The 576,716-nt window shown below is 37.8% G+C and overlaps 14 protein-coding genes, 2 long non-coding RNA genes and 1 pseudogene across 28 annotated transcripts; 14 read left to right on the top strand and 3 right to left on the bottom strand.

Annotated features, from left to right (window-relative positions):
• Window positions 1–80,606: 80,606 nt before the first annotated feature.
• slc25a48 (solute carrier family 25 member 48) lies at window positions 80,607–87,970 on the top strand. Its single transcript, XM_051860684.1, has 7 exons — window positions 80,607–80,803; window positions 81,579–81,622; window positions 81,842–81,913; window positions 82,984–83,236; window positions 85,309–85,584; window positions 86,555–86,688; window positions 87,418–87,970. The coding sequence occupies exons 1-7, from the start codon at window positions 80,758–80,760 to the stop codon at window positions 87,520–87,522; spliced, it is 930 nt and encodes a 309-aa protein (XP_051716644.1). The 5' UTR covers window positions 80,607–80,757; the 3' UTR covers window positions 87,523–87,970.
• Window positions 87,971–95,545: 7,575 nt separating this feature from the next.
• Window positions 95,546–127,184, top strand: cplx2b (complexin 2b). 4 transcript variants are annotated; one of them, XM_051860519.1, is made up of 4 exons: window positions 95,546–95,710; window positions 111,215–111,370; window positions 118,918–119,093; window positions 120,227–127,184. In XM_051860519.1, the coding sequence occupies exons 2-4, from the start codon at window positions 111,340–111,342 to the stop codon at window positions 120,422–120,424; spliced, it is 405 nt and encodes a 134-aa protein (XP_051716479.1). In that variant the 5' UTR covers window positions 95,546–95,710; window positions 111,215–111,339; the 3' UTR covers window positions 120,425–127,184. The 4 variants fall into 4 exon arrangements, with proteins under 4 accessions (XP_051716479.1, XP_051716483.1, XP_051716481.1 ...); XM_051860523.1 differs by lacking the exon at window positions 95,546–95,710 and adding an exon at window positions 95,727–95,857; XM_051860521.1 differs by lacking the exon at window positions 95,546–95,710 and adding an exon at window positions 110,391–110,544.
• Window positions 127,185–137,808: 10,624 nt separating this feature from the next.
• thoc3 (THO complex 3) lies at window positions 137,809–141,718 on the bottom strand. Its single transcript, XM_051860606.1, has 6 exons — window positions 141,500–141,718; window positions 141,069–141,225; window positions 140,787–140,991; window positions 140,522–140,683; window positions 138,617–138,717; window positions 137,809–138,527 (listed from the first exon to the last, which is right to left on the bottom strand). The coding sequence occupies exons 1-6, from the start codon at window positions 141,677–141,679 to the stop codon at window positions 138,364–138,366; spliced, it is 969 nt and encodes a 322-aa protein (XP_051716566.1). The 5' UTR covers window positions 141,680–141,718; the 3' UTR covers window positions 137,809–138,363.
• A 1,740-nt stretch (window positions 141,719–143,458) lies between these two features.
• shtn3 (shootin 3) lies at window positions 143,459–171,308 on the bottom strand. Of its 2 annotated transcripts, XM_051860680.1 has the most exons (18): window positions 171,220–171,308; window positions 171,032–171,090; window positions 169,712–169,772; window positions 161,737–161,831; window positions 159,806–159,968; window positions 159,600–159,697; window positions 159,277–159,358; window positions 157,035–157,129; window positions 156,682–156,828; window positions 152,956–153,109; window positions 152,700–152,859; window positions 152,534–152,604; window positions 152,335–152,438; window positions 151,217–151,231; window positions 150,329–150,421; window positions 149,949–150,069; window positions 148,919–149,195; window positions 143,459–147,940 (listed from the first exon to the last, which is right to left on the bottom strand). In XM_051860680.1, exons 1-18 carry the CDS (start codon window positions 171,248–171,250, stop codon window positions 147,799–147,801), a joined length of 1,968 nt encoding a protein of 655 aa, XP_051716640.1. In that variant the 5' UTR covers window positions 171,251–171,308; the 3' UTR covers window positions 143,459–147,798. The 2 variants fall into 2 exon arrangements, with proteins under 2 accessions (XP_051716640.1, XP_051716641.1); XM_051860681.1 differs by lacking the exon at window positions 151,217–151,231 and having other exon boundaries at window positions 171,220–171,280.
• Window positions 171,309–181,383: 10,075 nt separating this feature from the next.
• Window positions 181,384–190,927, top strand: slc26a2 (solute carrier family 26 member 2). 5 transcript variants are annotated; one of them, XM_051860428.1, is made up of 6 exons: window positions 181,384–181,699; window positions 184,500–184,579; window positions 184,708–184,807; window positions 186,457–187,062; window positions 187,147–187,886; window positions 188,788–190,927. In XM_051860428.1, the coding sequence occupies exons 4-6, from the start codon at window positions 186,475–186,477 to the stop codon at window positions 189,560–189,562; spliced, it is 2,103 nt and encodes a 700-aa protein (XP_051716388.1). In that variant the 5' UTR covers window positions 181,384–181,699; window positions 184,500–184,579; window positions 184,708–184,807; window positions 186,457–186,474; the 3' UTR covers window positions 189,563–190,927. The 5 variants fall into 5 exon arrangements, with proteins under 5 accessions (XP_051716388.1, XP_051716386.1, XP_051716387.1 ...); XM_051860426.1 differs by having other exon boundaries at window positions 184,465–184,579; XM_051860427.1 differs by having other exon boundaries at window positions 184,396–184,579.
• A 15,930-nt stretch (window positions 190,928–206,857) lies between these two features.
• LOC127494851 (uncharacterized) lies at window positions 206,858–207,788 on the top strand. The gene is made up of 2 exons (XR_007924994.1): window positions 206,858–206,989; window positions 207,339–207,788. It is a non-coding gene; the product is annotated as an uncharacterized LOC127494851 (long non-coding RNA).
• Window positions 207,789–250,072: 42,284 nt separating this feature from the next.
• htr4 (5-hydroxytryptamine receptor 4) lies at window positions 250,073–375,221 on the top strand. 2 transcript variants are annotated; one of them, XM_051860091.1, is made up of 8 exons: window positions 250,073–250,449; window positions 276,867–276,948; window positions 289,690–289,803; window positions 299,115–299,315; window positions 312,806–312,959; window positions 319,418–319,974; window positions 344,518–344,602; window positions 370,416–375,221. In XM_051860091.1, exons 1-7 carry the CDS (start codon window positions 250,374–250,376, stop codon window positions 344,579–344,581), a joined length of 1,248 nt encoding a protein of 415 aa, XP_051716051.1. In that variant the 5' UTR covers window positions 250,073–250,373; the 3' UTR covers window positions 344,582–344,602; window positions 370,416–375,221. The 2 variants fall into 2 exon arrangements, with proteins under 2 accessions (XP_051716051.1, XP_051716050.1); XM_051860090.1 differs by lacking the exon at window positions 344,518–344,602 and having other exon boundaries at window positions 250,074–250,449.
• A 6,812-nt stretch (window positions 375,222–382,033) lies between these two features.
• si:rp71-1d10.8 (uncharacterized) lies at window positions 382,034–385,307 on the top strand. Of its 2 annotated transcripts, none has more exons than XM_051860088.1 (2): window positions 382,034–382,089; window positions 383,386–385,307. In XM_051860088.1, the coding sequence occupies exon 2, from the start codon at window positions 383,390–383,392 to the stop codon at window positions 385,016–385,018; it is 1,629 nt and encodes a 542-aa protein (XP_051716048.1). In that variant the 5' UTR covers window positions 382,034–382,089; window positions 383,386–383,389; the 3' UTR covers window positions 385,019–385,307. The 2 variants fall into 2 exon arrangements, with proteins under 2 accessions (XP_051716048.1, XP_051716049.1); XM_051860089.1 differs by lacking the exon at window positions 382,034–382,089 and adding an exon at window positions 382,127–383,243.
• A 1,817-nt stretch (window positions 385,308–387,124) lies between these two features.
• On the top strand, window positions 387,125–406,128 carry LOC127494310 (matrin-3-like). Its single transcript, XM_051860085.1, has 21 exons — window positions 387,125–387,259; window positions 393,081–393,899; window positions 394,367–394,428; window positions 396,115–396,153; window positions 396,283–396,386; window positions 396,484–396,542; window positions 396,726–396,848; window positions 396,958–397,083; window positions 397,165–397,329; window positions 397,976–398,100; window positions 398,799–399,402; window positions 399,787–399,910; window positions 400,669–400,688; window positions 400,795–400,917; window positions 401,150–401,278; window positions 401,372–401,494; window positions 401,582–401,712; window positions 401,816–402,113; window positions 405,116–405,269; window positions 405,490–405,605; window positions 405,783–406,128. The coding sequence occupies exons 2-21, from the start codon at window positions 393,216–393,218 to the stop codon at window positions 405,834–405,836; spliced, it is 3,363 nt and encodes a 1,120-aa protein (XP_051716045.1). The 5' UTR covers window positions 387,125–387,259; window positions 393,081–393,215; the 3' UTR covers window positions 405,837–406,128.
• Window positions 406,129–408,297: 2,169 nt separating this feature from the next.
• LOC127494311 (matrin-3-like) lies at window positions 408,298–418,947 on the top strand. Its single transcript, XM_051860086.1, is given in 18 exon segments — window positions 408,298–408,425; window positions 411,623–412,521; window positions 412,935–412,996; window positions 413,663–413,701; window positions 413,807–413,910; window positions 414,445–414,503; window positions 414,800–414,961; window positions 415,059–415,183; window positions 415,270–415,828; window positions 416,202–416,319; window positions 416,513–416,532; window positions 416,647–416,769; window positions 416,969–417,313; window positions 417,387–417,517; window positions 417,630–417,927; window positions 418,110–418,263; window positions 418,484–418,599; window positions 418,779–418,947. Coding segments are annotated over 17 exon segments (3,237 nt in total). The 5' UTR covers window positions 408,298–408,425; window positions 411,623–411,753; the 3' UTR covers window positions 418,833–418,947.
• A 1,100-nt stretch (window positions 418,948–420,047) lies between these two features.
• On the top strand, window positions 420,048–430,699 carry LOC127494312 (matrin-3-like; annotated as a pseudogene).
• LOC127494309 (matrin-3-like) lies at window positions 420,050–443,369 on the top strand. Its single transcript, XM_051860084.1, is given in 22 exon segments — window positions 420,050–420,180; window positions 434,567–435,465; window positions 435,879–435,940; window positions 436,740–436,778; window positions 436,894–436,997; window positions 437,522–437,580; window positions 437,753–437,869; window positions 437,988–438,113; window positions 438,190–438,351; window positions 438,438–438,562; window positions 438,649–439,207; window positions 439,883–440,003; window positions 440,141–440,160; window positions 440,266–440,388; window positions 440,610–440,738; window positions 440,832–440,954; window positions 441,028–441,158; window positions 441,272–441,569; window positions 442,211–442,364; window positions 442,624–442,665; window positions 442,668–442,738; window positions 442,913–443,369. Coding segments are annotated over 21 exon segments (3,387 nt in total). The 5' UTR covers window positions 420,050–420,180; window positions 434,567–434,697; the 3' UTR covers window positions 442,967–443,369.
• Window positions 443,370–448,184: 4,815 nt separating this feature from the next.
• Window positions 448,185–460,598, top strand: matr3l1.1 (matrin 3-like 1.1). Of its 2 annotated transcripts, XM_051860083.1 has the most exons (22): window positions 448,185–448,328; window positions 449,015–450,442; window positions 451,190–451,251; window positions 451,669–451,707; window positions 451,798–451,847; window positions 451,933–452,045; window positions 452,132–452,242; window positions 452,358–452,483; window positions 453,185–453,301; window positions 453,408–453,532; window positions 453,685–454,609; window positions 454,891–454,969; window positions 455,129–455,163; window positions 455,286–455,417; window positions 456,513–456,652; window positions 456,772–456,964; window positions 457,083–457,214; window positions 457,302–457,432; window positions 458,176–458,233; window positions 458,868–459,006; window positions 460,046–460,167; window positions 460,269–460,598. In XM_051860083.1, the coding sequence occupies exons 2-22, from the start codon at window positions 449,231–449,233 to the stop codon at window positions 460,296–460,298; spliced, it is 4,071 nt and encodes a 1,356-aa protein (XP_051716043.1). In that variant the 5' UTR covers window positions 448,185–448,328; window positions 449,015–449,230; the 3' UTR covers window positions 460,299–460,598. The 2 variants fall into 2 exon arrangements, with proteins under 2 accessions (XP_051716043.1, XP_051716042.1); XM_051860082.1 differs by having other exon boundaries at window positions 448,238–450,442.
• A 49-nt stretch (window positions 460,599–460,647) lies between these two features.
• tmem216 (transmembrane protein 216) lies at window positions 460,648–466,027 on the top strand. The gene is made up of 6 exons (XM_051860081.1): window positions 460,648–460,700; window positions 461,508–461,521; window positions 461,611–461,704; window positions 463,617–463,709; window positions 465,332–465,533; window positions 465,751–466,027. The coding sequence occupies exons 1-6, from the start codon at window positions 460,664–460,666 to the stop codon at window positions 465,764–465,766; spliced, it is 456 nt and encodes a 151-aa protein (XP_051716041.1). The 5' UTR covers window positions 460,648–460,663; the 3' UTR covers window positions 465,767–466,027.
• Window positions 466,028–466,786: 759 nt separating this feature from the next.
• pde6a (phosphodiesterase 6A, cGMP-specific, rod, alpha) lies at window positions 466,787–488,244 on the top strand. Its single transcript, XM_051859691.1, has 22 exons — window positions 466,787–468,051; window positions 471,189–471,341; window positions 471,627–471,716; window positions 471,810–471,950; window positions 472,783–472,857; window positions 473,004–473,068; window positions 473,952–474,018; window positions 474,246–474,293; window positions 474,411–474,560; window positions 475,694–475,837; window positions 476,105–476,170; window positions 476,249–476,395; window positions 478,792–478,899; window positions 479,461–479,570; window positions 481,433–481,520; window positions 481,695–481,795; window positions 482,174–482,281; window positions 482,458–482,521; window positions 483,112–483,186; window positions 483,533–483,616; window positions 484,912–485,080; window positions 486,534–488,244. The coding sequence occupies exons 1-22, from the start codon at window positions 467,575–467,577 to the stop codon at window positions 486,581–486,583; spliced, it is 2,580 nt and encodes an 859-aa protein (XP_051715651.1). The 5' UTR covers window positions 466,787–467,574; the 3' UTR covers window positions 486,584–488,244.
• Window positions 487,896–538,342, bottom strand: ppargc1b (peroxisome proliferator-activated receptor gamma, coactivator 1 beta). Its single transcript, XM_051859690.1, has 12 exons — window positions 538,033–538,342; window positions 507,776–507,961; window positions 505,399–505,593; window positions 502,204–502,326; window positions 497,824–498,754; window positions 497,006–497,051; window positions 496,540–496,604; window positions 495,094–495,631; window positions 493,825–493,900; window positions 493,569–493,687; window positions 493,337–493,467; window positions 487,896–492,107 (listed from the first exon to the last, which is right to left on the bottom strand). The coding sequence occupies exons 1-12, from the start codon at window positions 538,111–538,113 to the stop codon at window positions 492,016–492,018; spliced, it is 2,583 nt and encodes an 860-aa protein (XP_051715650.1). The 5' UTR covers window positions 538,114–538,342; the 3' UTR covers window positions 487,896–492,015.
• A 4,467-nt stretch (window positions 538,343–542,809) lies between these two features.
• Window positions 542,810–554,216, top strand: LOC127494887 (uncharacterized). 2 transcript variants are annotated; one of them, XR_007925005.1, is made up of 3 exons: window positions 542,810–543,176; window positions 552,941–553,122; window positions 553,208–554,216. It is a non-coding gene; the product is annotated as an uncharacterized LOC127494887 (long non-coding RNA). The 2 variants fall into 2 exon arrangements; XR_007925004.1 differs by lacking the exon at window positions 542,810–543,176 and adding an exon at window positions 550,704–552,164.
• The last annotated feature ends 22,500 nt before the right edge of the window (window positions 554,217–576,716 follow it).

Genomic DNA, 576,716 nt, shown 5'->3' with positions numbered 1-576,716 from the left:
TTATCGCCTCTAGCATTGCTCCACTTTTTCTCGCCGGAGCTGAACACAGTGAAAAATTCACCCCTCCGTTGCTGTCGTGCAAGATTCAGGCCCTCTGCAGGACCCCAAAGCGATCCCATTGGCTGAAAGAACTCGTTTTGGGTATTCTATCGGTGCCTGATTGGAAAGCTGCCAACATCGCTTGATGATTAATGTAGTCTTAACCATGAAGATCATCAATTAAGGTGTTTTACATCATAGACAATATGAAACATATGATTTTGATCCTGAAGCAACAAATGGTCAAATATTTATTTTTCTTATATTTTCAGTTAGCATCGCTAACTATACATTCCGTTATTCATTCCCTAAAATTAGCATGCTAATCATTTAGCCTGCTAAGCTAAAATGCATATTTCTTCCTATAATCATATCAAAAGCACTGAATTGTGTGCTTTATGGTAAAATGGATATGGTAATGCCGATTGCTTTTTTCTTAAAAAATTCAGTAAAATTTAATAATACATGTTTACTCTTTGACAACTGAACAACATTATCATGCTTTTAGGTAACTGTCAAAGATAATGTATAACATCGACTGACAAGGAACAAGGGAAACACAAGGGCTATGGAAACACAAGCTTAACAAGGTAATGAAGATACACCTGGGGAAGACAATCAAGGGGAAAAACTACAAACTGACTACAAAAAAGCACATGGAACAGAAAACAGGAAGTATAACAAAAGTCCATAGACAAACACAGACAACATACGACAATAATATAGTCAACATAAACTATGTGGCGTAAAATAAATATACTAATCCTGCTACAATAAAAACAACAACAAGAAACAGCATAAACTAGCTCTGACTGCTCTTTATTAGTTTTTTCCACAACAGCTACATGCCTTGATTTGTCATTACAGTTGTGCATATTTACATTTATACAACAGGTTCTCAAATCTGATTGGCTGAGAGCCGTACGATATTCCCCTAGTATCAGCACTGGAACCGTTTCACTGTTTGTATCACTCCGCTTGTGGCGCCTGTCATGGTGGTCGAATAAATCCACCATATTTTTACAAATACTACTGTTGTTGTGTCACGAAATATAGTTTTAAGCGTTTTTTTTAGGTGAGAATGTAGTTATTTAGAGCTTAAATATGTGACTCATAGAAACATAGTGCCTATTTTTTACAATTTGTATAGACGCTTTTGCAGATGTGAGCCCCAGGCCGTCAGCGGCCATTTAGCACTCATGTACCCGCAGAGAACAGCTTCATCTCAGCTTAATACAGTATATGAATAATCATTTGAAGCGTATTGTATGATTTAGACAGAGTGAAAATAGTCTGTATTTGACCAAAATTCCAGAATGGCCAGCAAGCTTACTATCTAGATAGCGCGTGATTGTTTATATGGTTGTCAATGAATGGGATGCTAAATATAATTTTGGAAACCTGGTGTCCTCCTTTAAGCTGTGTTCTTTATTTATTGTTCAGTACTGTTTAATTATGACAATATTTACATAAGGAGCAGGAAAATGTGACAATATTAGGCATTACAAACAGCTACCCTTTGGGGTCCAAGCGACTTCACATTCTACAGGAAGACGGAGGCTGCATCCAAAATCGCATACTCTCTTGAGTAGGTAGTTATTTTGAATAGGTAATTACTTCATGACTGCTAAAAAGTATTTGTATGAATGTGTGTAGTATGATTGTAATCTGGACGTACTATATGCGTCATGTTGTCATTATCATTTTGGGTGACATCACTGCCATTCACAAATCCTCTCCCGTGGCCTCATGGGATAGTAAAGTGTCCATCGTATGCACACTTCAAAATCTCGCCGGAAGAAGTAGGTCATCTGGGTACTTTTTGCCTACTCTTTTATACTGTGAATTCAGACATACTTCTTTTGTGACATACTGTTTTTCGCCTACTATATAGTAGGGAAGTATACAATTTCGAATGTAGCCTGAATCTTAAGGCCCTGTCCCAAATGGAACCCTAAGCCCTTGCGAGCATCCTGCAAGTCTGCACTTTTGTGATGTAATGCTGCTTTGACAGTCGGGCAGAAGTCTGCTGCAGAGCTCGCGGGCTTGGCAACATCGAGGGTGCATATCGGCCACAAAGCACCCTTCTGAAACCTAAAATGACAACTGGGACACCCTACGGTCTTGTAGACTTGAGGACACACGCATGAGGCGGCCATTGTAAGTCCACAAAGCCACAAGTGCACATGAAGTGTGCCATTTGGAACAGGGCCTTGCACTACACCGGCATTTGCTCCCTATAGTACCTTTACATGTCGATTTCACAATTCATCCAATGATAAAACAAATGAGAGTGGAGAGGGGCTGTCCATACAGCTGCTGCTGTGCATGTGCCAGGGAGGAGCCCCAGTTAATTACTCCACTAATAAACAGGCCACAGATTGTCTTATATGTCACCTGCCATGAGAGCAGACTGGGTAATTTGTGCCATCTCTTACAGTCATGCATCTGTCAGTTGACCACCCATGTGACCAGTTGCAGTCTTGCACAACAAAAACTGCCCCATGGAGAATGAGGACTGTCCTACGGTAAAAAAAGAGTCAATGCAGCGTCATCACAGCAGTGGGAAAGAGGTCTTTACGCAGCGGAGACGACTCCAGTAAATTACTAGCTTTGCACCTCGTGGCAAAGCCACTGGAAGCCCTCGGCACACTGTACATTCAAAGGACGACATTCTGCATGATTCAGCTGTTTGCACAATGTTGCCTGTAGATATGTTTTGCCATTGTGCGCTTTGGATGCTTCAACAGCCACAGACAGGAGGAAAGAGAAAGGGAAATGGACTGGAAGGCTAGAAGGCTAGATGTCGCTTTTTATCATTTTAAAAACTGACTGTGTGAACTACAGTATCACCAATGAGTGTTCGGATGCAGCTGACATGATAACTATGCAAAGATGAAAACTCTAAATGAATCCTCTTGATTTCAAAAAAATCAATCCCCTACATATGTCTAAAGCTGGAGTTTAGTGAGCCGTCTCGCTGTCTACCTACATAGACAGCTGCCTTCTATGGCAGCATCTGGACTGAAATGGAACCCCATACAGTAAATGACTGATTTGACGCTCTACATAGGCAAGACGATGTGTCAAACAAACAGCGCTCTGCACATGAAGCACTCTGGAGACCTGACTCAGGCTACCAAAGAGGAATGGCGCAATGCTTCAATAAGCATAAATATACATAGTACACACAAATGTGGGTAAAATAGCATATTTTTAATTAGTTTCAGTACCGAATGAAATATTAAATTGATCATATTGATTAAATATAACATTTATTTATAAATTAACATTCCTCTTACCTCATGATCCATCTTGGATTTACACTAAAGCTCAAAATTTGGGGTCAGTAAGTAAATGTTTGGTTACGGTTTATTTTAAGGTGACATAGTTACATTGTACTTACTTAAATAAGTACTGACTGAATGATATTATTGAAATCCATTGTAACTTTATTAATGTATTTACTGTCACATTTTTATCAATTTAATGCATCTTCGTTGAATAAAAGTATCAATTTCTTCCCAAAGAAATTTTACTGACTCCAATGGATACATCAAATGCTTCCTAATAGTTTGACCAAAAGAAGATATTTTAAGAAAGGGCTAAGTTGTCTAATTTTTGATGTAGCCTTTGTTGCTAACTAACTTGTTGAACTCAGTATCTTTCCCTTGATACATGCGAAACTGCTAGAAAGGGATATGACACAGTAAAATGGATGATTTATAGCTTTATAGATGAAGTAATAAACAATTTTGGTAACAGTTTAGTTTAGGGTCAATACTCACTATTAACTAGTTGCTTATATGCATATTACTAGGATATTGGCTGTTTATTAGTATATAATAGTATTATAAAGCACATATTAATGCCTTATTCTGCATGAACATATTCTACATCCCTTAATCCTACACAATACCTAAACTATTAATAAGCAGTTATTAGGAGTCTATTGATGCAAAAGTTGTAATTAATAGTTAGTTAATAGTGAGAATTGGACCCTGAACTAAAGTGTGACCAAATTTTTTTTTTACAGAATGGTACTTTAACACAAATACTAGCTTAAACTTTTTTGGTTTTAATGAACACCATGCTTCAGAAATTGTACTTAACCTGGAATATTCCTTTAAAATTCATGCTGGTTTTCTTACCAAACTTTCTGAAAAAAAAAAAGCTGGCTCTTTTCAACAGGGTACTGAGACTATCCATCAAAACAGCTGTGACCACTGTGAAGTTCCACATTATACAAGTTTGCCACTGTGTACATGTCATGTGTGAAATACAGAGGGTTTGCTGTTATTTTTAATCTTTGTATACAGCACCATGGGGTGGCTGAACCAGCCGCAGATCCCATTGGCTGAGAAATCATCTTCTGCTCGCAATGATAAAAATCATGATTGTGAAAAGAACTTGTGCCAAACTCGCTCCCCTGCTATTTTATCTCTCCGATTCCCATTTTTCTCTCTTCCCTTTTCCGTATGGGGCCAACTCTCACTCTCACTCTCGCTCTTTCCTAACCGTTATTTTGTCTAAAATAATGAATTTAGATAACTTTCACAACAGAAAGAGGGCATGAAGAATTCATTTGAATGATAAAATAAAATCAGTTCTCTGTATGCTAACAATAGCAATACAGGTGCTGGTCATATAATTAGAATATCGTGAAAAAGTTCATTTTTTTATTGTAAATTATTTTAAAAAATGAAACTTTCATATATTCTAGATTCCCTACATGTAAAGTAAAACATTTCAAAAGTTTTTTTTTTTAAATTTGTTGATTAGAGCGTACAGCTAATGAAAGTCCAAAATCCAGTATCTCAAAATATTAGAATATTTACATTTGAGTTTCATTAAATGACAATCCCTACAGTATAAATTCCAGGTATCTTTTGTTCTTTGAACCCACACTAATGGGGAAGACTGCTGACTTGGCAATGGTCCAGGAGACAATCATTGACACCCTCCACAAAGAGAGTAAGTCACAGAAGGTCATTACTGAATGGGGTGGCTGTTTACAGAGTGATGTATCAAAGCATATTAAATGCAAAGTTGACTGGAAGGAAGAAATTGGGTAGGCAAAGGTGCACAAGCAACAGGGATGACCGCAAGCTTGAGAATACTGTCAAGTAAAGCCGATTCAAACACTTGGGAGAGCTTCACATTGAGTAGAATGAAGCCGGAGTCAGCGCATCAAGAGTCACCACACTCAGACATCTTTAGGAAAAGGACTACCAAGCCACTTCTGAACCAGAGACAACGTCAGAAGCATCTTACCTGGGCTAAGGAGAAAAAGAACTGGACAGTGAACAGTGGTCGAAAGTCCTCTTTTCAGATAAAAGTAAATTTTGCATTTCATGTTGAAATCATGGTCCCAGAGTCTGAAGGAAGACTGGAGAGGCACAGAATCCAAGCTGCTTGAAGTCTAGTGTGAAGTTTCTGAAGTCAATAATGATTTGGGGGGGGCGTGACGTCTGCTGGTGTTGGTCCATTGTGTTTTATCAAGTGCAAAGTCAATGCAGCCATCTTCCAGGAGATTTTGGAGCACTTTATGCTTCTATCTGCTGACAAGCTTTATGGAGATGCTGATTTCCTTTTCCAGCAGGACTTTAGCACCTGCCCACAGTGCAAAAACCACTTCCAAGTGGTTTGCTGACCATGATATTACTGTGCTTTATTGGCCAGCCAATATGCCTGACCTGAATCTATGGGATATTTTCAAGAGAAAGATGAGAAACAGTCGATCCAACAATATACAGATGATCTGAAGGCTCAATAGTGCCTCAGCAGTGCCACAGGCTGATCACTTCCATTCCACACTTCACTGATGCAGTAATTTGTGCTAGGAGCAAGTCATTTGCTGTAATATGTCCTGCCGATCAAGTATTGAGTGCACAAAAGAACATACTTTAAAGAACTTTAACTTTTCTGTTTTGCAAATCCATTTTTTGATTGATCTTAGGAAATATTCTAATATTTTGAAATACTGGATTTTGGACTTTCATGAGCTGTACGCTCTAATCATCAAAATTTAAAAAAAAACTTTTGAAATGTTTTACTTTACATGTAGGGAATCTAGAATATATGAAAGTTTCATTTTTAAAAATAATTTATAATAAAAAAATTAACTTTTTGATGATATTCTAATTATATGACCAGCACCTGTATATTGTGTCCTGTGTAAGTGTTGGCTAGAGGGCGCTAATGAGGACAGGAAGTAGTGTGGAAAGAGTAAGAGTGAGTGAACAAGAATGTAGGATGATGAGATTAGTCGTGTTAAGTGAGTTCAAAGAAGTTACCTCAAAATTAGCACAATTAAAGTGTCCCTAATATGCTTTTTTGGATAAAACATTTCATGTAGTGTGTAGCTGTTTGTGAATGTAAAAGGTCTGCAAAGTTTCATTGATCAAATTGCATGATGAATGGTCTCCCAAAACAAAGAACTGATTCTGAACAGCCTGAAACGAGTTGTCAGTATTTCCAGTCTGTAACAATTTGTAACAATTGCATAATTCCAGTCTATGGTTTTCATTAGCTGACTGCGAACAACGTCTACTTTGACCCGCTCTCAAACACTGTAGCTGTAGCTGAGACCTGAAAGAGTTTTGTTCATGTTGTCAACATGTCAAAAAGACAATGTTTTCTGCGCTGTGAAAGCAAATCTTCTTTGCATGGATGAGGAGTCGGGCTCGAATTGAAAAACTGACGCCATCGTTACTGTTCAATCACTGTGTATACAAGTACTGAAGAAGCCTCTGGAGCTGAAATTCAGATATGGTAATGGTCATTTAATTTCCAACACGTGCTGTAAGCAGTAGACCAATCACAACAGACTGAGCCATTTGACCAATCAGAGCAAAGAAAGCTCTCAGAAAGGAGGGGTTTAGAGAGACAAGCTTCAGATACTGTGAGAAAAGAGGTGATGCAAAAATAATGTGTTTTTTGTCCTTAGATGCAAACCTATTGTAGGAGACCTCCAAAACAAAATAGGAACTTTTAAAATAGTATAATAGAGGCACTTTAAGATGTGAGGCTTACTGACTTACTACAACCCACAGTTTCAACAATTCACACTCTGTAAAACCGAACAATGAACTTAATTAAATGAGTTCGTTTCACTCAAATAATAATAAGTTCAAAGTACTTAATAGAAAAAAGTAGCTTGAACTCAAGTAAGCTGAACTTAAATTAATGAGTTGCAGAAGATTTCTAATTCCCAGCATGCTTTGCATCAGATTGTATAAGGAAAATAAAAGTAACTTAATTACTTTGAGTTTGATGAACTTAAACCATTTAAGGCAATCGGTTTCCTCAAAACGTAGCTATATAGTTGTTAAGACTTAATTAGATTTGTTACCTGAATTCAAACTGAATGAGTGGAATAAACTTAAAATCTTTAAGTTGGATTTAATAATTGACTAAATTAATTAATTTAATGTATATGAGTTTACAGTACTCATACTTATTGGTTTTAAAACTCAAATGGTTTAGGCAATCGGTTTCCTCAAATGGTTTGAGTTATTATAACTTATTGGGTTTTATAGTGCAGTATATTACAAACACAACAGCTATGCAATACTGAAGTCACGTCTTGTGAAATTCAGGATTATTATGTGTTTTATTTGCATTAAACATTAAGTCTCCATGGCTGCCCAGTCTGTTGTTTCTCAACATTTAATTCTACTCGTAGGCGAGTCACATTTTGCCCTTGAAAAAAAAAGCTCATCATCATTAGTCTAGAGCTGCATTTGCTCAACACACGTTTGCTCATTTGGTTCACTCAGAGCTAATGGTGCCACTTGTGAAAATGGTTGGGATGCTTTGTGTATGCTAAATGATGTCTAAGTCTTATGCGGTTGCAGTTAAGTCAGCTAAAGAGTTGTTTTGCATTTTGTTTGAAAAGTATTAAATAAATAAAAATACTGGAACCATAGCAACCAGCTACCTTAGACCTTTTCCCACCTGCTCTATAATTTGCTGTAAATGATCATCTGAAGCCAAACTCTTGTATACAAATACTGAAAAATCTGACCCGCTCTACCACAAATATTCTCAAATGGTGGTCTATGACATTATCTTTTAATAGCACTTGAACTTTAATGGCATCCCATACTTTATCCGTAGGGTTTAATATGTAGTTTTATCCCACCCTTTGCAGCTATAACAGCTTCAACTCTTCTGGGAAGGCTTTCCACAAGGTTTAGGAGTGTGTTTATGGGAATTTTTGACCATTCTTCTAGAAGCGCATTTGTGAGGTCAGGCACTGATGTTGGGCGAGAAGGCCTGGCTCACAGTCTCCGCTCTAATTCATCCCAAAGGTGTTCTATCGGGTTGAGATCAGGACTCTGTGCAGGCCAATCAAGTTCCTCCACACCAAACTCTCTCTTATCCATGTCTTTATGGACCTTGCTTTGTGCACTGGTGCGCAGTCATGTTGGAACAGGAAGGGGCCATCCCCAAAATGTTCCCACAAAGTTGGGAGCATGAAATTGTCCAACATGTCTTGGTATGCTGAAGCATTAAGAGTTCCTTTCACTGGAACTAAGCGGCCAAACCCAACCCCTGAAAAACAACCCCACACCATAATCCCCCCTCCACCAAACTTTACACTTGGCACAATGCAGTCAGGCAAGTACCGTTCTCCTGGCAACCGCCAAACCCAGACTCATCCAACGGATTGCCAGACAGAGAAGAGTGATTCGTCACTCCAGAGAACATGTCTCCACTGCTCTAGAGTCCAGTGGCGGCGTGCTTTACACCACTGCATCCGACGCTTTGCTTTGCACTTGGTGATGTAAGGCTTGGATGCAGCTGCTCGGCCATGGAAACCCATTCCATGAAGCTCTCTACGCACTGTTCTTGAGCTAATCTGAAGGCCACACGAGATTTGGAGGTCTGTAGCTATTGACTCTGCAGAAAGTTGGTGACTTCTGCGCACTGTGCGCCTCAGCATGCTCTGACCCCGCTCTGTGATTTTACGTGGCCTACCACTTCGTGGCTGAGTTGCTGTTGTTCCCAATTGCTTCCACTTTGTTATGATACCACTAACAGTTGACCGTGGAATATTTAGTAGTGAGGAAATTTCACGAATGGACTTATTGCACAGGTGGCAACCTATCACAGGTACCACGCTTGAATTCACTGAGCTCCTGAGAGCGACCCATTCTTTCACAAATGTTTGTAGAAGCAGTCTGCATGCCTAGGTGCTTGATTTTATACACCTGTGGCCATGGAAGTGATTGGAACACCTGAATTCAATGATTTGGAGGGGTGTCCCAATACTTTTGGCAATATAGTGTATTTTTTTTTTACAGAAATCGCTTTTTAAGGACTACAACAAATGGCTGGTAGGGACTACAATGAGCTTCTTCCCGAGTTAGTGACATCACTAACCCTAAAATTTACATAAACCCTGCCCTCGAGAACACGCAAAAAAGGGGGTGAGGCCATGTTGGGCTGCTTTAGAGAAGAGGAAGAGTTGTTGTAGTAGAGTTGTTGATGACATGCCGTCATTTTACGCCGGACTGCTTCACAAATGAGAGTCAATTCAATGCTGGATTTGCACAAAAGATTAACATGACGGCACATGCTAGTGGATGAGTTGAATCAACTCCACAGCAACTACATAAATTTATCCACTAACCATTCAGAAAAGTCCAGTTTCATTCTAAAAGTTGTAACTTCTTCCTGAGTCTCTCCATCAGTGTCGACTCCGGTTTGAACAATGTAAGGCTGAACACCGTTACTGACAATCCTCATTTTGCCTGCTTGAGATTCTCCAGCTTTGTTGCTGTTGAGCAACCAAAGCGCGAGCTGTTAAATCTCTGCCCTCTTCTGGAAACTGAGAATTGAACCCTAAAATAAAGTGGTACCTTGATTTCTTAGCATATTAAAAGCAGGAGATGAGATACAAAAAAAATACAATGTCAATTAGACAAAGGTCAGATAAAAACTGGTTTTACATCTGACATTTCTGTCCCCCTCACTTCTGAAATGATGGCTGTGCCCCTGGAGTGAACGCAAAGTTTCTCGGGGGAACGCAAAACATTTGCGAGAGAATGATTATTATTTTTCCTCCCATCTCATATTATTTCCACCACCATGTCCCCTTGGACTCCGTAAGGTAGAAGTGGATTGGGATGAAACTTTCTGTGATTCTCCAAATTAAACAAAACAGAAGTGACCGGAGAATGTCCCTATCTAATTTAAAAGACTACTGAAAACTAATAAACTGCACTTATGTTTTCTGCTGTTTATATTGTAGAGCTTCAAGTCATTTTTTAAATCAAATTGTGCCTTAACATTTTTTAAACACTACTGTTTATCAAAATAAACAAGAGCTGGGGTTTTTAATAAAACCATCAAACTCCAGTCTAAAGTATTATTTATAGATTTTAACATCATCTGTAACAGACAGATGCATTCTGTGCATGCAGAAACATGGTGCATCTGTAAACATTTAAACCAATGCCCTTGGGTCAGAGCATGTAAATCACTTTCTTACCATACTGGACAGAACATAACACTAATGAATAATACAAGGCTGCTAAATCTAATTGTGCAGGAACATTTGTAAAGCATCTGGTTCATAGAATAACAATTAGTTATTTGCTCGGCTTACTGTCATCCAGCAAAGGTCGATTATTAAAGTAATTATGTTTTTACCAATCAAATATTTGTGGTACAGACAGTCCAGTGGATAAGACTCCGCTTTGATCAAGGAACAATTTCAGCCCTGTGTTCAATTCCCTAACTCAATTCCCCATTCAATCAAGAAAAGAAACAAGTCTTTTAAAGTGCTCTGCACTGAAACTTTCTCTTCTTCCTGGATATTAAACTTGAATCACAAAAATGGCTAACTTTTATTGGGTAAAGTGAGTCAGTTTTATGAGGATGTGCAAATAGATGTGACCTCCAAGCATTTCTTTCCTGAGGAAGCTAAATATAATAGGAGCATTGCAAGAAGACAAAATAAAACATTCCCACTAAAGCTGTCTAGATTTATTCGAGAATTTAAACATTTACACAGACTTTCATACACACGCCAAGCTCACTTTTACATCACATACTTTACATACACAAGCACACTAAACCGTCACACACACAATGTATATTAGCAGGTCCAGATTATCCATCCTTTGGAGAATATGTAGGTCTTCATTTGAACAAATTTTACAGAGTGAGCATGAGTTATACAATACTTTTTCTCAACATATTTGGCTGTTGGCATAAATAAAACGTCATATATTATACTGTATGTCTGCACATCGTGTAAATTACATGTTTTGATTTTCTAAGCCATGTCTGCACTTCATTTGAAGCCTCTACATTTCATTTATTTATGGGTTTATTTATTTTGCATAATCTGCAAGCATATGATACTATACACCCATATATGTAAATACAGTTCCTAAATAATTTATCATATTACAGTTATGATTCCCTATCGAGATACATAAAGGGAATACCATTTTTTTTATTTTTTAATACTTTGGGAAAGTGAAACCTCATAATGATGCATTACAATGGCTCAGAAACTAATTTAGCTGGGCAAATGCAATACAATCTCACTGAAAAATGACTAGAAATGCTGTTTTGTTGTTTCATTATATTATTTCAAATCAGACATTATTATTATGATTATACACCACACAACAAACAGCAGAGGAACGCAGTCTCTAGATTAAAATTAACTGTTAGATGATATACAAAGTCAAATAATATGAAGAACTTGATGACTTTGGTTAATGAATAGTTTTGTTTCTAAAAAAAAAGCAAGTATTTATTGATTTATTTTTAGCTTTACCTTTCAATTGTTGGTTTATTTCACATAGACATTTTTATTTCTCCCTTTTCAATATTTTATGTTCACTTTATTGGCAATGAAGGCCTGAAGCCACACATATATATGCCTCCGCTCACTTTGCAACACAACATTGTTTGTAACCCACCCTGCTTTCATTGTAAAATGGTTTCTATATTGCTTTGAGGATATTTGTAGTTCAGAGGCACAAACTGCTGATGAAGTGGCTGAAGATAAAACCTGCAGACAGCGCGGCTCATTGATTATGACACCGTCACGTGATCTCTCCTTCATGAATGAGAGACACTGTTCACTCACCAGAAGCGTGACTGATTAACACATGGAAATTTATGCTGGAGGCTGACGTTACATCTTTATTTTCACATATTAGAGAAGATGCTGCAGTGCACATCAACGGCGGTGGAGATCTAAGCGATGCTTAAGCACTCGGCTGCCTCCTCAGTATTTTCTAATTAAAGGCAGTGCAGGCTTTAGCAGAATGGAGCAATAAATCACCCGTTCTCAGGTGCATTGCCCATGAGGTGGCATTTTACTGTCAGTTAAAATGACTGTGCCTCCCCTCAATATTTCTGTGCAGAAATACCTCACCTCAAAGAGAGGGAGAGAGAAAGAGAGAGAACAAAGCTCACTTCAAATACGCAAATAAAGCTCTAACTGTATTTCAAACAGACTTTTATCAGTATCATGGCACAGACCTCCTCCTGACCCTTTCAAGTACAAAACTGTGCCCAACCAGCACCAAAGTTTAAATCTGGTGATTTTGGGAGCAACATTTTTAATATTATCTTACATGATGGAAGCCAGGATCTAATCCACTGCATATGAAAGGATACAGAGGGATATCCATGAAGAACTGATTCCGCTAAATAGGCTATATTTAGCAACAGCTTTCTGTGTATTTTTTATTTATTTTTTATTTTAGTGAGATATAGGGCCCTATTTTAATGATCTAAGCACATGGTCTAAAGCGCATGCATGGCGCAGGCGCACTTAGGGGCCATTCACACAGAACGCGTCCGTGCGTCTAAAAATGAGAGCGCTCAGGAATGGTTTATAAAAAAGCGCAGCGTAAAACACGAGGGTCTCGAGACGCGCTTTTGAGACGTGATGCAATAACGACAATAACAGAAATAACATAAATAGGCAGAATTGATAGATACGAGTTTTGACATGGAAAAAAAGAAAATAAGATAATAATGAGCGCCTCCTCCGCCATGTTGCCGTCAAATAAAACAGTTTCATGCCAACTTGCTACTGTAAACAGAAGCTCGCAACGCTTGCCCCGCCTCCGAGTTCTTCTGATTGGTCCACTGTTTTGGAACTGACATTGATGAGCGGCGCTGCGTGTAAAAGTTGAAATTCTTTTAACTTGACATGGCGTCTTAAAAATGCGGCGCTCATGTGCAAGGCACCGCAAAAGACGCGAGACGTGAGCGTAACAGTCATGCACGTCCGTCAAGTGCGTGTTTACATAGAAAAACTGTAGCGCATTGGAATAGAAAAACGCCTTCTGTGTGAACGGCCCATTAGGGTGCTTCCGAATCCTCTTTTGTTAGTTTAACGATTAAAAAAAATGGTCGGCACGCCAGGCGCATGGTCCAAAAGGGTTGTACCTTGTCTCTTAATGAGTCATGGGTGTGTTTTGGGCGTAACGTGCAATAAACCAATCAGAGTAGTATTTGACTGGTCAAATACTACTGGTGGTAGTATTTTAACATGGCAGCCATGTGAGGATGATCCTCCATGTAAAATAAAACCATCTTTTATTCTAGAGTCTCATAATTTTACATGATTACATGATTTTAAACACATTAATTCAAGTCCCTGTCTGTACTGCATGAGAACAGAAGCATACGCCATTTGATTCTCTTACATGTTTAAAAGAGAAGTGTGCTGAGCAGCAACAAACAGGATTGAAAAATAAAGATTGAATGCACATTGATTGAGCCAGTGTTTCTGTAGGCCACTTAAAGGCAGTGTTTACAGACTATTTCCTACAAATTGCATGCGTATAGTTTTCTCAACACATTAGGCTGGAATGGAAGGTGTTCTAATACTGAAAAATTACACACATCACCTTTATGCAAGCTTAAAAAGAATAAAAATGCAATCAGGTGTTCTACACAGCAGAATGCACCTGAGAATGAGGCGAAGACAGATCCCTGCAAAATTTAGATTGCAAAGTGTTTTTTATCGTCACATAAATTAACTTTAATGGAAAGTTAATGAGATGCACAAGCAAAGTGCATTAATAAAATCAATCTCTTTATTATATAACAAAGGTCCCAGGTGAGGTGAAGGCATAAAACTGTTGCATCAGCCACACATGCGATCATGGATATTGATTTAGTTGAACGTCTTAAGACCATTAATGAACCACAACAAAACATTTGGGTCTTGACTGAATAAGATGAAGTGTTTGCAACATTATTTGGAGTCATGTTTTCTTATATCAATTCCTTGTTGGCATTTTGTTGCCTGACAATAACTATTGAAATAGTTACTTAAGATATTCTGGTCTTCATACAAATAAAAAACTAATGTGGCATATTCCTGCATGTGCAGATTTAAATTCAACATAAAACAACATTGTTGCTTTATTAATATGACATATTATGAGTGAAACAGGAAATTGAATGAGAAAAAATGGGGTGGGAATTAGACATGTTTTTAAAGGGTTAGTTCACCCAAAAATGAAAATTCTGTCATTAATTACTCATCCTCATGTCGTTCCATACCCGTAAGACCTTCGTTCATCTTTGGAACACAAATTAAGATCTTTTTGATAAAATCCGATGGCTCAGTGAGGCCTCCATTGCCAGCGAGATAATTAACACTTTCAATGGCCAGAAAGCTATAGACGTATTTATAACAGTTCATGTGACTACAGTGGTTCAACCTTAATGTTATGAAACGACGAGAATACTTTTTGTGCGTCAAAAAAACAAAATAACGACTTTATTCAACAATATCTAGTGATGGGCGATTTCAAAACACTGCTTCATGAAGCTTTGAAGCTTTACAAATCTTTTGTTTCGAATCAGTGGTTCGGAGCGTGTATCAAACTGCCAAAGTCACGCCCCCCAGTGGTGAACCATTGAAATTTCGAAACACTTATGACATAACGAAGCCTCGTTTACTGAAATCACATGACTTTGGCAGTTTGATATGCGCTCCAAACCACTGATTCGAAACAAAAGATTTGTAAAGCTTCGAAGCTTCATGAAGCAGTGTCTAAACATGCATAGAACAAGATAAGTTTACTTGAGAAGAAAATATAATTTCATAAATGTCTTGTTTTCAGAAATTATTAAATTAATTAAGCTTATTTTCTTACCTCATTAGCTTTTTTGTTTGTTTTTCTAAAATGGAAGCATACATGTCACTAAAGTGTAATGTTACATTTTGTTAGATTTATTCTTGAATATTCAATGTTGAAGAGATTTTATTTGGGAATTTATTAGATTATGAAAAACATCTTTCTTTTCGGAATAACATAAATTCATGAATTGTTTATAATAAGACCAGTAACATGCAGGAAGAAGGTGTAAAATGAATTTTAATTTCATGTTGACTTTAAGGTCATGAATACTTTAAGAAATTGAAATGCCAGTTTATTAATAGTTTGGCGGATGACTGTCCTTTAATACAATAGTATCTCAGCAGCATTGAAAAACGACACTTTCTTAAAAATCTAATTTGCTGGCACAGTAACAGTACGTACAATGTAATTTTATTGATAAGCGAGGACAGGGACAGGAGACTCTTCTTTATCTGTATTGTGCCTGGGAATGTTCTTATCTGCTCTGGGCTCTACACAGATGGCTATAAGGTGGCTGCATGAATACTAATAACTTACTACTTTTCATAATGCATAATGAGTAGTCTTGAGTGAAGTGTGTAAAGCTGACGTGAATTCGGTTGTTTTGTTCTCAAAGAAGTGCACTTTTTTGCAAGTGGCTTGTATGTTCCATTAGCAGAATGTCAGCTGATCTTCTAATTCTCTTTACTTCTCTCACTGCATCCTCACAGACTTGACATTTCTCAAGATCGATATTGTGCCACTCAGAGTGGGTCATATATTACATGCAGAGCCACTACTCAACTGCAACTAAATGACATGTAGAGAGTCTTTCTTTCTTTCTTTTTTAAATTATATATATACAAAAATACTGACTGATTATATATATATATATATAAAACTTGTTTTTTTCTTTTCTCTCTTTTTTCCCCCAAAATGCGTAAACTCCACTAAATTTCAAATGTTAAATTGTGTTCATTTTATGCTTTCAAAAAAAACAACAACTTTTTGTTAGTGGCATAATTCAAAATTTATCATTATAAATAGCTATCATTAATAAAAGTATCCTAAATAAAAAGTTTTGTTATAGGCATTATTTTCCTTATTTTTTTATTTTTCCATCAATATTTTCCATTTGACCTCGAAAAAGCCTGAAACTGTGAACACCCTTTGAGTAAGCAGTAACTATGACAGACACTAATTTACAGAATTGCACTTGAGGCTAATTGTATGGATGATTCAATCCTTCCAAAGTATTGCCGTTTACTCAGGAACTAACTCCTCATTAGATCAGGAGAGGGAGGCAATGGCTTAAAAAAGCCTCGACACTCAATAGACAAATGACAGAGAGAAATAAAATTAGATTAATTTAAAGCTGAGATGTGTCCCTCCCCACACTCCCTCTGAACACAAACACATACAGGCACACAGACACACATCTTAATGCAATGTAAATCCTCTCCATTAGGCCAGAGCACTCCCATAACCCATTATGGGACCATAAGCAAACCTAGATCAAAGCACGAATTTCACTCTCTGCATAATATCAGTGCACAAAAATGCTGATTACGATCAGAATCTGAACCATACGTCATTATAACTGAAGTTTAACTTAGGTTTATAAAAAGATATGGATGTTCTCAGGACATTGATATTCAGAATTAGTAAATATTTGCATGCATCTCTGACTATTTTAGACTAACTCAATATACTCAGCACAAAGACAATCCCAGAGGGAGATTATTGTTAAATATAACGCTCTTTCATAGCACTTTATGACTTAGAGGGGACCTATTATGCCCCTTTTCACAAGATGTAAAATAAATCACTGGCGTCCCCAGAATGTGTCTTTGAAGTTTCAGCTCAAAATACCCCACAGATCATTTATTATAGCTTGTCATATTTGCGTTTGGGTGTGAACAAAAACATGCCGTTTTGTGTGTGTCCCTTTAAATGCAAATGAGCTGCTGCTCCCGGCCCCCTTTCCAGAAGAGGGTGGAGCTTTAACAGCTCGCGCTTTGGTTGCTCAACAACAACAAAGCTGGAGAATCTCACGCAGCCAAAATGAGGATTGTCAGTAACGGTGTTCAGCCTTACATTGTTCAAACCAGAGTCGACACTGATGGAGAGACTCAGGAAGAAGTTACAACTTTTAGAATGAAACTGGACGTTTCTGAATGGTTAGTGAATAAATTTATGTAGTTTATGTAGTTACAGAGCCATACACACCAGGCTAACGTTTATGACTGCTATCAAATGCTGTGAATGGTCTAATATTTTTTCCAAAATATCACTCGGACAGAAACGCTCCTTTTTTAGCAGTCGTGTTTGCCAGGGTCAACTTAATTGCAGACTATCCAAGCTAACAAGACTCTAAATAGCGTTCTGTGCTCGTCTGTGCAGCCAACGACAGAACAGTTAGCATGCTTTGCTCGAACTTTTGCCATGGCCTTAGAACTGGTACACCGTTTTTTGCTTGTGAAAACAAAATGGCGGCGCCGTAGGTGGAAATGTGCAAATTAAGGGGCGGTAATATTATAATAAGATCCCCTTCCTACGTCACTAGGGGAGCGAAATCTGAGCGGCTCAATTTTTTACATGGTTGCAGAGAAAGGCTTGCCAAAACTAAGTTATTGGGTTGTCCTTTTTCATGTTTTCTGGGTTGGTAGATGCACCACGGACCCGATTATAGCACTTAAACAAGGAAAAAGTCAGAAATTCATGATATGTCCCCTTTTAATGGAGGTCTCAGCAGTGTTTAACAGTATTAATTCTGTCTCAGGTTTCTCCTTAGGACAAGCAAAAGAAACATTTACTTAAATAAGGACAATGACCATGGCTGTTCTTGTATCTTAAGTTTTACTCAAAAGTATTATCTATGAAAGGCAACAGCAAAGTCTTCAAGGTGACAGAATAAAACACAAAACAGTCAGAGATTCATTTCATATGATGTAAAGCACAGATCCTTTTGACTTATTTAACATTGTGGGACCAGTGGTCACTTGTGCTCAGTTCCTGAGCCAAAACAGATGTATAGTAATTGAGCAGATATTGTTGAAAAGTCCAGTAATTAAATGTGAAGTGTGTAACCAGCTGGGACATTTGCTGACCTCTGTCGCCTTGACTTTGGCTATAGATAATGTGCTTTGAATTTAGGATTTGCACCTGCTCGAGTATGTAATGGAACAGATAGAAATCCTTTTGTTGAACCCACAGTCAAGTTATAAACAAAAAAAGAACATTATGTAAATTAAAGACCTTGTGAGTGCATAACACGTAATACATCTCAAATGCAAAATGTTTTTTGTGGTTGTTGTTTTTTTTTTTTTATCCATGACATTTTAGATTTGTACAGAGGAAACACATACTGTGAAGTTAAATTCAGGTGGAAAACACTCAGCAATGAGTAGTGGGATGCATTTGAGACAACCTATCAGCTTTTCCCTTGGCTGTCTAATCTTTCACTATGAAGTGAATATCCTGGAAGGCAAGGAACCAGCATTTCCCCCCTGGGTTTCTGTCATAATCTTACACTATCCATGGTCCATGGTCATACTAGCACAAAATTACATCTCCAAGACTGCCAAAAAAGGCTAGAGTCTCTTTTTTAATAGCAATGGCTTGCTGTAGGGTAAAACCTATAGGGAAGAACTCGATTACAAATAGAAGTCCTTGCTGTGAATCTCCACAGTGCATTCAACACTCTTTTTGATTAGATTACTGTGGTAATCTTGATGGGTGGAAGCCAGAAATTACTTCAGAGAATCTAAACATGGAGCGGTGTGAAGTATATGCTCAACTACTGAGCAGTGTGGGATGTTTCTTCTCTCCTGAGTCTCTAATAACCCTAAAACACGTGTCAAACTCCGCTCCTGGAGGGCCACTGTCCTGCTCCAAAGTTTCTAGTAATCATGAAGACCTTGATTACCTGGTTAAGGTGTATTTAATTAGCTGAGCTCTGCAGGACAGTGGCCCTCTTTGACACCTCAGCCCTAAAGAAAGAGACCTCGGGATGTCTCCTGAACAAAATCTTGAGGAATGGCAGATCCCATCAGATTGAGATGCCATTATACCTTTTGTCCTCAATTGTAAACAACTCACTTTAGTTACTCACATTACATCAAGGAACATTTGAATTCAACATTAGTGTTGAATTAGCGTTACTCTATGTTTGGCCACAATGGGACAGTGTTTTTGTCCTGCGGAAACTGAGCTTTTTAAAGACGCTGTATGACTGGTATGTGCCTGCTATATCCTACCCTTAAACTTAACCCTACACATAATTTATTCCTAGAATCAGAGTGAAATGATAGGTGAATAACACTGATGTAGAAGCACCTAACCCTGGTTTTAAGCCTAAACTTGGCATAAACTGTAAACGTGTCCCTCAAATCTGATTGGTTCATTGTAATGTTGTTCCAGGATCTACTAAGGACCCTGTTTACACCTGGTATTAAGATGCGTTTTAGTCGATCTGGTCACAAGTAGACGAGGGATACCTGTTTACACCTGGTGTTTTAATCTCTCTTTTGTCTACTTTCAACCACTTCTGTCCTGATTTCTTCTTCGGGGAGGGTCTATGGGTGAATAAATGTATGGGTTTTTTCAGATCTTTTGATCGAATGAACAAAATAATATTGCGCATTTTACATTTGAATGCAACCAGAGACGAAGGGAAAAAACATACGGAGAGTATCAGCTTTCATTTCATTTCTGACAGCCGCAAGACCAGCCGAACACTGTGAGTGTGTGTTAGAAATCAATAATGGTGAGAGAACATTGTGCTTGGTACATTTTCTGTCTTCAAACCAAACTTGGGTCTTCAGCCGACAAAGTTTAAATCCCATCTGGCTGGCTTTTGTGGCTGTTTGAACACATTCGACCACATGAGCATTTACACTACAAAAGCACTCCGGTCAAATGTGTTTTCAACTACCTCTGGAAGGTACGTTAGGTATGTTTTGAAGCATGGCAGCTGATTTAAGCTGGTCCTTAGTTGGTCCTTAGCTGGTCATGAGCTGGTTTAAGCTGGTCCAAAGCTGGTCCTAAGCAACTAGCTCCAGCTCAGGACCAGCTTAAACCAGCTCATGACCAACTAAGGACCAGCATAAACCAGCTCAAACCAGCTGCCATGCTTCAATACATACCTATCCAGCATATGCTGGTTTTTTCAACAGGGGTGGACATGCTCAAAACGTTTACACCCTGTTTGCACCTGTAGCGTTGTCCACTTGTGATCCGATCGACCAAATTGCATCTTAATACCAGGTGTAAGCAGGGCCCAAGATGTTGATTCAGGAACATGTTGCAATTGGTGAAATTAGGTTCTACATTCACTTTCACAGTGTTGCTTAAGATAAATGTTACTTTGTACAGTCTTCATATTACATTCCTGCAAAGATGACAGAACATTTACTTGCAACTGGTATCCTGCATCTACACATGAGAACTTTTGCGTTTTAGATTGAGTGTGACCTGGACCCACCAGTAAGTGAGATATTATTACATTTTACACATGATGATTTTAGCGTTTTCCAAGTACTAGTGTGTGGACCAAGAATGTTTTGAAAGGAAAACACTGTTGCATCTGGATTAATGTAGATGTAGCCTTAGTTTTCTTTTTAAGTTTAGTTTAAGTAATTTTATGTGCCTTTTTTCATTTTTATTAGTTTTTGCTTGGCTATGTCTACTACTTGAATTTGTTCTAGATCATTTGACATGATGTTTTGGTGCCTTGAAAGCCATTCTGAAACTTCTCTCAGAGGTATCTTCATTCAAAAAAACTGTCTAGGTCATTGAATAACTACACAACGAGGCTGTCTTTGGTTTCGGACACAGCCGCTGACAGGTGCACCGCTCACAGTCAGTTTGAATTTATTTTTCATGTGATGGTATAACACAGAGACCTGTTATGCAGTTGATACACAGACACTCAGTGACCATTGTTTTCCACACACACACAATAAAACCAATATGTCACTTTTATATATAAATGGCACAATCCAGGAACAACCCTATAGAGTTTATGACTCCTTTATGAAACGTATTACAAGGCCACTTCCGCCATTGGCATGCAACTATGTGTCAGAGTTAATGTATGACATTGTGAGTCTTTTGGCATTGACTCACTAGGGAACGTCCTGCAGCCCACCCTAGAGTCCAACTCATCGCCATCAGCCTGTTTATTTGCCATAACCAGGGGGGCAGAACAATGTCTTATTATTTACAGTCATATCTAATCCACACTCCCTGCCACTGTCAATTTTGCCTGATTTTGCCCATGGGTGGTGGATTTTGCTAAATGTTTTTGATTGAATCAGTTTTGACACCACATTTTGAATCCCTTTAAGCAGGCTTAATTTTTATCTATAATGGATGTGTGCATGCATGCATAATGTATGCCTGTTGAAAGGACAGCGTATGTCCCCTGCTCATTTCAATATATCTCACAGTTTGCTCTACATTATTTGTGCCGCATCTGATGCTAGCTATAATGTCATGAATTTTACATCAATGCCATGTATATGTGATTGTTTCACTACTGTAGATCAAACAACGTGCTTGTTTGCCTGTTACTCAATCAGTAAATTTGCAGTGCAATTTGTGAACATTTGAGAAGGTCTGCGGACAATTCAGTTCATCAGATGTGGTTAAGTCAGATACTATTCACAGTTTTTGTTCAGTTTGAAACATCAGGTTGTTGCTTCCTTATTTGCTTCTTTATTTAACTTAGTTGACATTAGGTTTGCATTATAAGTCGCATTGTTTCTTAAGTAAGCAATAAGGTACGAGAGGCTGTGCTGTATTGTGAATAAGTCACGGCTGAAGGACGTTGTTAGGCATGACGCGAAGCGGAGTGCCTGCAACCCCTTCAGCCGTGACTTATTCACAATACAGCACTAGCCTCAAGTACCTTATTGCTTTTAAAAAACGGTTACCACACAATACAAATATTAAAGCCAAAAATCTGTATCAATGCAACTTTCATTAAGTAAACTTTCACTAAAGCCTTCCTTCCGCTGGAAAAAATAGTCCCTGACCATGAACAGCAACAGAAGTTACATTATTAGATGGCGGCAAAGACTGTCTTTATGAGTGTGTCAGTCAGTAAGCAAAGACTTTTACATTGAAAAGACTGAATTGTTGTGAACACGGAACAAGACGCAACTGACAAATGCTTTGACTAGCGCTGTCAGTCAAAGGAAAACCCCTAACTGTTAAAAGGACAAGATAAACATTTTTTTTATTATGAACATAGGACTGAAGGAAAATGCTAAATCTGAATGCAGGTAATGAACTCGCTCACTCAGTCTCTTTCTCACAATACTCTTCTACATAATACAGTTTTATCGTGAATAAAACACAGCTATTGACCAATTAGAATCAAGGACAGGAACTAACCGTTTTAACAGTACACAAACATGATGGTTCGGTACATACCTCAGTATTGCTTCTTTTCTCTTTTTTTTTTTAATTTTTTATTAAACAGTGGTTTATTAAACAAATTGTGTCTCTCTCTTTAAATAAATTCAATTATAATTAACATTTTCTCAAGGATAAAAAAAATCTATCTCAGCTAATGCTGTAAACTAGGGAGCCCTTTCTTGCACATAACTATAATATTAAAGGTTACAATTAACCTTAATTCCAAACTATTAAATTCAGTTGCTATTTATTTTTAGATATAATAATGTAATATAAATTATACATTATTATAATAATGTATACAAAAATATTTAAAAAAAAAACATATAAATTGCACATTTTGCAGGTTTTGCATTTTTCTACTCAAATTCATTTGTTGAAATATAATCAGTTACACAGTTACTGTCATAACTTGTTTTCATGACAAATTTATTTAAACAAATATTAAATAATTAAGACATTACTAACAGGTAAAGTAAATATAATAAATATATAAGCTAATACAGTGCATATATTGGACTGCAGCTGGAGTCAGTGCTTCAAGAACCACTACGCACAGATGTATGCAAGACATGGGTTTCAGCTGTCGTGTCAAGCCACTCTTGAACAACAGACAGCGTCAGAAGCGTCTCGCCTGGGCTAAAGACAAAAAGGACTGGACTGCTGCTGAGTGGTCCAAAGTTATGTTCTCTGATGAAAGTAAATTTTGCATTTCCTTTGGAAATCAAGGTCCCAGAGTCTGGAGGAAGAGAGGAGAGGCACACAATCCACATTGCTTGAGGTCCAGTGTAAAGTTTCCACGGTCAGTGATGGTTTGGGGTGCCATGTCATCTGCTGGTGTTGGTCCACTGTGTTTTCTGAGGTCCAAGGTCAACGTAGCCGTATACCAGGAAGTTTTAGAGCACTTCATGCTTCCTGCTGCTGACCAACTTTATGGAGATGCAGATTTCATTTTCCAACAGGACTTGGCACCTGCACACAGTGCCAAAGCTACCAGTACCTGGTTTAAGGACCATGGTATCCCTGTTCTTAATTGGCCAGCAAACTCACCTGACCTTAACCCCATAGAAAATCTATGGGGTATTGTGAAGAGGAAGATGCAATATGCCAGACCCAACAATGCAGAAGAGCTGAAGGCCACTATCAGAGCAACCTGGGCTCTAATAACACCTGAGCAGTGCCACAGACTGATCGACTCCATGCCACGCCGCATTGCTGCAGTAATTCAGGCAAAAGGAGCCCCAACTAAGTAATGAGTGCTGTACATGCTCATACTTTTCATGTTCATACTTCTCAGTTGGCCAAGATTTCTAAAAATACTTTCTTTGTATTGGTCATTAGTAATATTCTAATTTTCTGAGATACTGAATCTGGGATTTTCCTTAGTTGTCAGTTATAATCATCAAAATTAAAAGAAACAAACATTTGAAATATATCAGTCTGTGTGTAATGAATGAATATAATATACAAGTTTCACTTTTTGAATGGAATTAGTGAAATAAATCAACTTTTTGATGATATTCTAATTATATGACCAGCACCTGTATAAGCTAATACAGTGCATATATTTAGTGAAATGCTCCCTCTAGAGTTCATTTCTGTAGTGAACTAACATGCTGTGGACACTAAATGACTTGCCTGAGGTAAATGTAATGCTACCTGAAATATTATTCTCAAGCTGTTTTATTGATGTCTTTTTGCGGTTGAAACACTGGTTGAGAGATTACACGTAAACATATCTATGCATAGATCACCTGTTTTTTTTCTTCTGCACTTTTTCCTATTGTGGCGGTTAGCAGGCACCGTTGCATTACCATGCGTGCCCCCTACTTGATTTGGGTGTGGATCGCATGTGACTGACTGACGGACGAATACATGTAAAGTTACACCCCTAGTGAATATCCTTTGAAAAGTGAATTTGTGTTAATAACAGTTTTTATTGGGTTTCAGGCAGTCAAATGCAATTATGTCATGAAAGATCATTAAAATTTAATTTAGAAGGCATTGGGAAAATTCTTATTATTTTATGACTTTCTTCTGTCTATTAACTTATCACAGAAATATCAGAGACAGTTCCATTTTTACCCCAAAGCATCACAAGAGAGCTCTAATCATGCTGCGACTGACTCTTGACATAAATGTATTATGAAGACCCTCAAATTGAGCTGGATTTGGCACAAACAGGCTTTGGGCAACTGTCACTTAAAACATTTGCAAAGCATCATTTCTGTATTTTGTGCATGTCTTTAAAATGCCCCTATTAAACTGTTTTAAAGGTTCCTAATTTTGTTTTGGATGTGTGCTACAATATGTTTACATGGACCCAAGTTCAAGGTCTGATAATATACATTGCAGCATCACCTCTTTTCTCACAGTGCTATGTACTGTAAGATAAAAAAAAATGCTTATTGCAGTTTCTTGTCTTTCAGGCTGGTTATGGTTTTTGCACTGAAATACTTGAATCCACCCCACAACGTTATACAGATTAATAAATGCTCATAAAAACACACAACGATGTACACAGCACATTTTGCATCAAACACCAGTTCCACAGTCCTGCCCTCTATTTATTTGTGCTGAGAGAGTCAGTCATTCTACTGCCCATAATGACCCTAGGCCTCATAAACCACAGACTTAGGTCTGGAAGCTTGACCAAAACTGCTCATGATGTCTAGTTAATTCCTCACTAATTTATGAAGTGTCTCATTGGTCACAGACAGACCATATATTCCCTCACAAACCCATTCTCAGCCTGACCAGCTGTCTGAACTGGCCAACGCATGTCACTCAATATTACTCTTAATTGAAAACTTTGTCATGATTTTAAGATCTGCACAAGCTCTGTAGCTGAGAGAAGTATGAAGTACAGAATCAAATCTTAAAGGAATATATCAGCCAAAAATGATCATCCTGCCATCATTTACTTACCCTCATGACTTTCCAAACTTGCACATCTTTCTTCTTTCTTCCCTTTAAAATAAAAAAAGGGGAGAAATCAAAACAAATGAGTGCAGCACACACTTAGTTAACCTACTTCGTTAAAAATTCAAAATGTTTTTATATTTATAACATATGATACAGTTAAGCAACATCACACGACTTCCTGAATACCATCACAATTGAAAATGAGACACTGATTTCATACAACAGTTTGATAAACAAGTAGTTAAAATTAACTCACTTACATTTTAGACGCAATATTGGCTGTTTTTGCTCTGTTTCAGCAGCGAAAATAGTTCCAAACAAAGATCACAGCATAACCATAGCGTATCTCACAGCAACACTCAGCCGAGTTTTTGATTCAACGAATCGGTTGAGTCAATGATTCAATGGCCCATTTATAAACAACTGCCTCATTCTTGAATGAATCAGCCATTTGAACGAATCGTTTGAATGAATGACTCAATGACTCACCAATTAAGACGGTCACTTGCCGCCACCTAATGGCGGTTTAGTTTCATGTTTAAAAGTATAATTTTCCCCCCAAAATTTCTTATTTTTATTTTCAAAGAATAAAAAAGTAAAACAATCTCTTAACATTATTTAATGCAGTTGTAATTTTTCAGTGTAAATGATTTAATTTGAATTTAATTGAATTCTAATTGAATTTACTGATCAAATTTAAGAATTACCCTCGGGGTAAATATCACAAATATGCAGATTTAAATGTATCAAGCACATGACAAGGCTTAATGATGAACCCTGAATACATGCTATGATAGTATGTAAATAATACTAAAACAGCACTCGGAGAGAAGTGCTAAGCAGAGCCAGGATGAAGATTTTCAGTGATTATTGATTTAAATTTGTCAGACAAAGCTCTTGTGTGTATTTTTGTCATTTTTGACAGCCCCAGTCCTCATTTACTTACATTATATCGAGTTAGGAACAACATGAGAGTGAGTAAACAATGACAGATTTTTGGATGATCTATCCCTTTAACATCCACAGTCTGTGTAAAAACTGAACCTCACACTACATGGCCGGCTGGGTGTTTGTAGAACCAAGTCATGTATCGTACTGGGAGGAGAACCAAGAACTGATAACCCATTAGCCTAATTTCCCACTATGAACACTGCCTGTCACTTTGGTCCTCTGTTAAATCGTCACCTATTAAGAGACACTATGTGTGGCACACTACAATCTCTTCCACCTGCTTCAGCCTGGCAGTCTTTATATAAATTGACAGCCATCCAAAAAGAACAGAATCAGGGCTTTAGCAAAGCAGGCTACATCTTATTAGCTTAGCACTTTGTTTGTTAGCTGAACTAAGCACAGTTAGCACACACTAAGTCCAGCCTCGGTCGTGAGTTGAAAATGCTGAACACATGGATAATAGCACTGGCCTACAGGTTTTCTGGGTGAAGCAATGAATAGGATAACATTACTGAATAACGCAAGCTAAATGAGCCTAGAGGTGATTTGTTGAATGTTCACCTCCAAGGGTCTATGGCAATATAGATCTCAGTTTTATATTAAGGGGTTTGATTTGCATTTTAATGGTCTGTGTCAGGGCTGCAGTTGGCCTCCAGCTCTTCTGTTATGGCCTAAGAATCTAATGAAAAATGCAAAATGGTACACATCATAAAGCACGGCACACACCACAACCGGACTGAACGCCATTGGATCGTACATCATTATTTGCATTGAATATTTACAATAGCAGAGAAAAGGGATTAATTTTATTCAGAGTTTTAAGCTGAACAAAGACAAGATTTCTGTGTGTTTTGTGAGGTGAATACTGTGAAAATAGTATTCAGTACAGTGTCTCAGTGCCATTGTTAAGATAATTATTCAGTCATTGCTAATCTGGGAAAACCATGTGAGACTTGACTGAAGCTATAGTCTGACACCTGAGGCTTGAGGAAAATCGAATCTTTTCCTCTCTGTATTAGATAACACTTCTCCCTGTGAGCTAATATCCAAACGTATGTGGCATACAATATAATACATGCATTATGTACACAGTATTTATGAGGCTGTGCACAGGCACACAGGACACCCCCGCAGCCAATAAGCAAGGGCCCCCTCACGGCCCTATGAGCCAATTACATTATGGTAGCCTATCTACAGTAGAATGATTTTACTCTGCATAGAAATGCCATATGTTTTAATGCTGCACAGAGGTGCATTTAAGATGAAATTATAGAAAGATGAAGAGAAAATATTTTAGTACATAATTAGAAAAATACAGATAAAAATATTTAAGAGAGAGTCCAAAATAACAACTTGTGGGTGGAGCTATGCCACATGTTTTTTGGGGGTCCTGAGGACATACTGAGTCAATGACATATTAGGAAAAGTAGAAATTTGTTTAAAGCAGGTGGCACATTTTTAAGTTTTTGGGTAGTCACAACATATTACATTTTACAACCTCAAATCTTATATTTAAGATATTTATCATAACTTATATCAAAGACTTTATATATAGAAAGACGGTGCATTCGTATTATTATGAATGGGAGAATGTGCAACGCGCATAACGCGAATAAGTCCCGCCTTCTAAATAAGAGCCAATCACCGATTGGTAAACTCCATTCACAAATCCTCTCCCATGGCCTCATGAGATAGTAAAGTGTCCATCGTATGCGCACTTCAGAATCTCACTAGAAGCAGTACGTCATCCGGGTACATTTCGCCTACTGTTTTTCGAATACTATGAATTCGGACATACTACTCTGTTCACATACTGTTTTTTACATACTATATAGTAGAGAAGTATTTGATTTCGGACACAGTGTTACTGACTATCATTAGTGCTCTATGACATTATTTCATGTTTTTTTTCCTACATTGTTTTGCATGTTGGTGACTTTGTGGTCAAATATTGTATTTATGTATTTATCATTACGGTTCATAAACCTCTATTTACATGACTGTTATTAGACTGAGCCCGCACTCAAAGTGAATGATGGGATTAACGAAAAAGGTCATATTGTTTACAAATCATTTTTCATAGGCACTGTTAAAGAGTGTAATTACAGTCACAAAGCACTGAAGAACTCGTGACTGTGGATCCACCATCATCTCCCACTGAGTTTAAGGGCTGCCGTTAATTCTGCATGGCGGAGGCCATTGCGTTGTCCTCAGCTTGGAGGTTGCTTTTTATTATCCTGGCGGGGTGGAGCGGCAGTGCGGCACAGAGGTGTTCAGCATTCAGCTCAGAGTTTCAGCCCGCAGAGGCTTCTGGAGAAATGTGAACGCCACTGTCACACTTGGCTGCGGTCCCGATATTCCTTCCTTTCTCTATCTATCTCGCCATCTCTGGGCGGATTGCAGAGGAATTCTGAAAAGTGTCCTCCATTTTCTGTTCATGTGCTGTGGAGTCAGATAGTATGTGTAGGGAAGTATCTAATATTTGTCTTCAGGATAACCTTCAAATGAATATAAAAAAATGGCAAAAGAGTACTAATATCAATTTTTTTTTTTTCTGTTTAGTTAATTTGCCCCAGTGTCTTTTTTTAAGTCAAATGTATAAATGTTTGTGTAGACAGTTGCGTAGTAAGTGTAGGGACATTCTTACTCTTGTTCTTAAAGTCCCCCTGTTATTAGCTGTTTGATTATTAGCTGTTTGATAACGTAGTCAAGCAAAAGGCTAATCATATTAATTATTGTCCGACGTTGTAAAAAGCATTGTGCAGTGTTTACCTCAGTAAGTTGACCGAGTGGATCTCTGAGCTTGTGCGAGTGAGTGGAGGCGGGGCTAATTAGCATATTCAGAGATCCGCGTATACTAAATGAAAGGTGTACTGTTACATTCAAGCTATTTTAAGGCACAAAGGAAATTTTTTAAAAAATATATCATATTGGTGATCAAAGATGAGTTTTAAGGGATAAAATTAAGGAATAAAATTATTGACTACAGGGTGACTTGTTTTTACTACAGAGGGGATTTTTGTTGTTGTTGTTGTTCTTAATGAATAGTCAAACATTAATTTCACCATTCTAGCTTTGAATGTAAGTATTTGCAAGTGGCCAACGCACGGATCAAGCTTATATTTCATTGTCAGAATTAGAAGGCAGCTCTAGTAGGAAAGAGCTCAGAATATACTTGCTTCCCTCTGGTTTTTGATGGATTGCAGCTCTTTGTGTTCGGAAATTACATTGTTTTGTTGAAAGTATGCTGCCTAAAATAGAACCAAACAGTGGGATGAAAGCATTCTGAGACTCTAAATGACATTTTGATAACATAACATGATATCATTTGGGAATCTTTTAAGAAACAAGTGTTGAATAAATTAGGTCTGACTGTGATTTGGCCCTGTCTGCACTGATCTTAATCACCAGGCTGGAGATCACCAGTCTTAGTCTGTTAAGGCTAATTCACATCGCAACCGACCAAAGCCGATAATCAGCAGATTGCAGTACATCATTTCTCAGATGTTTTACGACCCGTCAAATGCTGATTGAACATGTTTAGTCGGTAAAAACAAGCACAAACTGATCCGATAAAAGCAGATAAACATGTCTTTTGGCATGTTTTTTTACTCGTTAAAAATGTTGGTAGCACTTTATTTTACAGTCCTGTTCCCCGTGTACATACTATGTATTTATTACAGAAATTATAATAACTAGGTAATAAGTAGGTACTGAACACCTAAACCTGATCTTAACTCCTGTAGTTACCTTATATTACTCACTATTACTTAGTATTTTAATAGATAAGTACACTGTAAGTACATGTAGGCTAAGTAAAATACAGTGAAATCAAAATGTTTTATATATATGAAGAAATAAATACTTTTAATACATTTTCAAAGTCACACTCACCTGAGGTAAAGAATCCAGTCATGTTAGTAGACTAATAAAAGCCGCCATTTTGCGCGTTGAGTTTCTCCCATTCATAACTAATAGGAGTGAACCGTCTTTCTATAGTCTTTGATACTTCTCATTTTATCTCATAAACTCATATTATTTTATGTTGCTGAAAATTAGAAATTAAACTAAAATAAAATTTTAAGTTGAAGTACTAAAACTACTAAATTTAATTACTAAAACTGAAATAAAAATAAATTAAAAATTAAAAAAGAATACAACTGACAGGCACGTATTATATACAAACCATATTAAAATGGAAAATACCGAAAATATAAAAATAAAAGCTAATTCAAAACATTAATAAAGACTAATAGCATACTAAAATAACATTAAAGTGGGATATCATTTTTTGCAAGTAACATATCGCAAATATTTCATTATGTTAGTGGAGGTGATTGATTGTTGTCCCTTGAAAGTGTTAAATGACTTATATTTCCCTGTCTGCTGCCTTTCACAGGGTTGTGATGCTAAATACCAAATTAGTACATCAATTTTTGTGCATCATTTTGAATATTTCAAATTAGTGTCATAGCAAATGCTGTAGCAGTTAATGAGTGTGATGTGCTATGCTTTCAGCCATGCAGATGTCCTGACTGTACACTCATTCATGAGGAAGGGGAGATGGAATACCCCAACTTGACCTTCAGTACCCTTGTACACGAATCCTGTCTGTGGCACAGCCACCCCGGGGTTTCATCTCAACAGCAGACGTGTGGTTTTCTGAAGGCATCCAATGGCTTTGCTCGCTCCACGTGGTGCTTTTAAATCCATGAATCCTGACCTGCCTCTGCCCATTCGGAGAGAGCGATGTGATACAGGTGCATTTGCAGTCTGTATCAGCGCTTCAGCTCCTGCGTGGAGAGCAGATTGCAGTCTCTTTGATACGATAGTATTGCCGCAGGCAGCATATGGCTGAAAAACAGCCCTAAACCAGCCACCGGAACATAAGCTGTGTGCTGTGTTATATCTGTGCATGCCTGTAATGTTTTGACATCGTGATCACCAGTGATTTGAGTCGTGCAGCTTGATGTACAGCGTGTTGAACACAGTGAATCGTGTAGCTGTGAAAGAGGGCATGAGAGCCAATGAAGCATATAGACAGAGTTTTTGCCAAAACAGTCTATTTCAAGGTTTTTTTTCTTTGTTTATTTTTCTAGATGGATTGAATATACACACATATATAATATGTAGTTGTAATAAAGTCCACCAGTAGTGGAGTTGTTTTTCAGAGAAGTCACTTATGCTCAGAAAGTAATATAATTAAATATTATTACAATACTTTAATATATTTTAAAATGAATTTTCAGCATCATTACTCTAGACTTCAGTGTCACATGATCCTTCAGAAATTATTCTAATAGGCTGATTTGATGCTCAAGAAATAATTCTTATTATTATCAATGTTGAAAACAGTTGTGCTGCTTAATATTTTTCGTGGAAACAATTTTTAATGAATAGAAAGTTCAAAAGAACATCTTTTTAAAAAAATAAATAGAAAACTTTTGTTACATATATGAATGTCTTTACTGTCATGTATCTTTGCTGAATAAAAGTATCAATTTCATAACATAACTATTAGCTTAAAGGGGACCTATTATGGAAAATTTACATTTATAAGGTGTTTGAACACAGCCTATAATGGTAAAAATCCACCCACTCCTTTTTTTATAATCCTCATAAATCATAAACATTCTCTCCAAATGAGCTGTTCCAGAGAGCCCCGCCCACAACTACTGACTACAACATGGTATAATAAATGATCTGTGGGGTATTTTGAGCTGAAACTTCACAGACACATTCTGGGGACACCAGAGACTTATATTACATCTTGTGAAAAGGGGCATAATAAGTCCCCTTTAAACTAATATGAATGCAGAAACTAGCAGTGAAATATATTGTAAAGATAAAAATGGAGAGAAAATCATTTTCATACTTCCTCTCAATGAATAGATGATGAGTTAGTAATTACCATTCTGTCAAAAAGTTATAAAACCACATATGCACCGCTAGACCTAAGAAAAACTAAAACAACATATAAAACTAAATTAAGATAAAAACTAGTGAACTTTTCAATACTGTAATGACCCTAATATGATTTAACAGTTAAACAGCTCACATACAGTAGAGATAGTCTCGCTGTCCGAGAGACTAATGAGACCCCTGCTCTGTCTCACTGTATTCACTGATAACACTTCGCTCAAGTGTGAATCTCTCGCACTGTTTCACGGTGAATGCACACTACCTTTGGTGCATATGGAACGTGTCCAAGAAGCAGCAGAGTGGAAATTGAAAGAGAAAAAGGTAAATGCCAATTACAGAGGCCTAGAATTTAAAGAGTTATGAAAGAGGTTCATAATATTTCATATCAGAATGGACAACATTTCTTTACACCAGTCTTTAGACTTGTTCAATGTGTATTGAAAGAACATGTAATAATCTTATAATATTTTATTTCAGGCCTACATCTCCACCTTTAGATATAATCACTCTGTTCCAAAGCCTACACTCTTAAAGGTTCCAAAAGGTTTATTTTTTTCTGCAGCGATGCCAAAGTATCATTATTTTGGGTTCCCTAAAGAACCTTTAGCCACTTTTCCACCATCGGGCCGTACGTTTCCAGTTATGTTTCCACTTGAGCCTGGTAAGGCACGGCATGATTACATTTTTATTTCCACTATAAAGAACATTTTGTGGAATGGGAAGGTTCCTTAAATATTAAAGTTTCTCCATGGAACCACAGATGCCTATAAAGAATCTTAATTTTTAAGAGTGTAGTGTGCTGCTTACTTAGACAGCACAAGATCTTACAAGTTGCTTACAAAATGCTTACAGGGTAAAAAGCATAGTTATAATTGATGGTCAAATTCTAAGGCAGCTAAATGTAGTCTGCAGAAGACAAACCCAGAATGCATTGCAACAAGCTCAGTCAAAAAAAAAAAAAAAAATCACACAGATTCAACATTTTCAGTCAGCAAAAACAAACACAGACAACTGGAAACAGATTCAGACAGGAGTAACATACTGATTCAACAAAGCCAGTTAAACGTGTCTGTTGCTGTCGGTCAGTTTCTGTCGATGCAGTGTGAATTATTTAGTGTATCACACTATTAGCTTAGCAACGTGCTAACAACAAACTCTTATATCTGTCCTGCTGGTTTGTAGAAGATATTAAGGTGCTTTCATGTTATGTCGGAATTATCATAATTACGAGATTCCATCTTGTAAAAAAATTCACGTCCTCATAGAACTCATAATTATAACATAGAACAATTTTCGCAGAGCTCTGACTTGTACCACCTGACTGCTTTTACGTCACAAGGAAATACTCAAAATGGCAGCGGCCTCAGCAGTAAAGTAATTGCGTCATAATATAAAGTATAAACTGTATCTGTTTAACACTTAAACGCACCTCAGGTCTTTAGTGACCCGGGAGTGACCCTCCTCCTCATTCATTTTTTAAAGTTAGACATCAACCTTCTTAGTATTCCTCAATCAATTCATTATAAACAATATAACAAAAAACTATAAAAGAATGCCTGTTTTCCATTCATTTTTTTGTAAAGATTGTATAGGGTCACTATGGACCCGAGGTGTGTAACAGTGCAAGTATATTTTTTCTGCACAACAATAATTGAATCTTTGATGACTGAATAAGTGCAATTCACCTTTATTCCTCAAGGTGGCCATATCTGATACACAATGAAGTGACATTTCACTCATAGTTACTGCAGGCAGAAAACAAAAGAATAGGAAGTATCATCAGCAAAACTTGAAATGGCTCAGTGATTTACTGAACGCAATCAAATATTAGTGTCACTGTCACTTGATGGTGGATCTGGTGAAGAAGCTGTCAGCGATCAAAATATTGATTTTGAACATGTTGAAAATGATAGTTTTGAGAACATGTTTGAGATGGCGAATATGATGAGCCAGATGCTGAATGTAATGGGAAATGAGCTCTGATGAGGACACTGATAATGGTATAAAACATCTGCTCAAACTGAACCGTTCCCAAGCTTCAAAAGGTAACAAAATATGCTTTATTTTATACTTCTAAATTTTTATTCTAATATCAGGAGAGTTTTATATTATTGCAACACGTAGAGATCCATCCAGGTTAGATATATATTGTAATGGCAAAATGCATTTAAGGGTTAACAATTCCTTTAACTATTGTTTATGTCTTAATAATGTAAGATTAATCTCATAATAAACAGAAGTCACACAATACAGTTGAATAATCATCTAATGTATCGCTAAATAAACTATACATTAACAATGCATTTGTATAATGACAGTTACTTGTTGTATGTTGGTTTTGTCTATTGATTACTCAAAGCACACAGCCGTTAATAGTGTTGCAATAGAAGTGCATAATTCCAAGTGTGAGGATGTAAACAGCTCCAAGAACATCCAGGGTGTCATCTAATAATTATGGCAATTAGCTACAACACTACTATTCAACTGCTGTATCAGCTGGTCGATCATGTGACCTCCAGTGTCTGCATTACTTCTTATTTGCATAAAGCTGACCTCTGTTGTACTCTAACAAACGCTGCTGGTCATGTTGCCAGAAAGCGTTAATTAAATGTCATTGAAATTGAATGACTTTTGCTCACTTTTTTATGTGAACACCCAGCTGCTTGTGTAGGCAGCAGACAGCAAGGCAGCTTACTAGGTTTTGGTACAGAGCCAGTATGAGTCTCTTCTATCAGTTCAAGTATCCACAAGATAAACAACACAATGCAACCATTTATAAAGGTAGTCATTTACAGGTGGAAAATATGCAATAAGATGCTGTCTGATAAGACATATATGCCAATGTAGTGCTCCCTTCTTCATTTTTCATGTCTGCAGCGCCGCAAGGTGAAATTATTTATATCTGTTTTGTTTTTCTCCCACCATCTCACTCCCACATAACGTATATGCTTTCATAGTGGGAGCTGTTTGAAAAGGATAAGTCGAGGTCCCAGTACAACTCCATCCATTCTTTAAAGCAGAGTATTTTTCATTCATGTGACAGGCCAAAGCACAGCTCAGTCTCTCTCCCTCCCCTGCTGTTTGCCCTGGTGAACTCTCACCACATCACTGATCACTACGCCGGGCATGATATCTTCTCATGACGCTGTCAATCTGACCGTTTCACTGCTTCCAAAAACTGTAGTTTCACTACAGCTTCTTTTGAATTATGAATGTAGAGCAACACAGGAAAAATGGACTGGAAAGTATATTTGAGAAGGACTAAAATAGATCTATTATATTTCATATGCACTTACACTATACTTTTCTGATATTCACACTGGAGTACGCTGCGTTTACAGTAGGATTTTAGAAACTAATTGGGAAGATCTGCTTTAAAACAGATTTGGGTTAAAATAAACATTAAATCATTCATCTTTACAGCCAAAGTAAGTCTCCATGCACTCTCCATTCATGAAAAACATAAGGTGTGAGAGGAGAAGACCACGAACCATCTGTGAGTTTCTGGCTTTGAGCCACTAATGATCAGAACAAAGTTCTCCAACCAATAAACGCTTGATCTGAACATGAATGTTGAAATGATAATGAATGTGAAATAATGCTGCAGCCAGAATTTGCATGCAGTTATCCAAAGCGACTTTCAAGCTATACATTTTATCATGAAAACATGTCATTTTTAAGCAAACTCAACTTTCTGCCCAGCAGAAGAAAGCTATCCTTTAACTATTCTCAGTGACACTTGCTCACACTCTAAACAAATCCGTAAAAACAGGGCAGAATGTAATTTTCCGTATTTATTTTTTACAGGTGTTTTACCTGTATTTTGAACTTCATTGTGTTGTGTTTTAGGGTTAATGGAAATGTCCGTAAAATTACTGGATAATGTCCTGGTAATTTTCTGCCACACTGTAAAAAATGACAGTGATTTTAACGGTAAAAAGACTGTAAAAATGCTACGGTGAAAAACAGTTCATTGGTTTACAGAAAGATTTCGTACTATATACGGTGAATAAATCTAATGGTACATTTAATGTAATTTTACGGTAAAATACTTTTAAATTTACAGTTTTTAGAAGTGAAAAATAACACAACGCATAATTTACAGTGAAAAACCGTAAATTGACATTCCCACAATTCCCTGCGTGATACTTCACATTGGATGTATTTTCGTTGAAATAACTGTTTCTTCTTAGATTTTCTAATCAGTTATGTACATTAGGGTTTTATGTTACATCTAATGTTGTTAAATTAATGTTTATTGCATTTTTAAAATTTCATGTGTGTTACCATGATGGTGTTTAGTGTTTGTGTGAATGACACTATGTGCAGTGCGCTTTGTTTACCGTAAATTTAATGGGATTTTTTTTTACAGTGTGTAAAATAAAAAGTTATGAACTGTAATTATTACAATATAAGCCTTTAAATTTATACGATTTTGAACTGTAAAATAGACAGTAAACTAAGTGCTGTCCCGTAAACCTGAAACGTTGCTACCATATTTTTATGGTAAAGTTCTGGCAACCACAGCTACCATTTTGTTTTACTGTAAATTTTACAGGGATTTTTTTTTACAGTGGAGTACATTATGTTTTTTTACAGAATTTTTTTTTTACAGTGCAGCTGGTGCACGACCCCATAAAAAGGTTCAGATATTAGATTAAAAAATATAACTTAAAATATACTGTGCTAATATAGATTTTAAAATGTTAATGAATATATTTTTAATAATTTTTACTTTTTTAAGCATATTATTTAGACCTTTATTATCGAAAATATATTAAAAAAAATATATGTTTTTGCATTTCCCCAAAATAATAATAATTATAATAATTCCTTACATTCATATAGTGCTTGTCTGCGTACTCAAAGCGCTTTACATGTTGAAGGGAAAATCTCCTCAACCACCACCAATGAATTGTAATTTATTTTGATGTATATTTAGTAATATATTTTGCCATTTAAAGGAAAATTAAAAAAAAAAAAAATTGTCAAGCCACACTGTTTATGACTTATTTAGGCCATATTTGAAATATATTTTGGCCAGAAAAAAAAATGGCCATATGGGACTCCTAGAGGCAATTTAAAATCTGGCTTCCTTTTTTTCTCATGGACACTGAAAACTGAAACTGAAAACAAGTTCTGAAAACAAGTGCTTTTTAGCCAATCACTTGAGCCATAAATGTAAAAATGAAACATCTACTATAATTTAATGAGATATTTGTCATTAATATGTTGTTTGCGAATTTTATTTTGTCAGAATCCACACATATTTTGAATGACTATAAATAGAGACAAATTAATTTTGCAGTTACAGCATCTACCAGTAAAGATACTATGATAGCCAGTCACCTCAAATACTTCTGAGTCCAAGTGTAAGAAAATGAAAACAAAATAGCATGTTCCCGTTTATCCAGACAGACTCGTTTTTTTCACACACTCCCAATTACAGATAAATATCGACCACCGTCCACCAGTCTACACACACAGAAACACAGGCACGCTCTGAACACAATTTCTTTGATAGCATTCATTGGACGTCCTCTAGAGACACTTTCCTCCATTGGCCATGCCTAAATTAAAATCTAGTCCCTCTATCCCCATACATCAGATAGCTGCCCATTCTCATTCATTTCAAGAGCAACTGATAAGTCAAGGGCAAACATGTTTATGCAGAGGGAGAATTAATTTAAAAGTGAGTTGACTGTAGTTACAGCTCAGTGAATTTAATGAGTGTTTATACCATCTAACGGAATGGAGAGTGTGAATTGAATACTGAGCATTTTAGTAAATAAACAAAACACATCTGTGTCTAACCCTGGACAATAAGACTGAGTTCAGCTCCAGCGCTGAATGCTCTATAGCTTCAGATTCTCTATATACTGGATTTTTTGTGCGTCTTATCTATAATCGGCTCCATTTCTATTATCATTAATATGCCATTAGCTTATATTAGGCAAATGCATTATCTGTGGGGTACAGTTAAATGAACTATGAGTTTTACCTCCAGGACTTGCTCGTTTTGACTGAAAATGCTTCAATAACCCTTCATTTGCCTTATCAGTTTCACTTTTTTTTTTTTTTTACACAAATATAGAAGATTAGAGGGGGAGGCTTTTTAATTTCACACACTGCTTTTGATTGGAACTAGAATGAATCCCAGTATCTGGGTTTAACATGTTTCATAAATATTACCATGCGTTTGAGACTATTTAGCTGAATACCAATAACACCCTATTCAGTGATACACAACAAGAGAGGAGCACAGACTGCATTTTAACTAGCTGTCTGTAGCACTGGGCTGTCTTCTCTTTCATTTTGAGGTCAGATTTTGTGACTTGTGAGTAAGGTGCCATTTTTATGCACTGTCTTCCTCTCTCTTCTCTCTCTCCCACTCAATATCTTCTTGGCTCTATAATTTACACAGTAATATCAGTGTGCAGTCATTAATCATAATTGTAAGTCCTCCCACACATAAAGAGATGAATGTCATTATACAGAATACTAATAAAATTTAATGACGTTAGAATTGAAATAGCACCAGAAACTTTTCATACTGCTATAAATGTATGCTGGGTTTTTTTATTTTTTATTTGATGTGGTGTATAGTCAAATATTTTTGTAAGATGACCTCTAAACTTTGTTTGTATACAAAAACTTTGTTTGGAACAATAACGAAATGGTCAATGAAAGACACAAAAAGCTGGATGAGAGAGAACCTATAATAGAAAAAGACAAATAACATGGATTATAGATAGCTATAACTGATATACATATCCGTAAATAGAAATGTTTGAAATCTCGAACCTCTGGGGAATCACCCGTTTTAAACAAACGCCGAACGGAGGAGAGTCTGCTGGAAAAAAAGAGAACGCGACAGAGATCGTAATAAAACAAGAATCAACATTGGCTTGGCTTTTCAGAGATGGCGAGAACTGAGGGATTTGAAATGTTGTCTAAACTGGCCTAGCAGTGAATGTTTATGAGCAGTTGGATGACCATATTCATTCGCACAGTCACAAAAGAGCCGAAGCACAACCAAAACAATGTTCTTCCGCAAAATGCATGCAATCTTGTTTTTAACCACTAGAGGGCCAAAAGTTACATAATGACCCCAAACTATTGAACAGTATTGTATATATTTCCTTGCTATCATATACTGTTTTTCATTGAAGAAGCTATAAGTAATTTAAGTAAAATAATAAAATTATTTCAACTCAAACCAGTATTTCATATCCATGTAATCTATTCATTTATTTGGTTAGTAGTCGTGTACTGTAATAAGCAGGATAAAGTAGAACCAGTCGGTCATTATTGCAAAATAACCCCATCACATCCTAGTGTTCCCTGTTGTGTATCAGAGTCAGCCCTTCTCAAAGTGTCTAATGATTTGTTTTTGACTGTCGATTCAGGAAAGTGTGCAATTTCAGTTTTAATTGATTTGACTGCTGCATTTGACAGTACATGATATACTTCTGGAGCGTTTAAGACTGTGGGCAGGGATTCGAGGAAATGCTCTTAATTGGTTTAATTCATATCTTTCTGGGAGAACTATTTCTGTGGAACTAGGAAATGTTTCTTCTGCCATATTGAAGTGTGGGGTTCCCCAAGGATCGATATTAGGTCCAGTCTTATTTTCTATTTACATGCTTCCATACTGATACTCAGCTTTATCTCCTTATAAAAATGGGGGATAATTCGGCCTTACATTCTCTCTTTGATTGTTTCAATGATATTAAAGAGTGGATGGCAGCTAATTTTCTCCACCTGAATGAATCTAAGACTGAAGTGATAGTGTTTGGCCCTCCGAGTTCTTCCAAACATATAATTAATAAATTAGGCCTTTTTAAATCCAAGGTACATAATCAAGCAAGGAGTCTTGGAGTTCTTTTTGATGCTGAGTTAAAATTTGATAAGCATATCAATTCTGTGGTTAGAGGTGGTTTTCTCCCATTAAGGAATATAGCGAAATTGAAACCTTTTTTGTCTTTTAATGATTTGGAAGTTATGCATGCTTTTATTACGTCCAGATTGGACTATTGTATTTCATTGTATTATAGAGTTTCTCATGCATCACTTTCACGTCTACAGTTGGTTCAAAATGCTGCTGCTAGGTTTTTGATTGATTGATAAGCTTCATATGTCATGTAATTTGTGCTTCCATAGTTTGCTTCTTATTATGAATAAGACTCATGATCTGTTATGCTGCTCTTGTGCTATTCTGTTTTCATTTTTGTCCTGTTTCACTCTAAAATACTGTTGGAAATGTTCCACAATATTAATTGCCCACTAGAAGACATTGCTAAGTAAATCACAGGAAGTCCTTATCTGATATTCACATTAAGTGCAAGTGTAAGTAACATTCATTGGCGTTTTTCCTTGCCTTTCAGTGACCTACAAAGACATCAGATGATGTTAGGCTCTGCTTGAATCATTTGTCTCACACACTGAGGCTGGAGAGAGCGAAAACTCGCCGGATTAATGCATTGCAACCATATGCAATGATAGAGTTTTGACACGTACATGAATGGATTTGACAGCTCTTATTTCCTGCTTGTGGTGACAGCATATGGATTGCACGAAAGCCGGCTCCGCTTGGGTAAAATCTCATCCGGTCTTTTATTAACGGCATCTTAAGGATAACTCATTGGTTATTTGGAGGTTGAGAGCAGGCTTGTTGATATTTGAATAATCTAAAGTGAAGCAGAGTTCAGTCACATGGGGTAGTGGGCATAATCAGGACATTAGTGAGCTGTAAGTTAGGATCTCCAGTGCTTAGAGTCATCAATCACTAGGCCGTGAAGTGGTGACAGTGATATATGCTTCTATTATTCTGTTCCTCTTTCTTGGCCTTTAAGTCAGTAAAGTTGGGCTCAGCTCACAACTCACAACTAGGTGTTTCCTATTAACAGATCTACAGCTGTACTGTGTTATCTATTCATGATTTCTGCCACAGATTAAAGCAGTCTGGAGCATTCACAACATCTACAACAGTCTGCCAACAAATCGCACTTTTACTTGTTCAAAAAGCAACAACACATTTTTGTTGAGTCAGTGTGATAAGCCAACAATAATGAACAATAATGATTTATATTCAAAACTGCAAGGGTTCGATTTGACAAGAAATTACAAACGTCTAACAACATCTATGAATGAATGAATAATAATAGCTGTGAATTGGGCATTACTACAATGCCTTCAGCAATTGCAACTTTTGCATGATGGTGCATCCACACCACTAGGTGTCAGTGTAGTCCCAGACAACTACCATATCAGTCATCATGAGTGCAGCTCTAAAGCTGAAGTGTGTAATTTTTTTTTTTTTTTTGTATGTAAAAATGCTTTCTTTTATCCCAGCTTAATATGCAGATACAACTACATTTACCTGTAAGACAGTTTTAGGTTGATTTTCCATACTGTGATATCAAGCCCCGCCCACGACTGGTGACAATCTGCCCTATTAGCAAAGATCCCACCCTGAGTGAACTGCACATAGTCCGTCATGTTTATTTCCTCACTATAGCACCTATTGATATAATGTCTACGCCACATAAACGTTACAAATGCTCTGTTTTTGGATGTACCAATGAACATAAGAGTCTCCATAAACTCCCAGTGTCATGAGAAATCGAGTCCCCCCCAAGAAGCGGGTCTCCTTTAGGACCCAGGTGGTAATGCCTGATCAAAAGTTGTTATAGTGATGTCTTGACTAATTATAACCTATTTCACTATTGTATGATGTTTATTACATTAAGTGCACAAACAACATGCTTGAAATATAAAATGAATGCCTATGTATCGCATAATAAAACAAACTGGAAACAGATATTGGAAGCAAAAAACATAAGCTAGCAGACTAATCGGGTAGATGTATGCTATGCTAGTACATATGCTAAATAAAAAACAGTACGAACGAAAAGTGCTTGATTTCACAACCTACACTGTAAAAAGTAATACACTATATCTACTCCATAAAATTTTGGCAACAGATTACAAGCAATATTATTAATTCAATTCAACAAATAGAACTGAGTTAGAATTAATCAATTTAATTCCTTAAATGTCAACCATTTAAAACAAGTAAAATTTAAGTAAAATTTAAACAAAAAATATCTGAATAACAGACAGTGACAAAGATGAATTAAGAACTCTTTATTTTTTATTGCCAACATTGAAGACACCTGATGATAACAAGCAGAATCACTGAAGGAAAGAGAAACACATGAATTAACAGAGGTTTAGATGTTGATGTTGATTTTATTGAAAATGTTTGGTCACCCTTATGGTGATCAGTGTTTCGTTTAGTTGGCCAGTTTGACTCTTTGCTTTTTATGTCAGTTTGTGGTTTTTGTAATGGTGTTTGCTAATTTTACACATTTTAAATGGTTGACTTTTAAGGAATTAATTTGATAAATTCTAACTCAAATCTTATATGTTGTATTTAATTAATAATATTACTTGTAATCTGTTGCTACAATTTTATTGAGTAGACATAGCATATTACTTTTTACAGTGTATAGCTTCATTTATATATGAACCATGTAATTTAAAAGACAAAGTGGTCATTATAACGCATTTTAAATGATATAAATCATAACGTGATTTTGCAGGAATTATAATCAGGCGCTAAAAATACTACCCATTAAAAGTCCGTTGAACCAATGAGATCACTCGGGGTCCTAAAGGAGACCCGATTCCTGGGAGGACTCGATTTCTGGATTTTGAAAGATGGGTCGATACCAACTGTTCATGCTCAAACTTCATATCCAGAACAAGTATCGCACTATATATCCATGTATACACCCAAATGATTCGATATTGAATTGAAATCGAATTGCAAGCTCATCAATCAAATCGTGAAATTTGTGTCAATACTGCTCCCTCACCTCCAATTCTCACTTCTGGCATAGGGAGATCAACCTGTTTCATGGGAGTGGGCGGAGCTAAAAAGATTGTTTGATGTGATTTGCTTGCCGCAGTTCTGATTGGTGGAATTTTCTGTGCAGCATCATGGGTAATGTAGTTTTTCCACCATGAATTCTGCTGTTAAACACTATTATTTTTTTTAAATAAATTGAAATAATGTGAACAGATGGCTTCAACAAAAGCATATATACCATTAATTAACAAGTTTTTACTTCCAGAGCCCAACTGTTGCACTCTATGGCAGATGGGAGGAAAGTTCAGGACTTGTTTGAACACAGTCATTATTTTCACAGCTCCATTTGATGCGAGTGGCACAGAAATGATACACTTCAGCTTTAATCGGGTCAAATGCATGCAAGCATACAGTAGCATCATTAAATCATTGTTCTTAAGCTCTCTGCATCTCTTTCTAGTGGGATGGAGGTAATAAGATCCATAACAGCAGCAGCGGGGGAAGTGAGAGCTGCCATGAATCGCAGCGCTGACAGGATGTAAAGTGATGTCTTTGTGAATGTGGGGCCAAGACTTCCCTGAAAGTGAGGCAAATCAAATCTGGGAAATAGCTTCCAGGAGCTGTTTAAAGGTGACAGTAGTGGCACTTTCCTCTTCTCACCAGCACCCTGGAGCACTAGCTTTTCTTCTTCTTCTTTTTTTATTTCCCCAGCTGGTGCTCTAGGACTCACACAATGATTAATTTCTTTTCTCAAAAGCACAATCTTCCGACTTCTACTCGAAGAAGATTCCTCTGCTCGCCAATTCTGAAGTCCAACTATTCCAAACACTCTTTCCTGACTTCATGTGACATGTAATATTTAGATTTTCATGCAAATTAGCTATGCAAATATATGCACTCAGAAGCTTTCTTGATATTTCAGCACCGTTGTTGTGACATGTAAAGATGAGCGATTAGTGACAGGATTGCTTATTTGTCATTATGTAATATTGTGGTGGGGCCATCAGTCATCTTTCTACAATCTGTTACCTTGAGGGAGAAATGGCATGTGGCAGGCCAAATGAAAAGCAATGACCTTCTTAAGTCATTACTGTACTCGCATAAAGCTTTGATCAAAGGACATGACAAATTACAGTCGCTTTTTTCCCATTAACATCTCCTATGCTCAGTGAAATAACTCATTTTATATATCATTTGGCTTTGGAATCATTGCAAAGGTTTATTAAAATGTATTATTCATGATTTATTTTACACACTCAAACAGATAAGCATATTAATGAAATTAAAAACATAATTATAAACTTAATATAAAACTTATAATTGTGATGTGATGAAGAGATAATCGGTGTTGTTCACTTCACCAGTCAGTGCTCATAATGTTATGCCTGATTGGTGTATAACTACCTATTGTTCATTGTTAGTTCATGTTAACTATTGTAGTTAACTAATGTTAACAAATGAAACCAACCTAATTGTAAAGTTTTACCATTTTTTCCCTCACTGAATATCCTTTTGACTCAGAAGAACATCAAATCATGTGCTTTTAGTATGAAGTGTTGTTCAAAAGTTATGCTTTTGTATGTTAAGGTCATTTGTCATTCACTTCATGTTTCTGGGGGAGATGCAGTAAAACCCACCGAGAGAGCGATGCTGCACAATAAGACCTTAGATAGTAATAAAAACTAATATTGATCTGAGGTGCATCCTTTATAAAGACAGATCTTAAAACCTTTACGAGACCCACGAGATATGTGACCTTCAAATTATTGAAAATGTTATCCTTGTTTTGTTGCCATTACTTGAAAACAAATTGCAGCACTACACTCTAATAAACTTGGATGTTTTTGGATGTCAAGAGATAATGGCACGACACTTCAAGAACCGAATATTTTCCCTAATTCTCTGTTATGAAAATGTTTCCTCAAGTGTTTGGAGAGCTGCGTCGCATAATGAAAAAAAGCATAGTCGAGCTTCTCCGATTCAATTTACTGTCACCACTAACAGGTTCACTCTCACAGTTGTGCCGTTTGAAATTTCCATTCAGCTGTGGGTGAAAATGAGGCGCACGGAACATTAAGCCACACCTCACTCAGCCGAATCCTCCGTTCCCAGAACATGCTGAGGAGTCGCGCAACTGCCTAATCGTCTCCTCCCAAACTGTGGCCTTGCCGGATGGCTTCGGATGCAGCTGCTAGAGTCATTACATCCTGTCCTTATCACAAGTACAGCACTTTACATTTGATTGCACTTTACATGAAAATGCATTACATCCATCTTTCTAACACACTGGATACTTTTCTGTTTGAGGCCATTTACAGGTTCGAAGTTGAGTGTTATGACTTGGTGTAATATGACAAAGTTGCTGCACCAGCATTTTTTAAAACTGTGGAGGGGGAAATCTGCCACCAATGCTGTCTTAGTGAGGTTTGTTTAAAGGGGAAAATGTGTGCAAGGAGACATAGGCATTGCTCACAAGCAATTACGTTGCTTTCTGCGGGTGTCCTCCACTAGCTACCTCAATATCTTTTCTTTCCCCAGATGGTGCTCAGGGCATATGAGCAGATTACGGTGTGAGGAGAGGATTTTTGTCGGGCAGCACAGATAAGCTATTAAATAGGCCATGCTCTCAAATCAAGCTTCTCAGACTGTGGCCAGTTATATTATATTAGATGAGCTTAATCAAAGCAGATCATTAAACGGCGTAGAAAACAACATCTCGCTCCCCTGACCAGTCCTGCATCCGTAACTAATGCTATTTTTCCCCGGCTGCAATAATAGTCTGTAGTGCACGGTTTATCAACGCTATGTAATTTCAGGCCTAAAAGTACACTCATAGTTTTGACTTATATTAGCGCTTAATTTGCACTGCGATTGCTATCTGCACTATGTTTGCTAATATTGCTGCAGTCTCACAGTTTTAGTGCCAAACTTTCTGAGATAATTGCCACTTGCACTTGTTAAGAAGTTTGCTAAGAATGAATCATAAAAAAAGGGAAAAGTGCTATGAAATAATTTTGTCTGTGCGGTCATATGCAGCTCTAAATTGTTAAATAGTCTGGAGGAAATACTAATAAGGTTGCCCCACTATAAAGTGGTGCAGGGATTTAATTTTTGTAGGCCAAAACCTGGTAAAAAGTTAGCACTTCTGGTTCCATCGTCCTGAAGTCAGTGGGATTTTTGAATGGGTTTTTGGTTAAATGCTCTAAATAAAGGGCCTTATTTTAACAATCTAAGCGCATGGTCTAAAGCGCACGGCGCAGGTGCACTTAGGGTGTGTCCGAATCCACTTTTGCTAGTTTAACGACGGGAAAAATAGTCGGCGTGCCAGGCACATGGTCTAAAAGGGTTGTCCCTATTCTCTTAATGAGTTATGGGTGTGTTTTGGGCGTAACGTCCAATAAACCAATCAGAGTGTCATCTCCCATTCCCTTTAAAAGCCAGTTTTAGCCGGATTTACATGGCGGAATTTGCAAGCGGAAAAACTGAACACTTCTCTAGTAATATAGGCACATATTACTAACACGCTCTTTAAATAACAAAAATAAAAAATAAAAAATAAAAAATGGCGGCATTGACTTTAGAGTAGGTTTTTTTGGTCAATGGCACAGTCGTTTTCAGTTCCCTCAAAATAGAAACACGCCAACAATGCATCTGAATACACCTCGTTTTAAGACCAGCACACCCATGGGCGAACAGATGGGCGCAAATGCATTTGCTATTTAAACAACGTGGCGCAGGACGTGAAAATTATAACAGCGTTGGGCTGAAACTAGCAAAAAACACTTGCGTTGCGCCTGGCGCCGCATTGCGCCGGGTGTATGATAGGGCCCAAAGTGTGTGGTGAACACAAGCTCAAGATATTTTCATGTTTTATTCTAAAATACATCAGTTATATAACCCTCTTGTGATTTTTTTTTTTTTTAAGCTTTTTCTTGTCTTGTAAAAGGTGGCTGCTAACAAGTGGCTAAATGGGACCACAGAGGTTGTCGGGGACATTAAACGTCATCAGCCGAAAAAGTAAAGTCCGCTTTCACAGCCTCGTTGTATTTATAATCGCACTCTTGCAAACTATTATAACTCGAACTTTCAGGGAAAATGTTTTTAAACAAAGACTGAAAGAGTTGTCGGAAGCTTAGTGATTATGACGTTTAAGTCACGCGACCATGGTGTAGTTCATTATAGCCTTTAGCTTTTGACTTCTGCTGACTGTATTTACTCTTCAAAATTCAAAATAATGTGAAGATTATCAAGATAAACAAGCATAAGCTTTTGTTGTTCACAGACCTTATTCTCTGCAATAATCCAAAAGCCAATGGAAAAATCCAATTGGGTTTTTAGTTGAGGAAACCAGGGTGATGCCAGGTTTGCCTACAAAAATATATCATAACTGCAGCACTCTATTGCAACATCGCCTTCTAAAGTCTTCTAAATAATGAGCAGATTTAATTTAGGCTCAAACATGCTTGCTTGATGTGCTAAATGCATTGAGAAGGAATACTTAAATTGTCATTGTCATTTGTCAGTGCATTTTCTATGCAAATGAAGCTTGTTTTAGAATGCATCATTTTCACAATATGTGCAATTAGAGATTTATTTAATTAAATTTGATTGTAATTTTATTTAAAAGAGATGCTTATGTACATTTTTCTAATGCTTAAGGCAGCAGTAATTCATCAAATCGTGATCATGGAGAAGACTGGGTATATATCCAGATGTGCGGTGTAGGGGCAGTCGTGGCCTAATGGTTAGAGGGTTTCCCAAAGGTTGCAGGTTCGATTCTCAATACTGGCAGGAAATAAAGTGCCTTTGAGCGAGGCACTTAACCCCTAATGGCTCGCCGGGTGGTACAGCTGTGCGTGTAAACCTCATTCCTCTGAACTCAAGAGGCGCTCTAGTGAGTGACGCTAGAGATTGCAGTCTTTAGCCTCCTTGTTAGAGAGCCAGACTCCCATGCCAGTGGACCCGGGTTCGAGTCCCGGTTACATTGGTGCCTTGACCCGGATGGGAGTGAGGTTTAGGAAGGGGAGTGTAATGAACGTAAGCCGGTACGACGCTAGAGATTGTGGTCTTTAGCCTCCTTGTTAGAGCACTTAACTCCCATGCAGTTTGAGTCCCACTTAGAGCGGGTGGTTTGAACAAGAGGGGTCACATTCGCTACTCACTGCTCCTAATGTGTGCTCACTAACTTTTAGGGGTTAAATGCAGAGGACAAATTCTGAGTATGGGTTGCCTTAACATCATGTCCCTTTCACTTTTCACTTTCATTTTAGTTAGGTGCACTTTCTGCATTTCAAAGAGTCTGAGTTTGCCGAGTCTGCTAGCCTGCAGGATGGTGAATTGCATTTGGGTGTGTTTGCACAATTCTTTTTGAACTAAAACAACATGTTGCATGCAAATAAATCACGCTTTTGGCGGGCAGAATTTTTTGGTGGTTTACCCCCGCAGACAATAAATCGCCCCACAACCCTTTGCAGCTCTTACATCAGAATTAGCTGATAAGAAAAATCTGCCATACTCAAGAAAGGAACATATTCATAAATCAATCAAAAACATTACATAATTCACAGGTTTTACTATTGCATGAGTCATTGAACAGTAAAGTAATCAATTATTTATAAGTCGAGCTCACTTCCCCTAAATCCTTTTTAAATCCTAAAACCACTAAAACTAGTTTATCAATATTAAATTGAAGTCTATGCAGTATACATACATATAGGAGTCTATAGTCTCTATGTACTGTGAGTAAATCAAATAATCTCATTTAAGACATGACTGGCACGTTCGAGATGAAATCAGCGAAGTCATAAAGTATCCTTGCACTCAATTTTTTGTGAGAACCTTCTCAGTGACCTCTGAACATGAACCTATCAAACGGTTATTTATGAACAGCCCTGCCTTCACTGGGGAAACAGCAGAGCCAAAACGACTGTGGATATTTTACTGTTAGGGTGATCATCTTTAACTGGCATTTGGAATTATTGTCCTTGTCATTTAGCATCCCTTTGGAATTTCCTTTAATCCTTTTAATGTCATTGTGTATCTATCTAAGAGTCTGGCACACGGTGCTTTGAACATCTACATCCGGATGGGGTGGGCAATCTTGTCATCTACAGCTCTTCATTGATTGGGCAATTTTTTTTTTTTTTTTTCACTGTACAGTCAGATAGCCTTGAGTCTTGCACACTGAAGAATGAGCATTTGGTCACAGGAAGGGCATGTATTATTATGAAATTTTATACAGATAATTTTATAGTGAATTGCATATTCCTATATATATGGGATTAGTACATTAATGCAACAGACTTACTGCATAATGGTCATTGTGTTAAATATGTTGCTTGTTTTATTTCTCATCTCGTGTGATCAGAGACAGACTGTTCAGTGGACTGATGCTGATCTATGTGGGTGAAGTAATTTATCTGTGATGGGGCTCCCAGGACTGAGTCTGCAGTTTATGCTATAATATGCCTCCTCAGGGCTTCATCTATGGGCAGAAATGAGGAATATGCTTAACGGTGGTCCGCTGGGAACTTTTAGAAGGAGGAACTATTTTGATTAAATTGCAACGTAATGAAGTTTTGTATACAATTTCATTTTTATTAGCTCTTTTTTTTTTTTCCTATCGCAAAGGAAAACAATGCTTGCTGTGAAAAGGTCAATTAGAAGCTAGTTTAGAAAGATTAAAAAGTAAATCTGCATTTGCAACCCAGTTTACTTCTATAATGTGATGTATTTCAAAGTTAAAAGGGATGAGATAAGCTAAAACAAAAGCTCATTATTTACAATAAGACTAGGAACATGAAGTTAGAATGTACTGTAAATGTGGTCGATTTTCACTTTAATAAAACGGAACTGAAGTTAAATGGTTAACTCACCTAAAAAATGGAAATTATCATCATTTACTTATCCTCATGTCGTTCCAAATCCATAAGACTTTCGTTCATCATATTTTTAATGAAATCTGAGAGATTTCTGTCCCTCCATTGAAAGTCTATTCACCCAAAACTCTGACGCTTCAAAACGTTCATAGAGAGATCTTAAAATAAATCTGTAATTTTGAGCATTTAATCCAAGTATTTAAATGATGAACAGATTTAATTTAGACTTTAATTCACATATAAACATTGATCAGCGAACATAAACAGAAGCTCATCTGTCCTTGCTTGACACGCGAGAACAACCCTCACTGGTTCTTTTGCTGAAGCTCAAACGTGCTGCGTAACACGAGAATGACCCTCATTGGTTCTTGAGGAAGCTCAAACGTGCTGCGTAACATGAGAATGACCCTCATTGGTTCTTGTAGAAGTTTAAACGTGCTGCGTAACACCAGAATGAACCTCACTGGTTCTTGCGAAAGCTCAAAAGTGCTGCGTAACGCGAAAATTAACCTCATTGGTTCTTGAGGAAGCTCAAACGTGCTGCGTAACATGAGAATGAACCTCATTGGTTCTTCCTGAAGATCAAACGTGCTGCGTAACATGAGAATGACCCTTATTGGTTCTTGTAGAAGTTTAAACGTGCTGCGTAACACCAGAATGAACCTCATTGGTTCTTGAGGAAGCTCAAATGTGCTGCGTAACATGAGAATGAACCTCACTGGTTCTTGCGAAAGCTCAAACGTGCTGCGTAACACGAAAATTAACCTCACTGATTCTTGAGGAAGCTCAAATGTGCTGCGTAACACACAAGAATGAACCTCATTGGTTCTTCCTGAAGATCAAACGTGCTTCATAACATGAGAATGACCCTTATTGGTTCTTGAGGAAGCTCAAACGTGCTGCGTAACACACGAGAATGAACCTCATGGGTTTTCGTGTGTCAAGCAAGATAAACGGATTTGAAACAACATGAGAGTGAATAAATGACGACAGAATTTTGATTTTAGGGTTAACTATCCCTTAAAAATGTTTTGTAACAGCTTGTTTTGAAGGATATTGCTGTCTAAGAAAAGATGAACTACAAGGATTGCGCATGTAAACGTCTACTTGACATTATCATCTCTTGTAATAATGTCTCTTCTGTTATTAAATTCCATGTCAGATTGTTCCTGTGTTTGCTTCGTGTGTCTTGTTTAGGCCACTGCAATCACTATGAGTATTTGGTTGTGTTATTGCAATTTGCCCTTAGGAGCAGTCAACCCAGTGAGTGCTATCAAAATGACAACATGACTTTACTTCTTCTAAATTTTTTTTTTTTTTTTTGCCACATCCATTACTATAGCTAACTGCTGGCATATGCTTCCAATTGTTGTCTATATCCCTTGACTTTTCTCATTTAAAATGTAATATGCATACTTTGCAGGTAGAACTCCTAATAAAGCTGAGACAACGATACAATTACAATATCTGTCTGTATTACATTTATTTAGCTGAATAGCATGTGTGCTATTAATTAAATTAAGGGAAAGGGGGCGGATTTGATAGATTTACAAGGTGGAGTGTAATTGTTTTCATTAGAGGGGATGCATCCTCCTTCATCGCCTTCAAGCCCATGCAATATAGCAAAAAGTGCCAAATTTACAGAAGGAAAAAAGAAATACGATGCCTGTACGCTACCCTGCTTGACTAACAAGATGAGAGACGTGATTTTGGATCTCATTTTGCAAAAACTGACAAAGCTTTGAATATCAATTTCAATTTATTTATGCATATTAATCATGTTTACCTGACACTTTCTCATTTCCTTAGTGTACACAGCAATTTATCTGCAAAATAGCTCAACGGTAGACCTGACTGTTTGCCTGTGGCGCAAGTCAAATAAGCAAAAAACGAAAAGAAAAAAAAGTTATACCTAATCCTGATCTAGATAGAATCTGATAGAAATGTGTTGTTGCTCTCTTCAGGAAACACCAAGACGATTATCTCTCTGCATGAAGGAATCACCCCTTGCTGGTGTGAGAGATGATGTTCCTCTCAGGATGAATAATGCAACAACACTCACTTTATGAATTCATAGTACAGCACGTATGAGATTAATATCTTAATTGGATTCATTATTCATTCTAATAATGGCAAGTTGTTGATTTTGTTGTTGCTCAGGGGGGTCGATTCATCCTTCTCAACCTTTTGCCACTGCGATTCGATAAGAACATTTAGAGAAACCCTGCTTACTTTTTGTATTTCAGTAAATATCAGCCACCTCCTCATACATTGGACAATATGTATGACCAGCTGGAGATTTTAACTTAAAATCCTATGCATAATTGACACAAATGTTTCACCTTACCTATTGGTTAATTACCCTTGACTGTTCGCTGCAGTGTAATTAAGAGTGTCTTGTTTTCAGTCACAGCCTCAGAATCTTAATGTGGAATGCTACTGCGTAGAACATTTGACTTTCAACGGTAGGGCAAGTTGTTCCATGGAACACCTGGTGCAAATAAGGGCCCTGATCTTCTCACCCAAATGATTTATAAAGCATTTTGAGGTTAAAGTAGACAGTGTAGTGCTGGGGAATGTGCTTGTAATGGCAACATGCACACATAGTATTACAATTAAGCATGTAATGCATTTGAGATTGCATCCATAACTCACACAAAACCCATGTTTGAAACCAACATACAGAAAAACACACATTTTTGTAACTTGATTTTAACAGTTATTGAGATACAGAACTGATGACACCCCCATGTAAAAACACTGTCTAAAATATAGATCATACTAGAATATTAGATATTTATGTAGTGCTCACTAATAAAAAATACATTTATTTATTTATGTGATTTGTGAGCTAAGTGGTTGAGCATGATTTTCATCTGTCTGGCTGTCAGTGGTGGGAATTTTCAGTAAATATGTCTGCAGGTTACATAGTTACGCCAGTAGGTGGCAAATTTATGTGATAGGAGTGAGTCATTTGAATCATTCACTCAGCGAATTTGTTTAAAAAATTAAACAAATGAGTGAGTCATTGAATCTTTCACTCAACTGATTTGGTGAAAAGAGCTGATTCATTCAGGAAAGGACCGTCTTTAAGGGCCCTATTTTAACGATCTAAGCGCATGGTCTAAAGCACACGGCACAAGTGCACTTAAGGCGTGTCTGAATCCACTTTTGCTAGTTTAAGGATGGGAAAAATTGTCAGTGCGCCAGGCGCATGGTCTAAAAGGGTTGTCCCTATTCTCTTAATGAGTTCTGGGTGTGTTTTGGGCATAACGTGCAATAAACCAATCAGAGTCTCATCTCATTCCCTTTAAAAGCCAGCTGCGCTCGCGCCATAGCGTATTCGCTATTTACATGATGGAATTTCTAAACAGAAAAACCGAACGCTTCGGCTCATGCGCGAGGTTAAAGCACGCGAGCAGACCATCTACGGGAAAAGCCGGATTCCACCAAAGCATTTTCATCTTTATGCACACAATAATATATTTTTTACATTGTAATCCTTTTATTTTTAATATTTGGCATGTTTGTGTCCTGCTGCGCTTCCCTGTGTGTATAATAAGCAGTGTTGTGCACCCGCATATAGGCGCATATTACTAACGTGTTCTTTAAATAACAAAACAAATATTGTGAGAGTCAATACAGTCTATTTCAGTTGCCTTAAAATAGTAATGCACCATCAATGCGCCTGAACACACCTCGTTTTCAGACCAATACGCCCATGGGCGCACAAATGTGCGCAAATGCATTTGCTATTTAAACAATGTGGCGCAGGATGTGAAAATGATAACTGCATCGGGCTGAAACTAGCAAAAAACACTTGAGTCGTGCCTGCCGGCGAAAGGGCCCTATGAGTTAGTTATTGAATATTTCACTCAACTGATTCATTCAAAAATGCTATGTATAGCTCTGAGATTCAGCTGTGGCTTTGTTTTGCAAATTTTGTAATTGGCAAAGCAAATTCGTTAATATTGTGTCTAAATGGTAAGTTACTCAATATTAACTTCTTGTTAATTGAAGGTAAAAACTAACTCACAATCATGTTGTGTGGTATAACTTAAAGTTTCCATGAAATGAAATGCATGTTATTGATCTCACAGTGAATTCTGTATTATTTTGCATAGAGAAGACAAGATCTTTTGCTATTTCCATTATATCGCAACATGGGATGCTGTTCATGTGATATTGCTTAAATATGGGATGGCAAAAAACTCAGTATTTTTGAGAAATATTCTATTATTCAGATTAAAAATATAATATAATTTTAACTGATAACCTAAGCGTTTAGGTCTAATCACTATCTTTACTTTAATATTAATTGCTAAAGGGCTGCACAGTCTAAACCGATTACTATCTCACAAGCTTGAGAAAACTCATCCGTGTATATAATACTGTTAGATAAACCCAAGCCTTCGATGGGTAACTCACCACTGTTTTCTCAGAGTCTAAACTCTTGACGGATAGAGTGGGCTCAAAATGTTGGTCTCAGACTTATGAGAAGTCGTCCAAATCTATTACCCTCTCCAGATTTCAACAGACGCATAGCTCTGAGCTTCCCCATACAGGCCTCTAATGCCTCCCTTACGTGGGCAATAACAGCTGAGATAAGATGGTGATTTTTCTGGAGTTACCCCGTCGCTGTAAACAGAAGGAGAGGCAACTGTTTTCAAAAGAGGCAGGAAGAAACAAGCACTGCTCTTAACATGGCGTGCTGTGCTCTACAGACAGAGCTGTCTAAACTGAGCTCAACACATGATTAATGGTACAGGAATGACTCATTCAGTGGAACTGCTGGATTCATACATTTTGGAAAAAGTGGAATGAAGCCAGATGCCAAACTTTATGGCATTTTCTAGAAAACTACTTTCAAAAGTTTTTGTGTCAAAAGAAAAATGGAACTGAAATACGCCAAAAACTAGAACAGTACAATTTTTTCTTTCAGTAAAAAAGTTATGACTATATATATATATATATATATATATATATATATATTTTATGCAGGTGACTTCCTCTTATGACATGATGTGTTTACTGGTGGGACAGCGGGACAACCTACATCACAGCAATAGCAAACCACAACCATGAATCAATTCCTGATGGACAAAATCAAGTCCCGTCCTACATTCTTTCTTGTTTAGAAGCCGTTTCACTCTCACAATATGGAAGAAAAGACGATCACAACTTCCATTTCATGTCAACCATAAGTAACTGTAGGAAGTTATTAAAATTATACAAACTTAAAAAAGGTTTATGCAAACTCTTCCCTTTATTTATATGACTATTAGTCTGAATCTTGATCTCATGTTTACTGAGAAATACATACAGTACATGTAAAGGAAGACAAGTGATTGTTGTGTTAAACTATTGGCATCATATGAAAACTCATAAAAAAAACACTTATGAAATACCTTAATTCGCTACACAAAAGACTTAGCACATAAGTATAATATAGTATAATTTTATTTAATGCCATGTCAGCATCTGAGGCTATTTTAATGGCAAAAACTCAATAACAAAAATACAAATATCACAAAAAAAAAAAAAAAAAACAAGCAAACAAACAAAAACAGCAAGTAATATATTATACAAAATTTTCTAAATTAACATATGATAAAAATTCTAAAACCTTTTCAGGCAAAATATTACTAAATAAGTCCTTCAGTGAACTTAGCACAGAAACCATGACAAGGGTAAAACTCAGCAGACTGATCATTTGAATAGAGGAAAGTCATCCTGACATCACAAGACAAGTTACTAAATGTGACAACAAAATCAACAAACTAGCAAATTGTCAAACAATGTAACCATGTTAATTACTTTTGCAAGTAATACAGTCATTTTTAAACAATAGTTGGGTTAAATAAAACTGCCCAGCATGTTGGGCAAACATTTAACCCAACCGCTGGATTAAAACAATCCAATCACTGGGTTTGTCCATTTTCAACCCAACTTGGGTTGTTTTTAACCCAGCATTTTTTAAAGTGCATTGTAAATTATTGAGCTATTGTTTTTTTGAAACCCAAATTATTGATACTGTTTGTACTTTACGTCGTTGCATAATTATAACTGATTAACTAATGCTATAATAATGATAATAATCAAATATGCATTTGTTTAATCAATCAACATGACTGATTAATCAAGCACAGTTTCTTCTGCAATCAATACACTTTATGGCTGTCGCTTGATAAACACGCAACCTCATCGTTAAAATGGCCATAATATTTGAAATATTTATTTACCAGGCCTCAAAGAACAATATATTAAGGGCATTAAGTGCAACAAATTCAAATGATATGTTCATTTAAACATTTTTAAAGCAGTAAAGCATCAAGTAACAACAACATGCAAGTCCCATCACCTCTTCCCGTAGCTTTAGCTCAAAAGTCTGATTTGAGTGCTGATGTGAGCGGTCTTTTCAACGTATCACTGTTGTCTCAATATCTACAAATCAATCTGTGTTCAGACAGCCTCTGCAGTGCAGGCACAAAACTTGCACTACAAAAGCACTTCCTTGCAGTCTGCAGCCTCTGACGCAAGAGCAGGTCTTCACTGGTCAACAACAGAAGTAAAGGACTTGCATGTGTCACTGCTTATTAGCAAACTCGTTTATTTCAGCTTTATGGCAATCATAAGCTTGCACTCTCTGTCTCTTGCTAATCGTCATATGACAGCATCTTTAGTACTGGCAGTAAATCCTTTTATTTGGTATTTTACAGCACATTGACCTGCTCTGACATTTGCAGCGCTTTGTGTTCTCTCACAAGCACAAACTAAAGACTGAGAAGTATAGACCCTTCACTGTTTGTACACAATGATGACGTAGCAACGTATGCGCACGCATTTTGGCAACAAAACTATGGCGAGAATCAGCAGCGTGTCAAGCTACGCGAGCGGATTAAGCAACACAGACAGAGAAAGTTATTTTAAAAGTTGACTTTATCAAATGGTATCCGGCTACCAGATCCGTGTACTATAGTGGAGTGGATAGAAGACGTTAGCAGACGGCCAAATATACAGTGGCCAAAATATATATACGTATTTAGTTGAGAAACCGAGCGTGTACACCCGAGAGAAATTACAAGCATATAAATCACTGGATGCTTATGAATACGTTAGAACCACTGGGGAACAACACCACTTCCGTGGCCAAAATGCGCGCGCGACTATTTGATCACGTGGGCTGTAAAAGGGTCTATACATATCCAAGCTTCACTGTCACATGATCATTCAAAAATCATTCTAATATGCTGATTTGCTGCTCAAGAAACATTTCTGATTATTATCAATGTTGAAAACAGTTGCTGCTTTTATGGAAATGGTGACACATTTTATTTTTTCTTCAGGATTCTGTGTTGAAGAATTTTTTTTAAATATAATTTTTTAATATTAAAATGTCTTTACTGCAACTTTTGATCAATTTAAAGTGTCCTTGCTGAATAAAGGTATTAATTTCTTAAAAAAAAAAACAAAAAAAACAAATCTTACTAGCTGCAAATTTTGGAACGGTAGTGTATATATTAAAGTCCCCCTGAAATCAAAATGTAAGTTTTTTAGCTTTTAGTATGAATATGTTAGCTTTAAGGTTATGAATAAACTGGTGTGTTTGCAAAACAATGACAAAATTCGCATTTAGGAGATATAAGCATTCAAAACTTAAATCCTGAAATGGATCAGGGATTTTCATGACATCACCGTGGACTTCAGCTTCTCATCAAATCTTCTGTCCAATCAAATGCTCTCTAGAATCTGAAGTCCCGCCCCCTCCTACACAACAAACAGACGCTGAAACTGCGGCTGAAATCGGCCATTTGTTCACACATTTACTAGTTTCTATATGGTGAATTTCAAATAGTGCACTATATAGAGGAACAATTCAGACAGTGTAAATATGTTTTCCATTGACGCCAATGAAGTCCATTTTCGCGTCAATGTCACGTGAACCACCACACCGTGAGCACAGTCTGCTCTGGCCCAGAGACACGAGAGCACAGAGCGGATCATATCCGCCGGCCGTGAGTTGGCTCAGACCACAAAGACCCATTTGAATTCTGCACTGCACTCCAAAAAAATGCTGGGTTAAAAACAACCCAAGTTGGCTTAAATATGGACAAACCCAGCAGGTTGGGTTAAAGGGCACCTATTATGCCCTCTTTCACAAGATGTAATATAAGTCTCTGGTCCGGTCAAGTGTCTGTGAAGTTTCAGCTAAAAATATTGGGGTGAGCAAAAACATGCCGTCTATTATATTACTAAATGGCTAGCTTAAAATAAACCCAAAATTGGTTGAAAAAAAAATGGCTGGGTGAAAACAACCTAATCCCTGGGTTTGTCCATATTTAACCCAGCATTTTTTTAGAGTGTTTATTTTAAAGTGATTTAGAAGAGATTAGGAGGAGAAATTAGAAGGAAACTGAGGTTTCACCGAGTTTAACGGCTCTGGCCGAGCTGTGGTATAAACGAAACGCTATTTTAAAAAGGGGTGGAGCTGTTCGATATGTCCCGCCCTGTCTTCCGGTTTCAGTTGAAATTTTTTATCACACAGGTTTGGAATGGCACAAGGAATGGAAGAATTTTCATTCTTGGGTAAACTATTCTCTTTAAACAACAGAAAAATATTGACCCGGGCTCTAAATCACAGCTTGATAAATGTTGACTATTTGGATCACTACCATATGGAGAGTTATTAAGAGGCAGATGGCATACTTACATATAATCACCCACCAAACATCATTCTTACCTTCTGGAAAATAAGATGTAACAGAGACAGAGGAGGTTAAAGGTTTATCCTGATATACCTCTCTAAGGATCTTGTTTCTCTAAGGCAATGATTTTGATCTGTGAGATTTTATTGTATCCATCTTGCTTCCAAGTGTGGACTAAAGCGGGTCAGCAGTTCAATAAAAGTATCGTGTGAGAAATTTTTTTACCATTTATGTTGCCAGAAACACCAGCATTGACCAATATAAAGCCTCTTGTGTTCAATCAACTGTCTCTAAATGACACGTTATTAGATTTTAGTAACCAAAACCACAACTAGAGAGACTCTTTTTCTTATTATTGATTTTCTGGAGACCATGAGACAGATTTATAAAAACCTTTACAGTTTTACAAGGGAAATAACAATCACATCAAACAGTATTTCTTGTTTGTTCTCATTCAGTTACACAATTATTTTTCCTATGAATGCTTAATTAAATCAAACTCTTTATTGATTGCAATGAAGATCAAAGTACTTTAGTACTTCTCATGTTCACAGAATCCTATATGTAGATAAAATTAAAGTACTTTAAAGTAATTACATCTTTTTTTGAGCATCTTTGTAATGCTATAACGTCCTGAAATCTCTGTGTTTTCCAAGCATCTCGGATGTATTTGAAGTAGCAGTGTTTTGTGTAGGTTAAGCCAAGTCTGTGTGTGTGTTCTGGTTAATAAGAATCTAAATAGAGCGAAGCTCTAGTGTCCTACTCACTCTTAGTAATCAATATAAGTCCTTTCTAACGCACTGCCTTGCAATTTATTGCAGATGCTGGACTGAATGTTGATAGGTCAGACTGAATGCTGCCCTTGGAAAAAAGCTTAGTCCAGCATTTCATGCCAAGGGGTAGTAAACTATATTTTTCTCATTAAGTATGCCATATAGCATCAAAATTAAGAGCCCATTGATTCAGATGACCCTTCCCCATCCAACATTTTATCTTTATGACCCGGAGTGAGATTTTGATGGTGAAAAGGAAATAGTTTTCTGCCCATTGAATGGCAATATATGAGAGTCATTATATGAAACTTTGCCTTCCCCGATTTGAGAAGAAGTCAATTTTATGCAAGATTTTAATTATTCCATCAGACAAATAATGTATTTTAAGTGTTAATTAATAGTATAGTGCTATCTTAAGATAAGTTAATCATTTTATGCATTGAAATATAATCGAGTCTTCAGGAAGGTAACAGGGTTGATGGAAACATTTGTATGCTAAAACTACACTGTAAAAAAGAATTGTTGGTTTAACTTAAAAAAGTAAGTTACCTGGTTGCCTTAAAATTTTGAGTTTATTGAAATTAAAAATTTGAGTTAATACAATGAAGGCGATTGGTTTAATCAAAAGAAACTCAAAATATTATGTTATCTGAACCACATTCATTATTGAAGTTGATTTGACAAAAGAAAAAATGTTGTGATAACAAATTATGAAAATATTTTTACAGTGTATATGTCATGGACAAATGGTGATATGAAGCGCTGAGTTTTCTAGAAATGTCCACTTTTTAACTTATCAGTTTACTCTGCAAAAATCATGGTAACAGGGTTGACATTATAAGATTGCCTCTTACTGACAAACATAAGATAAAATATGATTCAATTTTTTTTTTTAGATCGACTGACTTGTTCTCAAAGATTTGACTTAAAAGGATGTAATTCTTTTTATTGTATATTTTACTTTATTTTATTTAGATGATCTGTCTATAAGAGGGCATTCTAGGGCTGTTTTTACTTAAGTTTGCTGGTTGTGCCAGCATGTTTATTTTGATATAGTTTATATTTTTTTTGAAGAATGTGGCTTTTCAAAAAGCCAATACAAAAACACTGCACTGTTATCGAAAATCAAGATTAATCTGAATGTTAGTGCCATACTTGGAAAGATATAATCATCAGCTTCTGATCATGTCGCACCAGGCAATCTGAAGGAAAAAAAAAGATAAATGATTCAGATAACAACCAGAATCATGAAGTATTGTTTTGTTGCTACATAAGCCTGGAGCTGTCAATAAGGATCAAGACACAAAACCCTACAGCTAAAAAACAGTTTGAAGAAAGAGCATCAATATGTTTGGGGAAAGTGCCTTCAGTATTACCTCAAGTGAATACAGAGAACAACACCATCGTAAATGAGTTATATTTCATTTATTTTCCCCCTGAGATCATCTTAAAATGTTTTTATGACAAAATGTGTATTTATTTATTTATTTTCCTTTTTTGCTTTATTGCCCTTTTAAGAGAAGTTTATTTTGCATGTAAAATGAGCAACAGTGGAAATGAGTCACTTAAGGCCCAATATAGCCTACTTCAAATGAAATCGAAGAACGAACTGAAAATGGAAATGGAGAAATTCATTTTTGAAACGGTGTGGTGAGAAATCGATTCCCCCTAGGTCTCCTTTAGGACCCCGAGTGATCCGATTGATTTAACAGACTTTTAATGGGTAGTATTTTTAGCGCCTGATAATAATTCCTGCAAAATCACGTTATGATTTATATAATTAAAATGCGTTATAATGATCATTAATGTCTTTTAAATGACATGGTTCATATACTAGTATATAACTGAAGCTATAGGTTGTGAAATTTCTTACTGTTTTTTAGTTAGCTCATGTACTAGCATAGCATACATCTACCCAATTAGCCTGCTAGCTTAGCTTACATTAGGTATGCTTTTTGCTTCCAATATCTGTTTCCAGTTTGTTTTATTATGCGATACATAGGCATTCATTTTATATTTCATGCATGTTGTTTGTGCACTTAATGTAATAAACATCATACAATAGTGAAATAGGTTATAATTAGTCAAGACATCACGACAACTTTTGATCAGGCATTACCGCCTGGGTGCTAAAGGAGACCAGATTCCTTAAGTTCATTAGTGAGATTACTGCTGTGTAAAGGTGAAATACACTTCAGGCTCTTCTCGCCAAACTTACATGTAATTTTGAACCTACATCTATGCTTTTCATGTGTCACAAATAGCAGGGCTGAACATTTACGAATTGTGATTCATGCTTGTGAAGTGAACACAAACAGGCTGCTATTCTCTGGAAGTTTTAATGGCTATCATGCTAAACGCCATCCTGTCAATACACACTTTATGGCAGAGAGGGTGACTGGCTTCAGAAATAGGGGGAGAAAAATTAGATGCTGATGTTTGGTACAGTTTGTTTCGTTCCTGTCACTTCTTTTTCTTCCTTCCCTCCATTTCTCCAGCTCCATTCCCCCCCATTTCATGCCACTTTTGGCAGCTCCAGCGAACAATCCGCTAGTACCGTAATGAAGCTGCTCCCTCATTTTCCAACCCCATTCTGTCACACCCCAGCAGGGTGAAATATGCATCAAACCCCACAATAAAGAGTGTGTGCAGCCAGCATGGCCATGCTATTGGCAGAACTATAATGGAGACAGAGATTTATGGTCAAGACCAGGTGTGTGTTTGAGGAATTGTACCTGATATAATAGGGTTTTTTTGCTCAAGCAAAGACAGAGGAGTTCTGAAGGTGAGGGGTGTAATGGCATTGACCTGCCAAGACGAGACTCTCACTACATCATCAGGAATCATAAACGTTATAGTAATTTTTTTTGACAAAAACAAACGCAGTCTTGCTTCAACTATGGAAGAGCAGAGAGACTATTTCTTTCAATTGTTTTAGATCAGCGCTGACAGTGCTGGCATTCCAACGCTGGTTTATTCAACCTTTCTGAGGGAACTCAACCTTCATGCTTCTTTACACTCCGCTGAGAGGGTCCCATCGCTGGACCCTCACTAACTAGTCTTGTAAATTTATAGACCTTTGGCGCCAAAAGTCAATCCCCAGGGGCCGTAAAGGTAAAAAGGACCCCCTATAAGGTAATAGGAGGTCCACAGAAAAAAAAAAAAAAAACGGGGGAAAAAAGATTTTACAAAACTTATTTTTTAGGACTATAAAGGCTAATGTGTGTACTTAAAGGGGACCTATAATTTTATAACTATAAGTCTCTGGTGTCTCCAGAATGTGTCTGTGAAGTTTCAGTTCAAAATACCCCACAGATCATTTATTATAGATTGTCAAATCTGCCCCTATTTGGGTGTGAGCAAAAACACACTGTTTTGTGTGTGTCCCTTTAAATGCAAATGAGCTGCTGCTCCCGGTCCACTTTCCAGAAGAGGGCGGAGCTTTAACAGCTTGCGCTTTGGTTGCTCAACAACAACAAAGCTGGAGAATCTCACGCAGCCAAAATGAGGATTGTCAGTAACAGTGTTCAGCCTTACATTGTTCAAACCGGAGTCGACACTGATGGAGAGACTCAGGAAGAAGTTACAACTTTTAGAATGAAACTGGACGTTTCTGAATGGTTAGTGGATAAATTTATGTAGTTGCTGTGGAGTTGATTCAACTCACTGACTAGCATGTGCCGTCATGTTAATCCTTTGTGCAAATCCAGTGTTCAATTGACCCTCGTTGTGAAGCAACAAACAACTCTTCCTCTACTCTAAAGCAGCCCAACCCCCATTTGTTGTGTTCTCAGGGGCAGAGTTTATATAAATTTTAGGGTTAGTGATGTCACTAACCCAGGAAGAAGCTTGTTGTAGTCCCTACCATCCGTTTGTTGTAGTGCTTAAACAGAGAATTCTGTAAAAGTAAATATCTCCCTTTGCATTGAACTTTGATCGTCGTAACTTTGCAGATGTTGTTTATGCTCAAACAGCAACATTACACACTAACTAAAGTTAAAAAAAAGTGAAATCATAATCAACCACCCCTTTAAGATATGCAATATGTTTAATGTAATGATTTTTTGGCATTCATATTCAGTCATTTTTTTCCATTCTGCTTTCTGAAGACTGAATAATTAATTAATCATTAAATAAGCATATAACCAATGAGAAGAGAGAGAGAATGCATACTGCACAATCACACTGTAAAAAAAAAGATTTTGTTGTTCAAGTTCAACTCCAAATTCATTATAGGAAACAAAAAAACGAGACAAATAAACTTACAAAATTTAAATGGATGTTATTGTCCTGATCCTTTTAGAGGGTGCATCAACAGCACTAAGGGGGAAAAAATGTATATAGATTTGTGTTAATATCAGATAAATTTTGTTTTGGACGAAAAGCTATTGGGTCAATAGAAGTCATGGCAAAAATAAATGAATCACTGAAAATGTCATCTAAAGAAAGTGTCTTGTCTAAAAGGAAGAAACAGAACATAAAGATAGCTCTTTCAAAATGTACTGTAAACCTTTGCCAAATATTATCTACTGTCGGAAGTATCTGACTTTTCTGGAACTGAATTATATCCTTTGTTACGCAAGTTCAAACGTTTGATAAATTAAAGAATAAAGGGGCTAACATATGGCTTTTAGAGATCTGATTACAGAAGTGTTTCACTTTCCTCTGAAGCGGCCTTGCACTGCATCGAGAACAACAAGCAACAAATCCCATAAAGACAGCACCCAAGATGCTCTTATCATGTATTTGCCATCTGTTCCCAATAAAACGTGTGGATGTCTGCTTGCAACATAAACATCTTTCACTCAGCAAATCTGTACACACCACCTGCCTTTTCTATACCTCCTAAATACAAAAAGGAGAGTGTGACTGGGGATCAAAAGATTAAGCTGCCTGAAAAGAGATTTTTTTTGGGTTTTAAGCCAACTACTCAAGAGATGAATTATTTTCTAATAGACCTTAATATGTCACACTGAATCAAATGGCTTGAAAATTTAAAGCATGTGTGAACATCTGTATATTGAAATTAGAATCTAGGGTGGCAACTATTTTTAGATATTTGGGGAATACAAATTCACATTTAAATGTTATCTTTAAAGGTAACTTTTGGCCGTCTAGCGGTTAAAAAACAAAACTACATGCATTTTGCGGTAGAACATTATTTTGGTTGTGCTTCAGCTCTGCATGAATGTGCATATAAATATGGTCATCCTACAGCTCATGAAGCATTCACTACTAGGCTAAAGAGATCTAACCAGTTTAGATGGAAAGGATCTTAAACTGACAACCTGAAGATGTTACTGAAGACTATATAATAGACACGGTAGGCCTACTTCCTTGAAAATAAATTCCAGCACAGTGCTACAACCATAATGAAATGACCTTTCACAATAGATAATGCTTTACAATGAACTCTGTTAGAGATCTACATATTATGGCAATTTATCTGTTCAATAAAATTCCTTACTCACCTGTTGTTGAAAAAAAACACCATCTTCGCGTCACTTTTACAACATTTCAAATACCTAATTTCTCACCATCTCTGAAAGGTCAAGCTTTGTTTATCTTGTTTATCGTTCATCTTGTTTATCTTGATTATCGTTTAGCTTGATTATCATTTTATTACAAGCTCTGTCACATTCCCTTTTGCAAGCAGAAGCTCCATATCAACATTTCTTGCTCGGTGTGATAACTAACCTGTGCCACTCAAAGTAGTTGAAGCAACTTTTCTCCATTTACGGATATGAGGAGACACGCACGCACGGACAAGTGACGTAAGTATGAAAATTCAATGGCAAAATAGAATAAAAATGACATAAAATCGCTTTGAAAACAGCTGAGGAAAAGCAAAAACGGAGGTAACATTACATGAACTTAATGTCTAATGTTAAAGTTTGTTTTTACGTTCATATTCCGTTCCAGACGTTATTTCTTAGAAAGAGTGGGAAAAATCCAAAATCCGATCTGTCTGGAACGCAGCATAATGCGTTAAGTTCATGTAATGTTACCTTCGTTTTTGCATTTCATCAGCTGTTTTCAAAGCGATTTTATGTAATTTTTATTCTATTTTGCCATAATTGACCCTTTGTCGGGAGTTTGATTGACAAGCGATCTAACCAATCATAACGCCGAATCCGCCATTTTGTCCGACAAAGCAGTCAGGAGTTAGAAGATTAACCTCGGTGGACTTGAACTTGAAAAATGGTGTGTACTGATGTCTTTCCGCGTTTGAAACAACATTCCTTCTCATGTTCATTCATGTTTATTTGATGCTATAAATTAACTAGTAGGAAGAGATGATCGGTTCACGAGCCGCTTGAGCTGAGGCGCTACAGCAATCTCTCACGAAACATTAAGGAGCCACAAAACGGTTTTTATTGTTCGAATTTCTTAAAAATTTGCACAGTTTGAAAGTTGGGACTTTGTTTAATATCATAAGTAACCTGCTCTTTCTTGTCTGTCGACGTGTTGTCAGCGTCCTCTTTGCTCCGCGATGTAGTCGGACAAAGCAACAGTAACTAAGGGGGGCGGGTCTCTGCGAAGGGTCATTTGACACAAAAACACGATATGCTCTCATTGTGTCATGGCGACATCATGTGGTCAACATGTCATATGAGTGACTGGAACTCATTGAGGTCTGTAGCGGGACATTTAATTTGGGATATTCCCACGTCCAGCCTCGTCTGGAACGCAGCATAATAACGTGCTTACCATAGTGAATCAGGGTAAGACAAAAACACGTTTTGTAAGAAGGATTGATGGTGTATTGACTCGTTAATTAAATTTGGTTAATTTTGAACAAAAAAAAGTGTATAGCAAATATAAATAATAATAATATTAACAATAATAATAAACAATAATTTACCTTTAAATATTTTGTTTTTAAAAACGGTGCTTGGAGACAGTAATGTAAAGTTATATTAATATTATCATGAATAGGCCTATCTGTAGTCCTTAACTTTGGCAGATACTAAGGGGACATGGAAAAAAAAAGATGAGATGGGAAGAAAAAATATATTTCAATGCTTTTGTGTTCACTCACAAAAGTATTGTGTTCCCCCTAGAAACTCGTACCATTACATTCCACTGCGAAGCTTTGCATTCGTTTGCAAAAGCACTGAAATATAGTTTTTCCTCCCACCTCATATTATTTCTCTCACAAAAGTTTTGCGAGCGAATGCAAATTTTCTTGGGGGAAATGCAAAACTTCTGTGAGAACTCAAAAGCATTGAAATATCATTATTATTTTTTTTAAACATCACCATGTCCCTTTAGGCAGTCCATAGGCAGATGAACCATACCACAAAACTATAAAAGTTATTGTATATAACTACAAAACCCTTTCCAGATCAGAAAAATCTGATGTGGAAATTGGTAGTGTCAAATAAACATGAATCACATCAAACAAACAATGCTTTCAAGGGAAATCTGGAAATGGGGCACAAAAGAGGCAAGAATTTTCCCTCTGAAATGAACTGTTCCTACATTAAGACTGACTAACTTAATTAAACCATGCCAATAAAACAATCCCAAGCACTAAAAGGTACTGCAGACCCTAAATGACTCCAATATGCCATAATGAGGATGTGCTGCGGCCCACCACAGGCAAGAAGGCTCTTAATGTAGGAGTTTTGTACTATTTAGAGAGAAAGCCATGGTGAAGACCCTGTCAACTACTGAGGCCAAGAGGGGAGAATGCAGGAACTATGGCTGAAAGCCAATATGAGCATTCAGTCCTACTTAAGGCAATGACAGAACACAATAAAGCCTCAAGGCCAGAGAGGAGAGCATGAGATGGAACAACAAGCCCTTTCATGGTTGATTTAGCAAACAATAGCCTTGGCACAGGATGGGGAACTCTAAAAGGATGAGCTGATTATGAACAATCTTTTGTTCTCTTTTGTTTCATCACTTAATCTCAGACTATCCAAATGCATAAAATGGTATCAGAAATTTGAACCAAAATGAGAAAGGAGCCTACAAAGAACTAGATTTAAGCACAGAGCTCCCCAGGGAAATCCAGCTGCCTCAAAATGCAGAAGAATGTTCTGTAAAGCACAGCGTAATACAACTTTCCCTTCAAACTATATAGAGTTTCCACAGACAGGAATGAAGGTCATGATGCATGAGGCTTCCAACATCCCCATGAGAATGTGTCATGTTCCAAACTGGTGCACATGCAATCCTTTCCACAAGAGGGAACGCACATGTGTCATTGCACCAAAGAAACTGACAATTCAGGCAAATGCATTCTGTGGCTCGTTATATCCAGACCGAGAAAATTGTTTTACACACCTGCCACTCAAGACTGGCTACCACTAATTACATCATTTTTAAAGGGGTCAATCATCCCTTTTTTCCCCTAAAGTCCATTTATAATGTCAGTAAAGTTGCCAAAACCATCAGGAATTTTGTTTGAAAGTTTAGCATTATGTGATTAATCAAACAAAACCAAAGAAAACATTATGCCTTCAATGCCAATAACAAGCTTTGCATTTTATATTGAAACTGAACAAGTTTAGTGCCATCTCATTTTCCACCAAATCTTTTTTTGTGAATTGGAATATGTGCATTAGATTGTGGGTGTTTCAAGTATGTGAAGGATACGCTTGATGTATCCTTCAAAATACACTGAATGAAGGGTGTCTTCAAGGTTCTTTCACATTAAGATGACCTTCAACAGTGCTTGATGACATGGCAGCCGAGATATGAAGCTTTATAGGACACAGCCTTCCAATTTAGAAGCACCTGAAGTGTGAAATGTTGGGCACTTCCTTTACAGTGAATCTTTATGCAACGTTACGCCAGCAGGTGGTGACAAGTGACTGTCTTTATGGGTGAGGCATTAAATCATTCATTCAACCAATTTGTTAAAAAAACACTGATTCAATCAGAAACAAAACAAGTTGCTGTCTTTATGAGTGAGTCACTAAATCATTTACTCAACAAGTTCAAAAACACTGATTTATTCAAGAAAAGCATGCTGCTTCCTGCTTTGTTTATTAATATTTTCGTTGCAAAAATGGACAGAGTAACTGGCAAAAATGTATAAAAATGTACGTTAATATTAGTTTTTTACTGTTGTGTTAAAGTCATATCACATTTGCAGTCAACATGCTGGCCTGAATATTTTGTGTGACATTGCTTATTATAGAACATAAGTCAACAAAAACAAGCTCATCAATCATATTTGTATTACACTTCATTATTTATGTTTACTCCTGAGGTAACTCATTTTTGGTAAATTTTTGTGTTTTTCAAAATAAATAAATAAATAAAAAGAAAGAAAGAAAGAAAAAAGACCTGAATTGTGACTCTGCATTTACAACTGTTGAAGTAGCCTTTAAATTAGTGTGGGCAAATGAGGACATAAAGTAGGTTAAATTGCTTTATGTCCGCATATAATAATTCTGTCTTGACAACTCTCTGAGTGTTTGACATGGTAATGGATATGACAATGTTGATATATTTGGTATTCAGAGTAGACATTCACTGCTGCTGTTATTCTGCTGTTGCTGCTCTTATTACTGCTGCTGCTGCTGTTATTTCTGCTGCTCCTGTTACTGTTGCTGCTACTGCTGTTATTACTGTCGCTGCTGTTATTACCACTGCTGCTGCTATTATTACTGCTGCTGTTGTTACTGTTGCTGCTGCTGTTATTACCGCTGCTGTTATTGCTGCTGTTATTATTGCTGCTGCTGTTATTATTGCTGCTACTGTTATTGTTGCTGCTGCTGCTATTACTGCTGCTGCTGCTGTTATTGTTGCTGCTGCTGCTGTTATTACTGCTGCTGCTGTTATTGTTGCTGCTGCTGCTATTACTGCTGCTGCTGTTATTGTTGCTGCTGCTGATGTTATTACTGCTGCTGCTGTTATTGTTGCTGCTACTGTTATTGTTGCTGCTGCTGCTATTACTGCTGCTGCTGTTATTGTTGCTGCTGCTGTTATTGCTGCTGCTGCTGCTGTTATTATTGCTGCTACTGTTATTGTTGCTGCTGCTGCTATTACTGCTGCTGCTGTTATTGTTGCTGCTGCTGCTGCTGTTATTACTGCTGCTGCTGTTATTGTTGCTGCTGCTGTTATTGCTGCTGCTGCTGTTATTGTTGCTGCTGCTGTTAATGCTGCTGCTGTTGCTTTTATTGTTGCTGCTGCTGCTATTGTTGCTACTGCTGCTGTTATTGCTGCTGCTACTGTTATTGTTGCTGCTGCTGCTATTATTGCTGCTGCTGCTATTGTTGCTGCTGCTGCTGTTATTGTTGCTGCTGCTGTTATTGCTGCTGCTGTTATTATTGCAGCTGCTGCTGTTATTGTTGCTGCTGCTGTTATTGTTGCTGCTGCTGCTATTACTGCTGCTGCTGTTATTGTTGCTGCTACTGTTATTGTTGCTGCTGCTGCTATTACTGCTGCTGCTGTTATTGTTGCTGCTGCTGTTATTGCTGCTGCTGCTGCTATTACTGCTGCTGCTGTTATTGTTGCTGCTGCTGATGTTATTACTGCTGCTGCTGCTGTTATTGTTGCTGCTGCTGCTATTACTGCTGCTGCTGTTATTGTTGCTGCTACTGTTATTGTTGCTGCTGCTGCTATTACTGCTGCTGCTGTTATTGTTGCTGCTGCTGTTATTGCTGCTGCTGTTATTATTGCTGCTACTGTTATTGTTGCTGCTGCTGCTATTACTGCTGCTGCTGTTATTGTTGCTGCTGCTGCTGTTATTACTGCTGCTGCTGTTATTGTTGCTGCTGCTGTTATTGCTGCTGCTGCTGCTGTTAATGCTGCTGCTGTTGCTTTTATTGTTGCTGCTGCTGCTATTGTTGCTACTGCTGCTGTTATTGCTGCTGCTACTGTTATTGTTGCTGCTGCTGCTATTATTGCTGCTGCTGCTATTGTTGCTGCTGCTGTTATTGCTGCTGCTGTTATTGTTGCTGCTGCTGTTATTGCTGCTGCTGTTATTATTGCAGCTGCTGCTGTTATTACTGCTGCTGCTGTTATTGCTGCTGCTGCTGTTATTGTTGTTGCTGCTGTTATTACTACTGCTGCTGTTATTGTTGCTGCTGCTGCTGCTGCTGTTATTACTGCTGCTGCTGTTATTGTTGCTGCTGTTATTACTGCTGCTGCTGTTATTGTTGCTGCTGCTGTTATTACTGCTGATGTTTCTGTCATTGCTGCTGCTGCTGTTATCACTGCTGCTGTTATTGTTTCTGCTGCTGCTGTTATCACTTCTGGTGCTGTTATTGTTGCTGCTGCTGTTATTACTTCTGCTGTTTCTGTCATTGTTGCTGCTGCTGCTGTTATTACTACTGCAGTTATTGCTGCTGTTGCTGTTATTGCTGCTACTGCTTCAGAGCAAGTACAGGACTTGCTACTGCCAACACATACACGACACGCTGCTGTGAGCAAATAAGACATGCTGCTGCTGTACAATATACCAACATGAATTACCTGTAGCAGATCTATACAGGTGAAGCTGGGGAAGGTGGAGGGTTTCTAAAAGCGTGCTGCACTGCTAAGGCAAATGCTAACAAAGTATTTGAAGTTTGAGCATGCAAGCTCATTGGCTACTGTTACAGCTGATACAGTAAGTAATTGCAACATTGTGGCAAAAAAAAATCAAGGAATTCCACTTGACCAGTTTTCACAATGTAACTAGTTATGAAAAGTAACTAACAAACAAAAGTTTGGTAATCAGATTACGTTGCGGGTATGTATTCTAGTTATCTGAGCACAGATTTATGCCAAAATGGATTTATAAAACTCCCTTTTTATGTTCTCGATATACAGTGAGTACAACTGGAGGCTTTTTTTCTTTTCTCTTTTTAATCTTTGCTGCTAGTGTGGATCATCAGATGAGATTGAAGACCGCGGTACCCTGTAGACGTATTAAAATGATTGAAAAGCTTGACAGTTCCCAGCTGCACATGACCAATGGCAGCTAATGTCTAGACTGAGCAGCGTCCAGGCCTGGCAGTGCAGAGAGGAAAATCCAGAGATGACTAAGCACAACAGCCTGCCAGCTTTAAACTGCTGCTGGAGGACTATACATCCAGCTCTCCCATTCTGGACCTCTGTCGCCTCAGATTTGCTCAAACGGTGTATGTAAATAACATGCATAATTTTCACTGATCCGCAACCTCATTCTTCTCAAAGTGGCTCAGATTCTTCTTTGCTGGTTCGGATTTCATTGTTTATACAGAGGTCAGACACATGGAGAGACAGCCAGTACAACAACACCCCCTTAAGGAGCATCTTTTTTGTTTATTTCTGTACAGGTGGTGGAGGGAAGAGGCAGGACTGAAGGCAGGTCTCCAGAGTGCGCCGTCAACACTAGGTGTCAGGAATCTTTGCATGAGACAAGAGCCGCAAGATGGCTCTATTCACAACGCTCCCCTCTGCAGCTCTCGAGAACCTTTCCTGGCTTGTTAGACATTTTTTTTTTTACTGAGGAAGAGTTCAGCTCCTCCTTGGGTGTCATTGTAGATCTTGCAGAAATCTTTGTAAATCTGTGGCCAGTCAGCGTTGCGTTGCCATACCACGCCACTCTCAGCCAGTTCCGTTAGGACTGTCACTCCACATTAAGTCGCTTCTCCTTTAATCTGCTGCTGTAGGGTAAAATGCAGTCATGCTTTTACATAAGAAATGTGTTCTTCTAGAACTTTGACTGCTTCATCCACCCTTGTGTGATTCACACAGTCTGTTCATGTGACTCAAGGACAGCGCTAACCTTTCCCTTCAAGGACTGTGTCCTTCCACGGTCTCTAAATTTACCAGAGCGGTCGATCTTGTTTTGTTTTAGCACGCAATCATGTTGCTCCAAGAGTTGGGCTCTTGATTTATGAATTATACATTGGTTTAATATTTGTGTTTTGCTACTACTACTGTCCCAGGATGTCACGAACAGTAGACGCCTGCATATTTTCCTGTCTGCTGTTTTACGTTGCCCTTCACTGTGATTCTTGTTGAATCCAAATGAGCTTTATACTCCCTAGCCAATACAGTGGTCATTTCCGTGTGTAATTAGACTAGATTCCTGGATTGCAAATTACGTTAAACACCAAGGGTAAATATTTACAGCTTACAACTAGTGGAAACCAAATCTGTTTAAGCTATAAGGCTGTAAGCACACAATGTCATTGTCCTTGTAAGCCATAATTAACGTTTTTACTTTCAGCTGTTAATTTGAAGGATCTTGAGTTTAGTTTACCTGCACACAACTGTATTTAAAGAAAGATATACTTTAGTGAATGACTAATTAGTTTTATTGATGTGTTGTGGTTTACAGATAGATATATCACTCTATTTACATATATCTACAGTTCAAAAGTTTGGGGTCAATAAGGTTTTTACTAAAAGAAATTAATACTTTTATTCAGCAAAGACACATTAAAGGGCTAGTTCACCCAAAATTGAAAATTCTGTCATTATTTACTGACTCCAAAGTTGTTCAAACCTGTACTGTTGAACGCAGAAGAAGATATTTTGAAGAATGTGGGTATCCAAACAGTTGAATTTTAATTTTAAGGTGAACTGTCCCTTTAAATTGATCAAAAATGAGAGTAAAAAGTTTTTCATTGTTATAAAAGATTTCTATTTCAAATAAATGCTGTTCTTTTGGACTTTCTATTCATCAAAGAATAATGAAATCATTGTTGATAATAATAAGAAATGTTTCTTGAGCAGCAAATCAGCATATTAGAATGATTTCTGAAGGATCATGTGACACTGAAGACTGGAGTAACGATGCTGAAAATTCAGCTTTGATCACAGGAATAAATTACATTTTAAAATATATTCAAATAGAAAACAGTTAGTTTAAATTGTAATAATACTTACTGTTTTTACTTAATTTTTGCTAGAAAAAAAAAAAACAGCCTTGGTGAGCATAAGAGACCTTCAAAAAAACATTCAAAAATCTAAGCAGCCCCAAACTTTTGAACTGTATTGTATAATTACATAGAAAACTTAAATACATACATTTTTAGTGCTTTAAAAAAAAATAATATGAACTTTTTTATTCCAGTTGTGTGCCGGCATAATCAGCTTCAGAAGAAATAACCATAAACGCTAAAAAAATTCAAACAGTTTCAATTGTTAATGTAGGCCTACATACATTTATATATAAAAAGGAGAATGAAAGAGAGAGAGAAAGGCAAGTGAATGGAGGAAAAAGGGACATAATTATTACAAAGCCAATGAGTATTCAGTTCCATCCATCTGCATGGGCAGAGGAGAGCTGCGCTGGAAAGATTTATAGGAAATTTCACCTTTCCACATTTCCTCTGAACTGGAGCGATCGGTCCGGAGCCTTGTGCTCCGTGATTAGAATCTATAGTAAGAGAGAAAAGGTCAGTGGTAATTAAAGTACAAAACCATGGAGAAACCACAAATTCCGTATAAGGTTGGCAAAAGAATACATTATACTATTCTGCCCCCTTGTGTTCACTAGAAGAAAAACATGCTCGAACTGTCAAATAACTGCAGTTTGAACACCAAATTACAAACTTATCTCCAAAAAATAGTGTGCTGGGGTTTTTTCCCCTTCAGTGCAAACCCAAAAGTGGTTATCATTCAAAAGTACAAATACAAAAAATGTCTATTAGAAGTTAACTATTAATATTGCCCTGAGCTGCTTAGTCCTAACACTACGCCAAATTATATTATTAATATTGTATTAACATATACAGGCTGAACAAGGGGTTTTTCAGGTTTGCACGGCAAAAAAACAACAACAGCATAACATGTGAAACAAACACTAAGCGTAATGATGTATTAGCATTAGCCATTTTACAGAGATGAATCTGAATTTGCTGTGTGCGAGTTTGACAGCAAAATACAGTTTGATTGGAAACATACTTTGATGGCAACAACAAAAGATATGGGAAACGGTTTTTGATAGGCTATTTATTTTGTTATCCTAACTAAACACAGTTATGGTTTAGCATTGTTTTACTATCCATGACTTTCTAATGCACCAAATTAATAATTAAAGTGGCAATTAATGAGCACAGCAAGTCAGGACCCCTGTTTAAAGGATGGTTCTTCTTACAGTCTAGTGTTCCCATCGCTGCACTCTGAAGTGGGAGCCATACAGGCCAGGGAGTGAGCACCCCCTGCTGGTCTCACTAAAGCATCTTCCAATGAAATTTAAAAAAAAAAAAAAGGTCTCCCATGTCAATGATTTTATCAATCCGTGATTGGCTCTTTTACTTAGAAGGCGGGACATATTCCGCCATATTGCGCATTGCAGTTTCTCCCATTCATAACTAAAAGGAGCGAACCATCTTTCTATATCTATAGTCTTTTGGTTTAATATCACCTGGATATATATCCTATTTCAGCCACGGATTAAAACTCTCAAGCTCAAGTCACAACTTTTCACAAATCTTTTGTCAAATCAGCTAAGATTCAAAAATGTTGTTCAGATAACAAAATATTTTGAGTTTCTGTTGAACAAACTAATCTCTTTCTTTGCATCAACTCAAATTTTTAGTTTAAATGAACTCAAAATTTAAAGCCAACCAGATTAGGCTAAGTTGAACCAACAAATCATTTTTTACAGCGTGATTGTCTATCACAACATCTGTGCATGATGTTAATCTAATGCCACATCCACACAACACTACGTTTTACTGTAAAAATTTAATTCTCAAATGAAAATAACATTTTCTAAAGTATGCCTTCACGTTCAGTTTTCACAACTGTAGTGTGATGAGGGCTGTGAATGCGCAGCGAAAACTTTACAGTGGATGGGAAACCGTCTTGTAGGCCTATTCAGATATCATAACAATCTATTAATAAATGCACACACCTTGTCCTCTGCTTCTGATGCTGCAGAGTGAAGAACACGTGAAACACGCTGACTAAAAGACAGGGAAGAGCCGCTGAAGCCCCCTTAAACACAGCCTAGCCCCTGAAAGAAAGAACTTGAGCTCCCCTGCAGAGTTGAGGTGGCTGTAGAGGGTGGTGTGGTGTAGTACGCTATCACACAACAAAACATGGCATTAGCTCTATCAACACAACCAATGGTTTGTTTGGCTGTCTGAGATGCATTCATATTTCACGTCATGTATCTGGAAAAATATATTTATGGAAAGATGTCATTCATGATCTTAGGCTGTAGGCTATCTGCAATGCTTTGGTGTATTGAGATGAAACTTAAGTATTGTAATCATCCCCTGACAATGCCATATCAATTTCATTTCCACAACAACAAGGTCAAATAACATTTTTACCGATAGCTCACTCAGCCCAGATAATTGCTGCTTGCAGCTACTGTATATTCATGGTAATTCGTACTCATTTAGGCATAAACCAGTTAGTTACATTCAAGTAAATGACATATTTCTCTGACAAGAAGACATTATAGCACAATAAAGTGTGTTGTGCAAACATATAAGGCATAAATTTATCAACATACAAATATATAGAACAAATAAGAGAGTAAAAATTATATGCACTTTAGTATCGTTTGCACTTCTCTTTGTGGTTAGATGTTTATAGTCATGGCTGTCCAAAAGGTTCTGCTTGCAATAACACTGTTGGGATGTAGAGGTGTACAGCAGTTGAGCAAAGCATAACAAAAAGTGTCACTGTTCTGTGTTTGTAAAAAACTGCTCATCTTGTGTCACTTGAGAAGACTAAACCTAAAAGTTTGTGACATTAATGGCTTTTATCTCACTGCGCACTGAGAGCCAATGAGAATTCACAAGTTTAACACACCCAAGGTTTTACAGTGACGTCTAAAGTTATCTAAATTACTCAGCATATTTCATTTTATTTGCATTCCGTGAATTGAACATTTACGTAACATTGGGGTCAAAGGAACTATTTAACTGTTCGAATTGGAAGTGGGGGGGAGTTCTAAAAAGGAATGATTGTAGAACTCTATAAAACGAACACTGTGTGTAATTGTTTGGACTATTATTTTATTTTATTATAGTAGTAGCGCTATTAGTAAGAATATAATATAATATTTGTTATATTTAATTATATTCTTCCATTTGGAAGTTTTCCATTCCGGATAGGGTTTGCACTGTCAAATTCAAAAGTAACAAAACAAAGGTTACTGGTGTGTGGTGGCGATTCACTGTGATCTGTGTCAACACAGACCTCAAAACAAGTTGAAAACATGTTTAGTTAGGTCACTGACCTAACATATCTATATGTCTCTGTGATAGAACAAAATAAATACTGTCAGTAATGAACATTTAATTTTGTGCAACAACAAAAAAAAAAGTACAATATTGTTATCATGTTCTTTCTCTAATTCTGAGATTAGCTGTGTCAGTGGGTCAAGAGGGTGCACACGAGTTGGTTAAAAAGACTTCATCTTTCATTTGCACTGAAACCAGAGACCTCGGCCTGACCAACTTCTAATTCTAGCAGACTCAAAGAAACCTGACCAACAAGAATGCTCAGCCTTCTGAAATGATATATAACCAGAAGTATCATTTTTGCTTTGGTCGTGTCTTATATTGTCTCTGGGAAGAGTAGATCCAGAACTACAACCGGGAAACCGGGTTTTTTAAGCATAAATTCAAAAGAATTGCATGTTCCAGCCTATTTTAGTTGTTTGTTCCTCATCCCTCACCTCAGACCAACAACGTTTTACAGCTTTTTCTAGCCAAAATAGAAAAAAAAACCATCTCTTTCAGGCTTTCCCAGACATGCACTGCTCATTCTGTGTCAGAAACAAAGACTTTGTTTTGTCCACGCAGTGTTGGCTTTTAATTTATTCTGCTGACGTTTGACAGAGCCAAGCCTCTTCTTAACACCCAAACAAATCCTCATTAGTAGTCAAGTCTACAGCAGATGCACAGGAGATCTCTTGTAGTGCATGAAAATGAGTACAAGTACATTTGAGCTGCCTATAGTCAGTTATTTGCACAGACAGATGGAGCATTCTGTACCTCGCATGCAATCCGGTATGCTGTGATAAGACGGCTGTGTTGTGTGGTTAAATATTGATCACTTATCACAACAATAGCTGTGCTCAGAGACACTAATCAGAGACCTGGATTGCCCTTGTTCAAATCCTTAAAAAACCTTTTATTCTGCAAACTTGCATTTCAAAGCAGTCAGGACAGGAATTGCTGCAATGCATGAGTGGATTGCTTCACGGCCTCACCCATCTCAGGTCAGGTGATAAAGGATAAATGGCCCATATGATATGACTTTATTACTATGAGTAAGTTAATGATAAGTCACAATGGGCCAAACAGTCAAACAAAACATTAAACCAGATTTTCTGCCATTTTGACTGCACCATTAGTGTGCAACATGAATGAGGCTTTTTACTTATTTATTTATATTTTTATTTATTTTGCTTGTGTTCGCTCTCTGTAAAACCAATTTCTTCTTTAAATTCCCCAGTATCATCTTATGGTTAAGTCAGCTGAGCCTTGCCCAAGTTATTATTTTTCCACCCAACCCCAAGGCAACCTTTTTATTATGTTTGTTGTGTAGTACACTTATTAAAGATTAAGATGTAAAAAAGCTGACATTGTTACCTTAAAGCTCGTTTTCTAACCAATTTAACCCCAATTAAAATAGTTTTGTTGATATAAATGTATGTATTTAGGTTTATTCAGCAATATTAAATATTTTTGAGTTGAATTAAACCAGTTCATTTAGATATTACCATATTTAGGTTGCCATTTTATTAGTATATAAAGTTTCCCAGCTAACAAAAATATGAATGTATGAAACATTATTTTTAAATGTTCTCTAAACATTAAATGTTTTAAAGATGTTTTTCTTTGTTAAGGGAACATTCCATTTTGCAGACATAATGTTACTTTTGAATGTTCTCTGAACAAGTACAGAATGTTCTGAAACAAGTACAATGTAAAAAATTATTTTCTGACATTTTTTTCTTTTGTCAAATCAACTTCAATAATGAATGTGGTTCAGATAACAATATTTTGAGTTTCTGTTGATTAAACCAATCGCCTTCATTGTATTGACTCGAATTTTTAATTTCAATGAACTCAAACTTTTAAGGCAACCAGGTAACTTATTTTTTAAAGGGTTAGTTCACCCAAAAATGAAAATTCAGTCATTAATTATTTACCCTCATGTCGTTCCACACCCGTAAGACCTTCGTTCATCTTCAGAATACAAATTAAGATATTTTTGATAAAATCTGATGGCTCAGTGAGGCCTGCATTGACAGCAAGATAATAAACACTTTCAGATGCCCAGAAAGCTACTAAAGATACATTTAAACCAGTTCATGTGACTACAGTGATTCAACCTTAATGTTATGAAGTGACAAGAATACTTTTTGTGCGCAAAACAAAACAATATTCAACAATATCTAGTGATGGGCGATTTCAAAACACTGCTTCATGAAGCTTTACGAATCTTTTGTTTCGAATCAGTGGTTCGGAGCGTGTATCAAACTGCCCCCCAGTCACGCGCCCCAGTGGTGAACCATTGAAATTTCGAAACGTTTCGAAACGCTTATGACGTAACGAAGCTTCGTTTACTGAAATCACGTGACCTTGGCAGTTTGATACACGCTCTGAACCACTGATTCAAAACAAAAGATTCGTAAAGCTTCGAAGCTTCATGAAGCAGTGTTTTGAAATCGCCCATCACTAGATATTGTTGAATAAAATTGTTATTTTGTTTTTTGGCACACAAAATGTATTCTCATCACTTCATACATTTGAATTACGAATGGACGAATGACGAATGGAAAAAGATAGATGTTGCAAAATGTCGCCAACTTGTTCATTCCATGCCTAGAAGACTTGGTGCTGTCATTAAAAATCATGGAGGCCATACAAAGTACTAGTAGTTTTTGTTGTGGGGTATTTTTGCATCACCCTAATTTGAGTAAAACTGAAAAATGTGTAATCTAAGTTATATTATTAACCTTACGTTCATGTTATAAGTTAAACAGATGTTATATTAAACTTAGTCTTGTCAACATCTTGGAAATTGTTTTTGTGTTCATTGACATATTGTTTAAAATGTTACTTTTACTCATTTACACTGAGCACTGTAGATAATGTTTATAACTTTGAACGATCGTTTATTAATGTTGCTGGAAGAACATGTGTTCATAATTTTGAGAGGACCTTGCCTAAACATAAAAGCAGTTTCCCATTCCCTGTTAGAAGGCTTATATGTCATAGGGTTCGTTCTCTGTCTAATACTCAGTTTGTGCCAAAACTTTTTGGAGAGCATGAATCAACAATATATTTCACAATGATGTGAAAGTGATTTCAGTTTACACAAGAGAGGATTTCAGACTGCTTCAGGTTGCACATTTCCATCTATAGGTGCAGATGATATATTAGCTATAGGCTTACATTAGTCCAGTCACAATAATTTCTGTTATTTATTGACTACTTGTTTCTGTGGGCTTAAGAGTTTAAATCAGAATCAGAAATGCGAAAGCAAACAAAAAAGTGCAATGAACTCACTGCAGGTTGTACCTTTGGCAACATTTTGATTTAAAGCAGCAATTACATTTTCAGTTTTAGTGGGTTTATTTTTTTATAGTGTTCAATGGCACTTCTTATAATAAAAAAGTTTGCAAAACAGTACAGAACTCTACTTTCCATTATGCCAATGACACTGCCAGTAACTTTCCACATGGACTGAAGCATGTTATTTACAGACGTTTATTTACATCTCAACCTATAAGGTTTCATGTCAAGGACTTGGCTAATGAGACCGTAACTAATCATTTAGATATAAATGAAACATTATTTTTAAGAGAATGTTTGTGGTTTGTGAAAAACATATTGGTTTTATGGTTTAATCAGATGTGAGTCATGGACACCACCACATTCCAGGCATTCCTCGATATATAGGAACTCAGCAGCCACGTGATAAAGATTAACACACTTTACCCAATTATATTACACAATATAATGAGAAATATGCCTGCAGCAAATTGTTTTAATCAGCTCATTATGGATGTTGGTGGACAGATCTATTTTCGTGTGTCTGTAACGCCCCCATATACTCCCCCCTCACCGATTTAAATGTGTGGATGAGGCTGAAGTTACCTTTGCTTTTATCGATCTGACGAACTGTTAAATGAAGCTTACGGATGTTTAGCGTCAACATTTAAACCGTATCAATGCCGACGCTTATGTGGAAATCTCCAGTGTAGATCCAGTCTGTTGTACAATGACAGTCTTTCATTTGGATGATTTTGTAGCAGGATGGATTGGAGGTGAGTTTTATAAAAAGTTTCGTATGTTTAACATTACAAACAAACCCCAGCCGTACATTTTCGCAGATTAATTGTGCGATTTAGCCTGTATTTATGCAGTTTTCTTGTTTTGTAGGCTAGTTAATGTATTATCCTCGCGTCTGCAAAATAGATTGGCAAGTTTCAATTAAACTACCACTTTAAACTGTTTTAATCGATATTATCTGCATTTCGAGAAAGTTTTTTTCTTGAAAATACCGCAAAAATGGGAAAATTGTCAATTTAAAGAGTCGAAAAACAAGTTTAACTGAAAAATGGCTAGAAGCCACGTGAGGGGCGTCTTTGCGTCTTTGTTTATGTTTATCAGTTAGCCTATGTGATGTAGGCTACATAAAATAATTCCAAGTCTATTTTTCACTGAATTTATGTCACATGTATATCAAAACCATTTCAGCAGCCTTAAGTGTTACAAAATCTTTGCCTCCAAACAAAGTATTTAACTATTTTTTCGCTGTCTTGTAAACAACATTGGTCTACATTTTCAGCCTTAAACGGGTTTTTGGTGTAAAGACAGGTTTTGGTTCTCCATTGAAAGAAAAAGTGTGTTGTAAAGCCCTAATGTGCATGCCCATCCACCATGAAATGTTCAAAACAATAACTTATTCATGAAAAACGGGCACTGTGTTCTGCAAGAAGAGCCTCCTACAAAGCTATGCAGTGCATCTATCATTATAATTTACTTTGTATACTTCAGTTGCAGCACTTTGAATGCATAGCCTACTTATTTTTGTTACAGGAGCATCCAGTGTGATTGTAGGACATCCACTTGACACAGTCAAGGTACCAAGTTTTGTCATGCGTTTTGTGCAAATGTAAGATTAGAAATGTATTTATTATACATTTATAAATTATGTATTTATATTCCCTTTCTAAAGGTTTTACACTCCAAGTGTTACTTCATAAGGCATTATTGTTCTTTTTTACCCATGGTGATGGCATAACATTTTGGTTAGTGTCAACCCAGGGAATAATGAAAAATTAATTTGTGCTTTTTTACAGACTCGTTTACAAGCTGGCAAAGGATACAAGAATACTCTCCACTGTGTTGTAACAATCTACAAAAAGGAAAATGTAAGACTTTATATCTTTATAAAGTTACTGAGAAGCATTTTTTTTTATTTTTTTTTTTATAAAAAACATTTCATAATTACTCCAAAAGGCCAGAGAACCTTGTATTTGTTGAGTCATTCCTGTTTTGCTGTACCTTCAGAGCTATACTTTTCCTCAGGCTTTTAAACTTTATTAAGTATCTTATTTACAGAATGAAAAGATGCATTACAGCATGGATTCAGATGAAAATAAAGATTTAAAGTTAGCCATTGTTCAGAGATTGAAGAGTTAACTTGGAGTTATGGTAATTTAGGTTTATTTAATTTAGAATATGTGTGTATTTTAGATCATTTAGATTAGTCATATATAGTTTTTTCATCCTTTGAAATGTTGTTAATGATGATGTCACTTCTTAGAGTATTATTGAAGACACAATAAATTAATTATTACAACAATAAAATAAACAATAATCCCAAAGAAAATAGTGGTTAAATCCTTATAACTGTAAGTAATAAGTAAAGTCATGAATTACAGTTAACATGCGTTACGTGATCAGATTACTTTTTTGATTTAGCGAGTAGTGTAATGCATTACAAGTAACATGCATTATGTAATCAGATTACTTTGATGTAGCGAGTAAAGTATTGAATTACAAGTAATGTGCATTACGTGATCAGATTACTTTTTTGATGTTACGAGTAAAGTAATGCATTACAAGTAACATGCATTACGTAACTGAAAAAAAATACATCCGAAGTATTTCCTAATAAATTGCCAGTTGTTCATGTAAAATATTGCAGAATCTTGGGATATGACAAAAATGGCAACACTCACTCCAACACAAGTAGTAAAATGATTAAAAAACACGCTATTTTTCTTAATTGTAAATAAATATGTATAATATATTAAGACTGACCAAGGCCACCATTCAAATTCACAAGGCACAGGACAAAATTTGTCTTCATAGTTGTCCCTGGGAGGGACTGCATATCAAAAATCACCCCATTTATGGTATGAATAGGCATTTCCTTTTCTTGGAAGGAAAAGTAGACATTCTATGACAAAGACATCTCTCTTTTGTGTTGTCTTAGGTTACAGGCTTTTTCAAAGGACTGTCCTTTCCACTGGCTAGCATCACCCTCTATAACTCTCTGGTGTTCGGCTTCTTCAGCAACACACAACGCCTCATTAGTAGATATCGTTATGGTGATGGTAGACACCCTTGCAGCATGCTTGACTTGACTGTAGCGAGCATGTTGACCGGTCTGGTTTCGGTGGGGGTGGGCGCCCCTGTTGACCTTGTCAAAATTAGACTGCAGATGCAAACCCAACCTGTTCTTGCAGGTAAGCTAGATTCTTGACATTTTAGCACCCTGGAGTCATGCATGGAGTAGGACTGAACATATTCATGTTAACCCTTTCATGCATGAATTATGATAACCATCGTCAGGATTTTTTTCCTATGTGTTTTTATTGCTCTTAGGGCATTTTTCATATGTCCACTTGAGTATACAGTACGCGTTTATGATTTTAACTGAAGAGATGCTGTATTAAACATAATACAGTAATAGATTAAACATAATACAGTAATAGCACAGTAATACTTTGTGTATTTAACAAACCAAGGAATAAAATCATGTGAAAACTATAACATTATATACAAAAAATATATAATACAGCTTCAATTATTTAAATGTAACTGGGTTTGTTCCCGTTCAACTACCAGACAGAGAAGAACTTCATACAAGTTGCTACTACTAGCAATCAGGTGTTTTCAAATCTCATCTGAAATGAGCAGTGTTGGGGGTAACGCATTACAAGTAACGTGCATTACGTGATCAGATTACTTTTTTAAGTAATGAGTGAAATAACGAATTACAAGTAACGTGCATTATGTGATCAGATTACTTTTTTGAGTAATAAGTAATGAATTACAAGTAACGTCCATTACGTGATCAGATTATGTTTTTGATGTAATAAGTAAAGTATTGAATTACAAGTAACGTGCATTATGTGATCAGATTACTTTTTTGAGTAATAAGTAATGAATTACAAGTAACGTCCATTACGTGATCAGATTATGTTTTTGATGTAATAAGTAAAGTATTGAATTACAAGTAACGTGCATTATGTGATCAGATTACTTTTTTAAGTAATAAGTAATGAATTACAAGTAACGTCCATTACGTGATCAGATTACGTTTTTGATGTAATGAGTAAAGTAATGAATTACAAGTAACGTGCATTATGTGATCAGATTACTTTTTTAAGTAATGAGTGAAATAACGAATTACAAGTAACGTGCATTATGTGATCAGATTACTTTTTTGAGTAATAAGTAATGAATTACAAGTAACGTCCATTACGTGATCAGATTACGTTTTTGATGTAATGAGTAAAGTATTGAATTACAAGTAACGTGCATTACATGATCAGATTACTTTGATGTAGCGAGTAATGTAATGCATTACAATTAACATGCATTACTTAATCAGATTACTTTTTGATGTAATGAGTAAAGTATTGAATTACAAGTAATGTGCTTTACGTGATCAGATTACTTTTTTGATGTTACGAGTAAAGTATTGAAGTACAAGTAAAATTTAACAAAGTTTTTTTGATGTAATGAGTAAAGTATTGAATTACAAGTAATGTGCTTTACGTGATCAGAGTACTTTTTTGATGTAGTGAGTACTGTAATGCATTATGTAACGTGCATTACATGATCAGATTACTTTTTTTGATGTTACGAGTAAAGTAACGCATTACAAGTAACATGCATTTCGTAATCAGATTACTTTTACTTTTACTTAAAACTGCAAACTACGATCTAATAACACAAATACACTTATTTACAGACAAAAAAGTATTTTCAAGAACAACAGCCACAGTAATAGTATGTGATGCATAATGTCCAATTTAATGGACAGATGATTAGTCAGAATTTTATCCCAATCTAAAATCAATACTTGGAAATTTAACTCCTTAGATGTTACTTTTTTCTTTTCTTTTTTTCTTTTTTTTTACCTCAAAGAGTCTCTTAGGATGGGTGGATATTCCAGAGAAACTTGGCTTTTCTGACTAGCCGTCGGCCATCTTGGGAAGAAACAAAAATTCCACATACAAAGGCTTGCCATTTGGTGGCAGTGTATAGGATGATCAACTAGTATTCACTGTAGTGGTTGATGTGCAACTATGCCATCAAAACCCATGCATAAGCAAGAAAATGGCTTTTTAATTAGCTGTCCACTGTAGTGACCTCTATGCGTGAAAGGGTTAAAGAAAAAAATTCCTATGTAATGATTACTGAAAGCTAATCATTTACAAGGAAATTAACAATTGTGGAAAAAAAAAATGTCTATAAAAAGACAAAAATACACACAGTATTGCTCATGTACTGTTTTGTGTGTTTTCAGAGAACTTTAACCTTGCTGGGAATGGGAGTGTCCCTCTTCGGTCAATGGGGATTCAGTCCCAGTTTATGTACAGAGGGCCACTGCACTGCATTAGTACTGTCCTGCAGAACGAGGGCATTCAAGGACTCTACCGTGGAGCGGGAGCCATGATATTGCGAGATGTACCTGGTTACACCCTGTACTTCATACCCTACACATTATTCTGTAACTGGCTGAATCCTGATGGCAATGGCACACCTCATCCCTGTTGCATATGGCTAGCAGGAGGTTTAGCAGGTAATTGAGACATGATATCTGTTCCAAAACCTAGTAGATGCTGTCTACTGCCTACACAGGCACCTGGCTTCTAACTAAAGTGGAACCTAATAAGTGACTGATTTAAAACACTCTCAAACACTGTAGATTTAAATAGAATTTGATATTAGCATGTTGTTAAGCTAACAACAATAGTCAATTTAAAATACTATGAACTATTGTTTTATGAATTATATTATTTCATGAATTATATCTATAATCAACATTTTCTTGTTTGGTCTGCCATCTTAGATGGGTGTTTTGAACTTGTTGCAATGCATTATAGGATTGCCTTCTCTGCAAAAGATACATGTAATGCTGCCTTGAAATGCGTGATTTCCCCCCCTAGGTTAGGTGTGTAGGGTAGGGTTAGGTATGCAATGTGTATGCAGTCAGCACTGTGATTGACACAACCAGTGAAGTCTTCAGAATCGGCTGCGGGGTGGAGTTTGGTTGTTTAAGGGGGAAAAAATAATGCCATTAAAATGTGGTCCAATAGCATCTTAGAAAGCATTATAATAAGGTAAAACTTTAAAATGCTCTCACAGTTAGTTCACTAGGTTTAAGAGAGCTATTCTTTTCTTGCCTGAATGTGACGCTTACCTACAGCGTTCCTTATTGGCATCAGTGGTTTCATGAAGAGCCTTTAAAATCCATGGAAACTTTCCATTGGAAATAAGGTTCTTCATCATGGAAAAAGTTTCTGTAAAAAAAAAAAAAAAAAAAAAAATGGATGACACCAAACTATTTCTCAGCAGTCAGATTAATAAGTGTACTGTTGGCTGAGGAGAGTCCGAGGGTGGATTGTTTTGAGATTTCTCATTGTATTTCCCATAAATTGTCCTCCTAAGTTTCTGGGAAGGGCCTGGTTTAACCTAAATATGACACTAGTGGGAGTCAAGCATTTTAAGGATACTCCACATGAGATTTCACTTATGCTGTTGTTCCACAGGATCCATCTCATGGGTCACCGCCACACCTGCTGACGTGGTGAAAAGCAGGTTGCAAGCAGATGCAATGCAGCAGAGGAAATACAAGGGCATTGTGCATTGCATCATGCAAAGTTACAAGACAGAGGGAATACATGTAAGTCGCTGAATGATGTTATACAATTCTATACAGCAAGGTTCAAAACAAAGTTTCAATGCAGCAGCTGCAGGACTAGTTACAATAGCTGCTAAACGGGTACAAAAGTAGAAGTAGGAACAAGTACACCTGTCAAACAATTTTGGTCAGGTAACCTACAAAATGTGCTTCATGTGGTCATCTAAATAAGAATGTATTATTTAAGTCAGCAAACTTTAAAGTGCCCCTATTATGCTTTTTCAAATATTACCTTTCATGCCGTGTACAATATAGCTGTTTGTGAATGTGAAAGCTCTTCAAAGATCAAAGTGCACGATAAATGAAAAGAGTAATTAAATAAAAAAGTTATTGTGATAAGAGTTATTGTCTCTTAAAAGAAAGAATCTTTGAACAAACCGTTTTCAGACTTGGATGCATGTAAAACTATTGTAGGACACCTCCAAAACAAAATTTGGAACCTTTAAAATAACATAATACACTTTTTAATATGAGTGAATCAACTTGACTATATTCAAATATGTACTATATTACACCAATAATTTATATACTGTATATTACACCAGCTGAAGTGATTTTAAGGGTCAGATCAGAGACATTAATAGAGAGCTTATAAAGGCCTGGTGTAAGTTAATTACTGTTAATGTTTAAACATGCTGATTCAGAGTTTTGTGAAATATGAATATAATACTAATGCTTTTTTTTTTTTTTTTCATTTTATTGTCAATGCAGGTTTTCTTTCGTGGGGCGACTGTGAATGCTATCAGGGGATTTCCAATGTGTGCAACCATGTTTCTTGGTTATGAGCTTTCTCTTCAGTTTTTCCGCAGTTTCTAACAGACTTAAGCTGAAACAAACTAATCCACATTATATGCTCCCGGAAATTATTTTAGAGCATTCGTGATTTTAATTGCATGTAGACTTACATGTGGCATTTGTTGATACAATGAAGAGTATCAGTGAAACTTTTAGGTGTTTCTTATATTAAGAAAATAGTGAAAAATAGGAACGTATTTTGAACATATTTGGTTTGCTCAGATATTTTAATATATGACTATGCATTATCTGCATGTGAATGATTTACTAATTTGTATTTTGCTCAAAAATACCTGTCCTGTATATGTACTTTAAAGTGGTCACTATCATGCATTATCTTCTAACAAATCATTAGCCTGGGCTTAAATGTTTTTATCTGCTTTTTTTCATGTGCCTTTAAGATTATCCGCTAATGCAATATGATCCAAATGGAAATAAATCAAATTATATAGTGAACCAGTAATAGAAAGTGTCTACTTGCTTGTTTGTATGAATCACTTGCAAACCAATACTGATGTATCTTACTTGACGTGTTTAAATAGGAATTTGATCTCAACGGTGGTACACTCTAAAAAATGCTGGGTTAAAAACAACCCAAGTTGGGTTGAAAATGGACAAACCCAGTGATTGGGTTGTTTTAACCCAGTGGTTGGGTTAAATGTTTGCCAAACTGCTGGGTAGTTTTATTTAACTCAACTATTGAATAAAAATGACTGTATTGCTTGCTTAAAATGAACCCAAAATATATTGGAAATTAACATTTATTAATAAGTTGAATTAATAAGAATTAAACAATAAACATTTATTAAATTGCTTATTAATAAATGATCACCTTTTGATTATTATTGTTGCCTCTAGTAATTATGTGTCTGATTTTTAATTTCCAACCTATTTAGGGTTCATTTTAAGCCAGACATATAGTCATTTTTAAACAATAGTTGTGTTAAATAAAACCACCCAGCACATTGGGCAAACATTTAACCAAACCGCTGGATTAAAACAACCAAATCCCAATCAACTTGGGATGTTTTTAACCCAGAATTTTTTAGAGTGTAGCCTATATCACAAAATGCTTGTTTGAAAACTTTGTCACCTATTGTTGAGTTCATGTCCTTGAAAACAATTTTAATACATCATATCCTTTTTTACTCAACCTCCACTATCCTCTTATCTAATTGTTATGCACTCTAAAATCTTGGGTTATATTTTTCTACCCAAGTCCTGGGTTGAGCCTTGGGTCATTTTTTGGGTTATTTTTCCAGTGTTTGGTTAGCTTTTGTGTTACCCAGCTCCTGGGTCAGAAATAATAACCCAGTGTTTGGTTAGTTTTTGTTTTACCCAGATCCTGGGTCAGACATAACAACCCAGGGGTTATTTATCACGGGTTTTCTGTGACCTCTTCAGGAGAGAGCAGTGCAGCTCCGTCAAATTGGTGCATGTCTTCGGTAAAATACAGGTTTGTGTACGTTTTATTTTATCTAAAAATTTGTTATTGTTCTGTATATCGTTTCATTTTATGCAAAGCAACATACAGGGGCGCGATGTGAGTCACCTAAACGAGTGTCCCGTCGGTCTTTTCGCATGATGGAAACGCCTAAATAAAATGTTATGATTTTATTAAAAAAAGATACAGAATATAAATACTTAGGATGTTAAAATATGTTCTCAGAATTGTACACTGATTATTTATGGACAGGTTATGGAGTCAGTCATTAGCATTTTTCGGCTACGAGTGAAACGCAGGCGGCGGCCTGAAGTTAGCAGTTCCCCCGCCAAACGCGAGCCATCTCCGGCACGAGATCCAGCGCCGTTACGGTAGAAACAGGGCAACATAAACTGGTCGATTACTCTTGAATTACTTATAAATGTTTCATTTTTACTTATACTATTTGTTAAATGAGCTTAAATGTTGGCAATATGTATTAAAAACAATATAAAATATGCTATACTATAAAATATAATCGAAAATAAAGGAATTATCATGCAAACCAGTGGTTGAGTATTTAAAAAAAAAAGTTTAGAGGATTTAGATTAATCCGTAAACATTAATTCATGTCTGAAGTAAAAAAAAAAACTAAGCTAGTATTATAGTAATCAACCCATTATGCTGGGTTAAATAAACAACCCAATTTGCTGGGTAAAACTGACCCAACACGTGTTCTATCCTGTATTTACCCAGCCCTAAATAATATAAATAAATAAAAATATATAAATTGTCCTTATAATAATTTGTATTGTTGCTTCTGATTCACTAGGTGGCGCTGTTTCATTATTTCAGAAAAGTCAGTAGTTGCATGAAAAAACATGTTTCCACCAGATGGTGACACTGAAGCAATAAACCTTTTCTGATAAGCATTGCTGAGGGGTCATCAGTATGTCTGAATAATTACAAGCCTTATTCAAAAACTAAATGATTTCCACTGAAAATAAGCTGCAATGTGTATGGCACTGCAGGGAAAATATTCTCATTTACATAGCTACAGGTAATAGCAGTCAATTGATTATTTATAAAACATTTTGACCTAAATAATGTTTCAGTCACATTTAAACAGCTTGTTTTAAACATGACCTAACCTTTTTTTTTTTTTTTTTTTTTTAGCACAGCCTCAGATTTCTCGTATAGCAGTCTCCTTTTGTGTACAGCCAGTGGAGTGATAGATGAGGTTTAAGTGAAAACAGCTGAGGACACAGGCAGCGTCCAAAGCGCCAGCCTGCATTGTGTCAACCTCACTGCAGCTGAATGGCCTCTGCCAAACTCCACCTCCACTGAAAACCAATGCTGCCTTTCCCTAGAAGCCACAAGCAAAACAGCATAAGTCCAAGTCAATTAAGGCATAAAGATGCTGCCAAAAACCCTTTTAGTAGTGCTCCAGTAATTATATGCTATAGACTGCATTAATAATCCTCAAATGACATTCTGATTGTATATTATGTCTGTTTTAAATCCATCCATGTTCATCAAATGCATCATTGTTTGGCTTTAGTTGTGTACATACTAAAGTTTAATGTACCAAAAAAGTAATTCTTAAGTGTTACTATTCTGAGAATTAAAAAAAAAAAAGCAAAAACAGATGGAATAATGATAACAGCAGCAATTAAAAATAGCTCTAGACAGACAGCAACTTATGTTTTGAAATATTTCTATCTTCAGATTAAGTGATGACTCAGATGTGGGGGCTCCATATGCAGCAGAGATTTGATCTATTATTGTTTATCTTATTAACTTATTTGCCTGCATGAATATTGACAACTTCACATGTCACTGAATTCCGGACTGCGTGAAACAGCCTAATGATGATGGATGACCTGCTCATCACAATCAGCTGCATAATACCTATTCTTTTTCCAGGCTTCAGTACAAAGAGGTGATGTGTGTGTGCTTGAGACATCAGACCATCATGTCATAAAAAATAGCATTTTCTATTGTGACTGATATATATATAGTGAGCACACAAAGTCCAGCTCCAAAGCAATACGTTGCATGTTACTAACAGGTTCCCTGGTGAGATATGCTGCTTGTGGTTGTTTGGGCTGTTCATGCACTTCATGAATAATGTGTTATTGCCCATTTGTTGTTGAGTGAAAAGAGATGTGCATGCCAGATAAGCCTGTAGCAACATATAACTGCTATCCTCATTTGCATTTTGCTTTATTATTATTATTATTGTAGTTATAGGAATAATAATAATAGCTTATTATAATATAATTATTATTATTGCAACACTCCAACAACCAGCCAGTGTTGTTGAGGGCCGAATGCACAGCAGACATTAAAGGGTTAATTCTCCCAAAACTGAAGATTATCCTCTAATTTACTCATCCTCAAGCCATCCTAGGTGTATATGACTTTCTTCTTTCAGACAAACACAATCAGAGTTATATATATATATATATATAAAAATCCTAGGTTTGTAATGGCATTGAATAGTGCCAGAGTTTTTGAAGCTCCAAAAAGTGCATCCATCCATCCATCCATCATAAAAGTAATCCATGCTCCAGGGGGTTAATAAATGCGTTCTGAAGCAAAGCGATGGGTTTTTGTAAGAAGAATATCCATATTTAAAACTTTATTAACTATGTAATCACTATTAGAAGTCTAAAACAAGAAGTTTCAAAGAAAAATGTCGGAAGAGGTCACCCTTCCGTTGAAACTCGACTCTCTCGTGAACACACGTACGGCCGTTGCCGGAAGCCAGTGATTATAGTTAATAAATTTTTAAATATAGATATTTTTCTTACAAAAACCCATCGCTTTGCTTCAGAATGCATTTATTAACCCCCTGGAGCCGTATGGATTACTTTTATGATGGATGGATGCACTTTTTGGAGCTTCAAGAACTCGTGCATAAACCTTATTCAGAGCTGCGCCATAACAAGTATGAAAGTGAGGCTGTGAGGGATAGACATACATTAAGTGGGTTGTACTGTTATTTAATGTGGTTTGGATTGTTCTGCTGATGAAACACTGCAAAATAAACTTGCCAAGACATTTGAGTAGAAAAAAGAGTCCAGACAACATGAGCTGTGGAAAATTATAAATGATCTAGGAGCTTTATACAGCTTTTTACAGTGGATGCCATTGAAAACACTGTAAGTTTCTCCCTCACAGCCTTAATCTGTCCAAAATAAGACATGGAATTTTTCTCTTAATCCATTTTCTCTGCAGATATTTAAAGACATCATAAGAGCCTGCCTAATTAAATTGGCAGTGAAATTTTACACAGTCTCAAACAACACTTGGGAGTACCTTACAAAACTCATTATTAGTGTTATCCTTGATAATTGTGTTAAATGGGTAATAATTTGTTTTAGCAGTCATTATCTTTTTATCAGCGCAGTATGAGCCTCCCACATTTTGGAACTGAGTCTGGAAAACGTGAACATGTAAAAAATTACAAATGCAGTTCCATTAATATCTATCTATCTATCTATCTATCTATCTATCTATCTAATCACTTATTATACTTCCATACACTCAATACTGACTTTACATTTGCATGTTTAAAGTAATTACTGATCAATTTCCTGTTCAGTACATTAATTCCATTTTTTTCTTCTGTCTCTCGCATGTACTGTGACACATTTGACCTTGTAAGGAATTCAGCCTTCAGTATGGATTTTATCTCTGAAGGGTCCCCAATGGCTCACTCATTGACATATTGGGATTATGATTTCATTGTGGCTCCCATTACAGCTACCTAAACTTCATTGTTCTCTTGTTCCAGACGTGATGTCATAAAACCAAATGGAGCAGATCTCTGAAATCAGACCCCATATGGCTGGTACAAGTTCTGCATTGTTTGAACTGATTGCGTTGCTCTGTGTAGCCTGAGCACCTGTCAGTAATATTTGTTCAGGTCTATGTACAGGAGGTAATGAGGGATCAGTAATCACTGTACACAGCACTTTTACAACAAGATCCTGCTGACCTTCAGAAAGGAAAAACACCAAAGTCTAAAATAGCTGAATGCACATAATGCCACGTTGCTGACAGATAGTGTCACTGAACATTATGAATGTGTATTGTTTATATTCAACACCATTTCAGCACCTTTATTTGTGAGGCTGTGCGTGTCTGCACAGTGAGGGAGCATGTGTTATCTATAGGACTATATCAGAGGTTTTGAAAAATCTTTGTAAAATATCACAAAGAATGAAAATTACAGTTTGTTTCATTCAGGTAATTATTGTAAAACAGTAAAAAAAAAAAAAAAAAAGGTTGCTTAAACTGCTAAGACTAGTCTTACAAGTTAGTCATCAAATTTTTGTCTTTAAAGTCCCTGTGAACCAGAAGATGCAACCGGCTTTAAGTCAATATTGTGACGTATTTCCAAGTGAAACAAAATATTGAATAGAGGGCGGGGTTTACTTTAGCGCACCACCTCTCCATCCCTCGCTCATAGCAGACTGACGGTTGGAGGGAAGTGGTTAAGGATATTCAACCTAAGCCGTCAAACTGACGTCATCAGAGAAAGAACGTCATTCCAGAGCGGAATTTTCAGATTTTGATTAAAGATTAAAGTAATCTGATTATAATACGTTACATTTAATGCATTACTTTATTCGTTACATCAAAGTAATCTGATTGTGTATAATACATGTTACATTTAATGCGTTACTTTACTTGTTACATCAAAAAGTAATCTGATTACATAATGCATGTTACTTGTAATGCGTTACTTCTAACATCAAAAATGTACTGCATGTTACTTGTAATTCGTTGCTTTTTACATCAAAAAAGTAATCTGATTACATAATACATGTTACTTGTAATGCGTTACTTGTAACATCAAAAATGTACTGCATGTTACTTCTAATTCGTTGCTTGTTACATCAAAAAAGTAATCTGATTACATAATACATGTTACATTTAATGTGTTACTTTATTCATTACATCAAAAAGTAATCTGATTACATAATACATGTTACATTAAATGCGTTACTTTATTCATTACATCAAAAAGTAATCTGATTACATAATACATGTTACATTTAATGCGTTACTTTATTCATTACATCAAAAAGTAATCTGATTACATAATACATGTTACATTAAATGCGTTACTTTATTCATTACATCAAAAAGTAATCTGATTACATAATGCATGTTACTTGTAATGCGTTACTTGTAACATCAAAAATGTACTGCATGTTACTTCTAATTCGTTGCTTGTTACATCAAAAAAGTAATCTGATTACATAATACATGTTACATTTAATGCGTTACTTTATTCATTACATCAAAAAGTAATCTGATTACATAATGCATGTTACTTGTAATGCGTTACTTGTAACATCAAAAATGTACTGCATGTTACTTCTAATTCGTTGCTTGTTACATCAAAAAAGTAATCTGATTACATAATACATGTTACATTTAATGCGTTACTTTATTCATTACATCAAAAAGTAATCTGATTACATAATGCATTATACTTGTAATGCGTTACTTGTAACATCAAAAATGTACTGCATGTTACTTCTAATTCGTTGCTTGTTACATCAAAAAAGTAATCTGATTACATAATACATGTTACATTTAATGCGTTACTTTATTCATTACATCAAAAAGTAATCTTATTACATAATTCATGTTACTTGTAATGCGTTACTTGTAACATCAAAAACGTACTGCATGTTACTTGTAATTCGTTGCTTGTTACATCAAAAAAGTAAACTGATTACATAAGACATGTTACTTGTAATGCATTACTCCCAACACTGCTCATTTCAGATGAGATTGAAAACACCTGATCGCTAGTTTTTCCACTGTCTGAAAACGTCAATAAATCAATGTAGATTTCTATTTGAGGTTTTCTTAGAAAGGAGAGCTACAGTATGTGTCTATTTTGAACATAATCAGAATTATCAGCTAATATGGGTAAATGGAAGTACTCTGGTAGACTGGACGGAGCACGAGCGTTTTCACATGATTTTATATCATTTTATTAATTGGTTTGTTAAATACAACACAGTATTACTGTGTTATTACTACATTATGTTTAATACAGCATCGCTTCAGTTAAAAACATATATGCATACTGTCCACTCAAGTGGACATCTTAAAATCTCTTTGAGAAATGTGTAAAAAAAAAAAAAAAAGTACAGATCTTGTTTTTCATGTCCTAAGAGCAATGAAAACACATTGGGAAAAAATCCTGACTGAGGTTGCCATAATTCATGCATGAAAGGGTTAACCTGTCTCGAACAACACAAACTGTCATTTGGCGCAGTTAGCTTCAAAATGACATTTTAAACAAAACACTAAAGTTTAATTTGTTATCTACATCTATAATTAAACGATAATGGCAGTAGTGCTCTGTGCGAAAGCGGCGTACTGTTGCTATGACTACCTCTTCAGGCGAACGCGACGCGTCTTTTCGGCGATGCGCTCTGACTAACTTCTAAATCTAACTTTGGTGTTTATTGAAAGGTTTGAAAACCCGGTTGAAACGTATGTACGCTTGTTTTAAAGAACTATATGTGCACCGCACCTTTTGTTTGTACTTTTTCTTTTTAAACCTCCTCATAATGCTGTAGGATCAGTTGTTGATGGCAGAGGGTGGAAGAGGGGCGGGTGGCGGCAGAGGGAGAATCTGACAAGAGAGAGAGGGAGGGGGCGATTCGATACGGAGCAGCACACATCAGACGCTGAATTCAAAGCAGTCAGGACCACAGAGCCGCCACCTCGCTCTCTCACATCGCGGAGGTTTGTAAATGTTCGCTCATCGCATGCTCTCTTTTCTCCATCCATTTGATCAGACTCGGCGCGCTGTTGCCGTTGAATGCTGCATGTTGCTGGTGCTGAACGCTGCCATGGTGCAAACTCGGCGATGGAGAGGGTTGGGCACGCAGGGTAAGGCGTGATCTGCCAGTTTCAGCTCCATGTTTGTAAGAAAAGGGCAAGTGAAATGTGAGTTGTCAGTTGTTTTGAGATGCCTTGTGTGTTTTCAGGTAAGCGGTAGAGACAGAAGCGCGCGCGACGCGCATGATGAGAGATAGAGAGAGATGATGACAATATGCGCAGGTGCAGCAGTTGATGAATCTGTCAGCTGATGGACTGCATGATTGCATTGTATATCGGTGGAAGGCAAGGCCGAAAACAATTGAATAAGATGATTCTACTGTTGATCTTCTCTCGTATAGTGAGATTGAGCTTCAGAGATCTGAGAAACCAGTATCTGAGACTACAACTGCCTTGAGCTCCAGTACAGTATGTAGCATAGCCTGGTATTTATAGGACAGCTCCTTCCCTATATATGCTCTTACTGTCCATTGTATTGGTTCATTATGTAATTCTTCAAACATGAATATTTAAAGGGTTAGTTCTCCCAAAAAATGAAATTTCTGTCATTAATTACTCACCCTCATGTCGTTACAAACCATCTTCGGAACACAAATTATGATATTTTTGATGAAATCCGAGAGTTTTTTTTTAAAATCTCCCATAGAAAGAAACAAAATTACCACATTCAAGGTCCAGAAATGTAGTAAAAAACATTGTTAAAATAGTCAGCGTGACTACAATGGTTCAAACTTAATGTTATGAAGCGACGAGAATACTTTTTGTGAGCAAAAACAAAACAAAAATACTGACTTTATTCAATACTGAGCCGTTGTTTGGATGTAAACACGGAAGTGCTGGACATAAATAGTGTAGGAGAATGACGGGAGAGACAAATTTATTGAATAATGTCGTTATTTTTGTTTTGTTTTTACGCACAAAAAGTATTCTCGTCGCTTCATAACATTAAGGTTGAACCAGTGTAGTCACGTTGACTATTTTAACAATGTTTTTAATACTTTTTTAATACCTTGAATGTGTTAATTTCGTTGCTTTCTATTGAGGATTATTGTGGATTTCATCAAAAATATCTTAATTTGTGTTCTGAAGAAGGAACGAAGGTCTTACAGGTTTGGAACGACATGAGAGTGAGTACTTAATGACAGAAATTTCATTTTTGGGTGAATTAACCCTTTAAAACATCTAAACTGTCCTTCTCTAAATGAAACAGAATGAAAATGTAGGTAAGAGTTTATAATCTGATTATGGTTTATAAGTAACATGAGCTTTTCAGAGCCAAAATAAACAGACTGCATATTTATTACTGTTCTGACAAACACATGTGAGACCCCTATGTCACAAATGTAAAAATTATAATAGCAATTGTGAATTTAACCTCTTATATTCATCTTCAAATTCTGGTTCTTTGAACCATGAGACTGATATTGACATAAATTAGGCATGCATCTTTTTCATTAATATGAATTTAAACAGTGTTGTTTATAGTAGTGGGGTTCATTTGTACAATAAAAATCTGATTAAAATTGCTGTGAGTTTATCTTATCATGTGCACATTAAATAATTTATTTATGTTCATATCTGGGGTTGCTGAGACCCCAAACATAAGTACTGCAATAAAGTTTATAATCAGTTCTCATAAGATAAAATGAAAAACCTGATACTTCAGTGTTACAGTAATTATGTTTTGAGCTATTCAAATGGCTTTTGCATGCAGCGCCACTTCCTACACGCGTGAGACTCAAGCTTTCAAAAGAATTCCCCCTGATTGGACGCCGCAAATGCACATTACTATTTCTTACTTTTGGCCCCCGGGAAGAACGGGAATTAAGCCTAACCCTTGACCATTATTCATGTGCTGTGAGAGTGAAAAGAAGAGATAAAAGGAGCAAAAGAGAGAATGCATGAAATGGATGTATAGTAGCGGAACAGATAAGATCATGTTATTTCTGCTTCAGAAAAACGTGTAGAAACTTGATTTAGATTGGCTGTGCTGCTTGATGTTTAATACTGGACGTTCATACTGTCATGCAAGTGTAAAAGTACAGTGGTGTATGCACCATTTTCCTTGATGTGTGATTATTCTGGATAATATTTAACTGATCTTTATGCATAAGATTTTTGCTTTAGATTTGGCTGAATTAAAAGCCAAGAATTTTCACTTAAAGTGTTTCATTTTTGTGCCACTAGCGTCATTGAATGGAGTCAGAGAACTGGTCTGCCTTCCATTAGCCAGTTTTGAAAGTATTTTAACACTAATAAGGGAGGAATTCATACAAGCATAAAGTTGATTCATGACTCTTTAAGTCAGTCATATGGACACCTCTGTCTTCCAGCATGAGTGGAGGGAGCGTCTCAGAGAGGTGTTGTTTGTGACAGGTGTGGAGTGGCGGTTTTGAAGCCTCCGCTGTGTGTTTGGTGCTGAGAGTCGTCAGGAGAGGTCTAGCTGCAGGGGAGAAATCAAGTGCTGAATTATTTATAGCTGTGTCCAACCGCCATCAAATTGCATTGTGAGGCTTTATGATCATATTCCTTATTGCAGGCTATGGTTCTGTTGTCACCATTGAAATGCTCTAAATTTCTCAGAATTCTGATAAAACAGCTGCTGAGCAACAACCAATAGGTGTGGAGTGACAGGTTACCAGAAGCTTTTGTCTCTTTTGTGATTATTGATACAATGGTTTATGAAATTTGAAAGATTATTTTTACTTCGGATAATCCCTTAATTAGCGCAACTGTTTTTTGCATGCGATAAACACAATGGATAAAACCAACAAAAATGCTGACGGAAATCTAATGCTTCCTAAAAGAATAAACCTTGGACTGCATCTGGTCTGATTGGACGATTTTGTGAACTAGATGTATGTGTCACCGTGTCAAGCTGTGGAAAGATGTTGGAGAGGTTGATTATAATTGAAAAGACCTTTAATCTGGCTAAATGGTCTGAAGATAATGCTCTTTGGATGAAATGCTTGCAGCAAGTATTTCAACTGAAAGCTTATCTCTCTCCCCCAGATTTCTATACTCCCTCTGCATGGTTAGCCACTTGGCAGACACATACAAACACCGAACACACTTCAGACTCAAGGAAGAGGCCTGAGTTAGCTGAAATGGACAAGCTATGGGTCAACAGCAGTGTTGTACTTTTAAAAATAATGCATTACAATATTGCGTTGTCATTACTCCCTAAAAAAGTAACTAATTGTGTTACTTATTATGGAAAGTAATGTTACATACTTCTTTCATCTGGGCTGGGTTTGCTTGTTTTTTTGTTTTTTTTTATTAAAATAATTTTTTTGGCAAATGCAGAAGCCCTTTCACACCAAAAATGAAGCCTCAGGCTGACGAAAATGAAAATTCACGTCTGTACAGTAGAGGGCGCAGCTCAAAACAAACCTTCAGCTGTGCTGCCATTCTGGGGTGCGTTTACCAAAAGCATCGTTAACCAATTATGGTTGCAAATTCAATGATTTGGCTTTTCCCGAAACCATAGTTCCGGTGAACATTCACAAATAGCATCGCAAACATAGATGAAACTACAGCTCAGCAAGATGCATCTTGTTAAATGACGTGGATTAAAATAGATAATGCTCTTGGGCACAATATACAGTATGTTCTCTATCTTTCATTCTTTTTGAATATACATTTTAACTAGGGGTGGGACGGTTCAGATTTCTCACGGTTCGGTTTGTATCACGGTATCAAGATGGGCATGTTGACATAATTTTTGTGAATTTGTCCGTTTAGGTGCAAGACTTGAAACAGAATTTGCGGGAGAGTATTTGCGCGCTGTGACGCGGCTCTCCATGTATGCACTTCGGATGAGTACATGCAAATCTCCTCACAGCACACGCGAGTTCTCTTTCGCGTCTTACGGTTGAATGTTTAAATTGGCAAGGTTTAAATGAGTTTCGTTTAAACACAGATATCAATGTGAGCTGTTCAGGTCTCACCTGCGCTCGCGCGCTATCAACACCCGGGTGATGACGGGGTAAATGACTGGTCATAGAGCTTTCAGCACGTCATTGAACATGTGTTTACATGTTTACATTTTATATCTATCCACTGAAACATACATTAGCCGAATCCGTCTGTTTTGCACGTTGTTTTCAACAACCAAACCAACCAAACGGTTCGATTTTTTACAGCGAACCATCCCATCCCTAATTTTAACCTATATATTTTAGTGTGTCAACAATCAGCTCCATTTTTGAAGTGTGCACATAGGCATAAATGCGCAAGGGAACTGTGGAGTATGACGTTTGAGGGAATGCCATGTTTGTTATAGCAGCATTCTCGGAGATCTCGAATAGATTGATAAGCTGAAGTTATTACTCCTCCAACTGCGAGTGATGTCAATAATGACAGTTCTATATTGTTGAACCAATATGGTGAGGTGCGACCATGTTACTACGGTTTCGGGAAACAGTCGTGACTAGTTGGTTAGTTGGTCATTTTTGCATATTAGTATGGATGAATTGGATCATCGAAAGTCAGCAGCAAAGACATTGCTTAATAAAGTGAGATTAAATACATAAAGTATATTTGTGTTATTAAAGGGTTAGTTCACCCAAAAATGAAAATAATGTCATTAATTACTCACCCTCATGTCATTCCACACCCGTAAGACCTTTGTTCATCTTCAAAACACAAATTAAGATATTTTTGATTAAATCCGATGGCTCAGTGAGGCCTACATTGACAGCAATGGTACTTCCTCTCTCAAGATCCATAAAGGTACTAAAAACATATTTAAATCAGTTCATGTGAGTTCAGTGGTTCTATCTTAATATTATAAAGCGATGAGAATATTTTTTGTGCGCCAAAATAACGACTTTTTAACAATATCTAGTGATGGCCGATTTCATAACACTGCTTCTTGAAGCTTCAGAGCTTTACGAATCAAATCAGTGGATCGGAGCACCAAAGTCACATGATTTCAGCAGTTTGGCGGTTTGATACATTCATAGATTCATAACGCTCTGAAGCAGTGTTTTGAAATCGGCCATCACTAGATATTGTTAAAAAGTCATTTTTGGGTTTTTTTGGCACACAAAAATATTCTCGTTGCTTTATAATATTAATATTGAACCACTGTACTCACATGTCAAATGTCAAATGTCATTGCTGTCTATGCAGGCCTCGCTGAGCCATCGGATTTAATCAAAAATATCTTAATTTGTGTTCCGAAGATGAACGAAGGTCTTACGGGTGTGGAACGACATGAGGGTGAGTAATTAATGACATTATTTTAATTTTTGGGTGAATTAACCCTTTAAAGGATTAGTTGACTTTAAAATGAAAATTACCACAAGATTTATGCATCAGGATATTTATTAATATAACTCAGATTGTGTTCATCAGAAAGAAGAGAGTCATATACACCTAGGATGGCTTGAGGGTGAGTAAATCTTGGGGTAATTTTCATTTGAAAGTGAACTAATCCTTTAAACATTTAATTATTGCAGGTTTGCGTAATATTCTGAGTTTGTATTTCACTGTTTTATTCATTTTGAGGAATACTGAATCTGTTTTAGTGCAAGTCTGATGAGTAAATGCATGCTCACAATTAGCCTAGAACTACAATAAGATCATGTTCACAGCGCACACAACACCTCTGCACTTACTCCCGATTTCTCTCAGCATGAGGACAGGAGAGGCGTCAGTCAATAAATGGGAAAACAAAGTAACTTGCATTACTTATTTGAAAAAAAAAAAAACTCTGACAATTTTGTTGTAAATTTAAAAGTAATGCATTAATTTACTATTTAATTAAATAAAAAAATAATCTGGTTATACGTAACTCATAATACTTGTAATGCGTTAACCCCAGCACTGGTCAACAGATATGCATTTTTAGTGCAAAACCAACATTTATGTGTGAACTTAAGTACTGAGGGATTGTGACTATAGAATAATATAATAATGAAATGGGTTTAAGAAGTGCTGAAGACTTTTAAAAACTTTATAAATCAAAAAACATTTCTTGGCCCCCAATGAAGCTTATTCTGCTCATGAACATCCCACTTAGAAAGGAAAAATCATCTGCCTGACATGTAAAAGCAATGCATAAATTCTAATCTCTTTGCACAGGTGGTCGTATACAAATTTATTCTGGCATTTTCACAAGATTGCACATGAAAATATTGTGTGCGTTCAGCGCAACTGTTCCTTTTTCACAGCCAGGCCCATCTGTTTGTAATGCACTGTTGGAATACAGCACAATGGAAAGTGTGAATCAGATGTTAAGCAGTGCTGTCAGCAACAATACAGTAATGTGTATATGACATGTTAACTTTAATGTGACAAGAGCTAATTGGCCCCCATTGGAGAGTGGGGTTCCCATGACCTCTTGTGAGTCCAACCCAGCACGCGATGATAAGCTTTGACAATTACATAGCAGGAGGTCAGTGGAAGTAGCTGCAGACCCCCTTCCTCAAATCAAGTGTCCTCAACTGCTCTCACGCAGCAGGGGGTGTAATATTCGTATGCTGGCTTAAGTGGGTCAATGCTGACTTTTGATACATTGCCGTAAAATATCAGATTTTTCTTCCGTATTAGTGATTCCCAACGAGGGGTATAGGCTGTACTTTGGTTGTACGTTGAAAATGTTTTGATTTGCTTCGTTAAACCTATAAAACTTTAAAATATATACAAAACATATACTTTATACTATACATACTGTAAAAATATCATTGAACATTTGTGTGGATGATACTTAAAGGATTAGTTCACTTCAGAATTAATATTTCCTGATAATTTACTCACCCCCATGTCATCCAAGATGTTTATGTCTTTCTTTCTTCAGTCGAAAAGAAATGAAGGTTTTTGAGGAAAACATTCCAGGATTTTTCTCCATATAGTGGACTTCAACAGGGACCAACGGGTTGAAGGTCCAAATCGCAGTTTCAGTGCAGCTTCAAAGAGCTCTACACGATCCCAGACGAGGAATAAGGGTCTTATCTAGAGAAACGATCGGTCATTTTCTAAAAAAAAATAAAAATTTATATACTTTTTAAGTACAAATGCTCATTTTGCACTAGCTATGCGATGCGCCACGCATTACGTAATCACGTTGGAAAGGTCACACGACTCATTTGAAATTTGAATACAGACCCTGTTTTCTGAGAAAAATATCCTGCTGCCCTGATAGAACATGATAGACCTCTGAGGATGCCTTTTCATCCGGCTCTGTGGCATACATTTATTCTGCAGTGTTTTTCGTAATATAGCACTGCACCTGTAGAACAGGTGGATACATTGATCTGCACTAGGTCTGTGTTTTGTTGTGCTAATAAATGCCGATTCCCGGCAAAATGATTCCAGGCATGATGTATTAATATACATGCTGAGAATGAACAGATTGCTTTCCTGCTCCTGTGTGTTGGGATGGACCTGTATAGTATTGTAGCCAGGCCCCATGCCTTATATTTAATCTAATCGTGAGTGGTGTTTTTCTGTCAGAGTCGCTTTGTAAACTAGGCAGAGCTGCTCAGAGTTTAACCTAATTACCCTTCATGTCCTGCCTTCCTGTATCCCTCCCACAGCCTCCCACATCTTCCCTTTTGCGGGAAGTGTATCAGTTCCTTATTTACTAGTAGGTTGAAACCGTTTGGTTTGCTGTTACAGTTGCGTAATCAGTGCTTTTAACTTTTATGTTATGACAATTCAATAAAATTGTGGCATATGGTTTAAAGATTTTGTGCTGGCAGACTTCCAGGCTCCAGATTGTGTGCATGGTTTCATACTTCTACGTGATAATTTGGCACATTCATTGCAAATGTGCTTTTTTTATTCAAGTAATAATTGAACCACAAAGTGTCTTGGTAAACTCAGCAGAAATGTCACAGAATAAATGTAACTGGTGTAAGTGATCGACTCGCCATAGGCATCATGGACATACAACTCAACCGAAAAATATTGTTCATTTCATGCTTGTTTCTGGATGCAAATGTCAGAAACTATTAAGTAAATAACTTCATTTCAGCATGAGAATTAAACAAATAATTAATATATTTTCTGTATTATTTGCATTTTATTGCTTTACTCAAGATGAACATTTTTGTTTTCATTTTGAAGTTCATTTTATAGTTTGAAACAGTAATTAATGTTCATTTGTAATGGTGTAAACCTCAAAACATTTCTTTGTAAATGTCAGGCGTGTTTATTACCCTCAAGTACATGGTGTTCTTGCAGCTTTGGGTTTTTATTAAAACCAGGAAAACATCCTCATTCTAGAGGACACAAAATAAATGGGACAGATCTACTCACCCATTATTCTCTCTGTAATGTGACCTACTAGAACATCTCTCCTAAATTACTGGGAAAAGTTGATTCTACAATGTAATTGCAAAATTGCCAATCTAAACTGATTGTCTGATTAGAATACAAGCAGTATTTTTTTTTTTTTTTTGTCATTTTATGAATGCATAAATAATAAAATAGCTCAATCAAAAGGTCTTGCTACCTTTATGTGCAATTGGAAATTTCCTATTTCCCAGTTCTTTAGTTGTGATTATGAGCTTGTTGTATTCAAATGCTTTGTTGTTGGAAAAACAGGAATCATGGAGGACACTGGGTTTATTCGTGCCTATTTATTGGAAAAAAAAATCCTTATTAAAGCCAAAATAATATATAAGGCAAGAATTTAAAAGGGGAACTATTATGCCCCTTTCACAAGATGTAATATAAGTCTCTGGTGTCCCCAGAATGTGTCTGTGAAGTTTCAGCTCAAAATACCCCACAGATCATTTATTATAGCTTGTCATATTTGCCCCATTTGGGTGTGAGCAAAAACCCACCGTTTTTGTATGTCCCTTTAAATGCAAATGAGCTGCTGCTCCCGGCCCCCTTTCCAGAAGAGGGTGGAGCTTTAACAGCTTGCGCTTCGTTTGCTCAACAACAACAAAGCTGGAGAATCTCACGCAGCCAAAATGAGGATTGTCAGTAACGGTGTTCAGCCTTACATTGTTCAAACCGGAGTCGACACTGATGGAGAGACTCAGGAAGAAGTTACAACTTTTAGAATGAAACTGGACATTTCTGAACGGTTAGTAGATAAATGTATGTAGTTGCTGTGGAGTTGATTCAACTCATCGACTAGCATGTGCCGTCATGTTAATCTTTTGTACAAAACCCATATGGACACCCTCTATACATAGTGTACCTGTTTGTCAAACAGAGCCATACACAGCAGACTAACGTTTATGATTGCTATCAAATGCTGTGAATATTCTAATATTTTTTCAAAAATATCGCTCAGACAGAAACTCTCCTTTTTTTGCAATCGAGCTTGTCAGGGTCAACTTGCTGGCTATCCAAGCTAACGAGACTCTAAATAGTGTTCAGTGCTCGTCTGTGCAGCCAACGACAGAACAGTTAGCATGCTTTGCTTGAACTTTTGCCATGGTGTTAGAACTGGTACAACGTTGTCGCTTGCGAAAACAAAATGGCGGCGCCGTGGGTGGAAACGGCAGATTACTGGCGGTAATATTATAATAAGATCCCCTTCCTACGTCACTAGAGGAGCGAAATCTGAGCGGCTCGTTTTTTTCACATGCTTGCAGAGAAAGGCTTACCAAAACAAAGTTATTGGGTTGTCCTTTTTTCATGTTTTCTGGGTTGGTAGACGCACCGCGGAACCGATTATAGCACTTAAACACGGAAAAGATCAGATTTTCATGATATGTCCCCTTGAAGTAAATTCTATATTGGTACTCAATTCAAGCTTGTAGAAATTGAAACGTAAATATCAACGTTATAAAATTAAGTAAAACCTACTCAACTTTTCTGATACTGGTGTTCCCATCATGCACTGGGGCATGAATAATTAATAAGGTTGATTTTTCGCTGTTTTCCAGTAGTTTTATCATTGCTTTTGTTGTTAGGTTTAGTAACTTGCAGCTTTGTGACATCTGGAGTTCATTTTCTACTCAAAATGACATTCATATATTCAAAAACGGTCATTGTGTTTTGTGTATCAAAAAGGTTGACCTACTACTTCTGGCAAGATTCTGAAGTGTCTGATAACCGCTTTACTATCCCATGAGTCCACAGGAGAGGATTTGGAAATGGCAGTGAAGCGAATGACAACATGGCAAATGTAGTGTGTAGTTTTTAACCGTAAACCAAATGTACTAGACAGACGATACTTTTTGCTTTAAAGTCACCATGAAATCAAAATGGACTAATACTAATTTTTATGGAATATTGCAGTATTTATTATAAATGATTTATCTGTGCACATCATTTTTTTTTTAATTAATGTGGCCTCATAATCTTTAATCAAAATAACTTGCCCCTCCCATCTTTTCTCTGATGATGTGTTTACTGGAGCGAGGGCGGGACAACCTGTCAATCACATGAGATCAACCAATACCAAACCACAACAATCCAATCAATTCCCAATGGACAAAATCAAGTCCTGCCCTACATTTTTTCTTGTTTGAGAAGCGTTTAACTCAGATATACGTCACAATAAGGAAGAAAAGACTATCACAACTTACGTTTCATGGCGACTTTAATGAAATAAAAAAAACAACACAAAAAACAGAGTGACACAATTCTGTGTGGTGTATTTATTTGGCGGAGTCCATCAAAGAACAAGAAAAGACGATGAGCGCGCTGATATTTCCTCAAGGTTTTGGTGCTATTTTCTCATCATTTTGCTTTCAAGGCATCTTTGTGGATAAGACACTGTCTGTCAGAAAGGTTTTAGAGTTTTAATGTGTTTTAAAGTTGTGTATCTGCACTCAGTCCTGCCTTTAAGCTGAAAGCTCTAGGGTTGTCAGGAAAGTCAGGAATCTTTCCTTGTCCATATCTATTGATTTGAGCTGCCCCCAGGCGTCTTTTACCTGAGTCATTAAGCTGTGGCTGAAGGTAGCTTCCAATAGGCTTAATGGATGCAATCAGGAACCATGTGTATCACTTTAAAAGGATCTGTAAGAAGAGAAGAGAGGATGTGGACAGAATCATGGAGAACTAATCTTCACTGAAGTCATTATTCCACTGCCACAGAGATGCATGGACAATCTACCAGATACATTCACAGTTTTTTACTTTATTTAACAAGTTGTTCATTTGCCCAAGCAAATCAATTGGTTTGTGAAAGTATGTTCAGACAAAAACATCTCTCACATACAGATCTGCTGTGATCCGGCTGAAGTGTTTTCTCACAAGGCACGTGAGAGTCTCTTATAATTGCTTTTTGGACTTAGAGGCTTATTATTGCTGGTTTTTGTGGAAAAGTACAATTTAATAGGACCCAAAACCCATAAAAAGCCTCTATTATTCTTAACAAAGCTGAGGCAATGTCTTCTTCAGAGAGGTTTCCTGTACATGTGCACAAACCATGTTTCTATTCATGCATTATTGTGTTGCATAATTGTGTAAAGTCTTTAATAGGAAGAGTAATAATTTCATGCCTGGTTGGGCAAAGTCTCAGCCAGCTCCATCCATGCTTTAAGCAGCTATGTTGTTTCCCTGAGAACTTTGATTTTAAAAATCCAATACAGTATTTAGTGCAATAAGCATCTCAAATTAACTGTCATATTATCGCAACATTATTTTGTGCCAAATATAAGTGATTTTCTGTTTAGGAAATCAAACGCCCTGCGGTGAGCTTGTAGTTTTCCACTGAAGTAGAGCTTATGTAAGGATCCACTAATAGCTTCAGAAAGTACATGATCTTCTTTATCTTTAGTATTAAACTATACAACTATCCTTTTAGAAGATCTAAAGGAGTTTCATAATAAAAACCACTTTTGAGTTTCAGTTTCTCCAAACTGTAACCTTGAGGCTTTCATTCTAATCCCATTATATCATTCCAGAAGCTCAAAGATGGATGAGATGCACAATCAGAATCAGAACATCATTTCTCCTTGACATCTTCCCACCATTATAGTGCATTGTGAGATTTCAGATGACATATATACTTTTGCTGTCTTGTTATTTTACGAATCTCCACATTCGGATATCAGATTATTATATAATTTACATTCACCAGGACGGATGCTTGAGCTGGATAGAATATGGTTTTTATAAGAGTTGACAGAAAAAGATTTGTAATTAGATGCAAAGCAGTGTAAGATAATGCAAATCATTCCAAGCAAATGGTTATTTCACCACTTTTTTTCTCAGTCTCTCAATTCACTGCTTCATGAAGCTTTACGAATCTTTTGTTTCAAGTCACTGGTTCGGAGCGTGTATCAAACTGCCAAAGTCACGCCCCCCAGTGGTGAACCATTGAAATTTCGAAACAGTTATGATGTAACGAAGCCTTGTTTACTGAAATCACGTGACATTGGCAGTTTGATACATGCTCTGAACCACTGATGCGAAACAAAAGATTTGTAAAGCTTCGAAGCTTCATGAAGCAGTGTTTTGAAATCGCTCATCATTAGATATTGTTGAATTAAGTCATTATTTTGGGGGTTTTTTTGGCACACAAAAAGTATTCTCGCCGAGAACCACTGTACTCACATGAACTGTTTTAAATACGTCTTTAGTACCTTTCTGGGCATTGAAATTGTTAATTATCTTGCTGTCAATGGAGGACTCATTGAGCCATCGGATTTCATCAAAAATACCTTAATTTGTGTTCAGAAGATGAACGAAGGTCTTACGGGTGTGGAACAACATGAGGGTGAGTAATTAATGACAGAATTTTCATTTTTGGGTGAACCCTTTAAATACCCGTTAGGCACTTTTTATCCACTTTTCGAATATTTTCTTCATTTTCATTTAAAATATTGCCTTTCTGATCTGATATGCGATATGAAAAGGGAGAAGAATGAGTTCAGAAAAGGCGGATTCGAACTTGGGATAATCGCGTCAAAACTTACCACCACCGGCTTTATTCTCCACACCACTGCTGCTGTTATTTGACGGGTTTCTTTTGTCATTTTGTCTAGTCCAACCAGAAATTATTGGGCGGGGCTAGTACCGGTTTGAACCCCCTTTTACCTTCAGAACTGCTTTAATTCTTTGTGGCATAGATTCAACAAGGCGCTGTAAAAGTTCCTCAGAGATTTTGGTCCATATTGACATGATATCATCACACAGTTGCTGCAGATTTGTCGGCTGCACATCCATGATGCGAATCTCCCGTTCCAGCGCATCCCAAATGTGCTTTATTGGATTGAGATCTGGTGATTGTGGAGGCCATTTGAGTTTAGTGAACTCACAGTCATGTTCAAGAAACCAGTTTAAGGTGATCTGAGCTTTGTGACATGGTATGTTATGGAAGTAGCCATCATAAGATGGTACACTGTGATCATAAAGGGATGGACATGGTCAGCAACAATACTCAGGAAGGCTGTGGCATTTAAACAATGTTCAATCGGTACTAAGGGGCGCAAAGTGTGCCAAGACAATATCCCCAATATCATTACACCACCTGCAGCAGCCTGAACCGTTGATACAAGGCAGGATGGATCCATGCTTTCATGTTGTTTTTGCCAAATTATGAACTTAAAGGATTAGTTCACTTTCAAATGAAAATTACCTCAAGCTTTATTCACCCTCAAGCCATCCTAGAGATATATGACTTTATTCTTTCTGATGAACACAATCTGAGGCATCCAAGCTTTATAATGGCAGTGAGCGGGACCAACGAGTATGAGCTGTAGAAAGTGCTTCCATCCATCATAAACGTACTCCACACGGCTCCGGGGGGTTAATAAAGGCCTTCTGAAGTGAAGCGATGCGTTTGTGTAAGAAAAATATCCATATTTAACAAGTTATGAAGTAAAATATCTAGCTTCCTGCCAGACTGCCTTCCGTATTCAACTTATGAAGAAAGTGTAAACTCGTGTCTTGTCGGTTAAGCTTTTTCCATAAGTTGAATAGGGAAGGTGTAGGACGTAGCGTAAGCTTTTGAACTGCAGGTCTGGCGGAAGTTAGATATTTTACTTCATAACTTGTTCATAACGCATCGTTTCGCTTCATTAACCCCTATTGGATATTTTCTCTTCTCTGAGACCATTCTATGTAATCCCTAGAGATGGTTGTTTGTGAAAATCCCAGTAGATCAGCAGTTTCTAAAATACTCAGTCTGGCACCAACCATGACATGTTCATAGACACAATCACATTTCTACTCCATTATGATGCTTCAGCAGATCGTCTTGATCATGTCTACATGCCCAAATGCATTGAGTTGCTGCCATGTGATTGGCTGATTAGATATTTGCGTTAACAAGCAGTTGAACAGGTGTACCTAATAAAGTGGCCAGTAAGTGTGTGTGTGTGTGTGTGTGTGTATATATATATATATATATATATATATATATATATAAGCATAATAGCATAATAGCATGTAACTATTGCTTTTAACTAGTTTTTTGTTTGTTTGTTTGTTTAAACAGAAGTGTAGGAATATAAACATATTTCTACCAGGATAATACATGAAAATAAGATGTAATAAAAGTATTGTTCAAAAAAAAATATTGTATGCTTTAATCAAACCGAAACATGCAGTAATTGGGGTAATCCGTCCTTTAAATTGAACAAAATAAACGTACTTTTACTGAAGGGAGATGGAAAGATGAGGGGGCGGAGTGTGGGGGAGTATGAATGAGGCTATTGGAGCGACAGACAGAGAGAGAAACAGAGAGAGAGAGAGAGGTGGTTTATCAGGACCCAGTGAGCTTTTCCATGTTCCAGCTATTCCAGCAAGTAGGTTTTTTTATCGCTCAGTTAGGAATACTTCAAGAAGAACAAATAGCAAAGGTCAGTAAACTGGTAAGTGGAGCAGATTTATTTAAGCAAATACATTACTGGTTCCAAACAGTTAAACATATATAATACCAGTTTATTTAATGTTGTTTTTATTAATCTAACTGCTGTTCTTTAGTATCGAGTCTTGTCTCTTTAGACTTGTTTGACTATCATGTAGGGTTCTGATTTGTTTTCGTTGTGCAGCTCATATTTGATTTGAAAAGCTGAAAGATTTTTTTTGCATATGTTATGGTCAAATGGCCAAACCACGACAAACCATCTCTTGTCTGCTGAAGGAAAGCAAGCTTTTATAAAGGTTCAAACAACTCCTTGAGATGAAATCTGCAATGACTCTAATAGCGTTAATGTCACGGTGTAGCTGGAAATGTTCAGTGTGTTCCTGTAAGCATTAATTACTTTGATTTTTGTGAGTTTTCAGAACTGACTGTGAATTTATTTTGAGCACCTGCTGTGTGGGATTTGTCTAGAAGCTCAGAATAACATAAACTCGCATTTGTTTGCAGATATTATGACTTTTTATGGTAGCATTGTAAAATATCAGCTCAAATACTAACAGATGTGATGGACGAGGTTGTATTGACAATATAGTGATCAGTATTATCTAACTGTACTCTCAGTATTTCTGATTTACGTTGCATGCTGATCAGGTTTTCTTCACTTTTTTTCCCAATAGGTGTGAAGGATTCATCAGGAAACAGAAGACTGACACACTGTGGTGGACCGGCAGAATCAGGATCACGGCAAGACTAAATGCAACATCTTCTTTAGCTATAAGAGGACCAGATATCTGAGTGCATCATGGATTTTGTGATGAAACAAGCACTGGGCGGTAAGTGTCATGTTATCAAACTGCCATATAACTGGCATATTAGTCTCAATCCAAAAGTCAGTTTGGTCAAGACCAAGAATCAGATTGTATTGTTTGCATTCATATGGTTCATTATTTAACTTTTATCTGACACATGGCAGAAATTGATGACGATGAGAAATTTTTCTTCAGTGTAATATTCAAATAATCAATTAAATTAAAAACAACAACATTTACTGATAATTAAATAATTGAAACATTAACATTATATTAAAAGTATTTATTAAAGCAACAAACCTCAAGAAGCCTTGGTTTATTACAATGAATTTATAACAGCTAAGGGGCGTTGTTAGGCGCGGAGCAGAGTTTCACGGGGCTTATTGCTTTTATAAAACGGTTACCACACAATACAAATATTAAAGCCAAAAAATATGTATCAATGCAACTTTCATGAAGTAAAATCACTAAAAGCCTTCCTTCCGCTGGAAAATAAATAGTCCCTGACAGTGAACAGTAAGAGAAGTTACATTTATTACGCCATTAGATGGCGGCATGGAGTCACTCAGTAGCAAAGACTTTTATATTGAAACTTGTTATGAACACGGAACAAGATGAAAATGCTTTGATTAGCGTCAGCAGGACTCGGGAAAACCCATTAATTGTTAAAAGGACAAGCGGACATTCAAACGGATTTTTTTATTATGAATATAGGACTGACCTTAAGGAAAATGCTAAATCTGAATGCAGGTAATACGCTCGGTCACTCAATATCTATCTCACGATACTCTTCTACATAATGCAGTAAGCTTCAATGAACAAAATCAGTAGAGAACAAACATATGTTTACGTTGCTAAGAGTGGTTGCTAAGACAGACGCAGCAACATACACACTCAGTGGCGCAGCGATACTTATGTAATGCGGTCAGCTGTACGTTTTCTGGAATCTTACAACGGCTTCGAACGCGGCTCAACCAATCAGAATCAAGGGCCGGAACTCTCCGTTTTAGAATAGTAAAATAATTCCAGTTAATTTAGACGTTGCCACATTAAAAAAAAAACTGTTGCCTTCCAAAACGCCTGTTGTAAGCACAGGATATGCCTGTTATTATACATAACATAGAGGGTATGCACGTGACGTCACCGTCGACCGTTATGACTGCGGTTACGCCCACTGAGTGGCAAAAGACTGAGTGGCAGCATTGGTTTTCAGCGTGAATGCCGCGAAAAACACATCCAAAACGGGAAAGAGCTTTGCGACTGACTGTACAAATAGCTTTGACACAAAGTCTGAGGTGTATTTTACAGACTGCTGAAAGCTACAGAAAAAAAGAAGCAAACAGGTCGCTGCAATTCATAGAAACAGCTGGACTCCAGGCGAAGAAACATGTTTTGCAGTTATCATTTTGTGTCAAAATGTTGGATTTTGGGGTAAAATCATACCCTATATATTGTATTGTTATATATTGTGTTGACAACTCATCAATTAAATATTTACCATCTTATATTCTGCATAATTGGGTGTTTTTAAATAAACACTGACAAAAAACTATACAAGTTTTAGGGCTGGACGATATATATAACATTGATATAAGTGATCACTCCGATTTAGACCTACCTATATTGTAGTTATATAAAGTGTTCACAGGCCGATTTGCTTTATGTATTTCCTCGGCGTCGAAATCAGGCACATACAAATGCCAGGAAACACGATTCCTGATTGATTTGGTTTCTTTGACATGTCGTAAGGAACACTTTCGAGCCCAACCTTTAGTGTAATCGTTTGTTTTACTCGCGTTTTTGCAGTTTCCCCTATTAAATCCAGTCATCCAGCAGGTTCTTTTGCCACTCAGTCCAGCTGAGGGAGCGCGTTCCGGCGGGAAAGTGACGTCTATGCATACCCTCTATAGGTCTATGTTTGGTTTTGAGGACTATTATCAGTTTTTATATTTATATAATTATTAATATTTTTAAATATTTATATATTTTTTTTAGCACGTGACCTGGAACTGATGACGGTTTTTAAGAGATACATTTTTATTCACTGTAAAATGTGATCTGGTGCAATTAAAATAATTCATTACATAAAAACCAACAGTATTTATTGATAAGTATTAGATTCGATTATTTAGTATTAAAATTAATTTAGTTAATAAAGTTAACACATTAAAAAAAAACTTCTAGCTAGTAATTGAATGCAAGACAATACATCAGCAACATGTTTTTGTTATTCATACATTTTGAACAATAATAAAACAAAGTGGTTATTGATCTTGTTATAGTTTACTTTATTTGACATTTATTTGTTGTGTGTATATAGATTCGCACCGTCCCATTAATATAACTTTGTCTAAAGGTCACCGAGCCCTTAAATCAATTTCTTGATTTGGTTTTATCAGCTGAGTGACTATGGGCAATAAAACGAAATGTATTTCTCCCCTTTCAATTCCCTTGAGTGGGCCAGATGTAGCAGATTGCCTGTGTGACCACACAATGACCTTCTGCGTGAGGTGTCTTTAAGAAACACAGACTGTCTTTTCACTGTACGTCGTATTTTACACTTTGGTGTTCCACATGGATGTCAGATTGTGACTAACATAAAATGAAATATGAAAGAAATAGCACTTTTAATACATCAGAAAGCTTTGAAATGTAAATGTGCCCTGAATTTGATCCTGAAGTCTGAAATCTTTACCAAATGTGGTGATTTTTACGGTGTTTGCAGCATAGACCTTATAAAATGACATAGCTTAAATTCTGCTCCATAGCTCTGAGGTAATGGAGCATGATTTACTCATGAAAATCATCCATTATTAAACAGACTTTCCCTAGCTAGATTTCTTCAACCCTTGCAAATTATTCAGAAGCATATAGAATTCCTTCAAGATCCCACAGAGAAGTCACCGCACGCTGCCCTCCGCGTTCAGCAGACTGTAAAAAACAACGTTTATGTTTGTTGTCTGTTGGTGTGAGAGACTTTTATTAAAGAAAGATGGAAAACAGAAACAGGCATAAAATGTAATAAAAATGTGCTTCAGGACATCTCTGCTTATTAACCGATAAGGCTGTTGCGTTCATGTGATATTATAAGAGGGCATAATCACACAAAATATCTCCAGATACACTCACCAACCTCTTATTAATCATTCGCAGATACTCTTCTCCTACTGTAAGATATTTCTTTTTGAGACTGTATTAAAGGCTAGCAGTGCTTATAAAATACAAGTGACCTATTTTACTACTACTACTTTACTGTTATAAAAAAAAAGTAATTAATATGCTAATTTCCTAAGCTCTGATAATTCACATATCATTAAGAATTAGGCTTTTTCCAGAGATACTGGAATACAGTTCCGGCCGCTGCGCCATCATTATCCAGAGCCCAGATTTGCTCTTCCATCCATAACCATCACTGCTGTTCCTGCCAAGTGCTTTGATGTAAAGCCATGAAGAATCTGATGGAGGGAAGCAGTTCTTTTGTTATGTTAACCACCCTCTGTGTGGCTTTAAACATGACAACAGAACTACATTCACTGGCCTACATCTTTCTTTAAGCTCTCAGGAGCGGCAATTGCTTTGTGTTTGTAGAACAATTCATGTGATGTGAAAATCTGAAGAATGTTTAAATCTTTATGCTGTAGCATGTCACTTTTTAAATACTTTGTCATATTGCAGTTTAATATGTATAGACAAGTATTATTAAGACATCTGTGGATTTATTTCCCCATAAAGTGTAGCACTGTGGCTGTTTATCATCATCAAAACATTACTCTGTTTGTTTTAGCATCCCGACTAGCCCAACAACAGCAACATTGGCTCAACCAATTGTGTGAGTTTAGGGCAGGGCTATCAGTTTGATCGACCAATGGCGGAAGGGAGGAGTGTTCATGAATCTTTAAAAAAAATTGTTACATTTTGTTTGGTAGCACAGAAATTATACACTAAGGGGCTGTTTTTCCATTCCACTGCACTACTTTTCCATTGTTTTTCATGTATTCTTATATCTCACCATGCATTCTTTCACTGCTTAAAGAGGACCTATAATGCCCCTTTTAAGATGTAATATAAGTCTCTGGTGTCCCCAGAATGTGTCTGTGAAGTTTCAGCTCAAAATACCCCACAGATCATTTATTATAGCTTGTCAAATTTGCCCCTATTTGGGCGTGAGCAAAAACATGCCTTTTTGTGTGTGTTCCTTTAAATGCAAATGAGCTGTTGCTCCCAGCCCCCTTTCCAGAAGAGGGCAGAGCTTTAACAGCTCATGCTTTGTTTGCTCAACAACAACAAAGCTGGAGAATCTCAGGCAGCCAAAATGAGGATTGTCAGTAACGGTGTTCAGCCTTACATTGTTCAAACCGGAGTCGACACTGATGGAGAGACTCAGGAAGAAGTTACAACTTTTAGAATGAAACTGGACGTTTCTGAACGGTTAGTGGATAAATGTATGTAGTTGCTGTGGCGTTGATTCAACTCATCGACTAGCATGTGCCGTCATGTTAATCTTTTGTGCAAATCCAGCGTTGAATTGACCCTCGTTTGTGAAGCAGTCCGGTGTAAAATGACGGCATGGCAACAACACTCTACTACAACAACTCTTCCTCTTCTCTAAAGCAGCCCAACATGGCCTCACACCCTTTGTTGTGTGTTCTCGGCGGCAGGGTTTATGTAAATTTTTAGGGTTAGTGATGTCACTAACCCGAGAAGAAGCTTGTTGTAGTCCGTACCAGCCGTTTGTTGTAGTCCTTAAACAGAGAATTCTTTAAAAGAAAATATCAGGGTTAGAAAGTGAATGAAATCATACGGTCCTTGTGGACCATGGGCAACCTGCAGCATGACGCATACGAGCACTTTTATGTCAGCTCAGGGTGTCCTAGACATACACACACAGACAGTTAAAGGCCACTTAAAGAGTGCACTGTCACTCCTTTCCCCTTCAGTGTCCTGAGTGTCATATAGAAGCAATTAAACACATGTGAAGGTAATGCGTAGACCTTGATGCTGGATTTCAAATGCATACTCATGCATAATAAATGACTGCCATTAATAATAAATGAGTGTACAGTTGCTTGTAGAGACACATTACGCACAGCCATTATGCAAATGATTAATGACTTAAAGCAATAGTACAGCATTTGCAACCAAATCTTTCAGCATGTTTCTGAGACCGTCTGTATCAATTTTCAAACACAGCTGTGCTTTGCATTTTAAAACATATAGTTGAAGTGAACATCGAGGTATATGCAAATATGGGCATTGCTTTAAAGCATTTATTACTGCATTACCCATAATGACCTGCGGCTGTTGTTTGCTGAAACCAAAACATGATGTCGAATACACAGCGTGATAGGTAGAGTCGCACCATTTAAACAGATGGCAGTGAGAGGAGTGGCATATGCATCATTCTGGTGTCTCTGTTTGCCTTCATCATTTTGGCTCCGGTATATCATCATGTTAGGAATTGTGCAGTGGAAAACGTGATCAGTCTCTCTGGAATTTGTGAAAAATATATATATATATAATTGCACTACCAAAGTTAGGGGTTGGTCAAATTTTTGAAGTGTTTTTGAAGTCTCTTATGCTCACCAACTCTGCATTTAACTGATAAAAGCAGTATTGTTAACTAAACAGTAAATGCTTTCTGTTTTAATATATTTTAAAATGTAATGTATTCCTGTGATCAAAGCTGAATTTTCAGCTTCATTACTCCAGTCTTCAGTGTCACATGATTCTTCAGAAATCATTCTAATATGCTGATTTGCTGCTCAAGAAACATTTCTTATTATTATCAATGTTGAAAACAGTTAAGCTGCTTAATATTTTTGTGGAAACTGTGATACTTTTTTTTTTTTAGCATTCTTTGATGAATAGAAAGTTCAAAATAACAGAATTTATTTGAAATAGAAATCCTTTGTAACAAATGTCTTTAGTGTAATTTTTTTTTAATATATTTATTGCATCCTTGCTGAATAAAAGTATTAATTTCTTAAATATCTTACTGACCCCTTGCTTTTGAATGGTAGTGTAAATAAATAACAGCTCTCTGGAAAGTCTCTATATATCAGTTTCAGCCATTGAAAACCACTTATAGGTGACTTCTTGTCAGGGTTATTTCTATGTCTGTTTAGTTTTAGAGAATCCCTGATTCTCCTGTCCCTGCTGGTCCCGTCCAGCTTGAAGTCTCCTGTGTCTCCAGATTTCCTGCCCAGCCTCCCTCTCCTGCCTCCTCTTCTTATAACAGCCAGTTCTTCAGCCCCTCCTCAGCTCCCTTCAGTCCGGCGGCTCTCCTACTGACACCTCTCCACTGTGTGGATTTATCTATGGTCTTGCGGTCTCCAAATCTGCCCAGTAAAGAAGATCCCCCGGCTCTGCCTCTAGCCGCTGATCCTGTCACTTCACCTTGGCCTGTTAACCTATTGGCCCCACCTTGGCTCCTCCCTCCCTCGGCTCCACCAGAGACCATCGTCCTTGCAGCTCCACTGGACTCCAACGGGCTCCCTTGTCCCTCCGGCTCCACCTTCATCAGATGTCGCCCTGCCCGCGCTACGGGCTTCCGAGCCATCTGCTGTGCTTCGTCTGGTTCCGCCTTACCTTCGGCTCTGCCTCGGTCCCGCCAGCTCCACCTCAGTCCTCAGTAGGGGTGGGATTTACAGAGTACCTCACAAAAGGATACACGATACATGGCTCACGATACTAATAATATCATGATACAGCAATTCTGCGATAATATATTTCTAGACAATCCTATACATCACAATATCTGTCTAACTATGAAAACAAAATGCCTGTGAAAAGGTTAAGTGCAGTTTTTCAGACTTTGGACTTAAACATGGCTGGGGTGTCTATTATTTTACTCACACTGCTGTCCACCATCCAGTTAAAAACCTCTTTTTCTTGGGCTACTTAACTTGTGTTCACGATAATATATTTTGATATTTTGGTTATTTTTGGTTCTGTTTTCCTTGTTCCCATTTGCCTGTGTTCCCTATCATTGGACATTGACCTAGACTGAATCCGAAATCGCCTCCTATACCCTCAAATAGGGCATTATTTGAGGGGACAGCCATTTATAGTGGTGTCCAAAACCATAGTGGACGTTATAGAGTGCACTCATTGTATCCCACATTGCACCGCAACAATGAGTGTGCAACCGATGTACACTCAAAGGCTGTCCGAATTCGCTCACTCATTTTTATTCACTCCTTCAAGTGTATTAGTGGACTAACGTAGAGAATAGTGATTGAGGGTTTAGGAGGCGATTTCGGATTTAGCCCTAGCTTCGTAGTGTGTGTCAGTTTGTTCCCTTAGTTACTGATTATCCCCACCTGTGTCTAATTGAGTTCTCTTATTACCACCTGTGTATTTGTACTCCTGGTTCTCTTCAGTTCTCTGTCAGTTCTCGTTTAAGGTATAGTGATTGTGTTAATCTCATGTGATCTCCTACATGTTTGTTTTGTTTAAAAATATAGCGTCTCTGTTGGATTCTCCTTCACCGTGTGCTTATTACAGCCAGCTCGTAACACTTCTATGATGGTAATAGGATTTCTTTCGCTTTTTTTTTTTCTTTGGCACAGGGGCAACCAAAGACATGGGGAAGATGCTAGGTGGAGAGGAGGAGAAGGACCCTGATTCCCAGAAGAAGGAGGAAGAAAGGCAGGAGGCACTGAGACAACAAGAGGAGGAACGGAAAGCCAAACATGCTCGTATGGAGGCAGAGAGAGAAAAAGTCAGACAGGCCATTCGAGATAAGGTACATGTTTCACATTCCCATCCACTTTAGCTTCTTGTGACAACTGTATAGACTAGAGGAATTGGTAAGCATGAGATCATTTGCTAATTGCTAATCAATTTTGAATTAAAGCAGGATGAAGCCGTTAAACCACGATGACGGGACTTAATGATTAATGTGTGTGTGGGGATAATGCCTCAAATAAGAATCTCCATTACCCTTTAATGAAATGTCACATTTGCAGGAGGTCTTAATGTCAGCTAATTACAGCTAATTTAACAGCTCCTTCTTAAGGGAGGAAAACAGAGTTAGTGTTAGCCGAGAGTATCAGGTCATTACAGGATCATGAATGTAGCAATAAGAACCAGCATGAGAACATCTGGACATGACCTGATCATAATCGAGCCTAAGAGCCTTAGAAATGTATCAGAACTGGGTGACTTTAAGGCCAATATGATAAATATTGTTGGCTCTTGACGAATTGCTTGATTCTCTTTTGTAAGTCGATTCAGATAAAAGCGTCTGCATAAATATAAATCTAAATAAGACAATTAAATCCTACAAGATACATGTTTTGATGTTATATATATATATATATATATATATATATATATATATATATATGTATAGTGTAGTATAGTTTGGTACACTACTGTTCAAAAGTTTGTTTTTAAAGAAATTCATACTTTTATTCAGAAATGATGCATTAAATTGATCAAAAGTCACAAAAAAAATCTATTTCAAATAAATGCTGTTCTTTTGAACTTTCTATACGTTATATAATCCTAAAAAAAATGTATCACAGTGTCCACAGAAATATTAAGCAGCAAATGTTTAATACACAATCTTTTGAATGGTAGAGTACATTGTATAGTATAGCAGAATATAGCATATAGTTTATTATATTATACAGTATATAGTATAGTATATAGCATATAATTGGCAAAAAAACGATTTTCCTAGTCACGTCAATAATTTTGCATATAGTTGGATCTATGCAATTCATGGTATTTTACTTAATCTCCCATAAATAAGATATAGGCTATACAGTAGACCTACAGTACTATGAGAAATGGCGTCATTTCAGCATTTCTGAATATACCTTTTTTCTTATTGTCTAATTATCTTGATATATTTTATATATGTTTATATAGTATGGACTAAAGAAGAAAGAAGAGAAGGAAGCCGAGGAGAAAGCGGCTATGGAACAAGCGTGCGAGGGCTCCTTGACTCGCCCCAAAAAGGCAATCCCAGCAGGCTGCGGGGCAGATGATGACGAGGATGAGGAGAGCATTCTAGACACCGTTCTCAAATTCCTGCCGGGACCTCTGCAAGACATGTTTAAAAAGTAACAGACACAAAGCTGTTTCTGGAAGAAAATGGGTGAGGGGGGATTTTTGCCAAACAGGTGAAAGGCTTTTCACTGCCTTGACGGAATTTTATTTGTTCCTTTCTACGGATAGAAACACTAATCATAACCCGACAATGTTTGGTCTTTTCACTGCCATTCAGGTTCAAACTGTTTACACTTTCTAAAGATATCTCTATTTGTTTACTGATCACCAGGGTTTCTGATACTTAGAAAGTTATCTGCCTTAGGTACTCAATGATCAGCCCCACATTAACGGCACATTCCAGGATCTTGATACTGAGCTCTGGCACTGGGAATATGATGGTTACTTGGATTTATTGATCTATATATTTCAAACACAGTGGGGTCAAAGCATTTTAAAACAGTAGCTTGATATATTCCTTTCACAGAAAACAACAAAAATGTCAGTGAAGTGCAGCTGTAATGCTTTTAGTAGTGTGCATGAGGTCGAAATCTTACTATAAGATTTGCCATCATTGATATGTTGGCATTTGTAAAAAAGGGAGACGCTGATAAACCGTCTTAGTTTTGCCACGTTAGACCACCTGAATGCAGCCTGGCAGTTCTCATTTGTCTGTGATGTATTGATATTTATTTTATTTTTGTTGTACACTCTTAAACAATAATGGTTCTTTATTGGAATCGATGGTTCTTTGAAGAACCTTTAACATCCATGGAACCTTTTCAATGCACAAAAGGTTCTTTATACTGGAAAAAGGTTCTTTAGATTATAAAATGTTCTGCACACTAAGGAAAAAAAAAAAAATGGAACCCCCCATTTGGAACCTTTATTTTTAAGAGTGTAGTGTGAAATAGAACTTGATTTGACCACAAGTAATATTCACATTTGCCTTGCCAGCAAAAGATCAGGAAAAGCTCAGTATATACTAGAACTGTGACAAAAACACAGTTTATATTTTTACAAACTGGACGTTTACAATTAAGAGTTATTCAGGAGAATTCAAGATCTGAAAAACATACAGAACTTGAAATACAAGATTCTACAGACTTTTTAGTATGTATTCAGAAGTCAGTCACTGTTTCACAGTATATTTTTCAATGCCAAAACACATACGACAATCAAAAATTAAATGGTCTCATACACGAAAATTAAAAATAATCAATTGGCATCAAAATTTTATTAAAAACAAAATATTTTGGATGTTCTGGAACATGAAAATACCTGCCTCAGCTGAAAGTTACGTAAAGGTCTGACATGATTTTTAATGAGCTTTTAGTAAAAAAGTAGGTAACTGTTAATGTACTGTTGCAGATAATGGAGTCATGGTGTAATTGAAAAGAATTTATTGATGAATATATATACTAAATTAATACTGGGAATACATGAGCTTCAATCACAACAGTAAAAAATACCAAAGAAATTATACAACTTAGTAAAGATGTGATTGGTACACTCTAAAAATGCTGTTTTAGACTGTAAAAAAATATGGACGTAGTGTCCGTAACGTCACCCGTAGGTTTCTGAAGAGCATTTTTGAAACCTAAAGCTGGCTGTTGACATCTTGGAAGCGCGTCACCGTGCGTCACTCCCGAATAACAGAAAATGGGCAAAGAGGCGGGACGTGGGTGGAGCTGAGGTGACGTGACGGCAGCAGACACCTATTGGTGACATCAGCGGCAATCCACCTGTCACTCAAGTGGCCACGCCCTTAATTATGCAGAACTTTAAGGCTTAATATAATTTAAACGTATGAGTTATAAAAAGAAATTCACCCCCCTCAGAGTTGTCATGAAGGGCAAATTTAGCTATATAGACCAAAACCACAATTTGTATCAGGCTGTAAACGTTTTTTTCTGCTGTAAAGTTGGGCATTTTAACATGGGGGTCAATGAGATTCTGCTCTCTTTTGGAGCCTGTCCCTAGCGGCCAGTCGATGAATTGCAGTTTAGGTCACTTCCGTATTGGCTTCAAGAGAAACGGGGGGAGGTTGGCACTTGGTTTCAACCCAAAATTAGGTCAAATATGGACAAACCCAACCGTTGGGTTAAAATTTTAATTTAAAAATTTAACTCACACTCAATATAATGCTATTTTAACACAAATAAAATCATTTATTTACTCTCAACTCAAATGGATTAAGTAAAGTGGTTGAAAAGAATCGTGTTGGATTAACTTCATTTAAATTAAACAAGCATCAAATGTTATTTTTGGCCTACTTAAGAGAAACATGTTCTTTCAAAATGAAAATATTGAGTTGAGCCAAAATGCAACTGTTTTCAAGTCAGTTTAACACAATGCAATTGTGTTTGAATGAGAAAAATACAATACATACAATGGTGTTAAATGAAAATGATTTATTAAATAAACTGAACAGTATCGTAAAATAATTTTTTTGAGTGCAGCGGTTGGGTTTGTCCATTTTTTTTTTTACCCAAATTTGGGTTGTAACAACCCAGCATTTTTTAGAGTGTACAATGCTGACAGTTCAAGAAATGGCATGTTAAATGATCTATTACAACAATATGATATTTTGTGAAACCGTTAATATTCTGATCAACAACAATCATTTCTGCTGTGAAACTATACCAACATGATCATTTATAAAAATGCTAGCTCATATTCTGCCCAAAATATTCATTTTACTGCTGGCAAATTCGGATGTGGGGTTACAAATATGATGAAGTTTTTATTTCAATCATCAATGTCTTCATGTTTTTAAGCATTGAGTAAACACTGCCATTTGATAAACATGTTGGACGCATTTTTTTGCAGGGGGGGTTAAATGTTTACATAACTGTTTATGAATACTGGGGTAAAGAGGCAAACTCATTTTGTAAAGTAATGCTCAAATGGCTATTGTATTGCATGGTGGGAAATATAAACCTATAGATAAGTTTTTATTTTGTTGATTACACAAAGTTAGTACTTGTATGTTTACCAATCAGTCAGATTGAAAATGTGTCCCTTTTTAAACTCTGTTAGCAAACGATTTAACAACAGGAATGTATTCGTACCCATTAGGCTGTTCTGTGATAAAACTGCTTTTAAGATTGTAAAGTTTGTTTAAAAAAAAATCTTAGTAAGAACAGAATGACATACTTTAGAATAACACATGCTACTCTCAAGTAGACTTTAATTTTAGCAGTACGGAGGTACGTTTTTTTTTTTTTTTTAATTAAATTATAAAGAAAGAATGAGATTGACTTTTTAATTTTTGTAGTGCTGAAAGGTTTTTCACTAGTCAAAGCCATATTGTTAGACTGCAATAATTAATGAAAAAATAATCATCTTGTAGTCATGCATCTGTTACCTGTAAAAAAAAAATGTTATCTATTTAACTCTTCATAGTACATGTCAGAAAGTGTATATACTGAGGTATATGACATTTCCGTGTTTCTGCGTTCTCAATGTAAGTGTGTATTTATGTGCGTCTGTACCTGTATGTGCTGTAAAATGTTACTTCATGTTATACCTGTTGATGTCTCTAAAGTACAGTCTAAAGCAGGCTGTGTCCACTGTCATGAAGATGGTGGAATCGGGATATGGGAGTCCTAATGTTCCTGTATGCATGCAGATAAACTTTGCATTAAATACCAAATCAGAACGTCAGGTTGTACCTGTTTATGTATCTCTGTCCCTGCAACAGAAGCTGCACCCTTTATCCAGGGCTTAGTTCCCATCTGTCTGATGGGATATGGTGAATTATCATCAGGCCTATCATTCAGGTTGTTTGGTACTGACAGAACTGAGAGGTCATTTCAAAACCCTTGCTACTGGGTCTAAACTAGGGTCATTTCTAGTCATTTATCATTTGCAACTTGATCTCAGACTAAAAATGTGATGATATAGTTGTATTTCCAATATACCTCTTGGCATAAACATTCATGCCACAATGCAGTGGTTCATCTCTTCAAGTCACCCCAAAATGTATTTGAACACTTTTGGTTGTACTTGAACATGTATGAATGTCATCGGAAGTGGCATCTGAAAACAATTGATTCTAGACCTAATTTTGTTTGATATACATTTAATATTTTGGGTAACACTTCATTTTGCAGTGTCCTTGTTACACATTACATGTAGTTACTGTAGTAATAACTACAAATTATGCATATTACATGCAAGTAACCCTAAACCAAAACTTGGTAGCACTTTATTTTATGTGTTGTGTTTACACATGTACATACTGTGTACTTATTATAGTAATTACAGTAACTACACTCTAAAAAATGATGGGTTAAAAACAACCCAAGTTGGATGGAAAATGGACAGACCCAGCAATTTGGTTGTTTTAAACCCAACATTTTTTTGAGTGTAGGTACTAACCTTGAACTTAACCCTAAACCTAACCATAACACATGTAGTTACCTTGTATTGTCCACTATACTTTCTTAGGTAAGTACACTAGTCCACGTACTGTAAAATAAAGTGCAACCTCAAACCTTAATCCTAACCCTATAGTGAGTACATGTAGTTAATATTACTAAGTACTTGTAATTACACTGTAATTACACATGTAATTACACTGTAACAAGGACATGAAAATAAAGTGTAGGCATATTTTGTTATAAAACGCAAAGAAATTTGTACACTGTGGCTCACGTGTTCAAATACTTTTTGAGGAGTTGTTTGATTCCCCACAGAATCAAAACACTTTAGGTTTCAATTCCCACTTTATTGATACATTCATCTTTTCATATATGTATCACAGTCATATTTGGAATTTTAATTTATGTAATTTTTATTACATGAATATTACATAATAAACTGGGTAAAAGGGCTTACTGTGTTGGTGATTCTGTAATCTTTAAGAAGCTATCGGATGTCCAGCAGTAGAAAAAAAAAAAATATATATATATATATAGATTTGAAATTATTTTAATGATGAAATCTGAAGCATATCTTTGGTTGATCATATCAGCTTAATCACTTTATATTATACCCGAACTCTTTCCATTCTCTTAGATATTGAGATATTATCAGTGCTACTATTGTCAAAACTCAAACTGCTTTTAAAAATATTTATTAATTAGTTTAATCATTTATTCCTGGGTTGCACAGCCACGTTGTTAAAGGGATAGTTCACCCAAAAATGAAAATTTTCCCATGATTTACTCACCCTCAAGCCATCCTAGGTGTATATGACTTTCTTCTTTCAGACGAACAAAATCGGCGATATATTAAAAAAAATTTTGCTCCTCGAAGCTTTATAATGGTTGTGAATGGGGGGCCTGTTTTGAAGCAAAAATAAAATGCATCCATCCATAAAAGTAATCCATACGGCTCCAGGGTGTTAATAAAGGCCTTCTGAAGTGAAGCGATGCATTTTTGTAAGAAAAATATCCATGTTTAAAACTTTACTAACTTTAATAACTAGCTTCCGACAGACGGCCGTATCCCTTGATTTGCTGCGGAAGAGTAACCTCTGACCCCACACAATGACGAGCGCAGAGGCGCAGAGGAGAGAGCAAAACAAAACACCGGTCACGAATTAGAAGTCAGATAAATGTCGGAGAATTTTGATATAAGAGAAGAGGAGCTTGAGTTTGTTGCACAGTCATATTTGTTTGAACCGTGAGAGGCGTCTAAGCTTGTGATACTCCAACATACTGCGTCATACATCACGTCAGGCAGTTACTCATTTGGCGCAAACCGACTTGTGCAGTATGCGTATACGGTCGTCCGCTGTAAGCTAGTTATTTGAATTTATAAAGTTTTAAATATGGATATTTTTACAAAAACGCATCGCTTTGGATGGATACATTTTATTTTTGCTTCAAAATGTGGCCCCCATTCACAACCATTATAAATCTTTGAGGAGCCAGAATATTTTAAATATATCTCCGATTGTGTTGGTCTGAAAGAAGATAGATGATTATGATAAATACACAACCATCCAATCCAGAAATATATCATTGAGATTTCAGTGAACTAACAAGCTATAATCACAGCCTGTGAAATCACATGTGGCATTTTCAAATTTAACCAATATATATAAGTGTAATGATGCTTTAATTTGTATCTGGAGGCAAACAGTATCTATGTTAAGGGCTATGTTTCATTTTTCCACCATACCTTTCACTTGGGTTGGACTGAACACTTGCACGCTTTAATTTACTTCAGGAATGAAGTGAAATATTTGAGATACTTGTTTTCATTTTTTTGCCTGCAAATGCATGATACTCTTAAATATTGTCACTTTTTACTGCCCATTCCATGTACGTGCATAAGAAAAGAATTCAGATTGATCTCTGCAAATATTCAATCAAATACATTCATTTACTGTGACTTTGACCACCTGCCAACACTGTCAGCTGGAGAACTGTCAATCTGCAGGCCATCACTGGTCTTTTTGTTTCAGCATAACAAAATATTAATCATTTTGTACATATTAAGTATATTTAGAAACATTTAATCAGTACATAAACATGACATATGCCATTTATATAGGTTTTGAATTGCATGCTTTCACATTGTGCCATAATTTTGTGGCTGTTTGGGGTGAAATAATGAATGCACTTATTCAGCTGAGCTAGTTTCTGTTGTCAGGGACTTGAATGAATTTGTAACAGTTAACTTTAGCTTAAAGTAGTTTACATCTAATTACTGGTATATGATGTAGTAAAACAGATTTCTACCCTCTTGCTGTGTGTTTGAGGCTTCTTTAAAAGCAATTGCAAACCATATAGAAATGTAATGTTAGTCAACTGTTTACTGCATCTCTGATAATTTGTCATGAACTCTGGATCAGAATAAACAAATACTCTGTCAAAATTAACCTTCATCTAGCTTCATCTGGTCAGAAAAGTATGTTTAATTATAATGCATTTCTTAAAACTGCGATAGAGAGGAACAAAAGTGTGCCGCACCCAGTTTCATCAAAAAAGCCCTAGATTTTATTTTATGAGCACACTTGTGCTGTAATTAGACTAGTTTGTGAAAAGATTAGTTTGGCTACAGATCATGCTGAGGCACAATCTTGGTTGTGTTATTTATAGCTAACAAAATTATACTTCCGATCTTAACAGGCTTTCATGTTTCAAACTCATATAGTCGATAAGTGTGTTACGCTATCAGCAACAAGCAATACCATTTCTTTTCATTCTTTTCATGCATAGTAATTTTGCTTTACTGTGTTTGAAAAAGACTTAAGACTTAAAGGTGCAATGTGTAACTTTTAGGAGGATCTATTGACAGAAATGCAATATAATATACATAACTATGTTTTCAGTGGTGTATAAAGACCTTACATAATGAACCATTATGTTTTTATTTACTTAGAATGAGCCATTTCTATCTACATACACCATGGATCCACTTATATGGAAGTCGCCATTTTGCGCCGACATGTTTCTACAGTAGCCCTAAATGGACAAACTGCTCTACAGAGCGTGTTTGATTGACTAGCTACTCTCTGCTGTCTCAGACGACGACATCTTTGTCCTGTGTCGGCCACCGTAGCTTCTCTATATTGCAATTCGCAACCTCACCGCTAGATGCCGCTAGAATTTACACACTGCACCTTCAAGAGCTTGTTTCAACCGCCTCTCCATTATTGTACACTAATTCCTTTTCACCATAAATGCCTGTCATATGTGACTATGATCATTTTGAAAGGCTATCAGAAAAAAATAGAAAGTTTGTCAAGAAGCATTCAATCATCGGAGGTTTTGATCCATGGTACGAGTATCTTATCGCATGTTGTGTAATAAATATCTGTCAAACCAAATCACTGTAAATATGTTACATTAATAAACCTAAATGAAGTACCATTTTTGGAAATGGCAAATAAAAACACTTTATGAAAATGTTTTTGTGAATTTAAATGAAGAGCTAACTCTGTCTAGCACTAAAAAAAGGGAGTGTTAGCAGATGCACGTCTCATGTCTTTGCCTTAAAACTCTCATTCTGACAGTAAAGCTCCCACTGATTTCCTGAAATGTATTAGGCAAGGTTATGACTGAATTTCATGAGCAAATGCTGACGTGGAACTTGCTCACCGAAACCCACTCACGTTTATATATATATCATGCTCCTATGAGACTGTAAGAATCTGATGACAGGTTATGTGTTTGTTACTTCATATGCTTGTCCCACTTCTCAAACTTTGTTTTAGCAATTTTCTGAGTTTTTTTCTCTTACACTCTAACGTTTTCAAAACAATCTTATACATTTGATAAGTAAGTTATATATAAGGGTCCCAGAACCCATTATCTCCCACTGTTGTCCTGATTTAGCTTCAAAAGATCTTCCCGCTGTAGAGGAGAGTGGGATAAGTTGAGCCATTTTTTTTTTTTTACTTATGCAGTCCTCAAGATAAGGGAAAATGAGGCAGAAGTACAATGAAAAGTAATTTCCGGATGTTTCCTATCAATTTAAATGATCCGAATGCATCTATGACAAAGGGTTTGAAAAATATGGCTTCTTATAAAAAAAGTTTTCCTGTGGCTCAATTTATCCCAGGTTAGGGGTAAGTTGAGCCGAGTCAGTGGGTAAGTTGCTAATTTTAATTAGATAATTTACCTCTTTTAAAAACTAATTTAATAATCAGTTTTCCTTTTACAAAAAGTCACATTTCTTCTCTTAAAATTAACTTAAACAACATAAAACCAACCAAATGTTTAAACGTTTAAGCGCGTATCAAAGTCACGTGAACCATTGAAATTTTGAAACACTTATGACGTAACAAAGGCTCGTTTACTGAAATCACGTGACTTTAGCAGTTTGATACACGCTCTGAACTACTGATTCGAAGCAAAAGATTCGTAAAAGTTCGAAGCTTCATGAAGCAGTGTTTTGAAATCTCCCATCACTAGATATTCTTGAATAAAAAGTATTCATGTCGCTTCATAATATTAAGGTTGAACCACTGTAATCACATGAACTGCTAAATATGTTTTTGGTAGCTTTCTGGGCATTTGAAAGTGTTCATTATCTTGCTGTCAATGGAGGCCTCACTGAGCCATTGGATTTTATCAAAAATATCTTAATTTGTGTTCTGAATATGAATGAAGGTCTTACAGGTGGGGAACGACATGAGGGTGAGTAATTAATGACACAATTTTCACTTTTGGGTGAACTAACCCTTTAACTTCACCTCACCTAAGAAATATCCCCATTAGATACCAATCTTTCCTATTCCTTATCCCAAAGTTCAGTCACATTCATGTCTTGTTCTGTTCTAGTTTTGTTCTCTTTTCATTATCATCATTTGCCCTAGTTCTCATTTATTATTAGTTGTCATGGTTGATTAGTTACACACCTGTTCCCGTTTCATTGATTATCATCCTTTGTGTATATAAGCCTTATATGTTCCTTCTCTTCATTGTCTTGAGTGAACGTTTGTTTCGTTGTGATATTCCAGGAGTTTTTATTAAAGTTTATGTCATTAACGATCATTCTGAGTTACAAATCTTTTATTTGGATTATCTACACGCTTTACCGTGACAGAACACGAGACCGAGAGAAGATTTAAACAGCAGATAAAAGTTGGATATACCTGCTGTTCGCCTACTCTTGCTTGAGGATATTGGATTGATTTTGGTTGATAATGAATTTAAAAAGTAATTAGTAATAAGTAATGCAATACTATATAGTGAGAGTAGTTAGTACAGTAATCTAATTACACTGTTGAAGATTTTTTTGGAGTAACCCAACACTGGTCAGGCTTGCTAAGTTAAAGTTTGCACAAAGAAACAAGAAACATCCTGATAGTAAGAAATGTAGTTCAATCTGGATATTTGAACACAAATAGTGCAGGAAAGTGTCCAAGCATAAAATATTGCTCCTGCATGTGAATTGCAAATTTTATTCATTGGAAAGCTGTTAAAAAAACAATGTTCAGAGAGCATGAATTGTTGAACAGCAAAGGTTATTGTGGGGTGCTAATAAATTGCATGTCAAAAATGTTTTGTTTCACATCAAGTCCCATAAATTACTGAAGCAAAGACTGAAAGACAAATTGGAAGAGTAACGAAAGCCAATAATATGGCTGGTGGAGAAACTAATCCATTAAGACCTGAGGGACTGAGAGAGTCTCATAAGGGACCTGGAAGCTCTATCTACTGAAATGGAAATTAGGGGAGATAGGAAAATGTGTCATGTCATTTTAGCAGAGAAAAGCAGAAAGCATTTCACTTCTGCCTCTTCATTTGTGTGTTTGTGTGTGTTGCTGTGGTTTAACCAATGGAGTTTTAATGGCATATGTAGGACAAAGTGAACACAATTCCACTGTTACATGAAGCATATAAAAATAGTAGAAAAAATGTACATTTTAGCAAATGCATACTTTCTATAGATCATAAACATGATAAAACAATCAACAATATCAATAAACACTCACACTATCCTCCTCATATCAGCAGTTCTGACAAAACACTGTAAATTTAAGTTATTTTAAGACAGATTCATTCTCCCTCGGTCAGAGATTTCATTTATTTTATTACTGGCTGTTCATATAAAAAGATTACTTCTAATCTGAGTTCATTTAATTGCAAACACTCCCATCATCTGATTTTATAACCACCCTAAAATTATGACTCATTCTTATACAATACATTATGCAAATGTTAAACAATTTTAGAACTAGTACAACATCAAAAATTTAAACATCTAACAAAATTAAGCAGAATACTAGATGTTCTGCATGTAAAATGCAGCATCATCCATGAACCAAACATCTTTAATTATGATAAAAGATGTTGTGTATGTATAAAATGGATCAGACACGCTAATCTAAAACTAACCGTCATTGAGATCGTATGAACGAACAAAACTAACCATCAGTAAGTTCCTGTGAAGGAACAAAACCAACCGTCATTGAGATCCTGTGAAAGAACCAAACTAACCGTCATTGAGATCTTGTGAAGGAACAAAACTAACCATCCTTAATATCCTGTGAAAGAACAAAACTAACCATCATCGAGATCCCGTGAACAAACCAAACTGACCGTCATCGAGATCCCATGAAAGAACAAAACTTTGTTCCTTCGTGAAGGAACAAAACTAACCGTCATCGAAATCCTGTGAAGGAACAAAAACTAACCGTCATCGAGATCCCGTGAAGGAAAAAAACTAACCGTCATTAAGATCCTGTGAAGGAACAAATCTAACTGCCATTAAAATTCTGTGGAGAAACGAACAAAACTAACCGCCATTGAGATCCTGTAAAAGAACCAAACTAACCATCATCGAGATCCCGTGAAGGAACCAAACTAACCGTCATCAAGATCCTGTGAAAGAACCAAACTAACCGTCATCGAGATCCTGTGAAAGAACCAAACTAACCGTCATCGAGATCCCGTAAAAGAACCAAAGTAACCGTCATCGAGATCCCGTAAAAGAACCAAAGTAACCGTCATCAAGATCCCGTGAAAGAACCAAACTAACCGTCATCGAGGTCGCGTGAAGGAACAAAACTAACCGTCATCGAGGTCTTGTGAAGGAACAAAACTAACTGTCATCGAGATCCCGTGAAGGAACGAACAAAACTAACCATCATTAAGTTCCTGTGAAGGAACGAAAATAACCGTCATCGAGATCCTGCGAAGGAACGAAACTAACCGTCATTGAGATCCTGTGAAAGAACCAAACTAACCGTCATTGAGATCTTGTGAAGGAACAAAACTAACCATCCTTAATATCCTGTGAAAGAACAAAACTAACCATCATCGAGATCCCGTGAACAAACCAAACTGACCGTCATCGAGATCCCATGAAAGAACAAAACTTTGTTCCTTCGTGAAGGAACAAAACTAACCGTCATCGAAATCCTGTGAAGGAACAAAAACTAACCGTCATCGAGATCCCGTGAAGGAAAAAAACTAACCGTCATTAAGATCCTGTGAAGGAACAAATCTAACTGCCATTAAAATTCTGTGGAGAAACGAACAAAACTAACCGCCATTGAGATCCTGTAAAAGAACCAAACTAACCATCATCGAGATCCCGTGAAGGAACCAAACTAACCGTCATCGAGATCCTGTGAAAGAACCAAACTAACCGTCATCGAGATCCTGTGAAAGAACCAAACTAACCGTCATCGAGATCCCGTAAAAGAACCAAAGTAACCGTCATCGAGATCCCGTAAAAGAACCAAAGTAACCGTCATCAAGATCCCGTGAAAGAACCAAACTAACCGTCATCGAGGTCGCGTGAAGGAACAAAACTAACCGTCATCGAGGTCTTGTGAAGGAACAAAACTAACTGTCATCGAGATCCTATGAACGAACAAAACTAACCATCATTAAGTTCCTGTGAAGGAACGAAAATAACCGTCATCGAGATCCTGCGAAGGAACGAAACTAACCGTCATTGAGATCCTGTGAAGGAACGAACAAAATTAACCGCCATTGAGATCCCGGGAAAGAACCAAACTAACCGTCGTCCCGTGAAGGAACAAAACTAACCGTCATCGAGGTCTCGTGAAGGAACAAAACTAACCGTCATCGAGATCCCGTGAAAGAACCAAACTAAACGCCATCAAGATCCTGTGAAAGAACCAAACTAACCGTCATCGAGGTCGCGTGAAGGAACAAAACTAACTGTCATCGAGATCCTATGAATGAACAAAACTAACCATCATTAAGTTCCTGTGAAGGAACGAAAATAACCGTCATCGAGATCCTGCGAAGGAACGAAACTAACCGTCATCGAGATCCCGTGAAGGAACGAACAAAATTAACCGCCATTGAGATCCCGGGAAAGAACCAAACTAACCGTCGTCCCGTGAAGGAACAAAACTAACCGTCATCGAGGTCTCGTGAAAGAACCAAACTAAACGTCATCGAGATCCCGTGAAGGAACGAACAAAATTAACCGCCATTGAGATCCCGGGAAAGAACCAAACTAACCGTCGTCCCGTGAAGGAACAAAACTAACCGTCATCGAGGTCTCGTGAAGGAACCAAACTAACCGTCATCGAGGTCTCGTGAAGGAACAAAACTAACCGTCATCGAGGTCTCGTGAAGGAACAAAACTAACCGTCATCGAGATCCCGTGAAAGAACCAAACTAAACGTCATCGAGATCCCGTGAAGGAACGAACAAAATTAACCGCCATTGAGATCCCGGGAAAGAACCAAACTAACCGTCGTCCCGTGAAGGAACAAAACTAACCGTCATCGAGGTCTCGTGAAGGAACCAAACTAACCGTCATCGAGGTCTCGTGAAAGAACCAAACTAACCGTCATCGAGATCCCGTGAAAGAACCAAACTAACCGTTGTCCCGTGAAGGAACAAAACTAACTGTCATTGAGATCCTGTGAAAGAACCAAACTAACCGTCATCGAGATCCCGTGAAAGAACCAAACTAACCGTCATCGAGATCCCGTGAAGGAACGAACAAAATTAACCGCCATTGAGATCCCGGGAAAGAACCAAACTAACCGTCGTCCCGTGAAGGAACAAAACTAACCGTCATCGAGGTCTCGTGAAGGAACCAAACTAACCGTCATCGAGGTCTCGTGAAAGAACCAAACTAACCGTCATCGAGATCCCGTGAAAGAACCAAACTAACCGTTGTCCCGTGAAGGAACAAAACTAACTGTCATTGAGATCCTGTGAAAGAACCAAACTAACGGTCACTGAGATCTTGTGAAAGAACCAAACTAACCGTCATCGAGATCCCATGAAAGAAAAGCTGCGCAAGCCTCAAAAGTTTAAGGTCCTTGCACCCTGACTGAGTCCGAAACTGTCGTATTCGTTTTTTCATATTCGTCATTTGGTGGCTCTCAACTGCAACTGCAATGAACCAGCTTTGGGGGGGCCCAGCTTGCAAAAGGTTGAGAACCCCTGCCGTGGAGGAACCAAACTAACCGTCATCGAGGTCCCGTGAAGGAACAAACAAAACTAACCCCCGTTGAGATCCTGTAAAAGAACCAAACTAACCGTCATCGAGATCCCGTGAAAGCGTTCTGTATAGGAGAATTCACTTTTATGCTCTTGTTATCTATTGGGTAATCTTTATCATGTTCAATAAAAATAAATAAACAAACATCATAATGGTAGCCTATTCAAATAAATTAACAATAAAGCAAGGCACTTGGAGAGAAAAATAAAAAAAGTAGCCAATGCAAATTAAAAAGAGGGTTCTTGTCATTCATCTTCCAGTAAATTAAAGTCTCTTATAATTCCAAGAAATTTGCAGGCTTATTTACTCTAAGAAAGAAATAAGAAATAATTACAAAATTAATTACAGAGAAATAAAGTTTTGTCTTCATACACTTACATTTAAAGATTTTTCCCAGAATCAAGGCTACATTAATAAAAAAAAGAAGCTTTTTTTGTTATCCAACAACATTCAATATAGTATCAAATGTAAGCAGTGATTGGACCTGTGTTTCCAATCAATAGTACATTTTCCTAGAGGGTGCATACCATTAAATATTCTGTAAGCATTTTACTTTAGAAGCCACTGGAGATCTAGCTAATGGAGTCACGATTTTTGTGCAGTTGTGCATCAAATTCGATGACCGAAACTAAGTGTTATATAACATAGTTTATAAAAATAAATATATAAAAATGGGTAACACTTTAGATGAGGGAACACATATTCACTATTAGCTTATTAGCATGCATATTACTAGCTGTTCATTAGTACTTATAAAGCACATATTAATGCCTTATTCTGCATGACCATATTCTAGGTCACGTAACCCATACCTAAATATAACCACTACAACAACTATCTTACTATCAATAAGCGGTAATTAGGACTATATTGAGGTAAAACTCCTATCTTATAGTAAATATGTGTTTCCTAATCTAAAGTGTTACCAAAATGATGAACAACTGCAAGATAAACAGTAATAAATGCATTTAAATCCTCAACCATAAACAAGAGGATGAATATAATGGTGATGAGGCCAAAGCCTGGAAACTGGACATCACGAGGGAAATGGCCTCTGCCTCTAAATGAAATGAAATGTAATTAAGCATCAATCGAAGGACGCCTGTAGCAGCGTGTCATAGGAAGTGGCAAAGTGAGACATCCTGGAGCCTGCTGAGGTGAATCACCGGAGAAGGGTGAGGACAGCTGCCACCAGCCAGACTGGAGGCTCCTTCAGTGGGCACGGAGGACGGGAGTGCTGTGAAAGTCTGTCACAGCGGAGAAAGATTAATGACGGGGCTGTACCTAATCTCACCGGCAAACTATTCCCTGCTGACTGGACACGACTCCAAGTCTACAGACTACTGCTGACCCTCCACCACACTGCCAACTCAGAGAAATCACCACATCAGCATTTATTAAGATTTGAAGAACAAAGATCAGAATAGCTGCTGCCAATTTCACCAAGTGGAATATGTTCCTGGATCAACATCCTTGTTGTTCCTGGAACAACTTTCCAACCAACCAATCAATCAGATTCGAGGGACTTTACAACAAGGGCTTCTACACCATTCTTATTCACCTTTCATTTCCCTCTGATTTTAGGGATAATGGGTAGGGTTAGGTTTAAGGGTTAGGACTATGTTTCTGGACAGGAATGTTGTTCCAGGATCAACAAAAAAATTCAGGAGCATGTATTACTTGGCAAAATCATTAGCAAAATCTTTCATACATGGAGGTCACTACAGTGGACAGCTAATTAAAAAGCATTTTCTTGCTTATGGGTTTTGATGGCATAGTTGCACATCAACCACTACAGTGGACACTAGTGCATCATCCTATACACTGCCACCAAGTGGCAAGCCTTCGTATGTGGAATTTTTGTTTCCTCCCAAGATGGCTGACGGTCAGTCAGAAATGTCAAGTTTCTCCAGAATATCCATCCATTCTTCTATCCTAGGAGACTCTTACAGGTAAAAATTGTAACATCTAAGGTGTCATATCATTGTTAAATTTCCAAGTATTGATTTTAGATTGGGAGAAAATTCTGAATTATTCTTTGTTCTTATTCAGAACAAAGGCGTAGCTTGATGACGGAATCATGGGAGGTGTTGTCTTCACATCTACAGCCGGTGGAAAAGAATCCAATGGGACTCATATTCAGAAATCATATTCATGGATGAGATAATGTATTAAAGATTTATTAACATTACTGTAGTATGAAGCAGGGTGTGGCTGAAAACTGTTGGAGCGGAATGAGGCCGCTGGAGCTACTGCTAATGAGAGACGAGCGCGACACACACGGCTCGAGAGCAGTGGAGCTTTCATTATGCCTCAGACGAGGTCATGTCATGAGTATGTGGGGTAAAGCAGCGCTGTTTTATCATTTTAGATCCATTTTTGTGTTGAAAGTTGTTATAATGCTACTGTGTGTGTTCGCTCGACGACTGCCATGAGACACTTGTTGCACACTGTAGTAAGATTGATATTAGGCATGGTAAAACATGGTACTTATTGCTTAAAACTAGTTTTCTTGATTTACAGTAAGACTTACTGCGTTGAGCTATATAACATGATTAGTTTTCTGTCGATGAATGTATCCAAACAGTTGCTCACCTGTCTAATAAAACACAAATATATATATATTAAAGCATCTTTAGTGTTTCCATGGTTTCTACAAAATAAAACCGTAAACCGAGGATAACGCGGGTATGATGTTATTGATAGGCGACGTACGGACACGGTCCGTGTCGTGGTTGCTTATTTCTCTGGATTTAAATAGTCTTGGAAACATTTGGGATAGAAATAAGTACAAAAGTCAAAAAAATATAAAACACTGTTCTAGTGGTTCTTGGATATTTTAATCCAAAAATCTTACATATTGTGCCTTTAAATTGGACATCATGCATCTCTAGCTATATTTAATTTACAATTCATAGTATTACTGTGATTGTTGTTCTTGAAAATACTTCATTTGCAGTAACTTTTTTGGCTGTAAATAAATGTATTTGTGTTATTAGATTGTAATTTGCAGTTAAGGCAAAAACGTAATCTGATCACGTAGTGCACGTTACTTGTAATGCGTTACCCCCAACACTGCTCATTTCAGATGAGATTTGAAAACATCTGATTGCTTGTAGTAGGAACTTATATGAAGTTCTTCTCTGTCTGGTAGTTGAACGGGAACAAAATTAATTGCGTTTGTGATAATTGAAGCTGTATTATATATTTGTTTGTACATATTTTATAGTTTTCACATTATTTTATTCCTTGGTTTGTTAAATACACAGTATTACTGTGCTATTACTGTATTATGTTTGTTTTACAGCATCTCTTTAGTTAAAAAACAAACGCATACTGTCTGCTCAGGTGGCCATCTGAAAAATAAATAAGTTCAAATCTTGTTTTTTATGCCCTAAGAGCAATAAAAACACAAGGAAAAAAATCTTGACTGGTTATAATTCATGCATGAAAGGGTTAATATTTTCTAGCAAAGGGTTTTGCGTTTACCATAACATCATAAACACACAAAATATGTCATATGGCTTTTAGGTCAATTACACTTTATGAAACAATTTTCATTAAAAAATATGTTTATTTCTGTAAAAAAAAAAAAAAGAAAGGTAAACATAAAAATGCCTGTATTAGACAGTAATACCTTGCCTCTTTGAGCTTATGATGCCCTCTGCTGGTCACTTACAAAACTAGAGATACGAGACATGCTTTGAACAAAAGAATGTCAAGATTCCTAAAGGGAAAATCCACACATTTTTTCCCCCAAAATTTCAATCATGGAAACAGCAACATGCTCTGAGAGTCAAATGATTTTCAAGTCCTCTACTCAGACTAGACTTCTATCCATGCCTTTCCGTCAATTTTTGGAAAAAGAGGAACATTCTTATGTTCTAAAAATGAGCTGCAGGCTGTAGTTATTTATACTTGTGATTTAGACCTTGATCATTCAGGAACACATCAAGTAATATGAGAGCAGAACATCACAGTATCTTTGAACTATTTACAGCATTTACTTAAAAATAAGTTGAAATCTAATACAAAGTAAGTCAATCGAATGAACTATTCATTAAACCTCAAATGAGGCCGGAATAAGCTTGGGGAAAAAACACTGGTCCTCAAGAGTCATTGGGAAGTCCAAAGAGCTTGACGGTCCCTGCCTCTCGGTTGCTGTCGTATTTGCCCTCTTTGTCGTCGCAGGCATACGCCAGCAGCGGTCTCTTCGGATGCCACGCTACAGTGAAGGTTGGAGACTCGCACTGAATCTCCCACAGTTTCTCACCTACAGCAATAACACACAGCAACAAACATGAATCAGCTGGTAAAACACAAATCAAACTTTTATGATCATTTCAAAATGCTTCTGCTCACCTGTCTCTACTTCAGCAATGTCAATGAAATGATCCTCCGAGGCGGACGCCAGCATTTTACCATCATGACTGAAACTAAGCGTCCGCACAGGCCAGTCTAGTCTATGGGATTCAAGATATTATAAAAACATCACTTTATATAATATAAGATTAAAACAAATTATAATGTGTTTGCCTGCCGACAATTAACAATCAATATAGTATCCTGATATTTTGTGTGGGGATATTGTAGCGATACACAATACATAATTTTACTGTAAGCTGAGCTCTGTGCTCATAATGCAGAAAATAATTCAATTGTTCTTTGAAAAACTGCTTATAACAAGCACCGTAAAAACAAATATATTGAATTGCGTGCAAACGATATTATTATTTGACAACTGTAATTTCTATTAAAAATATGTCTAAAACACAAGGAGGGAAAATATTGAACATGGACATGAATATGAAGATGTGAAATGAACAGACTGAGAACTTTCTTATTAGATAAAAACTTGTGGACAAGGTATTCTTTTGGGGACATCTGTAAGTTAAAGGGGTCATGACATGAGAAATCAAATTTTCCTTGAGCTTTTGACATATAAGAGGTCATCATACTATAAGAATATCCTGTAAGTTTTAGAGCTGAAAACTTCCTTGTTAGTCCAATAAAAGCTTTAATTGACACTAGACCCAGAAAACAACAGGATTTACAAAGTGGGGATCTATGACGTCAAAGGGCAGCAAGCACCTCCTCTGCAGAAGATGATCAACGCCTACTTCATCCCTGCCTGTATAGCCCCGCCCAACGAATCGTGCATAAGTAAAATATGTGGTGCTAAACCAGATCGAGCTACCAAGCAATAAACATGCCGTTGAGGATTACAAAATATTGTGCAGTGCCTGGACTTGACAGTAATGTGACAACATGTCAGTAACTGTGTTCATTCTAATGCCTGATCTGATATGTAATGATTCATGTACAGTCAGATGTTCTTTGTCTATGTGTCAGTAAATCAAACCAGTGACTAAACGTCAACTTGCGTTGTTTCTCTTAGTAGGATGAAAACAATCTGTTATTTAACGGTGATGAAATTATATAAAGAAAGCTCAAAGAAAGCCCCCTTTGTAATCATTGGAGCAGCGTGTGCTGAAGCTGTCAATCAAACAGCGAGTTTATCAGTGACTGACGCGCAAAACTCCCGTTTTATTCAACGAATCTTTTAGTTATATCACGTTTGCACTGTTAGTGAAGATGAAAGCATTCGTTAGTGTGCAGAAATTGAGTTGCAATGACGAGATCACTGCTTTCATACGCTCAACATTGTCTGTGATCGGCTATATTTTATATATTTATACATATATATATTTTTTTGTGTGTATATTTGTGTATGTTTGTGTAAAATATATGTGTGTGTGTGTATATATATATATATATATATATATATATATAAAAAAATATATATATATCTCTTACACAAACATTATATATATATATATTATATATATATATATTATATATATATATATATATATATATATATATATATATATATATATATATATATATATATATATATATATATATATATACACACACACACACACACAAAATGACAAATATTTTATATATACATAAAATATTTTTTATATATTACATAATATATTTTATTTCAGATTTATTTCTTAATGAACTTTTTTTATATATATAGTTATAGTTAACAATAACCAGACTGCATCAACTGACCTAGAGAAGAAATAATGAGATACTAAGTCAAAAGTACGTGAGAAAGAAGTCCAACTTGCGAGGGAAAAAAGGGAAAGTTATCAGAAAGTCAAAACTATGATAAACTAAAAATTATGATAAAAAAAAAAAAAAAAAAAAAAAAAAAAAAAAAAAAAAATATCAAAATTATGATCAGCTGACCTGGAGAAGCAGCGAACACACACCAGCTCCTCCACATCCCACAGGCTGACCAGGGCATCTGCACTTCCTGTGGCAAAATACTTGCCAGTGGGATCGAATTTAATGCAGATGCAGTTGGACGGATGAGCATTAATGGACTGTATGAGCTTGAGATCAGGGTAACTGGAACAGAGAGAGAAACATGACATTTGATTTCCCATTATAAAATCACCCAAATGTTCTGCTCCGCCCACCAGCAGCCCATTACAACGACAGATAAACATACCTTAATATATTGATACAGCCGTTGCCGTTTGTCAGGAAGAACATGTCATTGTCATTATTCCAGGAGATCTCATTGACCTCAAACTTGAACTGCTCCTCAGCACGTGGACGGTGCGTCTTGGCATCAATGAACGTTACAACATCGTCCTTGTTGCCTACAGCAATGGTCTGACCATCAGGACTCCAACATATGTTGATATTCTCCCCTAAAAGATGTCAGACAATATCCCACAGATAAATAAACAAAATCTCATGGAAACAAAAAAGAGGTTTAGAGCTTCACCTTTCGTGCTGACTGTGGCCATGCATTTGGTGGTCCGGACGTCCCAGATGCGGATGGTCTTGTCTCCGGATGCAGTGACGAAGAGATCAGGGTTGGTGGGATGCCAGCACAGCTGATCCACACTGTCTCCATGTCCTCGGTAATTGTTTTCCTTCACCTTATACAAGCAATATAGGTTCAAGGGTGAGCAAGCTCATGTCTAATAAAACAAACACAGCTAGCCTAATGCTACCTGAATCACAGTAGTTACAGTTATCACGTGCTATTACTTAAATACAGGCTAATCAAAATAACAGAAATCTTGGAGATCGGTTATCATGGATTTTGTTTGTAATATAAAGAACTCTAACTGCTGAAATGTCGTTTAAATATTAATAATAGACTTGTATAATTCAGTGTATACTGCAGATGATGGAGATGATAAACCTCACCAGTCGGTCTTTTTCCAGGACAAACACGCTGGCGGTTTTGTCAAATGATCCAGACGCCAGACGTTTTCCATCACAGCTCCAGGCCACCGAATGAACTTTAGCACTGTGAGCCGGGAACTCTCTGCTTTTATTGTTATTCCTGAAAACCTCCTGCATCTCCTGATAGTATGAGGACGCCATGTTAGCTCGTCGTTCGCCGTGTATTTAAGCTGCATCTTTAGTTACTTACTGCCACCCAGTGTACGGGAGTGACATGACATGAAACTGAATAATGTAAAAAGCTGGTTTTTGAAAAGCTGATATTATGGAAGCCCATTTCCCTCCACATAACATGCTTTGATAAATCATAATTATGACAAATGATCCCAGCTCTGAATCAACATACACAACTGCCAAATTTTCTATTTATTTTTTTAATCATTATGATCACAACTTGTAATAATTGCTTTAATGAGATCATTGTTTCTGCCTAAAATGAATACATGATGTTAGCTAACTGCATGATTTGTATTTCTAACATATAAACATTATTTTGACAGTCAACTCTGATAATTGTTCTAAATTGTAATGTAGAAAAATGCATTTTCTGTAAAGCTGATTTGAAACGATATGTATTGTGAAAAAAAAAAAGTGAACTGAACATAAAAGTCGACATTATGAGATACTACATAATAAATATGGCATAAAAATTCAAAATGATGACATAAAAAGTAATAGTTATGACATACTAAGTCATTATTATGAGAAAAAAGTTGAAATTATGAGATAAAAAGTTATAATTATGACATAAAACGTCTATTATGAGAAAGAAAGAAAGGTTTTATTTCCTAATGACTTTTTAATCTCATAATTCGACTGTCATGATTTCAACTTTTTATCTCATAATTATGACTTACAGCATGTTCAAAACACCAAACTGCAAAAAAACATGACCAACATAAGTCATAATTTTGTATTAATACAATACAAAAACTAAAACTATACAATTCTAAACTAAAAACGTAAAACTTTTTAACCGTTCATTAACATGACAATGGCGTTTTGTGGGCCTGAAAACGCTAACTTTTGAAAATAGGTTTCAAAGTGCAAGTTTTTGAAAACAATACCATTATCATCTCCGTGTAAACTACAAAAACACAAATTTATGAAAACGGTGACATCATGCGCATGCGTATTTAATGTTCATAGTGTTTCTTTACAAATTGACATCGCCATCTACTGGCCTGGCAGCAGAATACAACATATTTAGTCGTTTTTGATTAAAAAAGGTGTAGTCTGTACACGAAAAATGGAAAGATTTTTGGTACACTGTCTTCATGTTAACATACCCTTAATGATAACTAAACTTTTGCAATGTAAACACTGATGCATTTGTATGATACATTTATTTATTTTTAGAAATTCTTAATTTTAAATTTTAAAAAACTGAATAAGGGAAACACAATTATTTTCCAGTACTTCTTTTTTACATATTTTTTCCTTATCCAGACCTGGAAATTACTTGAATCAAATTGCATACTTTTTCCAAACTGCGTAGGAACCCTGGGATTATGCTGTACTCTCTACACCAACCCGGAAAAGTTCATATAGTGTGTTGTCTCCTTTTCTTCTCCGTCAACTCCTGCCAATCCCCTTCACACTAATTGTCCAGGTTCTGTTTCTCACTGGCAGATCCAGTTGCATTACCTGCTAATGCCCTCATGTATATTTCAATGCGCTCTTTGTAATGTTTTGCACTTTCTTTTGTTACAATGTTAAACTGAACGCAAAATCCCTTTTAGTATACAAACCACTTAGAGAATCTAGAGACCAACTACCTAGCGAAACACACTACTTAAATGTTATTTTATCCAAAGGTACAACTTTTGTGTCATTGAATATTCAAGTTCAAGTTGATAAGATGTGGTGCTGACATGCATTTGTTTGAAAAATAGAAAAAACGAGGTATAAAGAGCAGTCTGTATTTCTTCTTAAGTTTATTCAGTTGAGTTTAAAAGGTATGTTGAAGAGGGATACTTAGATCAGTTCAAATAAAAACAGATACACTCAGTTTAAGCTTCAAAACACACTCATTTCAAGATCACAAGTCAGATCAATCACCTCTCAGAGCTCTTATACAAAATCAAGCCTACACTCCAATAAGGCTGAAAAGGAGAAAGTGGTGCAAACAGTAAGGCCAAAACACATTCCAGAGGTGGTGAGAAATTAAGGAGCAATTGAAAGAAGTCTCCTACGTTAAAAAAGAGTGTAAATGAGTCACGTCAACGTGGGTTATTAGAAACTCTACTGATGACAGTGTGAAAACAAGAATATATAATAATAAACAATTCAGATTTTCTGACAAGTGATACACAATTGCAACCACAAGTAATTCAGTATTTGCAATTATTGGCCATATATTATTGCAGCTGTCAGATAGCCTGATATCAAGACGTCAGACCACCCAGCTAACAAAAATATATTCTAAGAACGTTTTGCTAACGTTCCCATTAAGTTATGAAAACGTTATTTCAAAAAGTGTTCAAAACGTCCAGTTTTTAAATGTTTTAAAAAAAACTTCTTGGTTATGCAAATATTACAGAAAACATTAAGGGAATGTTACATTTTATCGTTCTGCAGACATTGTGGAAACGTTACTTTTGAGGCCCCGTTTACACTAGTGCGAGTTTTGCTACGGTTACGCCTGTCGTTTACACTTTTCGAACCTCGAAAATGGAGACTTTCGAAAATGCTGCAGACCCCGTTTTAGTTTGAAAACACCAGGGTTGCATTTCGACAGACCAATACTGAGACTTTTGAAAACAATGGCATGGCTGCCCACATTCGCTCTGCGTCTCCTTCACGACCGTGTAAACAATAACATGGAGACTGAACTGCATTATTTGCTGGGTTTGTTGTCATTTTTAGCAGCCATTGTGCAGTTAAACTGCAGTTTTTTAATACTGCTGCTACCTACATGCGCAAGAGGCAACTGTTTACACTTGTACGCGCAGTGTGCATGAACAGTCATGTGACATGCGTTTTTGGTCGTGTAGACGGAGATCGTTTCTGAAATGCTGTGGAAATGTCAGTGTAGACGAGGATCGTTTTCATTTTAAAACGCAGTTTTAAACGAAAACGCGCTAGTGTAAACGGGGCCTAAGTGTTCTCTGAACATTCTGAAATGTAAGGAGTAATGTTTCAAAAATATCCAACTAAAACATTTCAGAGAAATAATAACATTTTGAGAACGTTATGAAACACCAGATAACTGACGAACGTTCTATCAACATTACTGGGAGAACGTTTATTCATAACTTACAAGAGAATCTACCCAGAACATTAGCCAAAGTTCTGAGAACATTCCCTGTTAGCTGGGCAATAAGAACAGGACAACTGAGATGGCCAGAACTACTGTCTCATTAATATCAATAATCACGTCGTACCATTTACACAATCCGCTTAGAGTCAAGAGGAGTCACAAGGCAAATATTCGCAGTTATTAGAGGCAGCCTGATCCTGCACAATATTACAATTTTCAGATGATATTGCATTGGATCTAATCAAGACGCAATTGTCAATCAAAGCCAAACTTTTGTACAGTGCATTCATGCAGTGCAAAGTTTTGGAAACGGCGGAAGACATGCGTGTGTAGCCCTCCATGACTTGATGGTATTCATTTTCCTAATATCTAGGATGCATGAGATCTCAAATCCCCAAGAGGTGAGTGTGTCCTAAGAGGTAGACAGAACAGACCACTACAGTTCCTCTTTAAGGTAAGAATCGATTACATGGCTTATAATTGCATCTCTTGATTAATTTGGATAGTCTAGTCCACACTTAGGACCTTTTTAGAACAGCAAAGGTGCCATGATGTGCAGTGCAGTGATACTGTCAGGATTGTTCTGCTGCTTTGCATTGAATATGAAGTAAATTCTGTGCTACTAGCCATTGTTCAAACAAATAATCTCGCCCCAAACATACGCCATTGATTAAGCCAGTGTTACCAGTTGGGCCAGAGGCTTCAAGGTTTGACTGGTTAGCAGGCAAAATGCACCTTTCTTGAAGAGATTGTTCAAGGTATAGTTCTGTGAAACAACAAAAGAAGAATGTTTCAACTGCTCTTGTCCATACAATGAAAGTCAATGGGGTCCAAACCAACACTAGACCACATTGACGTTCATTGTATGGAGAGAAAAAAAAAACACTGAGGCTGCGTCTGAAATGGTATACTCTCTTGAGTAGGTACTTATTTGAATAAGTAATTATTCACTAAAAAAGTATGTTCTATATAGTATGAATGTAATCTGGACGTACTACACTAGTAAAGTGTCCATCATGCACACTTCAGAATCTCGCTGGAAGTAGTAGGTCATCCGGGTACTTTTTGCCTACTCTTTTACAAGTACTCGGACTTCGGGGATACTTCTTTTGTCACATACTGTTTTTCGCCTGTGAACCCTAACACTCAAAATACTTAATTGGTTTGAGTAGGACTAACTTAAATTAACTGTTATGAGTATTTAGTACTGTCTTTTTCTTTTGAGTTCACAGCACTGACATATTTCAAGTAAACTGAACTGTTTAATTGTTTTGAGTTGTATGAACTCATTTCTTTTCATTTAGACTAACTTAAGTTTAACTGAAACTGGGCTTTGCCCATGGTACTCGAAAGGGAGAGTAAATGCTAAAATTAAGTGTTATATAATGTTTTTTGTGCAAGATTAATTAATAAAGTGAGATTTAGTACTGATTAATGTTCTGTTATGCTTCAGTAAGTGCTATACCATACTATTGTTAACATGTTAGCAAACTAGCAAGTTGGCATTTTCTGAATTGGCTTGTTATAGCTAGCAAAATATTTACATTTGGATAACCTGATATTTTAAGTTAAATGTATAAATTAGTGTATTCAAATATTTCAAGTTAAGAACAATAAAAATGTATGAGTACAGAATTAAAATCTTACTTAAACTTTGAGTTTCTCAGCTTAAATTCTCATTCAACTTTTTTGAGTTCTGACAACTTATTAGGGTTTACAGTGAAGTGAATAACTCATTTGATTTGCAAGAACTCAAAATAAAAAAGTTAATTAACTAAATCTTTTATGTTAATTGCTATCAAAATGTATGAGTTAGCTAACTCAGTACTTCAAGTTAGGAGCAATTAACATGCATGAGTACTACAAACTCAAAACTTATTAGTTTTGTTTACTTATTGGGAACATCATAACTCAAAAAATTTGATGTAACTGATTACCTCAAATTTTCTGAGTTAGCCCAATTTATTCGTGTTTATGTAACCCCTCCTGTTCGAACCACCCGCTCTAAGAGGGACTCGAACCCAGGTCCGCCGGCATGGGAGGCGGGCGCTCTAACAAGGAGGCTAAAGACTGCAGTCTCTAGAGCACCTCTTGAGATCAGGGGAGTAAAGTTTACATGCACAGCTCTTACCGACCTACGTCCGTCACACTCACCCCCTTAAATCTCACTCCCATCCAAGTCATGGCACCAATGTAACCCCTCCTGTTCGAAACTGCCTACTCTAAGCGGGACTCGAACCTGGGTCCGTCCGCATAGGAGTCGGGCGAGGGGAGTAAGGTTTACACGCACAGCTCTTACCGGCCTACGTCCGTCACATTTACAGTGTATATAGTAGGGAAGTATGTGATTTCAGATGCAGCCTGAGACATTTCTCAAAATATCTTTTTGTGTTTCGCAGAGGAAAGAAAGCCATACAGTTTTGGAACAACATTAGGGATGAATGAGGACACTGGCTGCAACGATGGCAGATCATAAATCACGTATATCCATGGGGTCCTGCACTGTCTCTGATGAACTGAGATGAATAGGAATGCTAACTGATCCTTCAGGTATTACAGACTTCCTTGTTCAGGTCTCTCAAACAGACTTAAATTCTTGTGCTAGTGGCACAGAAATTACCCACTTCATCATTAAAGTTTCCTTGCTTGCATGGAAATGTGACTCAGATGTTGAATCCATGAATTTAAGATGAATCTAATAGCAACTATTGTGCAGAATGAATCTGAAGTGTATGACAGATGTTCCTAACATCTAAACACCCTGTGTTTATTGGTAAAGGCAAATACAGTACATTTTCAGTGAAAGGAACAAAAAATGTGTCTGGTAAGATGTTTTTTCTTTTTTTTAATCTGTAATTGTAATCAAGCTGCAAATGATGAAATGACCTTTCTACAGTAATTTAAAATATGAACAGCTGATTTTAAATTTGGAATAAACTAATTTAGAAAGCATGGTTTTGTGCAAATAATGCAGCTGTCCTTGCAGCGCCACTTGCCGTTAACATTCGGCATCTGTGCTACCGTTTGCTGCATTGGGGCTTTGTGCAGAGGAGCTGATGGTTTGCAGGTCATCACTTGCATCCGTATGGCCAATCCCGTTGGGCCCCGTCCACTTCTCTGGATCTCCATCCTTCACTTCACTGATTAAAAAAGTATATGCAAAAATGACAACAAAATTGAACACAGATTATAATATTAGTAGCACTTTATTTTACAGTCCTGTTCCCCATGTACATACAATGTACTTATTACAGTAATTATAATAACTGGGTTATACTAACCCTGAAACTACCCCTAAACTTAACCTTAACCCATGTAGTTACCTTATATTACCCAGTATTTTCTTAGGTAAGTACACTACAAGTACACGTACTGTAAAATAAAGTACGTAATATATTTATATACAGATGCCATATTAAAGTGCCCCTATTAAAGGATTAGTTCACTTCTGAATGAAAATTTCCTAATAATTTACTCACCCTCATGTCATCCAAGATGTTTATGTCTTTCTTTCTTCAGTCGAAAAGAAATTAAGGTTTTTGAGGAAAACATTCCAGGATTTTTCTCCATATAGTGGACTTCACTGGGGTTCAACGGGTTGAAGGTCCAAATTTCAGTTTCAGTGCAGCTTCAAAGAGCTCTACATGATCCCAGACGAGGAATAAGGGTCTTATCTAGCGAAACAATCTGCCATTTTCTAAAAAAAATTAAAAATGTATATACTTTTTAACCACAAATGCTCGTCTTGCACTGCTCTGCGATGCGCCACGCATTAGGTAATCACGTTGGAAAGGTCACACTTTCTCTAGATAAGACCCTTATTCCTCGTCTGAGATCGTGTAGAGCTCTTTGAAGCTGCACTGAAACTGCAATTTGGACCTTCAACCTGTTGAACCCCAGTGAAGTCCACTATATGGTGAAAAATCATTGAATGTTTTCCTCAAAAACCTTAATTTCTTTTCGACTGAAGAAAGACCTTGAATGCATGTATTGTAGGAGCCCTCCAAATAAAACTATGAATATTTAAAATAGGATAATAGGGGCACTTTAACATTTAGCTAAATTTATTTATTATTAAATTTATTGTGGTTCACTGCTGAACAAACGAGTGATCGTACCCTGAACAGCACCCGTTGGTGACCGTTTCAGTGGGCTCTTTCTCAGAGAGAGATCTGCAGACACTGTCTGTCTGAGCGCCTCCTTTGAACTCCATGCCAGAATCTGAGCTCTGTTGAGCCATGGCTGGCTCTCGGCCCGAGTCTGAGCTGGTTCTTGATCCGCGCTCACTGCCTGACAGAGAGCTGCTGCCCGGCCCTTCTGTGTCTTTGCCAGAATCAGAACTGTGTCGCCCATTCAGGCTGTTTGATGAGGAGACTTTACTCAGCTGCCCATCATCTACAGAGCAACAGATGAAGGATCGTCATTATTCGCTCAAGTTATGCAGCATGCTCAGTATTTTCAATAATCCTAAATCCAAACGTAATTCTTTAGGTCAACAATAAATATAAAAAGTTTACAGTGCCAACAAGAGGACTCACTTATACTTGAAACATATTTTTTCATCACCACAACTTAAAGACATCAAATGTGACATTTAGTCAATGCCTATTAGCTTTTTTCTACATGCTAGTGTAGTGAACTACTAGAAGCTGACATTACCCAGTTGACAGAGAACGTTCTGGCAAGGTTCTCTCAAAGTTATGAGAATTTTTTTTTTCTTCATAACGTTAATAGAATGTTTGTTCAAAGTTATTTGGTCTTTAAAAATTTTCTCAAAACATTAGCACAAAAACATTATTTATACATCTGCCACATTTGCCAGCTGGAGTGCCCATGATATCCACCAGAGGGCACTCCTCCCTAGTTTATTGCTACCATTTCAGGAACTACATTTCCCATAAACCTTTGTAATGTGCTGATTACTTCCACCTGTTTGTCATTAGCTTGTTTATGTTTGCCTATTTATACTCTGTGCAGCTACTTTAACACTGTTGCTGCAGGTTGTTTTCCGTGGGTGGAAGTGACCCCAAATAACATTATATTTAGTCTATGGAAGGCGAATTTTACCAGGGGGGAATGCCGCCAAAAAGTGTATTTTACCCCCCAGAATGCGATTTGGCTAGTTTTCGCAAGTGTTTATCCTCTTGCCTTCTGTGTCAGGATCACAGGCCTGTTTGCGTCTCCTCCTCAGAATTACTTCCAGTTCACTGTCCTTTTTAGCATGAACTACTTCCTGAAACCCACGACTGGGACTCTTCTTCACTGTCTCCTATAGGTTCAGAAAGAGAACAGAATTTGATGAACAATATTCATCAATGCTGAGTTTGAGTAACGAATACTTTAGTATATTACGCATTTATTTGTACAACCACTACTGAACAACATCATCATCATCATAGATCTATTTTTTGTAAACAAACAGATAATGGGATGGATTTCTGTCATCTGTGGATCAGCAGATGACCATAACAAGGGGGTATTAAAATCAGGCGACTGAATGGCAAGCAGAGGTTAATCAGAAAGCCTACCAGAATGCCTTTCAGCTCTTCCATTGCACTTTCCTGGTGCTTTTCCTCAACTGCTGCTGCTGCTGCTGCTGCCGCTGCTGCTGGGATCGGCTGCTGTGGATCAGGAACAAAGAAAAGTTACATTATATGATCAAATCACAAAATATTTCACAAATAACATTACATGATATAATATCACTGTTATAATATCACTCAAAACTATTAAAAATCATTTTTGGTAATTGAAGATAAGATAAAATAAAATATAAATATTAGATGAAAAACTTAAACTTGAAAAAGTTGTAAAAATATTAGATATTCAAAGAAAACTAATAAAAATGACAGAAAAACATATAATTCTTAATGAACTTATTTAAACTAAAAGTATAAACAAAAATTTTTTATTAAATGCTATAAAAGTATATAAATAATACTAAAATAACACTGGTGATATAGCATGTGTTGTTTTTAAGTTTATTCATACGTTTTCGAAGAGTAATGTCCAAAAGTCACAAACAAAAGACAATCTGCCTGTGCAGCATAATGAGAAGCAGGCGATCTCTAAAGTCAGGACTACAGCTATTGATCTGAAGTTATACAGCTCCTCTGAGCCTCAGGATGATCTGGATGGCTTTGCCCATCAATAACTTAAACAAGATGGATCCCCTCTCAGCCTATACGCAAAATGCTTTAATGACCCGACCCTTCCTCAGGGAGGACGATCAAATGCTATGAACCATTTCTGCAGGATCTTTGTATTGACAAAAGGGCGCTGAGTTGTAAAACACAGGATTTCCTTTGATTGTAATGGAGCAGTCTGAACTGTTTAGCACTGGAGCATGTGGAACAATGATTTGGTGAGATGCTTGTTGTTAAACAATGTAAAGAAATTGTGTGATTTGAACATACCTTTGTGCCAAATCTCTGCAGATGATGGTACCGGGTAGAGAAACACAACAATCAATATATTGATAACCAGTATAAGACACTGTGTAGCATATATATGTGCACCATTTACAACTGAATGAATAAATTCAGATTTAGTTTCTGATTTTGAATTTGAGTTGCAAATAAGATGTACGGTTGTTATTTGAATTTATTATGATTTATTTATAATGAAATTCAAATTATTTAAAAAAGTATTGCTGTAATTGTACTTTTAAACAATGTATTCATTTTTTTTTTCAGGATGAAAAACAAGAACAATAATAAATTGATAAAATATTTGATCAAAATTGACATTAATAATGTTACAAAATATTTCTATTTCAAATAAATGCTTTCTATTTATCAATCCTGAAAAAAAAAATGTATCATGGTTTCCACAAATAGATTAAGCATCACAACTATTTTCATTATTAATAATAATAAGAAATGTTTCTTGAGCATCAAATCATCATATTAGAATGATTTCTGAAGGATCATGTGACACTGAAGACTGGAGTAATGATGCTGAAAATTCAGCTTTGATCACAGGAATACATTATATTATAATATATTAAAAGATAATTATATATTATTATATATTAAACGGTTATTTTAAATTGTAACACTATTTCAGAATATTACTGTTTTACTGTATTTTTGATCAAATAAAAACATTTAAAAAATCTTACCAACCCCAAACCTTAAAACAGTAGTGTAAACATTTGAAATACCATTTATATGTTTTTGTATTTAGTCTATATATATTTCATCATGTTTAATAAATCAACCATGACAGAAAAACACTTAATTTCACAGAATGCTCAGATTTAACTTAACATCTTTAAAATAGAGCAAAATAGAATATGAAGCAGGTCTACCAAATAGAATCTTTAAACATAAATTTATTTGTTTTTGCCAGTTTTGTTGGTTTGGGTAAATGAAATTGCTCTGCTATGTGACTGTGTTGAATTTCTTTAAACTGCAACAGAATATATTCCTCTGCCTGTCATTACAATTCAACATCCTGCAGGGCTCATAAAGCGATCCAATTAAATTTTGAATTCCGCCCAACCTTAGTACCTCTGGGTTTAAAACCTCACCTTAGTGTCCTGACTCTTCACAGGCCTGAGAACCACTCCGTGTTTAATTCTCTCCATCATTTCATTGACGGCTTTCACTTTGACATCATCCACAGCTTCAGTTGCTGCATTGAGAGGGACTGTGTTTGTCAGGGTACCAATGATAGGGCGAAGGAATAAAAATACACCGTTCTGACTATAGGGAAAATGGGACAATCACCTGGGGCTTGCTCTAGTTTTGGGGTTCCTTTCCCTCCCTTGGAAGATTTCCTCATAATTGCAATGAGAGAGCTGCCGTAAACAAGGAAATGTAATTAGATGTTCACAGTTGTTCTTAATGATGGTATATGGCAGTTTGGCTTCAGTGCAGTAAAGTGGGGCGTTACCTGAGGGGGTTGCAGCGGGAGGGAGGAGGTGGGGGAGGTGGAGGAGGAGGGGGTGGGGGAGGTGGAGGTGGTTGAGGAGGAGGGGCCGGGGGAGGAGCAGTCCCAGGGGAGGGGCCTGATGCTGAATCACAGCTCCTCCTTGCCTCCTGCAGCTCTTTAACTGTGACAAACGACAAAAGGATGTTGGGATGTTATGCTTCTGTGTGTATGATCTTATAGTATTTGGTCTTCAATATAAAATAATCCTTAATTTTACCTTTCTTTTCCAAAATAGTGTTTTTCTTCTCTTCCTCCTGCAGCCGTCCCTCCGTCTCTTTCTTTTCTTCATCTAATATCTCTAGCTGCCTTTGCAGTTGAACTAGCTGCTTACGCAAAGCACATTCTTCCAGTTCAGCCTCTAGAGCCTTTACCTGCAAACAGGAAAAAAATGGGATATATGGCACGTTCAAGTTATATTGAGTTGAACATTCAGAAATAACGTTTTCATAAATTAATGGAAGCATCAGCAAAACATTTTTAGGTAACACTTTATTTTAAGGTGACGTAGTTACACGTTACTACATGTACTTACTATAGTAATAACAGTAAATTATGCATAATTACAAGTAACTAACCCTAAACCAAACCCTAACCATAACCATAACTCTACAGTGAGTACATGTAGTTAATTAATATTACTCAGTACTTATTTGAGTAAGTACAATGTAATTATGTCACCTTAACATAAAGTGTAACCCATTTTTATAACATATTTTTTATATTGGGTTGCTCCGACCCAAGTTATTTTAATGCAGCGGATGTCATAATTACAACTTCCCAACTTATATACGAACTTCCCAACTCGTAAACATGAAATTCCCAGGAGGACTTGAATTCTCCAATATTCAAAATTGAGCTAAATGCCAATAGACGGTTTTATTTAAATGATTTTTTCATGGGTCAAAGGCATTTAGATGTCTGCATCAATAGGAATTTACAAAAGTGATTTTATATACATGGAAAGCACATTAAAACATCTACATTTAAGGTTTCAAATAAGTTTTGGGAGAATAAAATGTCAAAATGTGGGTGAAGTAATGTTATTCAGTGTAACACTTATATTTATTTAAAAATTGAAACAACATACTTATTCTGACCTGTACATATTAAAATATATAAAAGAATAAGTTAGCATACTGAATTTTATTGCATTTTAAATGAGTAAAAAATTCTTGCTGATAAATGGGCAAAATCTAGGATATTGGCAAAGTTTAAAAATGTAAAATTACAAGTAATTAGCATTTGGGGTAAAAGTAATTAGTCTTTAATATGGCCTAAATAGATTTTTTGTTGTAAATATTCCTGATGAGATTGTTACACTGAATGACATTTTAGTGGGTGTCTTCTGTAAATCATGGTAAAAATGTATGATATTTAGAAGAAAAAAACAAACAAATTAAATAGGACCCATTGTGATGTATTGAAAAACAACAACAACAACAAATTCGTCTTTGAAATTTTGTCTTTCGTTTAGATTGAATTGGTACAGTAAACCCAAATAGAACCCAAACCGGTGCAAAATTGAAAGTGTCCTTGACTTTGGTACAGAATTAGTTCATATTTACAGGCTGACTTGTAAACAAGGTTTTGCTAACATAGCCTATTGATTACGTGACGTTTGCAGTTAGGATCCATGCTCTTTGGATTTGGAATTGTGGGTCAGACTGTATATTGACTGATGACACAACAGTGCTACTGATTCACAAACTCTAAATCCCATTTGCTAGTATTAGTGATGCTGTAACTGCACTTTTGTCACTGCCTGAATGAATACCTGCCAGAATATTACCCACACTACATCTGATTCCTAGCTCATCCAGTTGGTAACTTTTATGTGTAAAAAAGTGTCTGATGATCTAGGAATTCTTTATTCGCTGCCACTTCTTATATGACAAAAAGCTGCTGAATGAATCCCCAAATTATGACATCTGTCAAGCCTCCGGATGTCTCTTCTGGTGCTCTGAGATTTTTATTGGTTTAATATGGTTGTGGTTGTGTTGACAGCCTACCACTCACATACGTTTGTCATTTAGTGTGGTTTGAAAACTATGTTGTACTGCTGAGGATGGGAATGTACTGTAGAACAGAAGAGCCACAGGAGAGCCAGATGAAAACAACGTATTATCAACAAGGCATTGTGGGGGAACTGAAGAATGAATGAATGCGGTCTATGATCTGGCATACTCTAGTCTACTGCATCTCAACATTATAATGTACCGTTTGAAAAATTTTCAAGATGAAAAGACTGAGATTTTCTAAAGATTACATTTACTGAGGGTTATTCATTTATTAGAACACTTTTTAAAGGGGTCATGAATTGAGAAATCAACTTTTTCTTGAGCTTTTGATATATAAGAGCTCATCGTACTATAAGAATATCCTGTAAGTTTCAGAACTGAAAACTTCCTTGTTAGTCCAATAAAAGCTTTTATTGACACCAGACCCAGCGAACGACTCGTCCTGGAATGTGTCTATCTATAGGTGAATTAACGCCTACTTCATCATTGCAACGTTGCCCCGCCCACTGGCGTGTTAGTGAGATGAGGAGGAGAGAAGAGCGATACAGGACTAAAATAGCATTACCTTTCAAAGGATACTAATGCTAGGAATATGGTTATTTATTTTCAACAATGTGAACGTCTCAGTTGAGCTTTATTTATTTGTATTCGGTACATTTCACTGTGGATTCTTTGGTAAATCAATCACATTTCGGCGCAGGCTTTGCAAACAGACTTTTACAATATGGACTCGACAGTAATGCAACAACATGTCAGTAACTGTGTTCATTCTAATGCCTGATCTGATATTAATGATTCATGTACAGTCAGATGTTCTTTGTCTATGTGTCAGTAAATCAACTTCACATTGTTTCTCTTAGTTGGATGAAAATAATCTGTTATTTAAACGGTGATTAAATTATTTATAGAAAGTGACCAAAGTACGCTCCCTTTGCAATCACTGGAGCTGTCAATCAAACAGTGTGAGTTTATCAGTGACTGAGTTCTGGACTCGCACCAAAACTCCCATTTATTTCAACTAATCTCTTAGTTACATCGAGTTTGCACTGTTAGTTATGATGAAAGCATTCGTTAGTGTGCAGAAATTGAGTTGCAATGACGAGATCACTGCTTTCATGCGCTCAACAATCAGTCTGTGATCGGCTACAATGTTCATCACTGCAACTTTTCATGCCACGATCTAAATATAATGCCATAGATCTAAATGTAATGCAACACTTTTCATGATTAGTTAACCTTGTGAGCTGTAATAGTAAAAATGTGCTAAAAGTTTTCGAGAGAGTAATACTTAGCTATTTCATATGCAAAGATGTTAGCCAATCACAGCAGTGGGCGTTTACACTGAAGTTGCACAGCAGACACGCCCCTTAAAACAGAGCGTTCAAATAAGAGGGCTAAAATCAGGGTAGGAAAAAGCCTTTTATTTCTAACTTATTACAATTTTTGATTTAAAAAGCATACTAACATTATAAGTGCACCCCAGGAAACATTATAAAACAATAAAACAATGCAGTTCATGACCCCTTTAATGATTAACTTTAAGTAAGTTAGATAAATGCACAGCACTATTTCATCCCATTTAGTGCCAGCTTAAACTGGATTGTGTGTGGCTAGTGATTAGGACACAGTCAAAACCGTTTACGAAGTTCTAAATTAGAGGATTAATATTTATGAAAGGATTTATGTCTATGAAAAGCCCTAGCAGACTGGTTTAAATAACTGAAAAGGGCTTTTAGATTTAATTCCATTGTCTAATCCTGTCATTCAATCCATGATTAACCATAAGGCTTATTGTATTCATGGCAATATGGGTACAATTTCACTTTTTTTTCTGAAATGAGCTAATTAAACTGAAGACATATACACCAGTTTTGTATATCTAAAAATCAGATTCAAATGTGTTTAAAAGACTTAAGGTTTCCTACCTTGTCTTGGTGCTGTATTCTCTCTTCTTCTAATGTTTTAGTCACATTGGCCACATCTTCTAAAGCTTTAAGCAGTTGAATGCTGGGATCTGCCTGTTGCAGCAGAATCATGCTCTGTCTGTTTGCTTCTTTTTGCTTCACCATCATCTACAGGAGAAAATGAACACGAGGAAATGACAATTTCAGATAGAGGCAACCATGGATAATTCAAACTCTACAGTCAATGAATACATTTATCTTGTCTTTTGGTTGGATTTTGAGGTCACCAGGTCACAGTTTGTCACAACAGGGAATGAAGTTGGCCTGTCACCCATGTACTGATGAAGTGAATTCAGATGTGTTTTGTCACATACCTCATGTGCATAGGTCTCTGCTTTCTGCCTGAGGCTCTGCTCCAAATCCAGCTGCTCCTTCATGTTTTCATACTCATGAGTGGCCATCATGGACACTAAAGAGATAAACAATGATAGGCTTGGCAAAAAATCCCTGTTTTGGCTATAAAGCAAATAAATATCATAGTAGACACAGTATTACAGGCATAGATTATTTGATGGACAGTACGGATTGGAATCGCAAGGAAATTACTGGTTCCAAATTTACATGAATGATTCTTTTAGTTACTGGTTGACTGATTCAAACTATATGCTTAACAAATACAGTAAATAAAAGGTATTGCTTTATGATATAATACACTACTGTTCAAAAGTTTGGAGTCAGTAAGATTGATCAAATAATGATCAAAAGGTACAGTAAAGACAAAGATTTGTACTTCAAATATATGCTGTTCTTTCTGAACTTTCTATTCATCAAAGAATCCTGAAAAAATTTATCCCAGTTTCTACAAAAATATTAAGCAATAATATTAATATTTTCAACATTGATAATAATAAGAAATGTTTCTTGAGCACCAATTTAAACTGGAGCTGCTGTTCAGCTTTGTCATCACAGGAATAAATTACATTTTATAATACATTAAAAGAGTTATTTTACATAATAATAACCCTGGACCACAAGTCATAAGGGTCCGTTTTTTTAAATTGAGATTTATAGATCATCTGAAAGCTGAATAAGCTTCCCATTGATGTATGATTTGTTAGGATAGGACAAAATACAACTATTTGAAAATCTGGAATCTGAGGGTGCAAAAAAATCAAAATATTGAGAAAATCGCCTTTAAAGTTGTTCAAAAGAAGTCCTTAGCAATGCATATCCACTCCGAAAAATAAATGTTTATATATATTTACGGTAGAAAATTTACAAAATATCTTAATGGAACATGATCTTTACTTAACATCCTAATGATTTTTGCCATAAAATAAAAATGTATAATTTTGACCCATACAATGTATTGTTGGCTATTGCTACAAATATACCCGTGCAACTTATGACTGGTTTTGTGGTCCAGGGTCATATATGTTTTTACTGTATTTTGTACTGTATATTAGAGCTGCACGATTCATGTCTACAGAAGCGATCAAAATAGAGTAAATTCTTTTAAAAGTAACTTTGCGGTTCGAATTACGATTTTATCAACTACATCGTTATGCCAGTAGGTGGCGACAAGTGACTTAAAAATGTATGTCACTGAATCACTGATTCAAGAGATTCGTTCAAAACACTGATTCATCCAGTAATGAAACAAGTATTTATAAGTGAGTCATTGAATCATTCATTCAAACCAATTTTTTTTTAAATAATTCATTCAAATTAATTAAACATTTTAAATGGACTGCAGCAATTAACATTTTTTCAGAACCTCTAGTAAATGACATGTTATTTTGTTTAGTTGTCCCAGTCTTTTCAGAATCGTGAACTCTGTTTGATTCGTGATTCTCAATTTATCCAGAATCGTGCAGCTCTACTGTATATAAATGGCCTCTTTGGTGAGCATTATAGACTTCTTTAAAAACATACCGACCCCAAGCTTTTGATCGGTAGAAACTTTTTTTGTGGTTTTTAAGCATTTTAGGCATTTTCATTAAAAAGAACCAGATCATAATAGTAATTTACTTGTGAAAACATATTTTGGTAGTTTTGTCTCTTTACTGTCATGGCATATAAGAGAAGGAACTGGTACAAAATAAGAACCGATTCTCCGTTCCCAGCCCTAATGAACAGTGACACATTAATATATCATTCAACCGATATTCAAATCACATGTGTGCATATATCAGCAATTTTACAATGTGGCTCCTTCAATCAGATTTCATAGGCAAAACTTAGTTTAAAAATAAACAAACATTTTAAACCCGCTGCATAAGTCAGTGTCGTATATATAACCTGAGCACTGCTGTTTCCAATATTCCAGTCAGATTAACAACACAAATGAGCAAAGAGGGAGCTGGGAGGACGTCAAAACAAAGTGCATCACCCCCAGCTGGAACACAGGGCCTTCCTGTGGTGAATCTTTTACAGATAATTTGATCAAGGACTTTGACGTGCGGCCGGTAGTGAGTGGGCTGGTGGGGAACATTAATCTTCTTGGAAGGCACATGCACAGATGCACTGCAGGCCATTTGAGATGATGTCATGCTCATGCATTTGAATACAAGTGAGGAAATGAAGAAGCTCTGTATTCATAACGTCCATACTCACGTCTGTTGAACCTCTTAATGGTCTTGCTTTGCTGCTCAATGGTTTTATAAAATTCCTTCATCTCAGCCTGCTCCTTTTCAGTCTGTAAATTAGCATAAGGCTCATATTTGAGAAACTATCAGCAAAGAAACTCAATTAGACATTGTTACTCTGATATCCTTTTAGGATCAGCAATACCGCAGGTCGCTAAGGCTTCATTTCAAGATCATTTATTATTAATGAACAGGTTAAAATACTGGAAGACACTTTGCAGACCGAGCCCCCATCCACTGCCGTCAAGCCTAACTGAGCTCGGTCTTTAAAAGAGCTGCTTTACTACTCACAAGTGCTGTCAGCTCCTCTATCCGCCTCTGCTGCTCTTGAAGCTGACAAGCCAACTGCTTCTTCTCCTCCAGCAAAGAACTCACAGTTTCTTGGAGATCTGTGGAAAAATGAGAATTTGGAATGGACATACTATTGACAGATTCCTTTGCGAAGGATTATTTATTATTTGTACAACTGCACCCCATTTTGATACACTGGTATTTACCTTTGACCTGCTGCTTATACTGAGAAAAGGAGTCAGAGCTGGGATCTTGATGTTCAGTCTCTTCTTCTAGGGAAATGCAGTCAGAAATACTGGGCAGCAGCTCATCCAGACATGGCCGTGATGACAGGCTCAAATACTTCAGCTTCCTGTTCTCACAGTTCAACTAAAGTGATCAAAACAAAATTATTTAAGACCAGGGCTTGACATTAACACCTGCCAACCAACCTGGCCAAATGCAGGTGGATTTCAGCAGTGGCGTGTAACGCAGTCACTCCTACTAGCCACTTTGGCGGGATGAATTTTATATTTAACATATACATTTTTCAATCTTTTAAAAAGGCGTCTGAAATAATAAACTAAGTGCAATGTAGTGTTGTCATAAATATCAATTTTTTCGATACATATCGATATGGAAATATCTGAAACGCTTACGATACTTATGTTCCTCAGAATAGATACACGATACCAGCGAGTTGACACACAAACCCGCCTCCCCTCACTCATTCGTTTCATTTGTTCCTGATGAATATCGTTAGTGTTACAGGGCTTGAATTTCAGCGTGGGATTGTGCGTATTGCACATAATTTTACTCATTCTCGCAGATTTTGTTTTGTTTTCACACCCAAAGTGCACACATAAAGCCACCTTTCAGTACTAAATTGAGTTCTTTGATTCTGCTTATTGCGCTCAAACAGTCAAATACACACAAAATAATGTCAAAATGCCGGTCTTGGTGAGTATTTATGTAAACACAGTCAGTAATATTTTAAGTGAATGTAAACAATTGAGAAAGAAAACGCATGTGTAACAGTATAATGGATCCGTGCGTCAGGTCTTAAAGTGACAGCAGCCTAATATACCTGCTGCCAAATTATCAGATATTATTAAAAATATCTATATGTCAGTTTTTCCCATGGTATCAGTGTCAAAATTGTGGCCAGTGAAAATGCTGAGTGGCTAGTAACTTTGGAAAACCAGTAGCTACAGTGAAAATGTTAATGTCAAGCCCTGTTTAAGACAATAAATTATGATAAAAGTTTGAACATTTTGTTTTAGCTCTCCTTGGCACATTCTACAAAAGTGGTCTAAATGATTAATTCATGAATCAGACTGGTACGATTCTCAAGTTCAAAGCCACGACCAATACATTCTTCAAAATTTCTCCTTTTATGTTCAACAATTAGAATCATTTTGCTTTCTAGAAAAAATATTTGAAGAGCTGAAAGATGTCAATAAACAGAAATAAATAGATAAAATCATTAAGGCCACGACATACTTCAAGCGAAATAGAAAAAACGAACTGGTGTGATGTCATTTTGAACAAAATCAGGCCAAAACAGAGTTCGTTTCGGGAGTTTGAAACAGCTTGCCAAAGTGAACTTTCCAGAAAAGTTAGCTCCGGCTGGTAAACAACTTCAAATTTCCATTGGTCCGTGGCGATACATAAAAGGTGCAGTGGAAATCTTCTCCAGTTCATTTCTTCTGTTCAGTCCATCAGAGTCAGACGTGAGTAAAAACATGAACACACTAGAGAGCTGAAGTTGTATTTCTAATTGAAAGAGACACTGTTTTTTTCATGTTTAATACTGTAAAGCTGCTTGCTTTAAGGCAGTCTATTGTATAAAGTGCTAAATAAATGTGACGTGACTTGAATGGGGTGCCGAACTGAAGAGCTTATTTAAACATATTCTGAACTACTGTTTTCTCACCACTGTCATTGTTGTTGTGTGTTTATTTTGCTATTGAGAGGAAAGCACGCCTATAAACATATTCATTTAAACGCAGCTAACAGTATACCACTGAAAATGTATTTTGAACTTCTTTCCTCTTTTTACCCCTAAGGGAACAACGTAAAAGAACTTCACCATGAATATCTCTGGGCTTTTAAAGTTTTCTGATGAAACAGAAGAATAGTATTGTTGGATAAACACCTTGGTGGCCAGAGCCTCTGCATTTTCCCGGCAAGATTTCTCAATCTCAAGCTGGGTCTGTAGTACGTTCACCTCCTCGATCACCATTTGAGAAACTGTGCAAAGAAAGGAAATGCATTTATGAGTAAATGAATCCACAGCAGATCATATTTCCAATCAAATCCATCATGCAGCAACTGTGTTTCTGCACTCAACAGAAATAACTCAGAGACAGAGACACACATTTTAGATATAAGCATCAGCTAGGAAGATATAAGCCTGTTCTCATGGTTTATAGTATAGTCATGTTTTCAACTATTATTTATTTATTTATTTATTTACACGATCTTCTACACAGTTCATGAGGGGTCAGTCAAATCCAGATGCACAGAAATGATTCACAAATACTACTTTTTAGTATATAACTTATATTTTAAATGAGGAAACAGGTTCGTCAGACCAGAGATAAGGGAATATCTGAAAAATAATTTGACTATAGACAAAGCTTGATTCATTAACAGCATATAAAACAAGTATTATAAAAATAGCAACTGTATAAAGTAAGTTTTCATTTAGATGTGGTTTTATTATCAGTGAAACATTACCAGAGTCTAATGAGATAGACAGTTATCAGTTACACACTCACAATGGGGACCATTTCCCAACACTTTGGGTACCACCGACGGACTGCTGCTACAAAGCACTGGGACGGTAACTCTATACACTACACTGGCCTCTCAAATAGAGGATTAAATGTCATAGCAAATGTCAGAGAAGCTCACATCAAAGTCTAAACAAGTCTTTTGTATTTAGTGGCATTGCACTATTTCTAAAATACATATAAATGGCACCTAAAAAAACCTAACTTTCAGCAGTTCTTTAAAACGGTAAATGAATTATCTTTTTAAATCAAATATAACATAAAATATGTGTTCAGTCAAAGAAAATGGTAAATACATCATTTGTGCCGGTGTGCTTCACAGGAAATGATCAAGAGAGGGAGTTTATTATACATTATTCCATGAAAGGCTGTTGAATTATGCAGGAATGATTCGTTTCTCCACATGCAGTCACAGCAAAGTGCATCACCGGCCTGCCCTGGAGCCCTTTCTCGGAATAAATACTCCTCCTCATTTTCTTTTTATGTGGTAACATACTGTACATTGAGAGAATGGAAAGCTGAACGTTATCAATGCATGGCCTCACTTTGACCCATTATTCAGGGAGTAATCCAACTGATTCTGATATCACCTCATATCAGTACATTATGGAAAAAAAGGAAACATACAAATTTGATGAGAAAAACATGGCTTAGACTGTTAAAACAACTCTTAGGGTAGCATTATGTCCTCTGATGTAATCAGATCTGATTGTTTTTATTTAATAATATTTACTATTAAAATGTTTGGTTTTATACTATATAAATTCACAATATCTTATTGGATAATCCAAATTCAGCAGGATTAAGACACTTGTTTCTTTATTCCTGTTAAATATGCAGCAGTGCGGCAGTGAGCAGCTCTGCAGAGCCAGTGAGAGAATAACCTGACAGGGACGTGTGAAGTTCACAGCTTTCAAAAACTCATCAGAGCTCTTGCTTAAACCTCAAAATAGATTTCAGTATAGCAAAAGTCCATAAGAGAAATGCATATCAAAAATCACACAAATTCATTCCATCAGTTTCTAAGCTTCCTGATCCATCACAGCCATTGACCCAACACATAATGCTGCTGGCTATTGTCTATAAGCATACTGTACATCATGTAATGTTGTGTGAACACAGCAGAAACTGCTTGAAATTTCATGTCAACTAACCCAAATACTGTATAAATCACCAGATCTGCCATTTGTATGTTACAATACAAGCAAAATAACCTCAATCTGGTCAGTGTTGGGAAAGTTACTTTTAAAAGTAATGCATTACAATATTGTGTTACTCCCGAAAAATGCATTATTTTTTTTGAAGAGTAATGTGTTACGTTACTTTTGCGTTATTTTTTCCCACCTGGGCTTGCTTGTTTGTTTGTTTTCTAACAAAAAAAGTTCTATTTTTGGCAAATGTAAAGGCCCTTTCATACCAAAAGTGAAATGAATACGCCTTAGGCTGAAGAAAATAGAATTCACACCTGTACAGTAAGAGGGCGCAGCTCAAACAAACCTTTCAGCTGTGCTGCCATTCTAGATCACAGAATAGAACGAAGGAAAAGAAAGTTTAACACTCTTACTTTAGCAATAAAGAAAAAAAAAAAGAAACACAAATGTGATGTTTAACTAAAGTCATTTTTGCTTATTAGTGTGGTTGAATTGGTTCATCGAAGGTCAGCAGCAAAGACATTTTTTGTGTTTTTTGCTAGTTTCAACCTGATGCAGTTATCATTTTCACGTCCTGCGCCACATTGTTTAAATAGCAAATGCATTTGCGCCCATCTGTGCGCCCATGGGCGTGCTGGTCTGAAAACGAGGTGTGTTCAGGTGCATTGTTGGCGTGTTGCTATTTTGAGGCAACTGAAAACGACAGCAGTATTTTTGTTTTTATTATTATTTAAAGGGTGCATTAGTAATATGCGCCTATAGGCGGGTGAACAACACGCTTGTTACACACACAGACAGGAGCACACAAACATGCCAAATATTAAAAATAAAAGGATTACAATGTAAAAGATTATTATTGTGCGCATAAAGATAAAAATGCTTTGGTGGAATCCGGCTTTTCCCACAGATGGTCTTTAACCTTGTGTATGAGCAGATTCGTTGCCTCACTAGAGAAGCGTTCAGTTTTTCCCCTTGTAAATAGCGAATCTGCCATGGCGTGAGCGCAACTGGCATTTAAAGGGAATGGAAGATGAGACTCTGATTGTTTTTTTGCATGTTACGCCTAAAACACACCCAGTACTCATTAACAGAATAGGGACAACCCTTTTAGACCATGCGCCTGGCGCGCCAACCATTTTTCCCATCCTTAAACTAGCAAAAGTGGATTCGGACACACCCTAAGTGCACTTGCACGGTGCACTTTAGATCAAGTGCTTAGATTGTTAAAATTGGGCCCCATGTCTAGAACTACAATAACCATTATGTTCACACAGCAGCACACACAACGCCTCTGCACTTATGCTGCTTTCACGTGCTATCGGAAATTTGATAATTCCCACTTTTGAAGTCGTGATTACGAGCTCTGTTTCGAAATGGGAGAGTGTTCATGTCAATTTTTAACTAGCACGTGAAGGTAGCATAACGCCTAATTTCTCTCAAAATGAGGATAGGAGAGCTGTCAGTTAATAAATAGGAAAACAAAGTAACACGTTACTTACTTGAAAAAGTAACTCAGATATTTTGTTGTAAATTTAAAAGTAATGTGTTACTTTACCAGTTACTTGAAAAAAGTAATCTGATTACGTCACTTGTAATGCATTACACCCAACACTGCATCTGGGTCATTCACTAATTCTGCATCTGAGGGTGTGCAAGTTTCCATGAAAATAAAGCAGGAAAATAAAAGGGGTGTGGCTCCCTCTTGCCCTTGCAGATCAGTCCAAACTCATCTGCTCAACTCATTTGGCTTCTAATGATTGTCCGAAAGAGCGCTGCTTCTGTGCGCAGATTCTAGGTCAGCAGATCCACCACATGCTTAATGCTGCATGAGCAAAATATGGCTCTGCGGAGTCAGTCGAACAGAGACGAAAGCTTAAAGTAATGCAGTAGCATCCTTTGCAGACAGGAAACAGCTGCTTCAAACAAACATTTGTCTGCCACTTTAAGAAAATGTTAGGCTGGCATTAGTCTAAAGAGCTTCCATTCCAATTTTGATCACAGCGATTAAGCTCTTTTAATAAATCGTAACAGTTCAGGGTTAATCACCCAGCAATTTTGATTTCAACTCCAGGACTAATTGCGCCTGTGCTTGCAACCTATAATCTACTCCAAACGCTGGGCGGATGTGTAGACTGCATTAAAATGCAGCATTCATTTTTATATAAATATAGGCCTACAAAATTCACACAAACTGTAAGATCTGTAAAGCGTAAAGGTAAATAAGCTGAGTAATGGGGCTGATAGCTTAACACACGGGCCTTAATTTGCATAAGTGCAGAGGGTATTCTTAATGAAGCTCGCTCAGGCGTCCCAAAGAGGAGGTGGGAGACAGCTGCTTTGCCAGACACAGATCCAGTACCTCCCAGATACTCAACAGCAGTTCCCCTGCAGCAGCCAATCATTAAACAGAACACAGACCAATCACATGCACCCTGCACAAGACTATTGTCCTGTATGTCAGCAAGTAGGGCAAACTACTGTGACATTTGCTGTGTCATGTTTGTGCCATTTAGTGAGGTTATAAAACACATGCACTGCCATTTTATTAAAAAAATCGAAAAATGAACGAGAGCGGTGCAAAAATCTACCGTAACTCACAAGGTAATTGTATCATGCGTTTTTGTGTACATTACATTCATATTGAATATCTTTCCACTAAATCGTATTCAAGGTGACGTGCATTTTAGAAATGATATGAGAGTGCATAAGGGGTTTGGCATGAACTACAATGGAAGGTTGAAAGGCGGGTGCCTATTCATTTTCTACTGATAAATAATTCATAATTGGTGATTTTTAATAATTTAGTGTTATAACAAAACAGTGATGAGAGCTGAATTCAGCTGGTCTACATTGCTTCCCTAGGGATTGTCTGATGATTATAGGACAACAATAACAAAAGAGCAGAAAGCATATCCTAAAAGCTGAAGCCAAACTAAAATAAAACTGGATTCATCACAATATTCTGTTATGCACAATAACTAATATTCACAATATTCAAATGATTGACCAAATAGGCTTCCAGGTCAAATTATAAAATGATATGCACAATTTATCACTGAATAAAGTTCATATATAAACATTCCCCAGGGAAATATCCCATGCATAAAATTACTTAAAATTATTTTTAATTGTAGTAATTGTACAAAAGTCTGTTCATACTGTATTACCAATAAAACTTCAGCAAAATGAATTTGTCATGCTACCCCAAAGAATTACAAAATATGCTTTCTTCACACTCTAAAAAATGCTGGGTTAAAAACAACCCAAGTTGGGTTGAAAATGGACAAAACCAGCGGTTGGGTTAAATGTTTGCCCAACGTGCTGGGCAGTTTTATTTAACCCAACTATTGTTTAAAAATGACTATATGTCTGGCTTAAAATGAACCCAAAACAGGTTGGAAATTAAAAATCAGACACATAATTACTAGAGGCATCAATAATAATCAAAAGGTGAACATTTATTAATAAGCAATTTAATAAATGTTTATTGTTTAATTAGTATTCATTAAACATATTAATAAATGTTCATTTCCAACATACTTTGGGTTAATTTTAAGCAAGCAATAAAGCAATACAGTAATTTTTAAACAATAGCTGAGTTGCCCAACCTGCTACCCAGCAGGTTGGACAAACATTTAACCCATCCACTGGGTTAAAACAACCCATTCGCTGGGTTCGTCCATTATCAACCCAACTTGGGTTGTTTTTAACCCAGCATTTTTTAGAGCGTACTATTTTCTACATGCATAATAAGGCACTTTGAGTTCAATCTGCATTAAGAAAACATTCCTCAGTGCTGCACATATTCACCATATAAATTTAAGTACAAAAGTTCAACATTGGCCTTTTTATGCAAAAGCAAGTAAAACCCTATCAAGCGAAACCCTAATTTTAATCTTGCAGAGAAGAATTAACATTTTCTCACCTGAGAACAATTTCCGGATTCTGTTCTTGGCAGCCGTCAGAGTGTTGTCAGAGTGCTAACAAATTAGTAACTGAGGCTGGGTTTCCTTACATGTCACTAAATGGAATGGAAGCAGGTAAGGTCACCTTAACACTAATGCATCTCTACGGTTGGCTCCCAGTAGCCATGGAGACTAGAGTACCTGCTAACACCTACGAATAATAGACCATTCAGAAGAGCCCCCGGGTGATGTCATGGTGATATGGGTGAGGGTAAAGGGATAGGAAATGAGATAAGACAACACCAAGCGTCAGCTTAGCGGGATGCGCCAAGTGAGATCATCTTCACCTCTTCCTCTTTGCAAAAAGGTGATGTATGGAGGTCAATGAGGTCAGGACTGTTAGACACCAACTTACTTGCAAACTTTATAGTAAACTTCTTAAGCTTTTACTTTTTACAATTCGGTGTGTACAGTGTATACTAAGTAGAGCTGCACGATTCTGGTTAAATTGAGCATCACGATTTGTTTGTTTTAAGCAGAGATCACGATTCTCCCATAATTCTGAACAGACATCTAAACAAAATAACATGTAATTTACTAGAGGTTCTGACAAAATGTTAATTACTGCAGTCTATTTAAAATGTTAAATTAATCTGAAAGAATTATTTTAAAAAACTAATTGAATGAATGATTCAATGACTTACTCATAAATACTTCACTTGTTTCTTTACTGGATAAATCAGCATTTTGAACGAATCTCTTGGATGAATGATTCAATGACATACACTTTAAGTTACTCGTCGCCACCTATTGGTGTAACGATGTAATCGATACAATCATTGTTTGAAGCGACAAGTTACTTTCAAAAGGTGATATGCTCCATATTGATCGCTACTGTGGACATCAGTGTTTATATCTGAACTATAAACTTTTATCCTAGTACTTCTGTGATAATATGAATATTTGTAACAAAACTGTGTGGTTGAAAAGACTTTGTGAAGCTGTTTCATACTGTACATGATAACTGCTCTCTCTGGATCAGCGACAGCGCAATCTCAGATTTAAATGTTCCAGTGTTATTTTGTCAGAGGTTTAATAGACACAGACGAATTGTCGTCATTTAGGAATGAAATCGTGTGGGTGTTTGAATCTAGATCGTGTTCTTTTAATGATTAATCGTGCAGCTCTAATACCAAGGAGAATTTAAAGGCGACCTATTATGCCTCTTTTCACAAGATGTAATATATGTCTCTGGTGATCCCAAAATGTGTCTGTGAAGCTTCAGCTCAAAATACTCCACAGATCATTTATTATAGCTTGTCAAATTTGCCCTTATTTGGGTGTGAGCAAAAACATGCCATTTTTGTGTTTGTCCCTTTAAATGCAAATGAGCTGCTGCTCCCAGGCCGCTTTCCAGAAGAGGGCGGAGCTTTAACAGCTCGCGCTTCGGTTGCTCAACAACAACAAAGCTGGAGAATCTCACGCAGCCAAAATGAGGATTGTCAGTAACGGTGTTCAGCCTTACATTGTTCAAACCGGAGTCGACACTGATGGAGAGACTCAGGAAGAAGTTACAACTTTTAGATGTTTCTGAATGGTTAGTGGATAAATTAATGTAGTTGCTGTGGAGTTGATTCAACTCATCCACTAGCATGTGCCGTCATGTTAATCTTTTGTGCAAATCCAGAAATTCTTTTTTTTTATCTGGAATATTGCAGTATTTATTATAAATGATTTACAGTGCACATCATTATTTTTTTTAATTAATGTGCTCTCTTGCAGCGACATCTTTTCTCCTCTCTGATGACGTGTTTACTGGTGTTTACAAACCACAACCATCCAATCAAATCCCCATTACATTTTTTCTTGTTCAAGAAGCTGTTTCACATCACAATATGGAAGAAAAGCCTATCGCAACTTCCGTTTCATGTGACCTCAAGACTTTTGGACCGTCTTTGTAGTAAAAGAGCCAGCAAGGGTTACGTGGGGTTAAATTAATAATTGTATTAATTTAAAATAAATGATTTGTGGTCCAGACTGAGCCGGGATCTGGACCACAGGAAGCCAATTGGTGACCTCCGGTCTACACAGAAGATCAGAAAATGAATCTGATGCTTTACCACTATGACATCCAAGTGATTTAAACAGAATCTGCTCTACACTGCACATTGCAATATTGTTCTTCCCATTTTGAATGACAAACATGCCATACAAATACACGAAAAATAGCAGAAGATGACTTCACATTCTTTCACATCAGTCAGGTTTTTTGATCTTACCTCGTTTAATGTGCTTGAGTTGCCTTTCAGCCTCATCTCTCTCTGCAGTGAGTCTCTGGCACTGAAAAAAAAGAACAAATGTTGACATATTGACAATATTTATATAGAAGTTATAACAAATTAAACAATTTGATAGCACAGCAGTATCTAAAACAAAAAAAATGTTTGGGGTCAGTAAGATAAATATATAATAATATTATAAATTCAAATAATTAATACTTTTATTTAGCAAGGATGCATTGAATTGATCAAAAATGACATTAAATACATTTATAATGTACATTATTTTAAATAAATACTGTTCTTTTGTACTTTCTATTCATCCTTAAAAATATATCACGGTTTCTACAAAAATATAAAGCAGCACAACTGTTTTCAACATTGATTATACAAAGAAATGATTTCTTCCAGCATTTTAGAATGATTTCTGGAAGATTTTTAAGAATTCCTACCAACCCCTAACTTTTGAACTGTAGTGTATATTCACACAAATGTACTGAAAATCACATAGCATTGCATTTAACACAATAATGTTTCATAAAATTATTATAAAATCAGTGTAGTGGTTCTCTGACAGGTTGCTCTGCCATTTGAGTTACTGTAGATGCGAGGGTATGTATATACTGTGTGTCCCTGCTAATTTATATGGATATCAATCTGTCATTAAGGATATCTTGTGCCACAAAGCTAATACACCTGTCTTAGATCCTACAATGTAAATATTAAATGATACTTTTGGGATTTGTCAGATATAGCAACAGTGATGCAATGCTCTTTATAACTAAACCACATAATTCTCCTTCACATTGCAAACACAATAGTGTTGCTTTGCCACACAAATTGTGATTCTCTGATACCTAAAACCTTAATGTCACTATAAACCATCAATTGGTTCGTAAATTTAAATAAATGCAGTTTATTTTTGAACGTTTAATTCAAGAATTGGACATATTAATATGAATGAAACCACATCAGAAATGCAAAAATGGATGAAACAACAATAGGAGGAATTAAGAGGTGTTATCTGCAACCACAAATGATGCCTGTCAAAGTAAACTAATGGATATTTTTCATTTAAGGTCATCATCTGTATGATCTGCACTCTTATATGAAATACAAAAGATGCGCAGACACTGTCACATGAAAAGGGTGTCAACCCTCGAATGGATTAAAAAGCCGGTTAACTCACACACCCATTTTCCTTTTTCTCACTACTCTGAGAATAATGTATGTTCATGAACAGATAGTATTATAGCTAATAATTCGATGTTAAGGCATTAAAGATTTAGTCTGTTCTTTTATGCATGCATCTTCTCTCACCTCCGCGCTCTCCTCCCGAGCCTCTCCCTCTTCATCTCTACCGGCCTCCATCTCACTCACTGCATAAATCAACACAGTTACTCATACAACAATACACTAAACAGTTATCTCATATGCTGCTTTCCTCAGTAAAATCGTTGCCATTTAAAAGAAGTCGACTCGAATGTTATATTTAAAATGTTCAGTACCACAGCCGGTAGACAGCGGCGGCGCATCCATCTCCCCTCCTCACAGCAATGTACCAGTACCACCCGGGTGTCTACTACGGCGAAGGCTTGACTCATGAATATTAAGTTTGCTTAAGTCACGTTCGCCCAATCGACCTATTTGATTTGTTGAAAGGCGGCCGAATATTCCTACTGAATATTAATTTGGGTCACGTGACAAGACGCTTGCTGCAAATCTCCTCGAGAGGGAGCCAAACTCCGCTTAAAAAAGCGACAGAGGCTGTTTGAATGGAAGTCAACGAAGTATGCTGATCATCACAAATAATAAGTATGCTAAATGAACGACTTTTGAGTGGAAACATATTGTAATATTATAAATTGAGTGCCTTATCTGCTTGATGCTGACATGACATGTTCATTTTAGAGAAAGCTATGCGATTTCACCTTCATTTATCAATTTAAAAAAGAAAAATGAATAAAAAATTAAAGTAATTGAAAATCGCGCCAAAACAGCTCAGCGCCAATCGCTCACTCCCATAAAGCACTGCGAATAACGTCAGCGAGTCAGGTAACTTAATTTATTTTGCAATAAGATTAAAATATGTTGTATTTGTCCTTAAATTAATATAAAGAATATTAGTTTTATTTTCTTATTGTGACATGACGTTAAACAATCGCAATGGCATCAAATTACAATACAAATCAATACCACAAACGTCCTTATTTGTATTAAACATAAAAAAAAAGAAAAAAAAAAGAGAAGAAATTTTTAATAAGATGATTTTTATTAACAAGATTTCTTTCTATGGATTGGTATAATACAAAAAAAAAAAAAAAAGATTCAAAGGTAAAACATCAAGAAGCATTATGGTTAAACAATTTATTAGCCTATTGCTAATCCCTCTTCCTTTAAATGTAAATATTTTATCTGGATCTCTTGAAAACCATCTCAATAGTGCCCCCTTCTGTGACTTCTGAAGGGTTCTCCTCCCAAATCATAATTGAACTCATTATTGGGAAAATTTGCAGCATTTAACAATAAACCTTGTTACTTTTTCCTATAATGTGCTATGTGCCTGACACCCTTCTCCTCCTCATATCCCATAAGTCAATAACACCAGCTTTTTTGCATCTACGAATCTCCCAGATACTTTTACTGTCTCCATCTTGTCTGTTTCTTATTCACAACGCAAGTGTCCTCTATTATTATCCTCTATCCCTTTTTATTTTAAAATTTTGTAATAAGTAGGCTAAAATAAAAATTGAATTTCCAAACACTCTGTACATCAAAAAAGATTATTTTAATGGAAGCATAATATGTAAATACTTTAATATGGTTAATAATACATTAATATTAATATGGTATACACATATTAGACCAGACTTAAAATACAATACCCAATTTCATATAATATTTAACATTTGCTCAGTCTCTGTCCGCTAAGGTGTCCTTGGCCTATAGATTGAAGGCAGATGTAAACACATATTTTTTAGTGCACTGGCCAGACAATAACGTTTGTGTACTTTTTAGTATGTTTCTGACATTAGTCAACTTTCCCTTCCATTTTTGGTCCTCATTTCAACAGCTTTCACAACTTCTGCTTATGATACACTATAGCGTACTCTTGTTGCACTTACAGTTAACACTTAACTTCTGCACCCTCTCCACGTTTACCAGAGTCATGCTCACTTTCACAGCATGCACTTCTCATCTTTTGCTTACACAGTGCTGTAGTGTGCACATATTTCTAATATAACAAAAGAGTCTTCACGAATTCACAAATTCTTATTCTCTAGCAAAAACTCTTAAAGGTGCCATATGTAATATTTTCTGTCCGCTAGAGGCCTATTCAAAACAAAGGCGTAGCTTGATGACGCCAAGTTTGAGCGCGGAATCTTGGGACATGTGGTCTTCATATCACAGCCGGTGGAAATAATCAGGATAGGACTCGGGAAGAAATCATGTTCATGGATGAGATTATTAACGTTACTGTATGTAGCAGAGCAGGACCGAGTGTTGTGGGAGCTGAACGAGGCTGCTGGAGCGATTGCGCAACACACGCCGCTAGCAGCGGAACTTTTATTATTATGCCGCAGTCGCCGGTGCCGCTTCTGCTTTTCCGGTCATGAGTATGAGGTAACGCAGCTCTGTTTATCATATTAGATACATTTGAGAGTGTTGAAAATTATGTTATAACGTTACTCTGTGCGTTCGCTTGGTGGCTGCTGTGAGACACTTGTTTGAGACACACTGCAGTAAGATAGATCGATTTAAGAATATCAGTGCTGGATGGCTTGTTGATAAATGGCATGCAATTAATTTTAAAACGAATTGTATGATGGAGAAAATGCTGTATTACTGTTACTAAAAATAAAGCTGCATCTGATTATGCTATGTTAGCTACTTGACAAAATAGAGGCATGGTAAAGCATGGTACTTGCAAAAAATCAAGAAAATTAGATTTAAACAATAAGACTAAACGTGTTGAGCTATATAACAACAATTAGTTTTCTGTCTATAAATGTAACCAAACAGTTGTTCCCTTGTCTATTAAAACATGTAATATATTAAAGTGTCTTTGGTGTTTCCATCGTTTCTACAAAATAAAACCGGAAGCCGAGGGTAACGCGGGTATGACGCAATTGACAGGCGACTCCTCACACGTCCCGGAGCCTTGGTTAAAATTGCAATTTTCTCACAATCTACAAATAGTTGGAAACATTTGGGACTCGACTGAACAAAATATATAACACTGACCTAGTGGTTTTTGGATATTTTACTGCAAAATTCTTACATATTGCACCTTTAACCATCTTCAGTCTGTAAAAAAAATCCTAATTTTTATATTTTATTTTTTTACAGTTGTTTACTTTTATTTACTCTGTAAAATTACAAACAATATCTGTAAAGTTAACAGCAGCCTTGTGATATTTATGGCATCAGTGTTATGACAATCAGATATTTTGAATTGTTTTAAAAGTGCTACAGAAAATGTTTTGAGCTTTGTCTTTCAGATGCACAGAGAAATCAAGAAACGGAGTATGAATCTCAACAAAAATCTTTTTGTGACTTTAGTTGCTTGTTTTGTGATGTACAGATTTGATGTTTATCTGAATATTTTTTTGATTGTCACCGTTGTAGGCTGATTCTTGATGTCTGTGTGTGTCTACATATTACTGCCAAAATACTTACTGCATAATGAGATAAGTGAGGCTACTACATATCATCACCATAGCCAACTTCATCTGATCAGTTTTTTTGCCATAACAAATGTATATTTGTTAATATTATATATTTTTATAAACACAAAGTTAAAGCAGCCACAGAAAATGTAAAAAAAGAATCAAGAATCAAAAGCACAATTAAGGTGAACACTGATCACCATAATGATGACTTCAATAAAACATCAATAAAACATCAAATCAATAAAACATCAAAATCTAAACCACCGTTAATTCTCATTATGAACTTTTGTATGAAATAAATCAAGTCAAACTGAAGTGAAGATGCTCAGATCTTGTGTCTTTGTGTTTAATGTTCTGTTAGAGAATTTGCTTTAGTCCAGGATGTGCCAGAAAACATTAACGATATGCTGCTCTTGCTTTATTTAAAAGCCATTAACTGTGTAGTCGCTGATGCAGTCTATAGTTGCATTAGCATATGTGTGTGCTATTGCTAGCTAACGATTAACTGCAAGAGATTTGCATTTTACAGTGAAAGTGTTTGATCATAATAATTCAGGAAATACCTTTACAGTGTACAGAAGCTATTCCTTCTACATTCACCTGCAAATGCCTTGTTTCTCCTTCACCCACATTTCTTTTTAATTCCTCTATTGATGATTCCAATAGTACTTCAATGATCCCTCCACATAGCTCACCCAAGACTTTTGCCCTTGTTACAACTCACTACAAGCTTTTTACACGCCATTATCAATCTCATAATCATGGAAGCCCATTTCCACCACATAAGAAAAAAAGCATAGTTTGGTAAATCATAATTATGACATAAAACTATGTCATATAAAAAAGTCATAATTAGAACAAAAATTGAAATGATGACATAAAATGTCAAAATAATGAGTCATAATCATTGTGGGGGTAATGCATTATAAGTAACGCAAGTTATGTAATCAGATTACTTTTTTCAAGTAATGGATTACTTTTAAATGTTTTCAATATCTGAGTTACTTTTTCTAATAAGTAACACCAGTTACTTTATTTTCCCACGTCTCCTGTCCTCATGTTGAGAGAAATCGGGAGAAAGGTGCACTTTATTTTCCTCCGTCCCATTCTTCTGTGTTCCAGAAAGGTTTGTTTGAGCTGCGCCCTTTACTGTACAGACATGAATTGGCATTTTCTTCAGCCTGAGGCTTTTACTTTTGGTATAAAAGGGACTTTACATTTGCCAAAAATAGAACTTTTTTGTTATTAAAAAACACAAACAAAACCAGCCCATGTGAAAATGTAACGCGAAAGTAACGTATAACACGTTACTTTCCATAAAAAGTAACTAAGTAATGCATTACTTAGTTACTTTTTAAGGAGTAAAGCAATATTGTAATGTATTACTTTTAAAAATAACTCTCCCCAACATTGGTCATAATGAGATAATATCAGAAAATAATCAACAATTATGAGGAAAAGGTCATAGTTAAAAATTGTCAAAATTATGACTTTTTATCTAATCTAATCTAGTATAATAATATATAATTGTTTCTTCATCACAAGAGGCATCAAATTTCAATTGCAAATGTCTAAACAGGTTTCCTGAACACTCCTGCTGCTCATTTGCATTGTATAGTGGCTCCATTATGGGCTCAGTTCAGAACTTCCTTTCACAGCTTTAAATTACCACAGGAGAGTTTGTTTAGAACAAGCTTTTGTTTTAAAGACTAATTAAAAAGGAGATTCCATACTGTGTGATAATTGAGAATAACAAACACAAACAAAGAAACAAACTTTCTAAGAGTTAAGTGAGGGCTTTACTTTCATGAAGATTAGGAATTGAAGAGGGCATTTCAGTAGTGAACAGAGGCATTTAACTGATTTTAGAGACTGTTCTGTGACATGGGCTATTTTTGCATGAGTCTTCACATGTTATTACCTATATGACGTGCTTTCTGTTTATCTTGAATGTCGTAATAATGTCCACTGAAGGGCTGTCGTATGTACTATGTGTTCCTGAAGCTTTGGCATGTTTGTCATTGGTGTGTTTTTGGTCAACAGCACCTCTTTGGTAACGTCACTGCATGTATTGACAGTTCCTGTTGGCTGTAGAGACGGGTGTTAGTAAAACCAAGGTCGTGGGTTCAGTGCCGATGTCTGTATTGTAGTTTCAACACTGTAAATCTATATCGAGGTTTTAAATGAAGCTTTATCCTTCAGCGGATACGATGACTCAGTTGTACACGTTGCAGTTTTGCAGTCATGTTTTCAATAGTGCCATTCATAGAGGAATACACTGTGACACCAGTGGATAAAGTTCCAGTGCAGTCTCTTTTGTCCAGTTATATTTTCAATCAGTCCATTGAAAAGACGGTTTCTAGTAGATTAAATTAGAGTAGTACATTTGAAACCATGCAAAAATGTTTAAAATGTTTCCAGCTTTTTTTGTAGATACTGTGAAGTAGATATTGTTTCATTCTTATAGCCAAGTAACTGTGTAAACATCGTATAGGTCATGAGAGGAGATTTTTCCTCCTCATCCACCTGCCACTGAATCACTCTACTGTCATGACATTGCCTGCTTCCTTCATATGTATTAGCTGATTGTACACTGTTTTTATGAAAATTTGGTATTATCTGTTAAAATGACTAACACTCAAATAATAGTGAGCAACAACACCAGTAAACAGCTTTTCTGATTGCTTGATGAGATTTGGATTTCAAGAAATCTGCATGAGATCATGGTTTAAAAACAAGGTCAAAAAATAAGATACCACTCAAATCATCATTAGAATGATTTCTGAAGGGTCATGTGACACTGAAGACTGGAGTAATGATGCTGAAAATTCAGCTTTGATCAAAGGAATAAATTTTATTTTAAAGTATATTAAAATAGAAAACCCTTATTTTAAATTGTAATAATATTTCACAATATTACTGTTTTTTCTGTATTTTTGATCAAATAAATGCAGCCTTATGGTAATGTTTCCATATATATATATATATATATATATATACACACACACAGTATCTCACAGAAGTAAGTACACCCCTCACATTTTTGTAAATATTTTATTATATCTTTTCATGTGGCAACACTGAAGAAATGACACTTTGCTACAATGTAAAGTAGTGTGTGTACAGCTTGTATAACAGTGTAAATTTGCTGTCCCCTCAAAATAACTCAACACACAGCCATTAATGTCGAAACCGCTGGCCACAAAAGTGAGTACACCCCTAAGTGAAAATGTCCAAATTGGGCCCAATTAACCCAATTTTCTCTCCCCGGTGTCATGTGACTCGTTAGTGTTACAAGGTCTCAGGTGTGAATGGGGAGCAGGTGTGTTCAATTTGGTGTTATCGCTCTCACTCTCTCATACTGGTCACTGGAAGTTCAACATGGCACCTCATGGCAAAGAACTCTCTGAGGATCTGAAAAAAGAATTGTTGCTCTACATAAAGATGGCGTAGGCTATAAGAAGATTGCCAAGACCCTGAAACTGAGCTGCAGCACGGTGGCCAAGACCATACAGCGGTTTAACAGGACAGGTTCCACTCAGAACTGGCCTCGCCATGGTCGACCAAAGAAGTTGAGTGCACGTGCTCAGCGTCATATCCAGAGGTTGTGTTTGGGAAATAGACGTATGAGTGCTGCCAGCATTGCTGCAGAGGTTGAAGGGGTGGGGGGTCAGCCTGTCAGTGCTCAGACCATACGCCGCACACTGCATCAAATTGGTCTGCATGGCTGTCGTCCCAGAAGGAAGCCTCTTCTAAAGATGATGCACAAGAAAGCCCGCAAACAGTTTGCTGAAGACAAGCAGACTAAGGACATGGATTACTGGAACCATGTCCTGTGGTCTGACGAGACCAAGATAAACTTATTTGGTTCAGATGGTGTCAAGCGTGTGTGGCGGCAACCAGGTGAGGAGTACAAAGACAAGTGTGTCTTGCCTACAGTCAAGGATGGTGGTGGGAGCATCATGGTCTGGGGCTGCATGAGTGCTGCTGGCACTGGGGAGCTACAGTTCATTGAGGGAACCATGAATGAGCAGAGCATGATCCCCTCCCTTCGGAGACTGGACGCATGGCAGTATTCCAACATGATAACGACCCCAAACACACCTCCAAGACGACCACTGCCTTGCTAAAGAATCTGAGGGAACCCTATTGAGCATCTGTGGGGCATCCTCAAACTGAAGGTGGAGGAGCGCAAGGTCTCTAACATCCACCAGCTCCATGATGTCGTCATGGAGGAGTGGAAGAGGACTCCAGTGGCAACCTGTGAAGCTCTGGTGAACTCCATGCCCAAGAGGGTTAAGGCAGTGCTGGAAAATAATGGTGTCCACACAAAATATTGACACTTTGGGCCCAATTTGGACATTTTCACTTAGGGGTGTACTCACTTTTGTGGCCAGCGGTTTAGACATTAATGGCTGTGCCTTGAGTTATTTTGAGGGGACAGCAAATTTACCCTGTTATACAAGCTGTACACTCACTACTTTACATTGTAGCAAAGTGTCATTTCTTCAGTGTTGTCACATGAAAAGATATAATAAAATATTTACAAAAATGTGAGGGGTGTACTCATTTCTGTGAGATACTATATATATATATATATATATATATATATATATATATATATATATATAGTACATAAATATGTATGTGTGTGTGTGTGTGTATGAAAAACATGTATAGTCCTATATAAATTTTCAGAATCATCAGAATCATATATCTTTTGCTGTTATAGTTTCTATTCCATACATGAAAGCAGTACTTATGTAAATTGATTTGAGAATGATATGCTGATTAAAACATTGCACAAATTAAAGTCACAGGAATGTTGAGGAGTGGAAAGATTCATCAAATCCCTCTTCGTGTTCTAGGAGCATTCATACACACACACACACACACACACACACACACTGTGCTCTTTGTTTCTTCGAGGGGAGTGTGGCTGAATTTCCTCGAGCATATGTAGAATTTGCAGGCTGTATGGATTAAACCCTGTGGCCTCACAGCAGTAGTGTACTCTTATGCTCTTACTCGACCCACAGTTTCATTTACCATATAGGACGTAAATATATTTTTAATGCTCAATAAATCCGTCTAGGAAATGTTCAAAACTTTAGTCCAGACAAATTTCAACAATGAATTCATTACAAAAAAATCTTACTATAAATACAAAATAAATCATAGGGACGTTTTGATAGCCAGTGTACTGTAGCCTCATTCCAGTGCATTGATTGATTTTTGATGAATCAAATCAGTTCTGCAGCCACAAGCTTTGATTAACTGCACTGAATGTTTACTAATGTTGTGTAATCTGAATGTTGCATTAACATCAATGGCCTGGCACAGTGTTTATGTACTGCTAAGTAGTTTGCAGTAAAACCAAAGTACATTTGCTTTAAATAGGCCTAATCGTTAATCTTTTATGGTCCTCATATGTTGCTACCGGGTGAATTTTGACGTAACATGAACCCAGTCACAGCGAAATAAAATTAGAGTTCCATTGTTGCCTCACTGATAAGAACAAACATGCAGCAGATCCCAATAAACTTTGAGACTGTGACAGATGCTTTTATATGTTTGTTTCTACTGTCATAATGAGTGATAATATTTGCCATCTGTTTTCTCTGATAAAAAAAGTGGCTATATTTTTGGTAAAAATGTTTTCTTGGTATAATTATAGTTATTCTATAATAAAGTCTGCTGGTACTGATATTGATGGATTGATTTCAGGAGACATTTAAGGTATGATTGATTTTTTCAGTCTCAACAAAGCCTCACTTTTTGATTGGTCATTTGACCAATAGTAACTTTTATAAAAACATTAATCCTAAATGCTGATCAGATATATAGTTAAACATGTAAAAATGAATTAATTTGAAATATCATGAAATTTAAAGGGTTAGTTCACCCAAAAATGAAAATTCTGTCATTTATTACTCATGCTTATGCCGTTCCAGACCCGTAAGACCTTCATTAATCTTCGGAACGCAAATTGAGATATTTTTGTTTAAATCCGATGGCTCTGTGAGGCCTACATAGGGAGCAATGACATTTCCTCTCTCAAGATCCATAAAGGTACTAAGAACATACTTAAATCAGTTCATGTGAGTACAGTGGTTCAATATTAATATTATAAAGCGACGAGAATATTTTTGGTGCGCCAAAAAAAAAAAAAAAAAAGGAATTATTTAGTGATGGCCGATTTCAAAACACTGCTTCAGGAAGCTTCGGAGCGTTATGAATCAGCGTGTCGAATCCGCAGTTCGAAGCGCCAAAGTCACGTGATTTCAGCCGTTTGGCGGTTTGACACGCGATCCGAATCATGATTCATAACGCTGATTCATAACGCATGAAGCAGTGTTTTGAAATCGGCCATCATTATATAAGTCGTTATTTTGTTTTTTTCTGGCGCACCAAAAGTATTCTCGTCACTTTATAATATTAATATTAAACCACTGTACTCACATGAACTGATTTAAATATGTTTTTAGTACCTTTATGGATCTTGAGAGAGGAAATGTCATTGCTCCCTATAGGCCTCATGGAGCCATCGGATTTAAACAAAAATATCTTAATTTGTGTTCCGAAGATCAACGAAGGTCTTACGGGTGTGAAACGGCACGAGGGTGAGTAATTAATGACAGAATTTTCATTTTTGGGTGAACTAACCCTTTAAGTTCTATACCCCTTATTGCCCTAATTAATTTCTACTGACAGACAATAAGATAAATCAAAGAAGTTGAAATTAGATCATATGAATTTCTAATTTAGACTTGGATGACAGTAAATTAAATATGTATGAACATACTATTGCGACGGTTTAACTTATGACTATTAAATAGGCAGCGCTGACGTTGCTTGAAAGCCTTCCTGTAGCGTCAATTTGTCTTATTAATATTCATGAGCCAAGCCTTCAGCGCAGTAAAATTCGGCCAATCAGGTCGACATACTGAGCGCACAAAATTAATATTCATAAGCCAAGCCTTCGCCGTAGTATTTTCACAAGCCGGACGCAGGATCTGTTTCGAAACTTTGTGGGGTTGTGCTGTCAACTTTAGAAACTACTAAGAAAGCAGTGTTTTCAGGTTTTGGATCTAGCCAGGAATTAGCAGTCACGTGACCAGTGGTAACGGCTTTTCGCTGTCCACGTGATATTACAAACTTAGCATGGCTTCATATGTCACGGAATAGATCCTGAACTGAAAGTAGCTATAGATCTGTAGCTTACATCCAGTCAGGCGAAACTCTTGAGTGATTTAAATTCCCCCCCGGATGACAATGACTAAATAAAACGATTTCTTTGCGCAGACGAGCTGAGGTGAGTTTTCGACACAATCCGTGCAGTTTTTCCTTCAGCGGATACTGTATTTGAGTCAGTTGTACACGTTGCATTTTTGTTTTCAATAGTGCCATTCATGAAGTCAGAGCACAGAGCATGAAACAAACCACTGTTAAATCACGTCGTTTCTTTCATATAGGCTAGTTATTTTTCATATATGAATGTATTTCATATACTTCTAATACATTTTAGACGATTATACGAGAAGTTTAAGTTTGCGGATGTTGGGATTGATGTCATGCTGTATTAATCTTATGTGTGCATGATTGTTATTTATGAATGTTTGGTATCATTTGTTGAAATTGCTAGCATTCATATGAGCGAGAGAAATGGCTCAAGTAAACAGTATTAAGTTTATAAAGTTTGCATGTCACCTTGTTAACTATTGGTTTTTGAATGCTGCGATTTTTTTTTTTTTTTTTTGGATTTGTCACGCCACACCACATTACTGTTTAACTTAAAAATAAATAAATAAATAAATAAATAAATAAATAAAATAAAAATGCGCTTTCTGCAACGTGGCTTTTCTGATTAGCGTAAACAAAACTTCGCTTTGATCAGCCGTCATCGGAATTTCAAGGAGTCTTTGAAGATGAGATCATCGGTGCATGTAAACCACTAATTAACACCAATTGTTTTATAGGCTAAATGTGATTTAAAAAATAAATAAATTCATAATTTAAAGGTGATGTCAACCACTTTCACGTACTGTCCAGAGAGCCAATTTGACATGTATAATGGGCTGATTTATGACCTTTTCTTTTTCTTTTCTTTTCTTTTCTTTTCTTTTCGAAAGACCATGACCTGTGCTGTGTGTGTGGCCCCAGACTGAACGTTATCATGTACAGTGACGCAAGTTTCCGCCCCATCTGCCAATCTGACCACAAAGTGCCAACCAAAAGGGCACTTTAATAGACTTTAAAAATGTGGCACTGTTGTGCAGCACAAATACTATTTGCATGTAATTGTTAATAATCAATAGGTGTTGAATGATTTCAAAGCTATAAAATCACACAGTGTGTTTTCATGATGCCTTTCCCTAATTTCATTAGGGAAATGTTTTGTCTTGTTCACACCAGGACAAATATTTGGTGTGAAAATTTGGTGTGATAAAACTTTTTAATTTCAAGGATCAGCTGTTGGTTTAGCATACGCACTCAGTCAAGCGCACAGCATTTCAGGAACAAAAGTCTCCTGTTTCTTTTCAGACTGTGAAACAATGGCACGGGCCAGTGTTGACACCTTGTTATGGAAGCTTGTTTCTGCCACGAAATAAAAAAAGTTAATTTTGACTTTTTATCTCACGATGTTGACTTTTTTTTTTTTCTCTCAGTCTATATCTAAACTTGGAATTGCAAGAAATAAAGTCATAATTGTGAGATATAGTAAACTCGCAAATGTAAGAAAAAGTCAGAATTGTGATATTAAAAAGTTACAATAACCGGCAAAGACTATAGAATAACACAAGATGCATCACTCGTATTATTATGAATGGGAGAAAGTGCAATGCGCAATATGGCGGAATAAGTCCCGCCTTCTAAATAAGAGCCAATCGCGATTGGTAAAGCCATGGCGTTACTGCAGCGGCCGTTAGAAGCTCTGGTTCCTCTAGAAACAGTCAGACGCGCGCTTCCTATAGAGATGCTCACTTAGGACTGCGCATGCGCATTAGCTTGATCCAGCCTGAAAAATACAGGGTTTTTTGTCGTGATTTGAGTGTTTAGAAACAAAATTTATAAGACAGTTGTTGTCAGATTTCATTGGTGATTTTTAAATATGAAATTTATTCGAAAGCTTGGCAAACATCTTTGGAGAATTTGATGTTTCCCCATTCAAAGAGATAGGAGCTGCACTTGCATGCCCAAGAGATGTTTCAAAGATGGCCGCCGAGTGAAATGACTTTTTAAAGGGACTTTGTTAACAATTTACTTTTTTATTTCGTGGTGGAAACAAGCTTCCATACATGGTGGATAAACTAATTATTGAAAAAAAAAATGTTTGTGCAAGCTGCAGTTAGAAACCAATTCTGCATGTGTTTAGTGCGCATATACTGTGCTGATGATAAAATTTGTGTCATTCACACTGTACACATACCCTCGAGTACACGTAAAAAGTTTGGGCTTTAATGCATCTGTTTAGATCGACATGATAATTTGCATGCCGTCAATGCAACTTTTTATATATATATATATATATATATATATATATATATATATATATATATTTCTTTTTTAATACAGTGTTCTAATATCTTTTCTGTTGCGCTGCAAAGAAATCTGGCCAACCAACTGGATTTGAGCTTTTGAAAACATGGAACTACTGTTGACTTCCTTTCTTCTCTGTGACAAGCAACGAAACGTAAAGTTACGTGGTGCTTTGTGTCACAGCGTAACCAGGGTATTTCTGCTTTTATAAAAACACCACCTACTGTCAGAGAGTGAATCTGCATTTTCATTCAACCCATTTTGCTGTTTTTTGAGCATTGGTCAGAACAGACAAATGGAATTGAATTTTTGTGCCAAACATTTGCGTTGGTGTGAACAAGCTTTTAAAACAGAAGACAAAATTACCGTTGAATAAAGCAATCATATACCAAACACAATACTTCTCAAAATATTGCGTTGATACTTAAGATACTTTTATTTCTTTGTGCATTGATTTCTAAATTCACTCAGTGTGATCTGAGTGAAGTGTTTTGCTTTCTCAAGTGGACAAGCTGGATTTTTCTTGTGCATTTGGTATAGTTTCGTGATCCAGTAATGTATCTCGACATGTATAGAGTGCTGCAGGGATGATTGCTAACAAGTGGCAAAAAGGGACAACAGAGTTTGAGACATTAAACATCATCACGGTGAATAGGTAAACTCATATACTCACAATTGCACTTTTATAGCTTCATTGTGTTTATAATCACTATAATCACACTCTTGCAAACTGTTCTAACCTAAATGTTACTCAATGTTTTTTTTGTTTTGTTTTTTTTTAAGACTGAGAGGGAAAAGTGGGAACCTTAATGATGATGAACTTGCTGACAAGACACAAGTTTCCATTGAATGTAATCTCACTGAGCTTGTCAAGTGCCTCAAGGTGATGATACACAGGGCAACTTTTTGAGCAATGTTGCCGAGGGATGTTGCTTGGGCACTTTCCCATTGAAAATGGGCAACAAATTTCAAACTAAAGATTCCAGATAGAAATTTGTTGCAGCTGGGGAAGGTTGATTATAGTGCTGGAGGGAGGCATCATTTTCCAAGCAGGCTGGTGGTTATACTCACTGTTTAGGACATCATCAGGACTTCTTATCTGCTCCGCTGGTCTAAGAACATCTTCAGCATCTCCACGGCAATTACTGCTTCAGACTTGGAGGAAGTACTTAATGATCAGGCTGATTTGTATTAATTAGAATCACTGTGGCACATCCAGTCTGTCTGAAGATCTTATGTCTTTATGCACTTTGCTTGGGGATATGTGATTTCTACAAAGACAAATAATTGTAAATAACACTACATAACAAGATATAAGAATAGACAATAGTAATAAATTGAGCAATAGTAAAAACTGAAAAAATGTTGATTATATATTGCTCATTGTTAGTTCATGTTAAAGGGTTAGTTCACCGAAAAAATTTTCACCGTTTTACACCCGTAAGACCTTCGTTGATCTTCTGATTTAAACAAAAATATCTCAATTTGCGTTCCGAAGATTAACAAAGGTCTTAAGGGTCTGGAACGGCATGAGCGTGAGTAATAAATGACAGAATTTTCATTTTTAGGTGAACTAACCCTTTAACTAATGTTCATAAATTAAACCTTATTGTAAAGTGTTACCAAGATACTTTAATAAAATACATCTTCTTTACAGTTTTGGGAATGTGTGTGTCTTCAGTTAATTTTTTTTTATGACAAGTATTATAATAAGTGTGATAGAGAGCATGCAAAAAGATAAATTACTTCAATTTACACTATCTGCAATATCTGAAAACAGTCCAGCTAAATAGTTAATATACTCAGTTTATGTACTATGTATGCCATTTATGTACTGCTAAGTAGTTCACAAGTCACCCAAAGTACATTTATTACTGCTCTATATAATCATTAATCCTTTATGGTCCTCATATGTTACTACCGAGTGAATTTTGACGTAAAGTGAACCAAATCGCAGCCAAATATAATTAGTTCCAATGTTGCCTCTGATAAGAACAAACATGCAGCAGATCCCAATAGACTTTGAATCCTTTAGTTGGCAAAGTAGCAAGACTGTGACAGATGCTTCTTGCATTTTTGTTCCTACAGTCATAATGAGTGCTAATATTTGCCATCTGTTTTCTCTGATGACGAAGTGTTTTTTTAATGGATTAAGAGAGTCAAGGTCTTAGTGGATGTGTGTAATAATGATTGTATAGTAAAGTACTGATACTGGTACTGACATTAACTTCTTCTAATATATTTCTTTGGCAGTGAGTAGTTTATTGGCATTGATACTCCCAATTAAAAAAAAAAAAAAAAGTATCAGAAAAGTTCATACGACTATCTTATGCCAGCATGGTGCATTAGTTAAATTAACTAGTTTTAAGATATTTTAATGGCTTAAATCACCATCCACAAGTCAATAGTAATCATACTTAAGATTTCCAAAAACCAAGCTACACCCTTTTCTCTATATTTATATATGTAATCCAAACTGCTTTCTTTTTAAATCAAATTAATCATTGTGCTTTTTTTTTTGTCCTGTTTCAGTAAGAGTTTCTGGACATTATGCCAGTTGAAGAGGTCTGTGATGGTGTATCAGCAGAGGATGATGCTAAGACAGGGTCAGATGTTCCTTTCCTTTTAGAGGAGCGTGTAAAAGACAAGGTGCCATGGAAGGAGGTGTTGAGAAGGAAGGTGGGAAAAAAGTGTTCCTGCAGTTCTGCTCGAGTCAAAGCCCTGCTCGTAGACTCCATCCCAATCATCAAATGGCTGCCGCGATATCAATTCAAAGACTGGATCATTGGGGATGCCATGTCTGGCCTTATCATCGGCATCCTGTTGGTTCCCCAGTCCATCGCCTATTCTTTACTGGCAGAACAAGACCCTATTTATGGGCTCTATACTTCCTTCTTTGCCAGCATTATCTATGCCCTGCTGGGAACCTCCAGGCACATATCTGTTGGGATGTTTGGGGTTTTATGTCTTCTGGTGGGACAGGTTGTGGATAGGGAGCTTACTCTGGCAGGATACTCATCGGACACCAATCAGACCATCATGGGAATTGTGGACAACAGCACTGGTCCAATCTGTGACCGAAGCTGCTATGCAATCATGGTGGGAGCAACCTTAACTTTCACAGCAGGGGTCTACCAGGTTGGTCCATCTATCAAGATTAGTCTTCTATTAAGTTTTTGAAATCTCTAAATGTATTAATGTCTTGCTCTGCTTGGGTTGCAGGTGTTAATGGGTCTCTTACAGGTTGGCTTTGTCTCTGTCTTCCTCTCCGACTCTCTGTTGAGCGGTTTCGCGACTGGCGCCTCTCTCACCATCCTCACGTCCCAGATAAAGTACTTTCTGGGGCTTCACCTTCCTCGTGTCCAAGGCTGGGGTTCGCTCATAAAAACCTGGGTCTCTCTGCTGAAGAATCTAGGTCATACCAACGTATGTGACCTCGTAACAAGCGTGATCTGCTTGCTTGTACTTGTACCCACAAAAGAGCTCAATGACCGCTTCAAGGCTAAGCTCAAGGCCCCTATTCCCTTTGAGCTCTTTGTGGTCATTGCTGCTACTCTAGCCTCCCATTTTGGAAAGTTCAAGGAAACTTATGGCTCGGATGTAGCCGGCAACATTCCCACGGGCTTTATGCCGCCACAGCTTCCGAACTGGTCTCTCATACCCAATATTGCCATCGATGCATTCTCGATTGCCATTGTTGGTTTCGCCATTACTGTGTCTCTGTCCGAGATGTTTGCCAAGAAGCATGGTTATATGGTGGACCCTAACCAGGAGATGTATGCCATTGGGTTCTGTAATATCATTCCTTCCTTCTTCCGTTGTTTCACGACCAGCGCCGCCTTGACCAAAACTCTTGTGAAGGAGTCCACTGGTTGCCAGACTCAGGTCTCGGGGTTGGTGACCGCTCTAGTGCTGCTGCTCGTCCTGCTTGTTATTGCACCTCTCTTCTACTCATTGCAGAAGTACGTATAAATTGTGTCAGTTTCACTTGCATAAACTTGGTAATAAATTGTCAATGTAGGAAGAGTTAAGATCTATTAATTTATTAAAAAAATTACATTAAAATGCAATTTATTCATACATGCCCCTTTTCCACCAAGGCAGTTTGAGTGCTGGTTCATAGCAAGAGCCTAGTTTCAAATCACTTCTTTGTCTTTCGACACCCAAAGCACCAGCTCTGAACCAGGAAAAGTGGTTCGTAAGTAGCACCAAAACATTGCTGGTCTAGAAGTAAGAACCACTTGCGCTGGGGGCGGGGTTACTGTGACCGATGTCGGTTCACAAAGCCATTGTTGATGGAAGGTTTGTTCGAGATGCATCGGACCGATCGGCGTGTGATATCAGAGTGCCGCGGGAGTGTTTGGAGAGCATACGACTCCTTGTGCTTTTGGATCGCTCTCGCAGTGCTTTGATGTCATGCGCCGATTGGTCTGCAAGAAGCCGATGCATTCTCAAACAAGCCTGGTGTGTATGTTTGGCGCTGCTGCACTAGCGTTGCTGGGAACGATGAGATGTATAGAGTGACATAAGACCTGGCTCTGTGGTGGCTCTCTAGCCTGTGGAAAAGTGGTTCTTAGAAGGCTCGTCGATTGAACCAGCCAACAAACAATCCCATATTACAAAGATAATTTCATAAAATTCATTAAAATTAAAATTCATTAAAAAGTCATATTACAGTACATATTACAGAGATAAACAATCATTTAGATGTCTGCACAGTATCTCAGTTTGGCGTCTTGAACGGAGGAAAAAAATGAAATAGGAAATTATATCAATTATATTCACACCCAGTCCCATTTTTATGTTGAAATTATGTGTATTTCCACTATACTTCTCCTAATTGCATCCTCTTTAACTCTGCAGATGTGTTCTGGCCGTCATCATAGTCGTCAACCTCCGTGGGGCGCTGCGAAAGTTTGGGGACATTCCCCAAATGTGGCGTGTCAACCGTGTGGACACTATCATCTGGCTGGTTACCATGTCTGCATCAGCACTAGTGAACACTGAGCTAGGTCTGCTGGTTGGAGTTCTGGTCTCTGCGTTCTTTGTGCTAGGCCGAACCCAGTCTGCCCAAGTCCTTCAGCTGGGCCAAGCAGGGGACCGCGAGCTCTTTGAGGACATTGGGTCTTACAAGGGCCTTCAGACCCAACCAGGAGTGGCTGTTTTCCGATACGAGGCTCCCATCTACTACGCCAACCAAACTCTGTTTAAGAAGTCACTGTACCGCAGTGTGGGACTGGATCCACTTAAAGAGAAGGCCAGGCGTAGGAAACTAGAGAAGCAAAAGAATCAGAAACAAGGTGTTAAAGACCAGAAGCAAGAGATGGATGTGTCCACCAATGTGTATCTGCTAGAGCACACCAGTTTACACACATTGGTCATAGATTGCAGTCCAGTGCTGTTTCTGGACACTGCTGGAGTCAATGCTTTGAAAGAGGTATGCAAGGACTACAAGGAGCTGGGAGTCAATGTACTTTTGGCACAATGCAACACCTCCGTCACTGATTCCTTGCGAAGGGGAGGCTACTATGACCCAAAGAAAGGGACCAAAGAAATAAAGTTTCACACTGTTGGTGATGCCATCGCTTATGCCCAAAGTTTGAAGTCACAGAATGGTGATTGTGACACCGTTGTGTAATAATTTGTAATGCATTGATTTGTAAACAAAGTTGTCTTTGCATTTAATATTTGTATGTTTTGGCATTATATAGAGATTTAAATTTAAAGGCACCCACACACTACAAGATAATTGGGCCCAATTCTCCCTTTCTGACAATCCTAGGTAAAGTCCCGAGTATCTTGATGGTTCTCTACAGATTATCTTATCAGATTTTCTGTGGTGTGAGGTGTGTTAAGTGTGATTGGGTCTGCTCGGAAGAATGTCGAGGCCACACCGATCTCAAATCGTAAATATACAACATGTTGAATATTTAAGATCAGAAATCCTGTTGTGGACACTCTGTAGATTGTCACGTGGAACGAAAGGATACCCAATCACAAAGTGAGCTGATGAAAGATGGAAGCATAACACTACTTCATCCAAACCTTTTTTTTTTTTTTTTTTTTTTTCTGTGAATTTGTCTGCAAAAAGCAGTCCAAACACTATTATCGCCATTTCTTCTTGCCAGTCGTCTACCATTTTTGTTTACTGTAAAGTCATTTTGCAAAGAGATTTTGCGAGATTTCTCATGTTCACAGTCGGGACTGGTTGTGTGTGAATGAAATCTGTTGGTGTGTGGCCTGCTGTCTTGGTCACGTCGCGGCACTCCACACACTATAGTAACAAAACCGCTAAATCTATGATTTATTTATCGTCATGTTTGTGGTCTCTCATATTTTGAAAATCTGATAAGATTTTAAGTCTTTTAGTGTGGGCCAGCCTTTCAGAATTATATAGTGCACCCAAAAATGAAAATTCTGTCATTGTTTACAACCCACATGTTGTGACGTTATATCATCTGTTGAACATAAAAGAACAGTATTTTTGTCCATACAGTGAAAGTCAATGGGGTCCAAAACAGTATGCATAATTTTTCAAACATTTTTTTAAAATATTTGTTTGTGAACTATCTCTTTAAGGTTCTGAAATGGATAGACAATCATCTGTTCACATCTGTTTCAACAAAACTGGTATTGAAAGAAAAAGATGTGCTGTATTGTTAAGGGCCTTTAAATAGAAGTTCAAACACTGTTAACTGTAGGTCATTGTGTATCTCATGACATTTATCTTAAAAATTATGTATGACATTTACACATTTTATAACACATTTTGCTTAATTTAAATAGCTAAAGTTCAGTATATAATGGCTCTATTTTTCTACATAGAAATGGTTTATGCTAGACAAGCTCTAGCTTGTATATCTACTCCTTATCTCCTTCCACTCTAGATTTGTTGCTCATTCAGTGAGAATTATGTGTTATACAATCTCATTTGTGACATTTACCCAGCTTTATGGGTACTTGTGCAGTTTTAAATGACCATAAAGCTTGTATATATACTGAGCGATTGTTGTCTGAGTGAATGCAAGTTGAACTCTTTCACCCAGTCACCAGATGTTTACCTCAACTGCAGAAGCACCAGAGTGCCGACGTGCCTTGTCACTGTGACTGTGCAGTCACAGAGTAACTTTTGCCTCCTTGCTTTCTTTAAAGGCTTTGCTGAAGGGGCCAAATACTGGTTTTATCTATGACTCAGCTTTCATTCTGTGTAGAGAGTAAAGAGGGCTCAGGTAAAGCATTTTAATGGCATCATGTCTGACCTGTTGAGCAGGTCTGAAGGAGCTGGAGACACAGCCGAATGATCCAACTGTTACTGCGTACTAAGCTCAGGGAATTGACACAATCTGTCTTTCTTTTGGCTGAATCTGAACAGAATACAGATGATCCTTCTAAAATGCTGGAGCTTTTGCAATGTATCATTGATAGAATTCTAGCACAAATAGAAATACTATTGAATTGTGTATTTAAACCTTTTAGTGCAAACTGGGAACTATTTATGTAGTTATAGGCTTGCGCAGTGTCTATGGTGATACTTTATTTATTGAAACATTTCTAATGGTGTTTAATGCATTTAGATTGTTTTAGTTTCTGTGCATCTTAATTACTTGGTATTATAATTACTGCATCAGCTCACAGGCTTTACTTAATTGTTACAGATGTATTTTATGTTCTTAAAATATCTACAATCCACGTATTCCCATATCTATGCAACAATAGCTATGACTACATATTGTATGTTTGTGATCATGGATATTGCTGGGAAGCCTATATCCTTATTTTTATTTTTTTTTCTACAAATATAATCATTCTTATAATTAATACAAAATAAAGTGAATGTTTACAGAAAACTGTTGTCATTGTTTTGATTAGAAATCACCGAAAATTGGCTTTACTTTTATATTGCATTATATTGCTTTCTCTGCCAATCTGCTGAATTGATATTTTTTTTAAAGTGAAATTTAATGTGTGAGAGGGAAAAATCGTTTATTGCATACTTAAAGGTGCTTTAACTCAAAGCTACCACCAGTGTGCAGCATTGTTCTGCCACAGATCATGTTATGCATGTAGTCTTTAAAGGGATAGTTCACCTAAAATGATAATTCTGTCATCATTTATTCACCCTCACGCTGTTCCAAACCAGAACAAAGAAAACATTTTGAGAAATGTCTAAAACATAAACATATATATATATACACATACAGGTATGGATTGGGATGAGGGTGAGTAAATTATGTCAAAATTTTTATTTTTGGGTGAACTATTGCCTTAACTTTGAAAATACTGACATATCAGTGCTGAGAAACCTCCAACTCCCAGATTTATGGTATAACACAGATGAAAATGTACTAAAAGTCCAGTGTTTTATGCAGCTGCTGACAGGTAATTTTTTTATATGGGTGCTCTGAAAGTTGGCGTGAGAACTATGCATGGCAGCACATCTGCAGTTTATGATGCCTTTAGATTCTATGGCCAGTTTGTCTCCTGTCAAAAATATTTTATTTTTGTCACATCTCCAAAGCAGCCAGAGAGAAAGGATGTCTCAAAGGACATGGAGCATCTCAATGACATTAGCAGGTGTTAGGATGGCAGAGGAGACAGCAGCTGTCTGTTCTTTCATCGGGATTTTGACAAGGACGAGGCCTATGAATACACAACCTGTGTTAAAATTCAAAAAGGCACTACAGATAAGCGTTTTTTTATTATTGTAATTTAATTTGTAACATCATTATTTAGCAATTACGTAAATATTTTTGGCAACACTTAGCCTACTTTAAAGCATGCATATATTTATAGGTGGGACATGTCCTCACCACGTTTTGCCTGGGGTGATATTGTACCCACCACTTTTTGAAACATTTCGCAGTGATGTGTCGAATACAAATTAAATATCTCTAGTTGACTAGCAGAGTATTAATTTCGTCGTTAACATAAGAGGCGTTATGATGCTGGAATGTGTTGTTTTTGAAATCAGTGCTCGTTCCCGCTGTTGTCAATGGCGGTGGCTCGTGCACAGACAAGTGCTTAATCTATCGCTAACCGTTGCGGAGACTAATGTTGTTCGTTCCATTGAAATCACAAAACAAACTGCACACAAATGTGTCCCTGCTCTTGACATATAGTGAACATCTTTGATTTTCCCACCTCGTTCTTGGAAATAACGTCTGGAAGCCATTCAATGTCGGACATTCGACCTGTGAAATCGTGGTACATCGATCAACCTCTGCGAGACGCGCCATTTTACGCCACTTCCAAGATGTCGGCAAGTCTTGCTTCCAACGAGCATAAACGTAAAAACAAACCATAATATTATTAGAATTAAGTTTATGTAATAATACCTTCGTTTTTGCTTTTCGTCAGCGATTTTATGTTGTTTTTATTCTGTTTTTGCCATAAGTTACACAAAAACACGATATTCTCTCGTTGTGTTGTGGCGACATTATGTGGTCAACGTGTGAACGTGACGTCTGATTGCCTGGACCTCACCAAGGTCTAAAGTGAGACATGTAATTTGGGATATTCCCACCTCCAACCTCGTTTGGAATGCAGTATATCAACATGATGGCTACATCCGAAAACTGGAAAATGCTGCCTTCGGAGGACGCATGCCAAGGTAGGAAGGCATCAAGGCAAGTCCTAATTCAAATTAGCTTCGCTTTTCCTGTCTCCTGAGATACCTTCATCTGATCGATTTTTGAAGGCAGCATAGATGTATCCTTCGCTGCCTTTGATATCCCACAATCCCATGCTTTCCATTCTGTGACAGTTGAGCTAGTAAAGATGGCGTCTGAAAGTTGCGGTTGGTGGTCAGTTTGTGTATGTTTTGACCTTTTTTTCTCACTTTTGATGTAATTTCTAGCGAGAAATTACTATTGTAGTACTTTTATATTTGATTAGTTATCACCAAAGCTCACGCTATTTAGCTGTAGATCATTAAACCGTTACGCTGCCTCAGAAGTCTGTGCGAAATCAGTTTTGTGAGGTGCCTTTGTGTGCAAACGCTGCCTGCAAAGTCATTGCCTGACAGGGCAGTAAGGCAACAAGTCAGCTGCCTAAGTTTTCGGATGCAGCCGATGTTTCATTAGCAAAGTTCGGAAGGCGCACGTGTAAATGATCTATCCAATCAATGTCATCAGCAATTAACACGTCCAATCTTATCAGCATGAGAGTAGGTCTATATAGGCCTATAGGCTATACTCAGTCAACTCACCTGTGTTCCTCGACAGTTTTCATCATCTCTCCACCACCCCGACTCCTCACTCTTGGCTGGTTCCACAGCCAGGAATACGGGGGATTACTCTGGGTGCGGGCCAAATACCGCACTCGGAGCCCTCTCCTCGGACAGCACGCCAAATACGCATTTACTCTGACTTATTTGTAAGTGTGAACTTTTGTATAATAGTAAGGATGAAACTATCACAACATATTGTGTTTTTCAAACAGTTCAATGTTCCTAAAAATAAATAATTTTAACCACATATATTTAAGGAATATCACACAAGTCAAAGTGCTAATAGTTAGGCTAATATGGAGTAATATACATTTTGGACTCAATATCACCAGTTCTGTGCATTTTTTTCTGCCAATGTAAATATTTCCAAACCAAATCAAAGCAGAACTAACCGTATCCCCTGTGTATTGTGGTATAATTCATGAATGAATCATCGCTTTTCGCCGAACAGGTTGAATGAATGACTCAATGATTTTAACCTTGTAGGCTATTTTTAATATTATGAATCAACTATAATGTATTATACTGCAGCATTACGCCTAAATGCCTACATGCTTCATAAAAAGTGTCAACAATAATTTGTATGACAACAGCTGTAGTACACAAAATCACAGAGTTATAGAATTTGTTTGTCCACAATCATAACCAGGGACATTGTAAACATTCAGGGCTTAGCCCAGATCTAGATGGTATGGGGACATTTTCCCCACAGTTATGGCAGCTATATGAACTCTTCATTATTCTGAAACCATAACACAACACATTTGAGGATGTCATTTTTTCACTCCTGACACCTAAAGATGCAAAAATGGTCTGATGTAACAATTTAAAGTTACATAAAACATCTTTACTAACATAAAAACATTTTTTTTTTTACTATGCTGGAATAAAGTTAATCAAATAAACAGTGTTTCCCACAGGATTTTGAGAGATTATGGGGTCTGGAGGTGAATTTTAAAGTTAAATTTATCAATTTGGTGCACTTTAAGAGTTCAAAATTAAGAGCTCCATGCAGTACACTCTAAAAAAATGTTGTTTCAACCCATGATCGGGTCAAAAATGGACAAATCCAACCCTTGTGTTTAAAAATGTAATTATGAATGTTTAGCTGACAAATGTGCTATAGTTGAATAACACCGAAACGCTGAATGAGACAAGCTGGAGAGAAGAAAGAGAGCTAAAACGCAGCTGGTATCGGTGTACTGATACTGCGGAAAAGCGGTATTAAACCGTTAAGAAACCTACAAGATTTGGGGCTTTTGATAAAACATTTGGAGCTGGAGCCCCAGAAGCAACCCCCTCACTCCGCCCCTGATCATGATTAATATGACAATGAAAAATGAGTCCTTATTGCTGTAATAAACAGTGTGTTCCTAAAGAACTGTCTCTGTATTGATTGGACTCTCATTTGCTGTGAATCTCGTCGCTTTAATGAAGTGTAATTGTGCCATTAATTATCGGTCATCAGTTCAGCAGCTTAAATCTCCCACCTCAGGGCATAAGTAAAAGCATCTGCCATCTCCATTTGAGCTCATTTCACGTTTATTCATATGAAAGCTCTTCCCTGTGCCTCATTTCCTCCAATCAATAAGAAACGGTCTTGAAATACTACATAAGCTAAGGGTAAAGAGAAAAGATTAACTTTGTTCCAGTAGTTCTCAACTCAGTATTCAACAGTTCTTGGAATAAACGTAAAGACGTGGGATTCTGTATGCATTGCTGTAAATACATTTGCATAGACATAAAGCTCTGAAAGTTTATTGGCATCTCTATTCATTTCCTGCTGAATGCTGAATCTACATAATTGGAAGAACACCGACGTCTGCTTTAGACTCTTTGCTTTGTGGCTTTACAGCAAGACCATCATTTTTTTTTTTTTTGTAGAGTTTCTGTTCAAATTACAAGCACATCATTTTCTTTTTTGTATTTTATGCAAAAATTGTCTATTGGGCTCCTTGTAACAAATACTGCTCGGTATATTGCAGTCCTGCAGACTGCTGGCCTGCTGGGTCACCTTTTGAACTCTGTCACTTAAAAAATGTATGAATATGCTTGTGTTGCAATTTAAGGAAGTGTTTCTATAAAAGGATATGTCAGACTTTCATAACTATACTCTGCTCAAACTCAGCAACTTAAAATATACAATGGCACGGAAATGAAAAGGATGCCAAACTAGACGGAAATGGAAATAAAAAGCTAAAGTTAGCTGTGCTCTGTGAGAATTAGTTGAGGGTGTCAGATTGAATTTCATTCATTTCAAACTGACACCCTACACTATCAGAAAATCCCCATATTGAGGAGTGTGAAGCTTCTTGCATAGATTTGAGTTATTGCTGCCTAAGATGCATCAGCTAAGTACTGAGGAAAGGGGCTAAATATTAAAGGATTATTAAAGGATTTCAGAATTAAAAATTCCTGATAATTTACTCACCCCCATGTCATCCAAGATGTTTATGTCTTTCTTTCTTCAGTCGAAAAGAAATTAAGGTTTTTGAGGAAAACATTACGGGATTTTTCTCCATATTGTGGACTTCAACAGTTTCCAACGGGTTGAAGGTCCAAATGTCAGTTTCAGTGCAGCTTCAAAGAGCTCTACACCATCCCAGACAAGGAATAAGGGTCTTATCTAGCTAAACAATCGGCCATTTAAAAAAAACAAAACATGGTCAGGTCAAAGTGTCTGAATAATTTTTGGTTCCAAATTTTTTTATCAATTTTACTGGTAGTCCACTGTATGAAGATTTTTTGGGTAAAATATGTCACAGTTTACTTTATTTTGCTATCCTCACTTACATAAATGAACTATAGTGTCCTGCACTTTTTCTTTTTAATAAATTTGCAAAGTTATCAAAAATCTGGGATTTGCTTTGTCATTATGGGTTATAGAGTGTAGATTGATGTGAATGTACTTACTGTAGTAATAACAGTAAATTATGCATGCATAAATTACATACAATTAACACTAAACCAAGTCCTAATCCTATAGTAAGTTAATGTAGTTAATTATTATTACTCAGTAATTAAGTGTATAATTACACTGTAACAAGGACTCCAAATGTTTTTGTAAAGCATGCTAGCATAAGGCTGCAACATAATAAAATGTGAAAACAAATGAAAGGGTATGAAAACTTTCTGAATCCACTAACACTGTTTGAAAAACAATTAAAATAAATAAACGTAACAATTGGGGGCTCGTCCGGGATATGAACCCGGGACCTCACACACCCCAAGCGAGAATCATACCCCTAGACCAAAAATAAATAATTAAAAATAAATAAAATATAAGTTTTTGAGTTAGATAAACCAAACAAATCACAAAACATCACAGAATTAATCAAATTTATTGGTAATGCTTATACTTACTGATGTCTGTAGTGTTGATTTCCTGACAAAATCATGCGGTTTATCAATTTCCAATAAGGTTACATTAGTTAATAACATGAACTAAAAATGAGTTAACATAGAAAACAGCATTTTATTAATCTTTGTGAATTTTACTTAATAGAAATGTTCATATTTACGTTAGTTCACAGCAAAGTAACTATAACAGATACAACTTAATAATGTTTTAGTAAATGTTGAGATTTTAAATGCTGTAGAAGTATTGTTTATTGTTAGTTCATGTTAACTAATAAAACCTTATTATTAAAGTGTTTGCCACTTCCTGGAAGATGACGACATTGAGGACATTTATTGTTAGTTAAAGATATATAACAAAAATGGGTTTGAAACATTTCAATTACAGATATAAATTCAGAAATATATGGTATATATAAATATATAATCATACATAATATGATATCTTTAAATATTGTGTGTAATATTTTATCAAATATATTAAGATTTTAGGAACATGTACTTCTGCATACAGGACTGAATGTGCTACAGTGTCACAGAGCAGAGACCCACTGCGACCTCTGTTCGATTGGCACAGAGGTCAATAATCCCTCTAGAGCAATTTAAGATGAAGCCATTGACTGTTCAGGCAGTCTGGGTGAGCTCATGATGGCAGATGCCAGGTGACCGCCCCTCTGCCAATTATTCTGTTTATCTCCTCATTGAGGGCCAGCGGATGAACTAGTTTTGTTTGGCCAGTTCAAGGCCAGCTCTCCCATCTTCCCAATGGGATTTCCCGCCGTCTGTCTGTGTTAGGACCTCACAGTTCAATATGGGCAAATCCGAGTTCCCGTTCTGTCCCCTTGTCTCTCTCTCCGAAGAAGGCCGTGGCCAGCAGCAGTAGGAGGACTCGCACCGAGAGTCTCATGTGACCGCTGAGTTCTCCAGCTGGCATGCTCTTGGCACTGGCTTGAGTGCAACAGCTGCTGAGAGTGAGAGCGCTGAGAGAAATTATATAAAGTAAGCTGCTGAAAATTAGAGTCAGTCAGTCTTTCTCCATCTGATGAAGGCCTTGGATGGCTGAACGTCAAGTTTTTTAATTAATAAAGTTAGAGCGCTGTAAGAGTGAGTGTTGCACCTTTGTTCAGTTCATAATTGTAATCTTTGCACGAACAATTAGAATCTTCCAGTTTCTGATCTTGTTTACATGAGGCACTTATAATGGGTAAATATTTTATCCACAGTGGGAAAAAAATGCAGAAACAATGGGAAGACTGAAGCAGTATTTTATGTCCTGCTCATTGTCTTTTAGTTTGTACTTATTTTGATTTATTTTGTTTCTTTTTTCTTTTTCTTTTTTTTTTAGTTTAGTTTTACCCTCTGGTTTCACAGACAAGGTTTGAGCTGTTTTAACTGAATGTAACTTGCACTGACAGATCTTAAAATATGTCAGTGCCATTGATTTGTCTCAAGATGCAGATCAGTAATGTTTTTAAGGCACATTTATAAAAGCTGAACTAAGGCCTAATCCTGGTTTAATATAAGCCCTGTCTGTGAAAGCAGGCCTGACTGTTTTTGTTTTGTTTTTAGTTTAGTTTTACTGTTTTAAACTTTTTTAAAGTTTAGTTTTACTGTTTTTGTTCTTTTTTAGTTTAATTTTACTGTTTTTGTTTTGTTTTTAGTTTAGTTTTACTGTTTTTGTTCTTTTTTAGTTTAAAGAAAGTACAAAAACACTAAAACTAAACTAAAAAGAAAAAAACAGTAGAACTAAACTACAAAACAGAACAAAAACAGTAAAACTAAACTAAAAAAGAACAAAAACAGTAAAACAGAACAAAAACAGTCAAACTAAACTAAAAAAGAACAAAAACAGTAAAATTAACTAAAAAAGAACAAAAACAGTAAAATTAACTAAAAAAGAACAAAAACATTAAAACTAAACTTTAGTTTTAGTGTTTTTGTACTTTCTTTAAAGTTTAGTTTTAATGTTTTTGTTCTGTTCTACTGTTTTTTTTCTTTTTTAGTTTAGTTTTACTGTTTTTGTTCTGTTCTACTGTTTTTTTCTCTTTTTTTAGTTTAGTTTTAGTGTTTTTGTTCTGTTTTTGATTAGTTTTACTGTTTTTGTTTTATTTTTAGTTTAGTTCTACTTTTTTTTCGTTTTAGTTTACTTTTATTGTTTTTGTTCTGTTTTTGATTAGTTTTACTGTTTTTGTTCTGTTTTTAGTTTAGTTTTACAGTTTTTGTTCGTTTTTTTACTGTTTTTGTTCTGTTTTACTGTTTTTTTCTTTTATAATTTAGTTTTTCTGTTTTTGTTCTGTTTTTAGTTTAGTTTTGCGGTTTTTTTTTTTTTTTTTACTGTTTTTGTTCTGTTTTAGCTTTGTTTTACTGTTTTTGTATTTTGTTTTACTATTTTTGTTTTGTTTTACTATTTTTTATGATTGTGATGTTGGGATTTTCCTTGTCTTGTAAATTTGCAATTAACTTAAAAAAAAAAAAAAAAAAGAAGAAGAAGTTTAGGGAAGTCAATCTTAAACAAAGAAGCAGCACGTCTCAGATGTGGTTTAAATTATCTAGAAAAATACATCGTGACTCCTTTCTACAGTTCAGTCAGTTGCAGGGCAAGAGTCAAGCTCATATCAGGATGAGAGATTGATTTTATTAGAGTGGTCGTGATCCAGCAGCTTTCCATGTCAACATTTCTTCCTGGAAAAGTCGTCCACGCATATCTGCACAGGCTAAGTTTTAGGCAAGAATATGGTCATTGGCTGAAGAAGTCTTGATGTTTTAGCTATTATCAGCTGGGTGAAGATGTTGTTGAGCTCTGGGATTTAGAGCAGCTGTTAAACAGATTATCGTCATCAAGTTTATTGCCATTTACTGGTATCTGTAGTCCATGTTCCAGTAATGAAAATTTGGTTGACCACTCTGGGATAACACATCCTAACATGTTTTGTCCTGAAATTCTCGAAGGCATCTGGTCTTGTCTTTTACATAAAGATTGTTCGGTAAAAAATAGAAAAACAGTTGACTTACATTCTTAATGAAATCAAACGTCCATGTCTGTTAGCTTCTGTCAACTATGATCTTTACACAAATGCTGTTCTTTATACATGTTATTGGCAGATATTGATAATATACAGGCAATAATAATGGATGATGGATTTTGAATACAACAAATTCAAAAAAAAAAAAAAAAAAAAGAGGGAGAAAAAAACTTAAAAAAAAAAAATGGAATGGGCTTTATCTACAGCATCAAAAAACATACTTTTCACAGTGCACAGATTTGTTAAGTGGCTCTCAGTCTTATCAAAGAGAAAGTGACAAACTGTGGCACTTTAGTGGCTGAATTACTGATCCTTTGGTCAAAGTTACAGTCACTCACTGTTTATGTTGTTGTATGACTCACTGTCACGGTCCATTAGACTGCTTGATGTAAAACATCATTATTCAGTCTTATGAAGTCTCTCCCTGGCTCATAAAAGTCACATCCTGTGAAATGAATCCATAACCTTAACAGGTGGTCTGAGCTGCCAGATTGGAGGCTCTCTTTAGTCTTTACACACGTCAATGCAGCCAGAAGCCTCTGGCTTTGATCCCCTTACAACGACAAACATGCTTTCTGCCTCTGAGAATGAATATGACATGGAAAAAATGGGATGACAAATCTCACAATCCATCCCCTCAATAAGGCCGATTTGATCCGGACAGCCGAAACCAGATCTGTCACAGCACTTTTGGTGTAACACATTGATTTGAAGTGAGGGCATGCGACGCCTGCACTTCGCACAAACATATTAATTATGAGGAAATCACAGTATTAATGGCTCTCGCAGATGGGGATAAGTCGATGTAGTCTGAATCAAAAACTTAATTATCATAGATTTTCTTTATGTGAAACTCAAAGTATTTTCTTTTGAGATGAATATAAAAAAAAATTATATATAAAAAAGTGTTTAAAGGGTTAGTTCACCCAAAAATAAAAATTCTGACATTAATTACTCACCCTTATGTTGTTCCACATCTGTAAGACCTTCATTCATCTTCAGAACACAAATTAAGATCTTTTTAATGAAATCTGAGAGCTTTCTGTGCTTCCATTGACAGCCAATTTACCACTTTATTTATAAAATATTAATCTCCAGTGCGCATTCACGAGAGCACCACGATGCATGCAGTCTTTGTTTCGCGAACGCACAAGGTTAATATTTTGTAAATAAAGTGGTAAATTATGTTTTTTTTTTTTTTGCAAACAAAGCACTCCAGTCACTTCATAAAACTGAGGTTAAACCACTGGAGTCAAATGGATTATTTTAATGATGTATTTACTGCCTTTCCTGGGCTTGAAAGTGGTAGTCGAGTAGCTGTCTATGGAGGGACAGAAAGCGCTCGGATTTCATTAAAAATATCTTAATTTGTGTTCTGAAGATGAACGAAGGTCTTTATGGGTTTGAAATTACATGAGGGTGAGTAATTAATGACAGAATTTTCATTTTTGGTTGAACTAACCCTTTAAGATGAACAATTTCACATGTTATTCTCATCCTTTTTTTTTTTTTTTTTTTTTTTGTAAGAAATAATCTAGATATGGTGTAAAATATTAAGTGTCCTAGGTGTTTTAAGGTCTCACTTATAATGATTTCAAAAAGTTAACTTTAGGTCTTCAGTAAGGTCATACTGAGGGCCTTTCCAAAACTTTTATATCAGGTAAATTGGTGTCAGACTCTGTTCTGCTTTGCAATAATGAGAAAATTATTCTGGTAGCAATGACTAAGCACACTACAGCCTACAAAATGGTGGTCCTGCGGGTTAATTGTGTGGGTTAATCGCACCATTTTGACTACACAAATTGTGTTTGTTTCATCAATGGGGACATTTCATTTGCGATGTTCATTTAACATTTAAATACTTTGTTAATTGGGCAGTTAAATTGCTGAAATTATAAAATGGATAGCCCTGGTTTCTGGCTTTGGTCCTGATCGGTAAATACAGTGTTCCAGTCATGTTAAAATCCACTACACTGAGACAGTTACCATTTACCATTTGCAGCAGAATCCATAGCAAAATGTTACTATTATATATATATATATATATATATATATATATGCACAATACAGAATGGCCACTTTTAACTTATTGCTTAATTAAATGTTTCCGAACCACAGAGAATCCAGCAGTTTCAAAGAATTAAATCTCAGAAGTAATAAGAGTAAGAGTGTTTTTTTCCCCAATACATTGTAATCGTCTTGATTACTATTGTAGACAAGTATTCCAAGTAGCCCTATGTTGTCACTTGACTGCAGGTTTACTTGTCCACAATGAGGCCCTATTGCACAGTAATTCCCTACCTGACGTTTTAATGAGCCTGTGATGGAATGAATCAGTCATCAAGGAAGTTATAAATGCAACCTTTGCTCCTGCCCCAGCAGGATATTAAAGGCATATTGTACTTCTAGTACAATCGACAACATATAGTTGAGAAAGAATTTGAACTTTATACTCAGGAAACAAACTATAGGAAAGTTATGGAAGCTTGTTTCTGTCACTAAATAAAAAAATAAAAAAGGTAATTGCGACTTTTTATCTCACAATTCTGACATTATAACTTGCAATTGTTTATATCACGCAATTCAGACTTTATATCGCACAATTCTGATTTTGTAAATCGCAATTCTGACTTTATATCACTCAATTCTGACTTTATATCACTCAATTCTAACTTTATATCATGCAATTCTGACTTTAAAACTCGTAATTCTAACTTTATAGTTTACAATTCTGACTTTATATCACACAATTCTGATTTTATAACTCGCAATTCTGACTTTATATCACTCAATTCTAACTTTATATCACTCAATTCTGACTTTATATCACTCAATTCTAACTTTATATCACTCAATTCTGACTTTATATCACTCAATTCTGACTTTAAAACTCGCAATTCTGACTTTATATCACACAATTCTAACTTTATATCACTCAATTCTGACTTTATATTACACAATTCTGACTTTATATCACTCAATTATGACTTTATATCACTCAATTATGACTTTATATCACTCAATTCTAACTTTATAGTTTGCAATTCTAACTTTATATCACTCAATTCTAACTTTATATCACTCAATTCTGACTTTATAGCTCGCAATTCTGACTTTATATCACACAATTCTGACTTTAAAACTCGCAATTCTGACTTTATATCTCGCAATTCTGACTTTATATCTCGCAATTCTGACTTTTTAGCTCGCAATTCTGACTTTATATCACACAATTCTGACTTTAAAACTCGCAATTCTGACTTTATATCACACAATTCTGACTTTAAAACTCGCAATTCTGACTTTATATCTCGCAATTCTGACTTTATATCTCGCAATTCTGACTTTTTAGCTCGCAATTCTGACTTTATATCACACAATTCTGACTTTAAAACTCGCAATTCTGACTTTATATCACACAATTCTGACTTTAAAACTCGCAATTCTGACTTTATATCACTCAATTCTGACTTTATATCACTCAATTCTGACTTTATATCACTCAATTATGACTTTATATCACTCAATTATGACTTTATATCACTCAATTCTGACTTTAAAACTCGCAATTCTGACTTTATATCACACAATTCTGACTTTATATTACACAATTCTGACTTTATATCACTCAATTATGACTTTATATCACTCAATTCTAACTTTATAGTTTGCAATTCTAACTTTATATCACTCAATTCTGACTTTATAGCTCGCAATTCTGACTTTATATCACACAATTCTGACTTTAAAACTCGCAATTCTGACTTTATATCTCGCAATTCTGACTTTTTAGCTCGCAATTCTGACTTTATATCTCGCAATTCTGACTTTATAGCTCGCAATTCTGACTTTATATCACACAATTCTGACTTTAAAACTCGCAATTCTGACTTTATATCTCGCAATTCTGACTTTTTAGCTCGCAATTCTGACTTTATATCTCGCAATTCTGACTTTTTAGCTCGCAATTCTGACTTTATATCACACAATTCTGACTTTGTAACTCACAATTCTGACTATATCACTCAATTCTGACTTTATATCACACAATTCTGACTTTGTAACTCACAATTCTGACTTTTTAGCTCGCAATTCTGACTTTATATCACACAATTCTGACTTTGTAACTCACAATTCTGACTTTATATCACACAATTCTGACTTTGTCACTAAATTCTGACTATATCATGCAATTCTGACTTTATATAACGCAATTCTGACTTTATATCACTAAATTCTGACTTTATATCACACAATTCTGACTTTATATCACTAAATTCTGACTTTATATCATGCAATTCTGACTTTATATAACGCAATTCTGACTTTATATCACTAAATTCTGACTTTATATCATGCAATTCTGACTTTATATCACTCAATTCTGACTTTATATCACACAATTCTGACTTTGTAACTCACAATTCTGACTTTATATCACACAATTCTGACTTTGTAACTCACAATTCTGACTTTATATCACACAATTCTGACTTTGTCACTAAATTCTGACTATATCATGCAATTCTGACTTTATATAACGCAATTCTGACTTTATATCACTAAATTCTGACTTTATATCATGCAATTCTGACTTTATATCACTCAATTCTGACTTTATATCTCGCAATTCTGACTTTATATCACTAAATTCTGACTTTATATCATGCAATTCTGACTTTATATAACGCAATTCTGACTTTATATCACTAAATTCTGACTTTATATCATGCAATTCTGACTTTATATCACTCAATTCTGACTTTATATCTCGCAATTCTGACTTTTTAGCTCGCAATTCTGACTTTATATCTCGCAATTCTGACTTTATATCACACAATTCTGACTTTGTAACTCACAATTCTGACTATATCTCGCAATTCTGACTTTATATCACACAATTCTGACTTTGTAACTCACAATTCTGACTTTATATCACACAATTCTGACTTTATGTCACTAAATTCTGACTTTATATCATGCAATTCTGACTTTATATAACGCAATTCTGACTTTATATCACTCAATTCTGACTTTATATCTTGCAATTCTGACTTTATATCACGCAATTCTGACTTTATATCATGCAATTCTGACTTTATATAGCGCAGTTCTGACTTTATATCACTCAATTCTGACTTTATATCACACAATTCTGACTTTATAACTCGCAATTCTGACTTTATCACTCGCAATTCTGAATTCATATCACACAATTCTGACTTTATAACTCGCAATTCTGAGTTCATATCACACAATTCTGACTAAAACTCGAAATTCTGACTTTATATCACACAATTCTGACTTTATATCACACAATTCTGACTTTATAACTCGAAATTCTGACTTTATATCACACAATTCTGACTTTATTTCACTCAATTCTAACTTTATATCACACAATTCTGACTTTTTTCTCAGAATTGAAAGAGATAAAAAGTCACAATTACCTTTTACATTTTTTATTTCATGGCGGAAACAAGCTTCCATAGAAAGCAGTAGCTATAGAGTAAAAAAAAAAAAAAAGTATTGCCTTGTAATGGTTTGTGTTGCTTCCTGTCTCTAACTCCACTTTCCACAAAAGTTCACTCTGATTTATAGACGCTGGCCAAAGTTTACTCCATCCACTTCAGGAACAAATAGGAACAAACAGATAACAAAGTATAACATTTTGTTATACTCACTAAATGCGGGGGAAATTCCTGCTGTGATGCAATTTCCTCCTTGTGAAATGACATGTCACCTCTTGAGTTATTTACTGGAGCTATTGCCAGTATACCACACGCTTTAACCTCTAGCACTTTGTGCGAATTGGCTGTTGAAGACTATTAAACGTCTAGTTAAAGCTCAAATGGAAAGTGCACAGTGCTCATTAGCAGTTGCTCCAAGCAGTCTCATTACTGGCCCTCTTCTGAGTCTGGTTTCAACAAGGTGAAGTGTCTCTCTATTAATCCTGGACCTGGTCTTTAGGGTTTAGAACATCAGGACCCTGGTGTTCTCCATCTGATGCAACACACTGTGCTGTCCAAAGAACACCCCTCCCAAAATGGTCCAAAATGATCTCCAAAATGATGATATTTGACAGTGTTGCAATCACAGATGCATTTCTCAGATGATCATGTGCCATGGGTGCAATCAAACTCATGGCATGACGGAATTTCATTTTTGCATGATCCTTCCATTTGCGCACACGGTACAAGAGCACGTTAGCACATTGATATGTAAACCGCCTCTAAGGGAAACAGACAACCAAGGCTCATTGGAAATGCGTGCCTGTGGCTACACTACCGCAAAATCATATGACGTTGCTTCTTTCAAGTTTCGCAACAAAGTGAAATGTCAAGTGAGTGGTGCTAAAGGCATGTTCAGTTTTATCTAAAACATGAACATGAATCTGACAATACTTTATTACATAGGTTGTTGTATATATCTCGACAGTTCGTAAATCAAATGTCTGGTAAGTGGCGCTAAAAGTTTAATGCTCTATCATCTTTGCAAATAATGTAGCACCTACTCTAAATCTAACTGATTGTGTTAACAAAAGCAAACGTGAGATAAAAACACATTTGCTGAAGCAATCATGCCATATTAGCTGCTCCTACAGGTCACTGGGCTCTTTTATTGTGACTTGTGTGTTACATGGGGTGCTTCTCATTTCTTATTTGTGCATCCTCATTTCCTTTCCTCGCTTCATTTCCTCGCGTCTTAGGGAAGGATACACCTGTGTGCAATTAGATTGTGTGTATTGCGCATAATTTTGAGAATTGAGATGTCTTTCAATATGGCTGAACTCGATCGTTTTCCAGGTCACGGGCTGGAGGACGGAGGAGCGACAAAATGAGGAAAGATCAGTTTGAGTATTGAGAAGCACTCATGTTCTTCTGTGGATTTACTGGAGGATTGCAAACCAACTGAAAAGGTGCATACTGCCACCTACTGTGATGGAGTGTGATGAAGATGGAATACATAGAAGATTGTCTATATTCTGTTTTTCAAACCACTGTTTCCCATGAACTTCATTATTGTTGAACCAGTTTCTGGTCTGATATTTAAAATACTGCATTAAGTGAATTCTGTAATACCAAAGGCTTCCAATTCTCTTACAAAAATTAATTTTTTTCTGTTCATATTTAATGCATCTAATCAAAACATGTTGTATGGTTTCCATTTCCGGGCATATACCGCATAAACCTGAGTTGTGTTTGCCCATGATATGAAGTGTTGCATTAAATTTAGTGTGACCCACACTAAATTTACTCTTGTATATATTCCTTCATATTTACGTTAGAACTAATTTGACTTAGTTTTATGTTACTTTGTATTCTATGGAAATATCTTCCTTTCTGACACGAGACCCAGTATCTCTACCTTTTATCACATGCTTTTCGAATCAGAGACTTTCCTTCCGCTTAAACTGTTATGCTAATATTATCCAAACTAAGTGCTTCCTTGGCCATTTTGTCTGCCTTTTCATTTCCTTGTATCCCAACATGGGCTGGTACAGAAGTGTTACATGTTCCCTGTTTGTTTGTAATTTTTTGATGTTGTGTTTCTAGTTTCCTGTTCCTGTGTCTAGTTTATTGTCCCTTTGTAGTCATTTTGTTTCATTGGTTCCCCTTGATTGTACCCCAGGTGTGTCTTGTTACCTAGTTATGTTGTTAGCTTGACATTAACACTCACCAGCCACTTTGGTGGGTTGAATTTTATATATAATATATAAATTGTAGTTTTTTAAAAAGGCATCTGAAATAATAAACTCAGTGCAATGTAGTGTTGTCAAAAATATAGATTTTTTGATACATATTGATACTGAAATATCTGAAACTTTTCCAATACTCATTTTCCACTGAATAGATACACGATACCAGCTGCTCTTTCTCTCTCTCTCATCTCTCTGACAGCGAATTGAAACACAAACCCGCCTCCCCTCACTCACTCGTTTCATTTGCTCTGGATGAATATTGTTGGTGTTACGGGCTTGAAGTTCGGTGTGGGATTGTGCGTATTGAGCATAATTTTACTCATACCTGCAGATTTTGTTCTCACACCCAAAGTGCAGCACATAAAGCCACCTCTCAGTACTAAATTTAGTTATTTTCCGCTGCTTATTGCACTAAAACAGTCAAATACACATAAAATAATGTCAAAATGCCGGTCTTGGTGAGAATTCATGTAAACACAGTCAGTTATGTTTGAAGTGAACGTAAACAGTTGAGAAAGGAAACGCATGTGTAACAGTATAATGGATCCGTGCTTCAAGTCTTAAAGTGACAGCAGCCTAATATACTAAAAATACCTATATGGCAGTTTTCCCCATGGTATCAATGTCAAAATTGTGGCCAGTGAAAATGCTGAGTGGCCAGTAACTTTGGAAAACCACTAGCCGCAGTGGCTGGTGAGCAAAAAAGTTCATGTAAAGCCCTGTCTGTATACTGTATATACAGTAGCCCTGTGTTTCCCATGTTGTTTGTCAGGTCTTGTCTTGTATGACACATGTAGAGACACATTTCCAAGAAGCCTAACTGCAACAAGACATTGCATGCCGGACCAAAAAAGACTATTCATTATGATGAAGCAGTGATATATTTGCATTATTTATACAAATGTGGACCATGTGGGTTTGAAATAAGAGGATAACAATAATTTAAATGAACTCATTCTGTTCCTTAGGCTCCCAGGGGCTTTGAGCCTGCTGTTAAGCCACACAATCTATTGTTTATTTGTTCCTTTTTCTCTGAATTGTGAGCCATCACTTTAATGTGTCATATTGTCCTTGGCTCCGCAAGACAAGGGTAAACACGGCAAAATTGCCTCTGCGTCATGCCACTTTTTGGGCAGTGACGGTTTGGTGGGTCTCCATGACAACTAAGTCTAAATTCTAAGGAAAAACATCCTGGGCAGGTATTCGGCAGGCATTCTTGTCCACAACGGCCTTTAATGGATAGGGTGAGTGGTGGGAAAACAACAGGGTGTCAAACTTCCCTCCCTGAAGAATTCGCTGCTCAATCACATATCCCTGCTGTTCACTGCCAAAGGTATTATCCTGACGTGAATAGGGCATCTACAGGTTTCTTCTCAGGCAATTTGCACTGGTATTTGGTGAGGTGAAGTCATTTGTAGATGATTCATCACCGTGCTCAAGAAAGTGTTCATATCTAGGTCCTCCAGAAGCGCATTGCCGTCGCACGATCACAGCCTCTCTGTGGCGTGTCTCAGATGATAGAGACGTCTGGTCTGGCCTTCTCTAATACGACTGCATGAAAACCCCAGAAGCTGCAGCTCAGTAAAGGCTCACCAACAGGATGTGCAATACAGGCTTATTCATCCTCGCCCCTTAAATATATTGCTTTTGTCCCTTACCTTGTTAAAAATAAAATTTAGATGCTATGCTGTGTCATGGTGTTTTACGTGCACCCAACCCAGGATTCTGTTTGAGTCATTTTTTGATCCCAATAGTATTACAATATAATAAGACTGATGTAACAGGTGAATGGCTGCAATAAAGCGCACGACGAAGGAGTAAACAACAAAAACAGTCTTAATAATAACAATAATCCAACAAGAGCACGCAGGAGATTTCAGGAGTAATAATACAACAACCACATAAAGACGAGACCGAACAAGGAACTGAATGAACTGAAGGCTTAAATACACGGACTGAGTAATCAACGGAAAATAGAACAGGTGCGTAAATGGGAAACTATGGAAACTAATAAGCACAGGGAACTCATCAGGCAAACCAGAACAGGGAAAACAGAACCAAAACACAATGAAACAAAACAGACAAAGAACTACACGTCACAACTGAATATTTATTAGTATTTTTTTCTCATCAAATTGCTCTTATTTCTATGTTTTAGTATTATTACTTTAAAGGGTTAGTTTGCCCAAAAATTAATTACTCACCCTCATGTCGTTCCAGACCCATAAGACCTTCGTTCATCTTCATAAATCCGAGAGGTTTTGTATCTCCCATAGAAAGCAACGTAATTACAGTCATTCAAGATCCAGAAAAGTAGTAAAAACATCATTAAAACAGTCGACATGACTGCAGTCATTCAACCTTAATGTTATGAAGCGACGACAATACTTTTTGTGCGCAAAAACAAGACAAAAATAATGACATCAGAATGCCGGCTAATTATTGTCCGACTCCTGCGTCAGCATCACACACATGCGTCATGCTGCTCACGTGTAAAACCACTGCAGTCACGTTGACTATTTTAACAAAGTTTTTACTACTTTTCTTGACCTTGAATGACGGTAATTACGTTGCTTTCTATAGGAGATAAAAAAAAACATCACGGATTTCATCACAAATATCTTAATTTGTGTTCTAAAGATGAACGAAGGTCTTACGGGCGTGGAACGACATGAGGGTGAGTAATTAATGACAGAAATGTCATTTATCAGAAATGTCATAAAATATTTTTGGATGAACTAACCCTTTACGTATTTTAGTATTATATACACATCTGCTCTCAAAAATATTAAAAAATAAAACTTGCTGACCCCAGACGTATGAACGGTAGTGTGTTTTATTTTTATTTATACATTAAACAAAATATTTTACTCAACTTTTTTCCACGTTTTACTTCCATATGCTGGTTAGGTATATTTTGAAGCATGGCAGCTGGTTTGGGCTGGATTAAGCTGGTCCTTAGTTGGTTCATGCTGGTCAAGTGCTGGTCCTATAAGCAACTAGCTCCTGCTCAGGACCAGCATAAACCAGCTCAAACCAGCTGCCATGCTTCAAAACATACCTAACCAGCATATGCTGGTTTTTTCAACAGGGTCATTAGCTAAAGCTATGATTCTCATTCCTATTCAACCTGTACTGTGCACAAGTGCCATTTGTTACAGGCAGCTGTGCAGCCTCCAGATGTCCCTTCACAGGCTGTGCTAAATTACAGTTTTCTACCTTAAAATCATCCATCAAGCACTGCCAAGTACATCAAGTACCAACTGTATAAGTGTATAAAATTCATTAAAGTCAATTCAAGAACAAAACACACAATGAACATCAAGGGCCCTATCATACACCCGGCGCAATGTGGCGCGAGGCGCGACACAAGTGTTTTTTGCTAGTTTCAGCCCGACACAGTTATCATTTTCACGTCCAGCGCCACGTTGTTTAAATAGCAAATGCATTTGCGCCCATTTGTGCACCCATGGGCATGCTGGTCTGAAAACGAGGTGTGTTCAGGTGCATTGTTGGCGTGTTGCTATTTTGAGGCAACTGAAAAGGACTGCGCCATTGACCAACTGAAACCTGGTCTAAAGTCAATGGCGCAATATTTGTTTTGCTATTTAAAGGGTGTGTTAGTAATATGCGCCTACATGTGGGTGCACATACACACACACATATATTTCAAATAAAAGGATTACAATGTAAAAGATTATTATAGTGTACATAAAGATAAAAATGCTTTGGTGGAATCCGGCTTTTCCCGTAGATGGTCTGCTCGCACACTTTAACCTCGGGCATGAGCAGATCCGTTTCTTCACTAGGAAGCGTTCAGTTTTTCTGCTTGCAAATTCTGCCATGTAAATAGTGAATCCGCCATGGTACGAGCGCAACCATTGTTTTTTTGCCCATTACGCCCAAAACACACCCATGACTCATTAAGAGAATAGGGACAACCCTTTTGGACCATGCGCCTGTCCTTAAACTAGCAAAAGTGGATTCAGACACGCCCTAAAGTGAACTTGTGCCATGCGCTTTAGACCATGCACTTAGATTGTTAAAATAGGGCCCCAAATCCGTTGTGTGCTTGTAAATTTTTTTTGATATTCCCTCGACTCAGTAAAACAAAGTACAGTCAAAAAGGCAACTTGCTGCTGCAGAATTAGCAATTCAATATAGTATCTCTTTCATTTTAAATGTGCAATAAATTTTGGTGACAGTTAGCATATGGGAGAAGCCACTTTTATGACCAGGGCCCACAGGCAAAGTCTTCTGTCGTCAAACAGAGTCAGACAACTCTGGCTCCAGGACGGAGCGACAGACCTCCATTTTACCAAAGATTGGGTCTGTTTAGATGCTCAATAGATCCAAATAAATCCTTAAGCTGATCCATTTGCTCTAACTAGTAACTGCTCACCATATTATGAACCTATATTTAATCTCTGATTTTCAAAATGTGTCACATGTGATTTGGAGCAGCTACAATCAATCTGTGAGGCTTAGTGCATGAAACGAAAGCCTTGATAGATTAACAATAAAGCCCTTTTTACCCACAAATCTCGGCATGTGCTTCTACAAATTGTGCACACACGAGCGTGTTGTCAATCTGCCAACAATAGTGATTTCACAGCTTGGAACGGCATAAATCCTGTATTTAAACACTGATGTCTTATTGTCATTACATTCAGCTGAACAGACCAATAACTTTTTCCACAATCAAAGCGTTACGTGACAAATGGTTTTCAGGCTTTTACTGCAGATCCAGCTTGAGGGATGCACAGGAAGTGCTCTACATGTCATTCCATCAATACAGTAATGGTACCCTACAACTCAATTAGAGGCGAGCGACAGATAAGTCATTATCACCATTGTGGGAAACCATTGTATCATCAGTGTGTGGAAACTCAAAGCTCAGAACCATATTCTGTATTTTACAGAATGCTGGGTGTAATATGTTTTTTTATTGTTATGCATTATGGTGTTTATCTATCCAGGGTTGTCGTCAGAGGGGCACACTGAGGTCTAAGCTTCTCATTGGGCCCGGGGGAGAAGGGGACCACCCATAAAAATGTTATTCCAGGCCCTGTGACGCTTCGCAGCAGCTCTAAATCTACCACCCCCTCATTGTTCCCACTCAGTAGGCATCAGTGGCTCTGATCAATAAACACTGTCCTATGCCAGTATGCAACACTTAGTCCTTTGTGTGGGTCAGCTGACTCGTGGACACTGCATCCTATAATTATGTTAAATTGAGTGCAACTGTTCATTGACATGACGTGCAAGAGTGTGCTTCTGAGCTACTGCATGACTGAACCTGACATTGGACATCAGATATGGTCTCTGAAAATCTTAAGTGATCTATAAATGATGTAACTATTTGCCAAGGGCCTGGACATGCTGAAACTGTCAAAAATTGCATTTGTAAAATTACATTAAAGGGAGGGGGTATAATGCTATTTCATGTATTCTGACTTATTTACACTGTTAAAGAGTTGGATTCTCATGCTAAACATGGCCAAAGTTTCAAAACACGAGTTAGACGTATGATGGAGTATTTCTGTGCCAAATATTCTCTTCCAAATCCTTACAGGATTCGGGGTCTTTTTTTCAAGTATGGGCCTGAGTGACGAAAACGGGGGCAGAATTCCTTGCACGGACACTTCTCCCGGAAGGGCACGCGCACACGCCGACCAGAGCGAGAGAGCAAGAGCGCGCCCATCAACGCGCATTCGGGTTTACAGAAGTCGTCGGCAGCACTGCACAGGTCACAGGACTTCACGAAATCAACAACGTCACCAAAGAAGTGTGTTTTTGGTTGTGAGGGAAAGATAACCTTGCTTCCCAAAGAACCCAGCGTTAAGTAGAGCTGAGAGTTTTGTGCTCATGCATTACATTGATGCGCTCTCGACATTTGTTATTAAAATAACCATAGAAACTGATAGTTGCAATCACTTTTTAATTGGTTAAAATGAATGTAGAACAAGGCCCAGTTGTACGCTGGATTTACAGATTGTTTGAAACCGAAAGATGGAGCGGTCACAGCCCCCCCCCCCCTTAAGTTTCTTTTGTACACTTGCATAGACACTGAAACATACATTTACACCATTTTGTTGCTTATGAATACTGAATAAATAGAGTTTATTGTATCTAATTAAGGAGATTAATTAAATATAAAAATGTCATTCACATTTATTTACTTAATTATGTAATTATTATTATTTTTATTTTTTGACATAGAACAAAAGTCAAAAGTTTAGGGTGAGTCAGATTTTTTATATATATGGAGCATACACAATAAGACATCCTCTAAAACATTATTTCCTAATTAAGCTTAGCAGCAACTTTCCATCGAAGTGCAAATCAATTTATCTTAATTAACTGATTTCTGTACCATAATTTATGGCAGATATTAGTAACAGGTCAAGTTATTGATCTGCTGGGTGTCACATTTTGGACAGACATCAATAGTACGTTGCCCTGGAGTCAGAGAGAGCCACAAATAGAATGACACCACATTGATCTGGAGACTGCAGGCCCTTGAGTGGAATACATCCAGCTGAGATACTGTGAAGACTGTAGTTTTTGCAGTTTACTAAACCATCTGATTCATTTCAAGGTGCTGCATGGATAGATTCCTGTGAGAGCAGTTAAAAAGGACTGTCAGATTGTTACTGTAGGACAGTGCTTGACTTCTATCACAGATGTGTACAGTTTACATGAAGAAGGGTGAAGGCACAATGACTTTTCCTGCTCTGTCATAGCCAAGTGTTTTCAATTACTGTGCTCCTCGGCTCAAGCAAACGCTGTCCTTAAAAAGACACAGAAAGACAACAGGCTAACTAATGTTAATATCTTATTGAGCCAGAACTATGCCTGGGTGGAGAATACATTGTTTTGTTAGGCCTTGCATCGTTATGGAATGTTTGAGCAGCTCTTCGATCAACTTTTAAGGAATATCAAACTATCAGATTTTTTTTGTAGGAGACAATCTGAAAATCTTCACAGTATTTGCTTTCTGTTTGCATTGCTTAGCGGCATAATGTTTCTGGGAAAAAATAAAAATTCTTCCCATCAAAAAGCTGAGCCCAGTTGGGACTTATACGTCACTTGAAAACTTTTGAATATGGACATTTGCTAATAATTAGCTTGAGAAACTTAAAGGTCTTTCTTTGGTTTACCAGCAATTATCCACTGAACTAAAAAAAACAGACATGGGAAACAACAAGCCTCCAACGTGAAAACACTCTCTGGGGAAACTAAAACAATATTTTGACACAATATTCTACTAAACTCTTTTCTTGTTTATTTTTCCAACAAAAATGGTGTAGATGGACCCAAATGTCACTCAGTCCACACAGAGCATTATGCAGCAAAATACAAACTGGCGAAAAAGGTGACGGTGGACAAGTTGTGAGAATTCTAATACAAATAATATTCATTAAAGGATTAGTTCACTTTCAAATGAAAATTAGCCCAAGATTTATTCACCCTCAAGCCATCCTAGGTGTATATGACTTTCTTCTTTCTGATGAACACAATCGGTAATATATTAATAAATTTCCTGACGCATCCAAGCTTTATAATAGCAGTTAACAAGGTTCACGAGTATGAGCTGAAGAAAGTGCTTCCGTCCACATCCATCCATCATAAACATGTATTCCACACGGCTCCGGGGGGTTAATAAAGGCCTTCTGAAGCGAGGCGATGCGTTTGTGTAAAAAAAAAAAATCCATATATTATAAAGTAAAATATCTAGCTTCCACCAGACCGCCTTCCGTATTCAACTTACGAAGAAAGTGTAAACTGGCATCGTGTCAGTTAAGCTTTTTCCGTAAGTTGAATAAGGAAGGCGTAGGACATAGCGTAAGCTTTTTGAACTGCGAGAGTTTTACACTTTCTTCATAATTTGAATATAGAAGGTGGTCTGGCGGAAGCTAGATATTTTACTTCATAAATTGTTAAATATGGATATTTTTCTTACACAAATGCATCGCTTCACTTCAGAAGGCCTTTATTAATGGATGGATGTGGATGGAGGCACTTTGCTCATACTCATTGGTATCGCTCACTGCCATTATAAAGCTCAGATGCGTCAGGATGTTTATTAATATATTACTGATTGTGTTCATCAGAAAGAAGAAAGTCATATACACCTAGGATGGCTTGAGGGTGAGTAAAGCTTGGGCTAATTTTCATTTGAAAGTGAACTAATCATTTAATGAGTATTATTAAAATTAATATATGTTGTTTAAGTAGCAACGTTGTTTTGAAACAACACCGGCATCTATGGTAACATACTAAACTGTAAAATCACTGTAAAAGCAATGATGTAAAAACAACTTTACAGTTCATATAATACAAGTTTTGACAAGACCAAAATTTTCATAAAATTATAAACATCACATTTCAGCCTTTAAAGCATTTCAAAACCAGTCAAAATCCTTTTGCAGCATCTCTTCTCTACTCCTTTCTTTACACCTGGTATAAAGATGCGTTTTGGTCGATCGGATCACTAGTGGACGACACTAAATGCAGGTGTAAATGGGGTGTAAAACGTTTTGAGCTTGTCCACTTTCAACCACTTCCAGAGGTAGTCAAAAACACATTCGACCGGATTGCTTTCATGGTGTAAACGCTCACGTGGTTGAATGTGTTCGAACACCCACAAAAGATGGCTACTCTCCATCTACTGACCTAACGCGTAAACATTATGGGAAGGGCTCTAGCCAGACGGGATTTCAACTTTGTTGACTAAAGACCCAAGTTTGGGATGAAGACGAAATACATACTCAATGTTCTCTCACCATTCCTGGTTTCTAACACACACTCACAGCATTCGGCATGGTCTTGCTGCTATCAGAGCAGAAATGAAAGCTGATGCTCTCCGTATGTTTTTACACCATCTCCAGGTGCGTTCACATGTAAATTGTGGAAGCTTATTTTGTGCATTAGATTGAAAGATCTGAAAAAACCCATACATTTACCCGCCCATAGACCTTCCCCTCAAAGAAATCAGGACAGAAGTGGCTGAAAGTAGACAAAGAGACAGATCAAAACACCAGGTGTAAACAGGTACGTGTCTCCCTCGTCTACTTGTGATCCGATAGACTAAAACGCATCTTAATACCAGGTGTAAACAGGGCCTCTAATGATGTGTTTACTGGCGTGAGGGCGGAACAAATCCTGCCCTACATTTTTCTTCATCAAGAAGCTGTTTCCATTGGATATTCGCAACTATCATTTCATGCCGACTTTAAGCAGAAATACAGTGGTTACACCTGTACACAAAGTAGCTTTGCACTGATAAACACCATTGTATCAGACATTATTTGAAGGTAGGATGAAAAGAAAATGCAAACTTTTCTGAAGACAGTTCATTCAGAGATACATTCATATAAAGCTGCCCATCCCCATCCCCCACCAACAAAAGCTAAATTTCTCGGATTTGTACGTCCTATTTCAATGTCAGAATGGTGAATTTCGTGGAAGAGCGAAGGGTTTGTAGATATGATTATGTAGTGGTCTAGTGACTGATTGTGCCTTCACAATGTCAAGTCTGAGCTTAAGGACCTCCAGTTGCGAGGGAAGTCTTTGTAATCGTTCAAGTGCGTCCAGTACTTCATGAAGATAAAGGCCACAACCTTTCCTCTCGCCTGTGAAGAACCAACACCTTCTTAAGATACCTCCCGTAGTCACAGCCAATACTACGTCTGGACCTTGCAGCAGGCCAAAGTGTTTTGCTTTTCTTCCTTTCAGTGCACGCTTCCCTATCCTGAACAATGTCATTTTCCCCCACAGCAGTTTCTATTTAAGGCTAGCCGTCAAAGTGGCCTCATTCATGGGCTGAGCGTTACCGCCGAAGCATGTCAATATCTCAGAATTAACACAAATCACTTCAGAAATCACTTAGGAATCAGATCATGCCTTATTTCTGAAGCATTCATAGCAACCAGTGTTATTTTTACACCATGCATGCAGATTAGTGAGAAAAATGGGCTGTAAAGGAATAGTTCAAGCATTCAAAAACGCACAGCTGTGGCAATCAGATCACCCCTACTGTGAGGCAGCTGGGGTGCTGCTTTCAGAACAGATACCTAGAGAAGTGTGTCTTAATCAAGACTCCTACAGAAGATCACCCTTCATTTATTAGCACTGTATGGCCAGATTTTATCTCACAAAGTTTATAGTCTGATGGGGATATTTAGCCACTGGAGAAAAGACTGGAGGGCATCAGCTGCTAGATAAAAGAGTAGTCATTAATGGATAATCTCAACGAACACAAAGCAGTATGAAAATGTCCCGTAATTTGCATGCAAAAGCTCCCTTACATCTTTTCTGTGAGGTCACCAAAGGATCACTGTTTTATGCTCAATGGAGTGAAACTGGAGTGGATAACAGAATTATTAACATCGGCCCATGAACGCACAAAACATTTCCTGTTAAGGAGCAGGATTTATTTTCATAAATCTCCATAATTTTAGATCCTCTATTGACCTCTTATGAAATGTTTGCTACTCAGTGATAAATGACAATCAAATTAATCAGTGATAAAAGATATCTGGATCTATTAAACATATTAAATTTGTTTGGTTTTATGCTGCATATAGAAGAACCCAAATTATATATTATTTTGATGCTGGTGTCCACTACAGTGAAAAGATATTTAAAACCATATGCAACCACTCAGGATGTGATTTTACATCCACATTTGACTCATGCCCATAAGACTATATGGCTGTCCTCTTTATATGACTGTCCATTTAATTTATGGCAACATAAATTCAACATTGGCTGACGAAAGTCGTGAAGCACTAAGTACCTCTATGCACCTCTATCTTTTATACTACAAGGTCCAGATGTAAGGGACGTATTTATTCAGGTAATATTTGACAGGGAGTTTTTTACATTAAAAACACAATGTGCGTAGCCTACACGTGTCTGTTGTGAATGTGTGTGCAGGGTGTGTTGTGTATGTAAAGATTAACCAAAAGCCTCAGATACTGATAAGACCTGTATTAATTTCTACAGACGGAGAGATTTGGCCATTTCTAATTATTGGGGGGACAATAATTCCCCCTCAATGTCTATGTTAATGCCAATGTCAATTGACACTGACATTGACAATGTCTATGGTGGTTACGGCCCTGCTTTAAAGGGGACATATCATGAAAATCTGTGCTATAATGTGCTATAATCGGGTCCCCGGTGCATCTACCAACCCAGAAAACAAGAAAAAGGACAACTCAGTAACTTTGTTTTGGTAAGCCTTTCTCTGCAAGCATGTGAAAAAATTAGCCGCTCAGATTTCGCTCCCCTAGTGACGTAGGAAGGGGATCTTATTATAATATTACCGCCCCTTAATCTGTACGTTTCCACCCATGACACCGCCATTTTGTTTTCACAAGCGACAAAGGTGTACCAGTTTTCACTTCTTTAGAGAAGAGGAAGAGTTGTTGTAGTAGAGTGTTGTTCACATGCCATTATTTTACGCCGGACTGCTTCACAAACGAAGGTCAATTCAACACTGGATTTGCACAAAAGATTAACATGATGGCACATGCTAGTCGATGAGTTGAATCAACTCCACAGCAACTACATACATTTATCCACTAACCGTTCAGAAACGTCCAGTTTCATTCTAAAAGTTGTAACTTCTTCCTGAGTCTCTCCATCAGTGTCGACTCCGGTTTGAACAATGTAAGGCTGAACACTGTTACTGACAATCCTCATTTTGGCTGCGTGAGATTCTCCAGCTTTGTTGTTGTTGAGCAACCGAAGCGCGAGCTGTTAAAGCTCCGCCCTCTTCTGGAAAGTGGGCCGGGAGCAGCAGCTCATTTGCATTTAAAGGGACACACACAAAAATGTTTTTGCTCACACCCAAAAAGGGGCAAATTTGACAAGCTACAGTATAATAAATGATCTGTGGGGTATTTTGAGCTGAACACTTATATTACACAAAGACTTATATTACATCTTTTGAAAAGGGGCATAATAGGTCCCCTTTAAGATATTAACTATATTTTAATAATTCAAGCAGGGAATGGATATACTCATGTGAAAATGGTCTACAGGGGCAACAGAGACTGGTTTCTATCTCTTTGTTTCTCACTTCTTACTCTCTTTTATTTTTCCATTTCTCCCCATCGTAACACATGGGGTCTCTAGGGATACTTCAGTCTCAGCTGACCCTGAGTCCAGTCCCTGAAGGATTTAAAAGATGTTCTTACAGTGTTACAGTCTTACAGGTCATCTAAGAATCTGCAGAGCACACTGGGACGCATATCCTCCTCTTCCTCCACAAGGACAGCCGTCAGTGCAACTCAACTCTTCTGACGGTAGGCTGTGATTGATAGGGACGGCAAGGGGCAAGGGATCCAAGGAGAGTGCCAAAGGCTGATGCTAACCGACACTGATGGTGCTGACAGAGAAGAGGCTTTACAAATCAGTGCTCACTGATGGAAATCAACCTCAGATTAGCCACACACAAGAGATAAAGCATACTGACAATGTCAAGTCCATCCCAGCAATAATGCCATAGACCGCACATTAATGTAAGTACTGTAATGCTCAATGCAGTGAAAAGGCGATCAATATTCACTCCAAATCTGAAATGATCAATCCTAACCATTATGCAACACCAGTAAACGTTCCACTGAAAGAAATTCAGTTACAAACAGGATGGGAAATTAACTTGCCTGCCCACAGCTACTGTGACTGATGAATGTTGAATTTTACCAGCTATGCAGAATTGAACAAATGAACAAAGCAAAATCCTGACAGCTGTTATATCTGTGTGTGTGTGTGTGTGTGTGTGTGTGTGTGTGTGTGTGTGTTTAAATATCAGATTCTTCTTTAAACCTTAAACTCTTTAATCAGAGAACAAAACAAGCTAAGAGAAAAAGAAGCCAGGTTTCTTTGTGTACAAACATTGTAAGTGGACTCTTTTTGATTGTGGGTATCTCTTCAAACTAAAAATAAATAAATAAATGACAATTAAATTAGATCAATTAAAATCCAAAGCAAACACTCAAAAAAAATAGCTGTAAAAAAAAAACAAAAAAAAAACAAAAACAAAACAAATTTACAAAGTAAAATACTGTTTTCTGTTGAAACAGTAATGTACCGTAAAAACAATGCATTCTGGGTAATATTGTCATTTTTGAGAAAGTAACCTAAAGGCTACTTTCTCGAAAATGACAAATATTACCCAGAATGCATTGTTTTTCAGTATATTACTTATGTATATTACAATGCATTCTGGGTAATATTATTTGCCTATAGGCTATTTTCTCAAAAACGACAAATAATATTACCCAGAATGCATTGTAATATACAGAAGTAAAATACTGTAAAAACAATGCATTCTGGGTAATATTATTTGCCTATAGGCTACTTTCTCAAAAACGACAAATACTATTACCCAGAATGCATTGTTTTTACGGTATATTACTGTTTCAATGAAAAACAGCATTTTACTGTGTAAATTTGTTTTGTTTTTTTCATCTATTTTTAGAGTGAATGTAGTTGCTTTGCCATTTGTCTAACTGTATTATTTAAATCTAATTTAATTAAAATTAATACAAGCTCATACGTCGCATTAAATATGAATTCATAATATGTACACTTTTTTAAAAGTTTTTGAAAGAAATCTCTTATGCTTACAATGGCAGCACTTATTTGATCAAAGCAAGAACAGTAATACTGTGAAATATTATTTCAATTTCAAATATAGTAATATTTAAATATCTTTCTATAGTAATATATTTTAAAATATAATTTATTCCTGTGATCAAAGCTGAATTTTCAGCATCATTACTCCAGTCTTCAGTGTCACATGATCCTTCAGAAATCATTCTAATATGCTGATTTGCAAAATTCTATTTCAGAATTTGCAGTTCTGAAAACAGTTGTGCTGCTTAATATTTTGTGCAAACCTTGATAATCTTTTCTAGAAAGTTCGAATGAACAGCATTTATTTAAAATATAAACATTATTAATGTCTTTACTGTCACTTTTAATCACTGTAATGGATCCTTGCATAATAAAAGTATCAACCTCTTCAAAAAAAAAAAAAAAAACCTTACTGAGCCACTGAAAAAACTTCAAAGAGCAATAAAAACCCAGAATTAAATCGTCGTGGAATCTGTTCTTATGCCCTATGAATACTGTGAGTGAATTGGCTCAGATGAGCAGAGAGCAGAGCAAAGCGTCGTGGGTAACTGCTTTAATCCCCAAACTGAATGCTGTGAGAGCAGCTCATACAGTCCGGCTGGCTCCTGGCACAATGGGGGGTGATGTCGGTTTTGGGGCTTTATGAGAATTATAAATAATCTTTCTAGAACAGAGAACAGTATGATTTTTAATCAGCTTACCGGTGGCAATCAAAATATCTTCTTAAATGCAAATTTAAGAATAAACAAACTGTGATAATGTGGAAAAAGCAAGAATTATAATTACAAAATTAAGGATAATCACATTATTTGCATCACAGCTTGACCAACACCCAATTATCCAATAATCGTTTTTGTGCAAATAACAGCTTTTAAAAAGAGAGGCACAAGACCTCACATTGTCTCTGTTCACCAGGTCCAAGTCTGTCTGACATCGTTTCCCGTCAGCATAATCATATTCCCTTGTGATGTCTGCAGACAACCTTTTCCCTCTGAGCAGAGTGCTTCTATTTTGATGGCGATCTCTTAGATCTTGACTCAGCCTCCCTTAACTCCACTGACATATGCCATTGGTCTGAAATAAGAGAAAAAACACCTCGGTTTCTTCAGTAGCAGGTGTAATGTGAAAGGCCTCAGTGTGATTCAAGGTTCAACTAGATGTGCATACAAATAGTTCGGTTTGTGACAAATAAATAACAGGGCTCTTAAAGTGAGGTTGTGTATAGTAGGCCTGGCCTTACTGGAAGATCATTACGTTATGCATTCGTTTGTTTGCTTCCTGATTACACCAGATCTGAGCCATTAACTCCTGCATTTGAAATGGGCCGTCAATTGGACCTTCAGTCACAGGGTAAGACCCCGAGTTTGAGCTGTGCAGGAAACCTAATGCTTGGAGACAAAGAATATTAGTGAATAAAACTGAATACTGTCGAAGTCTTCTGGGGCCTGGTGGTTAGGGAATGTGCTTCAACATCAAGAGATACTGTGGAAGCCTATGTGAGTGAGGTTTAAATCCTAATCCTGTGTTCATGAGGCTAAAAGACAGCAAAAAGAAAAATGTTTAAAACAATAAAAACGTATATTAAAATATATCCTACGAAAACAGGTTTTAAAGGGATAGTTCACCCAAAATTCTGCCATCATTTACTCACCCTCAAGTGGTTCCAAATCTGTATGAGTTTCTTTCTTCTGTTGAACACAAAAGAAGATATTTTGAAGAATGTTGGTAATCAAACAGTTGACGGCACCCATTGACTTCCATAGTATTTTTTTTCTCTATATGGACATCAATGGATGCCATCAGCTGTCTGGTTGAAGAAAGAAACTCATGCAGGTTTGGAAGAACATTAAGGGGTGAGTAAATTATGATAAAATGTTCATTTTTGAAATGTTCAAAAATGAAATTTCTGTCATTAATTACTCACCTTCGTTCATCTTCAGAACACAAATTAAGATATTTTTGATTAAATCCAAGTTTTTTATCCTCCATTGAAAGCAACGAAATTACTACATTCAAGGTCTAGAAAAGTAGTAAAGACATCGTTAAAATAGTCAACGTGACTACAGTGGTTCAACCTTAATGTTATGAAGCAACAAGAATACGTTTTGTGCGCAAAAACAAAACAAAAATAATTACTTTATAATTACTAGTCGCCGTTCGGACGTAGAACCTGGAAGCGCTGGACATAAACAGCGTATGGGAATGACACAGAAGAGAAGATATTGTTGAATAAAGTCGTTATTTTTGTTTTGTTTTTGCACACAAAAAGTATTCTCATCGCTTCATAACATTAAGGTTGAACCACTGCAGTCACATTGACTATTTTAACCATGTTTTTACTACTTTTCTGGACCTTGAATGTGGAAATTTCATTGCTTTCAATGGAGGATAAAAAAAAACCTCTCGGATTTCATCAAAAATATCTTATGATATAATTTGTGTTCTGAAGATGAATGAAGGTCTTGCAGGTGTGGAATGACATGAGGGTGAGTAATTAATGACAGAAATTTCACTTTTTGGTGAACTAACCCTTTAATGATGTTTTAAAGAAAAAAAAATATAAATCTATAAATCTTTTAAAAAAAAAATGATGTTCATTGTCAGTTCCTCAGTTCATCGTGTGTGTTTATGTGAAAATGTTAGTTTTTATGAACTTAGCAAGTTAATGCAAATCATTTACATTATGAATTAGACAGCAACATGATTAATTATGCAGACGCTCACATGCAAAATCATGCTACAATGCACTCACACAATTGCGAAAACACCAGCACACACATACTATAATAAGTGGGTCACATGGGGATGTCAGGCGTTCAACTAATTTCTAAACGAGTTTTTATAAGTGGGTTTATGATGCTGTATAATTAGGTCTACTAAGGATATATAGAGGGATGCAGAGATAGTTAATACAGAAGAGCACAGGACAGAATGGCCCTCAGGGCAAACCAGCAGCTTTTATTTGGCTGTTAAAGCCCTGTTTCTTACATCACTGGTAGCTGTGTGTTCACAGAGAGAATTTAAAATTGAACTAGGCATTGCAGTAAGGAAAAATTTCATATTGCATTAAAATGTTTCATAATGTTTCATATTGCAATATATATGAAATACTGCAATATGAAACATAATGCAATAAGAAACATGATCCATATTATATAAACATGATCCATATGTATGTACATGTATTAGAATGATGATCTATAAGACTAATGATGCTGAAAATCCAGCATTGCCATCTCAGGAATAAATACCATTTTAATACAATATACACTGATCAGGCATAACATTATGACCACCTTCCTAATATTGTGTTGGTCCCCCTTTTGCTGCCAAAACAGCCCTGACCCGTTGAGGCATGGACTCCACTAGACAAGTCCTGTAAGTTGTGAGGTGGGGCCTCCATGGATCTGACTTGTTTGTTCAGCACAATTTAGAGGCCAAGTCAACACCTCAAACTCGTTGTTGTGCTCCTCAAATCATTCCTGAACCATTTTTGCTTTGTGGCAGGATGCATTATCCTGCTGAAAGAGGCCACAGCCACCAGGGAATACCGTTTCCATGAAAGGGTGTACATGGTCTGCAACAATGCTTAGGTAGGTGGTACGTGTCAAAGTAGCATCCACATGGATGGCAGGTCCCATGGTTTCCCAGCAGAACATTGCCCAAAGCATCACACTGCCTCCACCGGCTTGCCTTCTTCCCATAGTGCATCCTGGTGCCATGTGTTCCCCAGGTAAGCGACACACATGCACCCAGCCAGCCACGTGATGTAAAAGCATTAATTTCTTGAGCAATTTGAGCTACAGTAGCTCGTCTGTTGGATCGGACCACACAGGCCAGCCTTCACTCCCCACGTGCATCAGTGAGTCTTGTCCGCCCATGACCCTGTCGCCGGTTCACCACTGTTCCTTCCTTGGACCACTTTTGATAGATACTGACCACTGCAGGCCGGGAACACCCCACAAGAGCTGCAGTTTTGGAGATGCTCTGACCCAGTCGTCTAGCCATCACAATTTGGCTCTTGACAAACTCGCTCAAATCCTTACGCTTGCCCATTTTTCCTGCTTCTAACACATCAACTTTGAGGACAAAATGCTGCCTAATATATCCCACCCACTAACAGGTGCCGTGATGAAGAGATAATCAGTGTTATTCACTTCACCAATCACAATGTTATGCCTGATCGGTGTATAAATACAGTCATTTTAATTTGTCATAATATTACCGTTTTTATATTTTATTGTGACCCCAAACATTTGAATGGTAGTGCGTATATGAACAGCTGAGAAAAACGTATCAGTCTGGAAAGGAAACAAAGTAGTTAGATGAAAGTTTTTGGACTGAACACTGAACTTCATGAGCCATTACTCGAAAATGGAGGTGAATATTTGCAGAAGTGGCCAATCTGCCAAAATGTCTTCAAGGCCACAGTGCCACCTGATCCAAGAAGTTTCAAAAGGTCTAAGAAAAAGTTTCAGAGAACTGCAGGCATTTGCAACTTCAGCTGAGGTCAGTATTCATGACTCACTCATAAGAAAGAGACGGAAAAAAAATGGCATCAAGAAAGAGCAGCATGGCAGAAAGCATTGCCCAAAAAGAGGATCATCAAAGCTCATCTCTATTTGCTCAAAAGCATCCTGGATGATCCCCAAGAATTTTGAGAATATATAGTACTATATTCTATGGACAGATGAGTCAAAATAGAACTTTCTGGAGGAGGCGAGTCCACTCCACTGTGGGACTGCAAAGAGATGTTTTTCTGCACTGGAATCCTGGATACATGAAGACAATTATTAATGAGAATATCTGGCCATCAGTGTGTGAGCTGAGGCTAGCGTAATTGGGAGCAAGACAATGAGCCAAAACCCAGAAGGATTTCCACATCTGAAACAAAGGATGCGAACTGGTCAAAGTTCTGACTTGAATCCTATAGAGACGATGTGGCAGGACCTGAAAAAGATCAATTCATTCTTAAGGATCTACCAGTCTGTCAGAGTTCTGCAAAGAGAGTTACCCAAGATTCCTCAACAGAGATGAACAGGGCTCATATCAAATCATAGATGATGTTTATTTGTACGGTTGTTATGATATCCAACCATAGCAGGTTTACTGGGGGCACTTACTTTTTCCACAAGGAGTCTATATTAACTGTTTTCAATGAAAGAACAAATTAAACACAAAAAAATTGCAAAATATTTAATTTTAAATATTTCAAACTCTCAAATTTAGTGCCTAAAACAGGCAATCATAGAATATTATAAGGCAAATATTAAGAGAATGAAAGAACATCAACGGGTAAATATGCTTTCACAACACAGTTTGTTAGATTTTCAGAGTTTTTCAATGCGCCAATGTAAATTTGAAATTTCTTTTTATGTCAATACTTATAACACAATTGTGTGCTGTCTACTGCCCAGTCTATTAAATGGTTTGCATAGTGAGAAGACCCTTTAGCGTGGCCTCTTTAACAGCGGAGGGAGTGGGATACTACAAATTTAATTATACTGACAATTTAATGTCTGCAAACATTGTCAAAAAGAGGAACAACATTTGAGTGCCTATATTATTGCATCCAAACACATTATTCATAACATTTTAGCACCTGTGCAACTTTTGTGGCAAGTTTCTGGCAGCTCTGTCCCGGGTTATCTTAGCAAATAATTAAACTACCCTTCTAATTGCCTTTGCTATGCTGTTGACAAAGAGGTGCAGGAGTCTGTACCCAAGAAAATGATTAATGTGGTGAACCGTCCACTGACACCCAATGTGCAGCCAATTCAAATTTAGAAACAACGTCATTCATTCTCTTCCAGTTCAAATCCACCAGATAGTCCATGACTGGCACACAAGAACCCATTTATGACACAACAGCCTAATGACAAAGTGTTTGTTTTTACTTCGCTATAGGAATTTGTAGTATCCCACTCCCTCCACTGTTAAAGAGGCCACGGCGAAGGGTCCTCTCACTACAATCCATTTAATGAGACAAACATAGCAGATAAAGGGAGAGAAGGTAAATTAAACCGAAATGTCTGTCAGATGAAGACCTTTAAAGGGTAATTGTGTGGTTTATCAAATATACAGTGTTTGTTTGATAGAGCAAGGCTCATTGAGGCGTATGTGTTCAGCAGCTGTGGATATTAAACACAACATTTAGAAGCCACTGCAACATGTTTGTTTAGAGCCTGGCATATTAATTGCCTCCTTCAATCCCTTTCCTACTGATGCTATTTCTGGCTGACTAAAGGTCTGAGACATGAGTGGGCTGCCCTTTTGCCAAGTCCCCCCTACCAGTAGCGACTGCCATATTGTTCATTGAGCAATCCAATAATGTTCTTCTCCCTGTCGCACTGCAGGATGTCATGTAAATTCATAAGTGGCCCATTCATAACAACCAAGCATCACAGATTGCCTTTGTATTGTCTATTGTCATTCACAGGGATAAAGAATGAGCAGTTATTTCGGATTTTGAATTAGTCGAGCAGAACTGTGGGAGCGCAGGCCGAACTATCTGCATGATCAAGCCTCCTGCCAAACCAGCCTTCATCTGGAGTAATGAAATTCTGGTATAAGTAGGGCCCGTCAGATTGGACAAAGAAAGAGGCTTTGATGTGAGACCCTTGACATTTAGGCTTGTCTACTTACGCAGATACTCCCACATAGACTGTGTGATGAACTGAGAACGGTTTATCTGCAATCCCTATCCAGAAATGTCAAAGGCACCTTATCATATCTCCTGTGGCTTAGAGAAGTGTCTGAATTTACTTTAAGGCTGTTTTTTGTTCAATTACTTGGTGTGAACCAGAGTATGATTATACCCCCTTCTCCTGCCGCTTCTTTCATGTAGTAGCTCCTTTTAGGACTAAACTGCCTACGATTGGGCCATCAATGTGAGTAGCTCCCACTGTTTAGTAGTGTAACCAGGTAATGACTCAAGATCAATATGCACCATTGCTTTATTTATGTCATGTTGGATTTACCACCAAAACTTTAAACTTTGTCTGGCAAGATTATGATTTATCACAATACTTTATAAACAGAACTTGTGATGCCTAATTCAAAAATGAATAACACTTTTGAGTGAGTTATTTTATATGGAATGATCAAACGGGTTAGCTAAATTTTCTTAAATCAATTGGTGTTTCAGTCTGAATCCTAGACAGTTAATTCAGGAGTGGATCATTTGGCGTGGTTTCAAACTTACTGAAATAACACTATACTTCATAAAGAACAAAAATAGTGCTACAATCTACAGTCCAAGTACCTATAATCCATTTACTAGGAATGTTACATCACCTACCTAGGTCAGCAATTTTCCAAGCTATTTTACTGTTGCAGGAGCTCCAGGACCTGTTAAACTTGTCTTGCGTGTTTGTCATTCATCCACTTATCAGTTCCAATTCAGTCAGTTCTTTCCAATGGATTCAGGGTTGACAGGTTTTCACAACAAAACCCGCCCAATTGCTACTCTAAACTAGCCCAATCACATTTCAGAGGGGTCCCCCACTAAAAATCACGTTTGCATTTTGGCAGGCTTCCCCTGGTAAAATTCACATTCCAGGGGTTAAATATTATGTTATTTGAGGTCGCTTCAACCCGCGGACATGAATATCAGCCCGCAGCAACAGTGTTAAAGTAACCCAATTCTGCGGGAAAACCACAGGCTTGGCTACACTGCATGGATTGGTGAAACGGGTTAAAAGTTTGAATCAATTCGCGATTTAGTCTGAATCATTCAGACAGAGGCCCCCACCATCACGCCACACACACCAGTGTTGGAAATTGATGGGGGTTTGGGGCAAAAATGCCACCAAAATTCATAAAAATGCACCCAAAATGCAAGATATGGTGCAAAAAATGTCTCTGTGTGAGTTCTTGTTTTTAAAATGTATGAAGGATTAAAGGGATAGTTCACCCAAAAATGAAAATTTGATGTTTATCTGCTTACCCCCAGGGCATCCAAGATGTAGGTGACTTTGTTTCTTCAGTAGAGCACAAATGATGATTTTTAACTCCAGAGCGCGTTCAGACCTCACCAACCGGATGCGCAAGGCAGTTGGACATAGTGGTGTATTAGAGGTAAAAAATTATATAAATACTGTTTGGTTTCTCGCACAAACCAACCGTTTCGTGTCTTAGGACATCAATGTGTTGTCACGAGCCGCAGGGTTTAATTTGGATTTGTCTGTGCGTGTTTTTTTGACTCTTATAGATGGAGTTCCCATTGACAAGCATTATACGACTGACAGACTGCAACGGTTGGAGTTAAAAATCATCATTTGTGTTCTACTGAAGAAACAAAGTCATCTACATCTTGGATGCCCTGGGGGTAAGCAGATAAACATCAAATTTTCATTTTTGGGTGAACTATCCCTTTAAGCAATACCACACAAGCAAGAGTGCTGTTTTCCCGAATATCAGCACGTTTGCAAGTGTCATATTGATATTATACAGTTCAGTAATCAAGAAGTTAATAATATTAGGTGACTTACATTTTAGACTCAGAATATTGTCTGTTTTTGATCTGTTTTGTCAAAGAAAATTATTCCAAACAAATCCACAGTAGAGCCATTGCACATATCCGAGCAACACAGTAATGTTTCATTACTGGATAAAGCCACATTTTTGAATAAATCATTCTAATGAATGACTCAACGACTCACTCATAAGTCACTTGGGCTGCATCTGAAATTGCATACTTCCCTACTATATAGTAGGTGAAAAACAGTACATGAGAAAAGAAGTATGTCTGAATTCACAGTGTAAAAGAGTATGCAGAAAGTACCTGGATGAACTACTACTTCCGGAAAGATTCTAAAGTGTGCATACGATGTGCACTTTACTATCCCATTAGGCCATGGGAGAGGATTTGTGAATGACAGTGAAGCGATGCAACTGTCACATGATAATGACAACATGGCGAATGTAGCACGTCTGGATACTATATAGAACATACTTTTTTAACAGTCACAAAGTAATTACTTATTCAAAGCAAGTACCTACTCAAGAGAGTATGCGATTTTGTACGCAGCCTCACTTTGTCCCTGAATGAATCAGCCGTTTCGAACGAATCGTTCGACTGAATGATTCAACAACTCACTCGTTAAGACAAGTGATTTGCCGCCACCTACTGGCGGTTTGGTTTCATAGCTAAAAGCATAATTTCATTATGGTTACAGAAATGAAATATATGTGGTAGATAGAATGCATTTATAAATAGACTATTAAGAGTGAAAAATGAGATTGCATTGTTGAATATAACTTTTCAAACTAGACTTTTCAAAATAGAGTGCTGTAGGGGTACCTAATTTGTCCTTTTCACTAAAACTCATAATGAGCTCATGAGTTTGCCGTTTTACCGACCACCAAGCTTCCATCATGAATATTAATGTTCCTTGCCTTACCATCTTACATTGGAAATTTGCTATTAAAGGCGGTTGTGTTCATAACAACTGCGAACCAAACCCCAGACAACATTTTTGCCTATTATTAGAAAACCATTTTCACATCAACCAAACTCTCTGCCCTATAAGCTCTAGTGTAAAAGCATCCTAAAACAAGCGAGAAAGGCCCAGAATAGTGTCTGACTCATATTCTTCGCTTCAGGACATGCAGGAAGCAGGCAGGTATCTGCATTTGTGAAGCCCTAAAAACAGCAAGTTCCTCATCAAAACACAATTTCCACTCTGCTCTTTTCACTTTGACTAAGCTAAAGGAACGAGACATTAGTAGTTGACTGGCCTGTACGTAACCCTGCATCAGTGACATTTGGCTGAATGGACTATGAATAGTTATGTCTCAAGGGCTCGGGATACATTAGAAACACTTTTTTCTCAGCCCGGCAGCGGCGGACGCGTGTAGCTTTTGTAAAGACATGACCCTTGTTCAGGCGGTTGTAGATTTACCCCTACTCATAAAACAAGCACCGCACACACACACAAACACACACTGCTTTTCCGCGGTGTGCCTCCCAGCAAGGTTGTTTTCCTTCTGCATCTTGTTCGCATTAGAGTCACATAATATTGATATCAGATAGATTGGATGGTTAAACAAAGCTCTGAAGGTAATGAAATCATGCACATTGTGTTAAAAAGTAATGAGTACATGTTATTGAATCACTAAAGCTGTGACAAAGGGCTGGAGAGAAATAAACTGATTTGATGGCAAGCACAAGCTATGGTGAATATTTGCCGCAGGACAGATGAAGATCAGTGTGTGAGAGATGTGTGAAAAATGAGTCTTTGCACTCCCTGCAGAGTTCATGATTATACTAGGTTTCATAATGCAACTTTCCTTCATTTTACAGACCGTAGATGAATGATATCTACAGGTGGTGGCATTTCATTTCTCTCTATCCACCTACATTGCAACCTACCCACACACACTATTGAGTCTTTGTCTGTGGGAATAATCTGCGCCGTAATCATGTTACTAGTTCTCAGCAATAGACTGTTTAATCACATGTTACAATGAGCATGAGATACTTTGAAGACTTCTGGTCCACGTCAAGTTCCAGAAATCATTTCCTGCAATTCTTTCGAAAATGATTGCATCTGCGTATCAAAATATTTGTCTAGCTGGAAAGTGAGGAGAAAGTCGGACTTAGAAGTGCAATCGAAGAAACCCTATCCCCTCGAGATGGTAAAGGAGCGAGTGCTTCAGACTGGACGCCTCAAGGAGAGACATATGTGCTCAGCAGGGAGTCAAAAGGAGCCTTTGTGCATTTTACGCTGATGGAAAGTTTGATTGGTCCATTACTATTGTGCATTTACATTCCTGATCAGGGTTAAGTAGTGACTGTTCTTTACATTATGGTCACATTAAGGGTAAGTGTGGGTGGACAGGATGTCTCGAATGAATAGCAGGGACAGGACACCCATGGGTCTTGAACTTGTTCTTTATGCAGAGAGAGTGTAAAGTGTAAGTGCAGATGGGGAGTATATATATATATTTCATTCAAAAGTTTTGCGTCAGTCAGATTTTTGTAAGAAATTAATACGTTTTTTCAGCAAGGATGCATTAAGTTGGTAAAAATGACAGTAAAACATTTATAATGTTACAAAATGTTTCTGTTTCAAATAAATACTGTTTGTTCATCAAAAAAAATCCTAAAAAATGTATCATGATTGCCACAAAATATTAAGCAGCATACAAATGCTAGGTTAAAAACAATTCAAGTTGGGTTGAAAATGGACAAACCCAGTGATTGGGTTGTTTTAACCCAGCGGTTGGGTTAAATGTTTGACCAACCTGCTGGGCAGTTTTTATTTAACCCAACTATTGTTTAAAAATTACTATATGGCTGGCTTAAAATAGGTTGGAAATTAAAAAAAATCAGACACATAATTACTAGAGGTAACGATAATAATCAAAAGGTGAACATTTATTAATAAGCAATTTAATAAATGTTTATTGTTTAATTATTATTCATTAAACTTATTAATAAATGTTCATTTTCAACATACTTTGGGTTCATTTTAAGCAAGTAATACAGTCATTTTTAAACAATAGTTGAGTTAAATAAAACTACCCAGCTGCAATCGTTGGGTTTGTCCATTTTCATCCCAACTTGGGTTGTTTTTAACGCAGCATTTTTAACATTGATAATAAGAATTCTTACTTGAGCAGCAAATCATAATTACAATGATTTCTGATGGATCATGTGACATTGAAGACTGGAGTAATAATGCTGAAAATACAGCTTTGCCATCCCAGAAATAAATTAGATTTTAAAATATATATTCAAATAGAAAACAGTTATTTTAAATTGTAATTGTCACACTTTCAGGTGTGTTTGTGTAGCAAACAAACAGATGAAGAGCAGTGTTGCCAACTGCTTTCAATTGAAAGTAGCTAAAACTGGTAGCTAAATGTCACTAGATGACATCATAATGACAAATTCATTTATCTATATAAATTTGAATATAGGTCAGTGGGCAAAATAAGAATCTAGATAAGGTTTGTCTAAGAAGTTGCTAGATTTGTCCCTAAACTTTTGAAAAAAAGTCTCAAAAGGGGAGGGAAAGTCACTAAATCTAGTGACAAAATCGCTAAATTGGCAACACTGATGAAAAGTCAGACATAAAAATCCAATAGGAAGTTTGGAATCCAAACAGACAAAGTAATCCAACAAAGGCAGAGAAACACACCATAACATAAATGTGACCAGACAAAGACTAAGGGGCTGTTTACACGACACTGTTTTCAACTAAAAACGGAAAACTTTTTATGCGTTTTGGCCATTCATTTACACGACAACAGCGTCTTGGTGGCCTGAAAACACAAACTTTTGAAAACGGGTTTCAAAGTGCAAGTTTTTGAAAACGGTCTCTGTTTTCAACAACAAAAACGTCAATCTGTGAAAATGATGACGTCATGCACATGCGCATTACATGTTCAGTCTATAGTGTTTCATTGCCAACTAATGGCCTGCCAGCAGAATACAGCGTTTTAGTCATTTTCACAGATTCGTATGAATGGGGATTGTTTTGACAATGGTGTCGTCTGTACGCGGAAAACTCAAAGGAAAAACTTCTCCGTTTTAACCATATCGTTGTCGTGTAAACGTACACTAAGTGAAAAGCAGGAACTTAAATACACAAAGGTGATGAGCTAAATGACAAACAGCTGGGATGATAGATAGGGTCCATGGTAACAGATTAGTGATCAAACAAAGAAACACAGGAAATGAAGGATTACAAACTAAAAGTCCATGAACATAACTGCGGCAGTAATAATAATATTTCACAATATTACTACTGAATTTTTATCAAATAAATGCAGCCTTGAGGTCTTACTGACCTATATACTGGTGTTGTAGTCAAGACCACCTAAACCGAGACCAAGACAAGACCAAGGCAAGTCGAAACCGAGTCAAGACCAAGACCAGACTAGCACTCTTCAAATTCATCTGAAGATCCACATTTACTGCCTGAGAAATGTCTTATTTTTAATCAATAATCACAATTAGAATAATCAGATACTATATAGAGCCAATCAATTTAAATCACTAACAACAAAATTCATCTTTACACTGCAGAGGTGGAACAGAAGTTGCATCTGAATTGGTACAATTACAAATGCATAAATAATGTTGAGATTAATGTTTTAAAAATAAAATGTTGTTTATTGAACAATCAATATTACATTTGCAATTGTGCTCATATTTGTGAAAACAGCCCTCTTTCTTTTAATATTGCTTAATTGCTAATAATATCATATGTTATAATATAAATATCAAGATCTTATACAAGTACTTTTTTTGCAATCATATCTTGAAATTTGTGGGCATTTGTATTAATTTTGTTGACATTTTTGACACTATCCCTTGTTGATTTCTGACCCAGCACAACAGTAACAAAATAAATGAAATTAGAAATAAGTTATTGACTGCATTTGAAGCAGTAAGTTGTACATCCAATCAAATTAATGATGTTAACAAAGAAATCAGACAATGCAACGGAAATTGCAGTTGTGGTCTTGACCGGTCTTGAAATAAAATCCAAAGTCCTTTTAGTCTGAGATCAAGACAAGGACGAGACCAAGACAAGACCAAGACCTTCAAAAAATGGTCTTAAGTAGTCTTGAGTAGGCTACTACAACACTACTATATACTGTACTGTATAATATAAGACATAATTTTGAAAATTTTACCTGCCATGTAAAAAATTACTGACATTCAAAAATAGTTTTCAGCAAATCGCTTTTTCTCCACAAGTGCCTGTTCATCATAGGCAGGTCGATATGATTTTTAATTTATGGTCACATGGCAAAAATTATGCATTTTTTGATGGATTAAGGGGGTTATGCATCTTACCACTGACACATCTCACCTCACTCTCCTTTACTGTATTGAGCGTCTGAGGGGACCAAATTGCATTTTTCAGACCTTAGAGTTCGGCTCAATTATTGTACAGTTTTTCTGACCAGTCCTGGTTTGATTAATTTCCTTTTATCTGCACTTAGTCAAAAACAACAATCCAGCCATTGCATTATATAATCTGCTTGTATTTTCCACACAGTTATAGTTGGTTGACATGCAGGCAGCCTAGTGTCTGGACTGGCCTCTCCATCTCCCCTGCAGTTTGAAGCCACACGGCCTGATTAGTCTTGTCAGCCTGTTTACTCAGAGACAGACAAGATCTACTTCCAACTGCCAAGTAGTAGCAACAGTGCTAACAACCTCTGAAATGCCTTAAGACGCTCACACAAAACTTTTCATTCACAGGCACTTAGCTTATTGCTCGTATTGCACAATTTAGAGACTCATTGGTTTTAATGTTCTGTTGTCAGCATTAGCACACAGTACTACTCGAGAGAGTCTTGTGTAATTGCACTGCAGAAAATGTTCTCTTTTTTTACCAGCAGAAACATCTAAACATCCTTAACAAGAAGAATTTCTTGAAAAGCGAACTTACATAAGATATTAAGATTTGCTTTCACAGGCTACATCTTGGAAGTGTGTTTTTCTTTATGCTTAGATATTATTAGTGGAAAAAATGTCACTTAAGAAAAGATTTCTTTCGCAGAGTTGTGTGTTTTCCGAGTATGTTAACCAGTCCTGTTTGGGTTGCCGTAAGTATGAAGTTAGACCAGAGTCTCACCAGCTCACATTCTCCACCCTGACCCGTGTCACCAGAGGGTTTGGTTCCAAGGAAACATTCACGCAGAATACAAATTAGTAACTAGAGTCGGTAGCGGCAGCCGGTTCACTGAGATAACAAGTCTGGCAGTATGTTTAGCTACTTTAAAGTCATCCCAATGTTTGCTCAATTTTAAAAGATGCAGGTGAGGACGTGGAAGCCTCATGTTCCCAATCTAGCAAAGAGCAGACATTAAATGTTGATTTGTAAAAAAAAATGAGAAAATAAGTGTTTGGAGTTCAGTTGATAATTCAGTCGAGCGTCAGAGGACTTCAACTGTGAAGAGTCTTGATGTTGTTTCAGGTGTATTTGGAGCAGGTGTTCTTTAGTTTTATATGAGGCAAGATCATTTAAATGGCATACGTTTAGTTTTCTCTCTTTTGATATATATGCAAATGTATTTGAAAACCTGCCAAGCTCCCGTGTATTTGATCAGTCATTGTTACTGAAGAGTCTGGTGGCTCATTTGGTTTAATGAATTTGACAAAGGCATATAATAAAGACGCAAACGCTACGTGACCTGAACTGGTGCCAGTGTAATTAGCTTGAGATCACAACCGATAACTCTTGTTGTCTTTTAAATGATAGATGCGTGTACAGAGCATAAGGAGCTCTTTAAACAAATGATCCAAACGTTTACTTGTCACTAAGCTCCGCGAGGGGCCTCGTGAATAAAACTTTGCATAGATTTCATCCTAAAAGTGTGCGTACGCACAAAAGTTTTCAGATTTATAAAACTGTACATACGCCAGAAAATGCGCAAGGTTGGCTTTATAATTCACAATTATCTAAATATTATGCACAGGGTGCTTTCAGTTTGCCTCAGTCTCCTCCCCGAAATGGAGCTTAAAGGGTTAGTTCACCAAAAAATGAAAATTATCCCATGATTTATTCACCCTCAAGCCATCCTAGGTGTATATGACTATGTATATATCTTCTTTCAGACGAACTTAATCAGAGATATATTTAAAAATATCCTTAGTCCTCCAAGGTTTATAATGGTTGTGAATGGGGGGCCGCGTTTTGAAGTCAAAAATAATGCATCCATCCATAAAAAAAATTAACCCATATGACTCTAGTGGGTTAATAAAGGCCTTCTGAAGCGAAGCGATGCGATTTGTAAGAAAAATATCCATATTTAAAACTTTATAAATTCAAATAACTAGCTTCCGGCGGACGACCGTACGCAGAATGCGTCGATTTGCGGCGGAAGAGCAACCTTTGACCTGATGCATCACGTAATGACGAACACGGATTATAAGTCTAAAACGACAATTTTTAAAAAGAAATGTCGGAGGATTTTGATATAAGAGAAGAGGAGCTTAAATTTGTTGCACAGCCCTATTTGTTTGAACCGTGAGAGGCGTCTAAGCTTACAATACTACTACATACTGCGTCATACATCGCGTCAGAGGATTACTCATTTGGCGCAAGTCGACTTGAGCATTTTGCGTACGGTCGTCTGCCGGAAGCAAGTTATTTGAATTTATAAAGTTTTAAACTGAAGCTTCGCTTCAAAAGGCCTTTATTAACCCCCTTGAGTTGTATGGATTACTTTTTTTTATGGATGGAGGCATTATTTTTGGCTTCAAAACACGGCCCCCCATTCATAACCATTATAAACTTTGGAGGACTAAGGATATTTTTAAATATATCTCCGATTGTGTTCGTCTGAAAGAAGATAGTCATATACACCTATGGCTTGAGGGTGAGTAAATCATGAGATAATTTTCATTTTTGGGTGAACTATCCCTTTTTTTTAATATTTATGATCTCACTGCATATTTAAATGACCAGTAATTTTCAATAGACCTTTTGGGTATAATAAAATTCAACATATTTTTTTTTTTTGTTGATAATTTTTGACCTAAAATAGAGAGTCCCGAGAATTGTGGCACAATGGTTTTATCGAGGTTGAGGCAAAAACCTAGGACTAGTTTGCCAAAGGTGGTTTTTGAAATAATCTCCAATATTTAATGAACGATTCGATTGACAGCAGCAGTCCTAGAGGCAAAGTTGCTCAGAATGAGGAGTTCTACAATGTGGTATGAATGGTAGAAAAATTGCATGATCCTTTACGCACATGAAAAACGCGAAGACACCCCGGTAGCCGATTTCCTTTCAGATTTCTCACAGGCCTCTAGGGCCATGAGTCAAACAGGCCCAGTGAGTTTCATTCTGATCAGCCTCCGTTAACCTTGTCTGATAACTGCTCAATCTTCATTGGCCAATGGCGGACATGTTTTTCGAGATACATGAATGTCCTCAAAGGCAGTCTTGGCACCTTGGACAAAGAAACTGCATGCCAATTTTCAAGCCAATCAGACTTAGGGTTGCATAGTTATAGCCATTTTTAAGTTTTTTCCATGTTATAGCACCACCAAGTGGTCAGTCGCCACGTCCTTTTTCACGCGACCAAAATGAGTTCTTACATAGGTGTGCTGAGTTTGGTGAAAATATCTCATTCTGTTCACGAGTTATAGCCATTTTTATACATTTTTATAGGGACCGTAAATCGAAATTTCAACTGTTTTTGATAATTATTGACAATCAGACTCCAGAGAATCTTGCTACATTGGTTTGGTTAAAAAAAAAGGGGCAAAAACCTAGTACTAGTTCGCAAAAATACAGTAGGTTTTCCAAAAAATCCAAAATACCTAATAATTTCACCTACGCCTAACGGTTTAGTAGTTATGAGCGATTTTTTTTAGCCATAAGATCATTTTCAGTCCTGAGAGCTGAATTATGACATACGCTCTTTCATAGCCTTTCTATTATTCTAGTTCCCATACATAACATGCCAGTCCATTGTCATGCTCTTTTACACAACGTTGTTCTTGAGTTGGCTCAATAACACACACATTTCCACTACTTCTGGAAACATATTCATTCACAGACATGCTTCAAGCACTTGCAATTCAATCAGTATGATATCTGTTGTGAATGGAGGGTATGAATGAGATGCTCTAATGTTAAATTGTGTTTTTTCTAAGTGTTCAGATTATGTATTCACATTAGCTAACGGTTACATAAACCTATCAGTGTGAAAGTTTCCGTTTGGTCTTAACAGCCTCTTTGTGGACCCAATCCAGCCTTTTGTTGTGTAGACACAGCTCTTGCATGTGAATTTGTCACATCTCTTTGTATGTCTTTTGGCACAACTGTGCACTTGTTATATCAGCACAGTTGTTTGTCCACGCTTGATAAATGACACCCAATTAACTCAGCAGAACAAAACACATTGTCTACCATATAATTTCATAGATAAATATTCATTCAGCATTTACAACCATATTCCCTATCAAGGTTGCGTTTTGTCATCCCTTACAGCTTCTATGTTGTCCGCAAATGTTATCTGTTTTCTGTGGAAGTGAAAACCCAATTTAAAATCAGCAAGCTTTATGAGTGTCTGTGCTGACCCTGACCTCAACTCATCTCAAAAAGGAAGTGTACGGCCCATAGTTTCTACCAAAGAGAACAAAAACACACACATTAAATCCTTTAGCCAACATAAACTGAATTGGGTGAATTTCTAAGATGTTTGATTTATGACAGTTCTGGGTTCTCAGTTGGTGGGTCAAGGGCTTATAATAAAATGCAACTATATAATCATCCATAGTTAGGACATCCAAAGAAATTAAGACTTTTATTTTTAAAGAAGAGCTATAGCTTTGATGTGCCACGCATTACGCAATCAGGTTAAAAATACAGAGCAAGTGTTTACAAAGCGAACATGCAAAGAATAAGTCAAATGGCCTTTACAAAAAAAGGTAAAACAACATCTTACGATTTTGAAGTTGGAAATGAAAATGAGTTTTTCGCCCTACCGCGATACTTCCGCCTACGTCACGCATGACCTTTCCAACATGATTACGTAATGCGTGGCGCATCGCATAGCAGTGCAAGACGAGCATTTGTGGTTAAAAAGTATATAATTTGTATTTTTTTAAAGAAAATGACCGATCATTTCGCTAGATAAGACCCTTATTCCTCGTCTGGGATCGTGTAGAGCCCTTTGAAGCTGCACTGAAACTGCAATTTGGACCTTCAACTCGTTGGTCCCTCCACTATATGGAGAAATGTTTTCCTCAAAAACTTTCGTTGCAGTCTTTTAAAAAGTGCATGTGGGGTGAGTATAATTTCTTGAACAATTATGTAAACTCAGTATGCAGCTAACAAGCCTCATAAAGAGAAGGTATTTTTACAGATCTTAGTCATTCTTGCACAGTTAGATCATAGAGTTAATTATCCTCATGCATTGCTGCCCACCAACAGAATGTGCCAATGAAATGAGTGGGAAAGCGTTGGAGTCTAGGCAACTGCATTTCTATAGGCATAAACTTGTACATTGTGTTCCAGATGCTTTGACTCTAGTGTGCTAAACGGACGTGAGTGACTGCATGCACATTTTATTCTTGTGATTGTTATTTTTCTCATTGAATCTATTGACCTGTCTGCTGCAAGTATGCGAATATATAAAAAGAAACAACCTTCTGTTAAAATAAAACCTTGAAATGATCACAAATAATACTGAAGCATTTCAGCTTCATCACAGACAGTCTGTGAGAGTCTGCATTTGTCATAGACTTCATAATACACAACACGAGCTCTGCAGCTGCAGTGAATGAGTAATCAAGTATGTCACTTTTCTCTGCTGGTATTTCTGTCAATTGTTGTGAATGAATGCGGCTTATTATCTTTTAACAGAATATGTTTTTTTTTGTCTTTCTCCCTAATCAACATCAAGTGGCATCAAGAGGAAGTTAAAAATGAGATTGAACTAGTTTCTGTTAGTGACTGATGACATTTTCTTGCAAATTTTCACAGAATGTTATGTTGAACTATTAAATGACACCCGATAAAAAAGAAAACCACAAAAGAGATATCTATAATATCTCATTTGTTTCTGTAGACAGCTATTGAAATTAAATAAATAATTATATTACAATAAAATAAGCTACAATAATACAGAATTTGTCATTATTACTTTTTTATTCATAAATCATGTGCCAATTAACAATTACTTTATGCTATTGACTGTAGTTTTATGTATATAATGTATATATATATGGGTCAATGATGTGATGGGTAATTTTTATTGTCCAAAGGCCTTAATACTAATTATAAAACAAATATATGACATCCAAAGTATGTAAGATAGTATAACTAGCTCTCTTTTATTGAATCCAAAAGGTTTTAATTATATTTAGCTACATATAAAGCTATTTTAAAATTTTTGAAGTGTCAAAAGGTCATTCGGTTTAACCACCCAAAGGCCAATACAGCCATTTCATTTTTGATTAAAACATCTTAAAATGTAATAAATGTATATTTTTTTTTATTCTGGCATGATTTTATAACACCATATATAAACATGTGTAGAAGTCGTTGCTTTGTTATGAGAAAGAATGTCCGGAAAAATTAATTTCATTGATGTCATTTGGAGTTACCAATATAAAGCGGCCATTTTGGATCAAGTCATGTGGTCAGTATCATGTGGCAGGATGTGACATCATTCAGACAGTAACTAACTCTCTCTTAACTATTTGAAAAATTAATGTTTTCACTTGCTCATACGCATGTCCCGACACATCAGGTCATTCGGTACAACCGCTATAAAACATGGAAAATGTTGTGATATTTTAAAAACTTGTACTAAATATTAAATGTTTGATTGTCCTTTTGCTAGCTAGCTAGATATCAGCCTGTTAGCATTGTTTGAAAATATCGTCATTCGGTACAACTAAAAGTGTCATTCAGTAAAACCAAAATTTTGGTTAAACCGAATGACTTTTTTGGTGACAAATATTGTCCATCTTGTAAAAAATGACAAAAAGTGTCAATTGATTATAAAAACCACATAATCTCATTGTTAACATGTAATAAAATACATGATACAACCTCAATTCCCAGTTTACAAATATCATTATGTATTCTCTCTGTTACTATGGCACTGCAAGAAAGGACACTCGACCTATTTCACTTGTGCCCTTCCCGCTTCATTTACATAAATGATTTTGTATTTGAAACTTTAATTAGACCTTTACTCCTGGCCGCCAATACCTTACTTGACAACAGCAAACAGCAAAATAATATAACTCATTACAGTGGTCTGCCAGACTCCCCTCTGTACTTGAGTGAATGACAAGTACAGTATTCTTAGTTCATCAAATTTCCCCTATCAATTTACTAAAAGGTCTATTTGGCATCCAGACATGTATCAGACACACACCGCGTGTGCAATGACATCAATTTGGATCAGACGGACACACAAACAAAGGCAAAACAGCAATGTGTAGGTGGATGCTGAGAAGCTGAGGCCATTTGTTATAAAGGACGAGTTTTTTTTTCTGTCATTTGTTTGATGTTGATCAGCTTGCTTCAAAAGACCAGAGATCTGGACGCAGCTGTGAAAAAAAAAAAAGTTGATCAAAGCCAACCAGGCTGTAAGAAGCAGCAAACATTCATACAAACATTCAGCATCAGAGTCCATCGGGTAGGCTTGTGTACAGTAGTTTATTTTTCCCAATTTCTCATTTTTAGATGCACTGTGGGAATTCAGAGCTCATGCATATCATTTACCTCTCCAAAGAAACTTTGCCTTAATCTTACAACCGTTGATTAATGTAGTGAGCATGTCCTCGTATAAACTTGCACAAAATACCCCAAAAACCCTGTAAAATAATGCTCTCCAATACAAATTCCAAAGTGAAGTCGATGCTTCATAAAAATGCAACAGCTGTCATCTAGATAAGATAAAAGCCAGTTTCCACTAGTCTAAATGCATTTGTCTGGGTGAGACATTAAATATCTTTAAGAAAGAACCACATAATAGTCTGGACAAATACACAAACACATCATCCAGTTTAGTCTTCACTTTGTGCTCGGTGTGCATCGTAAGCAAAGAGCTCATAAAGTACAGTGAGATGGAAAATTTTAGCTGTCTAAAAAAAATTTAAACGAATAAGCTTTAAGTCCATTCTTGTTTGTCCCTTCTAGACGTGGTACGAGGAGATCCTAAAGCCAATAATATTGCTCAGCATAACTTCTGAATCAGACTTGATTCCTCTGGGTACAGCAAACCCTCATGGTTCAGGGGGAATATTTGCTGCCTTAAGCACTGGCAGACTCTTTCTCTGAAATCCTAGCCAGGTGCGGGTAATAGCATGGAGGGGCAGAAGGGCTGGAGAGGTGTTTTTCAGCCTCATCTCTTCCCTTACTCTCCCCGACCTTTTTTCTTTCTCTCTAGGGAGCCACTAACTTCTCTCATCTCAAGCAAATCACAAGCCCTTGATTGCGTCTATCAAAGAAATTGCGCTGCATCAGACCGATGTGCTCTGACACTGGCCACTGCGAGGAAGGGCATGACCGAGCAGGCTGCCATCAATATCAACATCTTTAACTTGGAGTCAGTGAAACATGTGGGTCAAGTGCTAAGTAGTGTCTGGAAGCAGCTAAAGATGGAGCCCTTTCTAATATGTCAGTCATTATTCATTATCCATTAAGAATGTTGTTTGGAGACCACATTAACTAGAAGCTTATGTAAGGACAGAGTCATTGACCCAGACTTTATCTTAAAACATCACTTAACAATAATTCATGAACATTTGGTGTTCCCTTAAAATCGGAGTTAAACTTTAACACAATGCTACACAACCCAAGTTGTGATTAGGTTGTTTTAACCCAGCGGTTGAGTTAAATGTTTGCCCAACGTGCTGGGTAGTTTTATTCAACCCAACTATTGTTTAAAAAATTACTAAATGGCTGGTTTAAAATGAACCCTAAATAGGTTGGAAATTAAAAATCAGACACATAATTATAGAGACAACAATAATAATCAAAAGGTGAACATTTATTAATAAGCAATTTAATAAATGTTTATTTATTAAACATATTAATAAATGTTGATTTCCAACATACATTTTAAGCAAGCAATACAGTAATTTTTAAACAATAGTTGAGTTAAATAAATCTACCCAGCAGGTTGGGCAAACATTTAACCCGTTTGCTGGGTTAAAACCCAATCTCTGAGTTTTTCCATTTTCAACCCAACTTGGAGTTTTTTTTTCTAAAATTTGCTGGGTTATTTTTTAAACCAGACTCCTCAGTTCTGCCTGTTGGGGCATTGTGTTGGGTTATTTTCAAAGTGTTGGGTTAAATTTCACTGACAGTAGAAATGATGCACCCTCTCATAAACTACCACGCTTGCTGGGTTATAGTAACCAACTGCTAGTTTGCTAAACTGGAATAAACTGGATTGCTAACTGTCATTTTGTCTCTCGATCCTGTCCTGAGAGAAACTTCCTGAGGTGATCTTCCTTTAAGGTTAACTGTATATACTTGTGTATGAAATAATTACAACAAAAACGTATGTAGCTTCAACGTTTTACCCAATAACATTTACTGTTGTTTGCTCCGCTAACATAATTTCACGTCTGCTAAGTTCGCTTTATCGCTTGTGTTGCAGACCGAGCGAGAGAAACGACGCGGCCATAATGAAGTAGCCTATCATCTCCCGTTAAACAAGAGACACGACAACGGCTGCGACACGTTTCGACACAACCAGGGTTAAAATCAGCTACAACTGCCGTACTTACAGCGTGAACATCTCCGTTGAATATTATGGGAGCGACGCTTGTATCACGCGTTGAACGGAAGGTGAGATAAAGCTGTTATTTAACACAGCAAACGCGAATATCGTCATCTGTGGGATAGACAGTTCAAACCGTAGGCTACTGATACCGAGTTTGCTCCTTTTGCTCCTGTCATTTTCTAAATGTTTTATGATGTTGTTAATTATTTGATTCAGACTGTTTAATGTCCATTAATTTCCTTAATTACCAATATAATTAAATCATTTATTAGCCTAAGTTAAATATATAAATAACATTTGCTGCAAGGTGTCACAGACACGCCAGGCTCCACAGTCACCCAATCACATCGCACTCCCTCTCCTGAATACTAACAAGCCTCACCTGACGCCAATCCACTCTCATCACTTCAGCCACATAAAAGACACACCAGTTCACACAGTCACTGTCCGGTCTCGTTGACACTTACCTGTGTTCACTTACCTCCTGGACTCCCTAGCTCTCGAACTACCTGTCTCCAGCGTTCTCCGTGATTCCCTGTGTCTCCTCGTCTCCAGTGTTTCTCCAGTGTGTCTTCGTTCCCACGTCTCCTGGTATCCACGCTCCCTGAAAGAATCATCCAGTCAAGTATCAGTGCCAGCTCTTCAACATTCAGTTCTGTTCATCTGCATTCACTTACCTGCATCCTGTTCACGCTCTGCATTCCTTTCAATAAACCTGTTAATCCGTATCTGTGTCTCCGTCCCCTTCTGTACGTAACACAAGGAAATGGAAACAATAACCATTAATGAGGTAAAACTAGCCCAGCGTTTAGTCAATATGAGCACAAGTTGGGTTAAAATGTGTAACCTAACTTGCTGTGCATATGTTCTGTCCAATAATTACCCAGCGCTGAGTTGCCAAATGGGTTGTTTTTAACTCAAACATTTTTAGAGTGATAGGAGTCAATGGTCCCCAAATAGCTTATCAACATTCTTCAAAATATCTTCTTTTGTGTTCTGCAGAGGAGAGAAAGTCATGAACATGAACTGATGGTCATGTAAATGATGACAGAATTTGTTTTGAGTTAACTATCCCTTTAACACCTTTTTTAATTAGATGCCAAAGAAAATAAGGCTGTAATAGACATAGTCCAAAATGGCGCAGTGTCCCATTTGTCATTTTATGATGCCCTTTTGTGGCTGTTGTGCCCTCTTTTTATGATAATAACTGTTATAGCACCCTAAGCAGCAAAGCTGAGAATGGAGTATGTACTTGCATTGTGGTATGAATTATGCCCTGGCATATTAATGACACATGAAATTAAGCTTGCAGTGATATTAAAATTCCGGTGATAACAATAAGCAGATAATTATTTTCATGTAAGACTGATAACTGGTAAATGGCCGATATTACTTTTTTTCCCCCTAAATAAATTAATTGCATTTATCATGCACAGTTAAATATCTAACATCAGTTGATACAGACAAATTAAAAAAAGTAACTAATATAACAAAAAATTGTGCTTCCTTAAAGCTTGTGTAGCTAGAAATATCTGCATCCACATACAGTTCTTGCATAGATGTTTCTGGCCTTAACCTGGCATTCATTTCAAAGCTTACAAAACCCATTAAGACTCATCTTGAAATTTATCATCTTGAAAGTCATTGCAAAAAGTCATTTTTGGGAATATTTGGAAACCCTTTATTTCAAACTTGGGTTTTAGTTTATTAATTTAATTTATTGTAATAAAAAATCTATTTTTAAAACTTACTCTGGTCTATAGCAGTTCATATTTGCTTTGTATAATGGCATAAAGATGGTTTAAGAGCAAACTTTAAATATATACTTCACGTCAGCACAAACAGGTGCACACACAATCATGAAAGATGTATGACTAACATTTGAATGTACTGGCTGTTCATTCACCCTTTACACATACCTAGAGGGAAGCAGTCGACCTATTTTCCATAATGAAGAGAAATACCAGCATTTGCACATTTCTGTAGTAACGCAAGTAGCATTGTGCCAGGATGCAGAACAGAAAAGTGACTGTTTTGAAGAGGAATCTTTTTCAATTTTTCTATCACTCTGTAGGAGGAGTGGGAGTGAGATTTCACAAGAACAATGAAAAGGTGCCTAAGTAATTTGGCTCTATGCATGAAAGATCAGAAAGATCCGAATGCAATTGAATTATATACTTTGTGTGAGAGAATGCGTTACGGTATAGAGCAGGTCTAAGGTGAAGGCTTATTCATAGTTCCATTCAATACATATCGTGAACTGAACACTACTGTAAGGAGAGCATGCTCAGACTCGGCACACAAGCCTGATTTAGTAAATGCCTTCCATTTATATATGGCAAGATGGAGTACTAGAGGCATAATAATGGTTCTGTCTGGCTGATGACTGGACTCGACAGCAATAACAGTCGTGCAGAGAAATCACTGGAATAAGAGAAAAGGAAGTGTGTGAGACTTAGGGCATGGAAAAATACTGTCTTAATGAAGTCTTTTCAAACATATCATTAATTCCTCCAGGAAATAATATAGGGAGACCTCCAGTTCTCATGCCCTCTTGACTGTTTACCGCATAAACAAGGTCTTGTTGACAAGACTGTGAGGGAATATATATATATATATATATATATATATATATATATATATATATATATACACCGATCAGGCATAACATTATGACCACCTTCCTAATATTGTGTTGGTCCTCTTTTTGCTGCCAAAACAGCCCTGATCCGTCGAGGCATGGACTCCACTAGACCCCTGAAGGTGTGCTGTGGTATCTGACACCAAGATGTTAGCAGCAGATCCTTTAAGTCCTGTAAGTTGTGAGGTGGAGCCTCCATGGATAGGAATTGTTTGTTCAGCACATCCCACAGATGCTTGATTGGATTAAGATCTGAGGAATTTGAAGGCCAAGTCAACACCTCAAACTCACTGTTGTGCTCCTCAAACCATTCCTGAACCATTTTTGCTTTGTGGCAGGGCGCATTATCCTGCTGAAAGAGGCCACAGCCACCAGGGAATACTGTTTCCATGAAAGGGTGTACATGGTCTGCAACAATGCTTAGGTAGGTGGTACGTGTCAAAGTAACATCCACATGGAAGGCAGGACCCAAGGTTTCCCAGCAGAACATTGCCCGAAGCATCACACTGCCTCTGCCCGGCTTGCCTTCTTCCCATAGTGCATCCTGATGCCATGTGTTCCCCAGGTAAGCGACGCACACGCACCCGGCCATCCACGTGATGTAAAAGAAAACATGATTCATCAGCCCAGGCCACCTTCTTCCATTGCTTCGTGGTCCAGTTCTGATGCTCACGTGCCCACTGTTGACGCTTTCGGCAGTGGACAGGGGTCAGCATGGCTATGCTATGTAGCCCCATATGTATTCTGACACCTTTCTATCAGAACCAGCATTAACTTCTTGAGCACTGTGATCCACAGTAGCTCGTCTGTTGGATCGGACCACACGGGCCAGCCTTCGCTCCCCACGTGCATCAATGAGCCTTGACCCTGTCGCCGGTTCACCATTGTTCCTTCCTTGGACCGCTTTTGATAGATACTGACCACTGCAGACCGGGAACACCCCACAAGAGCTGCAGTTTTGGAGATGCTCTGACCCAGTCGTCTAGCCATCACAATTTGACCCTTGTCAAACTCGCTCAAATCCTTACGCTTGACCATTTTTCCTGCTTCTAACACATCAACTTTGAGGACAAAATGTTCACTTGCTGCCTAATATATCCACCCACTAACAGGTGCCGTGATGAAGAGATGATCAGTGTTATTCACTTCACCTGTCACTGCTCATGTTATGTCTAATCGGTGTATATATATATATAAAGCCCATTCCTGCTTTAAAAACATCTTGGATAAATACGAATATCCTTCCTGGTTCAGGTTTGTTTATGCTGGTCAAATCACAACATATGCTGGTCTTTTCATCAGGGTTGGTTATTACAGCTATGTTTTCTCTGCAAGTTTTTTAATAGTTTAGTTTTGTCACATAATGTGGCTATGTAAACACAGTTGTTGGACCTGGCCTTTCACACTTTATGAGCAAAGATAGCCTATGTCTATATATTTTTGAAACTATATATAGATTAGAGAAGCTGACAGAGGTTGTGAGACAGGTGGATTAAAAAGGTTAGAGAGGATCAAGGGAGTTGAGAGCAAATCCATGTTTACCTACAACAATAGGGAAAAAAAGACTGACATTACATGCGAATTATTGATGTCTCATTGCAGTTTCTGTTCAACTGTGTGCTGTTTCAGTTCCTTTATTGTCTTTATCTTCCTCAATACCACTTCTAAGTGAAATATTTAATGCCCGCTTGTTCTGAAAGTGTGCATTGTTATAACATTACGACTATATTATAAGTAGTTTATAATGTATTTAAAATGTTATATTTATTCTATATTTTATCTTCATTTGAATTTTATTCAAGGAAAGACTAATCAAATGCAAGGTTTCATTATATGAAAGAATTTTTCACATTTAATTTGCTACTTTTTACATTAAAAAAGGCATTTGAATTAGTACCCCCAACAATTGTGAAAATGAATCTATCTATGTAACCTACATTTATTGGTAATGGTAAATATCACGTTCATGTTATAAATAAATATATTTATATTTAGTAAGAACGTATATAAAGCTATCATAGCTGATGCTTACCTATAATGAGCTAATGAATAGCAGACCCTCATGAGCAACTCAGTTTCACAAAAACCCCTAAATGATCATTATTAATCATTTATTTTTCATTGACCTCACAAATAAGTTTGTATAGAATATGTATCTAGTTGTACAGTGGGGAAAGTTTATTATGCGTTCTCGTTGTAAGCAAGATTATTAAAAGACCCCGTTTTTTAAACGTTCGATATCACGTGTACGCCTAGTTGAAACATAAACGCGCGCGCTTCCTACAATGTTGTTGTACATATGACAACGACACTGGACACGAGTTTCTTGAAAAGGGCAATAGACACAGTGGAGGTGGAAGTGGTGTGAAAGAGGAGGGACTTGAGACTTCAGTTTGCGTTTCCCTGTGGAAACTGCAGGGCGCTCGCGCTCGGTTCTGTCGGACTGACCGTTGAGCCACGGAACTGCCCGCGCGCTTCTCACGCGCGTATCTAGTTTGCGCTGACATAACCGTCACACGTTAAACTCCCACAACTTGTGCCCACCACCGACAGTGGACCATTCGTGAACCCGGTAAAGTCTTTTTTTCTTGTAAGAGACTCTCTTCCATGCGAGGATGTAAATTTCCTGAGGAGGATTTTGATTCGTGCCATGGTTTTGACCCGCGTGCTCCTCACAGAAATGGTGAGTGATTCATTCATCATTAAAGCGCTTTATAATTTCCCTGAATCCCTGAAAACTATTCACTTATTTCTGTGCTAAAGATGAATACACCGAAATGTTTGGGCTGCTGTGAATCGTACACTGCTTAAAAGTGTCCTTATATGGGAGTTATATTACTAAATTATGCGCTCATTTATCTTACAGTCTTTTATATACAGTAATCACACTAAACTGAGAGACAAATACATTCTCACATTTGTCAGTTTCAGTTCTTATGATGATATGAAGCATGTTTTTATGAACTTCTCTGGTATTTCGTTCAATAATATTCTAATGAGAAACAACTTCTAGGCTACATTCAGTTCTTAATCAAAATACACATGCGAAACACATTTTTGTGTTCATTTTGTACACGAAATTTCAACAAGTGGCTTGGAAATAACACTGTTAGTGCTTCCCATGTCTGTGAATATCATTTATTATTCATAAATACAAATGTCATATTCATATTTGACATATCGTTATGTAATCTACTCAGATGGTCTCTAAGGACAGAGTGGATCTGTGTACCTTGCCCAAAGGTGCAAGAAGCAACTTGACTGACCCAAGGTGGTGTGACTTTCAGGTGCTTGAAGTGTGGATTAATTAAAGCATCCATTAAATATTGATGCGTTATCGTATTTAAAAATTAAGAGGCTGTGATGAAGCATCATGTTATCATTTTGTTGAAATTGTTGTTAGCTGAATACAGCTTAAGCTTTTGCATAGCAAGATCTATTTTTTTAAGTAGTTTCACTGCTCTGTTCAGAGTTTTACTGTGGATTTTAGTGGCTTACAACATAATCAACATAATCAGCTGTGTTGGCTAGATGCTGACAGTTCGGTAAATTTAATGGCAAGGTAATTTCATGATTGTCACATTTGGAAAGCGCTCTTTCTCCATCACCAAGCTTTCTCCAGTGGCGCGGAAAGAGAGAGAAGAGAGTAGAAAAGAGAGCGAGAGTAATGAACACTTCATAGAGTTGTCTGTGTTTTTGATATATGAATGATTGTAAACGTGTGGCGATGGAAAGTTTTTAACCCTTTTGAATAACTGTAATCTGTTATGAATGTAACTTAAATTGTGAGCCAAGTCACAGAGCGTGTTTTTGTTCATAATCTATTTGCGAGTGCCAGTAATAGTATGTGAACTTGTGGAATAATCAGCTCTCTAAAGAGGGTAATTTCAGTTTGAGGTTCCAATCAATGAGATGACAATCAGGTGCGAGTTTCAGCGCCGTTCCCTATAAAACAAACACAGACTTTGGCTGGTGCTGTCGGAGAATATGCTCCCAACTACGTGTTTATGAACTTGGTCGTGCCCTGACTTTCAGAAAAAGATCTGTTGATATTAATAAGTCTGACTTAATCATTCTTAAGTCTAAAGACTTTGACCTTTGACTTTGATAGTGTTCAAATAAGGAAATCCAACAGCATTGTTTGTTTCTATTAGTGTACAGCTAACGTATAATAATAAATGCATAATGCCGTACTTCAGGAGCTTTCAAAGAACTGAAGTTTTCTCAGAATTCAAAGGTTTTTATTTTATTAATTTTCTTGCAATTGCTAAGCAAACCAAATGTGTAAGACCCTGATAAAGGCAAATACCTAAAGAGACAGGCATGTATGTGAACATACCAGAGAAGAAATTACTGTTCAAAAAATCTTCTGCACTCATCTCAAGTTTGTATGCCAAAGCCCAACTTGATAAAACCAGCAGCTTTTTTAGTTCACCACAGTCAGATGAGGCAAAACTTTTTGGGGTGTTTTTGAAACCTTATATCATCTGTCATGGATTGGGAGCTCTTTGCAGCATTTTGCAGGTGACTTGTTCATTTAAAGCTTTCATTTTATGTTAAATGAACGGGTCAATGATGTGACAGGTCATTTTTTTGTCCAAAGGCCTTAATAATAATAATAAAAAACAAAGATATGACATCCAAAGTATGTAAGGTAGTACAACTAGATCTCTTTTATTGAATCCAAAATTATTTTGCTACATATAAAGGTATTTTAAAGATTTTGAAGTGTCATTCAGTTTAACCATTCAAAGGTCAATACAGCCATTTCATTTGTGATTAAAATATCTTAAAATGAAATAAATGTATATATTTTTTATTCTGGCATGATTTTATAACATCATATATCAACATGCAACATGTTATTAAAATTAAGTGTAGAAGTCGTTGCTTTGTTATGAGAAAGAATGTCCGGAAAAATTATTTCATTGACGTCATTTGGAGTAACCAATATAAAGGGACCATTTTGGATCAAGTCATGCGGTCAGTATCATGTTACAGGATGTGACATCATTCAGACAGTAACTAACTCTCACTTAACTATTTGAAAAATTCATGTTTTCACTTGCTCATACGCATGTCCCGAAACATCAGGTCATTTGGTACAACCGCTATAAAACCTAAAAGCCTGTTGTGATATTTTAAAAACTTGTACTAAATATAAAATGTTTGATTGTCCTTTTGTTAGCTAGCTAGATAACAGCCTGTTAGCATTGTTTGAAAATATCGTCATTCGGTATAACCAAAAGTGTCATTCGGTAAAACCGAAATTTTGGTTACACCAAATGACTTTTTTGGTGGCAAATTTTGTCCATCTTGTAAAAAATAACAAAAGCAGTGTTAATTGATTATAAAAACCACATAATCTCGTTGTTAACACTTAATAAAATATCTCCATTATGTTTTTTTACACTTTTAAAAACCTTATTCGTCAATGACCCGAATACAAATACAGATAATTCAGAAAAGCTCTGGTGGGATGCTTCGGGTGTAGTGTGTCCTAAAAAAGAGTGCAGAAACGAGTCCTCTGTGCTGACATATGGACCGTTAGCAATGAGAGGAGTTCATCACTTATCCAAAGGGGTCCTAGGTCAATTTGTGTTTATGCAATAGTGAATGCGGCGGTCAATATTGGAGTGCCAAGCATGGAACGAATGTGTTTTGATAGATGGCTTAGAATAGGTCTGTAGCCAGAAGATCAATAAGCTCTCTTTTACATTGCATTAGAGCCCTGTGCAGAGCCTTAAAACAAAGGTGAAGCTCGGCTGCATGATGCAAACATGCGGCTCTCTTACGTTTCCTGTAGCTTCCTAATCAATTTTCTCTTTTGTCTAAGCACTTTCTGGGCCAAAGGTGTAAATCCATTGAATAAAGTTTTGCGTTTTCATTGGGAGCCATGTTGAACATGCTTCGATTTTGGCATAAGTAATCTTTAAGGATTAATGAGTTTGGGTAACCGAAGTGATTGGGGTGATTTCATTCTCAGTCCCTGGTGTTGAACAGCTTGTAGAGGAAAGATTATTAATTGGTCTCAGAAAAAACTTGAAGATCCAGCTCACTGCTGTCAATCACAATGTGTTACAGCACCGTTAATGGTCTTCTCAGTGTTTAGATTACTGCAGTATTAGAAAGACTTTTAGGAAGTTTTAATGAGTTGCCATCACGACTCTCTCTATGTTAACAAGGGGTTGAGTTTCGTCTCATTTCTTTGTCTGTTTATCAAAATTATTTTTTAACCCTTTAGAACCTGAAGTTAATATTTCACATATTATGTTTTTTTTTTTATTTTTTATTATAAAATCCTCACACAATGTGCTATCTTCAAGTGCAAGGTGTCATTTTTTTCCAGAAAACAAATGGCTTTCAATAAATTACAGTTACTGACCAGTATGGTGAGTTTGTAAATAGAAAATTTTCTGTTTTTTTTTTCCGAAAGAATCTAACACTTCAAACCTGAAAATTCAACTATATTGCATATATACCAGTCTTTTTGTGGCACTGGGTTGCACAGTTTTCATTCAGGAGACATTTTTTTCATACACGCACACATATAGAGTGAATTCAGGGTGATTGGGTCACTTTTTGCCATTGAGATGACTTCGAAAAAGTGTCCCAATCACCCTGAATTCACCCTACATATGCACGCATACATTTACATGCACAGACATATTATACAGATTCAAACACCAAATGCGAAAGAGTCTTGCTTAGCCTCCTCCCAAGTCTTTAAAAAGTCATCCCAATCGCCTGTGTACTCCTTCGCCATGTTTTTGTTTGTTTCTTCTATTATTAATGAGATCCAAAACTCCCTAAACTGCCGTGCTCCATATCTCTCCGTTCAAATCCTCCTCTCCCCGAAAGCGGCTGCCATTTGCTGACAGAATGCACAAAATTACCGTAATAGCCCATTTATTGCCGAAAAGCCAATGTTGTCTACTGTCTGCAGCAATTTAGGTTATTATGATAGCGGAAACGGTTTAAGAGTAACGGTAACATGAATACAGCTTGGTTGGATGCATCGGCGTCGACACACCCGGTTTAAAAGGGTTAATAAACAGATTTCTATTAATAATACATTTAATGTATTACTTTTACTAATTATTGTAATTATTTAAAATGTACACAAAATTTTGCAACCCATAGTTGTTCTTGGAATCACAGAGAACAGCGTGAGAATTAGGTTTATAACATGTAATTAAATGTGTCACATGTTACTAAGGAACATTTCATGCTGTAAACCTATGAAGGTGTTTTAATATGCTGTAAAATATGAGAAGAATCACCCTATTTACAGTTAATGCATTTTACATATTTAATAAACATATACCCTTGTAAAAAAAAAACTAGTAAAATGTATTTGATATACATTTATTTTGTGCTGCTAAGTGTACTACAAATACATTTACAGATTTATCTGCTAAATATAAATACCCTGCAATTGTATTTTGGTATACTAAACTGGTATACTTAAAGTCTGCTAAATTCACTCTAAAAAATGCTGGGTTAAAAACAACCCTTGTTGGGTTGAAAATGGACAAACCCTGCGATTGGTTTGTTATAACCCAGCGGTTGGGTTAAATGTTTGCCCAACCTGCTGGGTAGTTTTATTTAACACAACTATTGTGTAAAAATTAATGTATTACTTGCTTAAAGTAAATGCTTGTCCATTTTCAACCCAACTTGGTTTGTTTTTAACCCAGCATTTTTTCTAGTATTGGAACAACTAATTTTGTACTATAATTTCATATCAGTAATTCTTAAGTGATATGTCAATAAATATGTTAATGGATTTGAGAAATAAATGTATTTTGGTATAGGTTTTTTTTACTAGGGTATGCATACATATTCATGCGTACATATTTGAGTGTCCTTAACCTTAACAGCCTTCTTGTCCTGTAGGTTATTGATGTTCCTGAACAAGATTCCTATCACAGTTTCTCAGTAATTTACAGTACAGCTTTGAAAAAAATCCCGGGGCTCGGGCACCTAGTGTGAGATATCAGAGGACTGATGGCTATGGTATTAGAGTGGGACACACGGGAGGCATGAACCCACAGAAACACCTGGAGTTGTCTTCATTAGCCTTATGATGTCCACCAGCATTACAGTGCATATCAGAGAAGATCACAGCAGACCATCTCCTGCAGTGCTGGAGCCACGAAAGCACTGTTATTACCAACGCTGCACTTTGAGAGGGACTAAAAGGCTTTAGTTAGTTATTTTTTGAGAAAGTAAATTTTTTACAGTGGCTCTGAGACATCAGCACTGGAGTACATACTAAACAGAGCTGCTTTATGGACACAATTATGCTATTATTTTAACTATTTCAAATTGTTCTTGTTCTTCACCAAATGTGTGTACTAAGGCGTCATATGTTTTGAATTTTGGCTTCGTTTGCTCAAACATCCACTCCGTGAACTGAAACGATAGGACATATTTGGTAGCATCTGGGCCATTTTCCAAGATACTACTTGAGTTTGTTTTGAATGTGTGCTTAATGGAAATCAATAGTAACAAAGATGCAAAACTAGACAATTAGGCATCTGACATTGATTTTCAGTGTGCATATTAGTTCAGGAAATGCACTTTAGGTTTGTTTATAAAACACAATAGGAGTTTTTTTCCAGAGTTGCACAATGATTTTTATTTTAACCAAAAATAAGCATTAACTAGAGTCTTGCTTTGTTCGTGCAGCGAACTGCCTGACAACACCGATATGAGGCTACTTGGGAGATTTGAAAAAAACAAGCCTGCTGCTGTCAGCTCTCGCCTGCCGGTGGACAGAAAACAAACCCAGGAACGGAGCACTTACGCTTCCGCATGCTCTCCTGGCTTGCGTAAATGTGGCCGAGCATGACGCTGATTTATCTGTCAGCCGTCTCTGGACTCAATAGAAGAAATATACAGTTTGTTCGGGAATGTTAAAACGTTCCGTATGCTTTAGATCAGATCAATTTGTCTTGCCGTAACCAATGCAAATGTAAATCTTACTTTAATTTGCATGGTGGGGAGGCAGAGTTGCAGAAGTATCAGAGATGACTTATAGAGGCAGAAGTCAATGAGTGTTTGACATGATTAGGGTATTGACACAGTAAGGATAATATTTGTTCTGCATAATACCAGTAGACCTTAATAATTACGCTTGTTGTTTTTATTACAAGTAGTTTTACTGCTGCCAAGGCTCCATAAAGCTGCCTTTTTCTCCAAAGAAAGCAAACTTGATATTCTACTAAGGTTTTCGCCTTTTCTGTTTCCATGCAAGAACCGGTTTATGTTCACGTATGCTAATTAATCGATTAAACATGAATTGCTCTTTCTTGAAGGTGACCTTTCTGTGCAAACAGTCTAATTTATTTTCCATGCATTGTGCATTGCAATTTTAATGCATGCAGAGCAGTGTGCTGACATTATCTCAGCTGATTCCAAGAAAAGTCATTATTTCAGGGCGATATGTAAATCCCTGCCATGGGGTATTGTACTAAGAGTTAGTGAGCAGCTTGCCACCTGACTGATAAATCCGGCACCTCCAGCTGCTTGTACCTGATCCATGTGTGTTGTTTTAAAGTGCCGTCGCACATCGTTTTGCTTCTGCAAACTCCTCTTAGCTCAGATGAAGCACACTGGCTTTAACTCTAACAAAAACAGCGCTTCGCAATCCATCCAAGTCCTCTCGCTGCGTCTGCTCTCCACACGAGTTTGCACAGAGTCTGAATTCCAGGTCTGCTGCAATCCAAAAGCTCCGCATCTGACACTTAGACTAGGAGTGCATGAATCCCAGACACCAAACTGTGAAGTATTTACCTCTGAAGAAAGGCTAGAGAGAAATCATCATAGTTTACCCTGGCAGAAGTGCATCAGCTTTATAACCCCTATATGAGATGCCACCACGTCCTCCATACCCGCTGACTCCAGAAAATAAACACTTAGAGCTAAAGCCCACTTCACAACGTGAAAATGGATTCCCCCAAGCTTCCCCCCCCCTGGGCTTCATCCATTAAATCCATTTGGAAGCGGCACAAAAGGGGTATGCAGAGTGGCTTTTTGCTTTGTTCACTTAAACAAACATGAATTCCCCAGAATTTTTACAATGTCGTTTTACAATAAAGACGGAAGAAAATACTCCCAAACGACCCAAAAGAAGCTTTTACTGTTCCACACATCCCTATACATCATTGTAATTCTAAGGAAATATAGAGAAAAATAATTCCTTGTGAACTCGGCATGATATTTCAAACATTACATTATGTTGTAAATGAAATAAATGAAACCAGTGTTTACCGCTTCATACATCACTTTCTTCCTTGCGTTATTGTCCATGACCTAAATTGCATCATTTGGCCTTCTACTTTATAAATCCAATTAAAAAAGAGAGAAATTCTTGTGGGTTTACTTTGGTAATTCTAAAGAAGGTAAAGGTTTTCTAGTCTAACATGTAGAACTAAAGCTTTAAAATAGATCGCCTAGTGCCATCTGCACTGCTGCTTTGATCGCTATACCCTTAATTGAAAAGAAAACATTTTTTTTTATATATATGTAACACAATTATTTCTGAACCAAAAGGACAATCAACTGTGTTGATAGCTTGACACATTCCTTCTTACATTCATGCATTTGTCCAACCTAGTATTTTTATGGCTGCGATTCTGGTGTACGTTGTTGTGACAATTCATTTTCAGAATATTCTTGTAAAGATGCAAATTCTCTGTCAAAAAGCATTGAGGTTCGCTGGTAGACTCGAGCAGACAATAGAGCATTACAGTGATTTGCCACTTCTTCAGCTGTCTTTGTCCTGGAAGTATTTTTCTCATTCATTTTCTCTATTTCAGTAAATTCTTCAGTAAAGAGTTTCAAATCAAACCAACCATCTCTGAGATGAATCACAACATCACTAATTTTGTGTTGAAGCAAGCGGTGAGAGTGTAAGGAGACTTACGTCATTTGCAATGCTTCATGGGATTGAGCAGTCAATGATGAGATCTTTTGTCGTCTTTTTCATTGGTGTAGTAACAGTGACTTCTTTGGTCATACTCAATTAAAGATTCATTCATTTAAAGGGTTAGTTCACCCAAAAATGAAATTTCTGTCATTAATTACTCACCCTCATGTCGTTTCACACCCGTAAGACCTTCGTTCATCTTCAGAACACAAATTAAGATATTTTTGATGAAATCTGAGAGGTTTTTTATCCTCAATAGAAAGCAACAAAATGACCACATTCAAGGTCAAGAAAAGTAGTAAAAACAACAGTAGTTAAAATAGTCAACATGACTACAGTGGTTCGACCTTAAAGTTATGAAGCGACGAGAATACTTTTTGTGCGCAAAACAAAACAAAAATAACGACTTTATTCAACAAATTCGTCTCTCCCCTGTCATTCTCATATGCTATTTTCGTTGCAGCACTTCCAGGTTCTACTACTTTTCTGGACCTTGAATGTGGTCATTTTGTTGCTTTCTATTGAGGATAAAAAACCTTTTTCATTAAAAATATCTTAATTTGTGTTCCAAAGATGAACGAAGGTCTTATGGGTTTGGAACGACATGAGGGTGAGTACTTAATGACAGAAATGTAATTTTTGGGTGAACTAACCCTTTAACCTCGGAAGTTATTCTCTGTACACATCTGCAGTAATACTAATTTCATTGGGACTGATTTGAAATTGTGTCTCTGAATATCACTGACAACTCTAGGATTAGTCTACCATCTCAGTTCAGACAGGCTGGCTAGAGCAATATCTGTACTGACGTCAGTGGTTCTTCACGTTCACTGATGTATGAAAATGGCAGGAGCTCACCTTGAATGCCTGCAAATTGAGATCTCTGCTCTTCCATCTACCCAGTAGATTGGAGAGCTGAGAAACATGGTTGCTATTATTAAACCCTCCATGAACTGAAATGAAATGACAGAAAATGACAAAAGACCTTCATATAATTACAGTTATTGGTGAAGAAGAATAAAGGATTGCTTAAACTTTATAAGGACACATACAGATTGTCAACTCTCAAATCTATGCTATTTTGTAGGATCTGTGTGAATCTTAAATTGTGTTGGGACACAGAGTTGCAGACTGTCATGTATTAGGCAGGACATTGCGTTTTGTTTCTTCAACTGTGGACATTTGCATGTTTTAGTTGTTGATTTTTACTAAAACTAACAGATTTTTTTTCTTCTTCTCTTTAAAACTTTACCATTCCCCTATTTATTTTAGCAGCTTTTCAGATACTTTACAGTAAAATATTCCATTATAAAAAATGCAACTTTAAAAAATGTTGATAATTTAAACAAAAATGAAATAAGCACTAATCATTATTGGATATTTTCAAATTATTTTTTACCATCAGTTTTTCCTGAGTTTTAAATTGCACTTGTTTACCAGAGGGGCAACAGTGTCAGTAAAGATCATGCTTGAGATGAAAATATTGAAAAATCAAGTTACATTTCAAGTATATTTTCATCCAATCAAGCATAATTTTGTCAAATTATGCAAAAAGTGATTTTTTTTTTTTTGTTGCATAAGAAGCTTGCTATTAATATTACCTCAAAAATACATTTTTAAAATGTTCAGCCAGTTTTTAAATTGTCCTCCACATTTCATTTATGCAACAATATATCTGAAATCACCAGTATTCCATTTCCTGTTACATATTTGGGTGGTAAAAAGTTAGCAATCCTAGACAGAGCGGTATGCAAATGATGACTGCAAACATTCTGAAATTAATTTCAGCAAATTCCATGAATTACATTACATCAATCTTGCTTTTACACTTTAGTGCAAGTAATAAAAGGGCTCAAATAACAGATCTCTCTCTCTCTCATGGACAGCCTCAGTTGGTTAACAGAATAGTAATATGAGTGTGTTCTCCTACATGGAGGAATGTGACACTCATTCATTCTCACATTTTGCAAGGTTATAATTTAGCCAGAGGACATCGGAAGAGCATTGCTTTTTTTGGTACATTTTATCCGCTTTATTAATTTAAGATGCAAGACAATCAGCATGCTCATTTCAAATCAGCATTTCATTTTCTCTGCCTGCCTAAGGCAGTCATTGCAGCTTTGGAACAATCCCAGTCTGGGATTTAAACTTAGTTTATTACTAAAGCTTTTACTTTGGGGTCTGTTTGAGGAATATAATCTGTGAAAGCATTTACTTTAGTTCAGCGTATACATAAAGTGGATGCAGATCAAAATAAGCTTGCCTTGAGTTCATGCAAAGTAAGTTTATCACAGCAAGGACACACTTGTGTTCACCAGCGGAACCATAAAGCAACTCCAAGATGCAAAGTAACATGTTTTCTACTTCTGAAATGCTTTTCACTGGGCTTTTGAGGACAGAATGACAGTCCATTTTGAGTTAAAACCCACTGAGAAGACATGCTTTCAGAATTACTCTCCGCTGTGATGAATAATTCGTCAACTAGAGTCTCGTATTGAGTTTTTCATCGCTCTGGATTTTGTCATGTTCATACAGTCCCTGCAGTCAGTGGCTGTTTCAGAGCCCATTCAGCTTCAATCTAAGCAGCATTGTTGGGCATTTTAACATGCCAGTTATATAAAAAAAATTCTGTCTAGGTACGGTTTGAGAGATTCAAATTTGTTCAGTGACCGAAGTGGTAGCCCACTAGGCTTGAATGCTTCAAATGTGCCTATATAATGCACAAAAAAGGCTGTCAAGTTTGAACAATTCAAACATGCCTTTGATGCCCTTGAATGTCATCTGTCATATTGAAACACAGCCAGAGATGATTTTTGATAAACTTGTGGTCTACAGTAGATTGTGTGGTCGGTGACTGTGGTTTGCGCAAAGGAAACGCTACACAGTACGGGAGTCCTTGGACTCTGCTCTCAGCCTCTGATACATCAAGGAATCCAGACGGGCAGTAATTGGTCGTAAAATACCAGGGGGTGTTAAGATCGTAAAACCATCCACTATTGAATTAGATATGGTGACTATATTGTTCTCAGAGAAATGACTTGATTTTGGCACAAGGCAGGGCTATTTACAGGCCTCTGTGTTACTGGCTAATTTACCTAGACTACATTCTGCATGTCTTTTAAAGGAGGGATTTGTGCCCTATCAGGACTTTACTAGAAGGGGAAGTTGAAGTTGTTTTTAATCACAGGTTGGAAAAATTACCTTGTTCACTGAAAAGTTCAGCATAGTGTCTGCAATGCCAGAGAGATCTGATTCCTATAGCTGCTACTAGGCTGTTTATTGTTGGTGAATAGCATTGCATTTATTTTCTATAAACATAATGTGCTTGCATTACCTTGTTAGAAGGTTTTTTTGAGATATTTTTTTTATTATATGTGACCCATGCTGGCAAAATGAGTCGCAATGAGCAAATTTTCAAAAATGAGTTATTGTTATTCTTACATTCTCTATTAAAAAACCTTAAAAATGATGTATGATTTGTTGGAATCCGACAAAAAAATGACTGAGCTACACCTGTTTGAAGTCGTAGTCAGCAAAGTAAATTTTGAGAATAATCGAGGTAAAATTTTCTGAAGGTTACAAAAACAAAATCACCATATCTTAAAATCCCTGGTAATACCACCAAATTTGACACAAACCAAGTCAAAACCCATATCTATAGGAAAAATATATATTCAGTTTTTTTTTTCCATGATTCCACAATTGTTTGATTAACATTAATGAAACAGACCGCCTATATATTGAGACCTTCTGTATCAAACGGATCTAATATAATGTTACACATCAGATGTTTTTCCCCAACAGTTAACCAAACGTTCTCTTGTGTGAATACTCGCCAAGACAGATTTTTTGAAATACTGTAATTCTGTGTATGTGTATACACAGATCTGTCAGTCAGCACGAGTAAGATCTTTTTGTTTACATCAGCATGAGTTTGAAAATCACATTTCATTGGTTCAGACTCATGCCATCGAGAATTCACTTTGAATATTCTCAATGTTGTAATGCTGCGCTTTAAAACGATACCAAACTTGTGCTGAGGGAAGCACCAGTTGTCCAGAAGCGAGCAGAGAAAAAAAAAAAGCATTTTTCATGGTCAAAGGAAAGGTACTCCTCTCAGAAAACATACAAACAAAGATACTTTTAGATGTTTAATTGCTATTTGGAGCATTTGGATCGCTAGACGAGGGCTTAATGAACTCATTTTTGTGAAAACCTCAATTTCGACCAAAATTGACATTTTTTGCTGGTTTTGCCTGTATCTCGAAATTAGCCTGTGCGCATTCTGACTCATTTTGCCAGCACGGGTCACATATATATAATAAATCTCATTTTATTCATTACAATCTATTTATTTTAACATATATTAATGTTTAGTTTTTCTGGAATTTGCATTTTTATTTCCCATCAACACGGATATCTCTCAGTTTAATACAGTTTTGGCCTGGAAATTTAGAGGAATTAACACACTTGAAGTTATTTACATACATTTCTAAAATCCAGATCAAGTGTTTTTATTCATCTAGGTCAAATTTTCTGTTACTGAGTCATCTTATGCTTCCCATCATAGCTTATGGAAGCCCTCCCAGAATACTGAATGCTGCATAATATATATAATGATAAAATAAAAATGTTCATATTGAGATCTCTGACTTTGGTATGTTGATCTGAACACAGATTGTGACATTTTTGAGATCTCTCCTGAAACTCGATTAGGAGATTATTGGGGTCTATTTCTCATGAGAAAAAAATCTCTCTCCATTTTGCTCTGAATTTGATCTCACTAGTGTCTAAAAGAAATAATATTTAAGATATTTAAGTAGTATCATTGCTGATTTTTTTTTTCCTACCGTTCAAAAAACTAGTGGTCACTGCACAGTAATTGCTGCATGGAGTGGTTTAATATGTCTCTTCTAAAGAGCAACAGCTTGCTGAGTGTTTTTTGAGTGCAGTTTAAGTTGTACCTGCTATTGTGGGAAATTCATCTCCCATCATTTATTTCCCGTTACAGCACTCACCACTATCGACTGACATCAGTAAGATATTACATAACAATTCCTGAGCAGACACGTGTCCATATGTTTTAACAAAACATTTCATTCTTATTCAGCGCACACTATAAAAAATAAACAAGCTATTTAATTGACTTGTCTTGGCAACGTTTGTAAATTTTTCTTTAAAAGAACAATGGTGAACAAAGTGCGCAGTGATTTTGTGGCTTATTACTGACATTCTGGCATTAAATTGTAAGCAATTAGTAATTTACAAAGCAAAAGAGACACATGACTCAGTTGCAACTCTGTTAGTTTCAGGGTGAAAATGAAAATATTCAACTCTGTCACCTTAAACTAAGCAATATAGAGCAGACCAACGACAAATGAATGGCCCTAAAAAATATGATCCAGAGAATCGGCAGATGCAAGGGTTTAAAAGAGTAGATGCCCCAGATCATCATTAAACCCAAAATTTGCATTTAAATGAAATGTGAAATTCCTCTGAGCGTTACACAGCCTCAGGCATAAAGATGAGACTCATTTGGAAAGGAGAACCTTTCTCTGCACTCGTTTTTTCTCTTTATTACTCGCATACTGGGAGAACCTCAGGTGCTGGAGACTCTCCTCACATCTGGGAGACAGTCTCTCCAGCATTTATTCAATCTCCCCAGTAGAGAGGGCTGACTCAGCCAGGCCTGTTTTATTCAGATGGAGGAAAGTTTGAAAGGCCATCTCAGTTCCCTTTCATGGGAACTGTCGACGCTACGTCATATGACGTTATGACGTAGCGTCTCGTTCCCTATTCAGGGAACCAGGGTTACACAAGTAACCCGAGACGTTCCCTTTCATGGGAACTGTCGACGCTACGTCATATGACGTCATAACGTCATATGACGTAGCGTCTCGTTCCCTATTCAGGGAACCAGGGTTACACAAGTAACCCGAGACGTTTTCAGTGGGTGGCTGAGTCGGCGCTTGAAATTCAAAGGAATCTTTAATTTGAGTCAGGAGATTGAGTTTACCTGGAGAGGAGTCGTGCATCTGTGATCTATTCTACATGAAAGAATGTTCCGTCACGCTAATTAGTGTCTTATAATAATGGAAAAACAGGTGTAAAACATTTACATTATGTGGTGATAATGATCAATATTATATACTGCACACACACTGTTTAAAAGTTTGGGATCAATAAGATTTTTTAATATTTTTTAAAGATGCTCACCAAGGCTGCAGTCATTTGATAAAATTGTGAAATATTATTACAATTTAAAATATCTGTTTTCCATCTGAATATATTTTTAAAATGTAATTTATTCCTGTGATCAAAGCTGAATTTTCAGCATCATTACTCCAGTCTTCAGTGTCACATGATCCTTCAGAAATCATTCTAATATGATGATTTGGTGCATCAATGTTGAAAACAGTTCCCTTTCAGTCGGTCACGTTCGACGTACGTCAGTAGTGACCGACGAATTGGGATATCGCTAGAGAGCCCTATCAGCTTCGAGTGAACTACAACAGGCCAATGGAGTTGGCGTGCGATATTTGCATAATGCGCACCGCCCCCGCCAGGTGGTATAAATAGGGGAGCAGATGCAATCGCACTCTGTCTTTCGCTTCGGAGCCATCTAGTGTGTTTCCAGCTTTCAGACTTCAGTGAATTCTTCAAGCCAAAAAAAAAGGAAAATTTCTTTTTCTTGTGTTGGTGCAACGGCACTCCAGCGAGGTCGCGAGCTTCCGAGGAGCCTGAGCTTAAAGCTCTCAACTGCTGTTTTTACAGCATTCAATTTCCATTTCCCAGCATTGTGGTCTGTTGCGATTTGGGCCGGTTCCTCCGTTGTGTTCGGGGAGTGGTGTACCCGAACACATCGTGACACTCCCTGTGTGCTTCAGCACAAGAGAGCTGAATTTTTCCCCTCCTAAAAGAGCTTCACAGACGAACCCTGCGTCTTTTTCAAGATGTCATTTCGTCTGTGCGTTACTGGATGCGGTCGTTCATTGGTCCCCGCTGACGGCCACAATCGCTGCATCACGTGCCTGGGCGTTCAGCACGCTGAAGCAGCTTTTGTGGATAGTTCATGTTCTCACTGTGGGAACATGACTATTGCAGTGTTGAGATCGAGACTCTCGTTCCTTGGTTCTCAGGGAGCGGGGGTCCCCTCCCCTATGCCCCGTGCCGCCGTTTTCTCTGGCTTCGGCCGGGGTGACGGTGCGCCGGCGTGTAGGCAGGGTGATCTGAGGATCACGGTCAGGGCTTCCCCGCCGAGCTCCGCTCCGCGGGCCCCTGTCCCCTCTACCTCACTGCAACCGGTGGTGTTACCGATTGAGCGTGCTGGTCCCTCTACGGAGCGACCAGCCGTTTCTTTCGGAGCACCGGCGGATGACTGCATGTCGATCGCGGCATCGGAAGGTGAGCCAGAGTCCTCGGGAGATGAAGACTCGGCTGCGTTACCTCCCTCCGGGACCGTAGCGTTGTCCGAGCCTGATCCTGAGTTGACGGCTATGCTTTCCCGGGCTGCCGAGAAGGTCGGGCTCGTCTGGAACCCTCCACCGTGTCCCGAACCTTCTCGGCTCGATGATTGGTACCTCGGGGCGGCCCGCGCTGGTCCCCAGCGCCCCGCCCCGATGCCTTTCTTCCCGGAGGTGCATGATGAGGTGACCAGGTCCTGGCGGACGCCCTATAGCGTTCGTGCGAGACCTGGTCCCTCGTCCGCCTTCACCAACCTGGATGGCGGGGAGGCTAGGGGATATACGCGGATTCCCCCAGTCGAGAGGTCTGTTGCGATGCAACTGTGTCCAACGGCCTCTGGCTGGCGCGGTGAGCCGCGTCTCCCATCCCGGGCCTGTAAATTCTCGTCAGGCTTGACAGAGAAAGCTTACAGAGCCTGCGGACAGGCTGCCTCTGCCTTGCATGCCATGGCCCTTTTGCAAGTTCATCAGGCAAAAGCGTTGATGGAAATGCCCCAGGGAGGTCTTGACCAGCAGCTGCTTGGGGAGCTGCGTGCCGCCACGGACCTCGCCCTCCGGGCGACTAAGGTGACGGCACGTTCTGTTGGTCAGGCGATGGCCACGCTTGTGGTCCAGCAACGCCACCTTTGGCTGACCCTTGCTGATATGAGGGATACCGACAAATATCGGTTCCTGGACTCCCCCATATCACAGGTCGGCCTTTTCGGCGACGCGGTAGAGAGCTTCGCCCAGCAGTTCTCTGCCGCCCAGAAGCAGGCTGAGGCTATCAAACACGTCCTGCCCCGGCGGTCCGCTGCTGCCTCCACCCCGCCGCCGGCAGCACAGCTTCAGCCCGCTCGTCGCCGAGGGCGCCCGCCTGCGTCGTCCTCCGCCCCTGCTAAGTTGGCAAAGCAGCAGCCTACACCAGCCAAACAGCAGGGTGCCGGTCGCGGACGCGGCGCCCAGCCCGCTCAGGCCAAGCCAGGTGGCAAGAGGTCGAGGAAGACGCGACCCTGAGACGGGCGACCTGGAGGGGAAGGTTCCTGCTCTTCGGGAGAGGACTCCATCGTCTCTCCCACCCCCGGAGGAGGGCCGGGGGGAATTTGTGAAATTGTCTGTCCCGCCGCTGGCTCTCCGGAGTCCAGCGGTACCCACTTCATCACAAAAAGAGCAGTTTCCCAATCCTCCAGGTCACAAGAGACTGTGGCTGTCAGCGCGCGAGGCTCCGCCTTGCCACTCGCAGCCCACTCTCACTTCGCCAGCAGGTCCCAGTGTGATGGTCGAGGCCGCCCCCCAGCCGTCTCCCATTCACACTGTCACCTCGCAGAGTCTGACCCCACTTCGGGCCGCTGCGCCGTCCGAGTCGGGTTCCAGCACTCTGCTTCGCTGCCCCACCCCCGGTGCGTCTGTGGTGCCTTTGGTCCCGCTGGCTCGGTGTCTGGAAGCCTGGATAGCGCTCCCCAGCCCGTCCCGCTGGCTCATTCGCACTATCAGACTCGGCTATGCGATTCAGTTCGCCCGGCGTCCCCCGGTCTTCAGGGGTGTCCACTACACTCAGGTGTCCCTGGACAATGCACCTGTTCTCCGGGCGGAGATTGCTGTCCTCCTGGCGAAGGATGCAATCGAGCCGGTCCCTCCAGCCGATATGAAGTCAGGGTTCTACAGCCCCTACTTCATTGTACCAAAGAAGGGCGGTGGGCTACGGCCAATCCTGGATCTGCGTGTCCTGAACCGGTCCCTTCACAGGCTGCCGTTCAAGATGCTTACGCAGAAGCGCATTTTCGAATGCGTCCGTCCCCAGGATTGGTTTGCAGCGATCGACCTGAAGGACGCGTACTTTCATGTCTCGATTCTGCCTCGTCACAGACCCTTCCTACGGTTTGCGTTCGAGGGTCGGGCATATCAGTACAAAGTCCTACCCTTCGGGCTGGCCCTGTCGCCCCGCGTCTTCACGAAGGTTGCGGAGGCGGCCATTGTTCCGCTCAAGGAACAGGGCGTTCGCATCCTCAACTACCTCGACGACTGGCTCATCCTGGCCAGCTCGCGGGAGCAGTTGTGCGAACACAGGGACATGGTGTTAGCTCACCTCAGTCGGTTGGGTCTTCGGGTCAACTGGGACAAGAGCAAACTCTCCCCCGGGCAGAGGATCTCTTATCTCGGTATGGAACTGGATTCGGTCGCCCGGACTGCGCGCCTCACCGAGGAGCGCGTCCAGTCAGTGTTGACCTGCCTGAGTACGCTCAAGCGCAGGACAGCGGCCCCACTGAAACTCTTTCAGAGGCTCCTGGGGCATATGGCATCCGCAGCCGCAGTCACGCCGCTCGGATTGCTTCATATGAGGCCGCTTCAACACTGGCTCCGCGGCCGGATCCCGAGATGGGCGTGGCAGCGCGGTACGTTCCGTGTTCCCGTGACACCGAACTGCCGTCGCACCCTCACCAAGTGGTCGGACCCTTCGTTCCTGCGGGCTGGAGTTCCCCTCGAACAAGTGTCCAGGCATGCTGTGGTCCACACAGATGCCTCTGCCACAGGGTGGGGGGCCACGTACAACGGGCATGCAGCGTCAGGTCTGTGGACGGGGCCCCAACTGCATTGGCATATCAATTGCCTCGAGTTGCTAGCAGTACGTCTTGCACTGGGCCGCTTCCAGGAGCTGTTGACAGACAAGCACGTACTGGTCCGCTCGGACAGCACTGCGGCCGTTGCGTACATCAACCATCAGGGTGGTCTACGCTCCCGCCGTATGTCGCAACTCGCCCGCCATCTCTTGCTATGGAGTCAGAAGCATCTGAGGTCGCTTCGTGCCATTCACGTCCCAGGCGTGCTCAACCGTGCAGCCGACGAGCTCTCACGGCAGCCTCCGCTTCCGGGCGAATGGCGGCTCCATCCCCAGGTGGTCCAGCTGATCTGGCAGCGCTTCGGCGAGGCACAGATAGATCTGTTCGCCTCCCCGGAGACTGCCCACTGCCAGTTGTTCTATTCCCTGACCGGCGGCACGCTCGGCACGGATGCCCTGGCAATCAGCTGGCCCCAGGGCCTACGCAAATATGCGTTTCCCCCAGTGAGCCTTCTCGCACAGCTCCTGTGCAAAGTCAGGGAGGACGAGGAGCAGGTCTTGTTAGTGGCTCCATATTGGCCCACTCGGACCTGGTTCTCGGACCTCACGCTCCTCGCGACAGCACCTCCCTGGCCCATTCCTCTGAGGAAGGACCTCCTGACTCAGAGACGGGGCACCCTCTGGCACCCGCGTCCCGACCTGTGGAAACTCCATGTGTGGTCCCTGGACGGGACGCGGAGGTTCTGAGTGATCTCCCGCAAGCGGTCGCAGACACCATCACTTCCGCTAGAGCTCCTTCTACGAGGAACCTCTATGCGCTGAAGTGGAACCTATTCGTCGAATGGTGTTCCTCTCAACCAGAGCGAGAGGACCCCCGATCATGTTCGGTCAGAACCGTGCTTTCCTTTCTGCAAGAGGGCCTGGAGCGAAGGCTGTCTCCCTCCACCCTCAAGGTGTATGTTGCCGCTATCGCCGCACATCACTATGCAGTTGATGGTAAATCGCTAGGGAAGCACGATCTGATCGTCAGGTTCTTGAGGGGGGCGAGGAGACTGAATCCTCCCCAGCCCCCCTCTGTACCCTCTTGGGATCTGACCCTGGTTCTTACATCTCTCCGGGGTCGTCCCTTCGAGCCTTTGCAATCAGTCGAGTTAAAAGTACTGTCCCTAAAGACCGTCCTCCTGGTTGCATTGGCCTCGCTCAAGAGGGTAGGGGACCTGCACGCATTTTCGGTTGACGAATCGTGCCTGGAATTCGGGCCCGGTGACTCTCACGTTATCCTGAGACCCCGGCCTGGATATGTGCCCAAGGTTCCTACCACTCCCTTTCGAGATCAGGTAGTGAACCTGCAAGCGCTGCCTTCGGAGGAGGCAGACCCAGCCCTAGCTTTGCTCTGTCCCGTCCGCGCGCTGCGCCTGTACGTGGACAGAACGCGAAGCTTCAGGACCTCAGATCAGCTCTTTGTCTGTTACGGAGGCCAGCAGAAGGGAAAGGCTGTCTCCAAGCAGAGGATGGCCCACTGGATAGTGGACGCCATCGCCCTGGCGTACGAGTCCCAGGGCGTGCCTTGCCCGTTCAGGTTGAGAGCCCACTCCACCAGAGGAGTGGCCTCTTCCTGGGCGCTGGCGCACGGCGCCTCGCTGACAGATATCTGTAGAGCTGCGGGCTGGGCGACACCTAACACGTTCGCTAGATTCTATAGCCTTCGTGTAGAACCGGTATCTTCCCGTGTACTCGCTTCCACCAGCCGGTAGACGCGAAGAGCCCGTTCTAGTGTCGGCTTGCAATGCCACTCCCGCCCCCTGGGCCGGATACGTGCATCCTTTTTACTCCAGTCGAGTTCCCCGCTTGGCGAACCCTGTCGAGTTCCTCCGCCTCCCCCTTCGGCTCGGACATTGCGGAGTGTCTGATGCCAGGCCAAACCTCCGTCACCGACGTTGACGTTTGGCTGGGTTCCACATGTCGTGACCCCTCCACGTGAGCGGTCCCATGTGTGTATTTGTCCACGGTCAACTCCCTACGGCGAGCCCGTGTCTTTCCCTAGCAGAGCCAGCTCTGCTGTCACCTGTCAGATGAGTCTCCCCCTACCCAGGTGGAGCCATCCCAGGGACTCCATATGCGTACTGCCCACGGCCAGTCCATATGTGTACTCTCCACGTAAATTCCTCCCCTACGGGTGGGTAGTGGTCTCCGCAGCGTCCCCTACGGGTTCGCTTCCCCAGTGTAGTCTAGTTTACTTAGTGGGTATATCGGAACAGCAGTAGACTCTCTCGGCGTAAGCTCGCCCCCTTCCCCATCCCACTGGTGCGCCGGGTGGCTAGAGCTTGCGCTGGGCACTGGAAGGGGTTCATACTGTGGCGCTTTATTTGGGATCCCAATTCGTCGGTCACTACTGACGTACGTCGAACGTGACCGACTGAAAGGGAACGTCTCGGTTACGTATGTAACCCTCGTTCCCTGAAGGAGGGAACGGAGACGTACGTCCCGTCGCCACAGTTGCTGTACCCTCGCTGTAGTGCGGACTAGATTGTCTCCTCAGCGAAAAACAGAGTGCGATTGCATCTGCTCCCCTATTTATACCACCTGGCGGGGGCGGTGCGCATTATGCAAATATCGCACGCCAACTCCATTGGCCTGTTGTAGTTCACTCGAAGCTGATAGGGCTCTCTAGCGATATCCCAATTCGTCGGTCACTACTGACGTACGTCTCCGTTCCCTCCTTCAGGGAACGAGGGTTACATACGTAACCGAGACGTTTTTGTGGAAACTGTGATACATTTTTTTTTTTCCAGTAGTCTTTGACATACTGAATGTATATATAGTCTTTGTGCATTGCTTTTAAAGATAAGCATTGGTGCACATTATTCCAAATAAGAATCCATAATCTATTAGCACAAAAGATTATGCCTCTGTAATAACCTTCCTTTTAGACTGGCATCATACAACCTTCATTCATTTCCCTATTACAACACCCACTTTTCATGACCCTGTCAATTCCTGATGTATAAAATTAAGTGCTACATTTATTTTCTTGTTGAATATCCTGTTTCACTTGAGGAAAAAAATGAGTAAAAAGGTTCTGTTTCATATTGACTGAATATCATCCAGCCATCTCCTGTGTAGAATAAAATATGATATATTCTACATGTTATTCTGGCCAAGAACCATCAACATAGACCTGAATGGACCATCTAAACAGTTCATTTTTGTAACATTTAGGGGAGGTTAAATCTAACATTGGACAATTGTAAAAAATGAAAGTTGAATATGCAGGTGCTCTCAACTATATCTTGTTTACTTGGTATTACAGCAAGTGCCTCTAAAAAGGGAATGTTCACCCAAAAATGAAGATCCTGTCATTGTTTTTTCTCTCTCATATCTTTACAAACCTATATAAGACTATTAACATTTGCATTTATTCATACTTGTCACATACGAGACACTCAAGAACCAATGATGTTTGGCGTCAAGCCTGCTGTGACTCATGACAAGCCCAGTTTGCGCATGCACAAATGAGATATGAGAGCAGAAAGGATTCATTTTCTCTCACAAAGCTATCTTTTGGAATAGATAGAACAAGGGATGACAGAATTTTAATTTTCATTCCCTTAAAAAGATCCAACCAGTGCTCAGCCAATCAGATTAGAACTAGCATTTTTCACCATCTTACAATATCTAAATGTGCCGTGGTCTGTGAGCATGTCTGAAACTGCACTACTTCCATCAGTGTAACTTGAGATGGATAAAGGCAGACAGAAGAAAAGTTTTACCACCACAATGATCCTCTGTATCAGCACAGATAAGACATTGATCACTGCAAAAAGATGAAATATTATTCTTTGTCCAATATCACTTAACAGCAGCAATGACACATCCACATCTTACATCCTGTACATGAATCATCTGCTTGTTCTTTGTGAAAGTTCTAGTGCAAATTGAAGGTTAAAATGAGGAATATTATAATTAAAATGTACTGTGTGATGTGTAAGTTTTTCTGATTTGAAGATTTGCTTCTAGAGGAGCGTAAAGTGTAAATACTGAGGAGCCTTTTTTCTTTTCCATTTTTAGATTAGAAAGCCTCTTGTGGGCCAAACACTTTCTGTAGCTTTCAGATTTCATAAGCATCCAGTTAATTTAATTCACTCTGATTTTAAAGGACCACTGAAGTGCTTTGAAACACACAGCATTATTCAATGTGTTGAGACAATTTCCACTGAAACAGGAAGACAGGGTGGGACATACCAAACAGCTCCTCCCCTTTTTTAAATAGCCAATAGCGTTTTGTTTATATCATAGCTCGGCTAAAATATATTTAAAATATAGCATTCCGTGCAGAATTCAAATGGGCCTTATACATTTTCTGGTATGTGCCAACTCGCACATATGAGCCGCTCTGTGCTGTCGTGTCTCTGGACCGGAGACTGTGTGCGTTCGTGTGACACTAATGTGAAACCAGACTTCATTCGCCTGTCTTAATCATTCCCTGTCCCCTGTATAGTGCACTATGTGCCATTCACTATGTAGAAAATAGTAAATGTGTGAACAACTGACTGGTTTTAGCCGCAGTTTCAGCGTCTATTTATAGTGAAGGGGGCGGGTCGGTTTAGATTTTAGAGAGCATTTGATTAGTCAGAAAATCTGATGAGAAGCTGAAGAGCAGCATGATGTCACCTGTTTTCCGCGTTTACATGCAAACCAGTAAACTGACAACGCAAGTAAACCACGTTTACATGACTTTATTAATGAATCGGGTTATTTCCCTGTAGTGACGTCAAAAAATAATTATTTGCACATCTGAGTATTCCATATGTTATGTCAGTTGTGATGTTAAATAAAGCTTACGGCTCATATATTATTCTCTCATGCAGTTACAGATGCAGCATTTTGACTGAACCACTTCTACTTCTGCCGCAGGAGAGATGAGAACACATTTTCTGGGTCTTGAAAGAGTCTGCGTTTGTGTTATTTCCTTCTTCCTTTCCTGCAAAAAGTTCGCTCTGTCTGGATGCTTTTAAATCTGCACTAAGGATGCGTTTCTGTCACGTCTCACACATGCGCACTTCAGTAAGCCGACAGAAAGCAGGTTAATGCGTTTACATGCCGCGCAAAATCGGGGTAAGAGGCAAAAAACTACCTGTTCCGACCGGTTTATGCTTAAGCCGTTTATGACCTTACTCCGATAAAAGAAACGGGTTACTGCGTTTACATAACCACGTTTGATGCCGGCTTATTAAGCATAATCGGCTTAAGAACGTGCATGTAAACGCACTCATTGTTTTGGAGCACACTAGCTTACAGATAACAGTAAGGCCAAAAAACTTCAATTTTGATTTCATGGGGACTTTAAATGGCTTTTGAAGTCACTTGCTAGCAAATAAAAATCAAAAGATGCTCTGAGTTAGAACAAACCGTGTCTGTGTTTTATGACTTTGGCATTAGTTTGGCATGTGTTGTGTGAAAACTAATGGCATTTGGCAAGCTGTTTCAGGTGCTGTTAGCTTTAGTCATTTCTTCTTGTCTGTATATGTTTATTAGATTATGTCAGAACTCATATCCTGTTTATGTGTGTAGCGGTCGATGTGTAGTCATTTAAACTGGACAGTGATGATTGCACTTCTTCTCTTAAATGGGTGTCATTCTGTCTGCCTGCTGCAGGGATTTGTATCAGTAGAGCCCCTCGTGTGGCTGTTTGTACGTTCAGGAGAATGTAAAACACAGACTGGGCACTAACCGGGAGGATTGTGTCTTGTCTGGAGGTCTAACATCCATGTTGGTGGGCTCATGCTGGAATTCTCCTCTTGGGCAGAGCTAATGAGAATCCCACCAGTCCAGCACTTTCACTGTAAACCTTTACCAGACCCTCTCTCTCTCTCTGTGTGTGCTTAATGTGGGCATGCTTCCCAACTGCAGAGCTGCTGTTATTGTGCCAGCATGGATTTATATGTCTGTGCATGTGCAGAACCCAGACGCTTATTGCTGTTACAAATCTCTTTGCTTCAGATGTGAAAGAAAACATGAGACAATTCATTTGACACAGAGCGCTCTCCAGCAGAATGAATCAAACCTCTCATAAGTGCCCTTGGAACTTGAGTGAAGTCTTAAGAGCTTCTGACACACATTCTTAACCTCATAATTGTTCATGTTAAATTAGGGAAAAAAGAAAACTAGCTTTATTTATTGTATATTTCTATTATTATTTATACCACCCGTTTTTTTTTTTTTTTTTTTCTCGGTTTGAAACAAGATTATTTTGCTTACCCCGATGGCAGATTATTTTGCTTGTTTTAAGCAAAAACTCACTTAATTTTGACTTATTTTTTCTGAAAACAAGGCAATAATTTTTACTTGTCTAGAAAATGCTTCTTGATTTAAGAATTTTTAGATATTTGAACTAGAAACAAGACAAAAACTCTAAGTAAGAAAAGGATTTTTTGCAGTGTATTCAGCAAGTTTCTCCTCCATTGATGCTTTTTTGTCAATGTTAATGGGGACTGATGATATTGATTAAAAAAAGAATTGCTTTTTGTGATTTATCGACTAAAGGTTCACTGAAAATTTCACCTTCAGATCTTGCTCTCGATTTTTTATTTTTTTTTATGTAATTTATGTACATAGCATTCTATGAAATCTGTTTGATTTTTTCAAATTCTGTTTTTTTTTTTTTCTTTAGTAATCGAAAAGCATGTCTAATTAATTGAAACCATAAAATTTATACAATTTAACAACAATTTTATTAAAAGGTTAAGGTGAGACACTACAGGCTAAAATGCTGTTTTTTCAATTTTGAATTTTTGGCTTTTAATAAAGTGTTTTTTCAGACTAGTGGACAGACAAGAAAACATCCAAAATACAATTTTAAGCATTTTTTTTTTTTTTTTTGGCACTTTATCTATTTGTGTCTATAGATTTCAATTACAACACATATTTTTAAAGGCTGTTTTCTCAAAATGAGTTTCTTCTCCTACACTGAGCCATGTATCTCCACTTTACCAGAAAAATGTATGCAAATTATGCAAAATGTATGCCTCATTTGCATATTTAAACATAACATTTTAGAAAACTTGTAATACAAAAAATGTTTGCAATTCTTATTGTAATCAATCCACTGGGGAAGTATGGTGATAACTATTAGTTAACTTTTTTCCTCATATTCACCTGCAGTGTCTCGCCTTAACAAAAAATACATTTTAGGGTCCTATGAAATTTGTTTTATTTTTTCCCAAGTTCTGTGTTTTAATTGTTTAATTACATTTTAAAGTGCCTGTTTTATGCTTTTTCGAATATACCTTTTATGCAGTGTGTAATATAGCTGTTTATGAATATAAAAGGGTTACAAATGTTTAAAGATTAAAAAGTGCACAACAAATAAAGTTATTGTCTTATTCGAAAGAATCGATTTTAAATATGGCCATTAAAGTGTTATGTAAGACATACATTTATTGTTTGTCACACTGGGGGTGAAATCAGAACAGACCAAAAGTTACTGTTAACTCGCTAAATCTGTGTCCTCCACGCCCCTGCAATCAGCAGTGTTTGTTATATGAGTATGTTAAACCAATAAAAACTGAGGGTCTATGAGCAGCGCTCCTACGCATATACAATACATATAATACCAGTTCTTCAGTTCTGATTTCCAGGCCTGGAAAAGTCATGTAAATTTCAATAGTGGTTATAATTTTTCTTTTTGCTCTTGTGTTTTTAAATGCATACTTTGTAAAATAATTTTTTACATCCTTATCTACTACAGCTGGGTAAATCATGGATAAGTTTGGTCAAAAGGTTTAGAGTTTATATTGAGATCTTTTGTTTTTCTTTACCAGCACGTTCCTTGTTTTCACATAAACTGGCTGCTGAGCTCATATGTTGTTTTACCCTCCTCTGTGACACATGACATTCAACAACAGTTGTAAATTTTTCCTGCCACATTACAGCCGGTCTCTGTTCCCGGGGTTAATAGATAACACACATCATCCACTGATATACTGTATTTTCCTTCCTTTTAAATTTAGGCTGACCCACTTTCATTGTGCAGCTATGTACAAAGAAAGCACAACAGCAAATCATCACAACAGCCTACATAAAATAAACTGATGGGTTATGAGTTCAACTAGATGCTGTGTCCTGACCGCTCCATCAAGTAACCTTTGTTTCTCCTCGTTTCGCAGGGCCGCTCCGCATCTACGGGTACATGAATCTGAGTTCCACCGGCCAGATGCCTGAGATGGAAGAAGTAGATACCATTGAGAGGTTAGAGCACCACCACCATTATCTGTTTTTTCCTTTAACTGTTTTAGCTGACCTTGAGTACCAAGATGGCTTATAAATAGACTTGGTTCATGCATAAATCAATGAAAGTGTTTTAACCCCGCCTGAGGCCTTTGCATGAATTCACTCGCTTGGCTCAACATTGACATACTACCATATGTTCACCTCAGTGACCTCTTTTTTTGAAATGTCATTGCTGTAAATGCACTGGTTCCTTCAGAAATTACAGGAATGAAATGTCTATGGGATTTCTGGGGAAGCTACTTCAGTATCGGGGGACTTCAAGGTCTCCAGAGGTTGTGGGTCTGTTTGCTCAGCAGGACAGAGGAAATATGGTCTTTCTATGTTGGTATTAGCTTTCTCCCTTCCGGGTATCTACTTACAAACCTTAAGTATCCTGTAACATCACAGGAGTCTCAAGCCACTAAACAACACAGTAATGACACTTATAAATAGCACTGAGTGTGTGTTCTTCATAGCTCAGCATCCAGTGTTATTCGTGTTGCTGTCAGGTCTGCTGCTGTCAATGAGATGTTACGGTGCTGTTATGTTGCTGTTTATGTTCAGAGTGCTGACTACAGGTGTTCTGATAAGCAATATTTTGTAATCGGCTGATTTTGATCGACTTTTGACCAACAAATGTATAAAAGAGATGCACTGATAATAAATTTCTCAACAGATACAAAAAGCCGATATATATATATGTGCCAAGTGCTAATTCTAAAACGTCACATTAGAACTGGGAACGTTGAGTCACTTCATTGAAGCTTACTGTATTATGTAGAGTATTATGGTGTTATGAGAGAGAGATTGACTAAACGAGTGTATTACCTGCATATGATGTAGCATTCATTCTTCAGGTCGATGTCCATAATTTGAATGTCTGCCGAGGAAAACGATGTCTTTGTCCTTTTAAATTTTAAGGGGATTTCCCACAGAGCTAAAACAACTTCCTTGTTCTGACTCACTCATGAAGACAGTATTTGCCACCATCTAATTTTCCCCTTAACCCAAATCGTTTTGATCTGAAACAAGTAATAGATTAAAAAGACCAAAGACTGCCCGTTTGATATACCCCAAATGAATTATATATCATGTTTAACCACTATCTAGATAAGAGCCAGCAGCAAATTCCCAAATGACTGGCCAAGATGAAGCTGTTCTCTGCGGGTATGTGAGCGCTGAACAGCCGCCGACAGCCTGGAGCTCACATCTGCGAAAGCGTCTAAACAAATAGTAAAATAGGTACTATGTTTATATGAGTCACATATTTGAGGTCTAAATAACTACATTCCCCCCTTAAAAAACTGCATTTCGTGACACAACAACAGTAGTCTTTTTAAAAAATATGGTGGATTTGCTCGACCGCCATGACAGTCGCCACAAGCGGAGTGAAACTAACGGTGAAACGGTTCCAGTGCTGATACTAGGGGAATATCGCACGGCTCTCAGCCAATCAGATTTGAGAACCAGAAAGTACTGTTGTATATATATTTATAGTATTTTGTTAGTTTTTTTCCCATAGTGTCAACTCCACTATTTCGTAGTGTCAACTCAAATTCCACTACTGAATGTGAAATATGAAAAAAAAAAGGGAAGATTCATTCAGGTATAATGTCATTCTTATAATACAAATGAAAGTATGGTAAAGCTAGACAGCTCCGGCAGCGATCCAAGCCTCGGTGAGTCTCGAGTTCTAGCATGTCTAACAAAGGTGTCAAATCCCCCATTGAGGAAAACACAACACTGCAGTCTGAGTGTGTGATTATTACTGCACTCGCAGTGTCACACTTCATCGTGGAGGATGCGTTGTCTCTCCAAACATTTTCATTCATACCAGCAAACATCGCTGATACCACCCTGTGCTCTATATCACAACAAACCACATGGCAATATCCCCCTCCTTTCAGTTTCTTATCTGCAGAATGTCTTTCGCTCTGGGAAAGGCGGAACTCCTTATCCCTTTGTCACTGTGTATGGCATTCTGGATCACCACTCTTCTTGAAGAATCTCTCCAGAGTGTCTTGAAAGTGACTGCGGTTTATGCTGAATAAGACAGCAGCTGGTATTCCGGGTCTGTGGCATGCTTAGATGAGGAATTCTTTGATGTAGTGTTTTGAGACTATCATTGTGGGGTAATGTTAATCAGAGCAGGCATAAATTTAGAAAGAATGATGGTACCACTGCAGAATTAAATTTAAAGATCATAATTTTATCATTAAAGCCTGTCCTCTGCGTTATCATGAGAGGAAGTTTCCAGCATGCAGGAAGATTCAGCTGAATCTATGTTAATAAATGTTTTAGCATAGTTGGGGCACTTTTTATTTCCTATGGGGTTGATTATGAGTAAAACAAACATATTTCTTCTTTTTTTTTTTCATTTTTCTTTATATGGATTTTCTAAAAGACCACACAGCCCAAAGTGCCCATAGAAGAGACACCTTAATGCGAACATTAAAGGGTTAGTTCACCCCAAAATGAAATTCCTGTTATTAATTACTTGCCCTGATGTCGTTCCACACCTGTAAGACCTTCATTCATCTTCAGAACACAAATTAAGATGTTATGAAGCGACGAGAATACTTTTTGTGCACAAAAACAAAACAAAAATAATGACTTTATTCAACAATATCTTCCATTCTGATGTAGAACCTGGAAGCGCTGAACGTAAACAGCGTAGCAGAAAGATGGGAGAGAAGATATTGTTGAATAAAGTCGTTATTTTTGTTTTGTTTCTGCACACAGAAAGTATTCTTGTCACTTCATAACATTAAGGTTGAACCACTGTAGTCACGTTGACTATTTTAGCAATGTTTTTACTACTTTTCTGGACCTTGAATTACGTGGCATTCTATGGGAGATAAAAAAAAATCTCTTGGATTTTATCAAAAATATCTTAATTTATGTTCAGAAGATGAATGGAGGTCTTACGGGTGTGAAACGACATGAGGGTGAGTATTTAATGACAGAAATTTCATTTTTGGGTGAACTAATCCTTTAAAAAGAGAAAAAAGGACAGAAAGATGCTCTTCTTTCCTTTCTCTACTTGTACATGTTCAGACATGCTATTTTAGAGATGTCACTGCTTTTTGATCTCTACAACTCACCCTGCAAATTACCCCGCTGTTGTGAACTTTACTACTGAGCAGGGCAACGGGTCTTTGATATAGATGACCTGACTCCCTCTTAATGAAATGCAGTCGAGAGAAGTCATGCATGATTAATGCCCTCTGTGTGAAATAGCAGGTAAAACCTCATTGCATACAATACAATTTCATTTTGTTACATAAGAATAGCCCTGCTTTATATACGATCTCTGCAACTAAAGGTGCGCGGTCTCTTTTGTGTTATGTACATTTCTGTGTTAGCCAAGGCAGAAAGGCCAGAAACCGGGCACCTCGGTGTGAGCTGGCACATTTCCAGCAGCTCAGAGCAGTCAGAGCGAGGCCTCAAGGGACAGGGAAACCCAGCGCTGCTAAAAACGGGAGCCCTGCTTTCTTGGATTATCTACTGGATCTACCACAATAAATCTACCCGGGCACGTAGTCCACCTCACACTGGAGATTTCCAGCTATAATAATGATAACATGGTCAGAAACAAACAGCGAACAGCGAGCCTTTGATGCTTTTTTTGGAAGAATGATTTAATTTAGTTGGTCAAAAGATAAGTTCTTCGAGCACTTTATAGTTTTAAGCAACATGTTGATTAATGGAGGCCTCTCTATTAAAATGGTAGTTTTGTGTGTCGTTCAGCCCTGCAAAAATCACTCCCACAGTGCAAGGGTGTTTTGGGTGCTTTCCAGGGCTTTGCTAAGTGTTTTCTAAAGTGTTTGTGGTTCAGGTCTATCCTTTAATGTACTGTAAATCTATAGGAGCTTGTTCAAATTACTATTGTGAACCTCATTTAATCTCAAATCATTCCCAGCCTCATGCATTTTTCTCCTTTGGACCAACCAATGAAACAAACTACATGCCTTTTCTAAAAAAGTTTTTATGAAGTAAGTGAAAGTATGTGGTTTATTCTTGGTCACAGTCATATCTGGTGGGAAACTTTTGAGTCAAAAATGGTCCTGTAAGACAAAATTGCCCAGTAGAACAAAGTCATTTCTTCTCTCTCTATATATTTTTTGCTCTCTTTTTTTACTAGCATTTATTTTTACACTTAACAATACTTTAAAATCGTTTTTACAATTTAATGAGGCATAATCAGTTACTTATTCAAAAATGGCGCTCTCTTTTTTCCCACGGGTCACAATTGTGACCACTTACATGGAAAACTGTCCTGTGAGCAAGATTTATTAAGCGCCAAAGATATTATTAATAAATTAATAATAGACTGTTTAAACATTATACTTTTACAGTGGACGTTGTATATGTTTTATGACAGGTTTGGTATACTTCTTTTTTTTCCAGCATATCTACTGTGGTGAAACAGAAAACACAGATTTATTAACATGACTTACATTCAGCTTATCTCTAAATGGATGTTATGTGTAACACAGACAACACTCAGTGCCATTTTACTCAGCATGACAAGAAAAATGGCCTAACATGTAACTTGCAGCACATAAATCTATAGGCTACCGCACACATACGCCCATTTACTTTCTCAAATGAGTCTAACACATGTCAAAATGGCAAGAAAATCTGAGCTTTGACATGTTTTCAAACATCTCATTAAGGGTAAAGTTTTCTGACATCCCCTCAAATACATTCAGCGCTGACGACATGACATCTGAAAATGCCTGTAAATTACCCAGAAATATGAAGCTTTCAACCCCTAAATGATCCGCATTTGAGTCCATGCCAGTCATCCTTTGGAGATCCACACGCGTCACATTCATCCCAAAAGACTCTTTTGTCCTCAAGGATGGAAGAGTCACATGTGCCCTTAGAAAAGGCATGCTTGACACGTAGCCCAACCCAGGTGCAAGTTATTAACAGATTTCCCATTTAATTACTGTCAATCCGCAGAACAGGATGAAAAAAAAAAAGTTGATTTATAATAGTCAGGAAACGCATTTCCCAGTGCACGCCTATTGGATTAGATCGAAGCAGTTCAATTCCATTGAGATGTCGTATTCATTCAGGGATGCAAAGTGTTCATCTGCAAATGGAATTGGGGAAATGATATCACATCTTGGAAGTATGGAAAGTAAGCCTTGTATTTGCACTTCTAAAAGTGTGCTTTTTGTCTCTTGTGAATTTTCTCATTCACCTGAAATACTCCACCTGAGGAATTCAGTGAGTGAAACCAGGCGGATGTATATCATGTGATCAACAGCCTTGAAGGGACTGATTTTATACCCTTTAAAACACTTCTATTGCACATGTATTATATCGAATCTATACTGATTTACTGTACAGCAAGAGTATTTCAATCTGCCCTCCCTCCCAGTGCTGAAGGTCGTGTACATTGTGTGTGTGTGGCCTTTTATATGATTCTGTTTGCTGTAGCCGAATGAGGTCTGATACTCTCTGACCTATGGAGAATATCTAATGCACAGTCACCTATTGAAGCTGCACAAGTCATGGACGATTCGTTCAGCGTGGTCACTGCTGATTTCTCTCATTATTCTGCAGGGTGTCTGCTCACTTACTGGTCTTGGGGAGCAAAGGCACATTTTTCAAAAAAAAAAAATAATAATAATAATAAAAAAAAGAATAAGCAAAGTCCAGGGCTGATTTATTGGGGCAGCATGTCAGAATAAATTGCAAGATGTTTTCCAAAGTTTGCATTGGGCAAAGTGTGCATGGTGAAAGAACATTTCCCTGGCTTTCTGAGTTGGGAACATGACAATGAAAGAATCATGGTGGAAGAATGTGAATTGGTATGGGCCATAATTTTGTTTACTTTGTCAATGTTAAAGGGATAGTTCACCCAAAAATTAAAAAATTAATTAAAATTATCCCATGATTTAATCACACTCAATCCATCCTAGGTGTATATGACTATCTTCTTTCAGATGAGAACAATCTGCGATATATTTAAAAATATCCTGGCTCTTCCATGAAGATGCACTTTTTAGGGCTTCAAAATCTCGCCCCCCATTCACTACCATTATAAAGCTTGGAAGAGCCAGGGTATTGTTAAATATATCTTCGATCGTGTTTGTCTGAAAGAAGATAGTCATATACACCTAGGATGGCTTGAGGGTGAGTAAATCATGGGATAATTTTAATTTTCTCCATAGTGAAATTATTTTTTAATGATAACTTGTAAATCTTAAAAGGATGTACTGTGAGCTATGATGTTGTTAATCAATGGTATATAGTCAACACCTTATAGTTTAGGGCTGCACAATATTGGAAAAAACTGACATTGTAATATTTTGTTTCTGCAATAGATATTGCGATATGAAATAAATTCACCAGATTACTTAAATAGCTCTATTTTGAAAGAATTAATAAATCTAGAATGATTGGGGTGATTTAAAAGAAATAAGCAGTGCTTTATATTTTTCAGGCAAGTATTCAGGTACAGAAAATGAATAATCAAATGTAAAATAACATTGCATAGGCTTCACTGTATAAATTAAACATAATCTGCGTTAAAGCTGCAAAAGTGATTATCTCTGTATTTTGTTGTTTGATAACATTCATGATGACACAGAAAGCAGCAAGAATATTAGCCTGCTGTCACTTAAGACTGTGCGGATACAATATAATGATACACATCCGTTTTCGTTTGCTTTACCTAAGCCATAAGCAACTCTGTTTACAAGGATACTCACAGAGACTGACATTTTGATATAATTGTAGTTCTTTCCATCATTAAAGCCATTAAGTACACAGTCTGGCATCTTTTGCCTTTTTGTCGATTTTCAAAAACTTTTTTGCTTCAAATCAAATTTTGTAATGTTTTGATTCACCTTGTAGCTGGTTGGTTTGGTTTATTGTTTCTAACTCGTAAACAGACTTTTTAAAAAATCCCTATGGGAAAAATATTTGGGAAAAATACTTCTGAAACCAAGACCGTTGAAAAAGTTGCCGGACACTATTGTACTCTATACTGTACATTCAAACAAAGCAGTTTATAAGATTTTAGAGCCATGTGATGTTGTAAGGTCGTTAATTATCCACACTATAACTTGCGAAAGTTTTGTGGTTTGTTTAGCTAATAACAAAACTCACAGATTCTGATCATATTAAGGTTTATTAGGAGAATTCGCTTCACCGCTGCACATTTAGAATTGCAAATGCCTGCTTCTGTGAGGGTCAATTGTTCATTGATCTTGGTAAATTCACACCGTGCACTCTGTGCCTTTAATCAGCATATTTGTCCTTCATGAGTGTTGCTGTGAAATCAGAACATGTTGATGCCCATTTGCACAGAGAATTAATGAAAATGAAGGGCCTAAGTTCAAGTTTAGATTGTCAGCGGTTCCACTCTTAGACGGTTTCCCAGCAATTGAGGACAAATTTCCTTCCAATCTTCATATCACTAGCAACTGAATAACAACAGGTAGGGCTGAATACGTGACATGCCAGACAACATGAATGTTCAAACTGTCCACGCTGCAGTGCTGGGCTTTCAGAGAACTGTGTTTTTTCACTAGCAGTCTTTGTTCCTTTTTTAGTGGATTTTTTTTTTTTTAACACAGGGCTGCATAACTTCACTTTTCTAGCATTAAATGTCTCTGTATATAATAAGTAAAACAGAGATTGCAGCAAAAAAAAGTGTACTTCCCCCTTTTTGTCTGGCTCAATATTTTAGAAAGTTATACATTGTTAAAATAGTAGTGTTTATGAATGTTACAATTATATAATAAATACTTTATTATATAATAAGTAGATTGACAAGGACTTCAATTTAACTTGATCTGTTGCCATTGTTCTCAGGCAAAAGCATGTTTTCAGTTCAGTCACGGAGTCTGGGATTTTTGACTCTCACACTGAAAAGAAAACATGTAGGGCTCAAGTACCATTTGGCCTAATTACATGACATCGTATTACAGATAGACTGCCCAAGTCAAAGTCCCTCCACTGAGTCACAGCAAATCAAGATATATTATGCACTATATCTTGTGTTATTTATCTTGTGTAATTATTTATATGCTATTATAGTATTTATTACTATTTTGAAGTAGCTTTTATTTATTTTTATATTTTTGGTTTTTATTTTCACTTTAGTATACATTGTAGTAACTGTATGTGCTTTTGTTTTTATATGTATATCTATTTATTTTAGTTTTAGAAATTTTAGCACTTTAAAGGGTTAGTTCACCCAAAAATGAAAATTCTGTCATTAATTACTCACCCTCATGTCGTTCCACACCCATAAGACCTTTGTTCATCTTCAGAACACAAATTAAGATATTTTTGATAAAATCCGATGGCTCAGTGAGGCAAAAAGCAACGAGAAAACTTTTGGTGCGCCAAAAACATAACAAAATAGCGACTTTATTCAACAATATCTAGTGATGGGTGATTTCAAAACACTGCTTCATGAAGCTTCGAAGCTTTACCAATCTTTTGTTTCAAATCAGTGGTTCAGGGCGCCAAAATCACGTGATTTTAGTAAACGAGGCTTCGTTACATCATAAGTGTTTTGAAATGTCAATTGTTTCCATGACTTAGCAGTTTGATATGCGCTCCGAACCACTGATTCGAAACAAAAGATTCGTAAAGCTTCATGAAGCAGTGTTTTGATATTGGCCATCACTAGATATTGTTGAAAGTCGTTATTTTGTTTTTTTGGCGCAAAAAAGTATTCTCGTCACTTTATAATATTAAGGTTGAACCACTGTACTCACATGAACTGATTTAAATATGTTTCTAGTACCTTTCTGGGCGTTTGAAAGTGTTAATTATCTTGCTGTCAATGGAGGACTCACTGAGCCATCAGATTTCATCAAAAATATCTTAGTTTATTTTCTGAACATGAACGAAGGTCTTACGGGTGTGGAACAACAGGAGGGTGAGAAATAAATGACATAATTTTCATTTTTGGGTGAACTAACCCTTTATACTTATTTCAGTTAGTTGCCAAGCCAACATTTATAATTTTCATTTAAGTTTAGTTTTTTCATCTAATATTTAGATTTGATTTTTATTCCAGCTTTATATATATTACTGAGAATTTTTTTTAATAGTTTTAGATTTAGATTAAGTTAACAAAAACACTGATTTCTACTTCATTTAATGGATAGTTTTTATATCAAGGCCCTTTTCAAACTCCTGTAATATGCCCCTGTGACACAAAAGCTCCTAATTAGTTTAATTGAGAAATTTAAACTAAAAAAAATGTGGTGTTCTGCAGCGGTAGCAAACCAAAGGGACAGTGTTTGCCGAATGACCTATAGGGTCGACTCGCTGAGTGCTTTGATTGAGCCGCTATGTTCTGATTGCACCCTCAGTTCAATTACATACTAGGGGTCAAAGGTTTCACCAGTCATTACACACACACACACACAATATGCACACAGTTGAGTGAGCGGCCATCTGCAGGCATTGATTTTGGTCTCTTTTTGGCTGATTTCCTTAATCAATGCAGATTAAACATTCTATGGCATTTGGAAAACAGACTTTACCGCAGGATAATAGCACACATTGTCAACAAGTTGACATTTAATAAATATCTGCATATACGATAGTCCCCCAGATGTTTGGACACTTAAGACTTTTGTCCAGTTTTTTGCCCAGATTTTCAGCCCGGGTGCACACTGTAAAAAAAAAAAAAAGATTGTGATTTTAATGGTAAAAGACTATAAAAATGTGACAGTGAAAACCTGTTAATTGGTTAACAGTAAGTTTTTTGGATTTAGGCAAACACAGATTTTTCTTTTTGACTTAATAGATTTACTGAGCACAATTAAAGTCCCCCTGTAGACAATAATTTCATCCCTTAAAACTCATCTTTGATCACCAAAATGACATATTTAAATGTTTTTTTTCCTGTGAAAATTTCTTTGTGCCTTAAAATAGCTTGAATTTAACTCTACACCCTTGCCTCACTTACTGAGGTAAAGCTGCACAATGGTATCGCTCTTTACAACATCGGACACATAACGGTAATTAATATGATTAGCCTTTTGCTTGACTATGTTATCAAACAGCTAATAATGTGTTGCTAATGTCACACAAACCATGTTCGCCATGTCAGAGTCAGTCAGCTGCCTTCTAATATCCTTACAAATGCTTTGAACATCTTCGAACGTCAGTGGAGAAAGGCATATAGTTCATCATAACATCGTAATATACATCATACAAACGCCAAATTGCTAATTCTACACGATTTTTCAAATCAGCAGAAAAATATACCGGGATAACCTGGCTTCTCTCGAGACTCCACTGCTAGTTTGCTGTTAATGATATGCTAAAGCCCGCCGACACGTTGACATGATTGGTTACAAGGTAGATTGTGACGTCACAAACACCAGCGATTTCAAACCACGGGTCTTTTTTTCCACTGCAGTTTTAAACAGAAAATACTCAGCAATGGTGTTGACATATGAATTTGCACGTGGTTTGTCTTAAAGCATATTAAAAACACCACATAGACCTATAAACAACATTAAAAACTACAGGGGGTCTTTAAATATGTTTGGTGAATTTTTTTATTTATTTTTTTTGCTGAGAACCTTAAGCTATGTTTACCACAATGCATCTTTTCGTTTGGGGATAATTGTTTGTAAGTAAATTTTTGAGCCAATATTTAATTGTTAATTTTGACAATTTAAAAAAAAATGTTTTTACTGTGCAAGACGCTACATGAGACTCAAGCACAATGGTCAGACATGTCCATTTAGCGCATGTTCACATAAAAAAACAATGAAAAAGCAGTGTAGTGGAACGCAAAAATACATTATGTGAATGTCCTTACTTGTGTATGCAACAATAGAAGTGTGATTCATTTTAGTAAATTGGTTCAGTTGGATTAATAGAGACTCTTTTTGTTTTTTGTATTGCATATAAATAAAGAAAGTTGTTCAAGGCAGACTTAAAGTCTTTGCACACTGAGTCCGAAATTCGCGTCCGAAATTTTTGCACATTAAAAAATAAATACCACCTCACGTTGTGTCAATCACGTTTGCACACTGCCTCTGAAACTTTCGTCCGTCATAAAAAAATTCGGATCGTGCAATTTTCTGCGTTTTTCGCATCCGTGGCACGCATTTTGAGAGACGTTTTGACAATTCAGAGCCATCGTACAAACGAACGCCAAAATCCCGAATGCCATCGGACAAGTTGATCCACGTCGTCTACAGCACAAAGCAGTAGCACTGTATGACAAACAAAGTGCAACGGATTCATTAATACGCATTGGACTCAGTGTGCAAGGTCTCTGTGCATGACAAATTTTTAGGATCACGAATATGAAAAAACGCATACCAAAATTTCAGACTCAGTGTGCAAAGGCCTTTAGTGGCCGCACAGATTGACAGCTTGATTGCAGAATGGATTTTAGGCTTATGTTCAATAGCATGGAAATAAAATGAAATTAAAAATGAAATAAGTGTTTTATTCTAGAGGATCCTGCCAGTCATATTTTAAGGACATATAAACAACTGCTTACCTCATTCCAGAGATCATTTTTCTTCTGGGCTTTTCATGCTGTCATGTCTTGTCTAATTTATTCTAATTTGTTTCTTTAAACAACAAATTACCTTTTTACATAACATGACAGTCACTGCAATATGATCACATAACTGTTCAGATGTCTTTAGAAGTGTAGAGATTTATAGCTTATGAACAAAAGCAGTGTCAAACGTTCTGCGGTTGAGCTAACTCTCTATCGGTTATCTCAAATTCCCTGCCACTCATTTGTCTGTAATATGCGGTAGGGGGTTACCTCTTCCTAGAGCCTGCTGTCACAATAACAGGCTGTAGCCTACAATTACATAGTCAGTGTCAATCTTGAGGGAAAACATTGCTTTGAATAAGAACTAGTTTTAAGTTTATAGGTTATACAAGAGGCATTGGGGTGATTTTTCTGTCTCTAATATACACAAGAAAATGATTTTCACAATGCGATTTACCCTCTAAATCTTTATATCATTATTGCCAGTTGGCTATAGAAAATCTGTTCAGAGTCAGAACTAATGTGAAAAGATTAAAACTTTTATATGTCCACTAAATTGTGATAAAAGAAAACTATGATACAGTATGACTAATATGATGAATTGTGAGATTAATATTTTAATACACTACCATTCAGATGTAAAAAAAAAAAAAAAAGGTTTTGAATAAGTCTCTCACCAAGACTGCATTTATTTGATTAAAAATACAGAAAAAACAGTAATAGTGTGAAATTATATAAATAAATAAATGTTTCAAGCATTATTGTTAATAATTATAGCACCATTGATTAGAAACAAACAATACTGCTACATGTTGGTGAGATTCACGTCATCAGTATCATAAAGAAATGATCTTTTTCACAAGGAGGAATTGTCTTTTTCGTCACACTGTGTGGGCAATGTGCTTTCTATTCCTGGGCAGTGCTCTTATGCTGCTGTTTCCATGGGAATTGAGGTGGCAAAACCTTTCTTAAATGTCAACATTTAATAATTAGCAAATCAAACTTACTTTATATGCATCAAATATATTTAAAAGAAAGCATTTCTTCACTGAAAATTATGCACCAGAAGTGTCTTCTGGAGCTGAAATGTCTGTGCTATTGTTAGTCCTGTTGAATCGAATGACAGTAATCAGTATTTTCTTCATTCTATACGATCAATTGATTTTCAATAAGTTTGTGTCTTCTCTCTGTTACCACAGCAACGGCTTGGCGAAGACGGTTGCTCTCATCAGCTTCCTGTCACTGGTCATGCTCATGAGCGTCCTGGGCAACCTGCTGGTTATGGTGGCCGTCTGCAAGGACCGGCAGCTCAGGTCAGAAACCTCCCATCTCCGCCCACTGCTCTCCACTTATCTGTCATCTCAGGGGAAAACATCCCTTTTTAGCATTTCATTTGTGCAGCTCAAGTCAACTGTCATGACTCGTGTTTGAGGTAATTCTTACTGGATGGTCATTTTTTTGGTTTTGCAGAGTTTAAACATTATCTGAATGGCAGGAATTGCATTTTATGTAGTTTCTTCTCAGTCTGCTATTTTTAAAATAACAGCATTCGTATGTTTCTATTAAAGGATATAGCAGACTTTCAGAAATGTTTAGATCAAATTCAGACAGTTAATCTTTATTCATTATAACTTAGAATATTAATTGGATGAAAAATAAAGAGCTAAAATTACTCATTGCTCAGTGAGGGATTGAGTTCACTTACATGAGTGAATAGATTTTTTTTTTTTTTGTAATTTTTTAATTGGGCTAAACCAGCGAATATCACAGAATTCATTAAAATTATAATTTAAATAATAATTAATAGTGTTTGTGGTGTTGTTTTCCAACGAAAAGTGATGTCACTTCCTGGACGAGGATGTCCTTTGTTAGTAGGATTTTATAAAAGACTTACAGAATGGCGGGAGGGAGTATAATGAATTCTACTTAGTGAGTAGTTATTCTACTTATTTAATTAATTTCTTAGTGAATCGAAGTAGAATATTCTTTCAAAACTAATGTGAATAAAAATATAACAATAATATTTATGTATAGGAAGACTTCAGATGCAAAAGCCGCTAAACGCCACCTTCTTCAAAAATGAGATGTGTCAGCACATAGTATACGTTCATCAAATACTTTTAGCACAAATCTGCTAAATCCCAGCCTCAGCCTATTCGGAAATACTGGTTCGTTGGCAGAAACCACTAAACTAAACTAAACACCACTAAACACCACTTTTGTCAGCAGAACCAATCAGAAGATGCAAATCAGATCATATGATTTCAAGATGAATGACGGTGTGCGTGTAAAGAAAGTCGTTACAGTGGCAATAATGACAGGATTTTGCGAGTAGCATGTAAACACAACAGTGTTTCGTGTGCTGCTGTAACTCTGACAGAAACTGACATAACTTACATTAAAGAATAGCTGTAATATGACGACGAAAAAAAAAAGCTAATTTAAAAGAAAAATTGTCAGACGGACTTAGAGGTTTTTGGTTTGAAGTTTGGGGTCTGTAATTTTTTATATTTTGAAAGTCTCTTATTAGGGCTGGGTAAACAATATCGATTTCTCGATTTTAATCGATTCTCATTTTCTCAAATCCCAAGAATCGATTAGTCTAGTCTGTTTTCAGTTAATGAATGAACAGAACATGTAGCGTGCCTCACATCCAATAAATCGCAATAATCTTTGTGCTTTGTTACTTTTGATATGAAGCAAAGTCTCAGATTTCAAATGACGTCCATCTTATTATGAGATTCAAAAAATAAATACCATTTTGGCGCTGTTTAATGTGACGTGACAGATCGCTTTAGCGCCTCAGTTAAAGAGAAGCAGCAGCACGGAGCGCATGTGAACATCCTCTCCTCCGCTTTAATACCAGTTACAGTGCGAAATAAACACGACTAAACATCTGAAGGTATGTTAAAATACACAGTACAACTTACCGATATCCGTATCATGTCTCGTGTAATACCTCAATCAGTGTTTCAACCGCGGAAAGACGTCAATAAAACAGCTTGTAAACAATGTCACGTAATGTCACATTTACCTCAGAAAAACAGATTCAGTGACCATAAACTCATTAGTCAGCTAGAAAAATGAACTCTAGAAAGCAGCATTTTGATAAATATAGCTATGCACTGTTACATATTCATTATAATGTTCTTCAATATTTAATGCATGTTTGACATGTATGACAGCCACGATTTAAATGTTTATATTTAAAAAAAAAAAAAAAACGAATTGGAGTAGAAATATAATTATATAATTCTAAACTTTATTTATTATAAAAAGTTTAATTTAAGCGTTTGTATATAAATAAGTTAATTTTAACCTTCAATATTATAGTAAAGTAGTACCAGCTGACTCCCATGTGTAGTTTACAGCATTTGTTGAGAGATTTTTTTCCTCTAGAAAATTTGCCATGTACTGTAACTGATATACTACACCCAAAATAATCGCTATCGAAATCGTAATCGAATCGCAAGCATGTGAATAGAAATCGAATCGAATTGTGAAAATTGTGTCATACCCAGCCCTATCTCTTATACCCACCAAGTCTGCATTTATATGATCACAAATACAGTAAAACAGTAATTAAAACAACATTGTAGGTTCCCTATCTGTCAGTATCTGTCAATTTGACGTGGTGTTGCTCACTTCCATCAAGAGGGTTGGGGACCTGCAGGCATTCTCTGTCAGCAAAACGTGCCTTGAGTTCAGTCCGGCATACTCTCACATGATCCTGAGACCCCAACCGGGCTACATGTCCAAAGCTCTCACTACCCCTTTTAGGGACCAAGTGGTGAGCTTGCAAGTGCTGCCTCAGGATGAGCCTTGTCGTTGCTGTGTCCTGTATGTGCCTTTACTTGGACCGCACACAGAGCTTCAGAAGCTCTCAGCAGCTCTTTGCCTGTTTTGGGCAGAGCAGAAGGGGAAGGCCCATTGGATTGTGGATGCAATTGCCTTGGTATACCAGGCCAAAGGCATGCCGTGCCCCTTAGGAGTGCATGCACACTCCATAAGAAGTGTTGCATCTTCCTGGGCTCTAGCCAATGGCACCTCTCTAACAGACATCTGTAGAGCAGCAGGCTGGGCAACACCCAATACCTTTGTGAGATTTTATAATCTCAGGGTTGAGCCAATTTCATCCGGACAACGGGCCGGGTGTACCGCTTGCACTCAGCACCTTTCCCCTCCCTGAGGTGATAAAGTGTGCTTTTTTTTTGTCCATGTGAGTTCCCTGGACATAAATTTTTCCTCAGCACGCTGAAGCAATCCACCACCAGGCCCAGTACTCATGATGCATGCCCTTTCAGGTCAGCCTGTATACTTGGGCTAGTTGCTTCATATATAGTGATTCTCTGATGGTAATCCCATATAATGTATTGTCCATGATACGGTTTCCCTAACGGTAAACCCGGGTTTCCTCTAGGCAGAGCTCCTCTGCCCTCAGTCACTGTGTATGTAGTAGTTCCTCCCTTTTCACGTAGGACCTACCGCAGGGACCACTTTACACGTGTAGTACTTCCCGGTTGGTAAGTAACATCCCTTAAGGCAGGATGTGGTCTCCATAGAGTTCTTTCTCCTATCTAGGAGGACACTGTCTCGGCTCCTCAGCACAAACATGAATGAGTGATGCACGCCATCTCCCTTTTATACCCATATGTCCAGGGGAGTGGCATGCAAATTCCATTTGCCAATTCTCATTGGCCTTTTCTCAAAGTATCAGAGGTGATTGGTGCTTTCAAGTACGACCCCTAGTGTCAGTCATCATCACCATGTCTTGTTCAGTCAACGCAGGTTACAACAGTAACTGAGTCGTTTCTTTTGTCTCTCAAGCCTGTAGGCACCAGTATGTTTTGCCATGAAATCTCTGAAGTCATGTCAATTATCTACATTCATCAAGGTTACCAAGAAACTTTGTCATGTCAAAGAGGGAGTCATGCACTGAATGTTGTGTCATGAGGATAGTGATAAATGTCCTTAAAATAGGCCATCCGAACACTCCTCTGGCATGTAATCATGTCTTTCAGACACAATACACAGGTTAATAGTTAACTGTTAAGAAAGAGTGTATAAGCTCATCATTGTTTTACGGTGTCTTTGGCAACAGTGGGTGTTTTTTTTTTTATTAGTTTAGTAGTTCACCAGCTCACAAACACTTCTAAATAGCCTCTTTGGGTTTCATTTCAGTGGGTAATTAGCAGCTTGTTAATTACTCCTTTGGAGTCCTGCTGGGTTCTTGGAAAACTATGCAGCAATTGTTTTTACATCAATGAAAGCCACTGGCTGAATGGAGTTCTGAGTCCTTTATTAACAGAAATAGTCCAAGTCTGACAGGAAATAACAGTGGTTGTTTGCTTAAGCTCCAGATCTCCACCCACACTGTATCATATCTCACTGTATCTCCATCATTTCTGACTGTCTAGAAAGTGTCAACACCATCACAGATGTGAAATTCTAAATAAGCTGCTGATATGGTCAGAGATGGATCTTCTGAGGCAGCCAATTTCCTTCTGAAACTGTAAAACGATTCTTAGGTTCTTAAAGGGATAGTTCACCCAAAATTGCCTGTTCAAAAAGTTATTTCATGTTGTTCCAAACCTGTATGACTTTCTTTCATGAAACATAAAAGAAGATATTTTGAAGCATGTTGGTAACTAACATTTGTGTGGGGAAAAACCACTGAGCCATTTCTTATATATACTTTTGTCTTCCACTCTTCGATGCTGACAAAATAACCAAATATTTACTCGATTATTGTAGGTTTTTTGTTGTTGTTATTGTTGTTTACTTTTACGAACTGAAGTATTAATGGAAATAATGCATGTCAAAGCAGATTTTCTAATACAGTACATTTTATAAGTAGTTTAACTAGCAGCACAGATACAGGTTACTCAGAGTGCTGGAATTCCCAGCATGGACTAGAGCATGAATAAATAACATGGTCGCATTGTTTGACCATTTACCCGTTTAATTTACACAGTTGTTGTTGGTTTTCTTGTCATGTTTAATAACTTCTTGTCCAGTGATGTCAAGTTGAGTTTGTTATGATTAAAAATTATCAGTTTGTTGTACTTATTGTACCAATTGTTAAGGTCTGTGTGTGGTGAAACTAGGTATTTCATGTTTGCTTGTTTCTTTTTTTGTGGTAAGTGGTGTGATGATTATTGTCATTAGTTTAAGACACTAAGCACTTTGCACTAGATGTACATTTCTTAAAGATAACATTAGATGAAGCATATTATATAAATGATTTAAAACTTCTACATAACTCTGCATTTAACCCATCCAAGTTAGTGCACACTCATTAGGAGTAGTGAACACACACACAACCTGGAGCAGTGGGCAGCCATTTTGCTGTGGCGCCCGGGAAGCGATTGGGGGTTAGGTGCCTTGCTCAAGGGCACCTCAGTCATTTCCTGCCAGTATTGAGAATCGAACTCTTGAAATTTTAAAGGGGTCATATCATGACACCAGAAAACAAATTTGTCTTTGTACCTTTAAAAAATTTCATAGCTTGAAACGTCCTCCTCATTATAAACAAAGCGTTTTTTTATTCAAGCTCCAAAAATCGTTTTGATATTGCGGGATCTGTGACATCATGAGGGCAAATACATATGAAAATAGCAAATAATTATACATCATTGCACCATAGGCCCCGCCCACTGGCATTCAGTCACTTAATGGCTGACATTTGAGTGTCACATCACTTCGCGTCAAAAGTAAATAGAACTCATTATAATCACTGACGCTGTCTACACTGGTTACAGTATACAGATACATGTTCAGTTTCTGACATACTTCACGCACTTGATAGAACGTTTGTGTTAGTTTAAACTAGGGATGCACCGATGTATCGGCCGCCGATATTTATCAGCTGATTTTTGCTCAATTTACAACCATCGGCATATCGGCTGTAGCAGGAAAAAGGCCGATATAACAAACCGATGGTTTATTAATTAACTGCTTGAAGGCACTGAGCTTTATAATGACTGTTGCGTAATCCTAGCGCTGCTCTCTGTGCTTTAGTGCTAATCAAATAACTAAAGATCACACATTATTCTTGACTAAATAACTTTTTGTAACTTTCATAAGTGTAACAGACCCCATCCGAAAGCTAAACAATACAGAGCACAATAAGTGCGCATTAAACTCTCTCTTCTGCATTCTCTGCATTATCATCAACATACAGCGAATTACTCAAAACACTTATTACAACTAAAAACTAACAAATACATACAGATCTTATGCCTTTTCGGGGGATGCTTAAACGGACAAACTTTAAATCTGCAAAATAACTCTGAAGAACTGCGTGCTCTCCTCAGACCGTAGACGAGAACACCCGTCAAAATAAGAGTCCCGCTTTAGTAAAGGAGATCTCATACATATTTAAACTTACAAAAATATTAAAATGTATACAAAAACAAATTAGAAGATTAATCACAATAAAGTCTGTTACAATAAAGAAGGATTAATATGTATATAATTTATACAGTGAAGAATATGCAGTGCTATTTTACATTTGTTTACTTTATTTCTGTACCTGAAAACACTGTTTATTTTATATGTATCTTTGTTCTGTTGTCTTTATCTAGGCCTGCTGAATGTTAAATGGATCCAATCGATGTTCATTAAAAATTATTTGATGATGCAGCAATAAACCTGCTAGTATATTTTAATGCAGGTGGTATAGAACTTTGCTGATTTAAAACATGATCAAAATACTATCTATTTTGATGACAAAATTTCAAATAAGAGAGTAAGTGGCAAATTTGCAATAATTTGGCAATAATTGTTTGTTAATATCGGTATCGGTATCGGCCCCAAAAAATCATATCGGTGCATCCCTAGTAAATAGAACTCATTATAATCACTGACGCTGTCTACACTGGTTATGTTCAGTTTCTGACATACTTCGCACACTTGATAGAACGTTTGTGTTAGTTTAAACCAGTTTAAACAGCTTCTTTGCATGTCTGTACATTTACAGATCTGTGTGTTTGTTCTGAGCATTTGGCTGCAGATTGTTTTGTAAATGACACAGTGTAATGGAGAGTTCACAAAGAAACTTTTGTTGAAAGATGAAGCAACAAACTGTATTGGATCTGACAGCAGCTGCATCGCAAGTAAATGATTTCATAATGCTTTGTCTGTAAATGACAGTTTTATATGGATAATGGTTTCAAAACACCTACTCATGTGCAATTAAGTGGATGTTGATATTGTTTCCTATGCAATGACGTTATCCAGTCTTAACAGTGGCTATTTACTAACAAGCCTTCAAGGATCGTTTCAGACAGAGGGTCAGAACAAAGGTTGATATAATCATTTATATATATATATATATATATATAGTTTAAGGAGCTACTAGTTAGCTACTGTAAATGATGTCTCAAACCTGGAGGCAGTGCTAGGATTCTTATCTCCTCAAACGTCATGCCACACATCACTTCATACATTCCTTCCTCTTTTTCATGTACTATGCTTCCTTCTGATTTATAAATTGCTTATCCTGCCCCATACCACCCAGATTCTTTCACTCAAAGGTCATGTTTCCACTCCACCACCTGTGTAATGCTTATATGATAAGAGAAGTCATGAGGAAAATAATCTACATTGCTACCACTTGAGTCACGTGCCAAATGTTATGTCATGGCAATAATGACAAATGTGTATAAAATAGGCTGCCCTCTATAGGGTTAAATAGAACATCTGGTGCCATTTATGCTTTAATGATGCATCCAAAAGGGATTTGTAAATACTGACACACTATCTGATGGTGTAATTACTGGATGCCTGTTGCTTTTCATTCTTCAGAATTGCTGTCAAATGTTCATGAAAGCCAATCAGTGCCCCTCTCTGCATTCTTTCAAAGATGTATATTGTTGACAGGCAGCTGGTATGCAGATTTTATGCCATGTTATGGTTACATGACAGAATGATTTGGGCCTATTAATGCTTCTCAGTGAGCTATATATAGATCTGTGTGTTCAGAAGCTCAAGCAAGAGTTTTATTACTCATTAATAGGGTGCCCAGAGCTCTGGACATTATCAAGGGGAGCGAACATTATGACAACCTATCAGCAACGTACCACACACATAGCACAGACACACGCAGACACGTTCGGTAGATATCTTGTTACTGTTTTCTCCAACTTACTGACTTAATAGTGAATATTTATTTCTAATCATTAGGGAACACATCTTGTCTAGCTGCTGTGTTTACATTCATTATTGAATTTAAGGGGATAGTTCACCCAAAAAGTAACTGAAGAAAAAAATTGGTGTAGTAGGATTTGAAACAATTTTTAACTCAGAAATTGCTAGTACATCTTGCAAATAATTACAAATAAAAGACAAGTAACACATTGAATTAATTGAAAATTGCAGTAGAAAGACTTAAGTATTTTCTTGTGAAACGCTCCAATAATCTTTGAAACTTTGAAAAATCATTTTTACAGTGTACTTTGTGTCCATGCTCATTTCCTAATTGTTTCCGCCTAAAAATCTTTAAAAGAGAAAATGAAGAGTTCCAAAATGCGATAAACGCCATTTTTTAAAAAAAATTGAGTTTCCGCCAAAATCAGTATTGTATCTGGTCGGTATTGAAAAGTCAGTTATTAATTGTGCGCAAAATGCGATATCCGTCGTGTTATTCTGTCATGTTTTCTCCCTTTCTTTCCAAAACGCGACAAACGCCAGTCTCCCTTCTCTGCAGAATGCGAAATATCCGCTCAACCAATCACATCGCACCATTCCACGCACTGTAAACAGTAATGGCGGCGCTCTGAATACACCCGGCATCCTAGTTTTCTTTATCTGCTTTGTACTTTGTGATCAACAAAAACAGAAAAATGAATAATTTTGAAGGCATTGATGAATCTGTGGTGGGGAAGAAATGCAATTCATCGAAATGTAATCATTTACGTGAGGAGATTAAGAAGATGAGGCACTCGAGTCGGGAGGAGGAAAAATGCATCAACAGCATCAAACTTCTGTCACGGTCCCCAAAACTGAATCATGAGCAGTTTTTAAAAGCCGTTTTTAATACTAATGTACTCTGCAAATGTGTTTATTGTAACCGTGCGGTTGCGCCAGATACTCTTTAATCGGTAATGACAAATGGAGACATAATTAATTTATAACATTAACAAGATGACTCGTTGAATTCATTTTGGGAGCGACGACTGAATGTATTTTTAGTCAAATGCCTGTATATAAGATTAGTACTGACAAAGTTCAGAGGCTGTCATATATGTGAATCAACTTACTTTGTTGTGTATTTTCAATATGAAAAATAACTTTTATATTGATGGATTAATTGCATTTTGATAAAAAGTGTCATGGATTCATTGCATTTTGGGGAAAAAATATATATTATTTTTATAATAAACCTTTGAATTTTTTAATGTTTTTATAACCAAAAGATGCTATGTGAAAGTTTGAAACAGAAAATAATGGTTTTCATCGTGCCGCTTTCTTGGTAAAGAAAACACATTTTTACTCAAATTAATCCAAATGGATTTATAGTGTTTTGGAACCAAACTCTTCATATAAACGTTTAAATTTTTATTCAGCCAACTTTAAAAAAAAAAGAGAAGAAAGTAATGTATCCTCTTTGTTTCTGCTACAGGAAAATCAAAACCAACTACTTCATCGTCTCGCTGGCATTTGCTGACCTGCTGGTGTCAGTGCTGGTGATGCCGTTTGGTGCCATAGAACTGATCCATCAGAACTGGATCTATGGAGAGACCTTCTGCCTGGTCCGCACCTCTCTGGACGTGCTGCTGACCACCGCCTCCATCCTACACCTCTGCTGCATATCCCTTGACAGGTAAAAATAAATTAATTTCAGGATTCTTATGTTCATGTCACGTCTTGGTTATGTATAAACCAAGTGCTATTAATTGAAATTCCATAAACGTGTATTCTTGACACATGACTGCAGTTGCTGTTGTCATGGCAGCCATAAATTGTTTCACCACAGAGGACAAGCACTTGAGAGTTTAGTTCCGTGGACTCTGTAGTGATGCTGTTTCCATGGCGATCTATGTGTGGCCACACAAAGTCCCTTGCCAAGTAAATCGTCCACCAACACTGCAGTGATCATGTGATTATGAACCTAATAAACTCTTAAAGTCGAGCAACAGGCAAAAAGATGTAAGACTGAGAAACATATTGTTGCTGGACAACTTAGAATATCTAAATAGTCATGTTAGAGAGGGCTTTTCTCACCAGGGGAGTGCAAAGATGTGCTAAGGAGTTCAAGGAACATTTGAGAGAGAAAAAAATATATAATTTTACTATTTTTAAAAAAAATATTTTTGTATAAACCATATTGCATTTTTTCATCAGGATCCTTTGATGAATAGAGAGTTCAAGAGAACAGCATTTATTTAAATTGAAATCTTTTGTTATACTTTAATTCTAAATATCACTATTTAATGCAACCTTGCTGAATAAATGTATCAATTTAATAAATGATGAAAAAAAATCACACTGACCCCAAACAGTTTGGGTGTGTGTATGTATGTGTGTATGATAAATTAATATATTAATTAGTTTTGACTTTAGTACAACATTTGTATATTATAATTATTTTAATTATTTTAATTTAAATAATATGAAAAATAGAATATTTAAGAAATCTAAAAAATATTAAAAACATTTTTAAAGGGGACCTATTATGCCCCCCCCCCCCCCCCTTTTTTTTTTTAGCTCAAAATACCCCACAGATCATTTTTTATAGCATGTTAAAATTGCCAATTTTGGGAGGTGAGCAAAAACGCGCCATTTTTTGTGTGTGTGTGTCCCTTTAAATGCAAATGAGCTGGTGCTCCCAGCCCCCTTTCAAGAAGAGGGCGGAGCTTCAAGAGCTCATACTCCGGCGTAGAGGCAAAAACAAAACAGGACAATCTCACGCACTGAAAATGTCAGAAACTGTCAGTAGCGGTGTTCAGCCTTATATGTTTGAACCGGAGTCGGACAGAGAGACTCAAGTATAAGTGACAACATGTAGAATGCAACAGGACGTTTCTGAATGGCAAAATGATTGGTCCATTCGTACGAGACTTTACTGATTTTCTTTGGGACATTTCCTTGAAATTTAACGACAATGTCCTCAGTGACTCAGATGGCGGGAGTCTATGGAGACTCTTATGTTCATTGGTACATTCCAAAACACAACACTTGAAATGCCTGTTTGGTGCAGACATTGTACAACTCCAGCTGCTACAGCGAAGATACAGAAATGGCAGACTCTGTGTTTCTCACTCAGGGCTAATAGGGAAGATCGTCACCGGCTGTGGGCGGGGCTTCTCCCTACGATGACTTATGTCTGAATCAGAATCAGCTCATTTGAAGAGACTGCTTTTGATTTTTGGGAATGTAAAAAAAAAAATGAGTGCGTGGACTTTTACCATTATAGGCTGTTGTTTACACACACTGCAGACACACATCAGTGTTCAAACACCATGTAAAAGTGAATTTTGTATAATAGGTCCCCTTTAAAATATCAATTCTAATTTTTTCCCCTCACACAGTATAAATGAAAATATACACCTTTATATTTTAGGAAACGAATGATCCCCACAGAGGATCATCATATTTAATAGTGCTTGACATCAGAAAGTTTGAAAACCTCATATGTAGCAGATGCTTTTATGCAAAGTAACTCACAGTAGACCTATTATAGAAAAAAAATCCCCTTGGAGCAACCCGGGGTTAAGTGCCTTGCTCAAGGGCACAGTGGTGATGAATAAATATGAATAAACAGTTCCTTTGTTTGTTTTGGCATACGTTTAAGATTTATGATCATAAAAGATTGTTGCTCTTTGTGAAACGTTAAGGTTGTTTGTTGAAGTAGCTGTAATTTTGTTCAGCTTACATCCTCTTGGCTTGTTCTTGGTGCTTTTAAAGAATTATTGTAACAACCACAAGAGCAAAAAAAATAAAGAAAGAAAGAAAAATACAGGAACCCCACCGGAACCGTTTTATCAAACCTGCCAGTACACCATCATGTTTGCCCCAGTCTGATCTTATCGTTGTTCTGCGTATAACTTTAATGGACAATTTGTCTAAACTCTGTGAATGGGCTTTCAACTATAATACATTTTATGCTTTGACATTCTATTTAGTTTCTGGCCTTGTTCCCGTCGGCAGCAAATGCTCCATCATGAATAACAAAAGGAGAAAATAAGAGGTACTCGAGCACGGTTTAGTGTCTGAAACGTCTTGTGTGACACGGGTACATTGTAAAGCTACTCCACTTAGCACTCCAATAAAGCACTAAGCCTTAGTTTCCACTCCCCTCTGGTGTGAACCACCCTTTCAGCTCCAGCCCTTTACCCCAGAGTGATGCATTAGACCACAGGACTGATATTCAGGATGAGCTTTGAGTGCTCAGCTGCTTCACTAGTTTACGTCATTCGGCCCCTGCAGTCACAACAGACCGCCTTCCAATGCCTCGCTTGTTAAAGGGGCATTGGTAAGACTGATAATATTTGGTTTGTTACAAAATGTACCTCGTTCTCTGTTTGACTTGTGTACCTCTCTCTCTTTCTTTATTTTGGTCCACGGTTCCACTCACTTGAGAGTCAAATAATGTAACTATATATGTTGCTACAGTACATTCCCTGCCTACAAACAAACATACAGCATTGCAGTCTATTCATACTATAGTCTTCTAGTTTTGAGAACATAAGTAGCCTAAATAATTGATTCATCTTTATGCCATTATGAGTTGCTTTTGATGCAAAAGAAAGTATTTAAAGTCCCCCTGTAGTCAATTATTTTATCCCTTAAAACTCATCTTTGATCACCAAAATGACATATTTAAAAAAAAATTCAAGTGAAAAAAAATTCTTCATGCCTTAAAATAGCTTGAATTTAACTCTACACCCTTGCCTCATTTAATATACACAGATCAATGAATATGCAAATTAGCCCCGCCTCCACTCGCTCACGCCAGCTCGGAGTCTACTCTTGCTGTAGTGACGAACAGTTTGTTGTTTGTGTTGTGGATATTTAAGAAAAAAGCTTGCTTCGCTTCGTATATTCAGTTTAACAGCTGTGCAACTGAACTGCTTGTATTTTCTGACACTTAAATTGTGTTTTAAATTATGAATTGGTAAAATGCCTTTGCAAAACGGTCTGAATCCACTTAAAAAAAAAACATTCAGATGAAATCCTGCAGGCGCCCGTGCCTTCTCCGTACATGAAATAAATGCACATCCTTGAATGAGCGCGGATTTCCAGCGTATTTACTTGAACTTATCAGGTAGGCTAATATCTATGGATTGATTCATTCCAGAGGTGGCCAAAATCAGAATTTATAATGGACTGAATAACGTTAGCTCTCTCAGAACTTGGCGTGCGATTCCACTCTGACTGACATATGCACATGAATCACGGTCACATGCACACGCTCAGAGCATTATTGTTTTAGCTATGTTTTATAGTATTAAAATATTTCGAAGGACAAAAACATGAACTTTATTGGCTTTACTTCAAGTCAGCTGTCACTTTACTTTGGCGCGAGCCCCTATGCGCTCGCACACTTGGCACAGCCCTTGCGACGGTTCTGTCATTAATTAATATGAATCAATATAATTAGTCTTTTGCTTGACTACGTTATCAAACAGCTAATAATGTGTTGCTAATGTTACACACACCGTTCCCGTTCTTCATCTCAGACAGAGTCAGACAGCTGCCTTCTAACAATCAGTATCCTTACAAACGCTTTGAACAACTCAGAACGTCAGTGGAGAAAGGCATATAGTTCATCATAACATCGTAATACACTCGCTATATTGATAAATCTACACAATTTTTCATATCAACAGAAAATATACCGGGATAAGCTGGCTTCTCTCGAGACTTTTCTGCTTCAGAGCATTCATAGTTAATGATATGCTAAAGCCTGCCGGCACGTTGTTGTGATTGGTTACAAGGTAGTCTGTGACGTCACAGACACCACCGATTTCAAACTGCAGGTTTTAGACTGTCTTTGGTTTACTGTAGTTTCAAACATAAAATACTTAGCAATGGTGCTGACTTATGAATTTGCACATGATTTGTCTTAAAGCATGTTAAAAACACTACATAGGCATATAAACAACATTAAAAACTTGATTTTCACCACAGGTGGTCTTTAAATGTAAGTATAAAAAAAAATCATATCAATCAATTTACGATGATTCCTTGTGAAAAAGAATACTTACTATAGAAATATACTGTAAAGAAATACAGTATATTATTACATTAAATACAGTGAAACTTGTTTTGAAACACTTTCATTGAATGGAAAAGGGTATACCTTTCTTTCAAGCCACTGCTAGCCTTAAAGGATTAGTTCACTTCAGAATTAAAGTTTCCTGATAATTTACTTACCCCCATGTCATCCAAAATGTTTGTCTTTCTTTGTTCAGTCGAAAAGAAATTAAGGTTTTTGAGTAAAACATTCCAGGATTTTTCTCCATATATTGGACTTCACTGGGGTTCAACGGGTTGAAGGTCCAAATGTCAGTTTCAGTGCAGCTTCAAAGAGCTCTACACGATCCCAGACGAGGAATAAGAGTCTTATCTAGTGAAACGATCTGCCTTTTTCTAAAAAAAAAAAAATTTATATACTTTTTAACCACAAATGCTCATCTTGCACCAGCTCTGCGATTCGCCATGCATTACGTAATCACGTTAAAAAGGTCACGTGTGATGTAGGCAAAGTACTGATCCAGTGTCTACAAAGCGAACGTGCAAAGATTAAGTCAAACGCCCTTTTGCCCTACCGCGGTACTTCCGTGACCTTTCCAACGTGATTATGTAATGCGTGGCGCATTGCAGAGCTAGTGCAAAATGAGCATTTGTGGGTAAAAAGTATACACATTTTTATTTTTTTTTAGAAAAATGACCAATTGTTTCGCTAGATAAGACCCTTATTCCTCATCTGGGATCGTGTAGAGCTCTTCGAAGCTGCACTGAAACTGACATTTGGACCTTCAACCCGTTGGTAACTGTTGAAGTCCTCTATATGGAGAAAAATCCTGGAATGTTTTCCTCAAAAATTTCTTTTCGACTGAAGAAAAAAAGACATAAACATCTTGGATGACATGGGGATGAATAAATTATCAGGAAATTTTAATTCTGAAGTGAACTAATCCTTTAAATGTTAATAGCAGTCTTTACGTGATTGAAGATTTTAAAAATAAAAACTCATAGTCGGTTCATTATCTCTCTTTTTTCTGTTCATCTTTTCTTTCCGGTTACTATGTATCACTATTTATCGCATCTTGCATTCACGCTCCACTAGTGTCTGCTCTCGTGCTGCCATGTGATTTTCATCAAGACAGTAATGTTTTCCTGAGTATGAATGAATGAAGAGGTTCCAGGCGGCACTTATGACAATCATGGATCTTGTGGAAAGGAAACGGCACCCATTCTAGCTATTTCACAAGTCATTTGCCTCTCTGAGTTTTGACAATAAGGCTGGCCGGGTGTTCTTCAGGCACTCACTTAGCACATACAGCAATAATAGCCATGTCATCTCAATTTAGACTGTGTGAAATGTGCTCCGCCTTGTTCCTAAAAGCTTCTTTCTCCAATGTAATTCTTCTTTCGCCTTCGGGTTAGTAGCAGTCTCTTCTCATTTCTCACACAAACTTCACGCACCGAGCAGCATGTGTTTAGAGTCTGCGATACAGTGCGAGTCTCTTCAGATGATTTGCAGTCTCAGTGTTGATTTAATGCTTAATTTAGTGCTCTCTATTATGCCTCCACTCATCTGACTCATTCCGGTTGAATACTAATTGTAGGTGCTCGTTAGCTGTGTTATTAGTGCGTCACGAGCTGCCACTTATATATGTTTTCGAAACTTCTGTAGTTCTTCTTGATAATTGCTATGTATATCAGCAGGTGAGAATAGTCTTAGGTGACTTGTGAAATATCCACGATAAGCAAGGTCATATACTTTTATGGCACTATAAATAGGTACACTTAGAGAATATAACAAGCACAAAACTGTCCCAAAGGTTTTGTGCTTTCATTATGCTTACATCAAAGTCATGGAGAAAATGTGTTTTATACCTGGACACACATTGTTAACAATGTTAACCTGCAACAATGGCAAAACTCATTGTTCTCATTAAAGGGTTAGTTCACCCAAAAATGAAATTTCTGTCATTTATTACTCACCCTCATGCCGTTCCACACACGTAAGACCTTCGTTCATCTTCAGAACACAAATTAAGATATTTTTGATGAAATCGGAGAGTTTTTTTTAATCTCCCATAGAAAGCAACGAAATTACCATTTTCAAGGTCCAGAAAGGTACTAAAGACATTGTTGAAATAGTCAACGTGACTACAGTGGTTCAACGTTAATTTTATGAAGTGCCGAGAATAATTTTTGTGCACATAAAACAAAAATAATGACTTTATTCAACAATATCTTTTCTTCTGTCATTCTCATAAGTTGTTTACGTCCAACGCTCCCAGGTTTTACGTCAGAACGTGTACTCATTATTGGCCGGCTCCTGCATCAGCATCACACGCATGTGTCGTGCTGCTCACGTGATCAGCTTTGGCCAATCCTGAGCCGGACATAAACACGGAAGCCTTCACTGTGCTTACTGTGGCTAATGACAGGGAAGAGAAGAGATTGTTGAATGAAGTCGTTATTTTTGTTTTGTTTTTGTGCACAAAAAGTATTCTCGTCTCTTCATAAGATTAAGGTTGAACCACTGCAGTCATGTCGACGGTTTTAATGATGTCTTTAGTACCTTTCTGGACCTTGAAAGTGTTGATTATATTGCCATCTATGGACAAGTCATAAACTTCTCGGATTTCATCAAAAATATCTTAATTTGTGTTCCGAAGATGAACGCAGGTCTTACAGGTGTTGAACGACATGAGGTTGAGTAATTAAGTAATTAATGACAGAATTTTAATTTTGGGGTGAACAAACCCTTTAATGTTAACCAATAGCTAAATACTGTAGCTAGTGAGGCTGTTAGGAATCTTGCACAGTAACAGAGCCAGAAATGTAATGTCAATTGTGTTACGTAATAAAGTTTACAGAAATAAATTATATTGATAGTTTTGAAGACAAACTGTTTCCATTAGGATCCGTCTTCAGGGTGAACTTGACCTTCAGCCCTCCTCATCCTGGTTAAAAACCCTCCTCTAAAGTTTTTGCCAGTAATGTAATCATCCACAACTTCTGTAGAGGTCAGGCTCTATTCTGATATGAACACACACTTTACATGAATCAATCAATTCAGTAAGGAAAAAAAGAAAATTCTAGTTATACACGTAGTTTCACTTGGAAACGTCACACATTACGGAAGTGGTTGGTTCTGGAGTATGTATTGTAGTACACGCTGACAACATTGCATTAAGCAGACAAAATACTCAGAGCTTGACACTTGACCTAGCAAGAAAACGTCTGTAAGTTGTAAACTGATCTAGGGGCTTTTGCTGTCACGACTTGTTTGCACACCTCAGCAGCATGGAAGAAAGAGACCCAGATGGCACTACAGAAATGAAATGTGGAGTGCCGCACCTGATCAGCCTCCACACAGGGAACAAAAGAGCAACAGGGGAGCTGTCAGGAGGTTTTTCAGCGGCGGTTACAAAATGTCGTACACTCTTGCGCAATGCAGTGACTGCAGTGTTATTCCTCATTAAGCTGATGCATTCCTGTAAGATTTAATTTGAGGTTGTAATCATTTTAATAAAAATGCACACTTTAGTATGTCATTTTTATTGGTAAAGCAGCATGAGTGTGATACTTTCCCTGTGTATCTCAGCTTTCAGTTTTAATGTGCAGAACTTTGCACTGTTCTGTAGTGCATTTTATATGACAACAATAAAAAGTGTGTGTTCTCCAAGCATGCCTTATACATCACACTGGTTTACTGCCGGAAATGTTTTTGAATCTATATGGACATCGCATGGGCTTTCTGTCCAGACTACTAGATCTCTAGAACTATCTTGATAGTAAGTCTATACGAGCCACTTAATAAAACCCACTAAAAATAGCCTCTCAAACAACTCTGCATTCATATTACTCCATTTATGAATGATGCATTACTTGAAAGAGCCATAAAGAGTGGGAAATGGTCAGCAGAGACATGAGCCTGTGAAAACAGTGATATAGGTGGATCTCACTTATGAGTTTATAGTCATTAGAACTGGGTGTCTGCCCATGCAGCCCAGACATTTGCTTTTCATTTGGCTGGAGGTTAATTTCTCCACATCACAGCCTGTCCAATGCCAGCCATGCTTGGAATTGGATTTTCACGCAGACTTTCACGAAACTATTTCCCTACAGGCTCGACCCTCAGGGAAACGTTTGCATGACTAATCGTTCATACGTGCTTTGGGAATTGTGCAAAAACAGACTGCATGTTGTTGATTCTGATCACAGATTTGATTTGTCTGATCCAATGTAAAGCCATTGGGCACCATAAAGACAGTGGTTCAGTGCTTCTTGAAATTCAGTTCGACTTCTGAGAGGAAAGCCATGCCTAATGGGACGGACTTGCTGCTATAGAAGGATGATCGATTATTCATGGTGTCATGTTCTTAAATTGAAAGCTGTTACCCTCTAGCATTTAAGAAACAAAACTGCATGCATTTTGCCGAAGAACATTGTTTTGGTTGTGCTTCTGCTCTGAATAAATAAATAAATTGCAGCACAGCGCTACAACAACCATAATGAAATGAGCCTTCACAATAGATAATGCTTTATAGTGGACTCTGTTTGAGAGCTACATATGGCAATGTATCTGTTCGATAAAATACCTTACTCACCTGTTAAGTAATAAAAACACCATCTTCATGTTGCTTTTACAACATTTCAAATCCCTCGGTTCTCGCCATCTCTGAAAAGTCAAGCCTATGTTGATTCTTGTTTTATTACGAGCTGTGTCGCGAACTCTTTTCGCCAGCGGACTCTCCTTCGGTGTTTCGGTGTTTGTTTAAAACAGGTGATTCCCGAGGTTGGAGATTTAGCTGCTCCATGTCAACCTTCTCGCTCGTTGTGACAACTAACCTATGCCATTCCCACACCCGACACACGTAGGTGCAATTTCCTGCAAAAACGCTTATAATAGGCTTACCATAGTGAATCAGGGTAAGACAAAAAAATGTTTTGGAAGAAGGATTGATGATGTATTGATGACAATTTGAACTTTATAATACAGACCATCATATATATGACCAATGAGCAGTTTGACGTCACATTTGTATTTATTGCTTAATGCACGACATCATTGTTTTTTCATGCACTGGCCAATTTTGAGATTTTGGGCTGTTTGGCTTTTCATCACGTATTGTATCAGACTAGTGGAATGAAAACATCCAAACTACACTTTTAAGTGTTTTTTTAATGCACTTTATCTGCTTGCATCTGAGGTTTTTGTTGTGTTCAGGAGTAAATTGTGTTGAAGTGTTGTGTTCTGATGTAATGTGTGTGAGAATGGAAGTGAATAGTAAACAAGATGGATAAGGTTCGTTACTCCTCCTGTCTCGTGTGTTTCTCTGCTTAATAACTCCTGACAGATACCACAGTTTTCACATTACAGTACATTTCTTTAAAGGCTGTTTTCTCAAAATGATTTTTTTTTTCTCATGCACTGAGCCAGAAATATCCACTTCGGTAGCACTTACTTCTAGCAGACTTTACAGATTTATTCCTATCTATAATCTGAAGGTTATTACAGAGGTTTTTATCGATTTTTAAAAAAAAATTTTTTCCTGATTTTATACATAAAAAACACGGTGACTTTTTTCTGGCTGTTGACAGTATTTTCTGATTTATGGAGCGATAAAACTGATATCTAAAATCCTATGACTTCAGATTCAGAATTTTTTCTTTAGATGCATGCAAATTAGTGCATATTTAATTAGATTTCCTCATTTGCATATTTAAACTTAACATTTCAGAAAACTTGTTTACAAGATATTTGCAGATATCATAATAATCAACCGGGGGAGTATGGTGATATCTGTTAGTTAAATTTTTTTTACCATATCTTTCAATCTCACTTTGTAGTTGATTATTTATTCTATTAAAATAAAGGTAGCTCACCCCTTGCCTCGGGCTCCATGTCAGTCAGGGCTGCTACTGTTCATTGGAACTGTAATGTTGTCTCTAGCCTTCCCTCTTTTTTCTACTGCGGTTCTTTCATCCCTTTAGATAACGCTTACAGGTGCCATGGTGAAAAATCAATATGCTGGTTGAGCACGTACACAGAGCTGGCTCTGTGACATCCGTCTCTGACAGGGCTGTGGTTGGCATTAGCAGCAATGGACCATGGCTGACAGTCAGTCCAAGAACTGCAAGTCTTCCAGCCAGAATTTCTTCACAGCAGACTGGATGTAGGTGTGAAAGGCCGAGCGGTGGTACAGTAATTTGTTTATCACTTGCTAATATCAGCCAGAAGCGCAAATGAAAATATAAGGGCCAAATCCCTAAGACCTTATGATGATTTTTATGAGCATCTTACATATTGTGCTTTATGCACTAAAGCAATTGCTGTAATTGTGTCACCTCATTTTAATTATGTTTCGTTTTATTAACACTGGCTGGAGTAAATGCCGCCAGAACAATGAGAGAACATTAAGCCCATTATGCTTATGCGTAGCCTTGTTTAAATTCTCCCAGTTCAGCTGTTTAGAGAAATGGGAATACTCTAAGAGAGTGCATGACTTTTATTGTGGGCCAAATTGATTCAAAGCAGGCACAATATAATTAAACAAAAATAAGCTAATGTGTACTGCCTTCAGAGTCAAACTTCCTAGGTAAAGTTGCAGAAGTCGCAGATAATTTGAACTACACCGTTCAAAAGTTTGGGATCAGTAAGATTTTGGGGTTTGGAAGAACAGTACTTATAGTACTTTTGATCAAATTAATGCAGTCTTAGTCAGCACCTTGGAGAGACTTCTTTTTTAAAAACATTAAAAAATCTTATCTAAACTTTTGAACAGTAGTATATGCTTAACAAAACATAGAAATGTAAACTTGGATAACTGACCCATCCGACACTCTCAAATTCCAATTCGGAATGAGTCCAGTTCTCGATTGCAGCAGGGAGTTATCTGACACTAGCTGGGAATGATTTAAGACTATAAGTAATGCTTGGTCAGGGCTTCTGCTGACTCACTAACAAATACTTCCTCTTGCTGCTGCAAATCTCCGAAGGGCCATCCTTTCCAAATTTTTTACAAAAGAATGATCTGTGAGTTCCATTCAAACACCCGCATATAAAGAGTCAATAAATTGCATCAGGATGTTATTTGGGGACCTGACATAAGCATTTTAGTAGAGTTATTTTGTCAATCAGACAAAACAGTTGACTCAGAACACCTGTTATGTTTCTTGCAAAGTGAAATCTGTCATTTTTGCACCACCATCGAAGGCAAATGGAATTGCAAAAACAGAGTTCCAGAATTTGGACATGCATAGAAGTCCAATAAAACCCCAACTCTGACCTGTAGGGGAGACAGAGTGGAGCTCTAAACATGCTGTGGTGAACACATGGCCAGAGGCATGGATATAAACAGGAACCTCGACCGACACAGACTGAAGTATTGGGTTAGAAAGACAGACCTGTCCCATTTAGTCAAAGGGATTGTGAGTAAAGTCTGTCCTCCATGGCTTTTCATCAATCCTTTCTCTCACTATTTGAGATACCAGACCTGTCCACAAGGCACAAAATGTTCATTCGAGGTCCATCTTAAAATGTGCAGTAGATGGCAAAGTGTGAGGCTTAGAACGTGATGGGAAGTGAAGGGTGAAAGGTTGTGGAAGGGGTAAAGACCTTTAGGGGCATGGTCCTTAAATCTTCAGTTCTTCAACAAGTCACATGTTGTTTCAATCAAACAAAAATAGTTACACTTTTGAGCTTTTTTGTGTTAGAAGTTGGTAACCATTTATAGCAGGATACTTTGAAGGCTTGTATTGAGCAGTTACACTTTTTTCTTTTTATTCACAGTGACACCTTTGCGAGGCCCTTCGGTCTCATAAGTTATACCTGCAGGTCAAGCATTTACCTTTTAAATCTTTTTTTTTCTTCTCTCAAACTAAGTAGTCTTTGTTAACTGAGTGCCATTTATTTAAAAGTCAAGAGTCTTCTATTTTCCCAACCTATTGGTGGTTTTCTACATAGTCAAGGTGATTTATTATTGAATTCAATTCTCAGATTAACATTTGCTGCATGTCAGTCTGGTTTTTCTCTTTATGACCTACTAAACTAATACTTTTTGAATTAGAAGATCTAGGTAAATTGTACTTAATTTCTCTTCTGGGAAACATGCAAGTATCTTCTGTTGCTTCCGAAAGGCAGTACTAAGTGAAAAAAAAAAGAAGAAGATATTTCAACAAAATAAGTAAAATTTGGACATCTTCATCCTGTTCAAAAGTTACCCCTCGACTCTTAATGCATCGTGTTTCCTTCTGGAGCATCAGTGAATGTTTGAGCCTTTTTTAACAGTTGTGTTTGAGTCCCTCAGTTGTCCTCATGTGAAAAGATGGATCTCAAAATCATTAAGTCACTGCTGGAAAGGGTTCAAAAATGCAAAAGATGCTGGAAAACTAAAGAATCTGCAGGACCAGGAGGATTTTTCTGAAGAACAGAGCTCAGTTTAACTGCTCAGGACAAACATGAACAACCATCACAAAACACAAACAGTTGTAGATCATCCAGGAAACGAAACATGGTATTAAAAATCAATGGTTCACACACTTTTGCCATTTTAATAAATTAAAAAAAAAAAAAAAATCTTGTCGACTATATATAAACATCTTTTATGTAAAATATCTTACTCAGGACAGTACTAAATAAAAAATAACATGCATTTTGTATGATCTCTCTTATTTTGTTAAAATTATTCACATTTTCACAGATTCTGCAAGGGGTTCACAAACTTTCGCATGCCACTGTATGTTGATGTAATATTAAGACTCTTCGGTACCTCAGAATACTAATGGTTAATGTCAACAGTGTCATTTAACCAGCAACCTTGAGCTGATCAGACTTGCAGATCAGAAAGGTTAAGAAGCACCTTTGTGAGAATTGACAGAATCTGTTTTCCAGATGCTTGATAGGTTGACATTTTGTCAGTCAGGGGCACTGACAGGTCATCACCCTTCAGAATATTTCAAGGTTGTTGTCTTTCACATGCATATTGAAGTTGCAGTTTCCAAGAACTACAGTACATATTTTTCAGTTATTCATTTATTTTGTCTTAATTGTTTTGTATACACTTTATGGGTGGCCAAATGAAGAATATTCAACAGATACTGTTTATTTACCCTTCCTCACAGGTATTATGCCATCTGTTGCCAGCCACTGGTCTACAGGAATAAGATGACACCACTGAGAGTGGCTCTAATGATCGGAGGATGCTGGATAATCCCAACCGTTATTTCCTTCTTACCCATAATGCAAGGCTGGAACAGTATTGGAATAAATGATTTGGTGAGTCACATCCATCAGATGGTAGACTGTCTTTGCTGAGAAGGTTTGTGAAGGCAGTCTGATTTTGATTCTTGTAATAATGTTTCTTTCATTCTCTCTCACCTTGCAATCAAGTGTGGATTATTAAAAGGCTTTATAAAAAATCCAGGGAGTGATTATGAAAGAAATTTGTGATGCATGTCTTTTTTCCGGCTTCTTCGCTCTATATGCAGTTAACAAAAGGCAATTATCCATCCATGCATAGAACCCAAGCCACATGTTTCTAGGAATGCGATTGCAGTACGTAGAGGCTCTCAGAAAGATCAGCTTTGAGGGTTGGGATGATTGAGGAGAAAATTAAATGCCACAGTCTCAGGTTGGGAACTTAATTCATTACATTCCAGTAAACAAACAAAAACGGCCCTGGGTGATGCACCGTAATTAAAGTCACACTAGAGAAAGGAAATGTTGTGCGGAAAAATTTTCTCTCCGGTTTTCATGTGCATGTTGTAAATGTAATGTTTCATGAGATTCATGTGACACCATTTCTATTTTACTTTGCCACTTTCGGTCTTTGGAAACAGATGTATATGGGTCACTGACGAATAAGGTTTTTAAAATTGTAAAAAAAACATAATGGAGATATAATTAATTTTTAAGTTTTATTAAGTGTTAACAATGAGATTATGTGGTTTTTATAATCAATTAACACTGCTTTTGTCATTTTTTACAAAATTTGTCACCAAAAAGTCATTTGGTTTAACCAAAATTTCGGTTTTACTGAATGACACTTTTGGTTGTACCGAATGACGATATTTTCAAACGATGCTAACAGGCTGATATCTATCTAGCTATCTAGCAAAAGGATAATCAAACATTTCATATTTAGTACAAGTTTTTAAAATATTACAAGATTTTCTGTGTTTTATAGCGGTTGTGCCGAATGACCTGATGTTTCATGCATATGAGCAAGTGAAAACATGAATTTTTCAAATAGTTAAAAGAGAGTTAGTTACTTTGCTTCACGACCATGTGGTCCTTTGCAGGTGTCTGAATGATGTCACATCCTGTCACATGATACTGACCGCATGACTTGATCCAAAATGGGCCCTTTATATTGGTTACTCCGAATGACATCAATGAAATTCATTTTTCCGGACATTCTTTTTCATAACAAAGCAACGACTTCTACACATAATTTTAATACCATTTTGCACTATGTTGATATATGATGTTATAAAATCATGCTAGAATAAAAAATGTATACATTTATTACATTTTAAGATATTTTAATCACAAATGAAATGGCTGTATTGGCCTTTGGACGGTTAAACTGAATGACCTTTTGACACTTCAAAATCTTTAAAATACCTTTATATGTAGAAAAATATAATTGAAACCTTTTGGATTCAATAAAAGAGATCTAGTTGTACTACCTTACATACTTTGGATGTCATATCTTTGTTTTTTATTATTATTAAGGCCTTTGGACAAAAAAATATGACCCGTCACGTCATTGACCCATCTAATATGTTACGTAGTGGTTTTGTCTGCCCATGTTTATACACTGATATTTGTGTATTCATTTTAGCTTCATTCAAACTGCATTTTCAATGAGAAAAAAAAAATCTCTGCCATATGGAGTATCTTGAGTTAGTCCACAGTCATTACATTAATGGCTACCTATACTTCACACTTTCACAGAAATTTCCCATTCTGCCAAAGGCTCTTCTCAAAGGAACTAATTAGCGGGGTGATATTGAATATCAATGATAGCACGGGCCAAAGTCCAGCTTATTCAGAATAAAAAGCAGTCTGACACTGATGTGAAATTTGTTTGCAGTTCATAAGAGGTTTTTTTTTTCTTCTTTTCTTTTATTATTTTATTATTAATGATAGGGTTGGTGTTGGGTTTATGGTTTGGAGGGCTCAGAGTTATGTGAGGAGCAGGCAGGAGAGAGACGCAGATGAACAGTGATTAATGGTTCTCATCATAACACTTCCCTCTGTGGATCAAATCAATAACTGCCTGTTTGTAAACAGTATATATCTGTATGTATGTTTATACTTTATGGTTCTCACAGACCTAGATCAGATTAAAAAAAAATCGATGTTAATTACTCTCATCAAGCTCTCATCACTTACAATGTCTAGTCATTTAATTTTAGGTGTTGTTGATGTTAATTGTGGGGTTAAGCATGTTTCTAATGTATGTCACTAATTGCACTTTACTTAAAAGCAATAACATTTCTTATTTGAATGTGGTTTCATAAAATCTGAAATGGTTTTCAGTGATTTTCAAAGGGCTTAAAACAGCAAAAAAACAGGAAATATGCACTCTTAAAAATGCTGGGTTAAAAACAACCCAAGTTGGGCTGAAAATGGACAAACACAGCGGTTAGGTTAAATGTTTGCCCAACGTGCTGGGTTGTTTTATTTAACTCAACTATTGTTTAAAAATGACTGTATTGCTTGCTGAAAATGAACCCAGAATATGTTGGAAATTAACATTTATTCATAAGTTTAATGAATAATAATTAAAAAATAAACATTTATTAAATTGCTTATTAATAAATGTTCACCTTTTAATTATTATTGTTGCCTCCAATTATATTTCCAACCTATTTTGGGTTCATTTTAAGCCAGCCATATAGTCATTTTTAAACAATATGGGCTGACTAAAACTACCCAGCACATTGGTCAAACATTTAACCCAACCACTGGGTTAAAAACAACCCAATCACTGGGTTTGTCCATTTTCAACCCAACTTGGGTTGTTTTTAACCCAGCATTTTTTAGAGTGTGAAGTATACTTCTATGTTTGTATGTATACTACCATTCAACAGTTTGTGGTTTATAAGATTTTTTTTTTTTTTTTTTAAATGTTTTTGAAATTAGTCTCTTATGCTCACCAAGGCTGCAGTTATTTGATCAAAAATACAGTAAAACAGTAATATTTGATTTAACTGTGATGAAAAGCTGAATTTTCAGCATCATTACTCCAGTCTTCAGTGTCACATGATCCTTCAGAAATCTTTCTAATATGCTGATTTGCTGCTCAAGAAACATTTCTTGTTATTATTATTAATGTTGAAAACAGACTGATATTGGATACAAGATGCTTTGATAAATAAAAAGTTTAAAAGATCAGCATTTATTTTAAATAAAATTATTTTGAAACATTATAAATGTCTTTAATTTCACTTTTGATCAATATATTGCATCCTTGCTTAATAAAAGTAGTCATTTATTTTCTTTTTTTTTAAATCTTACCCCAAACATTTGCTAAATCGCTGTCATAAATTCAACAAATTGACACAAGCTGAGAGAGAGAGAGACAGACTGTGAGACACATACCTCTGTTCCTGTGATTTTAAAGCACAGCACCTCAGACGCTGTCAGTGTCCAGCAGAGAGTGACGTCACTGCAGTGACAACCAGTTCAGATCGTTCATTTTTACACTGTACAGATTTAATGAGGTGAATGTGCATGTCACTCCCAAAAATAACCAAATAACAAGATTAGGTTTATATGATGAGCTGCAGTAGCTGACAACTGTAGCTTCAATGTGGTCGTGGTCCACCAATATACTCTTTTTTATGGCCATTATCTTAGAGAACAGGGTGGCTGATATAAAGCAGATAGCTATGGTATCACACTATTTAATTTAGAGATAGATAAGGAACTAAACACTGTAACCAACAATGCACTCAGTAATCTGGTAAATCTGTGCACACTGGGAATATTATTTTTTACATGAAGACAAGGTAGTGCTAATTTTACATACAGCACACAGTAAATATGTTGGATCAATAGGTTGAAATCAAGTATTTAAAGTTTGTCAAACATGCGTGCCTGGTGACAAAATAAAAGTCCTGCCTTCTACATATCAGCCAAACAGAAAAACTTATCGGCCAATGCCAATAATTATAAAAAAATAAATACATTTTAATAAATGATTCACCAAGGCTGATACATCAGTCAGTCACTCACACGTGACCATAAAGATGAAGTTAATATATAATTATGGGTAAGAGTCAAAAGTCATCTCTCATGATGATTTGAATGTATCATCACACCCTGAAAGGTTAATATGACTTTTTAAAATCTTTCCTATCTTGAGGACATCATGCATCAGACGGTGAATTTAATTCTAGGGGAGTGTAATTAATTTACCAGTTACAAATTTAATATACTTGACATAGTGCTGAACGTCACAGTATGCTGTACTTTAGAATGTCAAGCATGTTTCATTAATGTGAAGGGGTGAGAGTCTCTAAATAGTGTATTTTGGGAGCAAGATATTTATAGACTCATGCCCTCTAGCTAAGGTCTCTTCTACATCTAGAGGTGCTTGTGTTTTACCAGAAGAAGTATTGTAAGTATAGCCACCTCTGCTCTTAAAAGGTCTCCTCAAACGACTGTTCCCTGAAGCCAAGGACACACAGGGTGGGAAATAATGACGGGATGCAGAGGGAGTGCTAGAAACCTTGTGAAAGAATGTCCTACACTCTTAAGGCCAATTCACACTTAACCAACAGACATGTTCGTCAGGTTTTGTCTGTCATTGGGTTAGGGCTGGGCGATATGGCCAAAAAGTCATATCTCGGTATTTTTTGGCTAAATGGCGATATACGGTATATATCTCGGTATTTTCTACATTTTTCTATTTGGATTTAGAAAAAAAAAAAATCTGTATTTACTTTTCAAAAATCTTAATTTAACATCCTGCCTAATGTTGTCCTACAAACAGTGTTTATATTGAAAGTTATTAATACAAATATAGTGAATGTAACCATGTAGTCTGGCACACTAATAGGCCTACAGTATGTGCAACAAAAAGAGAAAGTTACTTTACATTCTAACATTGTAACATTACAATCTAAAAATAAAAATAATGCTTTTTAAAGCAGAAGTTAAATTCACTAGACTAAAAATTAAAATAAAAACAAAAGCACAGACTAATAAGCTATTTATTTATGTATTATATATAGGCCTATTATATATATATATATATATATATATAGTTACTGCTACCATAAAAATACACTTACTTGTAGGTTTAAAATTCTACATATGGCACATTTATTGTTCAACAACAAACATTTTATCAAAATGTATATTTTAGTCAGAATTATGGCGATCCCATTCTATTGAACTCCGTCTGTTTGGTGGATATGCGCGCGGCGACGCTCGGTAACGGAAGTCTATAGAGTTTACAGGAGATTCGCTAGCAGAAGGCTAGTCCACTCCTGACAGCAAAATGGAAATATTTGTATGACTTTCTAACATTTACAGATGGAGAATATTCCTGTGAAATGTAAGTTATGTGCTTAGGAAAACACCACATCACAAAAGCATTAAATAGCGCAAATATCTGTCAGCACATGAATCTGTCAGAGCATCTGACGGGGCAAGCCGCTTTAAATGATAGGTCTACGTGTTATCTATATCTTAATCTTACGAATTATTTTTAAAGCCCTTAATAAAATATATCGGTATATCGTACAAACTCGATATACCGCCCAGCCCTACATTGAGTTACCCCTGACTGCGTCTGTTGGCATTGGTCGCTGCTTGTTTTCACTTATTGAAGATATCGAATTAGCTGAAATGTCAGAGAAATGATGTACTGTAATCTGGTGACTGTCACTGTTGATCCGTGTCTGTCGGTGCAGTGTCAATTTGCCTTTATATATAAAGTTTCTTCATTGGCATCTATGGTTCCATGAAGAATCTTTAACATCCATGTGAACTTTCCATTGCACAGAAGGTTTTTTATAGTGGAAACACCCTTACGAAAAAGAAGTTTATTCAGGTGTGCTATTAGTATACTTCTTTTAAGCAAAAAAAAAAAAAAATAAGAAGAAGAAAGTATATTTTCAGTCTACTTTGTATGTACTTCTCAGAAATACACTTTATGTACTTTTCAGAAATATACTTAAAATTGCACTTAAGCATACTTGACCTATACTGACAGGTTTAAGTATATTTGGACTATACATGTAATCTTTTGATCAAGATATACTTAAAAGTATAATTGAGTAAATTTGGCTTGTAGTTTGATTGAGTAGCCTTTTTCACATAGTTTTACATACTGTCTACATTGTTTGAAAATATTAATTTATAAAGAAAACAAATATGTTCCTAATTCTGAGTATCTGAATTTTGGTGTAGGTAAGTCCACTGGTAGTGTGCATAGGAATTTACTTCAAATCTACTTGACTCTTTCTCCGCCACTGATTAAGAATACTTCATAAAATTAACTTGAAGTATACTTCATTTTCATTAAGGCATGTTCTTTTGATTTTTAAAATGTTCTTCACATGATTTTTTTAGGAACTGAAAGGTTTTTTGGGAAACCAAAAAGGTTTCTTCTATTGTATTGCTGTAAAAAAACCCTTTTGAAACCTTTACTTTTAAGAGTGTACATTCTTTAGTGTTTGCTTAAGCTGAATGTTTTAACATCCTCTTGACAGATAGAGAAGCGGAAGTTCTCCGGCAACTCCACGGCGTGTGTGTTCATGGTGAACAAGCCATACGCTCTGACCTGCTCAGTCGTGGCCTTCTACTTACCGCTGATCCTGATGGTGCTGGCGTACCAACGCATCTACATCACGGCACGGGCACACGCCCGACAGATCAGCATGCTGCAGCGGGCCGGAGGAGCAGGAAACGCAGACAGTGCAGACCACCAACGCAACCACCGCATGCGCACTGAGACCAAGGCAGCCAAGACTCTGTGTATCATCATGGGCTGCTTCTGCCTGTGCTGGGCCCCTTTCTTTATCACAAACGTGGTGGACCCTTTCATAGACTACAGTGTTCCTGAGCAGCTGTGGGCAGCCTGCCTTTGGCTGGGCTACATCAACTCCATGCTCAACCCCATCCTTTACGCCTTCCTCAACAAGTCCTTCCGTCGTGCCTTCCTCATCATTCTCTGCTGCGGACACAAGCGCTACCGCCGACCTTCCATCTTGGGCCCAGGAACGACCTGCACGGCCACGCAGATCAACGGGTCTACACACGTCTTGAAGTAAGTGAGACAAGCATTATATTTCCCTAGTTCTCTCTTTTCTAATGTGGTTCTGGTCAAATTTACACTTGAAACGAAGACAAATTACTGTATGGTCAGGAACAGAAACATTGGCATTGAGTGTTAATCTCATCAACAAAGACAAGACAAAAACAATAACAAAGACAAGACAAAAAGTCAATTAAGGACGTTCACACCAAGATCGATAACTATAACGATAACTATATTTGTGTTCACACTAACGAACAATAACGGTGTGTTTATTCTAAGCTCACGCACTGCGGTTTCAAAGTGTGTATGACATGTTTTTGTTGTTTTTTATTGCATTTACATGGCTTTAACCAGCAGATGTCCTCAGCATGCTATGTTTCGAGTGAATAGCTAGCGTAATTGATCTAATCTAACAGTGAATTTAGCTGACTAAGTCAATATAGTGGAATAAAAACAGCACCTAGTCTCTTTCACTGCAACTTCAAAGGAAGCAAGACAATGTTGTTGAATCTAGCGCTGGATACATGGGGTAATTTTATTTTACACTGTTTGCTAGCCTGGCATAATGATCTCATCGTTAATACTTCTCATTTATTCCAAGGGTATGACCGATTGTTTTCCATATATACATTTTCTTTAAAGTATCCTTGAAAAGGGGGTTTGACTTGTCAAACAGTGGTGGCTTTTTCTGGACCTCGGCGATCAACTTCTCCGCAATGTCGTCCGCCGTTTTAAATGTGCGAACCCTTAAATTAGAATGGATTCTGATTAGCTGTCAGTGTTTTTATCGTTCAAAAGTGATCCCAACGATATCGTTCCTCCATATGATTATCGTTATAGCTGTGGTGTGGACACTGCTGTTCTTTTATATTTAGAACGATTTTTAGAACTATATCTTTATCGTTATCTTTATAGTTAACATTATTGGTGTGAACGGGCCTTTAGTCTGCTTAAACTCCACCCACAATGGACTGCAAGCCCGCATTCATGTTTGAGTGAAACAACCACATCTCAAAATCCAATCAGTAACCGATGCATAAAATCAAGGGCCAGATTTACTAAACAGGGCAAATTAGCGTTAGAGCGCAATTCCAAAAAAGCGCAGATGGGAGTGGAAAGTTCTGCGCATGATCTACTGACGGCGCAAATTAAAGAACACAGACGCAGCCGAATCATTTCCATAATGACCAATGCAATCTACAAAGAACAGTGCAAATTAGTGCCTGGTTTAAGACATGCTTTTTTCGTGCGGTGAATAATGCCGCAAATACCAGTAAATTGACTAGCGCAAACCTTAGTAAATCACCTTGCGTGATTCATTTAAATACTCTCCTCCCATAAATTTTGCGTCTGAAAGGGAAACTCCTACAAATGCATATGCAATAAGATCAGCCGCAAAACTAACCCTGTCCATGCCTTTTCAGCGCTAATTTTTCACTGTGTTTATAGTAAATCCTGACAGTAGTTGTTTAATGCCAAAATAGGGTTTGCGTTGGTGCAAGCTATTAGTAAATCTGGCCCCAAGTCTTCAAAAGACAAAAAATTGCCTGTCCATAATCTTTCTTTGATTTAGGGGGCTTTCATACTACACGTTTGGTGCATACCTGGGTTTGTTTGGTTGATGTGAACGCTGTTTTCCGAACTCCGGGGCACAGCTGTGAGCTGTACCTGAGTCTGATTTAAAAAGGTGGTCTGGGGTATGGTGCATGTGATCTCTGGTAAGGTTTGCTGATATGAATGGAATCATACTACATCATGGAAATGAATCTCAATTGATAACGTATGTTCCCTGAGAGGGAACTCGCGCTGCGTCAAGCGCTTTGGGAACGCCTCTGCGTGAATGCGTCGTGAAGCACATGTGAAATCTGTCCAATGGCGTGACGGAACGTCATAGGCGGGTGACGTCATGACCAGGAAACTATAAAGCACACCCGAACCAAACAGAGTTAGCTTCTGTGTCTTCAGAAAGCGCTCTCTGTGAAACTGTCTGTCTTATTTATTGTTGTTTGTCTCTCACGTTATTCAAGCACACATATCTAAGACACTATTATGCCGACACAAGTGCAGCAATTCAGGCCATGTGCGTCTCCTTGTCCTCGCTACATTCCGGCGGGAGATGCACACGAGCTTTGTGTTGTTTGCTTGGGAGTGGAGCATGCCCAGTCAGCTCTCGAGGGAGCTGGCTGTGTGCATTGCGAGCAGATGTCTATGAAGACACTCCGCTCCCACCGTGCGCTTTTCGAGGAAAGCGGTTCGGCTCGCGCTCCCCGCGGCTCGGGTCCCGCTGCTGCCGAGGCACAGCGAAGGCTTGCGTTGTGGGGTTTGCAAATGGATCTTGCAGAGGGGTTAGAGACGGGCCCCGCCCTTTCTCTGCCTTTACCTGCAGGATCCAGCACTTCATTTCAGGAGCTAGAAGCACGCTCTGCGGTTTCTTCTGCCCCTGGTGAAGCGCCGATGCTGCAGTGCTCTAGTTCCGAGTCGCCACCACACTCACAAGCATATGAGGAGCTCGTGGAGGTTGTTACTAGAGCGGTGGCCAGATTGAACATAAGCTGGTCGACCGAGAAACAGGAAGCCTGTAAGGCTAGTTTATTAGACGAGCGCTTTCTCCCTTCTCGTGCACAACCTCCACGCCGGGGCTTGCCCGAGGTGTCGAGGTCGTGGAACAGACCTGCGTCCTTCCGGGTCTATAGTCCTCAAACGTACTATAGTAACATCTTAGGACTAAAAAGGCATCGTTATGGGGAGATGCCTCGGGTGGAAGAGACGCTCGCGAACTATCTCTCCCCCGAGTCGGCAGCCTCCCTCAAAGCCCCGAAGTTACCCACTAAGCCCCTACGTACATCTTCTGCTTTAGTGGGTAAGGCATACTCGGCAGCAGGTCAGGCGGCGGCATGTTTACACACTATGGCCGTCCTTCAAGCCTATCAAGCCGACCTGCTTAAAGACCTTGATGAGGGTGGGGAAGTCAGTCGCGAGGCGTTCTCTGAGCTAAGGAAAGCTACAGATCTCTCTCTCCGTGCCACCAAGGAGACCGCCAGATCTATTGGGCGGTCTATGGCAGCCCTGGTGGCCACGGAGAGACACCTTTGGCTCAACCTCGCTGACATGAAAGACCGAGATAGATCTTTCCTTCTTGATGCTCCGCTCACGCCGCCTGGCCTCTTCGGCGACTCCGTCAACACAGTCGTTGAGAGGTTCCAGGAAGCTAAGAAACAGGCGGCGGCTTTCTCTAAGTTTCTTCCCCGCCGATCTCAGGTCTCTGGGACTGCTGGTCATAAGGAGCAGTCCCAGCCGAGTACGAGCTAGAAAGACTGGGGGTCGGGGCAGCGCTCACAACCGAAGCCGTCCAAAGGAAAGGCGGATCTTAGGACCGTTATTATCCAGCGGAGGGCTTCGGGAAAGAAGTCCTGACGCCAGTGGTGTCAGGCTTCTGAGGGCAGTCCACTCCGACGCGGGTCGGTGTCCACCTCAGTACACGGTGCCCGGCCCCCCTCGGTGCCCTCAGGGGGCCGTTCTGCCAACCCTGCCACCTCGCATGCTTCAGGGCGCAGCAGCTCCTAGCGAACGCATATCTCAGTGTCCACCCAGCAACGTAGAGGCGCTGGGATGTTCGCTCCCTCCAAGGAGGCACCAAAGGTGGCCAGTTCAGGTTGCTCCCTGCCGGGTCGCCGCTTCAGGGCACCGGGCTGGTCACCCATCTAACACCAGAGGTCAGTCTCGAGAGACTGATTCCCTTAGTAGATTCATTGGCAGCGTGGAAACTTCTGTCAAACGTATCTCAATGGGTCCTGCGCACAGTAGAATTTGGGTACAGAATTCAGTTCGGGTTGCGACCGCCCAGGTTCAACGGGGTATTGTTCACTGAGGTGAGCCCCGAGCAGTCTCTGGTTATGGAACAGGAAGTACAGACTCTCTTGCGAAAAGAAGCCATAGAAAGGGTTCCTTCTCCCAACAGGGAGTCGGGGTTTTACAGCCAGTACTTCATAGTTCCAAAGAAGGATGGAGGGTTGCGTCCCATTCTAGATCTGCGCCTATTAAATCGCTCTGTAAAGAAGCTCAAGTTCAGAATGCTAACTCTGAAACAGATCGTGTCACAAATCAAGTTCGAGGATTGGTTTGTCACGATAGATCTGAAAGACTCATACTTTCATATATCCATCCTTCCTCAACACAGGAAGTTCCTGAGGTTCGCTTTCGGGGGCGAAGCGTACCAATATCGGGTTCTTCCCTTTGGCCTAGCTTTATCTCCCCGCACCTTCACAAAATGCGTGGATGCAGCTCTGGCTCCTCTGCGACGCCAGGGCATCCGCGTGTTGAATTACATAGACGACTGGTTGATTCTAGCACAGTCAGAAGAGTTGGTGGTTCAGCATCGAGATGCTGTTCTCGCCCATATGAAGCGTCTGGGCTAAACGGCTAAACGCAAAGAAGAGTGTGCTTTCTCCAGCTCAGAGAACCTCTTTTCTAGGCATAGTTTGGGATTCAGTGTCAATGCAAGCTCGTCTGTCGCCAGCTCGCATAGAGGCCATTCTCACAGCCGTAAACAAGCTGAAGCTAGGTCAGTCACTCACTGTGAAACAGTTTCAGAGACTGTTAGGTCTGATGGCAGCTGCGTCCAACGTGATACCTTTTGGCCTGTTGTACATGAGACCTTTGCAGTGGTGGCTCAAAACCAGGGGGTTTTCCCCGAGGGGAAATCCGTTTCGCATGATCAAGGTCACGCGGCGATGCCTTCGTGCTTGTGTCATGTGGAAGAAACCCTGGTTCCTTTCCCAAGGCCCGGTGTTGGGGGCTCCTTGTCATCGCTTAACGCTAACAACGGATGCGTCCCTTACCGGTTGGGGGGGCGATCATGAGTGGTCGCTCGGCTCAGGGTCTGTGGAGGGGTCATTATCTTTCCTTGCACATAAACCAGTTGGAGATGATGGCTGTGTTCCTGGCACTCAAACACTTCCTCCTAGATCTCAGGGGCCATCATGTGTTGGTCCGCACAGACAACACAGCGGTGGTCTCCTATATAAACCATCAGGGGGGTCTGCGGTCGCGCCCCTTATGCAAGTTGGCACACCAGATCCTTCTGTGGGCCCAAGGGAAGTTGCTGTCAGTCAGGGCAGTTTACATCCCAGGGCGTCTGAATCAGGAAGCAGACATCCTGTCGAGGCAGGGGCCGAGGCCCGGGGAGTGGAGACTCCACCCCGAGGTGGTGGAGCTCCTTTGGGAGCGCTTCGGGAAGGCGGGTGTGGACTTGTATGCGTCTCTGGAAACGACCCAATGTCCTCTATATTTCTCCCTCTCACATCCAGCCCCCCTGGGTTTGGACGCTATGGTGCAGACGTGGCTGAGGCTGCGTCTGTACGCCTTTCCCTTGATTGCTCTGCTTCTGGGAGTTTTGGAGAGAGTGCGCCAGGACGGGGTCCAGTTGCTCCTAGTAGCCCCGTTTTGGCCGGGCCGAGTATGGTTCTCGGACCTTATGTCCCTCCTCGACGGCTCTCCCCTGGAGATTCCGGTCAGGAGGGACCTACTCTCGCAGGCGGGGGGCTCAATCCTTCACCCCCACCCGGAGTTGTGGAAGTTGTGGGCGTGGCCTCTGAGGGGGCACAGCTCATAGATTCCGGTCTCCCTACTGAGGTAGTGGAGACTATGCTCCATTCCAGAGCTCCCTCCACGAGGAGGCTGTATTCCTTGAAATGGAATGTTTTCTCTTCTTGGTGTAGAGAACGTAACTTTGATCCTGTTAACTGCCCAGTCGGTACAGTTCTGGAGTTTCTCCAAGAAAAGTTTTCTTCTGGTTTATCTCCTTCGACACTAAAGGTCTACGTGGCGGCTGTTGCCATGTTCCTTTAGAGGGCACTTCCCTTGGCAGACACCCATGGGTTACTCGCTTCCTCCGTGGTACTCTGAGGCTGAGGCCTGCGGCACGTCAGAGAGTTCCCACTAGGGACTTGGCCATAGTGTTGGAGGGCCTGTCTACTGCTCCTTTCGAGCCTATCGAAGAGGTTCATGTTAAATTCCTCACTCTAAAGACTCTTTTCCTCCTCGCTATCTCTTCGTTAAAGAGAATTGGTGACCTACAAGCCCTTTCGGTCTCTCCCTCTTGCTTGGACTTCGCGCCAGGCATGGTCAAAGCCTTCCTCTTTCCTCGGGAAGGTTATGTCCCTAAGGTCCCCACTAATGTGGCAGGCCCTATTATGTTGCGGGCCTTTTGCCCTCCTCCATTTCTGGATCCAGACCAGGAAAAACTTAATTTGCTGTGCCCTGTTCGGGCTTTGGATGCTTACGTCCACAGAGCTGCCCTGTGGCGTAAGACGGATCAGTTGTTCGTCTGTTTCGGGGCCCCACGTAAGGGGCACCCCGCATCTAAGCAAACCTTGAGCAAGTGAGTAGTTGAGGCTATCTCACTTGCGTATGAGTCTGCCGGTCTTCCTTCTCCACTTAAGGTCCGTGCTCACTCTATGCAGAGTATGGCGGCCTCGTTGGCCCTGTTGTCTGGAGTGTCCCTCCAAGAAGTTTGTGATGCTGCGGGGTGGTCCTCGCCGCACACTTTTGTTAGGTTTTATAACCTAGATGTGGCCTCTACCCCGGGGTCAAGAGTGCTGGTGTCTTAGTGTGCACTGAACAGTTTCACACAGACAGGCACTCAGTCTTATGGCGGCGTGGGTATCTTGTTCCTAAAGCGCTTGACGCAGCACGAGTTCCCTTGAAAGGGAACGTCTCAGGTTACGTATGTAACCATGGTTCCCTGAGAGGGAACGAGACGCTGCGTCCCGTTGCCATACTCCCTGCATGCCTGTATCGACTTACTTCGACTTTCAGAAGCTAACTCTGTTTGGTTCGGGTGTGCTTTATAGTTTCCTGGTCATGACGTCACCCGCCTATGACGTTCCGTCACGCCATTGGACAGATTTCACATGTGCTTCACGACGCATTCACGTAGAGGCGTTCCCAAAGCGCTTGACGCAGCGTCTCGTTCCCTCTCAGGGAACCATGGTTACATACGTAACCTGAGACGATTCTGGAACACTGGGACTGATGCACTGCAAGCTGAGAGAATGTATATTTAATTTCTAATTGCCTTTAGCAGAAATGGACTCATGTTTTCATTAGAACATTTGCAGTGCATTCATGGCAGATAGAAGCAAGTGATGTGTTGGTGCTTTACAAACAAAACCAAAGGTTCAAAAGCCAAAATATAAAAGTGAGGCAAGCTACTCTATGCATTTTGCCAGTGTCGCTTTGATGATGCAAGCGGTTTGGACCCAAAATATCCAGTGTGAACATGATCCAGCGGGGGCAGGGTACGGCGAACAATCAAACGCAGGTTCGGCCCAAGCAATCAAAGTGTAAAAGCACCCTTAAAGATGTTCATTTTCAGTAATGTAGAAAACGTCCAGATTGATTCATTTTCATATAGTACTGCTTCTCATTGTTTGTTTGGTGTATTGACTTGTACTTGACTTCTGGTGGTCATTTGTACAAGTTTTTGGAGCAACAGGCAGCAAAGAATAAGTCCATGTCTTGCTGTGTACACCTTTTACATTCACTGTCAGGTGTAATTTTCTACTACTTCATCAGACATTTCTAGTTTGCTCACCTCCTTGACCTAACAACATTTACTCAGAAAAGAGCACATGTATATATTGGAGCAGTGGAGCTTCTTCTGTTGTGTGTCATGAAAACATAAACCCAAGCTTTGGTCATCTCAGACTGCATGTCTGCTAGGACACTTAACTCTTTTGCTTCCCATCTGCTTTATTTTTAAACTATTCTCTGAAACACTAAAACAGAGCTTTTCTGTCCTGCAAGATTTTGGCTTAAAAAGAAAGATTGTCTAGAGTGTTGTTTGTCCATATTCTTTGTCACAATATTCATATAAACTTTTGCTGTTTTATGCAGTTATCCAGTGTGTCTTAAAAGGGTTGTATATTGTATTTTAAAATTATTTTAAAATATTATTTTACAGAGGTCCATTTCTAACATTTTTTGGAACCAATGTTTTGGACCCAAAGAAACAACAGTTTATATGACCACTTAGCTGCTGCTGTGCTTTTAATGAATTAGGCTGGACACACACTTGAAGATTTTAAGCCCAATTTTAGGACCGATTTGCACCACCCAGCGATCTGAGGGGTGTGGCCTGATTCGATACTTCTCGCAACCGACTTTTTGCCAAAAAAATCCTCAATTGTGTGATGTCAGTATTATTATTTTACTGCCCCCAATCACGCCAGAGCCTGCACAATCCCAAATCATAAATATCAAACATGTTTGATATTTAGGACTCTTGATCGGGCTGCCTCTGATGTGAATCCCGCGATAGCCAATGAGAGCAAGCAAAAGTCACCAACCGGATGTTGCGTGCCTGTATATCTGAAACTTGGTAGCCACAAACATCCCACGAAAGTGGAGTATTGAGAAAGAAGATCACTTTTTTTTTTTACTCCTTTGTTTTTCTTCCCCTAAAACAAAACTCACGGCAGGAGAACCAGCTGACAACGTCGATCACCCTACATTTTTTTTCTTCTCAAGTCACATTTAATCTCGCAAGTCTCCGTGAGATCTCGTCTCACTGAGAAAATGTTACTACAGTTGACAGGTGTGTGGTCTTGCGGTCTGGACGAATCTTCTAGTGTGTACATTCAGAGGATTTTGATGCTAAACATCGGCTGAAACTGCCCTTATGTCTGTGGTCTCCCACAGTTTTAAAATCAGTTAAGGTTTGAAAATCGTCTAGTGTGTCCCAGGCCATATTAAATGCTTCTAAAACTAAGAAAGATTGTCTATAAGTGTTGTTCGTCCATATTCTTTGTCACAATATTCATACAAACTTTTGCTGTTTTGGCCTTAATAAATGCTTCTGGTGTTGGGATTATATATTTATGCTATTAAGTTTATGAAAGCTATCTTGGCAGTCAATTTTTTCGTGGGTACAAGATTGCTTCAATCTTAGGGTAAGTATACATGACAACAGTGTACAAAAAACGGAAAAGATTTTTCGTTGTACAGATGACAACGTTATCAAAACTATTCCCGTTCACACGGATCTGCGAAAATGACTAAAAATGCTGTATTACGCATGCCGGACAAGTAGTTTGCACTTTGTAAAGAAAGACTACGCGCCTGTACATACGCATTCATATACAGAGCACTCGCTCCAAACATGCATGCCTACCCACCTTATTTTTACAGTTTACTGCACTTTGATATTTTTCTTGTTATTTCCCTACAGTGGCTAATAAATCGGAAGTCTCGCACATTCACAGAAATCACGTTGAAAAAAAAGGTAGATATACTAAACACGTAATACGCATGTGCATGACGTCACCGTTTTCACAGATTCGCATTTTTGCAGTTTACACAGAGATGATAGTGTTTTCAAAAACTTGCACTTTGAAACATGTTTTCAAAAGTTTGCATTTTCAGGCCACCAAAACGCCGTTGTCGCGTAAATGAACAGCCAAAACGCATCAAAACTTTTCTGTTTTTAGTTGAAAATGGTGTCCTGTAAACAGCTCCTCAGTGTGGGAACTCACACGTTATAAAAAATTCACACACTCTCAGAAAAGAAAAGGTAAAAAAGATGTCACTGGGCCGGTATGCTTTAAAAAGGTACTAATATGTACCTTTAAGTTACCAATATGCACCCTTTAGGGGTAAATAAAGTGCAAAGGTGTACCTTTTGATGTCCCAAGTGCTCATACAAAACTAACTCAATCTGAATAGGGTTTTAGTTTCAGTATATTATCTTGCTTCACTAAGCTTTGGGTATGAAAACTCACATTATGTTTTTGTAATATAACAAATTGTTTTATCTCAAAAGGTCAAGGAAAATTTGATCTGTCATGATTTGACCCTTTAAACTTTCCTGTGGTAATGTAGATTACAATGTCAGTTGCATGTTGGTGGTGGCTGGTGAAGATCAGAGGATGAGAGGAGCGAGAGATGCTCTTCGCTGTGAGGGGTCTATGGCTATAACCACAGTGTAGCATGTTATGTTTGATACAGCAAAGATTAAAGATTTAAGCCAGCTGGTCAAATCCCTCAAGGGAAATCTAGAATGTAAGGATGTGACTTGTTTTTAATGCAACGAGACATGGAAGAAAGACATACTATATGCTGAGTGAAGGGCGTATATAAAAGACATTAATATGATGTAACGTATTGTGATGTTGAGGGGCATCAGTAGTGGCGGTGTAGGAGCAACTTACCATTTTTCATTTCAAATATGATTTTTTCTTGTAAAGATTTTTTTTATTTTTTTTATGGCAGACCAGAATAGTTACACATTCTTTTTTTATTTTTCAAGTAAAATGTACAGCATTACATAAGGCTGCATATTGGGTCACTATGATTTTGCCAAGTAAGACATGTTTCTGGATTAACATATTTTGTTGATCCTGGAACAACATTCCTGTCTGAAAATAGAGTCCTAAACCTATCCCTACCCTTAAACCTAATAGCACCTATAACATCAGAGGGAAATTATAGGTGAATAACACTGATGTAGAAGCCCTTGTTGTAAGCCTAAACTTGACAAAAACCATCAAATCTGATTGGCTGATTGGAATGTTGTTCCAAGGATGTTAATCCAGAAACATGTTGTACTTGATGAAATCATTTTCACCTCCATGTTATGCTCTGCAGATCCTAGCCCTTCATTTCAGCCAGTAAAATTAGTTTTCCAGTAACTTTCTGGTTAAAATGAGATGCTCACATTCATTCATGTGTTTTTAGATGCTCACAATGATCTATTATCATATGTTTTAACTGGATTTTTTTTTATCTAGATCTGTTATTATGAATTTTTGTAATGCATTACTATGTGGAAGCTTGTTTCCGGCACGGAATAAAACAAATTAATAAATAATTGAGACTTTTTATCTTGCAACTCTGACTTCTTTTCTCAGAATTGTGAGATATAAACTCGTAATTGCAAGTTATAAAGTCCGAAGAACAAAAGATTCTCATAATTGTGACTTTATAGAATTGTATGATAAAAAGTAGCAATTACCTTTTTTATTTTTTATTCCGTGGCGGAAACAAGCTTCCATATTACTAAGTCAGTTCAGAGCAGTGAAACGAAAGCTCTGTTATCAATAATAGATGAATGATTTATTTTTTAAATAATTTATTTTAAGGGTTTGCCATTTTTTAGTGCTTTTATGCATGGTTTGTTGGTGACATTTACTGGTAGGCTTGCTTAGAAGAGAAGAAAAACTTTGACAGAGGCCAAATAAGTATATTCTGATGTCAGCCGCTCTCCATAGAGATCAGTGCTGCTCAGTTCGCCATTAGTATGTTTAGAGTTTCTCTTATATTTAATTTTCTGCAAATTATGAAACAGAGTGGTCATTTGAAAAACCTTAAATGTCTTCTGTGAGTTTTTTCTTTCACAGTTTTTGATGGAAAAAATTGTCCAAGTGTGCAGGCCCAAAGTTTAATTTGAAGCTGTTTCGGGTTTGCTTTCTCCTTACAGCTCTGTCAGTTTCTTGTAGTCGTGGTAGTAATGAGCACACTGTGAATATTGGTGTGCTGTTTCTTCTCATTCTAATCATATGTTGCAAGTCTTTTAAATCACTTTATCAAAAGAGATCTGTGGGTTTTGTTTCCATGGAGACACCAATGGTTTACCTCCAGTTAGACAATGTCTTTGTGTTTGGCCCTCTCACAGTACACTTTGGCATGGGGAGTCAGCCATAATGCATTTGTTAATCTATCATTTAGTTTCTGCATTTTAAAGAGGGTGAGTGAAATGGAAGTTGTTCCCAGACGTAATGGAATAAATGGAATTTGGTCAGCAGATGTAACACTGGACACGGTTTAATCTGAAAACCGACAAGAGACATGTTTCATATTTCATTTAAATTAATGAAGCTCTTTTAAGTTTTTATTTGTATTTTGACATTATATTCATTACAATTAAGTGCATTTCTGTATGTAATTTGTATTAGTCAAAATCTCAAGATAATGGTAACACTTTACAATTAGAGTGCATGAATAAGCATGCATTAACGCCTGAATTAATACTTACTTCAACATGAACTAATGATAAGTGAATGCATGAACTCATATGGATTCATGCACGAATAAAGGCAACATTGACTACATGTTAGTACATGTTTGATAATATATATATATATATATATATATATATATATATATATATATATTTGATGAATGTAAAGTTCAAAAGAACAGCATTCATTTGAAAAATAAATCTTTAATAATATTACAAATGTCATTACTGTCACTTTTGAACAATTTAATGCATCCTTGCTATTTCTTTCAAAACAATTTCTTACTCACCCCAAACTTTTAAACAGTAATGCACATTACATTATTATTTGTTGTAAATGCTGATTTTATAATGAGAATTTTTGTTTTTTTTCTCTTACAGTGAGTCTTAAGTTTCTTGCATAATAAGATGGCAGAACTCAAAAAAAGTTGAGGCAAATCAATTTTTTAAGTATACGGTTTAAGTTCAGCTTAATATAATCAGTTATTGAGTTCACTTAACTTTTTTTCTATAAAGTACAATGAGTGATATTTGAGTGAAACAATATTTGAGTGAAATAAACTCATTTTGTTCAGGTTTACAGTGTATGTCCAGAAAAGTAATTTGCTATTTGCCTTATCTGTGACACCTTAGTTTGACATGGTCAGAATAATGTGTTTTGACAGTGTCCAATGTACTTTCTGCTTCAGGTCTCTCAGTGACCACTCAAACCAAATGATTCATGGGAATGAGACACACTGCGCTGTCAACAGTGTGTGCTTATAGGGACGGCAATTACAGAGTGACATGTCACTGTCATTTCCATGCCACAGCCCTCATGTCGCAATTTACTGCTATTTTTTTCTCCTTGTCTTTTTTTTTTTTTTTACTTGTACTTAAAGGGGTCATGAACTGCATTGTTTTATTGTTTTATAATGTTTCCTGGGGTGCACTTATAATGGTAGTATGCTTTTTACATCAAAAATTGTCATAATTTAGAAATAAAAGGCTTTTCCCTACCCTGATTTTAGCCCTCTGATTTAAACGCTCTGTTTGAAGGGACGTGTCTGCTGTGAGACTTCAGTGTAAACGCCCACTGCTCTGATTGGCTAACATCTATTACTCTCTCGAAAACTTTTAGCACATTTTTACTATAACAGCTCTCAAGGTTTACTAATCATGAAAAGTGTTGCATTACATTTAAATCTATGGCATTATATTTAGATCGTGGCATGAAAGGTTGCAGTGATGAACATTGTAGCCGATCACAGACATGTTGTTGAGCGCATAAAAGCAGTGATCTCATCATTGCAGCTCAGTTTCTGCACACTAACGAATGCTTTCATTGGATGTAACTAAGAGATTTGTTGAAAAAAATGGGAGTTTTGGCATGAGTCCAGAACTCAGTCACTGATAAACTCGCGCTGTTTGATTGACAGCTCCAGCGATTGTAAAGAGAGCGTTCTTTGATCGCTTTCTATATATAATTTAATCACCATTTAAATAATAGTCACTGGTTTGATTTACTGACACATAGACAAAGAACATCTGACTGTACATGAATCATTAATATCAGATCAGGCATTAGAATGAACACAGTTACTTACATGTTGTTGCATTACTATCGAGTCCATATCGTAAAAGTTTGTTTGCAAAGCCTGCGCTGAAATGCCATTGATTTACCAAAGAATCCACAGTGAAATGTACCAAATACAAATAAATAAAGCTCAACTGAGACGTTCACATTGTTGAAAATAAAAAACCATATTCCTAGCATTAGGATCCTTTGAAAGGTAATGTTATTTTTAGTCCTGTATCGCTCTTCTCTCCTCGTCATCTCACTAACACGCAAGTGGGCAGGGCAACGTTGCAATGATGAAGTAGGCATTGATTTCTTCTGCGGAGGCGGCGTTTCACCTATATCTGTCATTGATAGGCATATTCCAGGTTCGATGGGCCTGGTGTCAATAAAAGCTTTTATTGGACTAACAAGGAAGCTTTCAGTTCTGAAACTTACAGGATATTCTTATAGTACGATGAGCTCTTATATATCAAAAGCTCAAGGAAAGTTGATTTCTCAATTCATGACCCCTTTAAACAAATACATTTCACCATATTTCTTTAGGCTTTTACTGAACTAAAAATGTATCAAAAAGGCAATTTTGAGGGAGAATTACATATCTTTGGATTACTTGTTCATCAAATCCATCTTCTTGTTAAAGCAGCTGTTTCAGTTGCTTCATCAGCTACAAACAATGCAAACAGGATGTTTGCTTTAACTGGTGGAGACTGCTGGTCCGCAATGAGATGTGTGAACTTAACAGCTTTTATTCTTCCAAATGCCATCTATTATAGTTACAAACAGAAATCATTAGTGCACCTTTAATTAAACAAGTAATGCAGTCCATGTCATGTCATATCAACTGCAGTGATAGAGCAAAATTTTTCATACTAACACAGATAGCAGGAACATTTCCTTGCATAAACTGTTCACTATCAATGTTAAAATAGAAAGATATTAATATAGCTTTCCAGACCTCCACAGTATACAAACACACAAGATCAGAGACACTCGCTGTTCACCCAGCTTGAACAATGAACCCACAGATGTTTGAAAGTCTTCAAAGGCCTCTCCACCACAGAAGTTGTTGTCTAAACATGTCCCACTGAAAACGGGTCCAGATCGGGCTGTGCAAATGACTGTAAAGGCCCTTCAGAATGTCCTACCGCTCTTTGTTTTTCACAGCCCTTTGGAAACCTGCCTGGGACATAAATCGTGGAACTGTTTCCAAATGGTGGGGCTGTCAACATGTTAATCTGGCTGATAAACATTGGAGTGAAGTATGTTGGGATCTCAGGGGCTCTGCCGGAGACGCTGGAGGCAGGAGCTGTGGGACAGGCAAATGAGTTTAGGGATCCAGGCAGATTACCACAGACGACACAGATCTAAACACAGACCTGCTGTCTTCCGTCTTAATTATTCAGTAATTCACCCGAAGCTCAACATGGAGATGTTAAACTCATCTGGGTATTGAAGACTCCTCTGGGTTCTGTCTGAATGTCTTACTGGTTAAAATTAGCAGAGTCTTGTCAAGAAATTATTGCTGATAAAGATCAGCACTGTAAGGTAAATGGGTGAATGACGTAATGCTCATTTTTGTTTTGCCTTGATCTATTCATTTATTTAAAAATAGATTAATATTTATTAATATTTAATACAGTCTACGACTTGAAAACATCTCTTATACATCTTAAAATCAGCATAGTTTTAATTTATGATTTAAAATATTTTTAATTTTTTTTTGTTGTTGTTCCGGCCCAGAGATAACAGAAGGCCCATTATTATTATTATAAAACTTTTGTCCGCCAAATTAAATTATGTAATAATATCTGATTGTTTGACTTTAGGACTTTAGGACCGATTATGCTCCTTTCACATGATGTAATATTAGTTTCTGGTGTCCCCAGAATGTGTCTGTGAAGTTTCAGCTCAAAATACCCTACAGATCAGTTATTATAGCTTGTCAAATTTGCCCCTATTTGGGTGTGAGCAAAAACACGCCATTTTTGTGTGTGTCCCTTTAAATGCAAATGAGTTGCTGCTCCTGGCCCGCTTTCCAGAAGAGGGTTGTAGTCCTTAAAAAAGCGATTTCTGTAAAAGAAAATATCTCCCTTTGCTTTGAACTTTGAGCATCGTAACTTTGCAGATGTTGTTTATGCTCAAGCAGCAACATTACACACTAACTAAAGTGAAAAAAAGTGAAATCATAATCAACCACCACTTTAACTATTATATTATGCAACCAAGAAAACTTAAAACATTTGGATTTAAAAATTCATGCTGTGTGGGTGTCTGTGTGTGTGTGTGTGTGTGTGTGTGTGTGTGTGTGTGTGTGTGTGTGTGAGAGAGTGTTATTGATTATAATCTGAGGGCACTGAATGTTCTTGCAGTGTAGATTTGTCTGTACTGTATTATATTGCATATTACTTCCCAGTGAAGATGTAAAAAATCTATATTTATTATATATACTGTATATATGAATACATTAAGACTCTAATTTGTTTTGCGGAGTGTTTAGTGTATCTGTCTAATAACTGGCATCAGCTGCATTACTTGAATTAATAATCACTATCGATCAGTTCAGGCATTAATGAGCTCTGTTTAATGCTTGTCCCGTGAGCTGTCATGGAATAATAGCAAGTGTTTCCTTTGTAAATCATAATATATATCATTATTAATTTACATTTTCAGTTTTGGTGCAGAAAGTACACACTACAAACACACAGTTCAGCTATTCACTTCAAACTGTTGTGAATCTCAGTTTTCAGCAAAACTTTTTTCATGTTGTGTTGTTCACCTCATTCTTTATTTGAAGCACATACAAAGCAGAAATATTCACTGAGTTAGCACTTGCTTTAGAATCTTGATTTAGAAACATGCAGAGTCATGAATCCTTAGAAATGCTCCGGGGTCCTCATCAGCACTACTGTATATTTGATATAGTGGATTGTTAATTGTTATTTCAGTATGACTCTCTCAGGACAAGAGCACACACACCTGATTCAAAATAAATGGCATCTTTTGTAAGGGTGATTTTATGGAGGCCAGGCGGTGAAGTAAATGTGATGTCTGCTGCTCTGAGAGGTTTGTGTTTGTGTTGGGCTGAGGTCTCTGGCTCTTACAGCATGCCATAAATCACCCCTATTAAGAATTCTATGTGAAAGTTATGGTTGGCTTAATGAAGAAGCCCAATCATTTCTGACAGACTGCATCAAAATCCACGCCTAAAATAAACTTGCAGAGCTATTATATATATATGAGTCAATTATGCAACACTCATTTTGTTTTTGTCTGGATTATTCAAAGATATATAAAAATGGAATTCATACAGACAGTGACTTGACAGCCATCTTTTATGATGAACATGTTTTCAGTATTCTAATATTGGGGGTCTAGGCAGTGTACAAAAATCTCATAAAATACTGAACATTTTTTGGCATAAGTAGTTTGCCATCATATTATTATAATTTTTTTTTATAAATATGCATTGACGCTGGGTTTTTCCTTCATATATTAAATATTAACAATTAATATTCATAAATCTATATATTAATATGATTTATCCATATATCAAATATTTAAATTATATTTATATTTATCGTATATCAAATAAATATTAATTATGATTGACTGTGGTTTATCTGCCAAATCACAGTCAATGTGGTTTGATTTTAGATATTTTAATATGCATGGTGAAATTAAAGTCAAATGGATTAACTTTTAAAACTTCATGATTCATTTATAATTTTTATTTATTTATCATATTTATTATATATTGGTAATTAAGCCAAACATAATATTTATTATATTTTATTATTTATTTATTTTTTACATATATAATATTTTATATATATATACATATATATAAATTATTTAATATATTGACTAAGTAGTATATTGACTAAGTAGTATAAGTCAGTATATTATATATATATATATATATATATATATATATATATATATTATTTTTTTTTTAATTATATAAAACGACATTAAAAAGATTTAATACCTAATTACCTAGCAGATACATTTTTCAGGAGATTTTTCAAGGATATCACCTTACCAGCATCCTGGATATCCTTATTTGTCATTGACCCATAAACTCATTATGCACTGAACACATTAGTGGTTTGTGAGAGATGAGGGCATTGAGCTGTATCTGAAATGAGGTCTGGGGAGGCATGAAACCGACATATTACACACGAGCCTCTGAACAGTCTGCTGGTATTCACATGAGATATCAATCGTTCAAACGTCTCATAGGGCACATCACGATGAACCAGTCAGCACATTTCAGTGACAATCTGTTTAAAAGCTGCCTTCTTCCTGAAAGATTAATCCTCTCCTCACCCTGACACCCCATCTAGGTGACAAAACTAGACCACTCTAGGTATAAACAACAAAGCTATTTACACTACAAGTTTGCGATGCATTGATCTTAACAGAAGTGTCGCTTGTAGATTACACTAAAGCCTAGTGCTCTTCCTACATTGACATCAATTTAAAGCATACTGTAGAAAGGTGGGTCGCATAATTGCTGTGTTGTTAGCTTAGCATTATGCTAATGAATTGGTATCAGTCGTAAGCTGAATCTCTCATGCGCTTCAAGTGAGAAATGCTCTAAATCTAAGACGCCAAGGCAGTTAATTAGGTTTCGGTTTGGAAAAGCTTTGCCCTGTGCAAACTTTAGCACACAGTGTGCGTGCGAAGCAAAGGTTAGCTACATAACACCCGGGTGGCGCTACTAAAACCAACAGCAGTTTTATGCGTTAGCTGCGCTTGAGCTGCAGTGATATATGAGTTTCAGTGAGAGACAGATTACATGCATGTCTGCGCGAGTGAGTCCTGTCTGCAATGATGGACGTGCGTTTCACGGCACAACACGCAGCCATGCCGATGACAGTTGGCTTTTGTGCACATCATCAGCCGTTCAGAAGCAAACTCAAAACTCTGTGTAATTGAGCATTACACTCACACTGATGCCAGTTCAAACTCATGCCTCATATTTTAAAGGTATGATTCTTGTCCCCAGCCCCTATAAAACTGCCCAGCTTGAAGTGTTTTTGCCTGTAAATTTTGTAAGATTAATATTGAGGTATGACCCATGGAGTTTATGAAGGGAAACTGTTAAAGATGCTTTTGATGACTTTAGCCATGGACTAGGCAAAGGCTCATTCACATCAAGAACGATAAGTAGAAAACTGTAATGAAAACTATACTAGTGTCTAGACTAGCATATGATAACGCTCCATTTATTATAAGTGTAAACTATAGTTATGTTGTCTGCCGCTTTAAATTCTCCTGTTTGAACTGCCCACTCTAAGCGGGACTCGAACCCGGGTCACCGGCATGGGAGTCGGGCCCTCTAACAAGGAGGCTAAAAGCAGCAGTCTTTAGCATCAGACGCTAGAGCGCCTCTTGAGATCAGGGGAGTGAGGTTTACGCCCGTTACATAAAGTGTGATGAAAAAGCTGGAAAAAGCTGGATTTCATCAATATCATTCATCTGTGTCGTTATCATTATAGTTGTAGTGTGGACTTCAACGATTATTAAAAACGTTATAGTTATCATAATAGTTATCGCCCTTGGTGCAAACAGCCCTTAACTGATTATGACTAGAGACAGTCATAAAATCTTCATACAAGTCGTTCATGTCACAGAGGGTCGCCGTATATGGGCTTATCTTCAGGCCATCAAATTGGTTTTGCATTTGATGAAGTATTTTCCCGCTCTTGGCTCTGGATTTTGATGATAAGCATATGTTATCTTGCATGAGTGATCTCTCACTCGGGACAGGATGTTTTCTTCAACAAACCTCAGACTGAAACAACGCCACACATATGTCAGCTCTTACCAGTGTTCGGACGCAGACGAGCAGTGTGCCTCGAGTGCTTTGCTTTTTGAAAATAAACTTCCTCGAAATGAAACAAGTACTGACAGCCAGATCAAACAAAATGCCCAGTGAGAAGAAAACAATATCTGTCATTTTTAGTGAGTTTTATTCTGATTGGTGTTGTCAGTGCGGTTGTGCTAGCAAGAAACCAGATTAACTGTGCGCACACTTCACCCAGATACTCTTATGGCTTTTATAGTGAATGATTAAACCATGAAACTAGGCTTCTGCTCTAACTGAATTTGGTAAATATTTGTTATGGATTCTGATTTATTAATCAGAATGATTTAGGTAAAGACCTTGACCTTGGTCACATTTCATCCAAAAAGACGAACAAGAAAAAAAAATATTATTAGCCTGTTTTAGGACCTTTTTTATGCATTGTGACTTTATTTGCATCACAATTAAGCCCATCAAATTCTCATTACCATAATGAGTCCCAGTATGTTTCTGTTGATTTTTTCCCCCCGCATTATTCTCATTAATGATACCTTATTCTTAGAATTGTTTCAATAATATCTCATTATGGTGATCATTTTTTATTTTATACAATAATTAAATTAACAAGTAAATAAAAATAAATAAATAAATGAAAAGGAGAGCAACAAATACTATTATGTTGTATCCTTAACAGTTTGCACATTAATTTAATGAAAATATGGAGGTAATGTGCTTAATTTTCATGAAAATAACACCACAATACATTCAATATTTGTTCTAAATACTGGCTTTATTTTTTATATGCAAAATATAGTTTATTTCTTCCACATAGTTTTGGGGTGAAGACTGCTCTCGACAGGCTTAAATGAAGATCTTAATATTATTACAGTGTTTTATTGAAATTAGGTGATTATATGATTGCAATATTTGGATTAATGACGTGACGGGTCATTTTTTTGTCCAAAGGCCTTAATAATAATAAAAAACAAAGGATATGACATCCAAAGTATGTAAGGTAGTACATCTAGATCTCTTTTATTGAATCCAAAAGGTTTTAATTATATTTTGCTACATATAAAGGTATTTTAAAGATTTTGAAGTGTCAAAAGGTCATTCAGTTTAACCGTCCAAAGGCCAATACAGCCATTTCATTTGTGATGAAAATATCTTAAAATGTAATAAATGTATATATTTTTTATTCTGGCATGATTTTATAACATCATATATCAAGAAAAAATTAATTTCATTGATGTCATTCGAGGTAACCAATACAAAGGGACCATTTTTGTTCAAGTCATGCAGTCAATATCATGTGACAGGATGTGACATCATTCAGACACCTGCAAAGGACCACATGGTCATGAAGCAAAGTAACTAACTCTCTTTTAACTGTTTGAAAAATTCATGTTTTCACTTGCTCATACGCATGAAACATCAGGTCATTCGGTACAACCGCTATAAAACATGGAAAATGTTGTAATATTTTAAAAACTTACTAAATATAAAATGTTTGATTGTCCTTTTGCTAGCTAGGTAGATATCAGCCTGTTAGCATTGTTTGAAAATATCATCATTTGGTATAACCAAAAGTGTCATTTGGTAAAACCGAAATTTTGGTTTAACCAAATGACTTTTTTGGTGATAAATTTTTCTTGTAAAAAAATGACAAGCAGTGTTAATTGATTATAAAAACCACATAATCTCATTGTTAACACTTAGAAAAACTTCAAAATGAATCTCCATTATGTTTTTTTTTTACTCTTTTAAAAACCTTATTCATCAATGACCCAGATACATACTGAATTGTGATTGGTCTTTTCTGTCTTGCATCTCTACCATATAGCCACCTTTACAGTGTATTGAAACTGGTATTGCTTTAACTGAAGACGTGACGTCTGAGATGGAGAAATTTACCCACAGTGCACCTTCAGAGTTCTTATTCTTGGCTTAAGGTTTCTGCAGGGATAGTTGATTTGCACTTGTATTTATTGATGCCAGACTTTTTAAAGACAGGGGTTAGGATTTCATTACAGAGGTCTATAAGTCTATGCGTCAGCACTGTTTGCTTTAACACACACATATATATGGTGTCCTTATCATCAGCTTGGAGAGTGAATGTTGATCCGTAACCTTTATGAGAGACAGCACAGTGAGTCATGCAATCATTCCTGGGTCCCTTGCAAGCATCTGTGTTTGAGTAATTTATGTTATGGGCCTATTATGAAGCCAACAAACGAGGAACCATAGATACTGTGTATTTTAAGTGTCACCTACTTAAAACCAGGAAAAGAGCTGTGTTTACATGGTACATAAAAGCCGTGGCAATCTGTCAAGTTCTCATTCATTGAGAGGTGTTTACTTTGCACTAAGTGGGACAAAATGTATGCTGAAGTTATTAATCTATTATTGAGGCATACAGTAGCACTCGATTTTTTTGTGTGTGTACATTGAAATCTAGTGTTTCAATGTATCTTTTTTCATGGTGACGTATCAGAGTTGTCCCAGTTTGTTTACTGCCATGCCCAACCTACATTGCCTTACATGTGTTTTGGTTGTTTGTTGATTGCATATTTCTTTATAGACTTAATTTATTGCAATAACCTTACACTTTCTCAGCTAATAAACTTACAATACAGCATCATTTACAACACCCCAAAGGATAACACTTTCTTTTCTTACAGTGAGACATTTTGTTTTAATTATAACATACAGTATCTCACAAAAGTGAGTACACCCCTCACATTTCAGCAACTATTTTAGTATATCTTCTCAAGGGACAATACTAGAGAAATGAAACTTGGATATATTTTAGAGTAGTCAATGTGCTGCTTGTATAGCAGTATCGATTTACTGTCCTCTGAAAATAACTCAACATACAGCCATTATTGTCTAAATAACTGGCAATAAAAGTGAGGACACTGTAAATGATAACAGCTCTACGTCTTTTAACCACATGTCCTATTCATACAAATTTGCATATCTTGTATTAGAGCAGTTAAAATTTGGTGCTTTGAGTACAATCCTCTCATACTGACCACTGGATGTTCAACATGGCACCTCATGGCAAAGAACTCTCTTAGGATTTGAGAATTAGAATTGTTGCTCTCGCCAAAGATGGCCTAGGCTATAAGAAGATCAGTAACACCCTGAAACTGAGTTGCCAGTGTCATACAGAGGTTTTCCAAGATGGGTTCCACACGGAACAGGCCTCACAAGAGTCGATCAAAGTAGTTGAGTCCTCGTGCTGTGTGTCAGGTGCAGAAGCTGGCTTCAAAAACAGACGCAGCATTGCTTTAGAGGTTGCAGAAGCGGAAGGTCAGCTTGTCAGTGCTCAGACCATATGCCGCACACTGCAACAAGTCAGTTTGCATGGCCGTCGTCCAAGAAAGAAGCCTCTTCTGAAGCTGGCTCACAAGAAAGCCCACAAACAGTTTGCTGAAGACAACCTGTCCAAGAGCATGAATTACTGGAACCATGTCCTGTGGTCTGATGAGACTAAGATAAACTTGTTTGACTCCAGCATGTGTGGCGACACACTGGTGAGAAGTACCAAGAAAATTGTGTCTTGCCTATAGTCAAGCATGGTGGTGGTAGCATCATAGTCTGGGGCTGCATGAGAGCTGCTGGGACTGGGGAGCTCTGCTTCATTGAGGGAAACATGGATTCCAACATGTACTGTGACATTCTGAAACATAACATGATGCCATCCCTTCAGAAACTGGGCCGAACGGCAGTTTTCCAACATGATAGCGACCCCAAACACACCGCCAAGATGACAACTGCCTTGCTGAAGGTGAAGGTGATGGAGTGGCCAAGTATGTTTCCACACCTGAACCTTATTTGAGCACCTGTGGGGCATTCTCAAGCAGAAAGTGGAGAACCGCCATGTGTCTAACATCCAGCAGCTCCGTTATGTCATTATGGAGGAGTGGAAGAGGATCCCAGCAACAACCTGTGCAGCTCTGGTGAATTCCATGCCCAGGGGGATTAAGGCAGTGCTAGATAACAATGGTGCTCACACAGAATATTGACACTTTGGACACAGTTTTGACATGTTCACTTAGGGTGTACTCACTTTTGTTGCCAGCTATTTAGACAATAATGGCTGTATGTTGAGTTATTTTTACTATACAAGCACAATGACTACTCTAAAGTATATACAATTTTCATTTCTATAGTATTGTCGCTTGAGAAGATATACTAAAATGGTTGCTGAAATGTGAGGGGTGTACTCACTTTTGTGAGATACTGTATTTCTCTTTCTCTCCCTCGTGTTTTCTTTCAATATCTCATTCTTGTTTTGTAAAGCTTTAGATACAGGATATGTTCATTCGCTTTTTTTTAGGCAGGTATTTGAATGCGCTTTTTGTGTGTAAAAAGTACCTGTACACGGCAGGATCGCAAGAACAGCTTGCAACTAAATGTTATTTAAGGCTATTTTTATTCATTAAGTTAGCTTCATTCATAATGCTTCCTCCGTTGCAAGCCTGTGCGCTCCTCTAATCTGTCCAGCTGCTGAACTGCTCTCCCGGGTGACTTTCGCCCGCTTTGAGCCGACAACATTAATACATTTTTGGTAAATCGATTTTCAAAATTTGTGAATCGATTTAAATCGGAGGAAGATAGAATCGCAATTCATATGTGAGTCGATTTTTTCCCCCACCCCTAGTAATAAAAGGTAGACAGGGGCAACGGAACAGACAAAAACACAGGGGTCTTGAGATTAAGAGAGATCCATGACTGTTTTTAATTTAACATTATCTCAAAAATGTGGAAACCATGGCAAAAGACTCTTTGTGTAATGGTCAAAGACGTCCATTGGTGTGTTTACATAGAAAAACTGTGCACACTGATGCAAGAATGTGTCCTGTGTGAACGGCCGTGTGTGAATTTTAGACTTACTTTGACAGACTGCTCAAATTCTCACTCAGATGTTTCTGAAGTCAGAAGTTCAAGCATCTATGTCTGTATGGCCAACATAATCCTCAAACCTTCTATTTACATTTCTAATTCTCTCCCCTATAGTATTTTTTGTTATTTGAAAGTATGCAATGAATCAATCCAGACTGAAATAACCTGCGTTTCCTGTTCTCTCCTCCTGTTCTTCCTCTCTGTCCTTCATGTGTGCTGCCCTCTGCTGCCCCCTGTCCTCCTCTCCTCCAGTGGCTGCTCCTCTGCCTCCAAACTGCTCCTCTGGTTCTGCAACACTAGGCCTGTTCCTGTCTAGTGCTGTGTGGGGAGTTCTCAAGTGAGTCCTTTTCACACTCACACACACTCTTTTCTTTCCCATCACTTTCTTTTAGCATCTGACTTCGCCTCATATTCTTTCAGCATCTGTTATGTCTCCATTTAAAAGGCTTAATGGATTGTAATGTGTGCGCCTGTATTTGTGTGTGTCCTTTAAGTGTGTATTTGTATCCTTTAAGTGTGTATTTGTGAATGCAGATTTTTTCTGCGTCGGATACTTCATGCTTCAGTGAGCTAATAATGACACTTTCATCATTCAGCTTTTTTGTTTACTGCTGCCGCTGTGAATGGTGGTTCATTCATTCAGTATTCCTGTCTCTAATCTTGCAACCCTATTATCATGTTCCTTATGATACTTTCAAAAGGTTGAAATAACATGTTCATTTAAAAAGTCTCTTTTAATTACTAAAGGTAAACATCACTTCTAATAGTATTCACTCTGAGGGTGAGAGGTTTGAGCTAACTACTAATAACACCTCAAATGATATGAGACCTTGAATGATACATTGAATTGTGCTGTTTTTTGAGCACAGGTGTATTTTTTCTAAGCATGTTTATAGTGCACATTGCTTTCATTGCTTTCAGTGTAAGACTTTTATTTACACGTGATTAAGAAGCAATATCACAACTGGTTGCATTACTGTAAAATTCAGATGATATGCAGTTACGTCAGATTATCAGATTTTATCCATTTTATTAGTCTTTCATTTTTAACTCAAGTGTTACATCATGTGGAGTTGTTTTTGCACTGATGCCAGACTTCATGAATTTGTTCATTGTGAATAATCGTTTGTTTTGTTACATGAAATTCAAATATGAAGAGTAAATAATCAAATGAGATGAAGTCCCATTCATATTCAATTCAGTGGGTTATCCAGAAATATCAAAATTTCAGTTTATATTTAAACCAATAGAACTTTTACAACAAGGTTCGATTTGTTAACATTACTTAACCCTTGTGCTGTGTTGAAAACCCTATAACACTAGTGGTGCTCCTGGTCAAAAATGACTGGCCTGCAAAAAATTGCTTATAAATTTCTCGTTATGCTACCTTATCACAAAATATTGGATTCAATCTTTTTGTCAGCTTGTTTTCTTTCAATTAGGACAGGTTTTGTATTTATTTTTGAAACTGATCGATCGTAGGCCTTATTTATCTGAGCTTATGTACCTCAGTTTTTGAGTGGAAAAAAAGCATTATTTGTGGATAATTTTGTAAATTTTACATAAAATATGCACTGTTTATCACACTAGTGTGCTTTAATGTTTAACCAGGCAATTTGTTTTGAAATGGTTTTATTTATTACAAAATGGCACAAAGTCACACTTGTGGTGTTCCTGGTCAAAAATGACCGGCCTACAAAAAATAGCTGTGGAAAAAAACACTTTTTTTTTTTTTTTTTTTTTTTAATTTTAAACAAAACAATTTATGAAGTTGTTAGACTCTGTGTGAGTAAAGTCAGTAAATTTTAGTCCAATGCAATAACATTAACTAGCATTTCCGGGTAAAGGAAAATCCTCTCCGTGTCAAAATGACTCAAACACAACATTTAATGCATTAGATATCATGGAATAATCATGCTCACTACTTTTACAGCATTTATTAAAAAAATATTAAGCATTAAATTGGTAAAAGTGACATTTATAATGTTACAAAAATGTCTATTTCAAATCAATGCTGTTCTTTTGAACTTTCTGCTGTGCAGCACAACTGTTTTCAACTGATAGTAGTTGTCATTTTAAGCAATGAGTCGACTAATCACACATTTATAAACGATATAAATCATAATAAAGAGGCTTTAATGCCTACATAGCTTAATCAGCGTTCAAGCACACGCATAAAGCTTGCCACAGCGCACCAGCAGGAGTAATGATTATGAATGCGTCGGGGGAAAACAGCAAGGAGATTGCTTTAACATTTTAATAATTAATTGATAAACTAGTGTTTTCTGTATTTTCGGCTGCAGTGATGAAGTTGACGATGCTGACTCGTCATCAACCTAAATGCAAGTTTCATACGGATTACATAACCTGAGAATATTTGTTTTCCAGTTGAATTGGTTCATTTAAAAGTAGACATTTCACTTTCTATAGATTTCTATAGATCTTTTTACATGGAGTGTCAGTTTTCAAAAACAGATCTAAGTATGATGATTGAGGTGCCTTATGCTCATAGCTTGTTTCCATGAGACAGGCTCACGCTTTCCTCCTAATGAGCACATGCTCGCGGTTAAAACATGTGAGGACTGGACTCCTCTAACACAGGTTTTGCTAAATTATCCTTTGCCAATAATTGCAGTTTCTCTCATGTTTACTTGCAGTGCTGATGCCTCATCACCTCAGAAAGTTTTGAGTCTTTCTTCTCAGTTCACAAGTTTCTAAAGATCAATAGGTGCGATAAATTGAGAAGACGGCTTTTAAACAGGAAGTCAGGGGCAGCTGGTTCTGTGTTGGCATAAGAGAGTATTATTATTGAGCATTGAGAGTGAATGATTTCCTCCCTGTGCCAGTGTGCCAACGTGACATGCACAAACGTACCTCAGAGGAGCGTCGTGCAGAGCCGTGAGTGAGCCCACATTAGACATCAATATTCTTCTAATTGTCTGGAATGATGTATCCAGAGCTATGAAATGCTCAGAGCCTTGAGCTTCTGGTAATTTGACTGTTATTATAGCAAATCAATGGCCAAGCGGCCCAGGTTATTGAAAACAAAGGATCTAAACAAGAGCCGAGAGACCGTTGCTTCTAATGAGACGTTTGGCAGGGCAGATGCCTTATTATTAGGGGCATTGTGGACACAAGGTACTGCGTCATTTGAGGACAGATGTGTCAGGGGACATGAGGTTAGCAAGCTGGGCAGGGCTTGACATTAACACCCGCCAAATGCGAGCGTATTTCAGCAGTGGCGTGTATCGCAGTCACTCCTACTAGCCACTTTGGCGAATTGAATTTTATATATAAAATATACATTTGTCAATTATAGTCTTTTAAAAAGGCATCTGAAATAACAAACTAAGTGCAATGTAGTGTTGGCAAAACTACATCAATACATATTGATACTAAAATATCTGAAACGTTTCCAGTACTCATTTTCCGCAGAATAGAAACATGATACCACCTGCTCTTTCTCTCTCTCTCATCTCTCCGACAGCGAGTTGACACACAAACCCACCTCATTTCATTTGCTCCGGATGAATATTGTTGGTGTTACAGGTCTTGAATTTCGGCATTGAATTTTACTCATTCGCAGATTTTGTGCTCACACCCAAAATGCGCACATAAAGCCTCCTCTCAGTATAAATTGAGTTATTTTTCACTACTTATTGTGCTTAGAGAGTCAAATACGCACAAAATAATGTCAAAATGCTGGTCTTGGTGAGTATTCACATAAACACAGTCAGTTGTTTTAAGTGAACGTAAACAGGTGAGAAAGAAAACGCATGTATAACAGTATAATGGATCCGTGCGTCAGGTCTTAAAGTGACAGCAGCCTAATATACCTGCTGCCAAATTATCAGATAATATTAAACATATCTATATGGCAGTTTTTCCCCAAGGTATCGATGTCAAAATTGTGTTCAGTGAAAATGTTGAGTGGCTAGTAAATCCACTAGAAACAGTGGCTGGTGAGCAAAAAAGTTAATGTCAAGCCCTGGAGTTGGGACTGACAATGCAATTTTTAGTCAGATCTCTTTCTCTCGTTATAAAGGCCTGTTAGGTTCATAAAGACCAGACTTTTGGCCATATTCCTGCTTTTTGATGACATACAGCATTTTCCAAAAAAAAAAAAAAAAAAAAAACACCAGCATGCAGTCATAACCTTCATCTTTGTAGTAACCAGATATACAAATTTCGTAGTAAATATTTATATATTTTTTTCTTCGAAAGAACTTTTTTTGGCAAAGACCCATTAAAATTGATCAAAACTGACAGTAAAGACATTTATAATGTTTCAAAAGATTTCTATTTCAAAAACAAATGTTCTTTTCAACTTTGTATCAAAAAATCACAAAATTTGCATTACGGTTCCCACAAAAAAATAATAAGCAACATTAACTGTTCAACACTGATAATAATAAAAAATGTGTCTTAAGCGTCAAATCAGTATGTTAGAATAATTTCTGAAGAATCATGTGACACTGAAGACTGGAGCTTTTTTTTTGCAGCCCTAAAAACCTGTATATCAAGACAGCTTTGACCGTGAGATTGTCTTTGATCTCTTGACTGTAGAGAAGCAGTGGCTTATATCAAGTGCTCTAGTAATTAAGTGGAGGCAGCAAGAGCTCTGCATCACTTTAAGGTCAAGAAAAAAACTAAGAGCACATGGATCTTACCCAGTGTTCAAAACGCAAGCGAATTACTGCAATTACAACACTGCAGCTTCTTTTCAAACATCTTTGAGATATATAGCCATATTTTCTTTTTCTTCTTCCAAATATAATAAATTATTTTATATAAAGAAAATTACATTTAAACACATTTTACCCACAAATGTCCACATTTTATTATTACACCAATTATTTTTAGTGCACACTTCATATTAGGTGGCTTTTAACTACTATGTATTAACATTAAATACTTACAAATCTATGGATATACTGTGTAACTACATGATGCTCTGGGAAATTCCCATGTTTTCTGCTAATTTGAGGTATGAGGTATGGTTATAGGATTAGAGGTTTTGGGGTAAGGGTTGAGTTACAGTTAGGGCAATATAACTATAAATGTTAATTAAATGCAAGTACTTTAAATGTAATTACAATGCACCAACATGTATGTACATAAGTACATTTGATCAAATGGTTAAGTACATAGTACCTAATATAAAGTGTGACCAAAAATATATTACTTTTTTAATTTAAATTAGCATAAATGACAGGTTCTTATTTCTTATCACGTTACAAGCCAGGTTAAACTAATCTTGAACCATGTCACCGATGTTTGAACAGGGAAAATTTCGCTCGCTCCACAATGACTTTCAGCAGTGGGTGGTAATTGATGGTTTCTTTTATAATAATTGGATTTGCCTGATAGAACATATATACCTATTTACACAGTGGTAAGTGAGCTCAAATTATTTGATTATTTAATCTTTCATTTATTTTAATACAAGCTCCGTGAGAGTGGCTTCATGGCAGGAATATTATTCTACTTGAGAAAATCATGTCACTCGGCTCGGTGCATTTGCGTCTGTAAACAGCTGGATTAAAGTGTGGATTTTGGGAGCCACAACATGGGTAACTCTGTCTGGCATCACACATTTTCATTTCCACCCCCTCGGCTGGGAATGGTCCAACTCAAATGAGTTGATTGTTACACCATTGCTCTTAAAAGCCACATGTAATCTTGGTGTACCATATTTGTTTTTATTTCATGGCTGTTAGTGGATTTATTGCACCCAAGACACAGCAAAGACCCACAGGAAGAGGGTCAGGAAGAACTTGTGTGGTGCAGATAGCAGCGCCATTTACAGAGCTATAAGCATCATGGTTGTCATAGCTCTTTGAATGGTACTGCCATATGTACTGAACTATCAGCAATGAGCAGCTCCACACGTTTATCTCTCTTTCATGTGTCATTTATCTGTTTTGTACCTTTGTTTCTTAATTTGTTTGTTTCCCTTTTGATTCAGATTTGTGTTTTTTTTGTGTTGTGACATTTCTCAGAGTCCCTTGTGCAAATGTAAACTCGCTTACCTCAGAATACCCTAGCAACCACTCGGAGCACCCTAGCAACTGCACAGCAGCACATTAACAACCACTCCAAACACATTAGCAATACCCTGGCTGAGTTTTGCGAGCATCACTCACATTTTCTACAGAAAATGCAAAAGTTTAGTTGGTGCTCTCTAATTAGAGTTACTTCTCTCTATGTGGGCTGAGCATTTACTGTAGCACGCTGAGGCACAATTACAGGATGTTCACTGGTGTTAAAGATCTTGTCAGTAACTTTTTGGCAGAAAAGACTGCCTTGAATCTGACCTTATAAAAAAGTGTTAGTTTTTGGTAGTTTGTTTTTGCTCTCATTTTCCTTCTAATGAGCACACACATAAATGTTGGTTAAAGGGGGGGTAAAATGTGTCTGTCATGGTCTTAGGCTATATGAAAGCACAAGGGGAAAGCATTACGAATAAAGGAGTTTTTAATGATAACACAGGGAGAATAAAAAAACAACATAATACAATCAGGGGTTAAATTGGGATTTGTTATGTGGGGGGGCTCTGTGGTTTCAGGCTTTCAAGGAGTGCACATGTGTATGCAAAGCCTACAAAATTTTATCAATTGACAAACTGTAAAAAATAAGTCGATAGAGCCCTCTGCTATGAACACTAAAATGCAGATCAAAATCATTCTAGATGCTGGCAGTGTGCAAAGCTACATCTGATAACAATAAAATCTTTCTGTAGGCCTAAAGGAGAGCATATCAATACAAAATACAGGGTTCGACATTAAGCCTTGTCATGTGCTTGTCCTTTGGACAAGTAAATTGGTCACCTGTCCGAGCAAAAAAAGGTGCTTGTCTGGAAAAAAATTGATTTTTTTTGGTGTAAATATAATTTATTCTGAAGCTATATTCTCAACAGTGTTCCATCATCTTTTGCATATTTATATCTGCATATTTGTGGGGCATTTTTTCCTCTAATCTTATTACATGCTTCATCTTTTATTTCAATTTTTTTACATTTGATCAATAAATTCAATAAGAAAAATAAAGCAGGACTGTTACGAATCAAATTTTAATTTTCACTGAAAAATTACAACTGCATTAAATAATGTTATGATATTCTTTAAATATTTTTGAATATACAAATAAGAAATGTTGGGAAAATTTAAACATGAAACTGAACCACCAGTAGGTGGCGGCAAGTGACTGTCCTAGTCATTCATTCAAACGATTCATTCAAACGGCTGATTCATTCAAGAATAAGGCAGGTGTTTTGTTTTCTTTGTGTGTGCTGCACTCATTTTGCCTCAACAGCGCAACCTTGTTGCTGTCAGCACATTATACATTATATATTATTATTATCCATTATCAATCGCCACTTACACTAAATGTAATAGAATCATGCTTGCGTTTTAGTGATTCCCTAACTATTTTTGATATTGATGTTTTAATCAGGACAAGTAAAACTCTCTTTCTCTTGCCCCTTCAAAAAATTAAGCATTAATGTCGAGCCATGATAAGCCTATGTGCCGGGGCTCAGCCCCGGACGGCCCCGGCCCAGTTTAACCCCTGAATACAATAGACGAGAACCAACGGGACTGAATACAACAGGGATTTTGAATACAAGATGAACACTATCATACATCCACCGGAAGTGTTTTTTGCTAGTTTCAGCCTGACGCAGTTTTCATTTTCAGATCCAGCACCGCGTTGTTTATGTAGCAAATGCACTCGCGGCCATCCCATGGGCGTGCTGGTCTAAAAACGAGGTGTGTTCAGGTGCATTGTTGGCGTGTTGCTATTTTGAGGCGACTGAAAACAACAGTGCCATTGACCAACAAATACCTGGTCTAAAGTCAATGGCGCAATTTTTTTTTTTTTTTCGTTATTTAAAGAGCTTGTTAGTAATATGCGGCTATATGGGTGCACAACGTGCATACACTCTGCTTGTTACACACACAGGGATGCGCAGCAGTACACAAACATTAAAAATGTATTTAAACTGACTCGTCAGGTTGAGGGTGTCTATATTCCGCCATGTAAATAGCAATCCGCCATGATCCAAGCGCACCTGACTTTTAAAGGGAATGGGAGATGAGACTCTGATTGTTTTATTGCACATTACGCCTAAAACACACCCATGACTCATTAAGAGACTAGGTACAACCCTGTTGAACCATGCGCCTAGTGCGCTGACCATTTTTTCCGTTGTTAAAATTAGCAAAAGTGGATTCGGACACGCCCTAATTGCACCTGCGCCATGCGCTTCAGACCATTGCTGTGTTCAAAATCGCCCCCTATACCCTCATTCACTATTCCCTACATTGCTCCACTAATATATCTGGCAGGTATCCCAGAATGCATCTCGCACTAACCAGCAAGCGTCAATACTAAAGGAGAGAACCTGTGTAATTTAAACATATTACGGTTTTTATGTCAGTTTGTAGTTTTAAGAGTTTTTCAGGTGAGAATGTACAAGTTTAAAGCTCAAATCTGTGGTTAATTGATAAAGATAGCGCCTATTTGAAAATTTGATCTGACATTTTCGGAGTTGTGAGATCCGGGCGCTCAGCGCTCATGTACCCCGCCGAAAACAGCCTTACCTCAGCTAGTCCTTCTTCTAACGTTTGCCGCTGGCTCTGATGTTTCTGTAGTGGTTAAACATGACATAATTCGTCTTGTGTATATCTAACGGGCAATCTTTGGTCTCATGAATCTATAATTTCTTCCCTGACAAATCGTTTTGGCTGAGGGCAAAGTGATGTTTCATAACTTTATATATTTAGGCTATTTAAATTTACCGTTGTAACGTACTAAAGCGCTGACTTGTAAGTTTGACTGAATTGTTTGCTTCTTATACCTTTTACTTTTACTTTTATAATTGCTATTATCATTAAAACTGACATTTAACAAAAAGACAGGGTTGTGTTTTGTTACATTTCATTTTATTACAGTGAAGATAATCAGAGTAGGCCTATGCACATATTGCCTGAACCACATATTAATATGTTTGATATTTTTTAAAATGTAAACAGGCAGGGTTGCAGTGTTTTATATTTCGTTTTGTTATAAATAGGCTGATACATGCAGTGAAGATAATCATGAATGCGTTGCCTAAACCACATTTGTGAGGTTATTAATATGTTTAAGATTTTTTAAATGAAAATGAAAAGAGGCAGAGTGATGTTTTATCACGTATTTCATTTTATTGTTGCCTAAAATATACATACAGAGATAACCGGAGTAGCCAGAGTGACACAATCAAGTACACTGCTGTACCATTTGCAGAATCACTGGACTTGCGCCAAACTTCGCGTACTTGGTGTTGAGAAATGCCTACTAACAAGGAGATAATTAATAACCAATGAAAGTGAAACTAAACAGAGTAGGTAAAACAGGAACTAACAGAACATAATAACAAAATAGCAGTCCATAATAATAATATTTTTTAAATGTAATATAACTGTTTTCTATTTTGAATTATAATTTATAATATATATGTAATTTATTCTTGTGATGGCAAAGCTGTATTTTCAGCATCATTACTCTTCAGCAGTCTTCAGCGCAACATGATCCTTCAGAAATCATTCTAATATGCTGATTTGCTGCTTATTAGCATTTCTTATCATTATAAATATAGAAGCAGATGCTTTGATGCATAGAAAGTTCATAAGAACAGCATTTATTTGAAATAGAAATCATGTGTAACATTATAAATATATTTACTGACACTTTTGATCAATTTAATGCATCCTTGCTGAATAAAAGTATTATTTTCAAAAAAAAGTACATTTAAGAAAGGGCCCATCATATGCAGCTGTGCATGTCAAACTAATTTCTACATTTCAGGTAAAACAAATTTTATGTGAAAACAAATGCATCGAGGTCTAAAAATATATAATACATGTGTCATTTTTAAATGGCTATAATAGTAAATGTTTTTATAAATGTAGCAAATAGCATTCAATATGATTATGAATCATATCTCATTTCTCCTTGCGTAGGCAACACCTGATTTAAAACACCTGAACAGCTTACCACATTCTTCCCTATATCCAAAGGTAACATATTCAGAGTCGCTTTTAAAACTTATGCCAGTCAAAGAGGCACCTCCTTTGTTTATGAAAAGTTCCCATTTGCTCACTAATGCTAACAAATAAGTATTCAAGGAGTGGATCAATGCGGTGAGCATTAGGATTGTTCACAGTAAACAGATTGGAGTGTTCTCAAATCTCTGCAGTTAAAAGTAAACTTGAGGAAAATATTCAGCGCTGTGAATCCCCTCTGAGTGCATTAACTCAAGCAGAATGGGGCGAACCCTGATAAACCGAGAGGAGATTTTGTGGTTGAGTGCTGTTTCTATATCAGGTCATAAGGTAAAAACAAAGAGGCAGCTCTATTATTAGCTCTTATAAGTTATGTAACCACAATCATTGCATAAAAATAATGGGGCACTTAGAGTCCAGCCATGCCCAGCATTCCTTGTTTTCATCCAGTACTTTTCAGCAGTGGGATTTTGAGCCAAACTTTTAAGATTGGTGGTTGTTTGTTTTCCAAACAGTGCATTATCCTCTTTGTTCTTTGCTCTCTTGCTCTTGTAAACCACGATTTTTCTTTTAATTGCATTTCTTGTGATTCTGCCACCTGCCATTTAATTTTACTATCTGTTTCTTAGTGACAGAGGACTTTTTTGAGCACTGATGTGTTTATAGTCTGACTGGCTTGCAGTCTCTGAGTGTTGTAATAATGTGTTTGTGCTTTGCGTGCATCCCTCTGTCCAACTGTGCCATAAAGCCACAACTAGCACTTTGGTCTTGAATAAACAAGCCATCTTAACTCTTTCACCGCCATTCATGGAATTTTCTGGCATGTTTTCATTGTTATACAGCGCTATTGCGCATCTTCTGAAAGAGTACAGAATCTCCAGATCCAAAAGCAAGCGAAGAAGAAGCAGAAACAAGCAATAGAAGCATTGTTTACGCTCATGTCTAACGCAATCATCTAACATTTAACAGCATATAAATCAAAACTGCATCACTGTAAATGATGTGAAAAAAATGTCTTTTGATAGATCTTTATTACTATATTTAATGCTCTGGTATTTATTAGACCATGCAGAAACTTAGCTTCAAAAATACAATACATTCATTAAGCTTCATTTTGCTTAAAAGGATATCTACGAAGGCATGCATTTCAAATAACTACTCTAATGAAAATAAAATAGATATGATGGTCTAAAATGTCTCCCAAATTCCCAAGGCTGTCCTTTGGGAAATGTCTTAAATGGGTTGTCTTATAAAGCACAAATGCCTTTTGAATCTCGCAATTTAAAAGGATGAATATACTGTGGCATTATTTTTTGCTGCTTTCATGTTATATTGCTTTTAAATAAATGAAAATCGCTGTAGAAAATGGCGAGTAATTTTGTCATCTCCGTCACTGGCTTTTGTGTAAGAACAAGACTGGCATTCACATCAGATGAATGAAATAACGTATACAGTACCGAAACTAAATTATCCTTGACTGATGGTTAAAACATGAACACTTCCAAGCAGGTTATGTAAAGATTTTTTTTCTAAAGGAGTAACTTAATTTATTTTTCTGATTCTTTTTTGAAAGATTTAACTGGGGTTGTGAACTGAAATCAACAGATCTGAACTCTATTCTTTATCATTACAGAATAATGATAGTGATGTTTGATATATTCTGTATCATTACAAACATGTATTTGCTATATCTGAGGAATGACTAGAAATATTCAAAGGCATAACTAGATCTTGGAGGAACTGATGAGAAATGCATGAATGAAATGTATTTGAGATGTTGTTGCGACATCTGAAACTTAGAGGAGACGCGTGTGATTGCTGGTTTTATTTTTTCTGGAGAGAAAAATACGAGAAGCAGGAGATTTTCAATTTTCATTCCATTTTCTGTCATTGCTGTCTAGGAGAAAAATTAAGGTATTGAAGAGATCGCATTAGTGATTTATTTTCCTATGGCGATGGTCTTTGAAGAATTTGTTTGAAAGAATCGTAAGAATCATCTCTAGGGCTGAGTGATAAAATAATTAAATCTGTCACACAATAAATTGAATAAAAACACTGGATAAAAGATGGAATACAGAACAAAAGATGATTATTTTCCTTGTAAACATTTTAAGAGTGAGTAATTCATATGTTGAAATTGTTACAAATGCAAAACAAACATTTGTGTTGTTGATTTTGAGTAATGAATGCTAAGAATAAGCCGTCACCTGAGACGATACAGGCAGGTAAACACCATCTGCTATCTTGCAAGGCTTTCCTCACTAGTCTAGCTATTTCCATTATTCATGCGCTAGTCACCGGTTCTTACCTGGTGCAGTTGCCTATTAGGCTTGCTGGATAATCCTGTGTAAGTAAAGAGTGGGCTGCTGGGATTGGATGTTATGAAACCCATCTCTGCCATGCAGTGTGGTATTTTAAGTTCTGCATTGATGCTGTCCTTCTGTTAACTTCAGCCTTCGCTTTAGCCAGAAGGAAGACTTGAGAAATTTTATTTGTAGATTTTGCTCTGGTCTATGTCATGGAAAAATGAATCGCACATTGACCTAGATGGATTTGTACTCCCTTCTGGTCTGAGTTCTGACAGACTTACTTGTTGAAATATACACAGACATACACACACGTTTGTTTTTCTGTCATGGTGACTTCTATTGTTTTTATAATGCACTAATGATATTTTCAGTCCCTTAATCTTAAACTTAAAGTTTTCATTTAGAGATTATATGTTTATTAATCTCCCTTGTTTTGTGGGATCATTTAGTTCCAATAAGTACATTTCTCCTTCCTTTCTTTGTTCTCCTCTCTTTCTGTCTCATTCTCAGTCCTCCTCCACACCATATCTGTTTCTTATTTCTTTCAGAAAACAATCAGGTCATGGTCCTGATCTGGTGCCACTCAACTCCACAATAATCAGGTCTTATATCTGTGAGCGTGTGTTTGAAAAGCCTCAGACAGTTCTGGGAAGACAAACACACACATATACGTGCCGGCTGAGGAAATGGCATGATCCTTTGTGGATTGACATTGCCATCTGGCTGACACTGAAGGTCTAGAGTCACGTAGCCAGATGCTTGACTTTAGGCATAACGTTTGGTTCACATGGCAGTGTATTTGGGACAGAAATCCCCCATTTAGACTGGAAGGGGCCATCTGACTGACCACACTTATTTTTCTTGGTCGTCATCAATAGCTTTTGCAGACTTTTAGACAAATCTATTGAGTATTTTTTCTTTGAAAGTGCTCATTGTAGCTGTGCTCCCTGAACTGTGGAAGTGTGTCGTCTGAACCTGAGACTAGTGAACGGTCTTTCTCAAGTGCAGAATCATATAAAAACACAGTGTTATGTCATTTTTATTCTTGTGATTTATTTATTTTCTTAGTTATGTTATTCAAAGAGACCATGTCTAAGGGTGTCTGTGGACATACCTGCATCTCTGGAAAATTCAGTATATTTTCAACACACTATAATTTCCAAAATTATCTGTTGTATCTTTTGTCTTGTTTAAGATCATTTCAACGCTAGCATTGTATGCATTCCAAATACATATAATTAAAATAAATTCTACATCTTGATTTATTTGTGCCGGCCCACCACAGTATCCCACGTTGGCCGCCACAGATAGCCACCGCCCACTGCCATCAGCTCCAGCGTCTCACACACGGGCGCGACTTTAGCACTATATTTAGCAACTTTCAGATCCCTTTAGTGCCTTTTTTCTATGAAAAGTACATAGTGGCAAATCTAGCAACTTTTTTGGATAAACCCTAGCTTTCATTAAGTTGGAAGAAGTGCAAGGTCTGACTTTCCTGGCGCAGGATCACCTCTCTCGACATCCGTTCTGTGCAGTGAGCGGCAAAGAAGCAGCACATTCAGTTGACTGTACACAGCCGACTCGTCAATAAATGAGGACAAAACAGCTTTTCCAAGCACCTGTCACTGTTACTGACTGTTTGGGCTTATAAGCATAGTTTGTCTGTAAATATGCACATAGTTTGTTACTCAGACGCAGACAGTGCGCTGCATGAGACAAATAATAGCCAAAACCATCGCATATGGGGCCATTCACATGTCGCGTCTAAAAACGCTTGGAAAACGCGTCCGCGCCACCAAAACACTTGCTCTCCCGTGGCGTCTGCTGTTCCTAAGTACTCATGAACCGCATTCTCCACATGGACACGAGGAAGCCGCTCTTTAGTGTAGATGTATAGTGATTTTGTCAGACGATGTCGTGATTATAAATAATGATTTAAGGAGAAGGCTATAGTAAGAGTGACTCCTGGTTAACATGGGTTGTGTTTAGTCACTATTATATACTTGTTTTATGTCTGACAACAGAAACAAAATAAGGCATTCAATTGTATTACAGTATGTGACAGGCGCAAAACAGATCTAAAGTGCCAAAACTTGTTTAAACGCAATGCAATGACGTCATAAACGCTGCAACTTGATTAGAAATGATGCACAATAATTAATTATATTATAAATAGTTATAGAATAGATTGTATTATAGATAGTAAGGGGTGTAAGAAAATATCGATACACGTCAATATCGCGATATTATGTTTGGCGATACTGTATCGATTCTCAAAAACACTGTACCGATATTTATTTATTTATTTATCTAGTTACTTACTTACTAGATTCGTGGCTTTGTGTTCGGTTTAATCCCAACCGCTAGTCGCTAGATGTCAGTGTTATCTCAGAACGTAAACTGACGTGGAGAAGCACAAGGCGCGTGCATCACTGGCGTTGCCACCAGCTCACAAGACGATAGAATTATTCTGGCTCCCGCCGCGGTGTACAGAGCTCATGTGGACTCATTTTGGTTTCAACTATAAAGAAACCACAAGGAGATCGACAAGAGTCATGTTGTTTGCGAAATAGGCCATGTTAAAATCCAATACTTGGGAAACGCATTGAATCTGAGAGCTCACTTAACATCCCGACGCCATCCACGCTGCTGAGGGAGGCGTTTCGACAGAATATGTAATATGTACTCCACGCTGTCCTCTCAATAACAAAATAAACACAACAAAAATGACAGCAGAAAGAAAGCATCTGATCATAGCGATGTGCATGTGTTTGCACCAGCTCTGTTCAGCACTTCAGTGAAGGCACGTTTATTTAAATAGCACTTTATACAATAGATTGCTTTAAAGCAAGCAGCTTTACAGTATTAAATATGAAAAAGTCATGCAGTCATGGAATGGACTATGCACTTTCTGTTGTTAAATTAATTAAAAACTGCTATTCTGTGAACCTTTAAAACATATACACCTATATAATCCTGCAGTCACTTTACTAGGCTATTTTCCCTTTTCTTAGATTGCACAAAATAGTAATTTGTAATATAAATAACTTGATTAAATAACATAAAGTTTTTTTTTTGTCAGGTTTTATGCATATGGTGTTCTTTGTGACAGTTTTTTCTAAAATTAGATCCTCTTTGTAAAAAAACAAGAAATATCGCAATATATCGCCTTTTTTACAGTATCACAATATATCACAATATATCGTATCGTAACCCCTGTATCGTGATTCATATCGTATCGCCAGATTTTGAAAAAATTGAAAAAAATATGTGTATATATATATATATAGTAGGGCTGGGTATTGACACAACTTTCACGATTCGATTCGATTTCTATTCACATGCTTGCGATTCGATTCGATTACGATTTCGATTATTGTGGATGTAGTATATCAGTATATCTCTCTACTAATGCTGTAAACTACACATGGGAGTCAGTTGGTACTACTTTACTATAATATTGAAGGTTAAAATTAACTTACTAGGTACAAATATGCCTAAAGATACGCTGTATATACAGCATCTAAACAGAAACACTTTGGTTTCCAGAACAACGGAGCCAAATCTGAGAACTAAAACCCCATCCTGGTGTCTGTGATCTCCACTCAGATAAATATACAAACACTTAAATTAAACTCAATTATGTTTTTTTATAATAAATACAGTTTAGAATTACATAATCATATTTCTACTCCAATTCGTTTTTTTGAAATATAAACATTTAAATCGTGGCTGTCATAACTGATTTATTCAAACATGCATTAAATATTGAATGAACATGATAATGAATATGTAACGGTGCATAGCTATATCAGAATGCTGCTTTCTAGAGTTCACTTTTCTAGCTGACTAATGAGTCTATGGTCACTGAATATGTTTTTCTGAGGTATATGTGACGTTTACGTGACATTGTTTACAAGCTGTTTTATTGACGTCTTTCCGAGGTTGAAACAATGAGCTATTACACAAGACATGATACGGATTTCGGTAAGTTGTACTGTATATTTGTATAACATACCTTCAGATGTTTATTCATGTTTATTTCACGCTGTAACTGGTATCTCTGACCCAGTGTTTCAACTGCGGAAAGACATCAATAAAACAGCTTGAGAATAATATCTAATGTAGCATTACATTTACCTCAGGCAAGTCATTTAGTGTCCACAGCATGTTAGTTCACTAGAGAAATGAACTCTAGAGGGAGCATTTCACTAAATATATGCACTATATTAGCTTATATATTCATTATATTTGGCAACTTTTGTTTCAGTACACTAATGAATAGAAAGTTCAAAAGAAAAACATTTATTTGAAATCTCATGTAACATTATAAATGTCTTTACTGTCACTTTTAATCAGTTTAATGCATCCTTGCTGAATAAAAGTATTAATTTCTTGCTGACTTGCAAACTTTTGAATGGTAGTGCATTAAAAATAAATGATAAAAGCATGGTAACATGTTTCCAGTTCACATCAAGAAGTCATAAAAGTACTAGTGAGTAGTGTTTCTCAGGAATTTTCTGAGGACCGTCACAGTTATGGCCTGTTAGTTTGAGAGCTGCGATGCATCAGGCACTGCTGAGATTGGACTCATTTTGCAGAGCCCTGCCTGACCTGATGTGAACTGGAATATGTCTGAATAGATAAGTTCGTAATAGATTGCCTAGTCACTCTTCCTGTGAAGTGGCTGGCAATTGCAGATGGTATCAGACACCAAAGAAAGTTATCTTGGCCTGCCTTTACTGGTTAATCCTAAACAGTTCAGGGAGGGGAGATTTTCCTGGGTTGCCTCCTCTCTCAAGCTGAAACGATAGTGTGCGTGCCACAAACTACATCACAAAGAGGTCATTTTATCAGATAAACAGGCTTTAGGGCTTAAATTAAATGAGTCTTCTGTTATCAGCACTTGCATGAGACGTATGTGTATTAAATAGAAGAATAGTTTGTCTTTCAGCTCTCTACATGATATATTGTGATGATACAGGCCTGTTATTTATTGGAAGCATTAATTTTAGTCAGTGCTCTTTTTAACTGTTCAGATTCAGATTTTAACCTATAGTACCAGCAGTCAAATTAAACTCATGTTTCTAGGTTTTGCGCCAATATTTGCCATCCTAAACATCCTAAACCAACATATATTAGTCATCAGCATTTAACTTATGATGATGCCAAATTTCTTTTTTCTATTCATTTATTTGTGGTAAATTATATTATTATATAATTCACAGTAATGATAGAAACGAAATGATAAAAGAGCCCAACACAACCCCTCCCTTCATTATGGCGCCAGACACAAAATGACAGACTAAAGTAGGAATAAACAGAAGCATAAACATTGAATTATCCCTTGGAACAAAATAAATCAGTAAAGGCATGTGTCAGTCCTCATACCGGCAGGCCATTATAAAACCTCATTAACATGGAAGGATGGAAACGTGCACTCTAAAAAATGCTGGGTTAAAAACAACCCAAGTTGGGTTGAAAATGAACAAACACAGCTATTAGGTTGTTTTAACTCAGCGGTTGGGTTAAATGTTTGCTCAACCTGCTGGGTAACTGTATTTCTTGCTTAAAATAACACCAAAATATGTTGGAAATGAACATTTATTTATAAGTTTAATGAATAATAATTAAACAATAAACATTTATTAAATTGCTTATTAATAAATGTGCACCTTTTGATTATTATTGTTGCCTCTAGTAATTATGTGTCTGATTTTTTTTTTCCAACCTATTTTGGGTTCATTTTAATCCAGCCATATAGTAATTTTTAAACAATAGTTGGGTTTAGGGCTGGGTATCGATACAGATGTCCCAGTTCGATTCGATTTCGATTTTCAAGGTCTCAATTCGATTCAATTTCGATTCTCGATTCAATTTTCAGATTCGATTTTTTATTTTTTTTATTCAATGAATCCAATACATTTTCACTGGCCCCACCACAAAAAAAATAATAAATGAATAAAACAGTTATTGTTTTTGTTGTTTTTGACCCATGTATAGCCTACCTATATTGTAATAAATAAGGTTATGACACCCAATATTTTAGATACCAGTGAAATTTAACAATTCTCGATTCCATTTAAGACAGCTAAAACTACTAATATAAATTTCAAAGATTATTAAAGACAAGTAAATAGTCATTATTAAAAAAACAAAAAAAACAAATAATTAAACTACAAGCAATAGCACAAATAAACACTGTATATAATCTTCACTGTACAAAATAAATAAAGGTTAATCCTTATTAAAGTTACAAAAACATTATTCAGTGAAGATCGGAGTGATTTTCTCTTTAGTTTGATTAACATTAAAACACAGACAGCTTCTGGAATTTTAGGTGGCTGTCACTTTAAAACTAATGCACTGCTACATACAATAATGACACGCATGCATTCTTTCTCTACTGCTTACCATAACCGTAACTGACTATGTTTACCGAGATACTCCCAAAGGCGGAGATTTTGAGATAAATTTGTGTGAATTTGTCCGTTTAGATGCAAGGAGAGGTGAAAGAGAATTCATTTTCTTATTTGCACGCTGTCTGAGGCGCGCAGCTCCGAGCTCTTCGGGTGTGTGTGACGCGCACACAAAACTTCTCACACAGCGCAAGTTCTCTTTCACTTGAATGCTTACGTTGGTAAACCTTGAAAACGCGTGCAAATGATAAACTTTAATGATCATGCAGCGCTGGCCCGATCGGGAAACTGACAGTTCCTTCAACTGTCCGGAACGTCTTTCACGCTAAAAGGCGCAGCTGAATCCACCATGTTCAGCACTAAATGAATGACACCGGCCCCGCTGTAATAAATAAGAGGATGACATCTAGTGGAGAAGACTAGTAATAAGATTAACGTCAATCAGATATTATGTCCAATAAATACGGAAAAAAACGATACGTGGCTTTTGAAAATCGATATTGTTTCGACCACAATTTAAAAAAACGATTAATCGAAAAATCAGTTTTTTTGCCCAGCACGTTGAGCAAACATTTAACCCAACCGCTGGGCTAAAACAACACAATCGCTGGGTTTGTCCATTTTCAACCCAACTTGGGCAGTTATATTCATTAAACCCCAGTATGAGGCATAATAAAAAATGAATATAAAAAGAAAATTATTATAAAATGAATAAAATAAATTATAAAAAGATGCCACATTTCTGACCAAGTTTATATTTAGCATACAGATTTCTTCAAAATTTCACGTTTAATTGAATGTGTTACTTGCCGTTTCTACATCAATTTTTTTTTCAGTGTATTTTTGGTCAGTTCTGTTGACCCTTTTATTAAGTAAATTCTTATAACAGATCACATCATCATTTCTTCAACAGTACAGTATTTCACGCTTTGCAGTTTTGCTTTTCTGCACTCCAGATGGCCATGGATTGGTGCTAAACAAAGCGTTCTGACTTTAATGATGTCAGGAAACTGTGGAATAGAAGTGAGAATGAACAAATCTCTCTCCTTCCTCCTCTCCTCTCTGCCCTCTATCACCCTCTCTCTCTCAGTTATAGATTTATATTGGGACTAATATTCCCTCTTTGTTCTTTTAGGTGAGGATGGGCGATAACTGATAACACTTATTTTCATTTTGATCTGTTAACAAGTACTATCAAGGCAAAATTGTCAGTAACTGCTTAAACTGCTGTATGACTGCTTGATCTAGTATTCAGTATTTCTGCTCCTGTTCAGGTGAGCGAAAGGAGAGATGATTCCACTCCTGTGCAAAAAATTGACCACAAAGTCATATTTTTCACTTTTAAATTGAAAAGTTTTCACTGTTGAAAAGTTTCTGGAAGAAATGTTTTGGAAAGATGTCTCTTATGCTCACCAAGACTGCATTCATTTTTTTAAATTACAGTAAAAACAGTAATATTGTGAAATGTTATTGCCATTTAATATGACTGTTTTTTGTTTGATTGGTTTTTAAATTTATTTCTGTGATCAAAGCTGAATTTTCAGCATCATTACTCCAGTCTTCAGTGTCACATGATCCTTCAGAAATCATTCTAATATGCTGATTTGCTGCTCAAGAAACATTTCTTATTATTATCAATGTTGAAAACAGTTGCGCTGCTTAATATGCTTGTGGAAACCATGATAATTTTTTTTTTTTTTTAGAAAGTTCAAAAGGACAGCATTCATTTAAAATAGAAATCTTTTGTTACGTTATAAATGTCTTCACTGTCACTTTTGATCAATTTAATGTGCTCTTGATGAATAAAACGGTTAATTTCTTTTAAAAAAAAACACTGACCCCAAACTTTTGAATGGTTGTGTATTCCATACACATTAATTTTATATTTAAATCATTATAAAATCACATCCTGCTTGTACACATCAGTATCAGAAGTATTGATATTTCAAGATTGATCGTCCCAATCTTTTTAGAAATGGATTCTATAAAAGTCATCTAATGTGGAGCAGTTCCTTTCTTTAATTGGCTGTTTATCATTAGGCTCTTGTTTTGTTTTATGGCTGCTAAGAAACTTCTGTTCAAGGATGTGGCGCGTATCTTGCAAATTAATCAGCGCTGCATATTTCCATGTACAACATTTCTGACAGCTTCAGTTCCGTACTGAAAATCAATAGACATGGAGATGGACTCCAGTTGAAATGCCACATCCATTCGTTCAGGAAATTAATTTTTTTTTTCCCACACATTTCTGATTCTACCATTTTAGTCTGGGCTGCCATTCACAGACTTGCAGCTTACAGGAAACAGTAGTGGGATCGTTCCCATATCAATGTCAAAAAATCCTGTATTTGTGATGAACTTAAACATATTTTGCCACTGTTGGTTGGTCATTTCTTTGCTCTGGTTGCTTTGGTAACTCCGGCTTCCCTGCTCTTCGTGACTGAGCTAATGGTGCAGCTCAGATCTGAATTTGTAGGTATTTTAGGTAAGCTGCTGCCAATTTCATACGCCAGTGAGTGTGGAGAAACGCTGAAGCCTGAAGAGTCTGTAGCTAGACTGTCTGGACCTGCTCTGTCACGTTTGGTGATCACATTGTTGTTGTTAGACTTATTGAAAACCTGATCCAGATGTTTACCTCTAGATGGAGTCTAGGTGCAAACCCCATGGCTCGGTGACTGAGAACTTTGTGTTTCCTAGCTAATATACAGCTAATGTACTAAATAAAAAAGTCATATAAATAATGCAAACAGCATGTGTACATTTATTAGCTAATTTACTGCTCTATAAAGTACGGCAAGACCATCACAGCAGCATTGCAGATGGCACAACAGAGAAACAGGTGGTTTGTTGGTATGGTTTAGTGATTTTAACAGCTATGAAATCATATTTCAAAGGCTTATCAATAAAATGCTAGTATTGAAAATTAAGTTAATATAATGTGTGTAAATATTCAGTTAGACACAGAAAGCAAATACAAACAGACTAGCAATCATCTAGAGATAAATGTTTTAATAAACCACAACACAATATACTGTGTGGTGCCACTTATGCAGAATTATGAGAATAAACATTACTAATCCTTTCATGTATATTCATACAGAATGGCATTCAAAAGTTTGAGGGCAGTAAGAATTTTTTTAAAAAGAAGCTAAGCAAGGACGCTTTTAATTGATCAAAAGTGACAGTAAATACATTAATAATATTACAAAATACTTTACATTCAAGAATCCTGAAGAAATGTATCACAGTTTCTATAAATATTAAGCAGCACAACTGTGTTCAGCACTGATAATAATAAGAAATGTTTCTTGAGCAGCAAATCAGCATATTATAATAAATTCTCAAGGATCATGTGAGACTGAATAAATTACATTTTAAAATATACTAAAATAGAAAACTGTTATTTTGAATTGTAATAATATTTCACAATATTACTGTTTTTACTGTATGATCAAATAAATGCAGACTTCTTTTTTTTTTAAAAAACAATATAAAAAATCATAACCACAAATTTTTGAAAAGTATAGTGTTTTTTTGTTTGTTTGTTTGTTTTTACATATATAGGGCCCTATTTTAACGATCTAAACACATGGTCTAAAGTGCACCGCGCAAGTGCGCTTAGGGCGTGTCCGAATCCACTTTTGCTAGTTTAAGGACAGGAAAAATGGTCGGCGCGCCAGGTGCATGGTCTAAAAGAGTTGTACCTAGTCTCTTAATGAGTCATGGGTGTGTTTTGGGCGTAACATGCAAAAAAACAATCAGAGTCTCATCTCCCATTCCCTTTAAAAGCCAGCTGCGCTCGCGCCATGACGAAATTTGCAAGCGGAAAAACTGAACGCTTCTCTAGCGAGGAAATGGATCATCTACGGGAAAAGCCAGTTTCCACCAAAGCATTTTTATCTTTATGCATACAATAATAATCTTTTACATTGTAATCCTTTTATTTTTAATATTTGGCATGTTTGTGTGCTGTGTGTGTAATAAGCAGAGTGTACGTGTGTTGTGCACCCGCATATAGGTGCATATTACTAACGCGCTCTTTAAATTACAAAAAAATACTGCGCCATTGACTTTAGAGCAGGTTTTTGTTGGTCAATGGCACAGTCGTTTTCAGTTGCCTCAAAATAGCAACACGCCAACAATGCACCTGAACACACCTCGTTTTCAGACCAGCACACCCATGGGTGAACAGATGGGCGCGAGTGCATTTGCTATTTAAACAACGTGGCGCTGGACGTGAAAATGATAACTGCGTCGGGCTGAAACTAGCAAAAAACACTTGCGTCGCGCCTGGTGTCACATTGCGCCAGGTGTATGATAGGGCCCTTAGAGTTGAAGAATTTATTTAAAGCAATTAAAAAATTATGTTTTTCCTACTGGAAAGTATTTAATTTAGCCTTTGATTATAGAATTCATGATGTTTGTTTGCCTTCACAGAAAGATTACACAGAAACGGCATATTTAAACAGAGTTCTACAGCCTTTACTTTTCTACAAGATTTCCCAGTAGAAGGCTGAAGCTTCAGTATGTTCATTTCACACCATGATCTAAAGTTTCAGTTTATGTCAAAATAAACTGGAATGTTTATTTCTTTAGATTCACTGTAAATAAGTTCCTGTTAAAATTTGTTGTAATTAATACAGAGCGTATGTAGTAAAATAAGGTTAAATCGAGCCCTACGCCACTGCCTTCTCTCCCATCAGTCTTCACGGCTCTGTTTAGTGCAGTTCCCTGATGTCCGGACACACATAATTAAGAATGAATTTGTCAGAATGAGTGATGTAGATCCTACCCGAGTGTGTGTATGACCCAAAGCTCATGTTCATGTAAATTAATGAGCTCTGCCTCTAATCCGGCCAGCTAATGTCTAGACTGGATGTACCAGCATGATCAAGACATTATTACTGAAGTGTATTGAGGAGTACTGTATGTTTGCAGTAGATCATGTTAATTTGACAGATGTCTCAGGCTGTGCTCGAGCTGTGCAGAGCGAACAGTACAGTTAGAAAGTGGCAATGTGGCAGCAATTTTGGGTTCTGCTTCATTGAAAAGCTGCCGCATGTTTCCTTTCAGAATCCCGGAACATTGTTAAGGTTTTGAGAGGTTTTTCTTTTGTATGTTTTCCTTTTTTTCAGGTAAATTTCATGCCCAATTGCGCTGCAGGAATTGCCTTTAGTTTGTTTGTTTATGAATAGAGATTGTAATGATTTTTTTGGTCTAGAAGAAAAGGAGGTTCACGGCTTGTGTGGCTACAGACACAGAAAAGGAGCAATCGCAGGGCAATGTTTCCTGTTTCAGTAATTTAACAAAACAAGAGACGTCTGTCTATCTAGATGCACAAATGTAAGTGTAGGTTGTTTTCTGGCTACACTAAAAACAATTTTTCACTCAGAATAGCTAGTAAATATTACAAATAATTGCAAAGAAATGGAAAGTAATACATTTAATTACATTTTTTTTAAGTAGAAAGACTAAGTACTAAATGATTAGTATTAAATAGTATTTTCTTGTAAAACACTTTAATAATCTTTGTTGTATTTAAGTAATGGAAAAATTATTGGAGGATTACAATTCCTTTGAAGGCGCTGAAATCCATAAGATGTTGAGATTTCCAGAGGAATTCTTTTCTGAAGAACTCAATTTATATTTGATTTATGCAAAAATGCTAATAAAATTCTACAGTCCCAATACAGTAACCTTCCACCAGCTTCAGTAACCTTTCTGTTAATGCATTTGCCAGGCACTTTTATCCAAAGTGACTTACATTGCATTCAAGGTATATGTTTTGTCAGTTCTTGCATTCCCTGGAATTTTGCAAGCATCACGCTCTACTGATTGAGCTACAGGAATATGAGCTGTTGAATGGCACTAAACAATTAAAAAAGATATATCTACTTGCCATTGCTGTTCAGTAATGAGGAGAGGGACCTTCTCATTATAGAAAGTATTTGATTGGACAAAAAGAGTGAGTGCAAGATGAGTCATCAATATTTTTGGTCCGAGCTTCTACGTCTTTTACTGTTTTTAAAGGTCGGTTAAAGACTTGTTTGTTTTCTCTGGTCTTTTAACATGTATGGTATTATTATATTGTGTATTGTATGCATCATTTTATGTAAAGCACTTTGGGTCTACTGGGTAGTTTAAAAGTACTTTATAAATAAATGAAATGAAAATGAACAAAAGTCATGCAAGCAAGATTGTAACTGTGCACATCTGCTAAAAGATAAATGTTTTGTCAATATTTAAAGGATTAGTTCACTTCAGAATTAAATTTTCCTGATAATTTACTCACCCCCATGTCATCCAAGATGTTTATGTCTTGCTTTCTTCAGTCGAAAAGAAATTAAGGTTTTTGAGGAAAACATTCCAGGATAGTGGACTTTAACAGGGTTCAACGGGTTGAAGGTCCAAATGTCAGTTTCAGTGCAGCTTCAAAGAGCTCTACATGATCCCAGACGAGGAATAAGGGTCTAATCTAGCAAAACGATCTGTCATTTTATAAAAAAAATAAAAGATTATATACTTTTGAACCACAAATGCTCATCTCGCACTGCTCTGCGATGCGCCACGCATTACATAATCATGTTGGAAAGGTCACGCGTGACGTAGGCGGAAGAACCGAGCAAGTGTTTACAAAGTGAACGTGCAAAGACTAAGTCAAATGCCCTTTACAAAAAAAAAAATAAAAAGGTAAAACAACGATGTCGGACGATTTCTATTTTTTTTTTTTTTTTTTTTCAGAAAATGACTGATTGTTTCTCTAGATAAGACCCTTATTCCTCTGTCTGGGATCGTGTAGAGCTCTTTGAAGCTGCACTGAAACTGACATTTGGACCTTCAACCCGTTGAACCCCAGTGAAGTCCACTATATGGAGAAAAATCCTGGAATGTTTTACTCAAAAACCTTCATTTCTTTTAGACTGAAGAAAGAAAGACATAAACATCTTGGATGACATGGGGATGAGTAAATTATCAGGAAATTTTAATTCTGCAGTGAACTAATCCTTTAACACAACATACTGTCATATAGTTGGCCTCAAAGCTATAAAAGCCACAAACTCATATTTTGATATCATATTTAAACCTCTGCTGTTTTTGGCCCTCATCATTAGCAGCAGTAGGTGATGTAAAGATTGTGCCTTTGCTAAAGACCCATTTTTCATTTTTGTGAAAAGGCCAACAATGACTCCTCTGTCAAATCAAGTGTACACACCAGATGTGGTCTTAATATTTTCACAGTTTCAGCCCTACATGTGAGGTGGTTTATATTTCCACATCTTCTAAAAGCTTGTAGAGAGATGAATATGAGATTCTGAGGTGTTTTTACATGTAACGCTGTAATTGAAGTGGTGTCCTGGTTTCTTTTGTCCTTTCAGGTATTCAGTTCTTCACAATGGAAACCACATTGAACAAGAGAAACTGTCAATACAGAATGACACAGAGTCCCAGGAGTCATGTTTCTGACACAGGTCACCCTCTAATGAGGACCATCACTGGAAGGTGCCATTTCTTACCGCCCTGCCTGCAGCTCAGAACCGACCGGAGCATTTCAGGACTCGAGTACTGGGAGCTGGACTGAACTGTTTGCTCAAAGAGCTGCTGAACAATAAAGGAAAGAACAATGTTGCCAAAGGTATCTGGTCTATATTTTAGGATACAAATTTCCATTGCAAAGGAATGTTGGTAAGGTTTTTCCCAAATGTGTTTATTTCCTTTTTGGTTCTCCTGGGAATACTATTTCCAAACCAAAAATACATCTTTCAAGCTTTATCCAGAGAGGCTTTCATTAGCTCTAGAGTCAGATAACACTTCCCGAAAGGTACTGCTCAAACACTAAATAAAGATTTATTTTTGTTCTATAAAAAAAAAATAGTGAAAAGTAAAAAAAACAAACAAACAAAAAAAAAACACACCACAGTATTAAGAGGTAGAGCTCGGAGCATTGCTGAGTGATTTCTCCATTTCCCCAAAAAACCTTTAATTAATTAAAGGTGCAGTAAGCTATTTCTCACTCTCTCTGTCCTCCCCCATCATGAGTGGACACGCCCCCTACTGATGATTGGCTCACTCTCCTCTTCCATCATGAGTGTACATGCACCCTACTGCTGATTGGCTCACTCTCTCTCTCCTTCCCCATCATGAGTGGACACGCCCCCTACTGCTGATTGGCTCACTCTCTCCTCCCCTATCATGATTGGACACGCCCCCTACTGCTGATTGGCTCACTCTCTCTTCCCCCATCATGAGTGGACACGCCCCCTACTGCTGATTGGCTCACTTTCCCCTCCCCCATCATGAGTGGACACGCCCCCTTCTGCTGATTGGCTCACTTTCCCCTCCCCCATCATGAGTGGACATGCCCCCTACTGATGATTGGCTACAAGTGTGTTGTGGTGCTCGGTCCGATCCACTTTTAACAGCGTTTTTCAAAAATCACTTATTGCACCTTTAAATCTCAAATCAACAGTTATAAATATCCTTTTATTCTTTTTTTTTTTTTTAATTGTAAGATCAAAGTATGAAAGCATTTGTTTCCAAAATGATTCCAGCATCTATGTGTTAGGTACAACACAAGTAATGTTGCAGGAAATTTGTCTTTCAGTGAATGTGGTCTATTCCAAAGGTACAACATAAAATTCCTCAAAATGATTTGACAGGAAATGAACTTTTTCTTTTCATTTTTTGGATCATTTTCATATGGTGTACTGAAATCTCATATATGTACTTAAGACTTCTAAAGCTCTTTGGGGAATGTGATGTACTGGTCACAGACTAAGTTGTGCTCCTAGCTAATTCATGTAATTTGGGTTCTTGTAAACCTCTCTGAATACACAGCTGTCTCAGACCCCCAGGTGACCGTTCTCAGTCAGGTTAGCTCTCTGCTTCACATGCATCACTGAATGCATCCATTTCCACGATGATTTCCCTTACGAGGATCTCCTCTGACATGATTCACTGGCATAAACAGCGCAGTGTTTTTCTGAGAGTGCTAAAACTACATGATGCCTGCCGACTCTGCCTGTTACTGAGAATGTGTCAGGCCACTCCAAACAAAACCTTTGGTGACAGCAACCAGGGCCAGTTCTCCCAGATACCGTGGCTTAAACTGTTTTAGTCTTAGTCGAAGATGACCATCGGTTGCTGCAAGGCTGAAATGGATTTAGGAAAGGAAATGACCTGAAGTTGTTCATGCAAAAGGTCTTAAAGGGATAGTTCACCCAAAAAATTGAAATTCACTTTCATTATTTATTCACCCTCAAGTTATTTCAAATCGTATGAGCTTCCGTATGAGCTTTGTATGAGATGTCAGTGGTGCAAAACAGATTTAAATAACAACTTAAGGTGCGGTCACATTTACCATTGTTCAGCACATTTTCCAGTCATTTCGTTAGGAAGCAATGCGATCGAGAATTCTGCATAAGCGCAAAGTATTTCCCCACGCAGATTTCTCAACAGTCGCAAATTCGCCACGTTGACCAACAGAATGCTACTTGTTTTGACTTCTGTGTGAGTTGTGTTTCATACATTTCTACATTAATGACAATAGACTAGCTTTTCTGCCTGCAAAATTTAGCCAAAATTCCTCTAGTGGAAATATTTCAATGGAAATAAGAGGATTCTCCTTTCATGTTCCACAGAAGAAATTAAAGGGGTATTTCACTGCTGGCAAAATGGGCTTTCAATAAAACTTGGCTGCCTGTACAATAGAAAGGTCAAAAAACTGAAATTGGTGCAACCTGACTAGAGAAAACAGAGAAAAAGGCTGTTGTCTTCCCTTTTGCCAAATGGGTAGGAAAACTTCAATACCCATAATGCACTGGGCATGTTGCCATTTAAGGCCACTCCCACCAGTGGATATGCTTGCCAGTGTCAAATACCGCCTGGCTTTAGTAGGAAATACTTCTTAGCAAACTTTTAGTTATAAAGATGTTGACTTGTATTATTCCTGGGTGCAAGAATTCAAAGAGTAAATGTTTAGTTGGGAGTGAGTTTCTTTCTGTTTCCAGTGAAGGCAGTGGATAAAGACTGCAAAGAATCGTAAATACAGAGATAACGGCACAACGGAAAATCTGAAAAACCTCTGTGTTTGTACTCAACATTTCAAACTGGATGACCATGAACGTTTTTATGCCAAACGGAGGCGAATAAACTATAAGAAACCATTCTGTCAGTTCTGCCTCATACAGGTTTGGAACAACACGAAGGTGAGTAAATTATGACAAAATTTTCATTTTTGGGTGAACTATCCCTTTAAGAGTATGTCATGTGAATGCTTCCTATGCATCAGGAGAGGAAATACGGCCGCTGCCAGATTTTATTTATTTTTTTGGTCTTAATAAATCAGCAGATGAATTTTTGTTCCTTGACATTTCTAGCTAAAACCTCCCAAACAGTGATGTGCCATAATAAAGCTCGTTTCCAGAGCCGAGGACCCCAATAAACACGCTCCTAGGAGAGCCTCGATATAGCAGAACTGACCCAGAACAATCTCCATCCCTCATTTCAGCATTTGCCAGTCTGCTGAACCGTGCCTCTGCCTAAAATGAATTACCTTTGGGAACACCAACTGTTTGAACTGATCTAAAAGATGTAAATATTTTTAAATAATTACATTTTATGTGTCAGCCAGTTTCATCAGAAAAACAGGTTTGGTTTTATTTGCTATGTTGCAGGGATGTACAGACAGCGACACAAGTACAACACTAAAAATATCAAACATGTACAGCTCAGCACTGTCTTCATGTATCGGTTTCCTGATTATTTTAAAATGATGACTTCTCCTGCAAATAAAGCACTTGTAGCACTTTTATAATATGAAGAATATTGCATCCACAAGTCATTCAGTATTCTGGTCACTAATATGTTGAAAGTCGATGAATGAATTTGACTTTCGTGATCAGTTTTCATAAACGTGGCGTGGTGACTCGATGAAGGAACAAATGAGACTTGGTCAACCAGTAGAAGAGTCTATTATGGCTTTATTTGTTTGAATGCGAACAGAGCTACATTACCTAGCTTGAGGGAATGCCCACTTTAGGTTTCTTTTCTCATCTTCTCATGTTTTTATCAAGCGATATTTAATTTCTAAAGGTAGAGTTTAGTTTGATTTTATTGTACATAGGAATATATATTTTTATGCAAAAGATTTGATAGTGGTCCGTGTGTTCCTTTAAATGCTTTAGTCAAATGCGTTTCTTCTTCCAGTCTGGTGTATCTGCAAACCACGAATCTACCGTGTAATTCGAAGCAATGTCCAGATAAGCTGTATGCTAGGCTACTTGTTTTTTTAACAATCAAATATGTACATGGTCGTGCCTTCACAGTCATCTTACGGATGTACAGAGCATTGTGATTTGCAGTGAAACTGTGCAAGTTAACACCGATAAATGCTTGTAGTGGTTGAAAATATTCCTTTTTAACAGGTTATAATGTACAATCAAAGGATTCCCCCAGGAAACCAGCCAACAGCAAACTTTGATGAGTTATGAAGTTCAAATTATTGATTTCACTTTCAATTATGTAGCACCCTTTGATTCAAAGGTACTTTGCTGTTATTGAACAATTAGCGTTTTTTTGTTGGTGACAGCGGTGAACAGCTTGCACAATTTCCCTTCTTTTTGATGTCATTATGTTGTTTAAAGATGGAGATTTGGTAATGGTTGAAGCTTAGGAACCATGACTGTGAGCTGAAAAAGATTTCCCTTTGAGTTATGAAAAGGAAATACATGCTCTTTTGAGCACCAATGGATATGTAAGGATTTGGGGAAATTATGACACTCCATAAACATAACAGAACCAAAAACATTATTATATGAGCCATGAGTTATTGCTTCTAAAAGAGCGGGCCAAAAGATATGAACTCTCCCCGAACCATCGAGGACCTTCAGGGTAGTCATTGTCATCAGGATTTCATCTTAAATAATAATTCCCTGCCCGGAAACCTCACATATGAAGCGTAATCGAAGACCTCAGAGCCCTGAAGGCAGAAGTGCTAAGCATGAATGTGTTGTAAATCTCCCAACAAGTTGTAGAACTTTTGTAAACTCAGTATTTATTTTGGTGGATTTAAGATTGATATTTTCATGTAAGGCTTCTCTTTCAGGGAGCTATGTGTATTACTTTTTCTGTTGCTATGTGACAGCTCTAAAAAATGATAATTAAAGACTACAAGATGTTATTAATCCTTGTGTTTTGTGTTCTCTCTAATAATATCTTCAGTCTCTCTGTCTATCATATCCCTTAAATGCACATTAAAGAGGTGGTTGATTATGATTTTACTTTTTTAGCTTTAGTTAGTGTGTAATGTTGCTGTTTGATCATAAACAACATCTGCAAAGTTACGACACTCAAAGTTCAATGCAAAGGGAGATATTTTCTTTTACAGAAATCGCTGTTTAAGGACTACAACAAACAGCTGGTAGGGACTACAACGAGCTTCTTCCCGAGGTAGTGACATCACAAACCCTAAAATTTACATAAACCCTGCCCCAGAGAACACACAACAAAGGGGGTGTGGCCATGTTGGGCTGCTTTAGAGAAGAGGAAGAGTTGTAGTAGAGTGTTGTTGACATGCCGTCATTTTACGCCGGACTGCTTCACAAACGAGGGTCAATTCAATGCTGGATTTGCACAAAAGATTAACATGACGGCACATGCTAGTGGATGAGTTGAATCAACTCCACAGCAACTACATAAATTTATCAACTAAGTGTTGACTCCGGTTTGAACAATGTAAGGCTGAACACCGTTACTGACAATCCTCATTTTGGCTGCGTGAGATTCTCCAGCTTTGTTGTTGTTGAGCAACCGAAGCACAAGCTGTTAAAGCTCCACCCTCTTCTGGAAAGTGGGCCGGGAACAGCAGCTCATTTGCATTTAAAGGGACACACACAAAAACTGTGTTTTTGCTTACACCCAAATAGGGGCAAATTTTACTATAGCTATAATAAATGATCTGTGGGGTATTTTGAGCTGAAACTTCACAGACACATTCTGGGGACACCAGAGACTTATATTACATCTTGTGAAAGGGACATTATTGGTCCCCTTTAAGATACTTGCTTTCTCCACACATGCACTGTTCTTGTTGAGAGATGGAAGCCCAGCATTTAATTATTCATCAATGTGAAAAACAACAGACTGGCAGTGAGCCCTGCAGTAATGAGGTGCAGACTGCTCAGGTTTACTCCCAGCAGAGCGAGCAGCTCCGCACTCACCTTTACCGATGCCAGAGCTCATTTCCCTTTACCAATTTGATGGACCATAAACTGCTTTAAAAGCTCTCCTCATGCCCTCCTGAGTCACATTCGTTGAACTTTCACCTTGACATTATGGCGTCTGTAAGAGTGCGCTTCAACGTTTCCAAGTCTGTGTGCTGTCAAATTTAAATTGGTTGGAAAGAAGCTTTCTGACTTGTAGAACTTTTCTCAGACTTTGACAAAGAAATAATGACGCAGTCGAGTCACTAACTCAAGCATGGTCTTAAAAACATCATCACGGCCATCATCACTAAATCCGTGTGACCCGAGACCCCATTTTGGCTTTGCGGTTGATCACAGGAACCATACTGAGGGAGTTATCTGAAGGGCTGAGGAATGTCTTTTCCCCTGATTGCATTTTGTAGTGACTTGCTGAGTTAAGTGCTCCCTCATCAGCCCTGGAGAACAGACTTTGGCGTTTTTTTAGGTGAAATTCTCAAAATGCTTCATTTACACAACTCAAATGTCAAGTGTGATAATGGCTTTTGTGCTTGGTGAGCTCTCGCTTAATCAAAGTCTAAGCAGAGCGCCGGCCGGCCGGCCGGTGGGAAATCGAACATAGCAATTAGCACTCAAACACACAGGCTGGCAATTCCGTGTGAAGCTCTCAGTTTGCTTTTCAGCGCTTTTTAATTTTTAATGCAACTTAGCTACGAGGTTATTCTGCTTATTTTCCCCCTGCTTAATGTGCTTGTGGGTAGCAGAGTAATTCGTGTTGGCCTTTTTGCATATTTGAAGCTTTCATGTCCCTCGTGGGATGCTAATAATGAATCTAACCTTTAAATGTGGGGAGAAATTTAGGCCTTAAGCCAGAGTCTTAACTCTGACGTCTTGCACTGACTGAAGAGTTGAAAAAGTCACTGGAGGTAGACTAAGGTGTGTGGAGAAGGCCTGTAATGAGATGATTTACAAGGGATGTCAGGCTGTTAGCCTTGTTTTAGACAAAGCACGTGCCGTTTGCCCTTTGTTCTCGACTTGTAATGAGTCGGGTGGACTTAAAGGACTTTTCATATGAGTATTGTATGAGATGTCCTGCTCTTTTCAGTCCTTTTTGGATAAATGTGGTATTTTTCCAGGAAGAGTAACTCAGCATGGCACACAGGCAATGGAAACTAAATAGGCGGCTGTTATCCTCTTGAAGGTTTATAACTTTGACCTGAGCTTGAAATGCTTTCAGAGTCTGTGACACACAGCAGTTTTTCTTCAAATCTCGCTTTTGTCTTTTTTATGGGGCTGCTGTTTGATACATCAAATGGTGCTCTTCTTTTCTGTCTGCCCAGGCCTCATTAATCACTGGAATGACATCAGTTCATACAGCACACTTTGGGCCGGATTTATGCATAGGCATTCTAGGCATGTGCCTATGCTCGCAGGTCCAGGGGGGACCCAATTACAATGAGGAGAAATAATATAATTATTATTATTTCACTCTAATGCTAAAACTCTGTAAGAAACGCTGTTGGGCAGAAACCTTGTATCTGAAATTTTGTCATCTTTGTCACTGTTTACATCTGTCTATGGGTTTTTGCAAATATTTAACCAATGAAAAGTATTAAAAAAGAGCTTGTGACTAAACCTCATATCTCCTTTGGATCTTCAAACTGTAGGTCAAACCTCATAACTCCACCCACTTCTGTCGGGAATGAAGTGCCGCACACAGTTTGGAGTGTCTCTGTCTGTTTACTTTGCAATGCAAGGGTAAATAAAATAAAAACTTTCTTTGAATAAGTACAGCATTTTCTTTACTCAAGATACACCATAGGTCTTATATATAAAGGCATATGTTTTATGTATTTGAGGAGTGAAGAAAAGTGTCTTAGTCTAGCATTTGTCATCGAGTCATAGCCAGTACATAGCGTCTTTTATAACATGAGATTTTGGCCAAATGACAGAAAAAACTGAGCGCCCACATACAGTAGATACAATAACCTTTGTAACCTGTAAGTTGATGAAAATGTAATGCAATGCACTTACTGCAACAAAAATTAATTTCGCCTATGTCACAATATGAGGTAAATCGGGACCTGGGTGCGGGGAAACCTGTTCACAAACATCTTAAATGTGTGAATAAGCACGTCATGAGAATGAAAAGAAGAGAGAAAAAGTGAAAAAGCTTTACATTTATACCAAAATATCTCTGAAATGTGGAATGTAAACCATTAATTTTGCAAATAAAGAGGCCTTCTCCTGGGAAGTGGCTTTTGAAGCTTTTCTCACGCTGATTTCTAACCTAATATCTGTATTTATTTATTTAATTGATTTTATATGAGAGAGACTTAAGGATGAGTCCTTCAGGCTGCTGCTGAAAATCAAAGCAAATGTTCAAGACTGGAGGAAACAAATCTAAGAATTTAAGAATCACAGAGAAGCACATCTTGATGGACCACTGTGGTAAATATGGCGGGACATGAGTCTGGTTTTTGGGAGGATGTTTTTACTCATTATAATGGATATAAGTTAGATATTGAAATGCTGTACTAACTGCTATGTGCAAGGTTGAGTCAAAAACTGTTGGATTGATCATTTAATTACATATTCATTCAGTCCCACTGCCTCATATGGTCTTTTTTGTATTTTTATTATGGTCTTTCTTTTTAGTCTTTTGAGTATAAGTCAATAATCACCATCTGTATAAATGGGTAGTTTAAAATTAACTGTATTGAAATGGAAACCTGGGATGAACTCATACCTAAACGGCACAATCAGTTATGATGTATAATGAATGTGAATATGCATATAAACATGCAATCAGTTAAACAAAATTAATTTATAAAGAAGGCAGAGAGATGATGTATGTCCCAGATCTGCAGAAAGAGATGAAGGAAAGATTAGTTTAGCCCTCTTCACCTGATTTTCTCCACAAATGTTCTGATGAGAAGAACTACTTGCATGTCAAATGAATGTTTACATTTTGTACCATTAGATGTTTTATGTAGACGACATCACTGTACATTCTGCATCCTGAAGTGCTCATGTCGTTTCTGTTAGGGTTGCAGTGCCTCTGTGAGCTGTGGTGGCGACAGATACAAGACTTACTTTACCTAAATAGCACACATACGTCTTCAAGATGTCTTAAAGGGTTAGTTCACCCAAAAATGAAAATTCTGTAATTTATTATTCACCCTCATGCCGTTCCACACCCGTAAGACCTTCGTTAATCTTCGGAACGCAAATTGAGATATTTTTGTTGAAATCTGATGGCTTCGTGAGGCCTGCATAAAGAGCAATGACATTTCCTCTCTCAAGATCCATTAATGTACTAAAAACATATTTAAATCAGTTCATGTGAGTACAGTGGTTCAATATTAATATTATAAAGTGACGAGAATATTTTTGGCGCGCCAAAAAAATCAAAATAACGACTTATATAGTGATGGCCGATTTCAAAACACTGCTTCATGAAGCTTCGGAGCGTTATGAATCAGCGTGTCGAATCAGCGGTTCGGAGCGCCAAAGTCACGTGATTTCAGCAGTTTGGCGGTTTGACACACGATCCGAATCATGATTCGATACGCTGATTCATTACGCTCCGAAGCTTCCTGAAGCAGCGAAATCGGCCATCACTATATAAGTTGTTATTTTGTTTTTTTTGGCGCACCAAAAATATTCTCGTCGCTTTATAATATTAATATTGAATCACTGTACTCACATGAACTGATTTAAATATGTTTTTAGTACATTAATGGATCTTGAGAGAGGAAATGTCATTGCTCCCTATGCAGGCCTCACAGAGCCATCGGATTTCAACAAAAATATCTCAATTTGCGTTCCGAAGATTAACAAAGGTCTTACAGGTGTGGATCAGGCATGAGGGTGAGTAATTAATGACAGAATTTTAATTTTTGGGTGAACTAACCTTTTAAGAGCATTTCTTCTGTGTACAAACATCTGATAAATGTTTTTAAAAGCTTTGTTTTTAAATGTTTTCAATCGATAATAGACCCTTTTCACATTTCCGAGTTTCTCAGAAGCGGAAGTCGTCATAGTCAGGTAAACTAGCGACTTCGATAAATATATTTTTTGTTTCTATTTGCGCAAATATTAAAATAAAAACTTCCCAATAACGTTTTCATAACTTTCAAAAAGAGGAAAAAATAAAGAGCGATTGATAACAGCAGTCAGAAGAGAGAAAGGTGTCGTTTTTACCGTCACTTCTATAGCCGTTGTATTAGAAACACCCTCACAGCAGTGTTATCTTGTTTTTTTTTTTTTTTTTGTAATTTGATGCAACGGTAATATAATACTAAGTATAGTGTTATAAATGTACATACATTTTTTAAAAAATGAAACTATAAAAAACTTTGCAGGATTTACGATATTGATGACCGTTAAAACGCGTCATCACAGTCAGTCTACAATGGAAAATCAGCAAACAGGTTAATGTTACCAGAATTCAGGTGAACTCCTTCAATACTGTTTAAAAGCATCACAGGATGAACCTTATAAGCTGTTTGGGTAAATGTACAGAGCTGCACATCTTGACAAAGAGTGGCCAATTTAAAAGTGTTCTCAAAAACTGAATTAACATGCCATCGTCTGACCGCTGCATTATAAAGTGTTACTCTGCCCTCTGCTGGTTCAGCCTACATGATGACTTAAAGCTCAGTAAAAGAGGCTTTGTGAAGGAACATGAACGATTATCAAATTAAAACATAATTTAAAATAAACAAATATATAAATAAATACATTTTAGTGTGTAAATTTTCACTGTGCATGATAAGGTCACCAATTAACAGGTTTTTACAGTAGGTTAGTTTTCCGCTCAGTTCAAATTACTGACATTTTTACATCTCAGGTGATCTCAAGATGACATTAGTTGCTTGCTAACCGCTAATAATAAGCATCTTGGGACTGAAACCCCTCTATATAGATAGACACTTGGATCAATAAAATATAGAAGAGTGCTGTGCAGGATTTTGCTGTTATCTCAAGGATGCCTCGTCTCACATATGCATCAATAATGATCTCACTGATATATGTCACATTGGCTTGTACTTTAGACATGTATTGTCTGATACGGTGGCAATTTACTTGTCCTTAAAGTTTAGGTCAATAATGTAAAAGGTCAGCCGAGTACAAAGTTCAAAGTAGAGTAGAAGGTCAGTGTTAGAGTAAAAGGATTAATTAAAAAAAAAAAAAAAGCATATGCAGGTAAAGTTCAAGGAACATTAAACAATATTTTTAACACTATCTATGATATTTAGTGTATTTAACCCTTATAATGTTTAATATAGTGTATGTGAGGATACTGTATGATCAACAAATTATTTATACTATTATGAATTAGCTTTTATTTTTATGTTTTCAGTTTACTTTTAGTTAGCAACATTGTTGCTTAGATCAAAGTACATCTTGTAATAATGCAATTACCACAGGTGGTTCTGGTGCAGTTGAGACGCAGTATGATATACTTTGAATAAAAAGTGTCTGGTAAATGTCAGGGCCTGACCTGTAAATTGATTGTGCCATTTACAAACCTTCTGTATGGCCTTTCCATCCTATAATTTTGAATTCTTGTTAATAAGGGTATATTTCATGACCTGCCTTAAATGCAATCCGGTTTGAGTAGTGACTGCAGAAAATCATATAATATATTTAGAGTGCAGTGTGACATCAGGTAAAGTGGGTCAAACACATTTCATGCTGGAATGCCCTTTAAATATCAGGAGCCAATCATATTTTAACAGTCATGAATAATTACCACAAAAGTGTATGTACTGTTTTCATTGGCCTGACATCATTGTGGTGGGCGTGGTCAAGCGTCAACACAACCGATCGCAACAAGCACATGGTAAGGCAAATGCTCTAAAAAGATAAAATCATTTTTATGAAAATAGCAATAATTGATTAAAAATATTGTATTGTGTACTTTTATTTCAAAATAATGATTTCATGAACAACTGCCAAAAAATGCATAGTATTAGTTGTAAGGATGTTCAGAGTAGTGACCCGCTTAGCTTAGCTTAAGGTGTTAGGTAAAGTGGGACAGTGGCTGTCTATTAATGTGGGACACTTCAAAGCATTTTTCATGAAATATGATCGTTTATCATCATACATAACCTATTATGTCATGGATCATGTCATAAGCCTGATGTTTTCTAAGAGTCCCATTGTAGCTATGCTAGGTGAAACTGGATGCTAATATGATGTGCAATGATGCTCTTCTGCTGTCTGAAGTTTGAATTTGAACTTATAAAGATCAACTTTATTTGGAGGCTGTAGGATGAATGACAGATGACAACACTAGATGCAATATGACACTGTTTGGGGCAATTATAACAACTGTTATGATATAAAATACTAAATGTATGACATTCTTAACCTTCTAGATATAACTAGAGGTAGAATAATTTGTACCTTTAGTTATATCTAGAAGGTTAAGAATGTGTTATTGCTATTTTGATAGATTGATTGATGGTTTTACTGGCACAGTATGCTGGCACATTCACTATAATGCAAAACTACTCCATTTCGTTTTTGAAATATAATGACATATAATAATGAAATATAAACTTGTTTTCATGACAAATTTATTTAAACATATATTAAATAATTAAGACATTACTAACAGGTAAAGTAAATATAATGAATATATAAGCTAATATAGTGTATATATAGTGAAATGCTTCATTTCTCTAGTGAACTAAAATGCTGTGGACACTGAATGACTTGCCTGAGGTAAATGTAATGCTGCGTGAGATATTATTCTCAAGCTGTTTTATTGATGTCTTTCTGCGGTTGAAACACTGGTTCAGAGATTACACGTAAACATATCTGTGCATAGATTGTCTGTCCTTCTTCTGCGATTTTTCCTGTTGTGACGGTTAGCAAACAGTGTTGCATTACTGCACACGCCCCCTTCTGGATTGGAGTGTGGATTGCCTGTCACTGACTGTATTCGTCGTCAGACTGTATGCACCGAACTGTGACACCCATACCATGACGGTATAGGATGAATACATGTATTATATATATATATATATATATATATATATATGCTAATAATTTAATTGGAGTAGTGGGTCCAAAGTATTAAACCTAATTCAACGATTCTGCATTCAACATTCTGACTTTTATCTTTTCATAGAAAAATGGCACCTAACCCAAAGCAGTCAGGAAAACGGCAAGATGAAAGAGAGCTTAAAGGAAGAAAAGGGCTGAAGATGAATCAGTGGAGAGAGGACCAAATGAAAGCTGCAATCGAGGAATATAAAGAGCAGGTAGAGTCGGGGAGGCCTGCGCTGCGATTGCTCGCAAGGAAGTGGAACGTGCCGAAAACAACCCTTCAAAGACGCGTGAAAGGGCTTGTTGAGGGATCTGAGCATGCCTCTGGAAGAAAGCCATTCATCCCTGTTGAATCAGAGCGGGAGTTAGCGCGTCTTCTCACCTTGCTTTCACAGAGAGGCTTCTCGTTGAGGAGGACTGATGTTCAATCATTTGCTTTTGAGTTTGCCAAGATAAATGGCATCCGAGGGTTCTCAGAAGAGAAGCAAAAGGCGGGCTATTACTGGTTTGAGGGCTTTATAAAGCGAAACCCAGGGCTGAAGATAAAGAAACCAGGGGCTATATCACCAGCTACAAGGATGAATGAAGAAGAGCTGGGAACATGGTTCAGAATGTATGAAATCACCCTTGATGCCTTGGAAATTAAAGACGTCCCTTCACATATTTGGAAGTGTGATGTATCAGGACTACAAGACGACTTCTCCTCTCAGCAATATGTCGGGGAAGGAGAAGAGCCCTGCTTTCAGATCAGAGCTGAGGAGGAAGAGGAAACTGCCTCCACGGTACTAGCAGCATTCAATGCCAGTGGTACATTTGCTCCTCCACTTATCATTTTTAAAGAAAATAGGGTGAGAAGTGAGTGGTTGAACGAATCCCTGGAAAATGTGTGCGTGAGAATGTCGAATAATGGCTGGATAACATCAGAGCTGTTTGTTGAGTGGGGCGAAATGTTTGTGGCACAGCTTCCAAAAGATGATGCCAGGCCCCACCTTCTGCTCCTCGATGGCCAAAGCAGCCACGTATTCAACCTCGGCTTTTACAATCTCATGAACCAGAACAATGTGGAAGTCATATGCTATCCTGCACTGCAACCGGCAAACAGAGCTCTGTTCAGGAGTCTCAAACACAACTGGTGTGAAGTGAGTCGCAAGTGGAATCAGCAATGTGCAGGCGTGAAGTTCCCCAAAGCACATTATTGCTCTGTTTTCACAGAAGCGTGGAAGACGACTGCCACTGTGGAAAGAGCCCAGGATGGGTTCAGGACAACGGGGATGTACCCAATAAATGAGCTGGCCTCCATTGAGCATGAACCTCCTCCTGCCACCCTGTCCCGTTTGGAAAGTACCACGCCGCCCACTGCACATTGCAGCACAGAAAGTGGCTCTGATGTGCTTTCAGCTGTTGAAGCGGCATCATTCAAAGACTTTGTGGTCATACAAAAATGTAACAGGGGTATAAAGACACCCAGAGCCAAGACAATACCACATTTCCACAGAAACACAGAACACCTTCTTTATAATGAACATTTAAAACAAAAAACATTTAAAACTCCCTATAAATGCAGGGGTTGTTTCATAAACCACAGCGCAGATGATGATCCAAAAGCTTCTGAAGCATGGATCAGATGCAGCAACTGTAAGGCCTGCTACCATGAGTCTTGTGCCGACGAGGATGGGATTTATGAATGGGTTTATGATGTAGATGGTGATAATTGATCAACTGAAGCATGGAACGAGCAAGAAAAAATGAATCACAGAATGTATGATTCCTGGAAATACTAATCTTTGATCATTTTTCAGTCTAGTGGCGTTAAGCTCGTGCTGTGAAAATCAGCTTTTAAGATCGAATGGACTGTCACAGCCTTGTTTTCATTTGTTTCAAATTAAATTAATTAAATTGACTAAGGTCCATTAATGTTTGGACATACCTTACATAGTCAGTATTCTGTTTTCAGTCTTTTAAGACGTAACTGACAAGGAGTAATAAACGTTTTTTTGCACTGTATGATTTATTTATTGTACTAGTATTTGCAAGTCTTGTTCCCCATGACTGCTCAATTACTTTGGTCTAGTCTATTTCTTTACCATGCCTGTCACAGGAACTGCTTTCTTTGCCCCTTGCTAGGACCTTATTAGTCATGTCTTGGTCCCACATGAATACACACTAGTTTGCCCATGAGATCAGAACAATTTAGTGCTTCTTGGGCATTTTCTGCATCATGCCGGTTTTCAAAGGTCACACAAAGGTTGGTTATTTTATTTCTGCACACTTGCACAGAATTGATGGGTCAGAATAGGATGAATATTGAATGCAACACTTGTTCAGTCACATTTGGGTGCATATCATTCACAAGAAATAACCCTGGTCTCTTGGCTAACTGTTATCCTCACCTGAAAACCAATTGTTGGACGCTGCCATTTCGATTGTCCTTCAAAAGCCATGTTTCCACCTAAATTACCCGGAACAATTTGTCCCAGGAAGTTTTTTTCCCCCAGACCTGTTGTTTCTATTGTGGTCTAAAGTAACATGAAGATTAGTCCGGTGACATAGGGCTGCACTCAACTTTCCAGTTCTAGGTGGATTTTGTCCTCCAAGAATAAGCTTAATAAAACTTGAACCTTGTCGTCAGTCCATCGGTCATATTTTTTAAACTCTATTGTTGATTCGAATAACAAACAACTCTTACTGCACCGTTGAAACAAGACTTTTGGGGTAAAATGGTGGTTGAAATAAAATCAGCATGTTTGGCGCCCAAGTCCCACCCCCAAAAAGTTCCTGAACTTTGAAAAAGTACTACTTCGTGAACAGGGACTTTCTGAGAGGGACATTTTTACCCAGAACTTCATTTAGACCCTGGTCCCTGAGGTGGAAACACACTAAGTACCACCCCAAAGTCCCTAGTTCCTGGTGAACGTTCCTGCGGTGGAAACGCGGCTAAAAAAGATTATTCTCAAAAAGCTCTAAAGCACAACTGCTGTGTAGATGCCTCAGTCAGATCACGATATAAACTGACAGCTTTGCTTCTTTTATATGCTGCTCTGAATGTCCCAAAACTCTGATGATGTCACAAGTCACGTGACATTCCTCAACATCAAAAAATCTATTTGCGTGTTACATGTGAAGCCACCGCGTCGCCATATTGCTATTCCGACAAATTCCACTGAATCAATAGAAAATCATCTGATTTTAAGGAGAAAACATTTCCTAACGAGTCACCGTTTTCATAGCTGTAAATTCGTACAACATAAATGTCATAAGCATGTAAATGGTTATTTGTTTAAAGTAGGGTTGTTAAAAAGTTAAGTTCATATTCATTATTGTAGCGAATATCTGATCTGCAAACGGACGAGATACCTCAACATATGCATTACAAATGTCAAAGTGCTCATCTAAATACAGAGTTATGATTTGAGAGATCAAGCTAATCATATAAACTGACAGCTTTGCAATTTTAGTATCATAATATCATAAATTATAGCAATATAAATTAAACTCCAATAACTAAATAAAAAGCTAAAATGTAAAGCTATGGCTTTGAAAAAATGTCCTCCCACATTGTCTCGCAGTATAGGACAAATTAGTTTAAAACATATCTGTTGTTCCAAAACCACCATATATGGGTTTTCATTTTGGGATTTATTTTTTTATTTTTGTATAATATATTATTTGCAAGTGTGAATCATATACATAAGAGTTGTTTTATTCAGGGGCAGGTCAAAGCTGTTTACATCACCCAGAGAGACTTAGACAGCTCTGGATTACACACAAGCGTGAAAAGGGTTTATTATTAGTGCTTTTATTTTGAAATTCAACCCGGAAGTGAAATGCTGTTTGGTTTCGTAGTCGTTTCCACCTTCTCGTGCGCTGTTGACCGAGGGGTTGATTGCGTTTCATTTCGTGCGACGTAAAGGACTTCAACCCGAAGGTTGGGAAAGGGAAGAAGAAGAAGGAAAAATGTAAGCAGCAACACACTGCATTAGAATAACAGATATAATATTATATCACGTGTGTTTTAAGTACATACTATATTAAACCCGAGCATTGTCGTTCACATTTAGGCCCGTGGGTTGCTTTCTTTTTCTTAGTTTTTAATCGTCGCTCTTCGTCCATGCGTTGTGTTTAACGTGTCTGTTTTCTTAGATTTAATTGAACTTAAATAAAGTATTACACTAGTCTGCGATTAATGTAAGCTGATTGTCCTCAAGTGAGATGAATGTTATCATCAGTTAACCTCGGATTCACGTTAAATCTGGCGTCGTGTTTATGTGGTGTGAGATATTTGGAAGGTTCCAGTCCAATATTTTCTGCATTAAACCCTTCAACCATCCTTTCTGGTTAATTACTGCCCAGAATGCTCTAACTGAAGTTGCGATAGTGTTTTCTTCCCTGTTGTGGCGTATATCCGATTGAAACTTCTTCGGTAACAAGAAATGTAGTTTGCTCTTGCTATTGCTGTGATCTCATGTGAGTGACAGGGATGGTAAACATGTCATTAGAGATGAGATTGTAAGAGGGAGGGGACGTTATTTTGATTAAAGATCGTTAAAAAACGATAATAAATACTATACTTATAATAAATACTGCAATATTTAAACTAAAGACTGGAGTAATTGATGCTGAAAATTCAGCGTTTGACATATCACAGGAATCAATTATATTTTAAAATATATTCAAATAGAATATAAATTTGCTAATTAAACGTCCTTTCACTATGTATGTTAGCCACAGGCTTTATTTTACTCACCGTCGACCGTTATGACTGCGGTTACGCCCACTGAGTGGCAAAAGACTGAGTGGCAGCATTGGTTTTCAGCGTGAATGCCGCGAAAAACACATCCAAAACGGGAAAGAGCTTTGCGACTGACTGTACAAATAGCTTTGACACAAAATCTGAGGTATATTTTTACAGACTGCTGAAAAAAAGAAGCAAATAGGTCGCTGAAATTCACAGAAACAGGCAAAGAAACATGTTTTGCAGTTATCATTTTGTGTCAAAATGTTGGATTTTGGGGTAAAATCATACCCTATATATTGTATTGTTATATATTGTGTTGACAACTCATCAATTAAATATTTACCATCTTATATTCTGCATAATTGGGTGTTTTTAAATAAACACTGACAAAAACTATACAAGTTTTAGGGCTGGACGATATATATAACATTGATATAAGTGATCACTCCAATTTAGACCTACCTACCCTGATAGCACACGTACATCTCGGAGACGTCTATTTGAGGTGTGTGTTTACGTCTGGAAGACGTATTTTTTTAGAGTGTTTGCTCATCTGCAATACGTCTATAGGACGTTTCCTGTCAGATGTCAAATAGACGTTTAGAAGATGTCTTTAAGATGTTTATAATTTAGAATGTATGTGTAAAATTGACATCTAAAAGATGTCTATCAGATGTTTGTAAACAGCAGATGTTTTCCAGATGAAGTGATCTTTAACAGACATCTTGCAGATGTATGTGTGCTATATTGTAGTTATATAAAGTGTTCACAGTCAGATTTGCTTTATGTATTTCCCCGGCGTCGAAATCAGGCACATATAAATGTCAGGAAACATAATTCCTGGCTGCATGCCAATATCTATGGATTAAGTTTCTTTGACATGTCGTAAGGAACACTTTCGAGCCCAACCTTTAGTGTAATTGTTTGTTTTACTCGCGTTTTCGCAGTTTCTTCTATTAAATCCAGTCATCCAGCAGGTTCTTTTGCCACTCAGTCCAGCTGAGGGAGCGCGTTCCGGCGGGAAAGTGACGTCGATGCATACCCTCTATTATAAATAAAACCCCATAGGAAAATCTCGAAGGGGCCAGCTGTGAATTAGTCTTCCGGGTTCTGACGTAAACATTGTGACGGTTTTTGTGGGCGGGGCTTAGGTGGAGGCAGAACGATTCCCCTAACGCTAGCTAGCAAGTTTTGTTAGCTTTTTTTTTGTAAAGAGAGTATAAATCTTTAGTTGTATGACTAACAAATTTAACTAACTTATGCGCTAAAAAAGTTAGTTACTTGAGAAATTGCTTAACTTGTTCCCCAATTTCTGATTAGGTGGGCATGCATGAGAAATCTTTAGACGCGTAACCAAACCATAATCACTACCAACAAAAGACAATAGTTTATTTAAACTTAAATTATATTAAATATGCGCTGCAAACGCAAGCATCTTTGATGGTCGTTTCTGTCAAGTCCACTCGTTTTATTGTGTTTAACCACAGCTGTCGTCGTGTTTTTTTTTGTCTGGCAGTGGCAGCAGGTATGCGATTAAAATTTCAAATTGGAGCCTGTACTCTGTCAATTCTGGCACCCAACAACACAACAAGATGGCGTTTTAAGCTCCTTATGTATCCGCGACTCTGTACTGGTTTGGATTGGCCTCCTCCAGTTTTCCCTTTGCATCCAGCTAACGCTGTGACGGAATTGTGATGTCGGCACTAAAGGGGTCCATTGGTAACGACGGAACTTCCGACCATAGTTGGGTTTGGGAAAGTTACGTTAAGCCATGTTATGTTCTTCGCGCCAGTATCCATATTCTAACTAGCAGCGCCCTGTTATTACAAAAATGGCAAAAGATAAAAACACATCTAGACAAAGTTGAGAGGACGCTTTAACAGCTTGACACTTTTGTCTTTTGAAAGAGAATTACGACAATATTATCAACATCTTCCATTTAAAACCCAGTTGACTCTGACTTGTTTAGAACACACATCAGCCATACCAAACAGTTGATGAGCCCCACTGACTTCCATAGTATGGAGAAAAAAAAAAAAAAAACTATGGAAGTCAATGGGGTTCATCAACTGTTTGGTTACCCATATTCTTAAAAATATCTTCTTTTGTGTTCAGCAGAAGAAAGAAATTCATACATGTTTGGAACAACTGGAGAGTAAGTTAATGATGACAGATTTTTCATTTTTGGGTTAACTATCCCTACAGTACATCTCATCCTTATGGACTCCAGCAGATATGTCAGTTCTTGCTGTGAGATGTTACACCAAGAGAACCTACAAGTTCTCAAACACGTTTGAGGGGACATATGATTACACATGGTTTGGCACTGCAATGGTGATCATCAGCTGTCCTTCCTGTCTCCCCGTAGCACAGTTTTAGGTGTCTTGCATTACGGACACTGCAGTTTATTGCTCTGGCCACATCTGCAGTCCTCCTGCAGCAGGTCTATAGCATGTTCACACAGGTGATCAGGGACTCTGGGCATCTTTCTCCTGGTGTTTTTCAGAGGCAGTAGAAAAGTCTCTTTAATGTCCTAAGTTATTGGAACTGTGCCCTTAATTGTTAGTGTCTTAACGACTGTAGTAAAGCTTATTTGGATTTTACAAAGTTATCTTTAAAATACAGTATCCTAAGTTTTAAAGTGTATGCTACTCTACAGGTAGCACATGCACATTGAATTTGTTTGTACTAATTTGCAATAGCCATATATTGTAAAACAAATGCACTGAAAAAAAAGAAACTTTCATAATTAGTTTTGTCCTAATTTCTATACTTGAAAGAGATAAACACGTGAGCTATTTTGACGGAAACTGCAGTCCAGCATTTATTTTGGCGGAAAACAAGTTTACGAACACGTCTCATTACTAATCTAGTGAAATGCTGTAATCGTCGACTATGCAAATGTAAAAAATAATGATAACTGGTGCCCGCTACGTTCCCAAATGCACGCTAAACTGAGCACGTGCAGAGATGGAGCTCACTGCATTCATTCACCGTGAACTGGAGCTGATCACGTGAGTGAAGTGCGCAGTTCTCTTTGCGCAGTGCAAACAGACTGTCTTTTGCAATTAAATAAGGACACAAAGCTTTCTTACTTTCGATTTTAGTTTGTTTGATAGCAATGGCGCAAAACACGACATTAAAGACCTTTTATGTTATTATGAGAAGTATATTTTGGGGCCGCCACAGTCTAGTTAAACGGTTAGTTCACCCAAAAATGAAAATTATCCCATGATTTACTCACCCTCAAGCTATCCTAGGTGTATATGACTATCTTCTTTGGGATGAACACAATAGGAGATATATTTAAAAATATCCTGGCTATTCCAAGCTTTATAGTGGCAGTGAATGGGGGGCCTGATTTTGAATTAAACAAAAGTGCATCCATCCATCATAAAAGTAATCCACACGGCTCCAGGGGGTTAATAAAGGCCTTCTGAAGCAAAGAGATGGGTTTTTGTAAGAAAAATATCCATATTTAAGTTTATTAACTATAATAACTAGCTTCCAGCAGGCGAAAGTACGCATCGATTTGCGGTGGAAGAGTGACCTCTAACCCAACACATGACGTAATGACGAACGCAGAAGTGCAGAGGATAGAGCAAAACAAAACACCGGTCACGAATTAGAAGTCTGAAATTTTAAAGAGAATATATTCAATATATAAGAGAAGAGAAGCTTGAGTTTGTTGCACAGCCCTATTTGTTTAAATCGCGAGAGGCGTCAAGCTTATGATACTCCTACATCCTCCATCATACACTGCGTCAAGGGTCACTCTTGTGCCACAAGTCGACTTGCGTAGTATGCGACTAGCCGGAAGCTAGATATTTTAGTTTATAAAGTTTTAAATATGGATATGTTTCTTACAAAAATGCATTGCTTTGCTTCAGAAGGCCTTTATTAACCCCCTGGAGCCGTGTGGATTACTTTTACGATGAATGGATGCACTGCTTTTTTGGCTTCAAAATCAGGCCCCCTATTTACTGCCATTATAAAGCTTGGAAGAGCCAGGATAATTTTAAATATAACTCTGATACACCTTGGATGGCTTGAGGGTGAGTAAATCATGGGGTATTTTTCATTTATGGCTAAACTATCCCACTGAATTCTATTTGTGGCGGTACAGTGGGAAACACTGTGATATGTCAGGGCTACGAAGACCCTAAAGGGAATGAGTGCAAGTTATCAATGTGCATGCGTCGACCACCTGTGTACGCATACACGTCAAATGGAGTATACTTTGAAAGGCTATGCATACAACTCTGGAAACAGAAAAAGATCAAATCTACTATTATGTTTCCACAGCTTTTTTTTTTTTTTTTTTTTAAATGGACCTGATCAAGCACCAAGTGCCTTATTGCTTTTATAACATATTTAAAATATATTAAAATTATTAAGGGCACACATTTCATTAATGCTAATATATATAAAATATATATATATAGTCTTTTCCATTATGACCACCACAGATTCAAATCACTGTTAATGTGTGTAAAATTTCACTTTTCTTTGGATGAAGATACAAATCTTGTTCAGATAACCCTGTGCTCTCTTTGCACCCTTATGTGTTTCACTTGAGACCGGCTATTGGCTTGTCTGTTGTCAAGATGTCTTGATGCCAAATTATTTTTGCAGTTAAGCGCTAAAGTTGATTACCTTTATTTCTGTAAGTTTTTGGTTATATAGTACAACTTAGAGACATGAACAGTATATCTCCCTCGTTCTCCCCTGAACAAGAAACTGCAGTGCTTTCCCTGTCTTTCTAAAGATCTAAATTTGATTCAGACTCTTTTTTTCCCCCCTTCAAAGCTCTATTGAACTTTCCCATTAAAATATACTTACTGCTCTTCATGGTACTTGTAAATCTTCATTTTATGGTCAATTTGGTCAGTGTACCAATCTGTCCATTTGTACCTCTATCATTGTAAATAATTTTTACTTGCATTGTATGGATTTGTGGAGCTCACTGTCTTGTTCTCCTATGCCACTGCTAACCATTTAGTGCGCATGCTAGAAATCATTGCTCCATTGTGTTTCTGCAGACCTGTTTCATTCTGGAGGAGCTTCTTTTCTCGATCCAGGCTTAAATTGACGGATTGTCTTTTTGGGGACTTTTTGATTCGCTCTGTTTGATTCGCTCTTTTTCCATTCGTCCAGAGCGCCGTCATTTCAAGGCCATGTCCCATAAACGGACTGGTGATGATGCTCAGAAGGGCTTTTCTGTAGCCCGTGGGCTTTTGGGTGACTTTAGTATGGGTGAGACTCACTCGGACCCCTACAGCTCATCTTCCCGGTCACATAGTGGCATGTCTGGTCTGGTTGGAGGGGAGGAAAAAGACCACAACTCTCAGCTGCACCGCCGAGCGGGCAGCCACCTTACTACCCTTAAACTGTTCGCCAGCCTAGGTCTGTCGCCGACTGATCTGGACGCACTGGCGCAGGTTCCAGAGGAGAACATATGCATGGAGAACTTGCCCCATCTTCTCATGCTGCTGAAGAACCACAAGATGGAAGCCAGCTGGGACGACATGCAGGGCGGAAGATTGGACTGTTCCAGTGGGCAGGCACAAAGCCTCTCACAAGGTGACTTCGGTTATACTTCCATGCAAGAAACATCTGGTCGAGGGTACGACATGTTAGATTACAGGAGCGGTAGCGGCAGAGACCGCCAATATTCCGAGCTTTCCCGTGACTCCTACCGCAGCCTCGGCATGTCAGCGTCATCGGCATCTGACGACCTGTTCATGCAGAGAAGAATGGGCACCCCGTCTCAGAGAAAAGTGCAGGATTTCTTGGGAGTCATGCCCCTCATGTTTCCCCATGTGTGCTCTCTTTGTGATTTTGATGTGCTCTCTGTCATGGTGAGTAATTCAAGGCGCTTGCCTCCTGCACACACACTTCCTCTTCCTGAGTCCTGCTTTTTGAAGAAGGCCCTCCTTAAACATCATTGGTTGCATTTAAATCAGCACCTCTTAGTTTGGCCTAGTATCAAATTTGATAAAATGGCCCTAAAAGATAAAATGGCCCTAAATCTCATTGGATGTCTGTAGTATTCACTGTATTTCTGACTTGTTCTTTATGTTTGGTTCCAGTTAGGACAGTTAGTATCCAGAACTCATTTCAGATTCATTACAGTAATCATTTGTAGATTGCATCATAGTCAGGAAAGGGTAGCTTGTTGAGTTAGCTTTGATCCAGTATGTAAAGGCTTTGAATTTATTTAGATTTCACAGCTAATTACTGTTACACACAGGCCATGTTTTTTGTTTTTATTTTTTTAAATATATATATTAAGGATATTTTTTCACCCTTCCCTGTGTTTTTAAAGGAATGGACTCAACACACCACTGGGATTCGTCACTCTGAAAACCGCAAACTCCTTCTGCAAATGTAAGTGGACTGCTTTGTGAAAACTGAACTGTTCGTTCATATGTTGAAGACACTCTTATAGTCATTTAGAAACGAGCCTAAACTTGGCCTCCAGTATGGATCTTTTGGATTAGACATTATCTAGTACTCAGCATTTGCCACTGCTGTCTAGCCTGAAAAAGCAGCATTATAAATTGGTCTATATGACTTGTGCACTATATTCATAGTCTTCTTAAGCCACATAATAGCTGTGTGTGTGGAATTTATGTAAAATCGCATTTTTATTAGAGTGACAGCTTTACACCAACATAAAGGACAGTAAATGATTACATAATTTTCATTTTTGTGTGAACAAAACCTTATAGTTAAAGGGTTAGTTCACCCAAAAATGAAAATTCAGTCATTTATTACTCACCCTCATGTCGTTCCACACCTGTAAGACCTTCGTTCATCTTCGGAACACAAATTAAGATATTTGTGATGAAATCCGAGAGGTATATGACACATCCATAGATGACAATATAATCAACACTTTCAAGGTCCAGAAAGGTACTAAAGACATCGTTAAAACAGTCGATGTGACTGCAGTGGTTCAACCTTACTGTTATGAAGAGACGAGAATACACTTTTTTGAGCAAAAACAAAACAAAAATACCAACTTTATTCAACAATATCTTCTCTTCTGTGTCATTCTTCTACGTTGTTTATGTCCAGTGCTTCCAGGTTCTACCTCAGAATTTTGTTTACTTTTTGTGCACAAAAACAATTCTTGTCGCTTCATAAACTTAAGGTTAAGGTTAAATTGTTGTCTATAGTTATATACCTCTCGGATTTCATCAGAAATATCTTCTGAAGATGAGCAAAGTGTGGAACGACATGAGGGTGAATAATTAATGACAGAATTTTCATTTTTGGGTGAACTAACCCTTTAAAAGAAATATTAATTAGAAGAAATCCAGATTATCATCATGAAACAAACAAAGTGGAGCCCTCAGAAGTCATAGTGGATTGATGGACCCTTTTCCCAGACTATGATGACGTGTTTCCACCGTTATCAACATTGCAAATGTTGTTTTTCATATTTTCATTTAAAAAAAAAATTATACACATTTATAATGCTATACATTGTGTTGTATTACCTTGGCAGTAAATGGCAAAAAACATTGTTGTCCTTTTACTTGGCTGTTGTCAAAAGTACCAACTTAGATACCAAGTCGATACTGAGATTTTAAAAATGTGACGCTTTGAGCGCTGTTGAGCGGATTCGTAAACACCTCTGATTGGCCATTATGCTCACGGGCTGATCGGATATGACTGTGATTGGCTAGAATGATCAACATTTTAAATGTTGTAAATAGACATTAATGATGCTCTTCAACGAGCGCATACACAAATACATGGGAGCATTTGAAAGCAGCTGGCTCCCGCTTTTAAGGGGCGTGTCTAAAGCTTGTGCTGACGCGACCGTTATATTGATAACAGCCAATCACATTACTTTCCGGGGTTGCATGAACAAATTCTCCCATGCATAGATCATTGTAGCCAATCACAGACATGTATGTTGAGCAGTTGAACACAATGGCCATTTAGCTCAAAGCATCACAATTTTTTTATTTTCAGTATCGACTTGGTACTTTTGACAACACTACGTTCAACATTTACTATATCTCTGTAATTCAAAAACGACTCCTTCATGTTGTTTTATAGGTACCCAGACTGGGATCCTCCAATGCCCTCTAGTCTCATGTATGTTACTAGTTTTTTTTTTTTTTTTATAATTTTTTTTTTTTTAAATAATGCTTTCATAAATATGATACATCTTGCTTTTTACAAGGATCTGTATTGAAAAGCACATTAAAAATGAATTCCTCTCAGGTCGACATCCCTTTCCCTGGACACAAAGAGTTGTTCGGATGGATTGCTGGGAACAGATTCAATTGGTGGTGGACTACAGAGAACAGGGATGAGCTCTAACTGGGGTAATAAATCTGTGAGAGGATATAAATAAATGTGATTCACTTAACGACGCATTGGCTGATTTAAATCAGTCACACAATTTTTAAACAACTTTTTTAGGGTCTGATTCCAGTATGGGAATGACAAGTAAAAGGACGTCATATTCAGCGGCACCCAAGGTAATAATGCACTAAAAGTGATCTGTTTTTGTTAAAATTGGTCCAACAGTTCTGTTGCATTGAAAATGCAACCGTAATTAATATATTGGTATATTTTATATAATCAGAACATCTTTTTCACTATAGAGTCTTTTGTTTGAGTGGATGGATATATCTTGAATATTTTTATTTCTTTTTTTTTAGATAAAAAGTAGGGTGATCGTGTTAAAATACGAAAGGAAACCGAAGTTAACAAACAGCCTGTTTGACTTGGCAAAGCCCTTTGGCACCATCTGTAAGCATCTAGTGCTGAAGAACATGAACAAGGTATTGTCTCATGTATGAGCAATCATTGCCAATATGAATGCCCATAATTGGTATCTATTGAGTAAATAAGTCTGTTTTATGAATTTATTACTTGTTTTATTTTTCAAAGGCTTTCCTGGAGCTGCAGACTCATGAGGAGGCTTTGGCCATGGCTAATTATTACAAGCGTAAACCAGCCATTTTGAATGGAAAAGAGATACAAGTTTATTTATCAAAGGAACTGATGGCAATTAAGGTAAGATGTTTTTTTTTTAAATGTAGAGTTAAGCAAATCAAGCAATCGGATCAATTAAGCTTATTTTCTTTATCAATACAGAAAAGTGGAAGGCCGGACAGAGACACTAGGATCAGAGAGAAGAAAGACGTCAGCAAGGTGGTGTTTTTCTGTAATTTGCCACGGGACAGTGACAAGAAAAAGGAGCTCCTCACAATATCTCGTAGATTTGGCACTGTTGAGAAACATTTCTTTCTAAATAAAGATGTAAGTTACATATGCAGCAATTTCCAGAACATACATTATTAAAATATGTCCTCTTTCATGGATCTCTTTTATTATTTTATTATGTCAGTTATAAAGTGTAATTTACACTTTTTTTTTTTTTTGTATATCAAAGGAACCATAATTTTGACCCAAAAAGTCAAACTGCATTCAAGTTGTTTAACATTAAATGTATGCATTTGGCAGACACTTTTATCCAAAACGGGCATTGAATTATACAGGCTTGTCTACTATGGATGGGAGAAAAAAATGATGCATCATGATTCTCTGATCGATTCTGAGAATTTCAGATCAATTCTGAACTTAGTTTTTAATGCAAGTTTTAATGTCCGTTCTTGGTATTTTGTCTTAAAGCATACTAAAAGCACCACATAAACATATAAACAACATTAAAAACTTGATTTTCACTACAGGGGGTCTTTAACTTTTTTTTTTTTTTATTTGCTTTTGTCATGCAGTCTTTTGATTTACAGAATGAATCAAACTGATGTTTAAATAGGGGATGCTATTAACATCTCAGTTCTTGCTAATACTTGCAAGTTGCAGTAAATTGAGGGATTGCAAAACTAATCAAATTACACAGGATATTTGACGGCTCACAGTTCTGTTTGTTTTTTCACTTTGACAGGCTTATGTTCAAATGAGCAAGGCTGAGGATGCAGAGATGTTGGTGAAGTACTACACTGCCAATCCATTGACTATCAATGGAAGATCCATTCGACTGAACATCTGCTCGAAGTATAAGACTCTAACGTAAGTTGTCCTTTTTTATCCAGAGAGACTAATGATATCTTTAGGCCGGGACACACCAACCCGACGTCAAAGAACTAGCAGCAACGAAAGCCGACGGTGTTGTCGCCTCATGTCGGCTGCGTCGGGGAAAAAATATGAACTTCAGCCGACTGTCAACTAAGGAACTGCGTTTAAGGAAGAAAACTGTCTATTTAAGCAGATATATTTGTCTATATTCGTCATTCAAAAAGGAAAAGCGAAATTAAGACTGCATGTCTACAAACCATAAACAAAGCAGTGCTTGCTTACCGTTTTGAATATCAATCATGCTGATCAGTTCTTTATTCCACTCCGCTCATGTTATTATGAAAATATTTGTGCATTTGAGTGCTCAGGTAAGATGACGTAAAATTAGAACAACCTTCTGTCTGTGCCGTCATGACTTGTTTTAATAGCTTTTGCTTATATTCTCGTGAACTGACTCGTTTGCTATACTAAACAGCCAATCAGAGTTCTCTCTCTCTCCGACGGCCCGATGCCGATTCAACATGTCGAATCAGCCGAAAGAAAGCCAACGAGGGCCAACTTCAGCCGACGGTGCAGAACACACTGAGAAAACTTAGTTGGCCTGACGCTGAAAAACTGCCCGTCAGCTTGGTGTGTTCCAGGCTTTTAGAAAGAAAACTAAACCAAATATGCTATACATGTTGATGTTTCAGGGTCCCACCAGGAAATGGCGACCAAGGAAGGGAAGAACCTTCCCGGAAGAGCAGGGATAGCAGGGATAGCAGGAATAGCAGGAGTAGCAGGAGTAGCAAAAGTGCCACCAGCAGAACTACTGATAAACATTCATCAAAGAATCAAAGGTCCTCTACTTCCAAAGCCAAAGAGAGCTCTGATGAGAAAGAAGAGGAACCAAAGCCTGAGGAGGCAGAGGCCGTGGGCGACGGGTCAGGAGATGATGAAGCTGATGTTATGGAAGCATGTGATGAAGATGAAGAGGAGTTTGATGAAGATGCATCTCCAGATGATGTTGACCTATCCTGTGATCCAGAGCAAACAAGTGAACAAGCACCAGATATTGATGATTCCAACATAGAGGATGAGGAGGACCCTGAAGCACAGCAAGCCAGAGATCCCTCCAGCGACGAGACCACAGAGAACCAAAAAGACTCTGGTGAAAAACAGGAAGAGACTCAGCCGGAGGAACCTGCAACATCTGAGGCTGAGCAGGAGAACACAGATGAGCTTCCTAAAGACCTCGAGGAACAGAATGATGACCAACCTGAAGATGAGGGTGCTGAAGAGGACGATGAAGAGCAGGCAAGAGCACATTAGCACATCATCTAAAATGAAAATAATTTGAAAAATGTGCATGTAGATCTTTTGTTCCTTCACCTATGCTCTCACTATCCCTGAAGGATGGCTGAAAATTTGAATAAATGTAAGGTTTTTTGTTTTTTTACTGTACGTGTGGTAACTTTATTAACAGATTTTTACTGTAGAAATTTTACAATTTATTATAGTTTATGTAACTTTTTTTTTTTATATATATATTCTATAAGCCTCTATAATCCAAGTCCTCTGAAGATGTACAATTGTATGGACCACTTTTCTGGTGCCCTCTTTAGAGATATTCTTTTAATATAATTGACATGTTCTTTATTTTGACCTGCAGTTCTGTTGATTATCTGTATCTGCTTCTAGGAGGGTCAAACCGAAGATGACTTTCCTGAGAACATGGATGAGTTTGTTACTCTGGATGAGCTAGTGGAGGAGGAGGAGAACGCTAAGAGACGAGACTCAAAGTCCAAAGCTAAAAACACATCAGGTAATGCCCTTGAGCAATGTCAATGGCTTTAGCAGTGATCCATGAGAAGGCTCTCTTCTTTGGATTGACAGTGTTAAATATGATTGTAATGTTTTATTATTTTTGATGTAAGCTACAATATCAGTGCTCTCTGGCTTTGACTTCTTTAACTGTAGCAAGAACAGAGGATGACACCCAGAAATTTTAATCAAATGTTTGCATTACCATATGTTATGTTATGATATATGTATAAGAAATTAATGCTTTTATTCAACAAGGACACATTCAGTTGATCAAAAGCGACAGTAAAGACTTAAATTTTTACAAAAAAATTGATTTCAAATTGTTTGTTTTCACAAACATATTAAACTGAACAAATGTTTTCAGCATTGATAACAGTAAGAAATGTTTCTTGAGCAGCAAATCAGCATATTAGAATGATTTCTGAAGGATCATGTGACACTGAAGACTGGAGTAATGATGCTGAAATTCAGCTTTGTCATCACAGGAATAATTTACATTTTAAAATAACTGTTTTAATTTTTTAATTGTAATACTGTTTTTACTGTCTTTTTTTTTTTTTTTTTTTTTTTTTGTTGATCAAATAAATTCAGCCTTGGTGAGAATATTAGACTTCTTTCAAAAACACAGAAAAATCTTACAGACCCCAAACTTTTGAATGGTTGTGTAATCTCTCTCTAGTGTAATAGCTATTAAGCTTTTTCCCCCCTAAAGTCAGTCCATTTAAATAATGCCTTATTTCATTTTGTATGTTTCAGAAAGCTCCAGGGATAGTAGAGTAAGTCTCTAACTTCTTGGGCACTTTAAAATGTATTAAATACATAACTGTCTGTGCATTGATTTATTGATTGTGTTAAATATTAATGTGTGTTTTCTAATTGTAGGGATTTAGAGTTGTGAATGTCGTTGGGTTTAAACGTGGCCACGGTTATGTAGATGAAATCCTTACTCTTGCCAAGCCTTTTGGTAAAGTGGTGCGGCACCTGGTCTTGGACGTGAGGCCTGAGGTAACAGCTCTCAGATATCCTGTGCTTCACTCACAGCAGCTCTACTGTAGCTATGCACACAGATTTCTGATGCTAGTCCATTTATTAATGTATCTTTAAATGTTTATTATCCATTGGCAAGCTGTTTATGACATTTTGACAATTTATTGACATTTGGCTGGAGGGAACATGTTTTCTTGGCATTCTGTCAGTTGTAAATCAGAAATTGTGTTGTGGTTGTGCTCTGTGTTAGGCCTTTTTGCAGTTCTCCAAAGAAAAAGAGGCAAGAGAAATGGTTAGTTTCTACACTAGGAATGCCTTACCATCTGTGTGTGGAAGACCTGTGAGAGTTTATCATTCACACACCTATGCAACCATCCAGGTAAGACTTGGGCTTTTTAACTCCCTATGAATAAAATGTATGTGAATCTAAAAGAAGAAGAATCTAACGCCTATATTTGTGCAACATCTACAGAGTGGCAGAGTTATCTATGTTGGTAATGTTCCAACCTTCAAAGGCTCAGATGCTTTACTTCTGAAAATTGCAGAACCATTTGGAAAAATCAGGAAATATTATCTAAATCGATTACGCAATGAGGTAATTGTAAAAATAGGACTGTTTCTGTTGGATTTACAAGGGCATAATAAATTATATGGTGTTCATGATATTTGTATGTTTGCTCAGTGCTTCATTGAGATGGAAAGAGGGGAAGATGCTGAGAAAATGGCAGAGGCCTACAAGTTAAAGGGACCTAAATTTGAAGGTAGACGACTGGTTGTCTATGTAAGCAGGAAATTTAAGCAGCTCAAACGTGGGTGAGTTGGACATTAATATTATTTTTTCCTGGGGAAAAAAAGCAAAAATGGCTTTCCAAAGAATGTTACATGTCATCTGTTTGACAATATTGTAATCTCACAGACATAGGCCTCCAACCCCAGAACCCGAGGATAAACGGCCACTCAAGAGAGAACACTCCAAAGAAGATGAGGCACAGAGGAACTCCTCTGGCAAAAGTAAGGACAAAAAAGAGGAAGAACCTTCTGTCAAGAAGATCAAAGTGGATGAGCCTGTTGCTGATAAAGCTGAGGAGATGGAGAGTCAGGAAGAGAAGGAAAGCCAAAATGTTTCTGCAGAAACCGTTCCTGAGGAAAAGAAAGAGCAAGAGGAGGAACAAAGCAAAGACACATCAGAGCTCCAGAATATAGAGACCGAACCTGTGAGTGACCTGATTATTTTTGTTCATATGTAGGGATGCAGGTTATATCGTTTCAGCGCAGTATATCATTTCAGCATTGACATTGCGATGTGTGCATCCGCAATAATCACAATGTCAAGTAGGGATCGTAGTTGATTACATGGTCCTTCGGACCAGGCCCCATGGTGCAGAATGCATGTAATTCACGGATTAATTGCAAAATGTATCCATCATAGAGTGAAAGTTTATCATTTGTACCTGTCAGTGTATATATTCAAGCCAGTTTAAAGTATTCAACTGCAAGAAGCTGCGAAAGAGAACTGATTTCGGAACTCGCATGCTGTTTTCTGTGCGCACAGAGCCACGCAGACAACATGCGAACACCGAATTCGGTTCTCTTTCTCGACTTTTTGTGCTTGAATGGACATACACACAAAGTTATGTCAAAAGGCCCATCTCGGGGAATATCCTCAAACACAGTTGCATGTAAACAATTGGGAAAGAAAACGGATGCGTATCATTATATTCCATTTGTGTATTCGGTTTTAAAGACAAATATACCTGTTGCAGTCTGTCAAACAACAAAACATTTAAAAAAAATCACTTGTTGATTTAACTAAGATTACTATAATTTATACAGTGAAGAATATGCAGTGTTATTTTACATTTGATTATTAAATTTCTGTACCTGAATACAGAACGTAGAACAAAAATAAATAGTGTTTTATTGTATTTACACACACACGCACATATATACCGATGAGCCATAACATTATGACCCCCAAATTTGCGCCCAGGCATGGACTCTACAAGACCCCTGAAGTTGTCCTGTGGTATCTGGCATCAAGACATTTGTAGCAGAACTTTCAAGTCCTGTAGATTGTGAGGTGGAGAAGCCATGAATCAAACTTATTGGTCGAGCACATCCCACAGATGCTTAATTTGATTGAGACTCAGAATTTGGAGGCCAGGGCAACATCTTGAACTCTTCATAATATTCCTCATACCATTCTTGAAGAATGTGTGCAGTCTGGCAGGGTGCATTGTCCTGCTAAAAGAGGCCACTTCCACCAGGGAACACCATTGTCATGAAGGGGTGTACCTGGTCTGCAACAATGTTTAGGGTAGGTGCCATGTGTCAAATTTACGTCCTCTCCAGACATTGAACCTTGTCGTGGTGGAGAAGCTTGTGTGGTCCGGTGATGCTGAGAGCAATGCCGCCTGGAGCTATGGAGCTATGATCTGGGTTTAAGTCCTATGGCAACCAGCAAGTCGCGACGGGGGCAGGATTGTGAGATCTAGAAGCCCTAGTCATGAACTGGCACATTAGGCGATAAGTGCTAGACTGAAAGACAGAAAGAGCCCTTAGAAAGAGCCTTTAGGCAGCTGCACCCATGACTGAGAAGCCCTCTTTAGGATCCAATCTGCTCAATCCACCTGGGGAAGGGGCTAGAAAAGGTGCCCTAAAAATATCCTTCCTCAAACCATTCCGGAGGGATCACCATTCGCGGTCAAAAACACAGAATTATGAACTTTGGAGCCTGAATGTGCGCACACTGATCGGTAGTGCAACCAGTGATAGACCGGAGAGGAGAACCGCAAGCATCGCTAGAGAACTGAGAAGATGCCGGAATGACCTAGCTGCCCTTTCTGAAACCTGACTAGCACACAAAGGACAACTGAAATAGAAGGGTGGATACACTTTCTTCTGGAAAGGAAAAGCTGCTGGTGAGCCCAGGATCCATGGTGTTGGATTTGATATTAGGAACCAGCTAATCAGCCTCCTCTAAGAACTTCCTCTGGGTATTAGTCAACGTCTCATGACAGTCCATCTGGTGCTTGCCAACAACCAGATAGCAACAGTTGTGAGCACCTATGCCCATACTTTAGACTCTGAAGAGGAGGTAAAATATACCTTCCACGCCTGTTTAGACAAGACGCTGTCGAGAATCCCCAGGAAAGACAAGATTGTTCTCCTAGGAGATTTCAATGCCAGGGTTGGCCGGGATCAACATCTCTAGAAGGGTATTATAAGAAAGTAAGGCTAATGAAGCATAACTCAAATGGAGTTGGATGTGCAGGAACTGCTGAAGGACAATGAGTCCATTAATGCCTGATAAAAGAAGCAATAACAACAATAACACAGAAGATCCTTATAGAAGATCAGAACACAGAAGATCCTTCTGAGGATCAGCTGGGAGGAAAAACGCACGAACATCAGCATCTTGGAGGAAGCCAACATGACCAGCATTCGATTCACCTCGGACTGGTCATGTTTTTGGCTCATCAGTGTGTGTGTGTGTGTGTGTGTGTGTGTGTGTATGTATGTATTGCTTGTATGTATATATTTGGACACAGGCACAATTTTCATAATTTTGGCTCTGAATGACACCAGAATAAATATAAATAAAACAATCAAGATGAATTTGAATTGCAGACTTTTAGCTTTAATTCAAGGGGTTCAACAAAAATGTCAAGTGTAATGGGTCATGAGCTGTTCCAAGCCTTCTCCATACATTTTTCTTCCTGCCATTCTGGTACAGGTTGAACTTAGTTTCATCCATCCAAAGAATGCTTTTACAGAACTGGTCAGGTTTTTTTTTTTTTTTTTGGCCAAGTCTAATCTGGCCTTTCTATTCTTGAGGCTTATGAATGGTTTGCACCTTGTGGTGAACCCTCTGTATTTGCTCTCGTAAAGTCTTCTCTTGATTGAAGACTGACAATGGCACGCATACCTCCTGCAGAGTGTTCTTCACTTGGCTGGATGTGAAGGGTGGGGGTGGCTACTCTCAAGAGTATATTCTATGGAGTCTACTAAGTGGAGTGTTTTAGAACTATGTCACTCTCATTACATTATGACAGTGTGCACTATATCTGATTACAACTTGTCAAACGACATGGTAGTTTGTTTTTATAAGACTGAATTCAGCCCAGACGGGTTCTCCAAGTGATAGACAAAGATTGTACCAAATGCTTTCTCACTGCTAACTGGATATACTTATCCACTGCTTTCCTTTAACCAGAAGCCTGAAGATGAAGAAACTGTTGATTCTTCCACTGTTGTGTCAGAGAAGAGTGTGAAGACTGAGGAAACAAACATTACAGCAGCACCGTCTGAAACAAAGCTTGAAACTAGCCATTCTACTCTAGAGCCATATGATCCTAAAGTCCCAGTGGGTAAGATGGCTTTGATTTTTGCTGAGAAATAAGACGTTTGACATAACGGAGATATTAATTTCACAGCTTACTCTGACCAAGAAGCTGAAGAAAGTTCATTATATATTATAAAAAGTGATGCACCCAAGCTAATGAATGATATTGGCTTCTTTTCATTATTGTCACTTGTGCAGTGTATTCATGATTGTCTCATTAATGAATCTCATTTGACCTGTTTCAGGTGTGGAGTTTGTGAAGATGGGGTACTACTGCAGAGTCTGCTTCCTGTTTTACTCTAATGAGGACACTGCTAAGAAAATTCACTGCAGTAGCCAAGCACACTACGATAAACTTAAGGTGAGATTTTTTCCCTCGTCTGTCCTTGATCATGTTTTTAGAACAGGATTGAGATCTGATTTATTACATATTGGGGCTTCAATTGCAACTTTGTTTATAAATAAATATTAACATAACTATGTTGACGTTGTTGTTGTAGTTCAATATATGTTTTTGAAACAAATGTTTTCTTATCAGAAATATTTGGAAAAGGAGAAAACCAAAGCACAGAGTAACGGGACGAAGAAATGAACCATTGATGCTGGATCTGTTAATATGTCCATTATGTCCCTGTGTTTGTGTTTTCTTGTGTAAACTGTTTTGTTCAGTATGTTTATTTTTTTTCTAAAAAAAAAAAAAAGAAAAAAGAAAGATTAGACTGAGGTATTGCTTTTTTTAATGTGGTAATTAAAGCTGGTGTATTCATAAATTCCTAGCTGTTCTGACATAGCAATTTAGATGTCAAGTTTAACACATTTTATGCCTAAATTGCTACAACTGTTTTTGTTTTTCCTTTCTTTTATTAAATTTTCAGCATTCCTCAGACTGTGTCTGACTGTTTTTAATCACTTTTTTACTGTTTATTTTGGATTCCGTGAAAGGAGAAACATATTCATTGCCCTTTGTTTAATGTAATTAATGTGTACATGTGAATATAAGCCTAAATTTAATCTTTATATCACATAAAGCGATTGCGTCTCTTCAGAAAATTTGGGCTAAACCGCTCAATTCATATAGATTAGTTTTACGATCTGTTTATTAACTTTTTTTAAGCGTCAAAATGGTAAATGCGTAGCTGTCAATGGATGAACCAGTGCTATTTCTTCCAATATGGCCAGAAAGTTCCCCCTCTTTTTAGACTCCTCTGACTCACAATGGCCTCATTGGGAAATATTTTGTGTACCAGAAAGCAGGAGAAAATCTGCCAAAATTCTCTCGCTCTCTCTCTCTTTTAATAGTCTTTATCCAACAAAGATGCATTACTGTCAGCCCCCCTTTTATATTCAGACCATGCCAACATGGCATTTAAAAGGTGCTCTTGGGGTCATTCTAAAAGAAGGGCTTTTCTGAGGTAAACGTTGGGTAAATGTCTATCCACCTTTTCCCTGATGAGCCAACTGCATTTTAAATTATGGGAGGCACTTCCGGTTTGGGGAACTTCCACTCAAAAAGACTGAAACAAATCATTTCAAATAATAAGGTTGCCCTACAAATAATCCTTACCAGCCAATGAGCTGTCAGTTTCCCTTCATGCTTTATTTTCAAACGTCATGCTTGGTATTTATATACCAAGAATATCTGTGGAGATATATACACTATATTGCCAAAAGTATTGGGACACCCCTCCAAATCATTGAATTCAGGTGTTCCAATCACTTCCATGGCCACAGGTGTATAAAATCAAGCACCTAGTCATGCAGACTGCTTCTACAAACATTTGTGAAAGAATGGGTCGCTCTCAGGAGCTCAGTGAATTCAAGCGTGATACTGTGATAGGTTGCCACCTGTGCAATAAGTCCATTCGTGAAATTTCCTCACTACTAAATATTCCAAGGTCAACTGTTAGTGGTATCATAACAAAGTGGAAGCAATTGGGAACAACAGCAACTCAGCCACGAAGTGGTAGGCCACGTAAAATCACAGAGCGGGGTCAGAGCATGCTGAGGCGCACAGTGTGCAGAAGTCGCCAACTTTCTGCAGATTCAATAGCTACAGACCTCCAAATCTCGTGTGGCCTTCAGATTAGCTCAAGAACAGTGTGTAGAGAGCTTCATGGAATGGGTTTCCATGGCTGAGCATCTGCATCCAAGCAATGCTCCATCATCAAGTGCAATGCAAAGCGTCGGATGCAGTGGTGTAAAGCACGCCGCCACCGGACAGAGCAGTGGAGACGTGTTCTCTGGAGTGACAAATCACTCTTCTCTGTCTGGCAATCTGATGGATGAGTCTGGGTTTGGTGGTTGCCAGGAGAACGGTACTTGCCTGACTGCATTGTGCCAAGTGTAAAGTTTGGTGGAGGGGGGATTATGGTGTGGGGTTGTTTTTTTGTTGGGCTTGGTCCCCTAGTTCCAGTGAAAGGAACTCTTAATGCTTCAGCATACCAAGACATTTTGGACAATTTCATGCTCCCAACTTTGTGGGAACAGTTTGGGGATGGCCCCTTCCTGTTCCAACATGACTGCGCACCAGTGCACAAAGCAAGGTCCATAAAGACATGGATAAGAGCGAGTTTGGTGTGGAGGAACTTGATTGGCCTGCACAGAGTCCTGATCTCAACCCGATAGAACACCTTTGGGATGAATTAGAGCGGAGACTGCAAGCCAGGCCTTCTCATCCAACATCAGTGCCTGACCTCACAAATGCGCTTCTAGAAGAATGGTCAAAAATTCCTATAAATACACTCCTAAACCTTGTGGAGAGCCTTTCTAGAAGAGTTGAAGCTGTTATAGCTGCGAAGCGTGGGCCAACTCCATATTAAAGTTTATGTGCACATAAAGGCAGGCGTCCCAAAACGTTTGGCAATACAGTGTGTATATGTGATTATATATATATATATATATATATATATATATATTTATATATACACACACACACAAACAATGATCCCTGGTCTCTTGGTTGACCGTTATTCTCACCTAAAAACCAATTGTAGTGACAAACACCTATATTATTAATTAGGGCTTTTATTTTGAAATTCACATCAGAAGTGAAATGCTGGTTCGTAATCGTTTCCTGCTTCACGCTGCGCGCTGTTGCCCGAGCGATAGGTCAAGTTTCACTTCGTGTGACGTAAAAAAAACCTAAACCCGAAGCTTGGGAACAAGAAGAAGAAGGAAAAATGTAAGTAACAACTCATTAAAATAAAATAAAACATGTTATATCACTTGTGTTTTAAATACAGACTATAATAAACCCGAGCTGCAGAATTGTAAATATTAGATAACTTGCCGCTTAGGCCTTGTTGTGCACAATTGGTTTCTTGGCTTTTTTTTTCTTAGCGTCACACTTCGTCCATGTGTTGTTTAACGCGGCTTTTTCTTGGAATTAAACGTCTGTGTTTCATGAATGTTCGCCTAAATAAAGTATTACACACCAATCTGCTATTAAATTAAGTTGATTGTCCTTAAGTGAAATGAATGTTATCGCAGCATCAGTTAACCTCGGATTCACGCTCAACGGACATTATTTAAAGCTGTAAAAAGCGTCGTGTTTGTGGTGTGGGATATTTAAGCATTTGGAAGGTTCCTGTCCAAATATATTTTCTGCATTTCCTTCTTCTGCACTGAAACTGGATAGTAGTGCCATTGCCATGTCTACACATTTCTTATAATGTTAAATTCACATTTCTGCTTAATAATATAGATGCATATCATATGTTCAAGTTGACTTGCACTGTTTTCTTTATTAATGCATATTATTGTATGCATATAATTTCAAACTAAATCAGTCTTCTTGGTGCAGTCTTGTCATTTTGCAAGTTATACCATACAACATTCAAATCTTATCTGCTGTAGTAACTTTAATGCCTTGCATTATAGTGTTTATACTCTTCCACCATTCTTTCTGGCCTTGTCATCAATTTGCATTTCCTAACTGCTCAGAATGCTTTAAACATAAGCTAGTCTCGCATAGCCACACCTTGCTCCATAGCAGCTTTCTTTGGCCAATGTACATGTAAGCAACCAATCCCAGTTATTGTTCAGCGTCATGTTTAGGGGTGTAAAAATGTGACGTTGATGTTCATGCAATAACAGACCTGCTTGCATCTAATAAATGATTCATTCAAGAATGTTGTGCAAATTTACTGACTTTGTTCTGAGAATTTCAAATCAGGCTTGGAAAATAATACTCTTCCCATATCCCATCGTCAAACAAGTTAAAATATCTCTCTTCTTTCCAACTAAGCACCTCAAATTCTTGGACATCTTTTAAATGGTCTATGCCGTGAAATTCACTCATTGTCACAGTTGTAAACATGAAGGCTTTCTTCTTCCTTGAGGGAGTTTGGCGTCACAATGGCTTTGTTTCCAGGCAGTCCATTAATGAACGCGACACACAAGTCTTTGACGACTTTGAAACTCCCAAAGTGTTTCCCTTTTTGTGTGACTGATACATCAGTGGAGCCAACAATCCCTGGGCATGATGACTGAGACTACATGCAGACCCACTTGCACAATGGACTCTTTCCATTTTTCACGTTTGGAATGTGGAGGTTTTCAGCGGCCTTGGTTCCAGAAGCACTTTTCCTTTAGGGATTTTTTTTAAAGTCTTTGTTAACTGTATTTGTGACGTTCTTCAACTCGAAAATAAAAAAATTATCAATCTCCAGTGGGTGCTATGCAGTGTTATATGCCTGGTACTGTATTGCTTTTTATAATTGGGTCATTGACGAATAAGGTTTTTAAAAGTGTAAAAAAAAAAAAAAAAAAAAAAAAACATAATGGAGATATAATTAATTTTGAAGTTTTATTAAGTGTTAACAATGAGATTATGTGGTTTTTATAATCAATTAACACTGCTTTTGTCTTTTTTTTTTTTTTTTTTTACAAGAAATTTGCCACCAAAAAAGTCATTCGGTTTTACTGAATTTTGGTTATACCAAATGACGATATTTTCAAACAATGCTAACAGGCTGATATCTGGCTAGCAAAAGGACAATCAAACATTTTTATATTTAGTACAAGTTTTTAAAATATTACAACATTTTCCATGTTTTATAGCGGTCGTACCGAATGACCTGATGTTTCATGCGTATGAGCAAGTGAAAACATTAATTTTTCAAATAGTTAAAAGAGAGTTCGGTACTTTGCTTCATGACCATGTGGTTCTTTGCAGGTGTCTGAATCATGTCACATCCAGTCACATGATATTGACCGCATGACTTGATCCAAAATGGTCCCTTTATATTGGTTACTCCGAATGACATAAATGAAATTCATTTTTCCAGACATTCTTTCTCATAACAAAACAATGACTTCTACACATAATTTTAATACTATTTTGCACTATGTTGATATATGACGTTATAAAATCATGCCAGAATAAAAAATATATACATTTATTACATTTTAAGATATTTTAATCACAAATGAAATGGCTGTATTGGCCTTTGGATGGTTAAACCAAATGACACTTCAAAATCTTTAAAATACCTTTATATGTAAGAAAATATATTTAAAACCTATAAAAGAGATCTAGTTGTACTACCTTATATACTTTGGATGTCACATCTTTGTTTTTTATTATTATTATTAAGGCCTTTGGACAAAAAAAGGACCCGTCACGTCATTGACCCAATTATGATTATTTTTTAGTTATGAAATTTCTATTAAACATTGCATTTTGGACTAGTTTGGTTTAAATGCTGTTCTTAGTAATTTGGTGTTCGTAACCAATTACACTTTCTCAGAATGTCATTTCAGCTTTCCGAAAACGATATTATCCAAAAACAGCAATGACAAACTTTTGCATCATTTGTTTCCTTCTGAATAAAATAACAAAAATAAGTAGCTTGTCAAGTGTGACAACATTGTATGTTTTTCTGATTTCTGCCATTTTGATATAGTCTTTTCCATTATGACCACCACAGTTTCAATTCAGTTAATGTGTGAAAAATTTCACTTTTCTTCGGATGAAGATAAAAATCTTGTTCAGATAACCCTGTGCTCTCTTTGCACCCTTCACTTGAGCCCGACTATTTGCTTGTCTGTTGTCAAGACGTCTTGCCAAATTATTTTTGCAGTTAAGCACTAAAGTTGATTACCTTTATTTCGGTTAGTTTTTTATTCATTGATTTCAGTTATGTAGTTTTCTGTCATACAGTACAACTTAAACACATGAACACTATCTCTCTTTGGTTCTCTCCTAACCAAGAAACTGCAATCCTTTCCCCTGTCTTTTCCATACACATTTAAGGATTTAAATTTGATCCAGACTGCTTTGTATGGATTTGTGGAGCTCATTGTCTTGTTCTCCTATGCCACTGCTAACCATTTCGTGAGCATGTTAGAAATCTTTGCTCCATTGTGTTTCTGCAGACCTGATTCATTCTGGAGGAGCTTCTTTTCTCGATCCAGGCTTAAGTTGACGGATTGTTTTTCTGGGGACTTTTTGATTCGCTTTGTTCTTCTCCTTTTCCACTCGTCCAAAGCGCCGTCATTTCAAAGCCATGTCCCAGAAACTGACCGGTGATGATGCTCAGAAAGGTTTTGCTGTAGGCCGCGGGCTTTTGGCTGCCGCTGAGACTTTGAACTTTAGTATGGGCGACACTCACTCGGACCCCTACGGCTCGTCTTCCCAATCACATAGTGGCATGTCTGGCCTGGGTGGAGGGGAGGGAAAAGACCACGACTCTCAGCTGCACCGCCGAGCGGGCAGCCACATTAGCCATACCATAAAACTGTTTGCCAGCCTAGGTCTGTCGCCGACTGATCTGGACGCACTGGCGCAGGTTCCAGAGGAGAACATCAGCGTGGAGACCTTGCCCCATCTTATAATGCAACTTAAGAACCGCAAGATGGTATCCGGCCGCCGCATTGCTGGTGATCCATCGAATCTTTCTTCAGAGACTTCATACAGAGGTGGCCGAGACGATTGGGGCGACATGCAGGGCGGACGTTTGGACCGTTCCAGTGGGCAGGCTCAAAGCCGCTCACAAGGTGACTTCGGTTATACTTCCATGCAAGAAACATCTGGTCGAGGGTACGACATGTTAGATTACAGGAGCGGTAGCGGCAGAGACCGCCAATATTCTGAGCTTTCCCGTGACTCCTACCGCAGCCTCGGCATGTCAACGTCTTCAGCATCTGACGACCTGTTCATGCAGAGAAGAATGGGCACCCCGTCTCAGAGAAAAGTGCAGGATTTCTTGGGAGTCATGCCCCTCATGTTTCCCCATGTATGCTCCCTTTGTGATTTTGATGTTCACTCTGTCATGGTGAGTAATTCAAGCAGCTTGCCTCCTGCACACACACTTCCTCTTCTTGAGTCCTGCTTGTTCAGTAGACCATCTTTAAACATCATTTGTTGCATTTAAATCAGCAACTCTTAGTTTTGCTCAGTATCAAATTTGTGTAAGAAAATGGCCCTAAATCTCATTGGATGTCTGTAGTATTCACTGTATTTCTGACTTGTTCTTTATGTTTGGTTCCAGTTAGGACAGTTAGTATCCAGAACTCATTTCAGATTCATTACAGTAATCATTTGTAGATTGCATTCATAGTCAGGAAAGGGTAGCTTGTTGAGTTAGCTTTGATCCAGTATGTCAAGGCTTTGAATTTCTTTAGATTTCACAGCCATGTTTTTTAATGTATTAAGGATATTTTTTCACCCTCCCCTGTGTTTGTAAAGGAATGGACTCAACACACCACTGGGATTCGTCACTCTGAAAACCGCAAACTCCTTCTGCAAATGTAAGTGGACTGAAAACTATGGAAGCTTGTTTCCACCACAGAAATTTAAAAAAAAGAGAATTACGATTCTTTCTCACAATTCTGACTTTTTTCTCAAAATTGCAATTCTGAGAAAAGTCATCTCCCATTCACCACTATAGAAGCTTACCCAACTATGAAAACTTCTGCTCTTAAGAACCCCGGAAATGTGAAAAGGGGCCATAAAGCTAATGAATCTTTTTAAAATGCTGCGTGAACTCAACCAATCCCACCACCAAAAGTTCTGAACTTCCTAGCGAGCAGGTACTTTCAGATGGGGGAATTTTTACCCAGAACTTCATTTAGATCCTGGTTCCTGCGGTCGAAACACACTACCCCAAAGTTCCTGGGGAAAGTTCCTGTGGTAGAAACGCAGCTTATGATGAACCTTTTTAGGTGTTTAAATGTAGTCTTTATTCTATTTCTAACCTGAAGTTACAGTTAAAAAGCAAAAATGAAGATCATGACTAATTTGATTAAATGTAACCTCACAGATAATTATCATAGTGCATTAAAAATGTGCTATATAGGATCTCTAGACTTGGTTGCTAATTTGTGCTGTTGCAGTCTTTGAATTTGTTATTCAAGTGTTCAACATTTAGATCTCTGCTGTTCAAAAACTAAAAACTCCTTCCTGTTGTTTTACAGGTACCCGGACTGGGATCCTCAAATGCCCTCTAATCGCATGTATGCTATTTTTTTTTTTTTAAATACTGCTTTCATAAGTATGATACATCCTGCTTTCTACAAGCGTCTATATAGACATGCATATTAAAAATGAATTATTCTCAGGTCAACATCCCTTTCCCTGGACACAAAGAGTCGTTCAGATGGATTGCTGGGAGCAGCTCCAATTGGTGGTGGTCTACAGAGAACAGGGATGAGCTCTAACTGGGGTAATAAATCTGTGAGAGGATATAGTTTGGTCTGGTATCTTTCTATAAGTTGATGTTTTTGTTGAATTAGTAATCCACTTTCATGAGACTGCTGGATGAACACTTCCTGTGGGTTTCACTAGTGATTTAGTCAATTCTTTGGTTAAAGGTGCACTAAGTAATATTTTCCTATGTAAAGGTTTTACCCCTAAAGCAATAAATAAGTCAAATATGATTTAAAAAAGATCAGAATTATCCAAATTTCTGTAAATCCAAATTTATCCAAGTTTCTGTAATCTTAAATGGTGCTCTGAGTTCACAAAAAACATGGACAGGTAATTTTAAGATGACAAACACTTTTCTTGTCACTTTGCAACATCGAACTGAATTGAGCTGAATAATGTCACCATAGTCTTTTTAGAGCTGTTTTACAGGTGAAATTATTCATTTCATAATTGAAGAATTTTGCACCATTAACACTGTGATGTTTCCAGTTTCTTACTGTGAAGCTGCTTAATTTAAATCAGTCACACAATTTTTAAACAACTTTTTTAGGGTCTGATTCCAGTATGGGAATGACAAGTAAAAGGACGTCATATTCAGCGGCACCCAAGGTAATAATGCACTAAAAGTGATCTGTTTTTGTTAAAATTGGTCCAACAGTTCTGTTGCATTGAATATATTAGTATATTTTATATAATCAGTATGTCCTTTTCAGTATAGAGTCTTTTGTTTGAGTGGATGGATATATCTTGGTGCTTGCACTTATGAATATTTTTATTTTAGATAAGAAGTAGAGTGGTCGTGGCAAAATACGAAAGAAAACCAATGTCAACAAACAGCCTGTTTGCCTTGGCAAAACCCTTTGGCACCATCGTCCCAATTAAACTTATTGGCTTTATCTATACAGAAAAGTGGAAGGCCGGGCAGAGACATTAGGCCTCTGAAGAGAGGAGTCAGCCAGGTGGTGTTTTTCTTCAATTTACCACGGGACAGCGACAAGAAAATGGAGCTCCTCACAATAGCTCGTAGATTTGGCACTGTTGAGAAACATCTCTTTTTAAATGATGCAGTAAGTTATATATGCAGCAATTTCCAGAACATACTTGACATACTTGATTTTTGACAGAGCTCAGTTCTGATTCCCCCCTTGACCTTTTTTAAAACAGGCATTTGTTCAAATGAGCAAGGCTGAGGATGCAGAGATGTTGGTGAAGTACTACACTGTCAACCCTTTGACTATCGGTGGAAGATCCATTCGACTGAACATCTGCACGAAGTATAAGACTCTAACGTAAGTTGTCCTTTCTGTCCAGAGAAACTAATGATATCTTTAGAAAGAAAACAAAACCAAATGTGCTATACATGTTGATGTTCCAGGGTCCCACCTGGAAAGGGTGACCAAGGAAGGGAAGAACCTACCCGTAAGCGCAGCAGTAGCAGCAGCTCCACCAGCAGAACTGGTGATAAACCATCAAAGAATCAAAGGTCCTCTACTTCCAAAGCCAAAGAGAGCTCTGATGAGAAAGAAGAGGAACCAAAGCCTGAGGAAGCAGAGGCCCTGGGTGACGGGTCAGGAGATGAAGCTGTTATGGAAGCACGTGATGGAGACAAAAAAGTTTTTGATGAAGATCCATCTCCAGATGATGTTGACCTATCCTGTGATCCAGAGCAAACCAGTGAACAAGCACCAGATATTGATGATTCCAACATAGAGGATGAGGAGGACCCTGAAGCACAGCAAGCCAGAGATCCCTCCAGCGACGAGACCACAGAGAACCAAAAAGACTCTGGTGAAAAACAGGAAGAGACTCAGCCGGAGGAACCTGCAACATCTGAGGCTGAGCAGGAGAACACAGATGAGCTTCCTAAAGACCTCGAGGAACAGAATGATGACCAACCTGAAGATGAGGGTGCTGAAGAGGACGATGAAGAGCAGGCAAGAGCTTTTGCACATTATCTGAAAGGCCACTGCGCAATCCTTTCTGAAAACTGAAAGTTCACTGAAAAATTTAAATGATAATTTACTCACCCTCATGATAGCAGAGGATACTTTAAAGAATGTGCATGTGGATCTTTTCCACACAACGAAAGCATACAGTGACCAGAGGCTGTCAAACTCCAAAAAGCATAAATTTGACAGTTTTTCAGTAAAATGACATTTGAGACTTTTGAAGCTGTACAATTGTATGAACCACTTTTCTGGTGCTCTTTTGTCCTCTTTGGAGCTACTTCTAACTACTTCTTTAATATAAATTGCATGTTCACTATCTTGACATGCCGTTCTGTTGACTGTCTGTGTCTGCTTCTAGGACAGTCAAAAAACTGACTTTCCTGAGAACATGGATGAGTTTGTTACTCTGGATGAGCTAGCGGAGGAGGAGGACGGCGAGAGACAAGACTCAAAGTCCAAAGCTAAAAGCACATCAGGTAACACCCTTGATGTCAATGGCTTTAGCAGTGATCCTTCTTTGGATTGAGTCGACAGTGTTAAATAATAATAATAATAATAATAATAAAAGGTTATAGTCTTATCGTTGTTGATAAACTACAATACTCTCTGGCTTTTCCCCCCCAAAATCAGTCCAGTTAATAATGCCTTATTTCATTTTGTATGTTTCAGGAAGCTCCAGGAATAGTGGAGTAAGTCACTTATTTCTTGGGCACTTTAGAATGTATTAAAGTAGTTTGCAACTTATGTCTGTGCATTGATTTTATTGATTGTATTTAATATTAATGTGTGTTTTGGAATTGTAGGGATTTAGAGTTGTGAATGTCGTTGGGTTTAAACGTGGCTACGGTTATCTAGATGAAATCCTTACTCTTGCCAAGCCTTTTGGTAAAGTGGTGCGGCACCTGGTCTTGGACGTGAGGCCTGAGGTAACAGCTCTCAGATATCCTGTGCTTCACTCACAGCAGCTCTACTGTAGCTATGCACACAGATTTCTGATGCTAGACCATTTTTTTTATTTATTGCCATTTGTCCAGTGGAACATATTACCATTTGTCAGTTGTAAATCTCAAAATCTCTCTGTATGATTTATTTTTTCATATGTGTTGTGGTTGTGCTCTGTGTTAGGCCTTTCTAGAGTTCTCCAATGAACAAGAGGCAAGAGCAATGGTTAGTTTCTACAGTGGAAATGTCTTACCATCTGTGTGTGGAAAACCTGTGAAGGTTATTCATTCACACACCTATCCAACCATCCAGGTAAGACTTGGGCTTTTTAACTCGCCATGAATAAAATGTATGTGAATCTAAAAGAAGCAGAATCTAACGCCTATATTTGTGCAACATCTACAGAGTGGCAGAGTTATCTACGTTGGTAAGATTCCATCCTTCAAAGGCTCAGATGCTTCTCTTCTGAAAATCGCAGAACCATTTGGAAAAATCAGAAGATATTTTCTGAATCCATTTCGCAATGAGGTAAATATAAAATGGGACTGTTTCTGTTTGGATTTACAAGGACAAAATAAATGATACTTGTATGTTTGCTCAGTGCTTCATTGAGATGGAAAGAGGGGAAGATGCTGAGAAAATGGCAGAGGCCTACAAGGAAAATCGACCTAAATTTGAAGGCAAACGACTGGTTGTCTACATAAGCAGGAAATATAAGCAGCTCAAACGTGGGTGAGTTGGACATTCAGATTCTTCTTTCTTTTCTTTTTTTTTTTTAATGGGGAAAAAAACGGCTTTCAAAGAATGTTACATGCATCTGTTTGAAAATGTAATCTTCTCACAGAAAAAGACCTCCAACCCCAGAACCCGGGGATAAACGGCCACTCAAGAGAGAACGCTCCAAAGAAGATGAGGCCCAGAGGAACTCCTCTGGCAAAATTAAGGATAAAAAAGAGGAAGAACCTTCTGTCAAGAAGATCAAAGTGGATGAGCCTGTTGCTGATAAAGCTGAGGAGATGGAGAGTCAGGAAGAGAAGGAAAGCCAAAATGTTTCTGCAGAAACTGTTTCAGAGGAAAAGAAAGAGCAAGAGGAAGAACAAAGCAAAGACACATCAGAGCTCCAGAATATAGAGAAGGAACCTGTGAGTGACCTGATTATTGTTCATATCATGAATTGGATGGGGGTAGCATACTTACATTAGTGTACTTGGCAATATGGTGTTTTTTTAACATGAATTCAGCCCAGACGGGTTCCCCAAGCGATAGACAAAGATTGTACCAAATGCTTTCTCACTTGATTTATCCACTGCTTTCCTTTAACCAGGAGCCTGAAGATGAAGAAACTGTTGCTTCTCCCACTGTTGTGTCAGAGAAGAGTGTGAAGACTGAGGAAACAAACATTACAGCAGCACCGTCTGAAACAAAGCTTGAAACTAGCCATTCTACTCTAGAGCCATATGATCCTAATGTCCCAGTGGGTAAGATGGCTTTGATTTTTGCTGAGAAATAAGAAGTTTGACATAACGGAGATATTAATTTCACAGCTTACTCTGACCAAGAAGCTGAAGAAAGTTCATTATATATTATAAAAAGTGATGCACCCCAGCTAATGAATGATATTGGCTTCTTTTCATTATTGTCACTTGTGCAGTGTATTCATGATTGTCTCATTAATGAATCTCATTTGACCTGTTTCAGGTGTGGAGTTTGTGAAGATGGGGTACTACTGCAGAGTCTGCTTCCTGTTTTACTCTAATGAGGACACTGCTAAGAAAATTCACTGCAGTAGCCAAGCACACTACGATAAACTTAAGGTGAGATTTTTTTCCCTCGTCTGTCCTTGATCATGTTTTTAGAACAGGATTGAGATCTGATTTATGTATTACATATTGAGACTTCAATTACAACTTTGTTTATAAATAAATATTAGCATAACTATGTTGACGTTGTTGTAGTTCAATATATGTTTTTGAAACAAATGTTTTCTTATCAGAAATATTTGGAAAAGGAGAAAACCAAAGCACAGAGTAACGGGACGAAGAAATGAACCATTGATGCTGGATCTGTTAATATGTCCATTATGTCCCTGTGTTTGTATTTTTTGTGTAAGCTGTTTTGTTCAATTATTTTTCTAAAAAAAATAAAAAAAAATAAAAAGATTAGACTGAGGTATTAATTTTTTTAATGTGGTAATTAAAGCTGGTGTATTTATAAATTTGTAGCTGTTCTGACATAGCAATTTAGATGTGAAGTTTAACACATTTTACACCTAAATTGCTACTACTGTTTTGTTTTTCCTTTCTTTTATTAAATTTTCAGCATTCCTCAGACTGTGTCTGACTGTTTTTAATAATTTTTTCTGTTTATTTTGGATTCTGTGAAAGGAGAAACCTATTCATGGCTCTTTGTTTAATGTAATTAATGTGTACATGTGAATATAAGCCTAAATTAAATCTTTATATCACATAAAGCGATTGCGTCTCTTCAGAAAATTTGGACTAAACCGCTCAATTCATATGGATTCGTTTTATGATCTGTTTAAGAACTTTTTGAAGCGTCAAAATGGTAATTGCAATATATATATATAATATATCTCAAATGCATTAATGCTTTAATTTATAGTTGTTATAATGCTTTAATTTATTCTCAAATGCTTTAATTTATAGTTGTCACAGAGAACTCTGTTAGTGTATCATTTACCTGAGATACCTACCTGAGATCAGAATGTGTGAAAGAGTTTGAGCACGTTGTTAAGATATATGTATTGATATATGTATATTTATTCAAAATTAAGAATACTGCATTTTCTTTATGGTTTTGAATACTATGTTTAAATAAAGACATCACAGAGGACCGCTTGAATAACACCTAACTCATCTGTTGAGAGGACCTCCAGGGCGGGGTCTGCAAGCCTTCTTCCCTGTGATTGTTCGAAAATTTTCATCAGGATTCGGAATTTCTTCACCATGCCTGTCATGGGAACTGCTTTCTTTGCTCCTTGCCCTTATTAGTTATGTCATGAATACACACTGGTTTGCCCATAAACTCAGAAAAATTAAGACTTCTAGGGCATTTTCTGCATCACAGCGATGTTCAAAGGTCACAAAACTTTACCCACTAGACAGGTTGGTGCCTGGGCACACTTATGCAGTACAGATGAGGCCAAATGGGATAAATATATAATAATCTCACCTGAAAACAAATTGTAGTGACAAACACCAATATTATTATGAGGACTTTTATTTTGAAATTCCCATCGGAAGTGAAATGCTGGTTCGTAATAATTTCCTGCTTCACGCTGCGCGCTGTTGCCCGAGCGGTAGGTCACGTTTCACTTAGTGCGACGTAAAAAAAAAAAAACTTAAACCCGAAGCTTGGGAACAAGAAGGAAAAATGTAAGTAGCAACTCATTAAAATAAAATAAAACATGTTATATCACTTGTGTTTTAAGTACAGACTATAATAAACCCGAGCTGCAGAATTGTAAATATTAGATAACTGTTGCCGCTTAGGCCTTGTTGTGCACAATTGGTTTCTTGGCTTTTTTTTCTTAGCGTCACACTTCGTCCATGTGTTGTTTAACGCGGCTTTTTCTTGGAATTAAACGTCTGTGTTTCATGAATGTTCGCCTAAATAAAGTATTACACACCAATCTGCTATTAAATTAAGTTGATTGTCCTTAAGTGAAATGAATGTTATCGCAGCATCAGTTAACCTCGGATTCACGCTCAACGGACATTATTTAAAGCTGTAAAAAGCGTCGTGTTTGTGGTGTGGGATATTTAAGCATTTGGAAGGTTCCTGTCCAAATATATTTTCTGCATTTCCTTCTTCTGCACTGAAACTGGATAGTAGTGCCATTGCCATGTCTACACATTTCTTATAATGTTAAATTCACATTTCTGCTTAATAATATAGATGCATATCATATGTTCAAGTTGACTTGCACTGTTTTCTTTATTAATGCATATTATTGTATGCATATAATTTCAAACTAAATCAGTCTTCTTGGTGCAGTCTTGTCATTTTGCAAGTTATACCATACAACATTCAAATCTTATCTGCTGTAGTAACTTTAATGCCTTGCATTATAGTGTTTATACTCTTCCACCATTCTTTCTGGCCTTGTCATCAATTTGCATTTCCTAACTGCTCAGAATGCTTTAAACATAAGCTAGTCTCGCATAGCCACACCTTGCTCCATAGCAGCTTTCTTTGGCCAATGTACATGTAAGCAACCAATCCCAGTTATTGTTCAGCGTCATGTTTAGGGGTGTAAAAATGTGACGTTGATGTTCATGCAATAACAGACCTGCTTGCATCTAATAAATGATTCATTCAAGAATGTTGTGCAAATTTACTGACTTTGTTCTGAGAATTTCAAATCAGGCTTGGAAAATAATACTCTTCCCATATCCCATCGTCAAACAAGTTAAAATATCTCTCTTCTTTCCAACTAAGCACCTCAAATTCTTGGACATCTTTTAAATGGTCTATGCCGTGAAATTCACTCATTGTCACAGTTGTAAACATGAAGGCTTTCTTCTTCCTTGAGGGAGTTTGGCGTCACAATGGCTTTGTTTCCAGGCAGTCCATTAATGAACGCGACACACAAGTCTTTGACGACTTTGAAACTCCCAAAGTGTTTCCCTTTTTGTGTGACTGATACATCAGTGGAGCCAACAATCCCTGGGCATGATGACTGAGACTACATGCAGACCCACTTGCACAATGGACTCTTTCCATTTTTCACGTTTGGAATGTGGAGGTTTTCAGCGGCCTTGGTTCCAGAAGCACTTTTCCTTTAGGGATTTTTTTTAAAGTCTTTGTTAACTGTATTTGTGACGTTCTTCAACTCGAAAATAAAAAAATTATCAATCTCCAGTGGGTGCTATGCAGTGTTATATGCCTGGTACTGTATTGCTTTTTATAATTGGGTCATTGACGAATAAGGTTTTTAAAAGTGTAAAAAAAAAAAAAAAAAAAAAAAACATAATGGAGATATAATTAATTTTGAAGTTTTATTAAGTGTTAACAATGAGATTATGTGGTTTTTATAATCAATTAACACTGCTTTTGTCTTTTTTTTTTTTTTTTTACAAGAAATTTGCCACCAAAAAAGTCATTCGGTTTTACTGAATTTTGGTTATACCAAATGACGATATTTTCAAACAATGCTAACAGGCTGATATCTGGCTAGCAAAAGGACAATCAAACATTTTTATATTTAGTACAAGTTTTTAAAATATTACAACATTTTCCATGTTTTATAGCGGTCGTACCGAATGACCTGATGTTTCATGCGTATGAGCAAGTGAAAACATTAATTTTTCAAATAGTTAAAAGAGAGTTCGGTACTTTGCTTCATGACCATGTGGTTCTTTGCAGGTGTCTGAATCATGTCACATCCAGTCACATGATATTGACCGCATGACTTGATCCAAAATGGTCCCTTTATATTGGTTACTCCGAATGACATAAATGAAATTCATTTTTCCAGACATTCTTTCTCATAACAAAACAATGACTTCTACACATAATTTTAATACTATTTTGCACTATGTTGATATATGACGTTATAAAATCATGCCAGAATAAAAAATATATACATTTATTACATTTTAAGATATTTTAATCACAAATGAAATGGCTGTATTGGCCTTTGGATGGTTAAACCAAATGACACTTCAAAATCTTTAAAATACCTTTATATGTAAGAAAATATATTTAAAACCTATAAAAGAGATCTAGTTGTACTACCTTATATACTTTGGATGTCACATCTTTGTTTTTTATTATTATTATTAAGGCCTTTGGACAAAAAAAGGACCCGTCACGTCATTGACCCAATTATGATTATTTTTTAGTTATGAAATTTCTATTAAACATTGCATTTTGGACTAGTTTGGTTTAAATGCTGTTCTTAGTAATTTGGTGTTCGTAACCAATTACACTTTCTCAGAATGTCATTTCAGCTTTCCGAAAACGATATTATCCAAAAACAGCAATGACAAACTTTTGCATCATTTGTTTCCTTCTGAATAAAATAACAAAAATAAGTAGCTTGTCAAGTGTGACAACATTGTATGTTTTTCTGATTTCTGCCATTTTGATATAGTCTTTTCCATTATGACCACCACAGTTTCAATTCAGTTAATGTGTGAAAAATTTCACTTTTCTTCGGATGAAGATAAAAATCTTGTTCAGATAACCCTGTGCTCTCTTTGCACCCTTCACTTGAGCCCGACTATTTGCTTGTCTGTTGTCAAGACGTCTTGCCAAATTATTTTTGCAGTTAAGCACTAAAGTTGATTACCTTTATTTCGGTTAGTTTTTTATTCATTGATTTCAGTTATGTAGTTTTCTGTCATACAGTACAACTTAAACACATGAACACTATCTCTCTTTGGTTCTCTCCTAACCAAGAAACTGCAATCCTTTCCCCTGTCTTTTCCATACACATTTAAGGATTTAAATTTGATCCAGACTGCTTTGTATGGATTTGTGGAGCTCATTGTCTTGTTCTCCTATGCCACTGCTAACCATTTCGTGAGCATGTTAGAAATCTTTGCTCCATTGTGTTTCTGCAGACCTGATTCATTCTGGAGGAGCTTCTTTTCTCGATCCAGGCTTAAGTTGACGGATTGTTTTTCTGGGGACTTTTTGATTCGCTTTGTTCTTCTCCTTTTCCACTCGTCCAAAGCGCCGTCATTTCAAAGCCATGTCCCAGAAACTGACCGGTGATGATGCTCAGAAAGGTTTTGCTGTAGGCCGCGGGCTTTTGGCTGCCGCTGAGACTTTGAACTTTAGTATGGGCGACACTCACTCGGACCCCTACGGCTCGTCTTCCCAATCACATAGTGGCATGTCTGGCCTGGGTGGAGGGGAGGGAAAAGACCACGACTCTCAGCTGCACCGCCGAGCGGGCAGCCACATTAGCCATACCATAAAACTGTTTGCCAGCCTAGGTCTGTCGCCGACTGATCTGGACGCACTGGCGCAGGTTCCAGAGGAGAACATCAGCGTGGAGACCTTGCCCCATCTTATAATGCAACTTAAGAACCGCAAGATGGTATCCGGCCGCCGCATTGCTGGTGATCCATCGAATCTTTCTTCAGAGACTTCATACAGAGGTGGCCGAGACGATTGGGGCGACATGCAGGGCGGACGTTTGGACCGTTCCAGTGGGCAGGCTCAAAGCCGCTCACAAGGTGACTTCGGTTATACTTCCATGCAAGAAACATCTGGTCGAGGGTACGACATGTTAGATTACAGGAGCGGTAGCGGCAGAGACCGCCAATATTCTGAGCTTTCCCGTGACTCCTACCGCAGCCTCGGCATGTCAACGTCTTCAGCATCTGACGACCTGTTCATGCAGAGAAGAATGGGCACCCCGTCTCAGAGAAAAGTGCAGGATTTCTTGGGAGTCATGCCCCTCATGTTTCCCCATGTATGCTCCCTTTGTGATTTTGATGTTCACTCTGTCATGGTGAGTAATTCAAGCAGCTTGCCTCCTGCACACACACTTCCTCTTCTTGAGTCCTGCTTGTTCAGTAGACCATCTTTAAACATCATTTGTTGCATTTAAATCAGCAACTCTTAGTTTTGCTCAGTATCAAATTTGTGTAAGAAAATGGCCCTAAATCTCATTGGATGTCTGTAGTATTCACTGTATTTCTGACTTGTTCTTTATGTTTGGTTCCAGTTAGGACAGTTAGTATCCAGAACTCATTTCAGATTCATTACAGTAATCATTTGTAGATTGCATTCATAGTCAGGAAAGGGTAGCTTGTTGAGTTAGCTTTGATCCAGTATGTCAAGGCTTTGAATTTCTTTAGATTTCACAGCCATGTTTTTTAATGTATTAAGGATATTTTTTCACCCTCCCCTGTGTTTGTAAAGGAATGGACTCAACACACCACTGGGATTCGTCACTCTGAAAACCGCAAACTCCTTCTGCAAATGTAAGTGGACTGAAAACTATGGAAGCTTGTTTCCACCACAGAAATTTAAAAAAAAGAGAATTACGATTCTTTCTCACAATTCTGACTTTTTTCTCAAAATTGCAATTCTGAGAAAAGTCATCTCCCATTCACCACTATAGAAGCTTACCCAACTATGAAAACTTCTGCTCTTAAGAACCCCGGAAATGTGAAAAGGGGCCATAAAGCTAATGAATCTTTTTAAAATGCTGCGTGAACTCAACCAATCCCACCACCAAAAGTTCTGAACTTCCTAGCGAGCAGGTACTTTCAGATGGGGGAATTTTTACCCAGAACTTCATTTAGATCCTGGTTCCTGCGGTCGAAACACACTACCCCAAAGTTCCTGGGGAAAGTTCCTGTGGTAGAAACGCAGCTTATGATGAACCTTTTTAGGTGTTTAAATGTAGTCTTTATTCTATTTCTAACCTGAAGTTACAGTTAAAAAGCAAAAATGAAGATCATGACTAATTTGATTAAATGTAACCTCACAGATAATTATCATAGTGCATTAAAAATGTGCTATATAGGATCTCTAGACTTGGTTGCTAATTTGTGCTGTTGCAGTCTTTGAATTTGTTATTCAAGTGTTCAACATTTAGATCTCTGCTGTTCAAAAACTAAAAACTCCTTCCTGTTGTTTTACAGGTACCCGGACTGGGATCCTCAAATGCCCTCTAATCGCATGTATGCTATTTTTTTTTTTTTAAATACTGCTTTCATAAGTATGATACATCCTGCTTTCTACAAGCGTCTATATAGACATGCATATTAAAAATGAATTATTCTCAGGTCAACATCCCTTTCCCTGGACACAAAGAGTCGTTCAGATGGATTGCTGGGAGCAGCTCCAATTGGTGGTGGTCTACAGAGAACAGGGATGAGCTCTAACTGGGGTAATAAATCTGTGAGAGGATATAGTTTGGTCTGGTATCTTTCTATAAGTTGATGTTTTTGTTGAATTAGTAATCCACTTTCATGAGACTGCTGGATGAACACTTCCTGTGGGTTTCACTAGTGATTTAGTCAATTCTTTGGTTAAAGGTGCACTAAGTAATATTTTCCTATGTAAAGGTTTTACCCCTAAAGCAATAAATAAGTCAAATATGATTTAAAAAAGATCAGAATTATCCAAATTTCTGTAAATCCAAATTTATCCAAGTTTCTGTAATCTTAAATGGTGCTCTGAGTTCACAAAAAACATGGACAGGTAATTTTAAGATGACAAACACTTTTCTTGTCACTTTGCAACATCGAACTGAATTGAGCTGAATAATGTCACCATAGTCTTTTTAGAGCTGTTTTACAGGTGAAATTATTCATTTCATAATTGAAGAATTTTGCACCATTAACACTGTGATGTTTCCAGTTTCTTACTGTGAAGCTGCTTAATTTAAATCAGTCACACAATTTTTAAACAACTTTTTTAGGGTCTGATTCCAGTATGGGAATGACAAGTAAAAGGACGTCATATTCAGCGGCACCCAAGGTAATAATGCACTAAAAGTGATCTGTTTTTGTTAAAATTGGTCCAACAGTTCTGTTGCATTGAATATATTAGTATATTTTATATAATCAGTATGTCCTTTTCAGTATAGAGTCTTTTGTTTGAGTGGATGGATATATCTTGGTGCTTGCACTTATGAATATTTTTATTTTAGATAAGAAGTAGAGTGGTCGTGGCAAAATACGAAAGAAAACCAATGTCAACAAACAGCCTGTTTGCCTTGGCAAAACCCTTTGGCACCATCGTCCCAATTAAACTTATTGGCTTTATCTATACAGAAAAGTGGAAGGCCGGGCAGAGACATTAGGCCTCTGAAGAGAGGAGTCAGCCAGGTGGTGTTTTTCTTCAATTTACCACGGGACAGCGACAAGAAAATGGAGCTCCTCACAATAGCTCGTAGATTTGGCACTGTTGAGAAACATCTCTTTTTAAATGATGCAGTAAGTTATATATGCAGCAATTTCCAGAACATACTTGACATACTTGATTTTTGACAGAGCTCAGTTCTGATTCCCCCCTTGACCTTTTTTAAAACAGGCATTTGTTCAAATGAGCAAGGCTGAGGATGCAGAGATGTTGGTGAAGTACTACACTGTCAACCCTTTGACTATCGGTGGAAGATCCATTCGACTGAACATCTGCACGAAGTATAAGACTCTAACGTAAGTTGTCCTTTCTGTCCAGAGAAACTAATGATATCTTTAGAAAGAAAACAAAACCAAATGTGCTATACATGTTGATGTTCCAGGGTCCCACCTGGAAAGGGTGACCAAGGAAGGGAAGAACCTACCCGTAAGCGCAGCAGTAGCAGCAGCTCCACCAGCAGAACTGGTGATAAACCATCAAAGAATCAAAGGTCCTCTACTTCCAAAGCCAAAGAGAGCTCTGATGAGAAAGAAGAGGAACCAAAGCCTGAGGAAGCAGAGGCCCTGGGTGACGGGTCAGGAGATGAAGCTGTTATGGAAGCACGTGATGGAGACAAAAAAGTTTTTGATGAAGATCCATCTCCAGATGATGTTGACCTATCCTGTGATCCAGAGCAAACCAGTGAACAAGCACCAGATATTGATGATTCCAACATAGAGGATGAGGAGGACCCTGAAGCACAGCAAGCCAGAGATCCCTCCAGCGACGAGACCACAGAGAACCAAAAAGACTCTGGTGAAAAACAGGAAGAGACTCAGCCGGAGGAACCTGCAACATCTGAGGCTGAGCAGGAGAACACAGATGAGCTTCCTAAAGACCTCGAGGAACAGAATGATGACCAACCTGAAGATGAGGGTGCTGAAGAGGACGATGAAGAGCAGGCAAGAGCTTTTGCACATTATCTGAAAGGCCACTGCGCAATCCTTTCTGAAAACTGAAAGTTCACTGAAAAATTTAAATGATAATTTACTCACCCTCATGATAGCAGAGGATACTTTAAAGAATGTGCATGTGGATCTTTTCCACACAACGAAAGCATACAGTGACCAGAGGCTGTCAAACTCCAAAAAGCATAAATTTGACAGTTTTTCAGTAAAATGACATTTGAGACTTTTGAAGCTGTACAATTGTATGAACCACTTTTCTGGTGCTCTTTTGTCCTCTTTGGAGCTACTTCTAACTACTTCTTTAATATAAATTGCATGTTCACTATCTTGACATGCCGTTCTGTTGACTGTCTGTGTCTGCTTCTAGGACAGTCAAAAAACTGACTTTCCTGAGAACATGGATGAGTTTGTTACTCTGGATGAGCTAGCGGAGGAGGAGGACGGCGAGAGACAAGACTCAAAGTCCAAAGCTAAAAGCACATCAGGTAACACCCTTGATGTCAATGGCTTTAGCAGTGATCCTTCTTTGGATTGAGTCGACAGTGTTAAATAATAATAATAATAATAATAATAAAAGGTTATAGTCTTATCGTTGTTGATAAACTACAATACTCTCTGGCTTTTCCCCCCCAAAATCAGTCCAGTTAATAATGCCTTATTTCATTTTGTATGTTTCAGGAAGCTCCAGGAATAGTGGAGTAAGTCACTTATTTCTTGGGCACTTTAGAATGTATTAAAGTAGTTTGCAACTTATGTCTGTGCATTGATTTTATTGATTGTATTTAATATTAATGTGTGTTTTGGAATTGTAGGGATTTAGAGTTGTGAATGTCGTTGGGTTTAAACGTGGCTACGGTTATCTAGATGAAATCCTTACTCTTGCCAAGCCTTTTGGTAAAGTGGTGCGGCACCTGGTCTTGGACGTGAGGCCTGAGGTAACAGCTCTCAGATATCCTGTGCTTCACTCACAGCAGCTCTACTGTAGCTATGCACACAGATTTCTGATGCTAGACCATTTTTTTTATTTATTGCCATTTGTCCAGTGGAACATATTACCATTTGTCAGTTGTAAATCTCAAAATCTCTCTGTATGATTTATTTTTTCATATGTGTTGTGGTTGTGCTCTGTGTTAGGCCTTTCTAGAGTTCTCCAATGAACAAGAGGCAAGAGCAATGGTTAGTTTCTACAGTGGAAATGTCTTACCATCTGTGTGTGGAAAACCTGTGAAGGTTATTCATTCACACACCTATCCAACCATCCAGGTAAGACTTGGGCTTTTTAACTCGCCATGAATAAAATGTATGTGAATCTAAAAGAAGCAGAATCTAACGCCTATATTTGTGCAACATCTACAGAGTGGCAGAGTTATCTACGTTGGTAAGATTCCATCCTTCAAAGGCTCAGATGCTTCTCTTCTGAAAATCGCAGAACCATTTGGAAAAATCAGAAGATATTTTCTGAATCCATTTCGCAATGAGGTAAATATAAAATGGGACTGTTTCTGTTTGGATTTACAAGGACAAAATAAATGATACTTGTATGTTTGCTCAGTGCTTCATTGAGATGGAAAGAGGGGAAGATGCTGAGAAAATGGCAGAGGCCTACAAGGAAAATCGACCTAAATTTGAAGGCAAACGACTGGTTGTCTACATAAGCAGGAAATATAAGCAGCTCAAACGTGGGTGAGTTGGACATTCAGATTCTTCTTTCTTTTCTTTTTTTTTTTTAATGGGGAAAAAAACGGCTTTCAAAGAATGTTACATGCATCTGTTTGAAAATGTAATCTTCTCACAGAAAAAGACCTCCAACCCCAGAACCCGGGGATAAACGGCCACTCAAGAGAGAACGCTCCAAAGAAGATGAGGCCCAGAGGAACTCCTCTGGCAAAATTAAGGATAAAAAAGAGGAAGAACCTTCTGTCAAGAAGATCAAAGTGGATGAGCCTGTTGCTGATAAAGCTGAGGAGATGGAGAGTCAGGAAGAGAAGGAAAGCCAAAATGTTTCTGCAGAAACTGTTTCAGAGGAAAAGAAAGAGCAAGAGGAAGAACAAAGCAAAGACACATCAGAGCTCCAGAATATAGAGAAGGAACCTGTGAGTGACCTGATTATTGTTCATATCATGAATTGGATGGGGGTAGCATACTTACATTAGTGTACTTGGCAATATGGTGTTTTTTTAACATGAATTCAGCCCAGACGGGTTCCCCAAGCGATAGACAAAGATTGTACCAAATGCTTTCTCACTTGATTTATCCACTGCTTTCCTTTAACCAGGAGCCTGAAGATGAAGAAACTGTTGCTTCTCCACTGTTGTGTCAGAGAAGAGTGTGAAGACTGAGGAAACAAACATTACAGCAGCACCGTCTGAAACAAAGCTTGAAACTAGCCATTCTACTCTAGAGCCATATGATCCTAATGTCCCAGTGGGTAAGATGGCTTTGATTTTTGCTGAGAAATAAGAAGTTTGACATAACGGAGATATTAATTTCACAGCTTACTCTGACCAAGAAGCTGAAGAAAGTTCATTATATATTATAAAAAGTGATGCACCCCAGCTAATGAATGATATTGGCTTCTTTTCATTATTGTCACTTGTGCAGTGTATTCATGATTGTCTCATTAATGAATCTCATTTGACCTGTTTCAGGTGTGGAGTTTGTGAAGATGGGGTACTACTGCAGAGTCTGCTTCCTGTTTTACTCTAATGAGGACACTGCTAAGAAAATTCACTGCAGTAGCCAAGCACACTACGATAAACTTAAGGTGAGATTTTTTTCCCTCGTCTGTCCTTGATCATGTTTTTAGAACAGGATTGAGATCTGATTTATGTATTACATATTGAGACTTCAATTACAACTTTGTTTATAAATAAATATTAGCATAACTATGTTGACGTTGTTGTAGTTCAATATATGTTTTTGAAACAAATGTTTTCTTATCAGAAATATTTGGAAAAGGAGAAAACCAAAGCACAGAGTAACGGGACGAAGAAATGAACCATTGATGCTGGATCTGTTAATATGTCCATTATGTCCCTGTGTTTGTATTTTTTGTGTAAGCTGTTTTGTTCAATTATTTTTCTAAAAAAAATAAAAAAAAATAAAAAGATTAGACTGAGGTATTAATTTTTTTAATGTGGTAATTAAAGCTGGTGTATTTATAAATTTGTAGCTGTTCTGACATAGCAATTTAGATGTGAAGTTTAACACATTTTACACCTAAATTGCTACTACTGTTTTGTTTTTCCTTTCTTTTATTAAATTTTCAGCATTCCTCAGACTGTGTCTGACTGTTTTTAATAATTTTTTCTGTTTATTTTGGATTCTGTGAAAGGAGAAACCTATTCATGGCTCTTTGTTTAATGTAATTAATGTGTACATGTGAATATAAGCCTAAATTAAATCTTTATATCACATAAAGCGATTGCGTCTCTTCAGAAAATTTGGACTAAACCGCTCAATTCATATGGATTCGTTTTATGATCTGTTTAAGAACTTTTTGAAGCGTCAAAATGGTAATTGCAATATATATATATATATAATATATCTCAAATGCATTAATGCTTTAATTTATAGTTGTTATAATGCTTTAATTTATTCTCAAATGCTTTAATTTATAGTTGTCACAGAGAACTCTGTTAGTGTATCATTTACCTGAGATACCTACCTGAGATCAGAATGTGTGAAAGAGTTTGAGCACGTTGTTAAGATATATGTATTGATATATGTATATTTATTCAAAATTAAGAATACTGCATTTTCTTTATGGTTTTGAATACTATGTTTAAATAAAGACATCACAGAGGACCGCTTGAATAACACCTAACTCATCTGTTGAGAGGACCTCCAGGGCGGGGTCTGCAAGCCTTCTTCCCTGTGATTGTTCGAAAATTTTCATCAGGATTCGGAATTTCTTCACCATGCCTGTCATGGGAACTGCTTTCTTTGCTCCTTGCCCTTATTAGTTATGTCATGAATACACACTGGTTTGCCCATAAACTCAGAAAAATTAAGACTTCTAGGGCATTTTCTGCATCACAGCGATGTTCAAAGGTCACAAAACTTTACCCACTAGACAGGTTGGTGCCTGGGCACACTTATGCAGTACAGATGAGGCCAAATGGGATAAATATATAATAATCTCACCTGAAAACAAATTGTAGTGACAAACACCAATATTATTATGAGGACTTTTATTTTGAAATTCCCATCGGAAGTGAAATGCTGGTTCGTAATAATTTCCTGCTTCACGCTGCGCGCTGTTGCCCGAGCGGTAGGTCACGTTTCACTTAGTGCGACGTAAAAAAAAAAAAACTTAAACCCGAAGCTTGGGAACAAGAAGGAAAAATGTAAGTAGCAACTCATTAAAATAAAATAAAACATGTTATATCACTTGTGTTTTAAGTACAGACTATAATAAACCCGAGCTGCAGAATTGTAAATATTAGATAACTGTTGCCGCTTAGGCCTTGTTGTGCACAATTGGTTTCTTGGCTTTTTTTTCTTAGCGTCACACTTCGTCCATGTGTTGTTTAACGCGGCTTTTTCTTGGAATTAAACGTCTGTGTTTCATGAATGTTCGCCTAAATAAAGTATTACACACCAATCTGCTATTAAATTAAGTTGATTGTCCTTAAGTGAAATGAATGTTATCGCAGCATCAGTTAACCTCGGATTCACGCTCAACGGACATTATTTAAAGCTGTAAAAAGCGTCGTGTTTGTGGTGTGGGATATTTAAGCATTTGGAAGGTTCCTGTCCAAATATATTTTCTGCATTTCCTTCTTCTGCACTGAAACTGGATAGTAGTGCCATTGCCATGTCTACACATTTCTTATAATGTTAAATTCACATTTCTGCTTAATAATATAGATGCATATCATATGTTCAAGTTGACTTGCACTGTTTTCTTTATTAATGCATATTATTTCAAACTAAATCAGTCTTCTTGATACAGTCTTGTCATTCTGCAAGTTATGCCATAAAACATTCAAATCTTATCTGCTGTAGTAACTTTAATGCCTTGCATTATAGTGTTTATACTCTTCCACCATTCTTTCTGGCCTTGTCATCAATTTGCATTTTTCAATTTGCATTGCTCAGAATGCTTTAAACATAAGGAAATGTAAGCTACTCTCACATAGCCAAACCTTGGACTCCATAGCAGCTTTCTTTGGCCAATGTACATGTAAGCAACCAATCCCAGTTCGTTTTGTTCAGCGTCATGTTTAGGGGTGTAAAAATGTGACGTTGATGTTCATACAATAACAGACCTGCTTGCATCTAATAAATGATTCATTCAAGAATGTTGTGCAAATTTACTGACTTTGTTCTGATAATTTCAAATCAGGCTTGGAAAATAATACTCTTCCCATATCCCATCGTCAAACAAGTTAAAATATCTCTCTTCTTTCCAACTAAGTGCCTCCAAAATTCTTGGACGTCTTTTAAAGAGTCTATGCCATGAAATTCATACTTTTGAAAATCCAGCGTTTAGTTGATCCAGATAAGCACTCATTGTCACAGTTGTAAACACGAAGGCTTTCTTCTTCCTTGAGGGGGTTTGGCATCACAATGGCTTTGTTTCCATGCAGGCCATTACCGAACGCCACTTTAAAACTCCCAAAGTGTTTCCCTTTTTGTGTGACTGATACATCAGTTTAGCCAACAGTCCCTGGGCATGACGACTGAGACTACATGCAGACCCACTTGCACAATGGACTCTTTCCACTTTTCACGTTTGGAATGTGGAGTTTTTCAGCGGCCTTGTTTCCAGAAGCACTTTTCCTTTAGGGATTTTTTTAAAGTCTTTGTTAACTGTATTTGTGACGTTCTTCAACTCGAAGATAAAAAACATTATGCAACAAAGTTAACAATCTCCAGTGGGTGCTATGCAGTGTTATATGGCTGGAACTGTTTTGCTTTTTATAATTATGATGTAAAAAATACAGTTATTTCTATTAAACTTTGCATTTTGGACTAGTGAGTTCTGAGTTCGGTTTAAATGCTGTTCTTAGTAAATTTCCTGTCCATGTGAAACTTATTCATTCATACATAGTCCATCAAAACGTATGCTTTCTCTGTGATTCAGTTTTTATTTATTTTTTTACATTTTCATTATTTGATAAATAACTAATTGGTATATTTTGGTAAATCTGCATGTTGCTGGCACGGGCTGTATGGTAGCCTGTTTTAGACACTCTTCTCAGAATGTCATTTCAGCTTTCCGAAAACAATATTATCCTAAAACGGTGATGACAAACTTTTGCATCATTTGTTTCCTTCTGAATAAAATAGTTAAAAATGAGTAGCTTGTCAAGTGTGACACCGTTGTCTATATTTTTTCTATTTTCTGCCATTTTTTTATATAGTTTTTTCCATTATGACCACCACAATTTCAAGTCAGAGTTAATGTGTGTAAAAGTTCACTTTTCTTTGGATGAAGATACAAATCTTGTTCAGAAAACCCTGTGCTCTCTTTGCACCCTTCACTTGAGCCCGACTATTGGCTTGTCTGTTGTCAAGACGTCTTGATGCCAAATTATTTTTGCAGTTAGCTTTATTTCGGTTAATTTTTTTGTTCATTGATTTCAGTTTTGTAGTTTTCTGTCATACAGTACAACTTAAACGCATGAACACTATCTCTGGTTCTCTCCTGACCAAGAAACTGCAATCCTTTCCCGTCTTTTCCATTTAAGGATCTAAATTTGATTCAGACTCTTTTTTTCCCCTTCAAAGCTCTATTGAACTTTCCCATTAAAATATACTTATTGCTCTTCATGGTACTTGTAAATCTTCATTTTATGGTCAATTTGGTCAGTGTACCAATCTGTCCGTTTGTACCTTTGTCATTGTAAATAATTTTACTTCTGTTACTTGCATTGTATGGATTTGTGGAGCTCATTGTCTTGCTTTCCTATGCCACTGCTAACCATTTCGTGAGCATGTTAGAAATCTTTGCTCCATTGTGTTTCTGCAGACCTGTTTCATTCTGGAGGAGCTTCTTTTCTCGATCCAGGCTTAAGTTGACGGATTGTTTTTCTGGGGACTTTTTGATTCGCTTTGTTCTTCTCCTTGTCCACTCGTCCAAAGCGCCGTCATTTCAAAGCCATGTCCCAGAAACTGACCGGTGATGATGCTCAGAAAGGTTTTGCTGTAGGCCGCGGGCTTTTGGCTGCCGCTGAGACTTTGAACTTTAGTATGGGCGACACTCACTCGGACCCCTACGGCTCGTCTTCCCAATCACATAGTGGCATGTCTGGCCTGGGTGGAGGGGAGGGAAAAGACCACGACTCTCAGCTGCACCGCCGAGCGGGCAGCCACATTAGCAATACAATGAAACTGTTTGCCAGCCTAGGTCTGTCGCCGACTGATCTGGACGCACTGGCGCAGGTTCCAGAGGAGAACATCAGCGTGGAGACCTTGCCCCATCTTATAATGCAACTTAAGAACCGCAAGATGGTATCCGGCCGCCGCATTGCTGGTGATCCGTCGAATCTTTCTTCAGAGACTTCATACAGAGGTGGCCGAGACGATTGGGGCGACATGCAGGGCGGACGTTTGGACCGTTCCAGTGGGCAGGCTCAAAGCCGCTCACAAGGTGACTTCGGTTATACTTCCATGCAAGAAACATCTGGTCGAGGGTACGACATGTTAGATTACAGGAGCGGTAGCGACAGAGACCGCCAATATTCCGAGCTTTCCCGTGACTCCTACCGCAGCCTCGGCATGTCAACGTCTTCAGCATCTGACGACCTGTTCATGCAGAGAAGAATGGGCACCCCGTCTCAGAGAAAAGTGCAGGATTTCTTGGGAGTCATGCCCCTCATGTTTCCCCATGTATGCTCCCTTTGTGATTTTGATGTTCACTCTGTCATGGTGAGTAATTCAAGCAGCTTGCCTCCTGCACACACACTTCCTCTTCTTGAGTCCTGCTTGTTCAGTAGACCATCTTTAAACATCATTTGTTGCATTTAAATCAGCACCTCTTAGTTTTGCTCAGCATCAAATTTGTATAAGAAAATGGCCCTAAATCTCATTGGATGTCTGTAGTATTCACTGTATTTCTGACTTGTTCTTTATGTTTGGTTCCAGTTAGGACAGTTAGTATCTAGAACTCATTTCAGATTCATTACAGTAATCATTTGTAGATTGCATTCATAGTCAGGAAAGGGTAGCTTGTTGAGTTAGCTTTGATCCAGTATGTCAAGGCTTTGAATTTCTTTAGATTTCACAGCCATGTTTTTTAATGTATTAAGGATATTTTTTCACCCTCCCCTGTGTTTGTAAAGGAATGGACTCAACACACCACTGGGATTCGTCACTCTGAAAACCGCAAACTCCTTCTGCAAATGTAAGTAGACTGAAAACTATGTAAGCTTGTTTCCGCCACGGGAAAAAAAAAAAAAAAAAAAAAAATTTAAAAGAAGACCTATTGCTAGCTGTGTTCGTTTCCATAGCGGTCTAAAGTACCGTGAAGATAGTCTGGTGACGTAGGACTGCATGCGACTTTCCAGTTCCCACTAGATTTCGTACTCCGCATATAAGCTTAATAAAGCCTGAACCTTATCGTCAGTCCATCGGTCGTATTTTTTAAACTCCACTGTTGATTTTAATAGCAAACACCTCTTACTGCTAGCACTGCAACAGACTTTAAAAAACAATGGTTGAAATAAAATGCTGCGTGGAGTCAACCAATCAGCATGTTCACCCCCCAAATCCCACCCCCAAAAGTTCCAGAACTTTGAAAAAGTATTACCCAGCGACCAGGGACTTTCTGAGGGGAATTTTTCACCCGGAACTTCATTTAGACCCTGGTTCCTGCGGTCGAAGCACAAGGAGTACCACCCCAAAGTTCCTAGTTCCTGCAGTGGAAACGCAGCTTATGATGAACCTTTTTAGGTGTTTAAATGTAGACTTTATTCTATTTCTAACCTGAAGTTACAGTTAAAAGCAAAAATGAAGATCATGACTAATTTGATTAAATGTAACCTCACAGATAATTATCATAGTGCATTAAAAATGTGCTATATAGGATCTCTAGACTTGGTTGCTAATTTGTGCTGTTGCAGTCTTTGAATTTGTTATTCAAGTGTTCAACATTTAGATCTCTGCTGTTCAAAAAGTAAAAACTCCTTCCTGTTGTTTTACAGGTACCCGGACTGGGATCCTCAAATGCCCTCTAATCGCATGTATGTTTTTTTTTTTTTTTTTTTTTTTTTTTAATACTGCTTTCATAAGTATGATACATCCTGCTTTCTACAAGCGTCTATATAGACATGCATATTAAAAATGAATTCCTCTCAGGTCGACATCCCTTTCCCTGGACACAAAGAGTCGTTCAGATGGATTGCTGGGAGCAGCTCCAATTGGTGGTGGTCTACAGAGAACAGGGATGAGCTCTAACTGGGGTAATAAATCTGTGAGAGGATATAGTTTGGTCTGCTATCTTTTGATGTTTTTGTTGAATTAGTAATCCACTTTCATGAGACTGCTGGATGAACACTTCCTGTGTCCAATTCTTTGGTTAAAGGTGCACTAAGTAATATTTTCCTATGTAAAGGTTTTACCCCTAAAGCAGTAAGTCAAATATGATTTTAAAAAGATGAAGATTGCACTCACATCAGCAGTATCCTAATAAGTTTCTGTAATCTTTAAAGGTGCACTGTGTTAACAAAAAACTTGTACAGGTAATTTGAAGATGACAAACACTTTTCTTGTGACTTTGCAACATTGACACTGTTATTGAATTAACATCGAACTGAATTGAGCTGAATAATGACACCATAGTCTTTTCAGAGCTGCTTTACTGCTGAAATTATTCATTTCATAATTAAAGAATTTTGCAGCATTAACACTGTTTTTTTTTCCCAGTTTCTTACTGTGAAGCTGCTTAATTTAAATCAGTCACACAATTTTTAAACAACTTTTTTAGGGTCTGATTCCAGTATGGGAATGACAAGTAAAATGACGTCATATTCAGCGGCACCCAAGGTAATAATGCACTAAAAGTGATCTGTTTTTGTTAAAATTGGTCCAACAGTTCTGTTGCATTGAATATATTAGTATATTTTATATAATCAGTATGTCCTTTTCAGTATAGAGTCTTTTGTTTGAGTGGATGGATATATCTTGGTGCTTGCACTCATGAATATTTTTATTTTAGATAAGAAGTAGAGTGGTCGTGGCAAAATACGAAAGAAAACCAATGTCAACAAACAGCCTGTTTGCCTTGGCAAAACCCTTTGGCACCATATGTGAGCATCTAATACTGAAGAACAAGGTAGTGCCTGTACCTGTATGATCAGTTTCAAGATAAAAAGTCAATACAGTATAATTTTTTTCCTCAATTTGGAATATGAATGTCCATAATTAGTATATATTCTCTCTCTCTGTCAAAGGCTTTTCTCGAGCTGCAGACTCATGATGAGGCTTTGGCCATGGCTAATTATTACCAGCGTAAACCAGCCATTTTGCATGGGAAAGAGATACACATTTATTTGTCAAAAGAACTGATGCAAATTGAGGTAAGATGAGGGAAAAAAAAAAAAGTATTTATAAGTTTAATCGGCTCAATTAAGCTTATTTGCTTTATCTATACAGAAAAGTGGAAGGCCGGGCAGAGACGTTAGGCCTCTGAAGAGAGGAGTCAGCCAGGTGGTGTTTTTTTCCAATTTACCACGAGGCAGTGACAAGAAAATGGAGCTCCTCACAATAGCTCGTAGATTTGGCACTGTTGAGAAACATCTCTTTCTAAATGATGAAGTAAGTTATACATGTAACAATTTCCAGAGCATACTTGATATTTGACAGAGCTCAGTTCTGATCCCCCCTTGACCTTTTTAAAACAGGCATTTGTTCAAATGGGCAATGCTGAGGATGCAGAGATGTTGGTGAAGTACTACACTGTAAATCCATTGACTATCAATGGAAGATCCATTCGACTGAACATCTGCACGAAGTATAAAACTCTAACGTAAGTTGTCCTTTCTATCCAGAGAAACTAATTATATCTTTAGAAAGAAAACAAAACCAAATGTGCTATACATGTTGATGTTCCAGGGTCCCACCTGGAAAGGGTGACCAAGGAAGGGAAGAACCTACCCGTAAGCGCAGCAGTAGCAGCAGCTCCACCAGCAGAACTGGTGATAAACCATCAAAGAATCAAAGGTCCTCTACTTCCAAAGCCAAAGAGAGCTCTGATGAGAAAGAAGAGGAACCAAAGCCTGAGGAAGCAGAGGCCCTGGGTGACGGGTCAGGAGATGAAGCTGTTATGGAAGCACGTGATGGAGATGAAGAAGGGTTTGATGAAGATCCATCTCCAGATGATGTTGACCTATCCTGTGATCCAGAGCAAACCAGTGAACAAGCACCAGATATTGATGATTCCAACATAGAGGATGAGGAGGACCCTGAAGCACAGCAAGCCAGAGATCCCTCCAGCGACGAGACCACAGAGAACCAGAAAGACTCTGGTGAAAAACAGGAAGAGACTCAGCCGGAGGAACCTGCAACATCTGAGGCTGAGCAGGAGAACACAGATGAGCTTCCTAAAGACCTCGAGGAACAGAATGATGACCAACCTGAAGATGAGGGTGCTGAAGAGGACGATGAAGAGCAGGCAAGAGCTTTTGCACATTATCTGAAAGGCCACTGCGCAATCCTTTCTGAAAACTGATAGTTCACTGAAAAATTCAAATGATAATTTACTTACCCTCATGATAACAGAAGATATTTTAAAGAATGTGCATGTGGATCTTTTCCACACAATGAAAGCATACAGTGACCAGAGGCTGTCAAACTCCAAAAAGGACCAAAAAGTGCACCGTAAAAAATCACCTTAAATTTATGGTAAAAAACTGTCCACTGTGGTTGCCAGAAATTCAGTGTAAAAACTGACAATGTTTCTGGTTTTACAGGATGTCATATTGGTGCCTGTATATTACATTAAGTGATATATCAATATAACAATCTTCTAGAACTACTAAAATCTGCCTTTACCTTACCATGTCATGTAGGGGCCTCTAGGAATGTCCTTTTACTGGTTTTCACCATAAATTAAATGGGAATTCATAGTATTTACAGTAAAATTGACATGATAATCCATTTAGTTTTTTTTTTTTTTTTTTTTTTTTTCTTAAACCATTTAAATAATATATGTAAATAACATTGTTCTGACCACTTTTCTGGTGCTCTTTTGTCCTCTTTGGAGCTACTTCTAACTACTCCTTTAATATAAATTGCATGTTCACTATCTTGACATGCCGTTCTGTTGACTGTCTGTGTCTGCTTCTAGGACAGTCAAAATGAAAATGACTTTCCTGAGAACATGGATGAGTTTGTTACTCTGGATGAGCTAGCGGAGGAGGAGGAGGGCGAGAGACAAGACTCAAAGTCCAAAGCTAAAAGCACATCAGGTAACACCCTTGAACAATGTCAATGGCTTTAGCAGTGATCCTTCTTTGGATTGAGTCGACAAAGTCAATACTCTCTATCTTTTTCCCCACAAAGTCAGTCCATTTAATAATGCCTTATTTCATCTTGTATGTTTCAGGAAGCTCCAATGACAGTGGAGTAAGTCACTTATTTCTTGGGCATTTTAGAATGCATTAAAATAGTTTACAACTAATGTCTGTGCATTGATTGTATTTAATATTAATGTGTGTTTTGGAATCGTAGGGACTGAGAGTTGTGAATGTCGTTGGGTTTAAACGTGGCTACGGTTATCTAGATGAAGTCCTTAATCTTGCCAAGCCATTTGGTAAAGTGGTGCGGCACCTGGTCTTGGACGTGAGGCCTGAGGTAACAGCTCTCAGATATCCTGTGCTTCACTCACAGCAGCTCTACTGTAGCTATGCACACAGATTTCTGATGCTAGACCATTTATTAATGTATTTATAAATGTTTATTATCCACTGACAAGCTGTATTTATGAATTTATTGCCATTTGTCCAGTGGTCCATATTACGGTGTCAGTTGTAAATCAAATTCTCAGAGATGTTTGTGGTTGTGCTCTGTGTTAGGCCTTTCTGGAGTTCTCCAATGAACAAGAGGCAAGAGCAATGGTTAGTTTCTACAGTGGAAATGTCTTACCATCTGTGTGTGGAAAACCTGTTAAGGTTTTTCATTCACACACCTATGCAACCATCCAGGTAATACTTGGGCTTTTTAACTCGCCATGAATAAAATTTATGTTAATCTAAAAGAAGCAGAATCTAACGCCTATATTTGTGCAACATCTACAGAGTGGCAGAGTTATCTACGTTGGTAATGTTCCACCCTTCAAAGGCTCAGATGCTTCTCTTCTGAAAATCGCAGAACCATTTGGAAAAATCAGAAGATATTTTCTGAATCCATTGCGCAATGAGGTAAATATAAAATGGGACTGTTTCTGTTTGGATTTACAAGGACAAAATAAATGATACTTGTATGTTTGCTCAGTGCTTCATTGAGATGGAAAGAGGGGAAGATGCTGAGAAAATGGCAGAGGCCTACAAGGAAAATCGACCTAAATTTGAAGGCAAACGACTGGTTGTCTACATAAGCAGGAAATATAAGCAGCTCAAACGTGGGTGAGTTGGACATTCAGATTATTATTATTTTTATTTTTTTTAATGGGAAAAATAAAAAAAATGGCTTTCCAATGAATGTTACACAGCTGTTTGACAATATTATAATCTCACAGACAAAGACCTCCAACCCCAGAACCCGGGGATAAACGGCCACTCAAGAGAGAACGCTCCGGAGAGGATGAGGCCCAGAGGAACTCCTCTGGCAAAAGTAAGGATAAAAAAGAGGAAGAACCTTCTGTCAAGAAGATCAAAGTGGATGAGCCTGTTGCTGATAAAGCTGAGGAGATGGAGAGTCAGGAAGAGAAGGAAAGCCAAAATGTTTCAGCAGAAACCGTTCCTGAAGAAAAGCAAGAGCAAGAGGAGGAACAAAGCAAAGACACATCAGAGCTCCAGAATATAGAGAAGGAACCTGTGAGTGACCTGATTATTTTTGTTCATATCATGAACTGGATGGGGGTAGCATACTTACATTAGTGTTGTTAGCAAGCAATATGGTGGTGGTTAAAACAAGACTGCTACCCAAATATCATCAGAATATCAGAATTTTCCCAAATTACTTCGACTACTGATTCTTCTTTATCGTCAGTAGAAAAGAAAGATATAAGTGCATTAAAAGTTCAAACTTCAGAGATCTGACACAAAGTAATACGTACACCAGCGTCTGAATTCGCTCACTTGATTTTGCTCCCTCCTTAATATATGTTACATAGCAAACAGTGAATAAGTAATAACTTTCGCTCAGCTCTTCTACGTGTTTATGAAAATTGTGATTTGCGACATGGTTGCGCTACAAGCGGAAGCTCTGAACCACAGCGAGAGGAATGTGGAGAAACTTCATGGGAGAAACAAACTTATAAATTAATTTGATATTCTTCAAAGTAGTCTACTAGTGTTTTAGAACTTGTCACTCTTGTTACATTATGACAAACGACATGGTAGGTTGTTTTTAAAGACTCAAAGTGAATTCAGCCCAGACGGGTTCCCCAAGCGATAGACAAAGATTGTACCAAATGCTTTCTCACTTGATTTATCCACTGCTTTCCTTTAACCAGAAGCCTGAAGATGAAGAAACTGTTGCTTCTCCCACTGTTGTGTCAGAGAAGAGTGTGAAGACTGAGGAAACAAACATTACAGCAGCACCGTCTGAAACAAAGCTTGAAACTAGCCATTCTACTCTAGAGCCATATGATCCTAATGTCCCAGTGGGTAAGATGGCTTTGATTTTTGCTGAGAAATAAGACGTTTGACATAACGGAGATATTAATTTCACAGCTTACTCTGTCCAAGAAGCTGAAGAAAGTTCATAACAGATTTTAAGTTTGGCTTGCTATAAAGTTCTTTAAACCAAACCATAAATGTATTATAAAAGCGATGCACCCCGACTAAGGAAATGTTTCATTATTTCATGACTTGTGCAGTGTATTCATGATTGTCTCATTAATGAATCTCATTTGACCTGTTTCAGGTGTGGAGTTTGTGAAGATGGGGTACTACTGCAGAGTCTGCTTCTGTTTTACTCTAATGAGGACACTGCTAAGAAAATTCACTGCAGTAGCCAAGCACACTACGATAAACTTAAGGTGAGATTTTTTTTTCCCTCGTCTGTCCTTGATGATGATGTCAGAACAGGATGTATTTATGTATTACATATTAAGGCTTACAACTTTTTTTTATTAGTATATTTTAGCATTACTATGTTGACATTTTTGTTGTTCAATATGTTTTTGAAACAAATGTTGTTTTCTTCTTATCAGAAATATTTGGAAAAGGAGAAAGCCAAAGCACAGAGTAACGGGACGAAGAAATGAACCATTGACGCTGGAACATCTGTTAATATGTCCATTATTTCCCTGTGTTTGCGTTTTCTTGTGTTTAGCTCTTTTTGTTCAGTATGTTTAAGTTTTTTCTAAAAAAAAAAAAAAAAAAAGGTTAGATTGAGGTATTGCTTCTTTTAATGTAGTAATGAAAGCTGGTTTATTCATAAGAAATTCCTTGCTTGTTCTGACATAGCGATTTAGATGTGAAGTTTAACACATTTTATGCCTTAATTGCTACTACTGTTTTTGTTTTGTTTTTTCTTTTATTAAACGGTCAGCATTCCTCATACTCTGCCTGACTGTTTTTAATCATTTTTCTGTTTATTTTATATTCTGCAAAATGAGAATCTATTCATTGCCCCTTGTTTAATGTAATAAATCAGTCTTAACCAGCGTTTTACCGTAAACCTGAGTGAATGTCCGCTACATGGTCTCAGAAGACTTGGAATGTAGTGCAGAAAAAATGTGGACTATCTTTATGAAGCCTTTCCAATGGTTAAAGAAAATGTAATTTTTGATTTAATGGAACGGAACTTCAATATACAAACAGGGCTGAAACCTTTTGATGAGCGGTATTGACAAATTTCATGATTTGATTCATGAGCTTGCAATTCAATCTGGGTGAATTTTGATTCAATATCTTAATTTGATATACATGGATAATTTCTCAAGGAAAAAAACTAATGTTGTAAACTACACAGGGACAGAACCCTGTCAGTTGGTACATTATTAAAGGTTATTTAACTGATTTGTATACAATTACATATGAGGTCATTTTATAATAACGTTATAATAAAATTTAGCCTAATGGTATTACAGTAAAAAAATATAATGAATGTGTAATATAGTGCCTTTTTTTGCGCAAAATACTCCTCTAGGGTACGTTTTTCTCGCTAACTATAGTTATGGAATGACTTTTCTGAGGTAGATGTAACCTTACACCTTGTTTAAGCCGTTTTATCCGTAGTTAAAACGCCGATTGAGCGATTTATGAGTCATGATACATTTCAGTAAGTTGTGCTAGCTTCAACATATGTTCTGATGTTAATTCATGTTTATTTTGTACTGTAACTAGTAGTAAAGATGAAGAGACGATCACGTGCGTTACCGCTTCTTGAACTCGAGGCGCTACCGTTAACCGTCACGCCACTTTAAGAGCGCCAAAACGGTACTTATTTGAATTTCGTAATAAAACTTACACAATTTAAAGTTTGAGACTGTTTCATATCGAAAGTAACCTGCTCTGTCTTTTCTTTCAGCGCATTGTCGTGTTTTTTTTTTTTTTTTTCATGAGAATATGGACTGATATCAGTACGTCAATTGCGTTATTCTCACGCTGAATGCGTGATTACACAATTACATTGTGTAATGAATAAATTCGAGAAGTAGTTTGCATTAGTATAATATTAATGTCGGTCGTTTAGCATTTTATAGTTGCGTAGATCTTACCTCGCATTCTTCAAGCGTTAATAAGCCACCCTAGAATTCCCGCTCAGCTTCTTTGAACAGTTAAACCCCGCCTCCATAGATTAGATAGCCTTGATTGGCTATCTCAAACAATCTGACTTTGACGAGTGCTCCAGATGGCCAGTCCGAGTGATCCAGTGAGGACTGAAATATTATGCAGCGGATCTCTGATGCATTTCCAGGAGTTCTTATGAAAATAATATAAAGGAAATTATATAGGCTAAGGTATACAGGACATGTTATACTCTGAAGCTAAATTAAATAGTTGTAACACTAGGGACATTAGTTTTAATAGCCATTACATATGGGAGTATGTCCACAGAATTGGCTACTGCTAAATTGTTTTTGGGTGCGAGAGAACTGAAGTTGAAAGGGTGCATTTTACGACAGGGCTGACGTGCTTACGATACAACCGGGAGCGCTATTTACAACAGAGGAGGACACAAACTTCATGCGGTATGCTCCAAATTAGATTTGATTCAGAATTGCATTTGTTTCTTCTTCAGAATGGTGCGTATGTGTGCTTTCCCTGGATGCTTCAACAGACAGAAAGCAGTAAGATTACGTCCGAGGGCGTTATCGCCAGAGGAAAGGTTGACTTTTCACAGATTCCCACTAAATGATCCTGAGCGACTGAGGCTGTGGCTGCTCGCGGTTCACCGGGATACCAGTTTACCCATTCAGTCTCTCGACGTTTTGCGGCTGTGCAGTGAACATTTTTCACGAGACGATTTCAAATCAGACGAGGGAAATGTACGACGATATCTGAAATCAACAGCTGTGCCTGTGTTGTTTTTAAAAACTGAGGTAAGTGAGGAGAACATATAAGTTCTGATAAATTATTTACTGGTCCTGTTGTTCTAAATATTTGTAATAAATACTACAACATAAAAAATAAATAAAAAAAAAACAAGAATTGTCCATTTAATTTTCACGGTGACATTAAACATGTTAGGAAACCATTATGTGACCATTGACAAAAAAAAAAAAAAAAAATCTTATTTTATGCTCCACATGCAAATGAAGGTGTTATATTTCAAACGACATGAGGATAAATTAAAAAAAAAAATCATATGTCATACATATAAGCTAAATAATATATTAAATAACCCTTTTATTAAAAGGAGACACAAACTAAATTTCTTCTACAGATACTGGAAGGGGAAACATATTTGAACTTTATCACCCTTATATTATTTGTTGTGTAGTGCATTTAATGACAGTTTGCACATCTGATTTGCAATGTCTAAACGGCATGATGGGTTGTTTTAGGAGACTCAGAGTGAATTTAGCCCAGACAGGTTCCCTAAGCGGTAGACAAAGATTTATCCACTACTTCTCTTTGCTGTCCTTTGACCAGGAGGCTGAAGATGAAGGGACTGCTGTATCAGAGAAGAGTGTGAAGACTGGAGAAAAAGGCACTTCACCAGCACCACCTGTAATAAAGCTTGAAACAAGCCATGCTGCTCTTGATAATGTCTCACTGGGTAAGATGGCTCGGGTTTAGCTAATAAATTGTTTCACAAAGCCAGGCATTTGACTTAAAATCTGCTTATTCTGCCCAAGAATATGTAATAATTTGTTAAAAAAAAATGCAGTAAAAAGACGAAGAAAGAAAGGTTGTTATAATGAGAGGATTCGCCAGAATGCAGAACCAAAGTTTTGACGTCACTAACTGTGATGTCGTTATTGTACAATATGTTTCTGAAACAAATGTTTTTTTTTTTTTTTTCTTTTTTTCATCTGAAATATTTGGAAGAGGAGGAAGCCAAAGCACAGATCAATGGGGCAAAGAAATGAACCACTCATGCTGGATCTTCTTCTCTTCATATGTCCATTATGCTGTTTTTTTGTTTTCTGAAAATCATTAAAGGATTAGTTCACTTTCAATTAATTAAATTAGCTCAAGCTTTACTCACCCTCAAGCCATCCTAGGTGTATATGACTTTCTTCTTTCTGATGAACGCAATCAGAGATATTTTAATAGATATCCTGACGCATCCGAGCTTTATAATTGCAGTTAACAGGATCAACGTGTATGAGCTGAAAAAGTGTTTCCATCCACATCCATCCATCATAAACGTACTCCACACGGCTCTGGGGGGTTAATAAAGGCCTTCTGAAGTGAAGCGATGCGTTTGTGTAAAAACAAAATCCATATTTAGCAAGTTATGAAGTAAAATATCTAGCTTCCGCCAGACTGTCTTCTGTATTCAGGTTACGAAAAAAGTGTAAACTTGCGTCGTGTCAGTTACACTTGAATAGTTGAATAGGTAAGGCATAGGACGTAGCGTAAGCGTTTTGAAATGCGAGAGTTTTACACTTCGTAAGTTGAATACGGAAGGCGGTCTGGCAGAAGCTAGATATTTTACTTCATAACTTGTTAAAGGATTAGTCCACTTTCAAATAAAAATTTCCTGATAATTTACTCACCCCCATGTCATCCAAGATGTCCATGTCCTTCTTTCTTCAGTCGAAAAAAAAAATTAGGGTTTTTGATTAAAACATTCTAGGATTATTCTCCTTATAGTGGACTTCAATGGTCTCCAAACGGTTGAAGGTCAAATGTACAGTTTCAGTGCAGCTTCAAAGGGCTTTAAACAATACCAGGCAAGGAATAAGGGTCTTATCTAGCGAAACGATCGGTCATTTTCTAAAAAGAAATACAAAATTATATACGTTTTAACCATAGACGCTTGTCTTGAACTAACTCTCTTCTTCTTCTCTATTAGAATTTTTATTTGAAAGTGGACTAATCCTTTAAATATGGATATGTTTTTACACAAACGCTTCGCTTCAGAAGGCCTTTATTAACCCCTGGAGCCGTGTGGTATGTTTATGGATGTGGATGGAGACACTTCATACTCGTTGATCCCGTTCACTGCCATTATAAAGCTTGGATGCGTCAGGATATTTATTAATATATCTCCGATTGTGTTCATCAGAAAGAAGAAAGTCATATATACCTAGGATGGCTTGAGGATGAGTAAAGCTTGGGCTAATTTTCATTTGAAAGTGAACTAATCCTTTAAATTTCTGTTGTCATAGCGAATTAGAAGTTTAATACATTGTATGCCTTAATTGCTGCTACTACTGTTTTTTTGTTTTTCTCTTCTTTTTTTAAACTTGCAGCATTCCACAGACTCAACTTGACTGTTTATAATAATTTTTGTGTTTTGTGAAAGGAGATATAATATGTGACTTAATTACTTCACTGTTATAATGTAATTAATCAGTCTTGTCCAGAGCATGTGGGTAACTTAAAAACAATCAAATAATTTTGTAAAACAAAAAAGTATTTATTTTTATTTTATTTTTTTACTTGGCACTTGACAATACTTAAAGGCTTTGTAATACAGCAACACTAAATAAATGTCCAGAAAATAATCAATTCTGGAATTGGTTCACCCTCGTATGTAAATCAGCGTCTCTGTCTCTGTTCTATAAAACCTCAAGTATTTACAGGGATTTTGGGAAAGTAAAAAAAACATTTGTTGTACCTAATTTTACCATGGCAGCCATAGTTAGCCTTTAGTTAGTACAGTTATTGATATTACTGCATCATCACCAACTATCACAGCTTTATTTCTAAAGCTGTGATCTCATTTAACTATGAACAAGTTCTGTTTTAACTAATCTAAGCCATACTATTTTTAAATAAAATGTGAAAAAACGGGTCGTTTTTTGTTTTCATGAGTAATAGCAAAGACTATAAGGGACTTTGGTAATAATCACATCGTAATACAAACAACGCGTCTTCTGGTGACTTTTATTTTGAAAGATCACATTTCCGGTTTAAAAAAAAAAACCGAGAAGGAACAACCTTCATCAGAGCTGCTGCATTAAAGATTTTCAGTGACCAGTTCCTCTATTCCAGCGTGTGTAGGTGAGTTTATATAAATGGCTAAGATTAAATTATAGTTTCCTACGTAATATCTGTAATTTTTTGATGCGTCACATCGTGGTCGTTGCATTTGCGGAAATATGTTGCTTAGCATCAGGCCCGGACGCTAATGATTCACCATTCATGCAAAACAATTCCAAATTGTCTTTTACTTTTATGTTGGAAAAATAATATTCATTCCCGAATCCCTCATTGAGGTAGTTTATATGAAATCTGCTACTGTGACATGCAATGATTTTCTTCTTATTTAATAATTTACATTTTTCATAAATTCCGTTATCTTTATGGCAACTTCATATTAATTAGGAGACTATATAAAAATCGTGTTGAAATGAAAACAAAACTGATTAAAAATTGTATGGAGACTACATAAAAGTGCTTTGTAAAAAAAATCATGTTGAAACGAAAGTAAAAGTGATTAAACGTTGTAGGGAAAAAGGTAACATAACCAGTTAAAGTTGCTTTCCCTTAAATTATGTATACAATATAACCTAAAATCTTAATGAACTAGGAAAAGTTTATGGACATATGTCAGCTGTCAGTTTATTGATGTACCAAGGTTATTTACTTTACTACTTGTCATATTACTGGCTTGATACAGCTGAAGTTTTATAAAGCAAATCCAGTGACATCCACAAAGTGTGAATGATTTGATTTTTCATCTCAAGGTAAGACTGATACAGGTGACACACCTCACTGGATTCACCGGCAGATCTTCTACCTGGAGCTGACCTCTACAATATTTTAACATCAATATAAGGAGATTCTCCTTATTAACATCTTTTTAACAGGTGAACGGCAGCCATCACTGCAAGAGCTGCTTTTTTGGCAGTGCCCGAAAGGTCCTACACTCATTTGACCACTTAGAACTTTGACTTTGAGACATGTCTTACAATCCTCCATATCGAAACCCACCAGATGGTTTCAGCACAAACAATGACAAGTACAAAGACCCACAACGAGTTCATCCCCGGGAGTCTAACGCTTACATGTCAAGAATTAGGAGCACATCTTCAGAGCAGACATCTCTGTCCTCATCAGAACTGTCGATCTTCCCACCTGGTAAGGCTTTGTCCTTTCTGCATAGCTGTGGACTGGATGCGGAAGACCTTAAAACTCTGGCCGAGCTTCCTGAGCATCTCATCACAGCCGATGCTCTTCCTGACCTTCTTGCAGAGATCAAAAAGAAGAAAATGTCCAGCACTTCTTCATCTAGGTCCAGTGCGCTCCAAGCCAGTACATCAACTCGCTCCTGGGATGATAGGAGCCACACTCAGTCGGTTGAGTATCCATTGGATTTGCCTGTGCGTCAGACGTATTCCCTTAATCGAGAGCAAGTTCCGACCTGGGATGACCGCTGGGGAAATGTCCAACAAACAAGCTCTGCAGCACGCACGTACACCAGTTCAGAGCCAAACTATGTGGTTGAGTATAATCATCTGAAAGACAAAAAGTCGTATTTTGATAAAGCGTCTTCTTATGACACAGAACCATCAAGGCAGAAAACGTCAGTTGTCCCGCAGTCTTACGCTAGCTACAGCCAATCCTCACATCTATCCAGTAGGGACATCAGTCAATCCTCACAACGCTCTGGCAGAGACCTCGGTCAGTCCTCGCATCTGTCCAGTAGAGACCTCAATTCATCCTCGCAACGCTCTAGCAGAGACGTCAGCCAGTCCTCACACCTGTCCAGTAGAGATGTCAGTCTGTCAAGCAGAAACGTTGGTCTACCGTCACTCCTGTCTAGCAGAGATGTCGGTGCACCCTCGGTTTTGTCCAGCAGAGGCGTCGGTCCACACTCGCTCCAGTCCAGAAGAGACCTCGGTCCGCCTTCAAACCTGTCCAGCAGAGACATCGGCCCACCTTCGTTCTTGTCCAGCAGAGACGTTGGTCTACCCTCGCTCCTGTCCATTAGAGACCTTGCTCCACCCTCACGCCTGTCCAGCAGAGATGCCAGTCAGCCTTTACGTCAACGGAAGAGAGAGGTGATCCATATAGTACCTACAAGGAAGGAGGCGTCAGATTTCCATGGGAAAACTCCACCAGTGTTTCCCTATGCATGCGTACTCTGCGAAATCACTGTCCTCTCTAACAAGGTAAGTAGCCTTTTTGTTCTCAGATTCTACATTACCAGCTATTTACCAAACAATTTCAGGCAAAATACACATGAGCCTACTGGGGCATATGAGGTAAGTCCAAGTAGCTTGTTTATTATCCATGTAGGTTGTAATGCGTTAACGGCATAGTTTAACCCAAAATGAAATTTGTAATTTATTCATCCTCATGTTGTACCAAACATGATACGGACAATAAGCAATAAAACAGTCCATTCAACTTGTGTGCCAAATCTTCAGAAGCCTTTTGATAGCTAGACTAAAGTCGTTATCCTTGCATCTCTTTCCCGCTTTCACATATACGAATTTGCTGTCCGGTCACGAGACGTGCAAGAACCAATGGTGTTTGATGTCACTTGACTCCATACTGGGTGTGACGCACCTTGATACAATAAATATGCACATGCAGGAATGATATTTTAGAAATATGGTGGAATGGAAAATTCTCACAGAGTAATGACTAGATAATTGACAGACTGGTCATTGTGCTTTTGTTTAACCTATTCTGTTGAGAAAGAGAACACCAAAAATTAGAAATTTGTAATTGAGTTTGATAGAATATTTAGTTGCAGGGCTTGTAATTAATCACTGTGAAATCAGCACAAGTCAGTATGCAGGACTTTTGTAAATGCTTTCATTTAAAATCGTATGGACACAGACTATAAATGTACTTTTTTTACATTGTGGTGAGTTATTATTGAATATTGAGAGATGTTACTTGTGTTTTAGGATTGGTCTGTGCATGTAAAAGGACCCCAACATGCTAATAGTCAACTCAGTCTTGTGGAAAAGTAAGTTATTTTCAACTTTGCTCTTTAATTTTGTTCTCAAGCTCTTGTGCAGCTATGTTGTCGCTAGATATTCATTTCTGGCCAACACGGAAAGTCAAGTGGTTTAAGAAACACATATTTGGTGTGAACAATTTAACATGAAACATAAGTCAGTGTACAAACAAAGGATGTGCAATTCTTTGTGACACTTTATAAAGGAGTAATAATATTTTGTATTAATATCTTGATGTGGTATGACCTCTTTGTGTAAGTTAAAGTTCCTGTTGATCCACTGGTAGAGTATGATGGTAACATCTGCAAAGTCATGGGTTTAGTTCCACTCACAAACTGAATAATGCAAACTTTGAATGCATTGAAACCATTGGATAAATGTTTAAATGTAAATAAATGTTTTACACAATTATCCTTGTCCATTAGATATCCAGAGTGGGATCAGACAATCCAATCTGCTCGAAGGTAGAATTATTCCCCCTTTATATCTTTGGTAAAACAGCACATTTCCAGAAAATTTGTTGGTTTACATGCTAAACTTATACACTTTAACAGAAATGAGTCCGGTTCTGAGAGCTCAAAGTCCAGAACAACACAGGAACGAGGTAAAGCCTTTAACCCCTCATTTGATAATCGTTTGATCATCGTCAAAATACGTTTTTATTTTGATTGTGTTTTGCGTTTTTCCAGGTGGAACCTCAAGCAGTAGAAATGGATCGTCAGGCAGCAGAGTTGGTGCCTCGAGCAGTAAAAGTGAATCGTCAAGCAGTAAAAACCAGAATAAAACCGCAGCGACAACAAAGGTGAGTTTTTGTTTTTGATGTTCTGTTTCACTTGCTGCTGTAAATGTTATAATGTTCAAACATTATTTGTCAATATTTGAATACAGTGCAAAGTGGTGTGTGTGAAGTTCGAAGTGGATGAAGTGGACGAAGCTTACCTGAAAAAATTGCTTGGCCAGTTTGGAGCGATTATCAAAATTATCATGTTTCCTAAATTGGTAGGGCATTTTTTTTTTATATAACTCCTTTAACAAATTTATATGAATCCATTTTATGCTTAAATGGGCTTTAATAATTGTTGTAATTTTTTTTTTTCTTGTAATATTTTTGTAGGCTTTTGTGGAGATGGGAACAGCAGGCCAGGCAGAGGATATAGTAAAATATTTCTTACACAATCCCTTGTGGATCAGAGGAGAAATGATACAAATTACTCTGTCTGCAGCATTCAGTTTCCTACAGGTGAGTAATGAAGATCATTATACTTTTATGTCAAACGTTTTAAGATTGAAGGTGCTGTAGACCAGGACTTTTGATGTCAGGACCACCAAATAGGAGTACCCTCTCCCTAAAATATAAGTACAGCTACATATCTTCATAGGTTGAACCCTTTCATACGGTATGAGAAAATATTAAGTGTGATATTAGAAAGACAACATGTTGTCTTTCGCACAGTCGAACACACAGCCTTGCAAAGCATACTTCATTCGACTCATACGCATACACAGGCGTTCGACGCATGCACAGTTTTGAGCAATCTCTCTCCATGAGTTACAACCCATGTAAACATCTTTGTATTCTTTCATGCTAGAGTTGTACAAATGTACACTCTTCGCACAGTCTCTCGTCTATGTAGGTCTCCATCGTCGCTGTAGCTTGCATGCATTCCGCTCTGTTCTGTTTATGCAGTTTTTCTTCGACTACCTTGTGAAACGATGCACCCAGGGCACGGTTGCCACTTTGAGGATAAACAAACCACTTAATGCACTCAGCTTCTTGCTTCCCAGCCTGGAGCATCAAATTCAGTTATATCTGAAAGGTGTCAGGGATATTTTCCAAGTGCCATTACTTACGCCACCAAAGTGACTTGCATGCATTTGGTTTGTTTTAGTTTAGAGATTTGCCACTAATGGTGATTGAATGATTTCCTTTATGTTTCACAGAGTTCTCTTGTTGTGAGTTTTTCACCATTACCTTCTGGAGATGGCATAAGCTCTGAGTTGACAGCCATTGCTAAGCGTTTCGGATCAGTAAAACATTCGTTGTTTCTGCCAAGCCGGGTAACCAAACTCATTATTGTGCAAATATTTCTATTCACTTATTCTTATGCCATGTTCTGTCTCTTCAGTTACCTATATATTGTAAAGACTCTGTGTATTTGTACAGGGTTATGTGGAGATGGCCACTGTGGAAGAGGCGAGCAAATTGGTGGAGCACTATTCAACCAATTCACTCAAATTAAAAGGAAAAACCATTAATGTTTGCTTCTCAGCTGAGTACCAGACGCTTGGGTAAAATTGTTCTCCTGATGTTATGCTGACTTGTAAAGACACGTATTTTATTTTGCATTACTTTTTACTGTGTTTTGGATAATGCTAGTAATGTTATGTATCTTAATTTCATTCTGCTTCTAAAATAACATGTTTATTATTTCATGATCCAGTGATGTTGATAAAGAAAAATCACCAGTACCTTATAGCAGCAGGAGGAGGAGAAGTACCAGCCCAAAAAGGAGATCCCGTAGTTCCCGAAGAGACTCTCCCAGCCCCAAACGAAGAGCCTCTGAAGAAAGGTCCAGGTCTCGCAGGAGTCACGACTCTAAGAAACGAGAAGAAAGTCGAAGCTCTCGGGAGAAAACAAAGGAGAGCTCTAGACGGGACAGCTCTTCTAAATCCCATTCCAAAAGAAGCTCTCCTTCAAAAGACCAGAAACAGAAAACTGAAACCGAAGAGAGTGTGGAGGAGAAGGTTGAAGAAGACAACGATCAGTCTGAGGTCATGGAGGATGATAGTGATCTTGAAGGAGTGGCAGTTATAGCAGATGATGGTGAAGCACTGAATTCAGAAGATGAGTTCACAGTAGATGAAGACCTAGATGATGAGGAATATGATATCACAGATGTTCTGACAGAAGAGGATATACCTGAAGACGTCCAAACTGCGGAAGAGACAAATGATCAGACTAAACCTTCAGACATGGACACATCGAACGTACAGTCAGAGACATCAGAGTGTGTACCAACTGCTACAACTTCAGATAGTGATTGTAAGGATGCCCAGGAGCTTCAACAAGGAGAGCAAAAAGAGCTTCAACAAGAAGAGCTTCAAAAAGAAGAGCAAAAGGAGCCTCAACAAGGCAAGCTTCAACAAGGAGAGCAGAAAGAGCTTCAGAAAGAAGAGCAAAAAGAGCCTAAACAAGAAGAGCTTCAACAAGGAGAACAAAAAGAGCTTCAACAAGGAGAGCAAGAAGAGCTTCAACAAGGAGAGCAAAAAGAGCTTCAAAAAGGAGAGCAAGAAGAGCTTCAAAAAGGAGAGCAAGAAGAGCTTCAACAAGGGGAGCAAAAAGATGAAACTGTGGAAATGGAAGAGGTAAACACAACTGAGTAACACTTACATACATTTTGAAGTTATGAATGAAATTCAGCAGCTAGAGAAACAAATCATAAAATTGTCATGTTCTAGCAGCTGTGGAGCTCATTCAGGCAACACATGTTCAAGTTTTGCTTGCATTTCCCGATCTCCCTTTTGATTGAATAGAAATGTAGACAGTTGAGGTATTTCAGTTGGTTGGTAGAGATACACAGTTATTAATGTTGCATTCTATATTTAGAAATATAAAGAAACAAATCTGTCCTGTTCTGTTTGTGTAGAAGGCAACAGATTTCCCTGAGAATCTAGAAAACTTGTCCACCTCAGATGAATTTAAGGAAGAAATGCTGACAGAACAAGGTATTTATTTTATACAGTTACTCAATAATTCAACCATAAAAGCAATAAAGATCTGCTGTATGTTTACTTAAAACAGTTTTTACAGTTTTGTGTAGTTTTTCTTTATTCATTTTTGGAGATTTCCGAGATAATCGGGGAAGTATGCTCATTCTGTTTTAGGTGATGAAAAAGAGATCTCGGCTTTAAGCACTGAGGTTAGTCTGTTTTCTTTTCAAAGGGTTTGTGATTGTGTATATATGGAACAAAAATTACGATGTCTTCTATTAATTACCCAAATAGATTTTGAGTTCTGTATAATTTGATTTAATTTCTTTAGGAAAAGTATGGCAGAGTTGTTGAGGTGGCAGGTTTTCCAGTTGCTAAAAAATTTAGTGAAAAAGATTTGCTGAGAATTGGGGAAAAATACGGAGAAGTGGCAGACTGCTGTTTGGTTCGCTTCAATCGAAAGGTAAAATGATCAAAATAAACATCATTTCAACATTGAATAGAAGGAAAAAGTGTATGCAAAATAAGCAAATCATCAAACTGTTCATATGCAGTCTGTAATTTTTGTTTACATATTATTAAATGTGCGCTTCTTTGAAACTCAGAAATGAAATGGATGCTGTTGAAGATTCAGTCAGAGATGTTATCAAATCCCTCCTAGTCACAAGTCCAAAAATAAAGAAGTTAAATGATACAATCTTTGTGAAGTCTAAAACATAAATTATTAAATTTTATAAGATTTTCATGGTGGTTATTCAATATCACCAGCCCTGCTTTTAAAAGCCTCGATATACTTCAAACGAAATCGAAGAACGATTGACGTCATTTCGAACAAAATCAGGCCGAAACGAAGTTCTTTTGGAGTTCGTTTTGGAAGTTCGAAACAGCTTGCCAAAGCGAACTTTCTTGAAAATTTCGCTTCGGCAGGTAAACACCTTCGTACTACCATTAGTCCGTGGCCATTACGTAAGATAGGTGTGCGCTGAGGCCTTCTTTCACTCTGAAAATCTTTTCAGACGTCTGTGAGTGAAAACATGAACACTGGAGAGCTGCTTTATAGTAGAAAACGAAGTTGTACTTCTGATAAAATGAGAGACTGACACTATTTTTCATGTTTAATATGGTAAAGCTGCTTGCTTTTAAGCAATCTATTTTATAAAGTGTTATAATATAAACGCAACGTTTACTGGAGTGCCGAATTACAGAGCTCTTGCAAACACAAACATATCCACATTGCCATGATCAGATGCTTTTCTTATGCTTTATTAAAAAAAATCCTTGCTAGTTTCTCAGTTTTGTTGTTACTGAGAGTAAAGCGTGCAACATTTTTACATATTCATCTAACCGTCGCTCTCAGCGTTGTGGCCGGCGTCAGATGTTTGATTACAGTATATCGCTGCTCATGTATTTCAAACTTTGTTTTACCCCTAACCGAAGAACGAAAAATAACTTTGCTTGAAATATATCGGGGCCTTTAATGCTCATGATAAGTGATTGTATAATTTGTCTGCATGATATATGTAGAAATTTAGCAGTTTTAATCATGTTTTCATTGCAGGTGGAGAAGGCATTAATTGAGATGGTGAATGCTGCTGATGCTGCCAAACTTGAAGCTGAGTCTAAAAGGCAGCGCATTAGACTAGGTGGCAAAATCTTGAGGATAACTGTGTCAAACACGTACAGCCAAGTGAATACAGGGTAACTTACATTGAAATTTCTCAAATAAAATCCTTTTCTTATTGCTTTTATTGTGCTTGGGTGTTCTGATGTGAAATGAGAAACACAACAGATGATGTTTGATTCTGTTTTGGGAAAAGTGTTGACTCTGACTCTGAAAGAGCGGAAGGTCAGGAACATGTTGAAGAGAAAATTAAGGAACCCTTATGCTTATTGGCGTCCAGTGAGGAGAGTACAGTAATGATGACCGAGACAGAGACCTCTGAAGAAGCTGCTGAGTCTCAGAAGGAAACCAACACGGATGTAATCATGCAAACGTCTAGTGATGAGGAGGTAAAATCAAGAAATAATTTAACACGGGGTTCAAAATGAATCTCTAATATAATATAATTGTCTTTTTCTGGGGGCCACAAAACATGTGAAAACAACTTTTTTTCCAATACTTCTTCAGGAAGTGTATGGCAGAGTTCTCCGGATCAGAAATCTTCCAATGCCTGATGAATACAGTGATGCAGATTTTCTGAGCATCGCAGAACCGTATGGGAAAGTAAAACGTCATTGGATGTTCCGCCTCCATCGAACAGTTAGTAAATATAACTTCCATATGTATTTCGAACACATTCAGTGATTTCATCAGTGAAATCTTACAATTTTCTCTTTTTATCCCCAGGGACTGATTGAAATGGAAAATGCCTGTGATGCTGAGAAGGTTGTATCTGCGGCCAATATGAATAAAATTACAGTTGCTGGAAAACATCCCAAGGTTTCAGTGTCTACCAAACATGCCCATTTAAATAAAAGGTATTGGATATTGAATTGAGTTTATATACTTAATGCACTTGACTCTTCATAGGAGTTTGTTACTAAAAATGCACGTTCAGAACTTTGAACCCATATTGAGAATTGTTTCCTAAGAGTCAGGGTTGCAAAAAATTATTATAGTCAGCAATTAATGTAATGTAATTATCAATTAGTCAAGTGATGTCACTTTACAATAATGAAAAATGCATTTCTATTGGAAAAAACACTTGCACAAGTGCACAACCCAACACAAAGTCGCCATTAGATGTTACTGAGCATGAATGATTAATATCAACCAGTTGGAATACAACAGGAAAGAAAAGTTCAGTAACTTTGATTAAAATATTTTTTCTAAATAAATATTTATTGGACATTAAATTTAGGTTTTAAAAGCACTGTTTAATTGAATCCTACATCTGTTAAAGGTAATGATATTCTTTTTGAGAACTGTAACTGCAATGGGATTATAATTTATAATGGGATATAAAAGTCTTACAATCACAGGAAAAATAAAGTCACGTGTTACTACTTTTCTGATTGAAAACTGGAAAAACACTCAATTTTATGCTGTTATATAGCATTCTGTTTTTAAACTTTTTTTTTTTTTGCCTTTTAGCCTTCAATTTGCACATTGTTTAGAGCAAAACAGTGTATTTTTTCATTAAAAAGACATGTCAAATTCTGAAAATAGTCATACATTCATTGCTTCAGTACACTGAAATTGCTTCTTTCTGTTTTGATAGGTACTTTCTATATGGACCTAGTGATGGTTCAATACAAACATCTACCGAATTGGAGAAGGTAAAGGACGAATCCAAGGGGCTGTTTACACGACTCCATTTTCAACTAAAAACTGAAAATATTTAGTGCATTTTGGCTGTTCGTTTACACGACAATAGCGTTTTCATAAGCCTGAAAATGCAAAGTGTTGAAAATAGGTTTCAAAGTGCAAGTTTTTGAAAACAGTACCGTTATCGTCTATAAGTAAACAACAATAACGTGAATTGGTGAAAACAGTGACGTCATGCGAATGTGTATTGCATGTGTGCGTAGTGTTTCTTTACAAAGTGACGTAGCCAACTACTGGCCTGGCAGCAGAATACAGCACTCTTTTAGTTGTTTTCATGGATCTGTGTGAACGGGGATTGTTTTGACAGCGTTGTCGTCTGTATGTGAAAAAGCAAAGGAAAAACTTTTCCGTTTTTAGTACATTGTTGTCATGTAAACATACTCCAAAACAGTTTTTCTGAGCAGCCGTCTATCCAAACATCAGTGAATGTTGAGGTCACTGTATTATTTTGCAATTTAAACACCTGGCTTTGACACCATGTAAATGTAAAATTTAGTCAAATCCCTGTTTTGTAAGCTTTCAGCTGCTGCTGTGTTGTATACCTACTGATACTGAGTGTTTAATAATGAATTACGCTGGTTTTAGGAGTTGTGGAGTGATAATCCTGATGTCGACTCCCAGGGAGATGAGAAGCAGGTTTCTGCCATTGATGACGGAAATGAAATGAAGGCGGAAAATTCAGACAGTGTCTCAGAGGCACAAACACCCATGATGGATCCAGTGGGTAAGAGTACACTCTTCAGACATGCTGTGTCGGGTTCCAACGCTTATGGAAAACCTGGATAAAAGGGATTTTAAAATTGATTTCCAGACCTGAAGCTGTCCTTGAAAATATCTGTAGCACTTCAACACATTAAAGGGTTAGTTCACCCAAAAATGAAAATAATGTCTTTTATTACTCACCCTCGTGCCGTTCCACACCCATAAGACCTTTGTTAATCTTCGGAACACAAATTAAGATATTTTTGATGAAATCTGATGGCTCAGTGAGGCCTGCATAGCCAGCAATGACATTTCCTCTCTCAAGATCCATTAATGTACTAAAAACATATTTAAATCAGTTCATGTGAGTACAGTGAATCAATATTAATATTATAAAGCGACGAGAATATTTTTGGTGTGCCAAGAAAAACAAAATAACGACTTATATAGTGATGGCCGATTTCAAAACACTGCTTCAGGAAGCTTCGGAGCGTAATGAATCAGCGTGTCAAATCAGCGGTTCGGAGGGCCAAAGTCACGTGATTTCAGCAGTTTGGCGGTTTGACACGCGATCCAAATCATGATTCGACACAAAAGATTCATAACGCTCCGAAGCTTCATGAAGCAGTGTTTTGAAATCGGTCCATCACTATATAAGTCGTTCATTTTGTTTTTTTTTTGGCGCACCAAAAATATTCTCGTACATATTGAGCCACTGTACTCACATGAACTGATTTAAATATGTTTTTAGTACATTAATAGATCTTGAGAGAGGAAATGTCATTGCTGGCTATGCAGGCCTTACTGAGCCATCAGATTTCAACAAAAATATCTTAATTTGCATTCCGAAGATTAACAAAGGTCTTACAGGTGTGGAACAGGCATGAGGGTGAGTAATAAATGACCGAATTTTCATTTTTGGGTGAACTAACCCTTTAATGAAAATGAGAATGTCCTTCATATTATGTAGCTACCACATAATAAAAGCAGTAAGGCACTCAGGGCCGTGATATAGGCACAATCCAGCTCTGCACAACTGATCTACTGTACTTTCCCAACAGGCACAGAGTTTGTTCGACCTGTGGTGGGTTACTTCTGCAGCTTATGTAATTCAATCTATGCCAGCGAGGAAGAGGCCAAGGATGAGCACTGCAGGACACCCTTGCATCATCAAAAGCTGAAGGCATGATTATTTTGGATATCTATATATCTGTTTGCATCAGATTTGATATTTTATCTGTAATGTGGTGAAACTTACATATGTTCTTATTCTCTTTCTCTTAGGAGCACAAGGAGCGAAACAGTTCATCATAAACCATGACAAGAATCAAGACAATCCAGAAATCCTTCATAGACACTTGATGATGATAAAATACTCTAGTTAATTCACGTAATATGCTTTATATGATTCAGCGTTTCCATACAAATGCAAATTATTTTAATTTCACCATGTGTTTGTTGTTGTTCTTCTGTTTCATTATTGATTTTATCTAGTATAATCAACAAAAAAAGTCATGTTGTTGTACTTTTTTGCAGTGTACTGTTCAATTTATAACTAAAACAATGCAGTAGAATTGATTCTGCTCAAATAAAGACATGTCTATATGTGTCAAATACTCGCGCTTGTTTTCTTGATGCGGGTTTTGATTGGACGGATGATGTTTGTCTCCGCCCTCAGTATGCCGTTTCCATGGCGATCCAACATGGCCGCACACGGTAAGCGGGACGCTGGTGTGGAGTTTGATTATAATGACTTGATTTTAGCTCAACGTCGTCACGCATTTACCTGGGTTTTATTGTGAATAGAGCAGGTGTCATTAATGAAACAAAAAAAATGTTCTGTGAAAGAACAAGCGGTCAAATAATGACCTTTTGATTCGGGTGGAGTGGAAACATCGTTTAGCTAATGTTAGCCATTCTCAACACTACTGTTGTTTTGCCAAAGGAAACATGATTACGGATTTTAATTATGAGTTGCTTATTAATCTCAATTTCTTATGAGCTGAACATTTAATCTAACTTATGTGCTAGTTTGTGATTGTGACATGGGTTAGTAGTCGTTACCGCTTGTGGCACAAAACATAGTCAAACTCGACTCGTTTTATCATTAGTGTACATTTATATATATATATATATATACTGTCTGTTAGACGTTTCATCAAAACCTTTCTGTCTGAGAAACCTTCCAAAAGCCTTGTCTTTACGGTAGTGAAAATAGGTTTGGTTTAATCATTGTTTTGTATTAAAACATGAATTTTATGAGAGACTGAAAAATGGTGATAACCAGCCTTTTAATGTTGTTACAGAATACGTACAGATTAAGTATTTTAAACATATAATTTTAACATAATTTCTTAAAGTTAGCCAATAACAGATCTTTAAATATTTATCGTGTTCAGATGTAGTTACTTTGTGTTAATATTTGTGAGATTTAAGACCAAAAGAGTTACAACCATCCCCATTCCCTCCTCTACTTTTAGACCTACATTATGTTCATTAATTCAGTCATTTTTACTTTTGCAGGAAGACAACCTGTTGTATCCTTTCAGGTCTTTCATCCCTTTTCTTAATTACACGTCTGTCTTTGTTTATTCTGTTTATGTTGCTTCTTAACAAAGTCTCTCAGTTGTCCTCCACACCACTGCAGATCCTGTTTCATTTGAACAGCTGGTATTTTGCAGCATTTTTCATCGCTGAGATTCTTATGTTTATCTATAAAGGTGATGTATGCAGTCATTACAGGCTCTAGAGATTGAATAAATATATATAATATAAATTATATAAATTTATATACAGTATATACATACAAATATTTTTTTAAATATATACATGAATGTGTGTGTATTTATATATACATAATAATTATACACAGTACACACACACATATTATGTAAACAAACTTTTATTTTGGATGCGATTAATCGCGATTAATCTTTTGACAGCCCTAATATATATATATATATATATATATATATATACAGTTTCACATTTTTGTAAATATTTTATTATATCTTTTCATGTGACAACACTGAAGAAATGACACTTTGCTACAATGTAAAGTAGTGAGTGTACAGCTTGTATAACAGTGTAAATTTGCTGTCCCCTCAAAATAACTCAACACACAGCCATTAATGTCTAAACCGCTGGCCACAAAAGTGAGTACACCCCTAAGTGAAAATGTCCAAATTGGGCCCAAAGTGTCAATATTTTGTGTGGACACCATTATTTTCCAGCACTGCCTTAACCCTCTTGGGCATGGAGTTCACCAGAGCTTCACAGGTTGCCACTGGAGTCCTCTTCCACTCCTCCATGACGACATCATGGAGCTGGTGGATGTTAGAGACCTTGCGCTCCTCCACCTTCCGTTTGAGGATGCCCCACAGATGCTCAATAGGGTTTAGGTCTGCAGATATTCTTTAGCAAGGCAGTGGTCGTCTTGGAGGTGTGTTTGGGGTCGTTATCATGTTGGAATACTGCTCTGCGGCCCAGTCTCCGAAGGGAGGGGATCATGCTCTGCTTCAGTATGTCACAGTACATGCTGGCATTCATGGTTCCCTCAATGAACTGTATCTCCCCAGTGCTGGCAGCACTCATGCAGTCCCAGACCAAGACACTCCCACCACCATGCTTGACTGTAGGCAAGACACACTTGTCTTTGTACTCCTCACCTGGTTGCCGCCACACACGCTTGACACCATCTGAATCAAATAAGTTTATCTTGGTCTCATCAGACCACAGGACATGGTTCCAGTAATCCATGTCCTTAGTCTGCTTGTCTTCAGCAAACTGTTTGCGGGCTTTCTTGTGCATCATCTTTAGAAGAGGCTTCCTTCTGGGACGACAGCCATGCAGACCAATTTGATGCAGTGTGTGGCGTATGGTCTGAGCACTGACAGGCTGACCCCCCACCCCTTCAACCTCTGCAGCAATACTGGCAGCACTCATACATCTTATTTCCCAAACACAACCTCTGGATTTGACGCTGAGCATGTGCACTCAACTTCTTTGGTCGACCATGGCGAGGCCTGTTCTGAGTGGAACCTGTCCTGTTAAACCACTGTATGGTCTTGGCCACCGTGCTGCAGCTCAGTTTCAGGGTCTTGGCAATCTTCTTATAGCCTACAGCATCTTTATGTAGAGCAACAATTCTTTTTTCAGATCCTCAGAGAGTTCTTTGCCATGAGGTGCCATGTTGAACTTCCAGTGACCAGTATGAGAGAGTGAGAGCGATAACACCAAATTGAACACACCTGCTCCCCATTCACACCTGAGACCTTGTAACACTAACGAGTCACATGACACCGGGGAGAGAAAATTGGGTTAATTGGGCCCAATTTGGACATTTTCACTTAGGGGTGTACTCACTTTTGTGGCCAGCGGTTTTGACATTAATGGCTGTGTGTTGAGTTATTTTGAGGGGACAGCAAATTTACACTGTTATACAAGCTGTACACTCACTACTTCACATTGTAGCAAAGTGTCATTTCTTCAGTGTTGTCACATGAAAAGATATAATAAAATATTTACAAAAATGTGAGGGGTGTACTCACTTCTGTGAGGTACTGAGTATATATATACATACATACACACACACACACACACACACATTATTGTTTGCTCTGGCTTTTGTAGGTGTGATACTCCCTTACCCACAGTCTAACCTGATACTGGATGTTGTTCTGCTGCTCCTCTTCTTGGGCCTCGAAACCCTCAGACTCTTCTATGGTTAGTATGTTGTTTAGTATAATGTGCGTTCTACAAATAGCAGATGTAGAATTGACTCTAATGTCAATCAGAGGATTGAAATGATCCTCATTCAGAAGTCCTCCTCAGGAAGCAGGATTGGGCAAAACTCAGAATTGAACAGCTGCCTCCCGTTTTATTCACTGGATTTGAGATTTGAATTGAAATGCCAGGAAGAGCAATTTACTGTATTGCCGTTCAAAGAAATAAAATAGTTACACAATAGATGAATTAGTCTTATACAAGTTTTGCAAAATAATAAAATACACTATTAATTTTCACTAATTGTTTACTCCTTGATATGTACAATACATTTTTCTCTAATTAACTGATTAGAAATACACTACTGTTCAAAAGTTTGGAGGAAGGATATTAATACTTTTATTCAGTAAAGATGCATTAAATTGGTCAAAAGTTACAGTAAAGATATTTATAATGTTACAAAACATTTCTTTTCAAATAAATGCTCTTCTTTTGAATTTTCAATTCATCAAAGATTCCTGAAAAAAGTATCACTGTTTCTAGATATATTAAGCAGAACAACTGTTTTCAACACAAATATATTTTTAAAAATTAAATAATTTTTAAATAATAAAATATATTAATAGGGGTTATTTTGAATTGCAATATTACTTTTTTTACTGCTGAGCATAAGAGACCTCTTTCAAAAACATTTTAAAAATCTTACCGACCCAAACTTTTGAACGATAGTGTATATCTAATTAGTTAATCGGAGAAAAATATATTGTACAACATACATATCAAGGCATAAATAGCCATAATTAGTTAAAATTAATAATGTAATTATTATTTTGCAAAACTTTTGTAAGAATAATTCCTCTTGTGTGACTATTATATTTCTTAGAATTGGAGTACAATAAATTCTGTGAATCCAACAAATAAAAAGTGAATAAAAAGTAAAAATTCAGTTCAGTTCAGTTAGTTTAGATTTGCATTGTTTGGCTTGATTTTGAAGACATTGGGGTAAATTATTGCATTCTGGAAAACTGGAAAAGTGTCCTTAAAGTAACTTAAAGTAACTATAATGAAACATATAAATGAAATACAAATAACAACAATACAGTAACAATTCATTTGAAAATGGAAATTATTTAACAACTACTTGTTTTACTAAATTTCTTGGTAACACTTTATTTGAAGGTGACATAGTTAGACGTTATTACATGTAATTACTATTGTAATAACAGTAAATTATGCCTAATTACAAGTAACTAACCCTAACTGTAACTCTATAGTAAGTACATGTAGTTAATTAATATTACTTAGTACTTAGTACTAAGTACAATGTAACTACGTCACCTTAAAATAAAGTGTAACCAACTTATTTTCTTTTTTATTTTATTTGACGACCTTCAATTCAAATTTGATGTACAATTCTACATTCTATTTGCAGCATCAGTTTAAATTCAGTTAGAATTCTGGAATTGAATTTTGAAGATATTCTCTGGCGATGAGAGGATGAATGTCATAACAACTTGATAACACAGATTGATTACCCTGTTTGCTGTGTACTCTTTGTATTGGTGAAAGTGTATTGATCCATATAGCAAATGAAATAATGGCATGTGAAATATGACTTTCAGGCTGGAAGGGGAACCTGTGTCAGCGCTCTCTGGCTCTGTTTGTGAGTGTTGGTGTTCTGGTGCCCTGTGCGGTGCTGAGCGTCTACTACCTGCTACTTCAGACCTTTGTTTTACGGCTTGAGTTTGTTCTCAATGCTGTGCTGCTCTGCTTTTACGGCTTTGAGCTGGTTCTGGGAATGATGACCATCTCTGTTTTTTCAAGGTGACTCTTTGTTCGTTTTTCAACATATTTATCCCATAGTATTAAAGAGACATATACATGGAATAGAATATAGATATATGAAGTTGGGAATTTACAGAAACAATTTTTGGAATATAATTCTCAAGGTATTAGGTAACTGACTTGCTTATTAAAATACAAGGTATTTTAAATGCTTTTTAAAAATACTAGATATTTATATTTTTTCACTCTCTTTCAGGGCCAACGTTTATTAAGTCCATCTGCTTTTTTGAAGTCAGGACGAAAACACTGAAGAGAATAAGATACAGTCTTTCAGACTGACAGCTGTCAAAACATGTATGTTTCATAAAACAGACATTTCATATCTACACTTTTTCTAAAATATATATTAAGCACCTTTATTATGTAGAACCTGAGATGTTATAAAAGCTAATTTCAGTTCACAATTATTTATGTAAATGTAAAATTGCCATTATTAAATGATAGAGTGAAACAGTTGTCGTCATACATTTACTACACGCACAATACAATAAAACAGTCATATTGTGAAATATTATTACAATATTATTATATTTGAATATATTTTTAATATATTCTCGCAAAGCTGAATTTTCAGCATCATTCTTCAGTCTTTATTCTACTCCAAATCACTCTAATATACTGATTTGGTGCTCAAAAATATTTCTTCTTATTATCAATGTTGAAAACAGGTTATTTTTGTGGAAAACATGATACATTTTTTTCAGGATTTTTTGATGAATAGAAAGTTCAAAAGAACAGCATTTATTTGAAAAATAATATGTAAATAAAACATTATATGGCATTATATTTAATGCATCCTTGCTAAATAAAAGTAATAATTTATTTTAAACAAAATTCTTAATAACCCCAAACTTTTGAAAGGTATGTTTGATATTTGAGTAGGAATACAACTTATGCAGACCCTCTTGTACTTTACTGAAAGACAGTCTTAGTGTCTCTATACAACCTCAATGTTAAAGGGTTAGTTCACCCAAAAATGTCATTAATTACTCACCCTCATGTCGTTCAACACCCATAAGACCTTCATTCATCTTCAGAACACAAATTAAGATATTTTTGATGAAATCCAAGAGGTATATGACTCCATAGACAGCAATATAATCAACACTTTCAAGGTCCAGAAAGGTACTAAAGACATCGTTAAAACAGTCGACGTGACTGCAGTGGATCAACCTTAATTTTATGAAGCGACGAGAATACTTTTTGTTCACAAAAACAAAATAAAAATAAAGACTTTATTCAACAATCTCTTCCCTGTCATTATCCTTACGCAGGTGATACAGTGAAGGCTTCCATGTTTACGACCGAAGGCCGGCTCAGTATTGGCCAAAGCTGATCACATGAGCAGCATGATGCATGCATGTGATGCTGATGCAGGAGCCGGCCAATAATGAGTCTGCGTTCTGACGCAGAACCTGGAAGTGCTGGACGCAAACAACGTATGAGAATGACACAGAAGAGAAGATATTGTTGAATGAAGTCGTTATTTTTGTTTTGTTTTTGCGCACAAAAGTATTCTCGTCTCTTCATAACATTAAGGTTGATCCACTGTAGTCACGTCGACTGTTTTAACGATGTCTTTACTACTTTTCTGGACCTTGAAAATGTTGATTATATTGCTGTCTATGGACGAGTCATATACCTCTTGATTTCATCAAAAATATCGTAATTTGTGTTCCAAAGATGAACGAAGGTCTTACAGGTGTGGAACGACATGAGGGTGAGTAATTAATGACAGAAATTTCATTTTTGGGTGAACTAACCCTTTAAAACTAAAGTTACTCATTTTCCAGATGTTCTAATTGCGTCAACAAATGTTTATGCGTACTGGCTGTGACTGCTGTCAGGTGAATGTCATAATCCTAATTACAGTTGGACAGGATTATGAGCGCACACAGACGCTTCTTTAAAACAATCTCCAGTAATCCCAAGTGTTTCTCCGCGTCCTGCTGCCAGGGTTCATAGGACGACTATAACACTATATAGAAAGGTGTAACACTTCACTGACAGCTAAGATAAAATGGCTGCAGTGGACAAGGATGTGGCTGAGAAGTTTTTGGACAGTAATCCAACGTTTGCCAAGCAGTATTATGACTCCAGGTTCCGGGCGAAGGTCGTCTCCGACCTCCTGTCGGCCACCAAGAAAACAGAAGTGGACATCAGCACTCACCATGAGCTGACCTCTATTGAGGAGTGCGAGATAATTTTCGATATGGTGCGGGACATGCAGGAAAACCTGCAGATGGAGAGGGCCGTGTTCAACCTCATGCGGCATCTCACCTTCATGATGCGAGCAGACCGCATGAGTCTCTTCATGTACCGCCAGAGGAACGGCATAGCCGAACTGGCCACGCGGATCTTCAATGTCCATAAAGATGCCACGCTGGAGGAGTGTCTGGTGCCACCGGACAGTGAGATTGTGTACCCGCTAGACACAGGCATTGTGGGCCATGTGGCCACTGTCAAGAAGACCATCAATGTACCTGATGTCACACAGGTAAGATTATGGAAGCTTGTTTCTGACCACAGAATAAAAAATTATAAAAGGTTAATGCTACTTTTATCTTACAATTCTGACTCGTTGCAAGTTTATATCTCATAATTCTGACCTTTTTATTATCAGATTTGTGACAAACTCACAATTCTGAGGGGGGAAATGTCAGATTGGTGATATATAAACTAGCAATTCATAATTATGAGGAAAAAGTCGCAATTACTTTTTTATTTTTTATTTCGTGGCGGTGTGCAGAAACAAGCTTCCATTTAGGAATAGGATAACTAGTCATGGCAAGGAAAAGATACTTAGTTAACTTAACTTGGTCCTGTGAGTTATTAAAATGAACGTGCAATTCACATCATTACCAGTAGAGGGCATTGCAACCCTAACATTTTATAGTCATATTTGATTTAAAAATCATTTTGATCAGACAGACCAAAATATAATGAAGCATAACTATTCAGAATTTAATTTTTATGAGCAGAATAAATTGTAGTTTTGTCCTACCTCTTTTTTATTGAATTATGTTAGAGCCGACAGTTCAAATAAAACATTTTTCTGGAATTAAAAGGAATATATATATATATATATATATATAAAATAGGCTAACAAACCTTCACTATCTCTAAAATGGGATTTTATACTAATTGTAAGTGCCCATTGCTGTTTTGGCTGATAAACTTGAGAAATGTGCTGGAGATGTTGCACAGACAGATATGTATGACTCAATGTGTTGTGCAGAGACAGCCATGAAATCTCCTTCTCTGTTTGATTATAAATTGCTAACCATTTTTCTTTGGCACACAGTCTGCTTCTCAGACAGCAATATACTTTCTTCTGTACTGCTCATAATTACTTTAAAAAAATGGGGTTTCTCAATCTTTGACAAAGGCGTTATGTGACTGAAATACCGAGTGAGTCTATTTGAAACCCTCAAGGTGGCGACAGCATCCTATCTCGGTTTAAGATGTCTGCCAGGCTGCCGAGTAACCACAAATGTCCACAGATGTGATGATATTTGTAAGCAAGCACATATGCGAAAAGTGTTTATAAACAAAATAAATTGGAGAGTGTGTGATTTTGTACATTTTGAGAATGATATGTGTCCACTGTAGCTCAGTTATTAATATGCAAGGCTAGTGCTGGTGGATTAGAGCAGGTCAGCGCTCTTCCCCAGTGTGTTATGTTACCGGGTCTGGAGGGGATAAAAGTCTTTAATCTGAGTTGAATTAGAGTGATCCTGGATTAAATCTAAAGGTCAGTGTCTAACGCCATGTTCCACAAGTCAGCAGAATATCAGTGCTTACCTTGACTCTACATTTTATATTCCCTTTCTCTTGTTGATGTGGAACAGAATATGGAGAATTTAATGTTTCAAAGAAACCTGAAAGCAAATGAACGCTATATTGGTGTTAATTTGCTTTCAGTTATTAATATTAGTTTTTCAAATATTATCCAGAACTTTTTGTCTGATATTGGCCATAGAGTTTCAATTTGTTAAGGTGTGTAATTATACATGTAAATACTGAGTAATATTAATTAACATTATATAGGATTAGGGTAAGGTGTATGGTTAGTTGTATATAATTACGCATAATTTAAAGTTACCAAATATTTAATTATATTTCATTAAATACATTGCATACATTATTTTTGTCTTGTTTTCTGGTACAAATATCTAAATTTCTTCTTAAAATTCTTAAATCAAGATACAGTTACTTGAGATGCAAAATGACAAGATATTAAGTCTTGTTTACTAAAAAAAAGTGTGTCAAAATTAAGTCAGTTTTTGCTTACAACAAAAACAAATATCTGCCAGTATGGTCAGAAAAATAAACTTTGAATTGAGATTATTTTTCTGACCACACTGGCAGATACTTTTTCTTGTTTTAAGCTCAAGCTCACTTAATTTTGATATTTTTTTTATTTTTTTTTTATTTTTATTTTTTTTAGAAAATTGCTTCTTAAAGGAATAGTTCACTTTCAAATTAAAATTTTCTGATAATTTACTCACCCCCATGTCATCCAAGATGTCCATGTCCTTCTTTCTTAAGTCGAAAAGAAATTAAGGTTTTTAATGAAAACATATTTTCCTTATAGTGGACTTCAGTGGTCTCCAAAGCTTCAAAAAGCTTACGCTAAATGTCCTACGCCTTCCCTATTCAACTTACGGAAAAAACGGAACTGGCGCGTTTGTTCCGTAAGTTGAATAGGGAAGGCGTAGGACATTCAGCGTAAGCTTTTTGAAGAATACGGAATCGCATTCTGGTGGAAGCACTTGTGATGCGATCATTTGTGCCTATAAAGCATATACATTTTGATTTTTTTTAGAAAATGACCGATCGTTTCGCTAGATAAGACCCTTATTCCTAGTCTGGTATCGTTTAAAGCCCTTTGAAGCTGAAGTGAAACTGTAATTTTGACCTTCAACCGTTTGGGGCCAATTGAAGTCCACTATAAGGATAATAATCCTGGAATGTTTTCATCAAAAACCTTAATTTCTTTTCGACTGAAGAAAGAAGGACATGGACATCTTGGATGACATGAGGGTGAGTAAATTATCAGGAAATTTTTATTTGAAAGTGAACTAATCCTTTAAGTAGTTATCTTTATTTAAGAATGTGTAGATATTTTTTAGTGGAAACCAATACAAAAATACTGAGTAAGAAAATATATATATATATATAATTTTTTTTTCTTTTTTTTCTGCAGTGTAAAAATATTTGGTAACACTTTACAATAAGGTCCTATATGTTAACATTAACAAGAACTAACAATGAAAAATACTTCTAAAGTATTTATTAATGTTAGTTAATGTTCATTTACAAAAGTACAAAAGTTGTATCTGTTAACATTATTTAATGTACCTGTGGTTGAACTAACAATGAACAGCTGTATTTTAATTAACTAACATTAACAAAGATTAAAAACACATTAACAAATGTATCGATCGTTGATATATTTAATTAATGTTAATGCATTTGTATTATTGTAAAGTGTTTTACCATTTTACTAGGCATTGTAACTCAAAACAAAATCCAAACTTTCATTCAAAGCTAAATTAAATGATTTAATTGTGCTCAACACTGATTTAACATTAACATTCTCACCATGAATAAATGTGCTTCACTCTCCAGGACAGCCACTTCAGTGATTTTGTAGATAACCTGACAGAGTACGAGACCAAGAATGTGCTCGCGACTCCCATTATGAATGGCAAAGACATGGTGGCTGTCATGATGGCGGTCAACAAGATTGGTGCTCCCCATTTCACTGCTCAGGATGAAGAGGTAGCATTTACTCATATCTTCCTCTGTAATACTGAGTACAGCACTTTGTGTTTATACTCAACAATAAGCCAGAGTCTTGATGAGGATGCCAATTTGAAATGTAAACAATGCAGAAAAGATTAATTATATGCATTGTTCTCGCCACACATATTTTTAATATCCCCAGTGAGTGTAATAAGAGGAGTTTCAATGAATATTAATACAGTAAAAGCACTTTGATTAAACTGACTTCTACAGAACAGATTAAACGCTCTATTGAAGTAAATCGAACTCTGTGTCTTGCAGACGCTAAAGAAATATCTCAACTTTGCCAATCTTGTGCTTCGAGTGTTTCACCTGAGCTACCTGCACAACTGTGAAACCAGAAGGGGACAGGTAGGATTTCTATGAGACTGAGATTTGAAATTTAAGACATTTACCAATACACTGCCACTTCACTTGTCATTTTTCCTCATATCTACATTGAAGGTGTTGCTCTGGTCTGCCAGCAAAGTGTTTGAGGAGTTGACTGACATTGAGAGACAGTTCCACAAGGCCCTCTATACAGTCCGAGCCTTCCTCAACTGTGACCGCTACTCTGTGGGCCTCCTCGACATGACCAAAACTAAAGTGATTGTTTATTTGTCTGTTTATAATCTTGCATGAACTATGCAGATAACTATTTGTAAATAGTTTGTTGTCTTTAACTACTATGTACTAACATAAAAAAGAGTTAGGCACAATGTACTTATTGTGTTCATATTGTATGGCAAAACACTTTTCTGCTATTGTTTTGGTTACGGGTAAAGTTATGGACAGGTTTAGTGGTATGGGTAGGTTTAAGGGTGGGCTAAGGTGTAAGGGAAGGGTCTATAGTGTAATTACAGCTGTAATTACATGCAGTATTTAAAAAAAAAAAAAAAAAAAAAAACATAAGTACAATGTAAAAACATCTATGTACACCTATTTTACCAATCTAAGCGCATGGTCTGAAGCACATGGCGCAGGTGCACTTAGGGCGTGTACGAATCCACTTTTGCTAGTTTAACGACAGAAAAAATGGTCGGCCTATAGGCACATATTACTAACGCGCACTTTAAATAACAAAAAAACACTGCGGCATTGACTTTAGACCAAGTTTTTGTTGGTCAATGACGCAGTCGTTTTCAGTTGCCTCAAAATAGCAACACGCCAACAATGCACCTGAGCACACCTCGTTTTCAGACCAGCACTCTCATGGGCGAACAGATGGGCAAGAGTGCATTTGCTATTCAAACAACATGGCACAGGATGTGAAAATGATAACTGTGTCGGGCTGAAACTAGCAAAAAACACTTGCGTCACGCCTGGCGTCGCATTGGGCTGGGTGTATTGTAGTTAAAGACACTTAATATAAAGTGGGACTGTAAATTGGAGTTTTTATTTACCTGTTGATGAATACTGTTATTTCTTTTGCCTGTAGGAGTTCTTTGATCTTTGGCCTGTACTAATGGGAGAGGTGCCCCCGTATAGCGGACCAAAAACACCTGATGGCAGAGTGAGTGATGCACATTGCATAAATAGGAAACGTGTATTTAGTTAATCCTGTCAGAGAAACACAAAACTTCCCTGAATGAATCGTCATGAGTTCTTACTTGCTGTCACGTCTGTTGTGTTTGACATGCGCTATTAATTCTGCTTCAGGAAGTGATTTTCTACAAAGTGATTGATTACATATTGCATGGAAAGGAGGACATCAAAGTAATTCCGTAAGTTAATAAATTTGTATTGCCTGTTAAATTTGAGTATGTGCTAACATTTGGCAATTAATTAAGCCCAGTAGCGCTACATGCTTTATCATGCATCATTCTACATTACATGCATTGTAAATGTTGTACCTTATAAACATATCAAGAAAGGGCAAGCCTGGCTCTAGCTCCAAGATGCAGGGTGGGCCAGAGAGTTATGGGTGTTTGCAAGGTTCAACCAAACTGGCCCTTTCGTGGAGCCAGATCTGAGCAATAATGATTTTATTATTTTTCGAGAGAACTCATTGTTATATTCTTAGCACATATACACTATCATTCAAAAAGTTTTTTTTTTTTTTTTTTTTTGAAGAATACTTCTATTCAGTAAGGATGCATTACATTGACACTAAAGATAATGTTACAAAAGATTTCTATTTCTTTTGAACTGCATTTAATCAAAGAATCCTGTGAAAAAAAAATGTATCACGTTATCTACAAAAATATTAATCAGCACAACTGTTTTCAACATTGATAATAATCAGAAATGTTTCTTGAGCACCAAATCATCATATTAGAATGATTTCTGAAGGATCACGTGACACTGAAGACTGGAGTAATGATGCTGAAAATTCAGCTTTGATCACAGGAATAAATTACATTTTAAAATATATTCAAATAGAAAACAGCTACTTTAAAATGTAATAATATTTCACAATATTATCATCAAATAAATGCAGTCTTGGTGAGCATAAGACACTTCTTTCAAAAACATTTAAAAATCTTACAGTCCCCAAACTTTTGAACAGTTTTTGTTTCTCTAGACCACCTAGAAATTAAAAGATGGGGTCTATTATAGGAAAGTTCTGTATTGTTCTGGTCAGATGTATATGCATTGTCGTTACAGTTCCCCTCCTGCTGACCACTGGGCATTAATAAGTGGGCTTCCCACCTACGTTGCAGAGAACGGCCTGGTGAGAGTCTAGACCTCCATCCTCCTCTACTGACGCCACAGTAGTCAGACAAGTTGAAAGCCATTATGGTTTATAATGCTCCTGTCATGTGCACAGCGAGGGGGAATAGAATGTGCTCCCACACTGAAATGATGGATAATTGTAATTTTGTGAACAGTAATTAATCAGCAAGCAATACCCCTTCTCAGTGAGCGTGACTGCTGCTTTCCCTTTACTCTGTCTTACAGATCTGTAATATCATGAACGCTGCTGAAGACGAGTTCTTTGACTTTCAAGTGAGCTCACCTTAACTTGTGCTTCTGTGAAAGCCCTACATAATCAATTAAATTAAATGAACAGTGTTCCTAAAGCTGTATATCTACAAACTAAAAAGTTTATTTTTATCCTACCAGAAAGAACCTCTGGATGAATCTGGATGGACAATAAAGAATGTACTCTCTTTGCCCATCGTGAACAAGAAAGAGGAAATTGTTGGCGTGGCCACATTCTATAACAGGAAAGATGGAAAGCCATTTGATGAAATGGACGAAACACTAATGGAGGTATTTGAGGCCACAGTATGGACCGGTAGTGTGTCATAGCTAAATATACAGTAATGGATCAGCAGACTCTGCATTATTCATTCATATTGTGTTTTGCCCCTTGAAAGTTTTTCAGTCTATTATACTCAGGTTTGTTGGATTTACTAAATTGCTAAACCAAAGCTCTAAAGAATACAAAAAGTACTTAATGTCTCTGTTTTATGTTAGAACTACAGTCCACAGGGGGCGTTTTAATGGTGTTCAACCATTTTTTGTTGGCATGTGACATTTTTTGTAGTTTTCAAATTAATTTCTGATGTTTTTAATCGTCTTGTCAGATTTCAGTCACATTCAGACTCTTGTAACTTTATCTCAATGTGAATCTAAACCTGAATCTCATCCTAAATGTGAACCTGAATGAATCTAAACCTGAATCTGAATTTGAATCTAAACCTGAATCTCAACCTACAGTAAAAATTAATCTAATGTAAATGTGAATCTAAGTCTGAATCTGAATGTGAATCTGAACCTGAATTTGAACCTAAATAAAAACGTGAATCTAAAACTGAATCTGAATGTCAACCTGAATCTCAACCTACAGTAAATGTGAATCTGAGCAGCAAATTCCCCAAAGTGAATCTAAACCTGAATCTGAATCTCAACCTACGGTAAATGTGAACCTGAATGTAAATCTGAATCTGAACCCGAATCTCAACCTACGGTAAATTTGAACCTGAATGTAAATGTGAATCTAAACCTGAATCTCAACTTACGGTAAATTTGAACCTGAACCCGAATGTCAACCTTCGGTAAATGTGAACCTGAATGTAAATGTGAATCTAAACCTGAATCTGAACCCGAATCTCAACCTACGGTAAATTTGAACCTAAATGTAAATGTGAATCTAAACCTGAATGTGAATCTGAACTTGAATCTCAACCTATGGTAAATGTGAACGAGTGAAAAAGTTAATCTAAACCTGAATCTGAACCCACAGTAAATGTGAATCTGAACCTGAATCTCAACCTATGGTAAATGTGAACCTGAATGTAAATGTGAATCTAAACCTGAATGTGAATCTGAACCTGATTTTCAACCTAAACATGAGTCTGAATGTAAATGTTAATCTAAACCCCAATCTGTTTCTATTTCAGTCACTCACTCAGTTCCTGGGCTGGTCAGTGTTGAATACAGACACTTATGACAGGATGAACAAGCTGGAAAATCGCAAGGACATCTTTCAAGACATGGTCATGTACCATGTCAAATGCAGAAAGGATGAGATTCAGAATATCTTGGTGGGTTTCTCCAACTTGACAGGGCTTAGCCCCTAGTATGCACTAATTAAAATAAGTTACAGTACATTGTTAAAGCTGGTAATAGCAGGTAGCAGGACATCCTATTTGTACAGTATGTACAAATGTAATTTTTGTTAGATCATGTGGAGGAGCAGTGCTGTCATATATGACACTATGATTGATAGTCTGCTTAAAAGGGGTTGTATAAACATAGAAGAAGAATCTTGGAATATCAGAAATGTAAAACTGACAGTGTTTTTTGTTCAGAATACACGCGAGGTGTACGAAAAAGAACCTGATGAATGTGACGAGGACGAGCTGGAGGATATTCTGGTATAACACAAAAATCATACTTGGTTTAAAGTCTTGTTGTTTTATAGCTGTGTATCTTCATGCTGTTGTTCTCTACAGTGTGAAACGCTGCCAGACTCAGAGGACACAGAGATCTTTGAGTTTCACTTCTGTGACTTTGATTTCACTGAGCTGGACCTAGTGAAGTGTGGCATCAAGATGTACTATGAGCTGGGTGTGGTAGACAAGTTCCATATTCCACGTGAGGTGAGTGATGGTGCCAGGTAACCTATTAAAGATAGAATAACCTCCAGCTGTCTTAAATCCCCAAAGGTAAAATGTTTCACAAATTTATTGGGTTGTTTCAAATATTAAGTATTGCAACATAACACTAGCTACATATTAGTATTACTACAGATGTGCACAAGTATTCTGAAGTGACACCAAAGATCGACAATGTAAAAAATAATTAGACATGATTATGCATTTCGAAAATTGAACCTCAGTAACAGCTCTGAGACACAAATGAATGCAACAGATCATTCCATTTAAACACAGTCTCTAAAAAATAACTTTGAAATACATGGCGCATTAAAAAATGTGAATGCTGAACTCCCATCAAGCTAGTCATAACGAAAATAGTGTGCCAGCTTATTATGGTTTTTACACTAATCTGCAGGCAGCACAAAAAGATGGCCTCAAGTGTTTTTAATTGAGTCTTCAGGAAGATCCACCATAAAATAATATAACATTACTAAAGTCTCTCTTTTTTTTTTTTTTTTTAAGAAAAACAAATAAGGTAATAAAATATTTGAGAACATTTTTCAAGAATTGTACTTCTCAGAATTTATCTTTAGAAATTTCTTGACTTCTTATTTAAGGAGATTTTCATAAGTCAAGCCCCTGGTCTCTAGATATGGCTTGGGTCCCTCCTTTAAGTGAATTTTTACCCATTTTATCATTTGCTAAACAAGATATTCATGTCCACAACACAAATGGTGCTGGGCGAGATATGCACCAAAGTTTAATATTAAAAGTTATCATCATTGTCTTATGTCTTATTTTTTTAATTAAACACAGTTTCAATGCAGCAATTCACATGACATTTTGACCAGACATTGGTATTAACTTAAAAAATACACACAGATAAAGAATCATAATATTACAATCCATAAAACAAGTTATATTTAATAAAGTGGAATGACATGGGAAAAAAGTATTGATCACACTAAAAAAAGCAGGACACCAAGGCAAGGCAATTACTTCTACCAGTGCAAATTAGAATCAACTGGGTTAGTGCATGTTGATAGGTTAGAAAAAGGCTTACCCACCTCTGAACACAAGTATACAAACATTCATGATGGGCAGAGGCAAACAGCTCTCCCAAGACCTTCGCAAGAAGATTGTTGCGCTACATAACAACGGCACTGGTTACTCCTAAATGTTCCTGTAAGCACCATTGGGGCCATTATCTGAAAGGAAAGTCACTCCACCATCAACTGGCCACGCACAGGAGCTCCTCGCAGGATTTTTTGGTCAGGCAGTCAGAAGGTTAGTTAGAAGAGTAGCCCAAGAGCCAAAGAGTGCTCGGAAAGAGCTCCAGAAAGACTTGGAGGCAGCAGGTACAGTTGTCACATAGGCAGTGCACTCCACCGCCACAATCACTCACCCCGAAAGACTCCATTATTGAAGAAAAGGCATGTTAAAGCTCATTTGAAGTGTGCTATACAACATTTGGAAAAGCCTGTGAATTACTCGGAGAATATAGTCTGGTCAGATGCGACAAAAATCTAACTTTTTGGCAATAATACCACCCGCCATGTTTGGAGGAGAAAAGGCTCTGCATATGACCCTAAAAATACCATACCTACAGTGAAGTTTGGAGGTGGAAGCATCATGGTATGGGGCTGGCATGTTATTGAAGGGAAGATGAATGGAGCCATCTACTGAGAAATTCTTGAGATGAATCTGTTGCCAACCAGCAGGATGATGAGGATGAGGGTGGACCTTCCAACAGGACAGCGATCCAAAACATACTGCAAAGGAGACTCTAAATTGGTTCCAGAGGAAGAAAATAAAGTTGTTGGAATGGCCCAGTCAATCACCAGTCTTAAACCCAATAAAGCATTTGTGGAAGGAAGATCAAGATTCACAAAAGGGAATATTCAAGATTTAAAGACGGTCTGTTTAAAAGAATGGACCAAAATCCCATCTGAGCACTGTGAGTGACTGATTTGTTCATACAGGAATCGTCTTGAAGCTGTCATTGCAAACAAAGGCTTTTCCACCAAGTATTAAACACAATCTCAGTTAGCGTGCTCAATACTTTTTTCCTGTGCCATTTAACTTCATTACATTAAACTTTTCTATGGATTGTAATATTATGATTTCTTTATCTGTGTGGATTTCTCGAGTTAATACCAATATCTGGTTAAAATTTCATGTGAATTGCTGCATTGGAACTGTGTTTAATACAAAAAAAGATTTGACGTGTTGAATACTTATTTCCCCCACTCTATGTACACCCTAGTGAGTACCCCTAACTATTGCTGCTACAAGTTGTTAAAGATACTGAGTTGTCTTTAAGGTACTTTATTGCACATTGTAAATACAGTATTTCCAGTGCCTTGTAAGACTGAAAGCTGACATTGCTTTATCTCTAGACCCTGGTGCGCTTTGTGTACTCAGTCAGTAAAGGTTACAGGAAGATCACCTATCACAACTGGAGGCATGGCTTCAACGTTGGACAGACTATGTTTACACTCCTCATGGTAAGAGAAAACTCTCATAGAATAAAATATTCAGCTCTAGGCCTTATTAAGAGGGCCCTAAAAATCTAATCTCAGTACCTCTAAAATCTGTGCTCACCTCAGTAAAGGCTAGTGAAACCCATGAACACATGTACTTTACTAAACAAACAAACCAGCCCTGTTACTCTTGTAACTAAGTGTTTGATAAATTTGACCCTCTGTTTGGTTGGTGCTTGAGTCGTGGGCCTTTTTTAGGCAATATGTTTAATGATACGGCTCACCTCCAACACATATCCTCTGAAATGGCTGACAGCCCCATCTAATTAATCATCCAAGTGTAAACCTGCTCCTGGTTAAGTCGTGTAATCACAGTGAGCTGGCCGTACGTCAGGAAGGATGGAGTGTTGGAGCGCTGCAAGAAACGCAGGCCAGGCTGTTAATGAGCCTTTCTCAGCACTACTCCCATGCTTCACTGAGCCTAATGAGCCCTCACTAGTCAGCCTCTTGCTCTACAAGAGTAGGGGGTGTGTCTTAAGAAGGCTCCGCCTTCAAGCCTATTAAACCGGTTCTCATGTTTCTCAGACAGGTGACCTGAAGCGCTACTATACGGACCTGGAGGCGATGGCGATGGTGACCGCTGGGCTCTGTCATGATATTGACCACCGCGGTACTAACAATCTCTACCAGATGAAGTATGTACTCATTACTGTTAGCGTACCACTGCTCTTATCAAAGAAAAATGTGTATGTGTAACAATAATCAGAAATACTATTTGAAGACTTTCTCTCTTTTAAATCTCCTATTTTTTGAGGGAAAGTCATGGGTCACATGGTTATCAATGCAGGATAAGACATGACTACATTTAAAAAAGCCTTTTTAACAACTTCTGCTAGACAGGAGTTCAAATCCTGACCTGATAAGTTTTTTTTTTAATTAACTAAGCAAAATTTTGAGAGTTACTGATTAACATTTCAATTGTGTGCAAAAGAGCAGCTTTAACATTTTGATGAAAACATATTTTGAATGCAATAAAAAAAATATATTTTTGTCAAAAATCTGAGGAGATTTAGATTTGAATGAGCAATATCAGCACGGCTGTGTTTCGGCCGTAGGTAATCACAGCTTGCTGATATACAGCCATATAGCACAGCTACGAGTGTGATATTGCATTTATACAACAGTTCGACTGCACAAATGTGTGTATAAATAAGAACAACAACAGAGTGTCTTTGAAAAATCTCTTTTGTGAGGAACTTCTTCATTCCGCCACGGATTAAAATCTCAAATTGACAGTTTAACAGTTGAGCCCAAGCCTCCGCGACTAATTCTAAAACGTCACATTAGAACTAGTAACGAAGGAACGTTGAGTCGCTTCATTGCAACTCATTGTAATATGTAGAGTATTATGAGAGAGAGCGAGTGTATTACCTGCATCTAGCTGATATTCTTCAGGTCAATCTTATATTTATAATCACAAAATCAGTTTGAATGTCCACTGAGGAAAGCGACACCTTTGTCTTTGTCCTTTTAACATTTAAGACATTTCCATGACAGCGCATTTGTCAGTTGCGTCTCATAAGATGTTTAAAGTAAAAACAACATCCTTGTTTCCTTGTTTCAGTTTATGTCAATATAATAGTCTTTGCGACTGACTGACCCACTCATAAACACAGTCTTTGCTGCCATCTAATGGCGTATTAATGTAACTTTCTCTGAAGTCGAAATCACTAATGGACTCTTTCTCAATACCAACAAATATGGCATGTTATTTATATAAAATATTATTTATTGAACAATAATATTTAAATTAACAACAATAGCCATTATAAGAGTATAAGAAGTAAAATAGGAAATAAGCACCAGCAAACAGTTCAGTCAAACGTACAAAAGCGGTGCTTCAGTTAATACAGGATTTAATTTGAATGTAAATATAAAGTTATGAAACTTAATATAGCCCTTAAGCCAAATCTATTAGCTCTGGAACAAGTAATAGATTAATAAGACCAAAGATTGCCTGTTCGATATACCCAAAACGAATTATACCTCATGTTTAACAATATTTACATAAGGCAAATTCCCAAAGTACTGGCTGAGATGAAGCTGTTCTCTGTGGGTACATGAATGCTGAACGTTCGCTGACGGCCTGGAGCTCACATCTCCGAAAGCGGCTAAACAAATTTTCAAATAGGCCCTATGTTTACATTGCATATCTGAGGTCTAAACAACTATATTCTCACCTAAAAAACTGTTAAAACTACATCCCGTTTTAAAATAACAGTAGTATCTATAAAAAATATGTCCGCCATGACACTCGCTGTGAGAATGCTGACAGCGGAGTGATTCAAATGGTGAAATGATTCCCGTGGCGATGTTGGAAAGACTTCTCAGCCAATCAGATTTGAGAACCAGAAAGAACTGTTGTATAAGTGGATTTATTCATCTTAAATTTTGCAAACTGTATATCAGATTGCATTATGCTTAATTACATTCAATTTTATTGAAAGTCTGTGACCTCCTGGGTTTTAAGAATCATTTTCTGTGATGATTTTGCCAGGTCTGGCAATCCACTGGCAAAGCTGCATGGTTCCTCCATTCTTGAGAGGCACCATCTGGACTTTGGAAAAACTCTGCTTAGAGATGAGGTAATGCTGAAAATTAATTACATTTCTAGGCATTTTTCAGAAGGCTTCTGCCATCATTACAATTTTGAACTCTACAGACCATTGAGAATGTGCTTTTAGTTGATAAGCTCCATAAATAACTGCCTCCTCACTCACAGCCAGCAGTTTCTTTACTGAAAAATTTTGTTTTCCAAGGCCTTAAATATCTACCAGAATCTGAACCGAAGACAACACGAATTGGTCATCCATTTGATGGACATAGCTATCATCGCAACAGACTTGGCCTTGTATTTCAAGTAAGAAATTTATTTTTCGGCCCTATGTGGGATATACTTTGTGAATTATTTATTCAGAGTTAAGGCCTGTTCACACCAAGGACTATAGCTATAACTATAAAGATATTCTTCCAAAAATAGTTAATATAAAAGAATAGCCACGCCACGACTATAACGTTAATGTCACTGAGAAACAATATTGTTGGGATAATTTTCAGAACTTTTTTTTTTTAACTGCAACGCTTAGAATAAACATAACGATATTGTGCGTTCGTATAGATATTAATATAGTTATCATTATAGTTATCGTCCTTGGTGTGAACGGGTCTTTACTCTTGCAGTTAGAGGCTGTCAGAGGTGTGTGATTAACATGAATTTAAACATGATGCGCATCCACAGGAAAAGGACCATGTTTCAGAAGATTGTGGATCAGTCCAAGACCTACGAGAGCTGGGACGCTTGGACCAAATACATGATGATAGAAACAACTCGGAAAGAGATTGTCATGTAAGTGTTGTGAGAAAATGACCTGTTAAAAACCTAATATCACCCATAATATCTGTTTGGCAAATAAGCTGATTTATAAACTTGCAAAAGAAAATATGCAGCAGCTTGAATTTGGTGCCATTTAGGGTTCATAAATATGAATTCACAGCGTGGTATTTTGGTTTTCCTCACCGCAGGGCTATGATGATGACTGCCTGTGATTTGTCAGCCATTGCCAAGCCGTGGGAGATTCAGAGCAAGGTTAGATATTCCTAATGCATAATGCAATGTCACATGCAAGGCCTGATACTGCAGCAATGTATTCAAACATGTAGGGCAGCCAAGGGTGTGACTGCATAGGAAAATGAAATCGCTGGGCTCTCAGCCGGCATAATGAGTCTGAAACTCCATTCATATGGTAATGTATCCATGGATGGGTTGTTTACATTCATTGTTTAACACTCATTATTATATGCATTTCACAGCAGACGGCACTGTAGATCATCTCACATGCGTGAGATTATATTGAGCTGGATGTCATGCATTTTTTAAAAATGAACATTGCTTCTTTTCTATGTTTTTTTTTTTGGTAATGATATTATTATATTCATGAAGTAGATCCAAGAACAATGATGATAGAGCCAGATTTCATAGTTGCAAATGGGACATGTGCCAGGTCTGTCTCAGTGGAGATTGTTTTAGAGCTATTTTTGCTTCTCATTAATGGTCTCTAATGCACAGTTAATATATTTTACGCATAAAATCCATATTTGCTTCTCTCCAAATGCATCTATAATGGCCATAAATCTAGGTTTAATGTTGACCGTGGCTACTTGCATTCTGTCCTCCAGGTGGCGCTGTCTGTTGCTGCTGAATTCTGGGAGCAGGGTGACCTGGAGAGGACAGTGCTGGAGCAGCAGCCCATTGTGAGAGAGCGCCTGGAATGAAGGGGTGGGAGGGGGAGCGCAGAGAAAAGGAATAAGAATGAAAAGTTCCCATGGGTCAAGTCGTGATGTACTGCCTATTATGCGGTGCAGTGAATCAGAAAGAGCGGTCACAATGGCCCAGTCAAACAGACCGCTCCCAAACTCCCCATTTTCTTTAGCAGTGATTGGAAATGCAGGAATATAATGTCAACTTTTGAAAAAGTGCCATTGAACTTTTCTACTTTAGTCAAATGGCTCTTCTCCACCGCTGTGTATACAGTTTGCATCAATAGTTTGTGGGGTTTCATTTTGATATAGAATTAAGCACATGCTGTTTCACTTACAGCCCATGATGGACCGGAACAAAGCGGACGATCTTCCCAAACTGCAATGTGGTTTTATCGATTTCGTCTGTGCTTTCGTTTACAAGGTGAGGTCCTCCATTTCGATTAGTAAACAAAACGACATATGGGAATTCATTGATCTACACATCTAAATGTTCACAGGATCCAGATGAGAGTCCATCAGGAAAGCAGATACATAATCATCAGCATAAATGCACAGTGATGGTCTTGATCAGATGTCTGTATACTTGACTTTTATTGAACGTCAGAATGCAGGCCTGCTGGAAGTAGAGAATGTGAAGTAAAGAGTCACAGAAGTAGGGGTGGGGGGGAAAGTGCTTTACATACGATTCTACTACTGATTCAACTCCTTTACAAATTTCAATGTTAGTTAATAACGTAATGTTGTTGGTGCAAAAAAGTGGTGTGCAATATCTATCAATTCTTTTTTAATGATGTGTCTGTCACATTGCAAAAATCAAACAAAAATACGTCTTGACAGTGCATGTTTTCACTGTGTGAATTCAGTTAGAATGCCATTGGCATTAAAATAGTTCCAGACAAAGCCACAGCAGCACCGGTGCACGTCTTTGAGCAGCACACAGCAGGATTTTGTTACTGAATCAGTCTGTTTTTGAACATTATTTGAGTGAATGATTCAATGACTCACTCATTAAGACAGGGATGTGCTGCCACCTACTGGCTGTTTTAGTTTCATATTTAAAGTATAATTTAATTTCTTGAACGGAGTGTCTATTTACACTAGTGCAAAAAGCGTCCCTTGTTGGCAAACACTATTTACACTAGCTCTGCCCACCAATGTCTGGTTGGGCCACTCAAGTTTTAAAAAAGATGCGTGGAATTCAATATCTTCAGTGGTGCAGCAGACCTGGCTTTTAATGCGATCGACGCGGGTTCGAATCCACCTTTTGCCGAGCTTGCATTTATTTTCAATAAAAATTAAAATTATGTTCTAAAAGTGGAAATAAACTGCGAAAAGTGTTTATTGGGTAGGGTTAGGGGAAGGTGTGGGGAGGGTTTTTATTCTCCCAATAAAAGGGAGAAAAAAAATTCTCCCAGGCAGCGTCCATTTAATAATTTTAATAAATATAATCATAAACTTATAAATAAACTTTGCCTGTGTTTTGATCCGTAGATTCTGTACTCTTTCAGAAGATGCGTGATAGCGCCCCCTACCGTATAACAACGAAAACACGGAAAGCCAGAAAATTCTGTCAATGGCGGGGAAAAAGTTAATCTGAGAAAAAAAATCCGAGAACACTATCAAATGATATAATCCAGACCAGACACAGAACACTAAAAGAACATTTCTACCCCCCTACAATACTCCCCCTTTACTCAAGCCCTATCCCTCTTGCAGGAGTTCTCTCGCTTCCATGTGCAGATCACGCCCATGCTAGAGCGTCTGCTGAACAACAGGAAAGAGTGGAACGCTTTAAAGGAAATACATGAGGCCAAGCTAGCAAAGCTGGAAGAGGCCAAAAAAGCTACAGAGGAAGCAAATGCTGCCGCATCAGCTGCCAAACAAGGTAAACAGTGACTCACGGTGTCTCAGTTTCTTAATTGTCATATTAACTATTCCTTTTTGCTCATTTACATGTTGTTTCTAACTGGTATTATTTTGTTCCTTCTGTGGAACCCAAAAGAAGATGTTTTGAAGAATGTTTACACTGATCATGTACATAAAGTGAGCGCAAGTCCATAAGTCTACTGCGGAATACAAGATTTTCAGTAAATAATGACTTCAATCATATGACCTTATGGACTACTTTTTTGGTGTTTTTTTTTATTTTTGCTTTCAATGTAGGGAAAAAAGCAACATGAACATTCTTCCAAATTTCTCCTTTTGTGCTACACAGAAGAACAAAACTTTATATGGGTTTGAAACAACATAAGTGTAACATTTTATTTTAGGGTCTTATTAACTTGCATATTACTAGAATATTGGCTGTTTATTAGTACTTATTAAGCACATATTAATGCCTTCTTCTGCATGACCTTATTCTACATTCTTAATCCTACCCAATACCTAAACTTAACAACTACCTTACTAACTATTAAAAAGCAGTAATTAGGAGTTTATTGAGGGAAAAGTCATAGTTAATAGTGAATATGTGTTCCCTATACTAAAGTGTTACAAACATTTTTGTTTAAAAAAGGGTAAATATGGTTTTATAAACTCTTCGCTTAAAGGGATAGTTCACCCAAAAATGATCCCGTGATTTACTCACCCTCAAGCCATCCTAGGTGTATATGACTATCTTCTTTCAGATGAACACAATCAGAGTTATATTTAACAACATCCTGGCTCTTGCATCCGTACACAAGTCTAGTTCCGGCGGAAGAGTAACCTCTGACCCAATGCATGACGTATTGACGAACGTGGAAGATAGGAGGAAGGATAGAAGCAAAACAAAACACTGGTCACAAATTAGAAGTCTAAAAGGAGAATTTTTAAAGAGAAATGTCAAAGGATTTTGATATACAAGAAAAGGAGCTTCAGTTTGTTGCACAGCCCTATTTGTTTGAACCGCGAGAGACGTCTACTCTCAACTACTTTTACGACATGCGTCGGGTCAGAGGTCGCCGTAAGTCGACTTGCGTATGTATGTTTGTCGGAAGCTGGTTATTATTATAGTTTATAAAGTTGTAAATATGGATATTTTTCTTACAAAAACGCATCACTTCACTGAAGTGAAGTTAACCCCCTGGAGCCGTATGGATTACTTTTATGATGGATGGATGCGCTTTTTTGGGCTTCAAAATACAACACCCCATTCAGTCCCATTATAAAGCTTGGAAGAGCCAGGATATATTTTAATGTAACTCCGATTGTGTTCGTCTGAAAGTCATATACACCTAGGATGGCTTGAGGGTGAGTAAATCATGGGATAATTTCATTTTTGAGTGAACTATCCCTTTAAGGAATAATTTTTACAAACAACTGACTAAATACAATGTCCACATTCTCTTTCCTCACAGAAAGCGCAGCCCAATCCTCATCTCAGTCCAAGACGTGTGTAATTTCATAGATGTCAAACTGCGGAAAAACAAAGAATGTATAACAATGTACCCATAATTTGGGCCACTTTTATTATTTCTCACTGCAGGAAGTCCTTTGGCAAGTATTTACACTAGTCTTGAGCTTAAAGGTAAAGAAAACACTTTAGTGCAAGTAACAGACTATTGCAACATTTCCCACACCAGGTTAATGTCATCAACAGAACATTTTTTTTTTTTTTTTTAAAGCTAGAATTATCAAACTTTAGTGAATATTGGCTGAAACTGTACAAAATAGGATTCTTACCTACTAAATAACATGAGTAGTGTGAAAAGGCCACATTATTTTTTTTTTTTAATTCATATTTATATGTAGAAATGTATAAATAAAAGATCAAATGAGGAATTGTTGAACCTAGCCTCGTTCTTTTAAAGCTTTGTAACTGTGTTGCTGTGCAAAATAAGACTTCTGCCTCTAGGATGCAGTATGCTCGGCTGCACTTGTGTGTGTGCGCTAGCACTAACTGTCCCACTGGGACATACATAACAGTCTTACAAAAGCATTGGATAACACCTAGGGGGTGTTGGCCTAATCGACTGGGAAGGATGAGAGCCGATTGGCAGGACAGAAAATAGAGGCGGACTCGATGCTAGCATTTACGTCATTGCCACAGACGCAGTCACTGCACGTCAGCGACTATGATGTCACGTCTTCTGCTACATTTACCTCACTCCCACAGCAAAGAGGTGGAGTCAAGAAAATCTGCAACCACTGCAAAAGCCAAAATAAGCTCTGACGTGACAGCAGATACACACGCCTTTTCAAATGGATGTGCTGCATCCTCATACACACACACACACACACACACACACAATGCCGTAGGGAATGATTATTCTGACATCTGAATCACAAATCAGCAGAGCGGCAAATTGCCACCAGCTCTCCGAGTGACTGCTTTAACAGTGGTCTCATTCAGCATGTTCTGCTACATGCCCTCAGTGAAAGGAATGGCCACAATTAGCTTCCCAATCTAAAATTCTAGGCAGTCTGCATGGATACAACACAGAATGCCATTTGCTATTGGCTGCCATTTCAATGCAGTAACCAATCAGAGTGTTTCCAGCTGAGCTGGTCTGTTTATACAATGCGTAATGTCATTTGGAACATGGAGGGAAAAAAAGCAAGTATTAAAATGCTGCTGCTTTTTTTTTTTTTTTTGTCAAAATCCTCCCTCAAGTTGCTATTCAGCACTCGTTCTAAGAATAGTGTTGCTTTCTGCGGCTTACTGCAGCATTTAGTGGCTTAAATAGTAATGCAGTACACGAATGAATTACAAAGCTGAATGTTGATCATTATGGATTTTATTTTTTTGGAGGCAAAACAATGAATATATGTACTTTTTTTACAGTATATGAGGATCAGTTTCTACAGTTTAATAATGTAAACAATCTCGGAAGAGAAATGTGTTCAGTTTAAAAGGAAGCCATCATCTGCTTTTTTAAAACTATTTACATGAATTAAAATATAATTTATGACATCAAATAATTCCACTATATAGATTTGATCTAGGAAACTAGATTTTAACAATTTAAAAATACTGAAATGCTTTTGTCTCCACATTCTCAAGATGTATGAAAATCACACAATACCGAGAGGAAAAAAAAAAAAAAGTTGAAAATAAAACCAACACCATTTCAAGACATCCAAACCAAGTGGCATATAAATAAAAAAAAACCTCAAAATGAAACAAATATATGTAAAAATATAAAATCTTACTAGCAGTATTTACCAAAAACTACGTTAAAAAAGGAAAATCATAGCGAATTTGATAGTCATTAGATGTAAATAATCAATAAAAACAATACAATGAAAAAAATATATGCCCTTTGACTCAAATTTTGTTTCCACAAAAGACAAGGTCTTGAAGCAGCAAAGTAATGCGACATGGATGTGTGATTCATTAGCCGATGCGCCGGCACCGTAATGACGAAAACGCTAGATTCACTTCTTGATAAAAATGACCCAAGGTTTAACACAGACAGTATAAACTTTCCCCGAATATAATCAAGGCCGATTCAATTGGAAAATTCTCTCCAATCTGGCAAGAGCATGTACTTTGTGAACAACAAATTGCAGGGCCACGGATGTAGTGAATTAAAAGTGACATTTTGTATGAACTAAAAAAAAAAAAGAGAGAGAGGAAGAAATCACATGCGCACACACACACTCACAGGGCCAAGCCAAACGATCATGACATTCGTGAAATGGATTTGATGTGATACCGCACTTCTCCTGTATCCAAACATCAAATGTACTTTTTGGTCAACTTGTCTAGCGATTGCTAAAATGAGGGCTGGAAAAATGTATTGCATTGAAGAAGGTTCCCTTTGGAAGTTTTTTTTTTAATCTTTTTTATTGTTATTTTTTATTTGGATCTGTACATTCTAGATTGACAGTGTTGAAATGTATTGAAGTGTTCTGAAACACTGAATAAAATGGTCTATAACAAATTATATCATCTATATATTTATCTACACAAACACACAAATATATATATGTGTATATATAATTATATATATGTATATACCTTTTATAATATGGCTGTATTGAAAAAGTTTACTCACTTCAGTAAAGAAAACACATTGGATTGTAAAGGAGATCAGACAGGACTGATAGCTTTGTTTCCCCCTAAGGTTTAAGGCTCTCCTTGTGAGATTGGGCTGTCTGTGTATTTTCCTTTAAAAAAAAGTCCCTAAACGTCAGCCTTCTTTTTGAACGATCTGAGCCGTCTACAACATACAGTACAAGATCCGATTTCCCCTATAACCCTAAAACAACCGATCTCTTCAATGAGAAAGGATCTCTATTGCATCTCAATTGCATAAAAAAAAAGAAAAACATATTAAAGTAATTAAAGAGAATCGTTTCTAAAGGGACACACTTTATACAACAGTGTTTGACTTATGAAGCCATATCAATTAAAATTCCCTTCTGGATCTCCCTGTATTGCTTAGCGCTGCATCATCGGGTTCACCAACAACCAATCAGACCCACCATTGAAAACCGCACGTTACCACATCGCTGTACAGCACAGAACCATACATCTCATGTTTACACAAGACACAGTGCTATATACACATTATATACTTCTCTCTATTTATATATATAATCATGTAAACCAGCACATCTCTCACTTGTTTAGTAGTATACATACTAAGCACAAACACTCATTCAGTTTGTTTTCTCAAGATCTTATTGGGCAAATTGGTCTGTAGTATTCAGAGGCCGTGTCCAAGTAACAGCTCAGTACCGTAAAAGGGAAAGCCGAAAGGCACGTCCTGATAGGGTACTTTAACACTGAATAAGGCGTTCTGTACTTAGTGTGCGCTCTAGTTAAAGTCGAAAGAGAATTCAGTCATGTAAACATTCAGGTTTGGGGTGTGTGTTTCGGGATAAAGGGGAGAGGCAGGGAGCACGCTCGCTCGCTCACAACTGCACTAGATACACAGGCCGAGGGTTCGAGGAGACCCCTGCAGAATAAAAGCAACGGGTCCCAGCGTATAATAAGAGACAGACCCATCCCTAGACCCCATAAAAGACACGGACGACACGCAGTTATACACTGGTACACGTTTAGACTTCAAAAAACACACACAAAGGACAAATAGAGAAGTAGCCACAAGGTAAGAGCTAGAAAAAACCCGCAGATCTTCCCCTGTCAGAAAGGAGAGAGTAAAAAAAGAGTGTTTGAGCTTAGAGAGAGAAAGAGTATGAGAGAGTGACATGTAAACAAAGCAGAGATACGACCGTATCTCTAATGAGATTGAGCTCTGGAAAGATCTTCCTCATAGTTTACCGCCACCCTTCTCTCAAACGATGACAGGAGCGCTCCAATGAGTCAACCGCCTGCGGTGAGGGCTCTGCTACTGGGGGAGTCTACCCACTCAACTGTACTTTCAAATCAAGACCAATCGGATGGGCGTTACAATCGCATTTGTGATGCGTACATTCCATTTCTGTCAGATTTGGAATTTTGTGAATTCTAAACTGAATTGGGTCGCGTTCTGGCAACTGAAACAGTAATAGAAAAACTGGTAAGTTAAAGGGTTAGTTCACCCAAAAATGAAAATTCTGTCATTAATTACTCACCCTCATGTCGCTCCACACCTGTAAGATCTTTGTTCATCTTCAGAACACAAATTAGGATATTTTTAGTCAAATCTGTTTTGAAATCGCCCACCACTAGATATTGTTGAATAAAGTCGTTATTTTGTTTTTTTGGCGCACAAAAAGTATTCTCGTCGCTTCATAACATTAAGGTTGAATCACTGTAGTCACATGAACTGTTTTAAATATGTTTTTAGTAGCTTTCTGGGCATTTGAAAGTGTTAATTGTCTTGCTGTCAATAGAAGCCTCATTAAGCCATCGGACTTTATCAAAAATATCTTAATTTGTGTTCTGAAGATGAACGAAGGTCTTACGGGTGTGGAACGACATGAGGGTGAATAATTAATGACAGAATTTTCATTTTTGCGTGAACTAACCCTTTAAAAGTGGAGTAATTTTTGCATTTAAAAAATGCAAACTGGTTTCCAATTGGTCAGCCAAATAGATAGCCCCACCCCCAAACTCACACCATTGGCTGTGTCAGGCTGCTCAAACAAACAGAGCAGTATTTTGATACACTTTTCAGGATTTGTGTTTACTTGAATCTCTTCAATTTTAAGCTGGGATAGGAGAAAGTTTTTTTAATGTAAAAAAAAAATGGTAGTACAGTTGGGTTCGGACTCCAGCAGTAAAAGCCCCTTCCACAGCAGAGGAGGGTAGAGGCCAGACCAAAGAAGCACTACCTCGTTTGAGTGCATAGATGAAATCAAGGAAGCACTAAAATTACAAAAAGACTACTTTTTTCTTGACTTTTTGATTTGTAAACTCTACCTTGTAGGATTTTTTTGTTTGTCGTTTTTTTAAATCCACTTTTCATCGTAACACACACACGCATACACACACACACACACACACACACAGAGTTGAACATCCACAAAGTTTCGCTAATACAAAGCAGTTATTGTTTATATATTTGTACGACAAAATGGTGAAAGCACCTTGCAGGTCTATGAAGAGAAGACAAAAGGGGTACAAATAAAAAACAAAAAAAGCACACGCACGTCACAACAACCAATGGAAAAGAGTGCGGTTTGCTACGAAGCCCGAGCCGCTCGCGACGTCATGAATGGCATCAAACACACACACACGAGAAGCAGCACTTGTGTCCGGTGTGTCAGAGCTGTTTCTGTTCATTTGTAATCCTCCCGCCCCAATGTCCTCCGATCCTCAGTTAGAAGTGACAAGGTCTATTTTTTTATTCCAATGTTCAAAATGTAAACATGAAGAAGTGCCTTGGTTGAGGTGCTGAGGAGAGTCTCGGACAGGGCGTGACGCTGGAGGTGTGGTAAGGCGTGTCAGCGATGCAGGCTTCTCTGGGCCTCTTTCAGCAGAGCGTCAAAGTCCAGTGCATCATACTTGCTCTTCACCGGACCTGGACCCGCCTCATCTGAAGAGCAAAACACTCGCAGTTAGTTTGTAACACTAAAGAAATCTGCCAATATCAATTTTAAAATTATTATTTGGTTAATGGTTTAAAATGGTAAATCACACTTGTGTTGTTGTTTATGCATTTATTCAATTCAATTCAATTCAACAAATCTCAATTTTAATGTTCAGTCTATGTCATGTTACTAATTTGTATTCCACCCATCCACCCACCAATCCATTCATAAACCCACCCACTCATCCACCTAACCATCCATCCATCTACCTACCCACCCACCCATCCATCCATCCAATCAATCCACCTAACCACTCATCCATTCATTCATCCATCCATTCACCCATCCATCCAATCCACTCACCCATCCATCCATCCATCCATCAATCCACCCACCCGCCCACCTATCCATATACCCACCAACCCACTCATCCAGTCCAATCCATCCATCCATCCATAAACCCACCCACCCAACCATCCATCAAAACACCCACCCACCTTTCCATCCATTCACCCACCCAACCACTCATCCATCCATCCATCCATCAATCCACCCACCCACCCACCCACCCATCCAACCATCTATATACCCACCAACCCACTCATCCATCCATCCATCCATCCATCCACCCAACCACCCGTCCATCCATCCATCCACCCAACCACCCGTCCATCCAGTCCATCCACCCACCCACTCATCCATCAATCCACCCATCTACCCACTCAACCACCCGTCCATCCAGTCCATCCACCCACCCATCCATCCATCCATCCATCCATCCATCTATAACATATATTGACCACTACTGTGGACAGCATTTTTGTAATATTTATACCCTTACCAACCAAACTTTGATATGGGCTAGTTATTTTATGACTCAGCACATTGGATTGGACAATGAGTTAATTTTAAAAATGAACAAATCAAGCAAGCTGCTTTTCATTATCATTGTCTGGAACTGACTTCACACATTGTTTAGTCCCTCGACTTGATGTAATAGCAAAAGCACTGCAGTGTATTGGCCTGACTATAATTAAAACTGCACCCTGCTTTTTCAACCAAGAATCAAAAAGTCTTTTTTCCCCATTTAAATGCAAATGAAGTTGAATTAGGCCATTTATTAGCTTAGAAATGAGAAGACACCTTCCCCTGACTTCATCTGACTCAGAACAGAGCACCAGACGTCTGATGCACAGAGAACATCAAAGAGACAGAAAGCCCTCTGTTCTCTTACCCAGATCTATGTAACGCTTCCTGCTGAACCGCCGGCTGCCGTTTCCTCCGCTCGGACCGAGCGAGTCCCACCTGTGCCGTGAGGTCTGGCCGTTCTGAGTGGGCCTCAGTGTGATCACTCCACAACGCTCCCTACACAAGCACACAAACACAGAGAAACATCAGCGCTCTGTTCTCCCACTCACTGCTGAGGGCATGATAAGGTCAGGCAACTAGACAGAAATGGAACCCACTCGTTTTTGATGACCACTTTACAGTCCTCTGGACGGCCGAAGCCCTCGAAGCGCTTACGCAGCATGGACTGAGTGACGCTGCTCGGAAGGTTGTGAATGTAGATCACTTGGCACTTGTTCTGGAAATGCATAGGTAATTAGAACAAATACGCTCCACAGCACTTAAAGGAAACGAACGAGACATTAGATGCATCTACGCCTTTGATAATAAGGTTAGTGCTGCAGCTACTAAAATTGGATTAAAAACACAACCTACCACATCATTCTCTTGTCCACACTTTGTCTTGCTCCTTTTTTCAGTTGCTTCATGGCATGTCTCTGAGCTCTCATCGCTGAAAAAAGGATAACAGGGCTGAGTTATTCAAAATGGCTAATAAATGGAAAAAGAAAGTAGTGTTAGCATCTTGCTAATAGCAGAGCAGCTCTGGGATTTGTGCTGCATTTCATTTAAAGACCTCCCTCATGACTTCCAAACAGAAAGGTGTTTCGTTCCCTGACACAACTCTGTGCTAGCTACATTAAACTGCATTGTATGGCTTTTGTTTATTTTCAGATTAATCGTGCATTATTAAGACACTAACAATAGTCAATTATAGAAATTATTAAATTATTACTACATGACATCTTAACTACATTTTACTGCTGAAGCCTCTGCCATTTTGAGTGTCTTATGACGTTAGAAGTTGAAACTCTCAAAAAATAATGAGTTCTACATGGACATGAATGCTTTTTAGAAGCTGGAATCTCGTAATTATGATATTTCTGAAATGGCATAAACGCACCTTTATTAAGGCAATTTATTTCCTTGAGTGCTGCCATGTTTGTGTGACATCATACAGATGCATTTGTCCATCCATCCATTCATCCATAAACCCACCCACCCAACCATCCATCAAAACACCCACCCACCCACCTTTCCATCCATCCATCCATCCATCCACTCACCCACCCACCAACCCACTCATCCATCCATCTACCCACTCATCCACCCAACCACCCGTCTATCCAGTCCATCCACCTACCCACTCATCCATCCATCCATCAATCCACCCACTCACTCACCCATCCAATCCATCCATCCATAAACCCACCCACCCATCCATCCATCCATCCACCCAACCATCCATCAATCCACCCATCTACCCACCTAACCACTCATCCATCCATCCAATCCACCCATCCATCAATCCACCCACCCATCCATCCAACCAACCACACATCCAACCACACATACACCCACTTACCCATCCATCCATCCATCCATCAATCCACCCATCTACCCACTCACCCATCCATCCATCCATCAATCCATCCATCAATCCACCCATCTACCCACCCACCCACCCACCCATCCATCCATCTATCCATCCATCCATCCACCCACCCAACCATCCAGCTCTGTCATACTTGGACATACAGATGCATTTGGACTTCAATTGGTGATCTATTGCACTTTTCGAAGTCAGAAATTTCAGAATTTCCGAGTTCAACAAAACGCAGCAATAGAAAAACCAGTATTCAGTACCTGAAGGGGAGTTTGCAGCTGGGTGAGGGGGGTGAACAGGAAACTGGGGACTGGGCGTCCAGCTCTGGGCTGGGAGAACGGACAGGTATGGGTTCACTGGTCTGCTCTGGACTGGGTGTGGTCAACGCAGTGGTCGAGTCGGCCTCAGTCCTTTGCTGGTAATCAGGGACCTTTGTTAGGAGCCTCTCCTCCTGTCCCTCAATCTCCCCGTTCCTCACATCCATCTCATCATCCTCCTCCGCCACTTCCACATGGCACTGAGAGCCGAACGCCGCTGCCGTTCTCTTGCGACTCTCTCCCAGTCCCAATAGGCAGTAATCATGGTCCCCGTATGCACGTTGCGTCTCACCCTTAGAGTCTGTGTCACCCGTTTGGCCCATCCTGCGCAGCTGGGCGTACAGTTCTGTCTGCTCTGGGAGCTTGCGTATGTGCGCCCGCGCCAGGCACGAGCTCTTGGTGGTGAGCTCAGCTTTTCCGTCTGGTTTGAAGAGCTCATCCTCCACTGGTTTATGAGGGGGTGTGGTGGGGGGAGTCAGGCCTGGAAAACACACACTCATTAATCACTACGACACACACATGAGCTCCACAACCACATGCACTAGAACATCACCAAACATTCTGTTATTAGTCACAGCGAACAACAGGCAATAAACATAATTAATGAAGCTTACAAAAAGAATCATTCTTAATTGTAAGCATGTGTAATATATAATAATGACAAATTAACTTGAATCAGTTATTATTTGTAGTGGTTGTTAAGGCAATTATCACCATTGCTATTGCTCATGCAAACCTCTAAAACTAGCATTAAAGTTCAGCAATCTATATAAAATCACTACAGTTCAAAAGTTTGGGGTCAGTACCATTTTTTTTTTTAAAGAAATTAAAACTTTTATTTAGCAAAGGCACATCTAAAGATACAGTAAAGACATGTTTAATCTTACAAAAGATTTCTATTTTAAATAACTGCTGTTATTTTGAACTTTCTATTCATCAAAGCATCCTGAAAAAAAACTCTTTTCAACATTGATAATAATCATAAATGTTTCTTGAGCAGCAAATCAGCATATTAGAATGATTTCTGAAGGGTCATGTGACACTGAAGACTGGAGTAATGATGCTGAAAATTCAGCACAACAATAAATTACATTTTAAAAAATTATTTTCAAGTTTCACAGTTTTTCTGATTTTTTTTTATCAGATAAATGGAGCCTTGGTGCATTTCAAAAACATTTTAAAAATCTTACCGACCCCAAAGTTTTGAAAGGTAGCATAAATATAATTTTCATTATGAGAATACTCATTATTTGCTATGTAAATTGTACAAAAACTGGCAAGCTACTAGCATGCGTGAGAACATATGAGGTGAATCAAGTGCTAACAGCTCACACGATGCCAAAAATGGCACACTTATAAAAATACCCCTGACTAAGTGCGTAATATTACCTGCTGTGCCGCACAATTCCACACAGAGAGTCTGCTCAAAGGGCTTGTTGGCATACTGCGTGTCTCTGATCAGAAAAACATGGAAAGAGAATACAGAATCCATTAAACTCTTACATGGACAAGAAAAAGGATAGAGGCTCAAAAACACAATGCATCAGATTTACTGCTTTAGAGGTTTATATTTGTAGCAGGGTTTGATTGATCTGGGTTGTTTTACTTCACATCACATCTGAGCTATGTGTATGCACAGAACAACAAATGACTGTAATTGGTAGAAGAACCTCAGGGCTATTTATATAAAAATTTTACTGTGAGAGACTGAATGTTTTGTTATGTAAAAACAGCGACTCTACAAACCTCCTCTAGGCAATTTTAAAGATGGACGGAGTCCAATGGTGGTCTTAAACTTTAGGCCTGGAAGTGTTCCAGGGCTCTAGTATAGATTAGATATGAATGGAACACATACCCGTTGGATTTGGACGCCAGCGGCAGACAGAGGCAGGAGCGTTTCTCTACAATCAGAACAACAGACAGTGTCATTGTTAGAGATCAGCACACACAGTTCCTGAACTGGCTCTCTGAAGATTAAAAATGTGCTTGATGGTACATTATAGGTTTTTCAGATAAGTGTTTGGCTTCTGGGCTCTTTAAAGCACCAGTAAATAGATGGTTTTCTAAAGAACTATAGAACAAATACATCCTTTGAGGAATTTAAAAAAGAAAACCATACTGTATTTTCCTTTTCAAATGTTTTAAACATATCAAGGTTTTTAGTGCTATACTTACCTAATTAACCTTTTTATTATATATATATATATATATATATATATATATATATATATATATATATATATATATATGTGTGTGTGTGTGTGTGTGTGTGTATATGTAATATATTATATATTTACAAACTTTACTTATGTTAGATGCAATTAATCGATTGGAAATTAATCGACTGGACAGCACAAATATATTTTTAATATTTATGCATATTTATTTTATTTTCTTAGCCATTCAGTCACTTTTTTATTTCATCCTCAAGACAGATAAATAACAAATTTAAATTGATATTTTATTAAATCTTGAATTAAGCAACTGAAATCATGTTCATTATGAATTATGATTTTTATACTGTGTATATATATATATATATATATATATATATATATATATATATATTAACACATTCAGAGACAAAAAGTGTCTTTTCATGTGAACCTATAGTTTAAGGAGTGAATGTGCAGCATTTTTCCCATGTGTGTTTTAAGGTGACTAATTTCTTACCGTCCTTGCAACATGGGTTATTGGCTTCAGAAGCCTTGTAGGAGTTGGTCTTCTGGCTGCTATCAGAAGGAGGCTCAGTGGGAGGATGTTTGACTATGTTCTCCTCTTCCCTGGATTGCCCAGCAATGGGCTCCAACCGCCCACAGTTCTCACGGACTTTCTTAGCGAATCGGCTGGGGAAGGAGGCTAGCCGGCGAGAACGCCTGACCGAAAAGGAGCCTTCCTCTGGCTCAGGGCTTTTGGGGCGCTTTGCGGCCTTTTGCGAGCTCTCACAGTCTGAGTCTTTAGCTTCAGCTTTGGGCTGACGTGCAGGGGAGGAAGAAACATCAGCGCCGGGCCGAGTCACAGCCCCTCTGCAGTGGATATAAGGGGGGCTGTGCATTCTGTAAGGCTTGCTTACGTCAAAGGAACTGACTGCCTCTAACAGCTCCTTGAGCAGGGAGTGGGCTTTGATTTCCCTGCGGCGAGTGAAGGGCACCCTTGGCCTGGTCCCACTGCTGGTCTGAGGGGGCGGTTTCTGAGAGTTCTGAGGAAGGCCACGGGGGACTTGCGGGCTCTCAGGCTTGGTCTTTCGCGCCAAAGCCTCACGCTCTTTGCGATCCCAGCTGGCCTGTTTGCGTATCGGCAGGCAGTACGTGTGCATGTATTTGATGAGTTCCACTACAGAGTGCAGTTCCTTCTCTGAGGAGAACTGAGGCTTTGCTGGCTCAACGCACACCATGCTCTCACTCTCGCTGCTGGATGACTCCTCCTCCTCCTCCTCCTCCGAGTCACTGTCCTCTTCATCCTCCTCTTCCTCTTCCTCTGTGTCAGCGGAAGGCGTGTCCTCGGCCTCCCGTGCGGTGGTGAGGTGGCGGTGGAGTTCAGTGCAAAGACGACCGGTGGGCCTCACTGGTCGTGGCTTACGCTCCTGTGTGCTTGATTTGTCCTTCTGTGGAGGGAGAAGGAGACATTTAATTTAATCTTTTGATATTGAATATAATAGAAATACAATAAAGCAATAAGCCTCAAGAGGCTGTCCATTACATGATTTTATTATGCTTGAGAGTTTCTGTTTTTCATTGCATAATGTAGAGTGTATTTGAGTGTAATGCAGAGGCTAGCATATTTTTCCAATTGTTTTCAATGGGAGTTGTTTTATAAAATGGCAGCTGCGTGGCGAGGTGCTGAGCATCTATTTCACGCTGAGCTCTGAGCGCTCTGAGTTTGAAGAGTTGAAGAATATTCAACTTTGGGTAAAACGCAGTGCTTATCACTGTCACTTTTTACCCAGCCATCCAATCAGAGTGGAGGAGGGGCGGGACAATTACAACACTGACTAACCGCCACATACTGCTTGTACAACGTCAACAGATGACAATAAAAAGCATAATAACAGAACAAAATAATTTAAAAGAAGAGCCAGAGCAAATACTTTTTAAAAAGTGCCCTCAAGCACTCATATCTAGGTGTTTTCAGCAGAGCGCCTAGCATTTTAAGCTAGCTAAAAGCGCTTTGGTGGACACACAACCTTTATGAAAGGCTGTCAACAGCTATATCGTATAAAAGACAATATTTTTCAAGGAAGAAATTTTGTATTGGAGATAGAAATTAAGTATTGGCACATAAATGTGTTTCGCAAAGTTTGCTGTTGTGTGAACTATTACAAAAACCCAGTTTTTTAGCCTTCACACAAAATGATCAGCTAACATCATTTCACTAATCATATCAGCACATGGGAAAGTGTGAACCAGTACTAGTCAGGTGAAATCACTCTATCATTATGATTGTATTATAAGAGCAGGTTGCTATAAAAGGAGGGAAGAAGTGTTTCCAATCATAGTGTTCTTGTGTTAGCAATGATTTCCTCCAAAGAAAGACGTGCAACCATCATCGCTTTGCAACAAAACGGCCTCACATACAAGGAAACTGCTGCAAAGAACATTGTACCTGAAAGAACCTTTTACCAGATCATCAAGAACTTCAAGGACAAAGGTTCAACTGCAGTGAAGAAGTGTCCAGCAAGCAGCAGGACTGTCTCCTCCTGAGGAGTCGGCTATGGAATCGTGTCACGACCAGTGCAGAGCTTGCTCAATATTGGCGGCAGAAGGGTGTGAGCGCATCTGCACGCACAGTGAGGAGAAGACTTTTGGGCAGTGTCCTAGTGTACAGAAGGGCAGCAAAGAAGCTTTTTCTTTCCAAGAAAAACATCAAGGACAGACTTAAAATCTGAAGGAGGTACAAGGATTGAACAGCAGACAACTGGTGCAAAGTTATTTTTTGGTGAAGCCCCCTTCTTGAGATCAGGGGAGTGATGTTTACACGCACAACTCTTTCCGGCCTACATCCGTTACACTCACCCCCCTAAACCTCACTCCCATCCGGGTCACGGCACCAATATAACCCCTCCTGTCCGAACCACCCACTATAAGCGGGACTCGAACCCGGGTCCGCCAGCATGGGAGTCGGGCACTCTAACAAGGAGGCTAAAGACCGCAGTCTCTAGCGTCAGTCACTAGAGCGCCTCTTGAGATCAGGGGAGTGAGGTTTACACGCACAGCTCTTACCAGCCAACGTCCATTGCACTCACACCACTAAACCTCACTCCCATCCGGGTCATGGCACCAATGTAACCCCTCCTGTTCGAACCACCTGCTCTAAGCGGGATTTTAACCCCGGTCCATCCGCATGGAAGTCGGGCCCTCTAACAAGGAGGTTCAAGACCGCAGTCTGTAGCGTCAGTCGCTAGAACGCCTCTTGAGATCAGGGGAGTGAGGTTTACACACACAGCTCTTAACGGCCAACATCCGTTACACTCACCCCACTAAACCTCATTCCCATCCGGGTCACGGCACCAATGTAACCCCTCCTGTTCGAACCGCCCACTCTAAGTGGGACTCGAACCCGGGTCCGCCGGCATGGGAGTCAGGCACTCTAACAAAGAGGCTAAAGACCACAGTCTCTAACGTCAGTCACTAGAGCACCTCTTAAGATCAGGGGAGTGAGGTTTACACGCACAGCTCTTACCGGCCTACGTCCATTACACTCACCCCCCCTAAACTTCACTCCCATCTGGGTCACGGCACCAATATAACCCCTCCTGTTCGTTGAACCCAGGTCCGTCCGCATGGGAGTCGGGCGCTCTAACAAAGAGGCTAAAGACCGCAGTCTTTACTTGCACAGCTCTTACCGGCCTACGTCAGTTACACATTTGTGGGGTTGCTTTTCATTCAGGGAGCGGGCTCTCTTACAGTTCTGCCCAAAAACACTGCCAGGAATAAAGAATTGAATCAAAATGTCCTGAGCAATAATAAGGCAATAATGGGTCACTATAATTCAGGTTGTGCCCTAGAAGCTGTTATCCATGTTTGAATTGCAGAGGTTATGAAGAAGAAGGGTCAACACTGTAAATACTGATTCTTAGCATAAATTTAATGTTTTTGCCAACAAAAGCCTTTAAAACTTAAGAAAATGCTTATCATTGTCTTTCAGCATACCATAGAAACATATGAAGTATTCCAGTATACCATAGAAATATATTCTACAAATACTGAAGCAGCAAACTTTGCAAAACACAAAATTTATGTCACTGCCAATACATTTGACCACGGCTGTATACTCAATTATTAATGCAACAACAAATCTGCTTCAATCAGATTTTACAGAAAGCCAATCAGAATTTAATTTGTTTTACACATTTACACAGTTTTGCTGTTACATTAAATAAAATAAACCACATGTGCCAAAACAGTTTTAGCATTGTAATGACAGAAGTAATAAACTAAAACCATTATAGTGCTAAGCATGCTCATGGCATTCATCTATGTGGAATGTAGCGAGCCATCTTTTGTAACACCCTTATGAAATGACCAAACATGCGAACCACGCGGGGCAGCTGAAACCCCCAGAGTCTATTTCAGAGTGTATTTTGCTCTAAGGTTACTGTGACAAATGTGCCAAGGTTAGTTGCAAGATATTCTCTTGGTATCTGAGGAACTACTGCCTGTTCTTTTTAAGTAATCTCAAACTCAGTGAACATTGCCCTTTAGGCTGGGTAGAGGCTGTGGCTTCGGTATGACAGATGGCTGCACTCAACTCTAATACGACAGCGGCCTTAGCCATGGTGCAGTGTGCCAAAACGGAGGGAGTGAATGAGGAACCACAGGCTTCACAGGCTTTAAAACTTTGAAGCGCAAATCCTCAGTGTGGTTTCTAAAGGCTGGCATAAGCTAATTAGGCATTAGCATTGCGGTGGGAATACGCTGCAGCGTAAACAGGTAGTGAATGGCATACACGCTCACACTGAGGTTGTTAAATCCATTTCCTATTATGCGTCATCTTCCTTTTTTCCACATGTTCTGAGTTTATGCTGCAGTCACAGTGGCTGGAACTTCCTCTTACCTTCAGCACAGGCCTCACGGGCTTGATGTGCTGGTTCCTGCTGCTATGGCGATGCACGCTGCCGTCTTTGTGCGACTCGAGGCCCGCAGGCACATTAGGGGGCGACAACAGGAGCTTTTTGAGCTGTGGAGGGAATAAGAGGCGAGACATTAAAAATTGATAGCGCACGATGCATTTAAAACAGATAGTACAAACACAATCAATCTCTGATGTCTTACTTATCAAGAAAGGTTTGCATTTTGTCTTTCAGTACTCAAACACAACACCAAAAGCTAGTGTGTAACGTTTAAAGCATTTCTGTGCTCTAGCCACTGAAAGAACAGTTTCGTACTGGAGATTTTAGAAATTCTTAAATGGAAGTCTGCCAGTCCTAAATGACCAGCGCAACCAGAGAAAGCAAAGTAAGAAGCGGCAGCACTGTGTTGTTGAGTCCCTTAAGCGATTGTTAATGTGCCAACTTGGCAGGTCTGTCCATGCCTCTCAGTGTCCATTGAGGAAACTGAAGGGGCGCTGAGGGTTTCAGCTTCTGTGTACCAAACCGTTTTGGCATGCAACGGCCATCTATGCCATGAAAACATGTGCTCCACTATCCCTGTTCCTGGTGCTTCAATGCATCCCTTGTTTCGCACACAGACTGGCCTCATTTAGGGGTTGAGGTGTAACTGTGACCATTGCCAGTAGAGGGGGCTCTCAGCTCTTGGGTAAGACACTAATACCCAGACTAAACCCTTACAATGAGACTCCAGGAGGAAGCTAAACTACACTGGAACATTTCCATTGTTACTCAATCATCTAACATGGAAATGCATCTGTCTAGACTTGTGATTTTCAGGCAGTTTTTTTTTTTTTTATGAGAATGCTAGAATCAAAAGTGTCTGGAAAGGTTGTAAAAAGACTAAATAATTGACGGGAACTTTACAATATTTTGTAATTTTAACTAATGTTAACAAATTGAACCTTGTTGTAATACAACAGATAACATAAAATAACTATAATAATACTTTATAGAATTTCAATGATTTAATGATATTTTTTTATATACACTAAAGTTAAAAAGTTTGGGGTATGCAAGATTTTTTAATGTTTTTGAAAGAAGTCTCTTATGCTCACCAAGGTTGTCACATCAATTTAAAACCACTGATTTTTTATTTAAATAAAAAGCTGAATTTTCAGTATCATTACTCCAGTCTTCAGTGTCACATGATCTTCAGAAATCATTCTAATATGATGATTTGTTACTCAAGAAACAATTCTTATTATCAATGTTGAAAACTGCGTAATATTTTTGTAGAAACTGCATTGTTTTTCAGAATAAAAAGTTCAAAGTTTATATTTTTGTAACAATATAAAAGTTTGATCAATTTAATGTGCACTTGCTAAATAAAAGTCTTGATTTCTAAAAAAAAAACCTTATTGACCCCAAACTTTTAAGCAGTAGTGTATAAATAATACATTTCAAGTTGTATACATTAACATTATGTATCCATGAATTAATAATGAATGATAGTATATTTATAAATGAACCAATTAAAAATTGTTGTTTTGTTAGTTCATGATAACTAATGCATTAACATATGAAATCTTATTGCTATGTAATACTTTTAATAATTAACAAACTCTGTAAAATGTTTTGTTCAGAACATTTTTCCCATTGCCTGAATGTGAATTACTGTTTTCATGAGCAAATTAAAACTGTGAACAGGCTACTGGTATTTTTTGTCCTAGTGGCACCACAAAAGTACTAGTCTTATTCCCAGATAAATTTAGGAATAATTTGTCCCTCCTTCAGACATCTCTTATATAATTTAGTCCTACACCCTGTAAGTTAGCCTTTTTTGGTAACTCTGTAACAAGTCTGAAAAAGAGGCAACATTATCTCAGTAATCAGATGGTGCCCTTTCATGGGCACCAAACAATGTGATCCTAGAACAATGCAAACTGTGAAAAGTATTGAGTGAAATGTAAGACAGACATTACTGTAAGTACCAGTCTCTACGGTAAAAAAAAAAAAAAAAAAAAAAAAAATCACAAAACACAAAACACACATGACAAACTGGAAAAACAGACACATTACAAAACAGGCCATGCCAACCAATTGTTCAGCATTACAGGAAAAAGCAGAGAAAAATAATAGGGAAAAAGAAGAGAGTAGAAAAGAAAAGCTGTTCAACGGATAATAACTGTTATAACTGGTTTTACAACGTACACAGATTAAACTGCTGGGGTTTGTGAGCTGAGAGGGACAGATAACAACACAGCATCTTATTCCAGGAAGTGTCGACTTAAAAAAGATATGAGCAAGAGAGAGTAGCGTCCTCTCACAAAAGAGAAAAGAGAGGAAAGAGAAGTACATTTCGTAGAAGTCCATTTTGTCACCTGAAGGATTTAGAGACCTGGGAAGTAGACATAAGCATTTCCTTAAAAAAGTACCATGGTTTTGCCATGTTTTTTGGACACTATCATGATGGAAATGCCACGGGATTCATTGAAGTACACTACTGTTCAAAAGTTAATAACATGTCTCACCAAGGCTGCAATTATTTGATCAAAAATACAGCAAAACATTGTGTGAAAGAAGAATCACCATCACTCATTACTCCAGTCTTCAGTGTCACATGATCCTTTAGAAATCATTCTAATATGCTGATTTGCTGCTCAAGAAACATTTAGTATTATCAATGTTGAAAACAGTTCTGTTGCTTAATATTTTTATGAAAACTGTGATCTATTTTAGGACTCTGATGAATATAAACTTCAAAGGAATAGCATTTATTTGAAATAGAAATCTTTTGTAACATTATCAATGTCTTTACTGTCACTTTTGATCAATTTAATGCATCCTTTCTCAATAAAAGTATATATATATACATAGCCATGGAATATATCAAAGTATCCATGTTTAATGTCCACCAGATACCATCACTGTACCATGGTACCACCACAGTACTTTCTTATAAGGCTGAGAGTGGGAAAATGAAAGGCCAGAAAAGTGTCAAAGCCAAAAAGTCTATATAAACTGTGTCCACGATCCACATCCCTGCCTGTGAAGAGGATTCTTGTTAGATTGGTTGCTTAAAAAGAAACAAAAAGCCCAAAATGAGAAAAATTCAGACCTGTGTTGCCTATCATACCCATGCTGTGGGGTAGTCAGAGGCCCATCCAAATCCACCTTAAACAGGAAGGAAGGGTTCTTACTAGAGATGGTTCTTCTGTCTCTGGGCTCAGTGAGCCAGGGAGGGGCTCACTGTCCAAAGGGAGGTCATCTTCCTCCTCCTCGCCCTCCTCGGGGTCGTCCCCTAGGGAAGGGAACACAGACAGACCCCCGACTCCGTCCTCAACAATGCCGTCCAGGCTGTCTGTGAGGGCAGCGAGCAGTGCCGCATTTTCTTCCTGAAACAACAAGAAAGAAATGAAGGCAAATACTCTGCAGAGCAAAGATCAGGAGAACCTACACGTACACAACATGTATGTCTTTTTTTACCTCTTTAAAAGACAGAACCAGTGGAGAATGACAGAGGCTATTTATAAAAGGGGAAAATCAGGATTTGGGACACGTTGCAGGCTAGACTCGAACCTGAAAAACCCACATGAGCACCATTGCTCAATATATAACCACAATGTATATTTGCACTCACCACTAAGCTGTGGCTTCGACTAGCAGTGAGAAAAAAAGAGGTGAAAATTAGGATTGGGACACGTTGCAGGGTAGACTCGAACCTGCAACACCCACATGAGCACCAATTGCTCAATATATCATCACAATGTATATTTGTACTCACCGCTATGCTGTGGCTTCAACTAGCAGTGAATTTTTAATCTTACAACAGTGTCATTCAGTGAAAGGTTTACTAAACTAGGCTTTAAAGGATTAATTCACCCCAAAATGAAAATTCTGTCATCATTTACTCATCCTTCATCATCGAAATGAAGATATTTTAAATACTCTCTCATTTCTTTCCCATTCATTGAAGTACTATGCAAACAAAACTCACGTATCAAAAAGTACAAAAAGACATTGCAAAAGTAAAAGGCTTTTATTCACATATAATCATTGATCAACATACAGTACATAGAGCACATCAAAAATGGTAAACAGAAGCTCAAACCTGCTTGCTTGATGCATGAGAACCAATGAGGTTTGTTCTCGTGTCAGGCATGTAGGGTTGAGCTTCCATATACTATATTTGGTGCAATCTATGTATGTATGCAGATCAATGTTTATAAGTGAATACAAGCCTAATTAAATCTGTTCTCCATATAAAGAAACTGTGTCTCTTCCAAAGCCTAGGATTAAACCACACGATTCATATGGATTAAGGCCCTGATAAACTTCAAATGAAATCGAAGAACGAACTGAAGACTAATGTTTTCCCTATAATCTTTCCCAAATTGCGCCCTCCACCCTTCAAGTCCAAACTTGAAATTCTTAAATGGTTAGTTCACCCAAAAATGAAAATTCTGTCATTAATTACTCACCCTCATGTCGTTCCACACCCATAAGACCTTCGTTCATCTTCAGAACACAAATTAAGATATTTTGGATAAAATCCGATGGCTCAGTGAGTCCTGCATTGACAGCAAAATAATTTACACTTTCAAATGCCCAGAAAGGTCCTAAAGACATATTTAAAACAGTTCATGTGACTACAGTGGTTCAACCTTATTGTTATGAAGCGACAAGAATACTTTTTGTGCGCAAAAAACAAAATAACGACTTTATTCAACAATATCTAATGATGGGTGAATTCAAAACACTGCTTCATGAAGCTTCGAAGCTTTATGAATCTTTTGTTTCAAATCAGTTCGGAGCGTGTATCAAACTGACAAAATCACGCCCCCCAGCAGTGAAGCACTGAAATTTCGAAACACTTATGACGTAACAAAGCCTCGTTTACTGAAATCACGTGACTTTGGCAGTTTGATACACGCTCTGAACCACTGATTCGAAACAAAAGATTCGTAAAGCTTCAAAGCTTCATAAAGTGTTTTGAAATCGCCCATCACTAGATATTGTTGAATAAAGTCTTTTTTTTTTGGCACACAAAAAGTATTCTCGTCACTTCATAACATTAAGGTTGAACCACTGTAGTCACATTAACTGTTTTAAATACGTCTTTAGTAGCTTTCTGGGCATCTGAAAGTGTAAATTATCTTGCTGGCAATGCAGGTCTCACTGAGCCATTGGATTTCATCAAAAATATCTTAATTTGTGTTCTGAAGATGAACGAAGGTCTTACGGGTGTGGAACGACATGAGGGTGAGTAATTAATGACAGAATTTTCATTTTTGGGTGAACTAACCCTTTAATGTTTTGTTGGGTAGTGAACACATAAAAGCCATGAGACTGCAACATCAAGTGTACCATTGGGGACAGGGACCTACTGAGGACTTCCATGATTATTGCCCATCTAAAAACAACCAGAGGGCAAAAATACATAGTGCAAACTAGATTTTGAATAACCCCTAACTTTATGTATAAGCAACAGTAATAATACTGTTTTCCTGATCAAATACCACTCATCAGAACAATCTTTATGTGCACAATAAAGGAATTACAGATGATGGTTCCCACCTCAAATAGCTCTGGGTCTCCGGGACTGTACTGTATGGATGCAGGGGATTGATCTGAGTGCTCGTTGCACCAATGCAGCTCACTGAGGCAGTTCACTGAGTCAAAATCACTGGCGTCCAGCTGCGAGAGGTCAAAGTCAGGGAAGTCAGCATCCAGGCGGTCTGAGCAGACCTCCTCTTCCCCATACTGAGAATAAAAAAAAAGAAAAAATGATAAGTCAAAAGGCCAACATCTACAAAGAACGCACTCCGCTGTAAACGCTGGGAAATCAATAGACATGCCGTGACTGTGGAGATCCTGAGCTCGTAACAGTCATCTAAATTAGTACTAACCCTCAGCACAACTTCATTACGACTAACGAACTGAGAGTTGGAAGAAGACGAAAAGCTGACCCTGGATTTAGCCACGGTTGCACATACTTGAATTAAAATCCACAGCTATGGGTTTTTGGGTTCGTTGTGAGAGGGAACTGCTAAGATATATGTTTCAAATGTGCATACGTTAGGAATAAGTCACGATGGTAGACTAGTCACCCGACAACAGACTAGTTTTAGTCTTAGTTTTGATATTTAGAGTGGCTGCGCTTTATTTAACCAGCTGACTTTAGCGCTTTTCACTGTAAAACCCTTGTTGCAAGAGTTGTGCCTTTAAAGCAGCGCTGTTTTGTGAGTGTTTCATGCTAAAAATAGCTTAAAAATCACTTTTCTCAAGACCCCTGCTTTCTGTTCCATGATGCTACACTCCATCGAACTGCTTCTGAACATGTGTCTGAATGGGGTCAGGTGAACTCAAACCAGTTTAATTATAGGGCTTCTTTAAAACAGATTAGTTGACTAGTTGTTCAGGCAACCCACAGGCCAGTTGATTTTAAAAATATGTACAGTTTCACACATCCTCAAGATGTGTGAAGAGAAAGAGTGTGTGTGTGAGAGTGAGAAAGTTACAAACAACCCTGTGCGTGTGTATGTGTGTGTCTGTGTCAGTAAGTACTGTGAGAAGGGAAGTGGTCTAAACCCCAGGGGTACAGCAGAAAAACCACACATGCCTTAATATCTCCATGTGAGCGATGGAGCTTTGCATTTTGCACTCGGATCATTTGGCTAGTTCCTGTCTGTTTGTAGAGAGGATACCTGGAGGACACCTGGTGTGATGCTGCCTCGGTTTACAGGAGGACGTAGCATGAATATTCTACAGGGCCGCTGCGATGCATTTTTGATGATTGCTTGCACAAATTCTCCCCTCTCTGTTTCACAAAGCTGATGACTGCACTTATTCAGTTCCCTTTATTTTCTTACACTAGGACTGGTCAAGCGGGTGCAAAAATAAGCAGGCGACTTACAGGGCGCCATTTATGTCTGTTCACCAAAATGCTGGTTTAAAATTCAGCAAACCACATGGAATCAAACAGCAAAGATTTTACAAAGAGAGTCTCTAAAGCACCTATTACCAGCTGCTGAGCTCTGATGAAATGAGGTCACATACTGTAGCTCATACCTCTGCACCGTTTTATCCCAATCTTATTATATCTCCAGCATTTTAATCTGCTTCACTAAGCTTTTGTTGAAAAATTCTTCAGATGAAATCTGGTGGTGAAAACAAAGAGGCTAGACAATGATACTGATATATACACCTATAATTTATGAGTTTGAGTGATTAATAAATGATATGCAGAACTGATTTGAATCTTTTTCATTTTAATAGCATTTTTATTAACTTAATTACACTACACTCTAAAAATGCTAAGTTAAAAACAACCCAAGTTGGGTTGAAAATGGACAAACCCAGCTATTGGGTTGTTTTGACCCAGCGGTTGGGTTAAATGTTTGCCCAACCTGCTGGGTAGTTTTATTTAACACAACTATTGTTTAAAAATTACTATATGGCTGGCTTAAAATGAACCCAAAATAGGTTAAAAATTAAAAATCAGACATAATTACAGGTGAACATTTATTAATAAGCAGTTTAATAAATGGTTATTGTTTAATTAACTTATTAATAAATGTTCATTCATTAAACATATTAATGAATGTTAATTTCCAACATATTTTGGGTTTATTTTAAGCAAGCAATACAGTAATTTTTAAACAATAGTTGAGTTAAATAAAACTACCCAACAGGTTGGGCATACATTTAACCCAATCGCTGGGTTAAAACAACCCAATTGCTGGGTTTGTCCATTTTCAGCCCTACTTGGGTTGTTTTTAACCCAGCATTTTTAGAGTGTACCGTTCCAAATTTTGGGGTTGGTAAGATTTTTTAATGTTTTTGAAAGAAGACTCGCTCACGAAAGCTGCATTTATGTGATCAAAAATACAGTAAAAACAGTAATATTGTAAAATATTATTACAATTTAAAATAACTATTTTCTATTGTAATTTATTTTAAAATGTAATTTATTCCTGTGAATTTTCAGCATCATTACTCCAGTCTTCAGTGTCACATGATCCTTTAGAAATCATTCTGATATGCTGATTTGATGCTAAAGAAACATTTCTTATTATTATACTATTTTTTAAAGGACATCTTGCATTTCTTATTACTATCAATGTTGAAAACAGTTGTGCTGCTTGATAATTTTGTGGAAACCGTGACATTTTTTTTTTCAGGATTCTCTGCTGAATAGAAAGAATAGAGTCTTTTGTAACATTATAAATATCTTTACGGTCACTTTTGATCAATTTAATGCGTCCTTGCTGAACAAAAGTATTAATTTCTTCAAAAAAATCTGTCTGTGTGCAAACTTTTGAATGGTAGTACATACTAATAAAAATAATAATATGTTATTATAAGATGTTTCGCAATCTAAAAAGGTCACAGTGAGATGTGGTTATGAAATTAATGCATGTTTAAATCAATGTCAAAAGAAACCTCAGCAGTAAGTCTTCTGAAAATGCAAAAAAAAATAAAAAAACAGGAAATCCATTCCTACCTGCAGCGATTTAAAGGGTCTACTTGAGATGCCCTGAAGGTGTTGTGCATGTGCACGCATGTGTGTATGAATGCAAGTGTAATGAAGGTGTTCGCCGATCATCCAACACACACACAGAACATGCAAACACACACATTTAGCACTCTCTTCGCATCCCTCTCCCATGCCACTGTCTCATCTCCGTCCTTTAAGGAGCACAAGAGCTCCGGCTAATCAATCTTTTTTTTCCCCCAACCTTTTTATTCTCTCTTTTTCTGTGTTATGGAGAGTCTCAATATCAATCAATAAAAAGCTCCTTGGGCTCTGAAGGTTTAAGGTCACATGAATGCTGCAACGGTAGGGCTGGGTGGTATGATGGTATATACCATGAAACAGTAGAAGTGACTTTGCTATTCCGGTTATACTGTCATTATATCAATATGAACATCAATATATACTGTACATATACATATCAATATAAATCAATTTCAAGTATGCAAACAACATATTGCATGCAGTGTTACAGTGATATAAAATTACACATATTGTTATATTTATACCATAAAAATCTGGGTCATACCGCCCATCCCTATGCAAATGCAAACAGAAGCCAAAAAAGCAGCCGGAAAAGCAGCATATGTGACCTCTTATCGCATGCACACGTTCCATGAAAAAGAGCAGCAGAGGTGTTGTTCACACGTGCTGGAATCGTCTGCATAACGCAGATAAAACCACCAGTTCACCCCATTAACAGAGTCGGCTGTACCCAGACCTCTCTGCATGATCGTGCTATTATGTGGTGACAAAATGCAGTCACATTTTCAATGCACAAAAAAAAAAAAGATATGTCCCACCAGTTAGTGCTGGACTGATGCTATTAAATGAGTAAAAGTTAATGAGCGTAGCTGACCTACTCAAGGCAAAAGCAGTAAGGACTAATCAGTGATCTGTGTAGTTAAGAATGACCTTTCCATTCACTGTCTTCTACGAATCTCATAACAAGAAAGGTCATTACACAAAATCTGCATACATATCTGACGTATAAGAGTATCCATAGCAAGCCTGAGTCCAAGGGCACACCAAGATAACTCAAAAACAAGCACGTAACAGCATATAGGTTTACTGCATCCCCTGCATATTACGAAATGCACCTCAAGCCATGTGGTGCAGGAGTACTTGATCTCCAAAACACAACCATACAAGGTTGACCCACTGTTGACAGTGTACTGTCAGTCCTTGGGCATCTTTTCAAGGTATCTGGGGAATTTCATGAATACATTTAAGGATAATTAGAGGCAAAGTATGTATGAAAGAAAAAAGAAGAGACACAAAGTGTGACCTTTAGTTTGTTTGTCATTTCCTACTGCAGGCCGATCAAAGGCAGCACGGGTTATCTGGGATTTCTGTTATGGATGGATAGATAGACTGACTGATCTGAGCACAATTCAGTTACACCGCTATTCTAGTAAAGCTGCAGGTTACTCATTCATTCCTTGCATTTACGTGCTAATAGGCTCTTATCTGGGTGCCCTGTCCCCTCTGAGCCTACTGCTATCTAAGATGTGTTATATATAGCTGTTATCCTCAGTCTCATGACTGGCTCTTACACAAGCTGCTTGTGACGGGCCAGGCTTTAAATGCTGCCCATGCCAAACGCAGATGGAACTAGTGGCTCTCTCCTAAGCCTCCCTCCCCAGAAACAAAGACACAGACATGCACACATGCGGCCCTTTGAGACACATCCTGCCGGAGCTGTTAAATGGATTCCCTCACGACTCAATCCATAAAAACGTAGGTGTAGAAGCTAGCCGGCCTCAAACAGGAAGGATTTTGTAGCTTCATTTCTCCAGAAGCAGCGGGTTCACGAGGTGCACTATACATCTTGTTGACCTGTACATCCTCACTGACTGTTTGACCCTTGCCCACATGACGGTAAATTAAATAAAGATGTTAGACCGCAACTTTCCAAAGCGAAACCCCAAATTGGTGGCTAAACTGAAACAGGAGCGATTAAATTAGCTCTTCGCATAGTCTTTAAAGGAGATTTCCGCCAAGGCCCTTACTGCAAACCCAAATTAACAGCGGACCGACAGAAGTAGGGCAGTTAAAGGAAGATCTGGGCCACTCGTGTACAGTTGAATGAGACCGATAAAAGACAGATTCATGACACCTCATTGGCCACGTCTCAGGTCTGGCAGGAACCTTTCTTTTCTATCCCTCTAGGAATTAACTGTCTGCAGTGCACACAACCTTGCTATCCCAGCAGGCCACCTTTATCTTGCCTTTTCTGAAACCAGCCTAGGCCTTTAAATTTAGTGCTTATTGAACCCATTCATCCTTCAGACCTTTGCTAACAATTCCCATGTAGTAAATTTCCTCACACTCTCTCTCGCGACTTCCTATAGTCAGAGTTTTGCAATCAACTGTTGAGACATTGCTCGATGTGATGAAAAATGACAAAAATTCAATTTACGCCTCATTTTACCGCAATTTCAGCATATTATCACCCTTAACCTCATTGAGTCAATGAGACTGACAGTATTAGATTTGGATTTAGACAATTCATGGCCGTTCTGATCCTACTTCTTCTAAATTTCCTAATCAGATATTCCACTTCTCGAATCCGATCTTGTTAGCCGCCTACTTTCACTGGAGACATCCGCAGCAAATCTGCATCAACTCTCGCTGGATAGCTTTCATCTTGAGCTGCTATTCTCTAAAAACATTTCAACATTAACTTTGACAAGCCTGAGGCTGTGTACTGGAAGTTTTCTGAGAGGCAACCTAACAGCAATTGAGCCCAATTTTAATCCTACGTAATTGTTTTCAGATTAGCCGTCAAACTCAGTCTACATCTTCTAGGCTGAGACAGATATCAAGTGCAAACCAAGGACACTGCACTGGTCCGAGCGAGACGCTATTATGCAGAATGTCTGAGAGCTAGTGCCCTCGAACGCAACCCCACTTCAGCCAGGTAGGACAGTAATGAGATCTGATTAGAAAGCGGATTCTGTGCTTAGAGACAGGACTTTGATAGACTGCCAGTTGAGTTGTGACTTTAGATTCACATAGGAAATGGAAAATAGGCTTAAATGTATAAAAATCTCCATGTCCAAGTACCAACTGGACAGAAGATCCATTAAAAGCATTACTATATATACACATGCATCTATGTTTCATTTGAAATAACTCCCTTTTAAACAAATTATTTAAGCAATGATTCATGGTAGTCAATGGAAGTTTCTTCTTTTTATTTTCTTCATCTGAACTTTTTCACAGATCTATATGTACTTCCTGTCACATGTGATGTCTAAGGCATGACGGTCATTATTTCAGCCTGATTATTCTTAACTGACATCACTTGATAATCCATAGACACTAAAGGCATGTTTGTAAGTCCTTAACAAGATTAAGAGGTGTAATAAGGAACCTAGTTAGAAGTTAGGAGAGGCCAAACATCACAAGGATTAATTTAAAAAAGTGGGATTTTTGGCTGTAGAACAAAAAATTATTTAATATTTCTTAAGGTCACTCTGGCACAGCTTGTCAAGATCAGTATAACCTCTGTAAGTCAAGGGGAAAAATTTTTTTGTAAAATTTAATCTTTCTAAAGGATATTTCCAGTTTTTCAGGTATGGTTCATTATAATGCTGCGTATATCCTCATACTGACTCTGTTCAGACCGCAGCAGTGATCTCTAGAGTTCGGTCTGTGAGGGACCCAGGTGTTATGTACTTATGTTGATATATTAACATAAATTGATAGCATAATATTCATAACACTCTTAATATGATCCTCTGAGAAGAGCTAAAAGAGGTATTCAAAAATTACCATTGTCTCTTTTAAAGACATTAAATAAGGTAATGCTGCACCAGACCAATCATATGGCTGGAAAATAGCACTACATTTATAAAGAATGCATGAATTGCATAATGTATGTGTGTGTGGGGGAGAAATGGTGAGAAAGAATGTGTTTGCTTATTGGTAAAAAGGCCATGAGTGCATAACTTATTGGCATTTTCTGCCTTAATATCAGCGCTGATGTCTAATTCATTCAAGCCCACTGATCTAAAAATAGGTGTTTTGGTTAGAAGACGATCCTAATAGGACAGGCTGCTGCCAGCATTCATTCTTCCATAAAGTCATCTCAGAGAGTGAGCGACCATGGGGAGGAGTACAGGGATGCACTTAATAGAAAATCACAGCAACTGTTATTAATTTGCAGCTACTCTCATGCTCAGGAAATTTGCTATTCTTATCATGTCAGATCATCATTGTGTCTCAGATTCTGTCAGCGTCCAAGGAATGAATCTGTTCTCTAGTCCTGCAATCAAAAAATAGATTAGGGATTTGCAAAATGACATTTATAAAAAAAATAACTTGAGGTTGACTAAACGGTCTTAAATAAGCAATGATTTTGTCTGGTTTTGCGTTCATCTGACCCTGATCAGATGAGTTATTGTGTTTAAAAACAGCTAGACAAATCACAGAATTTATCCTTCTGCAGGGATCAAGAAAAAAAAGAACAAGATGCAACAATAATCAAAGACATCCGTCCCTGTTATACATGTTAACTTAAAAGACAAGAGGATACCTCAGGCCAAGATGCAGAAAAAAATAAGTTAAAAAAAAAAATCACATATCCGAATATGCTTGTGGTAAACACTGTGAGAAAACTTGAAAGGAAAAAATAAGTTTTATAATCTTGCTTATATCATACATGAAAGCTATTTATAATGTGCCATCAAAAAGACTCTACTGCAATACACAATACTGCAAATCCACCTCTCTGCCTCAATTCATGTAACAGAATTATACGTATAATAATTATACATTAAACAGCATACATGCACATAATATTCTTGTCTTAACTATGGCTGCTAATAGGGACAATCTCCAGCTTAAATATGTGACGTTCAGTCACTGTGAAACCAAAGCTCTCAAGGTCATGCACAGTTCAATATGCATACCACAGCAAACATGAAAGCATACCCAGCAATGATGTAAATATAGGCACCAGCGCATACATTAGAAGTCAATGCATGCCTGCAGTACAAAAAAACATAACTGAGAAATCATCAGGAGATCCAAAAGGTAGTCAGCAATTCTCTCCTCTGCTTCTAACCTGGATCCATTTCACCGACACAATGAGAGCACTAGTCTCGGGTTTCAGAGCCTTGTATAAGGTTGTTGACTGGTGTCACATTTTCCTGCACGACTGTGTAACGCAATGCAGAGACTTTGTCACAAGACTGTAGGTGAGCAACCCCTAATTATCTCCAACGGGGGTCTGCCGCTCCTCAGACTGAGGTAATTTTACCTGCAGTCACGACTGTGGGTGAGGGGGGCTGCAGGACAATACAAGCACTGTTTCCAGGCAGAAACCAGGCAGCAGTATCTTAGGTAATTTAAACAGCCAGAGAGAAATATCAAACTCACCTTGATTACAAATTACCAGCTGAGTTTGATAAAGATGTGAAAGTAAAACAAGGCAAATTCTCTCATTGGATTACGGGTAGAGCTGCTCTCATTGTGTCTAATGCGTTCAATCTGTCCAGCTGACACAGACGGGATGAAGGGAATGATGTTCAATTACACCTGAGAGAGAAAGTTAAAAGAAGGAAGATGCAGGGAGACGAAGATGCAAAATGAGTCTTTTCAGACTTGGGTGGCCACAGACAGATCATGATGCCTGAGGAAGATGGCATCAACCCAACTTGTTTCTAATTCACAGGGAGCAGTCAGTGTCTGAGCTCTTAGTAGACGTGCATGGCTGTAATTAAATCAAAATGCTATTCTTGCTCACTCTGCTTGAGCGTGAGGGCAGGAGACATTGTTCGGGATACAAGGGGCCGTCTAGAGTGACCATTCCCTGCAAGCCGGGAATAAGGTTAACCTGAGGCTGTGATGTCCTTGGCATTACTCTCCATGATGCATGAATTTTATTCCACTGTGTTCCTAGACAGGTTTGCTCCAGAAAACACCAACCCTCATTTGGGAATCACAGTGGGAAAGCCTTATTGCACACACAACTGCAGCATTTCATGCAGTTCTGCAGTGACCGTACAGAATACAGATAATGCATGCTGCATTGATAGGTGTTTGGGGTGAGATTGGGATAATAGGATTACAAGTCCCTTGTTTCCATCTGTCGCGAAGGTCATGAGTCTGGGTCAAACAATAACAGCTCACGACCACCACTAGGGGACAGTCGAAATCCCTAAGTCCTCTGTAAACAGTCCCTCCACATAACTATGTAGACAACATGTGCCTTGACATGATGGAGAACACTTTATAGATGTTATATATAGATGGCTGGTATCTATTTCAGAGCATGCACATAAACCTGCATGCAGTGTCAAGGAGAGAACCATGGCTCATAGTAAGTGGCACTCTGCCGTAGGTCTTTGCCTCAGATAAAGAACCACCAATTCTCCCTTCGACTGCACCAATAACTGAGTGTGCATCTCCAAGACTAAATATGGGAAAAAAATTTCCACTGCAGTGGTCCAGTGGTTGCTCTCCAGCTGTCCCCTTAGGAGAATGTTCCAATGCAGCGAAGTGAAAAAAGGCGAGAGAGTTAAACATTAGTTCCTGAATTCCACCAGGCTAAGCACAGCATGGTGGTTATTCAAAGGGGACAAAAGAACAAGGCTAAGAGCATTGGTGCTAAAACACTGTCGTGCAGAATGTCATGGCTACCGCTATTAATCTTGATCTCCAGTTTCTTTCGCCGCTGGCCAAGAAATCAAGGTAAAGAATATACCCATCTCTATTATAGGGGGTCACTCGGCAAGCACAGGGTTTGTTTTGAAATCCAAGAATAGACCGAAATGCAGAGATGACCTTTGGTTCTTGCATCCAATGGTTGAAAGGACAGTACTCAGAACAACTGTTCAAGTCGCACACACAACTACGTGCCAGTGCCCTGATGTGAGTGGTCATGCAAAATACAAACAGATCTAGCTTCAAGTAAACCTTATGACCTCTGAAGGTATATATGATGGAAAAAACTCGATGGTCATGTTTTGAAGAGAATGTAAATGCACAAATATCCACCTAAACAAGACACCATATTGTAATTCGTATTTTAAAGTACACCTAGACTTCAAATACGAAAGAGATGGAGTTTTGCAAAACAGGACGTAGACACAAGGGGTAGCCAACTTTGCTCCTGGAGGGCTACCTTCCTTTCAACTCTGCTCCGACACACCTGCCTGTAATTTTCAAGTAATCCTAAACAACTTGATTAGCTAAACTCTTCAGGACGGTATCCCACCAGCAGCAGGGTTGGCTACCCCTGCCGTAGACAGGTAAGATATAACTGCTGTGCCATCAACAAGTGACCTTTGAGAAAAGTTCATCCATGGAAAACCTGTCTGGCAATTGCATGTATGCTCTTACTTTTCTATCCAATGAGGCAGTTTAGTTAGCTTAACCTTCTCCCCAAATACTCGCCGCTGGCTTTCTGAGTCAGCACTGCTGCATGTGGTTCTCAGGCAAATCTTGAGTGGTCCACAGGACATCTCTGCACTGGCTTTCTGGGTGAGCTCTGAAGCGGGAAGATGACTCACCCTGAATTCCTAATGCTCAAACAGAAGGCAAAGCCATCTGCCAGCCCTCATCTTTAAGCCATTGCTTTAGCACCAAGCAGAGTTTGTTACTGTGCGATGTTCTGACATGAATTGTAAGCTAAGTGTGTTGTCTCCTGGCCTTTACGTGCTGCTCGTCTCAGATTCTGAGCAAATATTAAATAGTGATGAAAACATTTAACAGAGATTACCACTACCCTATTAACCGATAGTGATGCTCACAGTATTGCAGGTGTTTAACGGGTGAAAAGGTTTAGCGGTCGCAACACGCTGCATTCGGACATTTATGTATTAAGGTTATTAAGGGTAATTATGGTGCGGTGATTCTTCCACTTCAGTTTCCCCCTGTGATAATGTGAGGGAGCTGTCATGTCAAGGACATTACACCAGCATAACACAGGTGCTAGGCTCAACCCTCAAACAGAGGGGAGACTCAAGGTTGTGACAGATTGGCTGCAGACCATAGAAATACCACTGGCTCCTTCCTGTTTTAGCTGCATTCTTACAAGGTGAATTGGCAATTTCACTATCCACACCCCTTTGGAGTTGCAAGGTTAATCGGTTTCCCAAAGGCTTTCCAAATCCTGTACTGTACTACACAGGATACTCTTTATCTGACAGTTCTGACCTGGAGAGGTTCAGGGGAGCAATTTCATCTCCTTCATTGTTTTCTTTCCTGAAGACAAGAATTAGGGAAGCATTTCTAAACAGGCATGGAATGTCTGTGACGGCTAAAATTCCACAATTTTCCTTCCCAGGAAAGCCTGAAAATATACTATGACGTATCCGGCATATTTCGGTTGTGTGTCCTGTATATGAAGTGTATCAATATTGTTTCCTTTCATTCCTTGAAACTCATTATTTGGAAGAGCGGCTATGTGAGTAGAGCAAGGTCTGAGGCCCCCTTATTGCATTTACACTATGTGCACTCAACCATGACTGTTCAAAGCCACACTAATTCCAAGTGAATAAATTGCTCCCTTTGACAAATTGTTAATAATTCTCCTTTTGGCAGCCCACCAAGATAAAACCTTCCACCACATTTCTAGGGACATTTGTGTAGCATTGTGCAGTTCATGTTATCTTCCTTGTTTCTAATCCAACCCTTTAGTGACCAGATTTATTTCAAATCAGGAAACCCAAATCTTTTGGGTAGACGTATCAACAAAACAATATGTTAATGAGTATAAATTTAGAGTTCCCAAGTCTCTGATCCATGTGCTAAAAGCTTTAGGTGTTTGTTAGTCTATCAAGAGCTGCCAGGTATCATTCTGAAGCCAGACTGCCGGTCTGCTACCTGCACTCTTTCCTCAGTGTGAGTGCGAGTACATCGGATTTGTACTCCATATCCCTTGACAACCCGCAGTGTTAGTCTCAGCATTCCTCCTGGATAAGGTCAGGTCTTATTGGTGCAAATATCAGGATCTCTGGCTTGGGACTACATGAGTAACAGATCTCTCCAAATCTGTTGGCACGGAAAGGAGAAAAATTCCAGTATTAGGGTAACAATACCTGACTTCAAGTGCAAAACCCCACCAACCACATCTTTAAGTCTACCCTTGGCAGTGTCAGATTAATGTGATTTCCTCCTCTGGCTGTACCCATTAATAATAAAGACTAGCAGAGCAGGCACTGAATGCAAGTTTTATTTCAAACAGCACAATCTTCAATGTATTGTGCACCACTCGAGCCACATAATAAAAGCCTTTAATAGCTCCTAATGCTCAGCTGATCTCAGACTGGGTTCTCAAATGGAAAACAAAGAGCTTTAATTCAGCACAAGCTAGTTTGTACTGTATAATCCATGGCCTCACTTTCTCCCCCAGAATCCTCTATAGCTTTTGTTGTGCTGCTGTGATAAGGAACATGAAAACACACAGGGAACTTGTTCATCTTTGAGGATCTAACATGAGTGAAGTCAGGGAGCAAGCACTCAAAGGCCAACAAATGAAAAAGGAAAAACTTTTAATTGGCTTTGTTTAGGGTCTTTGCTTTTCAGTTTGGATGGCTTTGGCGTGTTGAAGTGTGATGAGGGACTGACTATGAGATTTGCTCATTGTGCCAAAATGCTCTGACCCATTCATAGTAATTCAATGAGGTTTGGTGTGTTTAGCTACTGATGCCTAAAGTTGTTGCTGAGAAACTCAAGTGGGACAAGGCCAAGCCTGGTAACAGATTTACAAACAAATCCACAATGGTTCTTGGAGGTGATTAATCTCACCCCATTCAGTCCTTCAGCATTCAATTCACAGCAGACAACGGAACTGGCTTTTACATACTGTATGAAAAAAAGTCTTTCTATTCCAAAGGTGCAAAGCCTATTACATGAAAATAAAGGTTATGTCACACAGGTTATAAAACACACTAAAAATACTATGCTGTCACAGTGCAGTGATCACACTTCACTTCATTTGAGTGCTGTCGAGTACACGCTGAATAACTGAAAAACTATTCAGCAAGTTCGGGCTATTTCTTTGCAGCTTTTCTGTCACAGATGGAGGAAGTGACTACAGGCGTACAAGTCCTTCCACTGCCATCTGACCAGCTGATTTGTAGAATAACTGATTAATTCCTTTAGTGGTCAGTTCCTGCCTTCGCATCTTACTGGCCCCCTCGATTAAGATGCTTTGGTCTCAAGAGAATGTAAGAGAATGAAAGGTTAGAGGCGCTCGTGTCCTAAGCCGACCCACGTACACGTGACTGAAGTGAGAGCTGCGTGAGGCAGGAGTACAAGGGAGAGAGGGACAGAGGGAATTGGTAAAAGAGCAAATGCTAAAAGGAAACAGAAATCAGAGCATCAGCAAACAGCGAAGCAAGTAGGCCAAAGCAAAAGCTGGATGCTTTCTATGGACAATTTTTTCCTCTACTTCTTAGCCTCTCTCTATATCTCTGCACCATTACAAGGTGCATCACGTTTGTTCTTTCACAGCTCACAGCTCACTGCTCTCGTTCTCTGGCTTTTCCTTTTTTCCCCCACATCTCCAATCCTTTTCACTCTTCTGCACGACAGCAGCAGCCCATGAGCTGCTATCTGCGGCGTTTGTGTCTAACAGACAGCTGTCGCCTGAGGTGATTTTAGATTCCCTTTTGGGCTCCTAGCCCAAAGTGGGACATCACCTACCAAAATTCTGCTGATGCTCGCAAAGCAACGAGGGCAAACTCAGTGCAAGGACACTATGTGCTCTGTCGTGCGGCAGCCAGATCTGCATTACCTGTCCTTCCGCCGTCTGGTAAGAGGCCTTGAGAAAGTGTTCCTCTTCTCCCAAGACCTATTACACTTGTACGGCCCAGATTCCCTTTATGAGGATCTCACAAACACGTCATCTCCTCTTCCACTTGTAGTTTCTCTGGATATAAGCCAAAACAAATCCATTGTTGATGCCATTCTTTAATCTCGCCCTCCATCATGATTATCAATTACTCCATTGAAAGTTACTTAATGAATATTAACACATTGTTACACCTGAAAAATGATGTTAATTGGACAGTGAAATGGATGGAGAGTGCCTGGAGAGCCCTTAATAAAAGAAAACAGAACTTAAGGCCAGAAAATGCATTAGAGCAGCTGGTAATGCACCAAATGACTCTGTAATTACCGTAACCATAAATGACTGAAATGTAGAAATATGAACTGCATAAAACATTAAGCTATGATCAAATTACTCAGTACATCCTCTGTGTTGGTTTGAACACCCATCACAGTTGTAATGCTGAATGGTCATTTCATTATAGACGCATCTAATTAAACAAAGTGCGCTTCCGGACATCTGAGGCCTGCTGCTATCCCCTTGCAGCCATACAACCCCTTCCCTTAAAAAGCCACTGGTGATCTTCATTACTTTATCAGCTCCCAAGCTGTAATTCACTCAGTTAAGTGATGGCCCTGTCAGTCCTCTTAAAAATGCAAAAATCAGCACCGTTAGCACAAAATATTCATTTGCTTTCACTTTCTACCCCTTGTTCATGTTATCTCAGGGACCTTTGGCCACTATCGAATCCACATCTTCAAAGTCGGAAGCAATAATTCTGAAACAAGTCAGCACTTTTTTCTAACAATACAAGGCTGGCTTTGAGGCTCATGATGCAGATAACACAGACTGTAACACAAGACACAAAAGTAGGGATAGGAAGCAGATAGGTTCAGATTCCTCTTAATAATTTCAGTTCCTTCACGCTTCCATTAACTATTCTCTTAGTACTTGTAAGGAATAAATATTTGACAATATGAAATTTCTTTGTCATGAGATCATTTAAAAGTTTGTTTAAATCCAATCCAGTAACTGGCCTAAATTATTTATTGAAACAATACTATACAAACAAAACTGCATAAGAATAATTGTTTGAGCCCTAGACATAACACATATAAGCACACAAAAAGCAAAAGCGTTAAATACTTTGTGTGCAATAAATCTAGCAGCTGCCATGTTTAATGAATGCCACGAGGTCATAACAGATGCTGTTCCTCTCTCCTGAGCGCATGCTATTTATGCCTGTCAAGGTCTAGTCCGTTGACACGCAAAAGAAGCTATGACTATGCTCACACTCACACTCCCTGTCCACACTGAATCCTGTCACTCACACACAATGGCAAACTGTAACTGCCATTTTGAGAGATCCTAGCATGTTTTAAACCGGTATCTGGAGCTGTAATTACAGACCACAATTTATATATGATATAAAGATGCATTGTGTGGGAACTTCTCATAGTTTTCTATAAACAACAATGTGGAATCTTTTCACCTTATTTACTTTAATTAAATCCTAGCTGGGTGCAAACATGAATTACAATGTGCTGTTGTGTCATTTGAGCTTGAAACTGCGCGCAGTTTCAACTGAAGGTGTACTCAAATGACAAGCCCTCAAACACAAGCCCCCCGTCTACTTGCCAACGTCTAGCTGGGCTTCTGCCAGCACAATCAGCAGAGATGTCCTTGGGAGCCAAACACAACTTGAGGAATGCCTCTGTGACACATCATCACCGAGCCGCCAGGTCATTACTCACCTCTCCTAGTACTGCACTCATCATCTCAACCTGGTAAATCACCACCTGCCCACAATACAGCCCACATTTACAGCCCTCCGCCTGCTCGCCCTAAGACCCTCAATGGTCAGAGTATGTGGTCAACATGTAAACAAATTCACACATAATTTACACACTCGCGACTTGAGTTGCAACCCTAAGATTCCCAGCCTAGCCCAGCCACAATGATTCCTGGCCACAGCTTGCGGTGTCTGTATCTAAGTGATAACGGATTAAATGAAACACGGAGGTTGACAATCTGCCTGTTTCAGGAGGCCGTTGTGCCATTGTCGATGGCGATCGACCTGCATTCGTTTATTTTCAGTGGCTGCGACTGACATTTGGGTGCTTTTCATTACCGAGAGATGCGCTCCCAAAGGCTTGCGGCACCCCAGACGCCTGGGGGAAGGGAAGGAGAGGAGGGCTACCTAACCCATCTTTACCTCAGACGACACTTCCACCGAGGAGGAAGTGAACGCAGCATAGAATGCAATGCAATGCAATGAATGTATAAAAACAAAGTGGATGGATTTAAGCATGCTTATTTGGCTTACTTTGCAAAGTGGGTAAAGGGTCAAGAAGAATCAATCAAAATAGAAGTTGTAAAGGAAGATTAACCAAATATGAGGAGATAACCAGCGCTTAGTGGTTAAGCTCTGGCAGTTCACAGGGTTAGGAGTGCTAGGTATTACGCTAGTCTTTGCCTAACTTGGCCTCTTCAGTGCTGTCATCCTCTCTGAGTAGGTGCAAAATGACTCTTAAATCGTTTTAAAAATTCCTTTTAGACCATTACTACAAGAGGCTAAAGGTTAAGTACAATCATTAATCTAGTAAAAAAAAACACACTCCTGTCTGCAAAAGCAAACTATCTATTAAATTAGTGTTAAAAGTAGGGGCCTGAGGGAAAGAGATCAGCGTCGAAAACTTGTTTATACAGTCAAACAGTCCTGTTGAAACTGCAATGTCACTGATCTGTGTGGTCGCTGTGCATGTGACTTTGGAGTTCACACAGTACCATATTAGGAATAAGTGCTGGATTGAGTCAAATAGAGACAAAGTACATTTGTTTCCAGAGTCTCACGGGACAAGGTGAAATCTAAGAAACATTGCGTCAGTGGGGCTTGAAAAACAGATGCTGATGATAAGCTTTATGTTCTATCGATGCATCTGCTATCTAATCATGTGCAAAAGCACATGTGCTCTTCCGTATGAGCAGGGGTACTTTGAACTTCACAGCTGTCTGATCAAAGGGGACCGTCTTTTGAGTTTCCACAAACAACCAATTCCCTGCTCTGTTGTCCCAATCCGCGCCTTCAAATTCAATCACGCCAGATTACATCCTGCTATAGGGAGCCGTAACACATGTAAATATAATCTGCCAGACAAAAGTCTAAGGGCTATGAAACACCTGTTCTTTTTGATGGATCTGCCCCCCCCATTCAGTGACGTCCCTTTTTATCCCAAGCTCGCATCTGAAAAATGATGATAATTTGGCCTTGAAAAAACCTGACCCTGGAGAGAAAGGGAAATGTCCATCTCCCACTTCTTATAACCATGAAACTGTGTAAAAATGAGAGAGAGCTCTGCAGTAAATCTCTGACAGGCAGGTTAAAACTGGATCAGGCTTTGCAACGAAAGCTGCAGACGCCGCTAAAGCTCGCAGTAAATAATACAAGATGGCTGTGAGGTGCATCCCTTTCCTCTAATGACTGACTGTCCTCATGTTCACCTGATTGGACATCCTGTGCGTGTTTTTTTTCCCCACACACGCCTAAATCTGCTGTCGTCTGCTCATACTGGGATAATTAGAGCACCAGTAAGCATCAACATCTGAATGACCCAAGAAAATGGAGCTTCCAAGACCAAGTTTCTTTATATAAAGGTCTCCCATAGCATCTATTCTATTCTGTTTACAACTCACAAGTTGTGTTTGAACATGCAGTAACATTATGAACTCATTCCCGTGTCCATATAAGAGATAAGAGCGGTTGCAAAGCAGTGCCGTGTTGTGAAAGTCCTTTGGGACTTTGTGCCATGTGAGTAGAAATGGCCTGTGAGTAATTTATCTCCAAGGCCTCTTTACTATATCACTCCACTCATCAGCAGATAACCACACCCAGCCGTAGGTCCCATCGTCACCACACAGACTAGTCGTCCTCTGTGTACAACCCACGTTCCGGTTGGGCCCAACTGAGGTGGACCTCTAGGGCGCATCTTCTCTGGCACTAACAGCCAAGCCGTTCTACTAATGGCTCCCTCAGGCACCTTCCACTGATAGCAGTGAACTCTGTATGTCAATTCTGCTCCCTATGTGCTTTTAATGCAAGAAAAGCAGTGTCTGATACCAAACCCCTGCATAAGGCTTTACATATTAATGCGTGTTATACACTGTAATGAAAGCAAAACAGCCCCTCCAGCGCCACCGATGCTCCACCGAAAGGTGCCGCTTAAATCGGGAAAGCTCTGTGTCACCTTAAGATCAATGATGTATTTGTGGAAGCGAGTGGGAGTTTGCATCTTTAGGCTTTCTGTCATTGTGAATTAGTGGGCGTCAGGGATTGTAGGATGCACTTATACATGTCAAGAGCTCTGCAATTGGAAAACAGGGTGGCGTTTTTAGCATTCATTTGCACAGACACTTCCTGCCTATGCAATTAGACCTACACTTTTATACTTGTATATTTTTAAACAGAAACTAATTAGAATTATTTTAGTTTTGTATTTAAGTCTGTAAGGACAACCGGTGTTGATGTGTGGGCAACTGTCTGACGTTTGACAGCTCTGTGAAGGCAAGAACGAAAACACCTTCAGGTCCCCAACAATGCCAGCTTTATTGGAGTTATGACCAAACTTGAAGAAACAAACACTCTAGTGTGCCTCACCCGTCGTAATGACGAGACGCCTCCAAAAACATTCCGGTCACTCCAAGAGCAAAAGACAATTCTGTTGTGACGCTAGCAAAACAAAGCCATACACTTCACATGAAAGACCATCACTACAACCCCTCCATGACCCGACTTCTAAGTAGGCAGTATTACATGAGCTACCACCAGTTGGCAACTGTCCCGTGTCATGTGATTGGCCTTTTGTACTGAGTCTGTGGGCATTTAAAAACTCGGATTTCCGCTTTTAAGCTGGGAATTTGACTGGAAAGCACAGTCTGCCATTAAAATCTGAGATGTAATGTAGCTTGATTATGAGAAAAGCGTGAATCTGCAACACAAAGTTTACAACATGCAGACATTTTTCAACACAGCTTAGCCTGAAGACTGAAAGTACACAAGAGATGAAGAAAACACATTTCTAGAGACTTGTCATAAAAAGACTGAGGGTGAACTGTTTTCTTTGGGTGAAATAACCTGAGGGAAATACTTTCAAAGAAATCAATAACCCATCACGGGCAGGTTTACTTCCTCAATGAACCTCCAGCAAAGTTTGTCTTTCTCATGAGGGTCTCTTTTTTGAGAACAAATGACACTTCTACTTCATCCATGATGACATGTAAACTTCATATTTCTGGATTCAGGTCTGGTTTACACCTGATATTTCACACCGAGGGCCTAAAATGACATGGGTTTGATCTCGTGTAGAGGGTAGATCCTGTTAGATGTCTTCTAACCAAATCCTACAGCTAAATCTGGTGCAGTGGTATCATAAAGTCAAGGCAAATATTCAAATGACTGTAATGAAAATGCTAATGTAACCCATTGAGATTACTTCTGCATTCGTCCAGGCATAGAGTCTAGAAATAGGGTCACATACAGCTGCGCCGCATCAGGGGAGACTCTGAAAAGAACATAGAGTTCTGCAAAAGTACATGAAAGGGCTAATGGAAGAGGGAGAAAACACATTCTGTATAGTGGGTAAAATTCAAGTGTTTGACATAGAATAAAACTGACTCTAGTGATTGCTGAAATTTGCCCTGTGGCAATAAAAAACTACTGTATCCAGAGCTTGTCTTAGACAGTTTAGCTCACTCTATTTGAGAAGGGCTGCCTAAGCCACAGATGGACACTGCACTGTTGCATAGACAATCACAGTATTACTGTGCATGTAAATGGGGATATAGTGAGTGAATTTATAATTCGTATCAGAGATCCATGCTGCAAGTCAACAGTTAAGGAAAATCATCTTGTAGGCCTCTAAAAATCCGCCATCCCTTCACTAAGTACCACAGCAGTGCAATATTTTAGACATAGTACCATAGTAGTACCAAGTACTTTGGGGTACCATTTAAATGCATGTTAATGTGGGAATAATTTCATAGTAAAAGATATAATACCAATACTATATACCAAAGTATTGATTTGTTTTCCAATAAAAATGTCTAAAAATTCTTATAAAAACTTGAGACTTCACATATCTGCACGGGCAGATTTTTTCACAAAAAAATAAAAATATTTTCATGATTTATCACAATTTTTTTTTTTTTTTTGTCAAATCAACTTAGATAATTAATGTAGTTCAGATAACATAATATTTTGAGTTTCTGTTGATTAAACCAATCGCCTTCATTGTATAAACTCAAATTTTTAATTTCAATGAACTCAAAATTTTAAGGCAACCAGGTAACTTACTTTTTTTTAAGTTAAACCAACAAATACTTTGGCAGTTGTAATTTTTATGTGTGTTAAAAATAAAAAGGAAGCGGCGAAAGAAGAAGGGAAAAGAGCTTGATGTAAGCAGTTTTAAGTTTTAGCGCCATGTCGCTTGGATTTCATGTCGCATTTTTATTGGCTGGTCAGTAGACGTAGGTCGTAGCAGCAAACACACCCTGCGATGATCATGCTGAATTTCTGACACTGTCAGAAAATGATCGTAGGCTATCTTTGGTCGCAAGACCGGGAAACGGCCGTATTTGAACCTCTCTCACTGTACGACATAGGTCCACCGATTAAGAGCCATGATCACACAAATCACCACGATGGCAATCTTTCGTCTGGGACAGACAAAAACGTGCAGTGTATCCCGGGCTTAAAAAGTTTTAATACCTTAAAGTTGTTGTAATACCAAAGTTGTAATACCAAAGTTGTTTCTCTAGTAAATCTGTCTTGTTTTAAGAACTTTTCGATATTTATATAACTGATATTTTTTTGCTCTGCTCCTGCGTTCACCTATATTCCCCAGATTACATCATAACACTCCTTCCTTATTTAGACATTTCCGACATCTATTTGGGAGTGTCTACAACCCAATAATTTGCAAGTCCTCACTAGTGAAAGGAATGCTAGTGTTTCAAAACAGTCTTTGTACCAATGTTTTGCACGTTCTAATCGAACCGGAATGTTGCGGAGGGTGGGTACATGTTCTTTTACTACAGTAAAGCAACAGGAAGAAGTGCTAATAATTTCTGTGGCATCAGAACAAGATTTAGAGCCAGTTCAAGATTCAATTCAGTTCATAGAGCAAGAATGGAAAGGTGAATGAAATGGACAGTGTATAAAAGGTCATTCAGTCCAAGAGCAAACTACTAACACAGCCAGCTTAAATTGCCCAAGAAGACTGAGAATCTCCAGAACAGCAGTCAAACGTTGGCAAAGCTTGCCAAGTCAAAGGTTCGTTGTTGAATTAGGTCATAGTCACAGAGTTCACGTTTGGAGATGCTGGTGAAATTCCGGTTTTCCTATGGGCTTTTCAAGAGAGTCAGGTGCTTGCTGAATTACAAGAGAGACTATGAACAGCCTCTTTTGGTGTGGTTACTGTCCCGAGCCAGAACATTCTGTAGAGGAACACTGTGTATCGTCGTTATTGTCACAGGAGCCAATAGTCTCCTTGGACAGATCTCTTAAAGCTGAATGAAAGATTTTTGTAGTAACAAACATAGTTATTTTTTAATTGGTAGGAGATTATCCAACAGCTGTTATGTCAAATGCTTATTTACGCAACACCACAGCAACACTGCAATTCATGATGAGTTTGTCTCTTGTTATGCAAGATTCTTGTCTGGAAAAAAAAAAAACTGCAGTAACATTCCATACATGTAATTACACTATGACACAGCAAAATCTCAGACAGTTGCTCAATCAATACATTAACACTTAACAGACCAGGAAAGGGGTCAATTCGGTCCATAAATTTCTGGGGTCCATTCCTGATGTATAATCACTAGGGCTGGATATGACTTAAAATCAAAATCTCGATTAATTGAACATTTTACCTCGATTACGATTAATGAACGATTATTTCGTATTTTTGACAAGGTTTGTACTATAAATATGTTTGACTATTAAAGGCGGGATATTTTTTCCTAATGAAAGAGTGCTCTGACATAACAGCTCACTTTCAGCAGTCATTTTATCTATGGTTCGTAACATTTATTACAGATTTCTGCTGTAATAAATTCAAGCGATTAAAATCGCTTGAATGTCCAAACTGGCAAGCCTTAAAGGGTTAGTTTACCCAAAAATGTGTCATGTGTTACACACCCGTAAGACCTTCCTTCATCTTTGGAACACAAATTAAGATATTTTTGATCAAATCCGATGGCTCCGTGAAGCCTCCATTGACAGCAAGATAATTAACACTTTCAATGCCCAAAAAAAGCTACTAAAAACATATTTAAAACAGTTCATGTGACTACAGTGGTTCAACCTTAATATTATGAAGTGACAAGAATACTTTTTGTGCGGCAAAAAAAAAAAAAAATAAATAAATAGCGACTTTATTCAACAATATCTAGTGATGGGCGATTTCAAAACACTGCTTCATGAAGCTTCAAAGCTTTATGAATCTTTTGTTTCGAATCAGTGATTCGGAGCGTGTATCAAACTGCCAAGGTCACGTGATTTCAGTAAACAAGGCTTTGTTACGTCATAAGTGTTTCAAAACGTTTCGAAATTTCAATTTTACTGATTTGAAACAAAAGATTCATAAAGCTTTATGAAGCAGTGTTTTGAAATCGCCCATATTGTTGAATAAAGTCGTTATTTTGGTATTTTTGGCGCACAAAAATATTCTCGTCGCTTCATAACATTAAGGTTGAACCACTGTAGTCACATGAACTGTTTTAAATGTCTTTAGTAGCTTTCTGGGCACTGAAAGTGTAAATTATCTTGCTGTCAATGCAGGCCTCACTGAGCCATCGGTTTTTATCAAAAATATCGAAGATGAACGAAGGTCTTACGGGTGTGGAACGACATGAGGGTGAGTAATAAATTAATTTTAAACCCTTTAAAACACATACAACTGACAAACTTTCATGAGGACACAAACGAAAGTGAGTGTGTGTTGACTCTGCGTTTGATTTCCCCCTTCGTGTTGCTTCCATGCCGCTGACTGGATGGGGCGGAGTCACGTGACTACACGGTAGTATGTTTTTAAGGGGAAAGTATTAAGAGGATTAAAAAAATGAAATAACCGTCATGGGAAAATTATGTTAGTTACTTTTCGATTAATCCACCAGCCCTAGCAATCACAGATAACTGTTAGCCCAGACTATATACACTTGTAATTAAAAAGGTAAGTTTCTTCAAGTGTCTTGGAGATGTTGTCGTAGTTCTTCTGGATTTAGTGTGTCTCTTTTTTTTCCTGTTTCTTCATGTAATCCCAGATGGACTCGATGATGGTGAGATCAGATCATACTGGCTGTTGTCAGACTCCTTGCGCATACAAAAATCCTACTTGATTATTACAATTCATGGCAAAAGAAATGTTTGAATTTTTGGTGATAACACTAACGTGCCTAAGAGTTTTGCACAGGACTGTAGGTGGAGCAATGATCTAAAGATAGAGCACTAGTTTTCTCCTGGGTTCTTATAATCCAGCTTATTCTTTTGTACACTTGTCATTAAGTGCTGCTTAGTAACGGGTCTTATTTATTATCATATTTTAATTAACAGGAACACCAATTAGTGTCCACCAAATAAGTCAAACAATAATAAGTCAAAACTGACTAAAAAGACAAGGAACATAAAGAGTATGCCATATTTAAAATGTATAGGCTCGAAGCTAGTAGGAGACACCTATGTTTGTATGGCCTATGTACCTGCTGTTATGCCACAGACTTGCATTTTATGATGCTTTACATGTTCCCATTTGCCCACTGTGAGTCCCTGCCAGTCTGAGCTTGCCCTCCCCTGATGTTATGTTGCTATGGTAAGCCTGGTACGCGCCCTTCTTATTAAAAACATGCGGAAATTTCCTTACCATCACCTGCTTTCACTCCTGTATCTGATATAAGACGATAAAGGATAAAGGACTTAACACTCAGTTTCAGAACAACAATGTGCCTAAATAATAGGACAAGAAACTCACTTAGTTCAGAAATGTAAAAACGGATTATAAATATATAATCCAAATATATTTGGAATAGAGCTCATATATCTGATATATATCTGGCAATAAAAATAAAACAATAAAACTTGTGAATATCACAGTGATTTTAATGACCTTTTTATTTGGCTGTTAAGTTTCCTGATAAGACCATGTCATTAGACTAATAGTTAGGGATGCACTGATATGAAAATTTTGGCCGATACAGATAACCGATAATTCTTTATATTTGAAAGCCGATAACCGATATATTGGCCGATAAATCTAAATCAAAATTTTTACATAATTTTTTGAAGTGATTTCAATCATGTTTCAAGCAATTCATAACCATCATGGCGAACAGTGCGCATCTGAAGTGTCTCAGCTGAAGGAAATAATCCATTATTTATCGACTTTAATATATCGGCCAAATTTTCTTATCTGGCCAATATCAATTAAAAATGAACATATATCGACCGATACCGAAATGGTGGCCGATATATCATGCATCCCTATTTTTTTTAGGCAGATCACTCACAATTAGGATGTGTATGTCATCTACAAGATCTAAAGACCAGGACCCGATAATAAAGAACATCCAGAATTTTATAGTCAGGTACATTTGATCTAAAGAACACTGTGTGCGTTATATAATCCTCAAATGTACTCGCCAGAGGAGAAGCTGAATCTGACACAAAGAGCTTTCTGCGCTTTTATTTTCACAGAGTGTACAGGTGGGGGATGATTTGATATTAGAATAACACACCTGCAACTTTGTTTAGCTTGCAAATATACAGGCCAACCTGCAAGTATGCAAATGGTTCCTGCAGTTGCCCTACTAAACTAATGCATACTACATTGATTTATACCACTTAAATTGAGACCAAACAAACATATCACGCTATATTGTGCCATGTGAGTGCCTCAGAGATTAAGATATAACCTTATCTCCCAGAATACAAAGGTTGCATCAGCTTCTTTTTTCAGCTGAGGTCGAATTAGGACACCTGAACTTTAATAAGTGTGTGCAACTGCTGCGACTTAATGCCTTAATATAACACAACAACAAAATGATAATGCTAGCATGAAGCATTTCTTCAGGATACCTTATAAAAATGCAGTGAACGCTTTAATCGGTCTCTAAAAAATGAGAGCTATTAACCAAGACATATCCAAAGTGATTACAGTGGACTGAAGAACTACAGCATGAAACTAAACGGCCGCTAAGGATAGTTCATCCAAAAATGAAAAATCTGATAATTTATAGTTGTTTCAAACCTGTGTAAATTTCTCTATTCCAGGGCTTCTATGAGAATTGAGAAGTCCACATCACAGTTATAACGATAACAACACAGAGGAACGATATTTTTGGAATCAATTTCAGGATAATTTTTCCACCTGACAAATGTAAAAACTTTGACAGCCAATCAGACTTTAAGCAAATAAGTTTAACTGCAGCATGCTTATAATGAACAGAATAATATTGTCCCTTGGTGTGAACGCTAAAACAGTTATCGCCATAGTTATCTTTACTCTCTTATGACTGAAGAAACGCATTTTGTAGTAACAAACATGGCTACCTTTTAATTGCTGTGACTCATCAAACACTGTTGTCTAATGCTTATTCATCCAACACTGCAAATCCCAATGACTTTGTCTTAAATTCCTGTTGTGCAACATTCTCTTCTAGACCTAACGTTTTAACATTCCAACATTATGGCACAACAAAAACATCTTATCTCAATCATCACACCTAAAAGACCAAAAACTGGGTCAATGATGTGTAACGAAAACTTCAGGACCTATTCATGGAAATGAGTGACCAGCACATCGTTCAAAATTTCTCCTTTTGTGTTACCGGTCATTGACGAATAAGGTTTTTAAAAGTGTAAAAAAAAAATTAAAAAAAATGGAGATATAATTAATTTGAAGTTTTATTAAGTGTTAACAATGAGATTATGTGGTTTTTATAATCAATTAATGCTACTTTTGTCATTTTTTACAAGATGGACAAAATTTGTTAACAAAAAAAGTCATTCAGTTTAACCAAAATTTTGGTTATACCAAATGACTATTTTCAAACAATGCTAACAGGCTGATATCTTGCTAGCTGACAAAAGGACAATCAAACATTTTATATTTATATTTAAGTTTTTAAAATATTACAACATTTTCCATGTTTTATAGCAGTTGTACCGAATGACCTGATGTTTCGGGACATGCGTATGAGCAAGTGAAAACATGAATTTTTCAAGTAGTTAAGAGAGAGTTAGTTGGTCCTTTGCAGGTGTCTGAATCATGTCACATCCTGTCACATGATATTGACTGCATGACTTGATTCAAAATGGTCCCTTTATATTGGTTACTCCGAATGACATCAATGAAATTAATTTTTCCAGACATTCTTTCTCATAACAAAGCAACGACTTCCACACATAATTTTAATACCATTTTGCACTGTGTTGATATATGATGTTATAAAATCATGCTAGAATAAAAAATATATACATTTATTACATTTTAAGATATTTTAATCACAAATGAAATGGCTGTATTCGGTTAAACCGAATGACACTTCAAAATCTTTAAAATACCTTTATATGTGGCAAAATATAATTAAAACCATTTGGATTCAATAAAATAGATCTAGTTGTACTACCTTACATACTTTGGATGTCATATCTTTGTTTTTCATTATTATTAAGGCCTTTGGACAAAAAATGACCCGTCATGTCATTGACTGGTTACACAGAAGAAACCAAGCCATTTTTGAGAGAACTACTCCTTTAAACAATCATTACTGCAGAACAGTGTAAATAAATGCTGACGTAATGAACACGGGCGTCATTTACAGAACACACTAAAGTGAATGTACATCTATAGATCGTCCTCCAGATAATCTATAAAGGAGAGTTTATGTTACAGCAGACTAGGGACTATAGTTACAGAAAATAGCATTCTCTATACATCCGATCCTTGGGATTTTAACCTTTGATTCCAGTTGAGCTCTTAGCTGATGATGGATTAGTATGGGTACATTATTGATATCAAGGCCCCGTCTTTCCACAGTCTATCCCCTTCAGTCCAAAATTGACATTGATCTGTTACAGAGCATTCCCAGACTTCCTCAAGTCCCCAAAGAGAGATGGAAGAGCCAGATGAAGGACCTCTGGGGCTTCAGGAGAGGAAACGGCCCTGCTAATAAATACAAGTGTGCCCTGAGCAAGGCAACAGACAGCGCTGTAAAGTAATTGGAGTGAAAAGAGCAAAACATAAACTGACGATCTAGAGGCTGCAGCCAATTTATTGAGCCACATTCAGAGCTCAAGCCTTTCTGTGAAAACCAAATCAAATTAAATTCCTGTGATGTTTTATGGTATCTCATTTTATTCTCGCTCTCAGTGGATTTCAAATGAATGCGCAGTTTCTTCAAATCTGATGTCAAGTGAATTCGAACCAGCAAACTCCAAACTAGAACATCTAAAACATCATTTCATTGCCGCTGATTTGATTTTACGGTTCAACTTCACAGCGATAAGGCAAATGATACAGAAAATGCTTCAGTAAACAAGCAGACACAGAGCCAATGGTCTGAACTCACTATAAAGACCATGTCAACCCTGCATATTTATGATTTCGAATGAGCATAAAATTATGAGTGGAAATGAGGGGAGGCACAGCTGACTGACACAAGCTGGTGCGGGAGTCATTTCATGGTGTAAATACATTTGCCTGACTCTGTCAAGTTAGGTGACTCAGCCCATATCACGCAAGCTGAACACATAGTACTGCAGTGCACGCCGCACATCACGACAACTACGAGCTTGCCTTAGGAAGTGGTGCAGTATATAATGTATATGAAATCATTAAAATGTTCAGATCTTATGCAGTGAATGTGTAAATGTCAACAGCAGCATATAAGGGTGCAGTGAGGCGAGGAAACAAACATGCACTGAAGGTCTTTTTTCCCATAACATTAATGATAAATCGGCTGATACTGGGCTATTTTGAGATTATCAGCATAATATAGCATCTTTGAATGCTGTCTCTGGCAACTCGCTTCACTGTTACTCATCTTAAACTCATGATAAATAATTTCAAATCAATATATATTAAGCAGCCATGTAATATAGTGGTCATTATCACGAATTAATATGTGTCTCCCTAATACTAGATAATACTAGATTATGATACATTGCATACAATAATTTAAATATTCTACGTCAGTGTAATTAATACTCTGTATGTGACCCTGGACCACAAAACCAATCAAAATTAGCACGGATATATTTGTAGCAATAGACAACTATACATTGTATGGGTCAAAATTATCGATTTTTCCTTTATGCCAAAAAAACATTAGGATATTAAGTAAAGATCATGTTCCATGAAGATATTTTGTAAATTTCCTACCGTAAATATATCAAAAATGTATTTTTGTGAGTGGATATGCATTGCTAAGGATTTCATTTGGACAACTTTAAGGCAATTTTCTCAATATTTTGATTTTTTTGCACCTTCAGATTCCAGATTTTCATATAAAATATATAAACAAACCATACATCAATGGAAAGCTTATTTATTCAGCTTTCAGATGCATCTCAATTAAAAAAAAAAAAAAAAAAAAGACCCTTATGACTGGTTTTGTGGTCCAGGGTCACATATTCTATTGAATTATTTTCTAATAAGTGGCAATGGGAGCAGGTTTTTCACATTTCTCCACATACTTCAAAACATGTACTGAAAATTAAAAATAAAGTTTAAATCCAATCCCTCACATGAATCACATGAATACAAATACTGTTTATAAATCAAAATGCTAACGCTCTTCACATCCTCCTAGAGTGGATGGTGAATTATTAGTCGTGATCTGAACTGCTCCACTTTGCGCAGCGGCAGCAGCAGTCAGTCAGTCAGTCACATGCACGCCCGGAGGAAGGAATGTGTGGCTGTCGTGGACGCGCGTCAGTGGTCCCGCCCCTCTCTCATTCTACTACGTCTAACGGAGGCGAGCACATGACTGCAGTAACTCTGTTCTGTAACTCCAGTCACGAGGATGGAGTACTATTACACTGACCAGACTGCGCGCTCAGCCCTATAACCCGAAATGAGCACATTAACAGCGCGTACACTATTCCCGCTGACACAAGGACACAGGACAAACGCCTTCCTCACAGTGTTCAAATGTTTTAAGGAGATTGAAAACGAGTCGTCGTCTTTCAGTGACACCTGACACACAGTAGATACCTAGCGCGCGATTTGTAACCGTGCACAATTCGATTCGACAGGAAAATCATACCCTTCTTTAACAGCACGTGCCACTTTTAGAATTTAAGATAAATTAATGACCGTGTTCTGCGCCTCATCCATGTCTAAACATCTCTGCGTAGGCTATAATTTTAGTGATGTAACGTAAAAGTATCCGTATATTTCAAAGTAAGCGTCATATAGTAACTACGTATATTGTATCTATAAATAAACAGTTTGCAGTGCGACCACAGCCTGTTTGAAATGACAAGCACGAAAGTGCAAAATGCACAGCGTTTATTTATTAATATCGACAGCACATAGGCTACTAGAACATGATGCAAGGATCGTCTGACCACTTCTACATGGCATCAAACTCTTGTTTTGTAACAGTTACGCAAACGCTTACGAAAACAATACATTTTTCAAATGAGCAGAGTTCCCTTCTCTACTACACTATATTATACAAATATACTCCTATATATGATAGCTATTTGTAAACATTTTGTATAGGGCCTACTACAGTGCTGCGTATTAGTTACTCAACTTTATAGCCTACATTCGTTTTATAGCTTTTATATAGTTTTGCTCAAGCAAAACAGGTCATTTATGAATATATATTATGCAATTATTCTGCAATAACTGCATCAATATTATTAGTATCTGCACCGACTAAAAATTACACGTGATGCATTAGACAAAAAAAAGACTGAAAATATATATAAAAACAGTTCTCCTGATCTGTGCTTACTTTTCATCTCTCACAATGAACTCGTATGGAATCAGTGCTCTTTCGATTTTAAAACTACACGATCACATCAGGAAACTTAAGTCAAGTTCACCAAAGCCCCACGTGTCACACACACACACACACACACTCACACACACAGACCGGGAAATTGGTATGATTTTTGGCAAACCGACGAACACATTTTGAACTTGTTATAAAACACTTGTGAAGTCATTAATCGTCCCCTAATCGCTAATCCTCGAAAGCAGAATTGAAAATATCGATTATTTGAACGTTATTCGTCTATAAGTCACTTTTCACAAATATGCATTATTTCCTGTGAACTCCACGTGAAGCGCAGACGTCAGGGACTCCAGACGCCGGCTGAGACGCTCTGACAGCATCGATGAAATGATGGAAGTATATCGTGCCGCAGACAGTAGCATGCAAAAATACACCTGGGGAATAGTAGCCACGATTCTGTTCTATCAGAAATTGTGCATGGCTTACCTGGCTTCCGGAGTTTTCAGTCAAGTAATTGAAGACGAATGAAGAGAGCTCCTCATCTAACAGTGAAGCGCAGTCCGCCATCTTCTAGAGAATGAGATGAGAGGAGCCAGAGAGCGCTGCTATACTGCTCTCCCTGCATGCAGTGAGGATTCTAGCCGACCGAGGGCAGTGTGCTAAGGTTCCTTAGTGCTTTCCAATCATTGCTGGATTAAATAAAACAGCAGAAAGTTAAATTATTTGAAGGTGCAGGTGGGTTAAATAGGTTGGTGGCTGAAGAATGGCGGGACTAGGAGCAGGATGCATGTTGCCAACTGCAACTGAAGCTGCTTTTGCTGCCTACATTAGAGTATCTATGACTCATTTATGATGCTAGTTTGTTTGAAGTCCATGTCAGCTCTGTGCATATAGCAACCACAACCCATCAAAGAATGTGGTTGCATGCATCCTTTACTGTATGCATGCAATGCAGTATAGCCTACATAACATACCATTTTTGGGCTTAAAAACCTCAGCCAATAACTGTGCTTGGATGGTCTGTTAACAGAAAAAACTATTTGTATCATCTCCAAATACTAAAGACAGCTTTGTTAATCATAGTACACTCTAAAAAAATGTTGGGTTAAAAACAACCCAAGTTGGGTTGAAAATGGACAAACCCAGCGGTTGGGTTAAATGTCGTGCTGGGTAGTTTTATTTAACCCAACTATTGTTTAAAAATTACTGTATGTCTGGCTTAAAATGAACCCAAAATAGGTAGGAAATTAAAAAAATAAGACACATAATTACTAGAGGAAACAATAATAATTAAAAGGTGAACATTTATTAATGAGCAATTTAATAAATGTTTGTTGTTTAATTATTATTCATCAAACGTATTAATGCTCAATTTTTAAACATATTATTAAATGTTCATTTCCAACATACTTTGGGTTCATTCTAAGCAAACAATACAGTAATTATGTGTTTTAAATAAAGTTAAATAAAACTACCCAGCAGGTTGGGCAAACATTTAACCCAACCGCTGGGTTAAAAAAAAGCCAATCGGCTGGGTTAAAACAAGCCATTCGCTGGGTTAAAACAAGCCAATCGCTGGGTTAAAACAAGCCATTCGCTGGGTTAAAACAAGCCAATCGCTGGGTTAAAACAAGCCATTCGCTGGGTTAAAACAAGCCAATCGGCTGGGATAAAACAAGCCAATCGTCTGGGTTAAAACAAGCCATTCGCTGGGTTAAAACAAGCCAATCGGCTGGGTTAAAACAAGCCAATCGGCTGGGTTAAAACAAGCCAAATCGCTGGGTTAAAACGGGCCATTCGCTGGGTTAAAACAAGCCAATCGTCTGGGTTAAAACAAGCCAATCGGCTGGGTTAAAACAAGCCAATCGGCTGGGTTAAAACAAGCCAATCGCTGGGTTAAAACAAGCCATTCGCTGGGATAAAACAAGCCAATCGGCTGGGATAAAAAGCCAATCGGCTGGGTTAAAACAAGCCAATCGCTGGGTTAAAACAAGCCAATCGCTGGGTTAAAACAAGCCAGTCGGCTGGGTTAAAACAAGCCAATCGCTGGGTTAAAACAAGCCAATCGGCTGGGTTAAAACAAGCCAATCGCTGGGTTAAAACAAGCCATTCGCTGGGTTAAAACAAGCCAATCGGCTGGGTTAAAACAAGCCAATCGCTGGGTTAAAACAAGCCAATCGGCTGGGTTAAAACAAGCCAATCGGCTGGGTTAAAACAAGCCATTCGCTGGGATAAAACAAGCCAATCGGCTGGGATAAAACAAGCCAATCGGCTGGGTTAAAACAAGCCATTCGCTGGGTTAAAACAAGCCATTCGCTGGGTTAAAACAAGCCAATCGCTGGGTTAAAACAGGCCATTCGCTGGGTTAAAACAAGCCAATCGCTGGGTTAAAACAAGCCAATCGGCTGGGTTAAAACAGGCCATTCGCTGGGTTAAAACAAGCCAATCGCTGGGTTAAAACAAGCCATTCGCTGGGTTAAAACAAGCCAATCGGCTGGGTTAAAACAGGCCATTCGCTGGGTTAAAACAAGCCAATCGCTGGGTTAAAACAGGCCATTCGCTGGGTTAAAACAAGCCAATCGCTGGGTTAAAACAAGCCATTCGCTGGGTTAAAACAAGCCAATCGCTGGGTTAAAACAAGCCATTCGCTGGGTTAAAACAAGCCAATCGGCTGGGTTAAAACAAGCCATTCGCTGGGTTAAAACAAGCCAATCGCTGGGTTAAAACAGGCCATTCGCTGGGTTAAAACAAGCCAATCGCTGGGTTAAAACAAGCCAATCGGCTGGGTTAAAACAGGCCATTCGCTGGGTTAAAACAAGCCAATCGCTGGGTTAAAACAAGCCATTCGCTGGGTTAAAACAAGCCAATCGCTGGGTTAAAACAAGCCAATCGCTGGGTTAAAACAAGCCAATCGGCTGGGTTAAAACAAGCCAATCGGCTGGGTTAAAACAAGCCATTCGCTGGGTTACAACTACCCAATCGGCTGGGTTAAAACAAGCCATCCGCTGGGTTAAAACAAGCCAACTGTAATTATTAGCAAAATATGATTTGTTATTATCTACTGTACTAGAGAGTCTTTAGACTTTTTATGTTGAGGCACTTATCTTTGACCCTATACTACAATAAATAAAATAATGAAGTAACATAGACAAAAAGAACTCCCTACTGTAAGCCTGGTCCCAAATCAAAATCAAAGCTCATGGTAATAAAGTTTGATATATGAGCAATGCATTAAAATCTATATAAACAGTTAGGGTAATTACCCTGTAATCAGTAGACTCATTGATTGGCTGCTCTTGTCAAGTGCAGTTTTCCTACAGTCACTCACAGGCTCTCCCTATGATTTGGGGATTCTGACAGCTTCAGGTAACCTCAATACTTTATCATGAATTGAGCTACTTAATTGATTGAGTCATTTCATTCAGAGTGACATCCCAGAGATCACCAGCTAAGAGTAAGAGTCAACTGCCATTCACATCTAACTCATAAATCTTGTAGATATTAAGATAAACTGTTTACAAGGCATATAAACCAATAAATCTGAATTGACAAGCCCTCAAAGGACTATTACAACTTCTCAGTCAAATCAGAAATTACCCCAAGGCCCCATCCATCTATTGAACTGTGTGCTGACTATATAGCCGGCTATCGAACAAACACATGCTGTTTGAATGTTTGAGGTCAAAGCAAAAGTTTGATTCCAACCATGCCTCTTTGAAAACACACTGTATATAAAAAAAACCCATATAAATGCTCTTAGACGCTTGATCGATAAACCGTAGGTTGTGCTAATTCTTAGAGCAAAAACAAATGAGACAACAGATGCAATGAAAAGCAAACATTCAGTGACATTCTTGGCTTAGAGGGGGACTTCAAGATTGTTGCTTAAGCCAACTTCCATAAGAGTGTGAAAGGTCACTGGAGGGATTTGACAGCCCTGAGCGTCTGGTAGGTGTCTCTGACAGCTGTCAGACTGGAGGAGTTTGTTCTCTGTTGGAGATATCAGTCAAGAGAAGAGTCATTTTCATTAGTCATATCATTTCATTGATTATGCCCTGATGTATGGAGGTCAACAACATTGTGCCTTCAGCTGCAGTTGTCCAAGGACAGCAATCAATAGAATTCACACATTGTTTTCCGATGCTGAAGCACGCATGACGGTTTTTCATGTTTTTGTTTGCCGTAATCAATGAGACAGCATGTTGCAGGTGCTGGTGTTACAGTTTATGCATACTGCAGACATCTCTTGCAGTGTTTTATGACTGCAAGGTGATTTAATGGGGGCTTCCGTGTGAATGGACAGGGCACTGAGAGGAGACAAATCAAAGAGCACACTTGCTTATGCACCAAGGGCTGTTGCAACAAATTTATGAAGATTGTCATATTGGAACTTTGGGTTCAATTTCAGAATGACACTTTCAGAGTCCCGAAATTGTGAAATGCCCTTTTGGGAAATTGATATATACACTAGATGTTCGTTGTGTAGTATATTTTGTACACTCAATTTTAACTGCATCTTGCATCAGTGTTTAGTGGCCTTCTTATGCCCAATCTCATTAATGTTTACTTGAATACAAATCTAACTGCAAAAGAAGAAATCTTTTTTTTAAATCCAAATAAAAGAAAATGCTGGCAACTAGAGTCAGCATGTTTCCTGACAGCATGTAATTTCTGAAGACAACATCAAATGCTCTTAATTCAGTTCAGACTGAGCTATTTTAGTATCTTAACAGTTGTGTCCACGTAAACAAATGGACCATACTCACACCTTATATGTGGAGAACAGCCATCAGCTGGACAGACATGTCACAGCAAACATCCTGCTGAAATAATGTTGCACTTCAAACAAGAGTGTTAGGGACAAAAAAATGCAGTGTTTATTCAGTCTTGTCACTAGAATCCATTAATCAGTAATACTACTGTCAGCTACAGAAGATCCATTTATTTGAATTACATATATTCAAATTATATCATGTTCAATCTGAATACTCGATTCTGATTGGCTGGTAGATGTGCATTAAAACCATTTAATGCAGAGTCAGTTTAATTACCGTTCTATATTAATGCGCTGTATTCACTGAAACTTTGAAGAACGAGTGTTTTTTTGCCTCCATGTTGTGCATTAAAATCATTTAATGTATAACTGGAATTGAAATGAGTTAATTATATATATATATATATATATATATATATATATATATATGTCCAGAAATTACATTAAATAGTTGATATTTTGTATATCATGTATATTACTTATGCATGTTCTCTTTTCTTTTGATGGTTGATGGGGAATGTTCAGTCTAACCTTGAGCATTGCTAGGATTATGCTATCAGCCCCTCAGAAGAGCAAGCTGATCCTGTTTCAGACCTACTGGAGCATTTAACTACAGAAATATGTGACTTCATTATATCCTGAAGGTTGAAGTCTAACTCACAGAACGACTGAATCACAACATGCCACTGTGTATGCAGCAGTTACAAGCAATTTGAACTACAAGGCATAGTTCAAAAAAAGCCGAGCCATGATTGGAGGAAATGCCCGGGACACTACAGATATGCAAAGCATGCAAGGCAGAACGCGCTGTGATTGGCTGGGGCTCCTCCTGTCTCTGTGCATAGTAGGAGAAGGAGTGAGTAGAGTAAAGCAGGCTGCATTAGAGACATGCTTTCCCGAGCAAACACGTGCATGCTTGTCACATGATTCCTTTTTCCATTGCCGGCGCCTGACCGTGCATAATGCTTACGCTTGCCATGTTGGTTAGATGAAAAGACAAGGATGATTGCACAGGTGAAAGTTGAAAGGAAAATTGTCAAATCTTACACAAACACAAAGGTGCAAAGGTGACAAACAATTTGAGCAGGCTAATGCCATATTTATCCTAAAAAAAAAATAATATTTTAAATATATAAGGAATAGGGAAAGCATGCCAATATAAAGTGTAACATACTACCTGTGTGCAACTGCATGTAGAGAGATATGGAGACTATTATTATTTTAATGTGTAGAATTATATCTCACTAAAAACATTTCTTTTACCATGTATCTTCATTCTAAAAAGCATACTGAAAGGAGAACATATATATAATATTATATTATATAATATAATTAAGATTTAACATGTATACTAAATATACCAAAAAAAAAAAAAAAATTGTTTAGAAATAATAATAAAGTAGCTGTGAATTGGTGTGGTCTCTGTATCTGAAGACTTTACCAAAAAGCAGCATCAATTACCATATTATGTCTTATATGATTAACCGAACCTTGGTTGAGTGAAATATGTTTGAAATATTGACTTAAAATGATGCAGCATCTCTATTGTGGTGTATATTGATCTAGGGCGCGCACACACACACACACACACACACACACACACACACACACACACACACACACACTCAAAACCCTCTACTACAGCATATGTTTTAGGGAAGAGGTTCTCAACTGGTTTGGCCGTGGGACCCACATTTTCCCATGTTCATGAAGTCGCGACCTAAATTTGTAGGAATTTGAGCTCAAAAATGGACAGCAGGTACACAAGTACTGTCCCTCTTAAAGGGTTAGTCCACCCAAAAATGAAAATTCTGTCATTTATTACTCACCCTCATGCCGTTCCAGACCCGTAAGACCTTCGTTAATCTTTGGAACGCAAATTGAGATATTTTTGATTAAATCCGATGGCTCTGTGAGGCCTACATAGGGAGCAATGACATTTCCTCTCTCAAGATCCATTAATGTACTAAAAACATATTTTAATCAGTTCATGTGAGTACAGTGGTTCAATATTAATATTATAAAGTGACGAGAATATTTTTGGTGCGCCAACAAACACCAAAATAACGAATTATTTAGTGATGGCCAATTTCAAAACACTGCTTCAGGAAGCTTCGGAGCGTTATGAATCAGCGTGTCGAATCCGCAGTTCGGAGCGCCAAAGTCACGTGATTTCAGCAGTTTGGCGGTTTGACACGCGATCCGAATCATGATTCGATACGCTGATTCATAACGCTCCGAAGCTGCCTGAAGCAGTGTTTTAAAATCGGCCATCACTAAATAAGTCGTTATTTTGGGTTTTTTTGGCGCACCAAAAATATTCTCGTCGCTTTATAATATTAATATTGAACCACTGTACTCACATGAACTGATTTAAATATGTTTTTAGTACCTTTATGGATCTTGAGAGAGGAAATGTCATTGCTTCTTATGCAGGCCTCACAGAGCCATTGGATTTAAACAAAAATATCTTAATTTGTGTTCTGAAGATGAATGAAGGTCTTACGGGTGTAAAACGGCATGAGGGTGAGTAATAAATGACAGAATTTTCATTTTTGGGTGAACTAACCCTTTAACTTACACATAAATTGTAGTCAGTTTATTCATCAGTGTTAGTGATATTCTTACAATTTATAAGTAATCTATACCCTAGCGCTGCGTAACATTTACATAATTTATACTGTCTGGTAATTTCATAACTAACTATGATGTTGCATGCTCGTGATTTCATTCGCTCTTTATATATAATGATTTACAGTGCGCACCTCCATATTTGCGTCTGACAGGACAGGAAAGTTTGGACTACTCGTTTTTCTTAGGCACTATTTACTTAAACTGTCTTACGCGTCAAAAAAAAAAAAGTATTGTATCAGAGAAACATTTACAATTACGTTGTTTGCTGTTGTTGTTTCTTTTAGACCACATACTCTGTGACTCACTCAAAGCGGTCTTGTGACCCACTTTTGGCTCGTTACCCACCAGTTTTAGGGCACTTTTACACTTTCACATTTAGATTGTCTGGTCTGAACCGATTGCTTCCCTCCCCTGCTGAATTGTGTTCACTTTGTATAATTTTGGTCTGAACCGCGGTGTGGTTTGCATTATCAAAGGAGCAGCTGTTTACTCCTGTTGCATGGTAACGACAACGCAGGAGAAGGAAGCAAAATGCAAATTGTTGCTCACCACACACTTATATTTTGGTTTTTGAATCTTTGATTTTGTTTTCAAAGCATCAGCACATACGAACCGAACTTTGACGTCAATCAAAGCCAGGCGAACACCAAAAGTGCTGGTGAAAAGCACACATAAGTTAAATTGGGAAAAACAAGATGCTTTAGAAATCTGTCATCTGGAAACAGGTGAAAGCCAAAATTGGAGGTTTGACCAAGACTTTTATCTTTGACCTGAACTATCTGGAATTTCTCATTATTCCAGTGCATATCAAAACAAGGGGTTGCTTTGAACAAAGGATAGACGCCTTTTCTGTCTGGGGTCTGTGGGCGATTGACCTGCGGGGCCATGTGCAATGGTTTGAGAGTGTCTGAGCCTTAGTCATCACAGCATGTGTGTACACTGCTGCATGTGTGGCATTCCATCACTAAACCTACCAGAGTCTTCAAAGACACACCCATCAATGCCTTCACAATCCCAACAACTTTTTTTGCTATTCCAATGTACTGTGTTTGTGAACTAGGCTGTGTGGTAAGTGCCTAAACCCCACATAAATTATGTATTTACCAAACTTGTAGCAACTGGCTTTTCCCCATCTGCATGCTCTATTTACACTCATGTCCATTGGCAGGAAAGAAGGTGGCCGTTACTGCAGCCGAGTAATTCACTGCAATAATGGGTAGGAATGGTTGACGCCATTAATGCAAACCTTCGGAAAGCAGTGTGCTATGTTTTTGTAGTGACACTGAGATGCTGATCTCCGGCCCGGAGTCCTTTAAAGAGTTGTTGACATGTGACTGTCACAGTGTTGGACAGCTGTGGGGTAGAGACCAGAAGGAGATGCCCATCATGGTCAATCAGGATCTAACAGACTCGCTGTCCCAACACGCCAAGAGAAGGTGCCAGCTGAGTTAGCTACATGCTATATGGCAAGGCCATGCCTTTCAGTCATCCCTTGGGTCTCTTGTCCACCCAAGCATTTAAAAATTAATGAGTATGAAATTTCCCAAACAAGGGTTTCCTTTCCAATGATTATAAGTGGCTGGAACAAGACCCTTCTGGACTTGATTGCTAGTTTGTTTTAGTGGCAGTGTTGTAACAATTATCCATTTGGCAGATGGCTTTATCCAAAACAACTTACAATCCATTCATGGTATACATTTTATCACTATACATGATCCCAGGCACTCGTTTCCATAACTGCCAGCCATTTTGAAACAGTAACATCAGACAGGGTTGATTTGGGTCTCAGCTGGGTCTTTGTTTTGTGAAGGATCTAGTGTTATCAGGGCATGGGAGAGGTTGAGCTATAGTCTGTGCTGATAGCCCACCTGCTGAAATGCTGAGTGCACAGCCAGATGCCGCCCAGCCAAAGCAGGCTAGTATTGGAACAGTGTAGTGCTCCTCCATTCTCGCTTTGCATGGCCCAGCGCTACGTTACTCGGCCTCCCCTGAGACATGCTGATTTATGGCCATGAGCACCAAGAGGGACAAATGACTCTAATCCCGACAGCACCGTTTCACAAGCTCAGTGACAAACACGTTTAGAAATATTGGAAAAATGCTTAACAATCAAAGTCATAAACATTGATCCTGTTCAATGAGATGGAAGACCTTGAATTGCAAGCTCTTGGAGACAAGAGTATGAGTGCATCGCATGAAAGAACCCACATCGAAGTGGAAATCTCTATAAATCACAAGGACGCAATAATATGCTTTTTGAAGGACATTATATGAGTTCCGTAGACTGTCACCTTAGAAGGGGAACAGATGGAAAAGCAGGCAAGAATGGGAGGAAGATGCATTTTTTGCAATCTTTGGTAGCCCGGGGGCATATCTGGAGATATCGTGGGCATATCTTGACATTTACACGATGAAGAATTATCAACAGAGCAGAGCTTGAAAGAAGGTTAAACAGTGCAAAGGGAGTCTTCTCTCCACATGTGACATTCACACCAATTTTGCTTTGCTCACGACTCAGCAGTAGGATCACATCACTCACAGTCTTCCAATATCCACCACCAGACCGACACTTTCAAACACATTTAGCATAACTGACTATGCAAATAAATTCCACACAATAGCCTGTGATTACCCAAATGCTTGGTCGCTTTGAGCCAGTCCCAACAGGATAACTGCAGATTGATGGAAGGAACTGACCCCTAGCCTCTCGTTTTCTCTGCAATTTTGGAGCCAAGAGACACAGGCCCTGATAACCCTACCATCTTATCACAGAAGCACACTCCCTTGGTGCTGAATCCGTAGGTAATTGAATCATGCACAGGGCTATTTGTCTGATTGTGAATGGTATTTAAAAAAGGGACAGACAGGTGGTGACTGGGTATGCTGGCTTCCTCACACTGAAAGATGCTATTGGTCCAATCCTTGCTGCAGTGGTTAGTCATATGGGGATTATACAACAGCTACAACTCACTTCATTCCACCTTGTGCTCGCCAAGCAGGAAAATGGAGCTAAATATAAATGCAGATGGCGGCATCTCTGGAAAGGTCAACAATACATTTGCACCATGAAGATTATCTCATGTAAACGTGACTTACTTGCAACATTTAACTCAGACCAAGGATGGGAATCATGGATTCTTTCATAACTCTGTTACGTAAGAGGCTTCGCAGATTAGTTTTTTCCCTAAAGATGATCTTTTCTCCCGTTCACATCAAAGTCTGAAAGAGCTTGATGTGTAAATTTCCAACTGCTAAGACTAGCTCCTTCGAAACCCCTTTGACTGTGATGATGAAACAGGAGAGTTTGACTCTTGAATCAGGCCATTAGGTGAGCACCTCAAGCTAATGTTTAAAATATCTTATAACTTACATTTAGTGACTCCCATGTGACTCAGATAATCCTTGACAACCAAAACAAAGCTGTTCATCTATTATCAGTATGGCACGGTTGGGGGCCTCCACCTCATATGGCCACATGCTGTCAGTGTTTTCACCAAGTGTCTGACCCTCAGCAACTTTATTTTCACAAACTAGGTCTCCAGCAGACAGATTCGCTTACCGGGGCACTTATCGAACCAAAGAGCTCCACTGGTTGAAATGACAAACTGATGAGTTTTCCATTGGGATTCATAGTATATGCTTGTCCCTTGACTGGAACATAAACGTTTTGCTTTGACCAGAATATTACTGCATTTAGGAATGGGTCACTATTCTCGCTTCTCCAAATGGGGAAAGATGTCTTATGCAATGTCAGTGTCTTTGATTTCCTCTGTCCATCTCTCTCAACAGCTGTTGTTGGAGATGGACCAGAACACTAGCTTACTAAGTCTGCTTAATGTAAGCACAGCTCCGCAGGGTAGGGGGAAGGTCTTTAGATTTAACCATCGGTTCATCCTGCCCAGAGGACGTCAGCCATCGCAACGTAATTAATGTGTATTTGCTCATCTGTTAAGGTACATTCGTTGACCTTAAACCTCTTGCTGTTCTCCCTTCCAGTTGGTCAGAGAGGCTGGGGGCTTGGCCAGTGAAAGAGTGAGATAAGATGAGAGGAACGGGAAAAGAATGATGCTAATAAAACCAAAAGAAAACGCTACCTATTGCATACTCCCATTGAAACAAAGCCTTACCCAGCAGAACTCTGCTGCTATGAGATGAGAGCTTTTGCAATTACACAAAGATTATCCAGCACATGACCCACTGAGAAATCCCCAACCCCACAAAATCTGCAAAAAGTAAAGAAAAAACGCAATAACAAAACCTGTTCTGGTTTGAGGATTGGGTGAAGCAAAGCCAAAAAGATGAAATAAGGGAAGTAGGAGTTTCCCTCCTGAGGGGAGTGTGAGGAATCAATCAGGCTGAGACAGGTCTATGACAACACATTCCCACAAGACAAGGAAGTGAATCCTGATTCATCGGTGGAGGAGGAAGCGCAGCAGGCTCAGGCAAGATCGCCCCTGCAACGCAGACATGGTCATCTAATACTTTACTAGATACATTCATCTTCCTGTCTCTCTCTTTTAGACATGTCAAGAATAACACAAAAAGAAGGAACATAATTCTGCCATCCCTTGTTTTGTTCCTATGAAACATGATGGCTAGATATTTGATATTCAGCATTGAAATTACAGTAGGAGTTACAAGTTTTGTTATTACTGCAGTACTTCATACACGTCTTGAAGAAGGTTAGTTGAACTCTGGTCACTGTGATAGAGGGTGAGGCCCAACCTTTTTCAAGAACTGTAAAACGGAGATTATCTTCATTGTAATTGAATACTTATCAAATTTCAAAGTACTACACATTCTTAGAAATGATAAAATGAGTATAAAATAGCATTTGAAAGAGAGCAAAGGGTAAAGAGCACGTGTGCCAGTAAAGACTGTTTACATCACCTTTCACGTTGTGATGTCCCAGATATCTGCAAGGAAAAAGGAAAACCAAAGTCTGTTTAAGTCTGTCTATAAGTATTTCATTCTTCTTCGCTATTGTGTTTTTTCTGTGTAAGATGCTTTCTGCATCTTATAACCAACCAGTATCAGAACAGCCAATGCGAATTAATTATACACTCTAAAAATGCTGGGTTAAAAACAACCCAAGTTGGGTTGAAAATGGACAAACCCAGTGATTGGGTTGTTTTAACCCACCAGCTGGGTTAAATGTTTAGTTTTATTTAACCCAACTATTGTTTAAAAATGACTATATGGCTAGCTTAAAATGAACCCAAAATAGGTTGGAAATTAAAAATCAGACACATAGTTGCTAGAGGCAACAATAATAATCAAAAGATGAACATTTATTAATAAGCAATTTAATAAATGTTTATCGTTTAATTATTATTCATTAAACTTCATTAAACATATTAATAAATGTTCATTTCCAACATACTTTGGGTTCATTTTAAGCAAGCAATACATACAATAGTTGAGTTAAACAACAGACTGGGTAAACATTTAACCCATTCAATGGGTTAAAACAACCCATTTGCTGGGTTTGTCTATTTTCAACCCAACTTGGGTTGTTTTTAACCCAGCATTTAGATTGTACTCTCAAGTACTATTGGTTTAGATAGAAACAGGAAAACTAATTTACAGTAATTGAGTGCATCAAAACCCATTACTTTTATTCCAAAAGTTTTTTCGGAAAGCGAATGGCACAATACTCTACAAGCATTAAAAAAGATAGCATAAGTAAATATTGGGTAAGTATATTGATACTTTTCTGATTGAATGAATAGTGATATTACTGTATATAGTATGCATATAAATAATATGATTATGAAAATAATATAAAAAGTACATTTGTAATCACCTTGTCATAGTGCATTCTGAGATCGCCTTTTCCACAAAGAATACACACAATGCTTTGTCTAGAAAAGTCATCTAGTTTTGGAAAAGCCTCCAAGTCATGTGCATAATTTAAATCATATGATTTGTGATTGAACTGTACCTCTCTTCTTGTTCATTTTTCCTCTTACCCATCTTTTGTTATTTGAATTAATAGTGGGGTGACTGGCGTTGTCATTTATTTATCATTCCTCTGAGAGGATCCAAGGACAGCGTAAGTTTGGCCAAGTCCCGTGATATTCAAGACTGCCAAGTTCTCTGCTGCCCTCCACACCGTGCAACCTCGGTGACGTGGAATGTTTGCATTCATTATCTTATCTACCTTGACTAAATCAATCTGCTGATAAGTGTTGAGGCATTGAGGAAACGCTGCATACATCACAGGGAAAAAAAAGTCATAAAAAACGCTGTTGGTTATTGTCTACAAAAGAAAGTGGAGCGCATGAAACGATTCCAAGATGCTGCTCTAATTCCTTTTATCTGCAGATCATTATTCACTAATGCTTTACTGCTTTCTGGGTGAATACCTCAGAGAATGTCTGATTAAGAAATCATTTCACTTGGAAGTCTGGAGCTAATGGACACCTGTGAAGGTACTAACAGGAAATGTGGACTGTTTGAAAGTTTGAAAGAGGGATTGGGTGTCACAATAAATGTGTTCGTTTTTTCTTTACGACACCTCCAAATCACACCTGTCAGATTCTCTCAGTTCAAAAAGGATCAAATTGAGATTTAAGAAAGCTTTTGTTGGCTTTTTGTTCATTTAGTAATCCGCCCTGGCAGAGGTAGGTCAAAGGTCAGTTGGTTTGGTCTTTTGGCACAAGAAAAAAAGCATCTGTCAGCAACCCAAGCTCAAAACACTTTCATTACTCAAGGACAACTGCCACAAGTGGAAGGTTAGTTCCACACGAATGGCCTGGAATTCCAGGGGTGTCGCTCCATGTCTGAGAGTCAGCTGCTCTGCCAGGGTGACCTCCAAGCACCATTTACATCAGAGCGCCGCCCGCTGCCTGGGTCACATGTGTCTGTCCCATTTCAGTAGTGTCTTGAATCAGGAACAACCCTCTCCCTTCCTGAAGTTTCTCTCCGGGGAAAAGCACTGAGAGAGACTCTCGTTTAGGTCAATGGAGAAGCAGCCCACAGATCAATGGCTGTGCTCGGTCACATGGGGAGGGGGATACCGGTGGAGATGATAAGCTTCCATCTAATTACACTGCAAGGCCGTTTCAAGGCCGCTTAGACCCTTACTCACCGCACCTCTGAAGGAATCAGCATTCATTCTCATGCGCAAAGCAGGTGCTCTATCAGAACGCTGCTGTGAGCTGGGTAAATACAGGAGAATCAAAACTAAGAGCACAGAACTTGACAAGTAGGTTTTGTAATTTTCTCACCACCATGTTGCAAGTCAAAAGTACCTCTAAACAGTAGCGTTTTTACCCACCACGCAAAGCACGCGATTTCTCCCGAGGGGGACACGTGAATGAACCTCATTGGTTCTTGCAGAAGCTCGAACGTGCTGCGTAACACGAGAATGAACCTCATTGGTTCTTGCAGAAGCTCGAACGTGCTGCGTAACATGAGAATGAACCTCATTGGAATTTGCAGAAGCTTAAACACACTAGAATGAACCTCAACAGTTCTTGTAGAAGCTCAAACGTGCTGCATAACATGAGAATCACATTAGAATGAACCTCATTGGTTCTCGCATACCAAGCAAGCATACCTGAGCTTCGGTTTACCACAACTGATGGGTGTGTTTGTGTATATGTGAAAAAAGTCTATATTCAATATGTTCATCATATAAAGTGATCGAGTCTCTTCAGAAAATTTGGAGTAAAACACAATTCATATGGATTAGTTTTACGATTGCTTTATGAACTTTTTGAAGCGTCAAAGTGTCAGTTGCGTAGTTAATGACAGAATTTTCAGTTTTGGGTGAACTAACCCTTTAACATATAAAGTGAAGTCATAAGTAATATTTAACATTAATCTACATTAATAAATGATGTAAAAAATGTTGTTTATTGTTAGTTCATGATACATAATGCATTAACAAATGTTAACAACCCTTAGTTGTAAAGTGTCACCAGTTTTTTAGTCAGATCTTTATGAAACATGAAATTCCATTTTTCCTCCGGCCCACAGCTGTACTTTTCCAACCAACCATGTGACTAACCAGAACCAGTTGCCAACTTCCCAGGATATTTGGACAGTTGGAGCAGAGGAATTCAAAACAAGAGCGTAGCGTACTCTTACCAAAGCACTGAGGCCACGCCTTTTGGCCACTCCCCCTTCACTCCCGCTTGTTATCATAACGGCATGTAAAGGTTAAATTCAACATTGTTTGTTTAAAATATACACATGGATGATAGAGCGGAAAACAGACCTCACATGATCTTTAACCCTTTGCAGGTGCAACAAACTCGCGCTGGTGACGTGGTGTGCGGGTAAAGCCCGTCTGAAGCAGCTGTGCTTGTGTTGGGTTGATACGAGGGCCTTATGGTGGTCCCATCTTGGTGCAAGGATGAAGTTCAACTCACCCCGAGCGTCCCAGAGATTTTAGTTGTTTACTCTCTTGCCGTATGGGGCGAGTGTGATTGTGAACCGTTTCCCTGTGAACCCAGAAGAACAGAAAACAAAGAACATGGAAAAGTTGTGCACACATGCACACAGCAGGTGTAACCAACAGATGCAGCTACATTAGATTAGCTCATAAAGCAACGCGCCGCCGGTAATGTGAGGAGTTCAGCACGTTCATCTCTCTCGATCGCATGCATGTGGAGGGTGGAAAACACTCAGTGCATTTAACACAACAAGAATAGAGCGGCCCAAACAGCTGGGTGTTTGGTGAGCGAGCGCATCTCACGCTTCAGGTTCTGTTTAAAGTTTAAACACATCCAAGTGCATGTAGTTTGGCTCCAGTCTGGCTGTTAGTGCGTAGAGAGCAGAACAGGGGGGTGGTGTCGGTAGGGATGTGCATGCTTGCTTATTGTCATGTCATGTGATCTGCTCTGGAAATAGCCGCCTGTCACAAAGGAGGAATGGATCTGTGTGCCCTCTCCGGTATGATGGAAATACAACTCTCAAAGGTGAACCTCAACCCCCTCTGTTCCCGAAATAACCAATGTAATATCAATGTCCCACAAACAGTGCATCAGAGAAAGGGAAAGGAGCGAGTGAGTGACATGCCAGAAAAGAGCAGGAGAGCTGATTCTGTGAGAGCGAGAGCGATACGCTTCAGGTTTTGTTTCTGGGGATGGCAGCAGATTCAGGCCTTGAATCATGCAGTATTGATGAAGAAGATCATGGAACGCGGTACATCTCTACTGGATGTATGTTTGCCATACAGACCTGCAAACATGTGTGCAGCTGTGAATGTTTAAAGTGATGAGAGCAAAGCGCAAGAGACTAGTACATCAAACCGGAGCAGAACATGCACTGTAAAAAGTAATTTGCTATATCTACTCCAAAAAATTTTAGCAACAGATTACAAGCAATATTATTAATTAAATTCAACAAATAGAACTGAGTTAGAATTAATCAAATTAATTCCTTAAATGTCAACCATTTAAAACGAGTAAAATTTAAGTAAAATTTAAACACAAATATCTGAATAACAGACAGACATCAAAGATGAATTAAGAACTCTTTATTTTTTATTGCCAACATTGAAGACACCAGATGATAACAAGTAGAATCACTGAAGGAAAGAGAAACACAAGAATTAGCAGAGGTTTAGATGTTGATGTTGATTTTATTGAAAATGTTTGGTCATCATTATGCTGATCAGTGTTTTTTATTAGTTGGGCAGTTTGACTCTTTGCTTTTTATGTCAGTTTGTGGTTTTGGTAATGGTGTTTGCTAATTTTACACATTTTAAATGGTTGACTTTTAAGGAATTAATTTGATTAATTCTAACTCAATTCTTATATGTTGAATTAAATTAATAATATTGCTTGTAATCTGTTGACACAATTTTATGGAGTAGATAGAGCGTATTACTTTTTACAGTGTGGCTACGTTCACACTGTTTATTTGATTACAGCAGCAGATCACATCATATTTTAAATGAGGTTCATATCAGATACTGATCTCATATGAAATACACTGTAAAAAAGAATTGTTGGTTTAACTTAAAAAAAAGTAAGTTACCTGGTTGCCTTAACATTTTGAGTTGAAATTAAAAATTTGAGTTCATACAATGAAGGCGATTGGTTTAATCAACAGAAACTCAAAATATTATGTTATCTGAACCACATTAATTATTGAAGTTGATTTGACAAAAGAAAAAATGTTGTGATAAATCATGAAAAAAATTTTGTACAGTGAATTTAGAAGAGGTTTTGATATTATCAGTATTAATATGTTTTTGGTTACCTTGTTACTTCAATTCCTACGTTTTATTTTTAAAATATTTTCATTTTTTAAAATTCAGTTTAATGGGCAGTTTACACGACACTGTTTTCAACTAAAACCGGAAAACTTTTTATGCGGTTTGGCTGTTCATTCACACGACAACGGCATTTTGGGACCTGAAAATGCAAACTTTTGAAAACGGGTTTCAAAGTGCGAGTTTTTGAAAATGATAGCGTTATCATCTCTGTGTAAACTACAAAAACACAAATTTATGAAAACGGTGACGTCATATACATGTGTGTATATACATACAGGTGCTGGTCATATAATTAGAATATCATCAATAAGTTGATTTATTTCACTAATTCCATTCAAAAAGTGAAACTTGTATATTATATTCATTCATTACACACAGACTGATATATTTCAAATGTTTATTTCTTTTAATTTTGATGATTATAACTGACAACTAAGGAAAATCCCAAATTCAGTATCTCAGAAAATTAGAATATTACTAATGACCAATACAAAGAAAGTATTTTTAGAAATCTTGGCCAACTGAAAAGTATGAACATGAAAAGTATGAGCATGTACAGCACTCATTACTTAGTTGGGGCTCCTTTTGCCTGAATTACTGCAGCAATGCGGCGTGGCATGGAGTCGATCAGTCTGTGGCACTGCTCAGGTGTTATTAGAGCCCAGGTTGCTCTGATAGTGGCCTTTAGCTCTTCTGCATTGTTGGGTCTGGCATATCGCATCTTCCTCTTCACAATACCCCATAGATTTTCTATGGGGTTAAGGTCAGGTGAGTTTGCTGGCCAATTAAGAACAGGGATACCATGGTCCTTAAACCAGGTACTGGTAGCTTTGGCACTGTGTGCAGGTGCCAAGTCCTGTTGGAAAATGAAATCTGCATCTCCATAAAGTTGGTCAGCAGCAGGAAGCATGAAGTGCTCTAAAACTTCCTGGTATACGGCTACGTTGACCTTGGACCTCAGAAAACACAGTGGACCAACACCAGCAGATGACATGGCACCCCAAACCATCACTGACCGTGGAAACTTTACACTGGACCTCAAGCAATGTGGATTGTGTGCCTCTCCTCTCTTCCTCCGGACTCTGGGACCTTTATTTCCAAAGGAAATGCAAAATTTACTTTCATCAGAGAACATAACTTTGGACCACTCAGCAGCAGTCCAGTCCTTTTTGTCTTTAGCCCAGGCGAGACGCTTCTGACGCTGTCTGTTGTTCAAGAGTGGCTTGACACGACAGCTGAAACCCATGTCTTGCATACGTCTGTGCGTAGTGGTTCTTGAAGCACTGACTCCAGCTGCAGTCCACTCTTTGTGAATCTCCCCCACATTTTTGAATGGGTTTTGTTTCACAATCCTCTCCAGGGTGCGGTTATCCCTACTGCTTGTACACTTTTTTCTACCACATCTTTTCCTTCCCTTCGCCTCTCTATTAATGTGCTTGGACACAGAGCTCTGTGAACAGCCAGCCTCTTTTGCAATGACCTTTTGTGTCTTGCCCTCCTTGTGCAAGGTGTCAATGGTCGTCTTTTGGACAACTGTCAAGTCAGCAGTCTTCCCCATGATTGTGTAGCCTACAGAACTAGACTGAGAGACCATTTAAAGGCCTTTGCAGGTGTTTTGAGTTAATTAGCTGATTAGAGTGTGGCACCAGGTGTCTTCAAAGTTGAACCTTTTCACAATATTCTAATTTTCTGAGATACTGAATTTGGGATTTTCCTTAGTTGTCAGTTATAATCATCAAAATTAAAAGAAATAAACATTTGAAATATATCAGTCTGTGTGTAATGAATGAATATAATATACAAGTTTCACTTTTTGAATGGAATTAGTGAAATAAATCAACTTTTTGATGATATTCTAATTATATGACCAGCACCTGTATATATGTTCAGTTTATAGGCGTGTAGTGTTTCTTTACAAAGTGACATCGCCATCTACTGGCCTAGCAGCAGAATATACAGTATTTTCAGTCATTTTCGTGGATCGTTTTGACAATGTTGTCCTCTGTACAAAAAAAAACTTTTCCGGTTTTAGTACGTCGTTGTCCTGTAAACATACCCTTAGTTTTAGTAATTTTAGCACTTCATATTAAACATTTTATTTCAGTTAGTTGCAATATTTCTGTTTTTAAATTACGTTTTTTAAAGTTTTTATATTATATTTCAGCTGTATTTCAATCAACAAAAAGTTTTAGTTAAGAATAACAACAGTGATGTGAATTTTGGGATATTCCATAAAAAAAAAGCTAGATGAAAACACTGATGAAAATAGAATTTCCAGGCCATGCATAAAAAAACAACATAAAAAAACATATGTGCTTTTTTAAGATTGAATAAATTCCTTCATGCGCATCAAAAAAAAAAAAAAAAAAATTGCTTCATGACATGATGGTAAGATGGGCCTAGATATTGACATTCAAAAAAAATCATAGCAAATAAAACCAAAACTAAGGATATTTCTCATACGTAATGAAACCATCCAGTTGTGGCTCACTGCAAGAGTCCAGCTACTGAAAATGGCAACATCTTGTTAACACTCCTCCAAGTTTTCAACCTGCTAGATTCAATACTTTGACTTTGCAGGCGAACAGCGGGAGCGATGATGAGCCAGACAGACTGTGAGTGAAAAGTATATTTTAGAAGACTATGAGTGTGTGTGTGAGAGAGAGAGTTGGGGGTGCAGTGTCTCCATCTTTTCCTTTGCCCTCCCTATGGAACTGTTCCTGTCAGAACAGAGTGTACCTGCATTAGCTCAGTGCTATACGCTTCCAGCTAGCTCAGCGAGGTGCAGAGCGTAGCCCAGGCAACCCCAGTCACTTCAACACCTGGCTGAAGGCTTCTCATTAGACACAGCGCATGCTATGCACCTGTAAATCAGGAGGGAACGCTTGCTGCAGGGCCATTCTGTTAGCGTACACACATAGAAAGAGGTTTGATTAACATTCAACCATGGCACACCTAGAATCACCTAAGCAAAGAAAGTCACGTGTACTTTTAGCCTGTTAATACATGTACACAACAGTTTGGGGTCAGTATTTTGTTGGCGTGGGATTGTGCGTATTGTGCATAATTTTACTCATTTACTCAGATTTTGTTCTCACACCCAAAGTGCGGCACATAAAGCTGCCTCTCAGTAATAAATTGAGTTATTTTTCGCTGCTTATTGAACTTAAACAGTCAAATACACACAAAATAATGTCAAATGCCGGTCTTGGCGAGTATTCATGTAAACACAGTCAGTTATGTTTGAAGTGAACGTAAACAGTTGAGAAAGAAAATGCATCTGTAACAGTATAATGGATCCGTGCGTCAGGTCTTAAAGTGACAGCAGCCTAATATACCTGCTGCCAAATTATCAGATAATATTAAAAATATCTATATGGCAGTTTTTCCCCATGGTATCGATGTCAAAATTGTGGCCAGTGAAAATGCTGAGTGGCTAGTAACTTTGGAAAACCACAGAGGCTGCTGAGCAAAAAAGTTAATGTCAAACCCTGATAAAGACAATAGCTGTGTTCACGCCATATTAATTAAAAACAACTTATATATGGCACACAGACATGTCCTAAACTCAAACAGTAAATGTATTAACATACCCTGCTTCCTTCTAGCTAAGTGACACATCATATCCAACATAACTGGAAAATCAAGGAAAACATTCTAGCTTATTAGTTTGTAGAAAAAATGATTTGTATGAAGACAAACATTTCAAGCGTATTTGCTGTTTTCAAAGTGATTCATGCAACTATATCCAATAAAGGAGTGACTATTTCTTTGTCTGATGGAGAGACTCAGGAAGAAGTTACAACTTTTAGGATGTTTCTGAATGGTTAGTGGATAAATTTATGTAGTTGCTGTGGAGTTGATTCAACTCATCGACTAGCATGTGCCATCATGTTAATCTTTTGTGCAAATCCAGCATTGAATTGACCCTCGTTTGTGAAGCAGTCCGGCGTAAAATGACGGCATGGCAACCACACTTTAAAGGCAGGAACACACCAACCCGACGGTCGGCAGTCGGGCAGTTTTTGTTCGTCGGCCAACTAAGTTTTCTCAGTGTGTTCCGCACCGTCGGCTGAAGTTGGTCCTCGTTGGCTTTTTTTGGCCGATTCGACATGTTGAATAGGCGTCGGAGCTCGTCGGTCCATCGGGCCATCTGATCATTCTGACTGGCTGTTCAGCTACTGCCACCTGCTGGTACGGAAAGGCATTTCATCTTACGCAGGCGCAGAACGGATGTGCTACTTGGCTGTCGGCTGTCGAGCACCGCATTCTGTTAGCGTACACACATAGAAAGAGGATTGATTAACATTCAACCATGGCACACCTAGAATCACCTAAGCAAAGAAAGTCACGTGTACATTTAGCCTGTTAATATATGTATACAACAGTTTGGGGTCAGTATTTTGTTGGCGTGGGATTGTGAGTATTGTGCATAATTTTACTAATTTAATCAGATTTTGTTCTCACACCCAAAGTGCGGCACATAAAGCCACCTCTCAGTAATAAATTGAGTTCTTTTTCGCTGCTTATTAAACTTAAACAGTCAAATACACACAAAATAATGTCAAATGCCGGTCTTGGTGAGTATTCATGTAAACACAGTCAGTTATGTTTGAAGTGAACGTGAACAGTTGAGAAAAGAAAATGCATGTGTAACAGTATAATGGATCCTGTGCGTCAGGTCTTAAAGTGACAGCAGCCTAATATACCTGCTGCCAAATTATCAGATAATATTAAAAAATATCTATATGGCAGTTTTTCCCCATGGTATTGTTGTAAAAATTGTGGCCAGTGAAAATGCTGAGTGGCTAGTAACTTTGGAAAACCACAGAGGCTGCTGAGCAAAAAAGGTTAATATCAAACCCTGATAAAGACAAAAGCTGTGTTCACGCCATATTAATTAAAAACAACTTATATATGGCACACAGACATGTCCTAAACTCAAACAGTACATCTATTTACATACCCTGCTTCCTTCTAGCTAAGTGACACATCATATCCAACATAACTGGAAAATCAAGGAAAACATTCTGGTCTGTTAGTTTGTAAAAAAAATGATTTGTATGAAGACAAACATTTCAAGAGTATTTGCGGTTTTCATAGTGATTCATGCAACTATATCCAATAAAGGAGTGACTATTTCTTTGTCTCTGACCTCTGGCGATTAAACGCGGATATGTATGTGAATATGTGTTTTTTTTTTTTTTTGAGGCGAGTGGGTGGTACGGCTACACTGACTCACTATAGCAGAGATCAAGATCAGCTAAAACGCTGATGACTAATGGAGGGAGAAGCTTGGGGCCTTAAAAAAGAAGCAAAGAAACAGAAGAAGAGGTGGGCTTTGAAAAATGCATGCACCCCAAACCCAACACTGCCGGGTTTACCTCAACTGCTGCATTTCTCATAAGAACATGCTGATGTATTATTGAGCAGCACAGTTCCGGCCCAGGACAAAGAGGTCACCGCTTTAATGCCATCAGCTGAAATAGCCAGCAGTCAGCGTACAAACATCATGCACATGTGCAGCATGTGCACCGAGCTCACAAAATCTTCATTAGCATAGCCCTAAAAAGCCATAAAATCTGTCCTCTAAATAAAACCAGCATTAAATATGCATGTCCTGTCTGAGATCTTTTTAAGAATGCGAAATTGAAATGTAAACAGGGCGGGCCAGCCTGGATTTAATGTCAAAGCCATGTAGACACTGTTTATGACAGGGCGTTTCCTATTGCAGTAAGGGATTTTTTTTTTTTTACTTAAGCTCATTGTAGTAAAAGGGTTGGGCTGTGTTTTTTCTGCAGAACTTTGGAATGATGTTAAAGTATATATGGAGGCTATAAAGAAGACTTAGTTGTCACAAACTTTTTACTCTAGTGAATATTTCTCAGTGATTTTATTTTTAATTTCTGTATAGGCACCTTAAAGTTTTGACAACAGAAAAGCTTCTAAATATTTCCACCATTATCACCCTGGAAAAAAGAAAGAAAGTTGATTTAGTATGTTAAATGGATCGTTTAGAAAAAAATAAAATTCTGACAACAGTTACTCACTCTCATGTCGATCCAAGGTTTTGTTCATCTTCAAATCGCAAATGAAGTTTTAAAGGGGACCCATAATGCCCCTTTTACAAGATGTAATATAAGTCTCTGGTGTCCCCAGAATGTGTCCGTGAAGTTTCAGCTTAAAATACCCCACAGATCATTTATTATAGCTTGTCAAATTTGCCCTTATTTGGGTGTGAGCAAAAACACGCCGTTTTTGTGTGTGTCCCTTTAAATGCAAATGAGCTGCTGCTCCTGGCCCCCTTTCCAGAAGAGGGCGGAGCTTTAACAGCTTGTGCTTCGGTTGCTCAACAACAACAAAGCTGGAGAATCTCACGCAGCCAAAATGAGGATTGTCAGTAACGGTGTTCAGCCTTACATTGCTCAAACCGGAGTCAGACACTGATAGAGAGACTCAGGAAGAAGTTACAACTTTAGGATAAATTTATGTAGTTGCTGTGGAGTTGATTCAACTCATCGACTAGCATGTGCTGTCATGTTAATCTTTTGTGCAAATCCAGCATTGAATTGACCCTCGTTTGTGAAGCAGTCCAGCGTAAAATGACGGCATGGCAACAACACTTTAAAGGCAGGAACACACCAACTCGATGGTCATCTGTCAGGCAGTTTTTGTTCGTCGGCCAACTAAGTTTTCTCAGTGTGTTCCGCACCGTCAGCTGAAGTTGGTCCTTGTTGGCATTTTTTGGGCCGATTCGACATGTTGAATCGGCGTTGGAGCTCGTCGGTCCATCAGGCCATCTGATCATTCTGATTGGCTGTTCAGCTACTTCCACCTGCTGGTACAGTAAAGCATTTCATCTTACGCAGGCGCAGAACGGATGTGCTACTTGGCCGCAGTCTGCTTTCGTCGCCACTAGTTCGTCGGCGTCGGCTTGATGTGTTCCTGCCTTAATACAACAACTCTTCCTCTTCTCTAAAGCAGCCCAACATGGCCTCACCCCCTTTGTTGCGTGTTCTCGGGGGCGGGGTTTATGTAAATTTTATGGTTAGTGATGTCACTAACCCAGGAAGTAGCTCGTTGTAGTCCCTACCAGAGAATTCTGTAAAAGAAAATATCTCCCTTTGCATTGAACTTTGAGTGTCATAACTTTGCAGATGTTATTCATGCTCAACAGCAACATTACACACTAACTAAAGTTAAAAAAAGTGAAATCATAATCAACCACCCCTTTAATTAAACCTGCAAAAAAAAAAAAAAAAATTTTACTAAAATTCTACAGTAAAAGCCTGTTATTTGGTTATTAGTAAGTTCCCTTATACAGTGGAAAACTGTAATACATCTAACTTTACATTTCCTGTAATTTTTCTGAAAAACACTGTTAAATGTACCATTTTTGAGGTAAAAAAGAACAAATCATCTCATAATTTACAGTGATAAACTGACATTTCCAGAATTCCCTGTGACACTTTAAATTTTTATAACATTGGGGTTTTATTTATCTTTTATGTTGTTAAATGAATATTTATTACATTATGTTAGTGTCATGTGTGTTACCATGATGGTGTTTTGTATTTGTGTGTATAACACTGTGCACTTTCTATATATTAGTATTTACCTCAATTTGTGGAAAAGCTACTAGTGATGAACTTTGATTTATCATGTGGTTTTCTTATAAAGTTATTCTGGCAAACACAGGTTCCAGTTTTTTCCTAGTAAAAACGTCAAGAGTTTTTTTACAGCAATCGTTAAAGTAATTTAGAATCAAGCGGTTTAATCTAAGTCAAAGACACAATCGCTTTATATGATAAACAGATTTAATTTAGCCATTTATTCACAGATAAACATTGATCAATGCACATGTTGCACAAGCTCTGTGCACAAGCTCAAATGTTTGTTCTTGTACATTTGAGTTTATGTTTGTCATATTTGATGTGCTCTACGCGTTGATCGATATTGATCAAGTTTTGGTGGATTAGACTTTCAATGGAGGAACAGAGACCTCAACTTTCATTAAAATAGCTTCATTTTTGTTTCGAAGATGAACGAAAATCAGGTTTGGAACAACATGAGAGTCAGTATATGATGACAAATTTCAACAGCAACAACGCAACAGCAGGGCATAATGTCACACCACTTAAAGCAAGCTATCACAGTGTAACTTGCCATTTACTGTACGCTCATTTACATGCTTTTCAGCTAATGTTAAACATGTAAAACAATCATGAATCAGGTTATTTTATTCAGCATTGGAATAAAATAACTTGTTACACCTTTAATTTGGAGGATAGAATTAACAAATTATCCTAATTTAAGGCCTAGGTGTTTGAAACCAGCTTATTAATCATTTTTGACTCCAAATATTATAGTTATTGAGATACATGTGACAACTAGAAATCTTCCCTATACTCACCTCTTCAAAACGGGGGGAAAAAAAATAAAAAAAATAGCATATTCACATGCTAACTGCTAATGTTTGTAATTTTAATATCCAGAGGTCACAGCAGTCTTATCTGGGAGATAATCATTTACAGATTGTGCTGGCAGCTACAGACTCACCTTTATCCTGATAACAGCGTTCACTGTTTTGTTAATAGTTGGCTTTGAATTAACAATGTGGTCTGCTGGTTGACTTTTGCATGAAGGGCAAGCGGGTGATAAACAGGTCGTGGAAGTGAGAGAGGCCAAAAAACAGGACCTGTACACATTAACTCTGGTCCTTCCTGGAATTACGGGGGACCGAGCAAACGGTCTCTTGCTGGAGGCTGTGCTGTCATAACAACGATATGAGCTACTCCAGCTCACGGGATGGAAAAAGAAATCATCCTCGCTTTATCCTTGCACACAGCACGCGAAACGGTGTCTGATGTTACAGTGGGATACACTCTGGGATTACTTCGTGCATCAGCTGGGAGGATGAATTAGGCAGGATAAACATCTGCCCGCTTGCTTATCAGATTAGAGCCAGAGATGGAGGTTTGGAAATATGGAAAAGGGGTATAGCGTTATGTGATTACGGTCAACTTGATCAACATTTAAAAAGCATTTTTCTACGAGTGGAACACATCTGCTCAGTCAAGTATTAGATGCAAACTGCAGGACATCTGCATCATTTGCACTGTCAGGATTTTCCCAAGCTGTGACCTGTGAGGTTGGAAAGCACAGGAAGACTGTCCTGTACTGTCCTGTCCTGTCCTTGCTGAGCTGTGGATTGCTGAAGCGGGCATCCATTATTCAGCTCGTGGGGATGGGCAGCTCTATCTCCTGGGATTAAGAACTCAGCTCTGATGAGCACATCACACTCTCCACAGACACACACACACCAGGGAGCCAGGAGGCAGGGACACGGAAAACACACCTCCTCCGCACGAGTGCATCAATTCTGGAGTGAAAGCCTGGATATCTGGATCGGAGCATCTAAACCTTGGCCATATCTTGAAGGCTGCTCTCTATGCAGTATTGAACGCATATAATTCATAACACAAGCATCTGCAAACTCAGGCATGAACGCGTGATCAAAATATTGCAATAAGTCCCGGTACAAGTCAGCATGAAATGAAAATTCATCCTGTGTATTTTCTAAATGCATATTACAGTGAACAATTCATCTGTGGATGTTTAATTAATCAAATGTTTTGACCTTGTAATGTTGGTAACAGTTTTGCATGGGGAACAATTCTCACTTTTAACTAGTTGCTTATTAGCTTGCATATTGGCTGTTTATTAGTGCTTATAAAGCACAGATTAATGCCTTATTCTGCATTACCATATTCTACATCACATAATCCTACCCAATACCAGAATTTAACCACTACAACAACTACCTTACTAACTATAAATAAACAGTAAATTAGGAGTTTATTGAGGGAAAAGTCATAGTTTAAGAATTAGTTCACTTTAAAATGAAAATTATCCCAAGCTTTACTCACCCTCAAGCCATCCTAGGTGTATATGACTTTCTTCTTTCTGATGAACACAATCAGAGTTATATTAAGAAATATCCTGACGCATCCAAGCTTTATAATGGCAGTGAACGGGACCAACGAGTATGAGCTGAAGAAAGTGCATCCATCCATCATAAACATACTCCACACGGCTCCAGGGGGTTAATAAAGGCCTTCTGAAGCGAAGCGTGTAAAAAAATATCAATATTTAAACAAGTTATGAAATAAAATATCTAGCTTCCGCTAGACCACCTTCCGTATTCAACTTAAGAAGAAAGTGTAAAACTTTCGCAGTTCAAAATGCTTACACTACGTCCTACGCCTTCCCTATTCAACTTACGGGAAAAAACAAAAAAACAAAACGTAATTGATGTTGCGTCAGTTACGCTATTTTCTTAACTTGAATACAGAAGGCGGTCTGGCGGAAGCTAGATATTTTACTTCATTACTTGTTAAATATGGATTTCCCTTTCGAGGGAACTCGCGCTGCGTCCGATAGGATCGCTATCACGCTGAGGGCGTTCCCAAAGCGATCCTATCGGACGCAGCGTCTCGTTCCCTTTCTCAGGGAACTATGGTTACATACGTAACCTGAGACGATTTTTCTTATACAAATGCATCGTTTCACTTCAGAAGGCCTTTATTAACCCCCCGGAGCCGTGTGGAGTACGTTTATGGTGGATGGATGCACTTGCTGATTCACACGATGATTCATAACGCTTCAAAGCTTCCTGACGCAGTGTTTTGAAATTGGCCATCGCTATACAAGTCGTTATTTTGTGTTTTTTTGGCGCACCAAAAATATTCTTGTCGCTTTATAATATTAATATTGAACCACTGTACTCACATGAACTGATTTAAATATGTTTTTAGTACATTAATGGATCTTGAGAGAGGAAATGTCATTGCTGGCTATGTAGGCCTCACTGAGCCATCGGATTTCATCAAAAATATCTTAATTTGTGTTCTGAAGATTAACGAAGGTCTTACAGGTGTGGAACGACATGAGGGTGAGTAATTAATGACATTTTCATTTTTGGGTAAACTAACCCTTTAATACAACTCCGATAGTGTTCATTAGAAAGGAGAAAGTCATACACCTAGGATGGCTTGAGGGTAATTTTCATTTTAAAGTGAACTAATCCTTTAATAGCGAATATGTGTTCCCACACTAAAGCGTTACTAATATATTATACTAATATACTAATATATAATATTTAATCAGAATGTCGACAGACTTCTCTCTGGTCATGTGTACAATGACCCTCATGTCATTCCAACCTTGTACAAGTTTTCTTCTGTGGAACATAAAAAGAGAAAGTGTTTTTTTTTTACCCTGGTGTCTTTCATAATATGGACAAAACAGTTCCTTTTGTAATTATATTTCAAATAAACTGTGTAACTGAGCCTTGTGCCTTATATCAGTTTTAATATAAACTTAAACTCAAACCGGTATGTCATGTCCATATATTTGCTTTAAGTAGCTGTATAATAACAGAGATAATGTACAGTCATGGTCATTAATCAAAAAATAAACTCCTTCAGGGTGATACTGATGGAAAAGTCCTGATCACTCTGTCTGGATTTATTTTGCGATGACAGCTGACTGTACATTATGTCTTACTTGTGAGGGGGTGGTTTTAAGCATCATGTTACCTCCAGGAAGAGTTGCAGGAAATCAGCACAAATAAATTTTTTTGCATCAGCATATCAACGTTGTTCCACCTTAGATCTAGTTTAATAAAGGCTTGGGCCGTGAGCAATCAATCAAGTTATGCAACGTTATCAAACAATCTCAACAGACAGTGTTCCGCGATCAATAGTAAAAGCATGAATCACCAATGCCAAAACATCTTTGGGAAAATATCCAGCACTTACTTTAACCTACAAAAGCGTTAAACCTGTAGTGTATTCAACAGCAGTGCTGATCAGAAGAGCCATCTGTTAGATTAGAGCCCAGCCTACAGGTGTTCCAGGAAGGTGTATTATTCATGTCATCTCCACATCACTCATCACATACACAGATGTGGAGAGGGCTTTTAGAAATCCCAGACAGCAGCTTTTGTTAAATTACACCTATATTAAATTTAGATCCTCTATTAAAGTTAGCTTGTCATTGCGGTTTTGGAATGACAAACAGCCATGGGTTGTACCAAATGGATAATATCTCTGGCTATGTTCGGAAAAGAATGTTTCCATACTGCATACCGCACGTTATAAAAGTGCATACAGAAAACTACTCTTTTAAAGGTAGGGTATGTTTTTTTTCCAGAAACATTTTTTGTTATACTGGTTGAAACTCTTTTGACATTCTGATTGCAATCAATATTAGAAGTGGTCTAAATATTTCGTCCAATCATTGCATTTGGTCTGAATGCAATAATAGGATGTCCTACCTGCCTGTTGATGCATGTATTTCCATGTATTTACTAGGGATGTGCAAGAGTAGTGGACACTGAAAACAATAGTCGATTACACGAAAAAGATTTTATTGTTCAAATGACTGTCGTTTTAATGTTACTGTGACGAGCAGAGCGAGGCCGGTGGCGCGAGTGTTAAATGAACTCCAGTGTTGCCAAGTCTGCGGTTTTCCCGCTGAATTGGCCTACTTTGACACTGTTGCAGCATTTTTTTTTTTTTTTACATGTCCGTGGGTTGAAGCAACCCCAAATAACATGATATTTAGACCTTGGAATACGAGTTTTACCAGGGGAACCCTGCTAAAGCTCTGATTTTTTCCCCTGGAATGCGATTTTTGCTCACACAGACCTCGCACGTCATCAGCGCGTTTCATGAGGATATGCAGTTGTAGACAGACAGTCACTGAGCACCACAAACAAACAGCAGCATCTTTTACAGTTCCTTCTGAACCAAAACAACGAGCTTATGCTGCGTTCATGCCATAACTACTGTAATTAAAGGGATAGTTCACCCAAAAATGAAAATTTGATGTTCATCTGCTTAGCCCCAGGGCATCCAAGATGTAGGTGAATTTGTTTCTTCAGTAGAACACAAATGATGATTTTTAACTCCAACCGTTGCGGTCTGTCAGCCGTATAATGCATGTCAATGGGAACACAACCTATAAGAGTCAAAAAAACATGCACAGACAAATCCAAATTAAACCCTGCGGCTCGTGACAACACACTAATGTCCTAAGACATGAAATGATCGGTTTGTGCGAGAAACCGAACAGTATTTATATAATTTTTTTTTTACCTCTAATACACCACTATGTCCAACTGCCTTGAGCGTTGAGGTGTGTACGTGCTCTGACGTATTTTAAGCATGGTGCCTGTAGTACAACAGTTGTTATACAAATGGAAGTAAACCACTAAGAAACATGGTTTTATTACATCAAAACTTCATTTTATTTTGTTACTTTTCGTAAGGGCAGCTTTACAAATAAAAAGGACACATACAAAGATCTTGTTCACATACCTTAGTTGGATGTGGAAAAACCATAGGCACAGCTGATGGTTTAAGTCCTACGTGATCCTCTCCTGGGTATGTAAAATCATCATGGGAAAAATGATCGCTGCAGACCCTCAACAACTTTAGTACGTTAATGGGTGTGTTGATATCCAGCCGAAGAGCAATCAACCATAACTTCAGGCGAACAGGCTCAGAAGTTGGGAATACGTGGAAAGTCACCACTCCTGAATGAGTTTGTGTGAGAGAATGTAATCTTTTAGTTTTAAGTTGGTTTGAACAATCCGGATAAGGGCAAGGGTTTAATTTGGATTTGTCTGTGCATGTTTTTTTGACTCTTATAGATGGAGTTACCATTGACAAGCATTATACGACTGACAGACCGCAACGGTTGGAGTTAAAAATCATCATTTGTGTTCTACTGAAGAAACAAAGTCACCTACATCTTGGATGCCCTGGGGGTAAGCAGATAAACATCAAATTTTCATTTTTGGGTGAACTGTCCCTTTAAGAGATGGAAACGCATAACGTTCTACCCGGAGCCGTTTACGTCCTTAGACTCAGATTTATGCGTTTCTCTGGCAACACTATTAAATGCTGAAATGAATTTGCAGCAGTCAGGCAGTACAACTAGAGCTCTGTAAGTTGTTTATGTTCATTATTATTGTGTTGTTATGTGCTTTGAGACATGAGGTTATTTAACGCAGTCTCTTGTGACGCTTTGCAGACTCTGCTCTGCCTGTACGCGTTCATGTGTTTTAAAGGAGGCGTGGCTTTGGAGAGATCTTTGAACGGAGGGTGCTTTCAAAACTAGTTTGCTATTGCTAACCTCTCCAAAACGACCTACCCTGCCTTTACAAGTATGTGTAAACAGTATGGTAAATAAATATTCCAAAACATAGTATACGTTTAATTTAATTCAGACAGTAGTCTAGTTCTTTTACAATTCTTTTGTATTTGTACTGTAATCGTGTCTAAAAATGTTGTACGTTTCAATAAATGAATTAAAAAGATTAAAAAAAAAAAAAAAAAATTGCTGATGGATGCTTTGTCATACTATAAATAAATGTCAGATAAATTGCATTGTAGGACAAAGTATGCATATTTAGACATTTTGGCAAACGTAAGTCATCAAAAAAAAAAAAAAAAAAAATGTATTACTTCTTCATTGATGTTAAGCAGCAACAGCAATATTAATAATAATAAGAAATGTTTTTTAGGCACTAAATCAGAATGATTTCTGAAGGATCATGTGACGGTGAAGCCTGGAGTAATGGCTACATTTTAAAATATATTCAAATAGAAAACATTTATTTTAAGTTATAATATTTCACCATATTACTGTTTTTAATGCATTTGTGCAGCCTTAAGAGCTGAGCATATGAGACTTTTGAATGGTAGTGTACATTTTGCACATTTGCTCCAATACTGTGTAAGAAATGACTTAATTTTAACATGTTGAATACAAAATGAATCCACAAGATGTCTCAAAGTGTTAAAATCACTACTGCTGGCTCATTCGTCACTAGACATGAAAGATAAAGTGAAGCGTGTAAGAAATTATATTCTGCCCCAACCTAGATTCCACTTCAAGATAGGTGGTTTGATCACGCTCATTCCCCAAAATGGCTTAATTATCATAAATAAGAACAAAGGCAACAGTTTTATTGTTACTGCACCATTTGAGTGGATCACATCGTGAGCAAATGGTCATCAATTGTAGAATGGGAGCAGGTGAGGGTCCCTGTGAACCATTTTAGACAATGGGGTGTCTGAACTTCCTTAACATACAGACCACAGCTGTTACAACAGGAGCAACTTCATTTACATTAGGGGTGGTAAACTGTCATGGGATAAAAGGCTTGGGATTTGGATTTTCTGGCTTCATTCCAACTCTGTTACATTGCATTAAACTTAATCAAGATCTTCAACGTCCTCATCATTTTTTTCTTACAAGCGCTCTGGATGTACTTGGAAAAGGTAAAATTAGGATAGTTGTTGTATATACAGTAGATAGTAAATATAAAATAATAAAATACAAAATATATAAAAACAGAATAATACATGGCCAAGTGAAAGTGCCTCCATGGGGAATTTACTCAAAATATTTGTGTAACATTCGGACAGGTGATGTATAGTCATGGGACCAAAAGCTTAGTGTTGACAAAACTAAATTTCATCATCCTTTTTCCACAGTGTCAATGTTTCACTGGACTGGTTAAAGCTGAGGACGGAAAATCTCTTCCGGGACTCTGTCATGTCAGACGTGAGTGCTGTCGGTCATGATGTAATCAAATTAGGCTTAAGACTCTTACTGGAGGCTTTATGAAAGGACTCGGTTTGAAATTGACAGAGCAAACCTGGACGGCCTCCGGCATCTGCAGCAGAACAACGCAAAAAGGGAGGGAGAAATGGAAAACGGTTTCCTTGCAAGCCATAATCTGACGCAAATCCCAGCAGGGCAGCAGGGAACAGAGGTCAAGCAACTGTGGGCACTGAGATGACCCTGTCTCAGTTTATGAAAACTCGCCAGTGCTTCAGCACTGCACTCATGCTGACCTGCTCCTCTGTTTCCATATTGACAGCAATAACAGTAAACCGAAGCCGAGTGCCGCTTGATGTCATTTCACGCTGATAACATTTTCCTGAAGTTCCTGGTTTTTAGTGACACTGTGCTCCACAAAACGGAATGATTTCAGAGTTCTGCTCACGGATATCAACTCTGATTTTTCATTGCTTTGCCACGTCATTTTTCCCCATTTAATATCAAAGGGCTGTTCAGAAAATGACTGGTTAATTTAAATCTCTATTCGCCACAGGCGGGAAGTCGAGGACACCTTAACCTTCAGATATGGCGCGCTGCCTCAGCAAGTGTGTGGAGCGTTTTATTACTGCCACTATGGAAAAGCATTATCTGCTTGTTGTGATTTGCAGGCAGATTAATACAGATGGAGACACATAAAAAGCAGGATATTTATTTGTTTTGCTGCAATGGCAGACAGAGCAGCACAAAACTCCCCCTAGTGGTCACATTTCACATTAGTAGTCCATAAATACAGCTCCAGACAGCAATAGTAGCAATCATTCACGTGACTGAGGATGAGAACGTCACCTGAGGGGATTCACAATTCCTGCTTCAGCTCAAAGGCCAGGCGGTTATTACACAAAAATGGCACATTTTAATATAGTATTATTTTATATTCAAGCACAATAAGATTTACACCTTCGGTCTGCTTGACTCTTTATGAAAATTCAAAAGGAGCAAAAGGACTTTGAATAATTTAAAAAGAAAGTTAATTTTCCTTCATGACTTCTTGGGATTAGTTTATGTTTTAATCAACACCGGTTTAGACGGTGTTTTCATTTCCAGTTGTCTCCTGCAGATTATTTACACTGAAAACAGGGTTTTGTTGCGGGCTGTGTTTACACATAAAGCATATTACAGTAGGGGCAAAACAATAAGTCTTGTGTTTGCAGTATGCTGTACAACTGTGCAGAGGGGCCGGTTTTAAAAAAAAAAGGCAGTAAATGCCAAAGATTAGACTTCGAAATCCCTTCATCTGCACTAAAGATTATTTTGGCGAATTGAAACAGGTGTTTCCGGCGAGCGTGATTACTGCGTGACGAGCCAGAGGTGACCCCATCGGCACTTGAGCATAAACGGAGAGGTCTGAAAGAGCTCCATTGCAGTGGCATGTGATTATCGCATGCAAGCCCCTGGGCTGCAGGCTGCATGGAGCTCTGCCCTCATGCCTGGGACCAACGACATTTTTTAATCACAGTTGCATTCTTGGCCTGTCAGCGTTATTGTGCGTCTGACCTTGAGCTCTTGAGCAACCTTGACCAAGAAGCAGCAGGGCAGCTGTTACAGCGAATGTGAAAATGAAAGGTTACTTAATGAAATGGACAAACAGTAACGGTAGACAGAAACTAGAACTAGAGTGGGGAAATGAGATGATTAAGTGGTTTAACAAATGTGTGAAATGAGGAAGCTGTACTTAGAACAAAGAATGATTGGTGGTGCTTGCTAAGGCATGCTTCACTATTACTGCTGCTCATACTTAACTTCACTGTGTAACACGTCCCACTCCATTTGTGCTACAGACATGAGTGATACCTCAAATCATGTGGCTTGATTAGGGGGACCACTTGCGATGTTCACCCATTAAAGAGAGAGAGAGAGCCCAGCAACTACCTAGAACTACCTAGCAACCAACAGAACACCCTAGGATACTACCTAGTAACACCCTACCCTAGATACTACCTAGTAACACTCTAGCAACCACCTATCAATGCCCTGGCAGCTACCAAGTAGAACCTAGCAACCATCTATCTAGACCTTAACAGCCACCAGAACACCAGAGCAAACACATAGAACACCATTGCAATGCACTAGCAACAAGCCAGAAAACCCTAACAACCATGCAGCAACACCTTAGTAACCACCAAAATGCTCTAACAACCACCAAAACACCTTTAACAACCACCCAGAACACATTTTTATTGACATAGCAACACCTTAGCAACCAACAGAAAGTGCTAAAGTGCTAACAACAACCTGAATAAACTAGAAACAACCAGAAAACATTTAGCAACTACCCAGAACACCCTTGCAATGTCACCCTATTAACACATTTAACAACCACCCAGAACACCCTATTAACCACATAGCAACACCTTAGCAACCCCAGAATTCACTAGCCACCATCACAACACATTTAGCAACCACCCAAAACAACCTATTAACCACATAGCAACAGCTTAGTAACCCCAGAATTCACTAGCCACCACCACAACACATTTAGCAACCACCCAAACACCCGATTAACCACATAGCAACACCTTAGCAACCCCAGAATGCACTAACCACCACCACAACACATTTAACAACAACCCAAAACACCCTATTAACCACATAGCAACACCTTAGCAACTCCAGAATGCATTAACCACCACAACACATTTAACAACCACCCAGAACACCCTATTAACCACATAGCAACACCTTAGCAACCCCAGAATGCACTAACCACCACCACAACACATTTAGCAACCATCCAAAACACCCTATTAACCACATAGCAACACCTTAGCAACCCCAGAATGCACTAGCCACCACAACACATTTATCAACCACCCAGAACACCCTATTAACCACATAGCAACATCTTAGCAACCCCAGAATGCACTAACACTACCACAACACATTTAACAACAACCCAAAACACCCTATTAACCACATAGCAACACCTTAGCAACCCCACAATAAACTAACCACCACAACACCACATTTAGAAACCACCCAAAACACCCGATTAACCACATAGCAACACCTTAGCAACCCCAGAATGCACTAACCACCACCACAACACCTTAGCAACCAACAGAAAGTGCTAGCAACCACCAGAACAAACTTGAAACCACCAGAAAACATTTAGCAACCACCAGAACACCCCTGCAATGCTTCCTTACCACCTAGAACACCCTAGCAACCACATAGCAACACCTTGGCAACCACCATAATGTGCTAGCAACCACAAAGCAACACCTTGGCAACCACCATAATGTGCTAACATCCACCAGAACAACCTAATGACCACATAGAAACTTCCTAACAACCACTTATCAATACCCTATCTATTTAAAAAAAAAAAAAAAAAAAAAAAAAAAAAAAAAAAAACTCACTGAAAACATCTTAGCTAAACACATTGCAATGCATTTGCAATCCCCCTCAAACACCCTAGCATTGTCATGGTAAATGTTATCTTTTGTTAACATATGCAAAAATCTAGTTTACATTTATAACACATCATAATATTTCCCAATAATGCTAAACAGATCACATTAGAAACAGTTAAATGCTTTCGGATAGACAGGTTTACTAATGTTTAATGAAAGTGTGTTAGGAGCAGCTCCATGGAGTTTCCATGGCAGACAGTTCAGTGTTTACACTCTGTTCTTTGTTAATCTCATCTGAACATTCTCAAAGTTCCTCCGAGCAAGTTCTCAAAACATCGCCATGTGTGTATCTAAACAAAACACAGTCTACCAACAACAGCTAAAACCAAATGATGTCTATGCGTTTTCCCAGCAGGCCCGTTAAGGTGAGGATGGGAAAAGCTGCTAACTCAAGAACAGAGAAATGACGGATTTGGGATGACAGGGGTTGAGCACATGATCACCGGGTCTCAAAACAAACAAACAAACAAACCGTGAGATCGGACTCGGGCTGGGTAAAGACATGGGATCCGCAGCAGCAGTATTCCCTCCCCTCTCCCGCCTGGATACTTTCCCAGCCACCCGCCTTTGGGAAGGTGAACGACAGGGCTATTTTCCTCACACTTGTATGAAAAGATTGCGTGTGTCAGCTTTCAAAGAATGATGGCTGCTGGTCGAACTGCCAGAAATAACAGCTCTCCGTCAGCACTGAGGGGATTGTCATAAAAACAACAGATATAAGTGGCACACAACCAATATTAATAGCATGCATTCCTAATTAATTAACAGTGTAAATCTCTCTTAATTAATTAGAAGATTCTAGTTAAGTAAGTAATGATTTGACAAATCTATTGAACTCTAAAAGGCCTTAAAGGAAAATTCTGGGTTCAGTTCAGCTCAACATAGAGCACTGGCATAATGATGATTACCACAACAGAAATATATATATTTCAAAATGTTACTGTTTTTACCATATTGTTGATCAAATAAATGCAATAAATGCCCAAAATGCACCAATCCATAAACTTTGAAATGACTGCATTTTTGATATTAGCTTAACATTGGTTGAGAAGTGTCAGCCTCCAAGCATCAAAAACACATCGACCCAATGAAATGGATATAAGAGCACTTTCTTCTCAAAGATAGACTACATCATATGTCCTTGTGATGATCAGGAAGAGGACAGGCTTCCACATAACATGACAACCACAGGAACATTGGACAAGAGGGCATGAAATGGACTCTGAAAGGTCAGCAGATCTTACCTGATGGGGCGAGTGGATGGGTCACTTTATTCCTACTGCCATTAAGATCCCCATTTATGGCTATAGCTTCCTTTATGGCTATAATCTTCCTTATGTGTTATAAAATAGATAGGATAGAGTCTCTATACAAACAGCATTATCATGCAGCAAAAATACCGTCTGCAAAGCTGAGTGGCTCCTTCAATCAATGCTATTAGGCGCTAAGATACGTTGAGCCTTGCCAAGTGTTCTCGCTGCTTGACAGCCCAAAAATATGACACAGTATAAAAGTTTTAAGATTATTGCAATCAGAAAACAACCTTGAGGGGAATCTAACAATTACTAGATGTTGTTAAAGAGGTTTATGAGTTGGTAGACTAGAATCAGTCTGACATTAGGGCTGCACGATTGGGGGGAGATTTTTCTGATAAAATTTGTGATTGCAGTAGGTGTGAAAGCTTGCACGCAGAAATGTGTTTCAGATCAAAGCATTCAGCTGCGACGCATTTGAAATTCACGTAGTAAAAATAATTGACTGTCTGTAAGTTGAGCATCGGACAAGAGCGATTAAGTATCCTATCAAATTTCCAGAGGGCACAAGCGCTACAAACTAGGCCACTCATGAACATGACCCCTAAACATATACAAACCCCGTCCCACCCTTTACTCCAAAGATCAAAGTTTCTCAACCCCCTGTTGACGCCTGACATCATTGACATTCTAGGCCAGCACTGTTTACAAGAGCTTGAAAGGGAAGAGTAAAGGTGAAGAGATCTGAGAGAAAGAATCTATAGAGGAGGGTTACATATGAAGGGTTTAAATAGAGGTGGCTGCAAAATGTTTCAAGTTTGATGGTTGTGGGGCTCAAGCAGTGTTCTTCTCCAGAACTCACACATACAAAAAAATCAAGGAAAATTACACTCCGATGCAACATTTCGCAGTGCAAGGGAGTGTGTTTTTCGATATCCAGAGAATACATCATGCCATACTCTCAGGGAAAATCAGAGACCACTGCAAATGGAAGCCTCGTGTTTGGATCCTCATTGAGCTGATTTATTGAATCTGTTCTCGCCTGCTTGTGCTGGACGGGCTCCATGACTACCTGGTCACACACTAAAAGGCCAATAGGATTTATGGAAGCGAAAGTTCAATGACCCAGTGTGCATGTAGGTCGACATGTAAACCAGCCC

This window comes from Ctenopharyngodon idella, chromosome 14 (assembly GCF_019924925.1).
Source record: "Ctenopharyngodon idella isolate HZGC_01 chromosome 14, HZGC01, whole genome shotgun sequence".
NCBI classification, from domain to species: domain Eukaryota; kingdom Metazoa; phylum Chordata; class Actinopteri; order Cypriniformes; family Xenocyprididae; genus Ctenopharyngodon; species Ctenopharyngodon idella.
The sequence above is the reverse complement of the archived record's forward strand: the minus strand, read 5'-3'. Positions and strand labels throughout refer to the sequence as shown.

What these genes read in the sequence shown, in the direction of transcription:
- slc25a48 (XM_051860684.1), top strand. Translation starts at nt 80,758, where the DNA reads ATGACAGTCTTTCATTTGGATGATTTTGTAGCAGGATGGATTGGAG. An exon ending in CAATCTACAAAAAGGAAAAT is followed by an intron (nt 81,914 to 82,983) that starts GTAAGACTTTAT and finishes GTGTTGTCTTAG; the next exon opens with GTTACAGGCTTTTTCAAAGG. An exon ending in ACAAGACAGAGGGAATACAT is followed by an intron (nt 86,689 to 87,417) that starts GTAAGTCGCTGA and finishes TTGTCAATGCAG; the next exon opens with GTTTTCTTTCGTGGGGCGAC.
- cplx2b (XM_051860519.1), top strand. Translation starts at nt 111,340, where the DNA reads ATGGATTTTGTGATGAAACAAGCACTGGGCG. An exon ending in GATGAAACAAGCACTGGGCG is followed by an intron (nt 111,371 to 118,917) that starts GTAAGTGTCATG and finishes TCTTTGGCACAG; the next exon opens with GGGCAACCAAAGACATGGGG. An exon ending in GACAGGCCATTCGAGATAAG is followed by an intron (nt 119,094 to 120,226) that starts GTACATGTTTCA and finishes ATGTTTATATAG; the next exon opens with TATGGACTAAAGAAGAAAGA.
- thoc3 (XM_051860606.1), bottom strand. Translation starts at nt 141,679, where the DNA reads ATGGCGTCCTCATACTATCAGGAGATGCAGGAGGTTTTCAGGAATAAC. An exon ending in TCCTGGAAAAAGACCGACTG is followed by an intron (nt 141,226 to 141,499) that starts GTGAGGTTTATC and finishes TGCTTGTATAAG; the next exon opens with GTGAAGGAAAACAATTACCG. An exon ending in GGCTGTATCAATATATTAAG is followed by an intron (nt 140,684 to 140,786) that starts GTATGTTTATCT and finishes TCTCTGTTCCAG; the next exon opens with TTACCCTGATCTCAAGCTCA.
- shtn3 (XM_051860680.1), bottom strand. Translation starts at nt 171,250, where the DNA reads ATGGATGCGCCGCCGCTGTCTACCGGCTGTG. An exon ending in CACTATTTTGGAAAAGAAAG is followed by an intron (nt 152,860 to 152,955) that starts GTAAAATTAAGG and finishes CGTTTGTCACAG; the next exon opens with TTAAAGAGCTGCAGGAGGCA. An exon ending in AAGAGCTGAAAGGCATTCTG is followed by an intron (nt 150,070 to 150,328) that starts GTAGGCTTTCTG and finishes CTGAACCTATAG; the next exon opens with GAGACAGTGAAGAAGAGTCC.
- slc26a2 (XM_051860429.1), top strand. Translation starts at nt 186,475, where the DNA reads ATGCCAGTTGAAGAGGTCTGTGATGGTGTATCAGCAGAGGATGATGCT. An exon ending in TCACAGCAGGGGTCTACCAG is followed by an intron (nt 187,063 to 187,146) that starts GTTGGTCCATCT and finishes CTTGGGTTGCAG; the next exon opens with GTGTTAATGGGTCTCTTACA. An exon ending in CTCTTCTACTCATTGCAGAA is followed by an intron (nt 187,887 to 188,787) that starts GTACGTATAAAT and finishes TTAACTCTGCAG; the next exon opens with ATGTGTTCTGGCCGTCATCA.
- htr4 (XM_051860090.1), top strand. Translation starts at nt 250,374, where the DNA reads ATGCGAGGATGTAAATTTCCTGAGGAGGATTTTGATTCGTGCCATGGT. An exon ending in TGCTGCATATCCCTTGACAG is followed by an intron (nt 299,316 to 312,805) that starts GTAAAAATAAAT and finishes CCTTCCTCACAG; the next exon opens with GTATTATGCCATCTGTTGCC. An exon ending in GGGTCTACACACGTCTTGAA is followed by an intron (nt 319,975 to 370,415) that starts GTAAGTGAGACA and finishes TTGTCCTTTCAG; the next exon opens with GTATTCAGTTCTTCACAATG.
- si:rp71-1d10.8 (XM_051860088.1), top strand. Translation starts at nt 383,390, where the DNA reads ATGGCACCTAACCCAAAGCAGTCAGGAAAACGGCAAGATGAAAGAGAG.
- LOC127494310 (XM_051860085.1), top strand. Translation starts at nt 393,216, where the DNA reads ATGTCCCATAAACGGACTGGTGATGATGCTCAGAAGGGCTTTTCTGTA. An exon ending in CCAATGCCCTCTAGTCTCAT is followed by an intron (nt 396,154 to 396,282) that starts GTATGTTACTAG and finishes AATTCCTCTCAG; the next exon opens with GTCGACATCCCTTTCCCTGG. An exon ending in AAAGCTCCAGGGATAGTAGA is followed by an intron (nt 400,689 to 400,794) that starts GTAAGTCTCTAA and finishes TTCTAATTGTAG; the next exon opens with GGATTTAGAGTTGTGAATGT.
- matr3l1.1 (XM_051860083.1), top strand. Translation starts at nt 449,231, where the DNA reads ATGTCTTACAATCCTCCATATCGAAACCCACCAGATGGTTTCAGCACA. An exon ending in AGAAATGCTGACAGAACAAG is followed by an intron (nt 454,970 to 455,128) that starts GTATTTATTTTA and finishes ATTCTGTTTTAG; the next exon opens with GTGATGAAAAAGAGATCTCG. An exon ending in AAACGTCTAGTGATGAGGAG is followed by an intron (nt 456,965 to 457,082) that starts GTAAAATCAAGA and finishes ATACTTCTTCAG; the next exon opens with GAAGTGTATGGCAGAGTTCT.
- tmem216 (XM_051860081.1), top strand. Translation starts at nt 460,664, where the DNA reads ATGCCGTTTCCATGGCGATCCAACATGGCCGCACACG. An exon ending in TCTTATGTTTATCTATAAAG is followed by an intron (nt 461,705 to 463,616) that starts GTGATGTATGCA and finishes TGGCTTTTGTAG; the next exon opens with GTGTGATACTCCCTTACCCA. An exon ending in AACCCTCAGACTCTTCTATG is followed by an intron (nt 463,710 to 465,331) that starts GTTAGTATGTTG and finishes TATGACTTTCAG; the next exon opens with GCTGGAAGGGGAACCTGTGT.
- pde6a (XM_051859691.1), top strand. Translation starts at nt 467,575, where the DNA reads ATGGCTGCAGTGGACAAGGATGTGGCTGAGAAGTTTTTGGACAGTAAT. An exon ending in CAAAAACACCTGATGGCAGA is followed by an intron (nt 472,858 to 473,003) that starts GTGAGTGATGCA and finishes ATTCTGCTTCAG; the next exon opens with GAAGTGATTTTCTACAAAGT. An exon ending in AGTTCCATATTCCACGTGAG is followed by an intron (nt 476,396 to 478,791) that starts GTGAGTGATGGT and finishes CTTTATCTCTAG; the next exon opens with ACCCTGGTGCGCTTTGTGTA.
- ppargc1b (XM_051859690.1), bottom strand. Translation starts at nt 538,113, where the DNA reads ATGGCGGACTGCGCTTCACTGTTAGATGAGGAGCTCTCTTCATTCGTC. An exon ending in GGAATTGTGCGGCACAGCAG is followed by an intron (nt 495,632 to 496,539) that starts GTAATATTACGC and finishes TGTGTTTTCCAG; the next exon opens with GCCTGACTCCCCCCACCACA. An exon ending in AAAGTGGTCATCAAAAACGA is followed by an intron (nt 493,468 to 493,568) that starts GTGGGTTCCATT and finishes GTGCTTGTGTAG; the next exon opens with GGAGCGTTGTGGAGTGATCA.